General features: G+C 45.1%; 4 protein-coding genes, 2 long non-coding RNA genes and 1 other non-coding gene across 10 annotated transcripts; 5 read left to right on the forward strand and 2 right to left on the reverse strand.

Annotated features, from left to right (window-relative positions):
• The first annotated feature begins 53,758 nt into the window (after positions 1-53,758).
• Positions 53,759-368,951, forward strand: LOC133244120 (uncharacterized). Its single transcript, XR_009735310.1, has 2 exons — positions 53,759-53,936; positions 368,675-368,951. It is a non-coding gene; the product is annotated as an uncharacterized LOC133244120 (long non-coding RNA).
• Positions 102,551-324,550, forward strand: KCND3 (potassium voltage-gated channel subfamily D member 3). 2 transcript variants are annotated; one of them, XM_061410810.1, is made up of 7 exons: positions 102,551-103,884; positions 307,565-307,727; positions 316,256-316,357; positions 316,689-316,778; positions 318,313-318,369; positions 319,748-319,995; positions 320,903-324,550. In XM_061410810.1, exons 1-7 carry the CDS (start codon positions 102,779-102,781, stop codon positions 321,102-321,104), a joined length of 1,968 nt encoding a protein of 655 aa, XP_061266794.1. In that variant the 5' UTR covers positions 102,551-102,778; the 3' UTR covers positions 321,105-324,550. The 2 variants fall into 2 exon arrangements, with proteins under 2 accessions (XP_061266794.1, XP_061266795.1); XM_061410811.1 differs by lacking the exon at positions 318,313-318,369.
• Positions 324,990-325,126, forward strand: LOC133245452 (small nucleolar RNA SNORA8). The gene has a single exon (XR_009735709.1). It is a non-coding gene; the product is annotated as a small nucleolar RNA SNORA8 (small nucleolar RNA).
• On the reverse strand, positions 330,256-340,993 carry DDX20 (DEAD-box helicase 20). Its single transcript, XM_061410809.1, has 12 exons — positions 340,893-340,993; positions 340,366-340,714; positions 339,636-339,730; positions 338,823-338,991; positions 338,112-338,226; positions 337,848-337,990; positions 337,569-337,707; positions 337,412-337,470; positions 336,046-336,128; positions 335,616-335,721; positions 335,393-335,494; positions 330,256-331,788 (listed from the first exon to the last, which is right to left on the reverse strand). Exons 2-12 carry the CDS (start codon positions 340,664-340,666, stop codon positions 330,623-330,625), a joined length of 2,478 nt encoding a protein of 825 aa, XP_061266793.1. The 5' UTR covers positions 340,667-340,714; positions 340,893-340,993; the 3' UTR covers positions 330,256-330,622.
• On the forward strand, positions 355,597-368,951 carry INKA2 (inka box actin regulator 2). Its single transcript, XM_061410826.1, has 2 exons — positions 355,597-355,833; positions 367,662-368,951. Exons 1-2 carry the CDS (start codon positions 355,798-355,800, stop codon positions 368,508-368,510), a joined length of 885 nt encoding a protein of 294 aa, XP_061266810.1. The 5' UTR covers positions 355,597-355,797; the 3' UTR covers positions 368,511-368,951.
• Positions 368,952-378,309: 9,358 nt separating this feature from the next.
• RAP1A (RAP1A, member of RAS oncogene family) lies at positions 378,310-464,203 on the reverse strand. 3 transcript variants are annotated; one of them, XM_061410836.1, is made up of 9 exons: positions 464,035-464,193; positions 418,874-418,941; positions 400,281-400,364; positions 398,371-398,439; positions 396,329-396,385; positions 393,463-393,603; positions 391,416-391,559; positions 385,370-385,485; positions 378,310-382,335 (listed from the first exon to the last, which is right to left on the reverse strand). In XM_061410836.1, the coding sequence occupies exons 3-8, from the start codon at positions 400,335-400,337 to the stop codon at positions 385,399-385,401; spliced, it is 555 nt and encodes a 184-aa protein (XP_061266820.1). In that variant the 5' UTR covers positions 400,338-400,364; positions 418,874-418,941; positions 464,035-464,193; the 3' UTR covers positions 378,310-382,335; positions 385,370-385,398. The 3 variants fall into 3 exon arrangements, with proteins under 3 accessions (XP_061266820.1, XP_061266821.1, XP_061266823.1); XM_061410837.1 differs by lacking the exon at positions 418,874-418,941 and having other exon boundaries at positions 464,035-464,203; XM_061410839.1 differs by lacking the exons at positions 418,874-418,941; positions 464,035-464,193 and adding an exon at positions 463,945-464,008.
• Positions 464,204-464,293: 90 nt separating this feature from the next.
• Positions 464,294-478,476, forward strand: LOC133244118 (uncharacterized). The gene is made up of 3 exons (XR_009735308.1): positions 464,294-464,584; positions 469,743-469,871; positions 477,889-478,476. It is a non-coding gene; the product is annotated as an uncharacterized LOC133244118 (long non-coding RNA).
• Positions 478,477-576,716: the final 98,240 nt, after the last annotated feature.

The raw sequence follows: 576,716 nt of genomic DNA on the forward strand, positions 1-576,716 counted from the left end.
AGAGTCAGTGCACTGCAATAAAAGATCCTGCATGATGCAGTGAGGATCCTGAGTGCTGCAACTAAGACCCCATTCAGCCAAATAAATAAAAAAATTTGTAAAGGAAGAAGAGAGAGGAATCTTATGGAGAGAAAATAACAACCTGAAAATTCTACTTGGTTCATTTGCTCATTCATTTCATCACAAAATGAACCTTCTGTAGGGCACCAACTCTGTGCTTGGCTTTATTTCAGTGGCTAGTGACACAAACAGAGAAGGCAATGGCACCCTACTCCAGTACTCTTGCCTGGAAAATCCTATAGATGGAGGAGCCTGGTGGGCTGCAGTCCATGGAGTTGCTAAGAGTCAGATACGACTGAGTGACTTCACTTTCACTTTTCACTTTCATGCATTGAAGAAGGAAATGGCAACCTACTCCAGTGTTCTTGCCTGGAGCATCCCAGGGACGGGGGAGCCTGGTGGGCTGCCGTCGATGGGGTCGCACAGAGTTGGACACGACTGAAGTGACTTAGCAGCAGCAGCAGCAGTGACACAAAGGCTAATAAACCACCTGCTGTATTTTTTAAGTCAGGGAATGTGTTCAAGACACAGTGAAGCCTGCATCCCAGAACACCACATATAAACACGTGTTTATACCACGCATGGGCATCCATCAGAACAGACCAAGGTCCTGCCCTCAAGCTCAACCAGCAGGACCCCTGCTTGGTAAGAGCCCACCAAAAAGTCCCTGAACTGACATTTCCTGCTCCTGAGGTCTGACATCATGGCCTTGCCTTTATGCTAACAATGCCATGAAAAATGCATGGAAAGGGAGTACTGGGGAGGCTCTGATGGAAGAGAGGAGACCACTGTGGCATCATTGAGTGGAAAGTTATCCCAAGCACAGCAGGCAGGAAGCGCTCGCTTTCTTTGCAAAAACACAGTCTTTTCTTCCATCCTCTGAAGAGATTTGTCTCCCTCTTCCTCACTGCTCCTTCTCTCCATCTCCTCTCAACTTCTTCCTGCCACCTCCAACCTGCAGCTTCAGGAAAATCAAGCGTCTCTGAGGTCAACCATCCAGGGCCATGGAGAAAACATATGAAAGCAATCCTTCTCGGAATTACAGCTGGAGGCTGCTTGACATATGTCGGCCTCACAGCCCATGTGAGACGGCTGTGTTAAGCTGTAACAACAGCGCTCCACGCCACCAGGCAGCAAATGGATTTCGGTTCCGCTTTAATTTCTAACAAACGGCCAAGCCTTCACCACATCCATCAGCGGGAGCCCTGCCTGCCGCATTAACAGCCTTGCTTAATGGCTGCCTTCCCGCTTATCACACCTCAGCCTGATTAAATTGTTATATAAAGAGAAATGTTTTTGCAATAAATATCTGTTGGGAATTTCAATCAGGTTCCCAGGCCACTGTTGCTGAGTCATGGTTCTTTTCTTCTCAGTTAATGAGGTTTTCGTCAGCCCTGGCAGGGTGGACTTGGGGGAGAAGAACTGATAGGTTTCAGTAGCACAGAGAGGAGGGAAGAATAGAGATGTAAACACCAGCCATCAGGTGGGAGGTTTCCAGCTGGGAGTCTGGGAACAAGCCAGAGGTCCCTCGAACTCTCCCACTTTATTCCTGGGTCTGTGAGTGAAGTCCCTTCTCTGTGCTGGGAAGGGGTAAGGGGGAATCTGTGAGCAATGGTGGGGCCCTGCTCTGCTTGCTCTGTGTCCTTTCCAACCTCTTCCCTTTACCAGCCAAGCCAGATGTGGGATGTTCAGAAGGAAGCCAGAGGCCCAGGATGGGCGAGCAGGGAGCATATGCTTACAGGCTTTCCAGACCTCTGTGAGCATGCAGTGTTATTATGCAGCAGGCCCTCTTCCCAGGACTTAATGAGTTGTAACCTCTTGTAAGCCTCAAAAGGACCCAACAAGGTTGGCATCATCATCTCCACTTTGCAGATATGCAGAGGGAAGCATCAAAAGGAGGAAATGAGTTGACCAATTCACACAGTTGAGCGGGGGCAGAGCCAGCCTCTGACCCCAGCAGACTGCTTCTTAGCCACGCCTAGACCTGCACTGGATCCTGCTGAGCATCGGTGGGTGGCAAGCGCTTTTGAATACCCACCTACTCAACTGTGTGCTGAGTGTGTTATGGGGTATTGGAAACTGAAGATAATTACATGTACTTCTCTGCAAAGGGTTGGTGATAGAGTTGGGGCAAGAAAACACATCTGCGAAGTGGATCAATCCACAATCACTGCGAAGTGATTGCTTATCAAAGTGAAAGTGAAGTCGCTCAGTTGTGTCTGACTCTTTGCGACCCCATAGACTGCTCCTCTGTCCATGGGATCTTCCAGGCAATAGTCCTGGAGTGGATTGCCATTTCCTTCTCCAGGGATCTTCCCAACCCAGGGCTTGAACCCGGGTCTCCCGCATTGTAGACAGATGCTTTACCATCTGAGCCATATTGTCAAGCAAACAAACCAAAAAAAGAAAAAGAAACTATACACATATCTGAGCACCTCTGATCTCAGAAAGCAGAAAGGCTCCTTTCCAGGCCAGCCTTACCCAGCAGGTGTAAAAAACCTGTGGTTGGACTGTGGCTGGGGAAGGGGTTTGATCAGAAGTGTTGGGTAGCTAATCCAGGGTGGCTTCCTGGGTGTGGTGTCTTGTCAAGCCCTGAAGACACTGATGGATATGGATGGGCATAGGAAAGGGATGACTGAGCTCACTGTCATCTCCTTCCTACCTCTCCAGGAGCCCAGGGGTAGCAGCAGGAGACCAGGCTCACAGAGGTGGGGATTGTCCATGTTTGGTAGAGGCTCCACGGAAAGTGGTCATGAGTAGGCTGCAGAAGGAGAGGAAGGGACCCCACCTCACTGCTCACTGGCTGTGATGAGATAGCAAGTTGATGATTTATGTTTTGGCCACGTGGACCAGAACCTGAGCATTTTGACTCAGTATGAAATGTTCTGTGGCTTTAGAAGGGGAGAAAGAGAAATGAATCAACTTTCCAAGAAACTAATTAATCCACAGATAGTTCATGTTGTTCTAAACCAAATACTGGATACACACAATACTGGACGCACAGTTTAGAGACACCCATCAGGACACAAAATCAACCAGTTTAATCATCTTTCTCTGGCAGATAATGAACTTGTTTCATTTTATTTTGGTTTATATCATGTTGGGCTCTCCAGGCCCAGTGAATAAAGGGCTGTCATCTTGCCAGAGCGGGGGTGTGTGTGTGTGTCGGCGGGGGACTGTCCCTGGAAGAAAGGAGACTTCTCACCACACTTTGGTCATCACAGTATAAAGTCTGTGGTGATAAAAGTATTGTAGGAGAGGGGGTGGGAGTGGGTTTACAGAGTCGTCAAAAGGCAAAGAGAAGCTCAGGCTGAAGGGCAGCCCATGGCTTGGTACCAGTCAGTGAGAGGAGATGATTTGCTGAGTCATTGGACCACAACCTCACTGGGCACAGTGTCTCCTCAGATAGCTTGACTCAACCGCCACAATGGCAGTGAACTCTAGGAGGTGAACTCCGGGAGGTTTCAGCCTCCTGCTAGGTAGGGCAAGTGGCCCTGTCTGTCCTCCAGAAGGGCCCCAGGGCCCAGAGGTGGGGACTGGCCCGCCATCTTCTCAGTCTCCCGACCCTTCGTCTGGATGACCCCAGAGCCACTCTGCTGTCTCTTATACACCTTGCCACGGAGCCCTGCCAGGCATCCCTGAGCCTCCTGACCTGCCATCCCTTCATAGCACCTCTGCAACGTCGGAGCTTGAAGACCCAGTTTTCTTACTCAGTAAATGGGGACAGTAAAACCTATCTCATAGGTTGCCGGCAGGATTCTGTGAGATAAAGTGCCCATTGGCTATGACGGCTTTTTAAGGAACCCATCCAGGATAGGATGGGCTTTTAGGTAATGACCATGGTCATGACGTCTGCCTCCCAACCAAATCCCCTTTCGGCAAACTCCCTCATGCCAATGCCTGACTGACGTTCCCAAACCCCCACTTTTCTCACTTGTTCTTAATTAGCCACAGCCCCTACCAAATGTCTGTGAGATCAAGTTCAAATTCCCCGGCCAGGCGACCGACACCCTCCTCCATTGTCCCCACCTCGCCTGGCCAGACTCCTCTCTCACAACCACAGAGGCTGTGGTTGAGGCTGTCGCACTTAGCCTGATCAATTTACTGTTCTCCTTTCACACCAACCTATTTTGTAGTTTAAGAAGAAAACAATTAATGTAATTGGCTCTCAATTTTTATTGAGTACATTGATAATGATAGTAGAAAAACAGATAATATTTGTATTTGACTCTACATTTAAAAGAATATCTTTGTTGTTCAGTCGCTAAGTTGTGTCCAACTCTTTGTGACCCCAGGGACTGTAGCATGCCAGGCTCCTCTGTCCCTCACTATATCCCCAAGTTTGCTCAGATTCATGTCTGTTGAGTTGGTGATGCTATCTAGTCATCTTCTCTACTGCTCTCTTCCCCTGCCTTCAATCTTTCCCAACATGAGTCTTTTCCAATGAGTCAGCTTTTCGCATCAGGTGGCCAAAGTATTGGAGTTTCAGCTTCAGCATCAGTCCTTCCAATGAATAGTCAGGGTTGATTTCCTTTAGAATTGACTAGTTAGATATCCTTGCAGCCCAAGGGACTCTCAAGAATCTTCTCCAGCACCATAATTTGAAAACATCAGTTCTTCAGCACTCAACCTTCTTTACGACCCAACTCTCACACCTGTACATAGCATCTGTATATATACCTATCTTTGCTGTTGTTTTAGTTGCTAAGTCATGTCCAACTCTTTTGTGACCCCATAGACTGTAGCCTGCCAGGAGCCTCTGTGCATGGAATTCTCCAGACAAGAATACTGGAGTGGGTAGCCATCCCATTCTTCAGGGGATCCTCCTGACTCAGGGATTGAACCTGGGTCTCCTGCATTGCAAGCAGATTCTTTAGCTTCTGAGCCACCAGGGAAGCCCATATATACATATAACTACATACAATTTCACACCCAGTTGAAATGGTAAGTTCAAGTTAACATTTGCTGAGCATCTTCCAGGTGCCCATTACTGTACCAGGCAGAATATGAATCTGAAAATGAAGGATCTCAGGCTCCATGGCAGGTCGAGATGTTTGGGGTCAGCACTTCCTCCAGGTTACCTGACATCATTTCCCACAAGTGAAAACAGCTACTGATCCCATGGGTTTGTCCATCCTTGCTTGCTCACACAAAACACAGATGCCAAGACACACATGGTTGCACATGGAGGCCCAAGTGCACAGAATTAATGTGGCATAAATTACTCCACCGAGGTGTGCAGGCTCCACGTGGCCTATCCTATCTGGCTGGATTACAACTTCTTGAAGCTTTGCATCTATTCCCCTTCACAGGCTGCCAGACAGCCTGCAGCACCCTGTCACTTTTTGTTTGCCCTGACTCCTTGGCCCTTGTCCCCTCCGTGGCCATTGGGCTGTGCTCCTCTTAACTCAGGCCCCTCCCTTTGTCCTCCTTTTTGACCACTCCCAGGTCTCTGGCACTTTCATCCTGGCATCACCAGCAGTCAGGGTTAGGAGGGAACTTGGCTTGGTGTTCACGGCATCTGTTTCCACCTGGCAGCACTCATTCAGATTGGGGAGCTGTCAGGCTCAAGGGGAATTTGCACAGTAGTCCATGAAGCAGTCTGATCTTTGGCAGTTTCAGTTCAATTCGGTTCAGTCGCTCAGTCATGTCTGACTCTTTGTGACCCCATGAATCGCAGCACGCCAGGCCTCCCTGTCCATCACCATCTCCCAGAGTTCACTCAAACTCATGTCCATCAAGTTGGTGATGCCATCCAGCCATCTCATCCTCTGTCGTCCCCTTCTCCTCCTGCCCCCAATCCCTCCCAGCATCAGAGTCTTTTCCAATGAGTCAACTCTTTGCATGAGGTGGCCAAAGTGCTGGAGTTTCAGCTTCAGCATCATTCCCTCCAAAGAAATCCCAGGGCTGATCTCCTTCAGAATGGACTGGTTGGATCTCCTTGCAGTCCAAGGGACTCTCAAGAGTCTTCTCCAACACCACAGTTCAAAAGCATCAATTCTTCGGCACTCAGCTTTCTTCACAGTCCAACTCTCACATCCATACGTGACCACTGGAAAAACCATAGCCTTGACTAGACAGACCTTTGCTGGCAAAGTAATGTCTCTGCTTTTGAATATGCTATCTAGGTTGGTCATAACTTTTCTTCCGAGGAGTAAGTGTCTTTTAATTTCATGTCTGCAATCACCATCTGCAGTGATTTCACTACAGTGAAGTGGCCCTTGATGCAACAGTTCTCTGCTCTTAGGTGACTTGCCAGTGTGAGCCATGGGAGCATGAAGGCTGCAGCTCCAGCAATTGTGTGGATGTTCCCTGGGAGCGCCATGGCAGGAAACCATCAGCACAGCACCTCAAGGTCAGAATAAGCTGGAGAACACAGATGCCTATCATAGATCCGGACGGACCTGAGGACCCGTCCCTGGGATGGACTTTGGATCTGTCACCTAACCTCTCTGAGCTTCTGTTGCCTCACCTAAAGTTAAAATAATAACTTTACAAAGCTGCTGTGAGGAAATGCGTGTGAAAGAGCTGAGCACAGTCCTGGGCTCCTAGGCATCACTCAAGAATGTTTATTTGTCCCTTTGACAATCCTTGCCCTGCCCGCATCATGGGATTGTTAGGAGGATTTAAAAGTGCTTTGTAAATTGCAAAGTGTATACAGTGGGAGATGCTGTCAAGACAGGGCTTGCAAACTTATTTTGTGGGGAAGAGGCAGAAAGGAAATATTTTAGACTTTGTGGGCCCTATAGTCTCTATTGCAACTATTCAGCTCTGCCAAGTGTATCAGGAGAGCAGCCACAGACAATAGGTAAATGTACCAACAAAACTTTATTTGAAAGACCATAGAGCAAGCCTGAGTTAGCTGGTGGGCCATAGTTCACCAACTGAGCATTAGAAGAAAGGGTGAGGATCAGGCCCCCTTGGGTTATGTGACTGAGGCCCACTCCTTGCCTCTTTTTTTGGTAGCTCAATGTGGAGCATTTGGTCTAGATCCACTGGGAGCCCCAATCCTCAGGAGCTACATCCCTCAGCAGGAAACTTGGAACTGGGGAAAGAGCACAAGAGTTGCCTTCCAATCACCTCCCCTTGTCTTAAGTGTCTGTGGGCGAGACTCTGGATTTGGTTACTTGTCTGGGCAGCAGTCCATCTGGAGCGGGGTTGCACATTCAAATGCCTACAAGTGAAGCTGGTAATAAACGTGAGTGGAGGCTTGGGGTCCCTCCTCAGGGTGCCACTCAGTCTGTCTTTTGCTTTCCCACTTCTGTTTGAGGTGGGGGACAGAAAACAGCAGAGCCAGTGATGATAATAAAGGGCCACTGGTACTCAGGGCCGGAAACAATGAGGAGTGGTGAAGACTGAGGTGAACCGGCCAAGTCATGGCCACGTGAAGGGCCAGCTCCCACTGACGGCTGTCACTGAGTAATGGGGGCCAGGGGCACTGTTTACATACCTTCCAGTGTTCAGGACATGCTTTAAATTCAAATTTTCTTTCAAAGTCTCCCAAGTTAAAATACAGAGTGCGTTAAAACAAACGAGAGAGCCAAAGAAAACAGATCCGGGACATCTAAGGAGATCATTTTGCACTTCTGAGTTTCTATACCTGGAAAAATGAAAGCTTCAAGTTGTGCTCTAGAGAACGCAGGGCCATGCAAGGAACGGTTTCTGGAGGAGAAGCCTGGACATGCTCGACAGCCAGGGCTTCTCAGCCTTAGTGTTTGGGTATCTGAGGCCCAATAGTTCTTTTTGGCTGGGAGCTATCCTGTGCATTTTAGGATGCCAAGCGGCATTCCTGGCCTCCACCCACTAGTGTCGGTCACCCTTCCCTTCCCAAGTAGTAACATCCAAAACTGCGTCCAGACTTTTGTCCCAAGGGGCAAAATCACCTGAGTCTCCAATCGCTGGGTTAACCCCCCCAGGGGCCCACAGAGGCTGGCGCTGTGAGGCAGGCCTGTCGAGTGATGGTGCTTCAGCCGCGATTAGTGGGCAAATGTTTCTAAATTAGCAGATTTTAATTCAGACCTAAATCTCAATTATTGCCTGAGGCTGGAGGAAAACTGGTGACCGTTTAAAATTAATTGGAACCCGCTGTGAATCAGTGGAGGGTGACAAGCAGAAAAGGTCCGAATGATAAACTGGGCCAGAGTGATGGGGCAGAGGGGCAGGGGATGCGGGGCAACAGCTGGTGACAGATGGATAAGGAACCATGACTGGCCGGGAGCAGGGAGTCCTGCCAGGGAATCCTGCGGCCATGCTGTGGGAGAGGCGGCAGCTGTGGCCTCAACACGGGACCCTGACGGGAAACCAGTGTTCAAGCTTCAAAGGCCTGGGGCTGGAGGCCACCAAGTTCCACAGGGAACATGACCCACCGGGGACAGAGGCAGGTAAAACAAACCCCTGAAAATAGGGACTGATGGTTCCTGAGGCTGATGGCACTTTCTTAAAGTATCCAATCACCCTGGGGCCATGCTTTATGAAAACTACTGGAGTTGGTGTGTCAATTCTCTCTCCTTAAACTCAGAAAACCATGATAAATGTAGATGATCCCTCAGACCAGTGGCTAAGGGACTCAGTCTCATTGGGATTAAGCTCTGGCTATAGGAATTGGAGGGCTTCCCTGCTGGTTTAGCGGTAACCTGCAATGCAGGAGACACTGGAGGTTCGGGCTCGATCCCTGGGTTCTGATGATCCCCTGGAAGAGAGCATGGCAACCCACTTCAGCATTCTTGCCTAGAGAGTCCCATGGACAGAGGAGCCTGGCAGGCAACAGCCTACAGGGTCGCAAAGAGTCAGACACAGCTGACACAACTAAGCACACGGGCATATAGGCACATAGGCACCGGAAGCCTAAACGTGGGGAAGGGGATGCAAGCCTTTGAGGGAGAGACGGTGGTGTTCCAATGGAAGTGAGGGGGTGTGGGGGGGGCAGACCTGGAGGCAGTGGCAGGAGTGACTTTGAGAAGGAGGAAGGGGCTGAGAAGGGTCTTCTGGAGAAAAAGGCAAGGGCTAAGGGAAACCTTTAGTCAGAGGAGTGGACCTAGGGGTCTGGATGGAGGAGCAGAGTTGGAGGAGGCATTTCTGTTAGGATGAGCTGTTGTCTCAAGCTCCTCTGAGTTTTGGTCTTAAGTGAGGCCTTAGCAAATCAGGGTTTCTTCTTTTGACTTTCTGTCATGGACACTTGAGGTCAAAAGAGTACAGCTTAGTTTGCCAGGCTGGAAACATCTCTGAAGTTTTGGCTGCAGGCCGCCAATGGCCTCCCAGGGAGAAGGGGGCCATCTGAGCCTTGACCATGTTTCTAGGACCTCAGCAGCCAAAGCTGCCCTTAGAAGCGGGAAACAAAAACCCATATCCAGCCCCATTGTCCAGGGCAATGGCCAGCAGTCCCATTTTGTGAATTAAAAAAACCTGAGGTGCTGGAAGTGCGAGTCACTCAAACATCAGGTGTGGAGAGGAGCCCTAGGGTCCAGACTCCTTCCTGCTCTAGGCTCCTTTGCATGTTCCATGTTGCTCATTTCAATACAATAGTGCCTATGGGTGTGGGCTTTCCTGGTGGCTCAGTGCTAAGAATCCACCTGCAATGAAGGAGCCACAGGAAACACGGGTTCAATCCCTGGGTTGAGAAGATCCCTTGGAGGAGGACATGGCAACCCATGCCAGTGTTCTTGCCTGGAGAATTCCATGGACAGAGGAGCCTGGTGGGCTACAGTCTATAGGGTTGAAAAGAGTCGGACACGACTGAGTCATCTTAGCATGCACACATGCCTGTGGATGCAGTTAGATGAGAGAAGAAAGAGCACCTGAGCTCAGGCCTCTGGGTGGGGAGTAGCTTGGACTCTGTGGGGGCTTGTCTGCCCAGGACACTTCAGGAGGGGGCACGAGCACTGCTCTGAATTTAAGACAAGCCTGAACCCCACCTCTACCCACCTCAGTCTCTACCACCCACTCGCTGGCCTTTTTTGCTTTTGATGAGGTAGTCATGGTCTTCAATAATGCAGGCCCCCACCAAACACAGAAGAGGCCTGTCACCCAAAAATAACTTGAAAAGCAGACAGAGGGAAGAAGATAAGCATTCAAAATCATTTATTTATAGCACGGAGAACAAAGCTGTCAAAGAGACTAGAGGCAAGCGACAGCCACAGCTTCCTTTGAGGGGCAACTGGGTGCCTCTCCCACTCTATGGGGGTACCTTGGAATGTGCCTCTAGATCTGGCCTAGTCTGGTGGGTCTGCAGAGAAGTGGAAGACAGGGAGAGGTGCCAGGGGAGGAAGGGAGGGAAGGAGAAGATGCTGCGACCTCAGTGAAGTGTTAGAGGGCATCAGCCAGAACTTTTGGGGAGGTGCTGACATCCCTCTCCCTGGAGGGGTTTAATGCAGAGGCTAGGACCCTGTTCTGATGGTGTTAGTAGAATCCATGCATGGGGTTGGGAGATTTGAGGGGGTCAATGCTTTTTAACTCTGACTATGGCTGAGAAAGATACATTTTTGCTGTCTCATTCTCCATTCCTTCTGTGTGGAGACACCTTTGGCTTGCGTCCCCTTTCCGCCCCCTTTTTCCTCCTTTATCTGTACCCCTTGGGTTCGACGGTGTAGAAATCAAGTCTAAAGTCTGGATCAGACACTGTGCACTAGGCAACCTCTAATGTCCCCTTCCAACTTTGAGTTTGCAATTCCAGAATGTTCCAGCCTAGCACTACAGTCTTTGGAAAAGAAACAGCCAAAGATTTTGTCGCATAAACAATTATTTCAAAGGGACAAAGGGATGCGAAGCCAGAGAAATTCAGACTTGCATAACAGAATTGTTTCTGCAGGAGTTTCAATAAGAAAGGTGCTTTTATAGCTCAAAGTGTGTATTTTGTTAACTGAAAACCAAAAATAATACTCTGGCTGATCAAAACTGACAGCACCAAACTTAAAAGTCACTGAATCCCGAACAACATACACAATCCAACCCAAATCAGCAAGGTTCTATCTGAGCCATCAAAGTGAATGGCAGCCTGGTTCTCAACCACAGAGGGCCTCTGACACAGAACAGACAGAACCTTATGTGATTCTGCACTGCTCACCTTTGATCCCTTCCCTCACTCAGGATGATTGCTCCGGATGGCAATCAAGGTAAAACCAATAGTGGTTTGTGAAGGCAATTGCAATTCCTAATTGATCAGTCATATTGCATTCGATTCATTCCATGAAAATGTGTAAAGTGGGAGAGCATGAACCCTGCAAAGGCTGCACGTTTATGTCACAGCCTACCTGCCCACAGGTCTATGTCATGGATTCCCCGTGAGCCTGGAACCAAGCCAAAGGAAACAACAGACTTGGAAGACAGACTTCTCAAGGAGCTGAAATTGCTTCGGGGAATAAGGATGATTGCAAGCATGTGTGCTAAGTCGCTTCAGTTGTGTGACCCTGTGGACTGTAACCTGCCAGGCTCCTCTGTCCATGGTATTCTCCAGGCAAGAATACTGGATTGGGTTGCCATGCCCTCCTCCAGAGGATCTTCCTGACCCAGGGATTGAACCTGTGTCTCCTGTGACTCTTGCATTGCAGGCAGACTCTTTATATGGTCTTCCTTATAGGGTGATACTTTGGCCATCTGATGCAAAGAGCTGACTCATTTGAAAAGACCCTGATGCTGGGAAAGATTGAGGGCAGGAGGAGAAGGGGACGACAGAGGATAAGATGGTTGGATGGCATCACCAACTCAATGGACATGGGTTTGAGTGGACTCTGGGAGTTGGTGATGGACAGGGAGGCCTGGCGTGCTATGGTTCATGGGGTCCCAAAGAGTCGGACATGACTGGGCAACTGAACTGAACTGAACTGAACTGATAGGAAGCCCCATAAGAATGATTAGGTAACTCTTTTTCCTTGCATTAAGAGATGATTTGTTTTGAAATAATTTCAAACTTAATGCAAAGCCATAAGTACAACAGAATGAATTTCTATATCAAACACCTTCATCCAGATTCCATCATTAATGTTTCACTGCATTTATTTCTGCCCCCCTTCTTGTGTATGCTAATTTATTTATGTTTGTTTTTGTTCAGTTGCTAAATCGAGTCTGTCCTACTCTTTTTGACCCCATGGACTGTAGCCTGCTAGGCTCCTCTGTTCATGGAATTTCCCAGACAAGAATACTAGAGTGGGATGCCATTTCTTTTTTTTCAGGGGATCTTCCCACACCAGAGATCTAACCTGTGTCTCCTGTATTGGCAGGTGGCTTCTTTACCACTGAACCACCAGGGAAGCCCTTATTTATGTTTATCTATACTCATTATTTGGGCTTCCCTGGTGGCTCAGATGATAAAGTGTCTGCCTGCAATGTGGGAGACCCGGGTTTGATCCCTGGGTTGGGAAGATCCCCTGGAGAAGGAAATGGCAACCCACTCTAGTATTCTTGTCTGGGAAATTCCATGAACAGAGGAGCCTAGCAGGCTACAGTCCATGGGGTCAAAAAGAGTAGGACAGACTCGATTTAGCCATGGGGTCTCAAAGAGTCAGATAGGACTGAGGGACTTTGCTTTCGTTCTTTATACTCATTATTATGGGCTTCCCACATGGCTCAGTGGTAAAGAAACTGCCTGCCAATGCAGGAGACTCAAGTTTGATCCCCGGGTCGGGAAGATCCCCTGGAGGAGGAAATGGCAACCCACTCCAGTATTCTCACCTGGGAAATCCCATGGACAGAGGAACCTGATAGGCTATAGTTCAAGAGGTTGCAAAAGAGTCAGACGTGACTTAGTGACTAAACAACAACAACATACCCATTATCACTAGCATTTCTCTAAATTACTTGAAGCCAAGCTGCAGACATGATTTCCCATTGCTCTTAAATAACTCAGTGTGTATTTCCAAAACTCAGGATATTCTCCACATTGCCATATGGACCTACAAATCAGAAAATCAACATTGACACAACATCATCATCCAAATCTCAAACTTCATTCAGATTTCCCTGACTGTCCCAACAAGGACTCTTTCCCTCCAGGCCCAGGTTTCCATCAAAGGGCAGACACAGCATTTGGTTGTCATGTCTCTTCAGTCTCCTCTATCTGGGACAGTTCCTTGGGCCTTACATTCTCTAGGATGTTCCTCGATCTACATGATCTGATATTTCTTTCTGGCAGAGTCAGGTCAGGCTTTCCTCACAGGAATATTGCAGAAATGACACTATGCTCTTTTCAGCACCTCAGACTGGAGTGTCACATGACACTCATCTATCTCGATATTGGTTGACTTCTTGATCATGTTGCCAAGTTTTCCACCTTAGAGTCATCATTTTCCCTTTGCAGTTCAGTAGTATATAATGCAGAGAAGGCAATGGCATCCCACTCCAGTACTCTTGCCTGGAAAATCCCGTGGATGGAGGAGCCTGGTAGGCTGCAGTCCATGGGGTTGCTAGGAGTCAGACATGACTGAGCGACTTCACTTTCACTTTTCACTTTTATGCATTGGAGAAGGAAATAGCAACCCACTCCAGTATTCTTGCCTGGAGAATCTCAGGGACAGGGGAGCCTGGTGGGCTGCTGTCTATGGGGTCGCACAGAGTTGGACATGACTGAAGCGACTTAGCAGCGGCAGCAGCAGCAGTATATAATGTCAATATCTTGTTTATGATGTCAATATCCTGTCCCTCAACTCTACCCATCAGCCATAGCCTCCTTTGATGACTCCCATCTGAATCGAACACTACCATGCTGCTGCTGCTAAGTCCCTTCAGTCGTGTCTGACTCTGTGCGACCCCATAGACGGCAGCCCACCAGGCTCCCTCGTCCCTGGGATTCTCCAGGCAAGAACACTGGAGTGGGTTGCCATTTCCCTTCTCCAGTGCATGAAGTGAAAAATGAAAGTGAAGTCACTCATTCATGTCCAACTCAGCGACGCCATGGACTGCAGCCTACCAGGCTCCTCCATCCATGCGATTTTCCAGGCAAGAGTACTGGAGTGGGGTGCCATTGTCTTCTCCATGGTGGTTGCCAAATGGCAATTTTCTATGTCCATGACCCCATCCTCACTTGTTTGTTGTCCTACTTGAAAAAATAGCTTTTCCTTCTCTCCTATGTGTTTGTTTATTATTTATTTATGTCAATGTGGACTTATAGACTCCTATCTTGTTCAATGGGTTGTATTTCTTACTGTTATTAATTATTTTGATGCTGAAATTGTCCCAGATTTAACCAATAGGGTGATTTTTGTGTCCTTTTTATATATTCTGATCACTTTTTAAGTACCTCCTTACTTCTTGGCACAAAATACACTGTCAGATCTTCTTGTACTTTTCCCACCCCAGTCCAGAATCAATTGTTTCTCTAAGGAGTACTGATTCCTTTTAGTGGTGGATGGTATTTAGATACCAAGATTTGACCTCATTGCTACTATGGTGTCATTGCTTCTAGGTCTTTTAGATGAGGCTAGAAAATAGTTTTTAAATTTTCTTTAATTGGAAGAAAACTGCTTTACATTGTTGTGTTGTTTTCTGCCATACAGCAACACAAATCAGTCATAATCGTATATATATACATACTCCTTCCCTGTTGGGCCTCCCTCCCTTCCCTCTATCCCACCCTTCTAGGTCATCACTGAGTGCCAGGCTGGCTCTCTGTGTTATACAGCAGCTTCTATATTTTTATATAAAAAACATGAATTCATACTCATTCCTCCAATTCCAATCCAGACCTACAGTGTATTCTAGCCTCTTCTGTCCCCATATTTTTTAGTGCCATCTCCAAATGTGAGAAACCTGGTTCTCATTATTCTTAATGTATGCACTTATGTGCTCAATCAATTTACTTATTTGCTAAATGGATCCCATCTCCCAAATATGCTGATCATCTACTGTGCCTGCTACTCACACCCAGCCCACTCCTATTACTTCACATCCTGACATACTGAGGAGAACGTGGTCCAAGCTGCCTCTTCATGGCAGCCCTATCTGTCTCCGCCCTTACCAGAATGTGAGAGGACCACCTCTAACTGTTCTCAGCCGGGGAGGGAAGGGGCAAGGATAAAGGAAAGGAAAATGCAAAGAGCTGATAAAGGAATAAACAAAAAATCATATCAAAATTTAAATAACTACATCACACAGTTTGTAAATGGCTGAACCCAAACTAAAACCAGGATTTCTGGTTCACTCTACCACGTAACAGAAGAGACCATCACACACGGCATGCTAACTGTCAAGCCCTAGAGAATGTGACATTAATTTGTCTTTTTCATATCTTCCACTGTATGGGTTGTCTGTTTCATTTGTTTGGTTTTATTTCTTCATCACACAATCTTGGCATCTGAAGGTTGTGCAGAATACGGAGGGCAGGTAATGGATGTAAGCATGAAAATCATGAAAGGAAAAAAAGAAAGCTAACTGTGGCATAACACACTAAGGTGATCCCCAGTGAGATGTGTACTTGCATAGTCCCCTCCTCCTGAGTGCAAACAAGACATGCGGCTGCTTGTAGCCAACTTAATATGGCAAAGGTGATGGTTGTCACTCCTGTGATTACATCACTATGGACCAATGACTCCATCATAGCACGCTGCTGCCCTCCTATGTGGAAGCCGCCATGAGTGAGAAGTTTACATGGCAAGGAGCTGCAGGCAGCCTCTAGAAGCTGAGAACTGGCCTCAGATGATAGCCAGCAAGTAGACAGCAACTTTGATGTTATATCTGCAAGGCACTGAAATATGTCTCCCACATGAGCTTGGCAGAGGCTCCCAACCTTCAAAAAAAATAAAATCCCACAGTCCAGCTTACACCTTGACTACGTAACAAATTACAACAAACTATATATGTGTGTGTGTGTGTGTATATATCAGAGAAGGCAATGGCACCCCACTCCAGTACTTTTGCCTAGAAAATCCCATGGATGGAGGAGCCTGGTAGGCTGCAGTCCATGGGGTCACACAGAGTCGGACACGACTGAAGCGACTTAGCAGCAGAAGCAGCAGCAGTGTGTATATGTACACATACATACATATCCAGTTGTGTCCTACTTACCTATTACACAGAAAACTACCCTCAAACTTAGTGGCTTCAAATAGCAACTGTTTTATGGATTAGAATTTGGGTGTAGTGTTCAGCTTGGTAGCTGTTTTCTTCTGGGAGGTATGGGCTTGTGTTGTTCCAGTCACTGGACTGAGTCAGAAGGTCCCAGAACAGTGTAGTCGTCTGTCTGGCACCTCAGTGATCCTGTAGTGGTATCTCTTTCTACAGGTGGTGAGCTTGGGATTCCCTCACAGCCTGGTGATCTCAGAGTGGTTGGAATCCTACCATGGCAGTTGGCTTCGATGAGGGAATGCTCCAAAAGGTCAAAAGTGAAAGCCTTGAATCTCTTAAGGCCTGGCCTCAGAGATTACCATGGCAGCTCACTGTATTGGTCAAAGCCATTCACAGGTTTTGGGTGGGGTGGTGGTGGGGAATAGGCTCCACTTTTCCATGTGCTCAGTTGTTCAGTCGTGTCTGACTTTTTGCCACCCCATGGACTGTAGCCCACCAGGCTCCTCCGTCCATGGAATCTTCCAGGCAAGAATACTGGAGTGAGTTCCCATTTCCTTCTCCACCACCGTTCCATAGAGTTAGTAGTAATAAATTTGTAGCTGTCTTTAACCCAGTACAATTTGATTAAGCAGATTATTTTGCCCCTTTACAGAAATAATGAATATTTACCTCATAAAGTTGTTGTGATAATTAAATGACTTAATGTATGCAAGGTGCTTATTACAGCACCTGGACATAATAACTGCTAAATACGTGTTTATTGTTCAGTTCAGTCAGTTCAGTCTCTCAGTCGTGTCAGACTCTTTGCGACCCCTATGGACTGCAGCACTCCAGGCCTCCCTGTCCATCACCAACTCCCCGAGTTTACTCAAACTCATGTCCATTGAGTCGGTGACACCATCCAACCATCTCATCCTCTGTTGTCCCCTTCTCCTCCCACTTTCAATCTTTCCCAGCATCAGGGTCTTTTCAGATGAGTCAGCTCTTCACTTCAGGTGGCCAAAGTATTGGAGTTTTAGCTTCAGCATCAGTCCTTCCAATAAATATTCAGGACTGATTTCCTTTAGGATGGACTGGTTGGATCTCCTTGCAGTCCAAGGGACTCTCAGGAGTCTTCTCCGAGGCCACAGTTCAAAAGCAAAAATTCTTCAGCGCTTAGCTTTCTTTATAGTCCAACTCTCACATCCATACATGACCACTGGAAAAACCATAGCCTTGACTAGATGGACCTTTGTTGGCAAAATAATGTCTCTGCTTTTTAATATGCTGTGTAGGTTGGTCATAACTTTTCTTCCAAGGAGTAAGCGTCTTTTAATTTCATGGTTGCAGTCATCATCTTCAGTGATTTTGGAGCCCCCAAAATAAAGTCTCTCACTGTTTCCACTGTTTCCCCATCTATTTGCCATGAAGTGATGGGATCTGAGGCCGTGACCTTAATTTTTTGAATGTTGAGCTTTAAGCCAACTTTTTCACTCTCCTCTTTCACCTTCATTAAGAGGCTCTTTAGTTCTTCTTCGCTTTCTGCCATAAGGGTGGTGTCATCTGCATATCTGAGGTTATTGATATTTCTCCTGGCAAACCTGATTCCAGCTTGTGCTTCATCCAGCCCAGGTTTCTCATGATATACTCTGCATATAAGTTAAATAAGCAGGGTGACAATATACAGCCTTGACGTACTCCCTTTCCTATTTGGAACCAGTCTGTTGTTCCATGTCCAGTTCTAACTGTTGCTTCTCGACCTGCATACAGATTTCTCAGCAGGCAGGTCAGGTGGTCTGGTATTCCCGTCTCTTTAAGAATTTTCCAGTTTGGAGCCAGAGCCGGAAGGGGGCAATCGCAGCCCCAGAGAGACATTATCTATAAAATTGTAAGCAGGCTTCTTTGCTAACTAAAACTTCTTGGGGGTCTGGACGGTCAACATCTGCCTGAGAAGGTGCGCCGGTTTTACATCCAGATAACCGAGTGGCGGGGAGGCGATAAGTCGCAGCATTGGCGCTCGCCTGGGAAGAGCAAATTGGCGCTCGGACCTGGGAAGAGCGCAAAACGCAGGCCCAACTGAGTCTGCGCCTCTGAGGACTACCCGAGTGCCTGAACCTGAGCGGCTTGGACCTGGGAGGTGCATGCAGCCCAGGGCCAGCCTCGGATTGTTCCCGGCGGAACAACCTAGAGTCCGAGCAGTGTGGACAGGGAGGCTACACGCGCCGTGAGCGGGGGCAGACCCAGGGTGGCTGAGGCACTGCGAGCCCACGCCAGTGTTATTTGTTTGCACCCTCCCTCCCTCCCTCCCCACAGCGCGACTGAACAAGTAAGCCTAAAAAAAAAAAAAAAAAAAAAAAAAGTGTCCTCCACCGTGCCCTTTGTGCCAGGGCAGAAACCAGATACTGAAGAGACTAGCAAACAGAAGAAGATATAACAGAGAGAAACGCCTTGGAAGCTACAGGCAATAGATCAAAACCCTGTGGTTACTACGGACTACATAGGAAGGGGCCTATAGATCTTGAGAAATATAAATCTGACCAAGGAACTAGCCAAAAATGAACTGAACCCACAACACCCACAAAAAAAGAAACAAAAAAGTCCTAGATATATTTTTATTATTTTTACGATCATTCTTTCTTTCTTTTTTTTTTTTTTTTAATTAAAAAAAAAAATTTTAAGTCCTCTATTGTTCCTTTAATTTTCACTTTTATAACCTATTACTTTGCAAAAAAAAAAAAAAAAAGACCCTATTTTTTTCTTCTTCAGCAAACTTCATATATATATATTTTATAATTTTTTGACCTTGTTGTTTTTTTTTGTTGTTGTTGGTTTTTGTTTTTTTCTTCTTTTCTTTAACATTGTATTTTTGAAATTCCAAACTCTACTCTAGATTTTTAATTTTCGCTTTTTGGTATATGTTATCAATTTTGTACCTATAGTTTTTTTTTATATAATTTCTGTGATTTTTTTCTTCTTCTTCTCTGTTTCTTTCTCTTCTTCTTTTATATAACATTGTATATCTGAAATTCCAAACTTTACTCTAGATTTTCAATTTATGCTTTTTGGTATTTGATATCAATTTTGTACCTGTATTTTCTTTATAATTTTTGTGACATTGTTCGTATTTGTTTGTTTGTTTTCTCTCTTTTTTCTTTAACATCGTATTTTTGAAATTCCAAACTCTACTCTAGATTTTTAATTTTCGCTCTCTGGTATTAGTTATCAATTTTGTACCTGTACTTTCTTTATAATTTTCGCGACCTTGTTTGTTTTTGTTTGTTCGTTCTTTCTCTCTTTCTTTTCCTTCTTCTTTTCTTTAACATCGTATTTTTGAAATTCCAAACTCTACTCCAGATTTTTAATTTTCGCTTTCTGGTATTAGTTATCAATTTTGTACCTGTACTTTCTTTATAATTTTCGCGACCTTGTTTGTTTTTGTTTGTTCGTTCTTTCTCTCTTTCTTTTCCTTCTTCTTTTCTTTAACATCGTATTTTTGAAATTCCAAACTCTACTCTAGATTTTTAATTTTTGCTTTTATGTATTTGTTACCAATTTTGTACCTTTAAGGACCCAATCTTCAGGACCCATTTTTCACTAGGGAGTGAGATTACTGGCTTGACTGCTCTCTCTCCCTTTGGACCCTCCTTTTTCTCCACCAGGTCGCCTGTGTCTCCTCCCTAACCCCTCTCTACTCTACCCAACTCTGTGAATTTCTGTGTGTTCCAGACGGTGGAGAACACTTAGGGAACTGATTACTGGCTGGATCTGTCTCCTCCTTTTCATTCCCCCCTTTTATCCTTCTGGCCACCTCTGTTACCTTCCTCCTTCTTCTCTTCTCTGTATAACCCCGTGAACATCTCAGAGTGGTCCAGTTGTGGAGTGCACATAAGGAAGTGACTACTGGCTACCCCACTCTCTCCACTATTGATTCACCTCATCTCATTTGGGTCACCTCTAACTCCCTCCTCCCTCTTCTCTTCTCCATGTAACCCTGTGAACCTCTCTGAGTGACCCTCACTGTAGAGAAACTTATCATCTTTAATGTAGATGTTTTATCAATGGTGCTGTATAGAAGGAGAAGTTTTGAAACTACTGTAAAAATAAGACCGATAATCGGAAGCAGGAGACTTAAGTCCAAACCCTGACTCCAGGGAACTCCTGACTCCAAGGAACATTCATTGACAGGAGCTCATCAAATGCCTCCATACCGACACTGAAACCAAGCACCACACGAGGGCCAATAAGTTCCAGGGCAAGACATACCAAGCAAATTCTCCAGCAACAAAGGAACACAGTCCTGAGCTTCAAGATACAGGCTGCCCAAAGTCACCCCAAAACTATAGACATCTCATAACTCATTACTGGACATTTCATTGCACTCGAGAGAGAAGAAATACAGCTCCACCCACCAGAACACCGACACAAGCTTCCCTAACCAGGAAACTTTAACAAGCCACCTGTACAAACCCACACACAGTGAGGAAACGCCATAATAAAGAGAACTCCACAAACTGCCAGAATACAGAAAGGACACCCCAAACTCAGCAATTTAAACAAGATGAAGAGACAGAGGAATACTCAGCAGATAAAGGAACAGGATAAATGCCCACCAAACCAAACAAAAGAAGAAGAGATAGGGAATCTACCTGATAAAGAATTCCGAATAATGATAGTGAAATTGATCCAAAATCTTGAAACTAAAATGGAATCACAGATAAATAGCCTGGAGACAAGGATTGAGAAGATGCAAGAAAGGTTTAACAAGGACCTAGAAGAAATAAAAAAGAGTCAATATATAATGAATAATGCAATAAGTGAAATTAAAAACACTCTGGAGGCAACAAATAGTAGAATAACAGAGGCAGAAGACAGGATTAGTGAATTAGAAGATAGAATGGTAGAAATAAATGAATCAGAGAGGATAAAAGAAAAACGAATTAAAAGAAATGAGGACAATCTCAGAGACCTCCAGGACAATATTAAACGCTACAACATTCGAATCATAGGGGTTCCAGAAGAAGAAGACAAAAAGAAAGACCATGAGAAAATACTTGAGGAGATAATAGTGGAAAACTTCCCTAAAATGGGGAAGGAAACAATCACCCAAGTCCAAGAAACCCAGAGAGTCCCAAACAGGATAAACCCAAGGAGAAACACCCCAAGACACATATTAATCAAATTAACAAAGATCAAACACAAAGAACAAATATTAAAAGCAGCAAGGGAAAAACAACAAATAACACACAAGGGAATTCCCATAAGGATAACAGCTGATCTTTCAATAGAAACTCTTCAAGCCAGGAGGGAATGGCAAGACATACTTAAAATGATGAAAGAAAATAACCTACAGCCCAGATTATTGTACCCAGCAAGGATCTCATTCAAGTATGAAGGAGAAATCAAAAGCTTTTCAGACAAGCAAAAGCTGAGAGAATTCTGCACCACCAAACCAGCTCTCCAACAAATACTAAAGGATATTCTCTAGACAGGAAACACAAAAACGGTGTATAAACTCGAACCCAAAACAATAAAGTAAATGGCAACGGGAACATACTTATCAGTAATTACCTTAAATGTAAATGGGTTGAATGCCCCAACCAAAAGACAAAGACTGGCTGAATGGATACAAAAACAAGACCCCTACATATGTTGTCTACAAGAGACCCACCTCAAAACAGGGGACACATACAGACTGAAAGTGAAGGGCTGGAAAAAGATTTTCCATGCAAATAGGGACCAAAAGAAAGCAGGAGTAGCAATACTCATATCAGATAAAATAGACTTTAAAACAAAGGCGGTGAAAAGAGACAAAGAAGGTCACTACATAATGATCAAAGGATCAATCCAAGAAGAAGATATAACAATTATAAACATATATGCACCCAACACGGGAGCACCACAGTACGTAAGACAAATGCTAACAAGTATGAAAGGAGAAATTAACAATAACACAATAATAGTGGGAGACTTTAATACCCCACTTACACCTATGGATAGATCAACTAAACAGAAAATTAACAAGGAAACACAAACTTTAAATGATACAATAGACCAGTTAGACCTAATTGATATCTATAGGTCATTTCATCCCAAAACAATGAATTTCACCTTTTTCTCAAGCGCACATGGAACCTTCTCCAGGATAGATCACATCCTGGGCCATAAAGCTAGCCTTGGTAAATTCAAAAAAATAGAAATCATTCCAAGCATTTTTTCTGACCACAATGCAGTAAGATTAGATCTCAATTACAGGAGAAAAACTATTAAAAATTCCAACATATGGAGGCTGAACAACACGCTGCTGAATAACCAACAAATCACAGAAGAAATCAAAAAAGAAATCAAAATTTGCATAGAAACGAATGAAAATGAAAACACAACAACCCAAAACCTGTGGGACACGGTAAAAGCAGTCCTAAGGGGAAAGTTCATAGCAATACAGGCACACCTCAAGAAACAAGAAAAAAGTCAAATAAATAACCTAACTCTACACCTAAAGCAACTAGAAAAGGAAGAAATGAAGAACCCCAGGGTTAGTAGAAGGAAAGAAATCTTAAAAATTAGAGCAGAAATAAATGCAAAAGAAACAAAAGAGACCATAGCAAAAATCAACAAAACCAAAAGCTGGTTCTTTGAAAGGATAAATAAAATTGACAAACCATTAGCCAGACTCATCAAGAAACAAAGGGAGAAAAATCAAATCAACAAAATTAGAAACGAAAATGGAGAGATCACAACAGACAATACAGAAATACAAAGGATCATAAGAGACTACTATCAACAATTATATGCCAATAAAATGGACAACGTGGAAGAAATGGACAAATTCTTAGAAAAGTACAACTTTCCAAAACTGGACCAGGAAGAAATAGAAAATCTTAACAGACCCATCACAAGCACGGAAATTGAAACTGTAATCAAAAATCTTCCAGCAAACAAAAGCCCCGGTCCAGATGGCTTCACAGCTGAATTCTACCAAAAATTTAGAGAAGAGCTAACACCTATCCTGCTCAAACTCTTCCAGAAAATTGCAGAGGAAGGTAAACTTCCAAACTCATTCTATGAGGCCACCATCACCCTAATACCAAAACCTGACAAAGATCCCACAAAAAAAGAAAACTACAGGCCAATATCTCTGATGAACATAGATGCAAAAATCCTTAACAAAATTCTAGCAATCAGAATCCAACAACACATTAAAAAGATCATACACCATGATCAAGTGGGCTTTATCCCAGGGATGCAAGGATTCTTCAATATCCGCAAATCAATCAATGTAATACACCACATTAACAAATTGAAAAATAAAAATCATATGATTATCTCAATAGATGCAGAGAAAGCCTTTGACAAAATTCAACATCCATTTATGATAAAAACTCTCCAGAAAGCAGGAATAGAAGGAACATACCTCAACATAATAAAAGCTATATATGACAAACCCACTGCAAACATTATCCTCAATGGTGAAAAATTGAAAGCATTTCCTCTAAAGTCAGGAACAAGACAAGGGTGCCCACTTTCACCATTACTATTCAACATAGTTTTGGAAGTTTTGGCCACAGCAATCAGAGCAGAAAAAGAAATAAAAGGAATCCAAATTGGAAAAGAAGAAGTAAAACTCTCACTATTTGCAGATGACATGATCCTCTACATAGAAAACCCTAAAGAGTCCACCAGAAAATTACTAGAAATAATCAATGACTACAGTAAAGTTGCAGGATATAAAATCAACACACAGAAATCCCTTGCATTCCTATACACTAATAATGAGAAAACAGAAAGAGAAATTAAGGAAACAATTCCATTCACCATTGCAACGGAAAGAATAAAATACTTAGGAATATATCTACCTAAAGAAACTAAAGACCTATATATGAAAACTATAAAACACTGGTGAAAGAAATCAAAGAGGACACTAATAGATGGAGAAATATACCATGTTCATGGATTGGAAGAATCAATATAGTGAAAATGAGTATACTACCCAAAGCAATTTATAGATTCAACGCAATCCCTATCAAGCTACCAACAGTATTCTTCACAGAGCTAGAACAAATAATTTCACAATTTGTATGGAAATACAAAAAACCTCGAATAGCCAAAGCGATCTTGAGAAAGAAGAATGGAACTGGAGGAATCAACTTACCTGACTTCAGGCTCTATTACAAAGCCACAGTTATCAAGACAGTATGGTACTGGCACAAAGACAGAAATATTGATCAATGGAATAAAATAGAAAGCCCAGAGATAAATCCACGCACATATGGACACCTTATCTTCGACAAAGGAGGCAAAAATATACAATGGATTAAAGACAATCTCTTTAACAAGTGGTGCTGGGAAATCTGGTCAACCACTTGTAAAAGAATGAAACTGGACCACTTTCTAACACCATACACAAAAATAAACTCAAAATGGATTAAAGATCTCAACGTAAGACCAGAAACTATAAAACTCCTAGAGGAGAACATAGGCAAAACACTCTCCGACATACATCACAGCAGGATCCTCTATGACCCACCTCCCAGAATATTGGAAATAAAAGCAAAAATAAACAAATGGGACCTAATTAACCTTAAAAGCTTCTGCACATCAAAGGAAACTATTAGCAAGGTGAAAAGACAGCCTTCAGAATGGGAGAAAATAATAGCAAATGAAGCAACCGACAAACAACTAATCTCAAAAATATACAAGCAACTCCTACAGCTCAACTCCAGAAAAATAAACGACCCAATCAAAAAATGGGCCAAAGAACTAAATAGACATTTCTCCAAAAAAGACATACAGATGGCTAACAAACACATGAAAAGATGCTCAACATCACTCATTATCAGAGAAATGCAAATCAAAACCACTATGAGGTACCATTTCACACCAGTCAGAATGGCTGCGATCCAAAAGTCTACAAATAATAAATGCTGGAGAGGGTGTGGAGAAAAGGGAACCCTCTTACACTGTTGGTGGGAATGCAAACTAGTACAGCCACTATGGAGAACAGTGTGGAGATTCCTTAAAAAACTGGAAATAGAACTGCCTTATGATCCAGCAACCCCACTGCTGGGCATACACACTGAGGAAACCAGAAGGGAAAGAGACACGTGTACCCCAATGTTCATCGCAGCACTGTTTATAATAGCCAAGACGTGGAAGCAACCTAGATGTCCATCAGCAGATGAATGGATAAGAAAGCTGTGGTACATATACACAATGGAGTATTACTCAGCCATTAAAAAGAATTCATTTGAATCAGTTCTAATGAGGTGGATGAAACTGGAGCCTATTATACAGAGTGAAGTAAGCCAGAAGGAAAAACATAAATACAGTATACTAACGCATATATATGGAATTTAGAAAGATGGTAACAATAACCCTGTGCACGAGACAGCAAAAGAGACACTGATGTATAGAACAGTCTTATGGACTCTGTGGGAGAGGGAGAGGGTGGGAAGATGTGGGAGAATGGCAATGAAACATGTAAAATATCATGTAGGAAACGAGTTGCCAGTCCAGGTTCGATGCATGATGCTGGATGCTTGGGGCTGGTGCACTGGGACGGCCCAGAGGGATGGTATGGGGAGGGAGGAGGGAGGAGGGTTCGGGATGGGCAACACATGTATACCTGTGGCGGATTCATTTTGATATTTGGCAAAACTAATACAATTATGTAAAGTTTAAAAATAAAATAAAATTGGAAGAATAAGAAAGAATTTTCCAGTTTGTTGTGATCCACACAGTCAAAGGCTTTGGCATAGTCAAAGGCTTTGGCATAGTTAATAAAGCAGAAGTAGATGTTTTTCTGGAACTCTCTTGCTTTTTCAATGATCCAATAGATGTTGGCAACTTGATCTCTGGTTCCTCTGCCTTTTCTAAAACCCGCTTGAACATTTGGAAGTTCACGGTTCATGTACTGTTGAAGCCTGGCTTGAAGAATTTTGAGCATTACTTTACTAGCGTGTGAGATGAGTGCAGTTGTGCAGTAGTTTGAGCATTCTTTGGCATTGCCTTTCTTTGGGATTGGAATGAAAACTGACCTTTTCCAGTCCTGTGGCCACTGCTGAATTTTCCAAATTTGCTGGCATATTGAGTGCAGCACTTTCACAGCATCATCATTTAGGATTTGAAATAGCTCACATCCCTTGCTTGGCATGGCACTTTGGATAACTTGAACTATATGAAAATGGCTATTTGATCATTTTGATGTACAAAGATGGTATTTGATATGGCTCAACCTAATAATAAGTGCTCAATAAATGTTTATTGAATGAGTAAGGACTTAATATCTATTTAAAATTTTTACTTGGTCATGTGAATTAGCCAATTCTAGACAAGATCTCTCTGAAACTAGACTTAAATATCCAATTCCCTTCTCGACATTTCCTCTGGGGTGTCTAACAGGAATCTCAAAGGTGACACGCCCAAAGTGAAGGTTAACCCGAGAGCCCATTCTGCACTCCTGGCATTCCTTCCAAATGACATCAACCATTCTGGTAAAAAGTGCATATATATAGAAAGAAAGGTATGCCTTATGTCCTAATTTCTCTCTTTTCCTCACAGCCAATTCACAAGTAAGTCTTGTTGAGCTTTATACAAAGGCTTCCTCGAGTCTGCCATTGCCGGTTCCATCCTGGTACAAAGCTCCGTCATTACTTCCCTGTCTCCCTATTGATTCTTATTCCATTTACTGTCCTCCCAGGCTTATAGTCTGTCCTACACTCAGAACCCCAGGTAACGTTTAAAAATGAAACCCAGGCCATCACACTCCTGTCCCATGACGTGGTCCTGACCACGTCTCTGGTCCCCTCTTCTGCTGGCTTCCTCTCACCCACTTGAGTCTCATCACACTGGCTTCCCGCCGTTGTTTAACATGCCAACTCTTTCCCTCTGCAGAGCTGTCCTTCTTGGGACACTCTCCCCACCGAGATACTGCCCTGGCTTATCACTGACTTCATCCAAGTCTCTGCTGAGTTCTCAGCTCCCAGAGCAACCCCTCTGAGCTTCAGTAGCCTCTTCGACTACAGTGGGAGGAGACTTGCCTCTGTCTTGTTCATCACTCTATCCTTGGCATCCAGTACCATGCCTGGAACATGGTGGACATTTAATAAATGATTAATGAATTAATAAATTGCAAATGGGTGAAGGACACAGGAATCTGGAGATGGAAGAAATATTTCAAAAGCTATCAACAGATGATTTCCAAAAGTGACACATTTTTAACTAGGAAAAAGTAGAACCAGTAAGTCCTGTGGCAGTACAGAGGAGGGTGCTCTTGAAAGCTTCAGGGCAGAAGTGGCATTTGAGATGGTCCCTAAAGGGCCAGGCAGGATTTCTATAGCCATAAAAGGACAGGTAAGATACTGGTAAGCGTGGAGGATTCCCAGAGCTTTTTTGTATGGCTCGAATGCAATGTGCCCAGAGGAAACCAGGCCAGAAAGCTGTCCTGGGGCATCAGCTTAAAAGCTCTGCTCTTTGATCAGTGGGGACCCTCTGAAGAACTATAAATGAAAAAAGGAAACCAGCAGTCATTGACTGCTTCTTAAGCTGCAGGTACCAAGCTAGGCAATTTCATATTTGATAGTCATCTCTTGTATTATATTAAGAAAATGACCCAGAATCACATAAAATAGTGTCTGTGAGAGGTAACCGTAGCAGCAATGTGCAGGATTGGTTGGTAGAGAGAGGCTTGTAGAAAGGAGACCATCCAGGAGGCCAAAAGTGATGAGGGCCCAACCAGGGGACATTGCAAAGGAGGTAGTTAATATAACTGATGATATAAAGACATTGTGTGCATGCACTTTTATTTTGATTGTCTTTTTGATGTCCATTGACATCCAAGATATGTAATTTAGCAACATAGTTTAGAAAAAACAAGCAGTATAGAAAGCTCTGAAATAAAAGCGTTTTTTTCCCCTTGGCCCCTCCTGCCAGTTCCTCTTCCCAACCTAACCACAGTTATCACTTTTCCACTACTCTGGGATGAGAAGGAAATGATGATGTTGCTGGGACATGGTGTCAGAGACAGGGGCATGCTGAAGGGGAGTGAAAGATGCCTCTGAGGCTTCCATCATGACTTGGGGATGGCTGTGCCATTATCTGAGCTAGACAATCCAGGGGTAGGGCTGCTTGCTGTGTGTGGGAGTCAGTGAAGGAATGCATTCTACCTGAATTCTGCCCATTCTTCTTCCATTTGGCCCATGGACTCTCACCCTATGAAGCTGTCATGACCAGGAAAAGGTCCATTTCACCCTCCTTGCATGCCCTGCCCCCACACTCTGTGTCTCCTGAATCAAGATAGCTCGGAATATAGAGAAGGGAGCAAGATCTCCAGGCAGCCTGTGCCACTCTGGAGACCACTCCCAACTCTTCTGCTTCCTGCATTCCTGTCCTATGGCAGCAGGAAAGCTGTCGTTGTTGCTCAGTCACTAAGTCATGTCTGACTCTTTGTGACCCCATGGACCGTAGCACTCCAGGCTCCTGTGTCCTCCACTACCTCCCTGAGTTTGCTCAAATTCATGTCCATTGAGTCGATGATGCCATCCAACCATCTCATTCTCTGTTGCCCCCTTCTCCTCTTGCCCTTGGTCTCTCCCAGCATCAGGGTCTTTTCTAATGAGTTGGCTCTTCACATGAGATGCCCGGAAGATTGGAGCTTCAGCTTCAGCATCAGTCCTTACAATGAATATTCAGGGTTGATTTCCTTTAGGATTGACTGGTTGGATCTCCTTGCAGTCCAAGGGAGTTTCAAGAGTCTTCTCTAGCACAACAATTAGAAGCCATCAATTTTTCTATGCTCAGCCCTCTTTATGTTCCAAATCTCACATCTTTATATGATTACTGGAAAACCATAGCTTTGACTATATGGACCTTTGTCCACAAAGTGATGTCTCTGCTTTTTAACATGCTGTCTAGGTTTGTCATAGCTTTCTTTCCAAGGAGCAAGCATCATTTAATTTCATGGCTGCAGTCACCATCTACAGTGATTTTGGAGCCCAAGAAAATAAAATCTGTCACTGCTTCTACTTTTTCTCCTTCTATTTGCATGAAGTGATGGGACTAGATGTCATGACCTTAGTTTTTTTAATGTTGAGTTTCAAGCCAGCTTTCTCACTTTCCTCTTTTACCCTCATCAAGAGGCTCTTTAATTCCTCTTCGCTTTCTGTCATTAGAGTGGTATCATCTGCATTTCTGAGGTTGTTGATATTTCTCCCTAAAATCTTAATTTCAGCTTGTGATTCATCCAGCCTAACATTTCACATGATGTACTCTGCATAAAAGTTAAATAAGCAGGATGACAATATACAGCCTTGACATACTTCTTTCCCAATTTTGAGCCATCTGTTATTCCAAGTACAGTTCTAACTGTTGCTTCTTGACCTGCACACAGGTTTCTCAGAAGACGTGTAAGGTGGTCTGGTACTCCCATCTCTTTAAGAATCTTCCACAGTATGTCATGATCCACACAGTCAAAGTCTTTAGTGTAGTCGATAAAGCAGAAGTAGATGTTTTTTTTGTAACTCCCTTGCTTTCTCCATGATTCAATGAATGTTGGCAATTTGATCTCTGGCTCCCCTGCCTTTTCTAAATCCAGCTTGTACATCTGGAAGTTCTCTGTTCATGTCCTGCTGAAGTCTAGCTTGAAGGGTTTTTGAGCATAAACTTGCTGGCATGTGAAATGAATGCAATAGTACAATAGTCTGCACATTCTTTGGCATTGCCCTTCTTTGGGATTGGAATGAAAACTGACCTTTTCCAGTCCTGTGATCACTGCTGAGTTTTACAAATTTGCTGACATATTGAGTGCAGCACTTTAACAGCATCATCTTTTAGGATTTGAAATAGCTCTGCTGGAATTCTTTCACCTCCACTAGGTTTGTTCATTGTAATGCTGTCTAAGGCCCACTTGACTTCACACTTCAGGATGCCTGGCTCTAGGTGAGGGACCACATAATCATTGTTATCTGGATCATTAAGACCTTTCTTGTACAGTTCTTCTGTGTATTCTTGCCACCTCTTCTTAACCTCTTCTGCTTCCGTTAAGTCCTTGCCGTTTTTGTCCTCTATCATGTCCATCCTTGCATGAAATGTTCCCTTGATATCTCCAATTTTCTTGAAAAGAACTCTAGTCCTTTCCATTGGTAGACAAAAGGACCTCAAGAAAGTGAACGACTATGCCTTCCTTCTCTTACTCTAAAGAAGACTTCTTACATTAAGAAAGTCATAATGTCTACTACCCACAAACATCTCCTAGCTACCAGCCATGGTCCCACAAATATATACAACTGGCCCTTGAACAACATGGATTTGAACTGTGTGGGTCCACTTATACATTATTTTTGTTCAATAAATAGACATGTAAAACATCATATGCAAGACGTGTATTGAAATGGATAACCTCTGCTTGCACAGACATAGGTGAATGATATTTAATATAAATTAATAATACATTAGTTTTCTTACTGTTTTATAACTTTGCTTTCAAAGAGTCACATTACCATGCAGTGTCTCTCTCTCTCATAATTGGAGAGACTGCATATCAGCCTATCATCACAAGTAAGCCGCTTTAAAAAAAAAATAATGTAACAATGTTTCCAATACTGTATTATGAATATGACTGTAATACTGCATGCCATAAAAATTTTATAACTATTCATTCATTAGTGTAGATGTTAGGCTTCCATGAGGCAATTTTATTGATTACACTAAAGCAGTTATATTGCTGTTCCTTCATTATCAATGCATGAATTATCTTACCTGTAAATAAATATGAAATTGTTTTTCATATTCTCTTTTCATTTTTGACGTCTATTCATAATATGTATAATGTCTACAGCATTTTCTATCATAGGAGATATATTAATTAGGTACAGAGAGATAATGCAGCTTTCAAACAGTTGACATACACTTATTGTATTGATAAATTGAGTACAGTACTGTAAATGTATTTTCTCTTCCTTTCTTAATAACACTTTCTTTTCTCTAGCTTACTTTATTGTAAGAATGAGGTATATAGTACATATAATACAAAAATATGTATTAATCAACTGTTTATGTTATCAATAAGGCTTCCAGTCAACAGTAGGCTATTAGAAAAGTTTTTGGAGAGTCAAAAGTTATTTGTGGATTTTTGACATTGTTCGAGGGTCAACTGTATTATAAAGTATACACACACACACACACACACCCACACACATTATATTAGTCAGGATTCTCCAGAGAAGCAGGATACATAGGATGTGTGTGTGTGCTTATTTATTGATTTATTTAACGTGAGAAATTGGCTCACTCAATTATGGAGGCTGACAAGTCCTCAGATCTACAGTCAGCAAACTGGAGATCTAGGAGAACCAATGGCATAATTCCGGTTTGAAGGCTGGCAGACTTGAGACCCAAGGAAGCCAAAGTTTGAGTTGGATTCTGAAGGCAGGAAAAGACTGATGTCCCAGGTTAAGTATTCAGGCAGGAAAAGTTTCATCTTATTTGAGGGAAGGTCAGCCCTTTTGGTCTATTTAGGCCTTCAACTGATTGGGTGAGGCCCACCCACATTAGGAAAGCAATCTGCTCTACCAATAACATATTGATCTCATCCCAAAACAATCTCACAATCACACCCAGAATAATGTTTAACTAAGTATCTTAATCATCTCATGGCCCAGTAAAATTAAATTAATGCCTAAAATTAACCATCACACACACACACACACACACACACACACTGAGCAGCTAAGCATATATGCTGTGCTGTGCTTAGCTGCTCAGTCATGTCTGACTCTTTGCGACCCCATGGATTGTGGCCCACCAGGCTCCTCTGTCCATGGGGATTCTCCAGGCAGAGTGATATGCCATTTTCTCCTTCAGGGGATCTTCCCCATCCAGGGATTGAACCCAGGTCTCTTGCATTGCAGGTGGATTCTTTATCATCTGAGACATCAGGGAAGCCCATGTGTATGTATACATTCCTATTTATATTTTCTTTTCACAGGACCCATAGCAGTGGAAGAAACAATCAATTTCTTATCAATTCAGCCTGAAATTCTAGTTTGTCTTACAAATGCTGGTAGAACAGCTTGTGTTCAGACTGGTTTTAAACGTATACCTTAAATTTTGCTTCATCAAGGGTTTCATTCTTGTCAGGAATCTTAGCACTTTGAGTGGTATTTGCTCAGCTAAGTGTCCTTTTTCCTGATAGCAGGGAGATGTTCGGGGACTTGGAGGACCAAGTGGGACTGTCTCTGTCCAGCAGTGGAGGTTGGTCCACCTTACTGTCATGATCCCTCTGCCCAGGGATTGGAGATGTGGGCAGTATCATTCATTCAACATGCATTTATTGAGCACCTACTATGTGCCAGACATTGTTCCAAGCATTAGGGTGCTTAAGTGAAAAAAAAAAAAAGCAAGGTCTCTGTCCTTGTGAAGCTTGCGTTCTAGTTGGGGTGGTGGTGAGAAGGTAACAACAGCCACATAGACAAATAAACATGTAATGTTTCCAGTGGTGATAGACACGGGAAAAAAAAAAAAAATCTGGAGCATAAGGAGGATAGAGAACAGTGGCAGAGTGAAAGGAAGCTGATTTTCACAGGGTAATCATGCTGATCTTTCTCTCATAAAGACAGAAACCAAGAAAAAGAGCAAGAAAGCCATGAGCTAATCCAAGGTAAGATCTTTCTAGGTAGAAGGAACAGCAAATGCAAAGACCCTGAGGCAGAGTAATGCTGGGCATATCTAAGAAGTATTGAAGAGCTCTCTGTCTAGAATGGAGTGAGTGAGAGAGAGAGTAGTAGATGTGAGACCAGAGGTGGTGGAGATCAGATACAGAGAGCCTTGTGAGCCTTCGTTAGAGCTTAGGCTTGTAAATTGAGTGATATGGGAAGCCACTGGTGAATCCAAGCACAGTCTAGACATAACATGATTTTGATTGTAAAAGGATTGCTATTTGAGGGTACGTTGAAGGGCAACAAGAGTGAAAGCAGGAGTACCAGATAGGAGGCTATTACAATGATTCAGATGAGAGATGAAGAAGGTTTGGGACATGGGGGAGTGCTGAAGGGGTGAGAAGTCAGTGAAGTTTTGGAAACCAGCACTTTGGAAAAAAATAAAAAAATACAAGCTCTGATTTTTAGAAGTGGCCAGTTTCCCTGGTATAAACATTTCCACCACGACTGGCTTCAGGTTCAGATCAGATCAGATCAGATCAGTCGCTCTTTGCGACCCCATGAATAACAACCAGTTCAAAAATTGCATGAATATTTAGCAATCAGCTCTAGACACATCTCTGTGGGAAGTGGTTGGATATTTTGAGGGTGGATATAATGGGATGGCTGATGGATTAAGTATGGGTTGTTAAAAAAGGGAGGGATCCAGAGTGGCTCTAGAAGTTTTGGCCTGAACAACCATTGGGGTAGAGCTGGAGCTTTATGAAGCTCTGGAGAGGAATACAGGGTGGTCAGGTTAAAGTAGGAAAATCAGGAGATCTGTTTTGGATATGCTATGTTCAGATGCCATCCAAATAGAGATGTATACCTGGCTCAGTCCAGGGAAGAGGTCTGGGCAGCATGTGAATGGAAATATATACCCTTTCTTGAAAGGGCTCCCTGTGCCTGGATTCTGCAAAGTGGATGCCTGTCCACAGCATATGCCTGCACCAGGCAACCACTGGCAGCTTTGGCTTGGAGTTTCCATCTATGGCTGGGGGTGCTGTCAGGGGATCACGTGGGAGAGAAGGCAGGAAGAGAAGCAAATGCCTTGGTTCAGGGAGTGTGTATTCAAGGTGATAAATAAGAGCAGGATACAAGATATTCTATAAGAAGTGTTGGCTGTGCTGAACCCACCCTTAATTTTTTACACTATTAGAAGGTGAGGAGGGAGAGAGACTGTGACTCAAACTGGACTCAAACTGAGCCCGCAGAAGTGGGAAGCATTTTCCCAGGGAGGTGAAGAAAGAGATTCCAGGCTGTGAGTCTGTAGGAGCAAAGGAGGTCAGGGCTCTGGAAAACATGCGCACTCAGGGATAGTGCTACTAATCATAACAACAGCATTTACTGAGCGTTAAAAACGCCCCAGAAAAAAAAATGCCCCAGGCATACATTTGTCTGATTGCATTATGTATATTAAACCATTTAATCCTTAGAATAACTTTAAAAGGTAGATATGATTATCATCCCCATTTTACAGATAAGAAAACTGAAGTATTATAGTCCTATTAAGTCATGGAGTGTGTGTGTGTGTGTGTGTGTGTGTGTGTACACATGGTCTCTGTTGTGTCTGGTCCTTTGCGACCCCATGGACTGTAGCCCACCAGGCTCCTCTGTCTATGGCAATATTCCAGGCAAGAATACTGGAGTGGATTGCCATTTCCTTCTCTAGGAGATCTTCCTGACCCAGGGATTGAACCCACGTCTCATGTCTCCTGCACTGGCAAGCAGATTCTTTACCACTGTGCCACCTGGGAAGCAAGTAATGGAGAGGTATCTCTAATCTAGGCAAACTGACTTTACAGCCCTTGGTCTTAGCCGGTGGATAAAGTAAAAATTGGAGGGGGCCCAAGTTTGACTGCAGTCCGTGGAGTTGGGGGGAAGGTGGTGACAGATGTGGCTGGAGAGCAGAGGTGTTGCCCAGGGTCCCCAGGGATTCCCCTCAAGGAGGTTCATCTTCTCAAATCCATTCTATGACTTTGAGCTAAGAATCATCATTTTTTAAAAACTGCCCATTTTTTTAAAGAAGAAATGAATTTGCTCAGCTTTACTCCTCATTCTTGGATAACATACAGAAGCCACTTAGAGCTTAATATTAACACTGTACATCAATGTCGGCCCTGCTCTAAGTGGTGCACGTCAAAGTTCAGCCGTCTGCAGACTTTAAATGTTAGATGAGCTTGATTCTTCTCAGCAATAGAAGCCAGAAAAGTCAATGAGAAGCGCTTCCGTCTTCAGCTCAGGATTTTTGCGAGAGCGTGCGTTTCAGGATTGTGTAGTTGTGGAGATAGTGCCTTGTGTGGCCACAAACATTAGCCCTGCAAACATTAGTCTGGCAAAACCTGTTGCATCTCTCATGTCTCGGCTCATCCCTGGATGTGCCAGTGCTCCCTAGAACTCGCAGTACTTAAAAGGATAAAGAGTTGGTTTTGAGGATCTTGAGGTCGGTTGACATCTCTAGGCAAGCTGCCACTTCCGGCCATGCTGCCAGTGCTGGTTGCCTTTTCCATCTTGCCCTCCTTTGCTGCTCCTTCCCTGTCGTCCTGTCTCTGACCTTCCAGTGCCTGCTGCCTCTGGTCCATCCCTGTCATCTTTCCAGCTCTTCCTCATGGCTACACACTTCCCACTCTGCCCCAGCTTTGCTCTGTTTCTGGCGTTGCTCTTCCTGGCCTGGAACTATTTCTGATCTCTTCTGCTATTGACTTTTTTTGTTGTTGTTGTTGAGTCACTAAGTCCTGACTGACTCTTTGCAACCCCCTGGACTGCAGCATGCCAGGTTTCCCTGTCCTTCACTATCTCCCAGAGTTTGCTCAAACTCATTGATTTTTTTAAATTAATGTATTTTTAAAAATTGAGGTATAATTTACATAAAGTACCCAGATCTTGATGAACAGCACATTCATTTTGATAGATGTAAACACCCCAGTTTTACACCACCACTCAGATCAAGATCCAGACTATCTCCAGCACCACAGCAGACTGCCGGGGGCCTCCTCCCTCACTGATGGGTGACCACTGTTCTGACTCCCATCACCTTGCTTGCATTTCCTCTAAATGGAATCATACAGGTTGTCGTTTCTAGCTCCTTAGCAATGGCACCACTGAAAGGAGGAAACAGACAGGAGTTGGCCCAGGTGGGAATCTGACTCATGCTGCCTCATCCTTCCTCTTAAAGGCCCTTGGGAGGGACCTGTGTGTGGAGCTTCCCTGCCCTCACTGACCTGGCTCGTGGTGAGCCAGGAAGGGTGAGCTGGGCTCCTGAGCCTGTAGACATCCATCCCTGGTCGTCTGTGGGGCTGGGCCCTGCTCCAGCAAAGGTTTTGTTATATCCTTGACAGTGCCCTACAGATCCCTGCCCATCCCAGACAGCCTCAGCTTACCTTATATGCCACTATAGAGTGTTAGGTATGGAAAGCAATCTAAAAGATCTTACCAGGGCTTCCCTGGTGGTCCGGTGGTTAAGAATACACCTTGCAATGCAGGGGACACTGGAATGATCTCTGGTCCTGGAAGATCCCACATGACACGGGGCAACTAAGCCTGTGCCCCACCACAGCTAGTGAGCCTGTACTCTAGAGCCTGTGAGCTGCAACTGCTGAGCCCACTGAAGCGACTACAGGAGCCTGCGCACTTCGCCACGTACTGAGCTTTGTGCCAAGAGAAGCCATTGCAATGAGAACCCTGCACACCGCAATGAAGAGTAGCCCCCACTAACTGAAAGTGAGAAAACTTGCTCACAGCAACAAGGACCCAGCACAGCCAAAACTAAATAAATATTTTTGAAAAAGAGAAAGATCTTACAGTCTATTCTTTTTTTAAATGAAAAATTAAGATCCCCAGAGGGGCTCAGTTGGGACTAGCATTCACTAGTCCATTCTGTTCTCCTTCCCCCACAACATTTTACATCCCAGCTTCTTCACCTAGATGTTTGGCAGTTCTGTTAAGCCTCTTCTTCCTCCCCTGGCACTTCCCATATGACTTCCCACCATGGCCAGCTTAGCTGCTGTAGGTTTACAGGTATATAGCTACAACCATTCTGAGGCAGGGCACAGGAACAATATATGCCCATACCGAAAAATTCACTTTGCCTTTGTAAGGAGTCAAATTTACCACCCCAAAATGTGTCTCTTCAACACTGGATTATTTTGAGCTGAAAATAATCAAGGCTTAAAAGGCTTTGGAAGAACTTTGATCTTCCCCTAACTGCCTAAGAGAGAACTTAACAGAACTGCCAAACATCTAGGTGATGAATTGCCTAAGGTTCCAGAAAGGGAGCTATCATCATAGATAACTGTGCAGTCGACCCTTGAAAAACACAGGTTTGAGCTATGTGGGCTCACTTGCATGCCTACTTTTTTCAATAGTAAATATTGTAGTATGACATAATCCCTGAACTCATAGAACCGTGGAAGTGGAGGAACCCCAGACATGGAGGAAACTCAGAATGGGAGGACTTTCCACCACGAGGAGGGTCAGAACCTCTAACCCACATTGTTCAAGGGTCTACAGTAGCATGAGCTAGGTGCGTAGACAGGGAGGAACCAAGCAATGTCTGTTTGTTAGAATTCCTCTCTGTGTCCTATTGTGCCTGCATAGCCCAGCAAACATTTATTTAATAAACATTTGCTTTTCCATCCCCACTTGCTTTTCCACTCTTGAAGTCCCAAATCACTAACCCCAACATCTTTTTTGTCTTCAGCTGAAGATGGTATTAGCCCAGTAAGAAGGACCCAGAAGGATTTGTTGTTGTTGTTGTTGCTCAATCGATAAGTCATGTCCGACTCTTTGCAACCCCATGGACTGCAGCCCGCCAGGCTTCCCTGTCCTTCACTGTCTCCGGGAGTTTGCTCAGACTCAGGTCCATGGAGTTGATGATGCCATCCAATCATCTCAACCTCTGTCATGCCCTTCTTCTGAAGGGTAGAGGAAAATTTCTTCATATTGACACCTTCCTATCACTTAAACTTGGAATTCCTTTCCTTAGGACCATGCCCTTTGCCCACGGTTAGAGACCAGGCTCAAACTTTCCTGGGAGGTAAAACAGTCACTTTGCAATATTTGCTGATGATGACTTTCCATTCACTTTTCTTCCCCCTTAGAAGAGATGTAAAATGCCCACTAGTTGTTAACATGAAATCTTGGAGGGAATCTGAACAGGAGGGGTGGGACAAGCCAGATGGCCTTGGGCTAGCATCATGAAAATGGACAGAGGACAGGCAGCATCCCCAGAGAGGTGCTGCTAGCTCTCAGAGCAGACCCTTTGCCACAACTTCCTGCAGAAGGAGATGAGCATTGCTGTCCTAGAGACCTGCAGACCCAGTGATGCTTGACGAGAGCTGGGTTCGGGATCTGGGACCAGGCACCCCATACAAAGCTGCCCTCCGCCCAGCACTCTCTCCTCTCCTCTGTCGACTGGGATCTCCTGGTCTGATGGGGAAGATGATTTTGCCACCAAAGGGCATCCGTGTGGGAGTGAGAACTCTCCCCCAAGAGTAGGCAGCCTTGGGTGGTGTCGAAATAAGCTCATTACCTGAAGGTGCACACACACAGAGCAGCAGAGCCCCCAGTGCTTGCGTCAGTGAGCGCCCTTGTGCCCAGAAGTGTGCTGGGGCTGCAGAGTAGGAAGGCACTACGGAGAAATATTTTTTTTTCTTTTTTAACTTTACAATATTGTATTGGTTTTGCCATATATCAACATGAATCCGCCACAGGTATACACGTGTTCCCCATCCTGGCACCCTCATTGGTATTCGAGTCAGGGACTGGGCTGACAAGCTGAGGCTAATCCAGCTATCTCCCGCTCACAGGCAGGGCTGCCAGAGAAATGCCCCGTGTGGTCCCTGAGTGGCAGCTGAGATGAGATCAGGTGTGACCCACTCTCCTATCTCTCCAGTGGCCTCCCTGTCCCTGTCCCACCCCCTCCTTTACCTGTGGGCTCTTCCTGCTCAGCAGAATCCTCAGTAGAAGATTTGTCTACTCCGCCATGCCTACACTGGGACCCCCAACTCTAGCAGGCACCTGCCGTGTCATCACTGTCCCTCACTGGCTCCTGAAGCTAACTCGGTGGGAGCAGAAGGTGAAACACCCACAGTAACTTTAACTAGCCTGCATCCCATGGCGAGGACAAGGTGGAGCTGAGACTCAAATCTCCATTTCTTCTTTTTTAATTTATTTATTTTTAATTGAAGGATAATTACAATATTGTGTTGGTTTCTGCCATATATCAACATGGATACACCAGACGTATACATATCCCTTCCCTCTCGTGCCTCCCTCCCACCTCCCACCTCCCACCCCATCCCACCCCTCTAGGTTGTCATAGAGAAAATCTCCATTTCTGACTCTAAATCCAAGGATCTTTCTTGGATGAAGAAGCTGGGGGTCTGGTGAGCAGTTGGGAATGAGGGGGTACCCTGATTCAGGGCTTGGGGGGTCCATGAATGCCTAGAGACTGTCTCCTACAGGTCTTGAGGTCACATTCCAGGCTCTGGGTATCGTTTTGTCTTTGGCTCCCTTTGGCCTCACTGAGTGGGGCAGCTGAGCTGATTTTGAGAGGTTTGTGTGGGAGGGAGACTGTGGGTCTGTGTGTCTGAAGGTAGCTGTGAAAAGAGAGATTTGAAGGTAGATAAAAGTGAGCAAGGGAGAGGCGAAGGAGCTACTGTTGGGAGAAGAAACCTGGGGAATGAGCACAGGGATGGTTGAGGAAAATGTCCAGAAAATGTTGGCCTAGGAAATGCAATGTATCCCCCTCTGTCTCCCCATCAAATCTTTGGGGAAAACTATACTGCTCATCGCTGTTTTTGGAAGTACTTATGGGGTTTGTGTGTGGGAGGGGGCAGGGGCTGTGTGTTAGCCGCATGTAGGGGCCACAGATGAGTAGGGTGGTCAGAGCAGGTCAGCCAGGGTCACGGAAGTTTCCCCATGAGGCTGTCAGCTTGTCCTGTCCCCTGCCATAGCCCTGTCCCACACTCAGCTTCCACTCTCCTTCTGCCCAGGACTCGAGAAGTCACCTACCTGTGACCTCACCCCTTGGGACAGCATCTTACACACCCCTCTGGAGATTTCAAGGTGACATGAGACCTGGGAAGAACCCAGAAAGAGGTTCTGAGGCACGTACGGGTACAGATTTTAAAAGAGAGGCAGTTGCGTGTCGCAGAGACGAGAGAGGAGGAAAACGGCCAGGCACTCCTGGACTTGTCTTTGCTGATTTCTCATCAGCTTTGAAGGTGGGGAGGGAGGAAAGAGGATTTTCTCCACCCTCCTTTTTCCAATAAGCACTGGAACCACTCAGAGTTTGAGTGTAATCATTATTGACTCCATCTGCCAGCAGTGGGGGGAGAGAAAGGAGCATTGCCCAGGCCAGGGCCTTAGCTCTCCATCTTCTCAGAGGCCGTGGCCCGCACCCCTCTCCCTGCTGCCCTCTTCCTAAACCTGGACTCCCTCTGCCTGAGGTAGAGATAGGAGTGGGAGTCAGGCTCCAGGGTCAGGCCCTAGGGGCAGCAAGTTGGAGGGATGCCCAGGTCCTGTTTGTCTCGTTTCTGCCTTGGCTGGAGACCAGAGAGGGGACTAGTGGGAATGGGGCACTTGAAAGAAAACCCCGGAGCTGAGAGTGTCACACAATGTCTGCAAAGGGAAACCACAGTTTTAATTAGTCCCCATATTAGGGGGTTTCTTTGTACTTTAATGTCTATTCTTAGCTCCAGGAAATTATTTAAAGTTTTGGACAAAATGTGGAAGTGAGTTAAGGCTCTGTAGAAACTGGGGGACCTCTAACTTGACAACATGCAGAGAGCTGCCTTGCCCAGGGTCATCCTCTTCTGAGCATGGCCCCAGCCAATGACTGATGGAGGCCAGGCAGTAAAGTCCAGGCTTTTCAGCTTTTCAGCTGCAGGAGGTCTTATCTCCATGGCTTGCTGTGGGGTCAAGCAAGGTGAGCATCAGTGAGGTTGTGAGGATTGACCTCCCTCCGCCACCCCGTCTTGCTTTTCCCCCCACCTGCCCCAGTGATGTCGATTCCAAGGGCCCTCTTCATCACACAGTCTGCACGCTGAACTCCAGAGAACCTCTGTATGTGTGTGTGTTCAGTCTCTCAGTTGTGTCCAACTCTTTCGTGACCCCATGGACTGTAGCCTGCCAGGCTCCTCTGTCCATGGGATTCTTCAGGCAAGAATACTGGAGTGGGTTGCCATTTCCTCCTCCAGGGGATCTTCCCCACCCAGGGAGCGCACCCACATCTCTTGTGTCTCCTGCATTGGAAGCGGGGTTCTTTACCACTGCGCCACCTGGGAAGCCCCCAGAGAGTCTACACAGCCACATAAGATTATCAGAATTGGTAATAAGTGCAAGACAGGAAATAAACAAGGCTGTGTAACAGAGTGACTGCAGGCAGATCAGAGTAGGGCTGGAGGTCTTCTGTGAGTAAGATGGCTGGGGCATGTGGGCTGACACAGGGATGGAATTGCCTTTGTGAAAAGCAGGAGCAAAAGCTTCCAGGCAGAGAAGACAGAGACTCCAGGGTATGGGGTGCACACCCAGTGTTCCCCCATGGGAGAGTGTAGATGGAGGTGGAGATGGTGGTCGTAGAGGGCTCCCCAGCACAGGGGACCTGTGAGCAGAGGCTTGAGGTGAATAGGTTATTTGGGGGCATAAAAGGAGGGGAACATCCTAGTCTGAGACAACATAGACATAAACAAAGATGTGGAGGTGAAAAAAAAGAATCCACCATAACTGGCAGGTGAGATGGATCATTGGGAGCACAGGAAAATGGGGCTGGAAAGACTGGGAGCCCGAGTTCTGCTACCTGTGTGTGTGTATGTGTGTGTGGGGGGATGTGTTCTGAGAAGGAAACAGAGAGCCCTGTTGAGCTGGGATTGAGCGAGGACAGACTGGAGCCTGGGAGATCAGTGGGAGGGCCCAGTAGGAGTTTTGATAAAATCTAGTGACAGCCCGACTAGGACAATGGTGTGTGGAAAAGGAATTGGGGCTGAGGGGAGAAGTAGAAAAGGCTCATCCATTTTTCTGGTTTGGGTGGTGGATTACCTGATGGTTGCCAAGGCTGGAGGTCATTGCATGATGGAGGGGAGGAAGTGATGCTTAGCGGGGAACTCTGAGCAGAAGAGGTTGTGGAGAAGGAAACGGCAACCTACTCCAGCATTCCTGCCTGGAAAACCCCATGGACGGAGGAGCCTGGTGGGCTACAATTCGTGGGGTTGCAAAGAGTCAGACATAACTGAGCGACTCAGCACAGCACACCGAGCAGAAGGGAGGGCTAGGGATGAGACCAGTGCTCCTTCATCTCAGTGACGCATGAGGCCGTGAAGGGAGGCGGGGTCCCCAGGGGAGCTGAGAAAAGAGCTCACAGACCTAGGGCAGAAGCAGAGGAACCAGCTGAGAAAGGCTGATGCAGCGTGGTCAGCAGTTCCACGGGGGGAAGCCAAGGGAGAGCCTGGAGAAGAGGCAGGAACAGTCAGACACAACTGCTGCAGAGTGGCAAGTAGCATCAAAGCAGGAAAGGAGCAGGGCTGGACACGGCGAACAAGAGGCCAGTGGGGACTTCAGCGACAGTGGGGACTTCAGCGACGGTAGTGACAACACAGCGGGCCGGGGCAGGGGGAGGCGGATTGCAAAAGATTGAGAGTTGGATGGAAGGTGGAAAGTAGACATAATGAGATAAATTACTCTTCTGATTGAACATTTATTGAGCAATTGCAAAGTGCCAGAGAATGTGTTCGGTCATTTTCATACACGTAAATTAACCCATCCTCACAATAAGCCTTCAAAGGGAGTAAGATGTTCATGATCACTGTTTTCCCAACTTGAGGAGACAAGCTCAGAGAGGCTAAGAAACTTGCTAAATGTCACCAGCTCTTCACGACTGAAGCCCATTTCCCGACTCTGAGTCTTGTGCTCTTGTCACTACACCAGACTGCCTTTCCTTTAAAACAGAAGGAAAGGAAGGAGATGAGTTTGTGGCTTGGGAGGAAAGCAGCGTCAAAAAATGGTGTTTTGATTTTTAGGGTGGAAGCTATGTAATAAGCAAACAGGCTTTGGAGGGAGGAGCCAGAGGCATAGTGACAAAAGGGCCTGCACACATGCGCAATTGTGTCTGACTCTGTGACCCCGTGGGCTGTAGCCCTCCAGGCTCCTCTGCGCAGGGGATTCTCCAGGTAAGAATACTGGAGTGGGTTGCCATTTCCTTCTCTAGGGGATCTTCCCCATCCAGGGATTGAACCCATGTCTCTTAATATCTCCTGCATTGGCAAGTGGATTCTTTACCACCTGGGAAGCCCTGATGAAAGAGCAAGAAACTGTTATTATTACTATTATTACTACTATTGCTAGTGTTACTACTATTGCTTTTATTATTACTGTTACAGAGGCAGGAAGGAATGGAATCCTGTGTGTGGCAATAAGCCTGAAAAAGAGTCAGGCCCATCCTTATCTGGACTGGAGAGCAGGGGGAATGTGTACATAATAGACAGATGTGCATGGAAGCCCAAGGGTTGAAGTCAGGGGAAGTTTGACTTAGATAGTCTCAACTTCCTTTGAGACATAGGAGGTGAGGTCTCTTGCTGAGTCCTGGTTAGCAAATGCACTTGCTCAGGACAGACACCTCCGCAGAGTAGCTTAAGCACAAGGGGGGATTTATTGGGAGGCAAGTTAGTGTCTCCCAGGTAAACAGGCTAGGGAAGACAGCTGGGCCTCTTGGGGAGGCTCTCACCATCTCTCCAGGGCCATATGGAGTCCTGTCTCTACTTCTCTCTGTGCACCTGCCTCTCTTGGGCTCTCTCTGCTGCTCCACAGTGGTTTAGCCCTGGAGTCAAATGTGGACTCATCAGAGCCTCTGTGTCCTAGCTCCTAATTTTCAGGAGGTGGAATCTAATTGGTTCTCAACTTGGGACAGGTATCCTCGGGCCTATCAGAGGCAGACAGGGTTTAGGGTCTCCTGAACTTAGGAAAGAGAATGGGCTCAAAGTGGTGGAGGATCAATGCAGTAATAAAAGATCCTGAGCTAGAAAGAAGGATTGTCAAAGGAGAAAATGGTGTTGAAGGTCTAGAGCTCCTCATCACGCTACATGCTCCCATCAGAGTTCTGCCGAGTGAGCCCTCGGAGCCAAAGGAGGGTAGAAAACCATAACTCATAACAGAGCTTGTCAGCAGAGACGTGAGGTTTTTTGCTAGTAACTTTCAGAAAATTGGGAGCAGAATCAGGAAAATCTTGATGTTTCATTGTCTCACAGCAGGAGAGGATGAGGGAGGGGATGGACAGGAAAGGTAAGATGGCCAGGAACTTGGGGCTGGTGACATAGGAATGGCCTTACCAGGGCTGGCAAGGGGCTTGCTATGGTGGGAGACGGATAGGTTGGGGAAATAGGAAACAGCCAACACCAGGGAGAGGGTCAAAATCAGGTCCAGGAGCACAGGAGGTGGGAGAGAAGCCAGCTGTGGGTTCTGCTTACCATCAGGACCCCCAGGGACCCTTCCCCCAGTCTTCACTGTCCATGTTTGTTCTCCACTCTAGACCAAGCTGATGCGTTGGGCTCTCTTCCCTCCCTTTGAGAAGCATTACTGATATACAACTTGGACCCAATAAAGGATTCCTCCAGGCCCTGGGAGCTATGTAACACAAGGAGAGAGGAACAAGATCATTATCACTTTGCAAAGCCCTCAGCGGCCCAGAGACAATCCATCACCCAGAGCAACAGCATCTTCCCTGCCCTCCTCCCGTCAAAGGCAGTTGATATGGCTTCCTGTTTGATGTCCTTAGGCACCCACAGAAGACCAGCTCCAGGACCCTCACTTTCTCCATCTGGCTGACACCAACCACCCGACTGTGTCCCTCAGAGCATGGGAGGCTGATGAATAGAGTGTTCCCCTGTTGAGGGAAAGTAGAGAGCATGGAGGAGGCTGCAGAGCATGGAGCAGGGGCAGCTCAGAGTGGCTCCCTGAGGGACAGGCCTGCTCTGGGCTCCTGCATCATCCTCTCGGCTCCTGTGGGAAGCAGACCGAGCCACAGCAGGAGGAGGACTTTAGAACTGACGGGAAGGGCAAGCACAGCTAGCTCTGGATGCTCATTCTCCAAAGATTCTGGAGGCAGAGGAAGGTCTAGAGTCTCCTCTAATAGATCCTAAGCTCCCTGAGCCCAGGGTCTGACGTGTGCACCTCTGTACCTTGGCAGCAAATTGGCAATGGCCCACGCATGCTTACTGTTCACAGGGAGCAAAGGAAGAAAGCACAGCCTCTTGGGCAATGATGCTCTTAGTAGCAGATCTGCCCTGAAAGAGGAGGACCCTCTGAGTTCTCTCTCCATCTTCTGCTTTCAGGCTGAGGACTCTCATCCTTTGCTGGAGACCTGCTTTAGAGAAAAGGGGTCTTTTCTGTAGGCTAGGGCTGTGCACCTAGGGCTCCCAAGCGAAAGACCCTGTCACCAGTCCAGAGTACTCGACCCAAAGGACACCCTCTTGGAAGGAATATCTACAGGGAAATTGTCTTTTCTTAGGGTAAAGTGTGGAGAAGGCAATGGCACCCCACTCCAGTACTCTTGCTTGGAAAATCCCATGGATGGAGGAGCCTGGTGGGCTGCAGTCCATGGGGTTGCTAAGAGTTGGACACGACTGAGCGACTTCACTTTCACTTTTCACTTTCATGCATTGGAGAAGGAAATGGCAACCCACTCCAGTATTCTTGCCTGGAGAATCCCAGGGACGGGGGAGCCTGGTGGGCTGCCATCTATGGGGTCACACAGAGTCAGACACGACTGAAGTGACTTAGCAGCAGCAGTAGCAGGGTTAAGTGAGGAACAATAGCCTAAGTCCAACTGGGGCCAAACTGAGCCTATTTTGAGAAGGTTGTCCCTGACTAGGTCAAGGTTCTAGTGTTTACTATTTATTCACTCATCATTCATTCAAAAATTTTATTGAGTACCTTCTGTGTGCCAAGCACTGTTCAGTGCATCAGGAAAAAAAATGATGAATAAGACACAAAGGGCCCTTCTCTCTTCAAGGAGCTTTCAGTAAAGTCTTGAGAATTGCTTGGATGCAAAACTAGAAACTCACTCAAAACTAGATAAAATGATAAAAGCGGAATTTGTTGGAATGATTTAGGGGTAACTCATGCCAGTTAAAGACAAGAAGTACAACCGAGACTCAGGAAAGGTACTGGGACCTGTAGAATCAACCCTCAGGGTTGCTCTGGAGGCTTTTGGGACTTGTTGGAATGATTTAGGGGTAACTCATGCCAGTTAAAGACAAGAAGTACAACCGAGACTCAGGAAAGGTACTGGGACCTGTAGAATCAACCCTCAGGGTTGCTCTGGAGGCTTTTGGGACTTGTTGGAATGATTTAGGGGTAACTCATGCCAGTTAAAGACAAGAAGTACAACCGAGACTCAGGAAAGGTACTGGGACCTGTAGAATCAACCCTCAGGGTTGCTCTGGAGGCTTTTGGGACGGCTGAGGTCTCTTCTTTCTGCGGCCAGGCACACTCTGCTTCAGTACTGCCATAGCAGAAAGTGGTTGCTGCAGTTCTGCCCTTGCAGATCCTCCATTTTCAGAACCCAAAACTAATCCCTTCTGTTTCAGTCCTAATATTTGGCCCCTTGGGTTCATATGTCCACCTCTAGCCCAATCAACTGTGGACAGGGAGGCAAAGGACTGGTGGTTCCAAAGGGCAGATGGGGTGGGTATGGATAAAGGAGGGGGATTCATCTCCCCACTAGACCTCTAATTTAATCCATGAGAGTGGTGGGAGTGACCTGCTCACTCTCCCTGACACATCAGAGTAGAAGGCTAGGACCGCCTACATCAGGTAAAGACACTGAGAAGGATGCCCCACCAAGGCAAAATGAAGCCTCTTCCTCCTGCCTTTAAGCCTGGGGAATTGTTCCATAATTAAGGGGAAAAAATGATGAGGGCGTCCTCATACTTCATCCTTATTGCAATTGAATTAACAGCATAACACATCATGTTTTTTATTATAACCTTATAATAATTACAGTTATTACTGAATTCACATACAGAGAAAAAGCAGAAATATCATCCCTGTTTTAATTCGTGAGGCATTTCAGTGGGATTTATTGTGCAATAAGTGAATTACAACCACTTGGCATGAAGCAAAAGTTTTTCCCAACATAGGACTCTATTAGCTATTGTGAAATTCAAATAGCACATTTCACATGAGACCAGGCAGTCTGCCCTCAATTACTGTCTCCTCCTCCAGGCAGTCTGCCCTGATTCAGAGGTTGCATTTAGAACTTCCTTCAGCTGAGCTAAAACTCACACCCCCCTAGTATGTCTCAAAGGCTGCAAATGTCAGCCTGAAAGTTGAGATAAACCTTTTCCATTTGCACAGGGCTTTACAGTTTTCCAAACATGATCACAGATATGACCTTTCTGCTTGAAAGGTCAAACAGAAAATTCTTTTTAATATAGAGATATATGGGCATCAGGGTCATCAATATACTGCCCTTAGTGGCTTTTTTTTTTTTTTTTTCGAGAGGGAGAGGACAGATTGATGTAATGCCAAAGCCCAGGCTATTTTTAAGAAATGAATAAGCCCTTGGCCGACCACATGCAGTCAAGAGAAGCCTGTGGACACCTGCTGGTTAAAGCTCTAGAAATGAGTGGCAAGGGAGGGCAGAGATAGAGTTGGGTGGTGGAGGGGATGGGAGTGAGGAGGCTAACATTTGCTCAGAGGAAAGAAGACATAGGAGAACTGAGATGACTATCAAACATCAGAAGGGCTCTTTTGTGAGGGTAGAAACGGGTTAGTTCTTTGGGTTCAGGAAGAAGGGCCAGAGTGGCCAGAGCAGGGATCTAAAAGGAAGAGACTGGGGGGAAGATTTTTTTTTTTTTTTTTTTGCTTCAAGGTACAGCTTTTTGGTGGGGAAACTAGACAAGCAGCCAACAGGGCAGCCTCCATAGTGATGAACTTCCTGAAGTTTGGGAGGCTGGTTCATTAGTTTATTCAACTTGTACTTATCTAGTACTCACTATGCAAAGCCAGTAAGGACAACACAGCCCTCTGGGAGCTCATGGTCAAGCGGGGAAGTCAGATGTCAAACGAGCAAGCAACAACAAAAAGCACAGTGACAAGTTGTGAAATGGGCTCCAGAAGGAAGGGAAAGAGGGACCAAGGAAAGGAAGGGAGGACAGAGGGAGAGACTTTGACAACGAGTGTTCACTAAGGGCCAGTGGGTTCAGACATCTCAGTCTACCCTTGGGATCTGAAGGTAGGTGATATTTTCCTCCATTTTTACAGATGAAGAAACCGAGGTACAGTGAGTTATCCAAGGTCATGAGGTCAGCACACACCTGAACACCTGCTGTGTAAGCGACCCCACCCAGAGTGGGGCCCAGTTGGGCAGATGCAAGTAGATGGAGATGGTGCAGGGTGGTGAAGGACATACCCCTGCTGGGTGGTGTTCAACCCACCTGGCCACTGAAGTTCCATTGGCCCCAAGATCCCGCAAGTGCGTGTGTGAATGTGTGTGTGTGCGCGCACCTGGGTTAGCTCGATGGCTCATGGACTTGGGATCCCAACCACAGGAGAACTTGAAGGTACAGAAGATTGGTTGTTTATCCAAAGATTGATTGCTTATCCCTCTTCAATGCCTTTGAGGAGTCTGTGTATGAGTACCTCTAGTGATGGGGTTCACTCTCTCTATAGGAAGCACCCATCCCTGAGCAGCTCTCACAGGAGGAAGTCCTGTCTTACATTAGAACCAACTCTCTCTCACCTTAGAACACACCCATCGTGCTGGGACTCTCTCCCGCATGGCCCCCTTTCCAAAGTCCTTCAAAAGCAAAAAAAAAAAAAAAACAAAAAACAACCTTTCTAAATCCAAAAGAATGATGGGACTTTGCTGGTGCAATTTCAGGCCTAAGAAGTCCCTTTCTGGCTTACTACTCTTCAAAGATGGAGAAACTGGAGCACCCCTCACATTACCCACTATTCTGCTGAATGGGATCAGGAGCTGTCCCTTCTCTTCAGAGCCCAATGAACCAGCCAGGCCCAGCAGAAGGAATTGGCCCAGGGTTGTCTGGGTGCCCACAGAACCTGTTCCCATTGCCACCATGTGAGCTGGCTGCTAGGATTCACCATTCTGTATGGAAGACCCTTCAGATCACAGCCCGCTCATCATCAGCCTCTGGATAATTAGCAAGTGACTGACAGAAGGGGTTCCCCCTTTCACTATGTATGGTTCTGGAGAGTGATAAATACCCCCTCCAACTCTTACCCCAGCTGCACTGCTAAATCTGCTCCTGCTGTAAATCCCTCTGTCCAACAAAGGAAATGGGCCACACGCAACCCTGGGGCATCTGCTGTCTCCCTCACGTGACCCCCTCCAGGGACTGCAATCAGAATGAAGCGGGAGGAGCACAGTTATAGGGTCCAGAGATCTGGCTTCTCTTTTTTTCTCTCTCACCACCTGGCTGTGAGATTTGGGGCAAGTCTCTGCCCTCTCCGTGCCTCAGGTCTTTCATCTTTCAAATGAGGGTCTGGATCACTAAATGATCCCTAGGATGCTTTCCAAGCTCTAACATTTGATGATTCAAGGTGTATCCCAAGACGACGTATAGATCAGGCTGAAGCTCCAGGCCTGTGTTGCAAAACCAGCATAACACTCACACATCAGGAGAAGCTCAGACGTGATGACCTCCTGGCTTCTTTTAGTTCCAGAATTCTGTAAATCACTCCCCCAGAGCACTGAAAAACTACCAGAAGGCCTGGTCCCTGGGCAGAGAGCTGGGTTTCACTCCACTCGTCTGCAGCACTCAATCCCACAGTGCCAACTTTGCTGGAGGGGCAGGTACATGTAACAGTAGTAGATAGTATTGCTGGGATGCTGGGGCTTTGTGGATGGGGGTTGAGATAGTGGTGGTAGAGTCAAGGTGCTTAGAAACGAGTGAAGGATAATATTAGCAGTAATCACGAAATACCTATGACACACGTGACAATACTTTCTAAAAATCCTTCATCAACGGTTCTTTTCTTACAGAGAGCCCAGGAAAGATCTTTGGGATTCTGACATTGTTTGTTTCTTACTTTGGATGCTGTTTGCAGAAGTGGGTTCAATGTATGAAAATTTATTCAACTGAATACTTAGGACAGGAGACTTTTCTCTCTACATATATATTCAACAACATTTTTTTTAATGTTACTTTATTTAATCCTCACAGTAACATACAATACAGATGCCGCTGTCCTTACTTTACAAAGGATGACATTGAGGCAGGCACAGAACAGTTAAGGAACTTGTCCAACGTCACACTGTAGGGACTGGGGAGGCTGGTCCTACGGTAGAGATCCACCGGCTTCAAGGCGGGTTCTCTCTCCACCACCCACCGTGCTCCTACCCTAAGCACATGCGCAGAAGCGGAATTCCTCAGGCTTCCTCACCCCCAGCAGCCCCCAGCGACACCTGAACATGTGCATGCACGCAAAACCAATCCTACACCTGAACTGGAGGGCAGAGATAGGGGGAGGGGAAGGAGGGAGAGGGAGAGCTAGGTGATTACAAAGCTCAATAAGCACGACCCATTCTCAAAGAAGTTTCCAGTTCCCTGCGGAAGGAATAGGGCACGATAACAGGAAGCAGTGAGTGCAGGGGACGGGGCCAGCCCCAAGCACCAGCCTGGCGTTCCACTCTCTGTGAGGCTCTGAAGGGAAGCTGCTTCCACATCCCTCTGGTGGAGGGAGCCCAGATCTGGGGCGTGGTCTCTCTTAACCTCTTTCTGCTCAGGGCTTCTACGGAGGTGGCCGACAGGCTCTGCCTCCCTGTGGCATCGCAGGGTGGCGTGACTGGATTAATTAGGCTTTATTAATAGGCGAGAACCTCATGAATTGTAATTAAGCAGAAGTGCATATGGTAGGGATGGTGGCTGAGGGTGAGAAGAAGTGACTCCTGGAGGCTCTGAGGCACCGTTTAATATGAGTACCCTGGCTTGGGATCGTCGGGACCCAGTTCGCCTGCCTGTGTCACACAGCCTGCTCTGTGAAACAGACGGCTAGTGTCTGAAATCCTGATCTACTCTGTAACCATGTCCTGAGCCTTCCATGTGCTCTGGTCTCTGAGTGGGACGCAGTGTGGGTGACGCTGCAGAGGGGCAGACAGCCCAGTGTCCAGCTCTCCCAAACAGCCAGGAGGCAAGGAAGGTGCTAAGGGTTAAGGAGAGAAGTCTGGGGAACAATCACGTAGAAGAGCTGCTTCTTGAAACAGTGAATGTTATGCTGCGCACACACACCCTCTCTCTGTCTCTGTCTCTCTGTCTTCCCTCCCTCTGCCCTCCTCAGTTGAGCAAGGCCAGAGGTCTTTCTGTACCAAGGGGCTACGAGGGCCATGCTGGCAGGGAGCCGAGGAGGCCAGAACAGACAGAGTCAGAGCTGGGCCAAAACCCAGCACGGGGAGGTGGAGAAGACAGATCACTCAGCAGAGAGCCTAGGTCTGGAACCAAGTGTTTAGACAGAGGCAGGCATGTTTAGCTTATGGGAAAACAGAGTGCAGAATGATGAAGTGGATGATGGAAAAAGATCTGAACAATGAAATCTCCCCTGTTGCTGGCAGTCCTTGACAGCATGACAGATGCAGAGATAAACTCTCCTCTGGCCTTTTCTAAACCCAACCTGATTTTCCATTTGGCCTCAAAGATGTATCCCAGAATCATTTCTTTTGCCTTTTGAAATTTTAGGGTGTTTTGAATGCACCTCGGTTCTGCCTCACCAACGAGTTGCTCTGTGTACCTGCAACATAGCTTGCCAGACAAGGCCTGTTGTGTACTATTCTGTGCATCTTCCATCCAGCCCTGGTTAATACCATCCCTTCATCCTGAAATGCCCTTTTTACTTGTCCATCAATTCAACCCACTCATCTACTAGAGCTCAATTCAACTGTAACCCCACCCCACCCCACCCCGACCTCTTGCAGAGGCCGTCTTTGAAACTACCAGCTGGAATTAGCTACAGACGCTTCTGGTCTGCAAAGGAGGAGAATCTGGAATTGAAAGCATCAATTCAAGTCCCAGCCCTGCTCTCCTTGGCATCAAACCACGTGATGGTCCTCAACCTAGGTTTTCTTACCTGCAACATGGGCAAGATGTTGGCGCCTTCCTCCCAGGGTTTGAAGACTGAATGAGATGAGCTTTGTGAAAATGCTTTCTGAATTGCAAACTACGTCAGCGTAAGAGTCTACTCAGTAGTTTGTGTTGGTTGTTTCCTTATCTGTCTCTTTGATTGGATAACAAATCCCAGGTCTTATTTCTATGTCCCCAGCACCCAGGGCACTTAGATGCTCACTGCTTGTCCATTGAATGGATTAGTGAATGAATGAGGTAGAAAATGAATACTTTGAGTTAGTTGCCTGGTCTGATCCTGTGGTTTCTTTCCACAGCATCTCAAGGATCTATGGAGACCAGCAGTCATCCCAGGCAGAGAAAGAGTGAGGTGACTTGAAAGAGGGAGTGGCTTGAAAGTGTGCACCAGCCTCTAAAGCCAGTGTGTTTTAATTAGTATAATTAATGATGGCAACAACTGGCTCATTACCTGATGGAATTAATGGGGACCGTTTGTCTCTGTAAAGCAGCCTGTCAGTGTGGTGGAGGCAGTGGGGAGATGCGGGGAGTGCTCACATTCTTCAACCTGGGGAAGGATTCCTGAGGCTCCAACAGGGTCTGCTGCTCTCTGGGAGTCTTCTTCCTGTCCCTCCCTTCTGCCCTGAGGTGTTACCACCATTCTGGAGCTGAGTTTTGCTTCACTTCAGACTAAACAATTGATATCTAACCACAGATACTCTGGGAGGTGTAAATTGTAACAGCTGTGGGATCTCTCTCTCTCCCCTCAGTCTCCTTTTCTCCCTCACTCACATGTGACTGAGGCCACACTGACCCCAGCTTCAGCCTGAGCTGCTCACACCCAGATCGCCCTCTGGGGGCTCTCTGGGAGCCACCTTAAGGGTCTAATGCTGCTGAGACTGACACAGGGAGAAACGGGAGGCAAAGCAGCTGGGCTCAGTGACATCAGATCCCACGTGGAGACACCTGGGCAATCTTTTCCTCTCCAGTCTTGATGCCTTAGTCCTAAGCACCTCTCCCTCTGGGCTGTAAAGAATTGCCTTCTGCAGCCAGAATCTGGACTCTACTTTCCTTATCTGAGAGCAGAGTGAGAGCACCTGGGCCTAACTCCTTTCCGAGAAACCCAGAAAATACTGTCTGTAATTCCTTGCCTCCAGAGCTCACAGCTGCGTGCAGCTGTTCACAGGGAGATACTGAAGCTCTTGACCTCTTCCAGGGAACGTGATGGGCAGATAGGAGCAGGGGCCCTGTGGGGAGGCAGGCAAAGTCTGTAAATCACCCACCGAAGCAGTCAACTGGCCCTGTGTTATTTCAAGCAGTAAACGGGTCGGCCACCCAGGCAGAAATGCCTACCACAGAGCTTGGTCCCAAGGCTGTGGTCCTAAAGTTAGGGAATAGACTTAATTCTGGCACATTCCAGGTCACATCTACAGCACCAAACACTGTCCATAAAGATGGGTCTCTGTACCTACCTTTTGGACTGTATATGTTGCTTTCCACATGAATGTGTTTTGGGTGATGAAATGTGTGCTTTCTGGTACTGCACGAGTCTGTGCCATGGGTGCGTCTGTGCACAGGAGCTGCATGTCCTTGGAAATGTGTGTGCACCAATGGGTATTGCATGGCTTTCTGTGCTGGTGGCTATTTTTGTCTTATTTTGAGTCTACATGTGTGGCTTTCTGTTTGAGTCCCTTCGTGTGACTACTGCAAACAGCAAAGACAAGACATCTGAGGAGTCAAGAATAAATTCCCCTTTTTTCTTTCATGGCATTTTAGAGTTCAGGAAATTGAACACTGATCCAATTCATCCACCAAAGAAGTATTACCTGCTACGGAGTATAGTAACGTAGTAATACCCACTAATAACAAAGCAATGTTCACTGTAGAGTATCCACCAATACTCCCTACACCCTCACTCTAGGACCCTGGCCTATCCTGGGAGCAGTGTGGTGATGGCAGAGGTAACCAGGGAGCACACTGTGTGTGTGCTTTCGATGGGGGTTGGAAAGGGTATGTTGTGGTGCTTATTAGAGCAGAAGTTGTCCCTGTGGACCATTTCATGCATGAACTGCAAAGAGCCTGGGGCCCATAAGGTCCAGAGCAGCTCCAGGAGAAAGCTAGGCATGGCATGTGTGTGTGTGTGTGTGTGTGCGTGTGCATGTGTGTGTGTACATGTGTGTGTGTGTGATGGTAATCAGGGCCACTACATTATTCAACTCTAGGACACCATTTGCTATGTGTTCTATGGACTTCAGAAGGCACCGTTCATATCCAAAGAAGTGCAAATGATGCCCCCCTGAGTCTGTGCAGCACAGAGGCCCTGGGCAGGATGGTAGATGCAGGGTTCCTTCCCATCACACTTCTCTTCCCAGTCCAGGCACACGTCTCTTCTCAGTTCAGCTCCCTCCCTAAGCTAATATTGGACTCTGCCTCCACACCTAGCCCCTTCCTTGTGTGTGCTATGCATGTGCGCTAAGTCTTTTCAATCACGTTCGACTCTTTGTGACCCTATGGACTGTAGCCCACCAGGCTCCTCTGTCCATGGGATTCTCCAGGCAAGAATACTGGAGTGTGTTGCCATGCCCTCCTCCAGGGGATCTTCCCAACCTAGGGATCGAACCCTCATCTCTTGCTTTGGTAAGCAGGTTATTTACCACTAGCACCACCTTGGAAGCTCAGCCCCTTCCTTGCTAGAGCTCTCCCTCTTGGGCAGGAGAGCTCCAGACACAGTCCCAGTGGCTGAGCTCCCAGGAGAATGGGAGCACAGCCAGAAATCGAATCTTCTTCCCTTGGAAGTTTGCAGCGACTTGTGAGAAAAAGTCTCTTACAGCCCAATTGGGAAAGAAATCAGATGGAAAGGAGGGATAAGAAGGCACCAATAAAAAATATTTAAAAACTGATTTTTGCTTTGGAAAGGTCAGCGGTGAAAACTTGCTTTCTTGCCAGCACAAAGCGGTGCCGGTGCTCAGCAGCCTTCTCCCGATCAATACGACACTGATCACCTCATAAAATGGTGTCGAGGCAGCAGGGGCCAGGATGAAGGCCGCTGGAGGGGAAGCGCCTGCCTCCAGCTCCAAGTTCCCTCGGGGCAGCCTGCAGGCTGAGCCCCTGTTGCCCCAACCAGCCCTTGTCCAAGCTCTCCACCTGCCCCTTCCGAGCCAAAGGCCACCCACTCCTCACTTTTAGCCCTGTGGATAGCTGTCCTTGCTTTTTGCTGTGAGTTTAGGAGCATCTTTCCTTGAGCAACCTGGGCCCCTGCAGTCAGGCCACCCACCTCAGTTTCCTGAGATGCAGGTCACTGCTGGGTAGAGTGTATGGGTGGTGGTATGGGTGACCCAGGAAGATACAGAACTCCAAGGGGGAGAAATGGACCGTTTCTCTGTTGGTCCATGGAGCCACTGGCATCTTGTTTTCTTTCCGTAAGATGTAGAAGTGGAGCTGGGGTGGATGAGTTGGGGGTGGAGGCCACCGTGAACCTCATCCCGGTATCCTCTGTGTATACGCCTGGCCTGCACACAGGCCATCTGGTGAACCCTGGGCACCCTCCGAGGATGTACACCTTAGACATCTTAAGCCAGCCTTAGCCATAGGGCACGGTGCAGACGGTCCACAGGCTACGGGTGTGAGGGGCAGGAAAGGGACACGGTGACACTTACAGAGAATAGAGGATGCTGTTAACATGTCAGTCCAATTATGGTAATGTGCTGGGGTAATTGGCCCTCCGAGGGCTCAAGGGATGCACACGAGTACAGTAATTGCAGGTTCACTTTGCTCTGCATTCTTCATCCTGCTTTGGTGACTAATTATTAGTATTTAGCAAGTGGATATTGTCATCTTCAAAGCAGGTGCAGCTGTGGCTGAGGCACTGGCGCTGGGGCCAGCTAAAGGTCAGCTTCTGCTTGGGGATAATTAATTTGTCTTTTATGGATATGAAATGTGCTCCAAGCGTGTGTCTTCTCTTTTGCTTCTAAACAAACAAACAAAAAAACCAAAAGGAAGGGGGATATACTTTGTGGTTATTTCAAGTGCCCTTTCCATTAGAAGGCTAGAATTGACAAATAGGGGTTAATGAGCAGAGGGGGTAGTGTACCTCTATCCTCTCTAGAGAAAGAGCCGGAAATTGATCCCCTAGGCAAAATTCACATGAATGAGGAAACCAACTGGTCTGAGATGACCATCAACAGGTATGTGCCATCTATAAGCCTTGATATCCTTTTTATTTATTATTAGTTATATATTGCTCGGAGAAGGCAATGGCAACCCACTCCAGTACTCTTGCCTGGAACTGAGGAGCCTGGTGGGCTGCAGTCCATGGGGTTGCTAGGAGTTGGACACGACTGAGCGACTTCACTTTCACTTTTCACTTTCATGCATTGAAGAAGGAAATGGCAACCCACTCCAGTGTTCTTGCCTGGAGAATCCCAGGGATGGGGGAGCCTGGTGGGCTGCCGGCTATGGGGTCGCACAGAGTCGGACACGACTGAAGCGACTTAGCAGCAGCAGCTATATATTGAACTCTAGGACACTCTATTCCTAAAAGGATTAATGTTTTGGAATCTCAAAGGGAAAAGGAATAACAAGAGTGTGCATCTATTGAGCACCTTCTGTGTATCAGATACACATTTTACTCATGCACGTAGAATACTATGTCTAATCTTCACAACAGCCCTAGAAAATGTGTGCTATTTTATCACCAAATGACAATTGAGAAAGTGAGGTTCAGAGAACTTAGGATATTACTCCAAGTTAAGTATCATCTGACACCTAATCCCTGAGCTGTCAGATGCCCAATTAAGCCCCTTTACCCAGTGTGGTTCTAGGTTTAGTCCTCTGGCCTCTGCAAGAGTAGACCTCAGTGACTTTGCCTTATGAGGGACCAAGAGCTTAAGCATTATAATCTGTACCTGCAAAGTCTTCTGGTATACCTGGGAAGCCCAAAGTTTGATGGTGTTATTCCACGGGCATGATGCTTGGAGAATTTCATCAGAGACAAAATAGAAATCAGTGTGACTGGAGATGGAAAGGAAATGATCCCTCCCTACCTCTTCATTGAGTCTCCTCAACAACCCTGGCCCACAGAGCCCTTTCCCAACCTCAGCTACCTCACACCCCACTGGGGCACTGGCTCAGTCAGATTCCCAATCATTTTCATGAGCAATCTTACATTGCTCTGAAATTGTGTCATATCTGTTTGTCTCTCCAACAAGGATCCAAATGCATTTAGGTCAGAGAACTGGCCAAATGTGCTTTTGTACCTCCTGGGTCACTTGGCTCTGCCCTGGACACAGGGTAGGTACTCAATAACTCCTGATTGAATCAAATTGGGAAGTAGGGGTGGACAAGGCTCTTCTGATAGTTTGGTTGGCAAGGGAAAATCCCTCACTTTTTTTTACATTGGTTGGACAAAGAAAGGATAATTTAGGAGAGGTAGGTGTGACCCTCTCTTATGCATATATTCTGAATTCAGAAAAGTATATTAGATATATTGGGAAGTTTCTATGATTCACTCGCCTTGCAAAAATGGAATTCTAATCATATCATTCTAGAAAGAGGCTGGCAAGGTGCAAGAAGCCTATAGGAGGGCCTTGCAAGAGATGAGAGTAGGTACTTTAGGAGTTCGGGTTTATGTCTAGAGTTTGCAGCTATAGCAGGGCAACAAAATTTTGTTCTGTGGTTTTGCTGCAGCCTACATATTGATGCAGCCAAATGAGTTCCCCTCTTTGCAACCTGACCTCCTTCTTACTGTGAAATGATCTCATTTCAAGGCTAACCACAAGAGGTTTGGCTGGGCACCCGGCATGCAGTGTGCCTGGCATTTGCAAATCTTCATGCAAAGTGCAAAGTTTTTTTTAAAGACAGTAAATAAATCCTGTCCAGAGAAATCTTGGAAAGGTCTGCTCCCAGCCACGAAGTGAAAAGAAAAGCAATCTCTCTCCCTACCCTGGCAACCATTATCTGCCTCTCTTCTCGAATGTTAAGGCTTAAGTCGCTTTTAATTTTAGATCAGGAACAATCTGATTTGGGGCCAAGGTCTTTTTTCACTGTCCTTCAGAATGTATTCAGCTATGGTGTTTTTCCACCTCCAGCCTGCTCTGTTGCAGTTTCTTGAGTGCCTAAAACTGAAGCCCCACCAATAATTTGACCTACAGCCAGAAGGCAGTGAGACTATACTCTGTAAAGAGCATCTCCCTCCTATGTGCAGCAGGAAACCCAGAAATCATGAGTGAGAGAGAGAGGAGGTTCATCGTCTGCCCAGGTTTGGGAGATGCTCATCGCCTCCTTGGCAAAATGTGACAATGTCCACAGGGCCACCCAGGAAAGTGACCAAAAAGTAAGCAGAGTGCCCAGACACTCAGGTCACCACTTCTCACTTCTTCTCAGCCTAACCTTTCTGTGCCTCCTTCCCCAGGCCCTACTGTCACCACAGAAAAGAGCAGGAGCAGGTCACTTGCCATCTTGCTCCAGTCACTGGTCCCATCAGTGGACCATGAAGCATGCAGTGAAAACATTCCTTCCACGCACTGCATAGGGAGCAGGCATGGGCAGGGGTAGATGCTGATGCCTGGACTTTACTTCAGGTTCCATTGGCTGAGTCCACTCAGCCTCGTTCGTGAAAACTTACTTCCGTCTCCCAGGGTGTTATGCTTTGAGCCCGAAACTCCACCCAGAACGAGATGTGCAGATGTGAAAGGAGGCGAGACACATCAGATCCAGTTTGCTTAAGCTAATTTTACCTTCCTGTAGACATCAACATTCAAAACTACTTGATGGAACCCTGAGGCTCTGATTTCGTTCCTTCCAGGTCTTCCCCATTCAGTGGGTGGATCTGATTCTAGATTTCAACCCATTCCACACACTCCTATTGGCAGTTACAAGGCCAGAAGCCAAAATATAACAATGGACGGCTCCTGTTCAACAGCGTGACCTGGACACCATCTTGGCCTCTCACACTGGATACAGTCTAGCTAGACAAGAGAGCTCTCTCTGGAGAAAAATGCCTGAAAGTTGGGTAAAAACCTGCTGCAATGGTTGCAGGACCCCTGATACTGACCATCAGTGCATTCTCTCTTCTGGCCTCTGACGAAGGGAACATGCTAGGGGGTGGGAGGAGGAGGGGGAGGAGTTAACAGGGAGAGAATGGAAGAGGGAAGAGCTTAACTTGAAGCCATTGGCAGGTCCCTTGGGATCCTAGGCTCTGCAAAGCAGGACAAAGTGACAAAATATGTACGTTTTTCACTTGCTTCAGCCACGGCTTTTCCTGGGAACATCTGACAAGGTTGCTGGTGAATAAGCATATCCAGTGGTCAGTCAGACAGGCTGGCAAGGTGCTGAGGAGCGGAGCAGAGCAGCTGACGGAGGTACCGTCTCTTACAGAGGAAGCACGACCCTCCCCACATTCCTGTCTGGAGCCACGCTGCCTGCAGAGGGGAGGATCTGCCTCTGGAAAGAGGTGACTGTCTCTGGGTACATTAATGAAACTCCCTGAACCCAGCCTGAAGGCTATGTGGGAGGCGGGGGTGGGGTGGGCAGGCTGAGATAGCAAGGGCAAGAGACTGACTTTCCTAAAAATCTGACCATATTTGGGTTTAAGTCAATTCAACGGAGTCTTTGGAGGAACCTCAGTAACTTGTATTGTTTCAAAGAGGTGTTTTCGGATTCAAGCCACAGGAGACCCTTCTCCAGTCCTTAACGAAGACCCCACAACCCTGTCCTCTGGACCACTGTTGGGAGTAAAACAAGGTGATTGTCCTCAGTCCTGAGATTCATTTGGACTGATGTGTCATCCCACACAGGCCCCTTCCTCTTTACCCTCCTCAAACTTCATTAGACTCAACATCAAGTAGTCCAAAGGGCACCAGGACAGAAAAAAAGATGTGGAAAGTCGTGTTCTTTCTTGGCCCTAACAGCTGACTGTAGGCAAGTTGTCCATAGCTGGGTTAGATTTCCACCTCTGGTTTATGGCTCTGTGCTTTCCAAGAGGGCTTCCCAGGTGGCACAGTGGTAGAGAATCTGCCTGCCAGTGCAGGAGACTCAGGTTCCATCCCTGAGTTGGGAAGATCCCTGGAGCAGGGCATGGCAACCCACTCCAGTATTCTTGCCTGGAGAATTCCACTGACAGAGCAGCCTGCTGGGCTACAGTCCTTGGGGTCCCAAAGAGTCGGACATGACTGAGCACACGTGCACCAAGAAAACAGCAACAACTTCTCTTTGAAGCCTCCTTAGGTTGACCAATGTGGTGAAGTCACTTTGTTGTTCTTGTTGTTAAGTCACTCAGTTGTATTCGACTCTTTGTGACCCCATGGACTGCAGCATACCAGGTTTCCCTGTCCTTCACTATCTCCCGGATTTTGCTAGAACTCATGTCCACTGAATCAGTGATACCATCCAACCGTTTCATGCTCTACCACCACTTCTCCTCCTGCCCTCAACCTTTCCCAGCATCAGGGTCTTTCCCAGTGAGTTGGCTCTTTACATCAGGTGGCCAAAGTATTGGAGCTTCAGCTTCAGCATCAATCCTTCCTATGAATATTCAGGGTTGATTTCCTTTAAGATTGACTGGTTTGATCTCCTTGCTGTCCAAGGGACTCTCAAGAGTCTTCAACACCACTGTTCGAAAGCGTCAATTCTTCAGCATGCAGCCTTCCTTATGGTCCAACTATCACATCTCACTTTATATTTCACTAAACAAAACAAACAAACAAAAAAACCATAAGACTGAATGTTGCAGTGGCCTCAGTCTAAATGCTATGGGGGCTTGTGCTGGGCCCAGATTTGAGTCTGGGGAACTGGTGAAATCTCCTGCCCTAAACAAATGAGGATGAAATGAGTCTCTTGGGAGAATCCTCCCCCCAGGAAGGGAGATCTGAGCCTGACAAGTGACACCTGACAGCATTATAAGAAGGTACGTTTCTGAATCCAGTTTTTCAGCTAGCCCTCTAATCTGCTCCTGGCACAAGGGAGTGATGGAGAAATTCTATATCATAATTAGGGCCGTATCACATAGGTTTGTCATTTGTCAAGACCCACTGAACTCTATACTTAAAATGATTACATTTTATTGTGAGAAAATTATACCTCAATAAGCAGATTTTAAAGGTAAAAAATAAAACAAAACAAAAAGGAAATATTGTATAGAAAACAAAGTAAAAATCTGATCCTGGCACCCCTCCATGTTTTCCTGCCGAGATGGCAGAAATAAAAAAAGAAAAAGCTTTCAGTGCTCTCTGTGATACTAGAGTACAAACAGCTTTCTTTGCGGTGGGGCCTGTGGACAGAAACACACAAGGAGAGAGGAGACATTCTCCCACCTTGTCACAGGGCGCTGGGCCACTGTAAGACCTTGAGGACTCAAGTTGGTGGTGGGGAGCAGGGTGGTGATTGGGAGCACCGCAGAGTGTTGGTAGATGTTTATAGGATCTACCAGAGGAGTTGAGATCCTTCCCAGCAGAAGTGACAGTGACATTCAGCAGTATGCAGACGGGCACAGTGGCAAATGTGTGCACTGGCCCAGCAGACTCCAGAAGGAATGGCCGCATCCATGGCAACACTGTCCAGTAGAAATACAATGCCAGCTGTGAGTGTCAACCACAGAGATAGATAACTTTCCGTTTTCTAGAAGCCACATTTTAAAAAATGAAACAAACAATAATGACAAACCAACCTAGGTGAAACTATTTTATAATTAATATACAAGTTAGTCGTAGTTAACTCAGTATCTCCAAAATATGACCATTTCAATATGTAATTGGTATGAGAAAGCTATTATTGAGACGGTTTACATTTTGGATACTTAGTCTTTGAAATTTAGTGTGCGTTTTGTGCTCAGTGCACCTCAGTTGGAATCGATTACCTTTCCATTGCTCAATAGCCATCTCTGTAAGGCGCTGGTCTACAGGAACAGCAGTGCCTGGGTGACCAAATTAATAGCAAGTGTGTGAGGTCTCTCCCCACCCTGCTGCACTCGAGGGAAAAGCCAGCAACTCTGAGAGTCTCCAGCAACACCGGGCAGTAAGACACCAAGGGGCTGAGGTCCCCCGGTGAGCCTGAGAGATCTGAGTATTGCTTGAAGGAGAGCACACTTGCTTGAAGGAGAGCACACCTCTCTAGTCCCGTGGACTAGAGAGGCTCAGTGAGCTCAGATTCCATATATATCTTTAAAAGTCATATTCTAGTATAAGCTTCCATTTTCTTAACTCTGAGCATCACACTCACAAAAAATCAGTTTCATCTTGCCAGTCCTCTTGACCTTTGGGCTTCTGTTTACCTGTGGTTTGAATGCTGCATCGGGAAACCTCTTTTTCATTTAAGCCACCTGCCATTTTTCTGTTTCTGTTTGTTTATTCCTGCCCTTCTAACCCAGCTAGCAGAAAAGACTATTTTAAAGCTTATTTCTGTAATTCATACTATTTTTGAAAATGGTGTGCTCAATCATGGTTTCCAGCTGCACGTACCGTCCTATCTCCATTTTGTCCCTCCCCTTCTCACCTTGTCCAAGGACCCGTCTCGCCTGGACAAGGACCAAGTTGTACCTGCTTGAGGAGCACTTGCAAAACCAGAAAGTAGCATTTCCCAGCTTAGAGGGGATCAAAACAGTCCCAGCTTAGCACTTACTATTAAATGAGTGACATTCACAAAGCTGTAGAGCAATGTCCAGCATAGAGTAAGTTCCCAGAAGGCATTGGCTACTAACTACTAGTAGTATCTCAGCAAATGAGCGATTCTGTTCAACAGGTGTTTCTTGGGTACCTGGGCCAGGCACTGTTCAAGGTGCCTGGGGAAAAAAGGGAACGAAATAGATCACTACCCTTAGAGAACAGGCTTCCCTAGTAGCTCAGCTGGTTAAGAATTGGCCTCCAATGCAGGAGACCCTGGTTCGATTCCTGGGTCAGGAAGTTTTGCTAGAGAAGGGATAGGCTACCCACTCCAATATTCTTGGGCTTCCCTGGTAGCTCAGCTGGTAAAGAATCTGCGTGCAGTGTGGGAAACCTGGGTTCAATCCCTGGGTTAGGAAGATCCCCTGGAGAAGGGAACAGCTACCTGGAACAGAATATCAGGGACTCCAGTATTCTGGTCTGGAGAATTCCATGGATAGTATAGTCCATGGGTTGCAAAGTGTCCGACACAACTGAGTGACTTTCACTTTCACTTTTCACCCTCAGAGAGCTGACTTCCTAGCTGGGAAGATAGTGAACAATAAGCACCACAAATAGATAGCATGTATAGAATGTTAGAGGGCTCCCCTGGTGGCCCAGAGGGTAAAGAATCTACCTGCAATGCAGGAGATGCAGGTTCAATCCCTGGGCTGGGGAGATCTCCTGGAGAAGGGAATGGCTACCCACTCTAGTATTCTTGCCTGGAGAATCCTGTGAATAGAGGAGCCTGGCAAGCTATAGCGGTCACAACCATGGGATCACAATAAGTCAGACACAACTGAGCGACTAAGCACTCACATATGCACAGAACATTAGAAGGTGGTGTGTGCTTTGAATAAACAGAGCAAGTAGGGCAGATTAAGGGGATGGGGAGAACAGGGCAGAGACAGCTGGCTTGTTACAGGGGTCCATGCTAATCAGTCCCCATTAAGAAGGAGTAATCTAAGCCAAAACTTATCATGTGGAACAGCCAATAGAAAGGCCTTAAAACTGGGGTGTCTGGTGTGTTTGAGGCAGGGCAAGTAGGCTGGTGTGGGTGGAGCCCAGAGGGTGAGAAAAGAAGTAATGAGAAATAGAAAAGGAAATCACAATTAACAAAGGGAGAAGGGGGTCCATCAGGCTGAGGAATGGAAGTCATTCCAGTGCTTGGGCTGCGGAGTGACAGGACTACATTTCCATCTAAATAGATTACTTTGTCTGCCTTTTTGAGAACAGACTATAGAGAATGGAGGCAAGGGTGAGAGGAGGAGGACCAGTGAGGAGGCTACTGCAGTAAGCCAGGCAAGAGATGCTGGTAGTTGGGGCAGGGGCTAGTGGTGGAACAGCCATTTATGGTATCACATACAGACCTGCTCATCATCTCCCAAGTCTGTGTGTCCTGACTCTGACTGTAACTGTCCAACAGGCACACAGATGTTTCCCATTGTTTGTACCCTCCTGAGCAATAACTATTAGTCATTGGCATCTAAAGCAAGTTTGAAGTGTAACTTCAAGAAAGTCATCAAGAAAGCTTATTGGTTATATTCGAATTGCCAGCAAACTTCAAGCAAATATATCTGCAATGGAAATGTTACTGGTGCAAGTGGGAACTTTGGAGAAAAGGGGAATCAAAGGTTTCTAGCAGAACAATAGCATTTAAGAGAGGGGGGAAAGAAGGAGGAGGGGAGGGGGGAGGGAAGAGGGGATGGGAAGAGAGATGGAGAAGGAGGAAGCAGGAAGAGACAGCCTAGAGAACAAGATTCATGCAAGTGCTTCATCAGCCCAGTAGAGGAATAAGCTGCTCATGCCTGAGAAATATCTCAAGTTGAAAACTTGCATGGACATGGCAGTCTTGGAGCTGATCTGGAACAGTGAAGCTGAGAAAGAAGAAGTTAGGGTGAGCAGAAAGAAAGCTTTTACTCAGGAAAGGGGCTTCCCTGGTGGCTCAGACGGTAAAGAACCTGCCTGTAATGTGGGAGACCAGTGTCCCATCCTGGGTCGGGAAGATCCCCTAGAGAAGAGAATGGCAACCTACTCCAGTATTCTTGCCTGGAGAATTTCATGGACAGAGGAGCCTGGTGGGCTACAGTCCATGGGGTCACAAAGAGTCAGACACTAAAAAAAAGAAAAAAAGAGGAAAGGGAAAGAAATCAGGTTAGATGAAAACACACAGGTAAGCATTAGTAAAGGTGATACATTGTACTTAGTTTGCTAGCATGTTTTTGAAGTTCTTGCTCAAAAGTTTACTTTTTAGGACACTCTCATTTTTTAAATGTTATTATTAAACTTTTTTTATAAAGAAGTTTTATTTCAAGGGAGGAGGAGAAAGCACAATTGTGGCATAGTAGAAGAGCACCTGACATCAGATTTCTGGGTTTTTAGCTGCTTTCTGTCATTAATTATTTGTGTGACCTCAGACAAGTCATTTCAACTCTCTGACCTCAGTTTTCTCTTCTGTGAAATGAGAGCACAGAATTAAACAGTCTCCTCTGGTTCTAAAATTGTGTGTATTTTCAATTGAGTGGAAAATGCATCATTTCCCACTCAGTTAACACCCCTAATCATCTGCCTGACAATGTGAAAGCCAAGGTCAATGTCTTAAGCAATGTAGTTCTCATCTACAGTTGTAGATCCTGACTGTGGGCAAGCTGAGGGTCTCTTGAGAGCAGGATTTGCAAACTGAACCAATGAGTGGCCCCATCAGAGGGACAAGGAGTCAAACAGACACCCTGGCTACTTCTCACAACTCAGGCAAGCCTGGCCCTGGCCCCTCCCTGGGAAGGTATCCACCTCACATTTAAAAATTCAATAACTATTTGTGAGATCCTATCTGTGACACCATGGGGAGGCCTTTATTGTGTCTTCAAGCTTTAATTTCACATTTTAAATTACATATCACTCAAGGTTGACTGTCACCAACAGAGCACACGTGTGTGCCAAGCCATGTGCTGCGTGAAAGGACCCAGCTGTGAGCAAAGACGAGTGCAGTCCCTGCCTGATGATCCTCACAGTCTCATGGGGAAAGCAGACATTAAACAACAGCTATGAATAATTTATGACAAGATTCTGAGCATGCAAAGTGCTGCAAAAAGAAATGATGGAACTCTAGAAGCATTTAGCGAGGAGCCTAATTTAGTTTCCTAGGCTGAAGAAGTGATATTTAAGTTGACCCCTCAAGGATGAGTTGGAGTTAGGTGATGAGAGAGAGGAGTATTCTGGACTGAGGGGAAAGCTGTGACAGAAGGGAATGCATCCCCTCTCTTGGACTTTCCCTCCAGCCTACCACTATGCTTACCTGAGGTTCCAACTGGGATTCAGAGGGCTATGACACTCATTCGTTCATTCATTCATTCTTTGCTATGATGATTCTGTCATATGCCGGGAAGCAGCAGTGAACAGGCAGACCTACACCAGAAAAACTGAAAAATATTCTCTCATGGAGCTTGTGTCTGTCTTCTCATTTAGTGGAGAAGACAGACAAAAGTATAAGTAAAATATAATGTTGAAAAGCATGGAAAAGAAAAGAAAAGACAATATAGGGAGCATCAGTTCTGGGTGAGAGGGTACAATGCTATACAGGAAGTAGTCTGAGAAGGCTTAGTGAAAAGGCCTGAGAAAATCAAGGGGGTGAACCTTATACTCAGGGGAAAAGCATTCCTTGCAGAGAGGACAGCAATTGCAAAGGCCTTGGAGGTAAGACTGTGCCTAGCAGACCCGAGGAAAAGCCAGGAGGCCAGAACAGCCAGAATAATGTACACTAGCAAGGGGATGAGGCCAGAGAGTCCATGGGGCCAGGCTTTATATGGCCTTGGAGGCCACTGTGAGGACTTGGGCAGGGGAGGGACATGATCTGAAGGATCAGTCTGACTACTACTGAGAGCACACTTGAGGGGCTGGTACAATGGGGACCCCCTGAAAGACTGGTGACTTGGACCAGGATGGAGCGGCTGAGGTCCTGAGAAGTGTTGGATTCTGGTCATAGGTTGGAACTAGTAAGATAAAGTCACTGATGATGGATTGGATGTGGGATATGAAAGAAAGAGGGAGAGAAAGAAAGAGGGTGAGAAGAAGACATCAAGGTTTTTGGCCAGAGTATGTGGCAAAATGGAGTTGCCCCTTATCAGATGGGAGAGACGGCAAGAGTGGTGGTGGTGGTGGTGTAGTCGCTAAGCTGTGTCCGACTCTTGCAATCCCATGGACTGTAGCCTGCCAGACTCCTCTGTCCACAGCAAGAGGGCAGACTTAAAAGGAGAAATCAGGAATTTGGGGACAGGTGAAATTTTCAATCTCCATTAGATATCAGTCAGAACCCCCAGGGAAAAAGTCTGAAAGGAGACAAAAATGATGTAAAATTGTCAGATATTTAAAAATCAGAGGAATAGATCATCTACAGAGTGGGGGTAGATTGGAGAAGAGAGGGGTCCCTGGAGCCCTCCAATGCTGAAGAAAGACCCTGCAAAGGAAAACTGTTAAAGAAGCCATGACAAAGGTACCTCGAGTGGGTCAATTTTTGTTCTTTACTCAGCTCTTCCCCCAGTCCCCTCAACCCCAGCCTCGTCTACATCCAACATGGACACACACACACACACATACCCCTTCGTATGCACTAAACACCACTTCCTATCTCATTGCATTCCCTGCCTTTGAGAAGAGCTGGAAGAGCATGGACCGCCTTCCCCAGCTGCGTGGCAAAAGGGACAGGCTTGCACACGGGCAGGAAAGTCGTCTCCCATTGTTAACAAAACCCTGCATTGTCATTTTCAAGTTCCTTTTCTATTGTTGATGCTACTGATCACTAATAACACTGCCATGTCCGTGGGAAAATTACAAAGAGAGGACATTTCCTATGTAAGCTCAGAAATTTGAACTTGAAATACAGTGTTTGATTTTGAAAACCAGAAGAACTGTGGAACCTACACATCAAAAGGATGAGTCATCTGATCCATGCTCCTGCCTCTGGGGACGTCTGAGCCCATCCCAGGTGACTAGGTTGCTGTCTACTGTGTTCCTGGGATCTCAAGGAGGAGTTAAGCAGGAGATCCCAGTGGCCTTGACTATGTGCCACATCCCAGCCATTTGCCATTGTCATAGCCATCTTCACTTTCATGCAGTTCTTCCCAATTTCCAGCTAAGGTTCTTTTGTTGTGGGTTAAGGACGATTCTGGGGCTTCCCAGGTAGCATTAGTGGTAAAGAATCTGTCTGCTAATGCAGGAGATGTAAGAGATGCAGGTTCAATCCCTGGGTTGGGAGGATCCCCTGGAGGAGGGCATGGCAACCCTCTCCAGTATTCTTGCCTGGAGAATCCCAGACAGAGGAGCCTGGTGGGCTACAGCCCATAGGGTCACAAAGAGTCGGACATGACTGAAGTGACTTAGCCAGCACACATGCAAGGACGATTTCTCTTGCCTTGTCCTCTAGTAAAAAGCACTTGTTGAATGGTAACTGGCCATTCAATTATTTTCCCATCTGGCAGGCTCCTGTTACCCTGTGATCCATGGTGGGACATCATACAGGACATCACCCACTCTCCTGTGTCCTGGGGTTCCAGCAGCACACATAGAGGGTAGGTTAAAGGGTTACTGGTAGTTTCATTCTCGGTGGTCCAATCTGCTGATATGGTGAGGATTACCCAAGGCAACAGCCAGTGGGGCCATTCCTTGAGAAAGCTGGGGAGGACTGGGAAGAGGACTGCCTACCCCTTGAGGACAAGCTACGAACATGTGCTCCAGATGAACCCCAGAGTGTGGAGAAACTGAATCAATACAATTTTTTATTAAGTGAAAGTCAGACACAGCCAAAAAGAGCAGTCAGAGTGCTAACAAGGACTCCTTGTTCTGAGGTTCCATTTAGAGCCCCCATTTTGTATAACCACCGTGTGTCTATAAAGCAGGGGATTTGGGAAGCAGAGAACAGCTGACGGAGGCATCAATAACCCAATTTGTGGCTTGTTAGAATGTTACACTCATTTATCGGCATTTAACAAGACAAGACATTGATGTTAACACAGTGGGAGGGAAGTTGCCTGGACCAATAGTATCCCTGGCTGAAAATTAATTTAAACCTTCTTTTCTTTGTGCCAGAAATGGTAGAGGTAATTCATTTTCAAAGTGTTGAAATGCCACTGAAAATGAGCTAGGGTAACAGGAACGAGTCATCAGCAGCTGAACGAAATCCCAATTTAGCTTTCTTTTGGTAACCTCTTGTAAATGAGACACCATGAAATAATATGCTTTATGGCAGGAAAGAAAACAACAGGGCCTATTCAGTATGGGGGATGGGAAGGGTTGCAGAACTGGGAAGGGAAAGTTTCATGCACAGGTTTTTGGAAAACCGTGAGAGCTGCTGTCGCCGTCCCCAACTTCACAGTCACTCTGCGCTGGTGAAAGTTAACAGTTTCTGTTTTCGACCTGTTGGCCTGAAGAGTCCAGGGTCTTGGCAAGGCTAAGCTCTTTTATCAAGATTCAGTGAAATCAGTGTTCAGATCATTTACAAGATCGCTGCTTCTTGCACTGGTGTCTGGTTGAGGATGGGCCCAGAATTATTCACCATTCTGGTCCCACTTCCCATTTAGGAAAACAGGTGGGCGCATGACCTGAAAACATAGTGCTTTTCATTTTCTCCTCCTTGCTGTATGTTCCTTTGGACACTTTATTTTCCAAGGAAAATATATCAGACATGAAAACTACAACTCATGAGGACATAGGCACTAACAAGATTGAAGTAATTGTTTGGTTCAGTGCAAACTCAGTCTTTTGAATTGTTATGTGCCTATATTTCACCCAGGGGAAGATGGACAGGGAGTCAGGAGGCTACGTTACTCTGGGCTGATTAGGTCCTCCTTCAGAGGGTCCCCTAGCATCTCACCCATCACCCAACTACCAGGCAGAAGCTCTGAACCAAGCCTGAGTTGGGGAGAGGGAGACATTTGCAAGAAGTTCAAGATCCAGGGCACGATTCTGCCATCTGGCTGCATTTATGCAGTCTGGTCACTAGCCCCTGTCTATTCATGCCCTTTGCTTTGATCTTGCAGTCATAAAGGAGCGGAATACGTTTCCACACTAAACAGTTCTGAGCCTAGGTTCTCAGAGGCATTGTATGGTTCTACTCACCTTCAGGCATCTCTGCCATCTCCATTGGCCCAAGAAGGAAGATGGAAGATACATGTTGCTATTCCAACTGCCCAGGCAAGTCTGGCCAAGATCAGCTGACTACAGGTGCCTCACACATCTCTGAGCTAAACAAGTGCTTACTATTGTACACCAATGAGTTTTTAATTAGTCTGGTGGCTTATCGGTAATGAATTCGCCTGCCACAATGCAGGAGATGCAAGAGACACAGGCTTGATCCCTGGGTCTGGAGGATCCTCTGGAGGAGGAAATGCCAACCCACTCCAGTATTCTTGTCTGAAAAGTTCCATGGATAGAGGAGACTGGCGGGCTACAGTCCTTGGGGTCACAAAGAGTCAGACATGATGAGCGCACATACACACAGCAATAGCACATGGTAATGCCCCCATTAAACCAGAGAGGGAATTCTCACATGCAAGTAGACTGATTCCCTGGAGCGAACAACCGACCTTTACTTGAGATATTATAACGTTGAAAGAGTCAGGGTATGTTTCGCAGGCTGATGACTTTTTCAGAGTGGAGGGCCACTGCACCATCCCCAAGGTCTCTCTTGGTCTCTGGACGACCACTAGTCCAAAGCCTCAGCTTCAGTGTAGAAGCCCTGGATATTCCCCACCCCATCCTAGAGTCCTGGGACCATTTGTCCCATCCTCCCTCTATCTTAAAAGAAATAAACAACCCTCTATTAGGGACCCATTATAAAAAATGGTTTCAGAACCTCTCTTAGACTCCTTATGACGTTCATGGTAGGGGAAGGCTTCCAGATTAATATTCCCAGTACCCAAAGGCCAGAGTCATGGGAGATTCCTTGTGTAGGAGCAGTCAACTGCCCAGGGATCTTCCTTCCATACCATCCAAGCCACAGGCAATGCTGAGAGCTCAAGCCAGCATCCACTCAGGTTCTGGAAAGGAGATGTATCTCTTTCAAGGCCATCACAAGGTAAGCACAGATGCCAGTGGCTTGGATGTGAGCTGTTTGGGGATAACTACCTGGATTATTTATTTTTCTGCTCATGAAAGGCCAGTGATTCTTATGTTTCCACTAAGCATGGTTGGCATATAGCACAGAGCCTCATTTTTCCTGCTGTTTATATAAATGGACTTACCCTGCCCAGGCTCTCTGCTGTAAAATGTGTGATTAAAGGATTATAGAGGTGATGCAAATAGTAATCATGTCTGTTTTCAGATAAAACCTTCCCCTGAGGGGCCCCAAATGACTGTGTTCTTATTCATACCAACAGGGAAGGGGAAGCCAGGGGGCACTTTCATAGATGGGGTGATGGGCACTCAGAAAGGGTCAGATAGCACATTGCCTCAGGTTACCCAGCTCATCAGCTTCCAGCTTTGATGTGAGGGGTGGGGGTTAGTGTATGTCAAAAAAGAGTTCAAAACCTGTGGACGGTCACATCACTGGATCACCCAGACTGGGCATGAAGTTGGGACATATCCGTCGTGGGTGAGCAGCGTAGGGGACAACCCAGCTGTCAGCTATGGGATGGGCAGCCCAGCAGGGAGAGAATGGTTTGGAAAAGATGTCATGGGATCTAGACAACCATCCCAACCAGTGGCATCGGGGAGGTCCAGAGGATGGTTTTTAGCTGAACAGAGTACAGCAGAGAGGACCTAGAAACAGGCAACATGTGACGGTTCAGGCTGGAAGCACTGGAATCTCTGCCTTGGGCAGGGCTCTAGGATTGGGCTGCACTCCCAGAGAGGAGGAATCCAGAAGAACAAGGCAGGTCTCAGGCCCAGGAGACATAGGGGCAGAGCAGGGTATTATAGGAGTTGAGCCTGGAGCTCAAACTGAGCACAAGTCCCACCACAGCTGAGTCAAAGGCCGAGCAGCCAGCTTGACTGGTGCTGAGTCACCAGAACCACTCGTTAGGCTCCTTCTCTGGAAATAAAGGTCTGGCTCCAGTGCCCAGGGGAAGAGTTGGGCCACTGGGAGGGGGGTGAGGGGGCAGCACCTGGAAAGGCCATCCAAGTTCAGGGTTCTGGGGGCCATAGGGACTTTGGACCAATTTAAACCAGAATTTTACCTTCCACGTGGAATCTCAGGATAGGACCAGTTAAGTGTCAGGACATGAGACTGAGAGAGTTCTAGACCAGGCTGCACACTGTCCCACCCTGAGATGTGAGCTGAGGAGTCCCTCCCGCCCACTCAGCCTCAGTTCCCGCTCCTCTAGCAGAGACTGGTGCCTCCCTGAGGCCTTCCTTCACATCACTGTGACGAGAAGCACTTGAAACAGCATATAAAGTCACCTTGGAAAATTAGGAGAGTAAGATGTCCTCAGTATTATTATTAATCTGACATGTGTCGTATCTTTTCTCACAGTGGAGTTTCCCAAGACTGAATGGCCAGTTTGAGAACTACCCAGGTCTTTTGTTCCTCTGGCCTAGCCCCCGACTCCTGGGATTCTTCCACATCCATCATTCCCCAGGAGAGGTTTCATCGATCTTAGAGTCATGGCCCATGAGAGCTGGTGGGCGGAAAGCAGTGCCGTGCACACAGTGGGGACTCAGTACACGTAGCCTTTATTATTATTGCAACTATATCATGCTTTCACTAAGGAATTCATTTGCTACTTTCAATCACTTTGACAAAAGATTTGGAAAGGGAAATAGTGAAGAAGAAGAGGGATATCATAATTAATATTACTGAGGAAAATTTTGTATAATCTAAGGTCACCTTGAACTCTTCCTCTTCCAGGAAGCCAAAGCTGATCAGGGGCTTTTCCCATGTCCTCATGGTGTCTCCTTATACCTTGTCCTTATTTCGTACGCTTAAACCAAAAGTGCTCCTTAAGTTGTCTCTCTCTCTCCCTCTAGACTGCCAGTTCCTTGAAGGTAGAAACGGCGGCTTTCTCAAAGCTGAATCCATCTTCAGGAATCGGTCTGATGTTTCTTAGAAGTTCCTGATTCCTCTGGGCTCATGGGCCCAGAGAGTCTTAGACCAAGAACCAAAAAAACCAATGCTCTTATCCCAGTTGCTTTATTGACTTTATTTAGTTAAGTCACATATCCTCTTTAAGCACTGGTTTTGTCACCTCTAAAAAAACATTAAAAGGCTATATATGAAAAGCAATTTGTCGATAACTATCAAATTTACAAATGGATAAAGCCTTTGACCAAACAATTCTCCTTCTAGAAATTTATCTTCAGATAACACTCACATATATTTTACAGATATACTTTCCTATAGGTTATTCATTACAAATTATTTAAAAATTTTTTTTAAGATTTATTTATTTTTTTTGCTGTGGACGATTATTTTTAGTCTTTATTGAATTTGTTACAATATTGTTTTGGCTTTTCGGCCCCAAGGCATGTAGGATCTTAGCTCCCCAGCCAGGGATCAAACCTGTACCCTTTGCATTGGAAGACAAAGTCTTAACCACTGAACCAAAAAATACAGCAGTATCTTTTAAATTAAAGATTGGAAAGAACTAATTTATATATTGTGAAATAATTTATATACTAGAATACTATAGAGCCACAAAAATGATGATTTAAGTCTAGCACATGCTGTTATCAAGTAATCTCCAAAATATACTATTAAGCAAAAAAAAAAAAAAAAATACTAGGTGGATGTTGTCTGTTGCTGTTGTTTTAGTCACGAAGTCGTGTCTGACTCTTTGTGACCCCAAGGACTGCAGCCCACCAGGCTCCTACAATGCATAAAGCAAGCTTTCCATTTGTGAGAAGGAGGGAGAGCATACATGTGTGTTTGCTTGTCTGTGTGTAATCTATCTCTGTTTTTTTCGGAGAATCTTTTATCTGAAGCTTCTTTGAAGAACTGGCAGCCATTGGTTACACCAAGGGAAGAATGTGGATGGCTGTGTAGACTTTAGGACCTTTTGAATTTTGAAACATGTGAAAACAAATAATATATTTTTAAAGATTATCAAAGGAACAAAAAAGGAATAAAGGTCCCAACCCACTCATACAACTGTTGAAAGAAGCATATGGTGGGACTCTTGCTCCCAAGCCTTGTTGACTCCTCACTGCTGAATTTGAAACAGAAGATTTTCCAACCAAGATCCTGTCCTGATCACTTACAGTGGATTCACAGCACAGCCTCCCAGTAACATTTAGGAAAAATATCTCCACTCTCCATTACCAGAACTCTGATGAGCTGTAGAAGGGCAAGGCTCTTCCAGGAGGATCTAAGATTGGAGTCTAGGAGCCCCACATGCCAGGGTCTGAGGTCAGCTGGCCTGAGCTCTCTCCTTCCCCTCTCCTAGTGAACAAACCTACCTGGGCTTTACAGCTTCAAAACATATACAGGTATGGCAACTTGGAGCTCAGGGAGGACCCAGGACATAATATCTCTATGGCTAGAAGGGTTTCCTTTGTCTCCTTTATCCCCTTGCTGGTTCTCTCTGTAAGGTTTTATTGCTTTTAGAGTTAGGAGGGTGATTCCACCTGAGGCAAGATAACTATGAGCTACTGACAAGAACCAGCTATATTTCTGGTAACTTTCTATGATCAGAGATAATGAAGGACAGTGAAAAGAACCATCAACTCTAAATCCCTTCCCCAGGGATGCCTAGAATAGCACCATTAGCCATTTATATGTTAATCGTGGTCATCAACCTGCAGATCCTTTCTTTAAACTTAAATTTTCCTGGGAAGGATAATATCTTAGGAAGAATTCACTTAGAAGAACATTCATTCACCAATTTAATGATTATTGAATGTTTATTCATGTCAGATCCTCTATCAAGTGTCTGGACATTTAGGTGAATAAGATAATCATTGATCTTAATAATAAAAATCACAGCAATGATGATGATGATGATGACCCTGCGTGCTTATTATGTGGCAGGTACTCTTCTAAGCTCTTTGCATTGAATTCTTGTAACAAATTTGAGGAAGGTAATGCTGTTATGTCCATTGAAATGGAAGCACAGAGTTAAGTAACTTGTCCTGGATCCTGGAGCAGGTGAGTGAGCTGGCATATAAGCTTTTTACCTAACAGATATGTTTCTGGGGAGAGTCAAAAGCTAGGAGTTGAGGCCCTAGTTGCTGTCTCCCTGAGGGGTGGAGCGTGAGGGGAGATGATACAGAGAAGATACCTGACAGTCCTCAGGCTAATTCCTCCCTGGTGATGTTGGGAAGGGGGCTTCCCAGGTGGCGCAGTGGTAAAGAATCTGCCTTCAAATGCAGGAGACGCAGGAGATGTGTGTTCCATCCCTGGGTTGGGAAGATTCCCTGGAGAAGGGAATGGCAACCCACTGCAGTATTCTTGTCTGGGAAATCCCATGGACAGAGGAGCCCGGTGGACTACAGTCCATGGGGTCACATGACTGAGAGTCGGACACGAGTTGAACATGACTGAACGACTGAGCATGATGTTGGGAAGAACTCATGGCTGTGAAAGATTTAAGGAGAGACTTATTGAAAGAGTTGTAGGGACTTCCCTAGTGGTCCAGTAGTTAAGACTGCATGCTTCTAATGCAGGGTATGCAGGTTCAATCCCTGGCCAGGGGTTAAGATCCCACATGCAACCAAAAAAAAAAAAAAGAGCAATACTTTGCATGGACACCAGCCAGGGTGGCAGGTGAGCGCTGTAAACAGAAGAAGCCAGCCTAGGGAAAGGACCTGGGCTGAATCAAGATCTTCCAGGATGCATTTTTGCACAACTTTTACCTAAAATCAGCATGAGGTCTGGGGCCCAAGCATCCTTGGAACCAAGGAAAAGGAGGGATACAAATCTGTCTTTGGCAGCAGTGTGGAAGTTGAGTGAGCTAGCAAGGAAGGACATCTGATCCAAGAGATCTGGCTACACGAGGGAGGAGTCAGCCAGCATGATTTGCAAAGGCATGACACGATGGGCCTGAAAACTCCTGAACTGCCTTCCTAGGTCGATCTCAGCCAAGTGGAGCAACGTCGGGAGCCAGAGGCCTTGGGGCCTAGCTGAGTGTCCCCAGCCTCTTCCTAAATGACTCTGAACTGGACTGACTTTCGGGCCAGTGACTCAGCACAGCACACTCCCTTCAGCTGTGCTCCCTCCTGGTGCAGATTCAAGATGTGCTCCCAGAACAGGAGATGGTCCCTTCCTGAAGTGCTCCCGGGACCAGGAATTGAGCCCTGAAAAGTAACTCCATTCGCTGCCCAAGTTCCCTGCCAGCTTTCCCCCTTCCCTGCTGAAGGAGAAGCTGTGTGCTTCCAAGGAAAGCCAGCCTCCCTCCTTTTGGACTGGATCCTCTAGGAACTGGGAGGCCGGAACCGTGAGAGCGGAAAGAAGGTGGATGAGGGCTAAAACAGACATGCCTGTCACCAAGTCTTGCCATCAGAATCAGGCCTGCAGCACTCATCTGGTATCTGGGAGCAGAGGGGAAAGACGGCTACAGTCTATTCTCCATGAAAATGAAGCCTGTTTTTTCCCTCCCTGATTAGCATTTTTATTGTGTCCCTCCTATTTGCTCTGCCTGCTCATAATTAAATACTGCCCATGGTGTCTCGTCTATCTTGGTAATGTTCTCCTGGACACCGATGAATGGATTTTTTTTTATAGACTTGCTCCACTGATTGAAAATAAGACTCAGGTTCTGTGTGTCCGCTGATGGGATAAGTCAGCCCTGAGGTGTGCCTATCACTGAGGTCAGGAACCTCTTTGTAGTGTCTCACGGTCTCGGTCTGACATCTCGGAAGGAAAATGAGAAAAGCACTGGGTCCTCTTGGCCTCAGGCAGCTCCCCTGGGAGATGACTCGGGGCAAAGGCAGCTGCTGCTGCTCTGCTTCAGGAGGCCTGGGGCTGGTGATGACCCTGGAAGGTTAGAAGGAAGGAAAAGTGGGGAGGGATGAAGCTCTATAGGAAGTAGACTAGACATTAACCAGGACTCCACACAGAACCCGGAGGCTGATTCTAACCCCCATCCTCCTCTTTGCCTAGCTCATTCCCTTCATGTGACCCATAGTCTTGGCTGCGGGCAGAGGTCTCTCAAGCCACCCTCCTCAGTGTCATCATACCCCAAGCCTTCCTTGGCCTCCCATTCTTTGCCAGCCCTCTAACTTCCCTCATCCCCATCCCTATGGCCTCAGAAGCACCCATCCTATTTCCAACGTTGAGTTGCCCAACATTCCCCACTTTTTCCTCTACCTCTGCTCTTTAACCAAAGCTCTGTTTCTCCTCCTAACTTGGGCCACAATCAAGAGTGGATGAATTTGCATGTGAACCTTCTCAAGCGCAGGTTTATCAGTTTAGACCAGAGATTCCATGGTTCTCAACGTGTGGTCAGCAGACCAGCAGCAGCAACTTGCTTTTCAAGTTAGATCCTGTTAGAAACACAAATTTCCCTGGGCTCAGACCTCAGAGACTTAGAAACCCTGGGGGGGAACCCAGCGATCCAAGGCCTCACCAGCCCTCCTGCACCAACCTCAAGCTTGAACGCCACTGCTGTAGACCAATTTGTCACACCTCTTTCTCAGCAGCATTCTCTTTGACACCCACGCCACCTGTGTACTTGCCTTCTACCAGCTGTGAACTCCAGGTCACTCCCCTGACTTCCTGGGATCCCACTGCCCTGCCTCTGAGCATGCTTCCCTGGAGTTATGCTTGCCTCCTCTCACATCCTGCTCTTTGCCTTCTCCCTGGGCAATGTCGTCTTCCCTCCCAACCTTAGCTGTCACCTCCATGCTAGGGTTCCCACGTGCACATTTTTAATGAGCAACTTTCTCCTAAGTGCTAGAAATATACTTCCTCCTGCCTACCAGGCCTTGACCTTGACTATACCAAACACCTTACCCACTCATCCCAAACAGAGCTCCCCCAAACTGATGTCTTGGGTTCCCTATTTCAGTCTATTCCCTGCCAGATTGTACGCACACTTCTCTGACTCTTCCACTTCCTTCGACACTTACCCCTGCCTCCTGCACACACACTCCCACAACCAGTCATGGGGGCTTACAGACCCAGCCGCTGCTCTCCTCCTTGGCTGGATCTGTCTCCACTGCTAGTTCAAGAGCCCAGTTCAGGCTCCCCATCCGCTCCCAGCTCCCACTCCCTTCTCACTGCTGCCAGAGCTGTTTCGCTAGAACACAAGTCTCACCATGATGGTCCCTCCCGACCAACAGGATGCCGCTTGAATGGGCTTTCCATCATTCCGGCTCCTCCTGCTGGGCTCCCTGCTGCTCTCCCCCTCCGCCTGCACTCCCGCCATCAGACACTGCTCATTTTCACACCTCTGTGCATTTGCTCATGCTCTTCTTTGCACAGAATGACTTTCTGTCTCCAGAGCTGCTTCTTACTCTTAAACATGCAATTCAATGCACCCACCTTGTGTGCGCCTTTCCTCATCCCCCTGCTCCAGATTCCCGAGCACATTTCTCTTGACCTTCTCATAGCCGCATCCTTTGCGTGAATCATTTGTCATCCTCCTTGGAGGGTGATCCTTTCCTCAAAAGTCTCTGCCTCAGTCATCCTGTCTTTCCAGTCCAGAGCACGATTCCCAGCACAGAGTTGGAGCTCCATGAATATTTCTTCAGCTTGCTGATCCAGCTATTGCTTATAGAAGACTGAGACCTGCAAACACACGATCACACACCATCCACTGTCACTGTCTTTGCCCCTCTTCCTTATCATCCAAGCAGAGTGGCAGTGGTTGCAAGCAAGGTCTATCATTCCCACACACTCCCCAGGCGGCTCTGTGACACTGGCTTCTGCCCTTGTCATTTATCTCGTATGTCAAAATTTCTCTGCATGAGGATGGTGGAGAAAATGAGCAGGATTTACCACTCAGGTTCCACCCAGGGGTGGTCCTACTCTGCTTTTCGCTCAGTCTGATGAACTCCCTCCAGCAGAGAAAGGAAGGAAGGAAGGAAGGAAGGAAGGAGTACTTCCCACAGTCCTGATCTGGATGGCCATTCTCCATCTCTCCAAATCTCAGGGTGGTAGCCACATGGACATGTGCTGAGGGGGCAATTCCTGTGGCCCTGGATTCTGAATTACAACCAGAAAGACCCCTGTGCCCAGAGCCAAGCAGCAGTGCCTAGAATACAGTCAGCACTCAGTGTTTGTTGAATGAGTAATAAAAAGCTGAAGAATAAAACATACTCAGAGTCCTTCCTCCCCAACTCCCAGAGTTGCCAGCCCCTACCTTTGCAGCCTGTCTAATTCCAGAGTCTTTATGCAGAAACGAGTGAGATAGCAAAGAGAAAGATGGAGAGAGACTTGAAAGGAACATTTCCCCATGACTCCTCTGTTTGCCTCTGAGGAGGAAAAATACATAGGCTTCCCAGGCCACCAAGTCCTCCTCATTCTTGGCCTCAGCCCTGGGCTCGTGCCCTTCCAGGCTACGGGCAGAAAGAGGTAGACAGACTAGCTTGGAGACAACTTTAAGTGAATTCAATTACCATAGCAACCAAAAGCAGCAGAATGGAGATTAGGCTCCAGACAACAGTGATCCAGGCCTCCAAACCAGGCAGCAATCCAAAGGCCATTGCTTGTGAGACCAGAGGCCAGGTTTGGGAGAAAGGGGCCCCCAAGCTCCACTACCCAGCAGCCCCCATTCACCTGCACTTCCCGGACCTCCTCAGAGTTCTAACCTGCCAAAGAGCAGGCGTTCATCCCTGCTGGGAGCTGGAGAGACCTGGAAGGCACGTAGAGTTAGAGGAATGAGCAGGTGCTGGCCTTCGGCTGGCCTTTCACTTTCTACTGTGTCCTTCCACAGACTGGCGGGGTACAAGTCGGCCTTCTGTGCCTCTCTGCAGAATAAGATTTAAGACTAGGAGCTCTGGAGTCAGACTGTTTGGTTTTAAATCCCAGCTCAGCTGATGATCTTGAGCAAATTGCTGAACTTTTTCTGTGTCTTGTTTTTTTTCATCTGATAAATGGGGATGACAGCAGCTGCTCACAGGAATGCCACAAGGACTAAAAACTAAGAAAGCTTATAAGGTGTTAGCGCAGTGTGAAGCACATATTAAACACCAGGTAAGAGTTTCTTGTCACTGTTATCAATTTCATGATGATGTTGATGATGACAACTTCAATCCCTCCTGGCCCTTGTCTATTTGTCTGTTTTCTTGCTATGAGCACTTTGCCAGGTCGAGGCACCAGCCTGAGCCAGGGAGAGAAGATTCCCAGGAGGTTGACAACCTGGGTCATAGTGGTTACTTCCCTCTTGTTCCAGAAGCCATCAGAAACCCAGAGGGATTGTATATGTTGCCTGGCAAAGGCCTTGCTCTCTGATGACCTTATCTGGGGCCACTAGCTGTGGTCAGTCTGGAGAACCTCAGTAAAGGACAAAACCCCAGATGGTCTCATTCATCTACTCATTTTGCCCCAAAGATGTTAAACAAGTCTATAATCTTCAGCTCAGAAGAAGTGTCGCCTTCCCTGAATGTGGAACTCTTGTCTGTAAAATAGGAATAAAAATAAATGCCAAGGACTTCCCTGGTGGCTCAGTGGTAAAGAATCAGCCTGCCAATGCAGGAGACAGGGGTTTGATCCCTGGTCCAGAAGAATCCCACATGCCATGGAGCAACTAAGCCCAGATGCCGCAACTACTGAGCTTGTGCTCTAGAGCCCGAGAGCTGCAACTACTGAACCCCACTGCTGTAGCAAGTGAAGCCTGCTCACCCTCGAGCCCGTGCTCCGCAATAAAAGAAGTCACCGCAATGAGAAGCCCAAGCATTGCAACTAGAGAAAAGTCTGTGCAGCAACAAAGATCCAGCACAGCCAAAAGTAAATAAACAAATAAAATTATTTTAAAAGTAAAGGCTGACTTCAGAGAACGAGTAGACCTGTTCACATATAGCCAAAGGCAGACGTAGGCACTGCCTTTATGGCCCTAACCACATATGGGCAGGGGCTTTATTTCCCATGTGTTCAGAGGGTGGAGAGGATCCTTTTCAGTGATGGGAGGGACTTGGGACTGGGCTTGGGAAGGTGCATCTGGTCCACCTCCAGGGATGTGCCTGTTCATTCCACGAGCATTTTTGAGCACTAGTGATGGTCAAAACTCATACAGTTGCCAGAAAAGCCGAGGGAAGTAAGACTCAGGAGGTCAGGTTGGTGGGGAAGAAAGATCTCAGAGCAACACACCAGGAGGTGCTACTGGACACAGGAAGTGTGGTGAGGATGCTCAGGGCATGAGCATCAGGAGGGACTGGCATCTGGATTGGGCTGGAAGGAGGAATACATTTTGCCCAGTGGAGAAGGAGGAAGGCCTCTGCAGGCAGAGAGAACAGCAGGCGCAGAGAGGGAGTGTGAAAGGGCCTCTTGTGTCTGGGGGAGGTGAGAAATTTAGGGGTGATAAAGCGTATGTGCGCATGCGTGTATGTGTGTTGTGCATGCACACGTATTGGGGAACAATAAGGGAGTAGAAATAAGTATGTCAGGAGATGAGACTGGAAAGTTCACCTTCCTCTTATCTCTCCAGAGATCAGCAGTTCTATTAGCCTCTGGATACTGTGGGCTACTGTGGTGGGCTTTATTCAGCCCAGCCTTATTTTGAAAATTCCCCTACAATTGATTCCCCTACAATCAAAGGAATTACTGAACTTGTTTTAGGGAAACCCCAGCCTGTTTCTTAGGGCTTTCCAGATGGCTCAGTGGTCATAGAATCTGCCTTCCAAAGCAGAAGATGTGACTTCGATCCCTCCATCGGGAAGATCCCTGGAGGACGAAATAGCTACCCACTCCAGTATTCTTGCCTGGGAAATCCCATGGACAGGGGAACCTGGCAGGCTATAGTCCATGAGGCCGCAGAGAGGCAGATACGGGTGAGCAACTGAGAACGCAGCCTGTTTCTTAGGGTCTGCATTGCCCGAAGTTCTTGGAAGGCCCAGCTATTCACTTCCTCCAGTCCAGCATGGACATCTCTGTATGGAAAGGACCCTGGGAGAGAGCTCCCTCCCACTCCAGGAAGGACTGCACCTACGCCCTCAGCCAGCTCTGCTCCCCCAGATGACTGGCACAGTATCATGCCAGGCAGCACAGCCTGTTCTGGGACCCTCTTTTGCTGCTCCACTCCCAACCAATCAGAGTCCTGATCATTTTTACCTCTAACCTATTTCTCTTGTGCCTCCTCTTCTCTATCCATCCACCACCGCCCTAGCCAAAGCCCTCATCATCATTTCTCTCCTGGAATACTGACTGCAGTAACCAGCTAATTGGTCCCCCTGCTTCCCATCTGGTCCTCCTCAAATCTATCCTCCACACTGCTGGACCAGACTAGATTTTTCTAACATAGATCTGACTGCACCATGCTTCTGCCTGGAGCCCTTCACTGGCTCCCTGTGGCCTGCAGGATAGAGTTCAGCTCCTTGGCTTGGACTCCTAGCCTCAGGCCCTGCTTTGTCCTGCCTCTGGCCTCACATTCTAGGCACAGCTGAGCTCATTCACACCCTAGGTCTTTGCTGCCTGCTGTTTGCTTCTTCTTTTTCTCTGTCATTTGGTTGATTTCTTCTCCTCTTTCCAGACTTAGCTTAGGTGTCATCTGCTCCAAAGCATCTTCCCCGCCCCCTCAGGCTTGACCAAGTGTCCCCTTCCCATGCTTCCCCAACTCTCCATACACACCCCTGTCATCCAATGTACCAGCTCTGTCACCGGGCAGCTTTGTGATGCTCATCTCCAATTCATGTGATAAACGAGAATTATAATAGATCTATCTCATGAGATTGTTTGGACTCTGCTGGGTCTCTGTTGCTGTGTGGGCTTTTCTCTAGTTGCGATGAGTGGGGGCTACTCTTTGCTGAGGTGCATGGTCTCTGGGGAGCGAGGGCTTCAGCAGTCGCAGCACGTGAGCTCAGTAGTTGCAGCTCCTGGGCTCTAGACAGTGTTAGTGGGCTCAGTAATTGTGGCACCTGGTCTTAGGTGCTCCAAAGCATGTGCAATCTTCCTTGACCACGGATTGAACCTGTGTCTCTTGCATTGGCAGGCCGATTCTTTACCACTGAACCACCAGGGAAGCACTCCTGAGATGGCTTTGAGAGTTTGTAAATTTAGCTTTTCTATATCCCTCAGGCTTCAATGACCTGCAAATGAGGTTTAATACGCCTAAACATGAGTGCAGAGCTCATACCACTGTTCATCTTTCTCTTTAAACCATGAGCTCTGAGAAGGCAGGGCTGTGCCTATTTTGTTCACCACCATATGCCCAGACAGTAATTACTATGTGTTAAGTGAAGTGATTGTTGAACTAATGTTAGCGGATGAAGACATATCAGTTCAATTAAAATGCCTGTTTGAATGGCAGACTCTGGGCTAGGGCTCCAGTCTTAACACTTGGGTGGGACGCAGATAAAACATGCAAAGTAAAATGGCACCTTGAGTTGGGACTTCTACTCACTAACATTTGACTTGGGTGAAATGGGAAATAAAAGGATTTTCTAGGGAAAACCAGTCTATAACTCATACCCTCTCACTTCCCTCACCACCATCCTGTCCTGTGTTTCACTTTTTGTCCATTTCCAGAATTTGTAGCAAAGAGAGCCAGCTAATCCTGAACCTGGATGGCAAGACTGACACTGCTGTTGGTTGGGGATTCCAGTTGGTGTGGATGGGAGGAGTGTCCCAGGATGAAAGGGTATTCACTTTCTAGTCAACAAAAGACAAGGAATTTTCTAACTTTTTAAAGCATGTGTACATTTTGTTTTTCACACTAAACCCGGCTGTCTCCATTCTTTATGACGCTGGGCATGATTTAACACATACACTTAAAAAATGGAAGAACAACTTCTTAAATTTGCAGTAAATGTATTGTTCAATAGATTTGATTTACTAGTTATGAGCCATAGAAGAGCTGCTATGGCGATTTATTGTGATGTCTCAGGAGCTGGAGTCCACTGCCTGTTTGTGCTCTAATCCCCATAAAAATAATCTAATGAAGGGAAGACCCATAGTGCATCTTGGCACTAGCTTGGACTGTAAATGCCACACCCCAGTCAGTATATCAGGGCCCCCTTCCCAAAGATGAGACCATGGCAGGTGGGGAGGGGTGGGGCATGCCCCATGGATTTAGTGGGATTTGTTCTGAGCCAATGGTTGGGGTCAAGGAGCAGAGGTATCCGGGCATTGAAGCTTGTGAAAGATTTATAGGGCTTCACTTGCCTCCCTAGTGACTTTGCAGATGAATTAAATGAATGGAAAACCTGTGTGTGTGTGTGTGTGTGTGTGTGTGTGTGTGTGTGTGTTGAAGGGAAGAAAGGACCAAGACTCATAATTCAGAGAGATGCAGAAGGGCCAGTCTCTTGGGAAACACCTCTGCAAGAGAGTCTCTGATTTTGATCTCTAAAGCAACTCAATGTATCTCCTTCCTGTTCCCCAGGGAAGACTTGGGAAGGTGAGGGAGTTTATAGCTGGTGGGGGGTGGGGAGGGAGAGAGATGGGGGAAGACTGTCCCAGGCTGAGGGGCAGCTAGGATTTCCAGGAAGGTTTCCAAGCTTAGCTCTCCGTGTAGGCTCAGCTAAGCAGAGGTGGGGAAGCAGGACAGTTTTTCGTGGAAGGAATAGTGTGAGCAAACACTCCAGGGTTTAGAGAGCTGCCACACCACCAAACCAGCAGGAATACAGGTACAAGGTCCAGGAGCAGAAAGTGGAGAAGCAGACGACCTGAAGACTGGACAACAGCATAAGACACGTGAAGGTATGTCTGCTTAATTCAGAGGGCAGGGGGGATTCCTAAAAGGATTTCAGCCAAAGGGCAACATGTTTGGACGCGTGTTTTGAAAAGATCGCTCTGACTGCTCTGCGGAAAATGGATTAACATACTGGCCTCCTTGGTTGGGTGTCCATTTCTGGAAAACCGCCTGCCTGTCCTTAGCTTTGGCCAAGAAGCACATTCCTGGGTCACCTGCCAGTCTCCTGGTGCCCAATGTTCAGCACCTGTACAGGTGCTGGGTGAGAGCGAGAGGCTGTCCCTGCTCTCAGAAGATGCAGTCCTATATGATAGGCAGGGCTCGCTCTGTTTGAGGAAGTCAGAGAAAAGCATGTGACCGGTGAGTATAGGAGGGTCCCAGATTATAGCTGGAGGGTTAACTGGGGGAGGCAAGAGCAAAAGCCCAAGGTCTGGGTGAATGGAAAGGCTTATCATGCCTGAGGAAAGCTGAGTGCTGGCTAGACGACTCTCTGTCCTCTTCTGAGCAGCACCCCTAGCTTTTCTGTGGGGGTCCAGGGAGAGATGTATTGTGAAAACTGGGTCTGTCTAAGACCAGAACTTTCTGTGATGATGGAAATCTCCATCTATACTGTCCAGTGTGGTAGCCTTGAGTTACACGTGGCCACTGAGCCCTTGAAATGTGACCAGTACAATTAAAAAGAAGATTTAAAAAATGTAATTAATTTTAGCTTTAATTTAAATAGCCTTTGTGGACTGGGGTGGTGGTGGTAAGGAGAGAGTGGGACGAATGTAAAGAGTAGCGCTGACATATATACATACCATATGTATATATATATATGTATATGAAGCAGCTAGTAGGAAGCTGCCATATAGCACGGGAGCTCAACTGGGTGCTCTCTGATGACCTAGAGGGATGGGATGGGGGATGGGGTAGGAGGGACGCTCAAGAAGGAGGGAAATATGTATACATATAGCTGTTTCACTTTGCTATACAACAGAAACTAACACAACATTGTAAAGCAATTGCATTCCAATTAAAAAATAAATTGAAAATAAATAAATAGGCCCACATAGTTAGGGGCTACCATATTAGCACAAATCTAAGATGTGAGATCCTCATAGACAGTTCTACCAAATCCTGAGCGTGTAGGACATTCTTGTCAGACAGTCTTATTTCTTGTGCCTGAAGGCAGCATGGTAGAGAGCAGGGCCTTGAACATTGGCATAGTCAGATGCAGGGTTTAAATCCTAACTGTGCCACCATATGGGTCAGGATAGGCTTACTACTTGAACATATATACCCAAAGTTCAGTGGCTTAACATAATAAAAATTTGGTTTTTTTCCCCATTCATTTCATAGACCAACTAAGGTTAGGAAGGACAGAGGATGAGATGGCTGGATGGCATTACCAACTCGATGGACATGAATTTTAGCATGCTGCAGGAGCTGGTAATGGACAAGGAAGCCTGGCGTGCTGCATCCCTTGGGGTCACAGAGTTGGACATGACTGAGCGCCTGAACTGAACTGAGCGCTGAAATGAACTGAACTGAACTACTCCACACAGTCATCCGGAGACCCAAGATTCTTTCTTATTGTGGCTCCACCCTCTTCCAGGTCCTTGAAATTCTCTCTATTCAGCTAGTGGATAGAGGGGAAGAAAAGCACACGTAGGGTTGTTCTGGATATTTTTTATGGATCCGGCTTATACTACCTTTGTCAGGATTTAGTCACAGAAGCCAAACCTAATCACAAGGGATCCTGGGAAATGTATGGTAGCTGTGCCCATGAAAAAGATGAACTGAGTTTGGTTAACATCTAGTCAGACTCTGCCAGGAGCCTGAGAGGCTATAGTCCATAGGGTTGCAGAGTCAGACGTGACTGAGAACTGAGCATGAAGCCACAGTCTCTGCCACAGGTACCTGCTAGCTATGTGACCTTAGGCCTCAGTTTTCTTATCTGTGAGATGGAGGTAGACTAAGAATTGATGAAGGTGAAATGAAATAACACATGTGAAAAATGCTAAGTTGAGATTCATGACTGATTTTTGCCACTCAGTTTGGGTCTCATTTCAGTTATTAGGCAGCAATCCTGCTGACACCAAAAAGCTTGCCCATGGAGACACCACTGCATGGCATTTAATTCGTCTTTCTTTCTCTCCAAGAAGCAGGTCAGATTTTGGAGAGAATTCAGGAAGCCCTTGCGCTTGCCAAACCCAAGGACTAGCCCTTAGGCACAGATGCAAATACTGCCCAAATGGTCTTAGTGTCCTGGAGTCAGGGAGGAAGACATCTCATTCCTTGGGGAGATGGATTTTGATGCCATTGGAGGGTGCAATTACTGAAATATTTACAGATGAAACTGCATGTCATCTGGAATTTGCTTCAAAATTATCAGGGAGTGGTGATGACCATGGGTATCGATAAGACATGACTGGCCTTGAGTTGGTATTTATCAAAGCTAAATGGTGGGTTCATGGTGGGTATTTTATACAATTCTCTGTTCTTTTGTGTGTGTCTGAAATTTTCCATAACAAAGAACTTCTTAAGGGCCCTGAGGATCCTTCTTTAACAGGCTTTGCTGAGAAACCCAGAAGCCTCTTATGACCTTGCAGTATGGAGACAGTGGCTGGACTGTGTTTATTTACTTGTTGACTCATCAAAGCAATTAACAGTTTTGCAGCTGAATCTCCCACAAACCCAGTGAGGCAGAAACATCCAATCCCAGCCTTGAGCTCTAAAGAAAAAGTGAGCTTGAGTATGAGTATCATAGAGGTGCAGTGCTGTGAGAGTCTTGGCTGGTACTCATGGGCTCTGTCTGCTTACCAAGAACAGGTTGGTATAAAAACTAGTGTACAGATCAATTCATCAGAACACTTTTGCAAAAGCTGAAGACTTGGATTTCTAGCTTCAAAATTCAGAAACAGCCCACCTTGTTGCTTATGTTAATAGTTGTATCAATGGGGTCAGTTTTTTGAGTGGACAGTGACTCTGTGGAGTTAGGAAGACTTCTGTCCCCCTAAAACATACTCTGTTACTCAGATGGAGCCTCAGATCTACTCTATTTCATGACCTTGATTTTCATTATGCTGTTAAAATGTGAATACTGTATCTCTGGACAGGATAGATACTTACACATTAGTTTAAATGATTTATGAGTTCTTGCTCACAAGGAAGGAATGGAGAGAAGTAGGCAATTACAGAAATAGGGTGACACAGGATGGAGGGAGGCGCAAAATAGAAAAGCATCTAGAGACAAATTTCTCTGATTTCACACATTTCCTAGGGTCTTGATATGAAGAATAACAAGGAAAGAACTTGAGTGACCTGTCTGAACTTCTTTACAAACAAGCACTATAGAGAGCTGAGCCTTAGACTTAAAAATGCTAGGGTAAAGTCATACAGGATCTTGCTGTGATTTTAGGTAATAGAGTGTTCTGCCTATGTTTTCCTCTAAGAGTTTTATGGTTTCTGACCTTATATTAAGTCTTTAATTCATTTTGAGTTTACCTTTGTGGATGGTGTTAGGAAGTATTCTAATTTCATTCTTTTACATGTAGCTGTCCAGTTTTCCCAGCAGCACTTATTGAAGAGACTATCTTTGCCCCATTGCATATTCTTGCCTCCTTTATCAAAGATAAGGTGCCCATAGGTTCATGGGTTTAATCTATGGGCTTTCTATCTTGTTCCAATGGTCTATATTTCTATTTTTGTGCCAGTACCATACTGTCTTGATGACTGTAGCTTTGTAGTATAGACTGAAGTCAGAAAGGTTGATTCCTTCAGCTTCATTAACATATGTAAAATAAATAGTGGGAATTTGATGTATGACTTGGAAACTCAAACCAGGGCTCTGGGCAACCTAGAAGTGTGGAATGGGGTGGAAGATGGGAGGGAGGCAAGAGGGAGGGGACAGATGTATACCTGTGGCTGATCCATATTGATATACGGCAGAAACTAACACAATATTGTAATTATCCTTCAATTAAAAATAAATGAATTAAAAAGAAATGCTAGGGTAAAGTCAATTGCAAACTTATGATACCATCCAATATTTTATTTATAAATGCATATGAAACAAAAGCATTGCAGATGATGACTGCAGTCATGAAATTAAAAGCTGCTTGCTCCTTGGGAAAAAAGCTATGACCAACCTAGACAGCATATTAAAAAGCAGACACATTACTTTACCAACAAAGGTCCATCTAGTCAAAGCTGTGGTTGTTCCAGTAGTCATGTATGGATGTGAGTTGGACTAGAAAGAAGGCTAAGTGCTGAAGAATTGATGCTTTTGAACTGTGGTGTTGGAGAAGACTCTTGAGAGTCCCTTGGACTGCAAGGAGATCCAACCAGTAAATCCTAAAGGAAATCAGTCCTGAATATTCATTGGAAGGACTGAAGCTGAAGTTGAAATTCCAATACTTTGGCCACCTGATGTGAAGAACCAACTCATTGGAAAAGACCCTGATACTGGAAAAGATTGAAGGCAGGAGGAGAAGGGGATGACAGAGGATGAGATGGTTGGATGGCATCACTGACGCAATGGACATGAGTTTGAGTAAGCTCCAGGAGTTGGTAATGGACAGGGAAGCCTGGCGTGCTGCAGTCCATGGGGTCACAAATAGTCAGACACAACTAAGCGACTGAACTGAACTGAACTGAACTGAATTGATGAAACATGTTATATGCATTATCTAACTCAAACCTCATGAACCCTGAGTCAAGATAATCACTATAATCCATTTTACAGGTGAGGTAACTGAGGATCAGAGAAGTAAAGCAGCTTGCCCAAGGCCACACAGCTTGTAAATTAGAGTCAAGATTTGAAGCCAGGTTTATCTTGAGCCCATGTTCTCCCTTCCACTGTCCTGGGTTTCCTATGTGGTTTACACACAATTTTATACTTAAAGTTGAACAAGCTTTGGTCTTGGCATCTCTTTGTGTCAAGCCTACGTTTTGGCTAATGGGTTTTTGACGAGCTGTCTTGCAGGGTTTTATGGCGAGCACAGTCACAGCTGCAGGCAACCAGGTACATTTCCAACTGACCGCATCCTGGCTGTTCCCAAGGAGGTGATATTCTGGAGATGTGATTGACATTCTGCCAGAAAGGAAAGAAAAGACTTCCCTAAAAACCAATCTTGTTCAAGAGCAGAACACTGGCAAGGTCTCTGCAGGCAGCAGTGACTGAGGTTCTCTTTGTAGATCTGAAAAGGCTGGAGGAGGGGGGCTTTGGGGCTCTTTTCATCTAGGATCAGCCAAATATCGAACACCCTCATCGTTTCTCTCTGGCTTCACGACAATGCTTAAGCTCAATCAGATGGAACCTGGAGACTGACCAGTTGAAAATTTTATTGCATATTCTCAGTTATGTAAAATCAAGGGAGCTATGAGAAAGAAAGTTAAAATAAATTCCTAATGCAAAGTTCTTGAGCATTTGTAATGTGCTGAGCATTGAGCTAGCATGTTTAGAGATGGTTAAGATGTGGTCCTTCCTTAAACAGCTTAAAGTCAGAGAAGGAGGCTGCTATGCAAACAACCAAGGTAATAACTATATCCAAGGTATTCAGGAAGGACTGTGGGAGCCCAAGTGGGGAATGGTTAGTTCCTCCTGAGGTGTGGATCTGAAATGAATCAATATGCCTTATGTGACCTTTGGGCTGGGTATTGAAGGTCTGGGACTGAGTGGAAGTTTGCTAGGAAAACAGTAGAAAATAGGAAATATGGCATTTCTGGAAGACAGGACAGCATGTACAAAGGCATGAGAGTGTGAAAAGATGTGATTTGGTCAAGTAGGAGAGAACAGGGCTTTATGATGGAAAGAAAAACATGTGTGAGTGGAAGAAGGTAAGGCCAGAAATGAAGTGCTGGATATGACACAATTGAACAGGGCGTTTTAGAGGAAATGATCTTTTGGAGAAGATTGAAGGGGAGTGGCGAGATGACACAGAGGAGTGCCTGTGTACAAGGATAGAGATCCGTGGTACATAATTAGTGGTCAGGGAGAGTTCAGGAAGGAACAGTCAGCACCTGAATGAGCTTGAAATCAGGGACTCCCATCAACCCTCCAGGGAAAAGGGCAAATGAAGAAGCAGAGAAGACAAAGGACAGAGCCCTGGGAAACATCAGCACAGAAGCAGAAGGAATCACCAGGGAAGAAGAAACAGTCCCTGCACCTATAATCTGTACCTTCAGCCTCTACCCACCCTCCTTCAAATGGTCACCAGCAAAAACTGAACAGATGAGTAGTATTTTTTTTTCCATCCAGTCCCTGTGTCCTCCTCATAAGAAGGGGACACAGGCAGTAATATCTATGGCACAGACCTTGCAAGGAGTCCAGAACATGTTGGCTCCTCAACTTAAGGCTGATATGTTAAGCCTGATACAATCCAAGGACTTTCAGTGCTGCTTTGGACCCCTTGGATGGCCTTCCCAGGCCTGGGCATTTAGAGCTCCCCCTCCTGTTAGCGGGGCTTCCCAGGTGGCACAAGTGGTAAAGAACCCACTTGCCAATGCTGGAGATACCGAAAACGTGGGTTCGATCCCTGGAGCAGCAGGATCCCCTGGAAGAGGGCATTGCAACCCACCCCAGTATTCATGCCTGGAGAATCCCATGGACAGAGGAGCCTGGTGGGCTATAGTCCATGGGGCTGCAAAGAGTCAGACATGACTGAAGTGACTTAGCACACATATACTCCTGTTAGTGGCTTCCTCAATCCCCAGCTGTGGGACCCTGGAAGAAGCCACTTAACCTCTGTACATTGACTAGCTGCTCAGGGACTGGAGTAAATACATTCTGATGGCCCTGAGTAAATGCTCCTATGCCCAGCTGTGGGAATAAGGGACAGGAGGCAATGGCAGGTTCAGAGCCAGAGGACTCCCAAGCCCAAAGGAGACTCAGTGAAAATGAAGGGCCCCTACTAAGGGACCCCTACTGCAGTCCCTCCCTGCAACTTTGCCTTCATAAAGCTGCATCCACGTGAGCATCTAGCATCCTTACTTACTCCCCCAGCATAAAATTCCCCCGGGACATGCTCCATGGGCTTCTGACATGATCCAGCCCCTGGCTTACCCCTATTCCTGTGGCACTTCCTTTACTCCTCATCAGAGGTCTCCCTCTTTGGGGCTGAAAAACAACCACTTCATCCAGGTGAGCGGAACCCACCCCCAGCCATGGCCTGGCATTGTTATCATTGTATGCACAGAGGTGTGTGTCTGTCTGTTTTGTGTATGTCTTGTCCCTCTACCTTCCTCTCCAGGCAGATTTCCTCACACTTCCTGCGGGCACCAGTCCTTCCCTGAACAGCAAAGATAAGCACCAGTTATATTTCCCTTTCTATGTTCGGGGCGCCCTTCTAAGTGCTTTAACTGTGAGAACTGTTCATCTTCCCCAGATCCTGTAAGGTAGATAGTTCTATGTATTTCTATTTTGTGCTTTCCAGGTGGCGCTAGTGGTAAAGAACCCTACTGCCAATGCCCTCCTCCATGGAATCTTCCTGACCCAGGGATCAAACCCGCGTCTCTTACATCTCCCGCATTTCCTGAAATGACTTAGCATGTGGGCACATTACTATTTTAGAGATGAGGAAATCAAGGCACAGAAGTTCAGGAGCTTCCCCAAGATCACACAGCAGGTAAACAGCGGAGGCAGGGTCAAACTCAGGCAGTCTGACTTCAAAGTCTGTTTATTTACCTCCAAGATACACAGCACCCTGAATATAGAAAGCCAGCAACCCTCAGAGGTGCAGTTCCACCCTCCAAATTCCTGCCTTGTCAAGGGGAAGATTGGTGAAGTAGTCCAGCCGCAAGCAATGAGGGTAGAAGCAACCCTTGCTGCTGCTGCTGCTGCTAAGTCGCTTCAGTTGTGTCCGACTCTGCGACCCTATAGACAGCAGCCCAACAGGCTCCCCCGTCCCTGGGATTCTCCAGGCAAGAACACTGGAGTGGGTTGCCATTTCCTTCTCCAATGCATGAAAGTGAAAAGTGAAAGTGAAGTTGCTCAGTCGTGTCCGACTCCTAGCGACCCCATGGACTGCAGCCCACCAGGCCCCTCCATCCATGGGATTTTCCAGGCAAGAGTACTGGAGTGGGGTGCCATTGCCTTCTCCGAGAAGCAACCCTTATGGACACTCAACGGCACAGTTTCTAAGAGCAAACCTGAGCAGAGCAGCCCTGGGAAATCCCCAAGCAGACACCAGCTCCAGCAAGTCAGCAAACTTGGAGGCTGCAGACTTGGTGGGGCAGCCTCTTACCCCCACAGTCCACACAGTGACAAGCTCTGCAAATAGCAGCCAGAGTGAAGGGACTAAAGAAGAATCCTCATGTGTGCACAGCTTGGAAAGGACACACAGATCACAGTTGTCCATAGGAGCACCATCTTTAAACAGAAAAGATAGCTGGAAATACGCCCTGAACTCATATGTGCGTGCGCTCTCTTTCTCTCTCTCTCTCTCTCTTCTCTCTCTCTCTCTCTCTCACACACACACACACACACACAGCCATGGCCAGCTGATTGACTGAACAAATGCCTTAGCTGTGCTGGTGGCAAAGGAAGGAATTCTAGTGCCCTGGCAGCTCCTAACTTTCAGTTCCTATTTAGAATATCTGAATTGGGAGCATCGACAAGCTCCCAAATTAGCTTTTTAAATAGAAGCTGAGAGTTAAAGGAAAAGCGGCCGTGTCATGGGGGAAATGCAAGTGAGTATCCTGGCCAGGCCAGAGGGAGAGAGGGGAAGGGCGAGACCAGGCAGTGCTGGAAAGATGCAATGGAGGGCATGGAGCCCAGGCAAGGGAAGCATCTCCAGGCAATGGCTCCTTCAGCTGCTGGAGTCAAGGGGCCTCCCTTCTGCCCATCACTTGCTCTCTCTCTCTCTCTCTCTCATTTTCCAGGTCACCTGGTTGTGAGAAGAGCTGGTAAGTAACAACCACACTGGCCTAGACTAGAAATCTGTCTTTTATATTTTCCTCTAGATCTTCTCAACAGAAAGGAGAATACAGTCTACAGCTACTTCCCTTAAATGATGAGATGTGAACCCGGGAGGAATGGATCCAGAGGTGTGTGTGTGTTGCAGGGCAAGGTGGGGCAGGGGGCGGGGGGTGTCCTGAATCAATGTCCTGTCTTCAAACAAGGCTGACCAGGCACAGGAGAGCACAGTTGTCCCACAAGTATATCTCTCTGGAGGAGGAAGATGCTCCCAGCTAACTGTTCTTGGAAACCTCCAAGCTTTGGGGCAGACCCAGCCCCTAAGCTACCTGCAAGATGCAAAACAAAGATGGGAATGCACCAGAGTTCAAACCCGGGCAGAAATAAAATGTGTTTGTGCTAAGTTGCTTCAATCCTGTCCGACTCTTCCCAACCCTGGACTGTAGCCTACCAGGCTCCTCTGTCTATGGGATTCTCCAGGACTGAATACCGGGGATCTTTCTGACCCAGGAATTAAACCCCAATCTCTTACGTCTCTCACAATGGCAGGAGGGGTCTTTACCACTAGCGCCACCTGGGAAGCCCTAAGAAAAAAAAGCACTGAGTTTTAACTCTCCCAAATTGGACAAGGCTGAAGGAAACTGCCCCTCCCCAGACCTGCTCACCCAGAGTTTGAGAACTCTCAGGGGTCACAGCAGTTGTGAGAAAATTAGCTCTTATCCAGGGATGGGAGGAGGGAGGTGGGAGTAGAGCCAGGGCCTTCCCCGAATTCTTCCCCCCGTCTGCCAGGGAGTGGCACTGTTGTTAATCATTATTACTGTATGCAAATCACTATGCAAATCCCACACCGCTCCTGGGGCTCCTGGCAAATGCTAATAGAGCCTACGCCCAGCTCTTCAAGGGCCAACTGTACACCTTTCAGACAGACAAGCTGAAGGGGGCTTTGCGGGGAGTGGAACGAATGGGTGAATGAGGGCTTCCGAGCCAGCCAGGAGCCCGCTGGGGCTCAGGCCACCATGACTCACCCCACCTCTTAATCTAGAACAGGGCTAAGGGTTCTCATAAAAGCCAGAAGCCTCGTTCGGACACAGAGAGGTTCTTTCCCAGCCCCCTTCAAGCACGCCCGCCCCTTCACCGCACTCTGCTTTTCCCTCGGTCTCTGTTTCACACCCAAAACTGTGGTCGCTCAAGCTCTACGGTTCGGTCCCTGCTGAGGCATGGAGCTGCCTCGCCTCCGGAGCGCCAGGCGATTCCGGGCATCCAGGCCGAGATCTCGGAATTCTGGACGCGGGGACAGCTGGAGCCGCTTGGGTTGACACCGTTCGAGCGTACTGAACCCTCTGCGAACGCAGGCCGAGAGTGTGGGAGTCTGGGCCATATACCACTCTCTTGGGATGCTCTGGGGCTCCATCCGCCCGACCTCTTGGGCACTTGCCGACTGCACGCTCCCCATCCTGGGCCGAGCCACCGGGCAGTTGGGATCCTTGGGCTCCGGAGAGGGATCGAGGGACCGGGCGGACTCGGGTTGAGAGTTCACGCTCCCAAGTCCAGACTTTGGGGTCTAGGTACTGAGTCCACGTGGAAGGATAGGAGGGCGAATCCCTACCTTCGGGTCGTGCCCCTTGCGCTCCGGAAGAAGAGCGGCTCTTACGTGGGGCAAGGGCATTGTGTGTCCCCCCGGGACCTCTCCAGCCCCGGCACATCAAGCTCACGGCCGCGGCGAGCTACGAAGCTTGCGCGGTGACGGGCTCCAACCTCCCCAGGTGGCAGGGCTCGGCCGCAGGCAAGTGCTGATGCCGCGTGGACAGTCGGCGAGAAACAGACACCCAGCTGGGTCCACACACACCCCACGCGCGCACACACTGACGCTCCCTGTCACCTCTCCCCGAGTCCCCAGCACACACGCCTCCGAGCTCACACTCACGCCTACTCCCCGCTCCGCCTCCACGCCCAGGCCGAGCTCACCTTGCCACGCTCACCCCCGTGCCCACCCTCGCTGGCACACGCGCCCACACCCGCGTCGGCACACTCCGCCACCTCCAGACACATCCTAGGATTCCTCCACTGGCCCGGGGAGACGCACCAGGCTCTGCCTTGTCTCCCTGCCCCCCACCCTGGCTCACGCGCGCGCCCCTCTACACACACATACACACACACACAGCACACACACACACCCTCGCGCGGGGAGTCACTCCCCCTAGCACGCCCTCGCCCTGGGCACCCTCCCGCGGCGAGCCTCCGGGTCCTCCTCGTCTCTCCCTCCGCGCTCTCGGGCCCGGCCTGGAGCCGCTCGGTCGCCGGGGATCTGTCGGGAGGCAAGGGCGCAGCCTCGCCGCCTCCCCCGGACTCTCCTCACCGCCCCGCCCGCGCCGCGCCCCCATCGCCTCCCCCTTCGGGAGAGGGACCTCGCCAGGCAGCCGGTGGCCCGCCGGGCTCCGCTCCGCGCGGCGCCGGCAGCGGCGGGGGCAGGGCGCGAGCGAGGGAGCCCGCGAGCCCGCGAGCCCGCGAGCGGAGCGGCGAGGCGGGGAGGGGACGCGCTGCCGAGCCGGGGCTGGAGCGACGGCGGCCGCGGCGGCGGCGACTGGGGAGGGAGGGCCCCACGGACAGACGGACGCACGAACGGACGGAGCGAAGAAGGGAAGGAGAGACTTGGCTCGCGAGGAGGAGCGGTGCGAGCGGCGGCCGCTGGGCGCTTCCCCGCGCTGCTGGGTGCTCTGCGCCTCCGCGGCCCCCGGCTCCCGGCGGCAGCTTCCTAGCGCGCGCGGGGCGCGGGGTGCGGGGCCCGGGGCTTGCTTCGCTGAAGGTAAGAGGGACGCGACCGAGCCTTTTGGAGCCAGGAAGCGCGCTCAGCGCTGCTCCCACGCCTGTTGCTCCGGCTGCCCACGCGGCACCCTCCCACTCCCGCACCCGGGTGGGTGGGCGCTGGGGCGCCGGAAGGATTGGGGGTGGGGCTGGCGCCGTGGGGGAGCAAGGCAGCCGGCCCGGAGGCGTCGGTTCCCGCGGGCTGCGGAGCCACCTCCGGGCAGCTAGGCGCTGTGAGGTTTGGAGGTGGGGGTGTGAACCTCTGCCCTCCTTCCATTGGCCTGCCTTCCCTCCGGGGTGCCAGAGGCAGCGCCCCGGGATCCGGCGGCAGGTGGCGGCGGCTCGCTCGGTCCCTCGCTCCTTCTGAGGGGAGAAGGAGAGAAATGGCTGAGGGTGGAAGCGGGGAGCAGTTTGGGGCGCTTTACAAAGTTCTTCAGCCGGGCGATCGGGCGGTGTGCCTCCCATAGCCTGGAGGCCCGCACATCTGGTCCTGCCCGACGCCGCTTGCCCTCGGCGAGCTCTGGGAAGGGTCTCTGAGCAACACCAGGCGCCAGAGTGGCCGGGGGGGAGGCCGTTGGAAAGACTCACTTTGCGAGATGTTTACACTAGGAATGAGGTGCGGAAGGGACTGGGCAGAGAAGTTACCTAGAATCAACTAAATTCCTGCACTTGCTTAGTGTTGACATTTGAATCGAGTCCAAGATGTTCTGCTTTTATCCCGGGCAGCGGTGATATGTCAGCAACAGGCAGAGGTTCTGAACCTGGAATCTTATAGCGAAGAGAAGGCTCGGTTATATTTCTTGGGAGAGGGCGCCTGAACTTTCTCCCGATCCTAGGTACTAGGCAATCTTTTCAAGACCTGGTTCTATGTGGTTCGTGATGGTATTTTGCATGAATGTAACAGAGATGGTTAAATTTATGCCTTATTTACCATCACTTCAAGGGAACCCGGATATTTAATGTCTGTAGAAAGGGGGCCTGGGCCAGCAGGAATTGAACGCAAAGCATGTGTACCTTTTTCCCATGTGGACATGTTGGCACAGGGGCTGGAATAGACGTGTTTATTTTCCCGTCTCTACTGGAAAGCAACAAAATGCAAGTGCACAAGGGACCCCCAGAGGAAGTACGATTAGCGGCTTGCTCCCTTTCACTGTTGAAGAGGCTGGAGAAAAAAATCAAGAGTTCAGAAAAGTGCCCTGGCCAGCCTAGGAGAGGCACTGCGGGAGAAGAGCATCTCTGTGTGTGTCCCAGGCCTGCATCCCAAGGATCCCTATCTCGGCACCCTACCAATTTCAAGGCTGCTTACCCAAACCCTGGGGGCACAGGAGAATGCCCTCTAGGTTGTCAGGACCCTCTGCTCCCAGACTGGCTCCATTCTGGGCTGAGTGAAAAATTATGGAAAGTAAAAGTTTCAAGAGATTCTCCATACCCAGTAGTCTGTCGAGGTCACTGAAGGGTAGACCTTGGTGACATGCTGTTTTCATTGCCTTGTGCCTGTGCTTGGGTTAAGTGTCAGTCCCCAGGACAGGTGGTCTGCTCACTTTGCGCACGTTGGGCCCTCTATCTCTGCCACATAAGCTGGCTAACAGGGCTGCCTGTTTACAGCAGGGGGAACGTTTCCCTTTTCTAGGATTTTTTTCTTCCCCGCCTGTGTCATTTCAGCACTCACCTGTTTCAAATGTCTCTTCCTCATTCTCCCCCCACCCCCATCTTTCCCACTGTCAAACTCTTCTGCCAAAAACAAAAATAGCTTCAGATTTTTCATTTGTAAGGCGTCCACGTCCTAGTAAAACCTTGGCATTTGAGGCCTGTGCAGTGCTATTGGCTGGAAATGGGGCCGCACTGTGGTGCCTGTTGCAAGAATTCATACCCAGGTCGGCTCCAGGAGGCGTTGGTGCCTGTCAGGGGGCGAGTGTTGTGGTGAGAGTCTTGGAGAAGCCCTGCTTGAGCTGGGTAAAGCCTGCAGGGTTGTATGGAGGGGATGGCTGGCATGGCCACAGGCATGGGACACTTTTCCTCCACTTCCAAACAAACTCTCTCTCTCACACACAGAAGTAACAATAGGGTGATTCCTCCCATTTTGGTACCTTTTACCAAGGGGACAGGGCTTGAAGCTTCGGAGACAGCCTGGCCTTCTTTGGGAAGATTGTCCTGGTTTAATACATGGGATAAAAGTTTGACTGTGGGACCAGAGGCTTTTATGATAGATAGAGAGGGACTGTTCTTCCTTCCCCAGTTCTCAATTATTCATCTGAGAGTAGTTTGTAAAATACCCAGAGACTTTGGAGAAGAGGAGATCGGTATGAGGAGGGGAGGGTAAAGTGATGGGATTCAGCGTGGCAGCAGCAGGTACCAGGGAGTGAGGCTTGGGAGTCAGGATGAAACAGCACTGGCAGAATGGAAGTGGGAGGGCTCCACTCTCTCAGGGTATACAACTGCATACCTGGCCCAAGCAGAGTATTAGAGGGGTACCTGCTGGTTCTGTGGTCTCTTACTCTTTGCCACAGGAATCCCCCAAGTTCCTACCTTTCTTAGCTCCATCCTGGGATAAAGCAAGGATGTTAAGAGTCAGAGGTCCAGGGCCCAGGGTCTGGAGCCCAGGCCCCTTTTCCCTCCAGGGGTGTAGCCAGGGGTTCTATGAATGAACTGGGCCTTTGATTGCCTTGAGTTCTAAGCAATGCAGGTTGTGTGGCCCTTTCTGGGCACCAGCCTCATCAGAAATTCCCAGAAGTGCCTCTGTTAAAAGGAGGCTCAGATTAACTCTGTCCCCTCAGCAACAAACCCAGAGGCTCTACTGCTTGCTTTGCAGGGGACACCATGAGGAAGAGCTCTTGGTGAGACCTGAGCTACAGGCTTGATGTCCTGGATCCAGTAGAATCAAGGATTGTTTGTGCTAGAGATCTCCTTGTCACTTTCTTGTCCAGTTATCTCGTTTGACAGACGAGGCTTGTGAGGCCCAGAGGATAATGATGGCTTGCTTTCACAAGTGCAGGTGAGAATTAGAACGGGAGTGCTGGGCCTTCCAGACCCCATGCTTTCTGCTGCCTGGGGACAGGGTGGGCAGAGCCTGCATCCTGCTCTCTCCCAAAGGACCTTTGGTATTTGGTTACACCTAGGTTAAGGAAGTCATTTGGCAGTGAGCTGCCATGCCATGCTGCCATGCTATGTCACTTCAGTTGTGTCTCTTTGCAACCCTATGGATTGCAGCCTGCCAGGCTCCTCTGTCCATGGGATTCTCCAGGCAGGAATACTGGAGTGGGTTGCCATTTCCTCCTCCAGGGGCTCTTCCCCACTCAGGGATCGAACCGGTGTCTCTCATGTCTCCTGCACCAGCAGGCCGGTTCTTTACTACTAGCACCAACTGATCAGTAGCCTATTGGAAAATCGTCACCTCCTATATACACAGAACATAGTCACTTTGAAGGAGTCTCAGCTCCTTTCCTGAAGCTTGTCAGCATAAATGCCCATGTCATAGGATTTTTGTGGGATTAATTAACTGTTGCTGCAAAAAGTGCTTAAATCAGTGCCCACTGCATAGTCAGTGATCAATAAATGTTAGCTAAATCTGAATTGGAATTATCTTGTGACCAGTCTTTAAACTGCAGGCTTTCTTCCCAAACTTCTCTTGCTCCTCAGAAAACCTGGCTAAGTGTGTGCTTAGGGACTATAGATTCTCCTAGTAGCCTAAAGGAAATACAGGGAGTTAAAAGGGTACATTTCTTGAAGAAAGATATAAAATACATGGGATGTGTTCCCCAGTCTTCTATCAGCGGTATGTGGATTACTCATTGCCGTGGGTAAATGATCCCCCTGTTCTTTCCTCAGTTCCCGTAATCAAGAGCTCATCAGGCCCGCGCTGTTTTTCTATTCTCTGACTGGTGACATTTAGAGGGAATGTCACTGTCATTCCCGATGTCTTCTGTGGCACCTGAATCAACCTCCCTTTCTGAGGAAGCAGAAAGTCCTGTGAACATGCTCCTTAGCACGCAGAGGGGAAACTGAGGTAGAGGTCGGCTCCTTGGGAAAACACAGAGCTACAGTGAGTCAGAGGTACTTAAATTGGGTTCATTTTGTTTAGATCTGTCTTCAGAGTTTACTGAGTGGAGAGAGAATGCCCAGCCTTAAAAGCCCTGATGGTGTGGAATAAAATCGATGGATTACAATTGGCATCTATATAATCTGGATTCCCACCTGTCCTTTATTGTGCCCACCTTTGGGGATCATCGGTAGGTTGGGCACCTACTATGTTACCTCCTGACTTGTCATGTAAAGATAGAAGCATCATGGCCTTTACCCTTAAGGAGCTTCGTGTGGGATGGGGAAAGCAGGGAAGAGGCCTGGCTATCCCCTCGAACTCCACATTGAGACGGCCCAGGTTTAAATCTCCCTGCCTAATCATTACATCCTTCAGCCAGTTATACCTCCTCATGCTTCATTTTCCTCATCTGCAAAATGCGGACAATGGTGGCGTCTGCCCCCTGTGGGTGTTGCTAGGGTGGATTGAAGTGGTCCATGCCATGTAAGCATGTGACACTGTGCTGGCTGGCAGTCAGCCCTCAGTAAACATCACGTAATATTCTTCTTACAGGAAGACCTTGAGAAGCAGGATCTCAGGGCATGTGGTGTGGGGTCAGACTGCCTGTCCAGGGCTGTAGTCCCTGTCCTTCCCCCTTCCAGCTGGCCGACTGCTGAATTTCAGACCTCTTTTTCCTAGGGTTGCTGGGAGGATTACATGAGCTGATCCATTGGAGACAGTGCAGTGCCTGGCATAAAGTCAGCGCTCAATTACTGTTGGCCATGATGATAAGACTCGTGGAGAGTGTCTGTAACCCAGGCGAGAGGATGATAGGTGCTAGGGAAGAGGAGCAAACAGAGTGCCAAGAGCCCAAAGGAGGAGAGACTTTCAGCGTGGGGAGAGGAAGACGCATCAGAGAGAGAGCAAGGCACAGGGGAGATTCTAATAGGAGAGCTGGGTGAAGGGGAAGCATAGTCCCAACAGAAGGAAGAGTGCCCACAGACAGACCCCCAAGGACTATGCATGAGCCCATTTAGGATCTAGGATAGGTGCCTGGACATGGGGCTGGAATGATAAACCAGGATCCATTTGTGAAAATGCCAGAATGCCAGTCCAAAGAGTTCAGACTTGATTTGGTAGGCAATGGGAAGATCTTGCTTTAGGGAAATTAACCTGAGCAGGATGGATTTACTTGGAACAGGAGAAATGGGGGTTGGAGGAATGAGAGACAAACAGACAAACGGGAAAGAGGACTCAGGGAAGCGAGGCCTTATGCGGGCAGAGACCTGCTGTCTCATTATTTGGCAATTATTTGCATCTTTGGGTGCAGTAGTAAGGAAGATGGCCAAGGTGACAGGCTGGGGGTTAAGGATGCTGTGAGCAAAAGGTGAAGACCAGCTTTTTGCAAGGTGGTAGACCCAGCTTCCACCTGTCCAGTTTCAGAGATCTCCAGGTGGCAGAGTCCAGGGGTGGCTCAGGAATGAGAGGAGGGAGAAATCTGGAAAACTTGGCAGAGTTGGGAGTCAGGAGAAGCAAACAGGGTTACAAGGAAAGATGAGATCAAATCTCCCTACGAGACTCAGCTTCTGCCTCATTTATTTAAACCAGCTGAATTCCAGAGGGTCCAAAGAATTCTGAGTCAGGATTGGCTCTGTGAGATCAGTTTAGGATCTGGGAAAATGAGCGTGTCAACCCCAAACAATTCCCTGTTGCTGTTCCGTGTGTTTCTGTGTCACCACGTGTCTCCCCACAGATGGTATACATTTGGGGATTGCAGACTCATTTCACTACCGTCTTTAAAAAGCCAGACTCGAGAAGGTAAATCTGTTTCCCAAAGCCAAATATAATTCTCCATGCCACTGTTCCCTCCATCCATGCAGGTGATGGGAAGTGTGTACACAGCCCGGTTCAGAGAGCGGTGAGTGAAGGGCCGAGGTGGCCCAGCTCTGGAAGAACCTCTGAGGGTGGAGTGGGGCCAGGTGAAAGAGGCTGGCATGGGAAAGGGTATTGTTATATAACCTGAGGGAGTTAGGGATGGTGGGCAGATGGAGACGGGAGGCGAGGAGTCTGGAGATGGCAGTAAGTGTGGATCAGCTTCCTCTGGGAGGAAGAAGGACAATGCTTGGAAGGCAGGTGAACCAAGAATCCAAGAGTCCTTTACAAGGTGGGGGAGGAACCCTAGCCTCCCAGCCTCTCCCACATCTTTCTATTATGGCTCTGAGAGCGTGACTGGACATGAGGTTGCCAAATGTCCCAGCTGAATGTCCCAGAGGGTAGCACGCCACCAGGGTCAGCCTTCGCCATGGAACTTGGGGACAGAACTCCACCAAGTTCTGGCATCTCAGAGAATTTTCCAGAGTCCTAGGCAGCCCCAGCCTCCTCACCAGTGAGGAGTGGAAAGAATGTGTTTCCCTGATCTCCCCCCTCCATGCCCCATTCCTGATTGCCCTTGTGGGTGAAGAGAGAAATAAAAATTAGCATGTTTATCCCACTTTTAAATTCATTTAATGAGAACTCGTTTACCCTCTCCCAATTTAAATTCGTAATAACACCATAACCTTTTGGAGCTGATTATTACCCACGTCTTCTCAGATCTTTCTGCTAAAGAGGTTTTCCCTCCAAGTGCTCCTGAGCCCTCTTGGAACTTGACAATTTGTCAGGCAGTCAACAACATCTGGTGATCCCACATTGCTGCAAGACCGGGTGTGAATCAAGTCTCCTCTCTTTGGTGGGGACTTCAGTTCCATTCATTTCCCTTCCAGACGTTTGCTGTTTCACTTCCTGATGACCCTTCCCTGTATCCCATCTACCCTCCAGGGGCAGACAGGGGACTCACGGTTCTCTGCTTTCTCCTCCTGTCTCCAGGGGTTGCTGAACTAACTTCCAAGCTGGTGTGCCGCGTGGCAGAGCAGTGGCCGCCCAGGAGCTGGAGTCACCATGGCGGCCGGAGTCGCAGCCTGGCTGCCCTTCGCGCGGGCTGCGGCCATCGGGTGGATGCCAGTGGCCAACTGCCCCATGCCCCTAGCCCCGGCCGACAAGAACAAGCGGCAGGATGAACTGATTGTCCTCAATGTGAGCGGGCGGAGGTTCCAGACGTGGCGGACCACGCTGGAGCGCTACCCAGACACACTGCTGGGCAGCACGGAGAAGGAGTTCTTCTTCAACGAGGACACCAAGGAGTACTTCTTCGACCGAGACCCAGAAGTGTTCCGCTGCGTCCTCAACTTCTACCGCACTGGCAAACTGCACTACCCGCGCTACGAGTGCATCTCCGCCTACGACGACGAGCTGGCTTTCTACGGCATTCTGCCCGAGATCATCGGTGACTGCTGCTACGAGGAGTACAAGGACCGCAAGAGGGAGAACGCCGAGCGGCTCATGGACGACAACGACTCGGAGAACAACCAGGAGTCCATGCCCTCGCTCAGCTTCCGCCAGACCATGTGGCGGGCCTTCGAGAACCCGCACACCAGCACACTGGCCTTGGTCTTCTACTACGTGACTGGCTTCTTCATCGCCGTCTCGGTCATCACCAACGTGGTGGAGACGGTGCCGTGCGGCACGGTGCCCGGGAGCAAGGAGCTGCCGTGCGGCGAGCGCTACTCCGTGGCCTTCTTTTGCCTGGACACAGCCTGCGTCATGATCTTCACGGTGGAGTACCTCCTCCGGCTTTTCGCGGCGCCCAGCCGCTACCGCTTCATCCGCAGCGTGATGAGTATCATCGACGTGGTGGCCATCATGCCCTATTACATCGGCCTCGTCATGACCAACAACGAGGACGTGTCAGGCGCCTTCGTCACGCTCCGGGTCTTCCGCGTCTTCAGGATCTTCAAGTTCTCGCGCCACTCCCAGGGCTTGCGGATCCTGGGCTACACCCTGAAGAGCTGTGCCTCGGAGCTCGGCTTCCTCCTTTTCTCCCTCACCATGGCCATCATCATCTTTGCCACTGTGATGTTTTACGCCGAGAAGGGCTCCTCCGCCAGCAAGTTCACAAGCATCCCCGCCTCGTTTTGGTACACCATCGTCACCATGACAACACTGGGGTAAGTCGGAGCTGTTGTCCTGGAGAAGGGCGGAGGTTGGATTGACGGGGACACTGTGGATGGTATCAGAGCTGGACACAGAAGGTTGGAGTCACTTCCCCAAGTTGTAGGAGCAAGGGAAGTTGCTAATCAGAAGTGGAAGGCACCAAAGTGATTTGTTTGGGGCTGATGAATGCTCTGAATTGAGTTTTCTTTTAGGAGTAGGGTATATATTTTACAAAACACGGAAAATTGTCACCATGTCTTTATTCAGCCATGCATTCTGTGTATGTGTGTGTGGTGGGGGAGGAGTGAGTGGAGACTGCTGCATTCTTATATGCACCTGAGCTTGCAAGGGCTGCCTTGAAGAGGAAAAGAGGGCAGCAGGAAGGAAGAATGCTATAAGAAGTTCAATGAGAGTGGTCAAGAGGGTACAGATTTCCATTAACAGAAGACCCTAGAGCTCTCTTTTTGGAGCCTCCCTGCATTTCTCCTTTGTAGTATATTTGCAGGCTGTTTTCTCTTCTGCCTTATTTTTCTTTTTTGCTGCCACAAATGCTCAAGGGCTCAGGAGCTCTGAGTAGACTTTCTCTAAGTGACTCTGAACTTGGGTTTTCTGCAAAGTGGGGCACCTGATTTGTTTTTTGTTTTTTTTTTTTCTCACTGAAGAGGCAGTAGTTTTGCTTTCTTAGTCTGACTCTGTGAGAATGAATGATCCTTCAGCCTACCTGGGTGATGGTGAGATGGTCTGATGGATCATGTGGTCAGACACAGTAACAACAATATCATCAGTGGGAGGGAAAGGTGCTCAGTGAGGTCACGGGTGACTCTGTCTCTTCCATCTCCCCAGGGTCCCCTCTCCAGTTGAGATCACCGAAATATATTTATGGTGCTGGGATATGAAGCTTTCCATCAGAGGATTGGGGGGGGGTCTCACTCAGGAAGCAGATTACAGTCTTCACCCTAACAGGATTAGAGCCAGCGAAGGCAGCTTCATGGAGGTGTGTATTTCTTAGGGGCTGCTGCTTCAGCTGTGGGAAGTCATTGAGGCTCAAGCAAAATCCCTTCACAATTCATACACTGGGGCTGTATTTGCTTAGGCCAGGAAGCGTTATATTGCTGATGGAGAATTCATGAAGCTTTTTATTTGGTGTTTGACAATTCAGTTGGTGGTGTCCTGGTGATTCGATTTTTTTTTTTTTTTCCCCTGGCTGAAACCCTGTGGCGCTGGTATCGGTTTTTCCATAGTGCTTATTGGGAATGACTGAGCAGGTGACAGGACCTTCTAAAATGATTACATTTGTCATTCTGCCACACAGAAGGGAGGAGCAAGGGGGAGAGCGAGGGGTGTTGCTGTCCATTTGTGAAGGCCACATTTGACGGGGGGCATTCCATTCATCGGGCAGAGGCCACCTTGCCCTTTCCTTCCTCTTCAACACACATGCAGGCTCCCACTAACTGCTCCCACCCAAAGTGGGCAAGGATGTCTTGTTATTTGACCTTGTCTCTCTTGACTCAGGGAGTAGATGTGGCTTCCTGGCCTCGTGGGATATTTAGGGATAAGATGGGCTGGAGAGCTGGCCCTGTGTTAGGAGAAGGAGGCACATTTGCTGTTTCTCTGCTAACCTGGCCATCCCTTCGCTTTCCTGAAGGGGACTTTTCCATGGCCAGGACCTCCATGGCTACATTCTGACTGTCCAAAACCCTTAAGTGCCCCTTGATGGGACTCATGACACCAGTGATGCCTCAGGACTGCCATGGGGAGAAAACAGGGCAGACGGATGAGTGTCGGAGTTAAAATGGGGCCATTTCAGAGATCAATGGAAACTTGAACGGCCACCTGCCTGTTACTTTTTATTATTAGCATAACAGCATATGTGTGTCTACTATGTGTCAGCAGTGTGCTGAGCACTTTGCATATGTTATCTCTTTAAGTCTTCACAACAGCCTTGCAAGGTAGGAAAAATTCCACACAACTTTGAAGATGCAGCAGGCGAGGCTCAGAGAGGTTAAGTAAATATCTGTAGTCACATAGCTGCTGAGGGGCAGCACCGCTTTTAAAATACCAGGCTGGCTGTCTCCAGGGCCCTTTCTCTTTTCATTTCCCACTCTACTTGTTCCCTTAACATCAGGGCCTGTAGGTGGAAATCAGCCCTTCAGAGCTTTTCTTTTTAATGGCTTCAGGGTGTCATAATCTATTCTAGTCCTATCTCTATTTAAGAAAGTGTCAGCGTGGTGAGGACTACAGGCACCTCACTAGGCACACAGGGAATTTATGAATATATAAAACATTTTCTTCTGGCCAGTTTAAGTTCTGCCTGGGAAATTAATGGCTGCTTTCACTGCAAAATCTATTTACTGTCACTGGGGAGACCAGTGATTTCCTTTAGCCTTCGCTGTGTAGATCAAGGTCAAGTCTAGCATCAGGGGGTGGACAGTCATGGCCTCACATTTTCTTTTGGGAGGTGAGGGAGGGGCAGAGCAAGAGGACTGCCAGAGAGTGAGGACTCCTGCGTAGGAAGACCCAGACTACCCTCCCCTCCCCGGCCCTGACTTCGAGCCCTGCAAGCTCCTCACCCTTCCCTTCCTCAAGCAGCAAGATGTCTAGCCTTAGGGAGGAAAAGCTCACAAGCAAAAATGAAGCCTTTAGTCATGTCTTGCTTAACCTCCGTTAAGTAATGGGAAAGCAGGCTTTTTCTTCCTGTCCACCCTGACCAGTGTCGGGTGGATCGGGCTGCTTGACTTTGACCGGAGTTGGCGGTGAGAACCATCGCCCGGCTCTCTGCTTGACTCTAAACAACAGGTATTTGGCAAAACTCTTAAATGGGTGAGTCAATGAGAATGGGGCTTCTTTTCCATGTGCTTGGTCTGATAATGTCCTCAGTCCCTTCCAGACCCACCTGTACTTTCTCTAGGGTGGACCCAAGATTTGTATCTCCCCCAGCCCTGGCCCCAGGGAGGGAGCAGGGCAGCATTCACCTGGTGTGTGGTCCCCCCTCACTGGGATGATCTGCGATGCTGTGGAGGGTCTTCTTGCTCTTATTGGAGGTCTTACCCACCCTATCCTGGAAACTGTTCCTCTCCTCTGGCTGCTCTCTGTCCTGAGCACATTCATTGGCTGCTTGTAAGCTTGTTGGATCATTCCAGAAAGCCTGTCTTTGCTTACTCTTTGCTGGTGTTTGAACCCCAAGTGGTCATGCAATGCTGAGGGCCAGTGTTCTGCCACATTCCACATTCTCTCTGGTTGCTCCCAACAGTCCCTGGCAGACACCTACTTCTTCCTGTTTCCAGACCCTTCCCACCCAAACCTTCCCAGGCTTCCTATTTACAGTCTGGAAGGACTGTCCTGTGTGCCTTTGCTGACTGACTAGTCGAGGGCCGATGTGTCGCGTGAAGGAGTTTGCTCTTCCTGGCTCTGCCTGCTTTCCCAGGACCCGCTGATGAGTTACTCAGGTGTCCTCCAGGGAGGGATCTCCTGGAGCCAATTATTCCCATTTATTTAATTTCTCAGAATATCTTGAGCACACAGAACAATAACAACCCGGACGCCACCAATGCTGGAGGATGGCTTTCCTTGGCCACCTCCCATGCTGGTGGGGAAGACACCTTTGCCCAGGCCAGGGTTCCCTGGTGCCCCCTTGACAGTTGAGCTTCCAAGTTCACCACTAAAGGATTAATTTCTGTGCTCATAATTGATGCTATAAATAAAATAAATCCTCAATTATCGCAGTTAACAGAGGGAAGGGATAACACAGAGCTCCCAATATTAAATAAGACCAGCACCTCTAGTTTGGGAATGTATTATTATCATAGACTTTTTCAAAGCAGATTTTCCCTCTTCATTTTGTTTGACTTTGCTTGACATCACCACTGGGCAGACTGCCTGAGCCAGTCCATGGGTGAAGCTCACGTGGGGCTTGGGGCAGAGGGGAAGGAAGCTTTGTGAACAAGCATCCACAAGGGCCATCGAGGGCCAGCTCCAGGCCTGGAAGGGATAAAGTGCTCTTGGACATCTTAGGGAGGGGGAATTGGGCTTGGGAAGGGCATGGAGCAGTGTCACTCTAATGAGATGGCCCGATGCCGCCTGGTTGGCTTGGTTATGTAATTGAGACCGGCAGCCTATCTGTCACCCCGTGCTCTGAGATGAGAGAGCTTTTGACAGTGTCCAAAAATCACTTTAACGAAAACAGAATCGATTTTTACTTCTTCCAAGCACGAAGCAGCCTCCAGGTAATTTGCATTTCCCTTTAAAGTCTAATCCTGGAAGGGGCCTGCCTGAGGTTTCAGAGACTGGGAGCCAGGCCTGGGAGATCAATATGGGCACTCCACAGAATGGGGTGCTTGATCAGGCACCCCCAGTGGAACCAACCAGAGGTGGGTTTCGTTAACCCTTCAGTTCCTGAAATTCTGGCTGTACCATCATCCACTGCCTCTGGGGAGTCCACCAACCCTCCTCCCACCTTCCAAGGGCCTTGGAGTGGGGTGTTGGCCAAACAGTGCCCATCTAGATGGTGGTGGGTCCCTGCCTGGGGGATCTGATTATAGGGTAATTACTGGGAATAAATGACCTCAGGATCTTCTCTTGGTTTGACATTTCTTAACCAATAGTTCTCTGGTGCTGAAATTCCTAAGAGAGAGTGGAGACCTGCATCCCAACAAGGAATCATTCATTCATTCAACATTTACTGAGTGTCTACTGCATGTCAGCCAGCATCATAGGCTCTGAGAATGCACAGGCACCATGATTGCTCATCAGCCCTATGTAAAGTACAGACAGAATGAATGAGACTCATTTCTCTTGTTTTGAACCAAAACAAGAGAGGGTGGGAAGAGCAGGGTCAGAAAAGAGGCTTTTATTCACATTCTTCCCATCCCTCCAGAGACTACCCCTCACTCTGCTCTGTCTGGCTAACTCCTGTCATCCTACAAAACAGCCCACATTGTCTCCTCCAGGAAGGCTTCCCACGTGCTCTGCCATGCATCTTTCTTGCCAGTTGCCACATGTCATTAACTTTGTTTTTATGTCTTTTTCCCAGAATATGAGTTTCTCAAGGGCAGGTATCTGCTTCAAAGATCACTTTATGATCTATATCTAGCACAGGACCTGACATGTACTAGGCTTCAGTATCTATCTGTTCAACCAAACAGCTGTGTACTCTGGCTTACCCATCTTCAATTTTCTCACTTGTTAACTATCTCCTACCCATTGTAAGAACCAGTGAAAGCGCTATCTCACTGTTAGTGATATGGTCCTGTCTAACAGGATGTTTGTGGGTGGGTGGAAATGAGGAGGCCAAGCAGGGAATTCTCTAGTTCTGATGTCAGCCTAGCAGGGTTGGGGCTTTCTTGCAAGGGAGGTTTCAACCCATGTATTTCAGTATTGGCTGCTTTGCCAGGCTCCTTGCCCAGACTCCATGGCCAGCGAGGAGCAGAAAGGGTGCCATAGATAAGCGCCCCCTACCCATCACATTTCCTTCCATTCAGTTATTTATTCAACAGATACTTGAGTAGCTATTAGGCCCTGGGGATACAGCAGCAAAGGAAACAGCCCCTGATCTTGTGGGGCTTACATTCTAGTGGAGAAAACCAGACAGTAAAGAGATAGATGGATACATACCTACATATAGGCAATCAGGAAGTAATGCATGCTGCAGAGAAAAATAAAGCATGATGTGATAAACTGGGGATGCCAAGTGTGAGAGGGGATGCAGCAAGGGAGAGCTGCTATTTTATGTGGGGAGGTCAAGACAAGCCTCTCAGTTAAGGCTGAATTTGAGCAGAACCTGGAATGTGGGTTTCTTGGGGAAGAACATTCCAGGCAGAGGGAACAGCAAACACAAAGGCCATCAGGCAGGAGGGGCCTTGGTGCACTTTTCTTGGAAGGGCTAGAAGGCGTTGATGGTCCAGCCCCAAGAGCAGGGACAGGTAGCACAAAGCAGCCCATGCAGGGCCCGCGTAATCACTGTGGTCACCACAGAGACTTGGCCCTCTGCCTTTTACGAATATGCTTGGAATGGGAAGTCATTGGAGAGTTTTGAAAAGATCTGACTCACTTGAAAGGATCTGGGCAATGGGTAGTGCATACATTGAAGAAGAGAAGCTACCACAGCAATCTGAGCAAGAGAGGAGGGTGGCTGGGATCTAGTAGTGGCATCGGAAAGGGGAGAAGTGAGAGATTCTGCATACGTTCAAAAGTCAAGGCCACAGGACACCCTTGCTGGTCCTGCGGCCAGCCTGCCAGCTGAAAGCTTCACCAGCTCCCATGGCCGAGGACTGGCCTGGAAGACAGAGACCTAACGACTTCCACTGCTGGGAGAAGCATTTCACAAGAAGAGGCATACGTAAAGGGCCTGCAGGGTGGCTCCCAGACTCCGGCACCGGATGGCAGACCTCTGAGGCTGAGCTAGAGCCTGGCCATCTGAGAACAGGGCTGGACTGACAATCAGCAGGAGCATCTGCACTTGACTGCAGTTGCCTTCAACCCAGGCAGAATTTCCCCAGCACCTGCCAAGGTGCTCACCACTGTGTGGGCGGTCTTGGCTCAGAAACTGAAAAGGAGCAGCCAGTCTCAAAGGCAGCAGCTCTGGTAGCTGCTGACACAGGCAGGGGGAGCACTTTGGGGCTGCAGGGGAGGAAGAAATGAATTCCCACAGGTGGAATGTCAGCCTTTGGGGTTCTTCACCCCAGGGTCACCACATTACTTCCGATCCAGCTGTTCAAATCGCAGCAATTTTTGGAGGGAATTTCCATGCTGATGCCCATTTCACAGCTCTCTTCTGGAATCTCTTAAAATCAATCTCTCTCTCTCTCTGTTTGGTTTTGTTTGGGTTTCCCTCTTTAAACACACGCGTAAACAAAAACATGATTCTTCCTGAGGAGCAGCAATTATTCTGCCTGAAAATAGTGTAAATAAAAGGCAGCCTGGCCCTCCCTCTCCCCAGGGGAGGGGCAGAACCCCTTGGTAACCACAGGGGGATTTTTGTTTCTCTCACCCTCCTCTCACAGGAGGGAGCGCCTGTCCCAGTCCCCACAGGGCTCTTGGCCACACACCTTTGTGGCTGGAAGCTTCTCCCAGGCAGGAAGAGGAGCAGAGACTTGTCTGTGAGTCCCTCTCCCACTGTCCTCCAGGAAATGGACACTCTACTCACATCTTAAGTGTCCATCCTTTGTGATGACCAAGTCAGTTCTTCTTTTCTGGCAAGTGAGAACCAGGCTTTTAGCAATCTCTTTTGGAGTCTATAGTAGTGAATTCAAGCCAGCTTTGAAAGGGGACTTGTTTGTGATGAGGATGAAGGAGTTACCACAATCGCTTCAAGCATCTGAAGTTCTCAGCCAAAAGACTTACATGTATTGTGACTCCTAGGGCAAGGCCAGTGTTCCTGCCTCTGCCCAGCCTGCTTTTCTCAGACCAGAATGTAAGCCTTTTCCTTCTCCCCCGCCCCAGCCCCACTTCCCTCCACCCAGCTCAATGCAAATGATGGCTAAGTGGGAAGGGAGGGGCTGTGAAGGAGGAGAACTCAGCCTTTGCTGACCATGGCTAGATGGAGGGAGATTGCATCTAGCTCATGTAATCATATTCCGGGTGTCAGGACTCGAATGAGTGTCATTAAACTGAATCAGAAAAATCGTTTTAATATAAGTGCCACCTCACACACAAGCTAGTTGATGGAGAGATGGATGGGGCTGGGGACGCCTCCTTTGTAATGCGATGCTGTAAAATCCCATCACCTTCATTATTTCCCACCGAGCCAACACATCATAATACCCAAGAGCGGCAGAACAGCTTGAATTTAATATACAGAAAGTCCAATCAAACAATAAATGGATGGAACTATATAAAGAAACCATTTTCTGGGAGGCTGGCTCCATTCTCTGGGATTCAGCTCCCTGACACATGAAATGTGCATCAATTTTCCCCAACGAATGCAGCTGCTGAATCACCACATGTGATATTTGTTTGCTTCAGAAGGAGAAGAGGGGAACTTTCCCCCTTGCATTATCTAGCTATCGATGCAAAATTGCAAATCTCATTTTCTTTGATTTGCATCCTGTGGTTCCCAGTAGCTCAGCCAGGCACCCTCCTGTTACCAACAAGACTGGAAGCACAGCCCTCCCTCCATCCCAGAACCTTTACTTACTTACTTTATATCATCTTTAAGCAAAATCCAACTCTGGACCCAGGGTGGGCTGGTAGTGGTCAGGGACAGCTCTACATTTGCAGTCATCTGAGAGAAACTGGCCAAACCCTGAGCCGTGCCAACAAACCCCAAGTGCCTGTGATGGTCACTTCATCCAGTCTGGCCTCCGAAGTTGTACAGAGCTGATATTTCCTTCTGGACCGACTTCCTACCCCCAGCACAGCCGTCCATTTCCCCTTCCATCCCTGCTACCCAGCCAATTATTCAAAGACTATAAACGCAAATAGCAACCCGATCAGCCAAACAAAATTAACAAGGCAAATCAGCTCCTTGAAAATCATACAATACATGTCAAAGACTGATGGAAATCATGTTTTTGTGCTTCTGGTGTGGGATTCTCTCCAAGCTGCTTTTCCAATGGCGTGGATAACTGAGAGTTAACCATAATTACAGGCTTGGAGCTGCTGAGAAGTATCATTAGTTTATTTTTACTTCTTCCTGGTCACGCATACTTAAACAGAAAAAAAAAAAAACCGTAGGAGAGTCCAACTAAACTAAATGATATCAAAACCATGGACAGCATAAACCTCGATTCAGTTCGACAGACATTACTGAGCACCTATTATCTGTGAAGCACCCTATTAGGCAGTATTGGGGATATGGAAATGACACCTCAGTACTGTCCCCAAGAAGTTTACAGTAGAGTAGAGGATTGGAATATGTTTCTGAGTGTACAAGAGAGGATAAGGCATGGCCTGAAATGATTAAAAAGTGTTTGACACAGAAGAAAAGCTTAACAAGTATTTGCCAATGAATGAGTGATTAGCTTAATGGAGAGGTGACATTTCAGCTGAATCAACAATAGTAGGCAGGATTTTGATATGTGGAAACAGAAATTCCAAGTAAATTGCAAACGAGTATGGTACTTGGAGAGTTTAGCTAACGTGCTGGTTTGCTAGTTTAGGGTATATGTGGAGTGTGGCTGGAGGTGAGCAGGAACAAAAGGTTTGCTAGAGACATGAGGGTCTAAAATATTAGGCTAAGGGATTTATTTGGTAGACATTAGGGAGTCACTAAATGTGTCCCTGTGACACACGGACTAGGAAGGTGTCTTCTGGATGAATGTTAGACGGGAGCCCTTGGACACTGTGACATTAACCAGGAGACAGATCCAGGGAAGAAGTAAAGAAGGCCTGACCTAGGGCAGTCATGGTGGAAAAGGAGAGATAAACGTCCAGGAGGAGGTGAAGTCCAAAGTAACTCTGGAACCATACGAGTGGACAAGTAGACAAACATTCAGGAGGAACAGGTTGGCTGGAGGTCAAGGGCAAGATAGAGACCGTGAGCTTGACTGTGGGTCGGCAGTGTTTGCTGGTAACCCTGAGTGTCCTTGAAGTAGCTGGCAGGCGGATGGAAAGGTGGGTCTGCAACTGAACAGGGAGAAGGGGGCTAAAGCAGCAGGTTCTGAAATCATCATCTGAAGCAGGGAAAATAGGTGAGATGGCCCAAGAAAACACGAAGGGAAGGATGAAGAGAGGACCTGGAACCCCTTCCTGCCCTGGGCCCTGATTCTCTGCACCTGCCCCCCGTAGGAGTACGGGTGCCCACTGTGTGCAGTTTGGCCCATGCCTCTCTCCTTGGTCTGCAGAAGCTCCCTTTCGTACCAGGTTTCTGCTGGAGCTAAAAGGTCATATTGGTTTTCTGAGTAAAACAAGGTTTTCTTTTTAGTCTCCTACCATGATAATTAAATAAACAGCACTGACCCAGGAAATCAAAATTGGTTTATGAGCTTTGCTAAAATATAATAAGAACAGAACCCTTACATTGGCTTGTGGATGGGAGATTGGGGTCTAAATAGTCACAGACCAGCAAACATCCCTTGCCCAGCCACGGAGGGTGCTGAGTCTGTATGGCACAGCCTCCACAGGTGTGACACTGTCGGGCCTTGCAGCGTCAGACCCCTGGGCAGAGTTTCTAAGCGCTAGAGACAGTGCTTGTCCCACTCATTCCCTCCTCCTTGGAGCGAAACGTCAGACGTACTCCTGACATCACTGGGCACGTCCTCTGGCCTGCCCTGTCTTGGAGACATCTCTCTTGGGCTCTTGGTAAGCACCTGGGGAAAATGATGGTTTAGTAATTCAGCAAATTTGCACTGAGCTATCTTTGTGAGCAAAGCACAGTCCTAGTTGCTATGAGGGGCTCCAAAGAAAGGGGATGAGGACTAAGTCCTAGGAGGAGGGTGTTCAATTTGCTTCCTATATATGGGATGCCCAGGTGGCACTAGCAGTAAAGAACCCACCTGCCAAGGCAGGAGATACAGGAGACAGGGGTTTGATCCCTGCATCGGGAAGATCCCCTGGAGGAGAGCATGACAGCCCACTCCAGTATTCTTGCCTGGACAATCCCATGGACAGAGCTAGAGTCCATGGGGTTGCAAATAGTCGGGCATGACTGAGTGACTTAGCATGCATGCAGGAGATGTTGAGAGTGTAGGCAACTTGCCTGAGCTCCCACGCTGTAGCAGCATTACTAGATTCAAAACAAGGTCTTCTGATTTCGTTTAGAGTCTTTGCTTCATAAGAAGCCTCAGCCTAGTAACATGGGTCCTTTGTGCACATAGAACTATATTTCTGGATTTAATAAGGTGAGAGTTCTGAGTAAAGGGCAGAAAAGTGTAGGGAAAGTGGGGGAGGCAGGAATCAGGGAAGACTTCTTGGAAGAGGTGATGTTTAAGCTGGTCCTTGGAAGATTGTGGTGGAAATGTTAAATGCATTCCTTCACTCTATCATTTATTCAGTAAATATTGTGGGTCTCTATGTGCCAGGCAGTGTGCTGGGGCTAAGGATGTATTTTATGAACAGAACAGGCAAATTCTGAGGGACTGGAATTCTAGTAGGAGCAGATGATGAGAGACAAATCAATGTATAAAATGAGAATGAAAAGTTGAATTAAAAAGTAGGAAAAAAGTGATAAAGCTCGTAAGGAGAGATGGAATGAGGCCATCAGCCTGACCCAGGAAGAGATGAGGAACCCCACCTTGAGAGTAAAGGCGCAGTGTCTCTAGTGTCTCCCAAAGTGAGAGCTCCATCCACGGTTAGGAGTCGGGGAGAGGCTGGCCTGGGACAGAAATGATGATTCAAGAGCTGTGTCCGAGTCTCTTTAGGGTTGTTATCTGGAAGGTGAGGAGACTGAATAGGTAGCAGCAGATTCACCCTGACATGTGAGGGACCACTGTCCCTCATCATCATCAACAACCACAGTAATAATAGCTAAAATTGATATTATCAAACTTTTATGATGTTCCGGGTTTGGTGCTGACTATAAATCATTTACATAGATTTCCTCATGTAGCCCTTTTTAACCAAAGGAGAGTGAGGTTACTGAGAAAACCAAAGCCCGCTCAGAGCCTATGGCTGGTGTCTGGAGAAGCTGGAGCTCTGTGTGCAGTATAACCAGTGTCTGCTCTTAACCCGTCATTAACCACCCAGATTTTCACTAGAGGCTTTGGGGACTGGGAGGAAGAAACAGTGCCTCCCAGCCTCCTAATGTGCTGGCACCAAAGGCTCTCGTGCTTGTTGGCATAGGTCTTGGTGGTGAAGAGTGGATGGAGGATGGCGATGAAGGAAGGATCAGAGTCATGGAGAAGGGGCCAGCAGGATCTAAGGGACCCAAGCTGGTCTGGTCCAACAGAGAAGGGATAGCACATGCATGGGGCCAGAATTCAGCAGTAGGCAGTGAACTTATTGGTGAAAAGGAGAGAAGACAAAAAAAGAAGGAAGTGGGAGATTTTAGTGTTACAGTAGAGTTTGTACAAAAGGAGAAAAATTGAAGGGAGAAGTAAAGTTGTAAATATGCATAATGTGTAAATATCCTATGTAAATATCTTTCAGAATAAAAGTCTGAAAGTCTTATGCCTTCTCCTACTCTGCGGAGATCCTGGTCCCTGGTGGCTCTGTTACCCATGTCCTGTGTCTAGAAGTTGGCAGCCTCCGCCAGCCCCACATCCATGGCAGGCCATGGGGCATAACTCAGCCTTTTACTGGCCCTATCCCAGCCCACCAGAGAGACCACAGCTCAGCTCAGCAGAGCTGGATGCCAGTCTTCATGTTTTTAGAATAGAAGGAAGCAGCTCTGATGGGGGGTCCTGTCTGAACCTGCTGACTGAGCACAGGCTGCCCAGTCCTCTGGCCTCCTCAGCTATAGGCCCTCATGGTGATCTGTGGCTGGAAGATGAAACAGGTCGGGGGTGGGATAAGGAGTCTCCTGGGCACATCTTCCCTGGAGGTCATAGGTGCTCCCGGGCACATCCTCCCTGGAGGTCATAGGTGCCGCCTTGCTTCTGCCCACCTGGAGGGCTCACAGTGCCAGGTGTGACTCTTCCTCCATGAGCTCTGACCCTCCCGCTCCCCTCTGCTGGCTCTCCTGACATTGGGGTGTTAGACTCATTCAGCCTTTTTCATGCCATTTCTGCCCCAGAGATGGAGAAGAGCAGTTTGCTGCATGCAACCCTACATTTGTTTTGTTTTCTTTTCTTTTCTTTTTTCCCTTCTTCCCTGGCCTGTTTCTCTTCTGCTTCCAGAAGCTGCTAGAAGTTCTCCTGAGACTTCGGTACCTGAGGGTTTGCATCCCTGTCTTCTGAGCCAAAGCCCCTTCCCCTCCTCACCCTCCCCTCTTCAGCAGAAACATCTCTCCTGGCCAGCAAAAGTCTGTTGTGTTGATTAATAAAGCATTTCCCTGCAGCCTGGCCGGCACACTCCCAGTTTGGGCAGGGTTGAGAAAGAGATGAAGTGTTATGCCCACTTCCACACAGTGTTTGACTTTCTTAATGTTTCCATGTAAGCTCAGCTTCTCATCTGAGGAGCAGGGGCTGCTGTGTCCACACTCTGATTTAGGTGTTTTACTCTGGCTCATGTGGGTTAACTGCACCCTTCTACTGGGGTTGGGCTCCTTAGGACAATGGGAAGACCACTGAACGACGAGTCAGGAGATGTGGGTTGTAGGGTCAGCTTCAGCAGGCTGTATGATCTTGGACAAGTCACTTCTGGTCCTCAGAATCCTCTTCTCAATGATGAAGGGCTGGATTTAGTGAATTCTCACTTCCAAGTCAGTTTCACAAGCTGTCAGTCTCTCCCTCTTCAGAGGAAATCTGATCATTAGCCCAGTAGCCTGGATGATCACAGCCTGGGGAACTAGCCTCTAGATGGTGGGGCACTGGGAACCATCCCATTTCCATTTCTTCATCTCTAAAGAGGTCCAAGTGAAAAGAGTCCTTGGCCAAAGTGACCATCAGAACTGCAAGTCTGCAGAGGGACCTGGGAGGTTCTGCTCAGAGACTCCCCCAGAGGGCTCCAGGGTTCCTGATGGTGAGCCGGCATGGCTCAGATTCGGGTCAGCAGCTCTCAGCCACATAGCACTACGTTTGGAGAGACCAGGGCATTGTGAATTCAGCTCCTTGGATAGGCCAGATTAGCTGGATGAGGGAAAGATAGATGTTAACCGTGGGATCTGCAGAGAGCTACGTAAGCCCCATGAATCCTACTTTGCTATCACCCTTCAGAGCTGGACTCCCTTCAGCAACCTCCCCAGCAGATGGCAACGAATCTGCCTGAACATTCAGGGATGGGAATTTACCCTTTGGGCTGCAGTGATTCCATTTTGGAGAGGGTCAGTGATCACAACCTTCCTCTCATGTATTCAATTCAAGCCTATTTCCTCTACACCTTAGAAGGATGAGGGCTTTTGAGAACCCAAAAGGTCCTGTTAGGAAACAGTTGTGGAAGGCAAGTATAATTATGATCAGCGAAGTCATTAGGGGACTTGGAGGCAAGAAGACCCTGGGACATGTGTCCTGGCATGGACTTGGGATGGCTCAAGTGCGGCTCTGGCAAATCCAAGCCCTGGGGAAGAGTGGAGGTTCCCAGATGAACCAGTTGCTCTTTAGGCCCTTGGGGAGCCTGCACAGCATGAATGGGCAAGTTCTGGGGTGCATGAAGTCCCCATCCTGTCCCTGGTCCCCCACTCCCCATCTCTACTGACACCCCACCCAGGGTTTCTCCATGCCCCACCCCATCCCCATCTTCTTTCCCGCTGTTATCCCTTTGGTCAGTAAATGGCCCTTCTCTTCTCCACTCCCATTATTTAAGAACATGAGCTCCCCAGAGGAACGCAGGAGAATCTCAACATTGCTATTAGCATCTGTGTGGGCAGCGTGGCTTACATTACTTTGAGTTATTTGAATGAAACCAACCATTAAATGATCACAGAGGACTGGGGAGAGGGTGAGCGTGTGGGTTGTCTCTGGCTCTGGGCATCTCACCACTGGCTTTCCAAAATGCGGAGAGGATGAGGACTGAAGGTCCGGTAGCAGGGTATGGGCACGGAAAGGAAATTCAGTGGAAATGGGCCGGGTTAGTGAGTCATCTCAGGAGGCTCTCTCCCTCCCGTCACCACCTTCTGAAAGCACAGCCAGCCCTTGCTCCTTAGAGTCAGGCACCATGGTCCCCGCCCCAGCTTCCAGCAGAGCGCCTGGAAAAAGAAGGGGCTCAGTGCTCAGATTCTGGCATGTCGCTGCCCTGTCATGCCCTGCCAGTTTACTCAGAGTGAGAAGCACCTGAACACGGGTGGCTCAAACAACCTGTGTGTGTTGTTTAAATAACTGTAAACCAAGCAGGACTAGACACTGAATCAGGTGCAAGGTTTGTGTGTTTCACAGCATGAAGCGAGGGACAGTATAGTAGTTGTCAGTCGTGGCTGACTCTTTGCGGCCCTATGGACTAGCCCACAGGCTCCTCTGTCCATTGGATTCTCCAGGCAAGAATGCTGGAGCGGGTTGCTATTCCCTGCTTCAGGGGATCTTTCTGACCCAGGGATCAAAGCCGAGTCTGCTGCATTGCGGGAAGATTCTTTACCATCTGAGCCACCAGAGAAGCCCAGAGGATGTGCCCCAACTTGGAGTGGAATCTGTAGCTCTGGGACACTTCCTGTACAGGTAGGGCTGAGCCAAGAGGATCATCAGATCTGTTTGACCTGGAGATGTTACGGAAGAGATAGAACTCCCAGGAGTGTGCAAATGACGTGAGAAAGTAGCGGGGCTTGGAGGGCTGGAAAGGGAAAGAGTTTCAAGGAAACAGTGAAAGGCGGAGGAGAAACAGGCTCTATGCTCATTGTGTGTGTGTGTGTGTGTGTTTCTGTGAAAGACTGCTGGAAGTGAGGGGTGGGGAGGGAGGAGGGGGTTCCCAGTGTAACCCTGGGCCATTGTGGGCAGGAGAAAATCTCCAGGTCCTTGTTCTCAGGTTGGCCTGCTGAAAGGTGACCCTTCCTCTCACCAGAAGCATCATCCTGGACCAGGGCTGGGTCTTCTGGTTCTTAGATGAGGCCCCCAAGCACCTACAGATTTCCCCTGAAAAGCAACTCTATACCTGGAGAATCCACAGAGAATTGATGGGGCTCTTGTCTCTCTGAATTTGTGTACTCCGGGGACCTCATATAAGTGAAGATGTTAGATCATTACTTTAAAAAATTATAAAATACATCAAACATGCAAAGAAAAAACATCTTGTCATCTTTCAGGCAGCATCCATAAAACTCCCTTATGCCTATAAATATGAATGCCTCTCATTAGCATGGCAGCGTTATTTAATGGAACTTATAAGGGTACCTTTATTTTAATGGGTGGGGGGGTTGTGACTACATTGTAAAAAATGAGTTAAATATCTTTTTTTTTCTTTGTGTTAATTGTTTAAAATTAAACCTGAATCAGAGCAAGTCAGCAGTCCTTGGATTTGTAGTCCTGTTTACACAAAAAATGTGTTGGGGTGGGGTTTGTGGGGACCACAGGCTTTCCACTGCAGATGCTAATTTGAATCCACTATTGCCCATTTCCTTTATTCATTCAACAAATATTCCTGTTGTGCTGACTATGTGTGCCTTGAGGTGATGAAAAGCTCACCACATGTAGTCACCGGGCACATGAAATGAATCAGATAAATTGCCATGACACCTGTAATTATGCTCCTTGGCAGAGCTCAGGCCCATGCTCTTTGGGTGATGGGGAGAAAGGTGAAGGAAGTGGCCCTCTCTAGGACCCAGCACGAGGGCCTCCTCTCTCAGCAGTGTAGGCCCACCCGGTCCATCCTGGAGTATCAGAGCCCCTCCTTTTCCTGACTTTGCAAGAGCAAGAATCTGTCCCGTTCTCCACCCGACCTTTGTGTCTACCTCCTAGTCAGAGCAAGAATTTTGACAATATGAACATCAGTTCTGTCTCAGAAAAGCCTCTCTTAATTTGTGCCTCCTTACTCACTCCAGATTTTAGAGTCTTTTCCTTTAGATCTGTGCCTCCCAGTGGGGTCACCTGGCCATGCCTTTGATCTTGCTCCTCTGGAGCTGGCCAGGCTGCTGGAGGCAGGCGGAGCTGCTCACCAGCGGCTCTGCTCTCCCAGCCTCACCTGGCTGCCCTGGAGGCTGGGGAGATCTGCACCTGCCTGCATACCTGTAATCCATTCTTGCCCACCTGTGTGCCATGGCCCCCTGGCTAGGAACGTCTAGCCTCCTTAGTCTCACCTCTACCCACCTGAGGCTGTCAGGGTCCTAATGCCAGCTGGTCCTAATGCCAGCAAGCCCTTTGAGCTCTGAGCAGTCCTGTCTCCCTCCTCAGACTCAGATGACACAATGTTTCCCGGTCTTTGTTGAATGCTCGGCCACTTTCTTAGGGCACGACCAAACAGAAGTCCCCCTGTGAGCCTCAGTTTCTCCTTTAGGCAAACGAGGATTCCTGTGAGGTTGAAAACTAATGACGTTTATGCAGTGCCTGGGCCAGTGCCCAGCACGTGTGAGTGGCCAGCGTGAACCACCACCGGCACTTGGAGGGTCTCTTTCTGCCCTTGCTCCTGGGCAGGGACGGCCAGATGAACAGAGCTGTCGCTGGTAAATAACGCTTGGCTCGCCCAGGAGTACCAGATGGTGTGCCAGCAACTCGGGCCAGGAAAACTCAGGGCGGGAGCTTCAGGGAGAACAGAAGTGGGGCTGGAGCTGCCCAAGGGCTCGGCTCTGTGTGCACACCCACGCAGGCGAGGAGGGCTCTGTGGACCCCTGTGCCTTAGACACCATGAAGGTGAGATCACAGCCCCAGTGTCGGCCAAGCAGCAACCAAAGGCGGCCTGGAACCCCATCACTTTCTTTCCTGGCCTATGCCCTTGCCTTCATGCCGAGGGGTCTTTAATGTCTCCCTCTGACTTCCCTTAAAATACCCACCTCCCTAGATCAGCATCCCACTGGATTCTCATCCCGTCTCCTTGCCTTAATGCAGAGTTTCAGCCTTAAGGGTTGGGGAGAGAAGACGCAGAGACAGCATCCAACGTGGCAGCAAGGAGGGAGCTCAGTGACTGCTGGCTGCTTTTGAGGACAAGATGGGTCTTTACCAAGCAGCCTGTGCCCCCTGCTCTGAGCAGAGGTCAACCCTGGCTCTCAGACACCAACGAAACCAAAGAAAGAGCATCCCCAGCAAGGCAGCCTCCGCCCTTCTCTAGCTTGGAGCTGCCTGGAGTGAACGAGGAAATGATTATTTACCAGGGAGCTGGTCAGGAAATTGAACACATTCAACAAAGACCAGGAAACATCGCACCAGCTGAGTCTGCCAGGGGTGACCGGGCGGCTCGGAGTACAGTGGGCTCCCTGGTGTCAGTGTTTGCTGTTGGAGGGCTGACTGAGGACACCCACTGCACATGTGCTGAGTGCAGGTGGACAGGCCTTCTGCGGCCAGCCAAGATCCTGGCTGCTGGCCCCTGGCAGGTGGGCCAGCGAGCTGCAAAGTAGGTCGGGCTGTAGGTCCAGGTCCAGGTCCCCAGGGCTGAGCAAGCATCGCCCTCCATGGCACCTCCCTCCTCCCCAGGATAAGGGCACAGAGTCCAGGCTGCCCTATCCTGGCCCCCTCCTCAGACTCCCAGACTGATGCTCCACTGCTCTGGTGGGAAGAGGGGAGGCAAGGCATGAGCTGGAAGCTTCCCTAGAGTGGGAAGCATGAGTTTGAATGGGGTTTCCCCCAATTACTCCCTAACCTGCTCCACAGCCGAGGCCCGGACTCCCCTCAGGCTCCTCATTAAGAAATAGAGAGATGAGAGCTGATGGGAGAGTGCTCTGGAAACAGAGTGTTCTGTTCTCTCCCGGTCCTCAGGGATGTAAGCTCATTCCCATCTTCCTGTGAGAAGGGGTTGGAGAGCCCGCGTCTCCCCTGGAGCTAAGGGGTTTTGCACGCGGGACTATAGCGCTGGTGCTGGATGCCTCTCCCCCTGGCTCAGCCGGGGGGTCAACGTGGGATTTCTCCCCCACCCCACCTCTGTGCCCAGGTTTTCCCAAGCATCTTCCAGTGTTTTTACCTGAAAGCTCTCTAGGCTGGGGAGGGGACTGAGGTCCATGCTCTGACTGGTCCTGTAGGGAGGGAAGGGAGGGGTGCCTCGCCTGGGCTGGTCTTTTGCTCCTATCATGTCCCCACCTCATCGAGGTTCCTGTTTCTCTGTTTGGAAGGTAACCTAGGACCATGAACTATCCCCCTCTGGCTTCCTGAGTGGAGCTTTCGCAAGTGCCCTGAGGATCAGCAGCTTCAGCAAAATGGATCTTCAGCTTGGGGATATTTTCTCTATTCTCTGGGCCCAGATTTCAAACCCTAATTAGCTAGGGACTGCAGGATGCTAGAGAATTTGTTTAGGGTCTACTGAGAAGCCGGCTTGGGAAGAGGCTGCCGGTCCCAGCAGTGGGAATGGAAGGGTTGGTCCAAGGCGGATGAGGGAGCCTGCCAATGCAGGAGATGTAAGAGATGAGGATTCGATCCCTAGTTTGGAAAGACCTCCTAAAGGAGGAAATGGCAACCGACTCCTGGAGAATCTCATGGAGAGAGGAGCCTGGCGGGCTGCAGTTCACGGGGTCACCAGGAGTTGGACACAACTGAAACAACTTAGCACACACGCATGCATAGATAAGGGGGACGTTGCTGGGACTGTGGGACCCTGGGACTGTGGGGCCCTCACACCCAACCATTTCTGCCCCCTCAGGGCGTTCAGTGTTCTACTCCATACCTGCCACAGAGCATCTGTCTGGGATAGTGTTGGCACTGAAGATGCTGCAGTTCATTTGTCACAGTTGCTGGCCTCTTGGGCTTACCCAGCTTCACAGTGGAGGGCAGGGAGAGACTATATGTATTCCTACTCCAGTGGTCCCAGGAAGCAGGCGGCACTGAGTGAAGTTAGCAAGTCTGCAGCTCATTCATGGAGGCCCCTGGGAGCTTCCCTCCCTTGTGACCTTTAGGAATGAGGGAGGCCCTGACTGCTGAGGGGGCAATGTGGGGGATGGGGTGAGCCTCCTAGATCAAAGGGAGTCACAGGAAGACCCAGGAAGGCAGAAACAGAGGGCTATTCACCTTAGGGTGCTCATGGTGGAGTGTTTAAATACAGAGAAATGTCTCTCTCTCCCTCTCTGTTTATAGTTTTTTGATCCAGGAAAGAAATCTTCATTCCTTGAGTAATTAAAGCCAAGAAGGCTGAGGGTTTTGTGAAAAGTTTAGAGGGAGTGGGGCAAGCGTGGCAAAGTGCTTCTAGAAGCTTGTGTCAGCCCATCCACCACTGGCAACCTCACCTACCTTTGATACTCGGAAGCAGTCACAGTGAACGCAATGTAGTCTATTTAGACAAGTGGACAGAGTCCAGCTTTTAAATTTCGGCACAATCGCTCTGTCTGTTATGTAGTCTGGCTTCCTCTGTAAGTGCGAGTGTGTAAGTGTGTTTCCCTTCTCCTCTATTGGTCTGTCATTGGTTGATAAAATAGAGCATGATGAGTGTCATTCTAAAGCAATTACAAGCAAGATGCATAATGGCAGAGCTGGAGAACACGGCATATGGCCTCAGGCGGCCGCCATGTGAGAATTAATCGGGAGGTTTTGTTTCCCCCTCATCGCCCTCAAAAACCAGATCAGCTTCATGGTGAGGAAGAGACCATCAAAGCCCCCCACAGCCTGCCAGATGGATGCTGGAGGCTCTGGGGTGGAGATCAAGGGTTGCCTTGCAGTGCTGGCTGCTAGGGCACAGCTAGACAGAGGGGCCTGCCAGCTCCAGAGGGTATAGAAGAATGGGGAATGCCCCCAAATCCCAAACTGAGCAGCCGAAGCCTGGACAATCTGGGGGGAACACAGAGAGTGCAGGCTGAAAGGCAGTGTGTTTTCCTTTCATCACTGCTGATTCTACTACATACCTCTGTGCCCCTCCTCCAGCTCCAGCCGCTTCCTGTTCCCCAGTTCTCTGGCAGCTCATTGCTCTGTTCACACATCACATTGCTAAGTGGAGCTCTTGGGGCATCCAGTCTGCTCTATTTGCTGGTGACCAGCTTTCCCCACTCTTTCCTGGGACCAACTCTGCTCCTGGGCACCGCAGATTGTGCCCCAGGCTCTTTCCTACCCTGGTCTCTGCTTAGGGCTCTGCCAGGGACTGGGGAGGTTTCTGGAGCAGATCGATGTGGGACCCTGGCAGGGATGAGAATAGCCTGGTCGGGTTGGATGCCTCTGTACAAGGTGGATTAGTACTCTGTCCTTGTCACATGCTTGGGATGAAAGTATCTCCCTGCCCTAACCTACCCACCCCAGCTGTGTGAGTGTATGTATGTGTGCACGTCCACACACATGGGTGTCTCTGTGTTTATGTGTGCTGGGTGGTTTGGGGACAGCCTCTCACCAGACTGCCAGGTCACTGGGCAGAGCTCCCAAGGATTCAAGGGTCCTTATCCATGTGCCGTGGAAAAATACAAGTGACCTGCTTGCTATAAGCTGATTTGCAGGACAGTGGGGAGTACGCAGGGTCTGCCCATGGTCTCCCCAGGTTTATATTCCGAGCTCCACTGAGAGAGTCCTTTTTTCCCTCTTCCCCACTCACTGACTTGCCTTAGCAGAAACTGGCAAACTTATTTTGTAAGGAAACAGAAAATAAATAAATATTTTAGGCTTTGTGGGTCATACATCCTCTGTTCAAGCTACTCAACTCTGCTGTCGTAGCACAAAAGCAGCCATAGACAATAGGTAAATGAATGAGCATGGCTGTGTTCCAATCTTATTTATAAGAATAAAAGATGGAACAGATCTTGTCCCATAGTTATGGAGGACAGGAGCCCAACACCAGCACTTGCCCTCTGCAGATGCCCTCTTTCTTTGGGGACTTGAGCAACATCTTGCTTTAAAATGAAAACTTAGCATAAGCTAAGTTCACGTGTGTACATACCCTTTTTGTACTTAGAATTATACTATCAATATTATAGCACTGGGAGCTGAAAGGTCATTTCATTCCACCCACTTATTTCATAGGTGAGAAAAACTAAGGCATAGTGAAGCTACTTGCCCAGGACTTCAGCACTACTTGGTGGCAGAAGTGGGATCATGCAAAGCCTGGCAATTTCAACCAGACTTTTCCTCTCTACCATAGTCTCATTCCAGAGAAGGCAATGGCAGCCCACTCCAGCACTCTTGCCTGGAAAATCCCATGGACAAAGGAGCCTGGTGGGCTGCAGTCCATGGGGTCACAAAGAGTCGGACACGACTTAGCGACTTCACTTTCACTTTTTACTTTCATGCATTGGAGAAGGAAATGGCAACCCACTCCAGTGTTCTTGCCTGGAGAATCCCAGGGACGGGGGAGCCTGGTGGGCTGCCGTCTATGGGGTTGCACAGAGTTGGACATGACTGAAGCGACTTAGCAGCAGCATAGTCTCATTCCCAGCACATTATGTTCCTAGAGTGGGCAGAACAAAACTGCACCAAGCACCATGGAATTACAGACTAGGCTAAGCAGCAACAGTGTGTGTGTGTTAGTGGCTGTGGGAGGCTCTCGGGCATTGGAGGAGTCCTGGCGAAAGAACCTAGTTGCTTTCTGGGAAGTGCCCCTGGTGGGCATCTAGTTGGGGAAAAGAAAGTTCTTCTGGCACTTTTTTCACCAGTATGTCTTGGTCAGCATTGCAATCAATCTGCTTTGTTCTGGTTGCCACCCTTCCTATTGCCACCCTGGGCTTTGAAGGCCCTAAGCCCCTCCTCTCATCCTGTCTTAGACATAGCATTGAGTGCAGGTGGCACTAGTGATAAAGAGCTCACCTGCCAATGCGGGAGACATAAGAGATGTGAGTTCAATCCTTGGGTGGGAAAGATCCCCTGGAGAAGGGAATGGCAACCCACCTGAGTTTCTTGCCAGAATCTCATAGACAGCCTGGAGGGCTACAGTACATGGGGTTGCAAAGAGTCCAACACAACTGAAGCGACTTAGCACGCAGGCACCCAGGACACAGCTCCAGGTTTCCCTGCTCACAGACAAGATTGGTTTTATTTTAAGAAGAGAAAGAGACGGCTCTAGTTGTGACTTTGTTTTTTCCTCTAGAGACTCTGAGTGGGATGTTCACTTGTCTGGGCCTCAGTTTCCCTGTTGGTGTATTAGGGAGGTGTCCAGGGAGAGCAGAGAGGTGTCAGAGACATTATCCTCATTGCAGACAGAGAGGAAAGCCCAGGATCTGAGAATCCAGGAGGAGACACCAGGTGTCCTGCTCATGGAGGTCTCTACCTGGGAAGCCACATAACCCAATGAGTCAACCCTGGCTTCAGCTGGAATGGCAGTGGGAGGGGGGAGGAGATTGGAAAAATTAGCCAAACCCAAGCCTGGTGTTTGGCTGCACCTGCCCTTGAAATTAGGAATGCTGCATGTCAGGAAGAGAAAAGTGGGACTCGAGAGCCCAGGCCAAGCCTGGAAAGGCTCCCAGAGGATGCTGAGCTCACAGCCCAGACCCTCCAATCAATAGGGCATGGCTATTTATAGCATCAGCCCGAGAGAAACTTAATTATGATCAAAAGGAGCTATTTAATACCGTGCTTGCCGAAGACGCAACCTCTTGTCAGTGGAAATTAATCAGCGGCTGCTGTGGGTTCCTGCCCCCTTGGCTCCAGAACTGGGGAGGTGTCTGGCGGGAGCTGGGGCATTGGCTGCCCCAGGAGTGCCGATGCCATCAGTGCCCTCACAAAGTCATCTAATAGCAGTGGTCTTCCCCAGGGCTCCAGATGCATGGGGGTGAAGGTCCTGGACCCCAGCAGGGCAGGAGAAAACGTTCGGGAGACAGGGACTCATGACTCAGCTCAGATCCTGCCAATCTTTCAAAATGTTCCTTGACTACTCCAGCCCGCAAGCATGTCCCTCTTCTCTTTACTTCTGCAGTCTTTGCAGTATGTTGAATACTCTGGTCAGGATCAGCATACCCCTCCTAGCTGAGGGGCTGCAGCTGTAGTTCCTGCCTCATCTGTAAATTAGAGATAATAACAGCAACTTCTTCATAGGGTAGTTACGAGAGCTAAGTTGAGTTACCACCTAGTAATTCACTTGGAGGGCTTCCCAGGTAGCTTATTGGTAAAGAATCTGCCTGCAATGCAGGAGATGCAGGTTCATTCCCTGGGTGGAGAATATCCCCTAGAGGAGGAAATAGCTACCCACTCCAGTATTCTTGCCTGGAGAATCCCATGGACAGAGGAGCCTGGCAGGTTCCAGTCCAAGGGGTCACAAAAATGTCAGACACGACTGAGTGACTAAATAATGACAACAACTCTCTTGGAAGAGCCTGGCACTTGGCAAGCACTCCATAAGCACTAGTCCCTGTTACCACCATGCTAGTACTCCTTGTGTGTTAATTACCTTTGTCTCCCCAGCCAGATGGTTTCTCAAGGGTAGGAATGGTTCCTTTATCCTTGAGGTAACCTCCTGTGGTGCCTAGCACAGTGCTGGCCACCTCTAGGGTGTTTCATAAGTGTTGGCTCTTTAGTCCATTTGATTCAAAAGCTAAAAGAATTCATTCTCTCATTGATTCATTGATTCTCAAAACCTTTGTTGAGCCTTCACATGTCAGGCCTCATACCAGACACTAAAGATGTGAAAACCCTTAGACACAGATGAACGTTCTCTTGAGGGAGATGCCCATGTAGACAGCATTATGATGCAGTGTGACAGTGGTAATAGAAGTGTGGCCAGTTCCTGCGGAGGAGATCACTGAGGAGGAGGTGACTTCCCCTTCTGGGGTGTGGAGGATTCTTGGTGGTTGTTTAGTTGCTAAGTTGTGCCCGACTCTTTTGCAACCCCATGAACTGTAGCCCACCAGGCTTTTCTGTCCATGGATTTCCCAGGCAAGAACACTGGCACGGGTTTCCATTTCCTGCTCCAGGGTATTTTCCTGACCCTGGGATCGAATCCACATCTCCTGCATCTCCTACATTGCAGGTAGATTCTTCACCACTGAGCCACTGGGGAAGATTCTCAGAGTGGATGGTATTTAGGGAAGGCCTTGGAGGGTCACAACATGGGACATGAAGGGGGTATAGGGAGTCTAGGTAGAAGGGAGAAAGGCCTGGACTTGAGAAAGTTAGTGTTCAAATCACTCAGGAGCATCCTGACCAGAAGCTGAGGACAATCTCAGGGCCACCACCAGACTCTGCTGTCCAGGTTGACATCAAAGGCAGAATGGCAGATATTCAGCAGTTGGTCGGAGGAGGGGATCCAGCCCATAGACAGTCTATACATGTACTCTGGCTCAGAGTCTTTGGCCCAAAGTTCAGTTTCATCTCCAGAGAAATCAAAGGAAATACACCGGATGATGGACTTAGATTAGAAACCCAGAAGCTAGGGATAGAATTCTAAAAGAAGGAGCTGGAGATGCCTAAGTTTTCCTGCTTGGCTTGTTGTTCAGTCACTCTGTTGTGTGTGACTCTGTGACCCCGTGGACTGCAGCACGCCAGGCTTCCCTGTCCTTCACCATCTCCCAGTTTGTTCAAACTCATGTCCGTTGAGTCAGTGATGCCATCCAACCATCTCATCCTCTGTCATCCCCTTCTCCTCAGGCCCTCAATCTTTCCCAGCTTCAGAGTCTCTTCTAATTGGCTCTTCACGTCAGGTGGCCAAAACATTGGAGCTTAAGCTTCAGCATCAGTCCTTCCAATGAATATTCAGGACTGATTTCCTTTAGGATTGACTGGTTTGATCTCCTTGCTGTCCAAGGGATTCTCAAGAGTCTTCTCTCTAGCACCATAGTTTGAAAGCATCAGTTCTTTGGTGCCCAGCCTTCTTTATGGTCCAGTTCACATCCATACATGGCTACTGGAAAAACCATAGCTTTGACTATACGAACCTTTGTCAGCAAAGGGATATCTCTGCCTTTTAATACACTGTCTGGGTTTGTCATAATCACTGAAAATTAAAGAGAACCTCACATGGATGAGGACCAGCCTTCCAGGAAACTGTACAGGAGAGTGGTTAGAGCACAGGTTCTGGAGTCACACCACCTAGACTGGAATTCCAGCTCCGGTGCTTGGGAGAATAGTTGGGCCTTGACCAAGGGCAGCCCCCTGTGTGTTGAGAAAGCATGCTTACTCTGTCTCCACTGTCCCCGTGAATCTGTGCAATGGAGCCTATTCTTCTGCCACCCTGGGGGAAATCTGGGCCAGGTGCCATGACTTTCCAGGTCATTTCTGGGCAACACAAACAGCCTCACTTCCGTCATGACTGTGTCCAGCTCGGTCCAATCGTCACACCTTAGAAGCCCACCCAGTGAATTCGCCTCCTGCCCTGGCTCTGCCTGCTGCTGGTGGAAACAGCGTGGGTGGTGTGGCTGGTTTTTCCCTCTTTCCCTTCTCTGTCAGTCCCAGTCCAACAGGAAGCAAACGGCTCTCAAAAGCTGAAAAGTTGAGGGGAGTTTCATAAAAGGACTCTTCCCAAAGGCGTTGGCAGGACCTGCAGGTGACAGGGCAAGAAGTTACTGGAAGTAAGAGAAGGAGCTGTGTGGATGGGGCCGCCTGAGGGGAGCGGGCACCAGTGAGCAGAAGCAGAGGGGCTGGCACCCCCCAGGCTTGGTAGCCCACAGTTCCTTCTGCTGGACAGTGGGGTGCCTGCTGATTAAGTCCACAGAGGGGGGCTCCTGTTGGAGCTGGAAAACAGTGGCCAGTGGATCTGGAGGGCAGAGGAAAACCCTCCCGGGGCCTCTCCTTCTCTCCTCCCAGGTTGAAGCAGTTGGACAGGGTGGACCAGAAAGCTGGGCGTGGAAGTTCTTCCTCAACTTTCTCTGGGCTCTACAGATGTGTAATACTGACTTTTCTCCCTTGGGCAGCACTTTTGGGGTTCTTAAGACACCCTTGCCCACAGTCACAGGGAAGCACCCTCAGTTCCCCTCTTGTGTGTGATGCCCTCACTGATGCAGGCTTGTTGGGGGGCCTTCCACTTCCCTGTGGGGCCCGCTGCCCTTCAGGCTGACTCTGTCCCCGCTGGGCTCCACTCCCACCCACAGGAAGTGCTCCTTTGCCTGGAAACCCAGGATAACAATGAGGCCACCTTCCTTTGCTCCATCATCCAAACTGCTAGTGAGCATGTCCATCACTTTACCTGTAGGTTATTCAGGCACGAAGTACATGTCAATTTCCTGTGTCTCCCAAGTGCAAAGGACCCAAGTAAACCTCCCTAAGAGGACCCCTTCAAGCCCCTCACTCTTGACTTAGCCTGTACGGAGAGCAGGCTGAGTGTACCGGGTCCCCTCTTCAGTGCTCCTCTTCTGTCTCCGGCAGCCCTGTTCTTGTTCTTGCTCTCTCTGCCTCAGCCACGGCTGGGGCGAGTGGACAGCTTGGATCCTGCATGCTGGTCTTGCACGTCCCTGGAGCTGCAGAGCCTTGTCTGAGGCCGAGATGAAAGAAATCCACCATAACATTACACCAGCCCCTGCACTGCAAGCGTGGAGTCTTAACCACTGGGCCGCCAGGGAAGTCCCTACAGCCCCTTTCCTCTAGAATGTGAACTCCACAAAGGCAGGGAACTTCGTTTTACATGTACCTTTAGCACCTTGGCCAGTGCCTGGCACAGAATAGGCACATGACATATGTTTGTTGAATGAGTGAGTGAATGAATGAATGAATGTCGTTCTCCTTATCCCTTGGACATTCCCACATTTCAGGTGGTCAGCACATGCCATCTCCATGACACCCACCCAACCCTCTGCCACACACATGATCTACTTCTCTCTACTCACATGGTTACATGTGATTCCCAGTTCTAAACAAATTGGGATCTCACGGACTGTGTCGGCCATAGAAGCTGATGGATAGGAGGCAGAGGTGAGGACTGAGGTGTGGACAGGGTGGGACGTGGGAAAGTGTATGGACCGTGGACTTGGACTGATCTCGCTTGAATCCTGGCTAGGCTGTTTACCAGCTGTGAGACCTTGGGTGGGTTACTGAGGTCTGTGGTTGTAAACAGTGAAAGTATGCAAAGCATCCCGTGCAGTGCCTGGGCATAGTAGGTGGTCAAGAAATGCAAGCTGTGACCATGCGTGCAAGTGTGGGTGCTCAGTTGTGTCTGACTCTTCGACCCCATGAACTGCAGCTCACCAGGTTCCTCTGTCCTTCGAATTTTCTTGGCAAGAATACTGGAGTGGGTTGCCATTCCCTACTCCAGGGAATCTTCCAGACCCAAGGATCAAACCCATATCTCTTGTGTCCCCTGCATTGGCTGTGACTGTGGGTCTTTACTAAGCTGTAGTGATCGGGCAGGACAGCCATCACAAGGCATCTTGTCTCCAGGCCAGAGACTTGGGCTCCTGTTTGCCACTTCTTCTCTGCCACCTCTAGAGCTCTCTGCCTTAAAGCCTGGTTACCTCTGCCTTCAAACACCCTCAAGGGTGAGTCCCTGCAGCCAGCACCTCCTCCTCTCCAGCCTGGGACTTCTGCCCTCACGTGTTCTCTTAAATTTCGCCTTTATCCACCTGCTTTTCAAGGCCCTCATTCTGTTCCACTCTTATTTTATTTTCTTCTGCTCCAGCCAGACACCCCTCCATCCAATAACTAATCCATTCAGTGTTTTTAAAGCACCTCCTGGGCACTAGGCAGGGAGCTCAGGGCTGGGTCTAAGAGAGAGCATGCTGCTGCTGCTGCTAAGTCACTTCAGTCATGTCCGACTCTGTGCGACCCCATAGACAGCAGCCCACCAGGCTCCCCTGTCCTGGGATCCTCCAGGCAAGAACACTGGAGTGTGTTGCCATTTCCTTCTCCAATGTATGAAAGTGAAAACTGAAAATGAAGACATTCAGTCGTGTCTGACTCTTAGCAATCCCATGGACCGCAGCCTACCAGGCTCCTCCGTCCATGGGATTGTCCAAACAAGAGTACTGGAGTCGGTTGTCATTGCCTTCTCCGAAGAGAGAGCACAGAGCATGAGAAATGCCTGTCTTCAGGGGTTTTGCAGTCAGCTGGGGGCTGCAGATGTTCATGGTGATCTGAGGCATGAATGTGGTGACGGGGGAGCAGCAGGCAGACAGTGTTGTCAATAGCAGGTGATCAGTCCATTAGTGGGTTATAAAATTAACTCAGTGGGTCATGACCAGCAATTTTTTAAAAATTAAATAGAGTAGAAGAAAAATATCACAGAACGATATTATGGGATCACAGCCACAATGAGGGAAAGTGTTATTTCTTTAAAACTTTTGTTTCCATTTTGTATATTGACCTGCTTGTGTGTCTGGTGATATAAAATATGTTTCTTATTTTGGGTCCTAGTAAAACTGTTTAGAAAACACTAACCTAAGGTATGTTGGAATGCTTCCCTGGTGGCTCAGTGGTAAAGAACCTGCCTGCCAACACAGAAGACTTGTATTTGATCCTTGGCTCAGGAAGATCCCCTGGAGAAGGAAATAGCAACCCATTCAGTATTCCTGCCTGGAGAATCCCATGGACAGAGGAGCCTGACAGGCTATAGTCCATGGGGTTGCAAAGAGTCGGATATAGTGACTAAAAAATGACAATAACAAGGCATATTGGAGCACTTGTTCTTGGCAATCAGGAAGACTTTTTTGGAGGGAATGACATCTAAAAAAGACCTGAAGTATTAATAAAATTTCATCAAATAGAAGGGTAGGAAGATAGCCTGTTTTAGGGAGAAGGAATCACTTTAAAATGCCAGGAGTAGGAGAAGGAGGAGGGCAGAGAGAACAAGCGAAGGAACCAAACAGAGAACTGTTTGTTAATCACCCCACAAATGCACGTATATCCGCGCCCCGCACCTGTCTTCTGGTGTCCTCTGCCCGCCTCTCACCAGTCTCCATGTTCTCTTCGAAGACTTTCTGCTTCCCAGCCCAGCCTAATGCTCTGGCCGCCAGGACTCTGACTGTCCTCTGAGTGGCCTCAGTGACTCAGTATCTAGCCCTTGATTGCTCTGTTTCCTGCATTTCTGACCAGCTTTAGAATTTACTATTTATTTTCACTCAGAGTGTTTTCTTTGAGGGATCCCATGGCCATGTAGGGGCTTCCCTGGTGACTCAAAGTGATAAAGAATATGCCTGCCAAGCAGGAGACACGGATTCAATCCCTGAGTCGGGAATACCCCCTGGAGAAGGAAATGGCACCCCAATCCAGTATTCTTGCCTGGAGAATCCTACGGGCAGAGGAACCTGGCGGGCTGCAGTCCATGGGGTCACAGAACGTCAGACATAGTGACTGAACAACAACAGCAACACAGCCCTGTAGAGTCATTGAGACAGGTAGTATCATCTCCACTCTATAGATGGGAAACCGCAGCACAGGGAGGCCCAGCACACGCCCAGACTCACCTCACTGTGAGCGATGGAGTCAGAACTGTCACCAGATTTTCCACTCCCAGATGACAGTGTTTTTATTTGTATCAGGTTGGACCTTGAACGTGTGATGACCAGACCGACCCTTTAGCATAATTGTAAGCCCCTCCAGGGTGAAGGCAGCATTTCACACTTGTGCCTCTCCCATAGTGCTGGATGACCTGGACAAGGCCCAGAAATGCTTGTTACTGATTTTCTGCTTGCATCGCAATGTGACATTAAGGCCCCAAGGCACAGATCACTGGAACAGCACGAACCCCACTCCTTTCTGTTTTCTTCTCTGTGTGTGCTTACCTTTCTTCTCTGTTTGCTCCCCTCCTCCTGCTCTCCCCTTCCAGAAACTCTTTCCCTCATTGCTCCCCCCGTTCCCTTCCTCTCAACCCACCCTCCCTCTTCTCCTGCACCTGCCGTAGGGAGGCCCATTCCCAGAGGGGAGAGGTCTGCTTGCTGAGAAGGGAGAGTAAAAAAGACCCTGGTCACAGGCTTCCAACTAATTGGTCCAAGGTTTCTAAGCCTCTCTGGGGAAATGCCCTGTATAGCTGGGCTGGAAACTCTCTCCAGCCTTCGGGGGAAAAAAATAAAATAAGTTGAAGAACTAGCAGAATAGCCTGACAGGCTACGGACAGGAGAAGAAATAAATCTGTCCTAAGTGTGGGCCAGAGTCCCATGCCCCTTCCCGGCACCTCCCACGGCTACTGCCTCCCTGTGCCTGGAGGCTGGTCCTCTGCCCTGGTGAATCACCGACTCAGTGGGGAGTGATCTGTTTGCTGCTAAGCACTTGTCTGTGGCCACTTTTCCAGGCACTGGAGCCATTTACAGATGGGAACAGCATATCTCTGGCAGGGGAGCCCCATGCCCAGAACCAGCGCAGTGCCTGGAAATAGATCTTTCTGTAGAGGCTGAGCAGGCGAGGGAGGGCACAGGCCAGACACATGGCAGGGCCACAGGCAAACGGATATGTCCAGTGAGCCTGGTGGGCAGCCTCCCCAGAGCATGTGGACGGGCCTTACATTGTGCAGTCTTGACACTGGGGCACCCTGGGAACCTGCTCGATGTCAGTGGAAGGAGTGAGGGGTGGCGGAACAAGGTTCCAGTGAGTTCAGGCCTAGCATTCCTCACTTCTCCCTGTCCGCTGACCTGCCCCTCCCATACATACGTACACAGCCCCCACTGGAGAAATGTCATAGTAGACAAGACAAAGAATACAAAGCATAACAAAATAATACAAGTAAATAAATAAAAAACTAACCAAACAACAAGCATGACTCCAAGCCACAAATTCACAGTCCCTGTGAATTCTTAGACATCTGGTCTACCGTAGGTTATTTGTCAACCATTATGGGAATATGCAGAGTTCCTCCGAACCTCAGCATCCCCCTTGGAAATTCCAGACAGATGAAGGAAAGCTCACACTAGAAATACCCCTTCTCCCTTTAGCTCCTCTGATAATACCATTGTCCTGACAGAGTATTGCCTAAAGAACACATGAGCTCATGTGTCTGAAAACTGGGGTTTGAATCCTAGTCTCACTGATTACTAGCTGTGTGATTTAGGACAAGTCACTTAACCTCTCTGAGTCTTCATTTCTTTATCTATTAAATGAAAATAACAAAAATACAGTCATCACAGGACTGAAGGGAGGATTGACATCATGTTGGAAAAAGTGTATTATAAACTTCAAAATGCTGGACAAATGTTTTATTTATGCATTGTGTGTCTCCCCTGCTGGAACATGAGCTCCATGAGGGCAGGAACCTTGTTTTTTTCACTGCCGAATCCCCAGCACCTAGAACAGTTCATGACACATGGCAGTCACTCACATGTTGAATAAATTAACAAATGGCTAACTGGTTATCCAGAACGCAGAAACTGGGCAAGGCATGTCACTTCCTGCAACTCAGCCTCAGTCCTGCTTGGTCTCACCCTCAATTTGACGTTATATCTATGGAGCCTGACAGAGTTCCAGATTCATACAGTCCTACCTTATGTACTTGTTATTGACTGGTTAACTGAATTATGAATCTGCCAGTAAACAGCTGTCTGCTTCACCTTGCCCATCCATTGGGTCCCCCATGACTCGTTTCCCATGCAGGATGGGGTGTAGGGACAAAGAACAGCTCTGACGGGATGTGGATAAGTCCTTTGCAAATATGAAGAGCAGCGCAACCTTCTGAATTCTCACTTCTTAGTATTTAATAATGACCTACAAGTCTCTGGGGGAGTATTACAAGGAAGTTAGAGAAGGAGGAAACAGCATGCGTTAAACCAGATGGTCCTGGGGCCCGGATGGGGAGCCCCAGCAGGCCTGGGCTGGTGGCCTCAACCTGTTGTCAACAAGAGTCTGGCTGGCTTCTTCCACTGAAGGGGAGAAGGATGCAGACAGCATGTCTCCCATCTTGTTTACTCAGCAAGTACCATGGAGAGCGCCAAGCAGCTCCCAGCCCTGTCTGTGCTCAGCCCCTGGGATATGTGGCTCTCTGCCCTGTTCACTTTCTCTGGAACACCTTCCTCCTTGTCCACCACCTGAACACCAGCTCACACAGGGGATTTGGAAGCCCTTCTTGACCTTCTCCAAGACTCTCCCCTCCCTTCTCTCTCACACACACATCCCTTCATCTCTGGTGTCCCCACTGCACTGGGCATGGGTCTGCTATTGCCCCCATAACACTTTGCCACACTTACAAGACTCCATGGGGCAGCTGAGCTGATAATTTTTTAAGAATAATGGCTACTGGACTCCCCTGGTGGCTCAGTGGTAAAGAATCCACCTGCTAATGCAGGAGACAGGGGTTCAGTCCCTGATCTGAGAAGTTCACATGCCCAGCCATTAAGCCTGTGTACCACAACTATTGAACCTGTGCGCTAGAGCCCGAGAGCCAACTACTGAATCCGCATGCTGCAACAACTGAAGCCCGCACAGCCTAGAGCTGGTGCTTTGCATCAAGAGAAGTCATCTCAATGATAAGCCTGCACATCACGACTAGAGAGTAGTCTCCGCTCGCTGCAACTAGAGAAAAGCCTGCACAGCACTGAAGATCCAGCACAGTCAAAAATAAATAAAATTACAAAAGAGAGAATAGCTACTATATATTGAGTACCTACTATGTGCCAAGCACTGGCATGGGGCTGTGTACACATTAGCTCATTTAATCCTCACAATACCGAGTGAGGTGGGTAATATTACTTTACTCACATGAGGAAACTGAGGCTTGCCCAAGATTACAAGGTCAGTTAGTAAAGTGATGGAGCCAGGACTCAAGCTCAGCCCAGCTGACACTAGAATTCATGCTCTTTGGGCTACTTGACCGTATGGTGGGAGGCCGTGGAGCCAGTACTCTAAGCCCTCGAGGGACCCTTTTGGTGCAGGCATCAGGCAATGCAGAAAGGTGACTTCTTAGCAGATGTCGTTTTAAACCCCCACCACTGGTCAGTACCCGGGACCTCATTCAAGGTTCTTACCCATCGAGACAAACAGCTGCCGAGCTGCTGCTGCTGCTGCTAAGTCGCTTCAGTTGTGTCCGACTCTGTGCGACCCCATAGACGGCAGCCCACTAGGCTCCTCTGTCCCTGGGATTCTCCAGGCAAGAATACTGGAGTGGGTTGCCATTTCCTTCTCCAATAAATGAAAGTGAAGTCAAAGTGAAGTCGCTCAGTCGTGCCTGACTCTTAGCGACCCCATGGACTGGAGCCTACCAGGGTCCTGCATCCATGGGATTTTCCAGGCAAGAGTACTGGAGTGGGGTGCCATTGCTACTTGAATGCAAAAGCCAGTCCAGGCAAGGACTCTGGAACCTCAGAGTTATGAGGAATTGAAGAAGGGATGAGGTTAAGATATGGCTGAGGCCTGAGCTGTTTTTGTACAAACAGCCTCCCTGAGTCAACTAGCACGGCTGCCAGGGCCCTCAGACCACCTGGACTCAAGTTCCAGCTTAGGATTTACCAGTCGTGACTTTGGCATGCTTTCAACCTTCCCTGAGCCTCAGTTGGCTCATCTGTGAATGAGTATTAACAGTGCCTGCTTCATGAGATAGCTGTGAAGATGAAAGGGGGTGGCTTATGAATGTCAGTTTCTCAGTACGACAGTCAGAACTGGCAGGGTTTCATTAGTGGGAGATAACTGAGGACCCATGGCTTATGCCCCTGACCTTGAAGGTTGAACTGTGTTTTCTAGACTGCTCCAGTAATCCAGTGTGGACCTGTCTTCTGTGTGTTCCCCCAGAAATGCCTCCTGTGTCACTTGAACCACACAGGACTACTACTACAAATGGTTGAGCCCCTGTGCCTGGGGTGCAGACAGGGACAGGTGCCCACTCTGGCAGCAGCTGCCTCATTCTGATTGGTGCAGAAAGGCCAGCAGTGACCCTTCTGTGTATTGTGTGCTGTTGGAGGTGCCCGGCAGGCCGACACCTGCTGCCATCAGGGGTGCCCAGTGTGTGTTTTAGGGGGCTGTGATTCAGGACTCAGTCCACCTCTGCTCCTTCCTGCCTTCCTTCCCCTGTTGAAGACCTACTGTGTGTTGCTGCAATGCTGGCACTGGGATGTATACTCAGCCCTGTTGTCACAGCACTCAGGTGGAGCGGCAGAGGCAGGCTGGGGTCCAGGTCGAGGTGGGCTTCGGGGCACTGTGGAGCCTGGAGCTGCTATTCCCTATGCTGTGGGGCTCACCCCAGGCCTCCTGCAGTGGTAAAAGCTGAAATGCCCATATTTGATTTCCCTTCCCTCTCCTTGGAGCACAGTCGCCTCCAGGGAATGTATTCACATGTTCAAGAAGGAACACTGACTGGATCCCTTATGTATGCCAGACTCTGTGGGGGATACACAAAGACCAGTGAACCGACACTGGCAACAAAGGGTGGCAGGGACAACTCATGAGCAGATCCATGACGGGGCTGCCACGCACGTGCCCTCACAGATGCCACTGAGCGGCCCCAGGGGCCAGGCACGGGTGCCAAGGAGGAGTGGCTGGGCTCCCCCTGTGCCTTGGGCCCCTGGGGAAGGGCCTCTTGGGGCCCAACTAATCTGCTCTCCTGCTGCTGTCATCAAGGGCCACGTTCGGCTTTTTCATTATGTCCCACCCTTTCATTTACCACGAGTGGAATGACAATGGCCTGTATCGAGTGGTGCAGCAGTTACTTCTCTGCGTCCCACCTTCCCATCCCCCAGGCACCCACTGGGCCAGGCCGCCCGGAGGGCCTCCGCAGGGGACAGACGGACCCAGTCCTCCTTCTACCTCCCTTGCCATCTCCCCCCTGCCTGCAGAGGCAGCCAGATTGGATTTTTAATGTAGTTTTCCCCTCCTCTTTTGTATTTACATAATAATAAGTCTAATAAATAGTTGTCGAGAAGATGGATGAGGGCCCTGTCTTTATGTTTTCCTGACAGATTTAGTCCTTTATGAAACTCGCCAAAGCAGAGGCTTTTCTGAAGCTAATGAAAGGTAATCACTGTGAGGCCCCGGTTGGGCTTAGCTCAGAGTAATTGGAAAGAGCTTGCAACTTGGAATCAAGAGTTCCCAGATTTGGACCCTGGCCATGCCTTTCCCAGCCTGGGTAGAATTCCTGAGTCTCTGACTCTTCCCCTGTGAAGTGGGGTGAGTGATGCCTGCCTGGCCTGCTTCATGGGCAGAGTGATAGCACTTTGTTAATTCTGCTGCATCTCTAAGTGCCGTGGAGGCATCTGGATGGCCCCTTGCTCTCACCAGCCTCCTTCCTCCAGGTTCTAGCCCATAGGAGCCTCGAGCAGGCACCATGTCATGCAAACATAACCTCTCTCTGGAGAAAGAAAGGACATCGCAGCCCTGGAGTAAATGTTGGGCCCTTGGGTTCTCGCTCTGCTCCTGTCTGACAGTGTGACTTTGGACAAATTGCTTTCCCTCTCTGGGCCTCAGCTGCCTCCCCTGAAAAATGAGAATACTCCACGAACCAGTATCTAGGTTTCCTCCAACTTTAGAGCCTCCCTTCCAGTGCTGTGTGCTGGAGAGGTGCTGGGGCCATACTTGTGAGTGAAGTGGGCATGGTGGTGTCTCCATGCAGAAAGAGCTGAGTGGAAACAGGAGTCAGGGTGCCTCTGCCCTGTTTGCTATCATTCTTATGGACCGGGATTCAACCAGGATCCTCTGCTGCATCTGAGCCCACTTTGGGGCATAGCTTTCTCACCACTCCCTTCTCCGGTAGAATAGCCTCCCCTCCGGCCAGTCTGAAATGTGACCCCCACTCCCCCACGTTCAACACTCATTCCCCATCCCAGGACACCCTGCCCAGCTCTTCTTTCTTCCCAACTGCCGGCATCCCATCCCTGCTCAAAGTTTTCCTGCCCTAGTCTCCTGAGAGGTGCCTCCCGTCTCTTCTCCAGCTGGCAGAGTTGGTCTTAAGAGCACACACCTCCACCCGAGAAAGGAGGCAGGAAGGCCCAGCTCTACCACCTTGCAGCCAACTTAAGAAAGCTGAGGCCAGAGCCTTGTTTCTGCATCTAGAAAGATGGAGATGCTGATGATCTTTTCTGACTTAAAATGGAATCTCCCCTCCCTTCCCTGCTTCATTTCCTCCCTACTATATTATCTTGTCTAAACTTGGGTGCCTAAACCCAGCCTAAGACCTGGGTACCACAGCATGTGGGCAGTAACTGCAGAGGGCAGGTGTGAGCGAGAAAGGAAGGGAGAAGGGACGGTGATGGAGGTCGGTGAGCTGGTTTTCCTGGGATCAATTTGGGCTCAGTCCCATGGGGACCCTGGAGGGACTATTTAGGCACATCCAGAGCTGTCCCGCGAGGACATGTACAGAGCCTGGAGCTCTTGAACCTGTCTCCCTGATGACTGTGCCTCTGTGAGTACAGAGAGCCTTCCCCAGATTTCAGAGAAAGCCCCTGATTTACCTTTCCCTTATTCATCTTCCTCCCCTGAGCCCACACAGATGTAAACTCCCCAGGTGCAGGGATTTGTCCACTGCTGTGCCTAGAACAGCGCCTTTCACATAGTAGACAGTAAATACATGTGAATGAATGAACCGATTAAAAAGAATAACGTACGCAACATTCTAAGCCTAGGACCCAGCTTGGGGTAAGCATCCAATCAGCAGCCATTGTTTCCATGGTCAAATTAAATGAGCCTGACTTGTGCCCTTTGTGGTGCAGGTGAGCAGAGGGCAAAGGCACTTTTCTCCCACACCTTGAGCCCCCAGGGCAGGTGAGCCAACAGATGCTGGGGTCGTGAAGAGCAGCGGGCCAATGACAGGCAAAGTGAACTGATGATTCCTGGCAGCAGGTCTAGGCTCTGGTCCGGATAGCCCCCCATCCACATGACCCCTGATGGGCTGACTAATGGGGCTCTCGGGTCCCGCCCCAGGGAACACTTGTCCTTGCTAATTGTGTGTCAGAGAAAATCTGTTTCCTATGTTAAAGGCAGTTTTTAATCTGCTGTCAGAGCTCAAAGACTGTATTCCAGCCGCAAGCAGGGAGGTGGTGTGCCTAGAAGTCCCCGCTCCCGGAGCTGGGGCTGGGGTCCCCCAGGCTGGTCCCTGTGGCTCGAGGCCATCGGAGCTAGCCTGCCCCTGGCTGCCCGTCATCTGCTGGGGATTACCATGCCATTTGTTCTAATTCTTGTTGACATTTCATTTCACACGCTATTAAATGAACCTCTCCAGAAGGGATGGGAGAGAAGTTTGCTCTAGCGAGAGAGGAAAATAATGTGTACTCTGGGGTCAAACAAGGTCCTGATTTGTTTCCATATAGAAACCTGAGTGGATCTGGAGCCATGACCCAGCCCTTGGGAGTTGGGTCAGGGTTTGGGCCCAGGGGCTCCCAAGTCATCTTACACAGAGGACCTCTGTCTCCCCACTGCGTGTGAGGGTGGTTAGAAGAAGGGGCCTCGGAGAGAACCCCACAGACAGCAGCACCAGGCCTCCTCTCCCCGTTTCCACGGCACTCTTCATCTTTAACCATGCCCTCTGGTGACAGGCTGAGCCGACACCCAGCTGGGCTGCTTCCTTCCCTGGGTGGCCTCCATAGCGAGTAAGATGGGGAGACACATGGGTCGGGTTTTATGAGTGAAGTTGGTCAGCATCTCGGCAGCGACTCCGCTTTCCTTTTATATCAGAAATAGCAGCAGGCGCTGCTCTTCGTAGGTAAGTTTGTCAGATGGGGTTGCCCTTCCCCACTCCTTCCCCTCCTCCTTCCTGCTTTCCTTGTGCCAGGCGGAGTTCTAGAAGCTGAGAACAGCAGTAACTTAGACAGATGTAATCCTGTAAAAAGTCTCCTGGGACTTTTATCAAAGGAGAGAGACATGGAATGTTTGGTTACATCAAGGGTTCAAAGACTGGATGGTAAGATGGAGACACTGTGGAGTTGGGGCTGAGGGGACGTTAAAAAAACAAATACCGGGGATTCCCTGGTGGTCCAGTGGTTAAGACTCTGCGCTTCCAACGCAAGGGGCGAGGGTTCAAACCCTGGTCAGGAGAACTAGATCCCGCGTGTCACAACTAAGATTTCCCATGCCACAACGGAAGATTCTGCCTGCAGCAACGAAGATGGGAAATCCTGAGCGCTGCCACTAACACCTGCTACAACCAAATAAGTAAATATTTTTAAAACAAACAAACAACAGCAAAGAGCAACAGAAAATGCTGCAGACCTAGTACCTGGGTTCTGACGTCGTTGTCCAGGGCTGGGGAGCAGCTGACCCTGCAAGTATTTCACTCTCCGCAGGTGATTTACGATGTGACTTTGAGAACGATTGAATGACAGTGTGGTCAGTGCTGTGAAAGAGGATTTGAAGCTGGTTTGAGAGAATAAGATTGTAGGTTGAGATCATGTGGGCCAGGGGGCTATCGGAGAAGGATTTCTTGAAACCATGTTTCTCCTGAGATCAGAGCAGGGCTTCACTGATATTACTGGGTCTGCAATAAATCTCCTGAAGATCTTGCTGAAACACAGATTCTGAATCCGAGGTCTGGGTGAGGGGCTTAGGTTCTGCATTTCTAGTAAGTTCCCTGGCGATGCCACTTCTGATGGTCTGGAGGCCACTTTGAGTAGCCAAGATCTAAAGGCTTGCAGTTGGGAGCCCCTTCAGGCTCTAGGTCCCCCTACCTGGGACTGAGCCATGACCACTTCCACCCACACACAGCCCATCTGCCCATGCCCTGGCCTGAGCTTCCATAACTCTGGGACATTGTTCAAACGAGGGAAAGTGCCAGAGCCTTCCTTGCTCCAGATGCCTGCCCCCCACCACTGCCTTGCCCCTCTCATTTCCACCTGGAACACTTCCCACTCTGGTATATCACGTGGGGGTTAGCAACACAGGCTCTGCAGCCAGACTGCCTGCATTTCTGTGCCATTTGATCATTACTAGTAGCATGGTCTTCAACAGGTTCATTTCTCTGTGCCTTGATTTTGTCATCTGTAAAATGGGAGAATGGAGTTTTATATGAATTGATGCTTAGCAGTTCCTGGTGTGTACTGAGTCCTTAATAATTCTTGGCTATTATTTTTAGTTATTATTCTCTTCTCCTTTTCTTTCTCCCCTACTAATCACACACATGTACATGCATGTGCACACACGCGCGCGTGCACGCACACACACACACACACACACGCACTTCTCTTGCCTAAATACCTGCCCATCCTACTTGGAAGCTGGTTGGGGAAACTTGCCTGGTCCTGCCCCACTGCTGCTGTGCTCTTGTCACTCTGCATTTCATCTGTCTGACTCTTCCTTCCTCCATCCAAGTCAGCTCACACCTCTCTGCTGCTCAGAATCTCATCCCACTTAGAGTAAGCACCAAAGTCCTTACCCCAACTGGAATGCTCCCACTTCTCCTCTGAGGTTGTTGGTGTTGCTCTTCACTCCCTGCTCAGCTCCCAGCTAGTGGAGGTTCTCCTGCTTCAGGGCCTCTCTGATCGCCGCTTCCTCTCCCTGGACCACTCTTCCCTCAGGGAATTCTCAGTAGTTTCAGCTTTCTGCTCAAACACCCACTTCTGCAAGCATCCTCAGTAAAATGTGCCTCTCTGCCATCACTCTCTGTCCCCGTCCCTTAGCTGTCCTTTTCCACAGCACTCATCACCGCCTGTCATACATCTTTATTGATTGTGTAGTTCCTCAACTCTCCAAGGATGCGGGACTTCTCTGTACTGTTTGCCGTTGCATCCCATGCCCAGCCTGGCACATAGAAGATGCCTTGAAAACATCTACTAAATAAATGGCTAAGGGTGGGTTCCAAATTTTATGTGAACCAGGATAGTGGCTGTCAGGGAATGGGCGTATAGTACATGTTGAATGAATGAATGAACAAGCCTCTTTAGACTCAGCACACACCCTGCTGCTGCTGCTGCTGCTAAGTCGCTTCAGTCGTGTCCGACTCTGTGCAACCCCATAGACCGCAGCCCACCAGGCTCCGCTGTCCCTGGGATTCTCCAGGCAAGAACACTGGAGTGGGTTGCCATTTCCTTCTCCAATGCATGAAAGTGAAAAGTGAAAGGGAAGTCACTCAGTCGTGTCCGACTCTTAGCGACCCCATGGACTGCAGCCTACCAGGCTCCTCCATCCATGGGATTTTCCAGGCAGGAGCACTGGAGTGGGGTGCCATTGCCTTCTCCAGCACACACCCTAGTTGGAGGCAAATCACTTACCTTCTTGGGTCCTTGTCTGTCAAATGGAGGGTTCCTTGCAACCCTAACCATTTATGATTCTGTCTTTTTCTGAGACCTCAAGGCAATGAGGAGACCAACTGGGCTGCCGTGAAGTCCTCTCATGCAGGGAGGTAGGGAGTAAATTGAAAGGTTGGGAAGGTGGGTTGAGTTCAGCCTGAAGGGTGCTTTGAACCCTGGGCTTTGGACTTCAGCTTCATCCCAAAGGCAATAAGGAGCCATTGAAGGTTGTTGAGTAGGAGGGCAGCATGATTAATGTGGAACTTCAGAAATACTGACTCGACGGGGTGAGCAGGCTGAGTGGGGTGGGGCGATTGCTCTAGACCCCTATCTCAGCCCTCCATCTCAGCATCTCTGCTGCGTGTGCATGTGTGTTTGTATTCAGGCAGGCCCAGGGCATGGAGAGTGAGGCTGCTGACTCATTTCCAGGCTGGGAGTCACACCCCAGGTTCTAGAAGCCACTGGGCTTCCCCAGTGGCTCATGAGTAAAGAATCTGCCTGCAATGCAGGAGATACTGGTTTGCTCCCTGGGTCAAGAAGATCCCCTGGAGAAGGAAATGGCAACCCATTCCAGTATTCTTGCCTGGAGAATCCCATGGACAGAGGAGCCTGTTGAGTTACAGTCTATGGGGTCACAAAGAGTCAATGATTGAGCACACACACACCCTTCTCCTTGAATTTTCCTGGGAATCTAGCTGGAGAGGGAGCTAGAAACAGCTCCACCCTGCTGTTGCCTCGTGTGTCCCACAGATGGTTGCAGCGTTAGTCCCATCTCCACCTCCAGGCACAGACTGATTATAACAAAGGAGAAAGTTTCTGAAAGTGATGAGCACTGGTGTGGAACAGCCAGCCAGCCAGCCTGTCCAGGGAGTCTGCTTGAATTCCATTTATACAGCAGACATCCTTTTCATCCTCCTGTTAAGACCAGCAGTCTTTGTCGGCCAGGCCTGCACCCGCCTTCCCCAGGGAGTCTGGTGACCCCGGGTGGGGCTGATGGAATGGAAAAGCGCAGGGACTGCTCTGGCTTCAGCAGGGTCAGCATGGATGCTAATGCTGCCTGGGGAGGGGGTGCCAGAGGTGGCCAGAGGCATCACAGGACTTATTTCCAGGAAAAGGATGCCCTGAGCATCTGGGAACTCAGACTCACTGTGACCGTGATGTAATCCACCCACCCCTTCCCTCCTCAGTCCTGCTCCTTCTCCCTGTTCCTCATCTGGGCCAATGGCCCAGCACCTGCCCTATCCAGGAAGCGAGCCCAGCCTAGGACTTACGAAGATAGCTTCTCCCCCAACACCCAGATCCAGCAACGCCTGCCTATTGGTCTTGCCTTGCCACCAGGTTGACTTGTTCACTCCCTGCTCTCTGCTTCAGACCCTTATCATCTTTCAGGCAAAGTTATTCCATTAGTCTCCCAGCTGGTCCCCAATCTCACCCCCACCCAGCCATCCCACGATGGGTTGCAATAACCATTCATTACCCGTTCATTCATTTAATAAGCATTTATTGAGTGACTCATAAGTACCAGCAACTGCACAAGGCACTGGGTGAAGAGAAAGCCCACAGTGTCTAGTTGGGGAGACAGTGACCCAAATATCACAGGATAATTTCTATGGCTCCAGGTGGAACTAGAAGCACCATGATGGAAAGGGAAGGAGAGCCAAGGGTTTTGGCGAGGGCTGTAATCTAGTCGAGGTGTGGCGTAGGGAGGCTCTCCTTGAGTAGGGGGCATCCAAGCAGACCTTACGCAGTGGCCAAGTGGGATGGCTGGGGCCTTCTCTTCCTTTCTGCCTGCCCCTTAGCACTCCAGCTCCAGCTCCTGTCTGTCCCATTGCATGACTCCATGATGCCAAGCTCATGGTCCACCCTCCACTTCCTGGTGTCCAGAGCCTTTGCTCCAGCTGTTCCCTCTACCTAGAATGCCACACCCATTCTCCTCCCCTGGGCACCACCCTCATCCTTCAAGACTCTTACCCGTCCTTCAAGAAGCCCACCTCATCCTCCAGTTCAGCACCATGATCATGCATATCTGGTCCTGTTTTCATCTGTTCAGGGGCCTGCTTCCTCCACCAGACTCCTACTCCTCTCTGTGATCCCTTTGCTCCCCCAGTATGGGCATGTAACAGGGACTTGCTAAAGTCATGGACCTGAAAAGCCTGAACTGGAAGACATGCCCAGGCTGCCAGAAAGTGGTCACCCATCTAGCCACTCAGGTTCTGGGCCCTCAACTGACAGCTTCCCCAGGGCACAGCCAGTCTTCAGTCTTGGGCTGTCCTCATCTTCTTATCAAATACAAGCTTTGCAGAGGCAGTCTGTGCTTGCGTGCAAGCATGTGTGTGTGTGTGTGTGTGTGTGTGTGTGTGTGTGTGTGTATAATCAGCAAATTCACAGAAAGCACAATTTATCAGGATAAGATGTTTCCATGTTTCCTGCATGAATTATACAGAGCAGGCCTGTGCTGTGCATTTTGCTATTTTTGTAAGGCAGTCTTGCAGAGTTTATTTTCCTTTAGCACATTTGTTGGGATAATTACATAGGGGGCATGTGTGTGTCTGGGTAATTTGAAAAGTGGATTGGGGGTGTTCTGTGCCAAGGGCAGGCTCGCTGTTCTCCCTGTGGATTGGGATGAGGTTGGGGTTCCAGGAGGACGTGCACGTGCTCTCTGGTTCTTCAGCCAGGCCTTCTGGACACACCTCTTCCGCACACCTGGATGGGCAAAGTTTGCCCATCAGTGTGCAGCAAAGAGGCAGTTCTGCTCCTGTGCCCTAATTAGATGAGCTAGTGCCAACAAAGGTCAGAGTCCGGTGCCTGGCACATGTAAGTGTCCAGCAAAAGACAGCAGTCCTCCCAGCTTCATCATTATCATCATTAGTATTGTTGCCGATATAATTATTATTTAGTATTTCATTACTATTATCACCAATTGTATCTCTAAAATCCTCCACTCATTGTATCCATCATACTAAAGACTCACATCTCCCAGGAGGAAAGGACGTGTTTTTTTTCTCTCTCCAAGCAATTACAACCAAATAAAGAGAAGATATTCAAATGATCTCGTTTATGTAGGTATCTTGCTACATTAATGAGTGAAAACAGGCAATTCAATTACCCGGGAGTAAGGGAAACAGGTGGTTGCACAAATAATCCAAAAGCTAAAGCTGTGGGCTCTACAGTCAACTCAGCCGTCTCCCTGCAGTCAAACCATGGTAAGATGAATGGGTTGGACCAGTTTTAAAGGTTCTGGCTGATGACGTATCTGAACGATCTTGTTATAGGGTGGTCGAGTATGTAAAAGGGTCCCAGTACATGGACTCTAGGGATGGTGTTTCACTGAAGGTCCTTCTTATGCACTGGAGAATCAACTTAAAAGCACAGGTCTTGTGTCTATGCCAAATGTATGGTTGGATTTGGCTTAAGTCTGGAGACCTCCAAGGCTGCCTGCTTGCCTCAGTTTGCAGTCAGGAAGAAGTGACCCTTTTCAGCCAGCTGACCTGGATAAATAAACAAAAATAAAAAGAGCAACATTTATTGAGTGAGACTCATATACCAAGCATTAAGTGTTCTCTACATATTAGCTTATTTAATAAATACAGTGGTTGCATAAGTTAGATGCTATTAACATATCTGCATAGCAGGTTGAGGCACTTGTCCAAGTCGATCAATGTTTGGTGAACCAAGTTCATCAAAATTGACCAAACAAGGACACAGACCCTGAGTCCAGAGCCCATGTGTCCAACTGCACCTCTGCCTGCAGTGTCCACACGAGGCCCAGGGCAGACACACACACATTCATGCACACATTCGTGCACAAACACACTCATGTGCACATTTTTTGGCAAATTCATATCCCTCTTTCTTTCTAAGAATGACATTGGCATTTCCAGAACACATACAAGTCTGGTAGGGTAGCCGTTTGGGATTGTTCCCTGGGGGTTAGACAGTTTCGTCCACCTGGTTTGTCCAGTCATCCTTTGCCTGAGGCAGTGGCTCTGTTGGGGACAGCATCTCCCGAGATCTGGTTTCCCTGATGTGGTTGGTCATCAGCCGCCCTGATCCCTTGGCAGACCCTGGCTTCTAAGGAAAATAAAACATGTGCCCGGGCAAAGCCTTTGAGTCAGATGCCTCTCACCAGGCCAGAGATGGATGGAATGGGTATGGGGGCTGGGGAGTCATGGGGGATGGGTGGGAGTCAGCCTTGCAATGCCAGGAAAATAGCCCTCCCTCCTGTGTTCCTCGAGTCACTTCTAAACTGCCCTCTCTCCCCAGCAGTGGCCCAATTACAGGGCTAAAAAGCACTGGTTACTTGGGAAGATAGCTGTGATTATGGGATGTTCTCACCAGGACAAAAGATGCTTCCACCTAGAGAAAGTGGTCCAGGGCACCTCCAGGCTGTTCTCACCACTCCCCAGCCTTGCCCGCCTCTCTGAGTGGCAGGGAGTGGAGTGAGCAGAGACCAAGATATCTTCTGCCTCCTCTTGTCCCACCCAGCACCCCCTGGCAGGTCCACACAGCAGCTTTCAGGACCAGCTAGGGCAGCTCTGACCTCAGAATTTGCTCTCCCTCCTCACTCAGCCTTTTTTCACTGCTGTTACCCACTCTCTGCTGCCATGGGGGGATACTCTGTAGCCCATTTGGCCCTGGCCAGCTCCCCACATGTCCAGGAGAATGTGGTCCAGAATAAAAATTCATCTTAGTAGCTGCCTTCAGTATATAATCAAAAGGGTAAACTTGCCTGTAAAAAAACCATACATGTATCATAAACATCAGAGCCAAATGGAAAGAGACTTGAAGGATCCACACCTCTCTGATGACATAACTGTCACTGTTGACTGTGGTTTTCAGGACTGGGGCTCCCTAGTCTTGGGTGGTCAGGGCAGCTGCCTCTTGCTGTATGGAGAGGAATCTATGAAAGTTAATAGAGTTTTTTTGGATTTAATCCTGGAAGGCTTCCTGGAGGAGGAGTTTTTTTGTTTGTTTTTAAATCAGCTTTGAAAGATGAACCTTGGCCTCCCTGCCTCCTTTCCCACGTGCATGTCACTCTTGACTTGATTCTGCTCTCTGGCATACCTTTTGAAGTTTGTCCCAAGCACAGCCTCTCCTGACATCTTAGGAAACACTGCTATAATTTTGTGTATTCTCTTCTGCCAGGATTCAGAACTCCTGACCACAGCTCCCTAAGGCTCCTAATGAGAAGTTCATGTGGAACCCTAGGGGTTTGCCTCTTGACTCTGCCCCTCTCCTGACTCCCTTTTTGAACTAGCATTCACTGAACACTTATGGGCACTGTGCTGAGCAGCTTCTATGCCCCGTGTGCCTCCACAGTAACTGGCACATCGTTGGAGCTCCAGGAGTGCTGGCTGGTGATTGGAAGTCACGTAGCTAATGAAGAGCTGGGCATGGATTGGAACCCAGTGCCCTGCGATCCCAGAACAGCACTCTGAACCACAGTCAGCACCATCACACCACACTGCACTGTGGTCTTCTTAAATCTCTAAAACACTTACTTGCAAACTTTTAGCCAGAAATGCCACTCCTGGAGGAGACAGCTTTGGGGTGGACGAGTAGAACCAGGAGTAGGAGCTGTTACAAAAGCAAGAGGCCAACGTGTGACAACAAAGATGAACTTTGAGGGCACGGTGCTAAGTGAAACAAGTACCTAAAGTCGTCAAATTCATAGAGGGGGAAAAAAGGCAGAATCATGGCTAGTTATTGTTTAATGGGTACAGAGTTTCAGTTTTGCAAGAAGAAAAATGTTCTGGATAATGGGTGGTGGTGACAGTTGTACAACCATATGAATGTACTTAGTGCCACTGAACTGTCAGTTAAAATGGTGAAAAAACAAACAAACCCAAGAGACCAAGCCTTGAGCACAAGCGTAGAGGGTGGAGCAGATCAGGAGCTGGTCCTTGCCGTAGACAAAATAACAGCCCAGTGATGTCCATGTCCTAATCCCCAGAACCTGTGAATATGTTATAAAGGGGATTAAGGCAGCAGATGGGATTTACAGCAGGTGGTTAATCAGCTGACCGTAAGAAAGGGAGAGTGTCCAGGCTTATTCTGGTTAAGTCCCAGGGTCCTTAAAAATGGAAGAGGGAGGCAAATGAAGTCAGAGTGATGTCACATGAGGACTTACTCTCTGTTGCCGCCTTTGAGGAGGAGGAGGGGACTGTAAGCCAAGGATTTTCACCCAGTGAGACCCATTTCAGGCTTCTTACCTCCAGAACTGTAAGGGGAGACAGCTGTGTTGTTTAAGCCACTGAGTCTGTGCTGATTAGTTCCAACAGCAGTAGGAAAGGACTATAGTCCCAGAGCAGCAGCATTCAGAGCTCAGCGGTCCTGCTACTTTGGTGAGCCCTCCATGGGAAGATCCGTGTCAGGCTCACCCATTCACAGTGCTGGAGAGATGTCCTAGGGGGAGGCAGGGAGCTCTTATCCCATAAGCAGAAGGTGTGACTGCCTCTAACCATCAAACCTTGAAATTGTGGTAATCACAGTGGCAAATCCCCCTGTAAGGCACTGTCCTCAGCCCATCTCTTATGCTGACACATACCGTCATAAGAACTATGTGAGGTAGTTACCATTTTACCCCATTTTACAACTGAGGAAACCAAAGTCCAGAGAGGTTAAACGACTAATTTAGAGTCACACAGCCTGTAAGTGGTATAGTAAAATTTGAACCTAGCATTAGTCATGCAGTCATGTCCGACTCTTTACGACCCCATGGTCTATAGCCTGCCAGACACCTCTGTCCGTGGAATTCTCCAGGCAAGAATTCTGGAGTGGGTTGCCATTTCCTTTTCCAGGGGATCTGCCCGACCCAGGGATAGAACCCGGGTCTCCTGTATTGCAGCCAGATTCTTTACTGATTGAGCCACCAGGTCACACAGCCTGTAAGTGTTATAGTGAAATTTGAACCTAACCTCTAGGCTGATCTTTGCTTTCAGTTAAGCAAAGGTGAAAATAATAGGTTCTCCTTGCTGTGGGACCTATTCCTTGAGGAAGGGGGGCTGTGTTAGTGGGTTTTGGTGGGGGATCCCTCCACATCCTCTTAGGCTACTTATTCATTTGGGGGTGTGTGTGAAGGCTCCATGACGGAGAAGGCGATGGCACCCAACTCCAGTACTCTTGCCTGGAGAATCCCATGGACGGAGGAGCCTGGTAGGCTGCAGTCAATGGGATCGCCAAGAGTTGGACACGACTGAGCGACTTCACTTTCACTTTTCACTTTCATGCTTTGGAGAAGGAAATGGCAACCCACTCCAGTGTTCTTGCCTGGAGAATCCCAGGGATGGGGGAGTCTGGCGGGCTGCCGTCTATGGGGTCGCACAGAGTCGGACACGACTGAAGCGACTTAGCAGCAGCAGAAGGCTCCGTGAAGCATCACTAAGGAGTTAGAGCCAAACGGAAAGTTATTCTCAGAGGGGTGTCCTGCCTCCTCATCTCCGCCTCTGTTCCCATCCCTTCGCCTTTCCCCCTTTTCCTCATCCACCTCTTGTAGGTGAACAGTCTAAAGTGTCTGTACTCCCCTTGCACCAATGAACTGGATGCCCGTATACCTTCTTCCTTCCATTTCTTTCCTACATGAGGGCTAGCATACTGTGGATAGTCTTGTCTTTGCCTTTTAGCTTGACAGTGTGTTCAACAGGAAGTCAGAAAGCTCAGCAACAGTATGCTGGGCTCAGCTTCCATCTTCAGGATGAGGGCTGGGGTTGGCCCTGGATACACAGCCCACACCCCACAACACACTCACACTTTGGTTAAAACAAAATGAATCCCTAGTATCATGACCTTCCTTGACTGGGCACGTGCCCTGCCATGGCCATCTCCCTGTCACGGTCCAGCATGCCAAACCCGGGTCTCATTGGATCTTTGTCATCCTATTAAGTGAAGGAAGAGACCCAAGACCCCATGTTGGGTGTGTGTGCGTGTTAAGTTGCTTCAGTTATGTCTGACTCTTTGTGGCCCTATGGACTGTAGCCCACCAGGCTCCTCTGTCCATGGGGATTTTCCAGGCAAGAATACTGAAGTGGGTTGCCATGCCCTCCTCCAGGGTATCTTCCCAACCCAGGGATCAAACCTTCATCCTTTACCTCTCCTGCATTGGCAGGGGGGTTTCTTTAACACTAGCGCCACCTGAGAAGCCCCCAGACCCCATGTTACTGGAGGAGAAATTGAGGCTCAGAGGTGTTTTTGTATCATTTACTGGATCACATGATGAGTCAGCATGGAGTCAAGCTGAGACTCTTGTTTCTTTGTTACACTTGGGTGCAGTCTGTGATGCTTTGTGGAGATCCTTTACTGGGTTGGGGGTGGAGCCCCAGCCCACAGCTGAGGACCAGAGCAGGTAGGCAAGGGCCCCCAGAACAAGGTGGGCAGGAACCCAAAGCCCTTCGCTCAGGTCTGTGGCTGGTAGATTTCAAGGCTCATCTGCTTGGTCACTGATTCAGTTATCTCTGCCACTAGCACTCACCCAGCTGCTGGCAGCCTGTGCCTTCCTGCAGAGAAACCTGAGTGGTGCTTTCTACCTACGGATGGAGAATGCCAGTTTAGGTGCCCCGTTAAACAGTGGAGGCCCTCTGCCCCTGATATGTTTGGGTTCAGCTGTCAGTGGAGGCAGAGAGAGGATGAGACCCTCTTTCACGGTCCCCCCACCCTGCCCCAGCATCCATTGACTACTAACGTGGGGAGCACTCCTGTTTGTTGTCACCTCGGCTTTCAAGCTTATCTGCTGTGAATCCAAAACCCAAGCCTAACACAACTCACTGTTAAAAAAAAAAAAAAAAAAACAGTGAATTGCATCAAATCACCTCTCTTTGTCCCGCATTCCGGCAGCCTTTCTAAATCTGCCTACCTAATTAGCTTCTTCTCCTAACCCAAAATATGATTAAATCTGTATTAAAAATATCTGTGCAGAGTAGGATCAGACACACCTGAGCGTTTTCTAAATTTAGCAAAGGACAATAGGCTCTGGGTTACTTTAATTGGGTGCGGGATTGCTGCAGGAATACATTTTAATTTGGATTTCCAGAGCGTTTCTCTCTGTCTCCTGCCTTTAAATTGCGTAGCAGAGGAAGGGGGAGCATAATGGGGCCCGTTCATAACTGCCCTCCCTCCCGACTTATCTCAGAGCTGAATGAACAATGTGCAGCTGGGGGAGGAGGGGACCGGCGGGAGAGGGCTGTTCCTGTCTGCTTAGCTCCAGAGCTCGGCTATGACAGGTAGCCAGGCGCAAGCTGATGGGCCAGGCTCTGCAGGGAGAGGCACCTCTGGGATGCCAGCAGCATTTCCTTGTCACCCTGCTTTCCCTGGGAGACCCCAATAGTTCCCCTTGCTTTCTGGTGCCGATGGGAGAAGGCACTCGCTCTGAGCTAGGTAGCCATGCAATTGGGACAGGCACTAGACATGAGCCATTTCAACCATGATGTGCATCTCCAAGGCACCCTGCCAGTTCCTGTGCTGAAAGATGAAATAATGCAGCTGTGGTAATCATAATGATGGTGCCACCCCGCCCCCCACTTGCCACCCCCCCAACCAGGAGATGCCGAGGCGGGCTGCTTACAATGGGCTAGAATGACTTCCCTGATTGTACCTATCACTGTCCATTGTTGAGGAAAGAAAGAGGCCTGGGAGTCCCAGCATCTGGAAACCACTGGGGTGTAGTCAGTCTTGCTCCATGAGAGCCCTGTACTGAGGAGCTGGGGGGTTGGAACCCAGTGAGAACCGGGAGGAGGCCTGACTGCCTAGAGACCAGGGGTGGGCAAGGTTGGGGAATGGTTTGGCTTCCTCTTAGGGTTCTCCACTCCCCGCTGGAATTCTTACACCAGGTGCTTGCAACTGATTTTCAATTTGCAAAGCAAAACAAATTTGCATTAATCGGAAAAATCCACAGGAAAGACTGTTTAGATTTTAATGCAGCTGCCGGGAGCCTGTTGGATTCCAAGATCGCAGAAGGCTCTGTTAACCCTGATGCCATCACAGGCTTGTTATCTCTCCTCTGAATCAGTCTCGTCTGTGAGCTGAGCTTTCCTCCCCTGGCCCCAGGCTGTGTGCTTCTCCCCCTGACCCCCCAGCACTGGAAGCCAGAGAGGGAAAGCTGCTACAGCCCGCTGTGACATTGCTCCCAGGAAGAGCTGTGTAGGGAGTATCATGAGGTTTATGGGGGGCAACCCTGAGCCTAGGGGCCAGGACACTCAGCAGGGCCTGTGAGCAAGATTCAGCCCCTCTTCTGAGAAGTTTCCCCTTACAGCAATGGTATTCCCAGCTGGCCCCTGCCTGCTGCCTGCTCTGCCTGGGGGCTTCCTGCTCCATGTCTGCACATGCCATCCAGACAGTGAGAATTCATCTCAGCCTCAATCAGGGCGGTGAATTTGTCCCTGGACCAGTCGTGGCATGCCTTTTCTAGCCATAGGAGAGTGGACCCCCTCAACCTGCTCACTGCTTGGAGGCATTTTCACCGCTGCTGCTCTCCAGGAAGGCTGAGCTTTAAGCACCGACTATTCCGTGTGTCTGTGCAATAGAGAAGGTACCTGGGGAGAGGCTGTACTGGAGATCTTTAGGGGCAGGGGGATCCCAGCCAGCTGAGCCTCAGGGGGAGGAGACAGGCATCCTGGGCTCCATCACCTGGGCATCATAACCCCGTCCCACTGGGCCATTCATTCAATTACCTGTTACCTGTTGAGCTTCTATGTGATGGGCACTATTCTAGTCACCAAAAAAAGTAGAATAAAATTCCTACTTGGAGCTTATATTCTAGGAAGAGTTGAAAATCTAGAGATACATAAGCAAAAAAAAAAAAAAAAAATCCATTCAGGTGGTGGTCAGAGCTGGATGGAGGAAACTAAAGTTGGATTAGATGGAAGAGAGAGGTAGGGGTCTGGCAGTCTTCCATGTGGCAGGCAGGAAAGGCCCCTTGAGAGGAAGCAGTAATTAGTAAAAAGTGAGGGGGTAAGCCGTACAGGTGTCTGGGAGGAGGAACATTCCCGGCAGAGGGGGCAGAAGTGCAATCAGGACCAGGCCTGGGTTGTCTGAGCATCATCAGTGAGGCCAGTGTGCTTAGAGAGAGGGAGGAAGGGAAGTCAGGAAGGTAAGAGGGACTGGGTCACGTAGGTCACCATATGTCCCCATGGTCTGGCCTCGACATTCCTGCTGTAGTGCTTAGAGCACTATTATAATTTCTGGCTCACTGTGTCTCTCTTCTGATGAACTTTTGCTCCCCTAGGGCAGAGGTATCATTTATATCTGCATCTCTGGTACCCAGCACAGTGCCTGGCATTTGGTAAGCGTTCAGTGTATGTTTGCTGGATAGACGGATGAGGGGAGGGCAGGGAGGAAAGGGAAAGAGGGCGAAATGAACATAGGCACTGCTGTCCACATTTCACCCTGGAAAGTCTGCCCCAGTGTTCTCTCCCTCTGCTCACTGGGAAGAAGTGACCCTACCTGTCATTGAATCCGCCACACTGCACAACACTGGCTGCCAATCCCACTCCAGCCCTGCTCTCAGTACTTCTGTGACCTCTCGCCTAAAGCGGGAAGAATGCCCATTTCAGGGATGGGTTTCTGAGAGCAGGTGATCAAGTGTTGCACCCTTCCTGTGGATGTGGGTTCCTGTGGGTGGAAATGCCGAGGTCTGGAGGCAAGATCCAGAGTGAGAGCAGAATCAGCAGCCTTCCACAGTGGAGATAGAGGGAAGAGGCACCCAACCCAACCTCCACAGCCTGTGGGCTCCCTTGCAGCCCCACTGTAGAAGACTGCCCGTCCCATCGGTCCTCCACGACTCCTGAGGAGGGGAGAGTCCTCGGAAGTGTTGGAACTGACTGCAGGAATGGGAAAAGTCCTGGTGGCTGGCCTGAGGTCTGAGGTCAGAGGTCAGAAGGCCTGAGAGCTGAGGAGTGCTATTTAGAACTGTGAATGCTTCCAGCTCTAATTGGAATGCTGTTTCCTTGCTCTTCTTCCCTGCCTGTTGATAATTCTAACAATAGGCAAAAATAAGAAGACACTTCAGAGTCTATGGAGCTCCGTCTCCTGGTTCCCAGAATCAGAGACCCTGCAGGTGTCTTCTAAAAACACTTCTTAGAATCTAGTCTGGTTCCTGAAATGTCCATACTCTTGGCAGAGACCAAAACTCTGGAAGAGGAAGGAAGTCAGCTTTGGAGCCACTTTGAATCTCTGGGCTCAAAATACTTGGCTGTTTGCTTTGGCTGCCTAGCAAAGAAGAGTGTAAGGCCAATCTGGCAGCCAGCAGGTTGATATTAAGAGATTATGCTGTGAGCTGACCTAAGAGAGCAGGCTTTGGAATCGGATACACCTGGCCCTGGGTCTGTGCGCTAGCATCGCTAGCTGTGTGACTGAGGGCATCACCTAACCTCTCTGGGCCTCAGGGCCCTTAGAGGAAAATGGGGAGATAATGACAGTTTCTATCCCAAAGAGGTATTGTGACAATTAAATAAGAAAATAGACATAAAGCACTTAGTGTAATAACCAGCCTACAGTACCTGCTGCTAAGTCTGCCTTCAGTAAGTACTCACTAAATGCTATTTGTTGCTTTTGAGGAAGTATAAATGGAGTGAAGGGAGATGCATGTTTGGGAAAGAGGAGCTGGAGGGGGAGGAGACCAGGCACCTTCCAGACGGAACACTTCCTAAAGCAGGTCAGCTCTCAAGAATTAGAGCGAACACTGTTCTTGGCCAGGGTGATGATCCAGTGGTGAGCCTGCATCAGCCCCCAGTGATGAACAGGACTCAGAGAGGCTGCTTCTGTCTCCAGGGCACCTTCCTCCTAGAGCAGCAGAGGGAAAGCCGAGCATCGGAAGGACTGGGGCCTTGTCCAGGTCTGGCCTGGCTGGCCAAGCCCCTGCCCCACTCATTTTTCTCTTTGGGAGAATGAGGTGAGTAGACTGACTGGTTTCCCAGGTCCCCCCAGGGCTCTCCCTGGGCCTTTACCACCTGTGCAGGTAACAAAAGATCAGGCTCTGGACCACACACATCTGGTTTTGAACCCAGACCTGCTACTTCCCAGCTGTCTGACCATGAATGAATTATTTGCCTCATCTTTAAAAAAGAAAGGTCTTGAAGTTTAAATAATATAATGTATGAAAAAGTGAGAAGTGAAAGTGTTAGTCGCTCAGTCGTATCCAACTCTTTGTGACCCCACAGACTGTAGCCCACCAGGCTTCTCTGTCTGTGGGATTCTCCAGGCAAGAATACTGGAGTGGGTTGCCATTCCTTCTCCAGGGGATCTTCCTGACCCAGGGATTGAACCCGGTCTCCTGCATTGCAGACAGATTCTTTAGTATCAAGTGCTAAACAGTGTCTGTTGTCTGGCTTATAACTGCTCAGCAGATTGTAACTTTTACAATTACCCCTACTCCTGTTACTCTTGTTATTGTTTATGCACCATCACAGAGCAATGGGACCCACCCGAATGTCCCCCTGCCCCAACTCATTTTAGGGAACTTTCTGCTATGGGAACCACAAATTGGAGACAGGTCGCTCAAGAACCATTTGGTATTGACATTAAATAAAATTCACTGCAGAGTTACCCTAATACATTCTTAATGGTATGCATAATCGTTTCAGAGTTACACAATAATTAGACATTAATGGTAAGCTAGGCATGTAAATGAAAATAATTAGTATATGTAATAATTAGGCAAAGAAGGCATTTTTGTGATCAGCTGGGAGGAGGGAAGGTATTAGAATTGGAGACAAGGATAAGACAGGCAGAAGGATGTCCAGGCCCTGTCCTTTTCATCCCAAATGAGGAGGATACTTCCTTTTTTCAGATCATACCCAGGCCACACCCTCTTAGCCACCCCTGCCTGCCTCAGGTTCTAATATGAGGCTCTGACAAACCACCCAGCCAGGCACTCTGCAAACCTGGACTTTATGACGAGAGAAGAACACAACTCATTGACCCTGAGAGTCTCTGGGTGCCCAGGTGGGAAGGGACTCCTTTCTCTATTAGGAGAGTCAGTGCCTGGAACTTTCAGCAGGTCTCTTGAATGAACGAAGGCATGCTTAGAAACGCCTTTGAGTGAGATGTTTGCAACTGCGAAGTAACGGAAAGAAAGGGAAGTTGGAGCTGTGAGAGGAGCTAGCAGTGAAACTTTGGGAGGCTTGGGAGCAAAGAGATGAGGAGTGTGGGTCCTGAAACTAGACCTCTTGAGCTTAATTCCCTAATTAGCTCTGCCTCACTTTTCTGCCCTATAAACTGGAGACAGTTAGACTGTGATATGGGTTAAATGACTTAATGTAGTTAATACATGTAAAGTGCTCAGCCCAGGGCAGGGTACATGTCAGCACTAAATAATGCCATTTATTAGCGATTTTTATGGCCTTTTCTATAAACGTGGGTGTCTTCCCTGAAACTTAGCAGTGGACATGTGGAGACCTTGGTGGAGAGAAGGGACCAGGAGTTGGATGTCTCCCATTCATCCTTTCTTTCAACGAGCACACGTTTACATTACTGAGCACCTCACATGCCAGGCCATATCCCAGGAGCTAGCAATCCAGCAGGGAACAAGACAGGCAAGGTCCCTGCCCTCTTACAGCTTACAATACAGGAGGGGGAGATAGTTAATAAACGTGAATCAAATACACAGTGTATCAGTGCTAAGTGCCATGGAGAAAAATTAAACAGGGAGAGGGATTAAGAAGAGCTGGGTGTGAGCACTAGGGGTACCAAGCTAGACAAAAGGACAGGGAATGTCATAATCTTTATGCATCTGCATATATATGTGTGTGTGTGTGTGTGCATGTTTACTATGTGGATTCTCCATGAGACTGTTTCAAATCCCAGGCCCCTGGAAGCCGCTTTCTCCCCGTGGCCCAGCCTGAGTTTGCTGGGGAATGCGTTGTACTGCTCCAGGGACTTACAGATGGAAAACCAGTGCCAAGCCACCAGCCCAAGGTCACATAGCTTGTGACTGAGCAAGTATTGGGCAGATCACCTGTGTAAAGCTAAGGAAACACATTTGTGAAATGATAATTGTTGACGTTGTGGGAGTGCTTACTGGTCAAAGACCCGGTACACTAATAAGTGCATTGCTCCAGTTTTACTTCCTTTAAGGCAGGTGTTCCTATCCCTTTTGCAGATGATGAAACAGAGACCCAGCGAGGTTTACTGACCTTCCAAAGGTCACACAGTAAGAACCTGTGTCTGCTGGTGTCTGACTCCAGAGTCTCCCCTATTTACCACTAAAACTGCTGGTTAAAAAAAAGCAAGCAAGCCACTGTGATGTCTCCAGTGTAAAATGAGGAATCGGAGTGAGTAATGTATGTAGTGGGTAAGAGCACAGGGTCTGAATTCATATTCCCAGGACTTAAATCCTGACCCACCCACTTACTGACTCAGTGACCTTGAGTGAGCTTCAGAGCCTCTCGGTGCCTCCTCTATGCTGTAGGGGAAGTAATAGCAACTCATCATGCTGCTGTGTGAGCTTTGAATGAGTTAACCCCTATAAAAGCTCTCGGCACCGTGCCCTGCACAGAGTAAGCCTGGTGTGTGTCAGCTGTTATTATCAAGACTTTCGGTGCCTAGTCCCTCCTTCTGGTGACATAGCCAACTGACCTGTTGGAGGAGTGTGGGATGAGCCCAGGCAGGGGAAGGGTGGCCTGGCCGGGGTTTTCTCTGCTGGGGGCCCCTTATACAGGCTGGACCTGGGTCTGCAATCTGGTCTCCGGACTATGGTTGAAGCACCCCCTCTTGAGCAGGTGGGCCCTCCAGCCTCCCGTTCTGAGCACCAGAACATCACTGAGACCCCTAGTTTGAAGCCTGCCACTGTGAAGGGTGAGACAGCTTCATCCCCCAGAGCGACCAGCCAACACTGCCAGAGCTAAGACGCTGTGTGCAGCTGCTCTTGTTCCCCACATCTCAGTATCCGGCACGCTGTGGGCACACATTCTGCGGGTGCCAAATGCCAGTGCAGCGAGGGAAGGGCTTGTACAACCTAAGTAGCAAGGGGCATGGGCCTGGAAGTGAGGCTGGTCAGTGCCTTCCTTGCTCTGAATCAAGGGGGCATTTGATGTGAGGTCTGAAGCATCACCTGAACCTTTCATGCTGACTCTGGACATGTAGGGTGGTCCAGGATGTGGAGACAAGATCAGTGAAGGTCTCGGTTTCAAGAAACCTGAACTGCCTCCGTGTACCTCTGCCTCGGAAGTGTTCAGGTGCCAAGTGCATCTGTGTGCCCGGTCTGGCTCCTCTCCCAGTAGGAGACAACGGTCAGGAAAGAAGATACTGTTGTCCCTCTCAGGGTCATGGCCAGAAACAATATGTTTTCCCCTCCAGGGAAATCAAAGAGTCAGGTGCAAGGGAGCCTGTGTCAGGGAGGAAGACAGGTCAGGCTGTTATTTCTCAAGTGCATTGTGTCCTGAAATAGCTCAGAGCCATGGCAGCCCAGCTTTTCCTCCTAAACTGAGATGGTCTGAGGGCACCCTTGCCCTGGCTCTCTGGGCTGGCAGAGTCCTCACAGGGTGACATTTTCTAAGCACAGGAGGCTCTTGGCTGCTCTCCTGGGATGACTGGGCCACTGGGCAGCAGCCCCAGGGCTGAGCTTCCAGCCAGAGGCTTGGTTTCCTACACACATGTTAACAGGCAGAAAGGAAAATCTCTGGTGCTGAAGTGTGAACTGGCAATGCTTTTGGACAATCGGTGCAGCCTGATTGAACTCTGGTCTCCACCTATCTTAACTGACTGATCCACAGGGCCTGATGTTTCCCAGAATCTTCCGTGCTCCCTGAGCATCACATTTATTGCTTCATGATAGCACTTAGCACGCACTATTGTAATTATTTGTTTATATGTCCATAATCCTCTCTTCTAGGCAGCCAGCTCCACAGAGGGAGGTGCTTGTGTTATTCACCTCTGTTTGTGCAGCCCCAGGCTCACTGCCAGGCACTTGGGGCTTGGTGACTGTTTGTGGAACAGGTGTGGGAGCAGGGAAGGACGAAGGGAGGGAGGCGGGGTGCACAGCCCTCCGTGGTCAGGGAACCATTTCCAGTGACTTCCCACCTGCCACCTGAAGCTTGGTTAGGGCTATGCTGGTGGTCCTTGCCCATGGACGTGTCCCAGCAACAGCTCATGAATCCCTCTGTGGTTTGAAATCCTGAACTCTGGGCCTCTGCCTCGCAGCCCCAGAGCTCTGAAGCATCTGTGAGGTCTGAAGCATCACCTGAACCTTTCATGCTGACTCTGGACATGTGGGGTGGCCCAGAATGTGGAGACAAGATCAGTGAAGGTACGAGCACTACCCAGTGGTCCTCATAGCAGCACCTCCGCCCCTCACTGCCTTCAGGAGGAGGAGCAGAGTAAGGAGGGGGCATGTACCCACCTGCGAAACAAGCCCAGCATCCCCACTGAGGAGTTCGGAGCTTCTGAGGAGGTGTTAAGGCCCCCACTGGTTTTTCACTGACACAGAAAACATGCACAGCCTCTTTCACTGGAAGTACAGAAATACGTTTCCAAGATATTGACCCAGGTGTTATAGTGCCGGAGATTAGAATCCTGGATATGAAAGTGGACAGGTCACACACACACACACACACACACACACACACACACTCACTCCCACCAACCTGGCCACCCAGCTTGGATGCCAGCTGAGGGCTGATGACACATCAAGATCCTGGCCTGGAAGCTTCAGTTGGATGGCCACCTGGAGTTTGTTGGAGAATCAGAGGAAGGCAGCCTGGGAGGGCAGGGCTCAGAAAGAGGGAAGAATATGGAACGATCTGGGGGAGTGGTCAGGGCGGCGCATCCTAACTTTAAAGGACTCAGCCTTTAAAGTTGGAATCTGTGGAATCAGATGGTGGTGCCTGGGCTGGGACAGGAAGCAGACAGAAAACCACCTTGGAACATACACTGAGTGTTTGACATCAGGTTTGGCTTCACGCGCCCACATCTATCCCCCTGAGACCACTCTGCCGGCTGCCATGTTGGTTCTCAAGACGGGCTCTGGGCCAGAGGTCTGGGGAGTCCTGGAGCCTTGATTCTTGGGATGGCTGAGCTTTAAGGGGACCTAGAGGCCATACATTCTAACCCCTTATCCTGCCGGTGGGGAAACTGAGGTTGAGAGGTCAGGCAGTTTCTTAGTGGTCACCTAGTTAATGTGGGCAGGGCCTGATTGGAGCCAGGCCTGTTGACTTGTGGTCCCTATTTCATTCAGGGATGATCAGACCTGAGTGTGTGCCTATCTAAGATATAAGCCTTAAAGATAAGGCCATTACCTCTGTCTCTGTTTCTTACACAGGAGACACTGAATAAGCATTGATTGAATACTTTACATCTCTATCTCATTGAATCCTCACAATTTCCATATAAAACAGGGATTGTGCTTCTCTATAGATGAGAAAATTGTAGTTCCGAGAGGTCAGGTAACTTGCCTGAAGCCACATAGCTTCTAAGAGCTAAAAACAGAACTTACAGCCAGATCTGACTTCAGAGCCAAAATGTATCTAGCAAATTCTTCCTGTATGCCTGCTGGATACTGTTTTGAGTCCTTGTATGTTCCAGCTTAACTAATGCTCCTAACCGTCCATAAGATAAATGCTGTTATTATCCCCCTGTGGCTCAGATGGTAAAGAATCCACCTGCAATGTAGGAGCTCTCTGGGTTCAGTCCCCGGGTTTGGGAGATCCCCTGGAGGAGGGCATGGCAACCCACTCCAGTATTCTGGAGAATCCCCATGGACAGAGGAGCCTGGTGGGCTACATTCCGTGGGGTCAGTGGCAGAGTGAGATACAACTGAGTGACTAAGCACAGCACAAAGGCACAGAGATACTTAAGTATCTTTGTTACAAAGATACAAAGTTAAGTATCTTTGCCAAAATCATACAGCCAATAACCTAGACTTTCTGACTCAGAAGAACTCACTGTTAGTAGTGTTCTACATACACTCAGCAAACATTTGTTGGATGAATGAATAGAAGTACTGAATAACTGCTGTGGAATCTTCAACTGAGCTCTTAGCACAGTGGTGGGTGGCGGGGCTGGCTGGTCAGCATAATCTCTCCTCTCCCAGCCACCACATCACCTCTCCTCAAAACACAAATTGAAAACCACTTAGCTGTGCTGGAACTGGCTGGAATCTCAATTTTACTTGACCTCAAGGCAGAGACTCAAGGCTGTTCTTCCTTTCCTCCTGCCAGTGCCACCCTGCTCATGAATTAAAGATGCCGCCTGTGGCCATGGCTTCGTAATGGCATCACCTCCTCTGTGTTCATCTCCGGCAAATTAGGGCTGCCTAGAAGCACTTTGGGGCTTCAAGGCAACAAATAGTTGGAGACAGAAATGTCTACAGAATGAGTTTTTCAGCTGCCTTGAGACGAGAACACCCATGGCTGTTGCAGTAACTTAAATTTTTTTTTTAATCATTGCTTACCCACAGCACTTTCCCGCTATCATGACCACCATAAAACCTTATATTTAGGCATCTACATTATCTCTCCAGGAGCTCAGAGCCCTGGTTTATCCTGTTGATCATCCTAACAGCTCTGGAAGAGGCAAAACAAGGATGCTCTTTTAGGTCTAATGCAAGAAGGAAAAGCCAGCTCTGAAAATAAACAGTAACTCCTCCTATCCAAGGCCTCAGACACTTTAGGGAGTTGATGGTGCCATAGACAGAAAACATCACTGGGAACATTTGGGAGACATGTACTCCTCTGAATCTTTACGTTGCCATTAACCAGCTGTGTTACCTTGGGCAAGTCACTCACCCTCTCTGGACTTCAGTATAGTGAGAAGTTAAGACTAAAGTGATTTCTTCATTAATATGTGGCAGATATGAGTGGTGAGGAGCATTTTAATCAGAAACTGGGGCTTGAATTCTCACTGTGCCATCTCCTACCTGTGTGGCCTTGAACAGTGTTCCATACTTGGCTTATCAGAACCCAAGTGCAAACCAAGGAAACAGAGGGGGATTTAATGGAGGGGCCTGGTGACCAGGTGATGGAGAGGGAGGAGCCAGACTGGGCCAGAGGTAACCAGAGATTACCAGGAAGCCACCACTCTTGGAGGGAGGCTGTACGGGAGCCCTTGGCTTCAGCACAGGGAGGTTGTGGTGCCCTATCTGCGGAGCACATAGCAGAGGAGGAAGAGAGAAATACCCTGACTCCTGGCTTCCTCTCACCCTCTAGTCTCCTGCCAGGGCCTCCCATTGGCTGAATCCAGCTGGAAACCAGTTGATACAGGATGCAAGGCATGGCTCTAAGGGCCAAAAAGTATAGGACTGGCATGCTCTCCTTGCCCAAGTTTCTTCACCTGTAAAATGACCTACCTCACTGTGTTGTTGGTAGGATTACATGAGATAATGCATGTCAAGTCCTGGATGATTTATGTTAACAATCAGTTGATGAGAACTCTATTATTAAGAGTTCATTCCTTCATAATTGACTCCCTGGAGAAGGAAATGGCAGTCTACTCCAATATTCTTGCCTGAAAAATCCCATGGACAGAGGAACCTGGTGGGTCGCAGTCCATGGGGTCACAAGAGTTGGACACAACTGAGTGATTAAACCACCACCCTTGTAATTGACTAGGGGTGTGTGGTGTGTGTGTGTGTGTGTGTGTGTGTGTGTGTGCTGAGTGCTACACGTCCCATGGCAGAGGTTGTATTTTCAGAATCAAATCTTTTTGGGGCAACTTTGGGAAAGATCTTTCATTCATTCAATAAACTAAGTAACGGAGCCTGTGCTAGGCCCAAGGGAGACAGAGATGAATAAATTAAATATGAACCAGGTATAAACTGTGGATTAAATGGTAGTTTTTTGCAGTCAAATGATTTTTATTATTAATGTTTAAATTATTAGCAAGATGAAGGAGTTTATCCAAAGAGACCCAGACCGCAGTTCATGTTTCCCAGCTCTCCTGCTTACCTTTTCTTTGTTCTTCTCCTTTTAGGCCACACAGCTCCTAACTTCCCCACCTTGTCTGCTCTCTGGCTTGATGAGCTCTGAGCGTCAAGCCTGAGTTTGTCCTGAATGGTTCTTTCATGCATGGTTTGTTCTGTTTGTTCCCCGAAGATTGATTCCACACCCTTCTCAGCCTGCTCTGTGCCCTGGGCTGCACCTCCCCCCCCACCCCCCATGCTTCCTTGACACGTGGCATCCAGTTAAGTTACTACCCAGACCAGGAGGGCTGCAGGTGGGAGCACAGAGAGGTTGGGATATTCCCTCTGCTTCCTCACTGCTCTGGGCACCACTCAACAATTAGTGCGTGTACCAGGCAGCCCCTGCTCAGCTCAGCCAGAGCTCAGCTCTGCATGCTCGCTCCCCTGTCCCTTCAGTTCAGTTCAGTCGCTCAGTCGTGTCCGACTCTTTGCGACCCCATGAATCGAAGCACCCCAGGCCTCCCTGTCCATCACCAACTCCCAGCGTTCACTCAGACTCACGTCCATCGAGTCAGTGATGCCATCCAGCCATCTCATCCTCTGTCGTCCCCTTCTCCTCCTGCCCCCAATCCCTCCCAGCATCAGAGTCTTTTCCAATGAGTCAGCTCTTCTCATGAGGTGGCCAAAGTACTGGAGTTTCAGCTTTAGCATCATTCCTTCCAAAGAAATCCCAGGACTGATCTCCTTCAGAATGGACCAGTTGGATCTCCTTGCAGTCCAAGGGACTCTCAAGAGTCTTCTCCAACACCACAGTTCAAAAGCATCAATTCTTAGGCGCTCAGCCTTCTTCACAGTCCAACTCTCACATCCATACATGACCACTGGAAAAACCATAGCCTTGACTAGATGGACTTTTGTTGGCAAAGTAACGTCTCTGCTTTTGAATATGCTATCTAGGTTGGTCATAACTTTCCTTCCAAGGAGTAAGCGTCTTTTAATTTCATGGCTGCAGTCACCATCTGCAGTGATATTGGAGCCCCCAAAAATAAAGTCTGACACTGTTTCCACTGTTTCCCCATCTATTTCCCATGAAGTGATGGGACCAGATGCCATGATCTTCATTTTCTGAATGTTGAGCTTTAAGCCAACTTTTTCACTCTCCACTTTCACTTTCATCAAGAGGCTTTTTAGTTCTTCTTCACTTTCTGCCATAAGGGTGGTGTCATCTGCATATCTGAGGTTATTGATATTTCTCCCGGCAATCTTGATTCCAGCTTGTGCTTCTTCCAGTCCAGCGTTTTTCATGAGGTACTCTACATATAAGTTAAATAAGCAGGGTGACAATATACAGCCTTGATGTACTCCTTTTCCTATTTGGAACCAGTCTGTTGTTCCATGTCTGGTTCTAACTGTTGTGTCCTGACCTGCATATAGGTTTCTCAAGAGGCAGAACAGGTGGTCTGGTATTCCCATCTCTTTCAGAATTTTCCACAGTTTCTTGTGATCCACACAGTCAAAGGCTTTGGCATAGTCAATAAATACCCCCTGTCCCTTGGCCCTGGGAATAGTGACAGCCTCTGGCCATTGCTAGTCCCCAAGTACCTCAGCATCCCTTGTTGGTCCAAGTAATCCTGCCCTTAACTCTGTAAATGGTTTTTTAATCAGAGTCTCTGGAACCAGGTGAGACAGGGTCTGGTACCTGCCTAGTCCTCACTGAGCTCCTTTGAATGATCTTGAGGATATGCTGTGTTTTAATGGTAGGGATGAAGGGCTTCCCAAGTGGCACTAGTGGTAAAGAACCTGCCTGCCAATGCAGGAGATGTAAGAGATGTGGGTTCAATCCCTGGGTTGGGAAGATCCCCTGGAGAAGGTAATGGCAACCCACTCCAGTATTCTTGCCTGGAGAATCCCATGGACAGAGGAGGCTGGCAGGCTATGGTCCATGGGGTCACAAAGAGTCAGACATGACTGAAGTGCCTTAGCACCAATGCACGCATGGAGGCCTTTGTGCCATAGGGCTGTAATACAAAGGAAGTCTTTAAAAAAATAAAAGCAAATACCAGGGAAATTTTTTTTAGCTGTAGCCTTGGGCAACTTACTCAATCCATCTGAGCCTGTTTCCTCAATTGGTTCACAGCATTAAGAATAAGAATAGAGATAAGAAGATGATAAGACTCCTCACATCGTGGAGTCATGATAAAGGCTGAACAAGAAATAAATGAGACAGCTTGTGAAGAGCACTCAGCAGAGTGGCATAGAGCAGGAGCTTAGTCGTGTTAGTTTTCCCTTGTTCCTGGGGACATGGATTCTGTCTTTTCCCTCCTGGAATTCTGACTGCTGGGTATGTGAATGCGGGGCCTGGCAATGAGTCGGCATCATCAACATGCAGGCTTTGGGGAATAAAGGTGCTTAGATAAGAAGATGCTTTCCAGTCTCCCTCCTGGGGCCAGAAGAAGGATGGGGTCAGAATCAGAGGTGTCTGGACTGTGACCTCTCCCCTAGATGAGGAGCCCTGGGATAGAAGTGCCAGGACAGCCACATGTGGTCACAAAGACAGAAGGGTGTGCTGCCTGGGAGGGGGTCGGGGCACACACACAGCTGCAGGTGGCAATGGGGTGGGTCTTCCGTGTGAGGATGGAGTGGCAGAGGGCACCGATGCATGGGAGTCAAGTAGGAGTTGCCAAGCAGAACACACCAGCCCCAAACAGGACCCACTCGGGGGGCTCCGATGGCCCCTCCAGCTCACACTTGGGCTGGGGTGTTCAGCAACCAGAGACTGTTTCAGAAACAGGAGAGGGAAGAGGAGGGAGCGCCCAGCACGGGTAGGCTCGAGCGCTGCCAAGCAAGCTGGTACTGGAATTATTTGCAGTCCATATGCCAATTTGCTTTGTCATTGCCTGGCTATTTTTAGAAGCCACTGGCGTATCTAGGAAACCAGAATCTGTTGACTGTGTTTCTTCGGTGTGGGGAGTGTGATTATTTCCCAGAGATGCTGAAGGAATGTGTGAGGTCGGGCAGTGGGAAGACGACCTCTCCTCCCCTCACCAGCCCCTGTCTCCCTCCCCACCCCCCACCTCTCACAAGTGCAGATAGTGCCCACGCAGCTGCACAGGCTGCCCTTTCCCAGGGTCTGTTATTGCCCACGGTTATGAGTCCAGGCCCAGGTGACCTTTCCCAGATGGAGCACCGAAGGGGAGCAAAGGCCTCTGCTTTTGTTCCCAGTTGGCAGGGGTGGCGGGGCCCTCTGCTCCCTCACGCTCCCCGGAGCGTCACATCGGCATTGGTCCAGTGGCCTGGGGGCAGAGCTGTCCTCTCAGTTCCCTGCTCCCAAGAAGGAGTGGGAAGCAGAGAGAGGAGATGGTGGTATAGACCCACCCTGAGCACCTCATTTGAACCTTGAAATATTCTCCATCACCCTCCATTCAGGGTGGCTCCTTCAAGGCAGTGTCATTCAGACACTGCCTACATTCCAGGGCAACGAGTGGCTCTTGTTTCAAATCCATTTGTGTCCTAACAGTTCAAAGATGCCATCTCAGGAGGCAGAGGGCACCAGCTCTGGCTGGGTTAATCCTTCCACAAGACTGTGGCGAAGGGGACTCCAGCATAGGTTTGACTAGAAGAACTTTAAGCTGTGAGACTGTATTTGATAATGTGTCAATATTCCCAGCCCGCTCCAGGGACATCGTCTAACCAGGATGAGAGCCACTGTGGTGAGTGACAAAATGAGACACTTGGAATAAAATCTAAACCTTTACTGTGGCCTTCCAGGCCTCGTCTGATGAGACCCCCGCCTCCTCTCCTAACCCATCCCCTCCCATGTCCCCTGGTTCTCCAGGCTTTAGCCCCTCTGGCCTCTCTCTTGTCCTTGTACACGACAGTCTCATTCTTGCCTCAGGTCCTTTGCTCTGGCAGTTGCTTCTGCTTTCCCCAGATTGGTACAGGGCTGCCTCTTCTCCTCATTCAGGTCTTGTCCATCATTCAGGCAAATATCACATCCTTGGAGAAGTCATCCCTGATCACCACCCACCAGTGAGCCCACCATCAGCCTGTATTTGGCCCATTGCCCTCTTTTACTTAATTCGTAGCACCTAGTGTTGTGCTAAGTCACTTCAGTCGTGTCTGACTCTGTGACTCCATGAACTGTAGCTCACCAGGTTCCTCCGTCCATGGGATTCTCCAGGCAAGAATACTGGAGTGGGTTGCTATGCCCTCTCCCCTGTCATTCCCTGTCGCTGCTGCTGCTGCTGCGAAGTCACTTCAGTCATGTCCAACTCTGTGCGACCCCATAGACGGCCGCCCACCAGGCTCCCCCGTCCCTGGGATTCTCCAGGCAAGAACACTGGAGTGGGTTGCCATTTCCTTCTCCAATGCGTGAAAGCGAAGTCGCTCGGTCGTGTCCGACTCTGTGACTCCATGAACTGTAGCCCACCAGGCTCCTCTGTCCATGGGATTCTCCAGGCAAGAATACTGGAGTCGGTTGCTATGCCCTTCTCCCCTGTCATTCCCTACACTTATCTTATTCATTATCTGTACATTCATCTACTGTCTGTCTCCCCCATCTAATGCAAGAATATTGAGGGCAAAGGATCTGTTTTGTTTACTGTTCCCTCCCCTGCATCTATCTGAAACAGTGCCCACACTTAGGGGCTGTTCAGGAAATTTTTGATGAATGAATGAATGGGGCCTTATGGTCCAGTGATTCCTTGAGCCCCAGCTCGGGGGCTAGTGCTGCTCAACATTAGATGCTCCCATTTGGTTGATCATCTCTCCTACCTTAGGCAGCTTCCCTTTCCACCCTTCAGCTGCCTCTCCCCGGTGATGCCTTCTGCACATACAGCCACTTGAAATGCAAAAACCATTTTAACATGAGGTGGCAAAATCTTGAGGGTATAACCCATCCACAGAAAAATAATCTCAGGACTCCAGTAAACCTGTTGTGTCCCAGACCAGCCTTCTCATAAACGTGCCACCCGGGTTTATCAACACTCAGACACCCTCTGCAGCAGCAGAAAGCACCCTGTGATGTGGCTTGTCAGGCAGAAAGGAAGGAAGGAGGTGCAGTGGTCTGGCTCTGGTTTTCTCCACCACGGTTTTCAGCTCTCTCATCCTTAAGAGGAAGAGAATTCACCTGCCATGTCCCTTCCCAAGGTCATTAAAGGGTTAAATAAGACTTTGCGTCCCACAACTTCCCTGCTGGCTCAGACAGTAAAGAATCTGCTTGTAATGCAGGAGACCCCAGTTTGAACCCTGGGTCAGGAAGATCTCTGGAGAAGGAAATGGTAACACACTCCAGTATTCTTGCCTGGAGAATTCCATAGACAGAGCCTAGTGGGCTGGTCCATGGGGTGGCAAAGAGTTGTACATGTCCGAGCAACTAACAGTTTTGCATCCCAGAGGCCTTTGTGAAGAGAAACACCAGTATGAGGGCTCCTCTCTTCCCTCTCCTGCAGGGACCTCCCCAGCCCCCCACGTGTGTGTGTCTGCTGCCTCCGAGGCAACCAGGCATTTTCTCACAACCCCTCCTTCAACCAGGTTAGACCCCATCATCTGGCCTCAGTTCTGCTCTGTCATCATTTGAATTAACAATAACAGTGAACATTTACTGAGTATTTCTTAGGTGCCAGGAGCTATTCTAAGCACTCTGCATAGATTAACTCAATCATGACAACTTCCCTAGGAAGTGGGTACTTTTATGTAGATGAGCCTGCAGTCTGTGAATAAAGACAGTGTTATTTCATTTCCAGTTTAGTTGCTTTTGTATTTCTTGTTCTCGCCTTATTGTACTTAGCTTGGACTTTCAATACAGTGTTGAATGAAGCATTGAATAGAAATGGTGAAAGCAGACATCCTTGCCTTGTTACCAGTTTAAGGACATCCAGTCTTCCGCATTAAGACCAGGATCCAGTCTTTCACAGTTAAGTATGATGTTACTGTAGGTTTCTTATAGGTGCTTTTTTTTTTTTTTTCCCCCAGTTGAGGACATTTGCTGAGAGTTTTAAAAAAATCATAAATGGGTATTATGTTAAAAGTTCTTTATGTACCTATTGAGATGATCATATGGGCTTCCTTTTTTAGTCTATTGATATGGTGAATTACACTGAAGAGTTTGTATAGAATTGATATTATTTCTTTCCCAAATGTTTGGTAGAATTTGTCAGTGAAGCCATCTGTACCTGAAATTTTATTTGTGTGAATATTTTAAATTAAGAATTTGATTTATTTAATAGATATAAAAGTCTATTCAGTTTATCTTTTTCTTCTTAACTGAGTTTTGAGAATCTGTTAGTTGATGTCTTTCAAGGAATTTTTCTATTTCATCTAAATTTTTTAATTTGGGGGCATGAAGTTATTTATGGTATTCTCGTGTCTTTTCCAAGTATGCAGAAACTATAGTAACGTTCAGTCTTTTGGGCCTAATATTGATGATTTCTTTTAGTCCTCATCAGTCTGATGTTTTTTCAATTATATTCATCTTTGTAAAGAAAGAGCTTTTAGTTTCATGCAAACTATTTTTGCTATTGTTTTCTATTTCATTGATTTATGTTCTTTTCTTTACTGTTTTCTTTTTTCTGTTTACTTTGGTTTTAATTGTCTGTTTTCCCTCTAGATTCTTATGTGGAAGCTTAGATCAGATCATTAGTTTGAGACTTTTCTCTCTTTTTTTTTTAAGCATAAACATTTAATGTTATAAGTTTCCCTCTAAGCACTGCTTTAGCTACTGCATACCACAGTTTGGTGTGTTGTGTTCATTTTTATTCAGTTCAGAATTTTCTAATTTCCCTTATGATTTTTTTTCTTTGGCCTATGGGTTATTTAGAAGTGTATTGTTTAATTTCCTAATATTTGAAGATTTTCCTTCTTAAGTTTCTAGTTTAATTCTATTATGCCAAGGAAAAGACTTTCTATGATTTCAGTCCTTTACAGTATATTGAGGTTTGTTTTGGGGCCCGGAATATGGTCTGTCTTGGTAAGTTATGTGCATGTATCTGAAGGCAGTGTGTATTGTGCTGTCATTGGGTGGAGTGTTCTAAATTACGTCCAAATTAAGGTTGATGGGATTTAGTCTTTTACATCCCTACTGACTTTCTCTACTTTTTCTATCAATTACTGAGAGAAGAATGTTTTAATTTCCAATTACAGTAGAGGATTTATCTATTTCACCTTTTATGTATCAATTTTTGCTTTTATCATCTATTTTGAAGGGTTGTTATATCGTTTTGATGAATTTACTCTATTATCATTATAAAGGATCCCTCTTTATCTCCTGTAATAGTCCCTGTTCTAAAGTCTACTTTGTGTGATCTAATCACCCCAGTTTTGTTTTGATCAGTGTTTGCTTGGTATATTTTTTCTATCCTTTTACCTTTAACCAACCTGTGTCTTCATGTTTAACCTGTGTTTCTTATAGATAGCACACAGTTGTCTTGATTTTTTTAATCCAATATGACAGTCTCTGTTTTTTAATGAAAGTTTGTAGACCATTTTTATTTGACGTAATTATTGATTTGGTTGAATTTCAATATGGTATCTTGCTATTTATTTTCTAATTGTCCCATCTGTACTTCATTTCTGTTTTCTTCTTTCTCTGCCTTATTATGTATTAATTGAGTACTTTTATGATTCCATTTTATCTCCAGTGCTGGTTTACTAGCCATATCGCTGTTTTATTTTTAGTAATTGCTTTATGGTTTATAATATATTTTATTGTAAATATAAATAGATTTTATTGATTTTAACATATCAAAGTCTATCTTAAAATAATATACCACCTGACATATAGTGTAAAGAATCTTATGGCTCTGTATTTGATTTTCTGACCCTTGTCCTTTGTGATGTCATTGCCATACATTTTACTTCTACGTTTTATAAATTCCATAATACAGTGAAAAATTTTTGCTCTAAACAGGCAAAATTTTTAAAGAGATTTCAAGATAAGCAAAAATGTATTTCAATTTACCCACATATGTACTATCCTCAGTGCTTTTCATTTCCTTGTGCAGATCCAAATTTCCCTCCAGTATCATTTTCATTTATCCTGAGGAACTTCCTTTAACATTTCTTATAGGCAGGATTGCTGGCAATGAATTGGCTTGGCTTTAATCTGAAAAGCATTTATTCTGCTTTCATTTTGAAGGATATTTTTGCTGAATATAAAATTCTAGGTTGACAGTTTTTCTTTTCAGTGCTTACAGTTGTCACTGTCTTCTTGTTTGCATCTCCATGACAAGAGGTCTGCTACTTTGCCTTTATTATTCTCTTTATCATTGGTTTTCAGCATTGTGGTTATGCTGTGCCTTGGTGTAGTTTTTTTGTTTGTTTGTTGTTTTTTTACATGTACTCTGCTGTGAGATCAATGAGCCTCTTGGATCAGTGAGTTTACAGCTTTCATGACATTTAAAAATTTTTTGACCAGTTCTTCAAATATTTTTTCTGTACTCCCTTTCTTTCTGGAGGGATTCTATTTACATATATGTTAGATGGCATCACTGACTCGATGGACGTGAGTCTGAGTGAACTCCGGGAGTTGGTGATGGACAGAGAGGCCTGGCATGCTGCGATTCATGGGGTCGAAAAGAGTTGAACACGACTGAGCAACTGATCTGATCTGATAGATCACTTAATGTTGTCCTATGGGTCACTGATGTTATGTTCTTTTTTTTTTAGTCATTTTTCTCTCTTTGCTTTATTTTGGATAATTTATATTGCTATGTCTTCAAATTCACTGACTTTCTGATGTGTCTGGCTGTTAATCTCATTAATTATATTTTTCATTTTAGTATTGTATTTTTTCATTTTTAGGAATTTCATTGTGTCATTTTTATATCTTCCAATTTTATCCTCAGCATGTTCATATTTTCTTAAACATTCCTAAGCATGTGCAGTACATTTGTTAGAGTCGTTTTAATATTCTTGTATGCTATTTCATCATCTCTGTCATTTCTGAGTCATTTTCTGCTGATCAGTTTTTCTCCTGGTTATTGATCATTTTTTCTGCTTTTTTGGTTGCCTGAGATTTTAATGGCTTGTTTATTAGTTTCCAGACATTGTGAATTTTACTTCATTGAGTGATTCTTTTCTTTTTATGTTCTTTAAATGGTGTTGGACTTTATTCTGGCATGTAGTTTAGTCACTTGTGATCAGTTTGATCCTTCCAAAGCTTGTTTTTAAACTCTCTTAGGAGCTCAGTTGGTAAAGAATCAGCCTGCAATGCAGAAGACCCTGGTTCAGTTCCTGGGTTGGGAAGATCTGCTGGTGAAGGGCTAGGCTACCCATTCCAGTATTCTTGCACTTCCCTTGTGGCTCAGCTGGTAAAGAATCCACTTGCAATGCAAGAGACCTGGTTTCAATCCCTGGACTGGGAAGATCCCCCGGAGAAGGGAAAAGCAACCTACTCCAGTATTCTGGTCTGGAGAATTCCACGGACTGTTTATATAGTCCATGGGGTCACAAAGAGTCAGACACGAATGAGCGACTTTCCTTTGTACTTCACTTAGGATGAGTCCAGAGCTCACCACTTTCTGAGGACCCTATCCAACACCTTGTGCATTTATTAAATGGTCTGTTCACTCTAACTCGTGGGAACACAAACAGTATCCAGCCCCATTCAGCTGGAAATTGTTTGGCCTGATTTTTTTGTGATGATTCTTTCCCTAGCCTCATGGAGTTTGAGTCCCTGCATGTGCAAGTCAGTATTTAGCCCAAGATTTAAGAGGATCCTTTTCATATTTCTAGAGCTCTTTCTGCTCGGAAAGCTCTAGCTGCTTCAGTCTCCTTAGACTCTGAGAGACTGGCCTCTGTTTGGGTTCCCATTCCCTGGACTGCAACCTAAGAATTGCATTCAGGCAGTGAGGTGGGGAAATTATAGCCCTAACCCCACCCCTGTTTGGTTCTTTTCTCTAAGAGAATCCTGTACTGCCTGTTGCCCAATGTCTGAAATTATTTGATTCGTATATTTTATATGATTTTCTAGCTGTTTAAGATAGGAAGGTAAATCCAGTCGCTGTCACTCTATTATGGCTGAAAGCACAAGAGGCAGTATGTACCTTCATTATGCCTGTTTTAAAGATAAGGACTTATGGTTACCAAAGGAGAAAGGTAGAGAGGAGGGATTAATTCGGAGTTTGGGATTAACATATACACACTACTATTTATAAGATAGATAACCAACAAGGACCTTTTGTATAGCACAGGGAACTCTACTCAATATTCTGTAATAACCTAGAGGGGGAAGAAATCTGAAAAAGAAGGGATATTGTAAATGTATAACTAATCACTTTTGCTGGATACCTGAAACTAACACAACATTGTATATACTCCAATATAAAATAAAATTAAACTAAAATAAAAAGATAAGGAATCTGAGACACAGAGAAATTTAACAACTTTCCCAAGATAACATTATGCTTAGGTGACAGATCCCAGATTTGAGTCCAGGTCAGAAAAGACCATGATGCTGGGAAAGCTTGAAGGCAAAAGGAGAAGAGGGCAAGAAGAGAATGAGATTGTTAGATAGCATCATGAACTCAATGGACATGAATTTGAGCAGACTTCTGGAGACAGTGGAAGACAGAGGAGCCTGGTGTGCTGCAGTTCACAGGGTCGCAAAGAGTTGGACACAACTTAGTGACTGAACAACAGCAGTCTCCACTAAACTATCAGCTCCTTGGGGGTCAAGTACCTTGCCTGTCTTGTCACTGCTGTGTACTAGGCACCTAGAACAGTACCTGATACACAGAGTTTGTACTCAGTATATGTTGTTAAATAAAATTAATAATTGATTGACCAATCTTGGACTGAATGAAGCACTCCCCAGGAGGGAGAGAGAAGTTAGTTTCCCTTATACCCAGGTGGTGTTTATGTAATACCACCTGAATGGCCCAAGATGATTATCATGGACTGGGATCTCCAAGTCCCAGGATACTTCTTCAGCTTCCTTTGCATGCACCTTGCATATACTCCTGTGTGTAAGCAGCAGCTGTTGTTCAGATCTGCTGTCTGGCTCCTGAATTGAAACGTATCATTTTAATCATGCACTTTCAAGCCAGGAAGCCAATCTGCATTTTAAAAAATCAAATTCCTTTCTCCAGCGGTGTCCATGCAAAAGATTTGACTTTTTCTTTGCTTTTGTCTAGTGTGTAAATCCCGGACAAGTAAGACCCCATCTTGATCTGAGTTAGGCCACATAAACAGAAAAAAAGATCATCTGGCATACCACACCTTCCTCCAAATACCCTACATTTTGGGGGAAAGTGGAGCCAGAGAATGCAAAGAGAGCCAGAATTCTCTCTCAGTGGTCCCCTTATCCAGAACTTTCAGATGATGACAGAGCTAGTGATTGAAAATTATATGCCATTTCCACATCTGCATAATTTTGCATTTTTATTTTATGGCCAGATAAACTCATTTGGATTCTCTCTCTCTCCCTCTCTTTCCCTCCTACGTTTGCTTTTGTTGTTTTATAAAGGTCCGGCTCAGCCTGGAAAGATGACCAGTTCTTCTGGTCTTTGTTTCTGCAAGGAAAATGGGTTCTTCTCAGAAGACCCCCAGGCTGGTCCTGATCCAGCCTCCTAGAATTCAACTCCTTTGCTTTGTAAGTTCAGCACTGTGACCTGGGTGATGTTCTGGTCAGCTGAGGTCTGTGCCCAGCTGGGGCTCATGGAGGACGTGGAGGGGGTGGGAGACTGCTTGTCAGGAAGTTTTCAAGTGGACAGGTTGTCAGGCCACCCTGCAGACAAGTGTCTCCCCAGGGACCAAGCTGCTGTCACTGTGGGTAATTGGATTCCTGCTCCCCGACAGGACAGACTCCAGTGACCTTTAGGATTAATTGCCCCAGTCGACCTCAGCTGCCTTCTCTGGCTGGCTGTCTTCCCCAGTCTTGATCAGAAAGCCCCAGAGGCTTGGAGTTGGGCACTGGGCATTGGGACAGGAGTATGAGCTGGAGACTTCTTGATCTGAGCCTTCAGACATGTCCCGCAAGCCCTTGCAGAGGCATCCGGGTAGGATGCTGTGCTTTACTTTTAAAGCAAGGTTTGTTCCTCATCACAGACCTTCACAAGGGGGGATCCCTAGGTGGGGAAGATCCTCTGGAGTAGGAAATGGCAACTCACTCCAGCAGTCCTGCCTGGGAAATTCCATGGACAGAGGAGCCTGGCGGGCTACAGTCCATGGGGTTGCAAAGAATCAGACATGACTGAGCAGACACGCCTTCTTTCAGTTCATGGTGTAGAGTCAATAATCATTCTCAAGAGGAATGCCACACTGTCAACCTCCTCTCTTCCCAGGAGAAAATGATTCTTAGGGAGGGTTTGGGAACTTTTTGTGGTGAAAGTCTGTGCCTGTGACTCGTGGATCACTGAAAATTCATCCTGCTATGCTCATTCACCAGAAGCTAGAACCTAAGATGGAGAGACAGCAGACGCTGCAGTGGCCACATCCTTGATGGCACTGAGTGTCTGTGAGTACTCGTAATACCACTAGTTGAGAACTTAGCCCTGCGTAACCTCATTTAATCCTCACAACAACCCTGTGAGGGATGTGATGTTTTGATACCCATCTCCTAAAGGGGAAAACTGGGCTGAGGGATGTTAACAGCAGAGGCTGCACAGCTGCTCACTGGCAAATCCTTCAAGGCAGTTGTCTGTTAGCAGAGCCAGCACTTCACCTACTCTCATCTTTGAAGGTCTTGACAATACAACTTTTCCTTTTCTTTCTGGGGTTGGGGGCAGTGGGTGGCTTTGACCATGGTGTCACTAAGGTTCTGCAGTCTTCCACGAATCTGGGCACAGAAAAGAATTTGCTTCCGTGTAGTGCGATGGCACCCCACTCCAGTACTCTTGCCTGGAAAATCCCATGGACGGAGGAGCCTGGTAGGCTGCAGTCCATGGGGTCGCTAAGAGTCGGACACAACTGAGTGACTTCACTTTCACTTTTTACTTTCATGCATTGGAGAAGGGAATGGCAACCCACTCTAGTGTTCTTGCCTGGAGAATCCCAGGGACAGGGGAGCCTGGTGGGCTGCTGTCTCTGGGGTCGCACAGAATCGGACACGACTGAAGTGACTTAGTAGTAGTAGTAGTAGTAGTAACATGGGAATTATATTTGCCTCACAGGCAAATATTTTTGAGGATTAAATAAGCTATTGTGTCAGAGAGCATCCCTCCGCTGATTTCTGTGCATGCAATAGGTGCTAAATAAATGTCAGTCAAACCTTGATCTATTATGCTAAAGGAAGAAGGGAGTACAGGAGACCTAAAACTCTCAGCTATCCATTCTTCTGTCCCATCGCACACAAACATACACATTTAAAATGCTTCTGGCAGACAATTCTTCATTTTCTCCTCCTGAATCATCAGGTATTTGCAGAGTGCTGAACTGGGCTGGGTGCCGTGGAGAGTTTAAAAATGCAGAGAGCGTGTCCTGCCTTAAGGTGCTTTCAGGGCAGCTGAGGGTTTTGAAAGGAACAGTGTAGGTAAGACAATGTCATGTTCCCTGGGCACTGTGGAGTCCCCTGTGCTGTGAACAGTACACAGTCCATGGTAGATATTCCACGTGTGCAATAAATGAAGGAGTGGATTTCAAGTAGAATGACAATGAAATACTAAGACAGGCAGTGTGTGCCAGAGGCATCATGGAGGGGCAGAATCCAGTGAGTGCTAGAGTGGTTAGAGAGGTAGGTGGAGGAACCGGGATGTAAGCAGGATGGGCAGAGCACCCACACCTACTTGTCTTCGTCAGATCTCTGTGTCTGAGCGCCGGGTCCCTAGAGGCCAGGGATCCGAGCTCCCCCACCTTCGGTCCACTGGCCCACCCTGAACCCAGTTAGGCATTCTTACCCTTGCCAAGCCCACAGCGTATGTGCACATGAGAGGAATACCAAGGACATGTATTGGTTATCTATTGCTGCACATCAGGGACCCCAAAACTTAGCCACTTAAAACAGTAAACATTTATTATCTCACATTCCCTGTGGGTCAAGGATGCAGATACAGCTTAGTTGAGTGCCTCTGGCCGCAGGATTCATGGGCTGACAGTCAGCCAGAGCTGCAGGCATCTTAAATCTGACTCAGGCAGTTACTGGCCCATCTCAGTCCCTTACCATGTGTCCTGCCTCTGGACATGGCAACTGGTTCCCCCAAGACAAATGATCTAAGAGAGAGAGAGAAAACCCAAGATGGATAGCATAGCCTGTTTATAACCTTGGAAGTGAGATCTTGTCACTTCTGTTCTGTTAGTTAGAAGCGAGTCTCATCAAGTCTAACCCATGCATAAAGGAGGTACACGAAGTGTGAACAAAAGGAGGCAGGGGCCGCTGGGGGTCGTCTTAGAGGCTGCCAAACGTAGGATGTGGGGTGCTTTTCTTCCAAGCCCAACAACCAGAAAGGAGAATCCCAGCATGCTGGACCAAAGGGCGTTTTCACATGTGTTTTGTTTGTTATTTTGCAAGCTTGTTCCCTTGTAGAGAAAGATTCCATTCATAAGTCTTTACTGACCACTGTGAAGTGTGGTGGGTACCATGACAGATGGCTGAGTACAAGGGAACAGGAGCCAGCATCGGGGAGAGGGAGAGCAGAGAGGGAACGAGTCGAGGATGTCAACCCACAGATAAACTAAACTGCCCTGAAGGACAGGGAGATGTTAGATGGAGTTGGGAGTGAACATTTCAGGTGGTAGGTCAGTGGCTTCCCTGGTGGCTCAGGCAGTAAAGAATCTGTCTCCTGCAATGCAGGAGAGCCAGGTTTGATCCCTGGGTCGGGAAGATACCCTGGAGAAGGGAATGGCAACCAACTCCAGTATTCTTGTCTGGAGAATTCCATGGACTGAGGAGCCTGGTGGGCTACAGTTCATGGGGTCACAGAGTTGGGCATGACTGAGTAACTAACACACACAGGTCAGAGGAAGCAGAAGTTCAGAGGGAAGAAAAGCATCATGGTTGGGGGTTGACAAGCTCTGGGGTTATTGGGGAGAATGGCAGGACTAGGGGCTTTAGAAGCACAGGTGCCTGGCAGTTAAGTAGGCAGCTGATTCTCTAGCTCCCTTTGGATCCATCTTGATGGCCTTGGTCAGACTGGATGAAGGAGCTGGATGCCCTGAGCACAGGTAGATCTGGAATAAGGAAGGAATGAATGGTCAGCAGGATCTCATATGCCCCAACCCCAGCAGCTCGGATGAGGGACTATTTAGAGTCCGGGGCAGGGCTGAGAAACAAGGTGCATGGAACAGCATCCTGAGAGAGAACCAGGTCAAGGCTGGGACAACTTTCACAAACCAAATCACGAGCTTGGTTTGATAAGTCTGGAAAAGATGGATGTTTGTTCAGGTTACAGTGATATGCCGAGTGTCACAAGCCACCAGTAAATGACCAACTGCCAAATAAGGGATGCTGACGTTAAGTCAGGTAAGGTCAGAGAGGCTGAGGATCTCCCTTCCAGAGTGGTCTGGACAGGCTGGTACTGCCTGTGGGCCTTACTGCATGGCGGGGTGCCTGCTGGGTGTGTGCCGTGTCCTGAGCAGTACAGGCATTCAGGTGTGCTCACCAACACAGGTGCCGGCTCAGAGGAACTGATAGGGTAGGCTCCAGACCCCACATGCACTTCAGAGCAGGGACTTCCATGTCTTGTCATCACCTGCTCATCTAGCTTGACAGTTCTCTCTTAAACTAATGAGTCTAGGAAAGGAGAAGTACAATCCGCCCCAGACATGGCCACTTGAGTACAGGGCTCCATGGCCACTTCCGGCTCACAGCCCTGAGAACACAGAACTTGGAGTGGAGAGAAACCTGGCTTTCCCCTGGTTCTCTGGGCTTCCCAGGTGGTGCTGATGGTAAAGAACCCACCTGCCAATGTTGGAGACATAAGAGATGCAGGTTTGATCCCTGGGTCAGGAAGATCCCCTGGAGATGCGAATGGCAATCCATTCCAGTATTCTTGCCTGGAGAATCCCATGGACAGGGGAGCCTGGCGGGCTACAGTCCACACGGTTGCAAAGAGTCGGACACGACTGAAGCGACTTAGCAGAGTATGCACAGTAACAACTGCGGACAACTCACGACGGAGCTTCGGGGTCCTCATCTGTAAAGCCAGGGGGCCTCGAAAAGTGCTCCTCCACTCTGGCTGTTTATGAGCGTTGGCCAGGGAGCTTTCTGAAGTGTGTGACACGCCAGCCTCCCTGTGATGGAGTCAGCTTTAAGGGCCTCGGCTGAGGCCAGGGCATCTCTGGTTCCTTTCAGCAGACCTGGAATCTGACTTGAGGCCGGGGCTCTTGAAGCACTGCCAGTTTCCTGTGTGACTCCCAGAGGGCTGCACAGCACAGTCACCTGGGGACCGACGCACACCCCCTCTGCCTCCTGAGGCAGGATCTCCAGGTCAAGGTGAGGCCCAGGGGTCTGCATTTAACAATCTCCTCCGGCATTTCTGATGCTTCAGGTGCACAGAAGTTTGGGAAACACAGGATGTCTGTACCCAGTTCTGGAACAAGAAAACTTGAATGTGTCCATTCTGTCATTGCTAGGAGTCCTTGTGAAAGGCGCTGGTTCCCTCCGTCCTCACATCAAATAGAATTACAGCAATTCACCACTGGGTTGTGAAGATCAACAGAGATCGAGTGGTATTGCTGGTTTTGTGATTTTCCTGCTGCCTAAGTGTTCCGGGTACAGGTTTCTACATCGGTGTATCCTGCTCCATGTCTCCTCGGGTAAAGCCCCCAGCCCCCCGCACCACGTGGCCCCAGATGCTTAATCAAAGGACGCGGATGGGGAGAATGAAGGCCCCGGGCCGCTCTGGAGTGTGCCTGCTTCAGAAATACACTGAAAGAACGAGACCACGCAGTTTCTAAATCAGTCATTTGGGCTAGTTTAGCATGAAAGGCTCTGATGAACCGGGACTGATTCATCCATTCTCGGTGTTCTGGGGAGGCACACGGCAGAGGTCCCTGAGAATGCCGTGAACTTCCGGCATGAATAACGCTGCCCTTCTCCCCTCTGTCGCCAACAGGGCAGCCCTCTCTGCAGGTGGCCCGGACACACAGCTGCCGGCCTGAGCTGCCAAGGCAGAGGGACAAGGCCACAAGGGTGGGCTGAGTGTGTGTCCCAAGTCTGCCTCCCACAGCCAAGCCCCCATCCCCTCCCCCTACGCTGTGTGAGGTCACCATGGTGACTTCCTGTCTTCGGTATGTCAGGGCTCCATCAGAGCCAATTGGCGGCGGGTGCGGATAAGGGTCTGTAAGCAGGGGCGGCTGTCAGATGACCTGTGGCCACCAAGCACAGCATCGATTCTCGCCTGTGCTGGGGCCCACAGAGGATGAGGGAGGCTGGAGGAGGAGGGAGCCCTTTCTATATTTAGCTCCCACTCTGGTACATCCCGGTGGACAGCTTTGAAAGAGGCTGACTTCCAGCCCAGCATGGGAAGGTTTAACATTCCTCAATTAGGCACACTCTGTGTGGGGTTGTGTTTTGAGAGGGTTTTTTAAAAAATAGATAAAAAGGAAAGCAAGAGGGAAGAGAACAACAAAGCTAAGTTGATTTAGAGCAACAGGGGAAACAGGCCCCAAACATCTCCATCCAGCGATCTACACGCCCATCCCTGGACCCACTGGATATTAGAGGAGGGGTGGCCAGGGCAGGCATTGGAACAAAAACATCGGAGAAAGGGATTCTCTGGGTTGCTGAGCAGTTTGGCCCCTGAGGTGCTGCCCGGGGCAAAGGCAGAACACCTGAGTATTTGCCCAGGGCCCTAGATCATGCTCCCACGTGGCGCTGGGGGTAAAGAACCTGCCTGCCAATGCAGGAGATGCAGGTTTGATCCATAGGTCGGAAGATCCCCTGGAGTAAGAAATGGCAACCCACTCCAGTATTCTTGCCTGGAGAATCCTTTGGACAGAGGAGCCTGGAGGGCTACAGTCCATGGGGTTGCACAGAGTCAGAGTCAGACACGACTGAGCTAGATCATGGCCCTTTGGAGGGGCTTTTGTGTGGGAGGGGGTACAGGAGGAAATTGGGTCACTGGAAATTCCAGCTCATGGCCTGGTGGCCTGGGGGTTTGCTCTAAGATCCCCTTCTCTCCTCCAAAGCTCTCCAAGACTCATGAAAGGGATGCAGCACAGTAGGGGAGCCAGAGCGCTGACAAATTGTTTATTTGCCTGAACTCACCAGGTAATTGCATGTCCCTCGCTTTGCTTTGCTTCGGCTGCTCAAGCTGTGGCCCATTCAGCGGCCTGAAGTAAGCTCCCTCCACCTGGGGCCTTGTAGGGAGATGAGCACAGGAGAGATTGAGGCTCTGATCCCTTGAGGTTCCTGAGCTCCCAGGAACACAGTGAAAAGAACTGGAGGACAGGCCTGGAGATCAGATGCCGGTGCAAATGAGTGTCGTGTGAACTAGTGCAGGGTCTGAGGGAGGATCAGTCAGGGGGCCTGGGGAACCGGGACTACAGCAGAAACCCACCTGGTTCGGACCTTGCACCTTCCCTCCCCCAGCCAGGCTTGTGTGGGCAGTATCTAGCTGACCTGGCATCTTCAGGGATGTTAGTGATGCCAGGTGAGGTATTCCATACCAAGTTCATTGTTTTGCTCTCCAGTCTCTCAGTCGTGTCCAAGTCTTTACTACCCCATGGACTGCATCACGCCAGGCCTTTCTGTCCCTCACCATCTCCCAGAGTTTGCCCAAGCTCATGTACTAGTCATCATTGTTCATGTTTTGCTTGAATATGATATCAATTACAAATAACCCTGTTGCTTAACGATCAACTTAAAAGACATATCAGAAATCAATGGCTTTTCCCCTGGAGCCTTCACTCTGTCACTCTGAGCCTTGAAGAGAAGGGCCTTCAGAGGCGTGAATCACAGTTGGCCAGGGATGTACCGAATGCATGCCGCCTCCAGGCAGCTGGGCTTTTAAGTGAACTGGGATGTGTGGAACATCTTCCTCCCCGCCCTACATTCATGAATGTAGCCCTGGTCTGATGGTCACCAGACACTCAGAGACAGTGAACAAGTCTGAGTGTATATCACAGCCTGAAGCCAAAGAGAAAGGGTCCTACCTCCCTCTGCAGACAACCCTGCCCACCCCCAAGGCATATCGAGTACCAGAATTCCTTCTGACCTTCAGAGATCAGTTTTCGAGCTTCTGCAGTCTGTACTTAAGTATGTCTAGCTCCTCAGGCTCCTCTGTCCATAGGGATTCTCCAGGCAAGAATACTGGAGTGGGTTGCCATGCCCTCCTGCAGGGGATCTTTCCATCCCAGGGATCAAACACAGGTCTCCTGCATTGCTGGCAGGTTCTTTATAGTCTGAGCCACCAGAGAAGCCCAATTATATGTGTATAAGCATTTAAACATATATGTGAATATGTTTATTATGAATCCATATTTCCATGTATAAGCAGTTATGTATCTTTAATAAAATTATTATGTAGTAGCACTATGTATGCTACTGTCTAAAGTGCATTGAAAATGGGCCGGGACGTATGTGAAGCTTATATGAAGATAATTATGTTATTTGCTGAGCACTAGTCGAGTCCAGACGGAGAAGGCAATGGCAACCCACTCCAGTAGTCTTGCCTGGAAAATCCAGTGGACGGAGGAGCCTGGTGGGCTTGCAGTCCATGGGGTCTCGAAGAGTCGGACACTACTGAGTGACTTCACTTTCACTTTTCACTTTCATGCATTGGAGAAGGAAATGGCAACCCACTCCAGTGTTCTTGCCTGGAGAATCCCAGGGATGGCGGAGCCTGGTGGGCTGCCGTCTATAGGATCGCACAGAGTCGAACACGACTGAAGCGACTTAGCAGCAGCAGTGGAGTCCAGGCAGTGTACTAGGTGCTTGACACCAGTGCCTTTCATTCACGCCTCATGACAGCCTTAAAGTGTTAACCCCATTTTGTAGATGAAAAACTAAGCATCAGAGAGGTTAAACTCCCCCAGGGGTATAACACAAGAAAGCAGCTGGCAAACCTTAGGCTCGAATCCAGAGGATCTCCTGGCCCCTGGACTCTGAACCACTAGCTGTGAATTACACATGGTCCTGCCTTCGGCAGCCCTATGCAGGTGCTCAGTGAGCACAAACAGGCACATCCACAAACTGCTGTAATGACAGAGGGGGAGGAGGCGGGGAGGAGTGCTGTCAGCTTGTGTCTGAACAGGAGTGCAATGCTCAGTCCAGGGTCCTGCCTGGGGTCTGTGAATTTTAGCCACACTTCATTGTCTGCTGTCTGCACTCAATCTTTGTCCTAAGGTGACTTTTTTCCCACAAAATTGCTCTCAATTGCTGCAGGGCCCCGACGAAGCACAGGGCAGTTGCTATTGGAAACAGGTGTTTTCTTAAGTCACTCATTCCTCATCTGCTCTTTCTTCCAACTCTTTATTCCCTGCACCCTAGATTCATTGACTTACAGTGCAAGGTGCATGCATATTAGAGACCCAGAGTCCTGGATCCGCTCTGGGACCATCCTCCCCCTCACCACTAGCATGCACCCTGTGCCTGATTCGGGTGCCCTGGCCAGACACTGGGAGCAGGGATCCACCACTCCTCAATGCCTGCTGCACCTGACAGGTGCCATTGGACACCTTAGGCTCCTGAGTAGGGCCAGGTGGGGGCTCTGGGAGATTCTGAATCCTCAAGCATCTTGTGGCTTCCCTTGGGGCTTCATCTTGAGCTTCCCTTGTGGTTCAGATGGTAAAGAGTTTGCGGGCAATGTGGGAGGAGACCTGGGTTTGATCCCTGGACCCGGAAGATCCCCTGGAGAAGGAAATGGCAACCCACTCCAGTACTCTTGCCTGGAAAATCCCATGGATGGAGGATCCTGGCAGTCTACAGTCCATGGGGTCACAGAGAGTCTGATACGGCTAAGCGACTTCACTTTCACTTTCAAGTATCTAAGTGCTTTAGAAAGTCCAGCGCTGGCTGAGGCATCAGGACACGTGGAATCTTACTCAGCTTTGTCATTTCCTAATGGAGTGCTTTGGGCTTCCTTGGTGGCTCAGAGGTCCGCCTGCCAGTGCAGGAGACTTGGGTTTGATCCTGGGTTGGGAAGACCCCCTGGAGGAGGAAATGACAACCCACTCCAGTATTCTTTCCTGGAGAATCCCATGGATAGAGGAGCCTGGAGGGCTACAGTCTATGGAGTTGCAAAGAGTCAGACACGACTTATTGACTAAACAACAACAATGGAGTGGTTTGGGGTCCTCGGTTTCTTTGGGGCTCCACCTTCATTTGGATGGTCTCTAAGTTCGCTGACAGTGCTGATACTCAGGGATTCTCGTAGGGCACAGGACCCCCTGCAACCTGAGGAGTAAGGGCCACAGTGGGAGATGCTGCTTTCTGGGTCCAAATAGGGAACCTGAATGGAGAGCCTGGTTCTCCAGCCTCTCATCAAGGTGAGCTCAGGCTGGGCTTTGGGAGCCCCAATCAGAAAGTTTGACCTGGGTCTGTATAAGCACATCTCCCAGTAAAGAGAAAGCATTGTTTCTAACCCCTTCCCCAGAAGTATTGGGAAAGAGCATCCTCCTCCCCCATCCCACTCTCTGACACACACACACACACACACACACACACATATACACACACACACACACAGTTTCTGTGCTCTGGTTTAGCATTTATTGTTCTGACCTATTTCTATGAGATCTCCTTCCCTAGTCTGGGAACTGCTCCTCTAATTCATCGTATTTATCTCAGGTTTCCCAGTGCCTAGCTAGGGGCCTGCCACTGCACAGCAAGTGAGCTATGAATATTTGTTGTAGAAATGAATGACAGTTTGGCGCTGGCCTTAGAATGCAGTCTAGGTCTTTGGCTAAGACAGGAAGACATTTATGCTAATAAGTGTTGATCTTGCCTCTCCAACTAGAAAGTAACTCCTGGAAAAGGGGAGCTTGACTTAATTATATATCTTGCAAAGAATCTCACCCATTCTGGGCTGGGTACAAACTTGTAAAGTAAATGGGCTGGAATACAGTGTATCACCCTTTGGACTCCAGGGGCAGCTGCCAAAATTCTTTGTGGCATGTCACTAGTTAGCCTTAATTACCTGATTTTATATTAGCTCTGGGAACCAATCTGACTGAATGATAAGATTTGGCTCCTAGATGATAGCTAATAATAATAACTACTTAATATCACATGCTTAATATATGGCATCACTGTGATAAATGCTTTACTTCCCTCTTCTCATTTAATCCCAGTAACAATCCTTTTATATTCATTTATTCATCTAGTCGGCCAGTACTTTTTGAGCATTCACTGTTTGCAAGGCACTAGGCATCCAGTTGGAGAAGACAATGGCACCCCACTCCAGAACTCTTGCCTGGAAAATCCCATGGATGGAGGATCCTGGAAGGCTGCAGTCCATGGGGTTGCTGAGGGTCGAACACGACTGAGCGACTTCACTTTCACTTTTCACTTTCCTGCTTTGGAGAAGGAAATGGCAACCCACTCCAGTGTCTTGCCTGGAGAATCCCAGGGACGGGGGAGCCTGGTGGGCTGCCGTCTATGGGGTCGCACAGAGTCGGACACGACTGAAGTGACTTAGCAGCAGCAGCAGGCATCCAGTGGTGTACAAGATAAATACGGTTTTATTTTCCCCGATTTACAGATGAGGAAATGGATTCAGGGACTCTCGATGACTTGCCTGTGATCACCAGGCTAATAAGTGGCAAAACTGCATCTGAATCACCTTTTTTCTTTACTGAGTCAGAGAAATGGTTAATTAGTTACTTTTAGTTGCTCAGCTGTATCTGACTCTTTGTGACCCCGTGGACTGTAGCCTGCCAGGCTCCTCTGTCCATGGAATTCACCAGGCAAGAATACTGGAGTCAGTAGCCATTCCCTCCTCCAGGGGATATTCCCAACCCAGGGATCCAACCCAGGGATCAAACCCAGGTCTCCTGCACCATGGTGGATTCTTTACCATCTGAGTCACCAGGGAAGCCTCAGGGAAATGGTGCCCCTGATCAAAACTCGTGTAACTCTTTGCAGGGTAGGGGTTGCTCTCTGGTTCCTCTAGAAATGGAAGGTGCCTTATGAAAATGAGTGTTTGGCTGGTAAAAGTACTTGCCTGCAGTCCTTGTAATGCACTCTCAGATGGGGAGGGGGGACTGTGTTGGGGAACTGTCCCAACACCCTCCTCCAGACAGAGCAGCATTGGGCTTTCAAGGGGACATAAAGAGGCTCTCTTTTCCTGCCAGAGGTGACACAGACAAATGAAAGAAAGCCTGTGGAAGGGAAGAGAAGGCATGGGTGGGGAGGTCTCTGGGGAGAGACTTGGGAGTCATGGGTGAGGGGCCCAGCAGCGTTGCTGATGGCCCTGACCATCCCCTGCTCCAGGCCAATGGGAGGCACTGCATGGATGGGGGCGTCTCCCCAGGGATCCTATGAAAGCTGTGAAGTAGCCCCAGACTCTCCTTCATAAACACTCCTGCCCCACCTTATCCCAGGGCACACCCACACCTAAGTGCTCACTCACATAGGCAGGTGGCTCCCATGCGATGTCAGGCTCTTTCAGTTTCTCTGTTCTGTTTTGTGCACTCATGTGTGCACAAGTGTGCGCACATTCTTCCCAGGTCAGTTGTTGTTGCTCAGTCGCTTAGTCGTGTCTGACTCTTTGTGGCCCCATGGATTTCAGCAAGCCAGGCTTCCCTGTCCTTTACCATCTCCCAGAGTTTGCTCAAACTCATGTCAATTGGTCAGTGATGCCATCCAACCATCTTGTACTCTGTCGTCCCCTTCTCCTCCTGCCTTCAACCTTTCCCAGCATCAAGGTTTTTTCTAATGAGTCAGCTCTTCATATCAGGTGGCCAAAATATTGGAGCTTCAGCTTCAGTATCAGTCCTTCCAATGAATATTAAGGACTGATTTCCTTTAGGATTGACTGGTTTGATCTCCTTGCTGTCCAATGGACTCTCAAGAGTCTTCTCCAATACCACAGTTCAAAAGCATCAATTCTTCAGCACTCAGCTTTCATTATAGTCCAACCAATGGACATTCATACATGACTACTGGAAAAACCATAGCTTTGACTAGATGGACCTTTGTTGACAAAGTAATGTCTCTGCTTTTTAATATTCTGTCTAGGTTGGTCATAGCTCTTCTTCCAAGGAACAAGCAGCTTTTAATTCATGGCTGCAGTCTCCATCTATCTGCAGTGATTTTGGAGCCCCCGAAAATAAAGTCTCTCATTGCTTCCATTGTTTCACCATCTATTTGCCATGAAGTGATGGGACCAGATGCCATAATCTTCGTTTTTTGAATGTTAAATTTTAAGCCAGTTTTTTCACTCTTTTCTTTCACTTTCATCAAGAGGCTCTTCAGTTCCTCTTCACTTTCTGCCATAAGGGTGGTGTCATCTGCATATCTGAGGTTATTGATATTTCTCCCAGCAATCTTGATTCCAGCTTGTGCTTCATCCAGCCCAGCATTTCGCATGAGGTATTCTGCATATAAGTTAAATAAGCAGGGTGACAATATACAACCTTGACGTACTCCTTTCCTAATTTGGAACCAGTCCATTGTTCCATGTACAGTTCTAACTGTTACTTCTTGACCTGCATACAGATTTCTCAGGAGGCAGGTCTGGTGGTCTGGTATTCCCATCTGTTTCAGAATTTTCCACAGTTTGTTGTGATTCACACAGTTAAAGGCTTTGGCATAGTCAATAAAGCAGAAGTAGGTGTTTTTCTGGAATTCTCTTGCTTTTTCTATGATCCTACAGATGTTGGCAATTTGATCTCTGGTTCCTTTGCCTTTTCTAAATTCAGCTTGAACATCCGGAAGTTCTTGGTTCATGTACTGTTGAAACCTAGCTTGGAGAATTTTGAGCATTGCTTTGCTAGGGTGAGAAATGGATGCAATTGTGTGGTAGTTTGAGCATTCTTTGGCATTGCCTTACTTTGGGATTGGAACAAAAACTGTCCTTTTCCAGTCCTGTGGCCACTGCTGAGTTTTTCAAATTTGCTGCATATGGAGTGCAGCACTTTAGCAGCAGCATCTTTTAGGATTTGAAATAGCTCAGCTGAAATTCCATCACCTCCACTAGCTTTGTTTGTAGTAATGCTTCCTAAGGCCCACTTGACTTCGCACTCCAGGATGTCTGGCTCTAGGTGAGTGATCACAGCATCATGGTTATTTGGATCATGAAGATCATTTTTGTATAGTTCTTCTGTATATTCTTGCCACCTCTTCTTAAAATCTTCTGCTTCTGTTAGGTTCATACCGTTTCTGTCCTTTATTGTGCCCATCTTTGCATGAAATGTTCCCTTGATGTCTAATTTTCTTGACGAGCTCTCCATTGATTCTATTGTTTTCCTCTGTCAGTTTGCATTGATCATTTTAAAAGGCTTTCTTATCTCTCCTTGCTATTTTGGGGAACTCTGCATTCAAATGGGTATATCTTTCCTTTTCTCCTTTGCCTTTCACTTCTTTTCTTTTCTCAGTTATTTGTAAGGTCTCCTCAGACAACCATTTTGCCTTTTTGCATTTCTTTTTCTTGGGAATGGTTTTGACCCCAGGTCAGTACAGCTATGGAATTCAGTCTCCTGCCATGGTGGATCCACTGTGGTTGGAGAGGGAGCCGGAAGCTGCAGGCATTAGGGCTAGGCATGCAGTTGGTGTGGAATCTGGTAGGCCTTTCTGCAGACAGGTCACTCCTGTCACTTGGAGCCAGAGGGAGAGGGCATGGCTTCCCTGTCCTCCCCCAGCCCAGTCCTAGCCTCAGGCTATGAAACAAAACATAAAGGCCTTTTCAAATGGATGCTTATCAGAAAGCAAGGAAAGGAGGCAAAGGATGGAAGGGAGACAGTCTACCATTTGCAGAGGGCATCCTGTGAACTAGACTTTGGCCTTTATCCTCCTGCTTTATTTTGTTCTCACAAGAATAAGTACCTCTCTTCTAAAGATAGGGTAGGCAGAGCTCAGTGGATTCAAGGAAGTCTTCTCGGAGCAGGTGGCTGAGCTTTTTAAAATTCATTTTTATTTCCCACCCCAAGGGTATAATCAAGGTAAAGACTAAGACAGTGTATAGTGATAGTATGGTGAAGTTGCTCAGTCGTGTCCAACTCTTTGCGACCCGTGGACTATAGCCTACAGGGCTTCTCCGTTCATGGGATTCTCCAGGCAAGAATACTGGAGTGGGTTACCATTTCCTTCTCCAGGGGATCTTCTTTACCCAGGGGGCCACCAGGGAAGCCCCAAAAACTAAGATGTTAAAACAGCTGTTGTCCTTCACTGTCTAAGCACTCCAAGTGGATTAATTTATTCATCCTCACCACCCCCTGAGGTGTGCTATTGTGAACTCTATTTAACAGATGAGGAAACAGAGCCAGGGAGGATAAATAAGATACCAAGGGCCATGGGTAAAGCGTGGGGCTGAGATACAAACCCAGGCAGCCTGGCCTCACGGCTGATCTTGTGCAATGCCCAAGGACTGATGAGGCTGAGTCGGGAGAAAGAATATGTTTTATGGAAGGAGAGCTGCATTTGGAGACAGAGGACCTCTGATGGATGCCCCAGAGTATTTGGCAGTCTCAGGCATATTTGGAGACAAAATGTATTTTCTCCTTCAGATTACTATGGAAATAAAATTCTAGGTGCATTTCTCTGTCTTGAGACCTGATTCTGGGAACCAGAACCCAATGCCCTTTCACTCCTGTCCCCTCCTCTCCATGTATGCACCTAAACCTACAAGCCTGAGCCTACACCCAACCTCTGTCACCCCTTCACAGATGATGGGCCCAGACACCTGCACACGCGCCCATCTATCTTTGTCCCATCCCATTGCCCACCTCCTGGACCTGCATGTCCAGGCCCACATGATCCCACCCCTCTGCTTCCAGATGGGCCCCCACATTCACATGGGCAGATACACAAGCCCCCACCGCACACCCACCCGCCTGTACACACACAGATGAGGCCTGTGTGCCGACTACCCCACATATAGCACCAGGGACTCCCACCGCTACAGAGGAGGAAGTCGCAAAACCAGGGGCAAAGTCTAACAGGACATTTGGGACTGAGGTCCAGGCACCCTACCAGGGACTAAGATCCCACATGCTGTGCAAGAAAAAAAACAGAAAAAAACTAAGCAAAACAAAAAACAAAGAAACCCCATAAGTACCAGATGCTGGCAAGGACTTAATAAAGTCTCCCTGAGTTGGAGGGCAAATACCGAAGAAGGATCAATGCTGTGAGCATACCTTCATGTGTGTGCTTAGTCGCTCAGTCATATCCGACTCTTTGCGACGCTATGGACTGTAGGCCGCCAGGCTCCTCTGTTCATGGGGATTCTCTAGGCAAGAATACTGGAGTGGGTTGCCATGCCCTCCTGCAGGGGATCTTCCTAACTCAGGGATCGAACCCAGGTCTCCCACATTGCAGGTGGATTCTTTACCTTCTGAGCCACCAGTAGCTAAAGAGAGTGGAAATCTTCTGGGTAAAGCACCACGAATAGGTCCCCTCCCAGAGTCCCTGTCTTGGATTTTTCCCCACACCCCACACAGAGGAGGACCAAGGGCTTGACCACCTCGCTGTGCAGGAAAGTGGCTGGGCTCTGGAATCCCGCAGACCTGGGTTCCAATTCGGCCCTGACCCAGAGCAGCTACACCCTTGGTGGAGAGCCTCCAGCTCCTGTCTCGCCCAGAGTCCTGGGGGTGGAAGCGCCTGCCTCTAGGGCTGTCGTGAGGTAGACGAATGGCGTGGCGGGAGGCGTGTTGCCCGCCGTCAGCACTCCCCGTGGCAGTCACTTAAAATTATCCTCCTTATTTTTATCTTTCGTCCTGGAAGTGCTCGTGCCTGAGGGGCTGGCAGCCCTGCTTCATGAACTCCTTCCTCCTGGCATCTCACCAAGCTGTCTTCGAAGAAACCCTTTTCCACCCTGGCTGTGACCCCAGGTGGGGGACCAGGCTCATCCTCACCCCTGGGAGTTCTCTGGAGTTTCGGGGAGTCGAGGGAGCTGACAGCTTCTCCACCCGCCCCCCACCCCCAGCTTCCTGCCCACCCACCAGGCGGCCTGCTCCCCATTCAGCCTCTCCCCTCCCCCAAGCAAGGAGGGCGCTAGAGCATCCTGAGCTTATGGAGAAGGGGTTACTCGGCAGCCCCCTGACTCACGGTGCCGCTGAATAATCCGAGAGGGAAAGTGACTGATTCAGGGAACATGCCAATTTGATATCAGGGCTTGATCACTGGAACGCGGCTCCCCGGGGAAGAGAAAATGAAAAAATATGACTAAACTGTCCTCCTACACGGGCTGTCATTAAAACAGTGCTCGGTGTGTCACAGATATTTTTTGCTTCGTCTCCAAATAATTTGTTCTTCCAACTTAAAAAAAATTTTTTTTTAATTTAATTTTTATTACCCCTTCCTCCACCTCCCCAGTAGTGTGCCCTTTGCTCTGTGAGGCCAAGGGAAGGTCAGAGGTGTGTCCTCCCAGCCTTGACCCTCAAAGGAAAGGAGGTGAGGTCCCCAGGCCTGGTCTACAGCTGAGACAGAATCCCCGTCCTCCCCTCCCCCTCCTTGTCTTCCCTCTTCTTCTCTGCCCCTTTCTTCCTCTTCCTTCTCATTTTCCTCTTCCCCTCTCTGCTCCCGCTTCCTCTCTCTCCTCTCCCTCCCCTTCCTCTTCCTCTTCCCCCGCCCCTGCACCCTGCACCCCCGCCACGCCACACCACACCGCTGCTATGTCTCTTAGTCAAGGAACACATCGTGAACTGAGGTCTCCAAGGCCCCCACCCCCACCCTCACCATGACCTGTGCAGGCCCGGCTGCTCTGTTGTGCTGTGGAGGAGGAGTTTCTGGAAATTGTTTAGGAGAAAGAAATCCTCAGAAAGGTCGGGCCATTCCAGGCCATGCCATGAGTGCCCAGCCTCAGCCAGAGGGCATTTCCCTCCCCACTCACTCAGCACCCAGGTGGCTCCTGGCCTGGTGACCCCCCGCCAGCCCTTTGCCTGGGCAGCCTCCACGAACCCCAGCCAGGAGCTCCCCATGTTGCCACCGTGCAGCCCAGTCTGGTGACATGCCGATTCCTGCCATCCTTAGCTCCTGAGGAGAGAGTCCGTCCGTGTGTTTACTACGTGCCAGGTACTGTGTGGGCATCTGGGAGCAGAACCATAAATAAGGCCCATTTTCTGCCCCTGCGTCCTGGTGATGGGTGGAGGGGGGACACACAAACATGTAAACAGATAAACACAAATGACTAAGATAACCTCAAGCAGGTGCTGTGAAGGAGGTGGGGGGAGAGACAGCTTTAGTATCCAGGTGCCACCCCTCGTAGCTGAGGGGTGGGGTCCTGAGGCGAAGAGTCCACTCGCAAAGATCCAGGGAAGAACCTTCCAGGCAGAAAGAGAACACACAGCCCAGCAGAGGCCAACATTGGGAATGGTCTTGGCATGTCTGAAAGGCAGGACACAGGCCCATTGTGGAGCGGAGGGGAGCGGGGAGCAGTGAGCAAGCCCTGACCTGAGGAGGCAGCCAGCCACAGACCACAGGGTCCTCACTCACCAGAAGGCCAAGGGAAGGGCTACGGAAAGCCTCTGGAGGGTTCTAAGCAGAGGGCGAAGGGATCTGGTTTATGCTTTAACAGTTAACTCTGAGGGGTGTTTGAAGGGTGGATTACAGGGAGTGAGCTGGGCGGGGCGCCGAATGAGAAGGCTGCTGGCAGAGGCCAGTGGCCCGGGCTGAGACTCCGCTTGTCTGCCCCGCCCACTTAGACTCCGCTTGTCTGCCCCGCCCCTTGCCGAGTCCCAGGCTCCTCAGGCCTCGGTGTCCAGATCCTCCCTGTGCTTGTGGGTCTGCCGCAGCCCTCGTCACAGTGTTGTATTTATTTATTTGCCTGTCTCCGTGTAGGATTGCAACCTCAGAGGGCTGGGATTGTCTTCTTTGGCCATCTTCCTGTTTTCATCCAGCTTGGCCCAGAGTGGCTACTCAACAAGCATCCATTGACACAGAGCCCTCCTTTTCCATCATCGGTTAAGCTAACAGTCAACCTGATTAACCATGTTTATAAATTTAAGAATCACCATTCACACTAAGACCTGAGAAAACCTCACCTCCTCCAGAAAACCTCACCTCCTCTTTTATTTTAGAGGATACTTTGCCATGTTCTCTCAGCTTGTGGACTCCCTGGTTCAAATCCATACTTCCCTAAAATGTGGTTTTCAAGAGGTCTTCCTGCCTGTTCTGCTTCTCTTCAGTAGTTGATTCAGTAGATAATTATCATTCAGTCTCGGCTTAAATGTCAGAAACACCTTCCCTGATGATGGTGTAGAGGAGCCCCCGCCCACATACCCACTGTTATTCTCTTTGTGACACTCTATTATCTTCTACTTATGTGCTTGTTTATTTATTTATTGTATAATCTCCCCAAATACAATGTAAGTTCCAGGAAGCGGGGCCTGCCTGGTCTATCCTGCTCACAGCTGCCTCCCGAGTGCCCAGAACCACACCCGGCCTGTGGAAGGCCCTTGGGGGTTCTTTTGTGATGACTCCTGAGCTCTTCCTGTGTGTACAGTGTTCCAAAGGCACCATGGCCCTTGAGGCCAAAGGCAAACCACCTGCCTGAAGTCCTGAGACTCACACTTTGGATGGTAAGCTCACAGGTTGGAGCAATGCCCAAGAAATGATACAACAGGTGCTGTCAGGGCAGGAGCAGAGGGAAGTCAAGGGCCCAGGCGGACTTCGTGGAGGCCATGAGGGCTGAGGGGAGCTTTAGATACTTGTTTCCACTGCCAGGGCTTTGCTGGTGATTGTTGCTTCTCCAACTTGAAACCCTGGAGCCCACCCTCTTCATCCCACTTAGCTGACTCTGGTTCATTCTTCCAGTTTGGAGCCCCTTCTCCAGGAAGCTTTTCCTTGTCTCAGGTGCCCAAAGCCATGGAGCCCTGGATGTCCCTCTCTTATAAGGCTGCTCACACAGCTTTGAAATGGCCTTTTATTTCTTAGGCTCCTTCAGCATACACTCACATTCACCTGTGCACACACACAAGAAAGTTGACTCAATGAGGACAAAGAGAGCGTCTGACTCACTTCTGATTCCCTAAAATTGAATACCATCCCTGGAATATAGTAGATGTTCAGAAATTACATGCAGAATAAATGAAGAAGGCTTTCCAGGTGGCACAGTGGTAGAAAAAATCCACCTGCCAGTGCAGGAGATGCAAGAGCTCTGGGTTTGATTCCTGGGTTGGGAAGATCCCCTGGAGTAGGAAATGGCAACCTGCTCCAGTGTCCTTGCCTAGAAAATTCCATGGATAGAGGAGCTACGGTCCATGGGGTTGCAAGAGTCGGACATGACTGAGTGACTGAGAACACTCAGCACAAATGAAGAAGGGGTTTGTATTCTTTCCTGATGGGCAAAGAGCTCCCAAAATACACCTTCAATTCATCTGTTCCTTTGGTAAATATTTATGGAGCGCTTACTCTGCATCAGGTCCTGTTCTAGACTCTGGAGATATAATTGTCAATAAGACAGAAAAGACTGCCTGCATTCAGGGAGTTTACACGCTAGCTGACGGACAGGTAAAACAGAAGTAACTGAAGTAATAAGTTCGATGGTGACAATGCCATGGGGGACAGTAGAGCAGAGGAAGGGGCAGCGAGTGTCGGGCGTGCGTGCGATATGAGCAGGAGTGTCAGGAATGGTTCCCCAAGGAGGTGTTGGTGGGGATGCCTTGAGGGAGATAAGGGTGCTGTGTGGAGCTCATGCATTTGAAGCTCAGTCCCATCCCTCCTGCAGAACATTCTTCCAGCAAGTCTCCCCCTTTCTTCTGTATCTCTGAATGCTCTTCTCTAATGGACCATTCTCATCGGTATTCAGACATCCTGTTATTTCTTCCTTCTTAAAATACCTTCCTTTTCCCCCCACCTCCCTGCTAACAAACCCTCTCCATTTCTTTGCTTCTCTTTTCAGCAGAACTCCCTGAAGGAATGTTCTGATTCATCTCCTCCCATTCTCTTTCCTCTTTTCTTTTTAACTTGATAAACATTCATTGTGCTGCCCTTGTGCCTGGTACCTTACGAATACTAACTGATTTAATCCTCCTATTAGCCCTCTGAGGTAGGTGGCCTCAGATTGGGAAAAGGAAGCAAAGAGAGGTTAAATAATTAGCCTAACATCACACAGCCAGAAAGAGGTAGAGCTGGGACTCGAACCCTGGTGGCCTGGGGCCCAGATATGTGCTCTTAATCACTCTGCTCCATACCTACCTCTGATCACATCCCTTGAAAACAACCTCACTCAGGAATTCTCAAGCCCTACTGTCTTGAAACTCTTCCTATCCAGTCACCTGTGGCCTCCACATTGCCAGATCCCATGGTCATTTCTCACCCTTCATCTTTCCTGATGTCATGAGACAGCAGCATTTAGCACAGTTGATCACTATGCTCCTTGTCATGCTGTCTTCCCCAGGCTTCCTGGACAGCACACTAGCCCAGTTCTCTCACCTCGGTTTCACTCCCTCTCAGTCTCCTTTACCTGCTTCTCTTCTTCTCCCTAACCTGTGCATGTGGGAGAGCCACAGCTGGGTCCTTAATCCTTTTCTGCATCTACACTCACTCACTCCCTGATCATCTCATCTAGTCTCCTGGCTGTAAATACTCTACATGCTAAGACTCCTATGTTTGTAATTCCTGTGCAGACCTTTTCTCTAACTCCAGGCTTATTTATCCATCTGGGTTCTTCACATCTCCATGCGGGTATATGATAGATGTCTCAAATTCAACCTGTCCAACTGAACTGATTTCCTGCCCCCTCCCTCTCTATACCTGCTTCACCCATGTGTCTTTATTGACAGAGAGCCCCATCCTTGCAGGTGCTCAAGCCAAGAGCCTTAGCATCTTCCTTGACTGTTCTGTTTGTCTCACACCCCACTTTCCATCTGTCAAGAAATCTTGCTGACTCGTCTTCCTTCAGAGCCCACACAGGAGCTGACCACTTCTTTCCATCTCCCCTCCTGCCATGCTAATGCATGCCACCATCCTCCATGGATTATATAATGTCCTCCTAGCTGGTCCCCTACTTGTACCCCTGACCACTTATCTACTCTTATCACAGTGGCCAATGCCACCCTTTTAAGACTTAAGTCAGAGCCTGTTTTCCTCTTCTCACAATCTTCTGAGGGCTCCCTGTTTCATCCAGAGGCAAAGCTTCTATGGGATTCTCCAAGACCTTCCCCTGTCGCCTCTCAGAGTTCATACAGCTCCTCTTCTGGGACTCTTCCTGCCTATCATGCTGTTTCCTGTCCCTCAGCTCCTCAGGAACACTCCCACCTTAGGACTTTGCCTTTGGATGTTTCCACGGCTGAAAGGCTTACCCGCCCAGCTGCCCTCACAACCTGCTCCCTCAGAGTCACCTGCCCAGGCTTCCCACTTCCTCTTTCTCTGCTGTTTTTCCTCCATAGCACTTTTCACCTTGTAACATATGGCAAACTTTACTTATTGAGGTAAACCGACCCTCACTGGAAGGTGAGCTCCACGGGAATCACAATCTTTGTCTTGTTCAGGGATATTCTGAGCAACTAGGTCAGAACCTGCCAGAACCACACTCTGTGGACCCCTATTTGGTGATTGTCTGGGCAAAGGCTTCCAGGCCGGGGACAGATGGTTACCAGGGTGCCGTCAGGTCCTCCTTCGCTCGTAGAGCGGGGTCAAGGGCCAGCAGTCTGTCCACAGGGCAGACCCACTGGCAAGGCTGTGCTGTCTGCCCCATATCTCCTGCTGCTGCTGCTGCTGCTAAGTTGCTTCAGCCATGTCCGACTCTGTGCGACCCCATAGACGGCAGGACCACCAGGCTCCCCCATCCCTGGGATTCTCCAGGCAAGAACACTGGAGTGGGCTGCCATTGCCTTCTCCAATGCATGCAAGTGAAAAGTGAAAGTGAAGCTGCTCAGTCGTGTCCGACTCTTAGCGATCCCATGGACTGCAGCCTACCAGGCTCATCCATCTATGGGATTTTCCAGGCAAGAGTACTGGAGTGGGGCGCCATTGCCTTCTCCTAGCAGACCCCCATTCCTGTAGGGGGTGACACCTGTGACCTGGCCCAGGCGGCGCAGCAGTACTCAGAGCCAAGCAAACTCCAGTCCAGCAGCCGCGTCACCGTTTACCCAGACAGACCCGTTACATGAAGATAAGCACACAGCCCTGGCCTAAAGGGCTCACCTCTGTATGCCTCCCACTTCCCTGAGAGCCATAACCAGAGAAAAGACCTGTGCCAGCAAGCTTGCTCCCCGCCAGTGATAGGAACTGGGTTTCCAGGGGACGCAAGTCAGCGGGCGGCCTTCCGTCCTGCAGCCAACAGCCTCCCGGGTTCCTAAGTCTCTCTGCTGGTTTCTTCGCTTCTTTCTCTACGTGTGTTTGCCTCTTTCCATTCTGCTTCTCCCTCGCCCCTTCTCTCTCCAGCCCTCTGCTCAGTTTTCTGTCTGTATCTCTGAGTTTCTCTCTATCTGCCTCATTTTCCGCATTTTTCTCTCTGTGTGTCTCTTGCCTCTGTCTCTCTCTCTAATCTTTGCCCTCCTCCTGCATCTCACCTCATCCCACCTCATGGTTTTCCCAGGCAGTGCAGTGGTAAAGAATCCATCTACCAATGCAGGAGATATGGTTTCAATCCCTGGGTCAGAAAGATCCCCTGGAGAAGGATATGGCAACCCCCTCCAGTAATCTTGCCTGGAGAATCCCATGTACAGAGGAGCCTGGTGGGCTATAGTCCATGGGGTTGCAAAGAGTTGGACACGATCGGGCACACACATTCCATTTCATTACCATCCCATCTCTTCTTCACAGCCTCTCTTTCTGTTTTACTCTCCCTCTGAATCCTCCCCTTGCCCTCCTGTCATCACCACCCACCTCCTATTCTGGCTTCTTCTCTTGGTCTCTGGCCTTTGGTGGGGGTGGGGGGCAGTTCTCTGCCTCCCCTCATCAGATCCACTGAGAATTCCTGCATATCTTCCCTCTCGCCCTACAGATAGGATTTCTGTCCATGACCTTGGTATGTAGCCTGAGCAGAGCCTACTGTCAGTCCCTGCCCTCCTTGCCAAAGCTCTAGTCTACCTGCCTGGGGTGGACTTGTCGGGTGGCCCATGGCCTTTGCCAGTACCTGGGACTTTTCCCCTTTCACCAGAGCTGTCCCTGCCATTCAATCTGAAGTATGAGGTTGGTTCCCTGGGAAAGCTCCCTCCAAATTACAAATCCTTCTCTTCAGTTCCTCCCCACTGACCATGAATTTTCCTTCCCAGGGCACTCCAAAGCGATTCCTTGTCAGATTTAAGTCCTGCCCATCTCTCTCTTTTACAGCCAGCATGTCAGATAACTTTATAAAACTTAGGGCCAGCCTCTGGTTTATTTGCTTTGATTTGGCCAGTTTTAAATCTGGCTTCCTTTCTGGCTCTTCCTTTTCCCGACCAGTGAGTGTTCACTCCTGCTACCCTAGGAAAGAGAGATGATGGAACACTTGAGTGGACCTTTATCTTAGGGGGTTTTGTTTCAGTTGGAAATATTAGGTACTTGAAGGCAGCAAGCAGGTCTGACTGGGCCCAAATGATCTTGGGAAGATGTACTTTCCGCCTCTTCTCTCCCCTTCCTCTCTAACTCTTTCTCTAGCATGACCGCCATTATATTGTTCTCTACGTTTATCATTTTCTCCTTCTGTCTCTGCAGACAGCCTTCCCATCCCTCCTCACCCCCACCTGCCAGAAGGGTATTTTAGTAGAAGGTTAGAAGGTCTTTGAACATTCAGATGACCTCATGTCTGTGAGGGGGCTTTGTAAACTGGAAAACATAATGGAAAGCATAAGCTCATGGTTTATAAGTGCTTCTCAGCCTCCTTGGACAGAAGAACCAAGTCTTTATTGCCTAGGCAGTGTTTCTCCTTGTGCTTCCCAGGTGGGGCCATTGGTAAAGAATCCTTCTGCCAATGCAGTAGATGCAGGTTCGAGACCTGGGTCAGGAAGATCCTCTGGAGTAGGAAATGGTAACCCACTCCAGTATTCTTGCCTGGAGAATCCCATGAACAGAGAGGAGCCTAGCAGGCCACAATCGTGGGGTTGCAAAGGGTCGAACATGGCTGAGCGCACATGCACAGACACACAGTTTCTCCTTGGCTGTTATCCCTGACTTCTAACTGACACCACCCCAGCCCAAAACCTCAATTTTGCCCCCAGGAGCCTGCTGGTCTCTCTTTCCACATGCCCACCACCCCCTGCCCCACCCCCATCCCTGGCATTCTCACATGCACAGAACTTCCTTCAAGGACTACAATGTGTTAGGCAGGGAAGAGGTCTCTGCTAAATGCTGCAGGAATTCTCCATCACACCATGCCAAGGTAGTGTTTACATTTCTGTTGAATGCTGGTTGTGATAAACAGCTCCCTGGCAGTAGGCTTAGTGGTCAAGGATGTGTGTGTTGGGGGTCACACAGTGACACCATCTACTGGTTGTGTCACATCAGGCACACTTACTTAACTTCTCTGAGTCTCCATTTCCCTCTTCATTAAAAGGATGACAAAAAAAAAAAAAAAAACCTTTGTCAGAATGTTGTGAAAAGTCAGGGAGGTAACACAAGGAAAGTGCTTATCACAGGGCCTGATGCTTTGTGCATGCTCAGTAAGTGTTAGCTATTTTATTATTAACTCACAAGGCATCCTTTGCACAGTTCTGAACTGAAATAGGCCTCCCAGCAAATTGAAGAGGGCCTGGTTGTGCAGTCTAGAGCTACACAAAAGACTCTTAATCCCTCTTGCATGGGATAACCCTTTCCATGTTTGAGGACAGCTTTCATGTACCTTCTAAATCTTTTCTCCAATTTAAACATCCCTAGTTTCATCACCTAGTCCTCATACTTCTCATGCTTTCCAGGTCCCTTGCCATCTAGGTCACTATCCTTTGTACATACTCATCAATGCTTTCCCAAAAATACACCATATGGAAGTGAAGGTGCGACTACGAAGTTGCCCTGACCTGCCCAGGTTGCAAATGGGACTATAATGCCCTTGACCTGGATGTCATCAACAGTCAAAGCTTCATTAGTGTCTCTTTGTTGATTGATTGACTTGGCAGCCTGTGACCAACAAAAAGCTCCTGATTTTCACAGGAACTTCTTAAGCCCACCCTCATCATACTTGCCAAATTAATTTTTGAACTAATTCAGGGTGGAGGTTGTGTCTATTCAGTTGCATTGTATTTATCTGACCCCTACCTTAGGTTGAAGATCTATTTTTAATATCACTATTTGAATAGATAATACACTTCTGCATTTAGAAATCAAAAAATATAACAGAGTAAACTGAAAAGTTCCTAGGCCAAACCATCTGTCTAACCTTCTCTCTCCCTACATAGAGACCGAGCACGTTCTTAGTTTCTTACGCACCCTTCCAGGCTTTTCTTGTGCCGTTACAAGCCAGTACCAACACTGGCTCTTGTATTTCACCCGCTTTTTGAACAAACAGTAGCATATGGAGCACTCTGCTCTAAAGCTTGCTTTTTTCACCTAACAATGTCTGGGATCCTTTTGCAGCATAAGTCCCTTATCTGACATAGTTTCACATCTACCAGACTTGTGATATGTGTATATAAAGTAAGTACGTCATCAATGCCTTCATCCAAGTTGTTGACAGAAATGTATGGAACCTGGAAGTCTGTACCAAGTTGATGCCCATCCATAAATCAACCCTGCCATGCACAGTCTTCTAGTGGTACAACTAATTAGATGGATCCTCAGCCTATTTCTCCTTCTTCTTCTCAAGGATAATGCACAAATATATTGAATGCCTCACTAAAGAACTGGGCATATAGAAGCTTCCTGATTTATCAGTCTAGAACAGTGGTTCTTCACTAGGAAAGGTTTTTCCCTAGGAAACATTTAGCAATGTCTGGAGATGTTCTTGGTTGTCACAACTGAGTGTATGAACTGGGGGAGAAGGGCCTTCTACTGGCATCCAGTGGGTGGGGGCCAGGGTGAAGCTGAACATCCAACAGTATGCAGAGTAGCCCCCTTTTCCCCCCACTCACACACACACAGTAAAGAATTAGCAGTTTTAATGTCAACGAGCTGACGTTGAGAAATCCTGATCTAGAACCTTGTAACCGATGCCACTTCAGAATCATTCCTCTCTGTTGTCAAGTTTTAAAACAGCATCCTAGTTCTTTAATACTAGATGCACACTTATATCCTTTCATTGTTATTATTCAATCGCTAAGTCATATCTGACTCTTTGCGACCCCATGGACTGTAGCACACCAGGCTCCCCTGTCCTTCCCTATCTCCCAGAGTTTGCTCAAAATCATGTCTGTTGAGTCGGTGATGTTATCTAACTATCTCATCCTCTGCCGCCCCCTTCTCTTTTAACCTTCAATCTTTCCCAGCATCAAGGTCTTTTCTAATGAATCTAGATCTAAATCCTTATCAAAATTTAAAAAAAAAATTTTTTCTAAAGATTGATTTGACTGCTTCTGGTTTTGACAAATTCTTGCTGATTCTTCATGATCACCAATTTCCAAAATTTATATTAACATAAATTTATTTTTTGCAAGACAGAATTCCCTGGTTGAATGAAAACTCATTTAGACTCTCCAGTCTCACATTGAGAGTCCCAAGATTTGAGGGGCTGCTTCTCTCTTAGGGAGCAAGTTCCTCCTGGGATGCCCTGCTCCATGGAGATATGTCTGTGTAGGAGTTTCCTCTCTAGTGATTTCTGTCCAGTTTCCCAGGACTGCTCATGTTCCTGGTGATGACTTCTGCCTTCTGTCCCTCCCATGCCTCCCGTCCCAGCCTGGAATGACACAGAATCTGCTGTGGCAAGTTAGGAAGTCATATGGAAATGTCTTTCTCTCTTTAAAGGTGCCCATTTCCCACTTAGGGAGGTAACATGTCCCCAGATGAATATCAAAAACCTTGACAAATGAAAAAGTAAATAAAACATTTCTCATACCTCTTTAGAAGACCAAGTCTAAAGAGGATTGAACTAAAGTATTAAAGGAGTTGTCAGTGTCCAGCAGAGCTGTCAGCCAGCAGTGCTCCATCTACATATTCACTGAGCTCCTTCTATAACCAAAATGCTGTTAGGGCACTATTCATTGAGGGATCAAGAAAGCGTGAACTCGGCTCCTGAGGAACTGACAAGAAGCTGCCTGTGTAGTGCAAAAGCATGAATGTGGAACAGATCTGCATGTGAACCCCACGGAGACGGTGAGATTGTGTTAATTAGACCTAATTCTTAATGCCTCGAAGTGTCTGTGTCCCCTCTAGAAGGATGGAGCAGCAATAGCTATCTTGTGGTCATGAAAACAAAATGAGAATAAGCATCTGAAATGCCTCGTGCACATAAGAAGAAGCCAGTGTTGTAGTTATTATTGAATACACTAATATCCTAGTACAAATACGTGGCATGCAGAATCTGATAAGCACTAAAAAAGGCACAAAGGACCGTGGACACATAAATGAAGAGCCCCTGAAGTCATTGAAAGGATTGTAAAGAACACTGAACTTGGGGCCAGTGGAAGACCTGATTTTGAATCCCTCCTCTGTCACTCAGTAGCTCTGCAAACATGAATGCTTCGCTTCCTTTCTCTAAGCTTCTGTATTTAGAGATAATAGGACCTACCTAAACTGTTCAGATGCTTGCTCAACCCATGCTTGAGTTTTAACTGGGGAGACTTCCTAAAATAGGCAGCATTTGAGTTGAGCCCTGAGGAATGAGGAGGCTGTTCCCTAGGGCAAAAGGACCAAGAAGACTTCTCTTGGGTGAGACCTCCAAGGGTGAGATAAGAGCTGAGCTAAGAAGGGAATCATGAATATTTGTGGAACTCTCCAGGAAGTTAAGAACATAAGCTTGGGATAGCAGACAGACCTTGATCAAGTCATCTAAGCTCTCTAAGCCTCAGATTCATCTGTAAGAAGTAACCCGCAAGGTGGATGTGATCTTCAGTGAGTAACATGTGAAAGCACTTAGCTCAGTGCCAGGCACACAGTAAGCGCTTAATGGACCATCAGTGTTGGACCTGTGGCTCGGAGCTTGGTCTTGGGGCTGGAAGGTCCATGTGGGCCAGTCCCCAAGGGCCTTGCATGCCAGGTCAAAGAAGAGGCCAGTTTTGGGGGCAAGAGGAAACCAATTCCAGCTTTCGAGAGTGACAGGACAGAGTTTTAGGTCAACCCTGAGCTCCAATGTGGAGGGTAGGCTGGTGAGGAGGGTGGCTAGAGGCAGCGAGGCCAGTTGGCCCAGAAAGCTGGGATGTGGTTTAGTTTTTGCCGTGTTTTTACTCTGGACTCTGAGCAAGTCCCAGAGACTCAGTAAGGCCCCAGGCTCACAGCTGGGCTGGGCTGAGGTCCTGGAGAGAGTGGGGAGTTCTGGCCCCTCCCCACCGGACTCTCTTCCACCACCCTCACCAGCCTCCCTGTGACAGCTGCGCTCCCACCCCCAGTCCCTGTTTGGAGCAGTGATTAATACAGGTTTAAAATAATCTTTGTCTTCTCCCTTTGTCCGCCCCCAGCACAGCCGCTGCTCTCCTCCCATCCCCCCACCCCTTCCCTGGCCACACCTCAGAAACCAGCCTCCGGGCAGCTGGGGGGTGCCGGGGGCCCTGCCTGGTGCCTTCTGGCATTGTCACACTGTGTACACTCCAGACTCAGGGAGACAACACACCTTTCCTCCCAGGCTCCTGCTTGGCCCTGGACCCAGCAGTGCCTTCTTCCCCACAGTTCTGGGCAGGGGCAGAGGGAGGCTGGCAGGAGACGTCTCCCTCCTCACTCACCCTGACCTCCAGCAGTGAAGGGATCTGGCCTGATGGACTGTGAACTGGATTCTGGAGGCCCTGCCTCCCTCCAGTGTGGATAGCTGGTCACTTCTTCTAGACATATGTGGAGTTCCCCATTTCTCAATTTCCCCATTGGTCATCTGGCTTCTTTTCCTTTCCAAAGACCTTTTTTTTTCATTTCCTCACTGAAACTCTAATACTTTGGCCACCTAATTGCGAAGATCCAACTCATTGGAGAAGACCCTGATGTTGGGAAAGATTGAGGGCAGGAGGAGAAGCGGGTGGCAGAGGTTGCAGTGGTTGGATAGCATCACCAAATCAATGCATATGAGTTTGAGCAAACTCCAGGAGATGGTGAAGGACAGGGAAGCCTGGCGTGCTGCAGTCCGTGGAGTCACAAAGAGTCAGACATGACTGAGTGACTAAATAACAACAAAACACTGATGCTCCTAAATTGGGGGTATGGATTATGTCACCCATTAAAATGGTGTAGAAACCAAAGCTTGGAGAGACTAAGTGGCTTCCCCAAAGGTCAGAGTCAGCTCCAAAGCAGTACCTTGTTCGTCCTGATGAGCCCACCCACCAGCCTGCCTCCCTCTGAAGCTAGTGGGTCTCCAGTCCTATCAGTCCGCCAGGGCACCAGTGACAGCCTCACCACCTTCCACTCACTAGAATAAACCTTCATCTAACAGACATTTGCCCCTTGGAGCCAGGCAGCTTGAGGCTAGTGCAGGGCTTCTGTCTGGTTCCAGCCTAAGAGGTTCAGGCTCAGGGCAGGACACGTGGGGATGGATAGGGCAAAACAGCAGACAGTGGATCAAAATGCATATGATCAAAGTGTCAAGTCCTGGGGTATCATAGTTCAAAGGGATGCAAAGATATCTCCTCCATGTCTCTCATCTTCCAGAGAGGGTAACTGAGGCCCAGAGAGGGGAAGGGGCACTTGGAGCCACAAAGCTGACCTCCTCTGCCAGCTGCGGAGGCCACCCTGGACTGCTGCTGGGTCACGTGAGCTATAGAGGCTGCCCCCACGATTCCTCCCTCCTGGTGACATCAGAGGTGACAGCAGAAAGAGAATTTGTTTTCCCAGGACAAGTAGCCAGAGTCAGAGGGGGTTAGGAAAGAAAGAAACTCGTCAGGTGACTGGGGAGGCCGACCTGCAATACGCTTGAGAGAGCGAAGGAGAGAAGCTATGTGTGGGCAGGTGGTAGGAACTGGAGACGCCACAGCCTTGGCCGGGTGCTCACTTGGCTGCCAGGCCACACGGTGCCTCTGAGAGCAAAAAAGACACTTTCTCTGCTCGGTCTGGTGGGAGAGTCGATGAGCTCACGCCTGTGCTCAGACAGAACTGACAAATGCCGAGTTAATCCCGGCTCACTTGCTTGGGATTAAAAAAAGAGAGATGGGATGGAGGTGGGGAGATGTGTCACGGCGGGTAGGAAAGGGAGACAGGAGTATGTTTGCTGGTCTGGATGGAGTCAGGCTAAATATTTAATGTTCTTGACAGACACCTGGAGGGGGCCATTTCTTTCTCTAAACAGTGACACGCAAGGCTCCTGGGCGGGGAGACAGAGGAGCCAGCAGCTGGGGAGCTGCTTCCAGCTGCCTCTTAGGAGCAAGGAGGGAGAGAGAGAACGATGCAGTGGAGGATGTGGGAGCAAAGGGCCAGTACAGCTGGAGGCAGGAGGGCGGAGGGGGCCGGGACCAACCGAGCACTCCCTTTATTAAAAAAATAACAGTTCATTCTTTACATTTGGAATAAAAACCTGTTGTAATTACCTAGCAGTGGGAAAGCAATTTCCAAGCAGCTTTATTGTTCTGCTCACCAACCAAATGTGCAACGAAACATCCACCCGGGAATAGCAGGAGCGAAGACACACGGCAGTAACTATGATATTTAAATGTTTCCACAGTAGAAATTTCAATAAGGTTTAAATGAACCGCAAGCTGATTTCTCTCCGGATTAGTTTTTCTCCTCCTCCTTTATTGCTTAAGACATTGTGCTCCTACACTGCATTTCTATAGCACTAGCAAAGAAGTCCTAGCAGGAAACTTCAAAACTTTGTTACCATTCTGAGCACCTCTCACCCAGTCCATTTCCCAGAGGAGTTAGGTGCCCTCCATCTACCTGAGACCTTAGCTGGGTGAGCCTGGGGCCACTGAGTTCTCACCTCAGATCCCACAGGTGCCCTGTGTAGACTGCACCCAGGCTGGCAAACACTCCTCGGTCCCCACGTCCTCAGTTGCCCCTCTGACAGTAGTGGTTGCCAACTTTTAACCTGGTGAGAGTAGATAAGCTTGATCAAGACCATGTCTCAAGTGTCCCTCCCCCGAGTCCAGATTGGGCTGGGGTCCTGGCAGTAGCTAATATCTGAAAGCAGAATGTTTAACATCTCCCTGTGTTATTGTCACACAGATAATTCTTTGAATACTAGGCAAGTTCTAGTCTTAGAGGGGGATACAAAGAAGGGTAGATTTTATTCTGCTGCTGCTGCTAAGTCGCTTCAGTCGTGTCCAACTCTGTGTGACCCCATAGACGGCAGCCCACCAGGCTCCGCCATCCCTAGGATTCTCCAGGCAAGAACACTGGAGTGGGTTGCCATTTCCTTCTCCAATGCATGAAAGTGAAAGTGAAGTCGCTCAGTCATGTCCAACTCCTAGCGACCCCGTGGACTGGAGCCTACCAGGCTCCTCCGTCCATGGGATTCTCCAGCCAAGAGTACTGGAGTGGGGTGCCATCACCTTCTCTACCAACCTATAAATGTCTAATACTCCCCTGGTGGGTCTGTCAGTAAAGAATCCACCTGAAATGCAGTAGACCTGGGTTTGATCCTTGGGTTGGGAAGATCCCCTGGAGAAGGAAATCTCTACCCACTCCAGTATTCTCGCCTGGAGAATTCCATGGACAGAGGAGCCTGGTGAGCTACAGTCCATGGGGTTGCAAGTGTTGGACACTTAGCTACTAAATTACCACCACCACCATAAGTATCTAATAATAGATAGTGCTATTACAGGCAGCTAATTTATTAAGATACACACACACACATACATACACATGTACATTTAATCATTTAATCCTTACAGCAACTGTAACAATGGTCTCCACTATCATCATCTCAGGTTTCAGGTGAAGAAACTGAGGTACCATTTCCTTCTCCAGGGGAGTCTTCCTGACCCAGGAATCGAACCCTGGTCTCCCTCATTGTAGGCAGATTCTTAACCTCTGAGCCACCAGGGAAGCCAGCAGGCGGTAATGTCAGAGCTGGGACTGACCCAGACAGCTTAGCTCTAGTGTAAATGCTACCCTTCACTGCCACCCTGCCTTACCAGCCTGCCCCCAGATTCCCCTCCTCAAGTCTGCATTGCAGAAACATTGGCCTCCCTTAGAATTAAAGTATTTGGAATCTTCTGGAGGAGCCAACAGTGGAATAAATGAGTGGTGAAACTTGTGGAGGTACTTACCTCAGAGACCCTGAAGCAGTGCAGAGACCACACACCCAGATAAGAGCCCTTCCTCTTGGAGGAGGAAACTAATAAAGACAGCCCCCTTGAATTCAACCATTGTCTTCCCAACACTATACTTGCATCTGGACACCCAAGCAAGCTTCTCTTTGCAAGGCTGAGATAAATCATGTTCAAACTCTCACACCATATGGTTCTTCTCAGCCCTATAACACATACAGAGCTGGGGAAGAATGAAAAGCTCTGCTCATGGACTTTCATTTAAATTTTTGAAAAACAGGCCATATCTAGGAGTATTTGGCCAGAGAAGTGCCTTCATGCTGAGTTTCCTGCTCAAGGCAGCATCTGAGAGTGGTCATAAGAGTAACTCCCAGAAGCTGAGAGGCCAGCATACAAATACCTTGACCCAGAACCTTCCCTCACAGATAGAAACCCAACCCATCACACTCCAAGCCAGCTCCCCATCAATGAATGTTTATGGTGCTTGTATTAGAGCTCTCAGGAGAAACAGAACCAATAGGACATACATGTTTCATATAAGAAATTGGCTCACATAGTTATGGGTTTCCCAGGTTTCACTAGTGGTAAAGAACCTGCCTGCCAATACAGGAGACATAAGAGATGTGGGTTCAATCCCTGGTCAGGAAGATCCCCTGGAGAAAGGCATGGCAACCCACTCCAGTATTCTTGCCTGGAGAATCCCATGGACAGAGGAGCCTGGCGGGCTACAGTCTATGGGGTCACAGAATCAGACATGACTAAAGTGACTTTGCACACATGCACACAGTTATAGAGGCTGAAATCTGCAACTGGCGAGCTGGAGACCCAGGAGAGTGGATGTGTAGTTCCAATCTGAGTCCGAAGACCCAAGGACCAGGACAGCCAAAGGTACAAGTTCAAGTAGTAGAACTAATGTTTCACTTGGAATCCAAAGGCTAAAAAAAAAGACCCATGTCCCAGTTCAAGCCATCAGGTAGGAGTTTTGCCGTAATTTGTGGAAAGGTCAACCTTTTTGTACCTATTCAGGTATTCCATTGATTTGGATCAAGCCTACCCACATTAGGGAGGGCAATCTGCTTTACTCATTCTGCCAACCACATATTAATCTCATCCAAGAACATCCCTACAGACTTACCCAGAATAATGTTTGACCAAATCTCTGGGCACCCTGTGGCCCAGTTAAATAGACACACAAAATTAACCACTGGGACACCCCTGCCTTCTCCACCCCTTGCCCTCCAACTGTTACTCTAGGCGGCAGGAATGTGGGGAGAGTGCCTAGAGCTTCCTATTAACTCCACTAATGAGGCTGCCCTTTCTGCTGGTGTCCTACATCTGTCGCCCTCAGCAGCCAGCTGTGCAGGTTCAAGCATCAGTATATGACAGTGGGAGTGCCTCTCTTCATCCCTCAGCTTCTTCTTTTCCTCCCAGGACCCCATAAAACCAGAGAAGCCAGGGACAGGGAGAAGGGCCCACGCGTGAGTCCTGTCTTGTCTGTGACCTCAGGCGTCAGTCCTGGGCACCCTGCATGGGCAGGTGGTGGAGTGGAAGCAGTGTCCCTGTGTCTCCCCTTTGCTCAGCATCTGAGCTCATGCTGACTAGCAAACCTTGTATCTTATTAGGCAAAATAAGGCCATATTGTGGCTGGCAGGAGGGAAGCTCATTTCACACTCTGGGAAATGGAATTCGACAAAGAGGCAGGAAGAGGTTTCATGTCCGTGCTTCTCTGCCTGCTAGTCTGAAAGTTGGCAGTGGGCGACCAGCCAGAGGACATGAGTACAAACTTCCCTTTCCAGTAACCAGAGGCGAGATAGCACTGAGGTTCATATGGAAGCTTTTGTCCCAGAACACCTTGTCTTCCATCTACCAGCGGCGTGACCTTGGGCAAGTCACTTAGCCTTTCCTTGGGTCAGCTTACTTATTTGAAAAAAAAGAGAGAGAGAATAATAACACCCACTTCATAAGACTGTTCTTGTGAGAATTAGATGAATTCTTCTATTTATAGATGAATATACATATGGCTTAAAAAATGTCTGGCTCTTTTGGTAGCAACGTGGATGGACCTAGAGATGATCATACCAAGTTAAGTCAGACAGAGAAAGACAAATATCATATGATATCACTTATATGTGGAATCTAAAAAATTATATAAGTGAACAAACAGACGCACAGACAGAGTAAACAAACTTACCAAATGTTAACAGAGGGGAAAAGGGTATGAGGGATAAATTAGGAATTTGGGATTAGCAGATATAAATTATGTATATAAAATAAACAACAAGGTCCTACTGTATAGCATAGGAAAGTATACTCAATATCTTATAATAAACAATAACGGAAAAGAATCTGAAAAAGAACATATGTACGTATGTAATGTACTGTGTGTGCTCAGTCATGTCGGGCTCTTTGTGACCCCATGGACCGTAGCTCTCCAGGCTCCTCCATGGGATTCTCCAGCCAAGAGGACTGGAGTGGGTTGCCATGCACTCCTCCAGGGGATCCCCTGACCCAGGGATCGAACCAGCGTCTCTTATGTCTCCTGCATTAGCCGGCAGGTTCTTTACCACTTTACCACTGGCACCCCCTGGGAAGCCCCATGTGTACATATGTATACATCTAAATATAACTGAATCACTTTGCTATTAGCCAGAAACACGACAATCAACTATACTTCAATAAAAGAAAGAAAAACTTCTTGGTAGGGCCCCAGTACATGTTAGTTATTATTAATATACATCAGCTTCCTTTTGCTTCCCGAGATTTGGAAAATCGATTTTCTCCTAGTGGAATATCTACAGCAAATTTCAAGTTCTAGCCTGGCTCCCTGCACAGTCAAATGTGTGCCCTGGGGGAATGAACTTACTGTAAGAAAAAAGTCAATAACTCTTTCCCACTGCCCCACTGCATGTCATGAGGCTGAGGGTCAACAGCCCTGGGTTGAGTGAGTTTGGGGATCGTCCATAAGATCCTCCATTATCACGCCTCTCTCCTGGTGTGGCTAATTGAAGAGTGGCTGTGGATCTCTAAAACACAAGATGAGCAAATCTGTGTCTTCCTCATGATCTCCCACTCCCTCCATGCCGCTTCCAGCCCTGGAGTCCTGCATTGTCTTCTTGGGCCTTCCTCACTGATTATGATCACATCAGAAGTGCATGATATATTTCCTTGTTACAGGCAACTCAAAGCATCTTCTCCTTGGTTCCCTATCCCCAGGCTCCACCCCGACTTCTCCAGTGTGTGCACATAAGTGCCCAGAGCTAAAGTGTTGGGGACACTAGTTTGATGCAGTTTCAAGCATTTTTTGGATATAGGCAAAATGGAGACTTAGGGCAACCTCTTCCCAACTCCACCAGACGTCAGTGATACTCTAAACAAAGACAACTTGGCAGGTGAGCACACTGCCTGGCACATAGAAGGGTCTTTTCTAGATGCATTTGAATGAATGAGTGAATGAGTGAATGATGGAGCTCTGAGATAGGATCCCAATCAGTCCATGTAGGTATGGAGCCATCCTACCTGGAGACAGAAAGACGGTGAGGAGACCTGGGAGCCAGGCTTGCTGGGCGAGTCAGGACTAGGGAATGACTCGCCTCATCTTTATTTCCTCCCCCACTTCCAGGCAGGAAACACAGCTCCAAATCTTCTTCCTTCTTCCCTCTTCTTGCCTCTCCTGCCCTGGGAAAAGCATGGTCACAAGAGGGAGAACAAACTCTGTCTCTGTCCCTAGGTCTCATTCCTGAAATCACCTTTCTTTGACCTCAGAATAAGTCCAGTGAGTATTTTGGAGCAGACTGAACCTGCCTGGTTTTGTTTTGCTTGAGCTGAAGTTCAAATCCACTCACAGTTCCTGGGGTTCCTCCAGCTGAAGTCAGGGCAAGGAGCCTATAAACAGAAGTGCCAGATAGAGTGGGGCTGCATCATGGGATTAAAATTTGTCTAAAGAGAGCCTAGGAAGTGGGTTAGCCACTTACTGGGTCAGGGCCAGAGAAGTAGCGTGGAATACCTCGTATGCTCTCAGCAAATACACAGTGTGATCGCTCTGGGCTTCTCCCCAGTCACGTGGCTTATCTGAATCAATTCTATATAGTGGCTCCTGTAAGTATGGAATGCCCTAGCCGAAAAGGACCATTTTGCAGGTATGGAAACTGAGGCTCAGACTGGTAAAGGGACTTGCCCGAGGGCACAGAACAAGTCAGGAGAAGGGCGACTGGTGCACTTGGAAATGTCAGCTTAGCAGCTCTAATCCATGGGCTATCAACTCGACCTGAGGAAGAACGGGACACCAGCGAGGGGCTGGTTTCCCTGCCAGTTGAATAGAGAACTGCCTGAATCTGTGTGTTCCTGAGCCTTCCTGCCACCCCCGGTACCTACAACATCCTGAAGAGAAGGCAAACAGCAGGCAAGCCCGTCGGCCCTGTTTCTCTGCTTCCTCTATGAGCATCCATCAGCCACAATTTTATGTTGAATGGGGCTGCGAGGAACTTCAAGGCCGAGATGATTACATTTTGTACATTACCCTTCTGCCAGAGAGCTAAAAATACCCTCCTGGTGGTTGCTAAGTGCAGGTCTAATGGTTTTCCTTAGAGGAAAGAATGGGATTCTAGTTTCTCTGAATCTGGAGGCTCCACATCCAGGGAATGAAGTCGTGGAAATTGTCAGAGTTGGTTGTAGAGCATCCCTGGGGGAGGAGAAGCTAGGGACAGCCGGAGAATTCACTGCTCCCCGGTGTCAGGGAGAATCTCCAGGGACTGGTGCCAGCAAAGATTGTGGATCGCGGAAGGAATACAGCAGACTGTGGCTTCCACGGAGAATTATCCCTGATCTGTGGGCTCCCCTCCCCTTGGGGTCTGACTTTCTGAACCTCTCTCTTTGATTGGCACAGAGTGGCCTGTTCCCAAAGTCGTACCTCGAACCTGGATATTTTAAAGGTAAAAAGGTGGGTTTAGGGATACGGAGCAAGGTCTTAGGAACAGCTTACCTGTCTTGCTAGAGACCTGACGGTGGATCTAGAGTGTCTCTCACTTGATATATTAAAAGCAGACTTACAAGCATATAAGACTTGTAAGTCCCCAAGACTTACCAGACTTACAAGACTTACCCCAAGACTGCTCAGCTCCTCTCACCTGGCCTAGCACTCCCTCTGACTACAAACATAAATGTTTGAATTTTTGAATTTTTATTTATTTATTTATTTTCTTTTTGGCTGTGCTGGGTCTTCATTGCTGCATGGGCCTCTCTCCAGTTACAATGCACTGGCGTTTCATTGTGGTGGCTTCTCCTGTTGCGGAGCATGGGCTCTGGGGCTCACAGGCTTCAGTTGTTGCAGCGCATGAGCTCAGTAGTTGTGGCTCCTGAACTCTAGAGCACAGGCTCAATAGTTGTGGTGCACAGGCTTCGTTCCTTCACGATATGTGGGGGCTTCCCAGATCAGGGATCAAATCCCTGTCTCCTGCATTTGCAGGCAGATCCTTTACCACTGAGCCACCAGGGGAACCCCTGAGTTTACTTTTTAACCAAAATATCCGAAGTCCTAAATCCAAGTAGGAGGCTTGACCTCCCCTGAGAGATCCTTTTGGGGATCCACACACTATAGCCACATCTCTTGGGATGGCTTTGACACCTTCCTTTGAAAAGTGTCCAGCCTTGGGTCACTGCAAGCCCACATTGCCTCTTGGGAACCAGAATGTCTCTGGGACCTTTGGCTCACTCTCTAAAGGCTGTTGCCATGGTTTCATCCTGCTGATTACCTTAGACATTGACATTTACACAAATTTGCCTTTCCTGGCACAGGTTGTTGAATGGCCCTGGGAGGTTGGTAAGATGTTGGTTGCCTGGCGAGGGAAGCTGGCCTGCAGCAAGATGTTTGAAGCTGATGTTTCAGCAGCTCACGAAGGAGAGGCCCTGGGGGCTATTTAAAAAGTGGTGGTGTGCCATATGGCTGTCAGCGAGTGCCTGACTGAGAGCTCTGTGCTCAGGAGAAGGAAAGAAAGGTCCCTGTGTCATCGCTGGGTTGTAGGGTTTCTCGTGCTCATTTTGTTCAGGGAGCACTGTTGCACTCACCCCTTGCTTAGGCAATGCTCACAAATGCAGAGTTTACCTTAAACTACTTTCCTGGGGGGAAAAAAAAAAAAGGAAAATGGGAAAACAAATGTTTATGAGTAAGAACTAGAAGATTGTACTTGACTCACTACATTTTGCTCCAGAATGCTTCCTGCTGTCACTAAAATCAATCCTGCCCTCCCAAGATGGAGATCTGCCCCCTTGGGAGAAGACAGCATGTTAAAGAATGGGCAAGAAGCTGCAAAGGCGATTCCCCTCCCACAAAAGAACTTCCATAAGTGTCTTAAACCAGGCAGTGGTTCAGTCTCCAGGTGATGATTCTGAAAGAACAACACACTCGAACGTGTGTGTTCTCAGATGTTTGTTCAAACATCTGAGAAAAAAAAAAGCCTCGTGGGCTGCAGCTCCTCCTCACTGGTTCATGCTGATGGAGTGGGGAGAGCAGCGGGGTGATTAACTCCAAGCAATAGATAACTGAAAACTCAGGATGCTTGACTTCAGATGTATGGTATAATATATGGAAAGCGTACATATCTTACTGTGTGTTTGCCTTCTTAATTATGTTTTGCTTCAGCCAGTATGGGAATGAGCTAACTGGCTGAGAGTACAAGCCAATTAATGGCTGGGTCAGCCTGCTGGGAAGCTTTTTGGGTGTGTGGAACAATGGCAAAAATCTCAAGGGATTTAACGCTTTCTACAGACAATCGGCCCGGTATGTAATCCACCTGGGTATAATGGAGTGTTGGCTGCAATCAGATTCATTAGTAGCTCAAGAATTAAACCTGCTCTCCCACCCCAATCCCCGTCCAGTCTCCGTTTTTCCCCTGCTCCTGCCAGATATTTCATGAATCTTGAATACCGGAGGCTGCCAAGCAGGCAGCTTTGCGTCAGTGGCAAGGGGGCTAATCTATATTCTCATATTAACCATACTTCTCAGTGAATTTCAATAACTTGGAAATGGGCATTTGGCAGCTGGGAAAGAGAAGGCTTGGTAAGTGCTCAGAACAAGTCTATAATAAGCATCTGTTTAAAAGAGACCTCTCCAGCCAGATGCCCTGGACTAATGGGGACCCTGGGCTGGGGCGGCAGCTGCACATTAAAATACATTGAGCCTGTCTTCCCAGGTGGAGGGAGCAGCATTTCCGTCCCTATGAAATGGATCTAGGACAAACAGGCAGTTTCTTATTCATAAAGCAGGATTTCTAAGCTAGACTGCCTTCTGCCCACAATCTCCTGTCCCTGAGTAGGGCTACTGATTAAGACTCTTTCCTTCAGAAGTCTTTACCTAGTAATTCTTGCCACCTGTCATATCACATATGCCTGCTTTCTATGGTACTAGGCTCAGTCATATCCAATGCTTTGAGACCCCATGGACTGTTGTCCACCAGGCTTCTCTATCCATGGGATTCTCTAGGCAAGAATACTGGACTGAGTATCCATTTCCTTCTCCAGGGGATCTTCCGGACCCAGGGATCAAGCCTGGGTCTCCTGCATTGCATGCAGATTCTTTACTGTCTGGGCCACCAGGGAAGCCCTTGCTACTAGGCAGGCCCTCCTTAGGAGAGCGCTGCTACCTCTGCCTGCTTATGTCTCTTTGAGGACAGGCTCTAGTCTCATCTGAGTACTCGCATCCTTTGAGAGCCCTACCTCCTAACACACACAGCTCCTGGCAGAGGGCAAGAACGTATCAGGGCAGGACTAACTGGGACACTGCACAAGGGGACAGTGTCAGGGTGGATGGCCCAGGACTAGATCAGCTTTCTTACATGAAGCTTCATGAGACACTGAGAGCAAAGAGGGATAAACCGGAAACGAGTGCAGAAACGGCTTCCCAGGTGATGCAAGTGGTAAAGAGCCCACCTGCCAATGCGGGAGACATAAAAGAGGCACGTTCGATCCCTAGGTTGGGAAAATCCCCTGGAGTAGGAAATGGCAACCCACTCCAGTATTCTTGGCTGGAGAATCCCACTGGACAGAGGAGCCTGGCAGGCTACAGCCCATGGGGTGTCAAAGAGTCGGACACAACTGAAGCAACTCAGCACAGCGCACAATACACAGTGGGGAAAATGATCTTCAAACTCTGGGAGAAACAAGCACAGCTTCAAGTCCAAATGCTCAGCTGCTGCTGCTTCTGCTAAGTCGCTTCAGTCGTGTCCGACTCTGTGCGACCCCATAGACCGCAGCCCACCAGGCTCCGCCGTCCCTGGGATTCTCCAGGCAAGAACACTGGAGTGGGTTGCCATTTCCTTCTCCAGTGTGTGAAAGTGAAAAGTGAAAGTGAAGATGCTCAGTCATCTCCAACTCTTAGCGACCCCATGGACTGCAGCCTACCAGGCTCCTCCGTCCATGGGATTTTCCAGGCAAGAGTACTGGAGTGGGGTGCCATTGCCTTCTCCGCCAAATGCTCAGAGGCAGGACCAAAATCCAGACTGCAGAACCAAGAGTTGAGAGTTGGGAAGAGAGAACATCAGAGGAAGAGCCATGCCTGACACGCTCCTGGCCCAGAGGAAGTTCAATCTGTGTTTTTTGAATGAATTAGTGAAACAATGAATGAAGAGGAGGATTCAGAATAATTTAAATTCGTCCCTAAAAACTATGGGAGCATCTCCCCTAATGAAGCTGTGAGTGTGGTCAGTGGGTTCACAGGAGTGGACAGGCCAATTTTCTGAAGTGCAGTTAGTCATAATATGCTCTCTTTGTGGTCTCTTTTCCAAGAATCCCAGCTCAAAGCTCTATGAATGTGTTGTTGATTTATTGTCCGGCACTACAATTCCTTGTTTCCCATTATCTCTCACCCTCACTTCCTTTAGCTCACCCTAAAATTTTGCTCCCCTATCACAAAAAAACAAACACCCATCCCTCTCAAAAAAGAAAAACAGGATGCCCCAACCTCCTCAAGTTTCTGTCCATGACATCATATAATAAGAGTCTTCAGTCTAGCATTCCCCAAAGTGTAGAACATTATTTCATAGAATGATAATGGTAAAAGAATTGTGGATGCGTGCTAAGTTGCTTCTGACTCTTTGTGACCACATAGACTGCAGCCCACCAGGTCCTCTGTCCATGGAATTCTCTAGTCAAGAATACGGGAGTGGGTTGCCATTTCCTTCTCCAAAAGGTTTGTAGGTCAGATAAGTCTAGAAAACATTGGATTTCACAAAACCAAACAAGTATCTTCAGTGAAGGGCTTCTCAGACTTTAATAAACTCGTCTGCATTCCTAAAGAGGAAACGCCAAATTTACTTAACCTCAGAGCCCTTTTATGTGGTGCTTCCTGCAGGACTGGGGTTCTGTACTTTGGAAATCTACAGTTTTTTCCTTTTTTCTTGTTTTCTTCAGTGCCCTGATTCCCTTATCTGTAAAGAGGGAGTTAATAATATTAGTGACCTCATAGAGTAGCTGTGAAGATTAAATTAATTCATTCAGGTAAAGTGTTTAGAGGGCTTCCCTTGTCGCTCAGCTGGTAAAGAACCTGCCTGCAATGTGGGAGACCTGGGTTTGATCTGTGGGTTGGGAAGATCCCCTGGAGAAGGAAAAGGCTACCCACTCCAGTATTCTGGCTTAGAGAAGTCCATGGACTGTATAGTCCACAAGGTCACAAAGAGTCAGACACGACCGAGCAACTTTCACTTTCATTGAACATTTCAGCCTTACTTCCCTCCAACCCCTCAAATTCCTGTGTGTCCAGAGATGAACTCATAAACTGACCCCTTTAACTTTGTCCTTTTTTCCATGCTGTCCTCTTCAGCCCTCAAGCTTGATTCCTCCCCGTCTCTTGCCAGGTCCTACCATCTTGCTCTGAACTGCATTTCTTTGTCTGCATTTTCTCTGCTTCTCCCACGATTCACTCCTTCCTTGTGCCTTCATTGCCTTGACTATCATGGCAACTTCTTAACTAGTGTCTCAATCACAGTCCATTTTATACTGCTTCTAGAACACTCATCTATGAACCAACTTTCATCATCTCATATCCTGCTTGAAAACATGCAGTTCCTCCTTACTACCAACAGAACAAAACTGAGACCCAAGACCTTTCATGATACAGTCTCAGCTCTTTTTCTGATCTTGCTGCTGTGACATCTCTTCACAAAACCTTCTCTATGACTCACTGGATCTCTCAACATGTTCATGTATGCCCCCACACTTTCCTCCCCATCTCAGTTGCTGCTTCCTTCATGAAGCCACAGTTGCTCCTGCTAGATGGTACCTTTTCTTCTTCTGATCTGCTCTATTGGAGATTATACAGTAAGTCCCCTCCATGTGAACCTTCAAGTTGCAAACTTTCAAAAGATGTGCGCATGCATCTGGTTCCAGGAAGGAACCAAAACCTGTGCCATCAACATCAGGCATGAGTGAGATTGCACCTCTCTTACTCCGCCTCTTATTGCTGATGATCCTTCAGCTCTACCATCTCCTACCTCCTCTCCCTCCTCCAGTCAGTAACTCTTCTTGTCTGTTCACTGTGCCAGCCTCTGTAGGCCAGCTATTGTACTGTGCTACTATACTTTTCAAGGTACTGTACTGTAAGATTTAAACTGTTTTCTTTACCTTTTGTTTTCTTGTTTTTATTTATTTGTGTGAAAAGTATCATAACCCTATTACAGTACACTACTATATAGCAGATGGTGTTAGCTGAGTACATAGACTAACTTTGTTGGACTTACAAACAAATTGGACTCGTGAACACACTCTCAGAACAGGACTCATTTGTATGTATGCGACTGTGTTCCTTCAGGATGGGATCCACGTCTGATTCAGCTCTATCTCCCAGTCCATATACACTTTGCATAGGATAGTAGCCCAATAGCTGTTTGTTAAATGAATGAATAAATTGGTGTATTGATGATTGGAAAAATGCTTAAGTGGTTGGATGGAGACCACCTCTTTCCTCTTTTTGTGTTTTTCTTTTCTTTCACTAAATGCAATCCCATGCACCATCTTATGCAAGAGACCCTGTAGCATTATACTCATTGACTTATACATGGCTGCCATTCCAAATCCTGGATGTGGTATCGCCCCACCCTGTCCCCCAGTCGAAGCCCTCTTAACAAGGGGTCACAGCTGAGGGCTCTCCAAGTAGTGCCTCTTTGAGTGCCTGATACCCATGTCTTCAAAATGCTCCTGACACCAGCTGGCCCTCTAATTCAAGCCCCAGTAATTTCCTTCAGTGTCAAAGCGACCATCTCTCCCCTTAATGCCGACTCAGTCTGAGTCTGTGGCAGAGTGACATTAGTGTCTGGCCCCAGAACGAGGGGAGTCAAAATCAGGCTGGCAACTCTCAAAGTCCACCATGCCCAGAGCCCCTCAACCAAAATTCCCATAGCTGAGGATCTTTACAGAGAAGCCTATGACTATGGTCTGATAGGAGATTTTAGACGCTTGTTTTCTGAGAAGTAAATTTAGCATCTGGTTAAAAAAAAAAATGAAATCATAAAAGTGATTTCTGTGATCCTGCCAGCTAGGGTTTGAAATTCCCACAGCTACCAAGTGGCAGGTAAGACACTAGTAGTTAAGAGAACCTGCTCTGGAAACAAGCTCCAGATCCAAGTACTATAGCAGTCAGGGCCCAGTAGGGAAAAAAGAAGCCACCTCAGGTATTTCAAATAGAGGAGATTTAATACAGGGAATTGGTAGGAGAGCTGGAAGGGAATGAGGGGAACACTGAAGTGACCCAGAGGTAATAAAGGCAGGAAATAGCTGTCATCTCTAGGATTGAGAGGGCAAGAGGGAAGAGTTACCAGAACCTGGAGCCCAGAAGATCTGGTGCTCAAACCTCTGGGTTGAGAGTGCCCCTGGCTGCTGCTGGTCCCCAAGAGGCTGGTTCTGAAATGCCCCAGAGACTTAATGGCTGGAGTCAGGAGCCACTGTTGGGGCTACACCAATAGGAGCAGAAAAGAAACAGGAGAGAAGTGCCCTCCTCCCTTCTGCCTGCTTTCCAGTCTCCTCCTAATACCTGCCACCAGCGTGCCTCATAGAAAGTCAGTTATCAAGGGAGGCCACAGAGTCCAGCTTTGATCAGAGAAGGGGAAATGGCTGAGGATGTAGCAGTAGGTAAATAATTGGCACCCCTATTCCCAGGTCTGTTCAGTTCAGTTCAGTTGCTCAGTCGTGTCTGACTCTTTGCGACCCCATGAATCGCGGCATGCCAGGCCTCCCTGTCCATCACCAACTCCCGGAGTTCACCCAAACTCATGTCCGTCGAGTCAGTGATGACATCCAGCCATCTCATCCTCTGTCGTCCCCTTTTCCTCCTGCCCCTAATCCCTCCCAGTATCAGAGTCTTTTCCAATGAGTCAACTCTTCGCATGAGGTGGCCAAAGTACTGGAGTTTCAGCTTTAGCATCATTCCTTCCAAAGAACACCCAGGGCTGATCTCTTGCAGAATGGACTGGTTGGATCTCCTTGAAGTCCAAGGGACTCTCAAGAGTCTTCTCCAACACCACAGTTCAAAAGCATCAATTCTTCGGCACTCAGCCTTCTTCACAGTCCAACTCTCACATCCATACATGACCAGTGGATAAACCATAGCCTTGACTAGATGGACCTTTGTTGGCAAAGTAATGTCTCTGCTTTTCAATATGCTATCTAGGTTGGTCATATCATTCCTTCCAAGGAATAAGCGTCTTTTAATTTCATGGCTGCAGTCACCATCTGTAGTGATTTTGGAGCCCCAAAAAATAAAGTCTGACACTGTTTCCACTGTTTCCCCATCTATTTCCCATGAAGTGATGGGACCAGATGCCATGATCTTCATTTTCTGAATGTTGAGCTTTAAGCCAACTTTTTCACTCTCCTCTTTCACTTTCATTAAGAGGCTCTTTAGTTCTTCTTCACTTTCTGCCATAAGGGTGGTGTCATCTGCATATCTGAGGTTACTGATATTTCTCCCGGCAATCTTGATTCCAGCTTGTGCTTCTTCCAGCCCAGCGTTTCTCATGATATACTCTGCATATAAATTAAATAAGCAGGGTGACAATATACAGCCTTGATGTACTCCTTTTCCTATTTGGAACCAGTCTGTTGTTCCATGTCCAGTTCTAACTGTTGCGTCCTGACCTGCATACAGGTTTCTCAAGAGGCAGGTTAGGTGGTCTGGTATTCCCATCTCTTTCAGAATTTTCCACAGTTTCTTGTGATCCACACAGTCAAAGGCTTTGGCATAGTCAATAAAGCAGAAATAGATGTTTTTCTGGAACTCTCTTGCTTTTCCCATGATCCAGCGAATGTTGGCAATTTGATCTCTGGTTCCTCTGCCTTTTCTAAAACCAACTTGAACATCTGGAAGTTCATGGTTCACGTATTGCTGAAGCCTGGCTTAGAGAATTTTGAGCATTTCTTTACTAGCGTGTGAGATGAGTGCAATTGTGCGGTAGTTTGAGCATTCTTTGGCATTGCCTTTCTTTGGGATTGGAATGAAAACTGACCTTTTCCAGTCCTGTGGCCACTGCTGAATTTTCCAAATTTGCTGGCATATTGAGTGCAGCACTTTCACAGCACCATCTTCCAGGATTTGAAATAGCTCAACTGTAGCCTTCACCAAATGGCTTCTCTGTGCTTCAGTTCCCTCATCTTTAAAATGGGAATAATAATCATACTCCTTCATAGGATCTTTGTGAGGCTCACATGAGCTAACACAAAGAAAGCACTTAGAATAGTGCTTAATACATAGCAAGTGCTCAAAATTTTTATCCATTATTATTTTACCAGTACGCGTCTCAGCTCATCCTTTTGCTTCCCATCCCATTTGCCCCAGCAACACACTGTATACAATTATCCTTGATGCTGATTTGATATAAGCACTTTATTTCAGTTCCTGACCCTGTGTGAGTCTGTGTCTGTGTGTGTGTGAGTGTGTGTCTGTGTGTGTCTATGTGTGTGAGTGTGTGTCTGTATGTGTGTGTGTCTGTGTGAGTGTGTGTCTGTGTATGTGAGTGTGTGTGTATGTGAGTGTGCGCCTGTGTGTCTGTGAGTGTGTATCTGTGTATGTGAGTGTGTGTCTGTGTGTATGTGCCTGTGTGTGTGTGTGTGTCTGTGTGAGTGTGTGTCTGTGTATGTGAGTGTGTGTCTGTGTGTATGTGCCTGTGTGCCTGTGTGTGTCTGTGTGTGAGTGTGTGCCTGTGTGTGTGTGTGTCTGTGTGTGGGTGTGTGCCTGTGTGTGTGTCTGTGTGTGACTGTGTGCCTGTGTGTGTATGAGTGTGTGCCTGTGTGTGTGTCTGTGTGTGAGTGTGTGCCTGTGTGTGTGTCTGTGTATCTACGCATGTCTGTGTGTGTGTGTGTGTGTCTGTCTCTGTGTATACGTGTGTGCCTGTGTGTGTTTTCATTCTTTGGAAAGGAAGTTTCCAAAATAAGTACAGACTTTGTCAGATGTGAATTGCAAACTGAGATCCATCGGTTACTGGCTGTAGGTTAATCTCTGAATTCCGATTTTCTTGTCTGTAAGAGCAGACTCGCAGTAGCTCCCTGCAGGATTATTCATGACATGGTTTAAGTGGAACTGCCCGGCACAGGGTTCAGCACACGGGAGATGGTTACTAGGTTGTTTTCGCTCCTCTGTTCCTTCCTGGCTGAGGACACGGGGCCATGCATTTCTTAGAGCCTTGAGCTTGGAGCTCTCTGTTCACTGTCCTGCTCGGCCAACGTTGTGTGCAGACAGGTCCTCACAAGAACCATCCCGCGGATTGTGGACCAAGGTGAAAGAGACCTGCGAGCAGTCAGGACAAGACTTAGCTTCATAAAATTTGAGCTCTGGTCCCATCTCTGCTTCCTGACCACTCAATGATCCTTGTTCATTTTTAGTCTTAGCTTCTATTTCCCTGTTTTCAGCTTGTAAACAAGGATTATAAGACCCCTGGAAGAACATGTGGACTCGTATACATAATATGGCCATAGCCCCAGCTCATCTGAAATCCTGCAGTGACACTGTGGATGGAAGAGGGTGGGGCGTCACTGTGGCAAAAGGAGAGAGTCCAGGCTGGTGGGCAAATTTAAAATGAGGGTTAGGGCTCCTAGAGGGTGGCCAGGGGCTCTGGAAACTCTGCTTCTGTCTAATCATTCTTACAGCTTGCATTATTTCTGTCTCATGAGCTCACTTTAAAAGGTCTGCACTCTGTGAATGCTAAATGGACCTTTTTGAGAGAAAAGATTATAAGAAGGAAAAGGAAAGACAGAAAAGAGAGAAAGTAAGGCTCTGAGTTCAGTCAGGTCCAGCTGGTGTCTGTGCTGTGCCAGGGCTTGTGGGTGAATCGGCGGCTTATGGATGGGAATAGCATGGGGCTTAAAAGCATGGGTTTTACAGTTAAGGCATCCTGGGCTTAAATCCTGGCTCCCTGCTTAATGTTTGGTCTGGAATAAAACTACCTAAATTCTCTGGCCTCAGTCTCCTAAACTGTAAAATGGGAATGATACCTTAAAGGGTTATTGCAGAGTTTAAATAAAATAATGTTCATTAAGCACTTCAGCAGAATGTTTGGTATATGCGTGCTTGCGTGCATGCTAAGTGACTTCAGTCATGTCCAGCTCTTTGCAACCCTGTGGACTATAGCCCACCAGCCTCCTCTGTCCATGGAATTGTCCAGGCAAGAATACTTGAGTGGGTTGCTGTGCCCTCCTCCAGAGGATCCTCCCGACCCAGAGATCAAACCCGCGTCTCTTACAACTCCTGCATTGGCAGGCAGGTTCTTTTCCACTAGCCCCACCTGGGAAGCCCTTGGCCTATAGTAAAGGCTCAATAAATGATAGATGTTGTTACAATCAGACACTTAAAATAACAAAAGCCACAACTTACAGAGAGCTTCCTACACCAGACCCTCTGCTGAGTGCTTTACAGACCTTACTCATGGAGGTCTATTAACAGCCCACAGACATGGATGCTGGGGTTACCCCCATTTGACAGATGAGGCCCTGGGGGGCAAAGCAATGAATAGCTTTCTCAAGGTTACACTGTTTGTATATGAAAGCCTGAACTGACACTGAGGTCTGTTTTGCATCATAACCTGCGCTCTTACCACTAAAACAGGGTCTTCACTGTGCTCAGAAGGGGTTTCTTCAAAGTTCCTTACAAAATTTCCAGAATGCTCCTATTCACCTTTATCAAGGAGCCTGCAATGCTGTCTCTGGCGAATCTGTTCTTTGAGGGATTTTGAAATTTTTTTTTTTTTTTGACTCTTAGAGGTGCATATTACCTCACGAGAGGGAGGACTAAATCTCAAAAACTAACACTTTAGCAAGTCCTGCTTTCCCATATGATGAGAAGAGTTCCAGTTGAGAGCACAGACCCCATCCTTCCACCACCCCCTCTGCATGGAAATGGCCGTGAGGGGTGTTCCCATAGGGGACAGGGGTATTCTGAGGACCCTAAGTCTTGCTTGCATTCCAACTTCACAGTCTCACCCAGTTATGACCCAGGATTGGGATGCTCTACATATTTAGAAAATATCCAAAACATGATCTTAGAAATCTATCCAAGAGGGTTCTCTGTTTTCAGCAAATCCTAATGCAAGCCTGCCAGTTCCTAAAGGGCTGTGTTTGTGGGTGTGTGTTCCATCATGTCTGATTCTGTGACCCCATGGACTGTAGCCCACCAGGCTCCTCTGTCCATGGAATTCTTCAGGCAGGAATACTGGAATGGGTCGCCATTCCCTTCTCTAGGGGATCTTCATAACCAAGAGATCAAACCTACTTCTGTGCTGGCAGGCAGATTCTTTACCACTGAGCCACCAGGGAAGCCCTGAAGGGCTATGTTTAGTCCTAGTTAGATCAAAAGACATGCTCTGAACACTTACCTTACCCCAGACTTTGGACCAAACTACCTAACATGCCTTAACTCACTGGGTTTTCTACCTGGGGATGTTCCTGGAAGATGAAGGGCAAGAGGGTGTGCTGTAGGACAGTTGAAAGTGACCATCTACTGCACGCTTCCAATGGGCCAGGCGCTATTCCAAGCAGAGTTTACTTGTGTTGGCTCATTACCATCCCCTTTCTACAGATGAAGGAACCAGGCACAGAGAAGCTAGGTAACTTATCCAAGGTCACACAGATGACTAAGTGGCAGAGCCAGGACTTTAATACAGTTTTTAAAAAATAAGCACAAGTAGGAATCTTTCCACGATGTGCATTTAAAAGATTGCAGTGCCCTTCAAAGGGCTTAAGGGTTGCCTTGGGAGGCTGCATACTTAATTCAATGGTGCTGGCATTGCTGACTGGTTGTAGGGTACCTCTTTGGAAATAACCATGAGAACCAATTTAGGAATTAAATAGGAAAGTCAGCCTTAATACATTAGAATCACACCTTGTGTTTGACCTGAAATAGCATTGCTCAGCTTTTCAATCACTGTGTGTGTGTGTGTGTGTTTGAAGACACAAACAAAATTAGAGGACCAAGAAAGAAAAATAAAACGGTATCTTCTCAATTTTGCTGTGAGCCTAAAACTGCTCTAAAAAAGAAAACCTATTTTTAAATGTTTAAAATAAAATGGTCAAAAGTCTTTTGTCAGAAAACTAATTTGCTTCTAGAAAATGAAGGATTTTTATAATTGAAAACATATAAATAAGGGACTTCTTGGTGATCTAGTGGTTAAGTATGGTTAAGACTCTGTCTTGCAATGCAAGGGATGCAGGTTTGATCCCTGGCTGGGAAACTAAGATCCCATATGCCGCACAGCAACTAAGCCCTCCCACCGCAACTACTGAACCTGAGCACCACAACCAGAGAGTCTGTGCACCACAGAAACCTCTAGATACCCTCTACTGTTCTCCCAAAATTGGTTATCTGGGCCCAATGAAGGTATTGTTTCTCAGCTCTTATCAGTGATGCTCACGTGGGATTAGAGAAGAATGTATGTCCCCTTCTCCCCAATCCAGTCATCTGACTCCCACACCCTCCACCACAACTAACTCCCACACTAGCCAGTCTTGGCCTGTCTAAAGTGGAACTCTTTCTATAAAATCCTTTTGCCCTTCTTTTTCCCATATCAGTCAAGGTTGGACCCATTCCTATCATCACCCAAAGCTCCAAACCACCCTAGACTCCATTCTTTCTTCTCCACTTCACCTTTAATGTCAATTAAATCCAGCCAACCTTATCTCCTCAATATCTCTCACACCAATCTTCTCCTCCCTAGACCCACTGCCATTTTTTAGTTAACCCTTTCATCATTTTTCCCCTGGATTATTTTGGTTGTCTTTCAGATGACCTTCCTATTTCCTGCCTCATTCACCTTCCAGACCAACCTTCATTTTTTATTTCCAAAACAGAATTTGGTTCTATTGATGCCCCACTGAAGACCCTTTATAATAGATGTCTCCCCATTGCATACAGAACCAAGTTCAAACTCTTCATCATGATTCATAAGGGCCTCTCCTAACCCCTTGCAACTTGACTCTCCAATCACTTTGCTACCTGCTTCTCCGTGCAACCCTCCAGGGCAATGAATGGTCTCAAAAGCACCATGTTATTTAATGCCTGTGTGTTTGCATATGATGTTATTTCTCCTGTCCTCTTGGTAGACTCCCATTCAAGACTCAGTTTGAGTGCCTCCTCCTTGGTGAAGACTTCCCGCTCCCCCAAACTTTCCTTTGTAATCAATCCCACCTTAAAATGACTGATTTAAATTCTCATCTCCCCCATCTAGACCATGAGCTGGTTTTATCTCTGTTTCACAAGTTATGTCTGTCCAACACACAGTTGGTGAAAAAGCAATATTTGATGAAAGAATGAACTTGTAATTAGGCAATCTGGCTGACCTTGAGCATGTCACATACCTTTCTGGAACTTAATTTTCTTTGTCTGTAAAATGAGAACACTAAGGTCTACCTTGCAAGATCATTGTGTGGATTTTATGATATAAAAGTGTGAGGCACTTAATCCTGGACAACCCACTGTAGCAACTCAACAGATGCAGTTTCCATGTCCTTTTTCTTCTTCTCCTTGATATAATTCTATTCTAATACAAATAGACAAAGGTGAAAGAGAAATCTCAGATGCCTGATGCCAAGGTACCTGGACGGGGATGGTCACCTATTGCCCATCTAAAGGAACAGTGTCCTCACACCTCAACCTCTCACGTCACCCAAGATCAGCCAGCCCTGGGCAGTGTTTAGTGAAGGATCTGGATCACTTCTAGGATCTGGCAACATCTGAGGACTCACCACCAGTCAGGCATCATGCTTTACCTATAATAATTCATTCAGTTCCACAATGACCCTACGAGGGTGAATTGTTATTATCCCCATTGTACAGATGAGAAAACTGAGACAAGCGAAGTTAAGATCATATAGTTAGTAGTAGAATTAGGATTGATGATTCCAGAGCCTGTTGTCCTAACTCCTACACACTCCTGTCCAACACTGATTAAGGACGTTGTAAGAGATAATAGCCCCAGATCATGAAAAAGCAGACCCCTTTGGCTTCTGAGACGATAAGACAACGTACAGGCTCCCTGTATTGGAATTTAGGGTAAACACCATGGCCTCATTGCTTGATTTACAGCTTTTCACTGTAAAATTTATCATGATAATTATTAGTTGATATATCTTATCCTAGGTGGTGCTGGTGGCAAAGAACTTGCCTACCATCTCAGGAGATGTAAGAGACATGAGTTTGATCCCTGGGTCAGGAAGATTCCCCAAAGTAGGAAATGGCAACCCACTCCAGTATTCTTGCCTGGAGAATCCCACAGACAGAGACTAGTGGGCTCAGTTCATAGGGTTGCAAAGAGTTGGATACGGTTGAAGTTACTTAGTAGACATATCCTATTAAGAAGGGGAAGTTTCCCCAAATTCCTAAGGGTTTGAGCCATTAGCATATGGCCAGTCACCTGTGTTTTATAAATAAAGATTTGTTGGAATGTGGCCGCTCTCTTCATTTATATATTGTCCATGGTTGCCTCTGCCTGACAGTGGCAGAGCTGAGTGGTTATGATGGAGGCCTTCTTTTAGCCAACATCCTCCTGTCAAAGAAGGCTGGAAAAACCCCAATGATCCCACACACCTGATCAGACTCTCTGAGGGCTGCTCCCTTCCCAGACAGTGCAGTGCACTAAGAGAAGCCCCCTTGTTTCCCACAGGCCACGAGGAAATACATCATGTCCTTCCAGGAGTCTGTGCAGCCCAGGGTGGGAGCAGACAGGTGCAGTTTGTAAGGTCCTAGCTCTGTGGACGATCTTTAAGTTTGATTCCTTGTGCTGGTTTGGGGGTCTTTGGCATGGCTTGAGCCGCAGGAGCCCAAATAAAGCAGCAGAGCCGTGCAGTCAAGACAAATGTCCTGACCCTACGGAGGCTGCCGGAGGCGGCCCGCTGATGGATGACGGAGGGAGAATTTCTCAGTTGCCGTCTAATCTGCGCCCAGGAAATAAATTGCTCTTGTCACTGGTGTCTGCCCCGGCCCTGCAGGCCCCCCTTCCTGCCGAGCCTTCCCTGCACCCCACCCTGCTCTGCCAGCCTGGAAATACTGCCTCAGGAAGTGAGGAAGGAGAGGAACGACGCATTCTGTCCTGTCCCTGCGGCCCCCTTCTGCCGCTGGCCTCCCTCCATGAACACGGGAAGGCAGGAGCTGCCTGCAAGGAGGGGCCCCCTGTGTGCCTGCAGCAAGACTCTGGGCCTCGGTTTTCTAATCTGTAAAATGAAAAGGCTTTTAACATGATCTTCAAAACCTTATTATTCCAAGTTTCTGAGACTGCACTGAGGCTGGGAAAGTAATTTGCGTAACCAAAGTCTGGAAGACCCCCCCAAGTCTACACATAATCCCCAAATGTCCATGTGCCGAAACCTCTGAGCCTAGAGTTAGGGCACATCTTCACCAGAAGCCGGGGTGCGGACTCTGGTGTTCTGGGGTTTTCCAGGGACCCTCAGCAGAACCTCCCCTGGGAAACGTTCCTTCTCTCTTTTTAAAGGAAACTTTTACACCGCAATCCCCCACCACCAATAGTTACCTGTGCCTCTGTGCCATCAGCCTCCCACTCTCTCTTTCTCTTTGTCTCTGTCTCTCTCACTCCTCCCCACTCCCTTCTGCCCCTTCACTTTGTTCAAAGCAAGCTTGACCACTGGGTTTACCCCATGAGCCCTTTGGAAATAGGAGCTGGTGAAATTCACTCTGCCAGACAGCCTCACTTCTAGTCAATCCAGGAAGCCTTGATGGAGGAGGTGGTGTCTCGGACCAACCTGCATGAGAAAGGAGAGCTTGTTTGTCACAGGGCAAGGACAGAGAACCGGTGACCTCCCCGCCGAGGCAGGCATAATCACAGGCGCATCCAGGGAACTAAACTGGATCTGTCACTATGATTTCACAGCTGCGGCTCAAGGGTGGGCAGGGCTGGGAGGGAACTCGGGAGCGTGGGTCATCCATTAGCAGCATGGATAGGGCTAATGCCAAGCCAGAGGGCTGGGGGGCAGGGAGGGCCGAGAAGCCAAGCAGCGATGCTTCAGATCCTCTTCCGCCACCAGAACAGCTCTTCCCAGGGCACATTACACAATGTTGGTGTTTTTTTCCCAGGCAGAGCTGTCAGCGGCCCAGTTTTCATTTGCCAGCTAGCAGTATTAATCAAGCACCTAAGCTGTTAGAGGCAAGTCAAACAGTCCTGGGGACAAATCCCAGCTTCAACATTTATTAGTTGTTTGGCCTCAGTTAAGCTACTTATTCTCTCTGAGCTGCTATTTCCTCATCTGTTAAATAGAATTCACAATACTACTTGGGGTTTTGGTGTGGTTTACATGAGACAAGGCATGCAAATTACCTTCTCGAGTGCTGGTACTAAGTAGATGCTCAATAAATTCATTTATTCACCACGTATTTTTTAATGACCACCATACTCCAGGCACCGCTACTGTTGGTGGTACCTAAGATGGCAGAACTGTGTCAACTCCAGCTGTATCTATAGCAGAATAGCACCAATGAGATGATCTCCACAGGACTGGCCCTGATCGGCCTTAGGATGCTTTCCCAGATAATGCAGGGACTTCTGCTCCAAAAAGAGTTGGAGAGGAGAAAAGCCTTCCCACACCTCCTACCACTCTGGCATCTTAGGGTCAGGCAGATAGGAGCTCCAAACCTTCATCTCACCAAATAATACTCCTTCCAAGGGCTATTGTGAGAATAAATCACCTTAGGCATTAAAGTGCTGAGGATGATTGGCACGGGATAAAGGTTTGATATTAAAATATTCATTTTTGTTGTTGAAGTAGGGCTCAGCGCTCACGAGGACAAAGGGCTTTATGGTAGGAGGACCTCCTGACCCTCTGTTTCCATCATGGAGGGAAAGCGTAGTATGCTGCATGCAGGGAGGCACGAGGCTTCCTCACTGCAGCCTGTCAATTCTCTGTTCTGTGGCTTCTGGAAAGTACTGCCCAGCCTCTGGCAATGCCCAAAGGTAAAAGAAGCTGAAAATTTCCAAGTAAAATCCTGTCACTACTGCCCTGGCCAAGTGGGGCCCAGTATCTTTCGAGGTCTCCCCAGAGCTTCCAGCTGGGCTTGGGCGAGAGTGAAAGCCCAGATTTTACTTTTCAGAGTCATTCCATCCATCCGTCTATGTCCTTCCCATTTGCACCAATCCAAAGCCTTCCTTTGGCATGCTGAGGTCTCCTCTGGGCTTGGGAGAGAGTGAAAGCCCAGATTTTACTTTTCAGAGTCATTCCATCCATCCATCTATGTCCTTCCCATTTGCACCAATCCCAAGCCTTCCTTTGGCATGCTGAGGTCTCCTCTCTTCTCAGATGAGGTAAAACTGAGGCTCAGGTGCCCCAAAGAGCTTCTCACAAGGTGGTCAGTGCAGCTGTGCACTGGGAGGTCCTTGGGAGAAAAACTGCAGAAGGGTTAGCACTATAGCTCCAGAATGTCTCCCCAATGGAAGCCTGGAGTATAGCATCAGCTCATCAGGGCCCTGTAGGTCAGGTGAGGGAACCTGCATCTTCTGAATGCAGCAAGAACCAAGAAACATTTCTTTGTTGTTGTTAGGAGACAGACATGATCAATTTTCTTTGTTGAAAGGTCACTTTGACTGCTGTGTGGAGGAACATATGGACATGAAAAGGAGGGAGGAAGGGAGGCCATGAGAGGCCTGTGCCCTGGTGGTCACAGAGGGTTACACTGACAAGGTGACACTTGGGCACAGATCTTGATGAAATTAGCCAAGTGTTTATGTCAGGCGGAGGGAGGGGTAAGTACAAACGCTCTGAGGCAGGAGTGTGCCCAGGTTGACCAAGCACCAACAGAGCAATCAGTGTGTCTGGAGTAGAACCAGCCACAGAAGTAGACACTGAGGTCAGAGAGGCAGTGGGGAGCCAGATCATGCAGGGTTGGGGGTCTCCCAGCAGAGCCACCAACTGTCCCAGTTTGCCCAGGACTGAGAGGTGTCCTGGGACGTGGAACTTTTGGAGCCAAAGTCAAAAGAACCAACCCATCCATCAGGCACAACAAGCATAGGACCTGGAACGCACCATACTTTCAGGGGCCCATGAAAATGTTTTCATTTTATTTTTTTTAATCATGAGAAAAAAAGAATATGATGATAATGAATATATAACAATAAATCCAGCCTGAATTATATTTGTCTTTATATACCAATGTAAAGGTTAATTTTTAGGTTCTTTTTATGGAGGGAGAGAACATTATGCAAATAGCATAATGCCAGACATAAACCAGGACTGTTATCAACCTACTTGGGAGGCCTTTGGAAGGACTTTGGCTTAGAGTTGGTGGAACTTACCCCCATTTTGCAGAGAAAAACACTGAGGCCTTGAAGGATCAAGGTAAGGCAGCTCTGAGAGATGATTGTGAGTTGGCTTTGGAAACTGGAAAGAGAAAAGGGATTAGATGGAGTCAAGAAATACTCCAGTGGTGGAACTGGTATGACTTGATGATATGTGTGTGCTGTGGGATGGGAAAGGGTGAGGAGGGGAAGGAAGCAGGACTCTGATTCACAAGCTTGGGCAGCCACATGTGTGATGGTGCCTCTCATTGTGATGAGGACCAGGGCAGCCAGGATGCGACTCCGGGCAAGTCTTGGAGCCCTTCTGAGCATCAGTTTTCTTATCACTAAAATGGGGATACCAAAAGTTATCTCCTGACATCATTGTAAGAATCGAAAGTTTAAAAAAAAGAACCAACAAAGTGCCTGGTGCATAGTAGGTGCTCATAAATATGAACTGAATCTTCCCAAGGGTTGGGGCTTCCCTGGTGGCTCAGACGGTAAAGAATCTGCCTGCAGTGTGCGAGACCCAGGTTCGATCCCTGGACCAGGAAGATCCCCTGGAGAACGGAATGACAACCCACTCCAGTATTCTGGCTTGGAGAACTCCATGGGCAGAGGAGCTTGGCGTGCTACAGTCCATGGGGTCTCAATGAGTCAGACACGACTGAGCGACTAGTACTTTTACTTTTCCCAAAGGTTCAGTATAATTCTTTCATTTATACATTCAGGTTCTCAGTATTAATACTTTTTCCTTAAAAAACTTACATTCTAGGTGGAAGCAACAGAGAGTAAAGAAATGAAAGTCTTAGATTGTCAGGGTGAATATGTGCTATTAAGAAAAATTTTGTAAGTAGATGGAGAGTCAGGGAGGGGGCTCTATAGATAGGGTGCTCAGAGAAAGCCTCCAGAAGAAGGCATGTGTGGATAAATGAATTCCCCTGGAGCCGGGGCGGCCCTTCCCCTGAAAAGGGGGGCAAGCTCTGGGTACCCTGAATGGAGCAGAGCAGAGAAGGCAGTTGGAGTGCCCTGGAGCCCGGGGGGTCCAAGCAGCTGTCAGAGGTAGAGGTTTGCTGAGGAGGCAACAATTGCCACACTGTTCCTCAATGGAGGATTGCCACATGTCCCCAGCCCCCTGCAGTAAGGGATGGGTATTTACTTTTCCCTGCTGCACTGTTGGCAAAGGAACCCCCCAGAGCTCAGCCAGGAGAGGGGAGGATGATGGGCCCGCATCAGTCCACAGGAACACTTTGTCTCGCATCCACACTACCTGGGTCAGCAAAACCAGCCCAGGCGCCCAGTGAGGTGAGGAATAGTGCCATCAGCTCTCTTCTCCTCCTGGGTGCCCGCAGAGACCCCGTGGAGGCCCAGGGCTGCGCCAGCAGACAGCCTCCCCTCTCTGCTGGGGGCGTGGAGCCCCGGGCAGAGTGGAGCATCTGTAAAATGGGGATACTGATAATAATAGAAACTGCGCAGGGCGGCTGTGAGACTTACACGGAGTAATGGATGTGGAAAGTGCTTGGTAAACTGTAAGACATTATACAGATGTTCATTTACAATTTGTAAATGAGTTGATGGGAGATGGCACAGGATGCTTGCCCAGGAACTACTTGGAGGCAGAGGAAGTTAAAGAAGGGGGAGTGGCCGCAAAGCGCCCCGGGAACTGTGACCGACACAGAAAGACAGTGTGTGGAAGGTACATGAATAAACATGAGACATCCTCCGACTCCTAACTGCCTAATTGTGTTCCAGTTAACAAGGTAGACAGGCAGCTGCTGGTTTCTCCCAGGCAGGGAGGGCCACCTCATTCCTGCCCTGCTTAGCTGCCCACCCAGAGTAATAGGAACCAGACCCTGGGCGGGGGGGCCTCCCCTCCCTCCTCTGCCACAGCCTGGCCCCCTGCCCCTTCATGCTTGCCTCCATGCACAGCAGTCCCTCGGGGGCATGGAGCCAATACTCATAAGCAAACAGAGATGGAAGCTGGGATGGGCTCAGTGCTGGCGAGTGTTGCTGTGGAAATTGGCAAGTAGGGCTGGCAGCCAGTTTCCTGGAGCTGACCCCAGGCTGGGAGAGACTCAGATCCACATGTGTCAGAGGGGACTGCATGGAAGGAGGCTGGGCGAGATGGCAGCGAGGAGGCCCAGGACAGGAGGGCAAGCACGGGTCATCGGGCAACCTTCTGCAGACATTTAGCTCCAGTTATGCTTATTGCACATCTACTGCAGGCCCACACTGTGCTGAGGGTTTTTGCTCACATTATCCTCGGTAAACCTCACGGTGGGCCAGCGTAGTCAGCATCACACTTTACAGATAAGTCACAGGTTTAAAGTGGGTAAGTGACCAAGGTCACACACACAGTTCAAGGTCCTGAGGCTTCTACGACCAACACATGTGTTTCTTTCCCTGGAACTTGTAAACCCATCTACCCACACCACATCAGTTCCCTCACAGACTCTAGGGGAACAGACACCCTCTGCTCTGCTCCCTCCTGTTTCTTCTCCTGGGTGGGATGGAAAGAGAAGAAACATCCCCTTAGTTATTCATCCTGAAAGGGTGGGACAGTGGTCTCCCTCCTGGTCTGCTCCCATCCTCCCCTCCTTGCCTTCTGCTTCCAGCTGGGGTTGCCGACGGGGAGTCCTGGCAACAGCTTGGAGGGAAGAAGGAGGGTAAAGTGAAAATGTCCCCTGCTGGCCACAACCGCAGGCCAGAGCTCCTCTCAAGGGAGCCCTTTCTGCAGGCCCCTCTCCCCCAGTTTTGGTGCTGCTTCCTCCCTTCATCGTTTCAGTTGGTGACATCCCTGCTTTCTTGCTCCAGCTGCACTCTGCTACTGCCGTGGTTTCAGCAGACCTGGCCCATGCATGTGTAGGGAGACCCTTTAGTGGCCTTCCTGCTTCCCCTCATTTGAGCTGCCATCTCTCAGCAGTGGGGATATGGAAGAAGATCAGAAAAGGTCCAAGGTGAGATGGGTGATCCTTTTGGACCCAGCTGGAGAGAAGGATGCTGATGCTGCCTCAACCACAGGGATACATACCTCAAAGCTCCCCCAAATTCCAGCAGTCTGGAAGAAGGTACCAACAGCCTCCTTGATCTTGTATATTCCCTCCACGGCCCTCCCACATCTGCCTGGTATGTGATCATTAGCCTAAGGCACAGACTCTTTGCTCAAAGAGGACCGTCAAGATGCAGCTGGGGTGTGAAAAGTAATTATAGACTGATGATTAGAGTCGCCTTGGGTCTCACTTGCTAGAACATGTCTCCCTGACCCTGGGAGGGTGGGTGAGATTAGCTAGCTTTTGGATAACGGGCATCAGGAACTCTAACCCTCAAGAGAGAGACAGGTGGACTTGCCTGGATGAGAAGGACACAGTGAATGGGAGAGGCCTTGAGGCTGCCAAAGGGACACACTGGGGCAAGGATGGGGAGCAGCCCAGGCCTTGGAAACCCAGAGTATAGTGATAGGCAAGGGAGAGGCAGAGGGGGGTGGCATCTCTGGTGTGAGATTTCAGTCTAGGTTTGACCTCAGCCTACCTTCCCCCATAGGCCTAAGGACCTCAGCTTCACACAGTGGCCCCCAGAGGTGATGAGGGCAGCCCACCAGGCCAGCATGGAGTCTAGGCACAGCAGGGTGGGAACCAAGGCTGGAGGACTGCCCACACCACAGAGCTGCAGGCACCCGCCTCTGCCTGTGACGTGGTGTCAGGTATATAACAGGCTTCTGGGAAATGTTGGTGGGATTATCCAGGTGCTTCAGAGCTCAGTCATGGCACAGACTGGACAGTGTGCTGTGGTTTCACTCCTCCTCCGACAGGAGGCTGGGGTCCAAGCCCAGTTCAGCAGCTAACTAGCTGGGTAACACAGGCAGTGCTTCCAGTGGCTTGAGGCCTTAATTTCCTCATCTCTGAGGTGGAGGAGATACCTACTCTGAGATGAATGGATGGAGGCATTTGCAGATGGAAAAGGCGTAGCCAATAGCACCTAAGAGCAGGTATCCAGGGAGAGACCTGAATGCTCACCCTTTCACATCCATTCCCCAAAGAAAAGGTCTGAGCTGAGGTATATGGTCCTCCCAATGACAGAGGTCAGCATCACCCTTTCCGAGTCCCTCTGACCCCTTCTCCTGCCTCTCTCTCTACCTCTGAGCTCATGAAGCCCCTACCTAAGCACACCAGCCATAGCCAAGGAGGAGATATGATTGTCTCCAAGGGGAATCTTCCTGATACCTCCATTTTCTCAGAGGGTCATGGAAACACACCCTCAGCTAAGGATGAGCAAGTGAAAATTAAGGATAAAGCATAATTTTTCAGTTCAGTTCAGTCACTCAGTCATGTCTGACTCTTTGCGACCCCATGAATCGCAGCACGCCAGGCCTCCCTGTCCATCACCAACTCCCGGAGTTCACTCAGACTCACGTCCATCGAGTCAGTGATGCCATCCAGCCATCTCATCCTCTGTCGTCCCCTTCTCCTCCTGTCCCCAATCCCTCCCAGCATCAGAGTCTTTTCCAATGAATCAACTCTTCGCATGAGATGGCCAAAGTACTGGAGTTTCAGCTTTAGCATCATTCCTTTCAAAGAAATCCCAGGGCTGATCTCTTTCAGAATGGACTGGTTGGATCTCCTTGAAGTCCAAGGGTCTTCTCCAACACCACAGTTCAAAAGCATCAATTCTTCGGCGCTCAGCCTTCTTCACAGTCCAACTCTCACATCCATACATGACCACTGGAAAAACCATAGCCTTGACTAGATGGACCTTTGTTGGCAAAGTAATGTCTCTGCTTTTGAATATGCTATCTAGGTTGGTCATAACTTTCCTTCCAAGGAGTAAGCGTTTTTTAATTTCATGGCTGCAGTCACCATCTGTAGTGATTTTGGAGCCCAGAAAAATAAAGTCTGACACTGTTTCCACTGTTTCCCCATCTATTTCCCATGAAGTGGTGGGACCAGATGCCATGATCTTCATTTTCTGAATGTTGAGGTTTAAGCCAACTTTTTCACTCTCCACTTTCACTTTTATCAAGAGGCTTTTTAGTTTCTCTTCACTTTCTGCCATAAGGGTGGTGTCATCTGCATATCTGAGGTTATTGATATTTCTCCCAGCAATCTTGATTCCAGCTTGTGCTTCTTCTAGTCCAGCGTTTCTCATGATGTACTCTGCATATAAGTTAAATAAGCAGGGTGACAGTATACAGCCTTGACATACTCCTTTTCCTATTTGGAACCAGTCTGTTGTTCCATGTCCAGTTCTAACTGTTGCTTCCTGACCTGCATACAGATTTCTCAAGAGGCAGGTCAGGTGGTCTGGTATTCCCATCTCTTTCAGAATTTTCCACAGTTTCTTGTGATCCACACAGTCAAAGGCTTTGGCATAGTCAATAAAGCAGAAATAGATGTTTTTCTGGAACTCTCTTGCTTTTTCCATGATCCAGTGGATGTTGGCAATTTGATCTCTGGTCCCTCTGCCTTTTCTAAAACCAGCTTGAACATCAGGAAGTTCTTGGTTCACACATTGCTGAAGCCTGGCTTGGAGAATTTTGAGCATTACTTTACTAGCGTGTGAGATGAGTGCAATTGTGTGGTAGTTTGAGCATTCTTTGGCATTGCCTTTCTTTGGGATTGGAATGAAAACTGACCTTTTCCAGTCCTGTGGCCACTGCTGGGTTTTCCAAATTTGCTGGCATATTGAGTGCAGCACTTTCACAGCATCATCTTTCAGGATTTGAAATAGCTCAACTGGAATTCCATCACCTCCACTAGCCTTCTTTGTAGTGATGCTTTCTAAGGCCCACTTGACTTCACATTCCAGGATGTCTGGCTCTAGGTCAGTGATCACACCATCGTGAGTATCTGGGACGTGAAGATCTTTTTTGTACAGTTCTTCTGTGTATTCTTGCCACCTCTTCTTGATATCTTCTGCTTCTGTTAGGTCCATACCATTTCTGTCCTTTATTGAGCCCATCTTTGCATGAAATGTTCCCTTGGTATCTCTAATTTTCTTGAAGAGATCTCTAGTCTTTCCCGTTCTGTTGTTTTCCTCTATTTCTTTGCATTGATCGCTGAGGAAGGCTTTCTTATCTCTTCTTGCTGTTCTTTGGAACTCTGCATTTTCAGTTCAAGTGTGTCCCAAATATTGCATGGGACATTGTTGTTGTTGTAGTTCAGTCACCCAGTTGTATCCGACTCTTTGTGACCCCACATAACCCCACAGACTGAAGCACGCCAGGCCTCCCTGTCCCTCCCCATCTCCGGAGTTTGCCCAAGTTCGTGTTCATTGCATGGAGAAGGAAATGGCAACCCACTTCAGTATTCTTGCCTGGAGAATCCCAGGGACAGAGGAGCCTGGCAGGCTACAGTCTGTGGGGTTGCAATAATAAGACACAACTTAGCAACTAAACCGCTACCACCATGTTTGTTGCATCAGTGATGCCGCCCAGCCATCTCATTCTCTGATGCCCTCTTCTTCTGCCCTCGATCTTTCCCAGCATCAGGGACTTTTCCAGTGAGTTGTCTGTTCACATCAGATGACCAAAATACTGTGACATACCCATACTAATAAATTATCTCTGTTTATCTGACATTCACATTTAACTGGACATCCTGTATTTTATTTGGCAACCCAACTCCAGCCAACAAGGCTCCCAAATACAGTCAGCTGCCGGGTGCCAGCTCTGACATGTGGCCACGCTCTGAGCAATATCCCATCCTCAGCCCTAAGCCTCTGGGAACCACAAGCTGTCCTTTAGAGTAGGGAACATCGGGGGCCTCAGGCTCTAAGAGGCCTCTACATCTTTTCAGATTCAAAGAACTTCAAACAGTAAGAATCCATTCAACAGATGTTTAGTGAACATTTATCTTGTACCAATCACTCTCTTGAGCACTGAAGTTACAATGGTGACAGAAAGTAAACAGTTTCATCTCATAACCATCATGTCTAGAGAAGGTACCAAATGTCAAGCTCTGTGTTAAGCACCCTAGAAGCTATGTCAGGTAATCCTCACAGCCATCACCAAAGGGGAAAGGAGGTGGGGAGGGATAAAGTAGAAGTTTGAGATTAGCAGATACAAACTACTATATATAAATAGATAACGAACAAGGTCTTACTGTATAGTAAAGGGAACTATATTCAATGTCCTATAATAAACCAAATGGAAAAGAATGTGAAAAATATATATGTGTGTATATGTATACCTGGGCTTCCCTGGTGGCTCAGATGGTAAAGAATCCCCCTGCAATGCAGGAGAGCTGGGTTAGAATCCTCAATTGAGAAGATCCCCTGGAGGAGGGCATGGCAACCCACTCCAGTATTCTTGCCTGGAAAATCCCCATGGACAAAGGAACCTGGCTACAGTCCATGGGGTTTCGAAGAGTTGGACACATTGAGCGACTAAGCACACATGCACACATATATATGTGTGTGTATATATATATATATCAGTTCAGTTCAGTTCAGTCACTCAGTCATGTCTGACTCTTTGCAACCCCATAGACTGTAGCACACCAGACTTCCCTGTCCATCTAACTCCTGAAGCTTACTCAAACTCATGTCCATGGAGTCAGTGATGCCATCCAGCCATCTCATCCTCTGTCATTCCCTTCTCCTGCCTTCAGTCTTTCCTAGCATCAGGGTCTTTTCAAATGAGTCAGTTCTTCTCATCAGATGGCCAAAGTATTGGAGTTTCAGCTTCAGCATCAGTCCTTCCAATGAATATTCAGGACTGATTTCCTTTAGGGTGGACTGGTTGGATCTCCTTGCAGTCCAAGGGACTCTCGAGAGTCTTCTCCAGCATCACAGTTCAAAAGCATCAATTCTTCAGCATTCAGCCTTCTTTATAGTCCCAACTCTCACATCCATACATTATGACTGGAAAAACCATAGCTTTGACTAGACAGGCCTTTGTTGGCAAAGTAATATCTCTGCTTTTTAATATGCTGTCTAGGTTGGTCATAACTTTCCTTCCAAGGGGCAAACGTCTTTTAATTTCATGGCTGCAGTCACCATCTGCAGTGATTTTGGAGCCCCCCAAAATAAAGTCTCTCACTGTTTCCATTGTTTCTCCATCTATTTGCCATGAAGTGATGTGACCAGATGCCATGATTTTAGTTTTCTAACTGTTGAGCTTTAAGCCAACTTTTTCACTCTCCACTTTCACTTTCATCAAGAGGCTTTTTAGTTCCTCTTCACTTTCTGCCGTAAGGGTGGTGTCATCTGCATATCTGAGGTTATTGGTATTTCTCCCTGCAATCTTGATTCCAGCTTGTGCTTCATCCAGTCTGGAATTTCACATGATGTACTCTGCATATAAGTTAAATAAGCAGGGTGACAATACACACCTTGACATACTCCTTTCCTGATTTGGAACCAGTCTGTTGTTCCATGTCCAGTTCTAACTGTTGCTTCTTGACCCGCATACAGGTTTCTCAGGAGGCAGGTCAGGTGGTCTGGTATTCTCATCTCTTGAAGAATTTTCCACAGTTTGTTGTAATCCACACAGTCAAAAGCTTTGGCATAATCAATAAAGCAGAAGTAGATGTTTTTATGGAACTCTCTTGCTTTTTTGATGATCCAGCGGATGTTGGCAATTCGATCTCTGGTTCCTCTGCCTTTTCTAACTCCAGCTTGAACATCTGGAAGTTTATATATATGTATAAAACAATACTTCAGTTAAATAAATAAAATGAAATTGATGTGAAAGAATCTTCACAACCATCTAAGAGGGTGGTAGTTTACAGATGAGGAAACAGGATTACTGAAGTTAATCATTTGTTTATTCATTCACCAAATATTTATAGAGCCCCTACTAGGTGTCGAGCAGTGTTCCTGGTGGTGGAAATACAACAATGAACAAAACAGATAAACACCCCCCTGCCCTCATGGGGCTTGCACTCTGGTGGGGAGCAGGGATGGGGGAAATGGGAGTTAACACAGTATAAAAGATAGTATGTAAAAAGGTGGCGAATGTTACCAGAAAAATACAGCAGACAATGAGGGTATGGAGTGTCCCTGGTGGGAGCGGTAATTCAAATCCAGGTGGTCAAGGAAGGCCCTGGACAAGGAGCCATTAGAGCAAAGCTGTAAAGGAAGCCAGGCTCATTGAGGAAGAAGTGGAAATTCACCACCCCCATGCCCCACCCCATAGCGCTGATTCTCACAGCCTGGTTCCTAATCACTATGCATTCCTACCTACAAGACCTTGATTGAGGCTTCTTGCCTGTCCCCTTCACATACATGATTTCATTTAATCCCCACATCAGAACAACCTTGAAGGTAAGTTTTATTATCATACTCTTCCAGAGAGGAAAGATGAAATGACTTGCCTACAGTGCTGGAATGCCGGGACTCAAGCCTGGTTCTTCTGAGTCCTCCACAGAGCAGAATGGGAAGTTCTCGAGTCAGGCTGGGCGGATGGCTTTGACAACTTATTTCACTCCCTTAGCCTCAATTTCTGCATCTGAAAAGTGGGGCTAATAATATCTACCTCATAGCATCGCTGGGAGGATTAGTAGGTAACACATGTAGTGTCAGATTTGGCACATTCACACTGTTAGTATTATCCTGAGTCATGCCCTACCCGTGTAACAATCCCCCTGAAGGACCCGAGTTAAGTGGAGTGGTTCCTAGGACCTGGGGAAGGAAAGGATGCTGTGGGAAAACAAAGGATGCAGATATGGCGGAAGTGCCAGGCAGGAAGAAGATGGACAGCCACCACACTGCAAGCCCACCTGCGTGTGAGCTGTTGAGCAAACTTTGCTTACACCTAAGTGGCGCGACTCAGTGATTGTAATCACACTGGTTTGAGGTTATGACTTCAGCAATTTTAGTTTTCTCTTGGAGGCCCCGGCTCATATTTTATGCATGCGCAGGAGCTAATTGCGTCCCAGAGAGCTCTCTCCGCCTGCTGGTCTGGAGGTGCGCGGTGCACCATATGCTCCGCGTGCGCGTAATTAACCCACTGCAGCTGCGCTCCCCTCTGTCTGGATTATGGATTCGATTTCAGTTTCACTCGCAGGCAAGAGGCCCCCAGTTCATATCTATTAAAATGATTACCCTAAAGCGAGGTGCTGAGGACAGAGCCCAGCCCTGGGCTAGAAGCAGAGGCCAGAGGCCCAGTGCAGAGTGAGGACCTTGCCAGCATGCAGGAAGGGCTGCCAGCAGCCCGGCTTCAGAGCTTTGGGCTGCCCTGCAGGTGTTGAAGCTGTTTTTCTGACATCTGAAATTTATTGTTTCTGGAACTTTCCTTGCTGGACTAGCCTTCACCCTCATCTTCTCCTTCCTCCAACTGTGACAGCCGCTGACCACTCAGGCTGTCTTTCCAGAATTGCTTTCAGCACCTGGAACAGGGACTCAGACAAAGTGGGCATCTGATTACTATTGAGGTGAGATACTTCCGATGGCAAGAGGACAAAGGGATGCTCCATTAATCCTCCAAGAGAGAAACCTGAACTTGGGGCCCATCTGTCCTGTGACCTCCACAGTCACTTATCCAGACGCGACAGCTATAAAGATTGATGGATCATGTGTTTTGGGGGACTTAGGAGCAGGGACAAGAGGCAAGCCAAGGAACTGGCCATCTTTCTAAACTTGCTTAGCACTTTACTGCCCTCAACTAGGGACAGTGGCTCTTGTCAAGGCTGTCCTGTGAGGAGCCAGAGCCATATCAGTCTCATTCCAGGGTCTCTATCACGCTGGGAACCACTCCTGGTCCCCCATAGCCACAGCCCCACTCCTGGTGGTGACTCACTCCATATGCAGACACTGAGCTGGGACGGGAATATAAAGAAAAATGAGAAACACACTCAGTCCCCAAGGAGCTCATGTCTAGTGGGGAAGACAAATATGTAAACAAATGGTTTCAATACAGTGGGATAAATACCATAATGCAGGCATGTTTACAGACGTTTGAACACAGGGAAGGGAGCGACTAAATTTGCCAGGAGTCAGTGGTGAGATTGTTGAGATTTTCATTGAGTACAGATGAGTTTGGGGGCAGAACCAGAGCAATAACGTTTCCTTTGTTCCACAGAAGTATGTGTATACTTCTGCACTAAGCATTATGCTGACTTGTAGAAAATGTGTGGTTCCTAGATTCAAGGAGTCTGCACTCCAAGTGGAAAGATTCACTGCATTCATTTACTCAACAAGCATTTACTGAGCACCTACTCTATAACAGAGCCTGTGCTAGACTCAGAAGATACATAGATGATTAGGCATCATTGCTGCCCTGTTTCAGAGGGGAGACAGACAAACAAAATACGTTGTAAGTCAATGGAATAGATCTATCACAAGGAGAGCCTTTCCAAGGTATAGAGACAGAGGAGCAATTTTTTACATGGAGTGGATGGAATAGCAGCTCAGGGAAGACTTTCTAGGGATGGTTATGTCCAAGTTGGGTTTTGAAGGGTGATTAGGAGTTTCCAGGTTAAAAGCAGTGGGTTATAAAGTCAAAGGGAATGATTTTGAGGAAGTAAGCAGTTCAACAATATAGGTGCTCAGGACTTCCCTGGCAGCCCAGTGGTCAGGACTCTGCACTTCCACTGTAGGGGGTAAGGGTTCAATCCCTGATCAGAGAACTAAGATCCCACATGCCACATATGGCGTGACAAAAAAATTGAAATATATATATATATAAACTAAGTAGGAATACAAATGAGAGATACACAGGCATCCCAACATTGAAGACTAGCCTCCTATGTGCCAGATGACCATCATGGAGAATAAACCCTACTATGCAGGCTTCTCTGCACGTGAGACAGAAACCCAGTTTTGTCTTAGTTACTGTGGCTTGAACATTATGTGTATGTGTCATGGGGGCATTGGAACGTGGAGCCAGTCTTCTTCTGCCCCCAGTAACATCATCACTGGTCATTTCCCCCATCTCTGGACTTCCTATTCTTTGAAAATAAACATGGAAAAGCCACCTAGTGCTGTGGCTCCCAGTGACCAGTGACTGAACCAGTCACATCAGAGTCTTCTGAGGGCCCGTTGGCACATGGTTCCTTGCATGCTCCATTCAGTGTGCCCTGGCCACGACCCAGGGCTGGTGCATTTAAAGTGCCCAGAGACTCATTGATCAAGTCTTCCTCCCTCCACTATCCTTCCTTTCATATGAGGGGTATGTTCCAAGGGGAAGTGATGCCTGTGGGTTGGCTGTGAGGGCTCCCCAGATAGTGCTGCAGTCCCCAAGGATTCCCGAAAGAGCAGAAGCTCAGAACACATGTCCCCAAGCAAACTGGGCAAGGGAGAGTGGGGCTGCTGTTTGTTGGGTTGTTTAGTCACTGATGAAGATGCTATTTTTAGCACTCAGGCAATTTGGGCTTCTCTAATCAGGGAGCAGGGAATAGGCCTACTGAGGGGCCAGCAGATTTAGAATTCCAGACTGAGCCTGTTAGGACTAGACCAGAAAAGATGACATTCTTGGGCAGAGATTGGCTGGAGGAGAATCCGATATTTTCTAGCCCCACAAAGGAAAAGATGAGAGGAAAAGGTGCTGAGATTGAGCAGGAAGGAACCTGGTGGGATGACCAGTGAGGTAGCAGGCTCTCTGGTAGGTTCCCTAGGAAAGCTGACTCTCGTTTGCTTTCAAAAAGGCAAGTGCAGTCATCCAGGAGGTTCTGGCAACTGTGAGGAAGGTCTGATGAGAGAGAGAGAAAGGCTCAGGATGAGGAGACAGGCAGGGTCAGGCTTCCTGTAAGAGGAGCCTGGGGGCTTCCCCAGTGGTGCTAGTGGTAAAGAACCCACCTGCCAATGCAGGAGACCTAACAGACATGGGTTCAGTCCCTGGGTTGGGAAGATCCCCTGGAGGAGGGCACAGCAACCCACTCCAGTATTCTTGCCTAGAGAATCCCACAGACAGAGGAGCCTGGCAGGCTACAGTTGGGGTCAGAGAGTTGGACATGACTGAAGGGACTGAGCATACACACAGGCAGCGTGGAGGCTGGAGCACCAGACAGGGAATCTGGTCCCCAAAAGATTGGACAGAGGGACCCAAAAAAGCGCTTAGTCACAGAGGAAGTAAGTCCAAGCCAGGAAGTAGTCACCATGCTGTGAGAGCCTCTGGGTTGAGCAGTGCCCAGCCAGGCCAAATGGCATCATCTTGTGAATTAGAAAAAGTCCCTCCTCCTGCTCCCCACCCCCGCAGATGCAGCACACAGATGGCGGCCTCTCAGACAGGACCGGCACAGGAGAAGACACGCCCTTGAGGCCAAGCTCCTCGACAGTTAACCTCGGATTCCTCTACCTCCCACCTAGAAACAGAGTCATTCCCAGAGATTGGTCTGGACTGCCCAGCAGATTGCACCACCCGCAAGAGGAGAAGTGCTCGGGTCCCCCTGACCAGGCCTAAAGTCGGGAGTTCCTTGCTAAGAAGAGAGGTTCCATGAGTCCTCAGGGAGCAAGAGTGCCCCCACCCCTGTCAGGGGTGATGAGAGGAAGATGAGCTGGGATGGGACCCTAAGCCACGTGCTCACCGCTCGGCCCCTCCCACACTCACGCTAGGGGCTGGAGGCTGGGTGCTGGCCGACTCGCCAGCTCACAGCTTTGGTCTTCTGCTTGGCCTGCCCAGGGGAGGGGGGTGTATGTGCCAAGAGTCATCGAGGAGTTTGGGTGATACTGCGGCCAGTGTCCACTTCGGGAGGTCTGCCTCGTCTAGACAGTGTTCTGGCCCGATCAATAGGACATCAGTCTCCGAGGACCGCCTGCGCCTGGCCAGGAATAGACACAGGCAGAAGGGGAGTGTGCATCTGTCCTTCCTGTGGCCTCTGCTTGAGGAGCAGGGAGCCATGGAGAGGCATGGCGGGTGGGGGAGAGGAGGGAAGGAGATGGAGGGAGGGGTTGGAGGCCAGAACTGGAGATGGACTCAGGGGTCAGGCTGGAGCACGGAGAGCCACGGGCAGCCAGCGCCTCCCGGGGGAAGTACTTCTTGGGCTCCTGGTGCCATCCACACTCACACTGACGATCCCACACGTATGTGTGCTTCCCTCATCTCATCCTCACCCTCAGCCCACCCTCACCCCACCAGTCTTACCATCCACGTCTTACAGACAGAAGCTGAGGCATCAAAGGCACAGGGACTCTGCCAAGTTCTCAGAACTAAGAAGGGAATGCCAGGCCAGCCCCAGGGCCACACCTGTGAGCAAGGGTATGTGGCAATTTGGGCACCAGTCTCCTGGGCTTGTGTAGCACCCAGGGGATGGAAATCTAGGGTTTGTGAGGCCTCTGAGTTGGGTTTGAGGGTGTGTGAGCCTGTTTCCTGCAGTTCTGCTGACAGGCAGCAGGGAATCACCTCAGGGCCAAGATCCACATCCAGGGAGTCGGGGCTGGAAGGGACTCAGCGCAGGGGGGGAAGCAGGCAATCTGCAAAGCCCTTATTCTGCGGAGTCTCCGTTTGACTTAGCCTCACCATTACCACCACCCCTCCCACCCACTGCCTCACTCCTCTGAGAGCCCTGGGTCAGGAACCCCAGAAATCTACAAGGCAGTCTGCACTGGCACAAGCTGTGACCTCAGTGCTGAGACTCAGACAGCCTCTACCTACCCAGGACCCACAGGACGGGCCCCCTACCCCTGGTGGAGCCCACTCTGCTAGGAGGTGAAGTCACAGAGGACAAGACTGGGCATGAGGCCAGGCATGCCCCGGTCTGTAACCAGCGCCCTCACGCAGCACACTAAGGGTGTTAAGATGGCAGCAGGGGAGCTGTGGGCCTGAGGAGGGCTTCACAGGCGGGAGGAGGACAGGGCAAGGGCTCTCAAGGCACTGGGGGCCATGTGGATGCCATGCCAGGGCAGCCACTCAGTCCATCTGGGGCGAACCACATGAGCTTCCCCTGGCCTCTCTCTACCTCCACTTCCCCTCCTCACGCCCTGGGGTCCTGCCCACAGCTCCCAGATACTTTATCCTGCTCGAGGGAAGTGGGAGGACTCTGTCCCCACTCCCCAGCTGCTGCGAACAATTAAGCTCAGGACAGCCATTAGCTAGTGCTGAAGGGCCTGTATTGATTAAGGATAATTATATTTACTCTTTAGCAGTGTGAGGCCTGGTAGGAATATTTTTTTGCTAATTTGCTGCTGCTTAGCCTCAGGAATGGGCACTGATATGCCAGCTTCCACCTGGATCATCCTCTATAAACACACACACACACACAACTTCACTGTTGCTGAATTACTGTAAATGGGCATCTAAGACACATGGCGTTCTGAGCTGTCCTTCCTGCAGCTTAATTGCAGAAAAGAACATGGAAATGGTTGAAGGAGTTTTATTGTCTTTTGGCAGCTTTTACCTTGGATAAGACACAGTAGAGCCCGAATTGCAGCAAAACATGAATACACACACAAACACACTCACACACCCTTTTCCTTCCTCCTCCCAGTAGATTTATTTTTAAAACCTAAATTCTAGGAGGGGAAAAACCCCAGGTCCCATGAGAAGATGGCCCTGGGCTGGTGGAAGGCATCCGTCCCACCTCAGCTCTTATGGTCCCCGGACCGCTCCTCCTGATGACACGCCTCCCCTTTGGTGTTTCATTTCAGCATGAGCATGCCTTCTCCTGGTCACCTGTAGATGCCTTCTCCCTTTCCTCAGGAGACACGTGCGGGATGGGGCAGCTGAGAATATGGGCCACAGATTCCATCTCTGCCCTCAACCTAGCGAGGGAGACCAACTGGGACAGCACAGGTACTTCCTGTACTGTGGGTCCAGGGGACCTGGGCACGAACTGGAGGCCAGCACTTGCCAGAGCTGCCTCATTACCTCAGGCAAGGAACTTCATTGAGACTCATCTCCCCAGTTGTAAGATTAAGATGGTAACAAGCCCCACTCTGCAGAACCATTGTGGCAGACAGCACATGAGCTGAGCTGCATATGAAGTGATCGCCCATGCCTGGCACATAGCGAATTCTCAGTAAACAATTGTAGCCATGCTTAATGGACATTTGCTACGTGACAGGTGTTTGCTATGTGATATGGCTTCCCTGGTAGCTCAGCTGGTAAAGAATCCACCTGCAATGCAGGAGATCCTGGTTCGATTCCTGGGTTGGGAAGATCCACTGAAGAAGGGATAGGCTACCCACTCTAGTATTCTTGGGCTTCCCTGGTGGCTCAGATGGTAAAGAATCCGCCTGCAATGCAGGAGACCTGGGTTCGAGCCCTGGGTTGGGAAGATGGCCTGGATAAGGGAATGGCTACCCTCTCCAGTATTCTAGCCTGGAGAATTCCTTGAACAGAGGTGCCTGGTGGGCTACAGTCCATGGGGTTGCAAAGAGTCAGACATGACTGAGCGACTATCACCTTCACTTTCAGGCAAATTTCATGTGCACTGTCTCATACAAGCCCCATGAAAGCTTCTGACAAGATGAAGCCATGGAGAGGTTAGATAACTTAAAAGGGATCACACAGTGAGCTGAGACCTGACCCCCAGCCACTTGACTCCCTTGCCCATATGTTTAACCACTCTGCTAATGTGTCCCCCTGGAGAAGGAAATGGCAACCCACTGCAGTATTCTTGCCTGAAAAATCTCTTGGACAGAGGAACCTGGCATGCTATAGTCCATGGAGTCACAGAGAGTCGGACACGATTTAGCGACCGAACAACAATGTGTCCCTCACCCCACTCCTCAGCCCAGGTGACACTGGCTCCCATTCTTTTATTAGCAGCAGCAGCAGAGCATATGATGGACGCATGACGGAAAGGTGTCTTATGTAACCTGGGGACGTGACATCAGGGAACGGCTCCTGGAAGAGGATAAATGGTCTTTGTCTGGTGAAGGGAACTGTGTGTTCAGAGGCCCAGGGGTGAAAGAACCCAGTGTGTTAGGAGAACAGCCAATATTTCCATCGGAATGGATGATAGTTAGGGTGACCATGTATCCTAGTCTGCCTGGGACTGTCCTGGTTTACACCTATTGGCTCAACTTAATTATAAATAGTCCCTGTTTCTTCTCAGACAATCCCAGCTGGGGTGATAAATTACGTAGTCACCATAATTCTGGTGTGCGGGTCCTGGAGACATGAAAACGGGGCTTTGCTAGCCCACTCAAGGATTCAGATTTTATCCGGAAGGATGGGGAGACCCACTGAGGCATGGATTATAGGGAACAAGCCTGAGGCAGACCAGACATTTGGGAGGTAGAGGTCCAGATGGTTAGTGACGTTGAGTTATTAAGGAAGCAGAATCTATAGACTTTGGTTACAGAGAGGCTGTGGAGTTAGTGAGTGAGGGTGAGGATTCTGGCACCAGGATCTCTGGGTTCAAATCCAAGCTCAGCCACTTATTAGCTATATGACCTTGGGTAAATTACTTAATTTCTCTGTATCTCATTTTCTTTGCCTCTGAATGAGGTATCATAATAGCATCACCTCCCAGGGTGATTGTGAGCATTACATAGAGTTAATATGTAAGGCAGTCATAAGCAGTACCAAGCCAGGGATGACTTGGTCTCTAGCTTGGGTCCCTGGAATAGAATCATTCCTTGAGCTTGAGAACAAGAGATGTGGGGTGGGGGGTGCAGGGAGGACACAGAGATGGTGAAGTCCGTTTGGGATATGCTGGATTTGAGGTGTCAGAAATGAGATGAGATGAAGCTTTCAAACTGTGATGCTGGAGAAGACTCTTGACAGACTCTTGGACAGCAAGGAGATAAAACTAGTCAATCTTAAAGGAAATCAACCCTGAATATTCACTGGAAGGACTGTTGCTGAAGTGGAAGCTCCAATACTTTGGCCACCTAATGAGAAGAGCCAACTCATTAGAAAAGACCCTGATGATGGGCAAGATCGAAGGTAAAAGCAGAAGGGGGCAACAGAGGTTGAGATGGTTAGATAGCATTACCGACTCAATGGACATGAACTTGAGCAAACTCCAAAGACAGTGAAAGAGAGGGAGGAAGCCTGTTGTACTGAAGTCCATGGGGTCACAGAGTCAGACACGACTTACAACTGAACAAGGTGAGAGGCGATACCACGTAGGAAGCTGGGCGTGCCACACCTAGCCTGCAAGGAAGATCTGGGCTAACGGTTCCAACCTTGGCACATCTCCACCTTGCCAGGAGGGGCTGGAGTAGGAGAGAAGAATCCAGAAAAACCTGGAAGCACCAGCCTTTAAGTTGCTGGGGGAGGGGAGGAACCCAGGAAGGCATCTGAGACATGATTAGAAAGTCAGGAGGAAAACCAGGAGAGATTTATTTCCCAGAAGCTGAAAGAAAGTGAAAGTCACTCAGTCACGTCCAGCTTTTTGTGACCCCATGGACTATACAGTCCATGGAATTCTCCAGGCCAGAATACTGAAATGGATAGCTGTTCCCTTCTTCAGGGGATCTTCCCAACCCCGGGATTGAACCCAGGTTTCCCACATTGCAAGCGGATTCTTTACCAGCTGAGCCACCAGGTAAGTCCAAGAATACTGGCATGGGTAGCCTATCTCTTCTCCAGCGTATCTCCCCAACCCAGGAATTAAACTGGGGTCTCCTGCATCTCAGAAGCTGAGGGAGAATTGAATTTCAACAAGGATGGAGCCTCCAACAGCAGTAGATGCTGCTGTGAGGTTGGAAGGCTCAGAGAGGAAGAAAGCTTGCTGCATTTAGCTGTGGAGGCCATGGGTGGCCTTGGTGGTTGTCTTTCACCATAAATGGCAAGGATTATAGTATAAAAGGAAGATGTAGAAGGAACATGTGTAGACAGCTTTTAAGAAGCTGGGCTGCAGAAGAAAGAGACAGTGGCCACAGTGCCGTGCAAAGTCAGGAGAGATGTGTTCAACTTTAAAGAGCAGAGCCTTGAGCTCGAGAGAGAATGGTAGAGATGGAGAGGTTGAAGATGTCGGATAAAGGCATAATTGATGGAACAGAGTCCTTGAGGAGGCAGGAGGGGATGAGGTGCTGGGTTTACTGGCGGGAGTCACCCTGACACAAGGAAGGCTGCCTTCTAGCATGAGGCGGAGGAGAGAGATGAAGATGTGTGGGGACACAGATCACTTGGGGGTTGGGTGTGCCAAGTGGGCAGCTGGCACCATTATCTCTGGACTGTTGGAGGCAAGATCTTCAATGAAAGGATGGGTAAAGGAGGCTTGAAGAAAGGGTGACCTTGTGAAAAAGCTGTGTGGGGAATGAAAAACGTGTTTCCTGAGGGCACATAGGTCCCAGTTAGGAACTGGGAGGATTACTGTTGTCGGGGCATCCATATAGATGCTGTTCACCTGGGATGATGGCAGGGCTTGGATTGGAGTGAAAGCCTATGCCGTGGTGTTCAGGGAGCAGAAAGGTGATAAATGACAGAGACCAATGAAAGGATGACGCTCCCCAGGTGGCTCAGTGGTAAAGTATCTGCCTACCGATGCAGGAGAGGCAAGTTTGAGCCCTGGGTTGGGAAGATCCCCTGCAGAAGGAAATGGCAACTCACTCCAGTATTCTTGCCTGGAGAATCCCATGGACGGAGGAGCCTGAGAGACTGCAGTCCAATGGGGTTGCAAAAGAGTCAGACATGACTGGGTGACTAAACAAAAGCAACAATTAAAGGATAGAAGTGTGTGTGTCTAGTATCAATGAAGAAGGATTGTTTTTTAAAATTAAAAGAGGAATAATTTTGAAATGGCCCCAGTCACAAGGGAGGGGCTCCCATCTCCTATAAAAAAGAGCATCTCCTCCTAGAGCAGTCTGCAGGGATATGGTGACCATGAAGGCAGAACCTGGGCCTGGTTTGCCTTTGTCCCATTTTCCTACCCACCTGGCATAGTTACTGGGTCGTTTTAAAATGTGGAGAAGGCAATGGCAACCCACTCCAGTATTCTTGCCTGGAAAATCCCATGGACAGAGAAGCCTGGTAGGCTACAGTCCATGGGGTCGCAAAGAGTCGGACACGACTGGGCAACTTCACTTTCTTTTCTTTTCTTTAAAATGTGGGCTGGTTGAGAGTGACTGAATGAATGCCTGAATGCCTTGCTCCCATCCTGGGAGATGCTTCCACCTGTACCCATGTTTCTTCCTTTTGACATTGCCGCTTCCTGTCCCGAGAAGCGCCTGCCCAGCCTGTGTGTGCCTCTCAGGGGCCATATGGAGGGCTAGAAGGTAGAGAAAGGGGAGAAGGGGGTGTTTGGTGTCATTCTCAGAGTCTACTGTAGACCCTGAGAGCATGAGACCCGCCCACCCCCCCAGCTCTATGCCCACAGCCCATTATATGCCCGCGTAGAATGATTGCTATCTGGTCTGCCAAGTAACTGTTGGCTTTTCAGTAACTAATACTGCAGTGTGGAGCCAAAAGAGCGGTGGTGACACAGTGTGGGGGGAAACGCAGCGGCTGATTCGAGGGGCCTCGGCTTTTTGCAACCATAGTTCTAGTTTCTCAGTAGGATTCGTTTTGTCCCCATCGTTACCTTCTTCCTTGCCTCCCAGCCTGGCACCAATGGCTTGATCAGAGAACCCTCAAATGCTGGGCATAAGGTGCCTTACTGACTCCCCAGGGCCAAACAAAGCGAGATGTCCCCCGGGCAAGGAGGACCGCAGCTCATCCATCCCCAGTGGCCGCCCAGACCCCCACCGAGGGAGCAGAGACAGACTGGCTGTATTTTTAGCTCCCTTGTGGGCCCCTGAGCCCTGCCCCACTTTCTGAAAACAGAGGGCTTGGGGCCCAACACCATCTGGACTTAGTAGTGGGGATGGTGCCTTCTCCTGCCGCTCATGAGCAGAAGCCAGGGGGACACACAGCCCTTTCCTCGTCCACATTTTCCAGGCCAGGAAATCCACGCAGTGGGGGCTCCAATGGGACTGGGGTCTCCTGGAATCACAGGTCCTGCGTCCAGGGCTCTGGCAGGGCCTCCAAAGGCTTTGCTATGGGAACCCCAAATTCCAGGAGCTGTTTGGACTCTGCAGAACAGGATGCTCCGCAAACCCCAGCTAGCATTTTTCTGAACTCAGCTTGAGTTTCCTGTAGGAATTGGGAACAAATCTGTAACTCGGAGGGTAAAGGACAATGAAAGCAATAAAGAGGCTCCCAGTTGAGCTCAACCCAGACAATGTAATAAAAAGTCATTCACTTAGCCACAGGTGGACTGCATGCCTATAAAGATGCTAAGGATGCCAGAAATGAACATAACATAATCTTGGCCCTCAAGATGCGATACTGCTGTTCTCTGTCCCATAACTGATCACGGCGATTGCTGGGATCCAAGGACCAAAAGCTGAGGGGGTGGGACGTGGTGCTGAGAGACCTGGCATTTCTTATTCCTGAGCAGAATTCTGGGGCTTGTATTATTTCTCCCCACTTTTTCTCTTCTCTGACAGTGCCCCTTGGTTCATTGTGTCTGCCACGTGTTCTCAACCCCTGCACACATCTGCGCTGGGAGGGCCAGACAGACCAGCCCTATTGATGGAGGTGGCTGTCAGAGATTCGTGGCTTTAACCGGCTGCTGCTTGGAGCCCCTGATGGTTACTGTCCAGAGTGAAGATCCTTCTTTGAATCACTTTCTGCCCCTGCTGTGCAGTTATCTAGAGCTACTCTGAATTTTTTTCCCCAGACTGATTGGGTCTTTTGCAGCCTGGACACCTCTCAATGGCATTGACTCCCTGATCAGGGCCTTGTGGACCTCCGCATGGATAATGGTACCTGGTTCCCCTTCTTGGTCCCTAGCTTCTGCAGGGCTTCTCTCCTGCCCCAAAGCCTATCCCTTGGAGGGACACTAAAATGGGGCAGCTGAACTGAAGGTCAGGTAGTCATCTGGCCAGGGAAGGGCCCCTGGGGGTGGGTGGGAAGTCTGGATAGCTGAGGGCTAGTTGGAGCTCAGCATTGGCTCACCCTCACCACTTCTGCTGAGCCCTGAGTCCCCTGAGGGTGCCCAGCTTAGCAGGAGCAATCGCTAACCCAGGATGCCAGGGCCCCTTTCTGGCTGGCATTTGGGGCCCAGACTGATGCCCCTGTGGCTTCTCAGGTGCTTTGCCTCCCAGCTGCCCTCCCTCTCTCCGGGATGTGTCTTCACGGTGGAAAGCCCCAGAGTGCACTGGCCTAGATGCAGGGGGCTGGAAACCAGGAGCTGTTGGAAAGGGACATATCTGAGACAGGAGTTAAGCCCTGGTTCTCAGGGCATTTTGGATACAGCCCGCTGCCACCCTGACCACTTTAGGGCATACTTCTCAGTTCTTTCTTCTCTCCTAAAGAGCCCCCAAACAAGCAGACACTGAAATACTACTTCAAATTGAAAGCAGAGGGAGTAAAATGCCCAGAAAAAGCCAAGTACCCTGAAGGAAGTCAGGCATGAGGGATCCAGAACAGCCAGGCGGCTGACATAGGATGCGCCCATACGTGGGGGCCTCATTTTGCATCTGGCAGCATAGTTCCTTACCACTGTCTCATTCACACTCCACGTCAGCCTCAAGAGATAAATAGTATTAATCTTGCTATAGAAATGAAGAAACCCCTGAGAATTTAACCTGCCCACACTTGCATGGAGAGGAAATTGAGTACACTGATTCTAGAGAAAGAGGGGCCCAAGAAGCCTCAGAAAGTGGCTGCTGAAGAGTCAGGGGCAACGAGGTCCTCTGGTGTGTGTGTGTGTGTGTGTGTGTGATTAGTCGTGTCCAGCTCTTTGTGTCCCCGTGGACTAGAGCCTTCCAGTTTCCCCTGTGCGTGAATTTTCCAGGCAAGAATACTGGAGTAGGTTGCCATTTCCTACTCAGGGGATCTTCTCAACCCAGGGATCAAAGCCACAGCTCTTGTGTCACCTGTACGGGCAGACATATTCTTTGCCACGGCACCATCTGGAAGTCCTTGAAATTCTCTGACACCTATATAGTAACACTCAGAGGGGAAGTCACATTAACTTGTAGTCCGGTGGTCCTCCAGCCTGTTGGATGGAATGCATGCCTGGAACGTAGAGCAAGGTTGAGTTCTGACAAGACAGGGAGAGGGAAATACTGCATGCCAAAAAGGTGGTACCTGTGTGTCTGAAACCTGTAAGCCAGAGGGGTGACCCAGGTGAGAGGATTTCAGTGAGAACAGGCCATGAACTGCCGAGCAGAGGCGACCCAGGCACAATTCCCCAAAAGCACAGGACATAAAAGAAATAACGATGGACCTTCTGACTAATTAGACGACTGCAAATATCATTCTGCTAAAAGCAGAAGAACTGATTAATTTTTTACTTGACCGCTAATAATTTTATCCCTTAAAAGGTAGAACAGGCAAATAGGGGAACTGAGTCTAGACAGAGCTGTGATGCCCAGAGTTACTTGTTGCTGTGAAGAGTGCTGGTTCCCCACAGACAAGGACTTTGTTTCGTCCCCTCTGCCTCGAGCCATGCCTGGCAGCTTGTAGAGGTGGAATTACTTGTTTGGTGAACAAAAGGAACAGGGATGGAGAGCTGGAGGAGATGGCTGTATCATCTCAGCATGACTGATCACCAGGGAAGGGAGCACCAGCAATTTCAGACATAAGCCTGAGGTTTTATAAAGGGCACGTCTAGGGAATGCAGTGGAACAGTCAGTTCAGTTCCATGGCCAGGGATGCCAAAGGGAGATTACAGAAATGAAATGTCTGTATTACAACACAAACCAACTCTAAGAATAAAAAAGAAACATTAAAAGCAAAGACATACATTTTTGAATGAAGGGGTGGATAATAAATCACTCTGAGAATCTACAGAAAGCACATCTAGGGCTTCCCTGGTGGCTCAGTGGTTAAAGAATCCACCTACCAAGGCAAGAGACATGGGTTTGATCCCTGATCCGGGAAGATCCCACATACCACAGAGCAACTGAAACCGTGCACCACAGCTACTGAGCCTGTGCTGCCTAGAGCCCATGCTCCATAAGATAGGTCACCGCAATGAGAAGCCCAAGCATCACACCTAAAGAGTAGTTGCCACACCCCACGACTAGAGAAATGCCCTTGAAGCAGTGAAGACCCAGCACAACCACAATAAATAATAAATGATTTTCTTAAAAAGCACGTCTAGCCATCATTTTGTGTGTAACCTTAGGAGACATCAGAGACCTCATGTTAAGAAGCTCTAACGTCAAGGTAACAACGACAGTGCAGGGAATGCTTCTGAGAAGTTATGGATTGGAAAGGATGTAGGGAAGATGGGAAGGCTGTGTAACAAGGGAGGGCACCAGAGGGCCCTACACCCTGCAAGCGGGGTGTCTAGAAGTCTACACCCAGAATAGACCTTAAAAAAAAATCCAGACAATAAGAAGGCACTTTGAATATTTCTGTAGTTATTGTGCTAAGAGGAAGTGTTCAGGAATAAGACCCACCTTGCTTGAATCTCAGCTTTGTGACCTTAGACAAGCTCTTTAACCTCACCAAGCCTCAGTTTCCTTATATGTAAAGTGGGGGATGTTATCTAGTCCCAAAGGGTTATTGTAACTAATAAATTCTATAAAACCTGTCAAGTGCTTGGCCTGGTACCAGGCAGATTTGGTTCCATACATCTTCACCATCATTACTATTATCATTATTCTCTGCTTGTAATGCCCTGGCTCTCCTTTTCTGACTATCAAACCCTTCAATAAAGATTGGCTTTTAGCAGTTTTTGTTAATTTTAAGTAATGCCTGAAGCAGGAAAATGAACAAGGTAAAGGACTGCTCCTTGGGGGAGATGATATCACATTAACTTTGTTGGAAAGAAATATCTAACAGAAGGGAATTGGGCTGGCACAGAAGAGTGGGAGAGGAATACCACACATATGCCTATGTGGCCCCTGGAGAAGACATAAAAAAGAAATGCCTGCCTCTTGTTTTTCTCCCATCTTTGTTACTAACGGGAGCAATTTTTGATATGATGTGTCAGGAAGAGCATCTCTCATCATTAAATGAGGCCAAGACTCCAGACCCAGATGCTGGATGTCCTGGGACTGAGAACTTGCAGATACAGTGACAGAAGCGTTGCTGGTAACTGTTTAAGAACCACATAGAACAGAGAAGATGCTCGGAGACCGGAGGCAACTCACTGTTCTCAAAACAAGATTCTAGGAGTTCTGGATTGATCAGCCTGATATCAAACTGATGACATTGTACAAGAATAGAGTGAAAAGTAGATTGCTTGGGGGCACTTAGAAAACAAAGAGAGACCCAAGAGCCAGCATGGGATCACCGTAAATAAATCATAAAATTAAAATGATTTTTAATAGGTATTTTTTTCTAGACTATTAGAGGAAGATAACTGTCATGCAGTTTGATTTCAGAAAAACATTTAATAAAGCCATTCCTTATCACATTGTGGATTAAATGTAGATCTGAACAATAATATAATGATATGACTTCAAAAACCTCCCCTGAAAATGCCAATCATTCTCCCTAGGTGTCAAGAGAATCTCTTAAAAGGTGGTCTGCCCAATGTTTGTACAAGTTACCCAGGAGTCATGCTAGATAGATACATAGATACTACCTACCGGGGAAAGTTAAATTATCAGATGGGATCCAAAGAGGTCTCCACCAACGAATTGATGGGCTTACACTGACTAAAATGTAACAGAAAACTAAAAACAGAGTTACCATATGATCCAGCAGTCCTACTCTTGGGCATGTCCAGAAAAGATGAAAACTCTAATTTGAAAAGATCCATGCACCACCATGTTAATAGCAGCACTATTTACAGTGGTCAAGACATGGGAGCAAGCCAAATGTCCATCAACAGAGAAATGGATGAAGAAAATGTGCTATATACACATAATGGAATATTACTCAGCCAGTTAAGTAAAAAATGCCCTTTACAGCAACTTGTGGACCTAGGGATTATCATATTAAGTGAAGCAAGTCAGACAAAGACAAATATAATATGACATCACTTATATGTGGAATCTAAAAAATGATAAAAATAAACTTATTTACAAATCAGCCATAGACTCATGGACAAATAAAACAAACTTATGGTTACCAAAGGGAGGGGAGAAGGAGTAAATAAGGAGTTTAGGATTAATAGATATACCCCACTATATACAAAATAGGCAACAAGGATCTACTGTATAGCACAGGGAACTGTATTCAGTTCTTGTAATAACCTATAATGGAAAAGAATCTGCAAAAGAATATATATGTATATACACATATAACTGAATCATCTTGCTATACACCTAAAACTAACATAACATTATAAATCATCTATACTTCAATAAAAATAAAAGCGCAAAAATGTAATGGAGACATGCACAAGAATAGTAAGCAGTTTCTGTAGATACTCCACCCTCAAGGTGGTGGTACATAACCCTCCACTCCTTCCGTGCAGGCTGTGCATAGTCACCTCTTTCCAAAAGAACAGCGGGAAAGGAACGCGGAGAGTAACTCTGAGAGCAGAGAAGCCCGGCAAGTGACCTCAGCCAGGTGACTGAGGTCAACAGCAACATTGATAAATCACGTTACTAGTATAATAGGACTCCTCAATGTGGTGTGATGTGATGAGAATGACACTTTCTCTCTTTGGTCTTTTTCCCAAAAACCTATAACTCCAGTCTCATTGTGAGAAAAATACTAGGTAAATCCCAATCAAGGGACCTTCTATGAACTACCTGGCCAGTACACTTCAAAACGGTCAAGATTGTCAAAAACAAAGACATTCTGAGAAGCTTTCATGGTCCAGAGGAGCCTAACAGGACCTAACAACTAAATGTAATGTGATATTCTAGATGGGATCCTAAGTAAAAACTAAGGAACTCTGAATACAGTGTGGTCTTTAGATAATAATATATCAATAATATTCATTCATTGTGGGAAAATCTACCATATTAACATGTAAGATGCTAATAATAGAGGAAACTGGGTCTCTGTGTGTACTGATTTCACCATTTTTCTGTAAATCTAAAACTATTCCAAAATTTTTTAAGTTTATTTAAAAAATATAATGAGTAAGATTAAAAAATATAATGGGTAAGAGTATAAACTCCTACATTTAGCATAAAAGTGACTTATTATGTAAGTGTGTCTTGGGGGACATCCAAATTAAATACAGCTTTTGGGAAAGACATCTTGGGCTTTTGAAGGACCAAATCTCAATACATGGCTCTGGGCAATGTGATTGTGAAAGGAAGAGTGATCCGGTGCTGATCTAACATCTCAGAGTCCAGATCAGGCAGCCTGGCAGGACTCCACTGCTCAGACCACAAGAGGAGTCTCAGCTTGGAGCCCAGATTTCCTGGGTTCAAGCCCAGGCTCTGCCACATGCTAGCTGTAGGAACCTCGTAAAGTCATTTAACCTCTCCAGTTCTGTTTCCTCATCTGCAAAATGGGCAATTAATGGTAATAACCTGATAGAGCCACTGGGTGGCGCTAACCCCTGGTCCACAATAGGAAGTTGATCTTTGTGGGCAAAGGGTCTGATGTGGGCACTATGAGCCCCTTACCTTATTTCAGATCCTTATTTCAAAGGGGTCTTCAGCATCTCAGAGAATAGCTGGGGGAGTCACAGGGAACTCATGATTTACCTTGGAGAAAAGACTGGACCTGAGAGTTTTTGCTTCAATTCAGAGAAAAGGCCACCAGGAAGAAGTGACAATCTTTGTCATTCATTCATTGAAGCCCTAAGTATGTCCTTAAGCCTGTCTGGATTTTTGCTTCCTTATCCTCAGAGTATTGATAAGGGCATCTTTTGGTCAATTTTGCAGGGAGACTGAGAGGATAAATCAATTAATAAATATGGAAGTACCCTGGGAAAAAAGCAACTGTTGTTGATAAGCATGTGCTTCTATTAAACTACATTGATACCTAGACATTTGTATATTTCCTATTGTGCTTGTTCAGGCTTCCCTGGTAGCTCAGCTGGTAAAAGAATCCTCCTGCAATGTAGGAGACCCCAGTTCGATTCCTGGGTTGGGCAGATCCCCTGGAGAAGGGTTAGGCTACCCACTCCAGGATTCTTGGTCTCCCCTGGTGGCTCAGACAGTAAAGAATCCACCTGCCTGCAATGCAGGATTCGATCCCTGGGTTGGGAAGATCCCCTGGAGGAGAGAATGGCAACCCACTCCAGTGTTCTTGTCTGGAGAATCCCCATAGAGAGAGGAGCCTGGTTAGCTCAGAGAGAATACACAAGCTTTGGAAATTTACCCAACTTCTGTGAACCTCAGTGTCCTCTTGTATAAAATAGAAATCATCAATATGAATCTCACAGGGTTTCTGTGGGATCACGTGCATGCCTGGGCCAACACACAGTCAGCATTTAGCCAGCAGTGACTGCTATTCTGCCCCTCCAGCTGGGCTGGGGAAGTGCTGGTACTCTGAGTACCCCATCCATAGGGCCTCTCAGGTGAAATGGTGGCTGCCCTTGGTGGCTCTAGGGGTTCAGAGGGGAAGAGCCATTCTCATGGGAGATAAACTTGAGAGAGAATGACAATGGAATCCACATCACTGGAGGGCAGACTGAGAATAATCATCTATTAGAACCACTTTTTGTGGAGCTCTTAATTGTCAAGAAGGTTCTGGGTAAAGCTGGGGCCCAAAGGGTGTCAGATTACTGGGAAAGAGAATTGGATGGATGAGAGAGACATGAAGTCTCGGCAGAACTACCCAGCAGTAATTATGCTTTAGGAGAAAAAGAGAGAGAGAGAGAGAAGGCAAGAGGCCCAAGCTGGCAGTGCCCAGACAAGGACACAGCAAAAGGAATGCAATGATTTGGTCCCTTGGGATTCCTGTTGACTTGTCACATATCTCAGATGACCAGAAGGCTTGTCCTGAATCTACCCATGTGAATTTCAACAACTTTCAGGGCATGAAGCCATGCATTATACCAAAAAAAAAAAAAAAAATCTCCTTACACAAGAGATTTCTAAAGATATTACCACATGCCTTTGGAGAAAAACAACAATGTATTAAAAAATTTTCCTACAGTGCCTGGAGGTACAATAGACAATGACAGATGGATCTGGATTTACATAAAATGACACAGACACTGATTTTCTGAATATTTTTTATAAAATCAACAACTAAAATGGATCACCCAGACACACAGTTCCCCACCCAACCACTGCCAAGAAGCACAGCTCCCAGAGGGGCCAAGCAGAAGATGCAGAGTGTCCAAAGGTCAAGAGTTAAACCCCCCCCCCCGCCCCCCTCCCATTAGGCTTGGCTGCTTCCCTTCCAGACCTCCTGCCAGCACTGCCTCCACCTCTGCAGGTTGCTTTGGAGGATAATCAGCCTGGAGTTTCTCCAAAAAACAGCGCTAGCTTAACTCTTAGCTGACGGAGAGCCCTCCAAGTCACTGGGATCCAGGTTGCTGTCTGTCTCTCCAGGGTGGTTCAAACTCACTGGATGCAGATGAGTTGAATTATCTGTACTCAGAACAAGTCCCCACATTTCAAGAAAGATATTGACAGACTAAAGCATGTCCACAGTTGAGCAATCTGGCTAGTGAGGGGCCTGAGCCATGACCTGCTAGAAAATTGAAGGAAGATGCAGAGGGATCTGCTGGTTGTCTTCAAATACCTGCAGAGCTGTCATATAAAAAATAAATAAGAAACTTGCTTAATGTATCCTCAGAAAGCAGAATTAGGACCCAGGTATCCTAGTTAGGGGCTTCCCCAGTGGCTCAGCGGTAAAGAATCCACTGGCAATGCAGGAGATGTGGATTCAATCCCTGGGTTGGGAAGATCCCCTGGAAGAGGGCATGGCAACCCACTCCGGTATTCTTGCCTAGAGAATTCCATGGACAGAAGAGCCTGGTAGGCTGTAGTCCATAGAGTCACAAAGATTCATACATGACTGAAGCGACTGAGCATGCACACATGCTAGTTAGGGGCATCCCTGGTGGCTCAGACAGTAAAAGAGTCTGCTTGCAATTCAGGAGACCCAGGTTCGATCCCTGGGTTGGGAAGATCCCCTGGAGAAGGAAATGGCAACCCACTCCAGCATTCTTCCCTGGAGAATTCCATGGACAGAGAGCCTGGTGGGTTACAGTCAATGGAGTCACCAAGAGTCAGACACGGCTGAGCGACTATCACTTTCACTTTTTCATACAAGTTAGAGGGAAGCCGATTTTGGCTTCATCTTGAGGAAGACTCTCTCATGGTTGGTGTCTCTGATAATCTAATTGCACGGAAAAGTAATCAAGTTCTTCATTGTGACCAGAGTTCAAAGACTGGATGGCCTCCCATCAAGCTTGCTGTTGAGAGGTTCTATTTTAGATAAAAGATCAGATGAGGTGATCGGAATTCCTTTCTAAGCTTCAGATCACATTCTTAGTCAGTAGGGAGAGTAGAGACTGAGGACCATAACAACCTGCAAGTGAAAGCAAGCCAGAGAGACCTGAGATGAGTATGTTAAGCTGGGGAAAGTGAAAGCGAAGTCGCTCCGACTCTTTGCGACCCCGTGGACTGTAGCCCACCAGGCTCCTCCGTCCATGGGATTCTCCAGGCAAGAATACTAGAGTGGGTTGCCATTTCCTTCTCCAAGGGATCTTCCCGACCCAGGGATCGAACCCAGGTCTCCTGCATTGCAGGCAGACACTTTAACCTCTGAGCCACCAGGGAAGCCTAAGCTGGGGAAAATATCTTTTAAGTTTGATAAGACTCGAGTTCTGGTTTTAAGCTCTTGGGTTTTGTTTTTCAAGCTCTTTTTAATAGAAGGAGCAGTAAATCTGAGTCTGAGCAACAGGATTGGAATTCATTTCTGTTGTAGTGTTTAGAGACACCTGCCCCTCATAGGAGTGTCTGCAAGTTCTAGGGGCATCAGAGGCTACTTTTGTTCCCAGGCATTTTCCTCTTCTGACTTTCAGGTGGTCCCAGAAACAGGAAGAGAGCTGGATGAACATACCTAAACCTCTCCATGGCTTAACTCCTTGGTCTGGTCCCATGTGAAACTGCATGAGTGGAGTGAGGCTCACCCAAGTGGCCATCTCAGATAACTCAGAGCCGTACTTCCTGTGTTGTCAAGGAAGTATTCTTAACTATGGGAAACCAGCCTTCTTCCCACTCTTAGCCTGTGTGTTTGGGCCCTTCACCCATACCCTGGACAGTCCATTTTCCTCCTGAAATAAGCCCCAATCAGTGCCACTTCTTATTGGGTTTTCTTCACTCTTTCTTTTTCAGCTTTAGTCAGATTAGTTTGTTCTTAAAGGTTTTTAGCTACAACTGCCCAAAACCACCTTCCCTGAACATCTATGTATGTACCATTTATCAGTTCTATATTTAGGGAGATGTCCCCCTGGATTAGGAAATTCATAAAGAAAGTGACATTGAGAGACTCCGTCTGAGACTCCTGGCCTTTGTGTATGGGCAGCAGAAGGCAGAGTAATTATTCCAGAAATCAACACCATCAATATTTGGACAGCAGTACCCTTAATTCATTCTCTTCCTCATCCAACAAATTCTGGCTGGCTTGAAGCTCTTGCTTCGACCTGTCTGAATTTCTCATTTTGAGCATGATTCCTAAGGAGCTGAAGACTTGTTACAGGCTTGACGTATAATTTCAGGCAAGTCACCTTTCCTTTGTGGGCCTCCGGCTCCTTGTCACTGAGCCTTTGCCGCCCCTCTGGGCCGTGCTGGGGAAGGCCACTCATTAGGGACGCACTGGATGCCGACCAAACAGGTGCAAGTGTTCCAGGCTGCTTGCAAGCAAGAGAAAGGTCTGCACTAATCATCCCAGAGTCTAAAAGGTTTCCAGCATCTGTCAAGATCCAAGTGTAAACTGGGCGCCATAATTGGGCTTTAGTATCTCCAGCAAGTTTGCCTGACACCTCTGCAGAGCAGTGGATGGATCAGACATGGTGTCAAACGGCAAGCCTGTTAATGTGCAAAGCAGAGAGGTGTCAAAACTGGCAAAAAGCAAAGCCTCCATTTCTTCTCTATCTCCATGAAAATGAGTGAATGCGGAAGCTCGGCTGCCACCAGGAACTAGGGACCACGGCCAGCTTGATAACACTGCCAGTGTTTGGTCCTAATGCTTTGCTGGCTCTCTCCCCTCTTGCCTCCCAGCCGCCCCTGAAACTTTAATTATTTCCTGGACCTGGTATAATGTCTGTTTGCTGGTGAGGGAAGAGAGATGGCTCCCATAGAAATACAAAAGCCTGTCGACTTTCACAGCAACCATGGGGAATAGAGTGGCTGTTTTTAGTTACGAAGGCATGTTGGTGGGAAGGTTTACCAAAGGTGTATTTATTCATTAGAACTACCTTTCTCTTCCGCTCAGTTATCTCCAGCATCACATTTGTTACTCTGCCACAACACTGGGGGGGCAGGAGACGGGGAGCTGGGGGAGACACACGGAGAGAAACTCGATCTGAACTGAAAATTGAACTTTCAGATGAAGGAGTTGTGAGTCTAAGTCAAGCAGGACCTGGGGACCCCCTCCATGTTCACCTTTCCCTGCACTGGTCTTGAAAATAATTCAAGCTGCCCTGACCTTTAGGAGACATTTTCAGAAAAGATGAAAACAGTTTAGAGAAGGAAGAGATATAAAATTATAGAAGAGATAATTGGAGAATTCCATTAATGTTTATTAAAGATACCTTTGATTGGCCAAACCCTCCCTAGAAATTTTTCAGGAAATTAGAAAGTCTCCAGAAAAAAAAAAAAAAAAAACCCAGAAAAAGAATTGCCAAATCTGATCCGTACTGTCACTCAGCAACCCAGGCTAGTCTCAGAGTTCGAAGCCTCATGGCTACAGTCCACGGGGCCACAGAGAGTTGGACACAACTGAGCAACTAACACTTTCACTTTTTTTTCGATTTCACATTAAAAGAAAAAGGGATTACAGACTTTGAGACCAGGAGGAGTGCTGCCTGAACTGATCTACCTCAATTTGTCTGAAGTTCTGTTTAATTATAAAATTCATGCAAACCATGTTTACCTTTATATAAAAAGAGTGATTCCCCACATCTTCTAGTTTAATAGAGCAGTTCTCAACCTTTCTGATCTCAGAAAAATTATTGAGACTCCCAAAGCACTTTATTTTTGTGGGATGTATATGGTATTAGAAATTAAAACTGGAATTTTTTGAGTATTTAAAATATCCATTCATTAATTTATTTAAAAATAATAATTCCATTGCATGTTAACATAATCTTATAAAAATAGCTGTATTTTCCAAAATAAAACCAGTGAGAAGAGTGGCATTATTTTACCTTGTTGCAAATCTCTTTAAGGCCTGCCTTAATAGAAAACAGCTGGATTCTCTCCTCTATCTCTGCTTTCAATCTGTTGTTCTATGAGGTTTTAGCTGAGGTATCTGAAGAAAACCCAGACCCACACAGCGTTTACTGCCAGGACTGGGGTCAGGACAAGGAAGGCACCTAGGGCAGAAGATTTAAGTCCGTACCCTCATCCAAGGTCATGCCAGCACAGGGTGGGCCCTGAGAGTGTGGGCCTCCTTAAATCTGGCATTCTAGGAGCTTCAGGAACCGCACGTTAGTCCCAGCCCTGTCACACAGATGAGGAGTTGGAAAGGCAGGAAGTACTTTTGTAGCCTTGTCAGGTAGCGGATATTATTTTTTGTGCATGTGTTCGTGCTCAGTCACCAAGTCGTATCTGATTCTTTGCAGCCCCATAGATGGCAGCCCGCTAGGCGCCTCTGCCCATGAAATTTCCCAGGCAGGAATACTGGAGTGGGTTGCCATTTCCTCCTCCAGGGGATCTTCCCCACCCAGGAATCAAACCTGCATCACGTGCGTCTCCTGCATTAGCAGACGGATTCTTTACCATTACACCCCCTGCAGGTAGTGGGTTGGTTGCATTGTGGAATCTGAACCATACAATGTGCTTTTCATATCATGTTTACAACTAAAATCTATTGTTCATTCTTGCACTCCGAATGCTCCTCTACCCACATAGTCACTGACCCCCTGAGTCTCAAGACCCGACCCACAGGACTCTGCAGACTGTAATTTGAAAACTGCTGGCTTCAGAGATGCTCAAGGAACTGCAAGGAAGTGATCACAGTTGGAATGTAGGCAGATACAGAGTCATGAGTAAGTCCAAGAGGCTTAGGAACTAAACTGGGGCCAGACCCGAGCAATAATACATGCTACACTAAGAAATGGGCTTGTGTCTTTAGCCCTCTAAGGAGCCACGCTGGAGTCTGGAGGAATGAAGGGATCAGATTTGAATGTTAAGATTCATTTAGTCATATGTTCAACTGATATTTATTGAGCTCCTATTATATGCCAGGCACTGGGAACAGTGAACAGAGAAGGTTTCTGCCTTCATGGAACTTATATTCTAGTGGGGAAGCAGAAATAAATAAATATAGACTGAGATCCACCCTGCTGGCAATAGAGGATGGACTGGTAGAGAGTTGGACTGAGGGGTGGGGAGTGCAGACAGTTGTAATTATAGTCCAGGGAAGAGATGATGGGGACCAGGGGAGCAGCAGTAGAGATTAGGGGAGGGAGCGTAAATGAGCAGGCTTGACATCAAAGACATGCTAAGCCATGTTCCTACTGTGGGGAGTCTAGGATGCTGCCCTGCATGCTAACTCAGGCAGTCAGGGGGCACTGCCCCTGAGACGGCACGTCCGTTGGCACATCCGAGGGGTAGCACTTGCCTTTGGTTCATCAGCTCAGTTCACAGCATGCTGAGACTGGAGTGCTGGGGAGAGGGGGTTCATTTAGGTGATGTTGAATGAGCTGTTGGATTATATGAGTCTGATCTCAGAACGGAGGACTGGACAGGGACTGAGATGTAAGAGCTGTCACTTATTCTGGTGGTGAGCGGATAATGTCACACAGGGACAGTGCTCAAAGTCAGAAGAGACGACAGCCAAGGGACAGTAACGTGTCTACCTGTTCTCGCACCTGCCTCAAATTTCACATCTTAAGGCAGACACGTCGTCTCTCCACTCCTGAAGACTGTTCTCTGCCTCGCTGATGATGCTGTTGACCTTAGGAGCTCCCCTGGCTCAGCCCTCACCTACCATGGCTTCGTGGTTTGCCCATCTCATCCTCTCTTACCCTGTACACCCCTATTACCCACAGCATTCCTAAACTGCTGCCTCACTCGTCCACTCTGCTCTGTCTGGAAAGCCCAGTTTCACTGCCCCCTTCTACACTCAGCAGAAGCTTGTCCACCTAGAGGATTCCTACTCATCCTTCAAGAACTGCCCAAGCACCCACTTTCATTTTAGGTCTTCCCACCCACTCCACCTCTGATCACACACAAAAGCACACCAGAGATGCGGTTGGTCACCTTCTCCCTCAGTTTCCAGTCTTCCTCGTCTGACTGCATTCTAGTGCTCCTCACACAGTGGTGCAACCATTTGTTCACGTGACTTGCTCCTGACTAAAGTGGAAGTGGGAAATATATTGATTTGTCTTCTTCACCTTGGTGTCTAGGGTGATTCCTGAATGAGTGCTGAGACCTCAACCTAATGAGTTTACTGGGGAAGAAAGACTGCCAAGCACCAGGGCTGGGGAAATGGCCCCGACAGACCCAGCATCAAGGCCAAAGGGAGCACTGCTTGGGGTGTGAGCAAGGCTGCAGAGGGCTGTAAGCATCACAAGGCTGGAAGGCAGCTAGGAGGTGGTGCGTTGGTTCTGGGCACCTCATTTGTTCAGAGAAAGACCCCAGCAGTGACTGGTGTGGTGAAGGCTGGGGTGGGGGTTGGGGGGTGGTGGGGAGGGGGGAGGGGGTTGTGGGGGGAAGCGGAGGCAAAGAGGGTGGTGAGAACAGCAAAGGGCAAAGCCGAGTGTCCAAATCAGAGGACAGAAAGCTGAGCGGAGTTTGCAGGTGGGCTCCCTCCAAACCCCAGCCTACCAGGCTTGCGGCACCTAACAGATCCCAGGGCTCCCCCAGAAGTAACAGTGAAAATCCATCCTCCCTGGAAAGGCCTGTGAACTAGGGACTACCGAGCCTTCTCGGGGACCTGAATAAATACCTCCGAGCCTTCCAACCAGAGGGCTTGTCAAGGCAGCAGCTGGCAGCACCTGAGGCCCACAGAGGGCATGTGTTCCTTGAGGAGACAGGGAGAGAGCAGGCTCAACCAGGAGAGAGGGTTCACATTGTGACCAACGGGAGATGGAGCTGAAGAGTATACACGCACTCTTCTTTGTCTCTTCGTACAAGAGCAGTAACAAGCTCAAAGCCGAAACAGAAGCCCATAAAGCAAGACAGTTATTATGAGACAGCCACAGGTAGATGGAAGGAAAAGCTGGGTCCCAGCTTTGTTCACAGAGCCCCGGAACATTGTGTGAATGTCAGGCTCTGTGAAGGAAGGAAAAAGCCTTTGTCTGATCTTGATGCCAGCACTGAACACAGCCCTGAACCCAGCAAAAGTGGCTGGAACCCTGGTCACTGGGCTTCCCATGCCCAGATGTGCCCCATCAGGCCACGCTTCTTGCAGTGGAGGGGCAGAGCTTCTCCCTTTGGAGAAGCCCCTGAGCAGAAGAGGACGGAGATGGAATAGAACAACCCGGAAGCTGCAAACCTTCTTTCTTACTCGCTCTCTATCCCAGGGCTCTATAGAAAGAATGGCAGGGTCTCCTGCTGGACCAGTGAAGCTCCATTTCGTCTTCCTCCCCTCAGCCCTGGCTGATCATCAGGGTGTCTGGAGCAGGAGGGAGGGAGGAGCTAGATGAGACCAACACCACCCACCTGGGGGAGGGGGTGTCAGAGGGGAGTGGGACAATATATAGACTTTGGAGTCATGCAGGCTCTTCTAACGAAAGCTTTGTAATCTCTCTGAGTCTGTTTCCTCATATACAAAATGGGTATAATGGACGTCCCTGGTGGTACAGTTAGATAAGAATCCACCTGCCAATGCAGGGGACATGAGTTTGATCCCTGGTCTGGGAAAAATTCCACATGCCATGGCACAGAGCAACTTAAGTCCATGCACCACAACTGCTGAGCCTGCCTGCTGCAGCTACTGAAACCCATGGGCCTAGAGCCCATGCTCCACAAGAGAAGCCACTGCAGTGAGAAGTCAGCGCACTCCAACTAGAAAATAGCCCACACAGCAACAGAGACCCAGCACAGCCAAAATAAATACATAAATAATGGGTATAGTAATATTAATAGCTCCAGCCTCCTAGGATTGGTATCAGGAGTGCGTAAGCTGATGCATACATAGTTGTTAGCTCAGTGCTTGGCATGTACTAAGTGTTCACTTCAAGTGAGCTATTGCCATTGTAATCACTGCAGTTATCTGTTCTGGGCCCTCACTGGGCTTAGGAACCCCAGTACTTGACTTGCAAAGTCAGCAGGTATGAAATTCTGCCTGCTCAGTGTCCTGGGCCCCCTGGGGAGTGCTGAGATTCCTATTCAAATAGGATTCCTGCATTGTGACCACAAGAGCGTCAAGGAGCGCAGCAGGAGAGTACACAGGGTACTCACTCTGGTCGGCTCAGCCCCTGTTGCCTTCTCTCCCCTTTGGACACTTCCTGTTTCCTCATATCTCACCCACTCCACTCAGGGAAATTCCCACTGCTATCGGCATGCACATCTGCTCTCCTAGGAGCGCACACTATGTGCGCATGTCTCCCCATTCTGCTCCTCATTTGGGCAAATTACTCAATCTGTGCCTTAGTTTTCTCATCTGAAATCTGGCAATAATAATAGTGCCATCCTCGTAGGATTGTTGGAGATTAAACCAGATAATTCATGTGAAGTGCTTAGAATGAGTGGCCTATTTGAAATGATCGTTCAATGATGGGCTTCCCTGGTGGCTCAGATGGTAAAAAATCTGCCTGCAATATAGGAGACCTGGGTTCAATCCCTGGGTCAGGAAGGTCCCCTGGAGAAGGGAATGGCACCCCACTCCAGTATTCTTGCCTGGAGATTTCCATGGACAGAGGAGCCTGACGGGTTACATTCCATGGGGTCACTGAGTCAGACATGAGTGAGCAACTAAAACATCTTCAGTGTGAGCTGTTATTATTATTATAGGAAATCCATATCTCCCATGAGTAAGGACTTTGCCATGTCCTATGAAAACCCTGAATGAATTATTCAGCTTTAGGAACCTTTCAGAAACTATTTTGTTCAGAATTCATGAACAAAATAACCCACCTGTGAGCAACCTTCTGATTCAAACAAACATTAACAAGAGAAAGAGTAAAAACCCTACATCATGCCTGAGGGCCTGAGACCCAAACGTCTCTGTGTGCTAACAAGGGATCAAGAGAGGGGCAGTGCATGCAATGGGCAAGCATGCCAGGTCACAGCAAACACATATCCTAGACCTGGGAAGTCAGGAGTAACGTTATTACGGTCCCATGGCTGCTAGAAGAAAACATATCTCACAAGGAATGAGAGACTCTAAGAATAGAATTATAACAATAAAAATCACATGTAATTCTAACTAGGAAGAAAATAGAGCATCTAAAAAAATCAGTGTGGCTACATGAGATACCTCTAATGAACCTGGAGTTTTAAAAGTCCAACTGGGAAAAATACAGTTGCGGCAAATATTGGATAAATGGTTAATATCTTTAACATATAAAGAGTTCAAACATATCAATAATAAAACCCCCAAAGCACAATGGGAAAGTGAGCCAAGGATGAGAAAACAATTCACTAAAGAAGAACTAAGGCCAGCTTTCCAAACGATGAAAATTCTTTAATCTTACTTGTAATCAAAATGAAAATTCAGACAAGATAGCTATTTTTGCCTTGCAAATTTGCAAACGTTTCTAGTTTTTTAAATGAGTATCCAAATCTGCTAAGTGTGCAGCAAATAGTCCCATTCAAACATTGCAGGTGGGATAGTCACTTCTTAGATCTATCCTGTGGAAATAGTGCTAATTCAGAAGGTATTAATAGTGGTATTAACAGTTATTAATAGTGTTATTTGTAAGAGCAAAAGTTAGAAGTGATTGAAATGCAACCATATAGAATGATGTTTTCAAAAATATTTATTTATTTATTTGACTGCGCTGAGTCTTAGTTGCAACCCATAAGATCTTTAGTTGCAACATTCGAACTCTTAATTGCAACATGCGGGATCTAGTTCCCCAATCAGGGAGTTAACCGGGTCCCCTGCATTGGGAGCCTGGTGTCTTAGCCAGTAGACCACCAGGGAAGTCCCCAGGATCATGTTTATGATGAGTTCATGGCGGTGTGGGAAAATGCAGGAGACAAAATTGCACAGATTTCTAAAACAGCAGCAAGAAATACTGGTAGAAAACAAGATACTTACGTGGTGTCTTTGGGTAATGGAACGATGGACAGTTAGTTCTTTCTGCATTTCTGCTTGGTGGTTAGATTTCCTTCAATGAACACACATGACTTTCATTATGAAAAAAAAAAAGAAACTTTAAAAGTTCAGTAAATATGAAAAGACTAGAAAGAAAGTTACATAATTGAAGACAAATGCAACACACAAGTGCAGTCATGTGGCCAGTGTCACCTTACACCTTAAATCTTCAAGTGGGTCTGGCCTGCGGGAAGTGCTGTGATCCACCCAAAGAACTTAAACCATATACTCCCAGGAATGCACACACAGCGAGGAAGCACGTGAGAGTTGACAGGAAAAACTGAACACAGTGGGCTGTTGTGCTAGAAAAGGAGGAGGATCCTGGACCACAGACTCATAGGTCAAAAACTCATAAGAGTTTTGGGGCACTAGTGACCCCCACTGTACTCTACTGTTTCCCATTGTGTGGTGCCTGGACCACTGGCACCCCTCAAAATGACTCTAAATGAAGCTTGAGGCAATTTTGGTGGTGTATATACAGATGCAGAATTATTTTTTTAAGCTTTTTTTTCAGTTTTCTGTCCATCTTTCCGATCATACCAAGGAGAAAGCCTTAGTTTGATGACTTAGATTAGTCTCGTTAGATGAGTGTTGTTGTGAATCTCTCTTCCTAACAAAGCACGTGCAAGCTGCAAGCTCTGTACCTTCAGCAGACAACAGCATCTGGCTGGCATTTAATAATGCAGGTGGTGTGTGGACAGAGCAGAACAGCCAGGGCAGGAGAAGGAGGAGTGGAGTGTGGTAAACACTTGGGCATCTGGAACATGAGGGGGCAGGAAAGCGGGGTGGCTGGCTATGAGTCACCCAGCTGGCCAACGGCTGCCGAAGCCTGGACACCTCCCCTCAGCCCCCATCAGCTAGGAGCCCCCGCTCGGCGCTCCCCTGCCTTCCACAGAGCTGTCTCCTCGAGGTCAGTGTCTCTCTCCACTTTCCTCTAAGCAGCAGATTGACCCTGTCTTGTTCTTTGCTGTGATCGTCATTTCTTGTTTGGTTTTGTTATGTTTGTTGGACTCTATTTTTCCTTTGAGTTGGGAAGGGCATGGGATCATGCTAGCAGCACAGCTAAAAACGTTTTTAGTGCGCCTCTGCACTTTCCCTAGGAAGCCAGCATCTTCCACATCCTTCTCTGGGGGCCACGCTGCTCCCCAGTGCTGGGCTTTGTCTATTCACAACTAAAGCAGCCTTTTCCTTTTGTTTCAGTTTTCAAATGTGAATTTGTACAGAGAGTCCCCAGCGTGGCTACATTAGTGGCTTTAGATGCCTCCTGATTGGGATTATTCGTGCTTGTATAATCAACTTCCCCTAAGATCTCGGGCCGTGGGTTGGTACCTCCCGGTCTTGCCTGGGCTGCTAACTAGCTGAGGGACCTTGTGTGAGTCATTCAGCCTCACTGACCAGCTCATAACCCCACCCCGCTTCACTGTGAGGGTCGCACAGGAGGACCAAATGAGCTGCTAGTCACGAAGTGCTTTGCAGGGCAAAAGCGCCCCACAATGAAATGCGTTATGCAGCTTCTATTTTTCTTTTGCTTTTCCCATCAAGGAAAATGTTCTTCAGATTGGAAAGCGTAAAACTAGCACCATTAAAAAAGAACCAAAGCTCAAAATGGGAACAAAGAGAAAGAGTGGATCAATCTTTAAATGAGCTCAATCTCTGGATGCCTTAGAAGCATCAGGCCTGACCTGCGGGCTGGGATGTGACGCGAAGGCCATGCTGTGCTGGGGACCAGAGTAGCTTCAACGGAGGGGGAACAGTGGGACAGTGGGCACTTTGGCCACTGTGAAACGTGAGACCCCATTTAAAGGAGCGGGGAGATTTAGATAAGAAGACTGAAGGAGGACACATGTACCACTGCTTGCTTCGGGTAGGGATTCTCCCAACAAACTCACACATTCCCTGCCCAACCCGCAGGACGCTCTGGGTTCTCTGAAGAAAGTTCACCATCTCCCCAGCAGCCTACTTGGTGGTACTGGGAAAGAAGGAGAGAGACCATGGAGCAGTGGGACCCCCGACTCCTGTGATTCCACCCACAGCTCAGCCCCCAGGCTGGGCCCCGCCACCATCTGTCTGGGTGCAGATGGCTGCTCCACACTTAAAAACCACACGACCTGCCGCAGGGGGCTGTGTCTTGGCTTTCCCATCTACAAAGTGGAAATGGTATCTCACTCAAAGGCTTGTTGTGAAGTTTAGAAAAGATGACATGAAATTCTTAGCACAAGGTGCATTCACAAGATATTAGTTCTTTTCCCCTTCTCCACTTCTCATGTCCCTATTTCTGATTATACAGAGGAAATTGCTTCTACAAAAGAAAATTAACATAAACTCCCAAATGATCCAGCAATTCCATTTCTGGGTATATACTCAAAAGAATTGGAAGCAGAGACTCAAACAGATGTTTGTACACCCATACTCATAGTAGCAAGCCACTCCAGTGTTCTTGCCTGGAGAATCCCGGGGACGGGGGAGCCTGGTGGGCTGCCGTCCATGGGGTCACGCAGAGTCGGACACGACTGAAGCGACTTAGCAGCAGCAGCCCTCATAGCAGCGTTATTCACAACAGCCAAAAGGTAGAAGCAACCCAAATATCCACCCACAGATGAACGGGCAGACAAAATGTGCTACACACAATGGAATATTATTCAGCCTTTATAAAGGAAGGAAACTTTGTCCCATGCTACAGTATAAATGGACCTGGAGGATGCTATGCCAAGGGATTAAGCCAGACACAGAAAAGACAAATACTATATGATTCCACTCATATGAGGTACTTAGAGTAATCGAATTCATAGAGACAGAAAGCTGAATGGTGGCTGCCAGGGACTATGGGGAGGAGGGAATGGGGAATTAGTGTTTAATAGGCATAGTTTAAGTTTGGGAAGACTAGAAAGTTCTGGAGATGGATGGTGTGATAGTTATAAAGTGTAAATGCATTTAATGCCACTGAACTAGACACACCTAAAAATGGTCAAAATGGTGAATTTTACGTTATTTATATTTAACCCCAGTAATAAATTGCTTACATAACAAGAAAAAGAAAGTGAAAGTGAGAGTCACTCAGTTGAGTCCGACTCTCTGTGACCCCATGGACTATGTAGTCCATGGAATTCTCCAGGCCGGAATACTGGAGTGGGTGGCCTTTCCCTTCCCCAGGGGATCTTCCCAACACAGGGATCGAACCCAGGGCTCCCACATTGCAGGCAGATTCTTTACCATCTGAGCCACAAGGGAAGCTAACAACAAAAAGGTATACCTTAATTTTAGATCATGACACTATTTCAGAAATATTAAAATGTAAAAGTCATGTACATCTTAGAATAAAGAGAATATAATTTTTAACTTCAAAAAAAATGAAAGAAGACACACAAAGAGGAGAGTAGAAGTACAATTTCATCAGGGCACACTGTCAAGGGCATAGCGGGGAAACTCTCAGCGTGTAGCTTATAATTCCTGAAAAGAATCCGAACCCCCACCACTCGCAGTCCCAGAAGGTGGGATAAACAACGAGGAGATGAACCCCACTTCCTGACTTCCGTGACGTCAGCACACACACACACCCCTCAGAGCTAGCTGTGCTCACCACGTCCCACAGCAGTGGGGCTGTAGCATGTTCCCTGGCCCAGTGACTGCTCCTGGCTCTCTATCCAGGAGCCCACTGTCTGCTGACAGAGGGCATAGGATCCCAGGGTGAGGGGCACCTGGGGTACCCGGCTACTAGCACTGCAGGAGGAGAGGATGCTGGCTGGGCCTCCAGCTGGTGTGGAGGAATGGGAGGGGCTTGCAGCTCATCACTGGGTACATCCAGGTGTCCTGAGTCCCACAGCCTTCAGGCTGCCCCCTGGAAACCCGGAATCCCAAAGTGATCCTAAGGCCCAGGTGGACCCTGGAGCGGGCCACCCTCAGCTTCCTGAGCAGACAGGTGAAAGACCTCCCCAAGTCCTCTTGCCAGCACCACCACAGACCCAGGACATTCTAAAAGGCCCACAGATGAGGGCCCCAAAGAAACCCAAATGTACTTTCAGGCCCCGGGCGGGGCTGAACTCACACGTACAGACAGGTCCACACCAGGCGCCCCGTTGCCCAGATGCTGAGGCCATGGGCTCCTGTCCTGGACAACTCCACTACCAACTAGCTGTAAGGTAACTGGCCTCTCCAGACCTCTAAAGCTGGATCTGTTCCCAGCCCTGGAACCTCTGCACACAAGGAAGGGAGATCTCCATTCCTCTCCACAGGCCTCCCTAGGCACCTGAAAGGACAATGCGGACAGATCCTGCCCTTGGAGGGAGGTGTTATATTTATAGTACCAGCAACTCAGTGGACATGAATTTGAGCAAATTCCGGAAGATAGTGAAGGACAGAGAAGCCTGGCGTGCTGCAGTCCATGAGGTCGCAGAGTCGGACACAACTTAGCGACTGAACAGCAACAAGAACAAATCTGTTTCCTAGGGCTGCTGTAACAAAGTACCACCAACTCCATGCTTAGGATGACCAAAATGTATTCCCTTGCAGTTCTGGAGGCTGGAAGTCAGAAACCAAGATGTCAGTGGGCTGGTTCCTTTTCAGAGGCTCTGAGGAAGAACCTGCCCTCTGCCTCTCTGCTGGCTTGTCTGGTTGCCCGCAGTTCTTGACTTGTACGTGCATTACTGCAATCTCCGCCTGCATCCTTACATGGCCATCTTCCCTCTGTGTGTGTTCACATTTCCCTCTTATAAGGACACTAGTCATTGGGTTAAAGGCCACTCTAATGCAATATGGCCCCATCTGAACTTGATTACATCCACAAAGACCCTCTTCCTGATCAGGGCACTTCCACAGGTTCCAGGGGTTAGGATTTCTATATATATGTTTGTAACAAGACACAGTTCAACCCAGGGAGCTTCCAACAGTAGGACTGAAATAATGGAGCAAAAAAGAAACCACAAAAACTTCATAGAGCCAAAGTTGATCTTCTTACCCTTTCAGAGCCTCAGTGTTACCACCTGTGAAATGGGGTAACACTGTTTACCTTGCAGGGTATAATATGCGCAAGGCAACTAGCACTCAGTAGGCACTCAGTAAGTAGGAACTAATACTATTCTAACTCTTATCCTCATTATTATTTTTAGCCTAACTGCAGAGACATAACTGGAGCATAGGGCTTCCCAGGTGGCATTAGTGGTGAAGAACCCACCTGCCAATGTAGGAGACAATGAGATGCAGGTTGGATTCCCGGGTCAGGAAGATCCCCTGGAGGAGGGCATGACAATCCAGTATAGAATCCAGTCCAATACAGAATCTCCATTATTCTTGCCTGGAGAATGCTATGGACAGAGGAGCTTGGCAGCCTACAGTCCAGAGGGTCACAAAAGAGTCGGATACGACTGAGGCAACTTCACACATACACACAACTGGAACATAGCAAAATACCCTGGAGGGAGACTAGATCAGAGTGTGGGAAACAGGAGTAGTTTAATAGAAGAGATGGTATGAAGTAAGCCTGGGAAACATAGCTAGGATTTTGACAGGTCAAAGCTGCAGGGGAAGGAAACCCAGGATGTAGGAGCTCCACAAACAAGCCTTGGAAGCAGGAAAGTGTAAAGTGTGTTTGAAGACGAGCTTCGAGTTCCATTTGGCTGGAACTTGGGAAATGAGTGAAGAGTAATGGTAATTAAGATTGTAAAGGAGCATTTGGACCACAGAACACGAGGAGTTTGCACTTAATTCATAGTCAATGGGGAGCCCATGAATGTTTTTTGGAAGGAAGAAGGCAATTAAACCTGCATTTAAGAAAATTAATCTGGCTGCAGTGAGCAGAGTCAGAAAGCCCTGGAGCAGGCAGTGATCAGGGCAGAACCTGGAGGAAATGCCTGCAGGAGGTGACAGCGTTCCTGGTCCTGGCTAAAGGCTGAAGGTGAATTGTAGGATGTGCTCTGGGACTCAGTCACTTGGTGTGGCCACTCGGACAGGTCACACACTGGTTACCCCATTGTTAGTGGTTGGCCCAGTTAAATAAGCCAGAGAATGATAAGTCATGCATGGCATCACTTACATGTGGAACCTAAAAAAAAAAAGTAAAAAAAATAAAACAACCAAGAAATAGAGAGTTGAATGGAGGTTGCCAGGTTGCAGGGTAGGGGAAATAGGGAGAGGTTAATAAAAGGGTACAAACTTTCAGAGGAGCTAATATAAAACATGGTGACTGTAGTTCATAATGCTGTATTGTATAAGTGAAATTTTCTAAGGAAGTAGAGCTCAAATATTCCCACTAAAAAAGAAGAGGTAAATATATGAGGTGATGGATATGTTAATTAACTAGATGAGGGGCATCCTTTCAGAAGTATATGCATGTATCAAGTCATCATGATCTACACTTCAAATATCTTGCAATTTTATTTGTAAAATTTATTTGTGAAAGCAGCTCATACAAAGGCCCTGCTGAGAGAGTAAAACTCAAATGTTCTCACAAAAAGAGAAGATAAATATGTTTTATTTGTCAATTATACCTCAATAACACTGAAATTAAAAAAAAAAAAAAACAGGGTGACCAGTGATGGACACTTGGTGATTTTTAAGACCCTCCCACCAGAGGAGTGCTCTCATCTATTAATAAGAAGACACCAGCAGGGCCTTCATCTTTTCTTTTTTAGCGAGAACATTTGAGTTTTACTCTCTTAGCAAGAGGGTACACGGAGGTGGGAGTGGGGAGGGCTCATCACTCAGCGTCTGCCCCCTGCCCTGCCCCTTCTGCTCCCCGCTGGGAGACTGGCAGTTTGAGGGAGGCCAGAGCCCAGGCAGGCTGCTCAAGAGCTGTGAGCAGGCTTAATTGCTGCACATTAACTTAACTTTCACCTCGGTCTTACTTTAGAATTCTGTGAATATTTATGAGTGCGCTCTTGCTTAATGAGTAGGGGAACAGAGACATTAATGAGCTTTTCATCCCTGTTGGGCTTGGGGAATTTTTTTGTTTGTTGCATATCTCTAAGCTGAATTCTAGCTGCGCTGTACTTTTTTCCTCCTGGATCCTCAGGGGTGAGACGTGTGAGACCCTTTTCACGGCCGCCATCCAGGCAGAATCTAAGCACACAAAGGTGGAGGGGCAATGTGTGTGTACCCGTGTGTGCACGCGTGTGTGTGTGCCAGTGAAAGACGGTGTGTGCTTATGTGTGGCCACACATGGGGATGTGTGAGCTCCCCTGAAATCGAAGAAGGCCTGTCCATGTTCAAATGAGAACCCCAAATTGCTTCTCCTCTTGAGTTGGGCCTCTCAGAGATGAGAGGAAAAGTGAGGCAGGGCCTTCTATCTTTCCGAGGGTCTTCTTAGGTAGCTGAGGTGTGGGGCTGGGCCTCCCCTGGGCCCAGCATCTAGGGCCCTGCCCTGGGATCTCCTCAAAATGGGACAGAGCCCGAGGTCTGTGCACCTGCCCGTGTTTAGCCTGGAAGGCTGAAGGAGGCCCAGATCTGCCCTACAGACCCAGGGGGGGTCAAGGAGGCTGCTCAGAACAACCAGCCTGGGGCTTGGAGCCAGAAGGCAAGCTTAGGGGAAAAATGCACATTCTCACCTGCACCCAGAAAATTTGGAGAACATCAGTCCTGTTGCCCTTGGGTTTTAGCCCGGTCTCTAAGGGATATGAAAGCCTGGCCATTGCATATTTGATAAATTAGTAGAAAAACAGAAGAGGTCCCAGAAGGGTGAAAACCCCTCCGTGCTAAAACACTGGGTTGTTTCTCGCTCAGCCTTTCAGCTGTTGGAGACCCTCCACCTCTCTCTGCCTGAGAAGAAAGAAGGTGGATAAGGTAGGAGGAAAAAAGTAACTGTGACTTCTGGTTGCTCAAACCCAACCACTCTTAACATTTCTGTATTTTTATGTATAGCTTCCGTTGTTCCCTTTGCCTAGCTCAATGGCCAATCCCTTAGTGTAAGCCACTGGGTCAGTATCAAGTCTGTGCTATTATGAACAATGCAGAGTTGAACATTTTTATGCATTTACTTCTGAATGACACTCAGATGAAATTACTGGACCAATGGTCCTGGACACTTCTGTATCTCTTGATGGATACTGCCAAGTCACTTTCCAAAAGAGATGTACCAATGGGCAGTATATGAAAGTGCCCATTTCAATGCATCTTCTTTGAGACTATTTTCTCATTTTTTTCCTAATTTTTGCCGATTCGATGGGCTAAAATGATAGTATTTCCTTGCTGCCTTAATTCACATTTTTTAGTGTATAATGAAGCTGGATTCTTTTCCATGTGCTTATTGACTAGTTGGAGCATTCACAGTTCAAAAGTTAGGGGGAAAAATGTTTATTTGTGCATGAACTGTGTGTGTGGACATGAGGAACGTGCTGTGTGTGTGTGTGTGTGTGTGTGTGTGTGTGACTTTGCAGGCTGTACAAGCATCCCTGAGACCAGATGCTTCCATTTGTATGTTTGCAGGTGTGATGGCATGTAGTTGTGATGTGTGGTTATTTTCACCTTCTGTGGGCGACAGGGAAGTGAAAAGCTTTGGAAGAGCTTTTGTAAGCTTTGGAATCTTTCAGGCTGCAGTTTAGTGTCACCAAGTGGATAATTATATGAGTTGGGACCAGTTACTTGGCCTTTTGCTTTAAGTCTTTGTTTTCTCATCTGTAAAATGGGGCTAATAATACTTACAACATAGAACTATGGAGACTAGTACATGAACCAACGAAGGTACAACAGAGGCCCTCCTACCCAGAGTTCCCCTGTTTTTCCTCAGGTTTGGGTGTAAAGGTGGGTATATTTGGATGTTGGTGGAGACCCATGAGGTGACAACATCCTAGAGAACCATGGCAGCCTCTTCTCTGTCCTGCAGTCCCTAGCAAAAAGCCAAGTCACTCTTCAAGCTCTGAAAATGTCTGTGTGGAATGAATGGATGAACCTCTATATAAGCACATATAGGGCTTTGTTGGAAGAAACAATAGGATCTGAGTTAATTCCACTCTAATCACCCTTACCTCCTTCAAGTTCTTGAGGGCAGGGCAGGTCTTGGGGTGGCCCTTTTCAATCTGATGTGTTTCATGAATGAGACACGTATGCCCACGAGAGAGGGGAGAGGCCGCTAGCAGGCGGGCATGTGGGAAACCCTCCCCAGAGTCAGTATGGCCAGCCAACAGCTGGAGATGTCATCAGAAGGTATTCTCAGGACTTGCCCCCTTCCCAAAGAGGCAGCAACAGCCAAGTACAGGCTCTGGGGTTCACATCTTGGCCTCATTGCATTGAGCTATGGGGCTGAGGCAAGTCATTTAAATTCTCTCTGCCTCAACTTCCTCATCTATAGAATGGGAGTCTGATAACACCTGCCTCCTAGACTGTCATGAGGATTAAGGGAGATCATTCATGAAAAGCTCAGAAAGGTGAGCTGCTTTTATTCCCATTGTAATCCCAGCCTGCCTTGTTTTCCCTCACTTTCTCCCTGGGTCCTGGGAGGGGCTGCTGGCAGTAGAGGAGGGGCTGGGCAGGATTCTAAGGAGGAAGACTTTTCTATGTGTGAATATCCAGGAGAGCCCAGAAATTTCTTCTCACCTTCTGCCTGACATCTCTAAAGAGTGGGGCTTATGAACTAGTCAAAATGACAGACCAAAAAGAAAAGGGAGGAAGGGGAAGGAAGAAGAGGGGAAAGGAGGAAAGAGAGGGAGCATCACTGTGCTATCAGATTCCTGAAATTGGCCAAGGGGCCAAGGGGCTGGTCTGAAGGGCAGCTTGGCACACAGAGAGCTGGAGCCGGCACACCGCAGGCAGGATCATTTCCCCAAATGCAGTCTGGAACCCCACCCCCTCAGACTCTGGCCCTGTTCTGCCACCGAGGCCTTAAGGGTTCAGATGCACCCTTGGGCCTAAGCTGTCCCTTCTGCCAAAGAGAGAAAGTTGACGGCTCCTCTCAGAAGCAGGAGGAAGCTAAACTGACCAAAAGTCTGCCCACTGCTTTGTGTTTTTGGGAATAAAGGCACCACCACATGAGTCAGGGTGCAAATATAGTCAGGTCTTCCACTATTTGATCAAATACTAGGGCATTGGGCCTTCCTCATATGGCTAAGCAGACACATCCTACGGACTTATGCAGACAAGATAAATATGTACATGGCTTAGACAGCAAAGCCAAGAGCTACAGAGGTAGATAGCTATGAGGGGAAATTCAGCCAGCATCTTGGCAGCTGGGCCTGGGTCCCCTCCACCAGCAGTACATTGGAAGAAACAGGACCTGAATGTTAGCATCCATTCTCTGGCAATAACCCCCCAGCTCCCAAAGCAGATCTTTATCCCAGCAATAGGGGTTTCTCTAGTAATAAGTTCTCTTCTCTGAGCATTTGGTAAAGCCAGATTAGGGCAAGATAAGAAAATAAGAAGATGACAGAAGCACCTCAATTACTCATCATTCGCTAATCCCTCACACAGCACGCACAGTATGCAGAACTCAGGTTCCATGGGCAGACCCAGTTCTTGTCCTTAAGACACACCCATGTCTTATTCCCATGGATGTTCAATAGTGGAGGCCCAATAAATGTTGTTTTCTCTTATCACTGTGGAATCTGCAATGCTCTCTCAGGTTTCCCCAGAAAATGCAGGGGTCACCTCCTCCAGGCCCCACTTTGGTCGGTGGGGCCTCTATTTTGAAGCTTACCCTGCTGCAGTGTAATCGATTGGGTGATATTTGGGCTTGTCCACTAGTCAGCACATCCCTAGGACTGGCACAATGACACTGCTACATCTTTCTCTGCCCAGTGTCCAGACAATGCCTGGCATGAGACATATGTGAATGAAGCCTATTCATGTCAGATGCTACATATCTGTCTCAGATAGTGGGCTCCCCAAGGGCAGGCCCACTTCTTTGTTTACCTCTATACTGGAGACCTACCCCTGGGCCCAGTACATCATCAGTGCCCCTCATCTGATGAGAGACTGGTGTGTTCAGCAAATTCTGTAAACACTCAGACAACTTACAGCATGCAGGTAGGGTAGGGGCCCTCAACAGAGGGAGATGATATGTACAACGCATTCAGCACGGAGCATGACAAAAGCATATGCACTCACTCAATATGGTTATTGTTACCTTGAGCAAGTCACTGAATGCTTCTGGGCCTCAGTTTCCTCATCTGTAAAATGGGAGAGAAATCCCATTTGCCACAGGATTATTGTGGGTGAATCCTAGCAAGCACTCACCTGTGTCTTCTGAACCATCTGCACCCTTTGACTCAGCTACAGAGCAGCACCTGGCTAGGGGAGATGCCCAGAGCAGAGCCCCCTCACCTGGCACAGGTGTGCAAGGCATGGGCCCCTCTGCCCTCGCTGGAGCCTCGGGATGCTCACCCTGGCTACAGGCAACAGCCCCTGCTAACCCCAGGGACCTGGACAAATATTCGCACTGTGCATTACGCCATGATGTGAAGACGGCACAGGCAGAGGTACTGACCTGGAAGATCAGGTGCCTCAGCTGCAGGAGAAGAGGCATGGCCTCGTCTCTGATGCTCAGCCTCCTCGTTGCCATGGCTCCTTTCCGACTCTTCATGTATTTTTTAAAAATACGTAATTTCCTAGAGGGAAAATAAATTGGATTGTGCATTAATTTGAAGAACTGTGCTCTGATAAGGCTGGCATTGAAACTGCTGGCTTCTCATCCTCGCTAGGGTTCAGAGGGTGATCTGGGGGCACCCTGGGACCCTGAGTGACCTCTCCCCCATACCTACTCCATGCAGAGGGCACTCCCAGCTGGTGGGCCTTCAGCTGCGCCCCCCTGCTCTTCTCTAGCCAGATTCCCAGGAGCCTGAGGTTATTCACCTGCCTAGGGGTGCCCACTCCACCCCGTTTCTTCACCTGGGAAGCTGAACCAGCTGTTCCTGCTTCCCTGGTTCTAAGCGTCAGGGCCTCTCCTGGTGGGGGCTGAGGGCAGAGGATGCTGGGAGGACACCTGTCTGAATGCCCCAAGGGCCAAGCAAAAGAAATCCAAAGAGTGGGAGTGCAGGTGTGAGTTCCGCAGGGTATGAGGCTCGCCTCCTGTCAGCCTGCACCCAGCAGCCGATGTGTGTGGCTTTGGTTTAGATACTGGTGTGATGCAGAACTGGGTGTGGGGCCCAGGTCTACTGCATATGAACTGGGTGACCTCAGTGAAGCTGTTATACAAATGAGTCCTGGTGTCACCACCTGTGAAGTGGGAATAAGAGAACCTACTTCACTGAGCCCTCGGGCAGATTAAACTGTAAACGGTCCAAGGGAAGAAAGTGCTACCACAGTGCTAGCTTACATCAGCACTCAAGTACTAGCAAGTACTGCCCTTATTTTTGATAGCTTGCCTATTTCACGCAGGGATCCTACCCCAGCTCACCTTGAGGAAAGCTTCTTAACCCGGACCCTCAGCACTTAAGCCCTGACTGCTCCATGTGGACATTCGTGGGCACCCAGGGACCCCACTGGCATGTCTGCATTTTCCAGAATGCCTGTTGCAGAGTGTGGCATAGGGACAAAACCAACTTAGTAGCTGACCCTGTGGTGTGAAAACTGGCTCCCCCAGTGGTACCAGCAGAGCCAGGGAGCCAGTCCTGACATCCTCTTCCCACCCTGCCCTCCCTGGCCAGCACAGCTACTGCTCAAGGAGCATTTAGTGGGTGTCAGCACTTCAGGAATATCACCCTGCCTAGGAATTAACATTGTCCCCAGTTGTCAAATGAGAAGACCAAACCTCAGAGAGACTGGCCCATGCGACATCACAGGTAACAGCCAGAGCGGTTCCTGCCTGTTCTTAATCCCCACACTGCACCAACTGCCTCTTGGTCCCTTGGAATCACTCTGTGCTGGGCCTGGGAACAGGTAGGTGGGAAGAAGGTAAAGAGATGTCCAAGTCTAAATTCTCTAGACCCCAGACTCAAGGAAAAATATCAGTTACTCACCTCTTCCCGGTGATTAACATCTTTCCAGGGGAAGTTTGAAATAGAAACTTTAGTCATACCTTAATGGAGCTGAATGATTTCTGAAAACAATCAATCCTTAGTCCTTTGCAGCCAAAACTGACTGCTTGGAGCTAATGGAGTGGACAGAGGCACAGAACATCGACCCCCAAAGGGGATGGTCCTAAGAGTGCATTTGACTCGGGAGTTCCATAATGGCCTTTACCCAGGGACCCAGAAACACATGCCCAAACCCAGTGGATCTGCTACCCTTCCATCCTTCCATCTCCCATCACTCATCCATTCTGCCTTAGCTGAGCCCAGTACCCAGATAAGGACAGACACCACCCAGATAACCCAGGGTTCTTTAGCCTGTTTTCTGAGCACCTTCTATATCCCAGGTACAGTTAGAGCTGTCTGGGTCAAGGCAGCCAAAAATACATTGGCTTCTATATTTGTATAGTGTTACCTGGTTTTGTCCAAGTTCCTTGACATCTCCTTTTGACCCTCACCATACGCTGCCAGTGGAACAATGTATATAAAACACACGCCTGGAATGCAGCACACTGTTGTCCCACTCCACGAGCGTGAATCCTCTTTTTCTCCTGTGTCCAAATAGCACACGGGTCACCAAACTTACTGAGCAAAGGAGGAAACGTAAAGCACAGATTGCTGAAATTCACAGGGCAGTGAGAGCCAGGACCCCTCCTCCATGAATCGTGCTGTCCAGACGCCCTCTCCCCTTACTCGACAGTTTTATACAGATAAAATCTGTTTAAATTGACTATTGATTGTGGTGTTGGGAAGGTGCTCATCAGCCTGCCTGAGGCCCACGTAGGTGTAGGCTGGAGGGAGAGCACAGGCTGAGACCAATTATTTTAACCCCGTCATTAGCTTGCCTGCTCTTACAGCTGCCACAGCCCTTTGCAGCAAAGTCCCCAATTTGTTATACCCCAGGGAGAGCCCCTGTTCTTTGTACACATACATACACACACACACACACACACACACAAAAACCAGACACAGTCTGGAAAAGATATGGCCAAGTTTTACTCTTATTTTAAGTCACTCAGTGGAGTGTTCCTTTGTCTTTTCTGTTATTAAAGCCTTGGGCTGACAGCTGCAAACCAGCTCACGGGGTCCTGGAGGGTTACCCCAACCTCGCCCTTCACAGAGATGTCTGCAGGAAACATTGGATTTGCTGTTAGCTCTGGGGATAGAAAGAGGCATTCTCCACCTTCATGGGTACAGCTAATTGGCTGTAGATCATTATGGAGAAGAGAAGGGACAGTTCTCAGACACCTGCCTTCTCTCCAGCCAGGAAGGATGCTGCAACAGAAATTCAGCGTCTGTCAGCCTGTGCCTGATGTGGATGGCTGGATACAGCCTTCGGGCAAAGTGGGTGGATGGAGCCCCAGAGCACAGTTCCTTTCTCTGCCCCATGGGTCTCAGGGCAACGGGAACTGCTTCCTTTCAAGGTGTTTGGTCTCAGCATGAGGGGCCTGCTCTCCCCCAGCAAGGTGAAGTCCATTCTGGACAGAGAACAGGAAGAGACAGTCACTGAGTCCAGGCACCCAACCCAGCCCTGAATCAGAAAAGGGAAATAAAAGCTAGAGGGGGAAACAAAAGACACCACTCACCCGGTTTATTCAAGACAGAGCCAAAAATCAATTCAGGAGGTCCCTCCTGTGCTGACCTCCCAGTTATCTTCTGCTCCATGATCAGGGGCAGAGAGGCAGGCAAGAACCAGAGCAGCTCATCCATCCTCGATCTCAGTAATATCCTGTCCACACTGGGTAATGTTGGACCAGGAAGTGGCTTCTTGCTTGAAATTTCCGGTGCTGCCTTTGGAACCCAGGAGGGGCTTGGGAAAGCATTTTGGCCCGACCAGATACCAGTCAGTGAATACAGAGACCCAGAAAGCAGGCCGCACACAGCAGCTCACCATCGAGTGCCTGCATCTCCCCAGGGCCCATGAGCAACCCAAGTGCAGGGTGGGGGCCTTATCGTGATCATCTTTGTGCTCCCGGCACGCAGCCCAGTGCCTGACACACAAAGACCATCGATCATCGTTGTTTTTCGGGGTTTTGTTTATTGGGGGATAGTTGCTTCACAACGTTGGGCTAGTTTCTGCTGTACAACGAAGCAAATCAGCCATATGTATACATATAACCCCTCCCTAGATGGAATTTTCCATCTAGGTCACCATGGAGCATCAAGTAGAGTTCCCGCGCTATACAGCAGGCTCTCACTAGTTATCTATTCCATGCATAGCAGTGTATGCATGGAATCCCAATCCCCCAATTCATCCCACTTCCCCTTTCCCGTTTTGGTGTCCATACGTTTGATCTCTATGTCTGTGTCTGTTTCTGCTTTGCAAGTAGGTTCATCTGTATCATTTTTTTTTAATTCCACATATATGTGTTAATATATGATATTTCTTTTTCTGACTTACTTCAGAGACATAAGTCAATTACATCTCTAAGTCCATTACATCTCTACAAATGAGCCAATTTCATTCCTTTTAGTGGCTGAGTAATACTCCATTTTGTAGTATGTATCATATCTTCTTTATCCATTCATCGATGGACATTGAGTTTGCTTCTGTGTCCTGGCTATTGTAAATAGTGCTGCAATGAACACTGGGGTTCAGTGCCTTTTTTGGGAGAATATTATTTTCCAGTGGGATTGCTGGGTCATATGGTAGTTCTATTTTTAGTTTTTTAAGGAACCTTCATACTATTCTCCATAGTGGCTGGACCAATTCATATTCTGATCAACAGTGTAGGAAGGTTCCCCTTTCTCCACACTCTCTTCAGCGTTTATTGTTTGCAGACTTTTTGATCATAGCCATCTGACCAGTGTGAGGTGATCCCTCCCTCATTATAGTTTTGATTTGCATTTCTCAATAATAATTCATGATGTTGAACATCTTTCATGTCCCTCTTGGTCATCTGTACGTCTTCCTTGGAGAAATATCCGGTTAGGTCTTCTGCCCATTTTTTGATCAGGTTGTTTGTTTTTTTGATATTGAGCTGTTTATATATTTTGGAGATGAATCCCTTGTCAGTTGCCTCCTTTGCAAATATTTTCTCCCATTCTGAGGGATGTCTTTTCATCTTGTTTATGGTTTCCTTTGCTGTGCAAAAGCTTTTAAATTTAATTAGGTCCCATTTGTTTATTTTTGTTTTTATTTTCATTACTCTGGGAGGTGGATCAAAAAAGATCTTGCTGTGATTTATGTCAAAGAGTGTTCTGATTATGTTTTCCTCTAAAAGTTTTATAGTGTCCAGTCTTACATTTAGGTCTTTATTTTGAGTTTACTTTTGTGTATGGTGTTAGGGAGTGTTCTAATTTCATTCTTTGACATGTAGCAGTTTTCCCAGCACCATTGTATTGAAGAGCCTGTCTTTTCTCCATTGTATATTTTTATGTGGCCACTTGCATGGATTTGTCTCTGGGCTTTCTATCCCATGCCATTGATCTATATTTCTGTTTTTATGCCAGTACCATTCTATCTTGATTACTGTAGCAATATTGTTCTAACTGAGACATGGGCCCTTACTCTTGGAGAACCCTTGAGCAAATGAGGAGGTCAGTGCATGTGCGTGCAAAACACACACACACCAGAGGAAGTGTGACACAGTTTGTTCTAACTCTAGGAAGATAATTTTCTGCTGTTGAAACAGAAGATTGAGGCCAGGGCATTGGATGCTGTAGTCCCCTTGGGCTTTTTACTAATCAAAGCACATTTCTCCTCAGCACCTACCCAAGGCACGTCCCAGGCCTCCCACACGCAGGCCCCTGCGTGGCTTCTGCACCAACCTCCCTCAGACCCAACACAGCCAAGTCCCCAAAGCCCTCTCTTCTCTTTCTCTCCCAGACCCTTTCCAGTCCTGCTTCCTTATGTCACAGCCTGTTGAGGGGGAGACAGGCCACTGGCCCTGGTGTGCTTATATCCTTGAGGCCAGGAGTCTGAGGTAGCCCAGACGAGGGTGGGTTTATTCAAGGCGTCTCTCTCCCTGTTGCTCCCATGAAAGGCAGACATGAAGGGGTTATCTCAGGCTTCTGCCAGAGACCCAGGATGCTACCAGTCCAGGGCCACCTTCCTCTGAATTCCTTAGCCCAAATTCAAGGCTGCACATCCATAAGACAGAATGTTTACTTCCAATTCATTTTTACCTTGAGCATGAGGCCCCTCAGGACCCCACCTCTGAGAGAGGTAGAGAGTACTTACTCATGCCTCCCACGCTGGGGATGGGGTGGGGACTGCAGAAACTGGGGTTCCTTTGTGTCATTGTTGCTTCTAGATTAATTTATTTTTCAAAAGCAAGGGTGTGCTGGACTATACCTGTCTGAACTCTCACTTCATCAGAGACTGTGGCCCAGTGATTCCTCATCACATTGGTACCTCTTTGGAGATCCTAAGAAAATGTTTGTTGTGTTTCATCCAGCTTTTTATTTGTCCTCAGCAGAAGGGTTTACTCAAATCAATTAGCTTTCCATTACTGCAAGTAGATGTCCTTATCTCATTTGTCCTTACAGTGATTCAGTGAGGTGAGTAGATATGGACATTCCCCTTTTATAGATGAGAAAGTGAGGGCTAGAAACTTTGCCCAAATCAGTGGTTCCCAAGTGGAGGATGCGAGGGTTGAATCAAGACTGTCCCAAGTCCACAGCCCATAGTTTTCCCACCCTACCATGCTTAGGAATGGGAAGAGGAACAGGAAAGCTGTTTGAAGCATCCGTGAAAGGCACATGCAAGAAATCAGAGGAAACTGGGAGAGCTGGGCAGTGAGTATCACAAGCAGAGGTATCTGCAAAGCAGACCTTCAGTGTCAAAAGAATAACTCTCAGGACTTCCCTGGTGGCCCAGAGGTTAAGAATTTGCCTGTCAATGCAGGGGACACACGTGGTCAGGGAAGATCCACTTGCCTTGAAGCAATTAAGCCCATGCACCACAACTACTGAGTCTGCGCTCTAGAGTCCGCGCACTGCAATCAGCCACCGCAATGAGTATCCCCCACTCGCCACAACTAGAGAAAGCCTGTGCACAGCAACAAAGACCCAGCACAGCCAAAAAATACATAAATAAAAAAATGTTTTAAAGTCCTCAGATGGAAAGGGCAAGCCGGGCTGAGCAGGTGCCCTCTGCTGGAGCGGGAGTCCCTGTTGAGACAGATGTGCTCCCTTGAGTGGCCCTGCTCCAGGGGACACAGATGCTCCCCACTGGAGCTGGAATGTACCGAGAGCAGGTGAGTGTCCCAGCAGCTGGGAGCCCCCGTTGAAGCAGATGATCCCCGAGACTGCCGCTCGTGGAAGGACCTGGGAGCTAGGCCAGCCCAGGGCTCTCAGACTTCGCCAGACCTGACGGGACCTACACAGCACTTGCTAACTCCCATTCCTCTCTCTTCTTGTCCTGCCCTCCTTGTCCTCTTCCTGCCACCAGGAAGTCACTCAGCAGCCTCTCTAGAACACCTTGGTTCGGGATCTCTGAGTTTATGAAAACATAAACACATTCTGTAATTACGTTCCCTCCCCCACAGGCCAGTTGCTGCCTCTCTGCAGCACAAGGGAATTTTCTCCAGTCACTTTCCCCAAGCCAAGCCAACAGCAGGCTCGAGCCGTCCACCTCCCTGCCCTCCTAACTCTGACCTTGCTCTCAAGTCAAGTCTGCTTTTTCCCTAAAGTTTAGGGTCTCTGCCAAACGAGGCTGCAGGTGAGAGGGGAGAGATTTATGCCCCTCCAGGACTTTCTTTTTGCACTTGACAATATTTCTAAATTTGATTTTCATGCCATCCGCACAGGAGGCTCATGAACACACACAGGTGTGTGTCCTCTGGCTGTGCCGGGGCTCAGTGGGGTCCCACCAGCTGGGAGCCGGTGAGGGTGGGCTGGGAAGGGGTGGGGGGAACCGAGCCTGGTGCTGGGTGCGCACCCAGGTCATGGCCCTGGAAGACGTGCTCCTGCAGTCTCCCCAGGTGTCACCTCACCAGTGGACTGAGGCTGAAACGCAAGCCTTCTCTTCTTGCAGATTTTCTAACTGTTTTTCTCCCTGTTGGGGTTGATGTTTCACCAAGATTAATAGTCGATTGAGTCATTTTTAAAGGGACCCTTTGATGAAGAAACAGCACATCAATAAGCCCTGCCTGACAGTTTAGGCCACCCTCTCCTCATGCCACCGGTTCTGCTTTGTAGCCAAGAAGCCCTCTGCCCTCAGTTGGATATACCATCCTCTGCGGCAAGCTTACCCGCCAGCAGCTGTGCACGGGGCCCTGGAAGGACCAAGGCTGGGGAAGGAGCACAGGGAGGTAGCTGAGAAGCCTAGACACCTGGGCCTGAACTTCTGGGCCCAGCATTCCCCCCTCGCTGAGAGGTCGTGGTCAAGAGTACAGGCTCTGGAGGCGGACGGCCTGGGCTCAAACACTTGCTGTATTGATTATTACCTGTGTGATTTGGGGATTATTTCTCAACCTCTCTGAGCTGTTAGTTTCCTAATCTGCAAAATGGGGATAACCATAGACCCTGTCTCCTGGGGTTGTTGGGAGAATTAAATAGACGAAGATTTGAAAATTACTTGGACCAGTACCGGGCACACGCTAAGCGTCCACACATTAGAACAAGTTATATTACATCACCTTCCCTTGGAGCAGCCGTTGTGTCTCCCGCGGGGGCTGACAGCGTCGTGGAGGCCATGTGGAGCCGTGGGACTGACCTGACGTGTTCCCTTCCCAGCACGCTGCAGCAACAGGGAGCCCACAGCTCTGGAGGTTAATTGAAGGAGAGAGGGCAGAAATGTTATAAAGGAGAGTCCAGAGTACAGGGGCTCCATTATCGTGTAATGTGTGTGGTCATGTGGGAATTTGGGAGGAGCCTGGGAGACGGGTCCTGCCAGCCCTGTAGCAACCCCAAGCCCACCTGCCTTCCTCCATTCAGATTTAACTGAATTAGATAGTAACAAGAAGAGTGGGCTGCCAGTGCTGAAGGAAGGCTCTGATTAACTAGGAAACGGGGGCGCTCTTGACCAGAGCATCACCTATAACCTTGGCAAAAGCCAGAGAGTATCTGGGATGGGTGAGGTGGAGAAGGAGTGAAATGCCATGGACATGGGGATGGGAAAGAAGGTCTCAGTCCACAGTCAAGGACCAGGCAGCTCCCTCCAAAGAGTATTTATTTAATGCTTTCCCATATGTTCCAGCCCTTAAGCTCCATGGTGGTGGTGATTTAGTTGCTTAGTCGTGTCTGACTCTTTGCAACCCCATGGACTGTAGCTCACCAGCCTCCTCTGTCCATGGGATTCTCCAGGCAAGATTACTGGAGTAGGTTGCCGTTTCCTTCTCCAGGGCATCTTCCCAACCTAGGGATCAAACCCTGGTATCCTGCATTGCATGCAGATTCTTTACCAATTGAGTCATCAAGGAAGCTCCGCAGGAGGATATAAAATAGCAAAATAGCCCTGCCCTCAAGGAACAAGAATCTGGTTGGCAGCAGGAGCCTCACACAAAAGAAACAAAATTAAATAAACAACAAGGGATTTTGTAGGACTGGTTGTCATAGGTGAAAAATGAGCAGTGGCTTCAGGTAACTCTGAAAGTGAGGGGTTTGGAGTAGACGGTTCTTTTTAAATTATTTGTCTCCACCCCCACCCCCAGCTTTTTATTATGGATAATTTGAAGCATTTACACAAAGGAGAGCATGGTAAATGAAACTTCATGCCACTACCTACCTGGCTCTATCTTGCTTCTCCTCACTCGGTCTTTTTTCCTGGAGTATTTTAAAGCACTTTCCAGATATGTGTCATTTCACCCATAAATATTTCAGTATGCGTGAAACAGATGGTTTTTAAGATTTCTTCCATCTCTGACCTGGTGTGAGTGTATGTGTGCTGGCGAATGTCAGAATGGTTCTCTGAAGGGGCGAGGGGAAAGTGATATGTCTATTTGGGGTCTGGTTGTATGTGGGAAATGCTATTTTACACACACACCCCACCAGCTGCCCTGAGTACCACCTCTAATCATTTCAAAACTATCGTGACTGATGCTAGCAGATCTCAGCCCGGAAAAGGCTGGTTTGGAACGGCTTGGACACGAGGATCCAAAAGAGGCAGAGACTGAAAGAGAATCAGCTAAATGGCCATTTCTTCATAAAATGTGTCAGGAACCCTACGCCCTGGCAGCCACTGTGCTCACTCTCACTGAAGGAGCAGAGGCAACCCAGGCAGGTGAGGCCTCTGCTGTCACCAGCTTATATGGGGACATGGGGCTAGAAGCAGAGAGCAAACCGGCCAGGGTGTGCCGTGGGGATGCTGTTCAAGGGTGTCACACACCAGAAGCCTCTCATAGACATGAGGGTAAGACAGAGAGAGAGAGACAGAGTGAGGCAAAGGCCCAGAGACCAGAGATTGAGTCCAGAGGGCCCAGGCTCCCCGCCGGGCAGGTGTCACGGGCCACCTTGCTGAGGGCCTCCTCACTATTCCCTTCCCCAGTCAGGTTTCCAGGGTGGCAGGGGGCTGAGGGGGTTCCGTCAGATGAGGCAGAGTCCAGCCTGTGGCTCATTTCCACCTTCCAAAGCAAAACACATACTTCAAGGCGGGTGATCAAGGCTCAGTGAATGCACTGAACTGAACCAAACCCAGAAGCTCTGAGCCTGGAGCTGGCAGCATGTAAAATGTGGAAGAATGCTTCTGGGTTTTCTATAGCTCAGTGGAAATGTAAATTAGCCTCAAGCCATGGAGCAGGATTTCAAGCACCTCAGATGAGGTGTCTTGAGGACCCAGGAATTTAGTCCTGGTACAGGCTCGAGGGGAAAGTTGCCTTAGAAATGACTGAATTTGACTCAGATGGTAAAGAATCTGCCTGCAATGAAGGAGACTTGCGTTCGATCTCTGGGTCAGGAAGATCCCCTGGAGGAGGAAATGGCTACCCACTCCAGTATTCTGGTCTGGAGAATCCCATGGTGGACAGGGGAGCCTGGAGGGCTACTGTCCATAGGGTTGTAAAAAGTCGGACATGACTGAGCGACTAACACGCACAACACACACACACACAACACAAACACACACACACACACACAACACACACACACATACAACACACACACAGGTTCAAGGTGAAAGTTACCCTAGAAATGATGACTGAATTTAGTCCACGACCCCCAAAAGTACCTTTGAACAGTCCACCACGTGTCCACCAGGCAGAAGTACTGTGCTAACACAGAAGGAAAACCCGATCTACGAGATGGTGATGTCAGGTTGGTGAGACACCAGCTGTGTGTGTCCAGATGCTGCCAGGCCTGCTCTCATGGAGTTTCCCATCTAACGAGCAGAAAGATGTGTGGTTCAGATGAGGCTTAATGGGAGACAATGTCTCCTGGTCTTCAGAGGGTGGGGATGGGTGAAAAGGTGAAGGGAGAACACCCAAGATGAAAGAAGGTGCTATTAGACAGTACAGGGTAGCGGGGAGGAGGGCCAGATAAGACTTGGGAAGGGCAGTTGAAATAGAATAGATTTACCCAATGGGTCACAGAGGGCAGAGTGCTATGATGAGTAGGGAAGCCTGGTGATGGTTATACAGGGGCAAGTGGCTAAATCACTCAGCACCTCAATCTGACCTGGCCTGGGGCTTAAATTTCCCTCAGTCCTGCAGTCCCCAATCCTCCCCGGTCACTACCCCTGCCACCATGCCAGATGGAGCTATAGGGGAAAGAATCAGAGGTCTGCTGGCAGAGACGAGACTGGGCCTTCAGGGACTTCCCTAGTCCAGTGGTTAAGTCTGTGTTTCCACTGCAGGGGACGCAGGTTTTATCCCTGGTCAGGGAAGACAAGATCCCATATGCTGTCCTAAAAACAAACCAAAAAAGACTGGACCTTCAGAGAAGTTCTGCACAATCGCAGATACTCTATGCTCGAGCATTTGTCTGCTTTGGGACTTCCCCAGCGGTCTGGTGGTTAGGACTCCATGCTTCCACTGCAGGAGGCACAGGTTCAAACCCTGGTTGGGGAACTAAGATTCCCACCTACTGCCTGGTGCAGGCCCCCAAAAATAATTTGTCTGCTTCACCAAGTACCCACCACAGCTTCTTTATCCTGGCATGTCATCCCCTCTGTGGACTTTGACCTGAGCGCTTACCCTCTTTAGGAGGGCCAGCTGGAGTCTGACTCAGCCACACCCGCACCTCTCCGGTGCTCTTTGTTACCCCGCTTTCTCCCAAGGTCAGCCCAACTTTCTGCCATACTAGCCCACCCCGGTGCCAACCAAAGGTTTATTGTGCTAGGGCTCCCCTTTGTGGGGGAGAACCACAGTCCAGGGTGGCAGAAGGCTGAGAAACTGCCCCAGGGAGAAAGGCTGTTGGATGGCCATGTGGAGAAAGAGAAGCAGATGGCATGAGCCTGCAGGACAGGGTCTCTGAGGGAGCACCGTGGTTTGACCAGATGCATGTGCTGCTCTTTCTTATCAACCTCTGCTCCCAAGGGTGCAGAGGGGGTAAATGGGGACGAGTCTCTGGGGCGCTGAGACCAGGGAGGATGGATGAGCAAGGCCTAATTTCCGGGAGAGCATGCCTGTCAAGATTGGGACTGGAACTCTGGCCATGCCGACATGACTCCTGGCACACAGGCACCCCGAGTCAGGGCATGGGCCCCTTCTAAGTCTGACAAGGCTCGTCCCAGGCCTGGGTTCAGTCAGGGTGGGGTGGGGCCTCAGCCCTCAGCTTCTTCCTTCCAAAGAGTAAATGCCCTTGCAGCACATACTCAGAGAAAGCCCACTCCCAGTTCAGGGAACCACTGACTGGGGATTTAGGAAATGCCACAAGAAATAACCAAATTCCAATTTTCATTTGAATATTTTCCCATTGACAGGAGACCTATAGTGAATGTGATTATATCTCCTTCCCTGGTTTTTATACAAAGGTGGCTGGCACCATTCCCATCTGGTGATAACACCGGTTTGCTGTCTGCTTATCCTGTGTATTCTCATCTGAGTTAGTGTGTCTTTCCTGGGAGCTGTGTGAGCAAAATGGATTGTGTCTGTACAGGAACCAAGCCTCACTCAGCACCATGATAGACCACAGCGATCGCCTCTTTTGGTGACAAGGCTGCTGCCAGCCTCTCCTTGGTCTTTACTGTCCAGGAATAGACCGGGGTACAAGGGCCTTTTGACCAAGTGACAGCATGAAGGTCTTCGAGGATAAGCTTGAGGAGAGGAGGTCTACTCCAGAAGCTGAGCCCGTTAGGGACAACCAGTTGGATTAAGGCACTGTGTTCAGACATAGTTAATTTTAGCATTTCGCTTTTTCACTTCTCGAAGCTCCATTTGGTTCTTTCTCATATCTGTCATTTCTGATAGTGTTCTATTGTAGTTCATCTTTGTGATTCCATCCTTTATTTTGAAAAAAAGTCATTTCCATGTGTAACTCTTCTGCATTTATCAATTCCAGTATCTGAAGTTTTTGGGGTGGGAGGGAGGGGGCTAAATCTATGGGGTTTTTCTCCTCCTTTGACTCTCACTCATGGTTGTTTGCTTCCTTATGATTTTTTTTTTAACACAAACTCATATTTACGTGATCTTAATCTGTAGGAATCCTAAAGGCCTGGATTAAAGAAGCTTTTCTCAGGACAGGATTTAAATTTGGTTTGCCCGTAAGCCAGCTAGTTCTACCATTTGGGGCGCACTTCAGCCCACGTGCAGGGCTGGGTTCACTTGAACACTCTGAGTTCCCTCTGTCACTGGCCCAAGGCTCGGTTTCCCGGTGGCGGGTCGCTGATCGCCAGGTCTTATTGGCACATGTCCTCAGAGCATCAGTGCTCCTCCCTCTGCCACTGCACCCTCCTCCCAGCTGTGATTTTCCCTTTTGTTTTGATCCTTTCTACTGGGGGTAAAATACATTTCCCCGGCTTCAAGTGAACTCAGCAATGCATCAAAAGTGTATTTTATCCAGGATTTAGAGATTTTGCAGCCAAAGGGCTCCCTGAGGTCAGCGGTTCTATTACTAATCTCTTCATAGCCCATCCACCCATTCAATAGATATGTGAGTGCTCACCATGTGCTGGGCATGTTTACAGGTACTGAGGGAGCAGCCGCCACCCTCCTGGAGCTTGCAATCTGATTCCAGAAGGATCAAGTCCGGGAGTCCCCGACAGTCCATGGAATACACACCAGAGGGGTTGTTTTACCTCTTATTCACTCTTATGTGTTGAGTCCCTACTGTGCATCACACAACATGCCAGGCACCAGGGATGCAGAGAGAGATGTGCTCAGAGGACACTTATGCCAATGGCAAAAGCAGCCATCTTGAGAGGTTTATTAAGGAAGGCGTAAAGGTGCAGTGACTGGTCTGAGTCTGGTTCTGCCACCACTTTCTAGTTCTGACAGGTCTGTGATCTCCGGAGAGACGATGGTTTAGAGCAGCGGTTCTCTAAACTTGGTCCTGGATCACCAGCATGAGTGTCACTTAGGAGCTTGCTTAGAATATAGATTCTCAGGTCATATTCTACACCTACAGAATCAGAAGTGTGAGGCTGGGACCCAGCGGTCTATGTTTTAACGAGCCTTGTAGGCAATTCCAATGCACACTGAAGTTTGAGAAGGCTGACTTAGAAGAACAACTTTGTCACCCCAGCGCAATTGCTGTTGAGGTGGTAAGACAAGGAGGTTATCACCACAGCCTCCGCAGTGGTCAGGAGCCTGCAGCCGTGACTGGCCATGACCCTGCAGGGCAGACCCATCACAGCAAGGCCTGGAGAGGTCACACACACCCCTTTCCTGGGATTCTTTGCTGGCAGAACCCAGAAATACCTCCCTTGGCACCCGAGAGTGTCCCAGCAGGGTTCTGGGCTCACACCACCTTGAAAGTGTCTCCATTTTCTTGAAGTTATTTTTTCATGTGAACTAGCCAAGTCCTTTGACTTACCTCTCTTCTCCTGCAATAGGCATAGTAAGGAAGAGGGTGCTCTGCAGTCAGACCAGCCCGATTTGGAATACTGGCTTGGATTGGCTGATGATCCTTTCAGCATGTTAACTTAATCTCTCTGAGCTCCAGTTTCCTCATCTCAAAAAGGAGTCTAATTATACTTTATAAGGTTGTTATGAAGATTGAATGGCACATATTGATGCTAAGTAAAACTAAACTGTTACTGAAGCCCGCTGCTCCAAGCCTCGGCCCTCCTCTCTGCATCCACACCCCCACCCCACTTCCCCAAGGTCTTCAGAGGAACCTCAAGGTTCCAAAATGCCAGCCCATCCTTTTGGCTCTGGGCTTGCCGCTGGGGCTCACTTGGCAGGTGAGCCCAGGAGAGTGCTGAGCCGTAGGGTCATAATCAGAGAGGTGGTGGTTTTATTCTGGGGGAGGAGGGACACGCGGTTGGAAGGAGGAGTAATATGGGGCTTTCATGTCATTTCCCAAGTCTCCCTCCTCAAGAATCGGTGGCACAGGGCATGGTATGGTTAGGCCCATGCCCTGGATCTGGTCACCTCTAAAGTCCCACCCTTACTCTCCAACTGGACCGCTGCCTGCTGTGTTGACTCCTCAAGGACTGCGACTTTGGGCTGTAGTAACTTGTAGTGGTGGGGGTTGGGGGGGATAGTGGGAGGGGGAGAGGCTTGATCCATGTCCCGGTTCTGCAACCGGCTAGCTAAATGCGTATGTGCGTGCTAAGTTGCTTCAGTCATGTCCGACTCTTCGACCCCATGGACTGTAGCCCACCAGGCTCCTCAGTCCATGGGACTCTCCAGGCAAGAATACTGGAGTGGGGTTTCCATGCCCTCTTCCAGGGGATCTTCCCAACGCAGGGATGGCACCCAGGCCTCTTAAGTCTCTTGCATTGGCAGGCGGGTTCTTTACCACTGTGTGTTTTCTGTTGCTTCAGTCATGTCTGACTCTTTGCAACCCTATGGACTAGCCCACCGGCTCCTCTGTCCATGGGATTCTCTAGGCAAGAATACTGGAGTGGGTTGCCGTGCCTTCCTCCAGAGGATCTTCCCAACTGAGGGATCGAACCCGCACCTCTTAGATCTTCTGCATTGGCAGGCAGATTCTTTATCACTAGCATCACCTGGGAAGCCCCTGGCTAAATGACTACCAGCATATTACTTCATCACTCTGTGACTCAGTTTCCTCATCTATAAAATGAGAGTGATCGTTGCATCTATTGCTTAGGGCTGCTGGGAGGAACAAATGAGATCATGGATTTGCAGGACCTGACATGATTTAAGAGCCAAATAAAAAAGTTACAGCTGTGCTGCTCCACAGGCAGGGATTTGGACTTGAAAAGAGGCTGACCAGATGTTTGTCAAGGGGAGAGCTTATCAGCCAGGCTGTGTCATTAGTGTCTTCCAGGGTTGCCTGCCAGTGTCCTTCACCTCCGGACAGGGAGGCAGCCCCAGGGGTATAAGTGCCTGGAACTCACACTGGAGCCCACCCTGCTCTATCCCCTGTCCTCAGCCTGACTCCAGCCCCCAGGACAGCTTTCATCCCCCATCTGCACCCAGCACAGGTGAACAGAGGCAGATGCCAAGTTCAGGGTCATCCTGGTGGAGAAGGTAGGTGTAGCAGTGGGTGTTACTGTGAGGTGGAGACTTCCTCCGGCAGAACTCATCAAGGATGTGCCTCCTCAACTGAGCTCCCCGCGGCCGGGATGGGCAGTGGCCTGGCCTCCAGGAAAGAACAGACTCCCCACAAGATGGGCAGCCTTGCCCCTACCTGAGAGGAAGGCAGAATCAGACAGGGGAGCTTGGCTTGCACTTATCTCTTGGCTCCTGGAGGAGGAAATGAAGGCAGCAATTAATTGTACAAGGCGGGTGGTTTTCGCAGCTTAAGTTCAGATAAAAAGTTTAATTATCCCTAAGCCCTAATACAAATTAATTAGCCTTCCATATTAGGAGGGTAAGCTTCCCTGCTCTTGCCACAGCCCAGACATCACTGTGGATTACCGAGGATGTACTGGGGGGGAAGCAGCAAGCCCAGAGCCCCACCAGGTCAGCGGCAGACCGCTGGCTCCACCTTGGCCCCAGCTGAAGGCTGTGTGAGGGTCCTAAGTCTGGGGTGAGCACCACAGCTCCCCCTGTATCTGATGTGTCCCCTCCAGGAGAAGCTTTTCTTGTCCCTTTTTTTTCTCCACCCTCAGAGCCAGGGTGGGGGGTGGAGGAGGGGAGTCCTTATTTGCCTGAAAGACAGAAAGAAAATAAGGCTATGGCTTAGAAAAATTTTTTCTAGGCCACGACATTTTCTGTTTTTTTCTTTCTTCACCCTTTCCTTCCTCGAAATTCCACAGAGAAAATAGGCCATCATGGCCATAAGGACTTAGAGAATCACTATCAGCTCCAGCACCTCAGTGTTCCTGCCCAGGGGGCCCCAGGAGGGTCTGCAGGCGGGACAAAGGCCACTGCCCATCAGGATCATTACAGTCCTAATAGCTGTTACATAATGAGTGTTTACTATGTAACAGGAATTTCATCTTTGCAACCATATTGCAAGGAATGTTTTCTTCATTAACTCACACATTCGATCAACATTTATTGAAGTGATTTGAGCAAGGGAATGACACACTTAGATCTGCATTTTAAGACTATAGTTCTTTGTGAATTAAAGGAGAACAAAGCTTAAGTGAGGTGTCTGATTAAGGGGCTTTCACAGAAGTTCAGTCTAGAAACCACAGTGGCCTGGACCCAGGGTTTATTTAATAAATGTTTATAAAGTTCTTAATATGTGCCAGAATCGAGCCTTTTACAAATGGTAACTCATCTAATCCCTCACAACAGCCCTGTGAAGTAGGTACTATTATATTATCAGTCCCAGGAAACAAGATAAAGTAATTTGCACAAAATTCACCCAGCTCACAAGTGGTAGAACCAGGACTTGCCCCAGATAGGCTGCTGCTCAGAGTCTACACTTTTAACCACCATGCGACGCCGCTACCTCTGAGGGAGCAGAGATGGCTGAGAAGCGGGTAGGCTCCAGCTGACTCTTCAGAGCTTCTCCCGCCACCACCCCCTCCCCCTCAACAGCCTCATCCGCTCCCCTGGAGAAGCAGGATCTGACGGACAGAGCAGGACAATGTATACAGACCAGCCTGGGTTTTAACCCAGGCAGTCTTGCCTCTGACTACCTGAAGACCTTGAACAGTTCACTGTCCTCTCATCTCTAAGGAGGGTTAACCTTACTTGGTGGGGCTTTCGTGTGATCCAGTGATGCCAAAGTTCCTAATATATGCCCCAGAACACTGTTCCCTCTCATCTTTCCATTCTCCATCCCTACTTCTTGAAGCCAAACCATCCCATTTCTTTGATTGTTTCCCCTATGAATTCCAGAAAATTTATCATCTCTCCCTCTCCTTTCTGGACATGACCCAGTTAATCAATGCCCTATAGAATATGTACTGCCCAGAACTCCACACAGCAGCCGAGAAGCAGTCTGCACCAAGGAGCAGAAACCGAGCACCCACTCCTTTTTTGTGGTCAATGCATTCCCTTCAGTCCAGCTCAAGGCAGCACTGGGTCTTTAGCCGCTGTGTTTATACTGGTGGCTGTGTTAAAGTCAATTCCCTCAGTGATTTTTAACTTGGATGGCTTTTAAGCTGCTCTCTCTCATCAGCTATACAAGTCATTGATTATTTGAACCAAAATGCTGGTGTTGTCATTTATCTTTGTTGAAATTAATCTGGATGATTTCACCCATGATTACAATCTGCTAAAAATCCTTTTGACTCCTAAAGACCTCAATTCATAGTAGTGCTGTCATTTAGAAATTCGAATAGCTTGATTAAAAATAATCAACCCTGGTAGCTCAGCTGGTAAAGAATCCACCTGCAAAGCAGGAGACCCCTGTTCAATTCCTGGGTCAGGAAGATTCGCTGGAGAAGAGATCAGCTACCCACTCCAGTGTTCTTGGGCTTCCCTAGTGGCTCAGCTGGTAAAGAATCCTCCTGCAATACAGGAGACCTGGGTTCGATCACTGAGTTGGGAAGATCCCCTGGAGAAGGGACCGGCTTACCCACTCCAGTTTTCTGGCCTGGAGAATCCCATGGACTGAATCCATGGGGTCACAAAGAGTCGAACACGACTGGGTGACTTTTCACTTTCACTTTCATATCCACATCATCACCAGCATCATCATCATTGTCATTGTCTCAGGATCCAAATGGAAGAAGGTTAAACAAAAGCAATAATTTGCTGGTGTGCAGAGTCAAAAGAAGGCTTGCACAACTTAACTACAGGAAAGGCAAAAGTAAAGCTGATCCTCTCCAAGAATTAGAACAGGAACTCAGACCTCCACCAGATTTCCCTTTTCATCTCTCATCCCTTTCAACTGTCAGCCTGCTTCATTTCTAACTACAATCTGGCTTTTCCCCATGGCAGAAAGCATATATATATACACACCACATACACACGGAAAGCAGCCAATAACTCCAGAGCTTTTTAAGTTGAGTTTCAACTTCTTTGAAAGAGATTGATCTAGTCTCAAGGGTAAAAATCCAGGGGAGGGAAAAAGTTGACCAACACCATCAGCCAACAGTATAAATGCCAATCAAACTCACAGTGAGAGACTAAAACGAGGGCTACCATGTGATCCTGCAATTTCACTCCTGGGCATGTATCTGGAGAAAACGCTAATTCAAAAAGATGCACACACTCTAGTGTCCATAGCAGAACTATTCACAATAGCCAAGGCATGGAAGCAACCTAAGTGTCCATTGATAGATGAATGGGTAAAGAAGATGTGGTGTGTGTATATATATATAATGAAATATATATATATATATTCAGTCATAAAAATGAATGAAATAATGTCACTGGCAGCAACACAGATGGACCTAGAGATCAACATAGTAAGTGAAGCAAGTCAAACAGAGAAAGACAAATATCATGTAATACCACTTATATGTGGAATCTAAAAAATGATACAAAAGAATTTATTAATAAAACAGAAATAGACTCCCAGACATGGAAAGCAAACTTATGGTTAATAGAGAAGATAGTGGAGGGTGAAGAGGAAAAGACAAATTAGGAGTTTGGGATTAACATATACATACTACTATGCATAAAATAGATTAAAAAAACAAGGACCTACTGCATAATACAGAGAACTACATTCAATATCTTGTAATATCCTATAAGAGAAAAGAATCTGAAAAGAAATATGTATGTTTTATATATATACACACACACACACACACACATACATAATTGAATCACTTTGTTATACATCTGAAACTAATACAACATTGTAAATTAACTATACTTGAACTATGTGAGTGAAGTGAAGTCGCTTAGTCGTGTCTGACTCTTCGTGACCCCATGGACGGTAGCCTACCAGGCTCCACGGTCCATGGGATTTTCCAGGCAAGAATACTGGAGTGGGCTGCCATTTCCTTCTCCAGGGGATCTTCCCAACCCAGGGATTGAACCTGGGTCTCCTGCATTGCAGACAAGATGCTTTACTGTCTGAGCCACTAGGGAAGCCCAACCTTAACTATACCTCATTGTAAATTAACTTTACCATTTTAAAAAATGGGTAAAAAAGGAAAAAACCATGAGATACCACATCACACCCACTAGGGCAGCAAGAATCAAAAGACAAAGGGTAACAAGTATTGGTGAAGATATGGAGAAATTGGAACACTGATTTATTGGTAGTGGGGATGTAAAATGGTACAATTCCTCCAACTGCTAAACATAGTAACCACATGTCCAAAATACGGAAATCCATGGAGGCAAAAAGTAGATTAGTGGTTGCCTAGGGCTGAAGGGCAAAGGCACCCAACTCCAGGACTCTTGCCTGGAAAATCCCATGGACGGAGGAGCCTGCTAGGCTGCAGTCCATGGGATCGCTAAGAGTCGGACATGACAGTGACTTCACGTTCACTTTTCACTTTCATGCATTGGAGAAGGAAATGGCAACCCACTCCAGTGTTCCTGCCTGGAGTATCCCAGGGACGGTGGAGCCCGATGGGCTGCCGTCTATGGGGTCGCACAGAGTCGGACACGACTGAAGCGACTTAGCAGCAGCAGCAGCAGGGCTAAAGGGTGGAGTGTGGAATGATTACTGCAAGATGAGTACTAAGTTTCTATTAGAGGTGTTGAAAATGCTCTAAAAATCTTCCCAGTGGAAGCAGGGATATTGGGGAAGGCTTGTAATAATATAGCAGCTCCTCTGAGACCCTGTTCTTCTGAACAGAGTTTATGTCATAATGGGGAGGGGAAGGGTTCAGTTCCTAGGAGTGAGTAAGATATTAGCAGACAAAATATTGGATGCCCTCTGCACTGGCTATTCATAGAGAATTTACATTTACCCAGATAAAGCATCGAGGGCTTCTTCTGAATTATCTCATTAATTTTCACAACAACCTTGTAAGTTAGGTTTATAAAACCCATTTATATTGGTAGAGGCTCAGGTTACGTAACTTCCCCAAGGACATTTAACTATTTAGGAAGTAACATTTGGCTCTAGTTCAACCCCAGATCTGAAGCCAGTTTCCTCTCTCAATCATTAGGCCACACTGCCTCCTTCTGGCCTGAAATGAGTTGGTAAAAAATTCTGGAATGCACCAAAGGAGACCTGAATTTAGATCCCATCTTCATTTCATTTGCTTATTACTCTCTCACTGAAGGACACCCTTCTAACATGAAAACCAGGAACTTCCTTTGTTGTCCTGGGACCGTTGTTGGCCATCTTTGAGAAGGGCCGGAAGACTCAAGACGGTTGCTTAGTGCCTGCTAGCCACGCTGCTGTCCCCTCCCCATTCCTCCAGCTCGCCCAGTGTGTAGAGAACTGGGCAGGAACGCACCTTGCTGCAGTCACGATGCAGTACGTCTGTAGCCGGTTAACCCTCTCCAAACAGGAGATAAGGGTCATCTGGCAAGATATGTGCTTAGTGAACCAATGCAGCTTATTTTCCAAGTGCTCGAAAGCTGTCTGCTTAATAATCCACTCTCAAATTCTGCCAGCAACTGGTTGACAGAATCCATGGATGCCAAGCCTGCTGGTCTGTGGTTCCTTAGACCTCCTTTCCCCTTCTTTAAAGATACTGATACTTTAGCCTCCTGGTATTTCTCTGCAACATCATGATTTCTCAGCCACCATGAGCAGTGGTTCTATAACACCATCTGCACATTCCTCCTGTCTCCTGGGTTAGGATCCAGGTGGGCCTGTGATGGGAAGCCACTGAAGACAGCTGGCCACTTGCCTGCTCTCCTCTCCCCTGCTTCAAGCTCTGGATACTTTTTTTCCACATTTGTCCCTGCCTTCCCAAGATAAAGCAGGTTCTTCTTCATGGAGAAGGCAGAAAGTGCATGGGAGTTGCATTGGTCAGCTTTCTCTCTATCGTCTGTTTCCAGCAGACCATCTGCCCAGCAGATGAGTAACTTTCCTTCCAGTGGCGAAAACAACCTCCCTGTTGTTCTTAGCACTTTTCACAACCTCAATCACTGAAATGTAGCCTTCCTGACACTGTTCTTACAAACTCCTACCATGCCTCATTTTCACCCATGGTCACGTACCCAATGTCCACCTTTCAATCATGTTATCTAAGAATTTCTTCATCACTTGGATGGTTAGAACTTGGAACAATCAGCTCATCAGCAACAGAGACCATGGTTTTTAGAATGCCTAAGTAAAAGTAAAAGTACTTACTGTTTGTAGAGCTGTACACGTCACAGTGGGGCTTCCCAGGTGGCCCAGTGGTTAGGAATCTGCCTACCATGCAGGAGACGTGTGTTCAATCTCTGAGTCAGGAAGATCCCCTGGAGAAGGAACTGGCAACCTACTCCGATATTCTTGCCTGGGAAATGCTATGGACAGAGGAGCCTGCCAGGCTACAGTCTATGGGGTCACAAAAGAGTCAGACATGACTCACCAACTAAACAACAACAAAAAATACAATAGAATTATGTCACAATAGAATTATGACCTAGGTTAGTTATTATCTTCATTTTTGAGACAAGGAAACTGAGGCCCATAGTCACATTCCCCCAAGGTCACCCTGTGATTTCAGGTGGAGCTAGGGGAGTCTTATCAGAGCCAGGATCTGGACCGCTTCACTGGAAGCCACTCCTGAGCATCTTGGCAGACAAGGCAAACCTAGCATCAGTGCTTCCAAAGGAGCTCTCAGTGGTGTGACTGAGACAGCTTGAGCGGGAACAAAGGGTGTCGACACTGAAGAAGAAGGAAGAAGGGTGTTGAGAAGCTTAAATGTGGTCATTCATCCAAGTATGTGTCAACCATGGCACACCTTTGACCAAGCCCTTAGGGTTAGGGGTGAGAACTTCACAGTTCTGCAATGGCTCCCCCATCGCCTTCCACAGTCTTTCTGGACCCCAGGACACCTGGGTCTTTCAGGACAAGTGACTTGGAGCCTCACAATTTCAGTAGCAACAATTCCAGGTCACCCTAAGGCTGTTTCTGCTTCGGACACCCAGAGGGCACAGAGGTGAGGAGAGGTTGTGGTTCTGGCTTTGGCCAAAGGAGTTGTCACAGTTCTTTACTTAACGTGGCCTTTAAATGATCTCAATAAAGAAGAGGCTAAACACTTAACTGCAGCTGAGCATATCTTATTGATTGGAGGAGAAGGCTCTGGCCTGTTTGCCTGGGGCTGAGCAGGAGCCAGGCCAAGCCGGTCCCAGGGGGTGGCTGCCAAGGTGTGAAGTACTTAGGAGAGTTTCTCTGAGCTCTGAGAGGGGCTGGCACTGTCCCAAAGTGGCTTCACAGTTTAAGGGGCTGAGTTTTGGAACTCATAGACCCCTTTAAGACAGTGGGATGAGGTGAAAAGAGGAGAAAGCAGGAGGTGTGGGTTTTGTTCCCAGCTGTACCCAAACACGAGCAATCCACTTCATGCCTCTGAGCCTCGATTCCTGCATCTGTCCAGTGATGATCGGGGTTCCAAGTTCACAGGGTTCGTGAAGCTTCTGTGAGTCAAATGTATAAATGTGCTTTGTAAATTATAAGTTTTCACATAAATAGAAGGCGGTTTACTCTTTGTTATTTTTATTACCATAAGAGAAATCGTGTTGTTCTGCTTGAAGCTTGTCCATGGCTCCTCTTTGCACTTGGGATGGACCCCGCATGGTCGGCCCTGCCTGGCCCCCACCTGCTGCCTCAGTCTCCTTTTGTAGAACTCCCCACATGCCCTGTGTGCTGGTCCTGATGGCCCTTTCACTGTTTCTAGGACAGGGCAAGCCCCTTCCTGCCTCAGGGCCTCCGTCCAGTCTGTTCCCTCTGCCTGGTACGCTCTGCCCCAAGGGTGTGGCACGACTGGATTCTTTACCTTCAGGTCTTAGCTTAAATGTTACCTCCTCAGGGAGGCCTTTCTGACCACTCTCCCTCAACCCTGAACTGCACTATCTCTATTCTCTCCCTGGAAAGAGCCAGAAGTTACAATATTTTTATATATTCACTTAAGTGTTATGGTCTTCCCCTGGAAGGAGGCTGGCTCTGTGAACATAAGGACCTTGTCTGTTTTGTTCACTCGCAGAGGGTATCATAGTACCTGACACATAGCAGGCACCTAAAGAACTGTCCGATGAATGAATGAATAAATGGGTGAATGATTAGCAGGGGAGCCTGATTGTTTCCCAAATGGCCCCTCCTCCTTACACCTGCTTGTCTTCGTCTTGCAGATATGGAGACATGGTGCCCAAGACGATTGCAGGAAAGATCTTCGGTTCCATCTGCTCGCTGAGCGGTGTCCTCGTCATTGCCCTGCCGGTCCCTGTGATCGTTTCCAACTTTAGCCGGATTTACCACCAGAATCAGAGAGCAGATAAACGCAGGGCACAGAAGGTAAGCCTCAGACCTGGCAGGGGGTAGGCCACACCGAGAGGGTGCCCTTGGCCTTGTGTGTCTGTCACACTGAGCTCCTGGGAGAATCCCTGTACAGATGGCCTCTGGCTTTGGAAGGTAAGCAACCCTAGGTGCCTTCCCACCTACCAGTGTCCTGCACGCCAACCACGGTCAGCTGCGCAAGGCCGCAAACTCTCAATTACCCACAAGCCAATGTTCTCCTTGTGAATATTCTGTGCAGTTTCCTTGGGCCCTGTCCACCCCTCCTAGACCACAGCTACTAACACTGGGCAGTGCCTGGGCTCCTCCCTTCCACAGCCAAGAGCTTGCTGGGGAGCATGATCGCTTTTCAGTACCCTGTAATAGCCTATACCAAACAGAGTGACAAAAATAAATTTGCTAAAAAGAAAAATGAATACTCTGAAAGAACATTCTGAGGCCATTGAGTTCAGGGACAAATTGCACAGCGGGCTTTAGTCACCTCAGGGTATTGTAGGATAGGGCATAGAACTGCCCTTGACAGTCGGGAGACTAAGCATGGGTCCTGGAAAGGTTTCCAGCGATGTCCAGTGAGCACGCCTTAGGGAGGCCAGGCAGGGCGAACAGGATGAGGAAAAATGCCTGAAGGTTTTGCTGCCCAGAGAGAAGCTTCCTTTCCTGACGGGCCTCCACGTCACCCTCTGAGCCAGTTCACCTGCGTTTTTGGCTGGTGAAGGTTCTTGGACCCAGGGAGCAGTTTTTCCTTTCTCTTCTGATCTAGGCTGAAATACTTCCCCTTCAGCAGCATCTCAACCTCCAGGAGGGTGCTATCAAAGCCTTTCTGGATACAGTGGAACAGGGGGACCTGAAAGAGTCGCTTAGGGAGGTCTGAAACATTATGTCCTTATTGTATTCTTTCTTCATTCATCCATTCCACACATGTTTACTGAGCACCTACTATGTGCCAGGCCCCATGCTGTGCAGCTGGGTTACTTCCTCACCATGTGAGCCTCTCTCCTGGCCTTGCTTTTGCAGAGATAACTCCCCAGTGGCAGAGCATCCTTGACATATCAGAGGGATCCAGAATTTCAGAACACATCTGTGTATGCTGACTGAAACGAAGTGTCAAAGTTCATGAAAGTTAGCTCTGAAATGTATAATGATTTGCATGCAAAAATACTTAATGGGGGTTTCCCTGGTGTCTCACTGGTCAAGAATCTACATGTAATGCAGGAGACCCACGTTTGACCTCTGGGTTGGGAAGATCCACTGGAGAAGGAGATGACAATCCAGGCAACCCACTCCAGTATTCTTGCCTGGGAAAATCCCATGGACAAAGGGGTCTGGCAGGCTATAGTCTATGAGATAGCAAGAGTTAGACACAACTTAGCGACTAAACCACCACCATACTTAATAATATATATCACATAGTTATGTAATAAATCCAGTTTGTCCCCACTTCCAACATCTCCCCTTTTGTGTGCCCTGGTGGTCATCTCCTTGCCCTACTGTCTCCCTCTGCCTGTGGAGTGACATACTTTGACTTATCCTGACTGGGATCTGTGATGTTGTCAGCCTGCCTTGGGTTGATCTGCAGTCCTCTCCATCCCTTCCAGCACCAGTTTCTACCTCTTTACTCAAGGTCAGGGCTTCCCCACCCCCATCCCCTGTGAGCCAGCCCCAAAACAGAAGTCTTATCTCTTTCCCCATTCAAGTCAGCTGGCAAGTGTGAAACAATATCTACATTCATTATGCTATCCTTAAAAAGGGGGCAGGAAGAAACTGGGATCTCCTTTCCAAATCAAAGAGCCTAAAGCCCTGAAGCGGAGAAGGCAATGGCAATCCACTCCTGTACTCTTGCGTGGAAAATCCCACGGACAGAGGAGCCTGGTAGGCTGCAGTCCATAGGATTGCTAAGAGTCAGACACGACTGAGCAACTTCACTTTCACTTTTCACTTCCATGCATTGGAGAAGGAAATGGCAACCCACTCCAGTGTTCTTGCCTGGAGAATCCCAGGGACAGGGGAGCCTTGTGGGTTGCCGTCTAAGGGGTCGCACAGAGTCGGACACGACTGAAGCGACTTAGCAGCAGCAGCAAAGCCCTGAAGGGCCAGGGGTCCTATAGCAATGGCAACCCCATCCCCCACTGCCTACCATACCCTCCAGGGCTGACACAGGGTTTTTGAAGAGCAGTAAAGGTTCCTGGAATCCTCAGCTCTCACATCAGCCCACAGCAGCCCTACTCGAGCAGGGCTTCACCCACCCCTGCACTCCCTTCCCTTCTGTGCTCATGCCCTTACCTGCTTCTTAGAGCATCACGTCCGCTGTCATTTTGCCCTCTGCAAAGAATGCTGTGGGAGCCATTTCTCCACACAACTTCACAGAGTTCATCCCATGTGATTAAGATACACGAGGAATCAGCTTGGGCGTCTTCCTCCTTCTAGCCCCCCCAGGACAAGAGTTCCTCCCTCTGCTTCCCTCCTCCCACTCCTTCTTTGCTCTCCCTCAAAGAGGGAGTAAATCAAAGTAAATATTCATAGTGTTTCATGTTGCCTGGATACTGTCCCTCCTCATGGTCCACTCAGCTCTGTCTTTTTCACCTTGGGCTTCTTGTGAGAAGGGAAAAAAGACAACACAAGAATACTGCTTGCTTCCAGCCCCAGGTCTACCACAGTAGTGAGGTAAGGCAGGCAGGTCAGAGGACTCAGTGGGGAGTGGAGAGATGGGCCAGGAAGGAGGTCAGGGGAGCTGATGAGACCACATACTCAGGAGTCATGAGGGTAAGCACTAGCCCATGTGCCTCGGGTGGAAAGGAAAGGACCAAAAACTTGTCATCCTTTCCCATTATGACTGATTTGCTTGGGATTAGGGCCTCCTTTGTAGCTCAGTTGGTAAAGAATCTGCCTGCAGTGCAGGAGACCCGGGTTCAATCCCTGGGTTGGGAAGATCTCCTGGAGAAGGAAATGGCAACCCACTCCAGTATCCTTGGCCTGGAAAATCTCCTGGACAGCGGAGCCTGGTGGGCTGCAGTTCATGGGGTCGCAAAGAGTTGGGCATGACTGAGTGACTATCACTTACTTATTTACTTACTTATTGCTGAAATGATTCCATGACTCTTTGCTACAGAGACTGGCTCCTCTAAGCCAGGTGAGCTGGAGATCGAGTAAGGAGGCAGTGGACAGAGAGAGGGGGACATCTGAGTGGGGATTTTCATTGAAATAATTATAGGTACACATGTAGCTATAAAATTATCATATCCAATGCAAGGGCATTGACATAGCTACAACCCACCAAGCCTATTCAGACTTGCCCGGTTTTGCTTGTGCCCATGTGTGCCTCTGTGTGATGTTTGATACCGTTTTATCACCTATGCAAGATCACACATCCCCCACCTCAGTCAAGATACAACACAGTTTCAACACCACAAGGATCCCTTCCACTGTATCTCTTACAACCACTCCCCCCAACACCCCTCCACCCTGTCTCTAAACCCTGGAAGCCATTTATCTGTCCTCCCTTTATAAAATGTTTTCATCTTTTAAATGGTATATCAATGGGCTTATATAGTAGGTAACCTTTGGAGACTGGCTTTTCCCATTTTGTTGTAATTTCCTTGAGATTCACCCAAGTCAGGTGAATTAGTAGTCTGTCCCTTTTCCTTCCTGAGTAGTATTCCCTGGTATGGGTGCATCCCAGTTATGATTACCAATTTGCATGTTGAGGGACATTGAGTTATTACAAGTAAAGCTGCTGTTAACAGCCACTTGCAGGTTTGTGTGCGAATAAAACTTTTCTTTTCTCTGAGATGAATGCTTAAGAGTGCAATTGCCCATGGTCTCTTTCGGCTTTTCCAGTTCTCTCCCTTTCTCCTTCCTCTGCCTCTCCCAGGGCAGAGATGTCGATACTCACGCTCCAAGGACACCTGGCAGCCAGCCAGCCAGGAAGTGCTTCATCGTGAAAGGCTCCTAGGGGCCCCCAGAATTCTTGGGCTTATTAGCCTGTACCAGGAACTGTCCCCAGGGTGGCAGAATCCTCCATCCTGACCTCTCCTCCAAACCTGGAATCTCCACAGCTGTTGAAAATGCAAGTTTTGGGCTTTGTTCATCAGGTTAAAACTTGCCTGAATGGAGCTTAAATGTAGGGAAGAAGAGGGATGTTATGGAAGCAGCATCGGCCTGAAGGTTGGAAGATCTGAGCTGAAGTCTTGCCCTGAAAAAGTCCCTTCCCCTCACATCCTCCATTTCCTTGTCTTTATCTTTTTTTTTTTTTTTCCATTTCTTTGTCTTTAAAACAGCCTAGATGATATCCACATTCCTTTAACTCTTACACTGTACTTCTGGCCATAGAAGAGAGGGAGGCTAACCAGCCCACACAAGGACTGAGTGCATCACAGTGGCTTTTTTAATGTGGATTTCTGGCCAACTGTGTAGGATCATCTTCCTTCCTGGGCCATCACAAGCCTCACTTGAGCAAACATTCAGTGCAAAGCTCTGTGCTAGGTGCTTAAGATGAAAATGTGCATAAACCACAGACTCTGGCCCTCAGGAGCTCAAAGTCAAGCCAAAAGTCCTCACCAAATTACATGTGCTGGGTAGGGTTCTGTGAATACATTGCAGACCTCTTTATCCTGTGTGAGAAATGATTAAACGATATAGTGCATTTGATATGACAATCTGTTGCCTTAATAGAGCCCAGGGTAAGATAAGATTAAAAGAAGTGCCACAGAGGAGAGCAGGAGAATCTTTCATCTCAAGAAAGTAATGAAGACAGAGCCCAGATACAAGAAAGGTCTGGCTCTAAGTGGTGCAATCAAATTATATAAGGCTATAATGAGCTTGACACAATTGGATTTCCATATGCGGCTCTCAACACCCAGCACTCACCCAAAACAATAACAGCACATCCTCAAATGATGGAGGACTTGTGTGAATGCAGACATGGAATGGAGGGGAGAGGTGGAGCTGCATCCCTGGGAGGAGAACTGTCCTGCAACTTGAATGTATGTTCTTTGCTCAGAGAGAAGAGGAATGAGGGGCTTGCTTACCGCCCTTTCTCTCCCAGCTTCCTCTTTTCATTCTCGATCTAGAGGAGAGTTCTTTCTCAGATATACAGGCAGATCTTCCAGGCTCAGGAGCTGACCTCTTCCCCATATTTAGAAACCAGGGAAGGTCGCTGACTTGTCCCTGCAAGGACATCCTGGCCACAGGGGGGTTTCCCAGAACAGGATAGGTATCATGTGTTCTTTGCGTTTCTGTTGAGAGCCAGAAGCCAAGTCCCTGGCCTCCTTTTAGTGGATGAGTGCTGGGGTCCAGCCCCAGCTGATCCAGGGTATTCGAAGCGGGGACGGCGTCAGCAAGGGTCAGGATACAATAGCTTCAATTAGATATTAATTAAAGATATAAAGAGTAATAGAATAAGGATAGCTCAGTAGGAAAATTCAGTGGAGAAAAGAGGCTGAGTGGCTTGGTTTACGCGGGAGACCAATAAAACTTCAAGACAAGAAGTTTGCACCACTTACGTAGGCCACAGGCATCCTTCTGTTCTCCTGAAGGAGAGGAGACACTGAGGCCTCCCCGGTCGGATCTTAGAAGCCCAGGCATAATTAGTAAGCATGGTGGGTTCCGCGCTCCAGATGGAGACTCAGCCAGAGTGGGAGAGAGAGCGACATGGGGAGACCAGTATTTCGAGAAACTGATCCCAATTCTTTATTTTCCAGAGTCTGTTTTTATACACTGAGATGTTATACAAAAGTCACGTGGGGACAGCAGTCCTGACTTTTATTAAAGTCAGGTGCTTCATACAAATGTATACAGAGGTCTTAGGGGTGTTACATCATCTTCTGGCCAGGGGGGCCTGCTGACAATTTACGACCCTCTCCTTGTGACAACGGTCAGTCAACCAGGACACTTATTTCTCCAGAGGTGATTATTCTTAAAACAGACGCCACCCAAATAAAGTTACATTCCTATGGGGTGAGGGTGTAGTGGGTTTTAGTTAAGGAAAGAATTTACTTAGCCTAAGGTCTAATGTGATTAATATCAAAGGTTAATACTTATTTCTTCTATATATTCATTAACGTGTGTAAGGGCAGGGGATGTGGAGACTTAGCAACAAACATTGGCTCAACAAATGAAAAACCCTTCACCAATACAATTTCTAATCAGCCCATTATACTTATACTAATAGTTTTCTAACTTTTCTAAGGAACCTGTTTTTAGAAGGTTTAAAGCATCTCATGCCTCTCACAGTTGGGAGGCTGTGAGCGATCACATGTGGCCGGACAAGCCTGTCAGGCAGGCCAGAGAACCTTCAGAGGAGTTTGTAGGTTAAAACACTCTTGTCACACCCAGGAGTTTTTATTAACTGGAGCTCTAAGTCAACTCCTTCTCCGAAAGAGGTGGTGGGGGACAGCCCCCCGTAAAGTCAGAGGTGTAGGTGAGAGCACAAAGTAGTAAAGTAGGCAGGCTCTGGTTATGGGGGTAGATGCTCGAGGATTTCCAGGGGGACTCCTGAGGCTCGATCCCGCCTTTGCGTACATCGAGCCTCCTTCCTCATGACCTTTGTCATGGGCAGAGTACCTCACTCTGGCCCCCAACAGATGAGCCAGACCAGCAGGGCACTTGGGGAGGACACTTGCCCACGCTGGGGAGAAGGCGACAAGAAATGAAAATCACCACAATTTTTCAAGGACGCCTCTGTTCAGAGTCTATGCTGAAGTTAAGTGTGGATTTTCCCTGAGGCAAGAGGAAGGACCCCTCTGGCCTAAAAGAGGGCTGTTAGTCCACGTGGGCTCCTCTGCTTCCTGGAGCTGGGTCTAGATCCACAAGAGCCCAAACGTGAAGCTGCATGTTTTTAAACCAGCAGGAAGCCCTCTACCCATCCCTTCTCCCTCCTGAAGCCTCTTTCCTGTTAGGCCTCACTCCGCGATAGTGCTGCTGTCATGGTGACACCGATTATGTTTATTGGGAAGGAGACAAGAAGCCAACCTATGCAGCATGTCCCGCCTCTCCCATGGCTTCTGCAAGCAGGAGAGATGAGCATGCATGGCTGAGGTCCCATGCAGTCTTCCTGTGGGATACTGCTACAGGCCTCCCAGGATGGAGCTGAGGAGATTTCTGGTGCCATAGCTAAGGCCGGGGCTTCCCTGGCGGCTCAGACAGTAAGGAATCTGTCTGTAATGGGGGAGACCCAGGTTTGATCCCTGGGTCAGGAAGATCCTTTGAAGAAGGGAATGGCTACCCAATGCAGTATTCTTGCCTGGAGACTTCCAGGGACAGAAGAGCCCAGCAGGCTACAGTCCATGGGGTTGCAAAGAGTCAAACACGACTGAGCAACTAACATAGCTCAAGCCAGGGTGGTGTATGGAAATATGTTCCATCTTCCCCTCTGTCACCCACATTGGGCCCCTTGTCACACATACACACGTATACATTCATTCCCATAGACATGCACGACAAAACAGACATATAGAGACATACCCCAAAGACAGACATGAAATTGTAAATTCATCTATTGATTTACAACTTGCTAGGCACTGGAGAGATACCAGTGAACAAAACAAAAACCGCTACCTTCGAGGACTTTGTTTTTTTATTTATTGGGGTATAGTTGCTTTACAACATTGTAACTAGTTTCTGCTGTAGAGTGTAGTGAATCACCCATTTGTATACACATTTCCTCTCCCTTATGAATGCCCCTCCCATCTAGGTCACCACATTGCACTGAGTAGAGTTCCCCACTCTGTACCATAGGCTCTTGTGTGCATGCGTGCTAAGTCGCTTCAGTCATGTCTGACTCTTTGTGACCCTATGGACTGTAGCCCACCAGGCTCCTCTGTCCATGGGATTCTCCAGGCGAGAGTATCAGAATGGGTTGCCATACCCTCCTCCAGGGGCTCTCCCCGACCCAGGGATAGAACCCTCTATGTTGCCTGTATTGGAGGCGGGTTCTTTCCTACTAGCACCATCTGGGAAGCCCCCACAGGCTCTTACTAGTTATCTATTCCAGGCATAGCAGTGTACACATGTCACTCCTAAATCTCCCAATTCATCCCACCCTCTTGTTTCCCTGCTTGAGGTCCATACGTTTGTTCTCTACGTCTGTGTCTTTATTTCTGCTTTGCAAATAGGTTTATCTGTACCATTTTTCTTGATTCCACATGTATAACCAGACCTTGAGGAGCTTTACATTCTGGTGGGGGAGAGAGACAGTAACAAGATAACTATATAAAACATACACTACCTTAGTAATGAATGCTAAGGAAAAAATAGAAAGACGGGGAGGAGTTGAAGGCCACATGTACACACTCCCTGATTTTCTCCTAATTAACTGGTATTTGGGAACCTGCTGAATGTAGGGAGAAGCACTGGAACCTAGGGGAGAATCAGGGAGCTCTAACATGTGCTCCTTGCAAGGGCCTGCAGTCTGGCGATGAGAAATACCCTGATGCAATACTGAGTGGATAGAGGTCATGAAATTTGGGGGAAGGAGGGAGGACTTTGATGAGTAATAGTCCCCCTCACTCTTTTATCATCTCTGTCAATCACAGAAGGCCCGCCTTGCCAGGATCCGTGTGGCCAAAACTGGCAGCTCCAACGCCTACCTGCACAGCAAGCGCAACGGACTCCTCAACGAAGCGCTGGAGCTTCTGGTAGGTGCCCAGAGGACCTGGGGCCGGGAGGTGGAAGGGAGGATGAACTTGGTTTCTCCTCCCAGGGGCACCAGCACTTCTGCCCCAAAGCCCCAGACTTTCCCCCAGTAGCAGCCCTCTCCACATACCTCTTCCTTAGGGTTATCATTGTATCCCTAAGCCAGCTTTAGCTTAGGTGCCCCTAGCCAAAGGCTAACATGTTCTAGGGTGACCCTAAAATTTGGTTCATCCAGATTTTTCTGGTCCCTCCTCCCTTCTGTGGAGAAATGAAGGAGATGGAGAGAAGGAGAGCCACCAGCTTTACGCTCAGTCTCTCATCTTTTCTTCCTAGGGCACCCCAGAAGAGGAGAACATGGGCAAGACAACCTCACTCATCGAGAGCCAGCACCATCACCTGCTGCACTGCCTGGAAAAAACCACTGTGAGTCCCAGCCCAGTGCCACCTCCTTTCTCATCCCCGACCCCTGACCCTTTTCTAAGGTCAGAACTTACCGAGTGTGAACTCTGTGCCCACATCCTCACCTTGGGCCAAGCTTCAGAAGTCAAAGTCTGTCCCCTTAGATCAAAAGAGTAGCAATGAGGTCTCTACCAACCCTCAGAAGGAAGACCCCAAGGGTCGGAGGCCAGCTCTGTCCTGCAGTGGCACAGAGGAGGCCATTCCCCTGGACTTCTCACACAACCCCTCTATCCCCATCCCCATGGCCCATTTCTTAGTTACTGAGGCCTAAGGGCTATGTCTATAGTTTCTCAGTTCTGATGGGCATCACTCTTCAAAAGTAGGGCTGAATTTATAATAGATTGCTACAAGACAGCAGAGAAGAATGTCAACTTCTGTCCCAACCCTGGGGCTAGACGGATGGAACTTGTGGGTCCCTCTGCTCCCTCCACTCCACTTGAAACAGGAGACAGTGAATGAAAAAGGCAGTGCATATGTTGCTCTAGCCAGGGATTTTACCAGTGCCACCCCGTCTTAGCCACCCTGCGATTCTCAGGGAATTCAGATTCTGAAAGGCTTATTGTTAAAATAGAGTCATGGCTTAGGGTACCCCAGCTGGAATGTGGAATGATGCTTGTGCCTCACCAACAGGCTGAAAGGAAGGGCAGTGGGGCCAACCCTGGACCCTTGGCAAAAAGTGTTAGAAATAGTGGGGAGGGAGGAGAAGTCAGGCTGGACAACCAAAGAGGGACAAAGGGAAACTTTGCTGTTTCTTTCTAGGATCTCCCTCCCCAAAAAGCCCAAAGTCAGGGCTCAGCACACTAAAGAGGGAACTTTCTAATTCTCTATATTCCATATCTTGGCCTCCCAGATGTGGGGAGAACAGATATTAGATGACTCTTAGATGAGACAAAGGGAGACACTGGATGGCAGTTGAACCCAATGAGGACTTCCAAGGTGGTACTGAAAACCCTAGTACTCTGAAAACCCAAGGTACTCTGAAAACCCTAGTTTCCAGGATTTATCCAATATTTCATAGAGTTAAGAACTGTATATGCATATCTAGAATTTTTCTCAAAGATTCAGAGCTTGCCAAAGAAATAGGCCTGGACCCAACTGCCCTTTCCAAGTTGCATGTGCTGGGTGGAATGTGTAAGTTGAAAGGATATGGGTGAAATTTAATACTGGGTTTGAAGGGATGGAATGTTGGCATTGAAGAAATGAGATCTTGGAATTGAGGGATGGAATGCTGGCATTGAAGGGGTGGAATGCCGAATTTGGGGGAAAGAATGTCGGATTGGGGGTGGGGGGATATTGGGATTAAAAGATGGAATGCTGGGTTTTAGGGGAGGAATGTTGGACTCCAGGGGTGGAATGCTGGGACAAAGGAGGAAGAATGCGGGGAGCGAGCGAGGGTGAAATGCTGGGATTGAGAGACTGAATGTCAGAACTGAGCTTGGGAATGCTGGAATGTACAATCAATGGTGTTTTTATCTTCTGTTGGCATGTTGTCCTGTAGGGGTTGTCCTATCTTGTGGATGATCCCCTGTTATCTGTACGAACCTCCACCATCAAGGTATAACTTTTTAAAACTTTGATTGATGTTTCTCTCTCTGATTCCTCTGAGTCTGTGGAGTCTCCTCTTTTTACCCCCTGGTCTGGTTCTCTGCATGCGCTGTTGATTCTTCTGGGGCTTACTCCACCTCTGCTGTCACACCCAGGACCAGCTCAGGCTTCCAGTTTTCTTGTGCCTTTCTGATTCCCTTTTTTGACCTCCCCAGGGGCTTGGAGGGGTGGTGGGACATGGAACTAGTGTTGGTATCCTGTGAGTGTCCATGTGCCACGTCTGTCTATGCCCCCACCCCCCAACTCCATGGGAACTGCTGGTATCGAATGTCGGGGCTGGTCTCTCTCTCTCTGAACTCTGTTCTCATGCTACTTCTCCTCACTCTGGCAGCCTTGGCCAGGCTGTTCATGCCATAGATGTTTAGTTACCTTGGCCAAACAACCATATTATAGTCATCCTGTGTTGCACTCCACCCTATCCTGATGGCCTCCACTGACAGTCTGTTAGCATCCCCTCCCCATGCTGACACTTGACCTAGGGAATCCTGTGCCTTTAGGTGTATTAAGGAGCCATACTCCATAACCAGCTTCCCTGTCAGCTCAGTCGGTACAGAGTCTGCCTGCAACGTAGGAGATCCAGGTTCAAACCCTGGGTTGGAAAGATCCTCTGGAGAAGAGAATGGCAACCCACTCCAGTATTCTTGCCTGGAGAATCCCATGGACGTAGCAGGCTACAGTCCATGGGGTCACAAAGAGTTGGACACGACTAACTGACTTTCACTTCAACCCATAACCAGGTGGGAAAAAATCAATCATCAAAAGAAACAATAACTCTGACATTGTGACCCCATTGGCCTTCAAGAGCAAAGCTCTCCAAATTCTGTGAATAATTCAATGCCTTTAAAATCTTGTGTCTCATGCTTACCCAGGATTCATAAGGACCTCACCCAGTAAAGCCAGAAAAAGACAACCTAGCACACCCACTACTCACAGTCAGGGACTCCCTGCCTGCTGCCCCTGCCGGGGCAATCCTGTCAAAGCCTACAAAGTCCGGCAAGTCTTTGCTTCAGCTCTGAGGATGCCACAAAATCCCTCCACATCCCTCTATATCCCTTCAGCCAAAGCCGTAGATGAAGTACAGGAAACATTGTGATTTCATGACTGCAGTGTCCGCCCTTCAGTCTGCTGACCAGGGCCGCCCATGGGAATCTCTTCCTTCCTTCCTTCGATGCCTGTGGGACACCCCCGGGTCCGGAATGCTTCTTGGTGCTCCAGGCAGCTGGGCACCCTCCTCTCAAGGCCCAGAACAGAGGCAGAGTGCTGGAGCTCATCCCCCTCCCGCCCCCACTTCCTATCTCTCTTACCTGTTCTCCCTCTGCTTCCCACAGAACCATGAGTTCATAGATGAGCAGATGTTTGAGCAGAACTGCATGGAGAGTTCAATGCAGAACTACCCGTCCACACGGAGTCCTTCATTGTCCAGCCACCCGGGCCTCACGACCACCTGCTGCTCCCGTCGTAGTAAGAAAACCACACACCTGCCCAATTCCAACTTGCCGGCCACCCGCCTGCGCAGCATGCAAGAGCTCAGCACGATCCACATCCAGGGCAGTGAGCAGCCCTCCCTCACTACCAGGTGGGTGGCTCCCGTCCATCGCTCCCTGAGGCTTTTAGGCACTCCCTGGGCTTCCCTGTGGCTCAGCTGATAAAGAATCTGCCTGCAATGTGGGAGACCTGGGTTTGATCCCTGGGTTGGGAAGATCCCCTGGAGAAGGAAAAGGCTACCCACTCCAGTATTCTGGCCTGGAGAAATCCATGGACTGTATAGTCTGTGGAGTCGCAAGGAGTCGGACACGACTGAGAGACTTTCACTTTCATAGAGTGATGCCATCTCCACGTTAGGAGAACCCTGGGGTCTTTGGCCCTCCCTCCCCCATATCTAATACAAGGGCCTCCCCCACCTTCCTTCTCATACTTGCAAGTTAGCCCAGAAGTCCCTCCTATGCTTAGGACACTATAGCATGTTTAGGCCCAGTGGTGGTTGGGGCGGGGGGGGGGGGGGTGGTGGTTAGATATGAGAAACAAGTCACAACCAAAATCCAAAAATGACCTCCCTGGTGGAGAGAATGACTGTTTTCTCAAGAAAGTAATTTTCACAATTGTATTAGACATGGCTTATCCCAGGCTGTTTGTGCATCACAAAGTGATTCTGCTTATATTTAAGCCACTTCCCACTACCTCCAATGAATTGCAAGGAATTCAGGGGAAGTAAAATCAAGTTAAACAAATGACAGGAAATAGTACAATGGAGGGGAAAATGTATACTCTGAATTCCAAAACCCAATATGCATGACTTTTGCAATTTGGGGTAGTTGAGGAATAATCATCAGAATGGATAATTACAGGCCAAATACCAAAAGCAGAGATAGAGGGACACCCAAACCACCTCCTAGTTACTATAAGCTAGACATGTAGAGAGTCACAGAAGCTTTGGGACACTAGCAAGATGAACCATCATCAACTCACTCTTTTTTTTATCCCAGTCGTTCCAGCCTTAATTTGAAAGCAGATGACGGACTGAGACCAAACTGCAAAACATCCCAGATCACCACAGCCATCATCAGCATCCCCACTCCCCCAGCACTAACCCCAGAAGGTGAAAGTCGGCCACCCCCTGCCAGCCCGGGCCCCAACACGAACATTCCTTCCATAGCCAGCAATGTTGTCAAGGTCTCTGCCTTGTAAAACCACTGGACAGAGGGCCAGTGCAGGTAGTGGGAGTGAAGGGGGCTGGCATGTTGGTGGGTGGCCACTGGGACCACTCCCTCCCCCTTCCCCACTATTCCTGCCTGCCCTGTTGCACCCCTAGCACTGAAACTTGTGCCTGGAAGAGAAGGAGGCAGCGAAGGGGCACGTGAGGTTCACTGCTGCTGGCGTGGACACAGCCCTGAGCTACTGCATCTTGCTGGGGCCAGAGGAAGGGAGGATGGGTGGGGGTAGGGATGGGATGTGGGGGTACAGGCTGTGAGCCAGGCCAGGGCCCGGAGGGGGGGGAGCCTCAGACCAAATAACAGATGTTTCTGGAGACCCCAGTGAAGAAAATACAAGACCAAGAGCAGCACAGAGGCCGAGTTGTCACATGCAAAACAGGAAGAAAATATAACACTGTGTATTTAAGCACCTTTTTCAAGGCTCTTAATGGATAATATTTATTCATGGGAAAAGGTGGAAAACAAAAACACCAACGGAGTTTTGTGAAATGTTTTTCTCCATGGACCCAATACCTTTGAACCAAAACTGCATTTTGTGAGGGTTTTTGTTTTTGTTTTTTTCTCTCTCTCCTTTTATAGCAAAAGCTTTTAGGCTAAGAAGTCAGTTACTGCTGAGTTCTCTCTTCGTTCCCCCAGGTAGATGAGGTCAAATGAGTCTGGGCCCCACTGCCCAGCTGACCTGCACAGAGCTGCCAAGTGACCACACAGCAACACTCACCCTCTGTCTGTCCCTGTCTGCTTTGTCTCTGTACCTCTCTGCTTCACCCCCTGGGTGTTTTTCTCTGTGTCTAGCCATCTGTCTCAACACGGACCCCGGTGATCCTGAGATGTTAAAGAAGGCCTTCTCCACTGCCAAGCAACTACAGACTCATGCCCGGGAGTTCTATTTATGTGAATGCAGTGGTGGAAGAGAACAGAACAGAGCAAAAATGGGCATTTAGGGATGAGGGACATCTACCTTAAAGAGCAGAGTGCTTCCCTTGTGATTGGAACCACTGGTGTTTGAAGTTTGCATTTCTGGAGAAGAAAGGGAATGACCAGATTTATCACATTGGGATCTTGAAAAAGGAAACAGCCAACACTGGAGAGGCACAGGAAATTTCGGCCTGTGCCAGTGGAGAGAGAACAGAAGAACCCAGGGCTCCCAGCAGCAGCCGGCCCCTGTGGCACCTTGCTCTGCACCCTTCTTTCAGGACCCACCATAAAGCCCATCCAGAGCTCTGCCAAAAGGCTCCATGAGCAGTTAACTGCCGAGAAGGCAGTGGTATGGGGACCAAGCTCTGACTTATCTCATACCTGAGGCAACTCCCACAGAGGCTGCAGAAGGTTAAGCCTGGGTGCCTCATGAAGGATTCTCCAGAGTGAAAGCAAGTGAGAGATCACAGATGATATACTTACCTGGTCTGAATGATGCCTTGGGGTCCGAAGAGTCTTTAGGCCAGCTGTCCCTGAAGATAACTGAAATGGGGTAGAAGCCTGATCACCCCCCTGAAAGTGAGGAAGTAATTATTTCCGGAAAACCCAGACACATTTCTGTGCAAGTGGTTTGTAGCCACGTGGGGCTGGGAACACTATTTCTGGAATCCAATCAATTTTCACTGCTTTTAGCAGAGCAGGTGGGCCTTGGGGTGAGTGACAAAGCCCTTACCACCCTTCCCAAACCCTAGCTAGCCTATTGCAGTCTCTCTAGCCTGGATTCTGAGATATAGGAGTTCCTCAAGAACTCTTTATCCATTCAGCAACTTAGTGATTAGCTGTTTAATCATGGGCCGAGAATTTTTCTGCCCACCAGAGGCATCCAGAGGAGTTTCACTAGCCTGGAACCTAAAAATTACCTTCATTGGCTTCCCTATGACCCCAGCTCTATTGACCCTGCAGAAGGAGAAAGTCAAAGGGTTGTGAGGTGACACCTAGCCAGAAGGTGAGCAGAAGGGCAGAGGAGAGGGAGCCTTCTACTTCACGCTGTCCTCATTGGTCACTGACTGGGTCCTTTCTCTGATTTCCCCCTAACCCGAGAATGGGGTGGTTCTGGCCCTCTGAGCTCATGGTAGAAGTAGGCAGAAAGGCTTTACAACTACAGAGGAATTCGTGTGTATACACAAACACACAACAACCTAAACACACTCGGGAATAAGTTCTTCAACCCATTCATGTCATACATATGTCTCATTAGGGAAGGCAGAGGACTGGGCTGGACTCCATTTAAATGGCAGGCCAAGGACTAGAAAAGAAACTTTTCTCTTGAAAGAATGGATAATGGAACAAAGTTAGGAAGGTCTAAAGTTTCTAAGTATGTATCATGAGAACTGAATGGGGTAAAGGATAAAGAGGTAAATAGGAGCATGGTTACATATACATGTGAATGAACTGTGTTTAAGAACAGATCATCACAGGGTTAGAATAATGACTGCTCCAACCTGGGACGTGTTTGGTAGTGTACTGGGGGAGCATATTAGTGGTTCCCATAAAAATTAATGAAGAAATTTTAAAAATCATGTCCCAAATAATTTCCTGTTGTTTTTTGACCCTAATGAACTGAATGTTTTGTATTCCTTAAACTTCATTTCCAAATCTCACATTATACCAGGTCCTAAATGACCACTGGGGCTTCCCTGGTGGCTCAGATGGTAAAGCCTCTGCCTGCAGTGCAGGAGACCCGGGTTCAATCCCTGGGTTGGGAAGATCCCCTGGAGAAGGAAATGGCAACCCACTCCAGTACTCTTGTCTGGAAAATTCCATGGGCGGAGGAGCCTGGTAGGCTATAGTCCATGGGGTCACAAGGAGTCGGACACGACTGAGCGACTTCACTTCACAGCTGATAAAAAGCTTGGGTTGTCTCAGTGGGGTGGATTTGCTCCTGGAAGGATTTCACCTGGATTTCAAAGGACCATTAGACTAACCCCTTCAGCTCCATCCCTCAATGTAGTCTTAGCCAAAGATGAGAAATCCACTTCACTCAAGAAAATGGCTTGTCTACACAACGGAATACAGCCAGAAGGGCCAATACTGCTAAAGGGTATTTGTAAGTAAACAAAAAGGCCAAATGTGCCACGTCAGTTTAATGTCTAACTTAATGGCCAGTGACTGAAGAAATGGGATATTATCAGGGTTTCCAGGGGACAATGGCTTTCTGGGGAAATGGCTTGAGCTTTCATAGTTCTTTCATGAATCACTTCAGCATAATAGAAGATTCACAAAACTACCCATTCGATCCTACTTAACATTAGGGAGGGTTAAAAACAAACCAATACGCTACATTCAAATGAATGGAAACTTAGAAAACACGGAATTAAGAGTATATCAAACTAGAAGAGATTAGAGACTATCTAAGTCATTTTACAGTATAGGCTGATGCCCAGAGAAATTAAGTGACCTGCTCAAGGTCATGAGGTCATTTAATGACAGGGCTGGGGTCAGAACCCAAGTCCCTTGAATATTCGTCCAATGCTTTTTCCATTACACACATTGCCTCTCAGCAACAATGCTCAGAGAAGACCCATCAGAGATTACTTGCTATAACTACAGACATAGTCATGTGTGAATGCCAATTATTACTTGGACACAAGCCCTTTGAAACCACCTGACTGTACCAGTATAACCCATACCTTGGAAACCACCATCCACTAGATAGAATCAGCTAAGGCCTATCAATTCTGTCAAACGCAGGTGAGTAAGTGTACAGTCAGGTTTTTTCAGTCCAATGCTGTCTTTCCAATGCCCTTAATGAAGAGAGGGCTAGGACATTTTAAAGCATACTTTATGTAGTCTTTAATCCTTTCTAAAACCTCTGGTGGTAGTACATCAAGAACTAAATCTTTAATTCACAGAGGGGAAAACAGGCAGAAAGAAGCTGAGTGATTGCACTGCATGGTATCTGCATTCAGCAGTTTGTTCCTGCTGGCTGTTCAAAAGACAGTGCGATATAAATTCAGTATCTGGCATCGTTGGTTTTTTTGCTTTGTGCATGTTAGACCTGGTATTTCTACTGATACAAGTAAAAAAAAAAAAAAAGAAGAAGCTGAGTGACATTCAAATTCACATGGCAAGCTAGTGGCAGAACTAAGATCGCAATCCAGAGCTTAGACATCTTGCCCTGGGACTTTTCCCTTGACATTATGCTGTATTACTCTGAGGCTTGCTTATATGTTTAATACTTGGACTTTCAGAACCATCCTGAGCCAGGACCTCCAGAAGCACACACTGTACTATTCCTCCTTCATCCCCTCCTTTTATTACCAGTGTCAAGCTCAAGACCAGTTGCATAGAATCCTGTTCAAAAGACTAGGTATTCTCAATGATAGTTGAACACGTGAGTCTACGATCATACAGGAGGATAAAGTCAGCAAGTGGAAAAGTGAAAGTAAGAAAAATAAAAAATTTGAACAAAAATTAAAATGGCCAGTTAATGCTGATTCACAATTAACAAGCATGAATTTATGGATATGCTTGAGGACCTGACCCAGTTTTCAAACGATGATTCCTGCAGCTCAGGATCATGTCACTTTTTAGAATTGATCTAAACCTAGATGTTTAGGCTATTAATGAATTCTAGTGATCCAGGCTCCCCTCACTTCAATTACCAGAGAAATACAAGGCATAAACATCCTAACGCTGTTAATCTAAGGCAATATTAGTTTCCCTTCTCATCTAGTTGGCATGGTAACCATAACAGGGACCCAAAAGACTACTTTCCCTGAGTTCCTTATGAAATCTCTGCAAAGCTTTAAAATGAGTGAAGGAAAAATGTTATGACCTGTCACCCTTGGAGCCCAAACAGCATCATGATGAGCATCATTAGAACTAAGAGAAAGTGGATCAGAAAAAGAAACAGCTTTAAAGGGGTTCCTTTTGAGTCTTGTTTTCAATTCAGAATGTTCTATGTTTTTCTCATCAAGTGTGGGAATGAATTTCTCTTAGCAGGTTTCTCAACTACACTGGATGATGTCACACTAACCAGTGTAGGGCACTGACCCAAGTCCTGGGGGGCTCCTTGGACCAATAGACTATTTTACAAACCTGGGTGGTGGGAGGGATGGTATATTTTTGATAATCAGACATTCCAATGTAATGTTTTCCTTAGAGGTCACCCTCCCCCATTAATGTTATCGTGAAAAACATCACGTGTGTTCTTTTCTATTTTCATATAATAAATGGGCTTTGCTTACCAACATCACAATGGCAAAGAAGAAATACTGTACAAAACTGCAGAAAGATAAACATGTGAAATCTTTCTATGGAAACAACAACAAAAAACAAACCAACTCTTGAGTTTCCTGTTGTCTTCTTTTGAAACTGTAGTGCGTATGTTAAAATGTGTATCATTTACAGTATTGAGTCATGTGCCACTGCTGTACCCGATGTATCCAATCTGGATTAAACAACGTGCCACAAAATGATTATGACTGTTTAATACCTGTATTCTCCTGCTCTACATTAGAAAATAAGGGTAATTTGAACAGAGACTTTCTCCCTCGCCAGAAAGTCACAGAATCTCAGAAGGGTGCTTAAGCTCTGGTCTCATCTTCCCTTCCCCATCCTCCCTCAATGCGAGCAACTCCTTTATGACATCCGAGATGGTTCTTGCCTGCTTGTATACTTTAGTCATGGATGTTCACTAACAGGGAAAGCATTTGATTGCATTTGTCAACAGCTCTATTTTGAGACTCAGCCCTGCATTACTGAAAGAAAAATAGGCTTTTATGTATCCGTACTGGTTCTGCTGAGAATACACTGAATATCTACCATCTAAACCAACGTCTCAAACTAAAAGGAAAACTCAAAATTAAACGCTATATAGAGTATAGCAAAAAGCTTGGATATTAGAGGACAGAGCACATGTTCAGGTTCTATCATTTATATGACTTCACATCAGTGTTTGTGTGTGTGCATGTGGTCACACCCCGCAGCTTACAGGATTCTTAGTTCCCTGACCAGGGATTGAACCCTTGTTCCTGGCAGTGGAAGCACGGGTGTCTTTAACCACTGGACTGCCAGGGAAGCTCCCAGTCTCTTCTCTCTTGGCTTCAGTTTGTTTCCTCATCTTAAAAATGAGGGGACTGGGTTAGATATCTTGAAGATCTGTTCTTAGTAATTCTGGTTTAGGTAGTGAGAACTGGCATTTTCACATTTCACCATAATGTGGCAAGAACAATGGGAGTTCTTTTGATTTCCCCACAACAGCCATCGATGAAAATTGTAAGGTTAAAGCAAATATAAGGTTTGCTGTGTGTAAATGTAAAGCAAATGTGTGATGCCAGAAGGCCCTGAGTTGGCTGTGAAATTCATTTCTATCACTAATGTTCATAGCTTTGTCATCCACTAGGTGTCACTACAGATCCACAGTTCAAACAATCTGGAGCAGAGTAATGAAATCAAATGCATGGTGAGCAATATGTGCTTTTTCATGAAAAAAGCACATGTTAACTGGGGTATACATGCTTGTTCACAGACACAAAGCAATAAACATATTCTGTCAAAATGAGAGAACCTGGTAATGCAGTTCCAATGTCAGTTATGACTATCAAAAATATAATTTTATTTTTTAAGATTAAGATAGGGTTATTTATATTTGAGGGAGGGGAAAAATACCTAAGACTTTAAACTACTCCCTTGACTCATACAAGTTGATCCATTAAGTATCATAATTTCTGTTCAATTATTTTTAGTGTTCAAGGGCTCTTACTTTTAAACCATTTTTTTAAGGTTAGTGATCGTGTTAGTAGCTTAGTCATGATGTCCAACTCTTTGTGACCCCAGGAACTGTAGCCTGCTAGCCTCCTATGTCCATCGAATTCTCAAGGCAAGAATACTAAAATGGGTTGCCATTCCCTTCTCCAGGGGATCTTCTCAACCCAGGGATCAAACCCAGGTCTCCCACACTTCAGGGAGTCTTTATGGCCTGAGCCACCAAGGAAGCCCTTTTTAAGGTTAGGTTAGGTTTAAAAGGTTAGCAATTATTACTGCAATATTTACACTACTTTTAAAGATTACTTTTAATTACCCAAAGTTATATTCTTTAAGTCAGAATCATCCAAAGCAACAGGTTTCCCAAACACTTCTCTACATGTTAATGCTGCTAGCCTAATTTATGTCTAACTTGAACAGCTATATAAATGTATGGATTTAGTATTCTAGAAGTCAGACATTAAACCAATTCATAGTAGTCATGTATGTAAATGTATAAAGGCTCTCTATACTCATAAAAAGATATTCCTTTTCTCTAGAAATTATCTTATTAGTCATGTACCAGTTAAATCTTAGAGCTGGAAGGGACCCTAAAAATCTTTTGGTCTAACTGCCTCCTTTTACTGGTGAGACTATTGGACTTTGAGAGGTTAAATGACTGCTGCTGCTGTCGCTTTAGTTGTGTCCGACTCTGTGCGACCCCATAGACGGCAGCCCACCAGGCTTCCCGTCCCTGGGATTCTCCAGGCAAGAACACTGGAGTGGGTTGCCATTTCCTTCTCCAATGCATGAAAGTGAAGTGAAAGTGAAGTCGCTCAGTCGTGTCCGACTCTAGCGACCCCATGGACTGCAGTCTACCAGGCTCCTCCGTCCATGGGATTTTCTAGGCAAGAGTACTGGAGTGGGGTGCCAGTGCCTTCTCTGGGTTAAATGACTAGTACAAGGTAAAAAAGTTGGTAGCAGAGAGTCAACTAAGACAAACACTCCTTCCACTACACCACAAAACATTCTCAAGTAAATCTGCCTAAAACCTACCTACAGCTCCTAACAGATTAGGGGGATGTGCACCTAGACTGATAATTTCAGCAGATTCCTTCCACAGCCAGCACAATAACTATACCTCTTATCTGGGAAAGGTAACTGCTGAAATGTTCCAAGGAAAATGCTTATGAAAAATGAAATCAGTATCTTCATGTGTTATGGTATATGCTTACCTCCAGCTTATTTTCCTTTTTTTTTTTTTAAAAAAAAGCAAACACAAAAAAGACAACCCTAAAAGAGAATCCAATTAATTTCAAGACTAATGGGTATCCTAATTTCTAATTAAGATACAGAAGTATCCTAATTAAAATCCCCTAGCAATGATAAACTGTGAACTTGGCTGTACTGTGGGGGAAAAGGGTAGGGAAAAAAAAAAAGAGCTAAGCTCAATTATGTAACAACAGGATCTTAAACGTGTAATTAAAGTCATCTTAATGACATGCTGGACCTAATTATGGATTTGCTATTTACAGTGTTAATTCACTCTAACTTGGTAATACATGTACAGTACTGGTATGTATAAGTAAAGCCTATCACTGCCCAACCCAAAATGACAGGAATCTAAGTTAAACCATTAGGGCTGTGTTATGTGAGTGCTGGACAGTTAATGACAATGGCTGCAGATGTTTGCTGACAGCCCTGGGGGAAAATGTTAATACTGCCTAGACAAGTATGTACACAGGAAAGGAGAGCTTCCCTTTTAAAAAGTAAATACATATCTCTGTTCATAGGTGGTTCTCTCACTACAAATCCCTTTCACAGAAAGGATTTGGAACCAAACATGAATTCATAAAAGGGATGCTATAAAGAAATTAAAGAATATGTAACTTCTAATTACATTTTTCTAAATCATAATTTATAGACACAGAATTTCAGAAAAATGCTAGAAACTTCCCTTAGCCTACTAACTAGCAGAATAAGGCAGCTATTAATCTGGGTCCCAGAGATGGGCTTCAAAAGGTCTATGAACCCTTTGAAAAAAAATTGTTTACAGAATGAGAAACTTTTTGGGACAAATCTATAGCTTTCATCAGATTCATAAAAGGATCCAAAAATCAACAAAGATGAAGAGCTGCTCCTTTTCCTGAGAAACAAAAGACAGCCACTGATCCTTAGCTATTTAATGCATATCAAAAACACAGACAGCTCCCATAATCTTAAAAATAAGACATCATCATCAAAAGATGAACAATAAACATGTCAGCACACTTGGCTGAATTTCTTTTTTCACTGGAAGCAAATAGCATCAAATCAAGGACCTTGGGAAAGTCTAAATCAATGTTTATTCCCAAAAGGAGAAGCAGTTTTCTATCTACCATGCTACAAATTTCTGTAAGAACACACCTCTATGGAAATGCAGCCCAAGACTTTTGGAAAGAACTCCACAACATAAACCAGCATTACCTTTCAAATCTCAAGGTTTTTATTTCTTTTAAAGTAAGCAGTGGTATAAGTCTTTTTCAGTGTTTCTTTTCAGAACGGCTTATAGAAAATGGCACCCTGGGACCTTTAGCTTTACATCCCCCAAATTTTCTTTCAGGAATCTAATCCAGGGAGTTTCTTTAAAAAGATCTTTAAAAAGATAATACACTTGACCTACATCAGGTTGATTTAGGTCAAAACAACCTGAAAAATAGATATGTCCCAGCAGAAAGCCTCAAGACTTCTCCAGTTCCTCAAAAAATGCCACTATACACCACTCCCCGATAGGTCAAGGAGGATGGCAATCACTTGATATGCCCAGATGGTGTGAGGGGCAGCCTACTGTCACTGGGTGCTGTGCATCATTTCTTGTAGATAAACGGTATTCATCTGATAGGCTGCCATCCAACTTGGATGCCTCTGAGCATTCCAATAATACGACTGAGAAGCAGCAGCATAGTATTCCTGCCATGCCCTGTAGTAAGCTCTCCAGTACTCCTCATAGTCCTGATATGTATCAGAAAAACTTGGATGTGTTTCCCTCTGGCAGTCATACCAACCATCTTCCTGGGGTTCTGTCTGCAATCGATAGGAAGATCGCCTGGGAAGGTTTCTCCGGCTCTGCTTAGCTCTCTGGTTATGGTTAGCGCCCTCCTTATGCCTTGTCTTTACTTGGATTTCAGTTGATTCTTGATACTCTACTAGGCTAGGGGTGTCATTTCCATTCAGAGGCTGTTCCAAAGAGATATGGCCATCCATAGGAATAGATTCTGAGTCTTTCAGCTGAGTATCAGAAGAAACTTCCAAGTATGACTTATTTCCTTTGCTCTGGGAAGAAGTCCTTGAGCTGTAAGAATCACTGTCACTCTCGGAGTCTCCAGACTGGCTGCTACTTGCCAATATCTGCACTCTCTCTTCAGTAATCCTGTTTTTCACAAAACCATTTTGAGGATTCACAGACTGATCCCCAGGACCTGTGTAGTGTCTGATGATTTCCACAGGTTTCTCTAAACCCTCTTTAATATAGTGTTCATAATCCTCCACCAATTCTGCAAAAGTCAAAATACACGGCAAATGGGTTTTAAAGGAAGACAGACAAGGAATTTTGGGGAGTGACACAGAAGCTTCTTTGACTTGGTGCTGACTGTTAGTAGGGTTTTCAATAGAGGTCTGAACAGAATTCTTCATTTGCTCTTCCGGTTGTACTGCACAGCCCAGTTCTTTTGGTGATATGACTTTTTCTACGATTCCACACTCTGAATGGCTTTTCACAGGAAGTTTTTGTTTGGTATTACTTTTTGATTTCACTGATACTGTAGATATAGAAGTATTCCTAGATGAAGCCATGTGTTTACCATGAGCTTTCTGAGTCTGAAAGGTTCTCTCTATTTTTTGAATATGCTTTTTTAGAGGCTGGGTAGGTACACTTGCTAAACCATATGTATGCATGGCAGCTTCAACCTCCACATCCCAATCCAAACATTCTTCCATCAGATCAGGAGGAATAGGATCTACATAAAAGGAATTAAAAAGTATTAAATTCTCAAGTTGCTTTAGACCAGCATTTTCTGAATGGTTTAATAAAGCTTTCCATGGTCAAAAGAGTTAAGAAACAAAATATACTAACAATATACTAAGAAGCTTAATATATTAGTATTTTAAAAGACCTAAGTAATCCTCACAGGAAAGAATTTTGGTGACAAATATACAAGACCATCCCATACTCATTAGCAGTATCACCCTCTAACCTCTCAGTGAAAAGAGCTGATTCTAGGAGTAAGGTGCCTCTGTAGCAGTTCTCCTACCCCTCGTCATCTCCCTCTCACCAACTTCTGCCTGTGATCTCACGACTCATAGCAGCAAAACAAAGGTATTAGAAAACAGACCATGCTCCCTAAAACTTACCAACTGGGAAATATTACAACCGCAACTCTGCACCCAAGTAAATCTGCCACCCTATATTATATTCTACCCGGGAAAAAATCAACTCCCTCAATGGTGGAGGGAAAAAACCTCCACAGGGGAAAAAAGACAGATAGATGACTGTGAAAAGACCTGTGATATCAATGGCACTTGTAAATCTAAAAAAATGTACTGGCTCCAACCCTCTGAATTTCCTCTTCCAGCCAGGTGTGACAATTTGCTTCCACCTACACTCAGGTCTTTCCAAAGTGTGACCAATTTTCATCTTAGAGCAAGTACACAGAGCCTCAGCTTTACAAAGAGCTCACCTGTCATTGCTGGTGCTGTTCCATGTATGTGTACCCACTACTCATTCCCTCAGATCTGGATTCTTCAGCTGGGGCTCTTGATTCTTCATTGAATAGAAACTCTGACTAAACTCAGATTCCTGCTAAGATGATATCCCTTGCTTGCAGAGATCTATCATTCAGGTCAATTTCCCTCCTAATCCTGCTCCTGGATACTCACCTGAACAGTCTGTGGTCACACAAGTGTCTAGTCCAATACAGATCTAACACCATGAGTATCATTTTCTCACAATTTCAGGGCTCTGTTAACACTTCATAAAGATCCAAATACATGTCATTTTCCAGTAACCAAAGACAACTTTTTATCACTAGATGTTATGATACTGAATCCTACCACAAGGCCTACTCCTCCTATGTCAATTTTCAATTTTTTTCTGTATTTATAATTACAAAGATTATCAATACTTATAGAGAGAATTAACAAAATATAGTCTCAGAGAACCTAAAGACCATCTACTCTAAAAACAAATACTTTGTAAACCCGGACATAAGCTTAGAGTAATTTTAAAAATCTGTAAAAAGATAATAAAATGAATTATCACAAAGCCAGAACTACTAAAATTCACAGTACTCCTAGACCTGTGCTTAATCTAGCTTTGTAAAAATCACTAAAGGAGTGAAATATATTGGCAAATATTCACTGCCATATTTATTCAATAACATATCCCATTTTCTAGAAGATTATTTATATATATGTTTATATAACTATACAATATATATATATATATGTATCTATATAATATATGGAGGAGGAGATAACAGAGGATGAGATGGTTGGATGGCATCACTGACGCATTGGACATGAGTTTGAGTAGGCTCCGGGAATTGGTGATGGACAAGGAAGCCTGGCATGCTGCAATCCATGGGATCACAGAGTCGGACAGAACTGAGAGACTGAACTGATTGATGTGTGTGTATGTGTGTGTGTGTGTGTGTGTGTGTGTGTGTATACACACCTGCTTTTATATATATATATATATGCCTGTCTCTTGGGAAATCTGTATGCAGGTCAGGAAGCAACAGTTAGAACTGGACATGGAACAATAGACTGGTTCCAAATAGGAAAAGGAGTACATCAAGGCTGTATATTGTCACCCTGCTTATTTAACTTACATGCAGAGTACATCATGAGAAACACTGGGCTGGATGAAGCACAAGCTGGAATCAAGACTGTCAGGAGAAATATCAATAACCTCAGATATGGAGATGACACCATCCTTATGGCAGAAAGCAAAGAGGAACTGAAGAGCCTTTGATGAAAGTGAAAGAGGAGAGTGAAAAAGTTGGCTTAAAGCTCAACATTCAGAAAATGAAGATCATGGCATCTGGTCCCATCACTTCATGGGAAATAGATGGGGAAACAGTGGAAACAGTGGCTGACTTTATTTTGGGGGGCTCCAAAATCACTGTGGATGGCGACTGCAGCCATGAAATTAAAAGATGCTTGCTCCTTGGAAGAAAAGCTATAACCAACCTAGACAGCATATTTAAAAGCAGTGGCATTACTTTGCCAACAAAGGTCCATCTAGTCAAGGCTATGGTTTTTCCAGTAGTCAAGTATGGATGTGAGAGTTGGACTATAAAGAAGGCTGAGCACCAAAGAATTGATACTTTTGAACTGTGATGTTGGAGAAGACTCTTGACAGTCCCTTGGACAGCAAGGAGATCCAACCAGTCCATCCTAAAGGAAATCAGTCCTGAATATTCATTTGAAGGATTGATGTTGAAGCTGAAACTCCAATACTTTGCCCACCTGATGCAAAGAACTGACTCATTTGAAGACCCTGATGATGGGAAAGATTGCAGGCGGGAGGAGAAGGGGATGACAGAGGATGAGATGGCTGGATGACTTCACCAACTCAATGGACATGAGTCTGAGTAAACTCCAGGAGCTGGTGATGGACAGTGAGGCCTGGCGTGCTGCAGTCCATGGGGTCACAAAGAGTCGGACACGACTGAGCGACTAAACTGAACTGAACACACTAACATGCATACATTAACATATACAGTTGACCTTTGAATAACACAGGTTTGAACTGAGGGTTTGAAGGTCCAGTCATACACAGACTTCTTCCAGTATATATGACAGTACTACACAGTCTGCTGTTGGCCGAATCAGTGAATGTGGAAATACAGATATGGAGGGCTGACTCTGAGTTATACAGGGACTTATGCTGCACAGAGGCTCAGCACCTCCAACTCCCATGTTATTCAAGGGTCAGCCGTACAGCATATAAATCATATTTCCACACAAGAGTTTAGGGTTTTTAAAAAAAGTTTTCAAGAAATCATTAATAGTTTCAAAACATGCATTGTTTCCAAGATGGCACTTTTAAAAAGAAGCTTGATAAATGATTCATTATAATCAAAAGAAAATACTTAAACATTCAAATTAAAGATACTTCCTCATAATAACAAAGGAGAACATGAGAAGAATTATCTTCACCACAACATAAAAGGTAAGATACATCCTTGATATAAAAGAATAAAATCAAATTTGAAGGCTATAAACTATGGAGTTAATACAACAGAAATATATTTTTCACTTTTCATGTGAAAAATATATTGTTAGCTTACAATTTTCTCCCTGCTACTTATTAACTTTAAGACCTTAGGCAAATAGTTAACCTCTCTCTGTCTCAATATCCTCTTCTACAAAAGGTAGATAATAATAGCACATAACTCAAAGGATTGTGGTGAGCATTAGATGAGTTAACATACATAAATATTTATAAATACTTAGAACATTACACATCATAAATACTCTATGTTTGCTATTATTTTTATTAGGCCTATCATCATTACCATTATTATTTCAACAGCAAATGAAACAGATAAAATATACCTGGTAAAGGCAGAAGATTGATAGTACATTTCTGGGCAATTTTCATCATCATGTTTTCTTCTTCTCCCCTGCAGCAGTAGGTCACTGTCAGTCCCAAAGTTCCTAAAGCACCGAAAGAGTGTTAAGTTGTTAGTCAGTTTTCATATAAATGACATTCCAAGTCCACTTGCCACAGTATAGCTTCCTCCCCTTAAAGAAAGCATCTCAATTTTTTTCTTTTTACCAAAACGGCCAGCTCTGCCAATTCGATGCATATATGTCTCGCAGTCCAATGGTACATCCAGGTTTACAACTAGGTTCACCTTCTCAGCATCAATTCCACGGGAAGTCTTGAATTGAAGAAAAGAACAAGTGCTTGTTTGCAGTAACGACTGCATGGACACACCATTATTCTAGTGTAACCAAGAGCCAAATTAAGAACAGGAGGATATTTAGGAGCAAAGGAAAATTTGTTTCTAATAAATAACTGCCTTCAAGAATAAATATTAAAAACACAAAAGACAGTTTTAGGAAAACATATTCCCCAGCACTGGAATATGATTATCTTCTGGTATTCCTGTCAGATACACCCACCTAAAGTAATAGTTGAAATCTGTACATTTGATAACATATGTCCAGATGGATTAGTCACCCAAACTGAACAGCAAATTTACCAGATCTGTGGAAATGAGGACTCTGCAATGAAACTGCTTCAGTTTAGCCATAGCATCAAGACGCCGATTCTGATCCATGTTGCCTAAAAAGATCCAGAAATAAAGTCACATAAAACAAGCTAATATACATTTATCAAATCCACAAAAAGCAGAAATAGTAATACCCAGTCTTAACAGTTAAAAAATGTAACAACCAAAGTTAATTCTGTCATTATATGGAAATCTAGGTTATGACCTAAAGTCAGAATCTTTTAAAATATAGTTAGGCAATCAACTCAAAATTCAATTTTAATTTTTTTCTTATTTTTATTTTTTGGCCTAGCTGCAGTATGTGGGGATCTTAGTTTTCCAACCTGAGATTAAACTCATGCCTCCCTGCAGTGGGAACACAGAGTCTTAACCACTGGACTACCAGGGAAGTCCCTAAAAATTCATTTTTAAACGGTGACTTAGGCTATGCCTGCAGATATAACATTATATCTAAAAGTTACATATAAGGTTTAACAATTCTTAGCAAAATAAAATTGCTTTAATCAGCTGCTTATCAATTTGGTATTGAAGTGTGATCTACAGTCCAAATATTGGTCCATGAGATATATCATTACCAAACAAGCCTATACTAACAGGTTAAAAACTAAGCTGAGATAGCAACCAAAACTCTAAAAAGGCTCTCACTGATCAAAAATTCCTTTAAATCTTCCATTCCTAGGTCAGCAGTAATAATTCACCTTTGTGTCAAAAATCAATCAGTTCTGAGTCTTCCTTGGTAGTAGTTCAGTGATAAAGAATCTGCCTGCCAACGCAGGAGACATGGATTCAATCCCTGGTTTGGAAAGATCCTTCATGCTGTGGAGCAACTAAACCCATGCATCACAACTACTGAAGCCTGCGAGCCTAGAGTCCATGCTCCACAACAAGAGAAGCCACTGCAGTGAAAAGCCCAATCGCTGACACTAGAGAAAAAGCCTTCACAGCAATGAAGACCCACCACAGTCATAAATAAATAAATGAAAATCAATCAGTTTTGCCTTCCAAGAGACCATAAAAGTCAATTCAGTCAGCAATTCTTAGCAATTTTAACATGATTATCTTAAGACAAAAAAAAGACTTTGTTTCTATAAAATCAGTTATTTGTGTATATAACTCAAGTTTTCTACTATATTATAAACCATGTTACTTCTTAAAAAAACAAGGATATTGGTATAACCAAATCTCAGTGAAAAATAAACCTGAAATTCCGTTTACTCTAAAGACTCAGTATAACCCCACATTAACAAGTCAACTCATAAAGTGGTATCTCTTCTGACTTGGGAGAAGCTTCAAGTCAGGATACTCAACAAAGATTAAAGTTAAGAGATGAAGTTACCTGAAATGTACTCGGCAGGAAAGCCTTTAGAAGAAAGGATATCAGCCAAGTGTTGTGCTCTATGAAAAATAACACAGAGGGTTATAATTTTACAAATACTGCCCACACCTATCTTTGTATTTCATAAGTTCCCCAGATGACTTTTAAGGTACAGTACCTGCTGTGTAAGTTAGAAAAGACTAAGGCTTGATTAAATGGAATTTTGCTGAACAGTTCCTGTAAATGTTGAGTCTTTTCCTCAAAAATCTTATGGGCCAAAGGGTATGAATTGACAATCTTATAATACTGCTTCAAACCTATAAAGAAGAGTCTTCTGTTAAAACAAACCTATTTGCTAAATAAAGCAAATATGAAAGCAATAGACAACTAAACAAAAGAAAGCTCCAGAATATCATGAACAAACCCAGTAAGTAACAAATCCAATATCTATACACACCTATTAGACTCGGATCACTGGAATTTAGTCTTACAAAAGTGGGCTCCCTCATGTACTTTGTCAAAGCATTAGCCAAAAATTCAGGGTAAGTAGCTGACACTGCCAACATCTGTTTACTTGCAGGCAAGGAAGAATAAATCCAACTGCAAAATAAAAGAAAAACACACACTCTGAAAACTATTCAGATGGTAATCACCACTTAGAAAAGCCAAAGACAGATACTTTGGAGCACCATTTTAATAATCAAGTACTTATTTTTCTTACTTTATTTGCTCTTGGAAGCTGCCTTCTTCTAAGAGCTTATCTGCTTCATCAAGAATAAAGAGACGTATACTGCCTGGATTCAAGTAGTCAAGTTCTATCAGTTGTTTAATTCTGCCTAAATTCCAGAAAACAAAACAAAACATATTCAAATATTCACAATGCACCAATTTGTGGAAATTTCAACCAATTCTGTTACTCTACTTAACAGGTGGAACTGCTGATCTGAGCCAACCCTCACTATTCTCTATTTACACACTAAACCCCACAAATTAGAAATCTTGAGTTCTGATCCTGCCTAAATCTGTTATTCTTCCCTCACATTTCATCACCAATATGTATGGAAAATAAACACTATTCCTATTAAGAGCTGTAAGGCACTGAATGCGATTGTGATTCTGAGTGATTCATGACTGAAAGATAATACGGAAGCAAAGAATAATCCCAATCCATGGCTTAGAAGGGCTTCCTGAAAGTCATCTCAATACTCTTCTTTTCAAAGGCCTATCCCATACTTAAACATCCTTAGGAATGGAGATTTTATACATTCTGTTGGTAATCCAGTCATGTGTTTATATCTCACTAATCTAATGTTCTTCATCTTTAATACTCAAAATAATTACCATAGTTATCAAAGACTGCCATATTCTTATTGTTATATTAAAGTGCTCAGTTACTTAAAAGCCTAGTAATTAAAAGGTGCTGATATCTTACCAGGAGAACCAACAGCAATATGACACTTTTTAAGTCTGGTTTTGTCTTGAGATAATGGAGTCCCTCCAATAAACACATGACATTCTAACCCTTCCATTTTTATTCCAATGGCTGTGATAACAGAATGTATCTGTACAGCAATTTCTCTTGTCGGAGCCAAGATCAAAATCTAAAAACAAAACATAAAATATACCTTTAACAAGTCAGCAGAATAAATATATAAGGTAGGACTCAAAAAGATATCCCCAGTGCCTGGCATAATTGTTTACAGATAACATGGGCAAATCATATTATCTTTAACATATCTTTGTTGAAGAAATGATCCCCAAACCCAAATCTCCTGTTAATTTGGGTAAGGCCATCTTAGACACACTCTGAATCTAGAAAATGGGAGATCAGTATAATACAGTCACTGTTAAGAACCACCTAGTTACGACAACAGCCAATTACCTCATTACCACAAATCAGGCAAAATGCTAAACCTCACCATAATCTGGTGAGCAAATAAAAGCATAAAAAAAATCCCTATTTGTATTCTCAAGAAATGACAAAATTGATACACATGGCAGACTTGTTTTATTTAACATGTAGTAATAACAGAAATCTCTAAACTTCTATTTGGTCACTATCCCATCCATACCTCCACCACTCAATAGCCTCAATGTCTACTTTCCCCGTATACTTGTCATCTATGCCTCAAGGGAATCATTCACCAACTTCACTTCTATCTCTGAGGAGCCACTGGTATTTCATCTGACGTGTAGTAAAATCCACATAACACACCCTCCTTTGGGTCATCTGAGCTAAACTCACCTGGGTACTTAGGTTCTCAAGAACAAGAGAGTCCAAAGCAATGGTGGAGAAGACACAGGTTTTCCCAGTTCCAGACTTAGCCTGAACAATTAAATCTGAGAAGAAAAAAAAGTTAGCTAGGACTGAAGAAACTTAGGTACGAATCCCAGAACTAGAAGGGTCTCCAGAGATCACATCGTTGGCACTTTGGTTTTTACCCTTAACTCTTAAAAAAGCATGAAGCCATATCCAGAAACAGGCCTCCTCCCTGAACCCCTACCATTTCTTTTCTTCTTTAGGCTTAAGAACCAGAGGTTTGAAGTATGAAATCAAAGTATCAGTAGGGTCACATTCCCTCCAAAGGCTCTATGGTCTCAATACAATTCTTCCCTGTCTCTTCCAGCTTCTGATGGCTCTGATATTTCTTGGCGCGAAGCTGTGTAACTACAATTTCTGGCTTTAGTCACTGGATTTAGGGCCTACCCTAATCCAGGATGATCTTATCCGAGATCCTTACTGTTTGCTTTTCTCAAACGTAGAATCACTTGTCAGAATGGAATGGACCTTAAATATCTCCAAATTCAGTACTGCGCCTCCGTTTGACAGTGTAGGAAATAGAGGCTCGCGGAATGCGGTGTCGTGACCCTGCAGGCAGCCGCCCTGGGCCCTTCCCGGCCTTCGCCATGGCTCGACCGCCCCCAGCATCCCCCACCTTCGGCCCTCCTGGCTCCGCTAGTGCTCCCTCCCTCACCGAGTCCACATCGCCCCAGAGGGATGGCCTTCAGCTGCACGGGCGACGGCCGCTCGAAGCCAACCGCCCGAAGGCCCTCCAGCACCGGGCGCGACAGCAGCAGCGACTCGAAGTCTGCTGGCTCTGCCAGCAGCACGTCCCCAGTGCGGGTCCGCGGGCCGCTGATGTCGTGAGCCGTCCGTAGGGTCCGCACCGGCCGGGAGGCTGGCTCCGGGGCCGAGAACTGCGTGGCCACACGCTCCGCCGGCATAGCGGTCTCCACGGTCTCTAAGGCCGCTGGGGCTTCAAACGCCGCCGCCATGGTAGCCGCGCCACCGGATCTCGCGGTACTTGGGGCGAGGCTGAGAGCCTGAGAGCGAGAAGAGGAAAAACTTTATTGGCACTCTTCCCGCGAAGACACTGACACGCCAGGCCTCGAAAAGGAGGGGAAGTTGAAGGCTTAGAAACACTCAGAAACAACTACAACAACAACAAAAAATGTGACCAGAGGATGGCGGGAAAAGGGAGGAGAGGAAAACAGAGGTTACCAGCGTATCGCCGCCTGCGACCTGTAGAGGGCGCCGCGCTAGCGATGGGAGCACCGCCCCGCCCCGCCCCGCCCCAAGGCCCTCTGTGGGCGGGTCCGCCCCGCCCAGCGCCCAGAGTTGGCTGCCTCACAAAGCTGGCTTTGTGATGCGGTCTGTGCGTCAAGCTCCCCGCCTCCGGGCCTTGACTCCGCGGTCGCTCCCTCCCGATCCCCACCCTGTCCCGCCCCAACTCGCTGCCTTGACCTGCGCTCTCGGAGAGCGCCCGGAGTACAGCGAGACGATTGACCACGTTGCGTAGTATATGTCTGTGTGGTTTCCTCTTTGTGTCCCCAACCCCTAGCACAGTACCTGGCACACAGTTAGCCCTGATAAAAGAAATCGGATAGGAACCAGCAACTGCACTGACAGCTCCCACATTCGAATCTCCACCTCCGACCTCTGAACTCCACACTTGTACCTCTATCTGCCGTCTCAACACCTCCATCCACTTCGATGTCTAAGCTCAAATTTAATGTTTTCTGCGCGTTGCTCCTATCCCTCCCCAACATCATTTCAAGAACAACTTTAGGTCTCAGCTCAAATATCACCTTTTCAAAGAAGACTTTCCTGAACACCCTGAGATAGGTCCCTCATCCTGGCAGCTCCCCAGCTTTTCTCATCACTCTATTCCCATGTTCTGGTTTATTTTTCTTCATGGTACTTATCACTAGCTGAAATCGTGTTTATTGTCTGTCTCCCCGACTCTATGAGGACAGAGATCTAATCTCTCTTGTTCTCTTCAATATCCCTTGTTGGAAAAAAGCAATCCGACCCAGAGTAAGTGCTCAATATTTATTGAACAAATGAGTTCCTATAACGAAGTCTGAATCATAACTCCCAATGTAAGTGTTTCTGGAACCTAATCTTACAATTCCAAATCTAAAGATAATCCTGCATCTAACCCCAACTTTTGCCTTTGTCCTGATACCGTAATTCTGGTCATTATCTCTCACCAGTTTACATTTCCCTTCTCCCTCCCTCTCTCCCTCTCTCTCTCTCTCTCTCTCTCTCTCTCTCACACACACACACACACACACACACAGTGATGATTCAGATTCCAAAAGAGGTAGGACTTTGGCTTGGTAATCTCATTGGGAAGGGGTCCTCAGATGCATTTTTCTTAGAAATTTATAAAACGCCAACAAAGTATCAACTGTTCCTATGAAAGAAGGGGGCCTTGGGAGTGAGCAGTAAAGGTTTCAGACTTCTTCCTAGTACCCTACCTCTTTCATTCACCTAATCTTTGAATCCCAAACCTCAGAATTATTCTTGACTGCATCCTGCACTATACTTCCCCTTTCTTTTTTTCTTCTTTTTTTTTTCTTGACCACATGGTGCAACGTTCGGGATCAACCAGGGAGTGAACCCCTTGAATACTAGGCCAGCAGTGAAAGTGGCGAATCCTAACCCCTGGACTGCCAGGGAAGTCCCTCCCCTTTCTAACAGTTACAAGGGCAGGTAATTTTGCCTCCGAATATCTCATCCATATCTCTTCTCCAGTCTCCATAGCTCTGTCCTATTTTAGGTCCCTTTATCATCCTACTTCAACAGCCTCCTGAGTGGTGCCCTTGCTCAGAGTTTCTTCTCTCTCCCAGGCACCTACCCCACAGGCCCTGGAGTGACCTTTCTTAAGTAGATATATTAGGTTGTTTGGGTCCAGCTTCTGATCCTATGCCTTTTGACCACCTTTTTTATTTCCCATCCCAGGGTCCCACTTCTCACTATAAGTGATTCCAGTCTAGTTCTTACCTTGTTCTGTTTGTTTATTTACATATCTGTCCTTCACACTAAATAAACTATGAGTTTCTCAAGGATGGAAATCTTCTTACTCTAGGCTGTCCAATCCAGCACCAGGCCCTTGGTGGACCTAATAAACATTGAATGACAGACCTTTTCCTGCTCAAAAATCTAAGCTGAATTTTCATGCTCAGCAGCAGCTGTGTAGAACTCACACCAATCACCAATGAAGAACTTAGCTCTCATCCCAAAAGAAATACAAAGACTATTTTTCCAGAAAAGAACATTTATAGTTTTATAGGCATTGTCATTACATTTGTTGTTTACAAAGTCTTATGGACACAAATATTGCAGTTATATTACTAGGCATAAATTATATAGCTATGCTGCTGCTGCTAAGTCACTTCAGTCGCGTCCGACTCTGTGCGACCCCATAGACGGCAGCCCACCAGGCTCCCCCGTCCCTGGGATTCTCCAGGCAAAAACACTGGAGTGGGTTGCCATTTCCTTCTCCAATGCATGAAAGTGAAAAGTGAAAGTGAAGTCACTCAGTCGTGTCCGACTCTTCGTGACCCCATGGACTGCAGCCTACCAGGCTCCTCTGCCCATGGGATTTTCCAGGCAAGAGTTCTGGAGTGGGGTGCCATTGCCAACAAATCAATATTTTTTTCTTCAGTAGTTAAAAAATTGGAAGAATGCTGTTATTCATAATGTTTAGTGCCATAAAAATAAAACACAAAGGTAAGAGACCATTTAATAATCAGGAGGTATGAGAGTAACATACACAGAAAAAAGTTGGACTGTTGTCTACCTCCTGGCCTCTCCCAGGATAAAATCACAATGGGACCCCAGCCTCCTTTTATGCAGTTTTGTCTACCTGGAAAGTCTTTCCTTATGTTATATACCTGGAAGCTAGTGGAGGGATAGATTCCTGTGAACTGAAGAAGTGGGAGTAAGATATCGACCCTGAATGGATTTTGAGGTTCAAACAAACAGTCCCAGACAATCATTTCACAGTGGAAGTTTCTGCACCCAGAGGAAAGGTAAATAATGTAAATAAAGACAGGAGTATAAGGTGGCCCACCTGGGTGTGAGGATCCATGGGACTATGTGGGAAAAAAAGGAAGGAACTAAGTTTTTTTTTTAATAGCACTTATTTATTTATTATTTTTTGTTCCATGGGTTCTTTGCACGAGGGGGTTTCTCTAGTTGCGGTGCACAGGTTTCTCGTTGCTGTGGCTTCTCTCGTTGCAGAGCACAGGCTCTAGGGCGCACAGTACTGGCAGCACAGGGGATCGGTAGTAGCAACTGTAGAGCACAGGCTCAATAGTTGTGGCACAAGGGCTTAGTTGCTCCACAGCCTGCGGAATGTTCCTGGACCAGAGATTGAATCCGCGTCACCTGCACTGGTAGGCAGATTCCTCCCTACTGTACCACCAGGGAAGTCCTTAGATTTATTTTTAATTGGAGGATAATTGCTTTACAGTGTTGTGTTGGCTTCTGCCATACAACAGTGTGAATCAGCCATAAGCATACATATATCCCCTCCCTCTTGAACCTCCCTCCCACCCCTCTACCCCATTCCACCCCTCTAGGCCATCACAGAGCACTGGGCTGAGCTCCCTTGTTACACAGCAACTTCCCACTATTTTACACACGGTAATGTGTATATTTCAAGAACTAAGATTTTTATAGCCACTTTTTCTCATTTGATCCTCAGAGCAACAAAGGGTAGGCAACCTTATTATTTGCATTCAATCTGCAAACATCTCTATTCATTCTTGCAACAGAAATCTAAAGGCCTAAATCTAAAGGCTGATTTGTAAATCAGCCAAATGCTGGAGATACAAAGATGGGACAAAATAAACAGAGCACTTGCCCTCAAGCAGAAAGATACGTGCAAACAGACAGCACTGACCAAGGAGGAAATATACAAGTAGCACAAGGTGCTGTACAATTATATGCAGCACTGACATTTTTCAGAGCCTTAGCTGCTCAAAGTGTGGCTGTCATGTGGGAGACAGTGAGAACTTCTGAGAAATGGAGAAAAACAGCTTTTGGTATTCAGAGACCAGCAGCTTTTTACTCTATGATCTTCTCTCCCCACCTCAAATCAAAGTGGTTTAAAGCGTGCACAGAACTAGAAGAAAACCTCCATGCCCAGATCGCTCTTTTCCTACTCCCTAGAGTCGAGTCCTTCTGCCATGACAGCAGCACCAGGAGACAAAGTCCTAGTGCCTTGAAGCACTGGGGGCTGATTTTCTGAGCTGATCCTGGAGGATAGATAAGAATTCAATCAGGCAGTGGGGGTGGAAAGAAAGCTCACCAGGCAGACAACGTAGAAAGATATTCTGGGCAGAAGGAACAGTTTGTGCAAAGGCGTGGAAGCATGAGAAACCACAGCAGTTAGGGAAGGTATGAGCTTCAGCGTGAACGGAGGCAGGTATGGCAGCAATTACCAGGAATAAGGTTGCAGAGATGTATTGGTCCCAGAGTGTAGAGGGCCTTGCCTGCCACCACAAGGAATATCAAATTAATGTTATGCTTGCCCAGAGTGGGATAGTGTTAGGTCACAACAGAGAGAAATGCAATTGGAAATACAGGCTAGGGCTTGATGACAAAGCTGAGGAGTTTGGATTGTCACTTGCAGACCATCGAGCATCCTCTCAGTTTGGGATCTAACATGAGGCAGTAACTACAAGGCCCACTCTACACACTGTTTCTCACACCTAACAGGGTCTTTTAGGTGTTAAACGCCCCTTTTTGAGAGTCAGTGCTTACCTATGTGCTGCTTAGCCCACAAACAGTGACTGAGCACGTGTTTTCTGGTTCTCTCTTCCAGGCAAAGGGAACCCTTCCTCCTGTATTCTTCAGTTCATCTACTCAGTGGACTAGTACCATCCATAACTTTAAGTTATGTCAAGTTTATTAAGTAACAGTATCTGGCCTTCTGGACAGAATTTTTGTTTCATGACCTTGTTGGATCCTACGTAGCAAACTTTTGATGTGGAGAATAACTATTTTCACATGTGCCCCTTGGCCTGTGGGGTGACCAAATCCTTAGTGTTTCCAGACAGGTATGAGGAGCAGGGGAGAAGCAGCAAAGGCCCGGGTTCCCACTCTCTTCACAGCCACCTCCCACCACGGGGGCCTGCCTCCCTGGCTTTCAGTAAAGGACCCCAGGCATCCCCTCTCTCTCTCTCTCTCTCTCTCTCTCTCTCTCGACCAGACTCCCCTCTGCTCAAGGCCCACATTGATGAATTGCCCCATTTAATACCACAGCCTCAGTCTTTAGGGAGAAAGGCATCACGTTTGCTCTTCTGAGAACGGGGCCCAATTCATTTTTGTCCAGGCAGCATAATAAATAACCTGCCCCTGTTGGCAAGGGGTTTATTAGAGACTGATGGGACATTTAATGATAACTGGGGTCTGTGATTTATTAGGTAGGGAGGTTGGTGGCGTCTCTGAAGACTGGGAAGGTGGAATTTAATTGATAAAGTGACTGTCAGCAGCGATGAGATGCACTCAATAGCATATGCATTTGAGGGCTTCTCTTTGGAGCTGTCAGGAAGGGTTTCTACTAATCATATTTAGCTCCTGTAAAGGCGGTGTCTCTGGATATCTGGGTGAGACACAAACAGCAGGGAGGGGACTCTGAAAGGGGCCTGGGGAAGGGTGCACCTGTCAGTCGCCCGGCCCAATGGAAGAATGTGACACAAATGAGCAGAAGGGAAAAAAGATTTTCATCACCCCCAAGAGAGGTCCCCTTCGAGGCACCTTTGTTTCTCTTCAATGAGCTGCTCAAGAGAGCAAGAGGTGCCGAGCACCTGCTTCCTGGAGAAGGAGGGAAAGGCAAGAGTTAAGTGGCAAGAGAGATTTGTTCCAGAATTCCAAACTCCCTAAACCTGAACTGTTTGCACCAGGGCCCCCCTGCCTGACTCCCCAGCCACAGACACTCAGGTACACTACACACCCCCACACACCACTGGTACCCCACATCCACACAGCCTCCTTCTGTCACTGCTGCTTTCACACCAAGGGCAAAGTCACAAAAACTCAATGGATGGTGCCTCACCTCTTTTACTGTTGTTTCCCAGCTCTGGAGACCCCAGAATCCCGGCTGAGAAACTGGAAAGAAATTCTCGTGGTCTGGAGCGTGCAGAGAGTACCTTACCTCTTCGCCCGCCCTCCATCCAGTTCCCTGACAATAAGGGAGCTTGGTTTTATCTCTGAGGCCACCCTTGATGGCAGCGAGGATGTCTCAGCTGCGTCCTCAGACAGCCCTGAGCCTTTCCAAGCAGCTCTGCTCACATTCTCTGCTCCCCCCATCCCTCGGGCTGTTGCTCAGCCTTAAACAAGGCCATGTAAGGCACGAGAGGGGCTCTCTGAGGCCAGTCCGCTTCCCTCCTTTGATCTTTCCGCATCTATTCTTAGGTCCCAGGAGACTGATCTGCCTCCTTGTTCTCCCCAGGGAGAGAAAGGAAGGGGGAGGCCATAACCAGGGAAGAAGGAGTAATTGTCACCGTCTAATCTGAGCCTCAGTGGTGACACCGAGGGACCTCTGAGCAGAATGGATACAGCAACTGGTTTGATTAAATCAAACCTCTCCTACAACATCGTTAAATTAAACTGACAGGTCGGGAGCAGATGAGGGAGGGCAGGGGAATCATCGCCTCGGGTGGGGGCAGGGGAGGCCAGGGCTGGGAAGAACATCAGATGGTGGCAGAGCAAGGCCTGTCCTTTCCCTTATTTGCTGACTATAGATAGGAGATGAGATTTACGGATGTGAGAGGCTGAAGTACCTGTCTGAGCACAAGCTGCGAAAGTGACGCACCGGCAGACTGCTGCCTCCCAGGAGGCTCTGAGAATTCCCTTGGCAGTCAGGCCTCACATTTGGAACAGTGTTCTTGACATTTCAAAGGGCCTCTACCCACTTTATCTGCACAGCAAGCAGACAGAGTGAGATAATTTTCCTCACTTTGTAGCCAGAGAAACTGAGGTTGAGGGGGATTACAGAGCCAACTAGTAGGCAGAGACAAGCAGCAGAGCCAGTCCAAGGACCCCAGGTCTCCCGCCTGCCCGTCTCGGCCCGCTCGGCCCCAACGTACGCCATATGGCAGAATTTCCCAGGACTCAATCCCTGGACCACCAGCTCTTTTTCCACCCATCAGAGAAACATAAACCACACAGCTTGCTTCAAGGGCCATCAGGAAAATGCCAGTCCCCACCTGGCTTGGTGCAGCCCACCTGCAAAGCACACAGCTGGCTTCAAAGGTCACCAGGCCATCCTAAGGTGCTCATATCACTCTCCCACCAGCCCAAGCCCTTCTGAGTCATTTCCATTCCACCTTAATTACAAGTTGGGGGGTGGAGAGTGGGAAATAAATATAATGTTAGCAACAGTAGTACACAGCAATAGGAGACGGATAACACTGATACCCTGCTGGCTTCCTCACTGTCACCCAGTTCCTCACCTGCCAAAGCTAATTTTCCACTCACCAGTGGGTGACAGCTCATTTCAGAGTGTGTGAGCCACCCAGTGCCATTGCGAACCAAGTAATGCCTCAGCCAGGATGTCCCTGTTCTCACGTCCGATGCACCCTAATGATTTGTTTATTGACACCTGCGCCCCTCTCCAATCTATTTTCGGTGGGGAAGACACTGGGATGGGGATGCTGGCAAAGATGGTGCATAGTGATTACCATAGATGCCCTGGATCCCTACCTCCTCCAAAGCAGGCTCATCACACACCAGTTAATGATTAGAACCTGGGACAGGGAGAACAAAGGACAGAGGGAAGGGGAGAGAGGAGCAGACTTTCAACCACTGCCACCATAAAGGAAACTGGAGGAGAGAGGGCACATCATTTATTTGATGAGGATAGACAACTGGCAATAGTACCCACTAGGGGAGAGTGTGCATGGGCCACACCAGATAAGGCCTCACTGTGCTCTTCCCTCATGGTTATCACATGATTTTCATCACCACTCTTGACCTGAAAAAGATAGCGAAGAGCAGGTGGGCAGATAGGTCAAAGGTACTCCAACAAATTATCACCAGCCTCCTGAGTTCATCATTGGTATTATGACTGCTGCTGCTGCTGCTAAGTCGCTTCAGTCGTGTCCGACTCTGTGCGACCCCATAGACGGCAGCCCACCAGGCTCCCCCGTCCCTGGGATTCTCCAGGCAAGAACACTGGAGTGGGTTGCCATTTCCTTCCCCAATGCATGAAAGTGAAAAGTGAAAGTGAAGTCGCTCAGTCGTGCCTGACTCTTCGAGACCCCATGGACTACGCCCTACCAGGCTCCTCCTTCCATGGGATTTTCCAGGCAAGAGTACTGGAGTGGGGTGCCATCACCTTCTCCTGGCCACATCCAAATCTAACACCTCCAACCTATCCATCGGAAATCATAGATATCCAAGGCAAGGAGTTGGATTCCTCTAGAAATACCTGCCAAAGTGTGATGGAAGGAAAAGAGGTCTTGGGTGGGGTGGGGAGGGGAGAGTCGGGGAAGAAGAGGGAAGATCACAGGACCTGGGTTCCTATGCTGAATTTTGCTATCAGCAAGCTGGGTGACCTAGGGCAAATCACTCAACATTTCTGTGCTGCACTCTCCTGGTGTGTAAAATCATATGCTTGTGTGGGAAATGCAGACTCTCAAACTTTAGAGGTCACAGAGGAGAAAACTGAGACCCAAAGAGGTTAAATTACTTGTCCAAGGCCACACAGTGAGGCAGTGGAGTGATGAGAGAGCATGGGTTCTGAACTGAAGCCAGAGCCTCTGCGTGACCTGAGGGGAGTTCTGGCTCCCCATTCCCTTCCTCATCTGCAGAATGGAGCAATAGAAGTCCTGCTTCCTAGGGCTTGGGAAGAACAGATGAGTGCCTGACACAAGGAAGGCCTTCAACAAATGGTAGCTAGCTCTATTTTTAGTGATAGACTGGAGATTCGGACCCATTGAGCTTGATTTTGGGTCTTTCCACAAGGTCACAATTCTCTGATTATCTATAAGATCCTTTTCAGCTCCCCAATTCTATGATTCTAAGTCAGAGAGATTAACATGCAAGTTATTTCCAAAACCCTCCAGGCAGAGACACAAAAGACCATTTAGGGGATTCATTATTCACTCTCCATTGCCTCAGTCACTTTCTATGGATGATGATTCATGAGGAATAATCACAGCAAAGAAAACCTGTCCAAATGCAGGGAGGAGGGAGGGCAATAAAAAAAAACCCAAACTCCTTTGCATGTTCAGCTCCTATTCTCCCATTAGCATCTTCATTTAAGTGATGGCAGTGTTTCTTGGCCTCATTGCCTTTCCACTCAGGGGACTAGAGGCTGTTTCTTGGTACAGACTGAGTCCCTGCCCACCCCACCCGCATCCCCATGAACCCCCTAGGAGATGGCCCAGCCTCTCTGGCCAAGCAGAACCCCTCACAGAAGCAGCTGTCACCTTTGGCACTGGTTCCCCTCAGGATCTCAAGGCTGAAATTTCAACCGGACGCCCAGGATGATGTCTGGTCAGGGTGAAGACAGTTCTCCAGCACCTGCAAAAGACCAAGGAGAGGCTTAGGAGCCAGCCTGGTGGAAACAAATGCTCAGTAAGCCAAACCTGAAACGTGACCTCTTCTTCTCCTCACCCCATGGCCTCAGGGGGAGAAGCCAGTAGACTTCTTTCTCTCTTGCTGACAAATCTCCCCCTGGAAAGGGGCCAATGCCTGGTCCTTGCTTACAACTTCCAGAAACTGGTGGAGAGGGCCAAGTCGTGTGTAATAAAACTTTCACCCAGAGTTGCAGGCCATATGAAATTATAGGGAAGTCAGCGCTGGGCCTCCAGGGAGTCAGACATGTCAGAATATCCCCCAGAGAGTGCGGGGAGCTGGTCACTTTCCTTCCCAGTTTGCATCAACCAGCGTTAGTTTGCACAAATTCCATAAGTACTTCCCTTGGCTCTGCCCTGACGTTCTTCAGGTGTTCTTTGCAGTTGGAAAATATTTGCTTTTCCAGCCAGTGTTTGCAAAATGGAAATGTTTACTTCCCCACAGAAATGAGACCATCACTTAGGCGCCATAAGCACAGGCCCATAACTGAAAATAATTCCAAATAGAGGTAGGGAGCAGTCCATTGACTAACTGCTCAGTATTCAGACTAGTCTAATTTTGCACTTACAATTCCTTCTGAATTGTTCAGGTGACATAATCCATTCATTCGTGGGAGTTTTCTCAAACTACTATCCCACTACTGCTTCCTCCAACACCTTCCTGTGTTCCTCCCTCAAAATTTCAGTGCCTGTAAAACTGAGAACCTGGTCTCAGAGCCCAGGGAATTTGTAAAGAAGTGATGACTGTGGGAGTGGCATCTAAGTTAGCACTCTGTGTAAGAGTGATGGCTTTTCTGCAGATGGGGAAGTACCAGGACTCACTCCTTCAGTGGCTCATCATCCCAGTAATCCCCTTGTCTCCTGCTTTCTGCAGAGGAGGGCAGTAGGAAAAGGTTACCTTGGGAATAGGGAGACTTTATTATATCACCATAAAGATGAATCTCTTTGGGCCTCAGTTGCTCTGTCTGTAGGCAGGGAGAATGATACTCTATGTTTGAAGACACTAAATGCTAAGGAGCTCCTTATGACTAGAGTCTTTGATTCTGCCACCCAGTCAAAAGAGTTTTTACTTAAATCTCAAAGTGAATCTTTCTTTTGGAACCTAGAGAGCTCCCAACATACAGGCCACTTCGTCTCTCTGCTGTCTCCCCTGGTGTTGGAATTGAAGAGGCTTCTGTCTAAGGTGGACAGAGGAAGATGTCATGAAAACTGAGAGGTTCATTTTAAGAAGAGTTAGGCCTCTGTCCAGTTCCTCCCCCACCATCCGAGCATTCACACCAGACGCACAGTCTCTGCTCAGCACCTCCGGGCCTGCCTGCCAGGAGAGGTCCTCTGCCTGGACAGAAACAGTTCCGCAGTGATATCTGAACACATTCCAACAGCACATTTATCTCTAGGGTCAGCCTTTCCTGTTGATGCTCAGGAGGCATGGGGGGACTGGGGAGGAGGATTGGGATACTGGTGTTGGCAAGCCACAAGGGGCGGAGGCTTGAACGCAATGGGGACACAGACCCCACCCTTGGGAGGGTGACGTCATAATGAGGTTTGTAGACTGCGTGTGGCCCTTCCTCACATTAGGATGAGCTCCCTAGCTCTTCTGTTGCCAGTGGAGATGAGATAGGCACAGCCTCACTCAGCAGTGCCTCATCCAGAGCAGGCTAGGACTTGGTGGGTGGAGACGTCCAGGTGGGGACCATAGGATCTGGAGCCAGAAGAATGGCAGTGTTTCCATTGTTTAGTTTAGGATCTGAGCTCTGTTGGGACACAACAGGTTCTACCTATCCCTTTGAGTTCAGTCATCAGTGCCAGGACCTTCAGGCTCTGGCAGTGGGGCAGAGGAGACCCCCTTCCCTGAAAGGCTGGGCAAACACAGGAGTTTTTTACACCCTTAGGAACTGTCTCCAGGAGCTGCAACTCGCTCCCTCAAGAAAAGTACTTATACCCACCAGCAGGGGGCAAAACTGAGATACCTTCTGAGGGTTCCACCCCAGCTCTGGATGGCTTTGAGAAAGTGCCTTCACATCCAATCTCAACACCTTTGATTTATTCTTTATTTTCAAATGAGGTAATCTCACCTTCCCCCCAGGCTGAGTTTTGGGGGGCAGGAGGGAGGAGGCTGAACCATTTGATTCCTCTTCAACAAAAATGAATCATGTCCCCTATCCCCCACCCCCCAGCCTCAGCCCAGGAATATTTATCTCTGTTTACACAACCATGGCAACAGGCTTTATTCTCTACTACTTAGGAGGAAAAAGAAAAAGAAAAGTGGAGGGCAGTGCTTTTTCCTACTCCTGTCTCCTGCTCTGCTCAGGTGACAGATCTATCATTTCAGAAATCAGGTAAGACAGAGATAGCCCTGCACTCTGGTGTAATGCTGTTCTTCTCAGGGACAGGGGAGCAAGAAGGCTGCAATGTACCAGGATCATAAAAGCACTCCAGAGCTTGACAGTGATTGTCCTCCAGAGTCCTGTGGGAACCACAGTACTAGCACTTCTGACTTGCCTGCAACTTCTCTTCTGAGTACTGCAGTGAGATTATGGTCATCATTTTTTTTTTTTTTTTGTCTTGCCATAGCTTCGACCTTAAAAGTGGGTGGTGTGCAATCTTTGGCTTTGCTAACAATATATTCTTCATCTCTAAGATGGATTCCTCTTGCTGTGACCACAGATGATCAAAATAGAGTTTTGTAATGAATGTAAAAGTTTTAAATTCACATGTTTAAACTATAAATAAGGGAAACTATGGAGAAGGAAATGGCAACCCACTCCAGTGTCCTTGCCTGGAGAATCCCAGGGACAGCGGAGCCTGGTGGGCTGCCATCTATGGGGTCGCACGGAGTCGGACACGACTGAAGTGACTTAGCACTTAGCAGGAGGGAAACTAAGGCCAAAGGAAAGCATTTGTTCAAGATCATACTGTGTTGTCAACAGTTTGCTGTTGTTGTTCAGTTCGCCCAGTCTCCTCCGATTCCTTGCAACCCCACTGTAGCACCAGGCCTCCCTGTCCTTCACCATCTCCAGAAGTTTGCCCAAGTTCATGTCCATAGTCTAGAGGGCCTAATTACCCAGTCCTGAATTCTTGCCAAAAGATCAGCCTGCATCTCTTGGAGTTTTAACCATAGCCACCCTCCTACTAACTTCCAAGAGGATTCCAATCCATGAGGTCACAGGGATGGAGAAAAATCAGACCTGAAACTTGATTCTCAAGACTATTTCAACCACTAGCACAAACTCCATGCTTCCCATAGTTGCCGCTGTGTTGGGTGCTGGAAAGCAAAGCACACCCCTCTGGGTTGGAGAACCATTTGTGGTGTTTCTCCCCCTTTCCCACTCTCCCCCGCATAAAGTTTCCCCCTTGGACTAAATATTAATCGGCAGTCCCAGAGGATTCAACTTCAGAACCAGTTCAGCTGGGCCGGAGTACTCAGCTCCGTCCTTGAAGGTGACTCCCACTCTGAACTCTCCTCGGGTTTTTTCCAAAGGGGCCCCTGGGGTATCTCGACTCACAACTGCAAGGAAGCCGGAGCCGGCGCTGCGACGCTGAGCGGACCAGCGGGGCCATTCTGGCCGCTGGCTGTGGCCGACCTGGGAGAGAGGAAGGAAATGTATTTTCGGGACTCTCCCAGCCGGCGTTGGAAACGCGGCAGCAGATTCTCAGCTCCATCCCGCGGCGGTCGGCTTCTCAGATTCACGCGGGATCCTGGGTAGCGACCTCTGTGAAGGGAGCGCGGGCATCTGAGCTTGGCGATGCCACCGAGACACAGGCTTCGGACCGAGTTTTGACCCGCCTGTGCCTCTTCTTCCTTTTCTCTAGCCAGCGGCTACCGCTGCCCAACTTCATCCAAAGGGGGCACTCGGGGCTAGGCCGAGAACCCTAGATAAGGTCCACTGTAACTAAGAACCCGGGGTTAAGTGGAGGCCATCCCACTGGACTCCGCAGTCTTCACTTCTAAGGATGTTCCTGGCTAACCTCCCTCCTCTTTCTCTCTCACCTCTCCATAGTAAGCAGAAGTGGCGCTCTTGTTGGCAAGGATCGGAATGGCGGAAGCTTGTGCCTTCTCTCTTTGCTCCGTTTCTCGCGTCTTCACACGGTTGTCTCACTCGGAGACTCCTAAATTCTGCCTGGGGCACACTTTCCGCGTTAATTACCTTGAAACAACACGTCTCTAATTGAGCTAATTATTCTCGTGCCCTGCAACACGCCCCTCTCCCCCCCAGTAACACACACACACCCGGGCCAGGCCGGGTGGCACGGTGCCTGGGCACAGGGTAGAAACCGCAGCCCCAACACGCACGGAGCCTGGTGTTGGGAGTCCAGGGTTCCGCTGGGAGTAGCGCCCGGGTCTGCCTGCGGGCCCTTCTCCGATTCATCTGTGGCACCTCCACCGCCCAGGGAGTGGCTGGAGCTCTCACAGCTCCGGTGCATGGGCCGCGTCTGTTGAATAGAATCGTGGCATCTTTGAGTTTCCTCTCCCTTCTCCGACTTAACAGAGAGCTTCGCAAGTGGCCAGAGCAAGAAGTAGGATAACTGGGAGAGAGCAAGGCTTGCTCCTCCACCCCTGCCCATTCTATTGAAAGCAGCCCCTATCCCATGACCCTATTTTATGTTTTCATAAAGAATCATTACCTGAAATCGCAGTGCCTTTTTTTTTTTTTTAAACCTGTTTGTCTTATTCCATTCCGTCCCGCCGCCCCATGTTTGTTGTTAAGGCTAGAGAGCTTGCGCGTCTTATTCAGTATCCGCACGCAGACCTCCAACCCTATCCGGAGTACTAAGTAGAGCCTACTTTGCTTCGTGTTAAATACGTAAATGGACCGAGCGGCCGCTCCTCCGCCCCCGAGTGAGGAGTGGAAGGGGAGGACCCTTCACTAGGAGGTCAGGTAGGCCCACACTTACCAAGTCCATTTTTTTGAACAGTTCAGAATTCAAAAGAGCTGCTGAGTGGCATTTGGGGTGGAGGGTCTTGCTTTTCTGATCAGAGTTTGGGAAACTGGATTGACACTGAGACACTCAGCTTCTTTCGAGACTGGTACCCAATGCCCATCCCTAAGACGGGGCGCTCTCTGTTGGGGGGAGGGTCACGTAATTTGTTGGGGGACGTTGGTACAGTCTGGCGTGACGATATCCCCCTCCGCTGCGCAGGCCAGGGCCAGGTAGGCGTCGCCTGTGCTAGCTTAGGCCCCCAGGAGCGGAGGTCTCCGCCTAGTGCACACACCCGCCCCAGGGTCCACCCACGGTTGCCCAGCCCGCGCCCCCTGTGCGCTCTCCTCATTGGCTGAAGGCGTCCCCCTAAGTTCTCATAGGCTGTCCCACTTTTCCCTCCGCCCCCAGCACGGACCGCGCGCAGCTAGCGGAGGGGAAGTGGCTCGAAGTCCAGACCTGGGAGCAGAGCCTCCGCTCAGCGCTGCGAGAGGCGCGGAGCTCAGGGTGTTCGGAGCGGGGGTTCAGTGGGACCAGTGATCCCACCCCGGGACACTCTCGTGGAGCCTAGCCCGGCCAATGGGCGCATGAGGTAGAAGAACAGGGAAATGGACTGCTATTTACGCCGCCTCAAACAGGAGCTGGTAAGAGCGGAGCGGGCGCCGGGGTGCGGGAAGGCTGCTCCGCCCCGACTGCTACTTACCTGGCTGGGGCGGAGGAGGTCCTGAGAGGAGAGGAGGGGACGCAGCTAGCAGGCGGAGGACAGGACCTGTCCTGAGGGAAAAGGGCCGCGAGCAAACTTGTGTGAGAGGGAGGTAGTCAGGAACCAGTGAGAGGGACCGACTGAAGTGCGTCCTGAGATCCCGAGGGAGCAAAGAGGGCGCACCCGGGACGCGGATGCCCGGCTGCGGGAGCCGCACGGGGCCGCGGGGAGCCGGGAGGAGGGTGCGCGGCCCCAACCCTGTCCGGGGCAGGAGGTCGGCCGGGGACTGCTTGCTCGAGGGGAGCTGGCTCCGCCGCCCCCACCCCCACCCCCCAGCCCTGGCGGCCGGGCTTGGCAGGGCTGGCGCGGCTGCGGGGGCAGGCCCGGCCGGCTGTCTGCCTGGGCTTGCCTGCCAGCGGGGAGGGGGCTGGCAGCTGGACCCGCGGGGGAGGGCCCGGCGCGGGAGGAGGGGCGCCGCCTGGCAGCTCGCGAGCGGGAGAGCGGAGGCCCAGCCAGATGTCAGGTCTGGGCCTGGGGAGTGCGGAGCGAGCGTGCAGAGGACTGGCTGCGGGGGCTGGGAGAAGTGGCACCGTCTGGGGGAGTGGAGAGCGGGGATGGAAATCGCGCAAGTGGGGAGAGGGGCGCCCCGCTGAAACTCCGTTGTGGGGCGGCACGTTGCTTCTCACCGACTTTCTATCCCACCCCCTCACACCTGCCACCTCTCTTGTTCTTTCCACCACCAGAATTCAGATAGATATTACAGACGTCCCCGCACCTGGGCCCCCACGCTCTCCCTGTCAAGCAGGCTCTCCGGGGGCTTTGCCTCCGTCTCTTTTTGTCCCTTTTAGTCCGTTTCTCTTGGAGTCGACCTTTTTTCGGTCTCTTTTCTCCCGTCCCTTTTCTTCTTACTCTTCAGAGCCAGGGTCATCCAGGCTCACGACAACAGACCTGGATCCAGAAAGTGTCAGCTCGTACTCTCCAGAGTCCAGGACAGCCTCTCCCACTCTCCACACTGAGGAGGGAGCTTGGCAGTTGTATCAGGGGCCAGCTTGGGTAGGAGGGGTCCCTTTTGATTCTTCATGGTCAGGTGGCCCAGGCACTCTGTCTGTCCCACTCCATTTCTCTGGGACTTCCTCCTGAAGCCCTTTTTGTGCTGACACTCGGATGGGAACTTTACCCAGAGGATTGCTTCTTAGATGAGGGACAGAAGAGTCTCCATCATGTCCCTTCTCATGTTCATTTTCTCATGCTTTCCATGTCAGTTTGGAATGGCTGGTCCCAGCCCACACATACACAGTTCTGACTTTTCCCATTCATTTGTCCAGTACCAGAGAGAAAGGTCAAGATCACCAAGAGGATGTCTGAAGTCCAAGACTCAAGTCAAGAAAAGAATCTAGCAGAATCCTCTCTTTTTTGCTTGGAATCTGGGACCACACCACCCACCTCAGGATCTGCCTTAATAGAGGGTTTGTGGGTGTTCCTGGCATGGGCTTGAATTTTAAAATCCCACTGATTTGCATTTTTTACAGCACCCTAGGTGGGAGGTGGTGAGGGGAGGAAGACAGCCTGTGGATGCCAGGAGAATAAAAGAGGCAACAGGAATCTGAACAGAGCTGAGCTCCAGGTCTTGATTTGCACCCTCTCCTGCCAAGGACTTGAGCCCCAGTCTCCGGGAGGAGGAAGGGGAGAGGCTAAAGTCACCCAACTCCCCATTAGCTTTCATTTGGCCCTTTGTCTGAGCAGCTTCAGCCTTTGCCTCTCTTGGAGAGAAAGCCAAATGCCTGGCCTGGGGCCCAGAATGACACTCAGATGGGAGAGCTCTGCACCCTCCTCCACCCATGGTGTTCCGCCCCCTCCCCAGTGCCAGTTTGCCCAGAAAGGAGACCAAGTAGAGTGACAGGCAGAGCTATCAGAGTCTTGTTCACTCCCTGACGCCTCAGCCCAGGGCTTAGGTAACAAAGCCAAATTGCAGTTCCTCTGTTTTCCCAGTGGGAGTGAAGGAGAAAATGAAGCTGTTAGCTCAGGCTCAGCCTTTTGGCTCCTCTAAGGATTTGGGGGTTTGAATTCAATGCAGCTGGGTCGTGGCTGGGTTAGGAAGGTCTGTGATGGCGCAGGAAAGGCTTATAGTTAGTATGTGTGATGAGCTTAAAGTGTGTGTTCATCTCAGACAGAATCTTCCCCTCCCATCCAGGAGGGACTGTGTGTTGCTTAGCTTTGCCTTAACTTAGTGTGTGCCTAAGAATGGCACTCACGTAATACTAGTCAAGTTCTACATTCATTTATGCCATTAAATCCCCTTTAAGAAACATATGTCCTGAAGACGCTGTGGGTTAAAGCTGCTGGAAAAGGAAACATGAAGAATAAATTGTGAAATTATCTTTGTCGAGGCTGTTCTGAGCTCCTCTCTTGCATCCTGGCCCTGCCCTTGGCCCGGAAGATCTAGACAAGAAGAGTCTGTTTCTGCAAAACTGAAGTAGCAGAATTTCCAAATTTTCTGAGGCAGAAAATTTGCATTGTAACAAGTGAGCACTGGAGGGAGGCTGAGGACTGGGGGATCCTGGCTTAGTTAGGTTGATGTCCAGAGGACTAGCCCTTTCCCCCTGTTCGGAAGAGGATGGGGATCTGGTTTCAGGGCTGAAATGTAGCAGGAGAGTAGCAGCAGCTGACACACTTCTTCATTAGGATGAGAGGGTCAGGCTGTAACTATTCAGTAGGGAATATATCTCTCCCCACTCCAGCAGCCAAAGAGAGGCCCTGCCTGAACATGGGCCTTGAAACCAGCTGTTCCTTATATGCTGCTCCCTTGAGGGCATCCAACAAATGGGGTAGACACAGGCACACAGAGGAAGCAGATAAAAGATGCTCACAGGGTGTCGCTCATGAGTTCAGATCAGTGTAGAAGAGCAAATAGAGTGCATAATGGGCGAGTCAAGTATAGTCAGGCTGGGAAGACTTCCTGGAAGAGGAGGAGGAAGTTGATAAAGTCAGCTTCTGGAATGTCAGTCCTAGCCAAAGCATGGCGAAGCAGCAGGGAGACGACTCTCGGGCCAGAGAAGTCCTTCTAGGAAAACCTGTTCCTAGAAGACAGTTGTTTGGCCACTAGCGGCCACAAGTTTAGGAGGTTCTGGTACATGGAGGAGGACCAGAGCGTAAAGGCAGAATAAGGAGGAGATAAGAAGGTGATAGAGCAGATACATTTAGGAACAGCCTTCAGCCCTTGAGGCAAAAGAGCAAACTTCCTGAGGTAGAAAACAGTTTCTGCAAAGGATCTCATAGTGTGATCACCCTTGATGGTTAGATCTAGGGTGAGACGACTTTGGACTAGATTATGTGGGGTGGTGTGCTCAGTGGGAAGAGCGTGGAGCACAGGGTTTGGGGTCTCCAGGTCCAACTGAACTCAAATCCTGGCTCTGTGTGACCCTAGAAGATTACTTGACATCTCTGTGCCTTGGCTTTCTCATCTGTAAAATTTCTTTTATTTTAAAAAATACCTACTTTAGGGACTTCTCTGTGGTCCAGTGGTTAAAACTTTGTGCTTCCACTGCAGTGGGTATGCATTCAATCCCTGGTCAAGGAATTAAGATCCCAAGGAATTAAGATAAAATAATGATAAAAATAAAAACAGTATACCTACTGCATACAGCTACTGTGAAGATTATGTCAAGTGCCTCCCCAACTGTATGTCCCTAGCATATAACACAGTACCTGATGTGTTGTAGGCACTTGGTAAACTCACAGTGATGAACTAATCAGACTGGTGTGCATGTGTCTTTCATTCTCAGAACACACTTACTGAGTTCATACTATGTTTAAAGTACTTTGCCAGGCACTAGTAATGTGGCTACAAATATAAACAGACACTGATCTTGCCTTCTGAGAACTTAGAGTTTAATAGGAGTGATAATAATAACATATTCAGTTCAGTCACTCAGTCGTGTCCGACTCTTTGTGACCCCATGAATCCCAGCATGCCAGGCCTCTCTGTCCATCACCAACTCCTGGAGTTCACTCAAACTCATGTCCATCGAGTCAGTGATGCCATCCAGCCATCTCATCCTCTGTCGTCCCCTTCTCCTCCTGCCCCCAATCCCTCCCAGCATCAGAGTCTTTTCCAGTGAGTCAGATCTTCGCATGAGGTGGCCATAGTACTGGAGTTTCAGTTTTAGCATCAGTCCTTCCAAAGAAATCCCAGGGCTGATCTCCTTCACAATGGACTGGTTGGATCTCCTTGCAGTCCAAGGGACTCTCAAGAGTCTTCTCCAACACCACAGGTCAAAAGCATCAATTCTTCAGCGCTCAGCTTTCTTCACAGTCCAACTCTCATATCCATACATGACCACTGGAAAAACCATAGCCTTGACTAGACGGACCTTTGTTGGCAAAGTAATGTTTCTGCTTTTCAATATGCTATCTAGGTTGGTCATAACTTTTCTTCCAAGGAGTGAGCGTCTTTTAATTTCATGGCTGCAGTCACCATCTGCAGTGATTTTGGAGCCCCCAAAAATAAAGTCTGACACTGTTTCCACGGTTTCCCCATCTATTTCCCATGAAGTGATGGGACCAGATGCCATGATCTTCGTTTTCTGAATGTTGAGCTTTAAGCCAACTTTTTCACTCTCCACTTTCACTTTCTGCCATAAGGGTGGTGTCATCTGCATATATGAGGTTACTGTTAATATAATTATTAACTGTTAATATCGATTCACAATTTTTGATATAATATGCCAGATAGCTCATGTATTATGTCAGTTGCCAGAGCAACCCTGAGAAGTTGGAGTTCTGTTATTCCCATTCGATAAATGAGACATGGAGAGGTGAAGTGACTTGGCCACAGTATAGGGCTGATAGGTGGCAGAGCTAGGACTCAAACCCAGCCAGTCTGGCTGCAGATCTCACACTCAGAGCTAGCATATGCATGCAGATCTCTTGCACAGAAATAGAGGATACGTGCTTGATGAGAGGCATGCATTCAGTGCTCTGAGAGAGAGAGAGTCCCTCCAGCTAGTGGATCAGGGAAGGTTTCATGGAAGAGGTGACATTTGAATCAGACCTTGAGGGATAAATAGGGACAGGAACAGGAGAAAAAACAGCATTTCAGGCAGAGGAGGAAGTGATGTGACCAAAAGATGCAGAGATGGAAAGCATAGGGGTGTTTGAAGACTGTCTAAAGGGGAGGTTTGAAGACTCACATGAGTTTGGCTAGAAAATAGGGTATATGTAGAGAAATAAAGGCAACAGGGCTGAAAGAGCTGTTGAGAGCAGACTGTGGTAGTGGTGGTAGGGGTCGGGGGGTTGGATGCTGTGCTAAAGGGTCTGATCTTTTCCATATGTGTTACAGAGCAGCATGATTAGAGTAGAGATGTACCTTGGGATCTAGGAGGTGGTAGGGGGTGGAAATGGCAGGAGAGGGAGGAAATTGAGGCAGGAAGATAAGTTAGAAGGTTACTACAAGACCACGCAGTAGAGTATGAAGACCCAAACCAGAAAGGAGAAAAGGAAGATAGCTTTTTGGGTTTCCTTGGATGCCCAAGGAATTGGGTTGATTGGCTGCAGTGGAGAGGGGCTAAAGCTGGACAGGGGAAAAGTGAGGCTGGGAGCTGAGCTCCCTACAGGGGCGAGACTGGCTCGTCTCTCAGTCTGTCTGCCTCTTGCCCAGGCACATGGCCCCCCAGTAGATTGTTCATTTGGAAAGTGGGCTCATGCATTTCACACCCGTCCCTCCTCCAGCTCTTGGCACAGTTTCTGCTTTACCTTCCTGTTGAGAGTTCCAGCCAAGAGCAGGGGGTTGTGAAGGTCCCTATTCACTGAGCTGCAGAATGGGCCACTTGGCAAAAGTGGGGCTTTTCCCGTTTCCGGCCCTGAACCCTCTTCTAGCTTCCAGAGGGGTTGAAAGGAACTGTGTGGGGATCTTGTGAGTAATGGGGGTGGGGGGAGCGAAGCAGGGCACACTGCCAGGTCTATGGGCAGAGCTGGAGCCTGTGTCAAAGGATTCTGGCTGAGCTGGGAGAGGGCGTGAGATGGATAGATGCCGGGCACAGCTGTGGGATCAGTCAGGGGCCTAGGAGAGGGCTTGGGAAGGTTGCCGAGGATGCTGGTGTCACATTTTCCCATCCTCACTCCTCCCACACCACAAAAGGCCCAGCAAGTGCCAAGGAGTGGGGGGAGCTGTCCATGGACAGCTGACACCACACTACCGCATTAAGCGCTCGGGGCTGGAGGGCCGGGATGGTGGGGTCTGGCCTCTCAGCAGCATCTTCCCCTTCAGCCCCAGGCAGGCAGTTCCTCTTTTCCCCTTTCAGATGAGTCAGTAAAGAGATGCCTTCCGTGAAAATGAACTGAATTGGGTCTTGGAGTCCCTCCAAGACTTCATGCTCTTCCTCCCTGTATGATGATAAAATTGCCCTCACATATCACACTGACAGTCCTGGTTTCTTCTCACAACAATCCCACGAGGCTGCAAACTCAGGGATTATGATGACATGGAAAGCTCAGGCCAGGCGTGGCATCCCAGTCCTCCCCCTAATCCACCTTGGAACCTCAATCTATGGATCAGTGTTTCCACTGGAGGTGGTCAAGATAATCAGGAGATACTCGGATGAAAAACTTAGTTTTAAATAGAGAAAGTGTTACCATCTATTTATGGAAAGTGATATACGTTTCATATAAATTTCCATATAAAAACATTTATTCACATGAACAGATTAAAGTATTAAATAGGAGCCTAGGTCATTTATAGATATGATGAAATCATGACGTAAAGTCTAGGGGATTGTGTTCGGGCAAACACTGAGGGAGAAAACAAACCTCCCAGATCCCAAGTTTCCTAATCCGTTAGGTGGGGGTAACACCACCTGCCTCGACAGCCTCCTAGTAATTGTGGTCACGGTCACGTAGAAGACAGAGCAAGTGCTGCACGCACGTGAGGGGTTATCATTTTACACTCAGACCAGAGCACAGAAGGTTGGTGAGTCCACGTCATGTTGAGTGGCCGAGTCAGTCAGCTGGAGCACCCAGGTCCCCACAGGACAGCATGGGGCTCCTTGCACACACCGGGGTTCCCTGCAGGCATCCACCTCTGACACAGGGAGGAAGCCAGGGCCAGTTTAGACTGCAGCGGGAGAGACTAAAGTTTGACAAGAAAGAAATTTTTAGAGGAAGTGCTGGGGACGGGAGATGGACTGTGGGGTGGTATGGACGCGAGGAGGCGGTGAGACCTTTCTCAGAAAGGATTCACACAGGATACACTTGTCATGGGTATTGTGCCGGGTGGGGGAGCAGGCTACCTCTGTACACGTGTGCATACATGTGTGTATAGGCATGTACGAGTGTGTGTGAGCTGGGGTGGAGAAAGAGAATAGTGATTGTTAGAGCCATTCCCACTCAAGCCATTCCCACCAATCAGAACTAATTAGACCCTCTTGCAACTTTTCCAGGGGTTCCCAGGGTGTCATAGTGGTAAAGAATCCGCCTGCCAATGCAGGAAATGCAAGAGACCCAGGTTTGATCCCTGGGTCAGAAAGATCCCCTGGAGGAGGAAATGGCACCTCACTCCAGTACTCTTGCCTGGAGAATCCCATGGACAGAGGAGCCTGGCGGGCTACAGTCCAAGGGGTCACAAAGAGTTGGGCACGACTGGGTCCACACATGCATGTGACTTCTTTGGCTGAGCCCTGGGGAAGTCGGGTGCGATTTGGCAACGGAAGGCCAGAGAGGAGCTCAGCACCTGCAGCCTGGAGATGGGGACTGACTGTTCATTTCTAGCTCAGGATTCTCTCAGACTCGGCCCCTTTCCTTTACAGCCACCCAGCACCGCTCTCTCTTGTCGCTCTTCGGCAAGAGACACCCTGGGATCTGATCATGTCCCACGCTCTGGGGAAGACAGCAGCCTGCCCTCTGGCTCTTTCTGCTTGGGTGACATCACTCCCCTGGGGCTGCAGGGAACGGCAGCTCACCTCCCAGTCAGGCCCCAGCGGATGCTCTGACCTCCCCAACACCCCCTGGCCTCCCTGTTTCCCAGACTCGGCCTTCTTTCTTCCATTCTCAGCCCCCTGACAGCTGCCTCTTGCCCTCCAGTGTCAGCGTTCCATGCCCAGCTGACTGAATCCGGCTGGACAGTGGGCAGGGGGGTGCTGAGGCTTCCTTTTCCTTCCCCTCTCCTTCCTCTGTGTGGGGCCAGGGTGGGAGAAGGGACCGGACAAGACGTTTCTCCCTGTTTGGGCCAGTTAGATGGACAGAATTTTGTCCCTACTCTGTGTTAAGGTTCACTGAGGAAGAAATGGGCGGAAGTTCTTGGGAAGTCTTAAACTAAGAAAACAGCCACATACAAACACACATTACATCATGTCATCTGTTCAAAGCTGGGCCAGGAAGGAGCTCAGAAATTAAAAGACAGACTTTAAAGAGCCTTCCCAGATTACATGGCAGAGCTGGGATTTGAACCCTGTTCTGTCTGTCTCCAGTACCCAAGATCTTAACCAGAACACTATCATTTTCCATAGGGCTGTAACGTCAGCTCTTATTTACTTAAATGGGGCCTCTTTTTAATGGGCAGCCCTGAGTTCATACATTACCCACACATTCATTGTCACTGGAAAAAAAGGTACAAAATGTCAGAGTTATTTCTTAAGGATTTTTCCATACTGGAAGAAATTGAATGGGGTCATTTCATTCCTCCCACCGCCTCTGATCTGGATTGTGTTCAGCCTTCTGGAAGGAAACCTGCGAGCTCCGACTCCGTGCCTCTTGGTGAAATGAAACCTTGAGAAGCGTCCCTGACTCTTTCTCCCTGGGTAGTGACTGATCGTCAGAGGACAGCAAGCAGTCCAGGAGGGGTGACTTCGGGGTACTCTGTGTCCATTTTATGGATATGTAGCAAGTGCAGCGGTGCTGGCTGGGTTCTGGGGTAACACACTGATGTGCAGACCTCAGTCTCTGCCCCCAAGAAGTAGATGCTCAATGAATGTTTCATGAACGACACACCACTTACATGCACAGAAGAGCTGGGGCAGTTCTGAGAGGGGTGAGCATTTTAAGTATCATGGAAGAGGTTCTGACGAGAGCTTGGGGTGTATATGGGAGCAGATTATGCTTCTGAGGGTTGGATGTCTGTGGTTTGGTGGCCAGAAGGCCGGCGAGGAGGCTCCTGCTGCACTGCAGAGAGTAGAAGGACAGATGTGCGGCATCCGGGGACAGAAGCCGGGGTGGAAAAGCCAAACTTGACCCCAAGGCTCCAGGTTGGGGTGAGTGTACAAGGGAGGGGACAAAAATAGAAGAGTCAGAGCAGAAGTTTGCCAGGAAGGGACCCTGAGGAGTTTGGTTCAGGGCTTAGAGTCTCCTGACTCTGCTCTGGGTCTTCCAGTTGTAGCCAAGCTGCCCCCAAAGGAAGGAGTCAGGAAGGTGGCAGCTGCAGGAGACAGAGCAAGGGGCTGCCTGCACATGCGGGCACACCACAGGCTGTGTCTATAGCTACTGCTGCCACCACTCAGATGGAGCATGCTTGCCCAGCAGCCTGGCAGACCCCAGGCTGTCAGGTCTGACCACCACTTCTTGCTCTTTCTTGGGCAAGGTGCTGAGTGTGGGAAGTTCTTTACTCAGCCAAGGCCTCCTTGGCTTCAGGGACGGTCAGTCAGTCTTCCACTGTCCGTTAGCACTGCTGGCTCTGGAGAGCCTGGCCACCAGGGAAGCCTGGCCAGGGCCCCAAACCCCTACCAAAGCCAAAGTTGGCAGGAGCGGGTCTGACCCCAAAGCCCAAGAGGATCAGTGCTGCAGAGCCTCTGCACCCCTGCTCTGAGCCCCTCCAGCCCTGCACCCCATGGGCTGGGCCTTTTGCCTTAGGACAAGGCCAGGAGGTAAAATGATCCCTGTGGGTCTCCAGGGGGCTTAAGAAACAGATGGTCCCCTCACATGAGGTTTGCTGTTGTAACTTGAGCAGATCTGGAGAGGGAGCTGGCAGGACCAAGGCAGCTTGGGCCCCGGGGACGGGAACCTTGTGAATGTTATCAGACGCAACATCCCCTGCCCAGCCTCCAAACTGGGCCCTCACCCAAGTCAGTCTCTCAGCCCCTTCCAGCTGGCACCTGGGGCTCTGGCCTTAGACACCCACAACGGGGCTGAGGACCCTGTCCCCACTCTTGGCGAGGGCAGTGTAGCCAGTTGGGCCAAGAAGACAGGAAGAGCGCTGGAGCTAAGTCAGAGCAGCTGAGAGAGAACAGGTGTTTGGAAGGGTGAGAAGGGCCGGGCAGAGCTGAGCAGCATGCGTGCGTGCTCAGTTGCTCAGTTGTGTCTAGCCCTTTGTGACTCCATGTCCTGCAGCCCACCAGGCTCCTCTGTCCATGGAATCTTCCAGGCAAGAATTCTGGAGTGGGTTGCCATTCCTTCTCCAGGGGATCTTCCCGATCCAGGGATTGAACCCTTGTCTCCTGCATTAGCAGGTAGTTTCTTTACCACTGTGCCCCTTGGGAAGCCCCAGAGCTGGGCAGGGGTCTCAGCAAACAGAAGCTTCCTGGCTCCTTATCTCTCTCCTGACCAGCCAAATGTGAACAGCAGTAAAATGAAACCCCAGGCCTACTCTCTGAGCTCATCCTCTTCCCCTAACATTCCTCTCAACCCTCTTCCACTGCCTAGCCCTCCTGAGGTGGTGCTTGGTGGTTAGGACTCTAGCATTGGGAGTAAGATGTCCTGGGTTTGAATCCCAGCAACATGAGCTGGGTGACCTTGGGCAAGTTACTTCACACTGCATTGTGGTTAATGGATCTGTTAACATGAGAATTATAATACCAACTTCCTAGGGCTTATATAAAGATGAAACGAGATGGTGTGCACAAAATACTTAGCTCAAGTCCTGTTCACAGTAACTGCTCACAAACTGTTATTGTCATCGTCATTCTCATCTTGTGGAGGCTAAAGAGAAGCAGGCAGAGACACAGAGGACACAGATGGACACAGAAGTCTTTGTACCCTCAAACTGATCTCGGCCCCACCTCTTACTATCTATGTCATCTTGAGCAAGTTACTTATGTGCCTCAGTTTCCTCATCTGTAAAATAGAACAGTATTAGTTACTACTGGCTCAGACGGTAAAGCGTCTGCCTGCAATACGGGAGACCCAAGTTCGATCCCTGGGTTGGGAAGATCCCCTGGAGAAGGAAATGACAACCCACTCCAGTACTCTTGCTTGGAAAAATCCCATGGACAGAGGAGCCTGGTGGGCTACAGTCCATGGGGTCGCAAAGAGTCGGACACGACTGAACGATTTCACTTTCACATAGAGTGGGCTTCCCGGTGGCTCAGACAATAAAGAATCTGCCTGCAGTGCAGGAGACCTGGATTCAATCCCTGGGTTGGGAAGATTCCCCGGAGGAGGAAATGGCAACCCACTCCAGTATTCTTGCCCGGAGAATCACGTGGACAGAGGATCCTGGCAGACTACAGTCCGTGGGGTCGCAAAGAATCAGACATGACTGAGCGACGAATACTTTGACTTTTCATGGAGTAGTTGGAGAGATTAAATTTTGATTAATTTATACATATGCATATGTGTATACCTATATGTAGCTTAGGACAGTGCCTGTCTTAGCAAGTCAGCTGCCATCAATATTATTTCCTTAATCCAGCCTTATCTGTGTTAAAACTCCTCCTCTCCCAGTCCTGATCTGCACTATGTAGGCCATACAGAGGCGGGGTCAGCGGCAGGCTGGAGTGACCCTGGAGGTGTATGTTTGGGGAGCAACCCTTGCCCTGGCTCATGGGCCCTGTGCTCTCTCCCCTGCAGATGTCCATGAAGGAAGTGGGTGATGGCTTGCAGGATCAGATGAACTGTATGATGGGGGCGCTGCAAGAACTGAAGCTCCTGCAGGTACAGACGGCCCTGGAGCAGCTGGAGATCTCTGGAGGGGGTCCTGCCCCAGGTTCTCCCGAAAGCCCCCGGACACAGCTCGAGCCCCCTCAGTGGGAGGGCAGCAGAGGTCCTGTCAGACCTGGGGCCTGCTCCCCCTCCAACCAAGCTTCTCTTGGCAGCACCAGCAGCGGCAAGTTTCCATCGCATAGGAGTGTGTGTGGGAGGGAGCTGGCCACCCCGCCCAGGACACCGCTGCCAGAGCCCCAGCCCTCTGCCCAGCAGGGGCCAGAGCTGGCAGAACCTGATGACTGGACCTCCACGTTGATGTCCCGGGGCCGGAATCGACAGCCTCTGGTGTTAGGCGACAACGTTTTTGCGGACTTGGTGGGCAACTGGCTGGACTTGCCAGAACTGGAGAAGGGTGGCGAGAAGGGTGAGACAGGGGAGGCGGGAGAGCCCAAAGGAGGGAGGGGCCAGCCTCGGGAGCTGGGCCGCAGGTTCGCCCTGACAGCAAACATCTTCAGGAAGTTCTTACGTAGCGTGAGGCCTGACCGCGACCGGCTGCTGAAGGAGAAACCAGGCTGGGTGACACCCACGGCCTCTGAGCCCCGAGCTGGACGCTCCCAGAAGGTCAAGAAGCGGAGCCACTCCAAGGGCTCTGGACATTGCCCCTTCCCAGGTGCCTCGGAGCCCAGAAGAGGAGAGAATACTTCCACCGGCTGCCCCAAGGCCCTGGAATCCTCGCCCTCTGGCTTTGATATTAACACAGCTGTTTGGGTCTGAATCCTAGAGACAGAAATATGACTGAACCCAAAAGGGCCAGGTCCCAGTGCTGGGCCCCTGGGAAAGAAGCCAGGCGGGGTCCCTTCCCGCAAGAAAGGACGAAGAAGAAGCAAAAGGGTCTGGAGCTGGGTTGACAGGCCTGTAGTTGGGAGAGGCCATAGCAGGCGCTGGCTGGCAGGGGAGGGCAGAGCTCCTAGACAGAGAGAGAGAGAGAGAGAGAGAGAGAGAGAGAGAGAGAGAGTGTGTGTGTGTGTGTGTGTGTGTGTTGCAACCAGGCTGGAGGTAACAGCAGGGGAGGGCCTGAGGGAGGAGACCAGGAAATCCGTCTGACATTCCTTCACTGCCCCCAAAGACCTCACTTGAACATTCTGCATGGATCTGGTACTGGGTGGGGCCTCAGGTTCCCCAGAGATGCCGCCAATAAAGACCTTGTTTCTCGTGTCCCCAGGCTTGTGTGCTTCCTTGGCAAAGCACTGCTCCAGGCACAGGTATTGAAGCCCAGCCCTGCTGGGAGTGGGAGCAGAGTGGCAAATTCCCACCCCACCGCCTTCTGTTGCCTTTGAGATTTCACCCCATCTCCAGACCCTGGGCCACAGCTGAATAAGGAGTGTGAGTATAAGGAGTGCATGGGGAAGCCCACGCCTTTCCACAGGCACAGGAAAGAAAGCCAGTATTTGTATGGCGCGCTAAATGTTTGGAACCCTTTTCATATCTATGATCTCCCTTGTAAATGGGCAAGAAAGGCAGGTAATATTCCCAATTTCCAGATGAGGAAGCAAGCCTGGATATGCTATCCCATCCAAGGATGGGCTGCAGGCAGTGGCTGACTAAAGAGCAGATGCTGGGCTCTAGAACCCCACATACTCCTCCCGCAACACCCTGTTCCCGGGGCACAACCCTCACCCAGGGCACCGGAAACTGTAAATTCACCGGCGAGGTGAGGGTGAGCCAAGAAGAAATGCACACTCGGGCTTCATCTTCCGCTCATCCAGAACAATCCACGGTGGAGGGGCAGGGGCTCCGCTCTAGCACCGAGGCTGCACCTAAAGCCTCGCTGGGCACGTGGCCCGGAGAGCCTGCTGCCAGATCCAGGGCCCGCCCACTCGGGTGGGGAACACCCACGGGCTGGGAAAAGACAATGTGGGTCCCTGTTTGGGCCGAGCCTGCCCAGGAGGGCACTCCCTTCCTCCTCCTTTGCCTTCTCCTGGCTGAACTCCCCTCTGCCTGATGGGGGTGGGGGGTGACAGCTGCAATTAGAGGCAAGACGCCTTCCTGCCCTCAGAGCATTTAATAGCAAACTGTGGAGGAAAAAAAGGCTCTTCCTGAATCCTGGACCCCCAGGGGAGAGATGGAGGGAGGGGGCTTAGCATGAGCAGCCCCACAGCTCTATTTAGGAGGTGGTTAGGGTCACCCTCAAATTCCCACGCAATCACATGGTAGATGTATAGTTCTGGGTGGTGGAAGCTACAAGCGGAAAAGTGCTTCTCCCTCTCCCTCCCCCTCTTTTTTTTTAGAGCTGGCTATTTGCCAGGCAGTGGTGCACATCAGTTCAAACTTCAAAATAACCCTAGAAGGTATTGTTAATACCTGGTCATTCAATGGAGGCTCTCAGGAGTCATGTAAGCTGCCCATATCAGATTACCAACAAATGAAAGAACCAGAATTCGAAACAGGGCCGACTGGATCCAAAACCTCTGTCCTCTCCTCTCTTATCCTTGGAGTTTGCCAGCCAAGCCAGCCCCTTCTGAAGGAGCAAGCCCCCACCCATCCTTTCTGTCTCCACAAAGATCCGAAATCCAACCTAGGTGAAGGCTCATTGGCCGTGGCTGCCTTGGGCGGTGGAGGGTGGTGTGTGTGTGTAGAGATTCCACCTACTGATTTGTTAAGTCCTGAGATAGGGAGAGATGGGCTGCTAGGTGAAGGAGAAATTTTGCTGTGTGCTTAGGCGCTCAGTCGCGTCCGACTCTTGGCAACTCCATGGACTGTATAGTTCACCAGGCTCCTCTGTCCTTGGAATTCTCCAGGCAAGAATACTGGAGTGGGGAGCCATTTCCTTTCTTCAGAGGATCTTCCCTCCCCAGGGATCGAACCCAGGTCTCCCACACTGAAGGCAGAGCTGTCTTTACCATCTGAGCTATCACGAAAGCCTGGGGCAGAAGCTACCCAGCAGTTACTCAAGAAGGTACCAGCTCTGATTCAGCTATGATCATACAGGAAACCAAGTCACTTCTTGGCCATTCATCTGCTTTGTAGACCAGTCACTGCAATGCAGACCAACTGAACAAAACTTTTTCAACAGCTCCCCATGCCAGGTACTGCAGTCGGAACTAACAACAGACCAATGACAAGGACCCAGTATTCCTGACTCAAGGGATCCAGCAGGAAGAAGCAACTCATAACCCATCAGTGAGCCAGAAAGAATCCAAGGGAATGAAAACTCAGTGTAACTTGGACCAGGACAAAGCAGTTAGTGACATTTGCTGCCACAAATTCACAAGTGCTGGGCACTGGCATCTTCATGCTCTTATTTCCTTCTGACCACATTCAGGATGTGGCTGCTGTTACTCTTGACTCTACACGGAGAAGGCTCAGAGAAGGTGAGCGACTTGCCCAGGGTCCAGGTGCCAGAGCTGGGATTGAAGCAGTTCCAACTGACTTGCAGGCTAGAGCTTTCACACCGCCCCACAAACTGCCCGTATTTACTCCAAAGCCAAGTCAAGAGGAACAACAACAAAACCCGTCCTCCCCGCATTATCCACGCATGGAGAATAAATGGAATGCTGGCTGCCTGTGGCGGAATTTCGCCTGGGTCTTGACAGGGCTCATGTAGCTCGCACCCCATCCCGTGCTTTGCTGATGAAAGACTAGGGTCGATTCATTTGTGTCCCCCTGCTGCCCCATTAGTTTTCTTTCTCCCTCCCCTTCTGGGCTCCTGCTGGGGAAATGATGGAGACTGTGTTTTACTGACAGTGAGGGGACAGGTAAATGGGAACGCGTGGAGCCTAAGCGATACAGGAATGTGGGGGGCCGTGTTCGCCCTTGTGGCAGTAGTGGAAGGAAGTAGAAACTGACAGCTTAATGCTGCCCCTGGGGCTCATTTTATGGGAAATTAGGACATGCAAATTAGTTGGAAACTCATTTAATACCCTCCCTGGCATGGGGCCTGCCTCACACCTGGCTCACTTCCCTGGGCAGGTGTAGGGGTCCCCTGACTGGCTCAGGCATCTGCTCGGGGCCCCACATGGCCACTCTGTGGCCCTGGGACCAGAGTGTGTCTATAGGTTATCCCTGACCACAAGCAGGAGCTAAAAGAGGCCCTGCTGGTGTGGCCGGAGGGCTGATTGGTCTCCTTCGTCTTCCCATCTCTTTAGGCCTGGGACCCTTCTTTCCCAGAAGGTCTGTCTCCCTCCAGCACTTCCCCTGCACCACCCCTCAGGGTGAGATCTGAACTCAAACTTGCCCTGAGGACTAGAGGCCTCGTTCAGCTCTGTCCCCACCACACATCCCTGAGAAAGGGGGACCCTTCATCTTTGCCAAGTCACAGCAACATTTCCTATAGCGTCTCCATGAGACAGAAGCACAGCCTGTCTCTCTGGGGAGCAGGGCTAGGAGACTGTCTGCCCGTCACTGGGTAAGCTCGTCACTGGGTAAGCTCGATGGGGTTGCCTGACCTCCCTGAGCCTCACTGTCCTCAGTGTGAAACAGAGATCATGCAGGGCTGCTGGGAGATGTGAGGGCGTGAGGCACCTCCAGGTCTAGAACCCTGAGCAGAGCAGCTATGTATCAGATGACCGACCTTCACTTCAGGCACTGACCATGTGAAACAGGGTAAAAAAGCTGAAAGATAGGAAACAGCCTTGTCTGAGCCCTGGTCTCCTCTTCTGGCCCTATTACCCCACGGGATTATAGCAAGGATCAGAGAAGACCTAAGTGCAAACATGTTGTACATTGTAAAAATGTTACCCAGATGGGCTGTTGGCCAAACAGCAAACAATTTACACTTTTCCGTGGAAGGATATGTGTGCGTGTGTGTGTGTGTTGGGGTGGGGTGGAGGCCGGGTACAGAGTGGGTACCCAGCACAGGCTGAGCTCAGAAACGGTGCCTGAAAACCCCCCACTGCCTGAGGCCGAGCTGGAGGGTGCACTCACCCCCTCCACACCCCAGCTCTCCCTCACTGTAAACCCTCAGGGCCCTCGAATTCCTGGCAAGGACTAGAGAGGTGAACGCGCCAAGTTCTGATGGTTTGAGGAAGTCAGGCCCCCATCTGTGTGCTCTTTAAGGCCTTAGTTGCCGGAGTCCCTGCCTGGCCCCACAGCTCTGCTTCCCCCCTACCCCCACCCCCCTGAGGGTTTCACAGTCCTGGCTGTGGCTGCCTTCCGAGAATCCACTACCTCTGACAGGGTGAGAGGGAGGCTTCCTCGAGTCCTACCCATCATGAGAAGCTCAGGCTGGTGCCACCAGGCGAAGGGTGCTGGCCTAGAAGGGCCTGGCAGAGAACAAAGCAGGGGCCCAGGACCCCAGACTGCAGTCCCCTCTTCCTACTATTATCAGGATGCCCGACTCCCCTCGTTGTTGTTAGTTGCTAAATCATGTCTGACTCTTTTGTGACCCCAAGGACTGTAGTCCTCCAGCCTCCTCTGTCCATGGGATTTCCCAGGCAAGAATACTGAAGCGGGTATTCTTCTCCAGGGGATGGATCTTCCTGATCCACGGATCAAACCTGAGTCTCCTACACTGGCAGTTATATCCTTTACCACTGAGCCACAAGGGAAGCCCTGACTCCTCTACCCAGCATTTAAAACAAACAGGATGATGAAACCTCGTTCCCAGGTTCCCTCTGAGGTTGACAGAGGACCTATTTCCTGCTCCTCTCCCTGTGCCCTTCAATCAGTTCCGGCACTTCCCTCCACCCACCACCACCAAGCCCCAGATGTATTCAATACACCCCCCAAGCCCAGGACACGCACACATACATGCACACAAGGGCATCACAATTCAGTCAGTCTCTCCAACATCCCTAAAACAGAGTCCACATTCTTGTCCCCCACTGGAGTCCTCCTCTTTCTTCCTGGCCCTCTAAGTGTCCTTACCCCACACTCCGCCCCCATAACTCTGTGAAAGCATCTTTGTTACTGGTCAGAGAAAGGTCTCCAAGGAACAAAGTGGGAGGGAGACTTTCTTGGGCACCTATTCCTCCACACAGTGCTTGGGGCCAGAATAATCTGACAAGGGACCATGACTGCACCTCCCACTTGGCCTTCTTGTGGGCCAAGCTGGGCCCAGGGCCAAGGAGGGAGCAGGATCTCTGAACCACAGGTCTCAGGCCACAGTGGCCACGCTCCCTGGCTTCCTCTCCACAGATTCCATTCCCCATCTGCCTGTTCTTTGGCCCACCCCTCAAGATAACCACCCTGTTCCAGAAATCATTGCCCAGAACAACCTCCTGCATGCTCTGCACCTCTGCCTTTTCCCAACCACCACCCGGGCCCTTGGTCCTGCCCTCGAGTTCCTCCCACTAGCCAGGGAGAGGGCGTTTGGGCACAGCAGATGGCACCTGGTTTGCGGGGGTGGGTGTCCCCATCCAAGGGAAGAATCAGGTTTTGTTTTCTTGCTTCCTCCGCTTTGCACATGTCACTCCCCTGGCTGCTCTCCCCTTCCTCCTGTGCCTCCCTCAGCCCCCTTCCTCACCTCCTGCTGCTGACAGGGCAGGGTGTGTGTGTGTGTGGTGGGGTGGGGTGGGGTGGGAAGGTGGGGGTGCTGGAGCACACAGCTGGGAGGAAACGCTGCCTGGGATCTGAAGGAAGCGTTGGGATCCTGTGACTTCATCCTCACTTGGCCTGTCTCCCGTGGTCGTTCACAGGCCCAGCCCTGCCCTACAGGCCCCAATGGACTTGCTTAGCCTTATTTCTGTGCACTTCTCATCCCCCCACTTGATGCTCCAGGGAGGTGAGCACTTTGTTCCAAGCTTGGGCTTTTTTATGCCTTTAGGTCTTTGACCTGTTGTTACCTTACCCACTGCCTCAGACTGGCTGACTTGTTATTCATCTTTCACGCTAGTTTAAAGGGCATCTCCTGTGCAAACCCCTCCCTGGAGGCTGTATCTGTGCCTGCCTCCAAACATGGGACTTATTTTGTAAGTCACCCCAGACTGTGAATACCTCCAGGGCAGCAACTCCTCTTCCCCATTCCTCTCCACATGATCTCTACCCCTCAGAGTGAGCCCCCGGAGCGGGCTGAGCCCGGCTTCTGCATCTCTTGCTTTAGAAAAGATCAGCAGTCACAGCCTCTCAGTTGCCTACCCAGGCCCAAATCTCACTCAGTTCACTCCCCAGGAGAGGGGAGCTGGGCCCATGTCACCTTCATGAGAGCAAACTCATCACAAACCCCCTCCCAAGCTGCTGTGCAGTGTCCTAGGTCCCTGGCTTGTTCCTTTGGCATCTCCATACTGGCTTCTCAGGCCAGTTCTATTGTAACACTGTCTGGGGAGCCCCGGCCCCCCTCCCTGCCAGCTCCCTGCCCCTATTTTGCTGTCATGGGGACCCAGGGCTCAGACCCTGCAGGTGAGCGCAGTCACTTTTCTCCCACGTCTGCTCCATCCTGGATGACATGGCTTTTACCCCAGCCTCCAAGTTCTGTCTTTTTCTACTTGCTCTGTCTCCACAGGTCTTCCTGACCTGGCTCATCTCCTTGTCCCTTTTTGCAACATCTGACCCCAGTCTTGCGTACCCTGGGAGTTTCTCTTAACCTGCTTTGCCAGGGATCCCCACCCCTCCTGGGGACATCAAGTCTGCTTGATTCTCCTTCCCTCATTGTGACTGTGGAGAGTCAGGGTGCGGCAAGGGGGAAGGAAGCTGAGAGGTGGGTGTTGAGCGCCTTCCCTACCTCCAGTCCTACTACTGGCCACCCTCCAGACATTGTCTCCCAGGGCCTGAGCTGCCAGCAAGGCAGCATTCAAGTTGTTTGTGGAGATGTGGTGGGAAAGGGGAGGGTATCAGGCACAGACACTTTTTTAAAAGCAAGAAGCAACAGATTCCTCCAAATGGTTTGAGTACATCAATGAAATCCCTGCATAGACTCTGCTCCCTGAGCAGACGTGCCAAGGCTGGTAACTCTGCCCCTGATGCCCCCAATGAGTCACTTGAAGCCTTCTGTGTGCACTGTGCCAGGACTGACCTAGGGAATCCTGCTCCTGTCAGAATCCCTGATTTGCAGTCCAAGTATATCAATTTATATTCCAGAAAACAAGGGGTCAGGTACAACTGCATCCATGATTTCAAGGGCCCAAAGAGTCCCAAAGCTCCTGGTCTTGGTTTCAGGACCCTACCAGGAACACAGGGATCAAACATCTTCTTTAAACTTCTCCATTAAATGCATCCTCTTCCAGGAAGGCAGGCAGGGCCCAGTGCCTATCGAGTCCCACAATTTGCCAACCTAGTTCCACAATTCCAAGTCCCACTCTCCAGAATAGGAGGACCGCATACTTAGCACCCCTTTAATCCTGGTGGCTCCTTCAAATTTCCCAACCTATCCAATTGGAAAGACACTAGTGATGCAAAAGGCAAGGTGAACAGGGGCTACAAAGTTGTGGCTTTGCTTTTTACCCACAAGGGAAGGTCTGGATGATGGGATCTTGGGGAGAAAGGGGTGGATTGAGCCTTCTCACTCAAATGGTAGTTCCCCAGAGAAAGGAAGGGCCAGAGGGGTTGCTGTCTCCTGCTGTGAAATAACGGTAAAGAAGGAGCGCTTGGGAGGGTGTGAAGGTGTGAACTAATATTTACTTCATGCCCACCAGGTACCAAAGGTTTGAGGGGAGCAGACTTATGATAGGTGAAACAGAAGAATACAAAGCAAAAAAGAGGGACTTTACTCTTCAGTCCTCTCTTACGTCTTTGAGTCTCAAAGTGCTAATGTTGGTTCCCTTCTAAACGGAGTTTTGTTTGGGAACGATCATAACCATATGCCTGAGATCATCATCATCATTAGAGAAAGAGGGAAAATGAAGTGAGAAATGAAGGCTGGGAAGATTACTAGAATCCCTAGAGTACGCCGTACCACCCTGCAACTGCCATCCCCTCCATTTTGGAGATCTCCGTATCCCTGCCTCTGCAGGACTCACCCATATGCTGCTGTGTGCTTGCCATCTGCCCAGCTCAACCTACGAGTTGCTGACTTGTTTCAATGACTGTCACCATGTGGCTCCAGCCTCTCTACGTTAACACCAACTGAAACCGTATCACTCCTGGTTCCTCTTCTGCATTTGCTTTTTCCTGAAATCAGCCTGTAACATTCCAACCCAGTCTCACCTATTGAAGATTCCACCCTTTAAAACCTTCTCTTGACGCATTTCAGATCTCCTGGAACAGAAGCATCTCTCTCATGCTACTTTGCTTTATGAAGTACCTTTATGGTACTTTTAACATACTTTATAAAGTACCTTTATAGTACTTTTTATTAGTTGTGACCTACCAGTTTCTATACCACATACTGTTCTCCTTCTGCCACCATACCGGCCCATGCTCCTATCCTTCTTCACCTGTGTGCCTATTAGCACACACGCGTGCACTGTTTCACCCAGCTTAGGAGTAATCCATGCTTGACATCTCCATTGTCTTTGCTTCCATTTTCTTCTATATCTGTTCCAGATACTGTCCCCCACCACTCTACTGATGGCCCATCAAGGTCATCAGTGACCTCCGTGTTCTTTGCTAATTTTTCATCTCCCAACCTCATGATGGGGTCTGTGGGTCTCTTCTGTCAATAATCAATCCTAGTGATCCTACTCAGCTTCGTGTTCCTAAATATTAAATGTAAATGTCCTGTCCAGACCTCCTTCTCTGAATGCCAGACTCGTATCTAACCACCTAATGTACAACTCTAGAATCTGACACAGTCTTACACGTGGTATGTTCAACATGGAGCTCCTGCTCCCCTCCCACACCTGTTCCCGTCACAGCCTTCACAACCTTATCAGTCAAAAATCTTGGAGTCATCTTTGACTCCTCTCTCTCACACACATTCTACATGTGTCAGCACTTCCGCTGGCTCCACTTCCAGACTTGATTACTCAGTCTCCTAACTGGCCCCTCTGCTTCCATCCTGGGCCCTCTATAGGTTATTCTCAAATCAATTGCCAGAGTTATCCTGATGGCAGGCTGACTCAGAACATCTTATATCCTCTGCCAAAATCCCTTCCATGGATTCTGCTCAGTAAAAGTTGAAGGAAATCTGCCCCCACCCAATCCCACCACCTCTGTTATTTCCTATTACTCTCCCCCTTGCTCCCTCTGCTCCAGCCACACTGGGCTCCTTGTTGGTCCTCCAACACATCAGGCATCTGCAGACCCTTTCCACTGCATGGAAGGCCATTCTTCCCCCATGCAGGTATATGGGTTGCACATTTCAAATATTTATGCAAGAGTAACTTCAGTGAAACCTAAACCTGTGACCAGCACCACATTCCCTCTGCCCCAAACTGCTGCCCCTTTACTCTCCTTCTCTTCTCCATAGTGCTACACACACACACACACACACATCCTTTTGCCACCTGCCAGAAACTCCACAAGGGAAGGGATTTTGGTTTGTATTATTCTCTGATGCACTCCCAACAAGCAGGTCATCACCTGGCAAACCAAAGAGGCATAGTGAATATTTGCTGATAAGCCTGTAAGGGTCATACCTTGTTCTGCTTTATAAACCCTGCAAGAATTTTTACATGGTTGAAAGTAGGCACAAGAACTTGCATTTGGTTAAGCTTTTAAAAGTGCATTGAAAACACCACCTCAAAATAAGAGTCACATCACTGCTTAAAATGGGAAGTTTTATTAAGATTTTTCCTCAATAGGAACAGCCAAGCCCATGCTTCTTAAGAGAAGCGATCAGCAGGAAATGCATGTCACACCTTGGGCCCAGAACCACAGGAAACTTCTGAACAAGCTCTTGTTGATGTCTGCAAAATAGAATTCATGCTGTCTCCCAGAAAACAGAACTAGGCACCCAGTTCAAAGTCTCCAACTGTTCTCAACAAGAATATTTAAGCAAGATATGGCATTAGATGAATGGACTATATATTCAACAAACCCAAGATGAAGCTGTAGTAAGAAAAATCCATGTTGAACGCAATGTCGATACTACATTTTCAAAAATAATTTTCATTTTTTACATTTTTGGAGAATAGAAATGCTAAAAGTTGGGTGGCCAGACTGCCTCAAAGCTCACATTCATTTCCTTCCCAGCAAGATGGGCTCTTTCCAGACCCTGAACAAGCAACCAAACCACTCTTCCCTTTCAAGTCTGGAGCTGAGTCAAGAAGGGCTATTTTATTTTAACACACATTTAAGTAGCACCTTAAATAAGTACAAGACCCAAATAAAACAAAGGTTTTGTTTCCTTCCTCCAAATACCTGACCAATTCTTCACACTTTGGTTTCACAACACACATATTTATGAGTGTATTTTACACCCTCTAACATTCTACTGATTGCTTACAAAGGAAAATACTAAGGTAATCTTTATATCTTTCTGTCCCTCAGTCCTGAAAACAAAAATTGGATCATGAGCTAACAAAGACATATGTACCTATGAGGATAATGAGGCAAAAATTTGAAATTGGGAGGTCCAGAAAATGAAGAATGTTCATATGTGGAAAAAAACAGTCCCAGGCCAAGACATATGTACCGATGAGGATAATGAGGCAAAATATTTGCAATTGGGAGGTTCAGAAAATGAAGAATGTCCATATGTGGAAAAAAACAGTCCCAGGCCAAGTATCTCATTTTAATAAAGTTGGTAATAAAGATTAGTATATTCCCAAGGAGTAACTTTTTCCAAGTATATTCTAACTTCTAAGAAGCATACTGTTTCACCAAGGAGTAAAAGGCACCAGTTATGATGGCAAATTAAGGTGCAAGAGATCAGTTCAAAGTTGTAGGGGAAGAGAGTAATACCACTATCCATCTCGAAACATTTCTAAGAGAATTTACCCTGTGGACACACTAGTGAATTACTATTCATATCTCAGATGAATTTCTTATATCTTCTTTGTCCAATTAAAAACTCATGAGGGAAGGCATTTTATTGCCTCTTGGTGAGGCACGCAGTGTTTATAGAATAGATGGCTTTAATATATACTTTTAATTCAATGCTGGCAGAAGCGTTAACTGATACTGAAGCTCCCCCTGGTGGAGGGTAAAATTATAGATAACATATTTATTGTTAAGTTTTTAAAACTATGATTGGGGCACTACTAAGCCATTCAAGTTGTTTGTATTCAAAGTGGGAAAGAGCAAACAATCAACTATGACATCAAGTCTCCTTTAAATCATAATATTACTCATATAACCAAAGTTATTATACTTAAATAGCCATAAATACTAATATGCTATCAGTTCTTGAATATTTACCATATGAGATTCATATAATATCCTTGAGGACTTTTAAATTTTATGCTATAAAAATACACCACTATTTTCAGGTACCCTCCCTTATGGAACCAAGACTAAGGACTCCACATAGAGACATTATAAAAGCACACCTCTCTCATTTTCTGACAGGATACCTTTCCCTCTTGCTCAGCAATGGCAGATTTCTTTCGAATAGCGATGCATACCTCTGATTTTAGCTGGTCCTGCTCTGTACACTACTGTGTGCCAGAAGGGCATTTTTCTTCACAATTCTACCTTTATCCCAAGTGGACTGTATAAGATGTAACAAATCCAGTACCTGTCATGTTCTAAAACAGAGGACATGGAGTTCACGCTACTCCTTAAGCAGACTGGAACTTGGGAGTTATTTAAAATAATTCCTACTTAATCTGGCAAATAACTATACAATCTGTGTAACAGGTAATATCTAGAAATGTTTGCTCGCTTATGAGATGTTTGTCTATGATTTTAAGTCCAAAGGAATGTTTGAGAGGTGTGTTTTAAAGAAGAACGACTTTAGAGGACCTTAAAATATGCCACACTGACCTGGACAGACCGGCCCTAATGCTTCGCTTATTTTTCAAATTTATTGCATTTAGGAGATTTTGGCCCCTCAGTCCCAGACATATGTATAACTGGATCAGCAGAAGGTAAGTATTAGGTAACTAAGTTTATTAGAAACTTAAAAGAATACAATTTCCAAAAAAATTTTTTACAATATTTTAACATTTTCTCAGGTTGGTCAGAACTTACATTTGAAACTTGATCTTGAAATGTCAATTTAGTAACTGATGGGGCTGACCACACTCCTGGAAAGTCTCAGCAAGGCGTGAACACTACTTCACACCCAGTTGCAATGAGACAGCGTCTAGATCCCTGAGCAATGATTTAGACTTTCTAGGACTGGTCTCCTTGATATTCAGTAACAAGGCACAGGGTTTCCCAAGCTTCTTTCCTTCTCCAGTACTTAAGTGGCTAATGAGCTGTTTGGCTCTACTTCATGGCATACATAAGTCATATCACTCTAGGTCCATGATCTACTTAAGCCCCAACTTCTGCAAAAAATGGAAAAAAACTGGGAAGGAAAAGAAAAGCACCACTATATAGCCAGCTAAAAATTTTAACTTAGCAACCTTTTCCATATGACCACCACTATACTGCTTCTTACACAGCTGAAGAAAAAGCAACTGACACATCCTTTATATGCTTTTTCACTTTCACCCACTTTTCTTAGATACTTCAATCTACAATACTATGAAGCAAATCTGAAAAATTTTACATAACATTTCATGGTGGACTTATACTCAACAAATTAACAATGGCAAAAGGATTTCCTTGATGAAATTACAAGCTGGGGAAGACTGGAAGTAGTAAAAGTTAAACCCTGATACAGTGTTAAACTTATCTTTTTACATATAAAAATAATACACAGTGGGATATTTTATTCAATAAGATACAATCTTTAAGATCAAGAGAGAATATACAAAACTATTGTATGTAGTATGATGTATTTCACTGTATAATAGGAATAAATATTATAGAACAGAAAGTGCGAGGTCTGCTCATAGAGAAATCACCACTTACTTAGGGGTTTAAAGCCAAGTGCTCTGCAGGTACCAGTCAGAAAGGAGCTACTGCTGCATTTAAAACAATGTGGTCATTATAAAATAAAGCCCTTAAATCTATAAACAATAACAAAACACACAAACCAAATGAAAATGTACTAAAATTTAATCATCCATAAAAGCTGTAATTTAATCTGACAGTAAAACACAAGAAGCGATATTAGAGTGGGTTTAGTCTATTATAGATTTCAGCTTTGAAAGCCATAGAAATCAGTATCCCAGTTTTTTCCCTATAAAAGACCCATTTTTCCAAAGCATTATGCACAAACAATTTTAATTAGAATATAATGACAGAATGATATTTCATAATTTTTTAAATATAAAATGAAGTCAATGACTCAAAAAAGTTATCTGCTGCAATGAGTTTGAGGGGAAATTTTTTCATAATCTATACCATTACAGATAAAGTATAATGGTTCAACTTTTAGTGCTTGACAGGGAGGAAACATGATAAAAAGGTCAATATGAAATCATTTGATTATAGTAGCAATATCTAACATTTGAAATGCATCCATGCTCTTTTGTATAATCATATTAGAGTCAAGTATATTTATTTTCACATCTGTTATAACTGCTATTGCAAAGGAGAAATACTATTGTCTTATTTTCCAAGAGATATACACAGAGCAATTCTTTTCTCCAGGGAACTTGTGCAAACCAATATAAGATCTAAATTCTTCACATAATATATAAAACAGGAGAAGCCTCTTCAGATTTATTTTTTGAAGTATGGAATGCTGGCACTTTCCAATTAGGCAACAGTTCTTCATTCCTGTAATCTAGAACATCGAATAGATACAGATATATATATACATATATATATATATATTTATATGTATGTTTAATCTCAATGTCAGAACATGATAGTAAATAGATATCTAGTATTATAGAAAGAAATGTTTTTAGCTGATCATTAGATAACTAAATATATTAAACAGATATAGTAACAAGGTTATTTTAAACTCTCTTTAAAATGTTTTTAAAAACAGTTTTATTGTATTTCGTGTTTCACAATGTATCCAGCAGTCCTGTCTGTACAGAGGAAAACAGTGATGATTTCCACCCCATTATCACCTTATTTTTAAAAGTTCCTTTTCTACTAAGAAAACAACTCATGGCTGCATCAACTTTCCATGGAAAATTCTTTAATTCAACCATTTTATGGTTATTATATTAGAGCTGTAAGTATTACTAAGTGTTAGCCGTTCAGTCATGTCCATCTCTTTGAGACCCCATGGACAGTAGCCCGTCAGGTTCCTCTGTTCATGGAATTCTCAAGGCAAGAATACTAGAGTGGGTATGGAGTGTTTAGCCATTCCCTTCTCCAGGGGATCTTCCCAACCCAAGGATTGAACCTGGGTATCCTGCATTGCAGGCAGATTCTTTACCATCTGAAGTACCAGGGAACTCCATATTAGGGTTACCTCTTCCAATTTAGGCTAGGTCAAAAAGAGATAATACAGAAATAGCTGATGCCTGTTTTCAAGGGCAGAAAATTCAAAGTAAGGATTACTATTCAGCAGAAAAAAATTAGGTTAAAGGAGTAATTTCCTGAAGATGAATTTCTTTCCTCCATTTTCAAAAGTAGGACATATTAGAAAAAGACTAACATGTTTCAATATGATTTTGCCTAATGGCTAAGGCTAGATAAGTTGCCCTTAAGGTTCACATACCCTTTCTAAAAACACTTAAGAGTTGCTGTTTAAATTTATTCTGTATCTCAGTACCTTTTAAATGGGATCAACATGGCACTTCAAGCCTATAGCTCTGCAAAGTATTCTGATTACTAAGTGACCTACTATTTGGTATTATCAAATAGGCACAGAGGTCCTGGGTAACATTAAATATATTGAAGGCTGAATTACCTATCAGAGTCTAAGAATTTATGCAACCAGGATGAAAGTCTTATTTCTAGATTTAAGTCAAGATTTCTTTCCTCTAAGGTAAACTCACAGTAATACACTGTAGTGTGTGTATGAATGAATATTCACAATAGGCCAGAAGATGGCACCTCTTCCTTTAAACATAAGCTAAAAGGACATTTTCAGAGAACTGGAAATTCAGTGAGAGTCAGCTCAGATAATGATAAAAATGAGGCAGTCATATAAAAGAGTTAAATACATTTCAGAACAGGAACTGGAATTTGGAGTTCTCTTTTCTTTTTACCTTTGTACCCTTCCCTAAAGAAATGCAAATAGCAGCAATTTTATCAATAATCCTCTTCAGAGAGCTGATGATTCATAGCTACTGACTCAAGATTTCACTAAAAGCCTAAAGCAACCATGCGGCCAGAAGCTGTTTTTCCAAAGTCTGACTACCAGAGGCAACCTAGGAACTTTTCCGCTTTCCCTCTACTTTATTTCAAAAGGGGGCATAATTACTCAGTTGTTTCCCCTAAGAGAAATTTGTTCATATCTCTAAGGAAGCACATATTAGTTAATTTGGTACTCTGGAAGAGGTAATCTACTAAATGGACCCAAGGGACTTACAAGAGTTAGCACAACCAACTCTCAAGTGGGGAGCAACTGACTTTCCTCTAAGTGGACCAAGTTTAGTAACAGTCCCATAATTAGCATCAAATTACATCATAAACCCACTTCATGAAAATATTCTTTCATGGTATGGACATGAGTTTGAGTAAACTCCAGGAGTTGGTGATTGACAGGGAGGCCTGGCATGCTGCAGTCCATGGGGTTGCAAAGAGTCAGATACGACTGAGTGACTGAACTGAACTGAATGTTTAGAGTTGAAGAACATAAGCAGAAACTGTTCAGGGGATTTAAGTATATAATTAAAGACAAACAAACAAATGGCCCCACACAGCCTGGTTTCTCACTTGATAGGCAGCTTCAATGCTGTCACTAATTTCTCTCCAATGGGTTCACTTAATGAAAACTTAAGTGCTACTTAAAATCAACTACTACTCAGAGACCTACAGAAGAAACATTTGAAAGAAGTCAACCCATCCCTGAGAGGAAATAACTACTAAAACTATACTGACATACCATCACACCCAGCAGAACTGCTCAAGTTCCAAGAACTGGCAATACTAAATTTTGAAAGGATGTGGAATTCATAAACTGCTAGTATGTGTGTAAACTGGTACAACTACTTTGAAAGACTTAAGTTTCCACTAAAGCTAACCACACATACAGTGTACTGTCTGGTCACTCAATTCCTACATACAGAAATGCATATGCATATACGTATATGTGCATAAAGACTTGTACAAGCAAGTGCACAGGAATCACACTTGTTCCTGAGAAGAACTCAAATGTCCATCAATAGCAGAATACATAAATATACTGCTAGTGTAGTCATACAACAGAAATAAACTACTGCTATATGCAACAAGGATTAGTCTTAGAAACACTTTTGAGTGAAACAAGCCAGACATAAAATAGCACATTATATGCTTTTGTTTCTGCTTCATTCAAAGAGGGGCAAAACTCACTTTTTCCCAGATGAACCACTGTTCCACTTCAATTCAGTATGAATTTGGGTGTGACCTTGGAAGGCTTTCCATCTATTCAACCACTATTTTTTGAATACCCATTCTATACTAGGTACTGGGGATGCTTTGGAGCAAAACAGATATGATTCCTGCCCTCCCTCAGAGAGCCTAGACCCTCACTGAGAAAAAGACAAATTTTCCAACAGATGAACGTATCTACAAGTTATATAACACATTTACATTTACAAATTACAGAAGCCTGGAAATACCCCAATAGGTGAAGTGGGAAGTGGTTAATGGTGGGGAAAGCCCAACCTAAGAGGCTGAGAAAGGTGTTTGTTCTGCTTTTAGCACCTTACCTGGCTCAGAGCTGCTGCTTACTGTGGGTCTAAAGCAGCAGACACGATTTCTTTTTAGGCTTCTTCTTTTCCACTGGTGTTTTTCTATTTATCTGTCTGACCAGGTCATAAAATATCTAAATAAAAGCAAGAAAAAAGTAGTACTTATTCAAACAATATTTGAGACCTTTTTCCATAAAACAATCTCGATTCTGTTAAATATTTTTCTGCTCTTGGGTCTGTATTTCGTCGCTTATCAGCAGGTCTCAGACACTCCAGCTGATTTTCAGTCAGGGTAAGGCAGGACTTATCTATTTACAATGAAAGAAATACATTTGTTCTTAGATACTCAATAACAAGTTAATAAAAAGAATTAGTAGTGAAGAAATAAGAGAAATCACATTCTTCACGGAATCTTCTATGCTTCAAAAACCTAATTATACTTGTTTTATTTTTTAAAAATTTCAAACTTATAGAAAAGGTGCAAGATTAGCACCAAGAACTTAAGTATTTTCTTCACCCATGTTCACCAATTAGTAACATTCTGCCAAGTGTATATTTTTCCAAAGAGGAAATGCAGATGTCCAACAGGCACATAAAAAGATGCACAACATTGCTAATCACAGGGAAATGCAAACTAAAATGGCAACAAGACACCACCTCACATCTCTCAGAATGGCAAGCATCAAAAGGAATACAAATAACAAATGTTGGTGAGGATGTAAAGAAAAGGGAACGCTCATATATTGTTGGTGGGAATGTAAATTGGTGCAGCCACTCTGGAAAACAGTATAGAGGTTTCATAAAAAACTAAAAACAGAATTATCATATGACCCAGCAATTCCACTCCTGGGCACATATCCAATGAAAAACACTGATTTGAAAAGGTACATGCCCACCCATGTTCATAGCAGCATTATTTACAAGTGCAAGATATGGAAGTGTCTACCAACAGATGAATGGATAAAGAAGATGTAGTGTACATACACAATGGAATACGACTCATCATGGGCTTAGTTGCTCAGTCGTGTCTGACTGACTCTTTGTGACCCCATAGACTGCAGCCTGCCAGGCTCCTCTGTCCATGGGGATTCTCCAGGCAACAATACTGGAGTGGGTTGCCATGCCCTCCTCCAGGGGATCTTCCCAACCCAGGGATCAAACCCAGGTCTCCCACACTGCAGGCAGATTCTTTTACCTTCTGAGCCACCAGGGAAGCCCACTAATCATAATAAAGAATAATTAAATTTTGCCATTTACAACAATATGTATTAGACTTAGAGGGCATTAGGCTAAATGAAGTAAGTCAGACAGAGAAGACAAATATTGTGTAATATCACTTACATGAGGAATTTAAAAAATACAGCTAGTGAATAGAACAAAAAAAAACACAGACTCAGATGCAGAGAACAAACTAGTTGTTACCCATGAATAAAGAAGCCGGGAGAGGCCATATAAGGGTAGGGGGTTAAGAGACACAAACTATCAGGTATAAAATAAGCTATAAGGATTTATTATATAATACAGAGAATATAGCCAATATTTTGTAACTATAATAGAGTATAACCTTTAAAAATTATGAATCACTACACCATACACCTATAAAACATAATATTGTATAGCGAGCATGCTCAGTTGCTGTCATGTCTGACTCTCTGTGATTCCATGGACCAGCTCACAAGGCTTCTCTCTCCATGGGATTTTCTAGGCAAGAATACTGGATTGGGTTGCCATTTCCTATTCCAGGGATCTTCCTGACGCAGAGATTGAACCCACATTCTTGTGTCCCCTGCAGTGGCAGGTGGATTCTTTAGTACTCCTCCATCTGGGAAGCCCAATATTGTACAGCAACTAGGTGAAAATTGAAGTGTTAGTTGTTCAGTCGTGTCCAACTCTTTGCAACCTCATGGACTGTAGTCCACCAGGCTCCTCTGTCCATGGAATTCTCGAGGCAAGAATACTGAAGTGGACTGCCATTCCCTTCATGTCTCCTACACTGCAGGCAGATATTTTACTGTCTGAACCACCAAAGAAGCCCATACAGCAACTACACTATAAATTAAAAAAATAATTAATGGTCCCAAGATCACAAGCCTAAATTATTTGTTAAGGGGGTACCACTACCAAACAATTTATTCAAAGCTATAAAAGTGCTTCATTTATATTCTTTTCCTTCTGGTCCATCCTACTCAGTTCCATTTTCTTCAAACCATTTAATTCTATTATCTTATTTCTAAGAAAGCTGAAAACATAAGAGTTTATTAACAAAATGGTAGTTTCTGTTTCACACAACTCCAAAACCCTCCAAGAACTTAATATGCATAGTGAAAGTCACTCAGTCGTGTCCCATTCTTTGAGACCCAATGGACTACACAGCCCATGGAATTCTCCAGGTCAGAATACTGGAGTGGGTAGCCTTTCCTTTCTTCAGGGGATCTTCCCAACCCAGGGATAGAAGCCAGGTCTCCTGCATCACAGGCAGATTCTTTATCAGCTGAGCCACAAGGGAAGCCCATACTTATTATTATGCTTAATATGCATCAGATCAGATCAGATCAGATCAGTCGCTCAGTCGTGTCCGACTCTTTGCGACCCCGTGAATCGCAGCACATCAGGCCTCCCTGTCCATCACCAACTCCCAGAGTTCACTCAGACTCACGTCCATTGAGTCCATGATGCTATCCAGCCATCTCATCCTCTGTCGTCCCCTTCTCCTCCTGCCCGCAATCCCTCCCAGCATCAGAGTCTTTTCCAATGAGTCAACTCTTCACATGAGGTGGCCAAAGTACTGGAGTTTCAGCTTTAGCATCATTCCTTCCAAAGAAATCCCAGGACTGATCTCCTTCAGAATGGACTGGTTGGATCTCCTTGCAGTCCAAGGGACTCTCAAGAGTCTTCTCCAACACCACAGTTCAAAAGCATCAATTCTTCGGCGCTCAGCTTTCTTCACAGTCCAACTCTCATATCCATACATGACCACAGGAAAAACCATTGCCTTGAGTAGACGAACCTTTGTAGGCAAAGTAATGTCTCTGCTTTTGAATATGCTATCTAGGTTGGTCATAACTTTCCTTCCAAGGAGTAAGCGTCTTTTAATTTCATGGCTGCAGTCACCATCTGTAGTCATTTTGGAGCCCAGAAAAATAAAGTCTGACACTGTTTCCACTGTTTCCCATCTAGCCACAAACAAAATCTCATTAGTTCCTCAGCTTTAATACATGAGCTATAAAGTGAAAAATAACAAAAGGATAAACTAAAATAGTAAATTGATCAAAACAGCACATTTCTTCATGCTAGCCAGTCTGGGTTTCTGGTACTAAACAAAATGATAACTGGTTTTGTTGTATTATCCTCAAGGATTTCTTTGGCAAATGGTGCCTACCTCACAGTAGCAGCTGGTTCAGTGATGAGGGCAAGTTCAAACTATGGTTATTTGGTTAGATATGCTGAAAGTTCTCAGCCTAGATTCTTCCTCATCTTTCTGAACTATAGAAAAATCTAAAGGGAACACAGAATAATTTCTTAATCCCTCTGTCATTCCTCAATTGGGAGTCTTGATTCCAATGATTATTCTAGCATCAGCAAAGAACAATTAAGTCCTGATTAAGACTGATGTGATTCTGATACAGCTATATACTACTTTCAGAACACAACTTGTTCACAAAATGATGTGAAACAAGTTTTTAAAAATTATATATTCTACGATATAGACAGTAGAGAATTAAAGAGGGCAATTTAGTTAAGCAGAATGTCCCCAAACTTGAGACCAAGAGCTGAATTGTGTTAAAGTAGGATCCCTCTATCTTCAGGGACTCAGAGATCACATATGTATTTCCAAAATATTAGCTGTCTGAGAAACTATTAACTACCCATGAAACTCTATAGTTGGATTATCAGGCTATCAAGACAGAAATATTAAAAGAAACAAGTTATTATACTGTCAAGAATTTTTAGCATGACGTTTGTATGTTTTCCAAAAGAATAAAGAGCCTTAAACACCTAATGTATTTCATTTTGTTGTATCATTTTTCTATTTTTGTTTTAAAACATTTATGTCAACAGTCGACTTCAATGAGGCTACTGGTTTCCAATGCAGCAGGCCTCCGAGGGAGGGAGGCCATCCCAGAGGGAGGCTTAGCAGCACGTAAGTTCCCACAAACAGGTAATGCTTGAAAGGTAAGAAATGCCTCCTGTCCCCTCTGGTCCCTGGACCCTGGCCCAGCTCAGCTCTAGCTGGGCCCTATGAAATCTGTGGGTGGGTACCAGTGAGGATAACCACAAGGATGCAGGAACTAGATCCAATCATGCTGCAGATGCTGACCTGGCACTACTATTTCCTTAGCCAAGCTCATCTATCAAATCTTGTATTATCTCAAAGTTATCTCCTTGAGATAATTCTCAAAGAGTAAGACTAAACCAAAAATTAAAATTATGATTAGCCATGTTTTACAAGATAACATCTATGAAATCATAATTCTACAACAGGGAAAGCTGAAACAGGAAACATTTCACACTTCCTTTCATTACTTGGCAGTGAATTAGAAGTAAGTGTTGTTGAAGATCACAGCAGAACTTTTCCCCCATTGGTATGTTAACTTCTTTAGGGCATGACCAGTGTCTGTCCAGATGAGTGTTACTGGTGCCTAACACAGAGCCAGGCACACAGGGACATGATGAATACTCAGTGAATAAATAAAATCTGTGAATTTCTTATTTTTATGTATTTATTTAAGCTGGTTTTACCTAAGAAGCAAGCTTTGACATTCTTTATTTTTGTAAAACAGAGGATGTGTATCAAGCTTAAATTTTTTTCACACCACATGTTTAAAATAATTTGGTCATTGTCTATAACCATAAAAGAAAAAGAGACCAAAAGGACCAAAGGCTGGAGAGGAATGGCAAGCAAAAACACACAGAAGACTCTGACAACCCAACCCAGTCTTAACTTTCATCTATGTGGTGTGCTGAATTCTTAGTGACTGCCTGTGATCCTATAAATGGCAAAAGAAAGTGAAAGTGAAGTGGCTCAGTCATGGCCAACTCTTCGTGACCCCCATGGACTGTAGCCTACCAGGCTCCTCCGTCCATGGGATTTTCCAGGCAAGAGTACTGGAGTGGGTTGCCATTTCCTTCTCCAGGGGATCTTCCCGACCCAGGGATCAAACCCGGGTCTCCCGCCTTGTAGGCAGACGCTTTTACCATCTGAGCCACCAGGGAAGTCCTAAAAATAAATGGCAAGCACACTGGCAAATGAGAACGTTTGCTCTACTAGGAAAGGAAAGAAGTCTATTTCATTTTTTTGTTTGTTTTAAAGCCTGATGTTAAAATTAACAAAAGCAAGGGAACCTCTTAATATTTCGCTTGCATGTGGTGGTGGCAGTTGGGAACTGCACTCATCTTTTAGGGATCCAGTAAACCATTGGCCCTTTACACTCAGGCAGACAAGCTCACTTGTTAAGCATTCCTGTCCCCAGCTGTGTTCTCAGGATAGCGGAATGCTTAAGTCATGGACAGAAAAAAGCCTTGTACACCTGCTCTAACAGGCCTAAAAGACAGAGTGAATTATAGCTCTGTATCCATCCACTCACACAGATTCTTCGAGTCATATACCAAAGGGAAGCACGACTCAAATTACACGACGTCTTTCTGTACAACATAAGTTCATTATAGTAACTACCTTGATTTCTGTATTTTTCTACTGAATTTTACAACCTGTTTACACACATCTGCATAGCTAACTGCTGTAAGACAAGGGTGATATGCCAATTTTCACACACCACTTTCTGGTGTGTCATTTAGAGGCTTAGCAGGATTTAAAATACACTTTCTTTAACTTAAACTTCCCCTTTGCCGACAAGGTAAGTATATATGTTCTCATTATAGCCATCAAAGTGATTTTATACAGAGAAGGAATATAGTTTCTAGGAATTAGTGTTTTCCATAAACTGATGAAGATTGCTTAAAAGAACACTGCTTTTTCTTTTTAAAAAGTTGTTTTTGACTGTTAGCTTGAAAGAAGGGAAACTCAAAAGGCACTTATTTGTGCTGCCTCACAGCTGTTGGTTACCTCATTAACGTTGATCTTTGACTTTGCAGAAGATTCTAAAAAGGCACAGTTACACCACTGTCTTGCTAAATTCTGACCCTGTTCTTTGCCAACTACTCGCTCGTCTTCCAGGTCACACTTATTGCCAACCAAAATCATTGGAACCTGTGGAAAGGAAAAGACATATAATAAGCAACCAACATATTTGTTACTCAGCTTCTGATAAGCAAGCAACTACCCTCCACCAACTAAAATGTGTTAGGATTATTAGTTTCACCAAAGAAAAGTGAAAGTGAAAGTCACTCAGTCCTGTCAGACTCTTTGTGACCCCATGATGTAGCCTGCCAGGCTCCTCTGTCCATGGAATTTTCCAGGCCAGAATACTGGAGTGGGAGCCATTCCCTTCTCTAGGGATCTTCCCAACCTAGGGATTGAACCCAGGTCTTCCACAATGCAGGCAGATTCTTTACCATCTGAGCCAGGGAAGCCCATAAGCTTCACCAAGTGCTTTAAGAAAGGTGTATGTATGTGTGTTGGGGAGAAGATGCAAGGGGAAGAGACAGAAAAAAATGGACAAGATTCTACCACATTGATCTGCTAAAATCATTTTAAGAATATAATCCCAAAATTATTATGTGGACTCATGCTAATGGCTGAATTCCAAGTAGAAAAATATGAAGGAAAAGGAAATGCCTGCAATACAGAGAAGAACATACTCAATGGTCTGGGTGTGTGTTAAGTGCCTCAACTCACAGGACCAACAAACGTCAAAAACACAGCACAACCAACACAGTAATAAGTTTTACTTCTAGATCTGAAAACTAGCTTAGGTGAGACATGAAGAAACAGTAAGACTAAAAATAAAGCCACTGAGCAGCTATGTCTTCATCTATGATTTGATCTCTAGTTTATTACATGGGATAAAGAGATTAACATTATCAGAGTTCAGTGATTTGCATGTAATTGCCTATGAAAAAAGAACTCTCTTAGATGAATTAGTCATGGGAAGAAAGAGAACTATTCATTAGGTTATGGCTGGTCATGAGTCATATGGTGCAAACCCCTCCTGCCTACAATATCACCCAAAGTCATGGTGCTGAGCAGGTGCCTGTGTTCCCATCAATAATGAGTGAGAACACACAGAAACAGAAAGGAAGGTCCAGATGAAATTTTATACCCTAACTTACACAACTTTTGAAAAGGAACTTTGTAATTCAAAACGGAGACAAACATGTAAAATATAGATTTCATCTTTGCAAAAAGGCACGTTATACATCAAATAATTTTTCTAAAACAGTATATTTTACCACAATAAAAAATTAACATTAAAAAAAATCTAAAACAAAAATAATTATAAAAACTGAGTTAATTAAAATATTTAACATAATTCAAAGGAAATAACTAAGTAAAAACTGTACCGAGAGAATTTTAGAAATGGGAACAAAGCCTTATGGTTCTTGATAATGTTCTCTGAACACTGTTTTTGACATTAACTAACTGCCACCTTTCCAAGCAAAATCTGAGTCCCCCTTCTGCTACCAAGTACTCTTTGACTCTTCTTTTTTCACTACACTTGTGACCCATGTAGCACATGGTGGGTCATAAGTGCAGCGGAAAAAGAGGAACTTTACATACGTGTCCTTCATTTCATGTCCTTTCATTTCATTTCTAACCATCTCATCGGCATATCTGTTGTTGTTTAGTTGCTAAGTCGTGTCTGACTCTTGCAACTCCATGGACTGTTGCCTGCCAGGCTTCTCTGTCCATGCAATTTTCTAGGCAAGTGGAGTGGTTTGCCATTTCCTTCTCCAGGGGCTCTTCCTGACCCAGGGACTGAACCCGTGTCTCCTGCTTGGCAAGTGGATTCTATACCACTGAGCCACCTGGGACACCCTCTCAGTATATTATCTGCACGTAAATTTAGAAAGCTTAAAATTGTTTTTGGTTACCGGGCCTCTTTTAGGCACAAGGTAGATACCCTCCAAGTCCCTATTGATACAGAAAATGGATACTTTATATTTGGCCACAGAGAGATGGCAATACACCATATATAGAGAGAAATACTTACATCTTCTGTGTCCTTAACTCGTAAAATCTGTTCCCTCAGGTCTTGTAAGTCATTAAATGTGGACTGAGCGGTAATAGAATATACTAGTGCAAACCCTTGGCCATTCTTCATATACAAATCCCTCATTGCTGTAAATTGCTCCTATAATAAAAACATGCAATAAATTATAAATATGACTCCTTAAATGTACTGAATTGAAACAATAAAATGGAAACAATTTAAATCAGAATAACAACAAGTTAGCTACTGAATTCTTTATTACATGTTATAGTGACAGGGAACTCAAGACATGATACACAGCTTCTGGAAAATCTGAGGTGAATGTTCCTGTCTCCTATTTACCTGACTAAAAACAATAAACTGTAGAATTACAAGGGAAATATTAACCACTTTTTTTTTTGGCTGGGCTACTGTAGCATGCAGGTCTTAGTTCCCTGACCAGGGATTAAACCCATGCTACCTGCAGGGGGAGGGTGCAGTCTTAGCCACTGGACCACCAGGGAAGTCCTCACTTTAATTTGTTTTTGTGTGATTTAGAAAAACTGCATATAATTCTTTTATATATCCAGATTTTAATTAAATTATTTTGGTGCTACAAAAGATGATCTCCAAGGTAGTGTTTTCAGAAAAGTTCAAGGAGTAAACCCTGATGCCCTCCAACATTAACAGGTTGGGGAGATGAAGCCAAATCAGGAAAGGACTTGGAAACAATGAATGATACAAGGAGAAAACCAAGCAAGTATTGTTTCCTGGAAGTCAAATGAATAAAATTTTCACAGAGAAGGATAATGATCTACTCAATCAAAGGTTGCTGAAAAAGTCAAGGGAACTGAGGATATATGTGAGGGATGTATTCTGAATGACAGATCATGTGCTTGAAGCTATGTAAAGAGGGGCTTGAGGATATGAGGGATAATCAAAGATATTAGAATAAACAGACTGCAGATGCCAGAGAAGTTGAAGGGTTTGAAAGGAAGTGAGCTGGAGAAACAAGACGGTGAGTGAAGAGTAAGACACTTGAAAATGAAATTCAGGACGGTATTACGTTATTGGTTATCATACAGTCTAGGGTAAAGACCATGGGAATGAATGAATGAAGCAGAGTAGAGGTCAAGAAACTGACAAGCCAAGCTACTAAACCATCTCTATTACCCATACAGATTCTATTCGGATACCAAAATCACCAACACTTTGGACTAAAGCAGTGTTGGAGAAAGTGAGCAATCCTAAAGGAGAAAGAACTGATTTAGAATAAGACTAATGAGCATCAACTACTTTCCAACTTTTATGCAAGGCACTGGGGATAGACAAATATACAAAAAAATTATAACACAGCATGCTGACTGCTAGGATGGGAAAAATACAAGATATTTGAGAAAATAAGGGAGGATCTCTGCAGTGGAGGAAAACTTCCTTAATTTGGACAAGAGGAAGAAGAATGTCCTCACAGTTGTAGAAGCTGTGAAAGGAAGAAGTAGAAAGTTTTTTTTTTTAAGTTTTTTAACTGTTGGGGTCTTTGGAAACAATGGGGAATTATTGCTGATTCAGAAGCTAGGAAAATTGGGGGTTGGGGAAAGTGGCAAGAGGGAGAGACCTCAATTCAGCTGATACAAGGCTCCTGTTGGAATAAAGATCCATTTTCCCACAAAAGGACAGGAAAATATGGTATAATTTGTACTCTAATTGCTCCAGTATTTTCATGTTTTTTGATCTGAAATTTTCTCACCATTTATAAAATTATAATGGGGTATATTTGTGAATTTTAAAACAACTTAAAACATTTAAGAATGCCATTCATTTTAGAGCATTGCCTAACAGGAAAAGTCTATACATATGGAGAAAAAAAAAGAGAATCATTTAATGTGTGCATTTTTTGTGGCAGAATAAAACATCATTAATTAACAAAAAAACTTAAAAAGGTAATGAGTGCATTTTTTGTGGCAGAATAAAACATCATTAATTAACAAAAAAACTTAAAAAGGTAATGACAAGTGAAGATAATAAAATAAAAGCAAATACATAGAGTTCATTAACTATATTATAGGTATTTTGTGCCAAATGATTTATAGTCACCATCTCATTTGATCAGTGTTGTTGTTTAGTTGCTAAGTCACGTCCAACTGTCCTGCAACCCCACGGACTGCAGCCCACCAGGCTCCTCTGTCCATAGGATTTCCCAGCCAAGAATACTGGAGTGGGTTGCTGTTCAGTTCTTCGGGGGATCTTCCCGACCCAGGAACTAAACCTGAGTCTCCTGCACTGGCAGGTGCATTCTTCACCACTGAGTCACCAGGGAAGCCCCATTTGATCATTACAAGCACCCTATAATGTACTATCATCATTATACTCCTTTAAAGATATGAAAAATGAGGCTCGAAATAATCCTAAAGATTTTTGTCAGAAAACACTGCTACATCACTAGTCCCGTGAGATGTTAAAATGCTAATAAAAGGCAAAAACAATTTTTAAAATAAATGAATTACTATGGTATCAAGAGACAGTCTTATTTAAGCCCAGCGAAATACCTATCTTAACTAAAATTCTGGATTTAAAATACCTTAAATACCTTTTTTTTTAAAAGAGCAGTAATAGCATAACGCTCACCTCAATACAGGAAAAAAGAAACTCAACACACAGATTCTGTAGGTGAACTCAACATACAATTTAATAGTGATATGTGGGCATTAAGTACATCAAAGAGTTTAATGCACGTAAGAAAATGTAAGAAGTTTTACATTTAGAGACTTAAGTTCTTAATCAGAACAATTGTTTCTACTCAGAGGAATCAATCAGGTGACAAAAACCTGTTTACAAATTAAAATCTAACAAGAAAAAAGGAGAGAGAGAGAGAAAGAAACATCCTTACTGTTCCCGCTGTATCCAGGATTTCGAGCATACACTGTTGGCAGTCTACTTCAACTTGCTGTTGGGGTCGGGGTTGGGGGTGGAGAATAAAAAAGTAACATCAAAATGTCAGTCTGTTTTCCTCCCACCTCTTCACTCAAAGTTCCTATTAACAACTGGAAGCCTTTCTCTAGCAGTTTGCTGTATTGGTGGAGACCTAACTTGGTAGTATAATAAAGAATAGGAGGTCTCAAACACATTCTACCAGGACTGTTAATGCTGAGTTTAGATATTTTTCTGACCACCTTGAAATATGAGCATTGATTTCTGTTATTATTAGAAGGCAGTGGTCATATTCTGCAATTTAAGAAAAACAGCAATAAACAGGTATAGCTCTAAAAGGAAAAAAAACAGCAATAAAGTATGTATATTTATATTATCTTCAAAACAAGGCACAAAAGTACCAAGTAGCTCAAAATATAGCCAAGATTTGGGGGTAAAGAAAACTGACCACTTACCACATTCAAGTCGTCAAAGTTTTACTTAAATGTGCCCCCAATTTAATACAGAGTAAAATTTAAACTGAAGAGATAAAGGGAACACAATAACACTGAACTCATACAGTTTTCAAGACTTTAACAAAAAGGTACTTCTTTGGAAAAGCTGTGTGCATAAGGTGAAGTTTTATGTACTAAATTCTATTTTCCCAGGGTTTTACAGAAAAAGAGAAGGCTGGCCCAAAGAAAGTACCAACTATTAATGGTTTGGAAAATTTTTAATAAATATGGGATTAAGAAAAGTGCTTCAGCACTCAAGGTACAGATCTCTGTTTATAGTTGAAGCTTTAACCAGCAACTTATTTGGGGGAGATTTCAGTAATGCAACACTGTCTTCTAAAAATAAACTTGTTAACCTAAGGACTATTTTAAACTGCTTCTGTGTCAAATAAAGGATTGATGAAGAGGACCATGGGCAGTTCTACAAACTCACACTCCACCACTTATAGGACTAATGTGATAATAATCTGCACAATCTGTGAGGGGGCATGTTCAATGAATAATGGATTAGGTCTGTGGTTTCTCAATATATCACAATTTTGTTTCCAATTTGCAGATAATGAAACTGCTCTGCTGGTAGGCTTAATGAACTTAATTCAGCAAGAGTTACAGTACTATTTAAGGTAAATTCTAGAACATCTGACAACACAACCCTTTCTTATTTGTTGAAAGGCAGGTTTAATCTTTTGGATGGGGGCGCCTACCAGGCTTTCTTACAGCACTGTCTTTTCTACCCCATAACATACTTGGGAAATAAAATCATGAAAGTTCGCCACAATTCTAGCTAGTCTTATAATTAAATAAAACAGTACTTTTTGTCAAGACCAACTATTAAAATTTATTTTCCTTTTAAGTAAGTGTTATTTTTCAGAAAGTAGTTTTTGGTTCACAGCAAAACTGAGCAGCATATATCCCTTTCCTGCTCCTTGCTAGCCTCCTCCATAGCAGCACCCGACTTATATCGCAGTGGTACAAGTGGGAGGGTCAATGAACCTATATCTACATCAACACATTACCATGCAAAGTCCATGGTTAGCGGTTTTACTCTTGGTGTTGTGCTTTCTACAGGCTGGGATAAAAATGTACAGTGCCAGGTATCCACCCCTTACAGAATTATACAGAATCCAAATATAGAATTTTTTAAGTCTAAAGATGAAATATTTCTGAAGTTATTTAACTACATAAAAATAACTTTCAGTCACAGTATAACTTCAAGCATAAAGTGATCCTAATTTTAGTCCATAAAAAGAATTAAAAATATACCTAAAAAATATACTTATTTATATGCAATTTTTCTACATTCAGAAAATTCCCATCGTTAAATGCATACATTAAAGAACGATTAACAATCAGTAAGAACACAGAGCTCTCTATAGTTAAGCAATAGTCTGTCTTGGTGAAACTTTTTAAAATAGATACAGAGTATCTGTATCATTTCTCAAAACTATTTTCAAAAAAGCTATTCCATGGATACTTGTAAGCATGTGTATACAAGTTTCACGTTTACCTTTCTGTAGGAATCTTCTATCGTTGGGTCATATTTTTCAACAAAAATTCCCTGAACAAACTGAACTGTCTAGGAAAAAAAAAGCAGATAAAAGTTAAGGACTTAGAAGAAAAACCTGCCCGTCTTATAGGTCATTTAATGTCACAGAGTGGTAAAGATTAAGTGAAATTATGTGAAAACTCTGGGTGAACATGCAAATATAAAGTATCATTGTTTTTCCTTATAAGGACACATTCATAATTAATAATATATTTATGAAAGGAGGTGGTCATGTTAAAAACGGTCAGCTGACATTACACTGTTAAAATAATTACTATATTAAGTTTTAAAATACAACCAGGATACATATACATAAGGACATGGATTCTCATTCACTAAAATCTGAAAATTTATCAGTGTTTCCTATTACCCACCTTTATGTATCTATAGCAATTTTTATCTCATGCCCTCAAAGGATAGAGGCAAAAGTTATAAATTTTAAAAAGTTTTGAAACACGCTTTCTAATTGTGGGGGGAAAAAAAAGAGGGAATTAAAATTTATTGAGTGTATTAAATTTATAATCACAGTCACATATCATATTCACCCTTTTGCTATTGCTAAGTCACTTCAGTCGTGTCCGACTGTGTGTGACCCCATAGACGGCAGCCCACCAGGCTCCCCCGTCCCTGGGATTCTCCAGGCAAGAACACTGGAGTGGGTTGCCATTTCCTTCTCCAATGCATGAAAGTGAGAAGTGAAAGTGAAGTCGCTCAGTCGTGTCCGACTCTTAGCGACCCCATGGACTGCAGCCCACCAGGCTCCTCCATCCATGGGATTTTCCAGGCAAGAGTACTGGAGTGCCAGCTGAGATTCAAATGTCATTCACACTTCAACTAGCCAGTGAAATATTTTATACACTATTTTAGCTTGCACTAAATAGGTCAACTTGAATATGGTCAGCTTCAACTATCTGTAATAGTGGTTCCATCTCCTCAGCTCTCATTTACTCTTCAATCTACCCAGGATGGTTATGACATCATTCCTACTGAAGCTGCTTTGATAACAACCAGCTACCTCTGTGTTATGACTTCTGCACAGTCATGTAAAGGTACTCTTTATATCCAAGTATAAAGATACATTGTTCCATCCTGGATCCTTCAATCCTACCTACTCTTTCAAGGTTGAGAGGTACTCAGAGCACTGTCCTGACTTTTCTCTCTCTAGTCCCTCCCTAGACAACCTCACTAATTCCTATGGATTTCTATTTTTATTCATGGACATATGAAAAAGTGCAAAAGACACAAAAGCATATGTAATGATAATTGAACCTATTTATTACCACTTTTTCCAATTCTATTCCCAAGGAAGTGACTGATATGCTATTTGTAACTTACTGAACCTTGCAGAAATAGTCTCTGTTCTTTTGTAATATCTCCAACTTCCTTTCTTACCTCTATGAAGAAGACTGTGACTATTTTGTTGACAGTTGTAACTTTAGAGTCTGATGTTGTAGAAGCTCAATAAATAATAAATACAGCATGTGTACAAAAAAATGACCTTTATGCTACATAAGCCTGGGGTAGGGTAGGATAGGAATTATTCCACTGGTACCTTTAATGATCAGTTTTCCCCACTAGAAAGTAAATTCCTTAGAAATGAGAATAATTTCTTTCTTTTAAATCACAAACACTAATGTTTGCCATATTATAGATAGTTAATAAATATTTGGTAAATGAAAGAAGAAGAGCCACCATTATAAAAATACACATCCATGGTTACTCAATGAGTCTGGGTCCCCTGGTGAGCCAGATACTAGGCATATAAAAACAATGCCACTTTTTCTCTTTAGTGACTAGAAATTGTAAGGCAAGAAGATATGAACATCCTTTTTGTATTATATTAATTCATTACAGTTAGCTGGCTAACTTACCAGAGCAGACTTCCCCACGCCTCCTGAACCAAGGACCACTAGCTTGTACTCACGCATGATGTGGTCTGTTTAAATACTGATAATCTGAAAGAAAAAAAAAATCAAAGATTAGTAAACATGCTAAGAATAGCCTAAGAACATACAACTGTTACATAAAATAACATGACATTTTTCATTTTTGTTTGTTTGTTTTTCCTGAAAACTATCCAAAGTTCTGACCAGAGGTCTTCTTTGTTGAAAAAAGGTAATTCATTTGAAATTCCAGAATCCTCGTATTTTTTTGTTTTGTTGTTTAGTCGCTAACTTGTGTCTGACTCTTGTGTAATCCCATGGATGTAGCCTGCCAGGCTCCTCTATCCATGGGATTTCCCAGAGACTGAACCCATGCCTCCTGCACTGGCAGGTAGATTCTTTACCCCTGAGCCACCAGGGCTCTCCCATTCATATTTTAGTACAGAAGTAAGCAAACCAGGGCTTCCCTGGTGACTCAGCTGGTAAAGAATCCGCCTACAATGAGGGAGACCTGGGTTGATTCCCAGGATGGGAAGGTCCCCTGAAGAAGGGAAAGGCTACCCACTCCAGTACTCTTGCCTGGATAATTTCATGGACTGTTTAGTCCACGGGGTCACAAAGAGTTGGACACAACTGAACAACTTTCACTTCACTAAACAAACCCTAGAGTAAAAAAATACTCTCAGTTCAGTTCAGTTGCTCAGTCGTGTACGACTCTTTGCAACCCCATGAACTGCAGCATGCCAGGCTTCCCTGTCCATCACCAACTCCCAGAGTCCATCCAAACCCATGTCCATTGAGTCAGTGATGTCATTCAACCATCTCATCCTCTGTTGTCCCCTTCTCCTCCTGCCCTCAATCTTTCCCAGCATCAGGGTCTTTTCCAATGAGTCAGCTGTTCGCATCAGGTGGCCAAAGTATTGGGGTTTCAGCTTTAACATCAGTCCTTCCAATGAACACCCAGGACTGATCTCCTTTAGGATGGACTGGCTGGATCTCCTTGCAGTCCAAGGACCTCTCAAGAGTCTTCTCCAACACCACAGTTCAAAAGCATCAATTTTTCAGTGCTCAGCTTTCTTTATAGTCCAACACTCACATCCATACATGACCACTGGAAAAACCATAGCCTTGACTAGACGGACCTTTGTTGATAAAGTGATGTCTCTGCTTTTTAATATGTGGTCTAGGTTGGTCATAACTTTCCTTCCAAGGAGTAAGTGTCTTTTAATTTCACATCTGTAATCACCATCTGCAGTGATTTTGGAGCCCAGAAAAATAAAGTCTGACACTGTTTCCCGTCTATTTGCCATGAAGTGATGGGACCAGATGCCATGATCTTCGTTTTCTGAATGTTGAGCTTTAAGCCAACTTTTTCACTCTCCTCTTTCACTTTCAACAAGAGGCTCTTTAGTTCTTCTTCACTTTCTGCCATAAGGGTGGTATCATCTGCATATCTGAGGTTATTGATATTTCTCCCGGCAATCTTGATTCCAGCTTGTGCTTCATCCAGCCCAGCATTTCTCATGATGTATTCGGCATATAAGTTAAATAGGCAGGGTGACAATATACAGCCTTGATGTACTCCTTTTCCTATTTGGAACCAGTCTGGCGTTCCATGTCCAGTTCTAACTGTTGCTTCCTGACCTGCATACAGATTTCTCAAGAGGCAGATCAGGTGGTCTGGTATTCCCATTTCTTTCAGAATTTTCCAGTTTATTGTGATCCACACAGTTAAAGGCTTTGGTATAGTCAATTAGCAGAAATAGATGTTTTTTTGGAACTCTCTTGCTTTTTCGATGATCCAGCAGATGTTGGCAATTTGATCTCTGGTTCCTCTGCCTTTTCTACAACCAGCTTGAACATCAGGAAGTTCACGGTTCACGTATTGCTGAAGCCTGGCTTGGAGAATTTTGAGCATTCCTTTACTAGTGTGTGAGATGAGTGCAATTGTGCAGTAGTTTGAGCATTCTTTGGCATTGCCTTTCTTTGGGATTGGAATGAAAACTGACCTTTTCCAGTCCTGTGGCCACTGCTGAGTTTTCCAGATTTGCTGACATATTGACTGCAACACTTTCACATCATCATCTTTTAGGATTTGAAATAGCTCAACTGGAATTCCATCACCTCCACTAGCTTTGTTCATAGTGATGCTTTCTAAAGCCCATTTGACTTCACATTTCAGGATGTCTGGCTCTAGGTGAGTGATCAAACCATGGTGATTATCTGGGTCATGAAGATCTTTTTTGTACAGTTCTGTGTATTCTTGCCACCTTTTCTTAATATCTTCTGCTTCTGTTAGGTCCCTACCATTTCTGTCCTTTATTGAGCCCATCTTTGCATGAAATGTTCCCTTGGTTTGTACAGGAGACAGGAATCAAGACCATCCCCAAGAAAAACAAATGCAAAAAAGCAAAATGGCTGTCTGAGGAGGCCTTACAAATAGCTGTGAAAAGAAGAGAAGCAAAAAGCAAGGGAGAAAAGGAAAGATATACACATTGAATGCATCCAAAGAATAGCATGGAGATATGAAAGCCTTCCTCGGTGATCAATGCAAAGAAATAGAGGAAAACAATAGAATGGGAAAGACTAGAGAGCTCTTCAAGAAAGAAAATACTCTACATGCTTCCAAAAAAAGCTTAAAAACAAGCTTCAAAGGATTGAGTCAATCCATAGAAAAAACTGCCTGTCAGGACAAGTCCAAAATTTTTTTAAAGAAGAAAAAAAATTCCACCATTCAATAATATAAAATTTACAATGTCCACAGCATCCAAAAAAATTATTACAGATGACAAAGAAAATATGACCTGAAATTAGGGTGGAATGAGTCAACTGAAACAGTCCCAGAACTGAGACAATGGAATTAGTCCATAAGAACTCTAAAACTGATATGATAAATACGCTCAAGGATTTAAAGGAAAATATAACGAGGAGAGAAATGGTAGACATAAAAAACAACCAAAATGAACTTTCAATGTTCAAAAATAATGTCTGATGCGCTTAACAGTATCTTAAACACTGCAGAAGGAAACTTCAAAGGAACTGAGAAAGATAGAATAAAGTTGATGATAAGGAGGGTAAAGAGTGGAGAGACAGAGGAGGAAGGAGGGAGAAAAGAAAAGGAAGAAGGAAAATAAAAGAAGAAAAAAGAAGAAAACCACAGGACAATATCCAGCTATCAGGTAGGCTAATATGTTTGTAACTGGAATGGGGGGGGGATTCGAAAAATAAAACAGATAATAAAATACTTTCAAAATTTGATAAATTATAAATTCATAGATCCAAGAAATTCAATGCATCCTCTCCTTAGTATAAATACAAAGAAAAGAACAATGCATAATAATCAAATTCCTGAAAGTTGTCAAAAAGAGAAAATCACAAGAAGCCCAAAGAAAAAGTTTAGATATAGAAGAACAAAGTTATGAAAATATATAGATTTTCTCAAGAAGCTAGGCAAGACAAAAGAAAATACACCTTTCAAATGCTTCAAGAAAAATATGGTCAACCTAGAATGCTAAATACAATGAATATAGCCCTCAAAAATGAAAGTGAAATAAAAAATCCTCTAAGATCCCCAAAAAAGAAAAACTGAGGAGAGGAAAAATGTTCACCAGCATGCACTTAATATACCATAGGAAAGGAAGGGAACAGGAAGAATGATGTTCAAGGTTCTTACGTTATATTTGTAGTAGTACAGTAATATTATTTGAAGGTAGGTAATTATGTATCAGGCCTTCCTGGTAGCTCAGCTGGTAAAAGAATCTGCCTGCAATGCAGGAGACCGGGGTTCAATCCCTGCGTTGGGACGATCCCCTGGAGAAGGGAACGGTTACCCACCCCCGTATTCTGGCCTGGAGAATTTCATGAAGTGTATGAAGAATTTCCATGGGGTCGGATATGGGTGAGTGACTTTCACTTTCGCTTTCAATTATATGTTAACGATGCATACTGTACATACTAGAGCAACAACAGGGATAGAAGGGCAGGGAAGAAATGGCAACCCACTCCAGTGTTCTTGCCTGGAGAATCCCAGGGACAGTGGAGCCTGGTGGGCTGCCGTCTATGGGGTCACACAGAGTCGGGCACGACTGATGTGACTTAGAAAGCAAGCAAATAAGCCAAGAGCTGAGATAAAATGAAATACTGAACAACACAATTAATTCATCCACAAAACAGCAGGAAAAATACAAGCAAACAAAAAAGCACAGACGAGATGGGAGAAATACAAAACAGGATAGAATTAAAAGGCAACCACATCATTATATTAAATGTAAATCATCTATTCTAATATTCCAACATTCAGATTCAAAGGCAAGATAAAAAAAAGCAAGACCTAATTATATGTTATCCTCAAGAAACAAACAAATACAAGAAAAGTTAAAAGTAACATTTACTAGTGACAAAGTCACAGTTGGCACTAACATTACCACTGTGGTTTGTTGCCTGCATCCAAAATAGAAACAAACACTAAATTTCATTTAGAGGTTGCTGTTACTGTTAAGTCCTCTGACTCTTTGCAACCGCACAGACTGCAGCACACCACACTTCCCCGTCCTTCGCCATCTCCTGGAGTTTGCTCAGACTCATGTCCACTGAGTCAATGATGCCATCCAATCATCTCATCCTCTGTTGCCCCCTTCTCCTCCTGCCCTCAATCTTTCCCAGCATCAGGGTCTTTTCCAATGAGTTGGCTCTTCACATCAGGTGGCCAAAGTACTGGAGCTCTAGCATCAGTCCTTCCAACGATTATTCACGGTTGATTTACTAACCTTACTAACATTTAGAGGTTAGTAAAAAATAAAGATGTATCTTTTTTTTTTCTGTACAAGTGCTGGGGACTCTAGATTATGACTCCCTACCTATTCCAAGCAGTTAGCATTTTAGGTTACTCTAGTCAGTGTTCTCAAACATTTTGGTTTCAGATTTCTTTATACTATTTGCTATACTCTTTTTTATATGGGTTCTCAGGAATGGATGCTAGATTTTTTTCCCCAATCTTTTCCTGCATCTATTGGTACTACGTTTTTCTCTTTTTCTTCTACCAATATGTTCACGCTCACCACTTCCGTCCAATAGTACTAAGCTATATACAGGAGGCTCTGTGCGTGTGCTCAGTTGTGTCTGACTCTCTGCCTCCTCCTGGACTGCTGCCTGCCAAGCTCCTCTGTCCGTGGCATTTTTCAAGGCAAGAATACTGGAGCAGGTTACCATGCCCTCCTCCACAGGATCTTCCTGATCCAGGGATCAAACTGTGTCTCTTGAGTCTCCTGATTGGCAGGTGGATTCTTTACCACTGTGCTACCTGCAAAGTCCATAGGAGGTTTTAAGCCTATAAGCCTATGCAAAAGGAAGAAATGAAACTTATTTTCACAGGCTGACATGATTCTATATGTACAAAATCCTAAAAGGAATATGCAAAAAAAAAAAAAAAAGCTACCAGACTAAGAAGTGAATTTAGCAAGGCTTCAGGATAAAAGGTTGATACAAAAAAAGGCAATTATATTTCCATATACTGGAAAAGAACTGGAAATGAAATTTTTTAAATACCATTTATATTAGTATCCAATAAGAAATACTTAGGTAAGTGTAACAAAATGTGTGCAAGACTTCTGTATTAAAACTACAAAATGTGTCTGGTTAAGGACTTAATGATTATAGAGCTATGCCACAAGATATGTCCATATCATTGTTAAGATATCAAGTCTCCTCAAATTGATATACAGATTCAATGTGATCACAATCACAATCTTTTTGTAGAAACTGACAAGATGACTTCATTTATATGAAAATATAAATAAGAATAGCCACCACAGTTTTGGGAAAAAAAAGAAAACATCTTATACTACCTGATTTCAAGACATACTATAAAACTACAATAATAAAGACAGTGTTGTATTAGCCTAAGGACAAACATAGAGCAGTAGAATCAAATCAAGTCCAGAATTAAAACCATGGACATACATTCCATTCATTTTTTACAAAAGGGACTGTGGTACCCATCCTCTCAGATGCTCTCCAGTGATCCTGGCCTCTTGGTAGTCCTGATTTGTGTTGTTCCCTCTCGTATTCATATCCTTGTGTAGTTTCTTCCCACGCTTACTCAAGATTGGTTATGTGACCAACAGAAAATGGCAGACAATATCTGACTTCCAGGATTATCATCTAAAAGGCATTGCTTGGACCATTGTCTCTGGGATCACTCCCTTTGAGGGAAACCACCACCATGTCATGAGGACAATCAGCCATTCTAAGAGGCCTCTGACCCATTTGCCAACTATGTGAGCCAGCCGCCTTTGAAGCCTGTCTTATAGTCAAGCTTTAATTCAGATAATTGTAGCCTCAAGAGACCATGAGCCAGACTCTTCCAGTCAAGCTACTCCCAAATCTCTAATCCTTAGAAAGTGAGGGACAATAAATAATTACTGTTGTTTTAAGACAATAAGGTTTGGGTTCATCTGTTACACAAGAATAGATCATTAATACAGGGGCTAAAGAAACTCAGTGTGTAAAAGTCTTTTCAACAAGTCAAGCTGGGGGGGGCGGGGGGCGGTGGGGGGGAAGAACTTCAACTCTTGGTGCTCATACTAGCCAAAATCCAGAAACAATACAAGTATACATCAAGAGGTGAATGGGTAAATGGTGGCATATCCAATCAATGGAATACTACTAATAAAAAGAAACTACTGACAGATGCAGTAATGTAGATGAATCTGAAAAACATGCTCAGCAAAATCAGCCAAATATGAGACAGTGAATATTGTATGATTCCACTTACATAAAATTCCAAATACGAAACTCAGTTATAGTGCCAAAAAGCTACGTGGGACCAGTGGTGATAGGGCAGGAGTGATGACTACAAAGGAGCATAAGGGAACTTTTCAGGGTGAAGGAAATGAGCTCTATCTTGATCATGATGGTAGTTACATGGGTATACAGATTTATCGAAACTTACTGAACTGTATATTTAAAATAGGTGCATTTTATTACATGTAAATTATAGCTCAATAGAATTAATTTAGGAAATTCAATGGGAAAGAGGGAAGAAATTTCTCAGACTAACAGTTATATGTGAAAGTCAAAGTATCAGTCATGTCTGACTCTTTGCAACCCCATGGACTGCAGCCCACCAGGCTCCTCTCTCTATGGAATTCTCCAGGCAAGAATACTGGAGTGGGTTGCCATTCCCTTCTCCAGGGGATAATCCCAACCCATGAATTAAACCTGGGTCTCCTGGACTGCAGGCAGATTCTTTACTGTCTGAGTCACCAGGGAAGCCCCCAAACAGTTATATATATATACATACTGTTAGAAACCGAATATGCCTCCTGAAAATTCTTATATTGAAGCTCTCCCCACAATATGATGGTATTAAGAGGTGGGACCTTTGGGAGATAATTAGGATTATATGAGGTCATAAGGGCAGAGCCCTCATGTATGGGATTATACCCTTGAAAGAGGCTGAGAGCTTGCTTCTCTCTGCCCTCTCCCATGTGAGGATACAAGACAACCAAATACAAGCCAGGAAGTGGGTCCTTACCAAACACCTAATCTGCTAGGGCATTGATCTTGGACTTCTCAGCCTCCAGAACAGTGAGAAATAAATCTGTTGTTTAAGCCACCCAGACTATGATAATTTGTTATAGTGGCTGGAACAAAGCAACATGGTAAGGATAAATTAGTAGACTATGTAACAGACATGACACCAAGAATAGCTTTGTTCTGAATCAAATATTTTTAAAATATCTCCCAGGTAACAGGTCTGTTAATATGGACTAGATACCAGGGACAAAAAACAAAAATATCTGTTTCCTTCCTCAAAGAGCTCACAGAGGGGAAAAAAAAAAAACAAAAAACTACAATATAGTTGCAAACAAAGTTACTATAGAGACAAGACTAAAGGGTTGGGGAAGGATGGAGGAACAGAGAAGAGGGGCAGGAGGAGAAGGGGACGACAGAAGATGAGATGGCTGGATGGCATCACTGACTTGATGGACGAGAGTCTGAGTGAACTCTGGGAGTTGGTGATGGACAGGGAGGCCTGGCGTGCTGCGATTCGTGGGGTTGCAAAGAGTCAGACACGACTGAGTGACTGAACTGAACTGAACTGACATAAAAGCTAAGTGAAAAGCTAAAGAGGAATGTTATAGGTATGTAGTGAAGGGCATTCTAAGCAGAGGAAACAGGTGAACAAATACTCCAAACTATTAAATACAGAAGATTCAGGGAATACTGCATAGCTCAGCATGAGTAAAACACAGGGTTTAAAAATAAGGTATGGAAATTGAAGTCAGGTATGGAGACTGGGTTATGCTTACAAAAGCATTTGCCATGTTAAGAGTACTTTTTATCTAGTAAGCAATGAGGAGAAAATGATTTTTTTAAAAAAAGTAATGTATACACAAATATTATATAATTATAATATAGAAAACTGATACAGTATATAAGGGAGATCAAAGGAAAAGAGAGATCAGAGATAGAATAGCAGGAAGCTACTGTAACAGCTCAGGTGGGAAATGACACAGGCCTGTAGAGTAGCTCTACAGCTGAAGGCGGGCAGTGTTTTTCTGAAGGTAAAAGTGACAAGACTCCATAGCTGATTAGAGGTTATTACTGAGGCTTTTATTAAGAGGATTGAAGAACAGTCAGGATAATTCTCAGGTATCTATCTTGGGCAATTTAGGGGGCTGGTGGCACACCTCCTCCAATTAAGATAGGAAATATAAAAGAAGATTTAAAAAGAAAGTTAAATCTTTCTGCCAAAAATTAAGTTTGAGATGGTTACAGGAAAAGCAGGTAAACAACTGACAGACCAAGTCTGGAAGCTCAGTAGAAACCAATAAGGACTTAGGAGTGGGTATTACAAAAGAGGGTAGTAGTTGAAACCATAGCAGATGAGATCAAACAAGGAGAATTTATTAATTCAGTGAAAACAGAAGAAAGCTAAGAACTGAACTCTGAGAAACAACCACATTTTACTATCTAGATGAATAGGAACCTGAGGAATAAACGAGGTGGGAGATGTTTGTGCTGGATACTAGTAATCCTATTAACTCTTATCTGTACCAAGTAGTCCTTTCATTTCTATGGGGTGCAAAAAAGCTAACTATTAAACACAAGAGACAGATCCCCATATCCCTAACCCCCTTTCCAGGCTCCCAGTGATTCTCAGTCTGGGGATTGCTGTCATTTTAATAAGAGGCAAATTCATCATCTCTCTTATCCAAAAATGTGTATCTTTTTAGAGGGAATCCTAATATAGCAAGGCTCATTTATGCTTCCCAAATTGCCTCCTAGGGCAATAGCATTTGGGGAAACGCACTCAGACGTGGCCAAATTATTTTGGGTATTCTATAACAACAAAATATTTGGCCCCTGTTCCTCAACTTGAGGAGCAAGACAGTCAACTTACAAAGTTATTTTTCACGTGTTTTGTAAGCACAGAAAATCGTTTTCTTTACACCAAACAAGTACCATGGATTATAAATGTATACACATATGCACACATGCAAATACAATAATAATATAGCTCAGACAAGGAATCACATACAAATACCAATGAGGAATAATGTAGATGAATATTTTCTTTTTAAAAGGGGTTAGTTCTAACTTATTACTGCCAAGTTAGAAAACCACTACGTTCTTCCAAGCAAATCCCATGCCTTTTTATGGAAATCTCCTGTGCCCTGCACTCCCAACACAGCACCAGAAAATTTCTCACTCTGGTTAAGACTCCCCGACAAATAAGGAGGATAAGAATAAACATTACACTATGCTTACATTTTAAGTCAATCTTGAATCCCTAACACTATGGCCCAAGTTATAATATAACAATTTTTTCATGCTTCAAACTTCAGTAAAACTACTTCTAAATTTCACAAAATAACTTAATGATTTTCCCTGTGATACAAATAGACCTGCTTTTACTGTTTTTAAATATTTAAACTAATTACAAGATGAAATGATTTCTCCTGTACAACTGAAGTTATGAAACAAAATTCATTAAAGGAAATTTAGTTGTGACAAGAAATTTTGGATAAAAAGTGTTTTACATTAAGGAACACTGAAACTTCTTAACAAGCAGTTATACTGTTGGTTATATTTAAATATTTACAGAAGCTGTGAATATTTTAAATCTGACAACTGACCACAAAATACTGGGGATGGGTGGGGATGGTGGTAAGTAATATGGAAATGATGGTAAGACTTAACTTTCTAAAATAAAAAACAACGTTCCTCATAATACATCATAGTGGAAAGTCAATCGTTTCTGTAACATGAAGTCATAGTACTATCCCACTGAGAGATTATCTTCCTTGATACTTTCTCCTCTTGTTTTTCTCAAGACTAGTACTTTGGGGGGAGGATATATATGGGGATAAAATAATCAGACATAATATACTTACAAATGAAGTTTATAAATTAGTCTTCACATTCTAAAACCAGGTAACTCAGCTCAACAGTACTTTCTTACCCCTTACCAAATGAAAGAAGATAAGCTCCTGGAAATAGAAAAGGCAAGCCGGAACTCTCAAAAAGAGTAGACAATTAGTCACTGATTTGAGTAAAATCTGACAAAAGGCAATAAATTCAACAAGCAGCAGAACAAAAGCCAAAGAAAATAGAATTAAGAGGATCTATAAAACACTGTAAAATAAATGTAATATCCTTAAAGAAAACCGTGAAGCTATTAAATCTACATAAAAGACCCTGGAGTGACTTGCCTGGCAGTCCAGTGGTTCAGAATCCGCCTACCAATGCAGAACACAAGAATTTGATCCCAGGTCTGGGATGATCCCACATGCCTCGAGCAACTACGCCCAGACACAACTACTGAATGTGTGCTCCAGAGTCCTCAAGCCAAAACTATTGAAGCTCACACTCCTACAGGCTGTGCTCCATAACAATGAGAAGCACCCCTGCTTGCTACAACTAGAGAAAGCCCATGCAAAGCAATGAAGACCCAGTGCAGCCAAAAAGTAAATAAATACATTGTAAAAAAAAAAAATTAAAAATTAAATTATGCACAAGTGGTGTTGTATGACTTCTGAAGCTAGAAAGGGTGCGAGAAATTCCTCCTGGATCTCTATTTGAAGTCTGAAGTCATGCCTTGGGGCCCAGAGTTAAAAGGCTGCCCTGAAGTGGCCACTTTGGAAAAACCACAGAAATGGACAGAGCTGCCAGAGGAGCCCCAGCTGTGAGACCTATCAATAAAGAAGATAATTCCAGACAGCCACCATTTGACTGCATCACTCAGAGGAGAGACCTTGGGCCAGATCTTCCTAGATGAGTCATTCCCTAATTCCATACTCAAGAAACTATGGACGATAATAAATGGTTACTGTCTTGAAGTGAAAGCCGCTCCATCCTGTCTCTTTGTGATCCCGTGGACTAGAATTCTCTAGGCCTGAATACTGGAGTGGGGAGCCTTTCCCTTCTCCAGGGGATCTTCCCAAGCCAGGAATCAAACCCAGGTCAGATTCTTTACCAGCTGAGCCACAGGGAAGGCCATTGAATACTGGAGTGGGTAGCCTGTCCCTTCTCCAGTGGATCTTCCCAATAAAGGAATCAAACCAGGGTCTCCTACATTGCAGGTGGATTCTTGACCAACTGAGCTATCCGGGAAGCCTGGTTACTGTCTTAAGCCACAATAATTTGAATGGTTTGACTACTAAAAACAGGAGGTAGAAAGGAAAAAACAAAAGAACAAAGAACAGATGGACAAACTGAAAATAATGGATAACCTAAATATCATTAATTACATGAATACATATTCAATAGGAAAAATGAAAATTAAAATGCAAAACAAAACATATATATAGCAAAAGTTAACAGAACCAAAGGGAAACCTAGTCAAACAAAAAATCAGGATTAGATTTTAACAAATTCAATAACTGAGAGAAAAGGAAGACAAAGTCAGTAAGGATATATTAAGGATTTGACCAAATAATGAATCAACTTAATTCAGATGACATATATAAAACAACACACCCCAAACCCAGCAACTGCAAATTACACATTTTTCTAAATTGCATATGGATCATTTATTAGAACAGACAATACTGGGCCATAAATCAGGTTTAAACAAATTTCAAAGGACTGAAATCATACAAAGTGTACATTCTGACCATAATGCAATTAAATTAGGAATCAATACAAAAATATAATTATATAATCTCCAAATGTTTTTAAGTTAACACAATCCTAAATAATATACAGGTCAAAGAAGAAATCAGATGGAAAGTAAAGGATCAGAGCTAAATGATAATAAAAATATATATCAGCAAAAATTATAGCTAAGTATTTGATTATCACTGTAAAATAAGTACAAAAATCTGAAAATAAAACTGTGATTATCTCAACCTTTTAGTTTGGGAGAAGACAGAAAGGAAGGCATGTTAAAAGTCTTTCTCTTCTTGGGAAGAGCATAAAGATACTGAGCCTCTCTTTTTCCATATACTGAAAAAATATAAATAAAGCATGAAAAATATAATATCAATAACTAAATCACATATAACTTAAAAATCACTAGAGGAAAAACAAGCACAGAAAACTTGACCAGTGCCAGAATCACAAAGTGAAAACTAAACAACACAAAAGAAAGGTAAAGAAAAGAGTATAGGAATAAGACAAAATAAATCAGTAATCCCAATAAAAAGAAATCCTAAATCCTAATTCTGCAAACCACAAATGATACAACTTTATTCTATGCAGATTATGATGACAAACTTAGAAAACAATACACTTTTCTTGCATGTAGCAAATCTTCTAGCATGCTCTATTACTAGCTGGCTTTGTCTTTTCTTGTTAAATACTGAATTCAGTATTTTAGCAATACTGAATTCAGTATTTAACAACAGAATGCCTGAACTACACAGTAAGCGTTTCTTTTGTGGCAATTCACTCTAAAAACATCTCTAGATACAGTCATCTGTTCCTTTGAACTCTATACTCACTAAACAGAGTACATTCCATTTCTGGATAATTTTACATTGCTGTTTCTCTGTACTGGCTACTTGTTGGGCCCCTGCCTCTGATGCTAAACAGTATAAAGAGAACTCTCCCAGGCTACGCTCCTTCAAATATTTGAGGACAGCTATTTCCCCAACCATAACCTCTTTTTCAATAAGCAGTCCTATTCCTTTTTCAAATGATGGTTTCAAAATCTGTATTCATTCTGTTTCCTCTGCAAAAGTTTTAGGTCTTCAGTTTAGTTCAGTTCAGTCACTCAGTCATCTCCGACTCTTTGTGACCCCATGAACTGCAGCATGCCAGGCCTCCCTGTCCATCACCAACTCTCGGAGTTCACTCAAACTCATGCCAATCGAGTCGGTGATGCCATCCAGCCATCTCATCCTCTGTCATCTCCTTCTCCTCCTGCCCCCAATCCCTCCCAGCATTAGAGTCTTTTCCAATGAGTCAACTCTTTGCATGAGGTGGCCAAAGTACTGGAGTTTCAGCTTTAGCATCAGTTCTTCCAATGAACACCCAGGACTGATACCTCCTTTAGAATGGACCGGTTGGATCTCCTTGCAGTCCAAGGAACTCTCAAGAGTCTTCTCCAACACCACAGCTCAAAAGCATCAATTCTTCGGCACTCAGCTTTCTTCACAGTCCGACTCTCACATCCATACATGACCACTGGAAAAACCATAGCCTTGACTAGACGAACCTTTGTTGGCAAAGTAATGTCTCTGCTTTTCAATATACTATCTAGGTTGGTCATAACTTTCCTTCCAAGGAGTGTCTCTTAATTTCATGGCTGCAATCACCATTTGCAGTGATTTGGGAGCCTAGAAAAATAAAGTCTGACACTGTTTTCACTGTTTCCCCATCTATTTCCCATGAAGTGATGGGACCAGATGCCGTGATCTTCGTTTTCTGAATGTTGAGCTTTAAGCCAACTTTTTCACTCTCCTCTTTCACTTTCATCAAGAGGCTTTTTAGTTCGCCTTCACTTTCTGCCATAAGGGTGGTGTCATCTGCATATCTGAGGTTATTGACATTTCTCCCGGCTTTAGGTCTTACATTCTCTTAAAAGTAATATATGCTAATTAGTACTATTAGCAGGCATTATGAAAAGGCTTATAATAAAAAGAGCAGTCACTGTATCTCCTTGTGTGTGTGCGTGCATCTGTGTGTTAGTCATTCAGCCATGCAGAACTCTTTGTGACCCCATGGACTGGAGCCTGCCAGGCTCCTCTGTCCATGTGATTTTCCAGGCAAGAATACTGGAGTGGGTTGCCATTTCCTTCTCCAGGAGATCTTCCCGACCCAGGGATCGAACCTGGGTCTCTCACATTGCACCCAGATTCTTTACCATCTGAGCCATCAGGGAAGCTCTAAACCTTAACCTATTTCCAACTTCTAGTTCTTTCTCTGAGTGTTCTCCATACTTCTGAGTAAGATATTTATACTCCTATCTCTTGATTTTTAGTTTTAGATATTGCTATTATGGTAGGTGAGAATTCTAGCTCTCTTAACACAGAGCAAAAGAATATACTAAGATTACATTTCCTTTTTCATATAATATGTGTTTATTCTAGAATTGTCTACCAACATTTTCTACCCAAACTTGCCAGATAATCTATCAATATCATACCCTTCTCTCCCCTGCTGCCGTCAAAATCCTTCCTGGAGCTTGCTGTAATCTGTACCAGCTGTTCTCTAGGCCTGCAGATGTCTATCAGTCTAGGACTTTGTTATGTGTTGGTGTGCTTCAAAGTGCCTATCTACAGAGGTTACCACCACTAATTCTTCTTTTCTTTTGTCTATGGTTTTATTTTCCCCAACACCACAAAGGAATGCAGTTCCAATATTATCATATCTCACAAATTTTCAAGAGAAGCTAGAATTCTAACGTTTGGGAAAGCTTCCAGTTTAAGCTGGGAAATTAAACTCAAATTATTTGTGTGTGTGTTTACACACACACACACACACACACACACACACACACACATATATAAAAAAATATGGAGAAGGCAATGGCACCCCACTCCAGTACTCTTGCCTGGAAAATCCCATGGACAGGGGAGCCTGGTGGGCTGCAGTCCATGGGGTCGCGAAGAGTCAGACACGACTGAGTGACTTCACTTTCACTTTTCACTTTCATGCATTGGAGAAGGAAATGGCAACCCACTCCAGTGTTCTTGCCTGGAGAATCCCAGGGACGGGGGAGCCTGGTGGGCTGCCGTCTACAGGGTCTCGCAGAGTTGGACACGACTGAAGTGACTTAGCAGCAGCAGCAGCATATATAAATATATATATATGTATATATATTTTTAATTGGAGTATACTTGCCTTACAATGCTGTGCTGGTTTCTGCTGTAGAACAATGAGAATCAGCTATATGCTTACATATATTCCCTCCCTCCTGAGCCTCCTATCCCTTCTAGGTCATCACAGAGCACTGAGGTGAGCTCCCTGACCACTATTATTTCTACTGCTCCTCCAGAAAATAAGGAAGTTGTCCCTATAAGTCAGCATCTTTTTTAAGTACACTGTCTAAATCAATTGAACAGTGTGAATATGAACTACAGGGCTGGTGACAATATTTTTTTAAAGAGAAAGAAAGAAAACACTATAGATCATTTTCAGTACTGTGTCATTACTTTTTTGAACCAGCATCGAAAACTTAAAAGAAGAAAAGCTTTTAAAAGCACAATGTCTCCACTGCTTCTCAGGTTCTTACATTTCTTTGAGGGCTTCCCAGGTGGTGCTAGTGGTAAAGAATCTGCCTGCCAATACAGGAGACATAAGAGACATGGGTTCAATCTCCGGGTCAAGAAGACCCCCTGAAGGAGGGCATGCCAATCCACTCCAGTATTCTTGCCTGGAGAGTCCCGTGGACAGAGGGGCCTGGTGGCTACAGGTCACAGGGTCACAATATCTCACAAAGAGTGGGACTGAAGCGACTTGACACAGTACATTTCTTTACTAAATGACACTTCCTTCTTTATATATTAAAAAGGATCATAAATACTACCATTCTAAAAGAAACTCATTCATCAATTATCCCCAAACAAGTTTTTACTAAAATTTTTAATAAATTATGACTGAGACAATTATTCCATTCGTTGTACCCTTGATATTCTCTACAAATTCAAAGTAAAGGATTAAAATGTTTAATCCAACCATATTACTTTATCAAGAGTAAAATTTCTGGCAAATTTGACCAGTGGTCTTGAAAGACTTAATACTAGTATGCAACAAATGCAATAATCTACCATTTGAAGTTATTCCTTAAAAAATGTGTTAGTAAGTATATATGTTTCGTTTACAATAATCTTTGTAGCATCTGTAGTTACATCTCTTTTATTATGGTCTCTCTTCTGATGCATCCTAGTAGATCTGTTAATTCTATTAGTCTTTTTCTAAAAATCAACTTTGGCTCTGTTGACTCTTCATTGTTGGCTTCTTTTATATTTCTTTAATATCTACTTTTATGTCTATTATTTCCTTCTTTTCTTTATTCTGTCCTTTTTCTAATTTAGATTGAATGCCTGGCTCTTTCATTTTCAGCCTTTCTTCTTTTCCAATGAGTATCTCAGAGCCTCAATCTGGGATCTCTTTCTTCTACCCAAAGTGTATCTTTTAGAATTTCTCTTAATGATATTCTACTGGTGGTAAAACATTTTAATTTTTCTGAAAACTTTATGTACCTACATTCTTAAAAGATATTTTAACTTTAATAGTTATTTATTCTCAGCACACCACAGTTATTCTTTTCTTTTGGTTTCAGTTTCAATTTTTCCTTTTAATAAACTAGTCTAATAGTAGATCTTTTGAAGGTAATCTGTCTTCTCCTTCAGACTATTCCTGATTTTGTGCAAATTTAACTATGACATGTTTAGGTATTGGTTTTTCCTCTCCTGTTTAGGATACACTTCTTGAATTTATGCCTTTTTGAAATTTTAGAAATTCTCAATTATAAACTCTTCAAATATTATTTCTACTCGACTTTTCTTCACATCTGTATTCTGCTTTGATAACTGTTAGATCTTATGCTTTTCTTGTATTGGTTAAGGTTAATATGAGACTGGGCTGATACAGTAAGAGATTCTACTATGGCTTAAACAAAATTCAAATTTTTTTCCTCTCTCACGTGACAGTAGAAAGGGACAGTTCAGGACTGGTTTGGCAGCTCAGCAGTCTGAGAGCTGAGCTCTTGTATCTTGTTGCTCTGTCATCCTTAGAGTACTGCCCTGTGCCACAGAGCTAAACAGTCCACTACCATGCCCACATTCCAGTCTATGGGAAGGAAGAGGATGGAGCTGGCGCATCTCTCTTCTTACAGGCATAAACCAGAAAGCTAAAACCTATGCACACAGAACTTCTACTTGCATCCAAATTGCTGAAACTGACACACAGTCAGAAAGACACTGAGATGGAAGCTATAGCTGGAGAGCAAAGCTTCCGACTAATAGTGATTACTCAGATGGAAAAAGAAATCAAGGGAATTTAGCAATCTCTGCCCCAATTTTCAAATTCTCTTTTCTTCTCTTACATATGCTTTATCTGTGTCTCTGCATTTTGCTTAATTTATTTTTCAGGTCATCTTCCAGCTCATGAATTCCCTAATCTATTGTTAAACCTATCTATTGAATTTAAAACTTGTATTTGTATTTTTCATTTCCAAAAGTTCTTTTATTCATTTTTTCTCAAAGCCATTGGTAATTGTTCATAGTCATTCTCCTTCTCACAGCATTACGGTGAAATGTTCAGAAGTCTGAACTTAGGATCCATACTGCCTGACTAGAATCCTGCTCTACTATTTACTAAACTCTGACTAGAACACTGACTACGAAGAATCTGGGAATGACACTATTAAACAGAATATGGGAGACTATCACTCTATCCAAAAATATTCCCTAAAAAAAAAAAAAAAAAAGGAGGGAATACCTATCTTCTTTTAGCAACAGAGTAAATCATCATAAAGTACATCAGAGTGGACCGCTTTTTATATGTAGTATAATCTACTTAGATGAATATTCTTCAGCAACTGTTATCATTACAGGCAAATAAAGCATTTGTAAACCATGAAGAAAATTTTATAGGCAGTGACTAATACTTTCTATGTTGCCCCCAAAAGATTTTTCTTTAAAAGATAAGTCTTACTAAGTTAACTTTACTAATCTATGCTAAGTATATCAATTATAGAATCCTGATGTCAGAATCTTGACATTTCCATAAATAGAGATATTTACTCTAATGTTATTCCCTTAAGGGCACTGCCATATAAATTACATAACCATAATCTGAAAATTTAAGACTAACACTAAAGCAAGTCATAGCAAATTAAAAAAAAAAAACAAAAACATGAATTTAAAGAGGCTTCCCAGGTGGCGCTAGTGGTAAAGAATCTGCCTGTCAATGCAGGAGACATAAGAGACCTGGGTTCGATTCATGGGTCAGGAAGACCCCCTGGAGCAGGGCATGGCAACTCCAGTATCTTGTCTGGAGAATCCCATGGACAGAGGAGCCTGGTGAGCTACAGTCCATAGGGCTGCAAAGAATTGGACATGACTAAAGTGACTTAGCATGCATGCACATGAATTTAAAATAATTTCTAGAGCAAAACAGCATACCTGTCACAAATTTCTGAAATCTTTAGAGACTTCACTTCTTAAAACCAACAGAAATGTTGTGATCTCTCCTAGAAGGGAAAGTAAAACGATGTGACCAATAACCTCTATACAGCATTTTATCATGTACAAAGCTCTTTATGTTTTAGTTTACCATATCAAAACTGTATATGATTTCCCCCACTATAAAGATAAGGAAACCATCTAAGGTTTAACTTGAGTTAACGACTTACGTGCAAAGTAACTAGGAAGCTCTATTCAAACTTATCCTGACAGTAAATGCCATTCTCTTTCCAATGTATTCTGCTTTGTTACATAACAACAACAAAACAATATTAACAGCATATATTTACTGAGAACTTACCACATGCCAGGCACTACCATGAAAAATCCTCACAAAATGAGGTAGGTACTATAATTTGCCCAAACCACACATCCAGTAAGAGAATCCACACTTCAAACTTTGGCAGCCTGGATCCCAAGTTCACACTCTAAAACGCTAAATCACCTCTACTCTTATATGTGCATAGATACTTGTAAATACATGGAATACCTCTGGAAGGAAACTGAGGAATTAGGGGACAAGGAAAGATTTTTACTGTATGCCTTACATACATTTCTTGAAGGCAACAAAGGGGAAGGGGTTGGGGTAGGAATTCACTACAGATATGGAATTTCATGGGAAAAAAAGGTGTAGATTCAAGATAATGAAAAGCCTAATAAAAAAATTATTTTAAAAGAGTCCAGGTGGTTTGAGCATTTACAATGAACAGCTGGGATAAAGCTAGGGGGAAAGAATGAGTACATATGTGGTTTAAACAGTGATTAGGCTAGCAAGCTACCAAAGACCCTGTAAGATAAAAGACCTGAAATTTCCCTATCAGAGGAAGAAAGCCACTTAAGGTTTTTCAACAGATAATTCGAGGGAAAAAAAGATTAAAAAAAAAAAAATCTCCCAACTTCTATGAGAAGTGTGTAGGTAGGAACAAAGGATTGAGAAATTGGAGCAGGAAGTCCAGTCAGGAAAACAAAGAATGGGGCTGGAATTTGAGACACAGAGAGGGTTAGCCTTAAAGTAAGGGGACATAGTTCCGCAACACTGTTGTGAACACCAAGTCAGATAAATCATATATATAGCACTTAGCACAGTGCCTGGCTAAAAAACAACTACTACACTTTACTACTACTTCACTGCTTTACTACTGTAATTAGAGTTACTGGTATTTGGAAAAGAACTGTGGAAAGGTAATGCAACACAAGAGTGCACAGCACTGTCAGATTAGGAACCCCAAATCAGGAGGCAGCATAATAAAATTTACTGATTCTGAACTTTATTGAATTGAAGGGTCATCAGTTCTCTGAAAACTGTTAGCACACAGAGAGAAGAGGAGACAAAGGAACCCAAACTAAGAACCCCTGATCAAAAGAAACCCCTGGCATATCTGGATCCCTGTGTGAGCCTGGGAAAGTTATTTGTTAATATACAATTTCCTTATTAGGGAAACAAAGCTGGATTAAGATACTGGTTCCTGATAATTAAACAAAATAACATATTTTAAGTAGGTACAAAATGCTTAAAACATGGGAGAAGTTAAATGCTTTCCCCTCCTAAAGTAAAAACACAGTATCAACATTTTGGTTTGATGAAAACACTGCCACATTAGAAAACCACTGCTCAGATTCTAATTTACTAGTCTGTTTGCTTTAAGAACTTCAAATCTATCTTAGCATGGCCAGGTTGTCATGAATTTCTGATTTGCAGAAACTCTGAAGGTTCCTGTGGGCAGAGCATTGGCTCTGTGACAAGAAATAACACACACACAGACACCTTTGTCTTCAAAATTTCCTGTTGAGGACAGTCTTAGTCCTAACCAACTTCTTTATATTTGAGATAAGAGGAGTTCAGAAGAATATAATAAGGAAATTATTTAAAGCTTGCTTTCACGAGACAATCAATTTGATCAGGTCTAAAAACGGACCATTAAATAAGAACTAAACTTAATCAGGGGATATTGTGTTTTGTGTATAATGCTAAGAAATACACAAAAAATACATAAAATAAAAATCATTGCTCTAAATATGTCAATATGCTGCTTTTTCACCAGTAGTGTCAAATGCTAAGCTTTCATATAAAAGGGATAAAGTGGAAGCAGCAATGATTCTTGAGTGTACTATTCCCACCAAGACCCAAATTGGAGGTAAAATTACATGCAAAATTGGAATATAATTTGAGACAAATGCAAGATTTCAAAGAAGTTTTTTTACATTAAATTGAGAAAGTCTACCCCCAAAAGTCCTTGCCAAATTATTACCTAGGAATCTCCATTTTAATAAAAAATTTAGTAGACTCTGAAAAAAAATACATAAATATTGATTTTTAGTTTCTAGGATTTTTATATTGAAGAAGAGTAACACTGGGTGAGAGATTTCATTTTCTTGTAATGGAACCAAATGGGGATTCTATAAATGGGAGATCCTAATTTAGCAATTAAGAGTTATGAACTGCTGAACCACCTAGGTTTATAAATGGAATTCATGGTAAGAATCAGTTCCAAACATTCTTTTTTTGTATGGCCATGAAAACCCTAACAGATTAAGCTACCATAGGTTTATACCTAGATCACTGCAATAGCCTCTTATCGAGTCTCTTCACATCCAATTTTCCCCTCTCCACTCTTCCTCCCACAGTGAAAATAGAATGATCTTTATAAAAAAGACATATTTCATCATGTTAGTGACCCTCCTCCCAAATCCCTCCGGTTAAGATACTTTAGTGATCTGCCACCACCCTTTAGGATAAAGTCAAAATATGTTGACATGGCCTGCAAGAGTCTGCCACAGTTTGGTCCCTAATTCCCACACTAGCGTTATCTCACAATGTGCTCCCTCTTCGCTCTACATGCTCCAGCCGAACTGGCTTTATACCATTTTCTCCACTGTGCCATGCTCTCTCCTGACAGACAGTGGTCAGCTGGTAAACTATTCTGGAGAAAAATAAAGCATGAAAGGGGGTACAGGGAGTTCACAGGGCATGAAGATTTGTAGTATGAAAAAAGTGATATTCGAGTAAAGACCTAAACGCAATGGTAAAGAAGAGAGTCATGTGGACATCTGAAGGAAATGGCAAAGTCTTGAGGTGCCTGGTGACATCTATAGAGAAAGGAGGGCACCCTAATTGGAGGGCAATGATGAGAGGATTAGTAGGAGGTAAGGTAAGAGATGAAACAGCTAAATATGGGCTTTCAGGCCATAAGGACAGTGGCTTTTACTTGGTATGACAAGGTAAGTCACAGGATAGTTCTGATCAAAGGATGACAAGTTCCCACTGAAATTTTAGACAGATTTCTCTAATCTGTTGTGTGGTGAAAGGAAGGAGGAGATCAAGGGCAAAAGCAGGGAGAACTATTTGAAGGCAAATGAAACCCAGATGATGGCAACATGGACCAGTGGAAGTGGTAAGAATTAGTTATCTTCCAGATACATTTAAATACAGGGCCTAAAAGGAGTGAAGAGTTAGGAAGAAAAAAGCTACTAAACAATTAACAGAAGACAGATACCAAACAGAGAACATCAAGCAGGATAAACACCAAAAAATCTACACCTAGGAATATATTCAAACTGCAGAAAATCAAAGACAAAGAGAAAATGTTGAAGAAGCCAGAGGGGGAAAAACACAACTTCTAGAGGAGCAAGGATGAGAATTACATGAGATGTCTCTTCAGAAATTACACAAAAATGAGAAGAATAAAGTGAAATGTTTAAGCATTGAAAGAAAAAACCCCCACAAAGCTACAATTCTGTAAATCCAGCAAAATTATATTTCAAATGACAGAGAAATACAGACTTTCTCAAACAAAATTTCAGGGGAATCTGTTGTTTTATATATCTGCTCTGTAACAAATGTTAATAGAAGTTCTTGAAAAGAAGAGAAATAATTTAAGCCAGAAACTTGAAACCAAATAAGAATATATGAAGGTAAAATTAAATCTTTTATTTTTCTTGTTCTTAACTGATCTAACAGATAATAATTTGAAATAACAGCAGTAATGAATTAGATGATTACAGCTGATGGATAAATGAATGACAGCAATGTTATAAGGGATTTTAGGAACTGGAAATAACTGTTATAAAGTGCCTGTATTATCTGTGAGGTAGTATAGTGTTACATGAAACTAGACTTGGATTAGTTATAAATGTACATTTCAAATTCATGGGCAATCACTAAAAAAAAGTGTAACTGATATGGTAAGAGAAGAGAAATAAAAAATGCTCAATTAAAACCAGAAGGTAGCAGAAAAAGAGTAGAAGATAAGAAACAAGGGCAATGAACAGAAAACAGTCACACCTATGGTAGCTATTAATCCAGCTACATTAAAATCATTAGTCAAAAGTCTAAATACACCAATTAAAACAAAGAGGTGTCAGAGTAGATCAAGAAACCCACTTTGAATGTAAAGACACAGATTAAAAATAAAGAGGTGGAGCAAAATATACTCTGCTAATACTAATCAAAAGAAAGCTGGAGTAGCCATATTAAGTTCAGAGCAAGCTGACTTACGAGCAAGGAAAATTATCAGGGATAAAGAGAGGAATGTATAATGTATATTAGTATCCATAATGATAAAGTGGTCACTTCTCCAAGATATAGCAGTCCTCAAGGGCTTCTCTTGTGGCTCAGCTGGTAAAGAACCCGCCTGCAATGCAGGAGACCTGGGTTTGATCCCTGGGTTGGGAAGATCCCCTGGAGAAGGGAAAGGTTACCCACTCCAGTATTCTGGCCTGTAGCATTCCACGGACTGTGTAGTCCATGGGGGTCATAAAGAGTCAGACACAACTGAGCGACTTTCATGAATGAATGAATGAATGAATGTGTATGTGCCCAACAACAGTGTCAAAATACATGAGGCAAAAACTGACCAAAGAGCAAGGAAAACAGATGAATCTACCATTACAGCTGGAGAGGCTAACACCCCTTTATTAGTAATTGGCAGATACAGCAGCAGAAAACAGTAAGGACACGGCTGAACGGAACAACACTGCCAATCAATTGGACCTGACTGATAACTTTACAATACCTCATGAACAACAAGATATATATTATTTATAAGGGCATATGGAACATTTAAATAGATAGACCATGTGGGACTTCCCTGGTGATCTAGTGGTTAAGATTCGGCACTTGCAATGCAGAGGGTCAGCGTGGGTTTGATCCCTGGTCAGGGGAACCAGGATCTCATGTGCTAGTAGGGGGGCGGGGGAAAGACAGACCCCATAATCTAGACTATAAATAAGTCTCAGTAAATTAAAAGAAATTTAAGTCACACAAAGTATTTTTTCTGACCAGAGTGGAATCAATAATAGAAAGACATCAAGAAAATCCCCAAATATCCAAAAATTATAACATATCTCTAAATAATCCTTGATTCAAGGAAGAAATCAAAAAGGAAATTAGAACAGAATTAAAATACTAAACAAATGAAAATAAATATAACATATCAAAATTTGTAGCCCAGAAATAAACCCTTATATAAATGATCAAATGAATTTTGACAAAGGTATTAATACCATCCAATGAGGAAAAGGCAGTCTTTTCAACATATGTATTGGGAAAACTAGATATTCACATGCAAAAGAATTAATTGGACTCTGGCCTTACACTATATATGAAAATTAATTCAAAACAGATCAAAGACCTAAAGGTAAAAGCGAAACTATAAAACTCTTAGAAGAAAATAAAGGGGAAAGTTTCATGACACTGGATTTGGCAATTATTTTTTGGATATGACATCAGAAGTACAGACAACAAAAGCAAAAACTGATGAATTGGACTACATCAAAATTTAAAACTTCTGTGCATAAAGAGACACAACCAACACTTTAAAATGGCTACCTGGAAGAAAGTACTTGCAAATCATATATCTGATAAGGGCTTAATATTCAAAATAAAAACTGCTGAAACTGAACAACAACAAAAAAAGCCCAAACAAAATGGGGAAAGGACTTGAATAGACACTTCTCCAAAGATGATACACGGATGGATAATATATACATGTAAAGATACTCAACATTGCTAATTATTCAGTTCAGTCACTCAGTCATGTCCGACTCTGCGACCCCATGGACTGCAGCACACCAGGCCTCCCTGTTCATCACCAACTCCCAGTTTTTACTCAAACTCATGTCCATTGAGTCAGTGATACCATCCAACCATCTCATCTTCCATCGTCCCCTTCTCCTTCTGCCTTCAATCTTTCCCAGCATCAGGATCTTTTCAAATTAATTGGTTCTTAGCATCAGGTGGCCAAAGTATTGGAGCTTCAGCTTTAGCATCAGTCCTTCCAATGAACACCCAGGACTGATCTCCTTTAGGATGGACTGGGTGGATCTCCTTGCAGTCCAAGGGACTCTCAAAAGTCTTCTCCAACACCACAGTTCAAAAGCATCTTCAGTGCTCAGCTATCTTTATAGTCCAACTCTCACATCCATACATGACTACTGGAAAAACCATAGCTTTGACTAGACTGACCTTTGTTGGCAAAGTGATGTCTCTACTTTTTAATAAGCTGTCTAGGTTGGTCATAACTTTTCTTCCAAAACTAGCGTCTTTTAATTTCATGGCTGCAGTCACCATCTGCAGTGATTTTGGAGCCCAGGGAAATAGTCTGTCATTGTTTCCCCATCTATTTGCCATGAAGTGATGGGACCAGATGCCATGATCTTAGTTTTCTGAATGTTGACTTTTAACTCAACTTCTCCATTCTTCTCTTTCACTTTCAAGAGGCTCATGAAAAGGCTCATTTACCTTTCATGGAAAGGTAAATCAAAACCATAATGAAATACTGCTTTATATTCATTAGGATGGCTATTACAAAAACAAAACAAATGAAGAAACCAGAAAACAAGTCTTGGTGAGGATGTGGAGAAATTACAATCTTTGTGCACTGCTGGTGGGAATGTGGAAAAAGGTATGGCAATTCCTCAAAAAAATTAAAAATACAATTACCATATAATCCAGCAATTCCACTTCTGGGTATAGACCTAAGAGACCTGAAAGCAGGGATTCAACCACATATTTATAGTATACTCATGTTTACAACAGTATTATTCACAATAGGACAAAAGTGCAAACAACCCAAGTGTCCATCAATAGATGAATGGATAAACAAAATGTCGTATGTTCATGGGGCTTCCCTGGTGGCTCAGAGGTAAAGAATCTGCCTGCGTATGCAGGAGACCCCAGATGGATCCCTGGTTCAGGAAGATCCCCTGAAGAAAGAAATGGCAACCCACTCCCGTATTCTTGCTTGGGAAATTCCATGGACAGAGAAGCCTAGTGGGCTATAGTCCATGGAGTCACAAAAGTCGAACACGGCTTAGCAACTAAACAACAACAAACAATTGTATGTACATACAATGGACTATTATTCAGCTTTAAATGAAACTGTGATACCTGCTACAACATGGATCAATTTTGAGGCTATAATAAGTGAAATAAGCCAGTCACGAAAGGACAAATACTGTATGACTCCACATGTATGAAGTATCTATAATAGTTAATAATCAAATTCATAGACAAAAAGTAGAATGGTGGTTGCCAGAGGTAGGAAATGGGAATTAGTGTTTAACAGATATGGAGTTTCAGTTTGGGAAGATGAAAGTAAGTTCTGGAGATGGATGAACAATTTCACAAAAATGTAGATGTACTTAGTGCCACTAAACGATACACTTAAAAATGGTTACAGTGGTAAATTTTATGTTATGTGTATTCTATCACAATTTAAAAATAATGTAATTCACCATGCTGCTGCTGCTGCTAAGTCGCTTCAGTCGTGTCCGACTCTGTGCGACCCCATAGACAGCAGCCCACCAGGCCCCGCTGTCCCTGGAATTCTCCAGGCAAGAACACTGGAGTGGGTTGCCATTTCCTTCTCCAATGCATGAAAGTGAAAAGTGAAAGTGAAGTCGCTCAGTCGTGTCCGACTCTTAGCGACCCCATGGACTGCAGCCTAGCAGGCTCCTCCATCCATGGGATTTTCCAGGCAAGAGTACTGGAGTGGGGTGCCATTGCCTTCTCCCAATTCACCATACTAAGTTAAAATAAATCATAGAGAGAGGTGCCAGCAAAGAAAGACCAGATGCAACAGCCGTTAAGGTAAGGGGAAAGCCAAATATGTGGTTTCTTGGAACAAAAAGAAACTATTTGAAAGAAAAGGAACTGATCAACTGTTAAATGCTGTTGACAAGTCAAGTAAGACGAGGATTGAGAACTGACCACTGGAGGTCACTGGAGACTTGATGAACCATTTCAGTGAAATAACCTAGGCCAAAAGCCGGACTAGATTCAAGGCTGGGAGATGGCAAACTGGAAACATTAGATGACTTTTTCTGAGGCGTCTGCTTAAAGAATAGAGAAATGGGGTGGCCACTATGACAACACAAAGAGGATGTGGGTTCAAAAGGGGTTTTATTTATTCTATTTTTACAGTACGTTAGAAGTTCAGTAAGTCAAACACTTAAGAACTACTTAGTAACGTTAGTCCAGAATGAACCATTCTCGAGACTAGCTTTACTGCTTGACACTAGAAGGTACAGAGCTGCAATTCTGAATCTTGCTTCCCTCCACCTCTCAAAAGTATGCTATCTTATTTTTCCAAGGTCATTAAATTTTTTTTTAGTAAAACTCTTTATCAAATAATACTGCTGGGCTGGAAGAAGCACAAGCTGGAATCAAGATTGCAGGGAGAAATATCAATAACCTCAGATATGCAGATGATACCACCCTTATGGCAGAAAGTGAAGAGGAACTAAAAAGCCTCTTGATGAAAGTGAAAGTAGAGAGTGAAAAAGTTGGCTTAAAACTCAACATTCAGAAAACAAAGATCATGGCATCCCGTCCCATTGTGGAAACAGTGTCAGACTTTATTTTTTGGGGCTCCAAAATCACAGCAGATGGTGACTGCAGCCATGAAATTAAAAGACGCTTACTCCTTGGAAGGAAAGTTATGACCAACCTATAAAGCATATTCAAAAGCAGAGACATTACTTTGCCAACAAAGGTCCGTCTAGTCAAGGCTATGGTTTTTCCAGTGGTCATGTATGGATGTGAGAGTTGGACTGTGAAGAAGGCTGAGCGCCGAAGAATTGATGCTTTTGAACTGTGGTGTTGGAGAAGACTCTTGGGAGTCCCTTGGACTGCAAGGAGATCCAACCAGTCCATTCTGAAGGAGATCAGCCCTGGGATTTCTTTGGAAGGAATGATGCTAAAACTGAAACTCCAGTATTTTGGCCACCTCATGCGAAGAGCTGACTCATTGGAAAAGACTCTGATGCCGGGAGGGATTGGGGGCAGGAGGAGAAGGGGACAACAGAGGATGAGATGGCTGGATGGCATCATGGACCCGATGATGAGTCTGAGTGAACTCCGGGAGTTGGTGATGGACAGGGAGGCCTGGCGTGCTGCGATTCATGGGGTCGCAAAGAGTCGGACACGACTGAGTGACTGAACTGAACTGAACTGAAATGTACAAAAATTTAACTATCTTTTTTGTTCTGTATATCCAAACATTTTGTTACAATAGATAACACTGCAATGAATCTGTGCATACATTTTTATCCAGAGTTACCATTTTTTCTTGGGGTAACATTTTCAGATGGATCATTATTAGTTTTAAGGTTAGGAGCTTTTTGAAGGTTCTTCATGGAGGTAAATAGTTTTATCAACTTACATTCCCATATCAAGAATACGTGGGTCTTGGGAATTCCCTGGTGGTCCAGTGGTTTGGACTCTGAGCTTCCACTGCAGGGGGTATGGTGTCGATTTCTGGTCAGGGAACTGAGATCCCCTAGGCCTCCATGTGGCCAGAAAAAGAAAAAAAGTCCTAGTTTTCCCTAATAATCTTCCCTAAAAGCTTCAACGTAAATTTGCTCATTACAATTTAAATGTTCTTATTTGTCGGCTGTATCATCAAAGATGCATTATGCTGTTTTTAGTTTAAATTTCTTCAATTAACTAGGGAGGTTAAAATATTTATCAAGTCACCTCTTTTTTCTTTTGTGAACTGCCTATTCTCATTTGTTTTCAAAAAAGTTATTTTTCCTGTTATGTTTATTGATTAGGGACAGTCACTCTTTTGCTTACTGCAATTTTTCCCTGTAGGTGTTATTTACTTTTAACTTTTTATCATATTCAAGTAAATTTTTGTTAATCATGTTAAATCTGCATTTTCCTTTGCCATTTTTCCCTTTCACAATTTGGTTTATAACTACTAAGGAGTGCATATGGGTGAATTAAAGCAAAAGACTGGCTTTAGGAGTGAAAGTTCTGCTGTAAGGAAGTCAGAAAGCTTCTGGTTTATTGGTCTCTATTTAGAGTAAAATTTATAAATGTATATGCAATAAATAAATAAGTATATAATAAAATTTGGTAAAGGCAACAGGACTTGGATTCAGAACATCTGTAATTAGGTGCTGGCTCTACCAGTTAGCAGCTAAAAGACTTTGGACTTCTTAACCTTACTCAACTCTCCTAAGCTATAAATAACAGCATTTCTGAGGGCTTACCATATGCCAAGCATGACTCCAGGAATTTCACTCAATTTGTCAACTTATTTAAATACAACTCTATGATATTATAATCACCACTTTACATAAGAGAAAACATGTAACCTAGAGAGGTTAAATAAATCATTAAAATTCACACACAATCAGTAAATGGCAGAACCAGGATTTGAATCTAGGCTTTCTGACTCCAGTGCCCTCATCCTGGCTCCTCATCACTCTATTATATGATCTCTTTCAACTTTAAAATGGGAATGATATCATTCATCTCATAGGTGTGGGGAAAGGAGGAAAGGAGGCAATATTCATGAAAGAATTTTATTGTGTAAAGTGGCAAACATGAGGAAGAGTACTATTAAAGATTCTTGTTCTGAATATCAGCAAGAAATCAGAAATACTTTATGACTTAATAAAACAAAAAAGATGGGAAATTCTTTACCACATACACTGAGAATTAAAATCCTTACGGTAACCTGTTAAAAGTACCATGGAGATAGCCCTTAGGCTCCAGCTATCTGGCTGGAAAAAGTCTGTCTCAGGCTAGAAGAATATACAATTTATTCCATGAAAATGACAACATAAAGCATGATCCCAAATCAGTTAAATATGCACGTTCAGAAGCCCTCTGAAAACAAGAGACTCAGTTTGTCTTTCTCCCTTAGTCTTGCCACTGCTTCCTCTTCTGTGTAACAGATATAGCTTATATCCCTCATGGTGTTATACCATACCTACCCACTTCCTTTTTCTATCCAAATCCTCCAAGCCCTGTGGGGTGCATTTCAAGTCCCAACTTCAAAGTTCTATCCAGTAACTCATGCCTATAGTCTTCTTTATCTAACCTCTTATTACAAAAACTACTTAAGTCTTCAGTTATGTATTCTATTGCTAAGATAGAACTCACATACCGTAAAATGGTTTAAATTACATTCACAAGGTTGTACAATGATTCACCACTACCTAATTCCAGAACATTTTCACCACTCTAAAAAGAAAACCCCCATGTCCATTATTTACTTACTCCCCCATTCCCTACCCCTAGCTTCTGGCAACCATTAATCTACTTTCTGCCTCTATGGATTTGACTATTCTTAGAGTTATGAAACAACAGAAATATGTGACCTTTTGTGTCTGGTTTCTTAATGTTTTTCGCGGTTCATCCCTGTTGTAGCATACATCAGTACTCCATTTCTTGCTATGGCTGAATATTCCATTGTATGGCTACACCACATTTTGTTTATACATTCAATGGTGAGTTGCTTCCACTTTTTGGCTATTATGATCAATAATGTCATGAACACAATGTACAAGATTTTATGTGAACCTGCTTACAATTCTCTTGGGTTATACACCTAGAAGAGAACTGCTGGGTCATATGGTAACTCTAAGTTTAACTTATTGAGGAACTTCCAAAGTGTTTCTCACAGTGGCTATACCATTTTATATTCTCACCACATCCTCGTCAACAGTTGTTACTGCCCATTTTTTTTGATTACAGATATCCTAGTGAGTGTGAAATGGTATCTTATTGTGGTTTTGATTTACATTTCCTAATGTCTCTGGTTATATTTTATGTGATATATTTCCTCTAATTTATAGTCAGCAAGCTTTTCCTATAAAGGGCCAGACAGTAAATGTTTCATGCTTTGAGGGCTACATATGGTCTATTCTACATATTCTCCTCTGTTTTTTTTGTTTGTTTTTCAAACAACAAAAGCAAAAGCCATGCTTAGCTTGCTGCTGCTGCTGCTAAGTTGCTTCAGTTGTGTCCGACTCTGTGCGACCCCACAGACGGCAGCCCACCAGGCTCCCCCGTCCCTGGGATTCTCCAGGCAAGAACACTGGAGTGGGTTGCCATTTCCTTCTCCAATGCATGAAAGTGAAAAGTGAAAGTGAAGTCGCTCCATCGTGTCTGACTCTTAGCAACCCCATGGACTACAGCCCACCAGGCTCCTCCATCCATGGGATTTTCCAGGCAAGAGTACTGGAGTGGGGTGCCAGAGGGCCATATAAAAATGAGCCTCGGACTGTAGTCTGGGAACCTCTACTCAGATTGTTTCATACTTAGCCTGGCCTTTCCTATCAATGTCAATTTTTTTGAAAGCAAAGACCAGACTATTTTATATTCCTTCATAGTGATCTGCACAGTTCAGTTTAGTCACTCAGTGGTGTCTGACTCTTTGCGACCCCATGGACTGCAGCACGTCAGGCTTCCCTGTCCACCAACTCTCGGAGCTTGCTGAAACTCATGTGTATCAAATTGGTGATGCCATTCAACCATCTCATCTTCTGCCATCCCCTTCTCCTCCTGCCCTCAATCTTTCCCAGCATCAGGGTCTTTTCATATGAGTCAGTTCTCCCCATGAGGTGGTCGAAGTATTGGAGCTTCAGCTTCAGCATCAGTACCTCCAAAGAATATGGAGGACGGATTTCCTTTAGGATTGACTGGTTGGATCTCCTTACTGTGCAAAAGACTCTCAAGAGTCTTCTCCAACACCATAGTTCAACAGCATCAATTCTTTGGCACTCAGCTTTATCCATGGTCCAACTCTCACATCCATACCTGACTACCTGACTCTGATCTGCACAGAGTCCACAAATACAAAAGCAGAGTTTTTAAAAATACTTGAACTGAACTTTCTGCACAAAGAATATCCCCAATTAAAAAAATATCTTCCCACAGGTATTTACACAATATAAATAAAGCATACTAGTTATCCTAAAACCACAAATAAGATTAGAATTATAGTAATGTACTATGGCAGAACTTGTTATTTGTTCCTCTAACTTACTAGCCATAAAACAAAAGGTATATATATACTTTGGCAAATGTGAAAACCCAGTAATTTCAACAATTTGAGTTTTACATTCTGGAAATTATAGGTTGATCACAAAGAAGGAATTAATTCTACATAGAAACTCCTGGACAAAGAATGAAAACTAATGTATCAGGGAGCAGACAGCTAGTTATTTATTTCTGGAAGTCACTGAACTTCTTCCAAGTCCAGATTTCTCATCTTTAATAGCAGAAGTGGTTTCATCCGTCCTACCTTTCCCACAAAACTGTGAAGATCAAATGAGACAAAGTTTATAAAATTTTATAAAAATCACTACAAATAATATGATTCATATATTGTTAGAAGAATTCTAAGCCAAAACCAAGATTTCACTATTAAAATAAGTATAAACAAGAGTTCTCTGGGTCTTTAGAGTTATAACAAGTATTTTTCCTAACGGTCCACATGACATCAACAAACTCTATGGTGATTTTTTTAAAAAATCTTTCTAAAAGAGCAATGGAAATCAGTACAAACTTGGTGTTACATTCTGAGTCTCAAAAAGGTTAACCAAGTGCATAAAAACATTCAGACCAGTTCCCCGGGTCTTAGAAATCTAAGACAACATTCATTTTATGGCATCTTTACTTTATTCTAGCTAAAAGGAATAATATACTAAACATTGCTTTGAACATTAAACTGCCTGCTAAAAATTCATGGGAACCAAACAGTAACTTCAAAGACAAAGCCAGAATCAGTAGTAAAGTTTTGATCAATAGAAAAGAAGGAATAATATAAATATCTAATATTCTATGCTAAGTACCTTTATACAGACCATACCATTTGATTTTTATGACCATAAGGTAGGGGTACTATTATTATTCATATTACAGCTAAAAAGTGAGGCTAAGAAAAATATCTTACCAAAGCTCACAGTAATCTGCATAGCAGGGATTAGAATTCAGATAAACTGTGTTTATCACATTTCATTTGGTTAGCAACCAAAGCTAACATTTGGTACAAAAAAGCTAACCAAAAACAAAATCTAAGGAAAAGGCAACATTTCCAAAAGTGTGCTTCAATTATTTTTCTTCCCATATCTGAGTACTGCAAAGCTGATAAAAAAAAGTAGTTAATGACCAGAAGACCATGTAAAAAAATAGGGTGATGTCCATGGGATTTCCCAAGCAAGAATACTGGAGTGGTTTGCCACTTCCATCTCTGTGCGATCTTTCCAACCCAGGGATCAAACCAAGGTCTCCTACATTGGCAGGCAGATTCTTCTCCACTGAGCCACCAGGGAAGCCCACCTTAAGTATTATTAAAGTCTTGAGGCGCAGGGTTCAAAGAGAGACACTACAATTAAACATTTACAATTAAATTTTCTAGAAGTTACAATCTTAGATCTAAAGCCCTGTTTCTTTTTTTTAATATAAATTTATTTATTTTAATTGGAGGCTAATTACTTTACAATACCGTAGTGGTTTTGCCATACAAGCCCTGTTTCTAACAATGCATTTTTTTAAAATTTTATTTTATTTTTAAACTTTACATAATTGTATTAGTTTTGCCAAATATCAAAATGAATCCGCCACAGGTATACATGTGCTAACAATGCATTTTCACTGGCTAGAAGCGAATAATTCAAACATTGGCCTGAATCAATCTGTAAGGCACACCAAACGGAGCAAACATCAACCTTACCTTGCTATCTAGATTAATACAGAAAAAAAAAAAAAAAACAATAAAACAATGGTCCCCAGTGCCACAAATATCTATTATGTTTATCTACTATAAATGAGACACCGAGAGACAAAGGAAGATAAAACCAGTTACCCAAATTTAACAACAAAAAAATACTATAATCTCATTTTTCAAAGTGTTGGTTTGATTAACTTACCAATTATATAGACTGTAGATAACAAAAATTGCTAGAAAAAGCCAAATACCTTTCAAAAAAGCAAACTGGTTCTGTGTTGAGAAGGTGCTCCACTTTGAGGGATGCACCCATTTTTTAATTCTTAGTTTGCATTTGCTGACATTTATTTACAAATTGCACATCAAGTTAAAAAAAGAATAGAAAAGGAAATCTGATGGAGAACTTAAAGACAGACAAACACACGCTGTCTTTCCAAATCAGAAAAAAAAAAAACATCTCCAGCTCTAAATGGCAGAGCTCCCCTACTAAACAGACATAAGTATACTAGTGGATACAAACAGGCAAAAATGAAAAAGTCTGCCAAATTAATGTTATGTTATGAGAGGAAAGAGAAAGAATAGGAAAGGATCTGGTCAATAATTAGGATTCTGTCAAAACTAGGGTGGTGGAGCATACAAAAGGAAACAGAGATGCTTACTATTAGCACACAAAAATGGAGCAAAAAGTATTGTGCAGTCCAGATATGACTCAAATATTCATTGGAAGGACTGATGCTGAAGCTGAAGCTCCAATACTCTGGCCACAAGATGCAAAGAGCCAACTCATTAGAAAAGATCCTGATGCTGGAAAAGACTGAAGGCAGAAGGAGAAGGGGACGACAGAGGATGAGATGGTTGGATGGCATCACTGACTCGATGGATATGAGTTTGAGCAAAGTCCAGGAGATGGTGAAGGACAAGGAAGCCTGGCGTGCTGCAGTCCACAGGGTTGCAGAGTTGGATACGACTAAGCAACTGAACAACATTAAGAATTACTGATAACCGTCTAAATTAGTATCTTGTTTCAATACTTGGCCTGGTATAAACATACCTGTGTGTGGGTGTGTTCTGCAAAAACCTCCACAGCACAGATTTTCCACCTCACTGAAACTTCTGATACTGTCATCCCTTCGTCATCTCACAATCATCTCCTTTCCTTCCCTCCTAAACCTGGACTCCAAGAGTGATCCTCAGAGTAGCTTAATAGTAGCTAAGCACAGACACTGAACCTAACTTCCTGGGTTGTGAAGTCCAGCTCTGACACTTGTTCTGTAACCTCAGCAATGTCTTGACCTCTCTGTGCCTTAGTATCATCATGGGGCAAATAGTACCTATGTCACAGGGTTATTTTGAGTAAATATGTTAGTATCTTTAAAGCAAACTTATAAATATGCCTACCACAGAGGAAGGGCTCTAGAAGTGTTTGTTCTTTACCATTATTGCCATTTTTGTCTGAGTTATTCTTTGCCTTGAATATCCTGAATATTCATTTCAAGGACTGATGCTGAAGCTGAAACACCATACTTTGGCCACCTGATACGAAGAACTGACTCACTGGAAAAGACCCTGATGCTGGGAAAGACTGACGGTGGGAGGAGAAGGGGACGACAGAGGATGAGATGGTTGGATGGCATCACTGACTTGATGGACATGAGTTTAGTAAACTCCAGGAGTTGGCGATGGACAGGGACGCCTGGAGTGCTATAGTCCATGGGGTCACAAAGAGTCAGACGTGACTGAGCGACTGAACTGAACTGATGGTTAGTTCTATGTGTCAATCTGGTTAGGTTGTGTGTGTGTGCCATGCTAAGTCGCTTCAGTCATGTCTGACTCTTTGCGACCCCATGGACTGTAACCCACCAGGCTCCTCTGTCCATGGGATTCCCCAGGTAAGAATACTGGAATGGGTTGTCATTTCCTCCTCCAGGGGAATCTTCCTGACCCAGGGATCAAACTTGTTTCTCTTGTGTCTTCTGCATTGGCAGGTGGGTTCTTTACCACTAGTGCCACCAGGAAAGCCCAGTTAGGCTACAGCACTCAGTTATTCAAATAAACACTAATCTAGGTGTTGCTGTGAAGGTATTATGTGAATGTTGCTAACCATCACGTAAAGAAGATTATTAATAAGGTGAGGAGGCCTCACCTAATCAACTGAAAGCTCTTAAGGGACAAAAATGATGTTTCACTGAAGAAATTCTGTCACCAAGAATTTATGCCAAAGTTTCCAGCTGGTATGCCCTATAGATTTTGGACTTGAGCAACAGTTTGAACTGGACATGGAACAACAGACTGGTTCCAAATAGGAAAAGGAGTACGTGAAGGCTGTATATTGTCATCCTGCTTATTTAACTTATATGCAGAGTACATCATGAGAAACGCTGGGCTGGAAGAAGCACAAGCTGGAATCAAGATTGCGGGGAGAAATATCAATAACCTCAGATACGCAGATAACACCACCCTTATGGCGTAAAGTGAAGAGGAACTAAAAACCCTCTTGATGAAGGTGAAAGAGGAAAGTGAAAAAGTTGGCTTAAAACTCAACATTCAGAAAACGAAGATCATGGCATCTAGTCCCATCACTTCATGGGAAATAGATGGCAAACAGTGGAAACAGTGTCAGACTTTATTTTGGGGGGCTCCAAAATCACTGCAGGTGGTGACTGCAGCCATGACATTAAAAGACGCTTACTCCTTGGAAGAAAAGTTATGACCAACCTAGATAGCATATTCAAAAGCAGAGACATTACTTTGCCAACAAAGGTCCGTCTAGTCAAGGCTATGGTTTTTCCAGTGGTCATGTATGGATGTGAGAGTTGGACTGTGAAGAAAGCTGAGCGCCGAAGAATTGATGCTTTTGAACTGTGGTGTTGGAGAAGACTCTTGAGAGTCCCTTGGACTGCAAGGAGATCCAACCAGTCCATTCTGAAGGAGATCAGCCCTGGGATTTCTTTGGAAGGAATGATGCTAAAGCTGAAACTGCAGTACTTAGGCCACCTCATGTAAAGAGTTGACTCATTGGAAAAGACTCTGATGCTGGGAGGGATTGGGGGCAGGAGGAGAAGGGGATGACAGAGGATGAGATGGCTGGATGGCATCACGGACTCTATGGACGTGAGTCTGAGTGAACTCCGGGAGTTGGTGATCGACAGGGAGGCCTGGCGTGCTGCGATTCATGGGGTCGCAAAGAGTCGGACACGACTGAGCGACTGAACTGAACTGAACCCCTACAATCATATAAGCCAATTCCTTGAAATAATTTTTTATTTTTATACACACAGAGACAAAAATGCATATGTGTGTATGCTAATGTGTATGTGTGCACATGTATCCTACTGGTCTGTTTCTCTGGAGAACCCTGACTGATACAAATATCTGCGGTTTACTGATGCTGAGAACAAGATAAAGTCTGTTTCTGTTGCTTGCAACCAAAGGACTCCAAGGACAGTTACATATGTCACCACCTGAGAAGGAGAGTCCACAAAGATCTCACTGTTCAACCACATGCTAATAGTTTAAGATCAAAGTTGTAACCAGAAATTTTAAATTCTAAACCTAATGGCAATAAAACTAATTTTCTAGACTCCTCCAAAGTAAGAGAAACTAAAGAATGAAGGTATACTTAAGAAAAAAAGGGTATCTAAAACAGCTGTTAGAACGTTCAGGCTCCTTTATATTAGTTCAGTCTACTACCTGTTTTTGTGTGGCCTATAAACTAAGAATAGTTTTCACATTAAAAAAAATTTTTTTTAATAAAAAGAAAAAAAATTTTAAGAAAAACAGTATTTTGTGACATGTGGAAACTACATGAAATTCAAATTTCAGTGTTCATAAATAAAGTGGACACAGCTATGCCCATCTGTTTACATATGGTCTATGGCTGCTTTGCCTATAACAGTAGAACTGAGTACTGCAACAGAGTCAATGTGACCCTAAAAGCCTAAAATATTTATTATCTGTCTCTTTACTGAAAAATCTTTGCTGATCCCCAATCTAGTTTCTCAGAAAAATCATAGCCTATCTTTAGGAGGAATGGGCAAGAAAAGGATAGGAAATGTTAGAAAAGAGGATATAAGAAAAGGAACAAATTAATTGTAGGTATACTGTTTTGAAACCTTATCATGCACAAAATACTGTTTGCAGCACTTTACATATATTAGTATTTTTAATACTTAAAACATTCTTAGGAGGTGGAGACCATGACCCTGATTTTATAGATAAGGCAGAGAGGCTAAAACAAACCTGCCACGCTCAACAGACATAAATTACAGAACAAGGATTACAACCCAGGCTGTTTGGCTTTAGCATCCATGCGGTTAACCACATCATACTGCTTTATCACTCATCTTCTTGTCTATCTAATCTGCACAGTACTAATGATGCTGATTTTCCTTAAAACTAAAGTATTACAAACCATGTAACTGAACCAACACTGGAATAAATGAAGATGTTTGTGGCTGTATATTCATTAGAGAACTTGAGGGACGACAAACACCTATGCCTGTCTTCTTTCTTGAAGACAGGAAACTCAGGAAGATGCCCCCCTGGATTCAATCACCTTCCCCAAACTATACCTGAACTCAAAAGCTCAAGCAAGCTTCTATATGCAGGCCAAGATAATGCATGTTCTCCTCCCACATGTTTTGCCTCATCCTGACCAATTAAATAAGAATCTGGACAGTGGAGCCGTGATGCTGATATTTCTTAAAACTTCTCAGTTAATTCTAATACACAGTCTTTCCAGGGTTGAGACCTGCCATACTACATTTCTCTCCTTTCAAGGAGAAGAGCGGTGATCAAAAGAAAAGAGTACAGGTGAGGGGAGGGGCAAAAGCAGAGATGGGGAAAATTGACAAAACTTATCTTTCAAGAATGGAATTTTCATTTAGTACCATAGCATCCCAGCAAAGTGCATTTCTAAGTCTTCGTGTATCAACTACATCCAAAAACTTAAAATAAATCCAAAAAAGTAGGTATAAAAATAAAACTAAATGTTTTTATATATACATGTATATACAGGAATTTCTATAAGATACACAGCAAACAGATAATCATTATTTTTGCCTTATCTGTATTTTTTACTTGATCTGTGTTTTTTGTCAACTTGTATTTTTTATAATATTACTTGATTAATTAGAAATAATTTTAAAAGTGTAACTAAAAGGATGTTCAAGGATCACTTTAATTATACTTTGAATATGAAAATAACTACATAAAGAACTAGTAAAACTTACTTGGTACCCTCCTGGAAAGCAGTCTACTTCTTGTCAGCAGTCTCCCCAACTTCTATGTGCAGCAGAGATGTATATTCTAACAAATCTATTAAAGAATTTTTTCCACCAGATGACTATTAACTAACTAAAATCTTACTGGTACTAATTTATCACAGTACCTAGTGAGGGGAAAATATTTTAAATAATAAAAAATAATAAGGGCTTCCCTGGTGGCTCAGTGGTAAAGAATCTGCCTGCCAATGCAGGAGCAAAGGTTCAATCTCTGGTCCCACAAGACCCTACATGTCTTGGAGCAACCAGCCCGTGCGCCACGACTACTGAGCCTGTGCTCTAGAGCCTGGTGGCTGCAAATACTGAGCCCATGTGCCACAGCTACTGAAGCCCAAGCTCTGCAACTAGAGAAGCCACCACAGTGAGAAGCCTGCGCACCACAACTAGGGAGTAGCCCCTGCTCACCACACTAGAGAAAAGCCCACACGGCCACAGAGAGCCAGCACAGCCAAAAGTTAATACATAAATAAAACTATAAAAAATAATAATAAAATAGAAATATTTCAATGTCTTACAAACACAAATATCTATTACACATTCTAATTTTTATAATCATTTGTAATGATCTCACATAACAGTTAAAATCAAATCTCCTCTTTAAATGCACTATTCATTTAAATGAATCTTAAGTTTTTACTATGGCTTCAGAAACAAAGTAGGCAATGGGGGTAGTAAGACAACATCCAAGTAATCACACAGGCTTGGCCAAAGGTCTAAAGTCATAGTGAGTTAATGTTCAAGCACAGCTTGTCATTCGTTTGCTACTGTGATTCTCAGTAAAAGACCCAGCTTCATGTACATTCACAAAGTGTTTAAGTTTGCACTAAAGAATAACACCTCAAACCTGGTTAAATGCTAAGTAAGCCTCAACAGATAAAACCACATGTCTATTGGTAAAGAATCTGCCTGCCGATGCAGGTAGACCTAAGTGACGTGGGTTCCATCCCTGGGTCGGGAAGATCCCCTGGAGGAGGGCACAGCAACTTACTCCAGCATTCTTGCCTGGAGAATCCCATGAACAGAGGAGCCTGGTAGGCTACAAGCCACGGGGTTGCAAAGAGTTGGACACAACTGAAGCGACTTAGCACGCACACACACTGAAACGTAACTGGCAAGAAAAACCAGACCATGAAGGAACACGGTTGGTTTTCATTTGGCCAGAACCATGACCCAAAGCAAGGTGGGCCTTTGTAATGAGCTTAAGCTAGCTGTAGTAAGAACTTAACTCCAACTCTTAGAAAAGAGTCCTCTCTGAATTACCTAGGTACCGAGTATCATTTGTTGTTCAGTTGCTAACCCATGTCTGACTCTTCATGATCCCATCGGCTGCAGTACGTCAGGTTTCCCTGTCCTTCACTATCTCCCAGCGTTTGCTCAAACTCATGTCCATTGAGTCAATGATGCCACCCAACCATCTCATCCTCTGTCATCCCCTTCTCCTCCTGTCCTCAATCTTTCCCAGCAGCAGGGCCTTTTCCAAAAAGCCAACTGTTCACATCAGGTGGCCAATACTGAATATCATGTATTCTATTCATTATCGTTAGCTTTTAACGTGGTGGTGAACATGGTACTCTCAGAAGAGATTTTTCTTGACAGAGGTAAACTAAGTCTTCCAGAATACTAACAGTGTTTTAAAGTCTCACTCAAAAATGTATTAGGGAGTTCCCTGGCAGTCCAGTGGTTAGGATTCCACACTTTCACTGCTGAGGGCGTGAGTTTCTGAGTTCCCTGGGCGTGGAATTCACAAGCCATGTGGTAGCCCAGAGGGGGAAAAAAAAGGAAAAAAACCAAAAGTATGTCTTAAGAAAAAAAGTTAGGTTACAGTTAGTAAGTAGGGTCAAAACAACATTTAAAGATTTGGGTAATGGTGTGAGCAGTTAAATTTAAATGAGAAACTATCTCAGAAAAAAATGCCTTAAAAAAAAAAGCCTAAAAACATTTCTACTTTGAAAACCAAAGCATAATTCTTTCACAAGGTTTAATGGATCTATTCTCATGTATTTTGAACTTTAGGAAACTAAACTTATGAAAAATGTAAGCAGAAACAGTATATACTATGAGATACCTAAAATAAGGGCATTACCAAAAATGTAGAAAGAGACATATTATATCTCCTTTTAAAAGGAATAAAAGTTAGATAGCAAAGAGAGGACATATCCAAGATATTTCAATCAATAAACCAAAGATTAAAAGAAATGCTGGACAGGAACGCTGTGGTTCCAAGTATTTCCACAGAGCTCACAGCGCAACAATTTGCTCGTCCACTGTGCAACTCAGAGGTGCCTGCAGAATTCTGAATTACTGCCAGGCACTTAAAGTTCTCAAGCCTAAATATGTCAGTCCTCAAAAATTTGTATTATTCTAATCTAGTTAAAATACATATACTTGTCTTCTTAAAAAAAAAAAAAAAGGAAAACTTAGCCAAACTTAAACAGTAACTCAGAATCTGAAAAATATACAAAAGCACATCTGCCTATTAAAGAAACCTTTAGTATTTCCAGATATGAGAGTACAACACTACAAAGTGTAGTAACAAAAATCTAGTGCCAACATCAGAGTAGGTAAATAAAAGATGAAAAAGAGAAAGCCTAAAGAGACTCAAGCATATAATGCCATTTCAATTCTTAAATGACCCAGCAATTCCACCATAAATGGAAATTTATGAAACAGAAAAACACAAGCAAACAAATATGTATGTCAGAAACAATCACACACACACAAAACAGGAAACAAAAGGCCCTTCAACAGAAGAATGGATAAATGTGTACAGTAATTCAGTAAATACTCCAAAAAGAAATGAGATAAATTACAAGAGTCATATGAAAAGATGACCAAAATGCCTTGGACAAAAAAGAAAAAGCAACTTGCCACAGTTAAAGTTCAGCCTATTAATCATTTTCAAAAGATACATAGATACAAGTTTATAAACTATTTATGTTAGAATATATACAGGGAAAAGCTGGATAAATATTCACAGTACTAGTGGTTGTCCTTAGAGAAAGGAACTTTCATTAAGTTATACATATCAAAAATATTAAGATATACAGAATAAAATAATTCTGTTTCTTGGAATTCATCCTAGGGAAATAAGTAAGAATGCCTGGAGAAATTCAACTACAATGATATTCAAAAAAGAGTTTTTATTATAAAATATTGAAAGCTAAGGGAATAAGTTTTTTAAATGATGGCAAATTCACATAACAGAGTATTTACTATCTATTGATATTATTTATCCAATAAATACTAAAATATATCCATTTTGACAAAAAAGTCACAATATACTTTTTAAAGGGAGCATGCATCTGATTTCATTTTCTGAAGGAAAAAAGGTATGTACTGAAAACCACGGGGCAAGATGTTAGTAAATGTTAACAGGCTGGGAGGTAAATGAAGGGTGATTTTCCTTTTAGTTTATTGCACTCATTCCAACAGGGGCAATATCACTTCTGAAGGGGTAAAAAAAATCTTTACCTTTTAGTGTATAAAGAAAAAGATTAACATACAATAAATAAACAAATATACAGGATACCCATGGTATTAAAATTTCATGAGGGGAACAATTAGGAAAAAACATATAAAGACTAGACTGAGGGAAGCAAGTGATACTGATAAAAAAGGCTAAGAAACTATCTCATCGGTACTCTCACTTTTTTCTACAATGAACTAGGTATTACTCGAGTCTGAATAAGTAATATATGTACACTGATTGAACTACTGAAAAAGGAACTTACTACGAAAAGTTAACATTAATTTTCATTACTAAATATAAAGTTTATTCCTATAGTCTTGAAGTTTTAAAAATACAATACAGAGTTTTAAACACATAATGTTAAAATAAAAATACAGAGGGACTTCCTTAGTGGTCCAGTGGTTAAGAATCCACCTGCCAATGCAGGGGACATGGGTTTGATTCCTGCTCTGGGAAGATGCCACATGTGGCAGAGCAACTAAAGTCCATGAAAGAAAGTGAAAGTGAAAGTGTTAGCTGCTCAGTTGTGTGGGACTCTTTGCAACCCCATGATAACTCTGTTGGTAAAGAATCCGCCTGTAATGCAGGAGACCCCGGTTCAATTCCTAGGTGGGGAAGATCCCCTGGAGAAGGGAAAGGCTACCCACTCCAGTATTCTGGCCTGGAGAATTCCATGGACCTACTGTCCACATGGTGGTAAAGAGTTGAAGAGGACTGAGCAACTTTCACTCTCACTTTTTTTCACTTTGCAATCCCATGGACTGTACCTGCCAGGTTCCTCTGTCCATGGAATTCTCCAGGTAAGAATACTGAAGTGGGTGGCCAATTTCCTTTTCCAGAGGATCTTCTCCACCCAGGGATTGAACCACAGTCTTCTGTATTGCAGGTAGATTCTTTACCACCTGAGCCACTGACTAAGTCCTTACGCCGCAACTATTGAGCCTGTGCTCTAGAGCCTGGGAGCTGCGACTACTGAAGCCTGAGCACCCTAGAGCCAGTGCTCAGCAACAAGAGAAGCCACTGGAACGAGATGCCCGAGCCACAACAGCTAGAGAGTAGCTTCTGCTTGCTGTAACTACTAGAGAAAACCCAAGCACAGCAATGAAAAATCAGTGAAGTCAAGGATAATTTAATTAACTCTTTTAAAAGCTAGACCTACAAAAAGAAAATATAAGAGAAAAAGAAATTGAAACAGAGTATTACATCAGAATCATCTGGGATCACAAGGTTCCTTGACCATACTGCAGATATGATAATAAAATCAACATTTCTAGGGATGAGGCTAGTAGCTTTTATTAAATGAGGCACAATTCTATCATCATGCCACTCTATGGAAATATGAAATCCAGACAGATATATATCCTATTATCCATTATCTCTACTGGGTACAAGGCATTGTAAAGAATATAAAAGAAATAAGCAAAACTCATAAACTTTGCCACTAAAATAGTCATTTCAGTTAAATCTTCAAAACCCAGCATTAACTACTGGCCTTCTCAGGCAGGGCAGTATCATTCACAAAGAAACACAAGTTTTTAACCCTATGATAGAGAGTAAACAAGTAGGAAACAAAAATCACTGCTGAGTAATAATAACTAGGATGCTGTCAGCTACACTCAATTCTCTACAGTTAATACTGTGTTTGGCATGTCAGCCTTGAAATATACAGAATTCAAAATTTTGCCTACCCCAAATTAAAAATCTCCCCTGTTAAGAGACTCTGGGTTTAAAACATGAAACCACATATGCCAAGATTTACTGTGTATATAAATAATGAATCTACCTAACTGTACAGGCAATAGTCCCACTTAACTAAAGAAGAATATACTGGTTAGTCAAAATAGGCACAAAGGATTAAGATACTACTTCATTCCCTAGCAGTCGTCTCCAATTTCTTACAGACATCAATGCCAACTTTTGGTGGTAGTAATAATGATGGCAGCAATAATATTTAAGAGCTTTTTGTATGCCAGGCATACTTATTCAATCTTTAAATATGTCTAAGAAATAGGTACTGCTCTTTTTCCATTCTACAGATGAAAACAACCGAAAAATAAAGAAATGAAGTAACAGCTAGTAGATACTAACATATAAACTTCCATGGAGTGTTTGCCTACTAACCACAAATGCAGTATCAAATGACCAAATATTCAAAATGAGATGTGGCATATCATTTATATAAATAAGCTTATATCTTGTGATTAACAATCATCTATAAAACAGTATACAAATGAATGTAACTAAGGCACAATTGCACTCATCTCACACGCTAGTAAAGTAATGCTCAAAATTCTCCAAGCCAGGCTTCAGCAATATGTGAACCGTGAACTTCCTGATGTTCAAGCTGGTTTTAGAAAAGGAAGAGGAACCAGAGATCAAATTGCCAACATCCGCTGGATCATGGAAAAAGCAAGAGAGTTCCAGAAAAACATCTATTTCTGCTTTATTGACTATGCTAAAGCCTTTGACTGTGTGGATCACAATAAACTGTGGAAAATTCTGAAAGAGATGGGAATACCAGACCACCTGATCTGCCTCTTGAGAAATCTGTATGCAGGTCAGGAAGCAACAGTTAGAACTGGACATGGAACAACAGACTGGTTCCAAATAGGAAAAGGAGTTCATCAAGGCTGTATATTGTCACCCTGCTTATTTAACTTATATGCAGAGTACATCATGAGAAATGCTGGACTGGGAGAAACACAAGCTGGAATCAAGATTGCCGGGAGAAATATCAATAACCTCAGATATGCAGATGACATCACCCTTATGGCAGAAAGTGGAGAGGAACTCAAAAGCCTCTTGATGAAAGTGAAAGAGGAGAGTGAAAAAGTTGGCTTAAAGCTCAACATTCAGAAAACGAAGATCATGGCATCCGGTCCCACCACTTCATGGGAAATAGATGGGGAAACAGTGGAAACAGTGTCAGACTTTGTTTTTCTGGGCTCCAAAATCACTACAGATGGTGACTGCAGGCATGAAATTAAAAAGACGCTTACTCCTTGGAAGGAAAGTTATGACCAACCTAGATAGCATATTCAAAAGCAGAGACATTACTTTGCCTACAAAGGTCCGTCTAGTCAAGGCTATGGTTTTTCCTGTGGTCATGTATGGATGTGAGAGTTGGACTGTGAAGAAGGCTGAGTGCCGAAGAATTGATGCTTTTGAACTGTGGTGTTGGAGAAGACTCTTGAGAGTCCCTTGGACTGCAAGGAGATCCAACCAGTCCATTCTGAAGGAGATCAGCCCTGGGATTTCTTTGAAAGGAATGATGCTAAAGCTGAAACTCCAATACTTTGGCCACCTCATGCAAAGAGTTGACTCATTGGAAAAGACTCTGATGCTGGGAGGGATTGGGGGCAGGAGGAGAAGGGGATGACAGAGGATGAGATGGCTGGATGGCATCACTGACTCGATGGACGTAAGTCTGAATGAACTCCGGGAATTGGTGATGGACAGGGAGGCCTGGCGTGCTGCGATTCACGGGGTCGCAAAGAGTCGGACACAACTGAGCGACTGATCTGGTCTGATCTGAAGGCAAACCTGAGTGAGAAGAATCAAAAGTTTTCCCAAGTTATCATACAATAGTACAATACTTTTCCCTCTTTTCTCACTTACTACACCAAGAAAATGAACTTAAATTTGCCTTAAAGTACAGACTTTATCATTATGCATAATTCCATATCAGGAATACATTTGTTTAATTCATTTGTAAAGCCTTTAACTCATTTTATCCCCAAAGAACCTTCATTTTTAAAAGCTTTATTAAATTCAACTTCATATTCTATAATGAACATCTTAGAACCCAATTATAAAATATATGAACAGTGTATAAAATTCAGGAAATAAAATTTAAAATTAAAAAGAAAAATAAAAATCACCTGTAATTTCAACTTCATGATAACTTTGGTCCTTTTGATGTTTCCTTTTCACCTACATTCTACATATGAATAGGAACTTGTAAAAATAAGAACTGAAATCGTACTACATAAACACTGTTAATCAACTTTTTCTCTCTAACAAAAGCGCCTTTTTTTAAATGGTGTGGACAAATGCTATATGACTGTGTGTGTGTGCATGTACATGGGCGTTCAGTATATCTGACTCTACCAGCCCGTAGACTGTAGCCTGCCAGGCTCCTCCGTCTATGGAATTTTCCAGGCAAGAATACTGGAATGGGTTGCCATTTCCTACTCCAGGGGATCTTCCTGACTGAGGGACTGAACCCACGTCTCCTGCATCTCCTGCACTGGCAGCAGATTCTTTACCACATCACCTGGGAAGCACGTTATATGACTGACTTTCTATAAAACACTGGCTTATAGGATTGAAAAAAAAAGTTTCTTATATCGTGAAAATTAACCACAAGGTGGAGGGGGGACAGTTGGTCCTTCACATAGAGTCATTTCTCTTTATCAAGTACTTGAATGCTTTAAAAAAACAATCATTTAAAAATTTTTTACTCATTAAATAGGCATTTTCTACATTACTAAAAAACCTCACTTGTCCATCTTCAGCACACCAACACACAGAAAGCATTAATACATACATATATTATGTATTCCATACATAGTTATGGAAATGTTATGGTTGCCAAAGATCAAAAATGTGACAGTCCATGTAGACACAAGCTCAACTCAGTACAGTTGAACCTAAACAGAGCCAGCCTGGAACACCACAAAGCAATGATTCTTTATATCCAATGCTTAAGGCCTACTGCTTACATATAACTCAAGCAGATGGCACTAGTGGTGACACCATCCCAAGCTTGTTCTACTGATGCCAGCAGTACAATTCTAAAGCATAACAGGAATAACAGAATGACTCCATCACCTAAAACCTTCCTAACGATGGTTTCAACTGCAGATTTTGGTTGGTACTTAAACTATAAGGCTGTCACTTTTTCCATGTAAAAACCATATTTAAATAGCAGTAAGAAGTTACTATTTAAAATTCAAAATGTTTCACATAGTTCGTCCCATGTGTGAAACTCGATATTCAAAAGGCACAGGAACTTTTCTTTTAAAGAGTATATCTTGGAAGGACTGATGTTGAAGATGAAACTCCAATACTTTGGCCACCTCATGCGAAGAGCTGACTCATTGGAAAAGACCCTGATGCTGGGAGGGACTGGGGGCAGGAGGAGAAGGGGACGACAGAGGATGAGACGGCTGGATGGCATCACCGACTCGATGGACACGAGTCTGGGTGAACTCCGGGAGTTGGTGATGGACAGGGAGGCTTGGCGTGCTGTGATTCATGGGGTCGCAAAGAGTCAGACACAACTGAGCGACTGAACTGAACTGAACTATTTCTCCAGTTACGAGTTACTTAAATTCCAGATCTGTCATATGGATATAAAAGAAACATCATCGAAATAACCTAGTATCTGAAGATCTAAACAAATAAAGGTGGGTCTGAGACATAAGATTCACCCTCCAGCTCACTTGTCCATGGTTTTTCTGAAATTAATCTAATATTCCTAAGTAATGTATGAAAGTTTCACTTACACCAACTTTTAGATATACACATCAACAGGCAAATTGTTGCTTGTATTTTATATGCAAAACAATTTTCTGAAGCATGAAAATTTCATGCCGAGGGGTTACGCATGTCATTACTAAACTGATTATATGATTAAAATAAAGAGCAGCAGAATGTAACAGTAGAGCAGTTGAAAACTCATACAGAAATCTAGCCCCCAAAACCCTAAAAAACAAAAAGAGCACTTTGAGGATACCAAGAACCAAAATATCACATAAAGTTATCTTTTATAGACCCATATTATAACCTTAGTCTCAAACTACTAGAAACAAATTTAAAAATATGTCCCATCTTCACAAAAACAAGGCTCTTCACTCTGTCCAGGTTTATTGTACTTCAGACCCAAACCAACAAGACAGATCCCATCCTGCACGAAGTAGTGATACTGCCAAAATGGTGAGATTCGTCATATCCTCTCAGAAGGTCCCTCTAGGCCACCGTGTCTAACCTAAAGTGTTCTTTCTATTCTTCAATGTTAATTTATCTCCGAATAGCCCTCATTTCATCAATTTCCTTTCTTTTCTCTTTAGGTGAAAATAAATTTCTTTTCCACAGTCCAGCAAAACAACTTCCATGTGTTATCCATTCCCTTATAGAAAATCCTTATTAGATTTCTTTCCCTTTTGCAACCCTCCACTAAAATAGTTTCTTTTAATCTCTCGATTATCAGCAACTATTTTCATCTCTGAAGTATCCATTCCTATTAAGAATTCATTTAAATGTCCACTTTAGTTCAGTTCAGTCGCTCAGGTGTGTCTGACTCTTTGTGACCCTATGGACTGCAGCACGCCAGGCCTCCCTGTCCATCACCAACTCCCAAAGTTTACTCAAACTCATGTCCATTGAGTCGGTGATGCCATCCAACCATCTCATCCTCTGTCGTCCCCTTCTCCTCCTGCCTTCAATCCTTCCCAGCATCAGGGTCTTTACCAATGAATCAGTTCTTCACATCAGGTGGCTAAAGTATTGGAGCTTCAGCCTCAGCATCAGTCCTTCCAATGAATATTCAGGACTGATTTCCTTTAGGATGGACTGGTTGGATCTCCTTGCTGTCCAAGGGGCTCTCAAGAGTCTTTTCCAACACCACAGTTCAAAAGCATCAATTCTTTGGTGCTCAGCTTTCTTTCTAGTCCAACTCTCAAATCCATACATGACTACTGGAAAAACCATAGCTGTGACTAGATGGACCTTTGCTGGCAAAGTAATGTCTCTGCTTTTTAATATGCTGTCTAGATTAATATGCTGTCTAGATTTAATATGCTGTCTAGATAACTTTTCTTCCAAGGAGCAAGCATCTTTGAATTTCATGGTTACAGTCACCATCTGCAGTGATTTTGGAGCCCAAGAAAATAAAGTCTCTCACTGTTTTCATTTTTTCCCCATCTATTTGCCATGAAGTGATGGGACCAGACGCCATGATCTTAGTTTTCTGAATTTTGAGTTTTAAGCCAACTGTTTCACTCTCCTCTTTTACTTTCATTAAGAGGCTTTTTAGTTCTTCTTTGCTTTCTGCCATAAGGGCAGTGTCATCTGCATATCTGAGGTTATTGATTATTTCTCCCGGCAATCTTGATTCCAGCTTGTGCTTCACCCAGCCCAGTGTTTTTCATGATGTACTCTGCATATAAGTTAAATAAGCAGGGTGACAATATACAGCCTTGACATACTCCTTTCTCGATTTGGAACTCTGTGGTTCCATGTCCAGTTCTAACTGTTGTTTCCTGACCTGCATACAGATCTCTCAAGAGGCAGGTCAGGTGGTCTGGTATTCCCATCTCTTGAGAATTTTCCACAGTTTGTTGTGATCCACACAGTCAAAGGCTTTGGCGTAGTCAATAAAGCAGAAGTAGATGTCTTTCTGGAACTCTCTTGCTTTTTCAATGATCCAATGCATTTTGGCAATTTGATCTCTGGTTCCTCTGCTTTTTCTAAATCCAGTTTGAACATATAGAAGTTCATGGTTCATGTACTGTTGAAGCCTGGCTTGGAGAATTTTGAACATTACTTTACTAGTGTGTGAGATCATTTAAATGTACTCTAAACTTAATTAATTAAGATATTAATTTATTTGAGAGGTTAGAAACTTTTGAAAGGTTAGATCTCATACTGCTGTTCTGCCTGAGTATTAATATCAGTTGGAGAAAAAAGTCCCATTATGTAATTTTTTTAACCCTACTAACCATTAAATGCCCCCAAATTACTGGATCATATTTCTGAACAAATCACACACTATGATATACGAGTGGTGGTGGTGGTTTAGTCACTCAGTCGTGTCCGACTCTTTAAGACCCCATGGACTGTAGCCCACCAGGCTCCTCTGTCCATGGGATTTTCCAGGTAAGAACACTGGAGTGGGTTGCCAGTTCCTTCTCCAATGATATACTAGCAGAAGACAGAAATACACACATACTTCCCCCACAATGAAACAGAGATTAGATGAACAACACATGTTGGCTGCATAAACAGTTTGATTACTGTTGTTCATTTCAAAAAACTAAGCTTTTAAACAGTTAAAATTTAAGTGATACAAACAGAACCAAAAGATGATGATATCCTGAATACAAATGGAAAGATCTAGAGCAAATTTCCTTTAAGCTGAAAACATCAGGGACTACTTGAGTAGTCAAAATCTTAGTGAAAATTACACTTTCTGGGTTTCTGGTCTTTATTTCTCTCCTTAGAATTTTTAATGTGTGATTTATTTTAAGCAATTTAAGCCTTATGGGGAAGTAAGAGTTTTGCAGAGGAAAAACATAGGTGAAGTCAATTATTTCTGAAGAGTTTTCTAGACTCATCTAGAAGAAAAAGAGAGTGCTGCACTGAAGATTAGAGGGAGAGAGGCAGTCTTCTGTCATTCGCCTACTCATTCATTCATGTTTGCATACAAGCAAAACACAAAGATTTACCGGCCTCTTATTTTGTGCTTCGTATTGCAGCAATTCTTTCTTCTGAAAGTTTGCTGTCAACATTATCCTCCACAATTAAGAGTTTGTGGGACTTCTGTGGTGGCACAGTGGATAAGAATCAACCTTCAAGCACATGGGACATGGGTGTGATCTCTGGTTTGGGAAGATTCCACGTGCTGTGGAGAAACTAAGCCCATGCACAGCTACTGAGCCCGCACTCTAGAGCCCACCGGCCACAAATACTGAGCCTGCATGCCACAACTCTGAATCCTGAACACCTAGAGCCCATGCTCTGCAAGAAGAGAAGCTACCCCAATGAGAAGCCTGTGCACCCCAAAGAAGAGTAGCTCCCACTTGCCGCAATTAGAGAAAGCCAGCATGTAACAATGAAGACCCAGTGCAGCCAAAAACAAATAAATAAAATTTTTAAAAAGAGTTTGTGAATTTTCATATATATAATTACTTTGGGTTTCATCATCTTCAAAAAATGAACAATACTTATTTCACAGATTTGATATGCAGAAGAAATGGGATGTAAGGGCTTTACCTTCCAAAAAAAAAAAGTTCCCTTTTCCTTATAAGTCTCTCTAGAGATTGGGACATTTATCAGTAGTTCTCAACCTAACTATGAAAAATCTTTTATTCTCCACAGATTCCAGGTCTTCAAAGACTTTTGTCTATCAAATGCACTGATATTTTATTAACCAGATATATAATGGCTAATAAGAACCCTCAAACTGTCAAAGACATAAAAACTAATGAAACTCAATGCTGGGTTCCTGAGGCATAAGCACAATGTTTCATTTCATTAACAGCCTGCAAATCACCGCACTGTATGGTAAGGATAGTGTGGCGATTAGTCCCAAAGATTTGAGTTAATATAATTACTGGCCAAAGATACATAGTATTTCACCTGTATAAGTCTACTGAGAGCAAATACTAGGCTTTTTGCAGCATTAAAAATCTTTGGAAGGAATGATGCTAAAGCTGAAACTCCAGTACTCTGGCCACCTCATGCGAAGAGCTGACTCATTGGAAAAGACTCTGATGCTGGGAGGGATTGGGGGCAGGAGGAGAAGGGAACGACAGAGGATGAGATGGCTGGATGGCATCATTGACTCGATGGATGTGAGTCTGGGTGAACTCCGGGAGTTGGTGATGGACAGGGAGGCCTGGCGTGCTGCGATTCATGGGGTCGCAAAGAGTCGGACACGACTGAGCAACTGAACTGAACTGAATTGAACTGATTCTTATTTCTGCAGACCCCTGGGGGAAACACAATTTATGTATAAGTTAGTGATTTTCTGCATCTGGAAAAATACTGGTTACCCTGCAAATTTGTTTCAGCCAGATTCATTAGTAACCCCATCTTCAAAATCAAAAGTTGTACATATTTATCTATAAAGGTAGGTAGTGCTATCCTGTGAACTTCCTTTGTTTTTATAAAAACAAAATCCAAACCCTTCACCAGAGATTTATGTGATCTGTCCCTTGCCAACTTCATCTAGCAGTCTCCCCTCAGCTTACCACTCGTCAGTCATGACTAGCTGCTTCCTACTTTAGGGCTTTTACACCAACTGGCCGTCTTGTCTGGTTAACTTTTCTTGCTGATCATCACATGTCTGGCTTTTTGTGACTGAGGTATCAGAATAAATATCAGCAGGGAATTTTTTCCTCAGCACTCAATCTAAACCCTTACATCAGTATCATTTCTTCTTGTTATGGCTTCTTCATAGCATCTGTGACCTCTTAAATTATCTGTTCACTTATTTATTTATTTACTGTTTCTCTCCAAAACCACCAAACCCCACTGGTATAAAGAATTCCACATGACCAGTCTACTCATTGCCCTATCTCCAGTTCCTAAAATAGTACCAGGTAACCAATAATCACTCAATAAATATTTGTTGGCTAACCAGCCAAACTGTTTAAGATTATTCTGGGGAAGGTCTATGATTTCTTTGTTAAGAACTTATTTAGCATTTAAAACTGCTCATTCAAAAGGAATAAGAAATAATGTTCTTTTGATTAAAAAAAGAGTAAGAAATGTACACAATATTCAACCAGTGGGCTTTATTTTCTTTTATGACAATCCTTTGGGATAGAAAAATATGCAAATCTATTCATGTTTCACACACCTCATAGGTCACCTCATGCAAAAACTCAGTAAATTTTCTTTTTTTTAATTTTAGCTTTATTGCAGTCTGACGTTTAAAACTGACTTTTCTTATAATAATATACCATGAGCTGCTAGCCACTCAATCTAATAACATTTTTCCTGCCAAGAAGCAAGAATGCTTCTAAGAATGTAAGAAGTACAGACTGGGAAGCCATAGCTGACATCACAGTGACAGTGTCAGCACGGCCCAAATCAGGGAAGATCCTGTTCTCAGCTATGACAGAAGAGAAGGAAGGAAGGAAAAGAGGGATCAGTCTGAGGAACATCACTGTAGTTCTGATTTTGGTTGACAAACATAAATATCTTCAAATCAATTCAAAACAGAGTCAACTGGAATCTTATAGCTTAAGACATTAAATCCCTGCTTTGACCATCTGAGGTCTCTAGTAAAAGAAATAATCACACAGTTCACCAGACCTGGGCTTATATGAGAAAAGCAAGTGTTTGTGGAAAACAAACAAACAAACAAACATATAATCCCCAATACTATATGCTACATTTGCTTATTAATTTAAAAATATTTTCAAGGATACTTGTAAAGTGGAGAGATGTGAATAAAAATAATAATGAGTTTATTTCTGAGTTTAGAAAATATTTGGAAACTAAAAGAAACATTAAGAAAAGGTATAAAACTCAATGGTTTAAAAATGCAAACACCCTGAATGTAACACAAACCTCTATTTACTTTTTTAAAATTGGAGGTTGCTTCTTTTCCCAACTGGTAACATAAAAGGAGACAGTAAGCAGATAATTCACAGCTCATGTGAGTTTACCTCTCAGTCAAAAAGAAATATTAATATCAATCTTTAGGCTAACTTGCTTACACAGTATTCAACCACGTGGAAAGCACAGCTAGCATAGAGCTAGAAGCAGGTACCAGAATGGCTAAGAATGGCATTTGCTCTTTTTTTTTTAATTAAAAAGTACTGAAAGTGTTATTTTTTCTAAAGATCATGTACTTAATTTCCTATTTTTTGCTGTTCCATATTTCACTGTCTTCAACATTATAAGCCGCTTAATAAGAAGCTATACTTCACTTTTCATCACTTCTGCTCACAAAACTGATGTTTCTAAAGTCCAGTTACATTCATGAAAGCTGGAAAACCACATATAGGAGAATTTTACCTTACAGTTAAGTATTTTAAGATAGAAAGAAAGTGAAGTTGCTCAATTGTGTCATACTCTTTGCAACCCCACAGACTATGTAACCTGCCAGGCTCCTCTGTCCATGGAATTCTCCAGGCAATAATAATACTGGAGTGGGTTGCCATTTCCTTCATCTTCCCAACCCAGGGATCAAACCCAGATCTCCCACACTGCAGGCAGACTTTCTATCATCTGAGCCACCATGGAAGCCCTATTTTAAGATAATATCGCCAGCTGCTGCTGCTGCTGCTGCTAAGTCGTATCAGTCGTGTCCGACTCTGTGCGACCCCATAGACGGCAGCCCACCAGGCTCCCCGTCCATGGGATTTTCCAGGCAAGAGTACTGGAGTGGGGTGCCATCGTCTTCTCCAGAAATATGTCTAAAAGTGAGGATTCTCTGTTAGGTAAGAACTCAAAATGCTAGATAAGTAAATTTCTGTAGGAGACTATATATTTATCAAAGAAATAGCATAAACATATGCTTGTTACTGATTAAAAAACAGGAATCTTTTACCGATCAATTTTTTTTAAAAAACTCAGCAACGAATACAGCGTACAACCAGGGTCCTATTTTCTCTCAGAGGTTACACACCTAACTCTATATAGCCTATTCATTAGACTCAGACTCTTTTGAATTTCATCTCCAAACTGGATATATCTGAAGATCTAGAGATCTTCACAATGGTTGATTCCCAGCAACACCCCCCCAAACCTTTCCTCTTGTTTTCTGTTAAACTCTCAGATCTTGGCTTACCTCTCATGTTTATTTTAGTAAAAGGAGATTAAATGCTCCTGTGTGTTTAAACCAGTCTCCCTGTCTTCAGTCTCTTTCTTCCTCAATTCATTCTGTACTCTGCATCTAGATTCATTTTCAAAAGATGAATGCTCTGATAGGATCTCATTCCTCATATCAAAACTTCCTGTGCTCCCGCATAAAGCCTATACTTCTCAACCTAGCACTCGATGACTTCCATAGTCCCGATCAATCTTGATGCCCTTACTGCCATTATTTTCTAATTATACACGCCTAGGCTTCTGTCAAATCAATCTTCTGTCCTCCAACTTGTCCTGAACTTTCTATCTTGGCTCATGTCATTCCTACCACACAAAGAATGTTCACCACTCCCTCTCAGCTGCCACTGCTTAAGGCCCCTTTGCATCTCTGCATTTATTTATGTAAATAAGGACACATACAAAAGATATGTTCTGCCCCGCCCAGCAAAACTGGCCCCAAATTTTCAAAGCCAACAACTGCCAGCTTTTATTAAATGCCTACTATGTGCTCAGCAGTCTTAAACAGTATTTCCTATCCTCTCAACAATCCTATAAAGTAGGTATTATTATTCTCCTTTTACAGATGAGAAACCCAAAGCTCAAAAACATCAAACTATATATATTTAGTAGTTATCCTCAAACTGTATACTCAGTAAGTTGCCTCAAATCATACACTGAGTAAGTGGCAAAGCAAGGATTTCAACACAGGCTGCTTAACTCTACAGCTATGGCTCTAAACACTAAGTTGTGTAGTTTGAGGGGTTTTTTTTAAGTCTGAATCATGTGACTATCCCTCTTCTCTATCTGAAATAATTTAGTTTTACATATTTCTACTTACTACACACTATAAAATAAGCCTTATCATGTCTGTTATTTTAGTAAAGGGAGAAGATTAAATACTATTTCTTTTGAAGAGAAGAAGAATACTGAAACTGTAATGTCAAGGAACATCTTTTTTGTCACAAAGATTACTTTTACTAAAATATTTTCAAAGAAATTCATTCTAAGAAACTTTTTCAAAGATGACTACAAATTAATAATCATACCCTTTGATGTTTTTACAGATTATTAATAATATGAGGATTTTGTGATCACCACCCAAGAACTGTAACTGGTATCTTTCAAATTGGCAAAGATTGTAAAAACTGACCTACTCAATGCCATTTAAGGTGCAGAGAGACACACGTTCATACACAGGGTAACCACCCTTTGATCCAGTTATTCCACTTCTGGGAATCTACCCTAAAGGAAAATTAGAAAAAAAAAAAAAAAGAGATGCAATCAAGGATAAATGTACAAAAATGTCTGTCCCAGTGTTATTTAAAATAGTAGTATTATAAAGATCAACCTAAGAGTCCCACACTAGGAGAACAATAACCTGTTCAGAGATAAAAGCAGGGGCAAAACCACATTTACAGAAGTATAATTTCAGAGGTTTTTTTTTTTTAATTGAAAAGAAGTAAGAAAGGAGAACTAAAAAAACGTAAATCCAAATGTTTGTAGAAATTATCTCTGGGCGATAGGTTTATGGGTAATCTTCAATTTCTTCTTTACATTTACGCTCTTTTCAAAATTTGCCACCACAATGAACATGAATTAGCTTAAACAAGAAAAAAGGTTTAAGCAGTTATAACCCTGAAATATCGGAGAAGGCAATGGCACCCCACTCCAGTACTCTTGCCTGGAGAATCCCATGGACGGAGGAGCCTGGTACGCTGAAGTCCATGGGGTTGCTGAGGGTCGGACACAACTGAGCAACTTCACTTTCACTTTTCACTTTTATGCACTGGGGAAGGAAATGGCAACCCACTCCAGTGTTCTTGCCTGGAGAATCCCAGGGACGGGGGAGCCTGGTGGGCTGCCGTCTATGGGGTCACACAGAGTTGGACACAACTGAAGTGACTTAGCAGCAGCAACCTCTGAAATATGGCCCTGAAACAAACAAGGGCATATTGCATGGAGTAGAAACTACACTTCCTACTGCAAAGAAAGCATCAAACTTGTTTTCCTTCCAGCTTTTATTAGGCTTACTTGTACTTTTAGACTGTATAAAGAATGTCATCCAAAACTCAGTAGTACTCATGAAATCACACAAGGCTATCTAAAAGTCAGCCAATACTCCAGCAGAAAGCACCACAGTTAAATGAACTGTTTTATTGTATGCCTATTGAGGATAATAAATGTCCAATTAATCCTAACTCAAAACATGCAAAATGGAAAAACCAGAAAAACTATTCTCATTTCACAAATTGACTAAATATACTGCTGTTGCCTTATAAGCACATCACAGTTAGGTCTGGGAGGAACTTGAAAATAAAGCTGGCAAACTACCAACAACATCACTAAAAATGCACACTGATGCATTTGACTACTATCTTTTATTTTAGTGGATAGCTCACTTCAGTGGCACAGGATGATTTTAATCATTGTAGAAAAAATATTAAGCTGTCCTTCCAAAAAAAAAAAAAACACCTCCAAAACGTCTCACATTAAACATTAGAATTAAAACTGTTAGCTGAACCAGGAAAAAACTTACCTACAATGTAGCGTATATGCAGAAAAGCAATTTGGAAAAAAAAAGACCAACTGAAGTAAAATAGGTAGTTGAACAAGCAATTCTTATTTTACTATATACTTTAACCAATGGGAGTCTGGTTTGCTCGAATACTAAAAAGCTGTTAGAAAATAAGACCACAGAAATAGGTGTTAGCAACTGAAAGAGAATTAAAATATCACAAAGATTTTACTTAGAAAATGAGTATTGTTCTATTTTTACTCAATCATGAAAACACAACATTTATTTATAAAACATATGTCAGGTTCTGGCAAACAAAATAAATTACTAGACTATAATAAATTCCTTAGAGTAGAAATTACATCCCCACGTCTCAGTTTCCATCAAACAGCCTAATACTGGGTCACTCACACATCTGTTCAATGACTGAATCTGAAATCTATTAATGAAATTATGCAATATTTCCACAACTACACAATGAAATTTAAAAGGTAGTTTAAAAGACATCAATGATTTGGGATAGACACTGAAAACTACATAAAACCCAAAGATTAGTGTTAAATGTCAGCTGCTAAAATAATTAAGTTATGGTTGCTTGCTTAATATTCTATACAATACTTGTCTAGAACAGAATGACTATGAATTTAAAAATATCACGAAAAATAGTGAATGAATTTACTCTCTGGATCACACATTTGACAGATCTGAAATGTTCAGTCTGCAATAAGAATTCCTACTATTACTTAGAATCTTATATAAGTGGCATCTGGGCTTTGTCCAAATAAACAGTTGTACCCAGTTTTTTGTGTCTCTTCAACTTTATACTTTTGTCACTGATAACTAAGCTACAGTTCTGAGTGAGTATAACATAGCACTGCAAACAACCATGCATGTTACAGGCATACATACGTACTTGTGGATTCAAAGTCATCTCAAGCTTTAATTAATCCAACAGTGTCTTTTATCAGTTATGTGTAGTTTCAGTTCAGTTCAGTTCAGTCATTCAGTTGTGTCTGACTCTTTGCGACCCCATGAATCACAGCACGCCAGGCCTCCCTGTCCATCACCATCTCCCAGAGTTCACTCAGACTGTGTGAGTGAACACACACAGTGTCCATCGAGTCAGTGATGCCATCCAGCCATCTCATCCTCTGTCGTCCCCTTCTCCTCCTGCCCCCAATCCCTCCCAGCATCAGAGTCTTTTCCAATGAGTCAACTCTTCACATGAGGTGGCCAAAGTACTGGAGTTTCAGCTTTAGCATCATTCCTTCCAAAGAACACCCAGGGCTGATCTCCTTTAGAATGGACTTAGTGTAGTTTAGTACATTCCTATCCTTATGAGATATAGCCTAATTTAAATATATTCTGAAACCAAACAAAGAATTATGCATTTAATCCTAAATTTGGTTAATTTTACCATTCCACACTTTGAACCACTCTCTATCAATGTGAACTAAATAAATAGGGTGGAGATAGGAAACTATCTTTATCCCTGGAAAAACTGGATATGCAAAGAAATCTTCTTTTCCAGATTTATCTAATCTAAATTTATACAGCCTAAATAAGTCATTAGAACTTTAAAAAAAAGCTATTAGTCTAATAATTGAAAATAATTTCATAGAACATATTTAATCCTCCATGTGTATATCATGTACTTCTGAAAAATTATAATAAAAGGATGGTTTTTAGACCACTTAACAAAAGTACACTATCTCAACTCCACCTTAACCATCATACACAATTTCCTTTGCACCTTTTACCTCTAAAAGGCCTATTTTCAAGTGGAAATGAGAGCAGGGCACAGTTCTCTGCTGAACTGCTTAATGGATCAGACACTGTGATAAACTAAATTTATAGGTTCAATACTAATCTGGATCTTTTAACTCTGAAACAAACTACTCTCTTAATCAGTCATCTCAAAATTGAATGCAAACAGGATTGGAGAGAGCATGTGTGAACCTTCATTGCATACTCATAACCACTATTACAAAAATTCAACATGTAAAATGGCCAATACTTTCTCTGTATATGAAAGTGAAAAGCACAAAAAACTACCATTTGTAATCTCCAAATTTCAGACACAAACAAAAGGGAAAAAAATGGACCCTTCATCTGTCTCAGTAACATAAGAAAGCTTAAGTATCTTTATTTTAAACAGTAATCATTTCCATAAGATATGAATTTGGCATTAAGTCATATAGCAGTATATGACATCAGAACAAGCAGAAAATACTTGGCAATATGCCATAACTCTTTTTAAAATTGATGAGTTCAATTTGAAAGGAACATTAGGAGGAAGTAAGTTTATGTTCACAATTTTAAACTTACCACAACATTAAGATATAAATGCTTTATACAAGATATTTCTATTGACCTTCTAAAATGAGAATTTTAGAACTGGGAGCTTAGAGGTTATATGAGGTTCAATGGACATTTGCTGGGTCCCTAGCACGTGTGAGACACAGTGCTCGGTGCTTGCAGGTAAACTCCACTGGCTCAGCCCACTCACTTTATAGATGCTGGAGTTTCTGCTCATGTCAAATCAAGCCTTTTAGACTTCTGAATTAGAAATGCTGAGCAATGCCATCACAATGGTATAATTCTATTAAAACAGACTGATATCATCCTTCCTCATAATCTAAATAAAATTTCAAAGAGGCAATGTTGACTTAACAGAAACAATAGTCTCTGTGTTTTGAATAACTTACAAAGAATTACAACAATTTAAAAATTCAACTGTGAGAGTCCTCAACTAAGTGTTAGTTGCATAATTTACTGCAAAGAACAAAACAGAGGCTATCAGAGATTTAAGATTCTAAAGACATACAAAACAGAAATTAACCTAATCGCTGGTAACATTGAAAAGTCCTTTTATAAGAAAAAAAGAACTAATCTGAAAAATTAGGTGCTTGACTGGGATATCTATTCTTTATAAAAGACCACCAACCATATACTAACAAAGTTCTTGAGTAATAGTAAACACTGACAAGATTTTAAGTTATTTAACTATGAGATCACAAATTATGACATAATATAAAACTTCCTGAGGGCAGAGACCCTGTCTAATCCAACAGTTATCCCCAACAATTAGCACCCTGTTATTAAAATGTTAGAGAGTTGAACAAACGTTATGAACTCATGTGAGCTACTGGAAAATTCAACCTAATGATCTAAAAGGTCTCTTTTTATAATTCAAATTGTTTAAGTATTAAATAATATTCACTCAAGTAACATTGCATGAAACTTCAGATCAACAACTGTGGCTGTCACTTTAGTACAAACTACTCTCTGAAGGAATTAATAGATACACCAAGAAGACAAGTATATTTATATACTTTGATTCAGTAGTCCTTCTGGAAATCAATTCCAAGGAAATATTAAAAAAGAAAGAAAATGTTGCATACACAAAAGTGTTCGTTTCATTGTTATTTTCAATAAGGGGAAAAGGAAACTATCTATATGCCCAAGAACAGGCAGACAGACTATTTTGCAACCATGCAAAAAGGTTTAAAATGAACATTAACCTCCTAATTGGTCTTTCTGCTTCCACTCCCTGCTGCCTTCCCCAAGTTGATTTTCACATAGCAGCCAGAACAGTTCCCATAGACTTAAGTCAGAACAGTTCTCTCTTCTACCCAAAACCCTCCAGTGGTTTCCCATTTCATTCAAAGTAAAATTCAAAGTTCTGACCACTGCCTACAGGCTTTACAGTGGCCGCAGCCACTTCTCTAATCTCAAGCTCTCTCATTTTCCCTCCTGCTTACTGGCCTTCTCCAAAAGGCCAAGTACACTGAGTGGTCTCTGCCTGTTATCTTCTTCCCCTAGAGAGCATAAATTCCTCACTTTCTTCAGGTCTCTACTCCAGCATCATGTCTTCCCTGGCTACCATTCCTTGCCACTCTCTGTACCCTCTAACCCCACTTTACTCTTCTGCATATTTCTTACCATCGGACTTATTCTGTATTTATATGGTTATGGCCCATCTCTCCTGATTAGTATATAAACTCCATGATAGCAAGGACTTTGTTTTATTCACATAATAGGCGTTTAAAAAGCACTTGTTAAACAGATACTGAATACTGATACAATAATTATTAACTACACCAAAAACCATGCATATAAACAAACTTGGGAGAGAATAGGAAAAACGATCTGTGAACCTTTTTTAGTGATCATATTGCTAAGGAGTTTAAACAACAAAAAATGTAAGTCAGTCGTGATTATGATTTTAAGCTGTCAATAGTGACTATGACAATCTTATCTCCCTCAAAGCCATTTGTTTAGAATTATGAGAACTTTTCCCATAAAACTGTTAATAACAATCAGTCTTAAAATCTTGTTCCCAAAGACCCAAATAAGTCTGTGAGGGTAGACACTCATGCTTGAGGACACAGAAAGTGAACAAAGGCTTCTGAACACTTTTAATATAGAACTGAATAATACTCAGAGTTTACATTTAAGACAAGCACCCATGGTTGGCTTCAGACAGTCCCTAAAGATGTAAAATTCTGTACCTAAATGTCTATTACTTCTTTCCTGAGGAGAGAGTCTATATGTGCATTTCATTATATTCTCAAAGGTATCAGTGGCCCAGAAAAGGTTAATAATTACTATTTTGTATGTTGGAAGTGAAGTGAAATCTAATTTGAGCTACCTCTCAAAGGATAGAAAATATATAAAACCAAGACACATCTTTGCAATAACACATTTCATTCAAGAAATACCAAGTGCCTACCATGTGCCGGGCATGGTGTGATTTTGAGCACCTTACACTTAACCATATTTTGTAGTACATAATTCAAAATACATAGGAAACAAGATTCACTGAAACACCAGACTAAAAAGAAATCCAGCGAACACAAATATAATTTCAAACAGAAAGTGGTATAGGAAATCATAATACAGACAGAAAGGAGCTCAGGGCCTGATTTAGTGCTTATTATGTCAAAATATCCACAGATACCAGTTACATCAAAAGAAAAGAAAAACTACACACACGTGTGCCCACCCCCACACACTGTGACAGGAAACCAAAATAAAGTTTCCAAATCCTGTTTCCAGCAGCATCCCTTCTGAGACTGCCCTTCAGCATGCTTTTGAAGGTAGGAGCTTCACGTTAAAACTAAAGGCTGATACTTTACTCTTACTGTGATAAAAACAAAAAGAATCATTTCAAACCCAGCAGACAGAAAACTGTGGCCACCTGTACGGCTGTGACCCATTAACCTCCTGCCCTGTTATTCCCTTTCTTTTTATACCCCACTTCCTTCAAAGCAGTGACAGAATGGTCTTCCCTCCCAAAATGGAATGACTCCTGAACGCTAGTTCTTTTTCCAAGAGGTCCAAAGGTCCCCTAAACTCTGCTTCTTAGCCCTGTGAGTTGATGTCTTCCCCTCATCTTTTCCCCATAGCAGTAAATTACACAATTCAGCTGAGGACACCGTCCTTAACTTCCTGAATAAGGGGGCAAAAAGACACTCCTACCAGTCCAGCCTGAAGGAAAACAAGAATCACACGGTGACCTCTTCCCTAACTAAATTCAGGGAGGAAGCAGAGACCCAAGAAAGGCCACGCCGAAAAGACGAACACATGGCATGCTACGGAAGACGCGGGGGACAGAGGGCGGGAAAGGGGCTGAGAGGTGGAGTGGGGTGTAAAGATGTCAGCTCTGTGCGCTAGGGGAATGAAGAAATGCGAGATCCCGAACCCTGACAAGTGAACACAGAAAGGACACCGCTCCCGTCTACCCACACTTCTCCAGCAGTCCAGCGAGGTCAGAAAATTCACCCAACCCTCCAACTCCCTTCTTCGTGTGCCCCCCAAAGGGTGAAATGGGTTTGAAAGAAGAGCTGACACTAGTCAGGGTACAAGCAAGAAAAAAAATGAAGCGATGTCCAATCTAGTACCTCTCTCAGGCAGCAAGGGGCGAGGGCACAGTGTCCCGGGAGATGGAGAGGGAAATGGGCTTGTGCCATGACACCTCGGGGAGTTGGAGGGTGGGGGACACAATGTCCTCTTTCTCTCCCACACCCGGCCCGGGCCCCTCCCGTCCCTCTCCCGCAGGCCCAGCCACAGTCGACCGGCTCGGTCCGCGGGCGTGGTTGGCTCCGGCCCCGGTGGCGGCGGCCGGGCCTCCCCAAGTCCTGGCCCCTCCCGCCGGCCAGGCCCCCGGGCCGCCGCCCCGGACACCGAGGGAACACGGAGGAGGAAGGGGGAGCCAGGGGACTGACCGGCGACAGGAGCCGCCTCGGCCCGGACTCGTCCGACCCGCGCCCCTCGCTCCCTCTGGGGCCGGCTCCGGCTCCCCGCCCCTCACTCACCCCCCCGGTCCGGCACCTCCTCCACCTCCTCCTCCTCCTCCTCCCTCCTCTCGGCCGTGGCTCCTGCTCCGGCTCTACGCGGCGACGGCGGCGGTAGCGGCCTCGAGAGCAGCGGCGGCGGAGCCTCCAGAACGCGCACGCACGCAGCACGCAGGCCCCGCCCCCAAATTCCGCCCCGCCCCTTCGAGTCGGCGTCTGCAAGGTTTCGGCCCCGCCTTCCCCACGGCTTTCCGGAGTCCGCTTAAAGGGGCCGCGCAGGAAGGAGGTGGAAGAGCTAAGAACGCCGCGGGGGAGGAGTGGGGAGCTTCGGCTTTTAGCTTGGGCTGGGTAGTGGAGGGGGGAGGCCGGAAATGAAATGAGAAATGGTTCGAAGATTCGGGAGGAGAAGAATTTTAGAGGGAATACGACCATTTGACAAGTACTAATTGAGCATCTAGTAGGTACCAGGCACTGTCCTAGGCACAGAGAATAATGGAAGTAAAGGCCTTTATGGAGCTTGCATTCTAGTGGGAGAGAAGAGACAACAAAGAAATAAAAATTTCAGAAAGTGGTAAGTGGAGTGAAGAAAAATAAAACCAGGAATAGGATGACTTCATAGATGGCCAGGTATTGCCCCTCAGAGGAGCCCTATAAGCACATACGCTATGACATGAAGGAATAAGCCTAGCAAATACCTCGGGAGGGGAGGGGAAACGGATGGGAGTCTACCAAGCTGAAAGAACCTCGGCTGTACACACAAAGGTAGGGATAGCCCGGCATGTTGCAGGACCAACAAAAAAGGCTAGTATGGCTGAGTGTAATCAGCTAGCCACAGAGCAGTAGTAGGTTGAGAGAGGTGATGGGGGAGGTCAGATCCTATGGAGCCTTATGGGCTGTTATTAAGAGCAACAGAAAGCCATGGGAGGGTGAGCAGAGAAATGACCGCATCTCGTTCACATTTTAAAGAGTTACTTTTGCTATTATTTGTAAAATACAGGGAAGCACAGATGTCTTCAAGGAGGGACCAGTGAGGAAGCTCTTTGTGGTCGCTTGGACTCGGATGGCAGCAGAGAAGGCGTAGAAGGGGTGTATCAGTATGTATTCAGATACACTTTGAATTGGAATGGATTTGGCAGAGAATGTGAACGAACAAAAGCTCATCGCTGATTTTTAAGTTCAGGACCTAAAGGGTGAGTTAGTGGTGGTATTATTTAGTGAGCTGGATAAGATTTAAAGAGAAGAAAATTTGGAATGGGGGAAGTAGGAATTCTGTTTCGTACGTTACATAAAGTGCTTGTTCTACATCCAAGTGGAGATGTTGAGTAAACAATTGTATGGATATATGAGTCTGAAGATATGAATTTGGGAATCATCAGCACATAGATGCTTTTTAAGCCTTAGGTCTTACATAAAATCACTTAGGAGGGAGAGTAGCTAGTGGAGAGGACCAAAATGACTTCCAACCTTCGGAAATTCTGTAGAAGAGGAGAAGGAACTACCAGATAGGAGCCACACCAGGAGAGGGTGGAGTGTTGGAAGATAAGAGAGTTGTTTCAGGAAAGTGGGAGTGATCAGCCTTATCAAATACTGTTGAAATAAATAAGGTGAGGACTGAGGGTTTGAACACTGCATTTGACCTGATGAAGGATGCTGATGTCCTTGAGAAAAGCAGTTTCAGTGAAGTCTGATTAGGGTGTGTTAACAAGAGATGGGAGGTGAGGAAGAAAAGTGTTCATAGCAAGTCTAAGCAGCTCTTGAGGACCTTTGCCCTCAGGATCCACTGAGAGAGAGGAGTACTTGGGATCGTTGTTCAGTCGCTCAGTCGTATCCAACTCTTTATGACCCAATGGACTGCAGCGTGCCAGGCTTCCCTGTCTTTCACCTGAAGCTTTCACCCTGTCTTTCACCATCTCCTGAAGCTTGCTCAAACTCATATTCATTGAGTCAGTGATGCCATCCAATCATCTCGTCCTTTGTCCTCCCCTTCTCCTGCCTTCTATCCTTCCCAGCGTCAGGATCTTTTCCAGTGAGTCAGTTCTTCACATCAGATGGCCAAAGTACTGGAACTTCAGCTTCAGCATCGGTCCTTCCAATGAATATTCAGGGTTGATTTCCTTTAGGATTGACTGGTTTGATCTCCTTGCAGTCCAAGGGCCTCTCAAGGCTTATCCAACACCACAGTTCAAAAGCATCAATTCTTTGGCACTCAGTCTTCTTTATGGTCCAATTCTCATATCCGTACATAGTAATAGTAGTAGTGTTAGTCACTCGGTAGTGTGTGACTCTTTGCGACCCCATGGACTGTAGCCTGCCAGGCTCCCCTGTCCATGAGATTCTCCAGGCAAGAGTACTGGAGTGGGTTGCCATTTCCTTCTCCAGGGGATCTTTCTGATCCAGGGATCGGACCCTGGTCTCCTCCATTGCAGGCAGATTCTTCACCATCTGAGCTGTAGGGAAGCCCCCAAAAGACTACTAGAAAAACCATAGCTTTGACTAGATGGACCTTTGTCAGCAAAGTAATGTCTCTGCTTTTTAATATGCTGTCTAGGTTTGTCATAGCCATTCTTCGAAGGAGCAAGTGTCTTTTAATTTCATGGTTGCAGTCACCTTCTGCAGTGATTTTGGAGCCCAAGAAAATAAAGTCTGTCTCTGTTTCCATTGTTTCCCCATTTATTTGCCATGAAGTAATGGGACTGGATGCCATGATCTTTGGTTTTTTTTTTGAATGTTGAGTTTTAAGCCAGTTTTTTCACTCTCTTCTTTCACCTTCATCAAAAGGCTCTTTAGTTCACTTGTTATTTAGGGGAGGTATTTTAAAGATAGGAGTTGTTTCCTTATGTTGGTATGCTGGAATGATCCTTTAGAGAGGTAAAGGTGATGGTGCAGAAGATAAGAGGGGTCAGCTAGAGAAAGCTTGTCCTTCAGTCGGTGAGAAGCAATGGGACCTAGCGTAGAAGTGGAGGAGTTGACTGTGGATAGGAGCAAGGACAGTATTTTAGGAGAGAAGGCAACGTTTATGGGCACAAACACAGTGAGGTCAGGTAGTAAATTTGGTGATGGCTTATTCAGGCCATGTCTGTCCAGGAAGCATGTGGGAGCTGAAATCCAGCCTCTGTTTTTCCAACCAAGTTTTGAGGCCAAATCAACCTGGAGGAAGGGGCACCTTTTCTAATTCCTCCATCTGCAGAGGCAGTGCCTTTTAGAAAATCCTCCGTATCATCACATGCACACATACAAAGTTTGTGTGCTTCTTTTCCCAGTTTGTACCAAATATTCTTTGTGCAAGTTGCCTCCGTGGGTTTGATAAGGTAGATGAGGGCTGTTGAGCTTTCTTTTATTCTTAGCAATAGAAAGCTGTGAGTAGGGAAGGGCTGTTGGGTATATGAGATGGAAGCTGTGAGAAAGATGGAAGAAGTGAGAAAGAATTCCCTCCAAGAGTGGAAGTGTAGTATGGACAAGGCTGAAGGTCTTCTTGAGTTGGTGGTCCTATATTTGAATGAGACCACTCAGCAAGGTCGTATGGTTTTTCTCCAGCCACATTCCATAGCTTGCGGGGTTGAAGGAGAGGTAGATTTGCCCAGGGCTGGGTTTTGCTGATGGAAGTCCTGAAAAGGGGAGGAGTATAAGGCAGGGAGTAGTTATAGTGATAGGCCTTAGAATCTAAGCTGGGAGGGAACAGCTGTTTTGCTGTTGGTCGCTAAGTTATGTCTGACTCTTTCTGACACCATGGTCTGTAGCCCACCAGGCTCCTCTGTCCATGGGATTTCCCAGGCAAAAATGAATACTGGAGTGGGTTCCCAGAGAGCAAGTAAAAAAGCAGTGGGGTCAATGGTTTGGTGGTCCCTGTAGGAAAGATTAGTTCAAGAGAAAGCTATCAAGTAAGTGGAAGCAAGGGGACTTTCCAAGAATTGAGCATGGGAAAGGGTGAGTGAGGTGTCTGTGAGAAATGAGGTCCAGGCAGGTACCTCGGAGTTGAGGGAATACCAGACTCTTGGGCTCCTGTCTTGTCACAGTCCTTGTGATCCACTGACCTGGGGGAGGTTGAGAGCAGGGGATTGTGTGGCTTTATGAGCCTTGGGAGAGTCCCTTTTGCCCTGCTTTACTCACCCGAGCATTTGTGTAGGTACTTTGTCCTGCCTGATGTTTGACGGAAACTAAACATCTTTCCTCCTTACTTCCGCTTTCCTGCTCCTGGCATTATCTTTCTCAGTCATTCATCCACCAAACTTCAGCCACCTTTAATCCATCTTCCCCATCCCTGCACCCAACTGACCCCCAAAGTGCAGTGATCAACACCATCCAATAAAACATTCTGCTGTGATGAGAATGTTCTTTATCCGCATATCTAATACAGTAGTCATGTGGCTATCGAGCATTGACTGAGGAACTGGATTTTATAACTTGTTCAGTCGCTCAGTCATGTCTGACTCTTTGTGACCCCATTGACTACAGCACGCCAGTAACAAAGTTTATAACTTTAGTGTACATAAATTCAATTTAGATAGCCACATGGGGCTGGGGGGTACCGAATTAGACAGAGTTATAGACCTTTCCTACCCAGTGTCTTTTCCATCTGCCCCTGCCTCTGTGTCCCCATTGCCACTGCCCTCGGTCAGCTACTGGTTACCTCTCATCTAGACTTTTGCTGTAGTTTCCTATTTGGTCTTCTGCTTAGTTGCTTTCCCTTCAATCCATTTGGTGTCCTTGCCAGAACCATCTCCCTAAAGCAGTGGCCAGATCACAGCTCCACCCTATTTTAAAAATTATCAGTAGTTTCCTGTCAAATTAGGTAAAACTGCTTAATCTGACATTTGTCCAGTTGAATGTCCCTTTTCCAGCCTTACCCTGCACTGCCCCTTTACATAATGGAGTGCTGGTTCTCAAGCAAAACTGAACTGCTTGCTATATTTCCTACCAACTTTTTACAAAGCAGCTAACTCATTTGCGTAAATTGTCTCTGCCTGGACATGTGCCTCCCATTTCTTCTTCCAGACCCCAAATCTGTTGAAATTCTTGAAGGCCTGTCTTATGTAGCAGTTTGTACCTGGAAACGTTTCTGATTGTTCCTCTCCTCCTAAATACAGTTTCTGGTTTTTGTTGGTGTTGATGTTTGTTTGTTTGCTGTACTGCATGGCTTATTTCCCTGACTAGGGATCAAACCTGGGCCCCGGCAGTGAAAACACCAAGTCCTAACCCCTGGACAGCTAGGAATTCCCTACAATTTCTGTTTTTAACCTCACCTGTGGTACTCATAAGTTGCCTTGTCATTTATTTTATGCATTCATTGTATTGCTGTTACAAAATTTTCCTTCTTACAGATCACTGCTTTCTGTATCATTGCCGCTTTCAGTGTCAGTCTTGTACCTGATATATATGAGGTACTCCTCAATTAGCCTGTGAATTGAGTTCTAGAAGAACATTCATGCTCCTTAACTCTAAGAGTGGTATCAGTAGCCCTAAAAGAGAATGTCTTTATACCTTGGAAGAAACAAAGAGAAAAAGAAGCAGAAGGGGCCAAAAGCACTGATGTGACAATTGAGAATTTCTTAAGTTGGAAGGCCAAGAACTCTTGGAAATTAAAAAGAAATGAAGGAAAGGAGAACAAGCAGGAAAAAAGTGATGAAATGGGAAACAGCCATTCAAAATAGTTAATAATCCTGACACATCTTGATTCCCTGTTCTTGGAGGATGTCGGAAATGATATGGAGGTGGATGATTCTTTGTTCCAGGACCCGGAGGAGGATGAGGAGGATCTAGGCTACATTCCTGCTGACCCTGACACTGCCTTGACCAACTGATGGACTACCCCTGTCCTCGAGCGTTCTGACTGCCACAGCTTCGGTGGCTACGCTGAGAAGGTGGTGATTTTCCTTTCTTTTTTTCCAAGAAAAAATAATTTTTAGGAAAATCTTCTTCTGATAGCTTTCGTCATTGAACTTAGTAAACTGATCTTAAAATTAAAAACAAAAACAAAACCAGGAGATTTTCTAATATGAAATTCCAACTTTTGAAAAGAAACAGACTGTGTTTCTTTTCATGTTACTATTTGCTGAGAGTTTCTTCCAAATGCTTCCCGCCTTTTACAGGGTAGTTTTACGAGTCACTTCTAACCCATAATCCTAGAGAACATGGGCATGCTTGGAATTCGCAGGATCAGTTTAGCTACTCAGAGGGTCAATTTATGGAAAAGGCCTATAAGAGCCATTCAGATGGTGATACAAATCAATAAAAAGAGGTTTCCATCTAATAATTGTTTATAAAATGTATTTTTAGACCTTTAACTCTTAGAAACCTGAAACCTGAGAATAGAATTACATTTTCTCTGTTCCACAGTACGAAATATACTTTTCCTGTTGGTGCAGTGGTTTTAAGGATTTGAACAGCAGGTGCTATGTTTTACACACAGAAAACATAATTCACATGTGTAGGACCTTATATCTGTTTATTCAATAAGCCTTAATCAAGTGCTTGCTCCTTGCTAAGCACTTACACTTGTTACCAGATATACAAAGAAAGAAAAAATATGGTACTTGCCTTCAAGGAGGAAACAGGGTAAAACTCTGACTGACATTGGTATATCATTTTACAGTTTTCCAAATGATTCCACGGTACCTAATTTAATCCTACCAACAATGTCATTAAGGTAGGTATCAGTCTCATTTTGAATTAGGGAAAGTAGTTCAGGGTGATTACAAGAATTGTAGAGAAGTACAGAGCTATTAGGGCTTAGCAGGTGGTGCTAGTGGTAAAGAACCTGCCTGCCAGTGCAGGAGATATAAGAGATGCAGGTTCGATACCTGGGTTGGGAATATCCCCTGGAAAAGGGCATGGCAACCCACTCCAGTGTTCTTGTCTGGGGAATCCCATGGACAGAGAAGCCTGGCGGGCTACAGTCCATGGGGTCTCAAAGAATCAGACATGACTGAAGCAACTTAGCATGCACACGCACACAGAGCTATTAACTGGTGGGAAATTGAGCTGGAACTCAGATCTATGGGTGTCAGAACATTGGTTGAATTAGAATGGAAGTTTCCTGAGGACAGGCACTTGATCTGTTTTGTTCATTGCCATATTTCCAGAACCTAGAAAAGTACCCGGCATATAGTAGTTTCTCAGTAAATATTTCAGGAATATGTGTGTGTGTGTGTGTGTGTGTGTGTGTGTGGTATGGAGAGAGAGTGAGGGGGGCAGTGGGTGAGGGAGGGAGAGAGAATACAAGCCAAACATCGAAATCATTAGCATATCTGTATATTTTAGTTATGTGCTAAGTTGATCTTTTCTGTATTAGTGCTGTCCAAAGTGTGGCCCACAGACTGGTGCTGGTCCACAGAATTGCTTAATACCAGTTGTAGTTCACTGAGGCTGCTATAACAAAATATCACAGACTGGATAGCTTATAAACAACAGAGATGTATTTCTCACAGTTTTAGATACTGAAACTGAGATCACAATGCCAGCATGCTCATGTTCTGGATAAGGCCTTCTTTCTGGTTCTTACTGGCACCTTCTTGCTGTATCCTCAACTGGTGGGAGGGGCAGGGGGTCTCTCTGGCATGTCTTTTTTTTTGGCTGCACAGGGTCTTCATTGCTGTGCAGGCTTTCTATGGTTGTGGTGAGTGGGCTACTCTCTAGTTGCAGTGCACAGGCTTCTCATTGCAGTGGCTTCTCTTGTCACAGCGCGCGGGCTCTAGGGCATGCAGGCTTTAGTAGTCATGGTGTGTGCGAGCTCAGTTGCTCCATGGCATGTACAGTCTTCCCATACCAGGGTCGGAACCCGTGTCTCTTACAGTGGCAGGCAGACTCTCAATCGATAGACCATAAGGGAAGTCCCTTCATAAGGGCACTAATTCCATTCACAAAGGCTCTACCCTTGAAGTCTAAGTACCTCCCAAGTGCCCACCTCAAATATATTTTTAGTGTAAAGTTCCATGCAATTCTTGGGGTTTGTGTATCTGAAATTCAAATTTAATTTGGCATCCTGTATTTTATCTGGCAGCCCTAAGTGTGATTAAACATGTAGGCTCTGGAGTCACACTGTGCGACTTCAAATTCTGACCCTACCACTTACCAACTGTGTGACCTTGGACATGTTACTTGGGAATTAGGATTTCAACATAAGAATTTTGGGGGAATACAAACATTCAGACCATAGCACCAGCTGACCTTTAGATAAATACAGAAAATGAGAGTAAACATTTAGAATATTTTGCGGCTACTTCATATTGTTCTGACATATGAGTGTGTGGTCAGTAAACCTGTCTATTTGAGTAAGGCATAAACCTGCGCAGATGTTGTCCAACTTGTGTAGTGAATCACATGAGGGATGAGCTGTATGCTAGTCAGACAACATCTAATTTTTCTTTAACCTTTTGACCCTCTTCACCCATTTCTCTCACCTCTGGCGATTGTCAATCTATTCTCTGTATCTATGAGTTTTGTTTTTTCTTCTAGATTCCAAGTATAAGAGAGATCATACAGTATTTGTCTTTCTGTCACATACTTCACATAGCATAATGCCCTTTAGATCCATCCACATTGTCACAAATGGGAAGATTTCCTTCTTTTTATTGCTGAATAATATTCCATTTTATGTACATACACCAGATTTTCTTTATTCATCCATCAGTGGACACCCAGATAAACATGAGTGTTTGGTGTTGTGTATATTGCCTATTTATTGTTTTACACAACAGATTTGATGTGCAGTGTCCCTTTCTGCTAAGTTTTCTGATAAGCCAGCTCATCCTTTTCCATTTCTTTCTGTGAACATCATCATCTGGGAGGAAGCAGCTACTCAACCATGCAACTCTAAAACTCCAACAAAGAATCTAAGATTTCTGCAGCAAGCAAGTAAGGGTGAGCACCAGGCAGGACACTTCTGGCCTCTGAAGAGAAAATTTGATGTAGGCAGGAGGCCAGAATGTGCCAACCGTAGGCAGAGACTTCTCTTATCAATAGAGAAAAGCTTGCACTTAACCACCCTATCAGAGGAAAGACTGGCCCCAGACCAGCCCAGCCTTCGATAAATGGAAGGAAGAGGAATCCAAGAGGCCTGTTCTAGTTTGTGGATGAGTTAACATCATTTCCTATTCTGTAACAAAACTCGAGCATATGTAAACCACAAATTAAGCAACCTGTATAGATACAGACATATGTATGCCTTTTTAAGAAGGCAGAAGAATGTGGTTAGGGTTGCTAGGTTTAGCAAATAAAAATACAAGATGTCCAGTTAAATTTGAATTTCAGATAAACAACCAACATATTTTTAGTGTAAATATGTTCCATGCAATACTTAGGGTTTGTTTATCTGAAATTCAGATTTAACTTGACATCCTGTATTTTATCTGGAAACCCTAAGTGTGGTTAAACATGTAGGCTCTGGAGTCACGCTCCAGAGTGTGACTTCAAATTCTGACCCTACAACTTACCAGCTATGTGACCTTGGACAAATTACTTCCCCTCTCAGAGCCTCAGTATCTGTGTATGTAAAATTTTCCTCATAGAGTTGTTGTGAAAATTAAATAATACATAAACATTTACAATGGTAACTGACACACGGTAAATCCTAAAATAAAAAATACTAGCTGTTTTTACAGGAAAGATAAATCATTATTTGCTAACCAAACATCTTAAAAAATAGACAAAAATATCTAGGCAGAGATTCCACCCCCCCCAACCCCCCCGCCATTTTCATGCCACTTTCAATACCCCTTACAACAAATTAAAGTAATATGACTTAGACCCATTATCTATGGCATAAAGGAACACCCAACCAGCATCTCATAGTATCATCAGGTTTTCTATTCCTTCCCTTGATGCACAACACTCGGACCCACTCTTGGAGATGTCTTAAGCTCCAAATTTCCATGAGAAATTTGGGTAAACCTTTATGAAGTATTACTTGAGTATTTACTAGGTGAGTATTTACTCAGGAGTCAATGCCATCTCTAGGATGGGGTTTCATCAGAATGGTACATACTCAAGTAACATGCAGATGTCTGTCCTCTGTAGGTTACTTAAGAGTAACCACCTTGTACAGAGAGTTATAGTTCTAGCATATAGAATTTTATTAGCACAAAGTTAAAAATAGGACAAGAAGAAACATGGTGAAATGTGAAGAACAGTAGGCCTGGAATCCAAAACTCTGGTTCTACTCCTCAGCACGAGCCACCTAATATTTGAGGGGTAGGGGTGAAGTAGAAAAGAATAACTTTATTGCTTTTCCAGGTAAAGGTGGCCACAGCAGGCTAATACCCTCAAAACTGTGTCCCCACCTGGAGGGGGTAGTGAGGAGTTTCATAGTAATGGTTCAAAGAGTGCAGGATCGGCCCATGAATGTTCTTCTAATTGAAGTGTGGGGAGGTAAGTGGGAGTCACCATCATCAGTCTTCTGGTTCTAATCATCTTGGATCTATCCCACCTAATATTTTTAAATATTTAAAATATTAAATATTTAAATTTAACTTAAATATTGCTTCCTCATTTATGAAAATGGAAACATCAATGCTACCTTAAAGGATAAGAGTTAAGTTAAATCAAATAACAAAATGAATAATACAGTACTGGGAACAAAATATGCATTTGGTAAATATTTATTAACATGACTCTGTTTATTCATTAGAAAGAAGAACATATCCCAGAGCAGTCTTATAGAAAGATTAAAGCCTGGGATCTGTACTACTTTATATGGCTGAGCTAAAACAGTAACTCTTTACTCTGTCCCTGTCTGCTTCTGGATAAGAACCAATCATTTCAAAACAATGATACAATCTAAGGGGAATTCAAGCAACGACTCCATCTTTCCCATCTCCAGTGGTGTGTGTGGGGGTGTGTGCGTGTGTGTGTGCTGGGGTGGGAGGGGAGGCTGTGGTAAGATAGGAGAAAGGCCAGGGAAAGGGTTGGAAATTTCCTTTCTATTTTAATAATTAGTTGAGCCAGATCCTAAACTGTGCATAAAAACTATTAGTTTTAGGTCAGAAAGTAGAAAACACACTTCTAGTACATGGACAATATTAAGTTTGACTTGAGGGAGCAAATCCCAAATTCAAACCAGATTCAGAAATTATGATCTCAGCTTTTCCAGAGTTCGTACTGATTAGGCTTGTTACAGATTAACCAGAGGTAGAATGTATTAGGGGGAAAACATAGAAGAAATAAAATAGAATTCATGAGATTACTCAAACTCAGAGAATGAAGTTTCCTGTCTTAGTGCTTGCTGTTAATAAATGAGATTCAAGGGAAAGTGTGGTATTTTCTAAGGAGGACTGAAAGGGTGAACTAGGGTTTTGCCAAGGGGATTACCAAGGGTGTCAGTTGCTTTGGGCTGGAAAGTCATGAGGAGTACACAGTTTTGCAGGGCAATACAGAGATGATGGTAAACTAGGGGAATAGAGCTGCTAGCTGTAGAATGAGCTATATATGACTCTTTGGAACATTAATTAATTACCATTTACATATTGAGTATCAACTGTATACTCTGTTGTTGTTCAGTCACCGAGTCGCTAAGTTGTGTCTGACTCTGCCACCCCATGGACTATATCGCACACCAGGCTCCTCTGTCCTCTCCTGTCTCCAGGAGTTTGCTCAAATTCACGTCCATTGAGTCAGTAATGCCATCTAACCATCTCATCCTCTGCTACCCCCTTCTCCTTGTGCTTTCAACCTTTCCCAGCATCAGGGTCTTCTCTAATGAGTTGGCCCTTCTCATCAGGTGGCCAAAGTATTGGAGCTTCAGCAGCAGTCCTTCCAGGGAACTTTCAAGGTTGATTTCCTTTAGGATTGACTGGTTTGATCTTCTTGCAGTCCAGGAACTCTCAAGAGTCTTCTCCAACACCACAACTCAAAAACATCAATTCTTTGGCACTCAGTTTTCTTTATGGTTCAACTCTCACCTCTGTACCTGACCATGGGAAAAACTATTGCTGTGAATATATGGACCTTTGTCAGCAACGTGATGTGTCTGCTTTTTAATACACTGTCTAGGTTTGTTATAGCTTTCTTTTCAACAGCAAGTGTCTTTTAATTTCACAGCAGTAGTCACCATCGGCAGTAATTTTGGAGCCCAAGAAAATAAAATCGGTCACTGCTTCCACTCGAGAACTTAATAAACACTCAGGAGACTCAATGAGACATAGAGCAGAGCACTAGCACACAGTATGCCTAGTTTAGGGGAAAGTAGCCTATGTGCCTAGTGCAAGAGAAGAAAAAGCTAAATGGAAGGCCCTGGAACCAGAGAGTTAAGAAATCTTGAATGACTAATAATTTGAATTTCAAAAGTAAAGGCTAAATTCTAAAACAAAGAATAACAATAGATTTGCTACCAAAGAGGAAGACTCTTGACAAAAAAATTCGTTAGGTGTCAGGTATGCTGGGGATATGATTAAAGGCCTTGACCTGGGCTTTGGACTTGGCAAAGGGTAGACGGGAAGTGTTTCTCAAGCCCTTCCCTTGTCTCTTGCAGAACTGAGGTGCATGGTGTAAAGGAAGAAAAGCCAGGGCTTGTACATCACAGGATGGGCGCCTGAAATGCATCGTAATATTGTTGCTGGGAGTTGTAGCGTTTCTCACCACCTCTCTCTTCACCCTTCGAGCCGTAATTGCCAAAATGAACAGATTATCACGATTTCAGCCTACACAGCTATCTCACTAATGCTCATTTGCTGACTTTAATGAGTTCCAGAACCAATTTGTGTGATCCTACAATCAACTCAGGTTTATCACGGAAAGAAAGCACTGTCTTTCTTTGCCGAATACAGATCCATTGATATGAAAATGAATTCGAATGAATTCTTGTGGGCATTGTAAGGCCCCAAAGTTCCCGAACACCATTGAGCATAGATATGTTAGATGCTGGCTGTCCTGATGAGCTGGCTTTTGTCCAATACCTGTCTGGCAGACTACATTCACGTATCCTTTTGTTCTATCTTCACATTTCACAGCTTCCTCTTCTCTGCCTAAAAAGGAAAATGCACGTCTTCAAGCTGTTACAATAAAACTACTGGCAGTGTGTAAAGTGAGAACAGAGCCTTGCTTTAATTTACTGCACCATGCAGATTTATTACACATCAGGATAATAATAACAATACCTAACAACTGTGACTTGCCACCTGATAATCTCCTCCCCTGCTCTCGTAGGAGGGAGTTTGGAGGACCCTGTAGACTCCCTGTATGGTGCTAAGCGCTGCCGGGCACACTCTTGGTTCAGGGCCGAGAGATGATGTGGACCACTGGGCCGTGCAGTGCCCAGATACACTGCAGAGCTGGTAAGGAGATGTAGTGTTTGCACAGAAAACACCAGAAACCATTTGCCAAGTGTACAGAGAAGTGTTTTCACAATTGCTCATTGCTGGGGGAATAAGCATTCTCCTTCTCACAGGAAGTTCCTCTACCTGAAATGTGATGAGAAGACAGTTTGAGAATCGTAGAGGTGAGAGAGTCCTTCAAAAGGAATTTGACCTCCTTTAGGCATCACTGCACTTAAAAGAATCTGGGACCTTCAAAGTTACATCTGTTCAGATTTACATCTGTTCAGAGTTTCTGAGGAACAGCTAACAAAAGGCAGGGTTAAAGATAGTCAGCCCTTTGGCCCAGGGTCTCCTTCAGGATGCCAGTGTCACTTCCGGCCTTCTTCTTGGGCTCCTCCCTATGGCTTCCGAGTCCTGGGTGCCCCATCTGTCTTGGCTGCTTCTGGGGAAACTGCTCCGAGGCATGTGGGCACACTGCTGGCCTGTGGCAACATTGACATCCTCACAGAAGACAGCGTCCATCAGATGTGCCCTCCTGCTGTTCCACTTGCTCTGAAAGTCTCTCGTTAGGGTTTCTAAGTTTTAAGATAATGGGAACTTAATGAGGATTACTTTGATTTTCTCTCACCAGCCGCCACTTTTGTATCCAAAGCGCTGCTGCCCCCAGCTGCACTGCTTGAACAAATTGCACCGTGAGCAAGCAAAAGCTGCACCCAGGAGACTGCTGACGTGACCTCAGAAACGCACAGTCCAGTCCTATTGCCCAATGCTTTTGCCCAAGAGCTTTGCCTATCATAGCGTTTGGATTTCTGGCCATCTTGGTGACCATATTGGACCTTCCTTCTCCCTGCTCCCATCAAGTTTTAAACAGAAACATCTCTAACAACTCATCAGTGACCAATCAATGAAATGGTTCTAAGCTCTTGGGAGGCTCAGGCTCCTGCTGTTTCTCTCCTCTCCTTACCACATTTTATAACAATTAAAAAATTAGTCCAGCCACAATCCATTACCTGGTTGTACTCTAAGACAAGGATTTGCCTTCCAAGGGCAATTCCAAGACAGAAATGATTGGAAAATTATGTATGATTAACTCTCCCAGGAATCAAATGACCTCAGTAAATATTTTTTTGAGACCCTTAGGCCCCAGGGACGCAAAGACATTATCCCTGTCTTCTGTCCAGAGCTTTGGTTTTCTTCTCAATAAACAAACCTAAGTTTTTGTTTGTGTTTTGTTAAGTGGTGGTTGGTGGGGTAAACTGGCTGTTGGGGATTTTTATCCTGCCAAAATGATGGCCAACCACAAAAATGGGCAAACCATCATTCTTAAAAGACTCTGCCCAGCTCTTCACAGCATAGGCTGGCTGATTAGGGGAATCCCCTTCCTCTGTTGGCTGTTAGCAATTAGGACCACTCGGCAAATCCTAAATCTTGGAAATCACTTCAGTCCTGTGGTTGCTGATTCCTGGCAAGTAAGATACCATGTCACTTTTCTGTCTGAGGTTCGGTGTTTTATTATCACTACCAACTTGAACTTCTGGCAGTAGGTCTTCATCTCACAACTAAGCCCAAAGCAGTCTAACCGAGTGGAAACTGGAGTGTCTGAGAGGTTGATGAGTCACACAAATGGAGAGAAACATGGTCCTAGTTAGGTTAAGAGAGGTGACAGTCCTGATGCTTCAAAGCACATTGCTGATCTTTTTGATGGAAGGCCTAAGATTATTTCACCTCAACAATTGTTTTGAGGATGAATTTTCAAGACAGGCAATCCACTGTCCAGCCATTTTCTGGAATGGTTGTCAATAGGCTGGCCCAGAGGGTACCAAAGAAGGCAAATGGCAATGCAGGATGGAAAGCAGATCGACACTGTCACATGGTAAACAAGCCAAGAAGTCAAAATTGTGCCAGAAGTGGACTCCCAATTTTATTTATTTTAGTGTGTTTTTTTTTTTTTTTTCATTTTTGGTTTTGAAGAGTATAAGCTAATTGTAGACATCCTGGCCATAGTAGAACTAGCATGTGATAGGAACCCTGAGAAGAATTCGAATCACATGGAGGAGATGAGAGTGAGGCAGAGGCTTCCGCCCCACGAGAAACAGCTCCTCAACTCACAGGATGCCTGTGTCACTGACAGCGTGTAGGAGTGCAGACAGCGTGCAGAAACTCGCCAGCCCCAGATGTTGCCCGATAGGGGAGTTTCACTGTGGGGCACAAGGCACAGGCCGGTTTGCTACCTTTGTCAGCCTGTAGGTGCTGACTTCGCTGATAGAGTCTCCACCGCAGCCCAGGGGCCCCTTCCCACTTCCTTCTTTTCTCACTGCTCTTCTGTCAGAGAAGCCAAGGCCCACTCTAGCCTGGTTTGCATCTCTTACATCAGAAGTTCGGGATGGCAGATTGCAAATACTCATTGAAATCTTTTCCTTTCATGTTCTTGACATTTGAGCAGAGAGGTAGAGGGTATGTGGCCTAGGAAGCAAATGAAAGTCTACATTTTCAAAATGAGTCTGAAATGAAGCTCATTTGAAAATGGAGGGGGAGGCAAAGACAACCTTCAGGGCAGAAGCTGATCTCATAGACTCTCAGTCTTAGAAATTTTACTTGTTTTGTTGGAAAGAGGGGGGAAAAAAGCTCAATACTAGCTCCTTTGCATGGCAGGATATGAACGAGAATCTAAACGATGGGTTCAATTATTTTTTTTAAATCGCAGTCATGAACAGTTGCACTGGGAGAAGTGGGCTTTGTAATGCAACACAACTGTTCATGCCTTGGACTTGGAAGGAGAAAGGTGAGGATATTTTACAAAGGAAAAAGTAAAATAATTGTTATTGAAAAAATTCTACCATGACAAAAAATTAAAGTGTAATCTACAAGCCAAGGAACATCCTGTCAAATCGTCACTGCACCCCAGCTGACACGCCACTGTTTGACTCAGCTCTGCCTAATTTTGTCACCTTTCATCTCAGAAAACATGGTAAATACTAATTACTTTTAACAGCATTCTAAAGTCGGTCGAGTCATTCACGCTTATAGTGATGACAGTTTGGGCAATAGGTAGCAATTTTCCTTTGTTGTCATTATCCTTCCCACATGCTGGGAAACTGAGGCATGGGAGGCTTCAAGGGTCTGGATCAGATTGGTAGTGTTCCAGGAACCAAGCCTTGAGAACTTCCGTCATCTCTAGGAAGTGGCTTTTTGATTCAGCAGCGGTACTTTCCAATGTCAGCACTTGTGTGTGTCAGCAGCGAAGATGACTCCCGTCCAAGGGGCCCCAGATTCTTGGCCTCTGCTTCATCTCAGACAAGTTCTCTGGCAGCTGAAGAAAACAGAGTGGGTGGGGAAGTAGGGTGAAGTCTTGGTGAGTCTGATGGTTAGTTGACTGAATGGATCTTAGCAAGGAAGAGAAGGGCTTTGTGACTGTGAATTGGTATAACTGGAGCAGATTGGACCAGACACTGAGCGTTGTCCTTAGAACCCTGATAAGAAGCTGGCAGGACTTACATGATACTGAAGCATCACAGTGCTCAGGCCAAGACTGACCCCTTGCCTTACTTGTCCTACTCCCTTGGGTGCTACATAGAAAGAAAGTGAAGTCGTTCAGTCGTGTCCAACTCTTTGTGACCCCATGGACTGTAGCCCACCAGGTCCTCTGTCCATGGGATTCTCCAGGCAAGAATACTGTAGTGGGTTGCCATTTCCATCTCCAGGGGATCTTCCCAACCCAGGGATCAAACCCGGGTCTCCCACATTGCAGGCAGACGCTTTAACCTCTGAGCCACCAGAGAAGCCCTGGGTGCTGCATACATCCTGTAAACTCTGCAAAGGGGCCATACTGGGGTGGATTTTCCTGAAGCCTTTGTTTCCACCTTCAATAGTGATCAACACAGCATTTACTCTTGGTTGATCAAAGTAGTCTTAGATTAGCTTGATAATTCAGTATCAGGTGGACTTTGATCATTGTTTTGAAGTGCTACAAGACATAAGTGAACAATTTACACCAGGTAGAGAAGATTAAATCCATCTTCATGATCCCTTGCTTCAGAAAAGTTGGAGAAATATAAACTGACACAGCGTTTGGTGAATTCCATACCCACAGAGTAGTCCAACTCTCTATCTCACAGGAAAGGGGGAAAGAGGAAGTGCGAACTGACATCTGAGTGCCTGCTGTATGCTGGTCACTTTAATTTAATCTAGTCCTCCCTCACAAGACCCTACTATATAGGTATTATCTCTATTTTTAGAAATAACTCTCTTAGCTGCTCACATTTAAGAACCAGGAGGCCAAAATAAAAAACCCAGGACTTCCTAGCTCCACATTCTTTTCATGACTATTGTTTACATGCTGAAGTGCCCATTTTAAATGAAGGCTGACTGTATCCTGAACTCAGCCTATAGGAGGGAAAGGACAGTAGTTGGGTACTGTCTTCATATATGCCTGTGGGCTAAGTCGTTTCAGTCCTGTCCGACTCTTTGCCACCCCATGGACCATAGCTTGCCAGGCTTCTCTGTCCATGGGATTCTCCAGGCAAGAATACTGGGTTGCCATTTCCTCCTCCAGGGGATTTTCCTGACCAAAGGATTGAACCAGCATCTCTTACGTCTCCCGCATTGGCAGGAGGATTCTTTACCGCTGAGCCACCTGGTGAGCCCCATTTCCAGGTGGCAATAGTGATAAAGAACCCCCCGGCCAATGCAGGAGATGTCAGAGATGCAGGTTTGATCGTGGCTCAGGAAGATCATCTGGAGGAAGAAATGGCAACCCACTCCAGTGTTCTTGCCTGGAGAATCCCATGGACAGAGGAGCCTGGTGGGCTATAGTCTATGGCATTGCAAAGTCAGACACAGTTGAGCAGCTGAGTGCACACCACACACACATATACTTTATTTATTTACTTTTGGCTATGCTGGGTCTTCATTGCTGCAGGAGGGCTTTCTCTAGTTGCAGCAAGTGGGCTCTACCTTCACTGTGGTGCACGGGCTTCTCACATTCGTGACTTCTCTTGTTGCAGAGCAAAGGCTTTAGGCACATGGGGTTGAGCAGTTGCAGCACTCAGGATCAGTAGCTGTGGCAGGTAGGCTCATTAGTTGGGGCTCACAGTCTCTAGAGACCAGGATCAGTAGTTGCGGCACACGGGCTTAGTTGCTCCTTAGAGGCGTATAGGATCTTCCCAGATCAGGGATCAAACCAGTGGATTCTTACCCATTGTACCACTAGGAAAGTCCGGGGTACTGTCTTATATAAAACGGTTATCAGAATATCCTTTCTGACAGAGGGCCAGGATGTCAGACTTGTTTAAAAATCCTATTTGGCTGAAAGATCTGATTCATTGAATGAACACTTTTCTTTCCAGGGCATGGGATGCAGGTCCTTCCAAAAGGTGACTGACCTATAGAGGGAGATACTCTGACTTTGTTGAAAAATCTCATTAGAGTTTACCCTTAATCACTTGTCAATAAATGTAGGGATACCTTAAACTAGAAGGGTCTTAAAAGTCTGCTCTCACCCTTGTCATAAAAGTAATTATACAACTTCCCTGGTGGTCCAGCGGTTGTGAGTCTACCTGTCAATGTAGGGAACATGGGTTTGATCCCTGGTCCAGGAAGATTCCAGGTGTCTTGGGGCAACTACGCCCATGCGCCACGACTATTGAGCCTGTATGCTGCAGCTACTGAAGCCCACGTGCCTAGAGCCTGTGCTCCACAAGAGAAGCCACTGCAATGAGAAGGCTAAAAACCACCACTAGAGAGTAGCCCCTGCTTGCCGCAACTAGAGAAAGCCTGTGAGCAGCGTGAACGCCCAGCACAGCCAAAAATAAATAAATGAAAATCCTTAAAAAGTAGTTACAGCTAAATTTATTGAGGGCTTATGTGCCAGGAACTGTTCTTTAAGCTTCAGATATGTTATTTAATCCTCGAACAATCCTTTGAGGAAGGTATTACTGTTTTCTCCATTTGACAGATAAAAGGCACAGAGAGGTTAAGTAACACGCCCAAGGTTACACAGGAAGGAAGTAGTACAACTGGGATTTGATCTTCTAAACCTGGGCACCTATCGACAACACATTTTGCTGCCTGTCATTCAAAGAAGATTATACACAGGCAAGAAAGGTTGATTATGTATTTGGAGAAGAGTGTCTTCTCATTTTCTGTTTCTGGAGGAATAGCAAGCTTCTGCCACATGAAGCACTAGGTCCCTTTCCCTGCATTCGTGTTAACCTGCTGGAGAAGCCTGTTGTCAGCTCCTCATCTTTCATTGCAGAGCTTGGGCCTCTCTTTCCTCAGCTGGTCTTCAGCATCTTCCTCATGTGATGGCAGTGAGGGGCAACTGCAGACTAGGAGTTTCCTTCTCGGCTATGGGTTATCCATCCTCTGGTGTGATCATTGTCCTGGACACCCACAGGCAGTAAAAAGTGGCTGACATCCCACTCCTTGGACAGGAAAGATCCCACCATCATCATGGGCTTCAACAGAGAGAGGCAGGTCAATTACTTATGCTGAACATTGCGGATGAGGTTCATGGACATGGACCTCACTTGGGAGAGACCAGGTCTTCAAGGAGAGCTCTTGGGGATCCCACCCCTGCTGCTATGGAGAGGGACTGAGGGGGCGTCTGGTAACCTCGGCTTCTGATACTGTGTGCTGAAACTCACATCTGCCTCTCTTTTCCTGTGTAAACCAGGATTGCAAAATTACTCACTCCACTCAGATATGTAAAGAAAACAGTTTCTTTTTTCTCTAGGTCATTCTGTTTTCCCATATGAGTCCCCACCTGCCCGATAACAAGAGGGGAAAAACTAATTTTAGTTTCACAGGTTCTAAAACTTTATCTTTCAATTTTTAAAACAGTTTCTTTAGGTTTAACTCTGTGTTTTGGGGTGAGGCTCTGTCTTTCTGGTTCTTCCATTCTTCTGCCTGCTTCTCTGTAAATGGTATTGCTCATGCTTCTGAGACCAGGCCCCTGGCTCCCTCATCCCATTGCTATGCCCCTCTTAAACGCAGTGCCTTAGCAAGGGCTTTTATGGGAATGCAAAACAGTTCTCCTGCCGTGGATGCTCTCTTAATTTATTTCATTCTCTTCAGACAGAGATGTGGAGAGGTAAGGACAGGGGCCCGAGTCTGGTGTGCCACTCACTGTCCACTCCATCTCCTTTTAGCATCAAGCTGCAAGAAGAGGCCTGCTAACCTTTATCACGAGCAGAAGTGTATTCCCTTCATACTAAGGAGGAAACTCTAAAATTAAAGTGCTTGGTTCTTGAACCTCTAAAGAGAATGAAGTAAAAGTGAAAGTGTTTGTTGCTCAGTCAGGTTCCTCTGTCCATGGGATTCTCCTGGCAAGAATACTGGTGTGGGTAGCCATTCCCTTCTCCAGGGGGTCTTCCCAACCAAGGGATCCAACCAGGGTCTCCTACAGTCCAGGCAGATTCTTTACTGTCTGAGCCACCAGGGAAGCCCTAAGTTTAGAGTATCCAATTCATTTTTTCCAAGCTTGTTGTTAGTGACTGTCCTGACCTGCCTGAGGCATTACACCTCTAGGCAAGCCCCGGGGATGCAGGCTGCAACAATAGAGATTTAGAGAGGAACTGAAATGCAGTCTTTCCTCCATAACAACAGGAGATTTATTCCAGGACCCGCTACAGATACCCAACTCCAGGGATACAAGTCCTGTATGTTAGACGGTGTCGTATTTGCATATAACTTATGTACCTCCTTCTGTACTCGTTGTGACTTCCCTAGGGGCTCAGACAGTAAAGCGTCTGCCTGCAATGCGGGAGACCGGGGTTCCATCCCTGGGTCAGGAAGATCCCCTGGAGAAGGAAACGGCAACCCACTCCAGCATTCTTGCCTGGAAAGTCCCATGGAGGGAGGAGCCTCGTTGGCTACTGTCCATGGAGTCGCAAAAGAGTCGGGCACGACTGAGTGACTTCACTATCACTATCACTATGTACCTCCTCCTGTACACATTAAATCATCTCTAGAGTATTTGATACCTAATACAATGTAAACATTATGTAAACAGTTGCTACAGTGGCAACTCAAGTTTTGCCTTTTGCAACTTTCAACTTGTTTTTTTCCTGATTATTTTCCATCTACAGTTGGTTGAATCCCTGAATGTGGAAGCTGCAGATATGAAGGAGTTAATGTATTTTGTTTACTGAATATTGTCTTCATTCTATCAACGCAGGCTTGGGCAGCTTAAGGGGAAGAGAAGTTCTAGAATGCGTTAAAAGTGCTCCTCGAAGGAGAGGCAGTGTGGTAGTGTTTAGATACATGGATACATGGGCTTCCCTGGTGGCTCAGATGGTAAAGAATCTGCTCGCAATGCAGAAGACCTGGATTCGATCCCTGGATTGGGAAGATCCCCTGGAGGAGGGGCACGGCAACCACTCCAGTTATTCTTGCCTGGAGAATCCCCACGGACAGAGGAGCCTGGTGAGCTACAGTCCATGAGGTGGCAAAGAGTCACGACTGAGCAATAAGCACAGCACATGGATTCAAGATCCAGATTGGGCTCTGCTATTTCCTTGTAATTTGGACAACTTTATTTATGTGCTGTGCTTAGTCACTCAGTCGTGTCCTACTCTTTGTGACCCCATGGACTGTAGCCCGCCAGGCACTTCTGTCCAAGGGGATTCTCCAGGCAAGAATACTGGAGTGGGCTGCCATGCCCTCCTCCAGGGGATCTTCCCAACCCAGGGACCGAACCCAGGTCTTCTGCATTGTGAGCAGATTCTTTACCACCTGAGCCACCGAGAAAGCCTTTATTTATATTACTTTATTTATATGTAAACTCAATTTCTCCATCCTTAAAAACGGGATAATAGTAGTATCTACCTCATGGAGTAATTACAAAGTTTATATCTGTGAAGATATATAAAGAACTTTTATTTTACTATCTCATAGTAAACACTCAACCAATGTTAGCTGTTCATTTATTTATTTAATTTTATTGCCACACCGTGTGACTTGTGGGATCTTAGTACCCTGATCAGGGATTGAACCTGGGCCCGGCAGTGAAAGCACCAAGTCCTAGTCACTAGACCACCAAGAAACTCCCCAATGTTAGCTATTTAGATTCTGAACACACAGAAAAATATTGAATTTTAAGCCTTAGAAACTCCATATGTATGATATAGGGGAAAAGCATGGATTTTCAATATAGACAGCCTAAGTTGCATAATGCTGAACAAGTGATATGGCTACTGTGAGGCTTGGTCTAAAGAACGAGGATGAGAGTATTGTAGGACAGCTACCAGGATTAAATGAAATAGTGAATGTGAAACACTCGGAAAAAAGCTGGGCAGATAACAGGCTCAACCAATATTTCTTCCCCTTTATCCTTAGGTTAGTAACATGGTCTTTTATAATAGTTTACTGTTATATCCTCAACCAGAAATCTTGAGCTTCTATAATCCCCTAACTGGCTGGTGCATAGAAGAAGTCCAAAAGATTCACTGACAGATTCAAATAAGCCTCCAAATGTGGGACTCAGGACCCAGAACTTCTTCCTGTTGAGTGCAGCTGGTTAGAGGACAGTTTCTGTCTTCTACTTTTCAGATCTCATAAGATAAATATATGTATTTCTCCCTTCTTTGTCGTACAGTTTCACTGAGGTCCGTTGGAGGCATTTGCATCTGCTTTCCTCATATTGCTCAACCCACACTTGGAGAGAATTGTGTTTGCATAAATACTAGCAGATGAATTTTTTAAATATCACTTTTTCTCTCCTGGCACTCTGTGAGAGAAATGAGCAAATATAAACAGAAGAGTATCAGACTAGAAATATAGCAGATGGGTTCCTGCTGGGAATCTGGACTTTCCTGGAGTTTACACACTTGGGAGATGTGGGATTATGACAAAATCCACTTGTAATGCTCTTGCTTTTTGTTTCTTGGGCACAATATTAATTGCTTAATGACTAAGCTTAACGTACATTTTCAGCCTGACTTTTCCCATTGGGAAACAAGCAGGATGCTGTAAGCACTGTATATAGGAGGGATTCTCTTCTCAAGCCTAGCATAAATCCAAATTGATTGAGATATCAAGGAGAAGAAAAAAAAAAACAACAATGTTTATCTTCACTCCATGCTCCAAGGGCAGCGGAAAAAAGGAAACACTTCACTTCCCATGTCTAATGGCCTCATGCTTGTGACCAAGAGTTTATTATGGATACTAAAAAATGGGAACAGATTGTACATACTTCCTGACCAATCCTGATTCAGGTCATCTCAATTCAGACTACACATCCTGAGAGACACATCTGTACCCGAGGAGTTGATCATCATCCTTAACTCAGCCTACAGCTTTGGCTCAGACTTGATTAGATATTATCTTCATTCGTTCATTCAACAGATTTATTGAGCATCTGTTATTGACTAAGCACTGCATTAAGATTGGAAATATACCAATGAAGAAAATAAGTATAGTCCCTGCCTTCACAAAATTTAAGTCTAGTGGGAAAACAGATACTTATCTTATGATACAGTCATTCCATTACACAGGTATCTTTAAAAAGCACAGTAAAGCAATAGTTTCTATTCCCATCATCTGTAATATGTTCCAAGAACTGGCTTTAGAAAAAATGGGAGGTAGAAGCTCCCTGTCATCTCCTGCTGTTAGAGCCTCCACAGGATCTTTAAGACCGCCCCGTGGAAGAGGTCCTTATCCACTGTTGAACTTGACTGACCCCTAGCCTTCATGAGTTAGGGTCTCTTGAAAGAATGCTGTGAATGACTTCTGGAGCTCAGGGAAAGCTCCACCTTTAATCAATAAGAGTTAGCTTGTTTTTTATTACAAGAATGATTATCAATAGATAAATAAGGCTTAACAAGGGAGGCACTGTGATGTAGGGCAAAGACTACAGGATTCAAAGTCAGCTCTGAGTTCTAATCTTGACTCAAACATTTATTAGCTACGTCCCTTAAGTGAGTTATTTTACTTTTCTGTGGTCTAATGGCCTCATATCCAAAATAGGGAAAAGAGCACTTGACTCTGAATTGTTGAGATTCTTAAAATGAAATAATCACTTAAAAAGTACTCAGCATCCTCCTCCATTATGCTCAGGAACTCTATTCTGTATGACACAGTACCTGCCTTTGAAAGAAAACAGCATTTGCATGAAATACTTAATGACTACCATACAACTATGAACTATTTGGTAAAGGATAAATTACCTCCATAACTGTCTTTGCCCATCCTAACTAGTACTAACTCTTTCTGCTTCTGTAGCTCAAAACGTATCTCTCCAGCAAGCGACCCAACCAGGGAATTCCACAAGAAATCAGAATGCTCTAATAAGAAATCAGAATAAGAGTAAGATGCTTTATAAATATTTTAAAAGGAGAGCCTCAGCCTTGTCACATTGAGTGTAGTCCCTGTCCTTTATTTTACTGTTCTTTTCATTCATTGAAAATATTATCTGTTATCTTCAGGATGCTTGAAAATGTGGGGCTAGAGATAGAACATGTGGGCCACATTCAGTAGGAAATACACAGCTATATGCCGTGACGTTACCTCAAGCAATATCTGTGTCCTTCAGGACTCCTGTACCAGAAAACCATGAGTTTTATAGCTGAAGAGGGGCTAGATCCCGAAAGAAGTCTGACCAGCAGCTCCCTCTGATTATCTGTCTTATAGATTCCTCCTGAAACCCTCAAGTTACCAACGGGAATATTACTATGATTTACCACATGGCTAAGTGATGGGGCTACTGTGAAAAGCTCCAAATTTTATACATTTATTAAATCAAAACATAGTTTCAAAAAACTGGAACCATATATAATGTCCAAAACATAATCTATGAATTATATGTCAGCCATTAATAATTATCATGGTTACCTAATTTTCCATGTGATAACAGAAAAGGATATATTTAGCAGAAAGCAGTGCACAATATTCTAATACAGAATGAGAACCACTGTGTAGAAGAATGAATCTGTGCCTATGAAAGCCCTGGAAAGAAACGCACTAAAAGGTTAACATTCTGAGTGTGGGAACTATGGCTGGCTCTTTCATTTCTACTTTTATTTTTATATGTTTATATCATCTTAAAAGTGCTTCCCTGGTGGCTCAGATGGTGAAGACTCCACCTGCAATGCAGGAGATCCAGGTTCGATCTCTAGGAAGATCCTCTGGAGAAGAAAAATGAAGACTTCTGAGGCCAAGATTATGAACTTCCCTGAGATGATTTTCACAAATCATTTCCAAAGAAGATTTTCAGTAATTCACCAGTTGGCTCACTGAGGTCAGTTGAATTGAGCAGAGGCAGCCTTCTTCAGGAACTTAATGGAGATCTGGAAGCTCGGTTTGATTGGATCTTGGGTTCTGGTCTTTCTTCACAGCGGCTGTAATTGTTCTTTTTCTAGCTGCACAGCCTTGTTAGCGTTAGGTCCTCCGCTTCCTCTCAAGATCAAGCTTTGATATTTCCAAGTCATGGCATCTGCTTGTGCTCTTCTGTGGGGTGACGGCGGGTGTGCAGGGGCAGCGGAGACAAAGCCAAAAGCTGAGTCCAGGCCTCACTGCAAGGTCGCGTGGAGCGGAACACGGCTGCAGACCCAAAGCAGCTCCTGTCCCTCTCCTCTCTTTTTAAGGTAGTCACCAAACTTCCATATAGCTTGTGAGCAAACCCCATTATCCCATGATCTGAATCAGCCTACCTCAAGGAACATTTTATTTTTCTTCAGAAGATTTTCCTGACAGCCATGCCACATTAACAGTCTTACTTTCATCCCAGCCCTTGTCTCTTGCACACGTGGCTTTTCCTTCTGGCTTCTTGTGACAGTTTAAATCTTTGAGAAGGATTGTGGGCTGGCCAGGCCCACATGAAATCAGACCATTAGACATGTTCCAAGAACTCAGCCTATTCCACTCCCTTTTTACTTGGAAAAGTAGAAAAAGTAGGAGTCGTGTCCTAAGCTTCCAGGTCACATGCCCTGTGGCTTCTAAGCCAAGCTGACCTGGATGGGGTAATGGCCCCAGATCTCGCAGCAGAGTTACAGCCTTAGGTGCCCACTGTGTTCACTCCCAGTGCCGCCCGAAGCCTTGGCCTTGAGCTTGCCTTTCAGCTCAACTGTTATGCTTTGAGATAAGATTTTTGGGGAAATGGTGCATCCTAAAAATCCCCAGCAAAGGAGTACAAAGAATTAATTTAAATTAATGTCTTGACTCTTGCCACCCAGATAACTTACAACCAGAAAGGGAATGGCCCTGGATCAATATCACCATGTCCCTGATTAGAGCCTTACAGCAACCTGGACAAAGAATTCCAAGCCTTAGGACTCGGAACTTGTAAACCAGAGAGGACAGTAGTCAGATGACTTGTCCAGCCAGGTTTTACTGGACAGTTTAGTGTTAGCAGGTCCAGAGGGGGCTGTGCTTAGCCTGAGTCAGCCAGGGTGTGACAAGCCACAGTGCCGATTTCACCTTTGCAAGCCAACCAAGTTCCCTGCCCCCTCCACCCCCTCAGCTGCTGTCAGCCACCTCTGCCAACTTGTTCATTTTGTTTCTATTTTTCTCCCTCTCCCTCTGTCTCTGGGCAGCCACCTCCTCTATTTACCCCCAGCAACACACCCGCTGATCTTCAGAATGCTGCTGTTAAGTTTGGTGACTCATTTGTTACTTAGGTATTTTGGGTTCATTACTCTTCAGCCACGTTACTGAGAAGAACCACACAGAGCCAAAACAGAGAAGAGAGGAAATGGGGGCGTGCAGATGGGAGGGGATGGGGCAGAAATCCAAGAGCTGCTGTGGAAAAATTCAGCAGAGGTGCTGTTGTCAAAGCTTGGACTCAGAGAACAAGGCCATTCCAAAAGCAACAATGGGAAGGAAATAGTGCTTTGATTAAAACTTCATTGAGAGTCCTGGACACACACCCCAGAGCTCTCCCACAGGGAGGTGGCGTGTTCAGGAGTCCAGAAGAATCGTCATTGCTCTTTGGGAATATTTACGAACGACCACACCCAAGCTGTTGGCCAAAGCAAGGTGGAAGGGTGCAGTTACAGGTCAGCCAAGCACCGCCTACAAAATACAATCAGAATCATTTGCCCTAAACTTCCCCAATAACCATGTGGCTTTGGCTCAACTATCTAGATTTGTCTTGTGGACAATATCTGGTATGAAGTTGCTGCTGTCCAGAATAGACAGATACTGCTTATGTTGTCAACAATGGGAAAATCCTGTGTGATAATTCAGCCAGAAGATTCATGAATATGTGTATTTCAGAGGCCCCCAGAAAGTTGTTTCAAAATTAATTTTCCTGAAATGGTTCCCCCAAGACTGTGCATCCCATGATGCTTCTGCTTGCACTTGTAAGCCTGCCTCATTCTATTTTCAATCTTTTTAGTAAGAGTATTGAGTTACTGCTTGTGACATTTGTCATCCGTTCCTAGTTTGGGACTTGCAAGATTAGCATTCTGGGAGATATTAATTCCTTTCTAATTATGCATTCTTTAATTCGACAAATATTTTCTAAATGCTTAATGTTGGAGGCAGCTCTTCAGGTCCAAAGCTGAGGAATGAGATGGAGAAATTTCAGAACAGGATTGTGAACCCTATCTGAGAAAGAAATTGATGAGAATAGAGTGAGGACTGATTCATGACAAATCTCAAGATTATTGAGTTTGGGTCTGTTAATTCCTTTTTACCCAGCTTGCTATGCTAAATGAGTTCATTGTACCTAACAGCTGCTATATGAAAAGCATTTTCCTGGAAATAGTAAGGAATATAAAAAAGGTTTATTGTGAAAATCATGTATTAGGATGACGGAGCAGATAGATAGAAGGATTAGGTCTCTGATGGCACATGCCACCATCTTAACCAAGACAATAACTAATCAGCAATCACATAGATCACATTGTCTGATTTATTAAACAAAAAATAGCTTACTTAAAATATTTAATTTCCTTGGATTAGGATACCTAAATATTCTTCTAAATAACATGAGTAGTAAATCATAGCTGATGGGCCAAAGGAAAAAGATTGTGATTAAAATTAGTACAGAGAGCTAAATAATTAAATATATCTCAAAACTTATGTGATACAGAGAAATCTATAAAAACTTGAAAACGCTTATTATAAAAGAAGAAAAACTAGAAATTAATGAGTCATTGTCCAAATCAAGACACTGGAAAAAGGGACAGCAGCATACACACAAAGAAAAAGAAGAAAAGAACTACTGTAGAGGAGAAATTAATTAAACAGAAAACAAAGTTGCAGTAGAAATGATCAAAAAAACAAAAAGCTGGAGGTTTGAAAGACTAAGAAAATCCACAGATTAAAAGAAAAAATCACTGCACATATGTAGAATTTTTGAAAATAAGAGAATTAAAAAGAATAAACTTCATGCAACTAAATTTGGACACTTATATGAAATGGCCAGTTCCCTAGAAAAAGGAAACTTACCAAAACTGACTCAAGTAGAAATAGAAAACTTAATTAGACAGCTATAGTTATATTTTGAAAATTGAATTGGTATTTTACAAATGAAAATGAAAACACAACTCTCCAAAACCCATGGGATGCAGCAAAAGCAATTCTAAGAGGGAAGGTTATAGTGATACAAGAAACAAGAAAAATCTCAAATAAATAATCTGAACTTACACTTAAAGGAACTAGAGAAAGAAAAACAAACAAAACAAAAGGTTAGAGGAAGGAAAGAAATCATAAAGATCAGAGCAGAAATAAATGAAATAAAGATTTTCATTTATTTTTTATTAAAAATGTTTATTTTTATAAATGTTTCATTAAACATTTTAATAAAACTTTTAATAAGTGTTTTATTAAATGTTTTAATAAAATATTTAATAAAATATTTTATTAAAAAATCTTCATAAACAATAGAACAGATCAATGAAATTAAAAGCTGGTTCTTTGAAAAGCTAAAAAAAACTGAGACAAGTTTAGCCAGACCCATCAAGGAAAAAAAAGGGAGAGGGCCCAAATCAATAAAATCTGAAATGAAAGAGGAGAAATTACAACTGATACCACAGAAACACAAAGGATCATAAGAGAATACTACAATAAACTATATGCCAATAAAATGGACAACCTAGAAGAAATAGACAAATTCTTTAAAAGGTGAAATCTCTCAAGAGCTGAACCAGGAAGAAATAGAAAATATGAAGAGACCAATGAAATTAGATCAATAATTAAAAAACTCCCAACAAAATCTAGGACCAGATGGTTTCACAGGTGAATTCTATCAAACATTCAGAGAAGAATTAATACCAATGTTTCTAAAACCATTCCAAAAAATTGCAGAGGAAGAAATGCTTCTGAATTCATTCTATGAAGCCACCATCATCCTGATACCAAAATCATAATACTCAACAATGAAAAGCTGAAAGCATTTCCTCTAAGATGAGGAAAAAGACAAGAATGCTCACTCTTGCCACTTTTATTCAACATAGTATTGGAAATCCTAGACATGGCAATGAAAGAAGACAAATAGATAAAGGAATCCAAATTGGAAAGGAAGAAGTAAATCTGTCACTGTTTGCAGATGACATGAGGCTATACACAGAAGAATCCTAAAGACACCACCAGGAAACTACTAGAGCTCATCGATGAATTTGGTAAAATCGCAGGATGCAAAATTAATATACATAAATCTGTTGCATTTCTATACACAAACAATGAAGAATCAGAAAGAGAAATTAAGGAAATAATCCCATTTACTATGACATCAAAAAGCATAAAATACCTAAAATAACTGTTCCTAAGGAAATAAAAGACCTGTACTTGGAAAACTGCGAGACACCACCCTTATGGCAGAAAGCAAAGAGGAACTAAAGAGCCTCTTAATGAAGGTGAAGAGGAGAGTGAAAAGTTGGCTTAAAACGCAACATTCAAAAAAAGCTAAGATCATGGCATCCAGTCCCATCACTTCATGGCAAATAGATGGGGAAACAATGGAAAAGTGACAGATTTTATTTTCTGGCCTCCAGAATCACTGCAGATGGTGACTGCAACCATGAAATTAAAAGATGCTTGCTCCTTGGAAGAAAAGTTACGATAAACCTAGACAGCATATTAAAAAGCAGAGTCATCACTTTGCCGAAAAAGGTCTGTAAAGTCAAAGCTATGGTTTTTCCAGTAGTCATGTACAGGTGTGAGAGTTGGATCATAAAGAAGGCTGAGCACCGAAGAACGGATGCTTTTGAATTGTGGAGTTGGAGGAGACTCTTGAGAGTCCCTTAGACTGCAAGGAGATCAAACCAGTCAATCCTAAAGGAAACCAGTCCTGATTGATTGCAGGGACTGATGCTGAGGCTGAAGCTCTAATCCTTTGACCACCTGATGCTAAGAGCTTACTCGTTGGAAAAGACACTGATGCTGAGAATGGTTGAAGGAGAAGGAAAAGGGGACGACAGAGGACAAGATGGTTGGATGGCATTATTGACTCAATGGACAAGAGTTTGAGCTAGCTCTGGGAGATGGTGGAGGACAGGGAAGCCTAGCATGCTGCAGTCCATGGGGTCACAGACAGTTGGACTGAGCGACTGAACAACAACAAAGAGATGGAAAGATAAAGCGTGTTCTCGGATTGAAAGAATTAACACTGTTAAAATGACTGTACTACCCACGGTCATCTACAGATTCAATGAATCCCTATTAAAATATCAATGACAGACTTCCCTGGTGGTGAAGTGGATAGGAATCCACCTGCCAATGCAGGGGACATGGGTTGGGTCCCTGGTCCAGGAACATTCCACATGCCACAGAGCAACTAAAGCCCATGTACCACAAATGCTGAGACTGTGCACCACAACCACTGGAGCCTGAGCTCTCTAGGCCCTGCAAGCCACAATTACTGAGCCCGCATGCTGCAACTACTGAAGCCCATGTGCCTAGACCCTGTGCTCCACAACAAGAGAAGCCACTGCAATGAGAAGTCCACACACCACAATGAAGAGTAACCCCCACTCACGGCTGCTAGATAAAGCGTGCACACAGCAACAAAGATTCAATGCAACCAAAACATAAATGAATAAACAAATAGTAAAAAAAAAATAAGGCATTCTTCACAGAACTAGAACAAATAATTTGAAATATGTATGGAAACACAAAAGGTGCTAAATAGCCGAAATGAGAAAGAAGAACAGAGCTGGAGGAATCGCACTCCCTGACTTCAGACTCTACTACAAAGCTCTAGTAATCAAAACAGTATGGTACCAGCACAAATAGAGACACTCAGATCAATGCAGCAGAATATAGTGTCCAGAAACAAACCCACACACTTACGGTCAGTTAATCTATGATAAAGGAAGCAGGAATATACAGTGGGGAAAAGAGTCTCTTCAATAAGAAGTGTTGGGAAAACTGCAAGCTACATGTAAAAGAATGAAATTAGAACATTCTGTAACACCATATACACAAATTAACTCAAAATGAATTAAACACCTAAATGTAAGACCAGAAACCATAACACTTCTACAGGAAAACATAGGCAAAACACTCTGTCATAAATTGTAACAATGAATTTTTGGATCTGTCTCCTAAAGCAAAGGAAATAAAAGCAAAAATAAACAAACAGGACCCAATTAAACTTAAGCTTTTGCACAGCAAAGGAAACCATTGACAAAATGAAAAGATAATCTACTGAATGGGAGAAAATATTTGCAAATGATATGACTGAGAAGGAATTAATACCCAACATGTAGAAAGAGTTAATACAATTCAACATCCAAAAAAAAAAGCAACCCAATTTTAAAAATGGGCATCAGAACTGAATAGATATTTTTCCAAAGAAGAAATGCAGATGCCCAACATGAAAAGATGCTCATTGTCACTAATCATCAGGGAAATGCATCACCTGACACCTATCAGAATAACTCTCAGCAAAAAGAACACAAATAACAAATGTTGACAAAGATGTGGAGAAAAGAGAACTCTGTATACTGTTGGTGGGAATTTAAATTGGTATAGCCACTATGGAGGTTTCCCCAAAATCTACAAAACTAAAAATAGAACTTCCATATGACCCAGAAATCCCAGTTCTGAGTATATATATCTGGAAAAAACAAAAATACTAATTCAAAAAGATACCTGCACCCCAATGTTCATAGCAGCATTATTTATAATTGCCAAGATATACAAGCAAACTAAGTGTCTGTCAACAGATGAATGGATAAAGAAGATGTGGTATATATATAAAATGGAATACTACTCAGCCATAAAAATGAAAATTTGCCATTTGCAGCACCATGGATAGCCTTAGAGGATGTTATGAAAAGTGAAATAAATCTGATAGAGAAAGAAAAATACTATATGATATCACTTAAATGTTGGACTCTAAAATGTACAACAAAATACGGAGTATAACAAAAAAGAAGCAGACTTACAGACATAGAGAACAAACAAGTGATTACCAGTAAGGAGAGGGAAGGAGGAAGGGGCAATACATGCACAGGGAATTAAGAGAAACAAACTGCTATGTATAAAATAAGCTACAATGATATAGTGCACAACATGAGGAGTATAACCAATATTTCATAACAAGTATAATTGGAGTCTAATCTTTAAAAATTGTGAATCACTGCATTGTACATCTGTAACTTATGTAAGATGGAGAAGGCGATGGCACCCACTCCAGTACTCTTGCCTGGAAAATCCCATGGACTGAGGAGCCTGGTAGGCTGCAGTCCATGGGGTCGCTGAGAGTTGGACATGACTGAGCGACTTACCTTTCATTTTTCACTTTCATCCATTGGAGAAGGAAATGGCAACCCACTCCAGTGTTCTTGCCTGGAGAATCCCAGGGATGGGGGAGCCTGGTGTGCTGCCGTCTATGGAGTCACACAGAGTCGGACACGACTGAAGTGACTTAGCAGCAGCAACTTATGTAAATTGTATGTCAACTGTATTTCATTAAAAATTAATTTTAAAAGTCAAACTTTAGATGTAATTTAAAAAATTAAATTAAATTTTAAAAATCTGCCTACGAAAACAATTAGGATTAAGATTTATGGTCTGTTAGGGTTTATCCCAGAATTCAACACTAGAACATTAGAAATTTTTTTCCTAAATTTTAATACTTTTGGAATAACATGAATCAGCCATGGATGTATATGCGTTCCCCATCCTGAAGCCCCCATCCACCTCCCTCTCCCACCCACCTCCCTCCCCATCCCATCCTACAAATTAGAAAATTTATTGACGTAATTCATTATTTTTATATATTACTACATTTATATATTAGAGGAGAAAAATAATTATCTCAATGTCTGAAGCGAAATATATGATAAAATTTTATCGTGGTAAAAATTCTTAGCACATGCATTATAGAAGGACCTTCCTTAACATGAAAAAAGATGTCCACCCAAAATTTATAGGAAAAAATACACCTAATATGTTTAATAATTAAGAAGCATTTCTTTTTAAGTAAGGAATATGACATGATTTTTATCATCACTACATTTATTAAATTGAGTAATGAAGGGCCTAGTGAACCACTATAAATAAAAAGAAATTAAATGTATAAGGATTTTAAAGGAAGAAACAAACTTGTTAGTCACAATTAATGAGATTATATAAAAATTTAAGACAATCTACAAACTATTAAAATAAAAGAGTTCACTAAAACCCATAAATACAAAATTAAAATGCAAAAATCAGCTGTATTCCTATATATAAGAAGAAAAATAGTTTGAGACTGTAATAATAATAAACAACAATGACCATGCTCCCTAGCAGCAAAAAGTTAGGAAAAGGAAAAAAAAGAATATAACCAAAGATGTATATCACAATTGTGCAAATAGCTATATAACCATATTGGAAAACATAAAATAATATTAATACCTAAATGACTACTGAGAGATACTATATTTTGTGAAAAGAAGACTCAATAAAGATGTCAATTCGTCATGAGGTAATTTAAGTTCAGTGCAATTCCAGTCAAAATCTCTGAGTGTTGTGTTGTTTTGATTAATTGATTTGAATGGCAATTGGTAATTTCAACCTAAGTTCAAAAGGTAGAGCATTGAGAAGACCATAGACAGACAATATATATTCAAAGATAAATAAAATTGGGAGAACTTGTCCTATTGCATATCAAGTTAATTAAAGTCAATAACAATAAAGTTACTGTGAGACTGATTACGGAGAGGCAGATAACTAATGCAACAGAATAGAGAGACCAGCCGGAGAAGGCAATGGCACCCCACTCCAGTACTCTGGTAGGCTGCAGTCCATGGGGTCACTAAGAGTTGGACATGACTGAGCGACTTCACTTTCACTTTTCACTTTCATGCATTGGGGAAGGAAATGGCAACCCACTCCAGTGTTCTTGCCTGGAGAATCCCAGGGACTGTGGAGCCTGATGGGCTGCCGTCTATGGGGTAGCACAGAGTCGGACACAGCTGAAGCGACTTAGCAGCAGCAGAGAGACCAGAAAGTGCCCCAAACATACATGGAAGTTAATCCTGTGGCCAACGTGTGGTGTTACAAATCAGTCAAAACATGGGCTAAGATAATTGGTTCCCTCATAGAAAAATAAAATAAAATTACACAGACCATAAACAAAAATTAATTCTAGATGGATTAGACTCCCAAATATCAAAGTCAAGCTTTAAAATTTAAACAAGAAAATGTGGAAGAATATTTTTATGACCATGGGAAAGGAAATTGCTTTTATTTTATTTTTTAATTATTCATTTATTTATTTTGCAGGGTCTTTGTTGCTACCAGGGGGATTTCTCCAGTTACGGCAAGCAGGGGCTACTCTTCGATGAGTGCTCAAGCTTCTCATCACGGTGGCTTCTCTTGTTGCGGAGCACAGCCTCTAGGCTCTAGGACTTCAGTAGTTGTGGCTCGTGGGCTTAGTTGCTCCATGGCATGTGGGATCTTCCCTTACTAGGAGTTGAACCTGTATCCCCTGAATTGGCAGGCAAATTCTTGTCCAACTGTACCACCAAGAAAGTCCCCAAATGGTTTTTAACATAAAGATACAAAAAGCACAAATCATAAAGGTGCAGACTGACACATTTTAGCATATTAATACTAAAACTTAACAAGAAGACTCAAAGTGATAAGTCAGAAGCTGGCAATGTGTATTTATAATACATGGAAACCATTCAATATCACAGTAATCCAAGTCTATGCCCCAACCAGTAATGCTGAAGAAGCTGAAGTTGAACGATTCTATGAAGACCTACAAGACCTTTTAGAACTAACACCCAAAACAGATGTCCTTTTTATTATAGGGGACTGGAATGCAAAAGTAGGAAGTCAAGAAACACCTGGAGTAACAGGCAAATTTGGCCTTGGAATACGGAATGAAGCAGGGCAAAGACTAACAGAGTTTGGCCAAGAAAATGCACTGGTCATAACAAACACCATCTTCCAACAACACAAGAGAAGACTCTATGCATGGACATCACCAGATGGTCAACACCAAAATCAGATTGATTATATTCTTTGCAGCCAAAGATAGGAGAAGCTCTATACAGTCAGCAAAAACAAGACCAGGAGCTGACTGTGGCTCAGACCATGAACTCCTTATTGCCAAATTCAGACTGAAATTGAAGAAAGTAGGGAAAACCACTAGACCATTCAGGTATGACCTAAATCAAATCCCTTATGATTATACAGTGGAAGTGAGAAATAGATTTAAGGGCCTAGATCTGATAGATAGAGTGCCTGATGAACTATGGAATGAGGTTCGTGACATTGTACAGGAGACAGGGATCAAGACCATCCCCATGGAAAAGAAATGCAAAAAAGCAAAATGGCTGTCTGGGGAGGCCCTACAAATAGCTGTGAAAAGAAGAGAAGTGAAAAGCAAAGGAGAAAAGGAAAAATATAAACATCTGAATGCAGAGTTCCAAAGAATAGCAAGAAGAGATAAGAAAGCCTTCTTCAGCGATCAATGCAAAGAAATAGAGGAAAACAACAGAATGGGAAAGACTAGGGATCTCTTCAAGAAAATCAGAGATACCAAAGGAACATTTCAGGCAAAGAGCTCGATAAAGGACAGAAATGGTATGGACCTAACAGAAGCAGAAGATATTAAGAAAAGATGGCAAGAATACACAGTAGAACTGCACAAAAAAGATCTCCACGACCCAGATAATCATGATGGTGTGATCACTGACCTAGAGCCAGACATCCTGGAATGTGAAGTCAAGTGGGCCTTAGAAAGCATCACTACGAACAAAGCTAGTGGAGGTGATGGAATTCCAGTTGAGCTATTCCAAATCCTGAAAGATGATGCTGTGAAAGTGCTGCACTCAATATGCCAGCAAATTTGGAAAACTCAGCAGTTGCCACAGGACTGGAAAAGGTCAGTTTTCATTCCAGTCCCAAAGAAAGGCAATGCCAAAGAATGCTCCAACTTACTGCACAATTGCACTCATCTCATACGCTAGTAAAGTAATGCTCAAAATTCTCCAAGCCAGGCTTCAGCAATATGTGAACCGTGGACTTCCTGATGTTCAAGCTGGTTTTAGAAAAGGCAGAGGAACCAGAGATCAAATTGCCAACATCTGCTGGATCATGGAAAAAGCAAGAGAGTTCCAGAAAAACATCTATTTCTGCTTTATTGACTATGCCAAAGCCTTTGACTGTGTGGATCACAATAAACTGTGGAAAATTCTGAAAGAGATGGGAATACCAGATCACCTGATCTGCCTCTTGAGAAATTTGTATGCAGGTCAGGAAGCAACAGTTAGAACTGGACATGGACCAACAGACTGGTTCCAAATAGGAAAAGGAGTACGTCAAGGCTGTATATTGTCACCCTGTTTATTTAACTTATATGCAGAGTACATCATGAGAAACACTGGACTGGGAGAAACACAAGTTGGAATCAAGATTGCCAGGAGAAATATCAATAACCTCAGATATGCAGATGACACCACCCTTATGGCAGAAAGTGAAGAGGAACTCAAAAGCCTCTTGATGAAAGTGAAAGTGGAGAGTGAAAAAGTTGGCTTAAAGCTCAACATTTAGAAAACGAAGATCATGGCATCCGGTCCCACCACTTCATGGGAAATAGATGGGGAAACCGTGGAAACAGTGTCAGACTTTATTTTTCTGGGCTCCAAAATCACTGCAGATGGTGACTGCAGCCATGAAATTAAAAGACACTTACTCCTTGGAAGGAAAGTTATGACCAACCTAGATAGCATATTCAAAAGCAGAGACATTACTTTTCCAACAAAGGTTCGTCTAGTCAAGGCTATGGTTTTTGCTGTGGTCATGTATGGATGTGAGAGTTGGACTGTGAAGAAGGCTGAGCGCCGAAGGATTGATGCTTTTGAACTGTGGTGTTGGAGAAGACTCTTGAGAGTCCCTTGGACTGCAAGGAGATCCAACCAGTCCATTCTGAAGGAGATCAGCCCTGGGATTTCTTTGGAAGGAATGATGCTAAAGCTGAAACTCCAGTACTTTGGCCACCTCATGTGAAGAGTTGACTCACTGGAAAAGACTCTGATGCTGGGAGGGATTGGGGGCAGGAGGAGAAGGGGACGACAGAGGATGAGATGGCTGGATGGCATCACTGACTCGATGGACATGAGTCTGAGTGAACTCCAGGAGTTGGTGATGGACAGGGAAGCCTGGTGTGCTGTGATTCAGGGGGTCACAAAGAGTCGGACACGACTGAGCGACTGATCTGATCTGATCTGAGACACCCCCCCCACCTCAGATTACCATTATCAATAATATACTCCATAAATTATTACAAATAAGGCAACTCAATAGCGCGGAAATAAGCAAGAGATGTGAACAGATACTTCACAAAAAAACAACACTAAAACTAGTGAATAAACATAAGGGGAAAAAAAGGTCAAGTGTATTAGTAATCAGAGGTACATTAAAGCAATCATGTATCGTTTTATACCTATCAGATTAGTAAAATTAAGAAAAAATGTTTGAGTGTTGATGAGCCTGTGGGAGCTTGTATGCATACAGTGTACTACTTTTACGCTCTGCCACCTGGAATGTAAATTTCATGAGGGCAGGGATTTTTTTTTTTTTTTTTTTTTGGTTCACAGGCATAATCTGCAGTGCCTAGAAGAATGCTTGCACTGCAGGGAGGTGAAGGCAAGAGGCGAGAAAGTTGAAGGTGCACAAAAACTAACTCCATTCATAAGAATGTGATTTACAGAAGGTATCCTAGGAAACAGAGAAGGCAATGGCACCCCACTCTGGTACTCTTGCCTGGAAAATCCCATGGACGGAAGGGCCTGGTGGGCTGCAGTCCATGGGGTAGCTAGGAGTTGGACATGACTCAGCGACTTCACTTTATTTTTTCACTTTAATGCATTGGAGAAGGAAATGTCAACCCACTCCAGTGTTCTTGCCTGGAGAATCCCAGGGACGGGGGAGCCTGGTGGGCTGCCGTCTATGGGGTCGCACAGAGTTGGACACGACTGAAGCGACTTAGCAGCAGCAGCATCCTAGAAAAACTTTTTTACACATGCACAAGAGATCATGTCCAGGTGTTTATCATTTCAAAATGGCAACAAGTTGGAAGTAAGAGAACAGATGAATACTAGATTGTGGAGTATTTAGACAATGGAATAATATATGCCAGTTAAAATGCATAATTTAGAACTAAGGTGTATCACTGTAGTTAGAACGTTATATTTTTCTCTATACTTGAAATATATTGCTCAAAATATGTCATTAGAAGAGTTATATTCTGTCTTGCTGCTGCTGCTGCTAAGTCGCTTCAGTCGTGTCCGACTCTGTGCGACCCCATAGACGGCAGCCCACCAGGCTCCCCCGTCCCTGGGATTCTCCAGGCAAGAACACTGGAGTGGCTTGCCATTTCCTTCTCCAATGCATGAAAGTGAAAGGGAAAGTGAAGTTGCTCAGTCGTGTCCGACTCTTCGTGACCCCATGGACTGCAGCCTACCAGGCTCCTCCGTCCATGGGGTTTTCCAGCCAAGAGTACTGGAGTGGGCTGCCATTGCCTTCTCTGATACTCCGTCTTGAAGGGCTTGAAAAATGTTACAAAACTTCAATATAAAATGAAATATTAAACTGTATAGTCATTTTTGCTATACAAAGTTAAAAAAATAAAACTTGTATAGTAAGAGGTACAAAATGATATGAAGAGAATCTCTTCAGAAAAAAATCAGAGAGGTGTTTATGTATGAAGTCACACTTAATACTTAATTGTTGGAAATGGAGCAGAGAGATTCTTGGTGGAGGAAATAAAGGCCTAAAGAGAAGAAATAAAGCATTGGGAGAAATGTAGGACATTTCAGAGAGTGTTTGGAAGTTCAATTTGACTAGAATATTATAAGTACAGAAGAATAGTGAAAGATGGTTTGGGATAAAGTCTTGGAGAAATTTAAATGCCAAGTGAGAGTCCTGGTTGAGAAAACCCAAACCATGTTAGGTGTATTGTAGAACCTGGATCTGTGTTTCAAATACTTAGGCTGCACTTGAATTTTCCTTGGGAGATCAGCTTAAGATATATTCCTAATGAATTAAGCTTTTTTCCACATAAAAATTAGAATATCAGCAAGACACCCAAATATTAATAATATATTAACATACTCTTTTAAGAGAATAATACAGTTTAGAGAAGGATGTAAGTAAACAAAGTTATCTAATTTAAAGAAGTGCTTTTTTTTTTCATATTTCTTTCACTGTTATCATTACTTAGTTTACCTACAATTTTCCCTCTGTCTAGAGTGTAAAACAGTTTTTAAAATTGAAATATAGTTGATTTGTAATAATTTGTTAATTTCTGCTGCACAGCAAAGTAATTAAGTTACACATACATATAAACTTTCTTTTAAAAATATTCTTTTCCATTATGATTTATTATAAAATACTGAAGATAGTTCCCTGTGGTATACAGAGGGACCTTGTTATTTATCCATTCCATATACAGTAGTTTGCATCTGTGGACCCCAAATTTCCACTCCATCCCTCTCCCGTATCCCCTGCCCCTTCACAACCCAAGTCTCTTCTCTGTGTCTGTGAGTCTGTTTCCGTTTCATAAAAGTTCATTTGTGTCGTATTTTAGATTCTACATATAAGTAATCTATGGTATTTGTCTTTCTCTTTCTGACTTACTTCACTTAGTATCATCCTCTCTAGGTCCATCCATGCTGCGGCAAATGGAATTATTTTGTTCTTTTTTATGGCTGAAGAGTATTCCATTGTCTATACGTATCTCATCTTCTTTATCCATTCATCTGTCAGTGGATGTACAGCTTGTCGCTATGTTTTGGCCGTTGTGTGTGGTGCTACTCTGAACATAGGGCTGCATGTGTCTTTCTGAATTACAGTTTTGTTTGGGTATGTGCCCAGGAGAGAGATTGTTGGGTCATATGGCCACTATTTTTAATTTTTTGAGGAACCTCTATACTGTAAAACAACTTTTCATTCACTTCTTTTTAGACTTGAAGGCTCAGTCTTCAAGTGAACAAAGATATGAGCTGATTTGTTCATTCATTCATTCTACTAATATATATAACAGCCTAAGCCAAATAATACATGGTCCTTACTTTCTTGGAGTGTACATTCTAGGACAAGACATATATATATATAGACATATATATATATATATATACACCAGCAATGAAATAGAGGTGATAGAGGTGTGCATAGGATCTCTTGTAGAATAGAGGAGCAGCAGCTAATCAGGGAGTTAAGGAAGGCTTAGTTGAGGAAGAGATGCTCAAGAAGGATGTGCAGCAGTTAGCTGGACCAAAGAGGAGAGGCTAGGAGAGCACTGAGGAGGAGGCTGGGGGTATAAATCATCCTTCGTGTATTGTTAAGTGTGATCAGAAAAAGAAAGTAGTAGAGTACATGGTTGAATAAGAGTCAGAGGCACACCATAAGGGATTAGGAGTTAGAGTTTTGTTTTTATTTTGGTTTGCCACACCTCACAGCATGCAAGATCTTAGTGCCCTGACCAGGGATCGAACCTGTGCCCCTTCAGTGAAAGCATGGAGTCTTAACCACTAGACTTCCAGGGAAGTACCAGGGTATTTTAATTTTATCTTGAAAGCTACTGAGGAACCATCTAATTAATTTAAGCAGGGAAATAACATGATCTGTTTTGTATTTTGGGAAGATTATTCTAGCAGACTGAAGAAGAAGCAATTAGCAGACCACTATAGGGAAACAAGTGACAGATGACAAAGGTGTCATTAAAGTAGATGCTTTGGAAATGGATCAACAGATGGTAGGAGGCAGACTCTAGAAGCCTAAGTAACTGATCAGATGTGCAGCTGAAGGAGGGACGAGTCCAAGGGCATGGCCTCACTTCTGGCTTGACAGCTCTGGGGCTGGTTGGTGATGCTTGTCACTGAGGCAGGAGGAAAAACAGGTTTATGGGAGAAAATGATGCGTTTAACTGAAATCTGTTATCACCAATGTGGGGAGAAGTCTGAGTTGAATGCATTTAGCACAGATTTGGGACTGAGGGTCCTATGTGGAAGCTGAAGCAGTGTATTTGATGGAAGACCACCCAAGAAATGTCATAAGTAGACCAGGAGAGCAAAAGGCTGAAGACAGAGCCTCCTTCTGTCTGATCAAAGAATAAAGCAGAGTAAGACTAAAGTATGAAAAAGGAGGAGAAAATGGTGTCATGAAAACCAAAAGAGAAGAAATGTCAAGGAGGGAGGTTCCGTGCTAATAAGGACTAATGAGAGGTAAGGTCAGATACTGTTGGCCACATGGCAGTCACTGGCGACCCTAAAGAACAATTTTATTGGTATAAGAAGGATGATTTCCAGATTTCAGATTACAGTAGCCTTTCAAATGAATAGGAGATGAAAGTGGAGACAATAATAAGTAGACTGTACAAATTTGGCTTTGAAGGGAAGAGAAAGGGCTAGCACTAGGAGAAAGAGCAGTGTGTGGACGAGTAAAAATTGTTTTTAAAGAGAAGAGATGAAAATATTTACACGCTGTCAGGAAAGATCAAGTGAAAGGGAAGCTTAGAGTAAGGGAGATAGAGGGGATGATTAATAGAGTAAGAGTTTCCTGAGGAGGAGGCAGAGATCAGATGAAGGGATTAGCCTTGAACTGGAGAAAGAGTCATTCTGAAACAGGAGGAACAGATAGAATTAGAGTTTTTAGCTTTTAGGTGCTGGGGAGGGAGCTCAGGGAGTTCCAACCTGATGGCTTTTGATTTTCTGGTAGGGTGGAAATGAAGATGATTTGCTGAAATCCTGAGAATTTGGGAGAAAATAAGGAAAGGGTAAAAGAGAAGAATGGCAGATTAAATAGGTAGAATGTTAGAGAATGGCTGATATTCACGGACCAAGAAGAAGAGATCTGGGAGGAGAATGCTGGAGAAGATAAGGCAAGGCCACTGGTACTGAGGAGTCAAGGGCATGTAAGGTCACATGACAGAAGTCTTCCACATGAAAATCAGAGTTTCACAGTTTTATGGCATAAGAGGTGGTGGAGAGAAAATAAGAATGTGAACCAGATTCCAAGTCCTAGGTGAAGCTTCAATACTTTGGTCACCTGATGCGAAGAGCTGACTCATTGGAGAAGACCCCGATGCTGGGAAAGATTGAAGCCAAAAGGAGAAGGGGGCAGCAGAGGATGAGAAGGTGTCATAGCATCACCAACTCATTGGACATGAATTTGAGTAAACTCTGTGAGATAGTGAAGGACAGGCAAGCTTGGCATGCCGCAGTCCATGGGTCGCAAAGAGTTCGACACGACTTAGCAACTGAAAAGCAACAACAGGCGAAGGTTGGGAGATTCATGATTCCAGCCAGTGATTCAGAGAAACATTATTATAAATTATCATATTTGCTTTGATCTTAAAGTTTTTGTTGATTTAACACAGTAACAAGGTTTCAGCTTCTTAAATATAATATATAACTTTTAATGACAGATTTCAAGCAAACATATTTTAAGTACAAAGAATAATATATTTGGTAGTAATTTGCCAGCACATAAAAAACAATCTCAAAGGAGGCAGGGAGTGAGGTGCCTTTTCAGCATTCCCAATTAGCTACTGTCTATTCACTCCTTTTACTCCAATCCTTCAACAACCAAACAATATTTACTGAACATTTACTATGTTTCAGATCCCCATCACTGGGATGTACAGGGTATATCTCAAATCATCAGTTCCAAAACACACATCTCCTGCCCTCCTCCCAGTTTTTTAATATCTCTGAAATCCACTGGGATGCTTCTTACACTGATGTCAGCCAGGCTTTGGTCACGATGGAGTCGTCATGGTCTGCCCAGGCTCAAATTTACTCATAGCTGTCCATGTTGTCATTTTTTCAATTGAGTTAAGTACATTGTTGGTAATAACATGTTGAGCTTGGTTGCCATTTAAATGACCAAAAATTACACTTTTGTTTGTTGTTGAAATGAAAAGTGATTTAAAAAAAAAAAGAAAGAAAAGTGATTGCATTTGCAGAAGGCATGAAAATAGCAGGGCACAAAACTGACATTATCAAAGCAGATATTTATCGCTGGAGAAATTACCACAATTCCATGCGTTATTGCAAAAAATAAGAACCAAGTGTTTTATGGGACCCATGAAAGAAAAAATACCTATAAACAAATAAAACTGTGCTATGTTTTGTTATTGGTATAGACACAAAAGAATTGCCTAGGATAAGCCAAGCAATACAGTTGAAGGCAGGGAGAATCGTTCCATATTGCAAAGTCATGAGAGGCTGGTGTGACAGATTCCTGGTCAAAGAGTTGTGGTTAAGGCATCATGTCACAGTTTAGTTGTCAGGATTTTTTTTTTCTTAGTGAAACATAAAATGATGATGTGTCTTAAATGTGGTTTTAGAATGGATGTCCTAGAGCTATCTAAATATTTTGTTTTAGAGAAACAGAATGTCAGATCTGGAAGAATAAATTCCTTTCTTTCCAAATTGAGGAAACTGAGTCCCAGGATGTAAGAGGCTGGCCCAGGATTGCACCACACAGCTTGTCAGAGGCAGAGGAAATTTATTTACTGTAGAGATATTATTGAGCCTTCTGGCAAAGAAGCAAGAAAAGATAAAACTTACATAAAGGCTTAATGGCCCAGACCTCTGTTAAAAACCCTGTGATTGTTTTTTTTTTTTTTTCCTATTGGAAAGATGATAAACAGGTTTAGTAACTACTAATCAATAACCTCAGATATGCAGATGATACCATCCTTATGGCAGAAAGTGAAGAGGAAGTAAAAAGCCTCTTGATGAAAGTGAAAGAGGAGAGTGAAAAAGTTGGCTTAAAGCTCAACATTCAGAAAACGAAGATCATGGCATCTGGTCCCATCACTTCATGGGAAATAGATGGGGAACCAGTGGAAACAGTGTCCGATTTTATTTTTTTGTGCTCCAAAATCACTGTAGATGGTGATTGCAGCCATGAAATTAAAAGACGCTTACTCCTTGGAAGGAAAGTTATGACCAACCTAGATAGCATATTCAAAAGCAGAGATATTACTTTTTCAACAAAGGTCCATCTAGTCAAGGTTATGGTTTTTCCAGTAGTCAAGTATGGATGTGAGAGTTGGACTGTGAAGAAAGCTGAGCGCCGAAGAATTGACACTTTTGAACTGTGGTGTTGGAAAAGACTCCTGAGAGTCCCTTGGACTGCAAGGAGATCCAACCAGTCCATCCTAAAGGAGATCAGTCCTGGGTATTCTTTGGAAGAACTGATGCTAAAGCTGAAACTCCAATACTTTGGCCACCTCATGCGAAGGGTTGACTCATTGGAAAAGACTCTGATGCTGGGAGGGATTGGGGGCAGGAGGAGAAGGGGACGACAGAGGATGAGATGGCTGGATGGTATCACCGACTTGATGGACATGGGTTTGGGTGAACTCCGGGAGTTGGTGATGGACAGGGAGGCTTGGTGTGCTGCGATTCATGGGGTCGCAGAGTCGGACACAACTGAGCGACTGAACTGAACTGAACTGAATCTTTGACAACATGCTTCTGATTTATGCCATCATCTATATCAATTTGACCCCCTTAACCACTGTCTTCACTGGCTTTATGGCTTAACTATTTCATACAGTACTTTTTCTCAAGAAAATTTCAAGGTATATAAGGCAATTTTAAAATCAATTTAGGTAGCAAGCTATTATTTGCTGTGACATATTTTTTGAATACTTAAGAAAACTAAGTTTCTTACTCTCAGTCTTCCCCTGGAACTGGGATAGTTAAGGACAGCAGGTGTACAAACTCGAGAGGCACAATTAAACCAAGGACAGTGGTGGTATCCTGTCCCGTCCAACTGATGAAAGCATCATGGAGTAATTAGAGAATTATCACTTCCTTCCCCTTCCTTTGGCTCCATGCTGTCAAAGAAGCCAGCTCTTTGTTTACCATCCACAGCTCCTAATATTGGTAAGGAAATACAGCACAGAGTGTGAAAATAAAGATAAGAGGTACTTAATTTTCTAGTCTTGCAGTGGAAAGCTCCCGACACTTGTGGTAAGAATTTCATGGCCAGCAGTTGGAATACTTTAACCAAATACAATTCTCAAAAAAAATTTATGCCTGTTTTGGTTTTAATAGCTGCTATTGTTTTATTTTTACTAAATAATGGTATTCTGGTCATCAGTCATACCAGGCAGTTATAAATTATTACTATTTATAAATGAATTGCTCTAAGGGCCTTAGGAGGATTCAGAGACCCTATTTTTCTCTTCTCCCCTCTTTGAGGCTCCTATTATCTCTAAGTGTTTCCAGTACGGAAGAGGTTTGCCCTTTTTTTCATAGTAAAATTGATCTCTAGTGTTTCTTCTTATTCATCCTTCTGATCTTTCTTTTTTGTAAATAAAAACCTTACAAGTTGTAAGCAGCTAATAGCCAGTCACATTTTTTAGAAAACTAGATTAGATTAATTCATTAATGGTGGCTTCCAGTATTTCCTCATTAGCTCCAGAAAATTCACTCGCCTTTGGTCCCTTTTAAACAGCTGGGAGATTGGTATGTATTTGACTTTACACTCTGAAGCAACATCCTGGCAGTCACCCACAGCTATGTCAAGTTCAAAGGACATTGCATTGGAGTACTTCTAACAGAGGAAATAAAAGGCAGGTTTGATCAGTTTGCAAGGCCCACACCATGTGGCTAACTCAACCTCTTTGAGTTTATCCCCTGCATGTTGAAGACTTCCTGAAAATCATACTTTCTCTTCATCTGCTTTCCCACTTTGACTGTGGGGTCTGAGAAGGAACTATAAGAAACAATGGAGGTGGATTCAAAACATTGGACCAAGCTTCCCAATCCTTTCTCTATGCATATTTTTCTCAGTTAAAACATCAGTTGAAATCAGCTGTGCAGAAACTCCCTGGTAGTCCAGTTGTTGTGACTCTGTGCTTTCACTGCTGAGGGCTGGGGTTCAATCGCTGGTTGGGGAACTAGGATCACACAGGGAGCAGTGCAGCCAAAACATATATATATATAGTGTGTACGGTTGTGTATTCAGTATTATGTAGCATTTCCTTATGTTACTGATACTCTTAAGAACAATTATTAATAGCTGCATAATATTTCACTGGGAATATAACATACCTTTTTTCAAAAACCTATTCTTTGATTATAGATTTAAGGTGTTTCCAGGATTTTGCAATTGTAAATAATGCTGCAATGAACATCTTTATGTGTTCATCTTTTTCTGTGAGAAATAAGATTAACTTCTTTCAGGCTAGCTGGGTTTTTTTTTTTTAATATACTGGATTGGTAATTAGTGAATGAATTAGCAGCCTAAAAGTAATAAATGTGTTTAAATTGACTGTATTTAAAGAGGAACTTTTTTTCTCTTTGGAAGTATGTACATTTACCTATCATCATCAAGGCTGGACTCCTTGTCCCAGAGAATAACTGAGTATGTGTTCAGCAGCCTGGGATGAACACTGCCCTTTTTCCCTTTTCCAGAGTGGGGAGAGACATGGGGGGTGAGTGAGAGAGGGGGAGTTTAGAGGGCTAGCAGTGATTCTGTGCCTCAAAACTTCTGCTCTGTGACCAGAAAATAGTCGAATACTGAAAAATATTTTGCGAGTATCGCTTTTTCCTGCATTTCCAATTAAATGATACATTCCATGAAAACTGAGTGAACCCCAGACCTCTATGCACCCTTTATCCCCTTGCAGTCATTATAGGACTATACGATTGTAGGATCCAGAAACCCAGCACTGTCAGGATCTGGGCCAGGAGACTGGGTTCTGGCCTGGGTGGGAGTAATCCCCTAGCTTGGCACCTAGTAGCTTCAAAGGATGATTTGATCTGAAAGCCCTTAGGTCACACTTTTTAACACAGCTGCTAGAACACACACCCTATAAACAGGAAATGCCTTAGGAAGTACGACTGAAGATTTATTTTTATTTTTAAGAAACTACTAAAAAGCCTGAGCTGAGGATGACATTTATCTGACATTACTTAACAAGCTAGAAGTGCTTCCCCGAAAGCCTTGGTTTTATGTTTTGGGCAATTGTGTGCCCACTGCTGCTTAGTAGGTACTAAAATTCTTCCGATTAATCTCTCACTCATTTTGCCTTGTAAAATGAGTATGTCTAGTCAGAGGATTTGTAAGTTGCATAGTTCATTTTTCCTGTCATAGAAAACAAAAAGATTTACTAAACCCTAAACCAATATTTAGATACTACTGTGCTTGGAGTAAAGACAATTTAGCACCAAAAAAAAGGAAAACCCTATAAAACAGGTAATGAGGAGGCTGTAGCTGGTTGAATAGCATCAGGAAAGATTAAAATTAAGAACTGCCTACTTCTAGAAATGAATTGCCTGTGTGGTGACATCACTGCTCATTTACCCTTGTGCCAGCTTCCTCTCCTGCGCTGGCTGTGTTCCGTTTGTTTCAGTCAAACAGCCTCATCATCTAGGCTGTTTCACACCACAGGGCCTTTACACATGCTTCACAGCACCTGGAGTGCCACTGTTCCTCTCTTCTCCTCTCTTTATTGAAGTCCTGCTCATCCTTTTTCTTTAAAAAAAAAATTTATTGGAGTAGAGTTACTTTAAAAAGTTGAATTAGTTTCTGTTATGCAGCAAAGTGAGTCAGATATACATATACGTATGTCCCCTCCTTTTTGGATTTCCTTCCTATTTAGGTCACCATAGATTACTGAGTAATGTTCCCAGTGCTATACAATGGGTTCTCATTAGTTATCTATTTTATATATAAGATAAATAGTGTATATATTTCAATCCCAATCTCCTGATTCATCCCACCCACCCCCACGTTTCTTCCTTGGTATCCACACATTTGTTCTCTACATCTGTGCCTGTAATTTCTGCTTTGTAAATAAGATTGTCTATACCAATTTTTTTCAGATTTCACATATATTTGTTAATTACAGTATTTGTTTTTCTCTCTCTGACTTACTTCACTCTGTATGACAGTCTCTAGGTCCATCCATGACTCTACAAATGACCCAATTCCATTCCTTTCCACTATGGGCTTCTCAAGTGGTAAGGTGGTAAAAAATCTGCCTGCCAATGCAGGACACACAAGAGATGCAGGTTCAATCCCTGGGTCGGGAAGATATCCTGGAGTAGGAAATGCCAACGCATTCCAATATTCTTGCCTAGAAAATTCCATGGACAGAGGACTCTGGAGGGCTACAGTCCATAGTGTTGCAAAGAGCTGAACATGACTGAACTTAGCATGCACACAATATTCTGTTATATATTAATATTCATACACATATTCTTTATCCATTCCTCTGTTGATGGATATTTAGGTTGTTACCATGTAAACACAATCAAAATATGAGTGGAAAACCTAGATAGACATTTCTCCAAAGAAGACATACAGATGGCCAAAAAGCACACGAAAAGATGCTCAACATCACAAGTTACTAGAGAAATGCAAATAAAAGTACAATGAGATATCACCTCACACCGGTCAGAATGGTGATTATCACAAACTATACAAACAAGAAATTCTGGAGAGTGTGTGGAGAAAAGGGAACCCTCTTGCACTGCTGGAGAAAATGTAAATTGATACAGCCACTATGGAAAACAGTATGGAGGTTCCTTTAAAAGCTAAAAACAGGACTACCATGTGACCTAGCAACCCCACTACTGGGCATATACCCAGAGAAAACCATAATTAAATAGATACATCTACTCCAATGTTCATTGCAGTCCTGCTCATCCTCAAAGGCTAAGATGTCAGTTGATTTTGTTATAGCATAAAGACAGCATAGAACGAGAGATGCATGTATGCATGCTAAGTCGCTTCAGTTGTGTCTAACTCTTTGAAACCCTGTGAACTGTAGCCTACCAGGCTCCTGTATCCATGGGATTCTCAAGGCAAGAATACTGGAGCGGGTTGCCATGCCCTCCTCCAGGGGATCTTCCTGACCCAGGGGTTGAAACTGTGTCTCTTGTAGCTCCTGCACTGTAGCCAGATTCTTTACTGCTGAGCCACTGGGGAAGCCCTAGAGTGAGACATAACTGGATTTAAATCTTGGTACCCTTTTTAACTAGATGGATGATCTTAGGCAAGTTAACTTGAGTCTGTTTCCTCCTTAGTTAATAGAGTTAATACCTTGCTCACTGAAGTGTAGTAAATATTAAGCCATAATATATACAGTGCTTGGCATACAGTAGAGACTCAGTAAACGTCAGTGTCCTTTTGCCATGCCTATCTTCCAAGCCTTCCTTGATTCTCTAGGCAGCATCATTTTATTCAAAGCTTAGAGTATGAGCTTGTGTCTTATCTCTGAGTTCCCAGAGATACACTGTATTCAAATTCTTCATGACCCATTTAAGTCATAGGTCTTCCAGTTGGAATTTTTAATTCATTTATTTATTCAATAAATATTTGTTTGCGGATATCAGATGGCAGTTCCTACCACTGTGCTCTTAATATGTTTTTTCTTCCTTTAGACTAGGGCTTCTCAACTTTGATGCTATTGAGACTTAGGCCAGATAATTCTTAGTTGTGGGGGGCTATCCCATGCAATGTGGGATGTTGAGAAGCATCTGTGGCCTCTATCAGCTAGAAGCTGGTACCAACTCCCCAACCCAGGTATGACAACCCCAAATGTCTCCAGACATTGACTGCTCTTGGTTGAGAAAAACTGTTCTGGAACGTTGCTCCCCTGGCTATCCTCTCTCTCTCTCTCAGTTCAGTTCCGTTCAGTTCAGCTCAGTTGCTCAGTCGTGTCTGACTGTTTGTGACCCCATGGATTACAGCACGCCAGGCCTCCCTGTCCGTCGTCAACTTCCAGAGCTTGCTCAAACTCATGTCCATTGAGTCAGTGATGCCATCCAACCATCTCATCCTCTGTCGTGTCCCTTCTCCTCCTGCCTTCAATCTTTCCCAGCATCAGGGTCTTTTCAAATGAGTCAGTTCTTTGCATCAGGTGGCCAAAGTATTGGAGCTTCAACTTCAGCATCAGTCATTCCAGTGAATATTTGGGACTGATTTCCTTTAGGATGGACTGGCTGGATCTCCTTGCTGTCCAAGGGACTCTCAAGAGTCTTCTCTAACACCACAGTTCAAAAGCATCAATTCTTCAGTGTTCAGCTTTCTTTTTGGTCCAACTCTCACATCCATACATGACTACTGGAAAAACCATAGCTTTGACTATATAGACCTTTGTTAATCAAGTAGTGTCCCCAGTTTTTAATATTCTGTCTAGGTTGCTCATAGCTTTTCTTTCAAGGAGCAAGCGTCTTTTAATTTCATGGCTGCGGTCACCATCTATAGTAATTTTGGAGCCCAGGAAAATAAAGTCTGTCACTGTTTCCATTGTTTTTCCATCTATTTGCCACGAAGTGATGGGACTGGATGCCATGATCTTAGTTTTTTGAATGTTTAGTTTTAAGCCAGCTTTTTCACTCTCTCCTTTCACTTTCATCAGGAGGCTCTTTAATTCCTCTTCACTTTCTGCCATTAAGAGTGGCGTCATCTGCTTATCTGAGGTTATTGATATTTCTCCCTGAATCTTGATTCCAGCTTATACTTCATCCAGCCTAGCATTTTGCATGATGTACTCTGAATATAAGTAAAATAAACAGGGTGACAATATACAGCCTTAATGTACTCCTTTCTCAATTTTGAACCAGCTCATTGTTCCATGCCCAGTTCTAACTGTTGCTTCCTGACCTGCATAAAGATTTTTCAGGAGGCAGGTAAGGTGGTCTGGTATTCCCATCTCTTTAATAATTTTCCACAGTTTGTTGTGATCCACATAGTCAAAGGCTTTAGAATAGTCAGTGAAGCAGGGTAGATGTTTTTCTGGAATTCTCTCGCTTTTTCCTCCCTTGTGGGCTTCCCTTGTGGCTCAGCTGGTAAAGAATCTGCCTGTGATGCTCATTGGAAAGATTCCCTGAAGAAGGGAAAGGCTACCCACTCCAGTATTCTGGCCTGAAGAACTCCATAGACTGTATAGTCCATGGGGTCCCAAAGAGCTGGACGTGACTGAGACTTTCATTTTCACTTGCTTTTTCTATGATCCAATGGATGTTGGCAATTTGATCTCTGGTTCCTCTGCCTTTTCTGAATTCAGCTTGAACATCTGGAATTTCTCAGTTCAGGTACTGTTGAAGCCTAAATTGGAGAATTTTGAGCATTACTTTGCTAGTGTATGAAATGAATGCAATTGTGTGGTAGTTTGAACATTTTTTAACATTGCCTTTCTTTGGGATTGGAACGAAAACTGACCTTTTCCAGTCCTGTGGCCACTGCTGAGTTTTCCAAATTTCCTGCCATATGGAGTATAGCACTTTAATAGCATCATCTTCAGCCTCTTGGCACCTTTCTCTCATGAAAATATACTATATTTTCTAGTCTTTCAAAACAAAACTAGTCAATCAAACCAGAAGCCCTCTCCCTTCACTGTCAAGCTCTTCAAAAGCATAGCCTGAACTTGTGGTCCCTTTCCACCCATTCTTCCACCTGCTGCCATCAGCCTCCTCCAACCCCTTCGTGAGATGCTCCTACTGAAGTTCCTACTGATAAATGGCTAAATTCTGTCTCCTCTTTCCACTGCTCACCTTACTTAACTTCCCTGACATTTGATGCTTCAGAAATTCCAGGATGTCTTTCTTTCCTGTTCTTCTTTGACTCTGTTTCACAAACCCAAGCGGGGTCTCCTTTGTGCTATCTTTTAAATTCTGTCATTCCCCAAGCCTCTATTCTTCATCTTCTCTCTTCTCTCTCCCTGGCACATGTTCACTCATTTTCAAGGCTTTAATTCTCAATGAAGCATCAATAGCACAATGCTTAATTCCAGCCCCGTTTCTCTGCTGTGGAACTCACAGACTTCTTAAAGAGAACTTATTTTTCTCATCTCCTCATCCTAAAGTTGTCTCTCCTCCCATCTTCCCATGTCCCATCTCTTCTGCCCAATGGATTACAGTATGCCTTTCTGGCCCTGGTGATGCAGACCCTAGATGGGCACTTCAGCAAAGACATTCATCTTAGGTAACTCACTCATGCAAGACTGAATTTGTTCCTTGGTGGCCCTCCTCACAAGCCTCCGGCTGTAGCCAGTATGGAGCAGTGAACCTTAGTATTATATTAAATGATTTCCAGAAAGCCCTTGGAACACAGTGGATACTGAGTACAACATGTTAATTCCCTTTCCTGTTATTTTCTTCTGGAAGACACACTCTAGAACATTAAGAGTTGCATATGGGTAGTTAGATTATATGGGGTGTTTTTTTATGTTCTCTAATACTTTTCCCATTGAAAAGAAATTATTTTTGCAACTAAAGAAAAATGTTTTGTTAAAATGCTCTTAGGCAACTGATCATGCTACTTGCCTTTATTGGCTGTTCATTGTCCCTTGGTGGAGTCCAAAGCTCTAAGAATGTCTTACAAGATGACTTGTGATTTGGCCTTGATCGGGTTATATAAACTTATTTCATGCTCTACCACTGCCCCACCACTCATCACACACTCTGGCAACTCCAAACCTCTTCCAGATCCCTGAGCTGTCACCTATTTCTGCAGAAGGTTCTTCCTCTACTTGATGACTGACCCATGTCCTCCAACCCTTCCCTTCCATCCCGCATCACAAGTCCACACTTAGAATACTCTCAGACACCTGATCTACTCTCTTTTCTTCAAACTCAGTTCAAACACATCCTTGTTGGACCCTTTTTCTTTTTCATTCTGTCTTTTTCTCTCTTTTTTTTTTCTTTTTAAGCATATATCCTTCTCAGCTTTATTATATCTGGGTTCAGGAGTGATTTTGCCTGCTAAACAAAATTAGTTCTATTTCTTAATTTTCAATAGTGGTTCAGGGCCTTCTTGCCTATGATGGTAGATCACATTGATGTCTATTGAGTTCCACACAGTCAACCTCTCTAGGATTTCTGATGTGGCAGGTTGGACACTCCAATCCCTTCCTTTATTTTCATTTAAGAGAGGAGATTGGACTTAGACCCTCTTTTCCACGGGGCTACAACAGATGCTGGTGCACAAGCTTGTCCCTGAAGGTCTGGGCCAGCTTGATTTAGTTCTTGATCTGCATAGGTTGTTAACAAAAAGTGTAATGGGTCCACAAACACAGTTTTTGTGGTAGTGGTGTGTGCAGTGAGCATAAATCATTAGTTTGTCCTGCATCACCGGGACTGTCTGTAGCTTCTGGCGGAGTCCAGGCATAGGCACAGCCAAGACTCTGGGGCCCATCAGGTGCTTATAAAGGAGAAAGAGTCAGTCGTCTGTTACCGGTTTATTAACATCCAGGTGGAAGAGATCCATACAGCAAAGTGTGGGGGACCCTCTCTCCAGGAGTGCTCCTCTCCCCAAATCTCCACGCATTCACCACCCAGAAGCTTTTGAACCCTGTTCCTATCTCCTAAGTCTCCAAGCTGAAAGTAAACATGCTCTGCTTTGTTGCTCTTTGTCCATTTAGAAATCTGTCAGGGCACCTAGGGTACTTGATTATATTTATTTGTCCTCTGTCTCCCTCTAAGAGACAGTATTTCTCCTTAAGGGCAAGGACTGTGTCTCTTGTTTGGCAAATAGAAGATGCTTATTTAGATTTTATCTCACTGAGAAGCACTGGGGTAGATTTTAGGGTTGGAAGAGAGAAAGAAAATAAGCCACAGCCCCTACGGCCTTTATGGGGCTTGCAATGGGATCATGGAAATGAATGTGATTAACTGGGGTAAAGAAAGAAGAAATCATATAAAAAGCTAACACTTTAGGACGTTACTGGTGGCTAAGTGGTAAAGAATCTGCCTGTCAGTGGTAAAGAATCTGCCTGTCAATGCAGGAGGCACGGGTTAGACCCTTGATCTGGGAAGATCCAACATGCTGTGGAACAGCTCAGCCTGTGCACCACAATTAGTGAGACTGTGTTCTAGAGACTGGGAGCTGCAACTGCTGAAGCCAGTGTGCCCTAGAGCCCATGCTCTGTAACAAGAGAAGCCACCCCAATGAGAAGCATGCCCACCATAACTAGAGAGTAGCCCCCCTCACTGCAATAGAGAAAAGCCCGCACAGCAATGAAGACCCCGTACAGCCAAAAATAAATAAATACATACAAATTAAAAAGTTAACATTTTATATTTTTTTATCTCTCAATTAACCCATGATCTACTTGGTAATAAGTACTATTATTCCAGGATGTCTGGCTCTTGAGAGTCACTTGGACAGCAAGGAGATCTGACCAGTCAATCCTAAAGGAAATCAGTCCTGAATATTCATTGGAAGTTCTGATACTGAAGCTGAAACTGCAATACTTTGGCCACCTGATGTGAAGAACTGACTCATTTGAAAAGACCCTGATGTTGGAAAAGATTGAAGGCAGGAGGAGAAGGGGACGACAGAGGATGAGATGGTTGGATGGTATCACCGACCCAATGGACATGAGTTTGAGTAAGCTCAGGGAGTTGGTGATGGACAGGGAGGCCTGGTGTGCTACAGTTAGTGGGGTCACAAAGAGTTGGACATGACTGAGTGACTGAACTGAACTGAAGTACTATTATTTTGTAAATACGAAGAATTGAGAGTTTAATGAATCAAGTGACTTGACCAAGTAGCTGGTAAATGTCCAAAATCCAATGTCTTAATCTAAATACAATAGTGTATTTGATTTTCAGTTTGAAGTCCTCAAAAATCTATTTGGGGAAAATTACCATCAGGGGTCAATTTGATCACTTACTCTGCAAGAAACCTGGACTCCAGCAAAAGAATACCCAGACTGATAAACCATCAATCCCTTGATTAATCCAGAGTTTCCAGGGGCTGAGATCTCTACTGCTCCACTCTGCCATCTCCAACTCTAGAAAATCATTAAAAACAGAAGTTTCCCCCCAAGTTGCTGGATCCACCTCTGCTTGCCCTACGGAAACTCTTGGGTCTCAGGGGCCCTCAGAGGACAAGGAAAATCTGACCTGTGTATGGTCAGGCAACTGGAAGCGATTACTTCTTGGGGCACAGTTAGAGCACTAAGCCATGATGATACAGATCTGGGGGCTCTACTAAAGATGTTCATCTTAGGTTACTGAGTAACCCAAGGCTGAGTCTGTCCTTCCTCCTCCCCAGGCCCTCTTCCTAAAGCTCTTGCTGCAGGCTCACGTGGAGACTTACCTTCTGATAGCTTTGCTAATTACTTTAAAGTCTGATTGAGATCAGGTAGCCTCCAAGCTGGCACCAACACCCATTATACTCTCCAAAGATAAGGAAACCAAACATTAGCTAGCTGGTGGCAAACAGTGCCATAAAAGCGTCCACGCCTTCCTCCCCTCAAGGGAGCAGCAAAATGCCACTCCTGGCCTTATTTGGATAGGGAAATACAGAACTGAATATGACCTCAAGTAGATGGTTTAAGGTGACTTTAGTCCCGAGAGGTTCTCCTACGGGGATAGCTTTCATTTACCCTGGAATCAAGTGCCTTTCTTCCTTCCTTCCTTCAAGAATTCTCCAGATAACTTCACCTGCTCGAGCAGCTTCACTCTCCAACCCTGGATTATACATTCACTTACATAGCACCGAGAACTCTAATCATTATACGTAGATATAGGATGCAGCTTAGAGAGTATTTCTTAGTATTCCCTTGATGTGTTTTGTTTTGTGTCTTGGGTATCCAAATAGTTTATATCCCCTTGTGGCCTTGGCTTGCAGTTACTGGAAGCAGGATTTTGGTTCCCCACCAGAGATTGAAGTCAGGTCGTGGCCGTGAGACTGCTGTATTCTAGCCACTACACCACCAGGGAGAGCTTCCCTGGTGGCTCAGATAGTAAAGAATCTGCCTGCAACGCAGGAGACCTGGGTTTGATCCCTGGGTCAGGAAGATCCCCTGGAGAAGGGAATGGCAACCCACTCCAGTATTCTTGCCTGGAAAATCCCAGAGACAGAGGAGCCAGGTAGGCTACAGTCTATGGGACTGCAAAGAGTTGGACACTTCTGAGCTACTAACACACACAGACCACCAGGGACCCGTAGTCAGTGACAAGGCCCTGGCGCATTGGCTTTGTACAAATGAATTCCCACAAAGACAGAAAGTAGTGAAACAAGTAAAATCTTTATTAGGCGGAAAAAGGGTTCGTGTGAATAGACTCACACGGGTGGGCTTAGAGAGAGAGTTTCGCTCTCGCTGTGGTTTGAATGATTTATTCCGGACATCTCTTCCAGGTTTCCTCCGCCGATAATCTTGGTTTGCCTGGTTGTGAGTCTGTATTTGGTTTATTTTGGGTCCTGCCCCATGTGTGCCTGTCTCTTGGCCAAGATGGAGTCTAGCAAAGAGGCCTACGGTTAGGCTGAAATCATTTACTATGGGGTGACGCTCCCTTCCCTTTTGACTTTCGAGGAAACATTCTTGGCATGTGTAGTCAGGAATGTCTCCGTGACCTTGAGAATGAGAAATATGTTGTCTCTTTATCTCATATCTGGGCAGGGCTAAGCTCCTCTCTTGCGCCTGTCCCTCACGTCTGACCCACCTCCCCAGGGGACAAACGCCAGCTGCTCAGCCTGGGGCCCATCTAGCTCTTACCTCACTTGGGATCAAACAACCAGCTTCTTCAGTGTTGCCTGGTATGGTCCTCTGACTGGAAGCCTGAGAATCGCTCCACCCTTATTAGAAATGCAGACTTGCTGGCCCCACACCCATCCCACTAAATCAGAATAAGATCCTCATTTTAACAAGATCCTCATGTGATCCTCAGGTGCACCTTAACGCCTGAGAAGCTCTGGGCTAGAGTGTTGTTTACTGACACATAGACTCTTCTGTGAGGCCAGCATGGTGGTCAGTATGCGGCGCAAGGGCAGTTTTCTACGTCCACCGCTCCAAGATTCACCTGTGTGGACAGCAATTCCACCGATCCTTTCTGTATGGTTTTGTACATACTAAATAATTTTCAGTGCCCTGTGCAGATATTTTTATTAATGGTAAATACTGATAATCATAAGAACAAGAAATGTTACTGAGCATTCGTATGCTAGGTAATTTATGTGTGTTATTCTTTTAATCGTTATCATATTAGTTTGCTGGGGTTGCTGTAACAAAGGACCACAGACTGAGTGGCTTAAACAACGGGAGTTAACTTTCCCACAGTTCTAGAGACTAGAAGTCCAAGACTGAGGTGCCGGCAGGTTTGGTTTCTACTAAGACCTCACTCCTTGGCTGTCTCTTTGCTGTGTCCTCACATGATCTTTCCCCTGCATGCGCCTGTCTGGTGTCTCTCTCAGTGTGTTCAAACTTCCTCTTCTTGTAAATCAGATTGGATTAGGGCCTCTGCTAAAGGCTTCCTTTTAACTTAATTACCTCTTTAAAGACCTTATCTCCAAATAAAGTTATCTTCTGAGGTACTGGAAGTTAGGACTTTAACATATGAATTTTGAAGGGGTATAATTGAACCCATAAAACTGTAAAGTGGCTGATAATTATAATCCCCATTTTACAGATGAAGAAACAGAGGCTTTAAAAAGTTGATTAACTTGATTAATGCCACATGTCTAGTAATGATAGAGCCAGAGCTGGACCTTTTCTGTTTACACATTTATTTACCAAACATTTATTGGATATCTGCTATGTGTATGCATTGGGATAAGTGACAGGGATACAGAAGTCATAGTGCCTGCTCTCATAAACCTTATATTTTTGTGAATTATTTTTTATTCTGGAGTCCCTATGCTTGCCCTTTCAAATGCTATAGAGATTCATTTTGTATAACTTCATAAAATATTTATTGCCAAATCCAAGAAAACAGTATAACAATCTTAAAAAGAAAATACCAGACCCTGAATCTAGCCTCATAAACGTCTATCTGAGACTGAGACTATATTTGTTTCAGGTCAGTCCTGGCCATTTCCTCCAGTGATCAACTCATCATAGTTTGCCTGGAACTGTGGTCTTGGACTTCCTTGTTTTTTTTCCCCTGGCTTTAGAACTTGGACTTCCATGGTTTTAGCACTGAAAGTCCTGTGTCCCAGGAACTTCAGCTCCAGGCAAACCATCAGAGTCGGTTTCCCTAATAATTCCTGATTTGTGCCTTGCTAGGATAGGAAGCAGCAGAAAACAGCAGACATCACATAAATAAAGAGCCAGATTTCAGATGTGAAATGGATTAACAGGACAACAAAACTCAGTCTCACCCAGGCCTTTCTCTACTGCTGAGCCAGAAATTGTATGGCAGCCTTTTGCCCCCACAGATTGGAACTGAATCAGGGGTAATGGACTGTCTCCAGCTTCCACTGCTCTTGATGTAAATATGAATACTGCGAGTGAACAAGGTATCATCTCTTGAGGTTTCTTAGCTGAAGGTTCAGGAATTCCTGAGTAACAAATATCCAACTGCCCTTCCTTAGATAATCCTCATTTCAGGTAACAACAGGTAATGGACTCTAACCGGCCACCATGGTGGCCCAGGCAAGCATCTCAGACCAGCCATCTTGGGGAGTGTGAGCCCACTATGCTTTGTAGCATGAGAGCCCTCGGAATGTGCAGAAAGGAGCTCCTGAACAGCAGCCAAATCCTCCTGCGTAATGGATGACCATGGCGGGGCCCTGCTGACCTGCTCTGGTACTTTCCTGGTGCTGATGCATTTCCACTGCCCACTGCCTCTGAGATGCAGCTACTCACCAGCCTATGGAAATGACAGGCTTCTCAGCAGCAGAGGTGCCAAGTGCACTGCATTCCAGCCTTTGCTTTTTGTTATCCTATTAGAGCTCAAGGCTTCAACGAACGGGTCAGAGAATAAGGAATAGTCAGGGAGCCTCAAAATGAATTAAATCTCTGCGTGCATGGGTGCTAAGTCACTTCAGTCCTGTCCGACTCTTTTCAACCCTATGGACTGTAGTCCGCCAGGCTCCTCTATCCATAGCAACCAGAATACTGGAGTGGGTTGCCATGCCCCGCTCCAGGATATCTTCCCAACCCAGGGATCAAAACCAAGTCTTCTGTGGCTCCTGCACAGAGCCACAGAATTCTTTACTGCTAAGCCACCAGGGAAACCCCAGTTAAATCTATGGAAACTCCTAAATAAAAGATTTAGTTTTTTAACAACAGCAGAAAAAAAAAATAGCCAAAATGTATGTTGTTTTATCTGTTCTCTCATCAAATTCACGTGCATGTAAGGCAGCGTACATTCTCCTAGCAGAATGGCCTGTCACAAACACAAGGGCCCTTTGAACGTTCTGACTTCAGGGAAAGGGCGTTTCTTAGCCGTATTTACTTCCTTATTTCCATTTACTTATGCTTTTTCTATTTCAAGTTAGTCAAGAAGTTAACTGACACTTGTTTCACTAAGAACATGTATGTAATTGTGGTCTAATAAAAAATATATGTTTAGTCTCTGTCTCAGATTCTTGGCATAGAGCTCCTAAAGCCCTTGAAATTTCCTAATATGAGCATCTTCTGTTATTTATAAAGAGCCTCTTTTGATCACAACCTGAGTTTTTGCTAATGACCTGACCCAGAGTGGGACCTCTAGACAGCTTCAAGATGGAGGTTGGTCACTAGAAAGATCAAACTTTCAGCCTCACTCTCTGACGCCAGGGAGAGGAGGGGTCTGGAGATGGGTTACAGAAACAGAGGGACCCAGGGAGTTTCCAGGCTGGTGAACACAGTAATGTGCTGGAAGGGTGCTGTACCCAGAAAGGACATAAAGACTCCATGTACTCCCCCACCCCCACCTCACACTTTGCCTTATGTATTTCTTCCACATGGCTGTTCCTGAATATCCCTTATAATAAACTGGTAAACAGAGTGTTTTCTTGAATTCTATGAGTCATTCTAGCCAATTATGGAACCTGAGGGGGGTGGTTGTGGAAACCCTCAAATTTGCAGTTAGCCAAGCAGCATAGCTTGGCACCTCATTTACGTCTTGTGTCTGAAGTGGAGGCAGGCGTGCGGGACATGAACTTCAGGAGTCAGTTTCAGAATTGAACTAAACCAAATTGTTGGTGTTGGAGAACTGGAGCATCGATGTGAAAAACTCCCAAACCACTGATGTCAGAGGCAGAGTTAAAAAACGTAATTTGCAATGAACATACTAAGTATCAATGAAGAGACATAAAAATAATAGGTGGTCATTCAGAGCTTACAATCATTTGGGAGTTTGGATGCATATGAAAAAATTCGTAATTCAAAGTCATTTTGGTAAGTACCCAACAAGTGAATGGCTGTAACTTATCCTTGGATTCTCTTTCAACTTTAATATAATTTCAATTTGTATATATTCTAAGGTGGGGACTTCACTGGTGGCTCAGTGGTAAAGAATCCACCTGCAATGCAGGAGCCACAGGAGACTCAAGTTTGATCCCTGGGTTAGGAAGATCCCCCGGAGGAGGGCATGGCAACCCACTCCAATATTCTTGCTGGAGGATCCTATGGACCGAGGAGCCTGGCGGGCTACAGTCCATAGGGTATCAGAATTGGACATGACTGAAGTGACTTAGCATGCATGCATATTCTAAGGTGAACAGATTGTGGATTTATAAGAAGAGATGTTTCCTGCCTCCACATGACCTCAGAGACCCTGGGTTTCAGACCCTGCCACTTTGACTAGCTGCAACTCTGGCACATTGGCTCATACAGTGTTTGAATATCCAAGCCAAAATGAAGGTTAGATTGGCAAACTTTTGCACGTCCTTTGGGAAATTAAGACACTTCCTTGCACCACACACTCAGGGCACTGCACTCAGCAATTTCTTCCCTGACATTTCATGCTTTGTTTTTTTTTTCTTCAAGTGGAAGTTACACTGCAGAGACTCCTCCTATATCTGGGCAAAGACTTTTTCTATTTCTTGCTAATCAGAACCTTCCAGGGAAACCTCTGAACTCCCACATCCCACAAATACATTGTGACCTCAAAAGTGCTGAAAAGCAGGAGACTCTGAGACTTCTGAGTAGATAGCAGAATTGCCTGTGCACCCAAGGGTGATTTGACGACCACTGGGAAGGTCTCCTGGCCAGAAGTGGGCTTCCCTGTTGGCTCAGATGGTAAAGAATCCACCTGCAGTGCAGGAGACCTGGGTTCGATCCCTGGGTTGGGAAGATACCCTGGAGAAGGTATGGCAACCCACTCCAGCATTATTGCCTGGGAAATCCCATAGACAGAGTAACCTGGTGGGCTACAGTCCATGGGGTTGCAAAGACCTGGACATGCCTGTGCAACTAAGCACACACACATGGGGAGTTCTTCTGGCCAGAAGGATTCCTCCCTGTGGGACCTGGAGGCATTTCCATACTCAGAGGCCCTTGAAAGTGGCCATAGCTTAGAGTCCTAGAATCACTGAGGCAGAAGGGAGCTTAGGGATGACTTAGCCCACCTCCTCATTTCACAGTTCAGACAGGACTTGATTTGCCTGGGGTCTTATACCCAGGACAGTGGCAAAGCCAGGCTCTTTCTAAATATTACCAGGACTATAAGATAAAAATAAAATAAAATTTAAAAAAATGGTAACTTCCGTCACAGTCCAGTTAAAACCAGTTAAGACTCCATGCTTCCACTGCAAGGGGTATGGGTTTGCCCCTTGGTAAGGAAACTAAATCCCACATACTGCTCAGTGCAGCCGAAATAAAATAAAATAAAAAGAAATAAACATTACCAGGACTCATTCAGCAATATAAGTCTACCTCCTTAATCTGCAAGAATCATTTGCTAACTATGAACTTGACCCTTGGGAGGATGACTCTACCCCTGGAGGGGCTAAATTGTCAGGAAGAAGGAGGAGTCCCCAAGAAGATGAGGGGACACCAGCCATGGTTCCTGCAACTCCCCTGGAAAGACAGAGGGAGGCGAGCACTGCCCCACTGCTCCTGGCTCTTCTGCTTCGGGGCAGGTGTAGTGAGAAAATGACCGAGTTGCTCTGGAGGTTTGTCTTGTCTGCTCAGTTACCACTGCCTGGGAGTCTTAAGTCACAGAAACTTATTTTCTCCCAGTTCTGGAGGTTATGAGTCCAAGAACAAGGTGTCACAAAACTTGGTTTCTGGTGAGGCCTCTTTTCCTGGTTTGCTGGGGACAGAGGGAGGGAGAGAGGAACGGGGAGAGAGAGAGATAGACATCTATCTACTTATCTCCAGTGTCTCTTCCTCTACTTATAAGGCTTCCCAGGCAGCACTAATGGTAAAGAACCCACCTGCCAATAGAGGAGACATAGGAGATGCAAGTTTGAACCCTGGGTGGGGAAGATTCCCTGGAGGAGGATATGGCAACCCACTCCAGTATTCTTGCCTGGATAATCCCACGGACAGAGAAACCTGGTGGGCTACAGTCCATAGGGTCACAAAGAGTTGGACACAACTGAAGCAACTTAGTACTCACCTCATCTTACAAGGATACCAGTCCTATCGGGTCAGGGCCCCACACTTTTGACTTCATTTAACTTAATTACCTCCTTAAAGGCCCTACCTATCTCCAAAGACAGTCAAAAGGAGGTATAGGGCTTCAAGATAGGAATTTTGACAGGACACAGTTCAGTTTCCAGCAGGGTTGTCATTTTACCCTGGGGAGGATCTCAATCTTAGTAAGACATTTATCTTGACCATGATGAGACTGCCAGAACTAGGTGTGCCATTCTAGGCTCTTCTGCTTTCAGTGGACAGATTTTGCAGCTTCATGGTACACAAAATGTTACGCACCCCACTCAGGAAGCCTCCCAGCCACTCTGCCCGCAGGTGAGCCAGGCGCTCCTCTTTCTGCCCCCACAACACCCGAGGAGAGAGCTCTGTGGTGGCCCGTTTTCTATCTCCTTCGCTTAATCGTGGACTTCTTGAGGGCAGGGCCTCTGTCTCATCCCGTTCATGTGTCTATCAGTGTCTTTAACCTTTAGATATTTGATAAATGTTTCAGGGATGAATGAAATGCCTCCTAAAACTATTGGAACAGAGCTAGACATATGGTGAGACTAATAAAGCTTAAGGATCAGGGCCCCTCATTTACATGAAGACTGATCTAGCAATTTCAAAGTCACAATTTGGTTTTCTTTTCCTTAAAGAGATTGCTAATTCCCACCCCTTCCAAAACAAACAAACAAAACACTACATAAATTCTGGCTCCATAAAACCTGGGTATGCCCCTGCATTGTTAACGTTGGGTGTGGCTCTCTGCTGTCTTTAATACTTCTTCCTTACACAGCTTGCCCGTGGAGGGGAGGGAAACACCTCAAATATATTTTTCTTTCCTGAGGCTATTTTTGAGAGACATAATATTGTTGCTAAGCCCTCTATCTTATTAGTATTTTAATTTTTACTGGAGTATATTTGATTTACAACGTGTGTTAATTTCAGATGTACAGCAAAGTGAATCGGTTATACCTATATCCACAATTTTATTTTCTATTCCCATATGGGCCATTACATAGTATTGAGTAGAGCTCCCTGTGCTAGTCAGTAGGTTCTTATTAGTTACCTATAGTAGCTACAGTAGTGTGTATATGTCAATCCAATCTCCCAATTTACCCCTCCCCCTTTAATTCCCTGGTAACCGTAAGTGAAGAAAGCTGAGTGCCAAAGAATTGATGCTTTTGAACTGTGGTGTTGGAGAAGACTCTTGAAGAGTCCCTTGAACTGCAAGGAAATCCAATCAATCCATTCTAAGGGAGATCAGCTCTGGGTGTTCTTTGGAAGGAATGATGCTAAAGCTGAAACTCCAGTACTTTGGCCACCTCATGTGAAGAGTTGACTCATTGGAAAAGACTGATGCTGGGAGGGATTGGGAGCAGGAGGAGAAGGGGATGACAGAGGATGAGATGGCTGGATGGCATCACTGACTCGATGGACGTGAGTCTGAGTGAACTCTGGGTATTGGTGATGGACAGGGAGGCCTGGTGTGCTGCGATTCATGGGGTCACAAAGAGTTGGACATGACTGAGCGACTGAACTGAACTGAACTGAACCTTAAGTTTGTTTTCTGTGACTCTACTTCTGTTTTGTAAATAAATTCATTTGTATCCTTTTCTTAGATTCCACATATAAGCAAAATCATATGATACTTGCCCTTCTGTGTCTGAATTAGTTCACTCAATATGACAATCTCTAGGTTCATCAGTGTTGCTGCTGCTGCTGCTGCTAAGTTGCTTCAGTCGTGTCTGACTCTGTGCGACCCCATAGACGGCAGCCCACCAGGCTCCCCCATCCCTGGGATTCTCCAGGCAAGAACACTGGAGTGGGTTGCCATTGCCTTCTCCAATGCATGCAAGTGAAAAGTGAAAGTGAAGTCGCTCAGTGGTGTCCCACTCTTCGCACTCGACCCCATGGACTGCAGCCTACCAGGCTCCTCCGTCCATGGGATTTTCCAGGCAAGAGTACTGGAGTGGGATGCCATTGCCTTCTTCACAATGTTGCTGCAAATAGCATTATTTTTCTCTTTTTATGGCTGAGTAACATTCCACTATAAATATGTATCACATCTCCTTTACCCATTCTTCTGTTGAAGAATGTTTAGGTTGCTTCCATGTCCTCAGTTCAGTTCAGTTCAGTCACTCAGTCATGTCCGACTCTTTGTGACCCCATGAATCGCAGCAGCACTCCTCCTGCCCCCAATCCCTCCCAGCATCAGAGTCTTTTCCAATGAGTCAACTCTTCACATGAGGTGGCCAAAGTACTGGAGTTTCAGCTTTAGCATCATTCCTTCCAAAGAAATCCCAGGGCTGATCTCCTTCAGAATGGACTGGTTGGATCTCCATGCAGTCCAAGGGACTCTCAAGAGTCTTCTCCAACACCACAGTTCAAAAGCATCAATTCTTCAGCGCTCAGCTTTCTTCACAGTCCAACTCTCACATCCATACATGACCACTGGAAAAACCATAGCCTTGACTAGACAAACCTTTGTTGGCAAAGTAATGTCTCTGCTTTTGAATATGCTATCTAGGTTGGTCATAACTTTTCTTCCAAGGAGTAAGCGTTTTTAAATTTCATGGCTACAGTCACCATCTGCAGTGATTTTGGAGCCCCCAAAAATAAAGTCTGACACTGTTTCCACTGTTTCTCCATCTATTTCCCATGAAGTGATGGGACCAGATGCCATGATCTTCATTTTCTGAATGTTGAGTTTTAAGCCAACTTTTTCACTCTCCTCTTTCACCATCATCAAGAGGCTTTTTAGTTCCTCTTCACTTTCTGCCATAAGGGTGGTGTCATCTGCATATCTGAGGTTATTGATATTTCTCCCAGCAATCTTGATTCCAGCTTGTGCTTCTTCCAGCCCAGCATTTCTCATGATGTACTCTGCATATAAGTTAAATAAGCAGGGTGACAATATACAGCCTTGATGTACTCCTTTTCCTGTTTGGAACCAGTCTGTTGTTCCATGTTCAGTTCTAACTGTTACTTCCTGACCTGCATACAAATTTCACAAGAGGCAGATCAGGTGGTCTGGTATTCCCATCTCTTTCAGAATTTTCCACAGTTTATTGTGATCCACACAGTCAAAGACTTTGGCATAGTCAATAAAGCAGAAATAGATGTTTTTCTGAAACTCCCTTGCTTTTTCGATGATCCAGCAGATGTTGGTAATTTGGTCTCTGGTTCCTCTGCCTTTTCTAAAACCAGCTTGAACATCTGGAAGTTCACGGTTCACGTATTGCTATTGTACGTGAAGCCTAGCTATTGTAAATAGTGATACAAAGAATACTAGGGTGCATGTATCTTTTCAAATTATAGTTTTCTCTGGGTATATGCCTAGGAGTGGGATTGCTGGGTCATATGGTTGTGCTATTTTTAGTTTTTTAAGGAACCTTCATACTGTTTCTCCACAGTGGCTGTACCAATTTACACCCACAGTGTAGGAGGGTTCCCTTTTCTCCACATCCTCTCTAACATTTATTGTTTGTAGATTTTTGATGATGGTCATTCTGACACTTGTGAAGTGATACCTCAACGTAGTTTTGATTGTATTTCTCTAATAAGTAGTGACATTGAGCATCCTTTCATGTGCTTTTTGACCTTCTGCATGTCTTCTTTGATTGTTTGTTTCTTTGATATTGATCTGCATGAACTGTATATTTTGGAGATTATTTCTTTGTCAGTTTCTTTGTTTGCAAATATTTTCTCCCATTCTGAGGGTTGTCATTTGTTTTGTTTATGGTTTCCTTTACTATGTAAAAGTTTTAAAGTATTATTATTATTTAAATTTTTATACATTTTTAAAGGTTACACTCCATTTACATTATTACAAAAGATTAGCTATATTTCCCATATTCACCCTTGTAGCCTCTCTTACACCCAGTGGTTTGTATCTTCCACTCTCCCACCCCTATACTTCCCCTCCCCTCCCTCTGCCCACTGGTAACCACTAGTCTGTTCTCTGTATCTGTGAGTCTATTAAGCCATCTTTTGATCAAAGGAAGTGAAAATACTGGAGCTGTGTGCCTGGCATCACAGAATACACTGACTTCTAAAATATTGTGTGTGTGTATGCTCAATCATGTCCGACTCTTTTTGACCCCATAGACTGCAGCCTGCCAGGCTCCTCCGTCCATGGGATTTTCCAGGCAAGAATACTGGAGTGGGTTGCCATTTCCTTCTCCTCCAAAGTATTAAGGACTGGATAAAATGCCCAAGTGTAATTCCAGGAAGATTTCCTTCCCACCAACTATTACTCAGTGCCTTTCCAGAAAGGGGAAGCCCAGCATGTGGGGCAGCCCTCACATTCTGAATCCGTTTAGGAGTTTACTCGTCTGCTGGGACATGGCTTCAGAGGGCAGGAATCTTCATACCCACTCAGTCGAAAGTCTAGCCAACCTGAACTCTCATTACTGCTTCGTGTTAGCCCACTTCTCTCTTTGTCTCCACTGTCACTGTCTTGCTCCCTTGCCTGGTTATTGCACTAACCTCCCTTCCTTCTTCAGCTCTTGCCCTCTTTAATTCATCCTTCACACAATCGCCAGAGAGACCTTTTCAACAATTCCAAGCTGATCTTGTAGCTCTCCTGCTTGAATCCCTTGGTGACTCTCTATTATGCTCAAGATAAAGCTCAGATTCCGTGGCGTTAGATACAGAGCTCTCAGGCGCTGGGTGCTGTCTGCCTTTCCCTCCTGTCTCCCTGCTGCCTCCCTGGCATTTCAGGGCTCACCTCATGAGTTACGTGTAGTCCCTGGAAGGTGCTGAGCTCACTCCACTGTCTGGGCTTTGGCACACAGAGCCTGCTCTGCCTAGAGGCTTCCCTTCTTTGCCCTGACTCATTTTCGCTTTCAGTTTAGGTCAGTGCTATCTGCAGAAAGATTACAGGAGCCACACAATTTCTAGGAGCCATGTTTTTAGAAGTAAAAAACAGCACATAAGCACCACAGCCTAACAATAATATCTTACATGATGCAACGGCAAAGGAATGTAGTCCTACCAAAACAATAAAGTTGTGTTTAATAGAAAAATATTCCACACTGTTTCAACTTTTAAATTTCAACTTATTAAAATTACAAGTCCCGCTCCTATTCTTCATTCATACCAGTCACATTTCAAGTGCTTAATCACCCCATATGGTCACCGTACGGACATCAGAGGTTTAGTTGTCACTCTCTCTGACACGCCCAGCCAGCACTGGGTCCCCTCCCAAATATTACTACAGTATTTTGTGGTTAACTCAAGCACAGTGCTTATCACCCTGTGATAGAGTGGCATGCTTACTTGTCTCTGTTTTTCATTACAACCTTCTTGACAGTAGGACTTTGTCTTACAAAGTTATCTTGATATTTTCAGCAGCCAACAATCCTGGCTAAGATAGCCGCTCAGTTTGTTTGAATGATGTTGAATGCCTGAACAGCAGCAATCTCCTCAGAGCCTTTAAGGCACTGCAGAATCTGGTCCCTGACTTGCTCTTCTCCTACCACCCTTCCTTGTTCACTGTGGCAGCCACACCGGCTCCTTATCATTCCTTGAATGGTCTGTGTATGTGCTAACCTCAAGCCTGTAGCACAACGTTCTCTGTCCCCAGAAAGCCCTTTTTCCTCATTGAATGTATCTTTTCAACTTTTTTCATTTATTTATTTTTGGCTGTGTCGGGTCTTAGTTGTAGCACTCCAGATCTTTGACGCGTTATGCGGGATCTTTTCCTTGTAGTACACAGACTCTCTAATTGTGGTGCACACGCTCCAAAGCACATGGGCTCTGGATTCGGGCTTAGTTGCCCTGTGGCATGTGAGATCTTAGTTCCCCAACCAGGGTTCAAACCTATGTCCCCTGCATTGGAGGGAAGATTCTTAATCACTGGATCACCAGGGAAGTGCAAATGTCTTTAAAGTGGCCTCAGTCTGCCAGCCATTTTCTAACCCCTTAACTTCATTTTTCACCACGTTGCCCATCACCACCTGACTCTTCCTACCAGAATTAATTATTTATTTATAGTCGATTCCTTTATATTTACTTGCATTATTTACTTATAATTATTGATCACTGCTAGAACAAGGGACACTGTCTCCCCTGGTGGCTCAACCGGGAAAGAAACCGCCTGCAATGCAGGAGACCCAGGTTTAATCCCTGGGTTGGGAAGATCCCCTGGAGAAGGGAACGGCAACCCACTCCAGTATTCTTGCCTGGAGAATCCCATGGACAGGGGAGCCTGGCAGGCTGCAGTCCATGGGGTCACAAAGAGTTAGACACAAGTGAGTGACTGACACTTTCACTTTTTCACTAGAACACAAGTTTCATGAGAGGAGGCACTTTTCTGTGATGTTCAATGCTGTCTTTCCAGAACCTAGAACTGTTCATGGCACCTAACAGGTGCTTATTAAACATTTATTGATTGCAAGTTTAGACTATCTATCTGAGGGGAGCTTAGGGAAATGGAAAAGGCACTCAGAAGCAGAGTTCCAGAAAATTCAGTATTTCTTCCCTTTAAATTTTAAAAAGTCCAAATGGCTTGAAAGTTATTCAACTTTCAGATTTTCTTTGGCTTATGGTGTAAAAGTTGCTGCAGGAGAAAAAGGATAATTGTGAGTTTTAAGAGGTAGTCTTTATGAGTAAGTCCTGTTTTTTGCCCCTAGAACCAGGGAACCCCTGATCCTCTAACGGCAAAAGGGTTGGATGAGTAGAATGTGGCTGTTGGAAGCTTTCACGGCAGTTGGTAAGGGACACCAGTTGGACCGATGCAGGGACTCCAGCAGGTTGCTTGGGAGCGAAAGGGACAAGGTAGGAAAGATGCTGGGAAAAGCAGTCAGAGCAACACTGGTCCTGAGTGGCAGTAAGACAGAGCAGAAATATGAGCTAGAGGCAAAGATCTCTGTGTCTGCACACTGATCACTTTGAAACACGACTCGGTGATGTGAGGTAAACTACTCAATCAATGCTTCGTCCTCACTTGTGAATAGAGATAATTTGTATCTCACAGGGTTGTTGTGAAGATGACATCACATGATATATATGAAAGTGCTCTGTAAGCAGAGAAATACAAGTTTTTAGCACTGTAGGCATTTTCCCATGAGTTCTCTTGTCTGCCTGGACAACACATTCAATCATTGAATTTCTTTATTGTTTATAAATCAGGGCTCTTATAAACTTTTATTTTGTTATAAAACTCAGCCCTTTCCTCTTGAATGTCCCTCAGGGTTCAGAGAAATATCAGCCTGGCTTGGAGAACCATCATAATTTGTGACTTAATGGACTACACTTTGGCATTTCACTGGATACTGTTTTTTATTGATTTCATATGTGAATTTCTTCTACCCCCAGATAGACCATAGCTGTTTGGTGCTGAGGACTCAGACTTACTGAGGACATTTACTCCTGGGTTTAAATTTTGGCTTTGCTACTTACTTACTCTGTAGGACTCTGGGTGGGGTTACTTAATCTCTTAAAACATTATTCTTTTCATCTACAATATTGACATTATAATAATATCATTTGTACTGTGAAGTGTTGTCGTGAGAATTCAGAGAGATAATGCATCTAAAGTTGTTAACCCAATACCTAGTATGTGGTAAGAGCCTAGTCAATATTCTGAACAGGAGTTGCCAGCAAAACCCTTGGCACATACTAGTGCTGGGTTTTCCCAAACTACTTAACTGAGAACTGGAAGTGAAGAAAAGAAAGCAAACAATAATTCAAAGCCAGTTTTGGTTTTAATCTTCCAGCCTATCAGTAGAAACTGAAAGCATTATGGCTTCCTGACACAGGTAGAGACTTATACAATAATATTAAGGCAATTTATTTTCTTGGGTTGACAACTGATAAATCTCACTTGAAATATGGCAGTACGTTTGGGCAGAAGGGGATATTGGCTATATTAGTACTGAGATGTTGATGGATGTACATAGGAGGCAGCATATTTTCGAGGTATTTTCCTATTACAAATCATTCTGCCCCATTTCCGGACCATGCATCTTGATTCTTGTTCAGAAATTTTGATGGATACAAATGTAGATATTATTGTACATCAGCAAAAGTATGATTAGCATTATGTTTGTTTGTCTGGCTATTTGTTTAATTTATCCACACAATAAACAGTTTTTGAATTACTGAGCTCCATAGTAGGTTTTTGCTGTCAAAGACAAGGCACAGATTTTGACCTTGTATTCTGATGCAGGAGACAGACACATAACCAATGGAATTAAAATACTGCACAAAATTACATGGGGTATATTTTCTACTTATTTCTGTAAATTATAAAAAATGAGTACATTTTTTTGTTGTTTAGTCACTAAGTTGTGTTCTACTCTTTGTGACCCCATGCGCTACAGCATGCCAGGCTTCCCTGTCCTGGACTATCTCCCAGAGTTTGCTCAAACTCATGTCCCTTGAGTCGGTGGTATCATCCAACCATCTCATCCTCTGTTACCCTCTTCTCCTTCTGCCCTCAATCTTTGCCAGCATCAGGGTATTTTCCAATGAATCAGCTCTTTTGAATCAGGTGGCCAAAGTATTGGAACTTCAGCTTCAGCATCAGTCCTTCCAATGAATATTCAGGGTTGATTTCCTTTAGGATTGACTGGTTTGATCTCCTTGCAGTCTGAGGGACTCTCAAGAGTCTTCTCCAGCACCACAGTTCAAAAGCATTAATTCTTAGGCATTCAGTCTTCTTTATGTCCAACTCTCACATCTGTACATGACTACTGGAGAAAACATAGCTTTGACTGTATGAATGTTTGTCAGCAAAGTGATGTCTCTGCTTTTTAATATGCTGTCTAGGTTTGTCATAACTTTTATTCCAAGGAGCAAGCATCTTTTAATTTAGTGGCTGCAGTCACCATCTGCAGTGATTTTTAGGTAGAGTTATTTTTCATCTCAGATTTTGGAAAATTTTGTATTTCTCTTTTATGGCTTCCACAGTGGTGTTGAGAAATCAGTTGTCAATCGTAATATCATTCCTCTGTAGGTGATATCTTTTTGCTTTGACAGGTCTTAACATGGTCTCTTTGTTAGTCTGTGGTTTCACTCCAACGGACCGAGATATGTATTTATTTTACTAGGGATTAATTGTGATTTCTTAAGTTTAACATCCCTGTCTTTTTATTGGTTCTGAAAAATTATCAGCCATATCCTTCTTTGCATCCCACTCCAGTACTCTTGCCTGGAAAATCCCATGGATGGAGGAGCCTGGTAGGCTGCAGTCCATGGGGTTGCTAAGAGTCGGACATGACTGAGCGACTTCACTTTCACTTTTCACTTTCCTGCATTGGAGAAGGAAAAGGCACCCCACTCCAGTGTTCTTGCCTGGAGAATCCCAGGGATGGGGGAGCCTGGTGGCTGCTGTCTATGGGGTCACACAGAGTCAGACACAACTGAAGTGACTTAGCAGCAGCATACATAACAAAATTTACTGTTTTAACCCTTTCTAAGTGTACAATTCAGCAGCATTAAGTACATTCACATTGTTGTACAACCATTACCACCATCTGTCTCTGGAACATTTTTTCATCTTCTAAAACTTTAATTCTGTACTCATTAAACACTAACCCTCTCTTAGCCCAACCCCTGGCAATCACCATTCTACTTCTTGTCTCTGTGAATTTGACTACAGTATTCTAGGGATCTGATGTAACTGGAATCAAACAGTATTTGTCCTTTCATAACTGTTATTTCACTCAAGATAATTTCCTCTATGTTCATTAGTATTATCGTGCGTGCCTTTCCTTTCTAAGACTGATTTTATTGTATTTCATTTCATTGTATGAATCTACCACATTCTGTTTATTTATTCACCCAGGTTAGACTGTATTTCCATCTTTGGGCCATTGTGAAGAATGCTGCTATGGGTAAACCAATATCTGAATCCCTACTTTCAATTCTTTTGGCTGTATAACCAGAAGTATCACATAATAATCCCATTTTTAATCTTTTGGAACCACCATACTATTTTCCACAGTGACTGTACCATATTACATTTCTCTGAGCAGTGTACAAAGTTTCCAATTTCTCCCCATCATCATCTATACTTGTTATTTTCCGCCTGATGTGGTTCCGTTTTTGTTTTCTTTCTTGATAATAGTCATCCTAATGGGTGTGAAGTGGTTTCTTATTGTGGTTTTGATTTGCATTTCCCTAATGATTAATGATATTGAGCATCTTCTCATGTGCTTATTGATCATTTGTGTATTTTCTTTGGAGAAATATCTGTTCAAGCCTTTTGCCCATTTTTTTTTTTTTTTGGTGTTGTTGTTGAATTGTTAAGAGTTCCTTATCTAGTCTAGATATTAGTTCCTTATTAGATATATGACTTGCAAATATTTTCTCCCATTCTATGAGTTGCCTTTTTACTTTGCTAATAGTATCTTTTGATACTCAAAAATTTAAAGTTCTGATATGGTCCAATTTTTTTTTTTTTTGTTACCTATGTCTTTTTTAATTTTTTTGGCCAGACCTTTTGGGATCTTTGTCCCCCAGCCAGAGATCAAACCCGTGTCCCCTGCAATGGAAGACTAACCCTGGAGTCCTAACCACTGGACTGCTAGGGAGTTTTCTGTTACCTACATTTTTGCTGTCATACCTAAGAAATCATTGCCCAATCCAATGACTGAAAATCTTGCTCTATGTTTTCTTCTAAGAGTTTTATAATTTTAGTGCTTCCATTTAGATTTTTATCTGTTTTAAGTTAATTTTGATATACAGTATAAAACTTCATTTTTTTTTGCATATGAATATCCAATTTTCCCAACACTATTTGTTGAGAAGCCCATTGTCTCTTTAAATATTGCCTCTCCATTTTTCATTTCTAGTCCCTCCTCTGGAAAGCTACATAGACACAGATTCACTTCATCTTCCATGTTTCTTATTACTTAATCTCAATTTCTTTTATTTTTGTAATACTTATTCTGTTTAACTTCTTCTACTTTGTTTTTTAATTGTAATAATTCTTTGGGTTAGTCTACTATTTAACCTGTCCACTGAGTTTTAAATTCAATTATTTCATTTTTTAAAAGATTTCTAGAAGTTCTATTTAGTTCTTTCCCAAATATGTCTTGTCATTTTTGACAGTCTCTTATCCTTTGCTCATATTTTTAATTAATTCTCATACTTTTAAAACATATTATACATACTTATTAAATATTCTGTAACCATTAATACTCATACTTAAAATTCATGCACAGAATTTTGTGTACTCATCTATTTTCTGATTTTTCATTGTGAGCTAACATCCTTTGGAGCTTGGTGGGAACTCTGAGAGAACTGAGTGGAGAGAACTTGTGTCTGCTTTTACTAGAAGCTAGGATACTACCACGGAGAAGGCAATGGCACCCCACTCCAGTACTCTTGCCTGGAAAATCCCATGGATGGAGGAGCCTGGTGGGCTACAGTCCATGGGGTCTCAAGGAGTCGGACACGACTGAGTGACTTCACTTTCACCTTTCACTTTCATGCATTGGAGAAGGAAATGGCAACCCACTCCAGTGTTCTTGCCTGGAGAATCCCAGGGATGGGGGAGCCTGGTGGGCTGCCGTCTATGGGGTCACACAGAGTCGGACACGACTGAAGCGACTTAGCAACAGCAGCACACACACACACTAAACTGTATTCCTTTGACTGGTGTGTGTGTGTGTTTCTCTTAATTATTTACTTTGCGAACAGATAGTCCTTTTCAACTCTTAGATAATGTTTGGGTCTCTTCTGTTACTCTAGAAATTATGTGGACTTGAGACTTACTGTGCTGCCTCCAAGTGGCCTTTAAAAACAAATGCTCTAGATTATCATGAATCAGCAAACGCTCTAGAACAGCCCCCCAGCTTTAGCATTCACCCTCCTATGGTTTCGTTTTTGACTTTTGAATATTTTTAAAATTTTCTTTCTAAACAGATGTTTACATTTTGTCTGGTGGTTATGAGATACTTATAGTAGAAAAGCTTTTCAAATATGAAAATCCTAATTTATAGGTTCTCATAGCTCTGAATCCTGGGTTTTTAACTTGATCTTTGGTGCACTTTATTTACTATGTTCTTATTACCTTTGGTGTATGGTGTATTATTTTAATTCTTAAAACAGGTTTGTGAGGTAGGTGTTATTATTATCATTGTTCTCATTTTTAAAATGATGAAACTGAGACATAGGAATATATGTTCGAACACCCAGGCTCATGAAGCAGAAGCTCTTCTTGAAGAAGAAATGAGCAATTCAGTTAGACAGGTATAAGGAGCCTGAAAGTCAGATTTAAAAAAAAAAATTGGATATAAGAGGTAGAACTTAGGTTTAAGGAGAACACCCTGATAGTAGCTTACTAGATGGAAGTTATAAAAAACATGTGGGTCTGACATTTTACTCTACCCGTAAGCCAAAAAAGTTAGCCTGCTGCATGGATGTAGGCAGAAGACACAAGGCTCCTGAGTCAGAGACAAAGGATTAAATTATTTGTGGCACAGTAAGCCGCATGAGTCTCAGTTTCACATTCTTTCTCCTTGTTCCCAGAGTTCCAGAGAAGTGATATATTGATAGACTTAATGCTCTATATGCCAGGGGCTTGTACCACAGCTGAGGAACCTCAGGCCTAATGAACCCAAATCTTTTATAATGGGCTACAAGAAGACCTGCCTGATGTCTTCCTGGAGAGAGACATAATTTTTATTATATTAGACAATGAACAAACCTGTTCTCTGTGCTCAAGAGAGACAGTCTAAAAGTAAGGCCATCTGTGCTTCTGCTTGCAAGATGGAAGCAACATGAGAAGCCCATGAAAAATTGTATCCCAACAGAAGAAATCTGAAAAATAGCAATATGACCATGAAGTATTTGCAACATTGTATGTAAGCTCTGTGAGACCAGGGATTTTACCTGTTGCTGTAGACTGAACGTCTGTGTCCCCACCAAATTTGTATTTTGTAGTTCTAGTGCCCAGTGTGATGATACCTGGGAGGCAGGGCCTTTGGGAAGGTAATTAGGTCATAATCATGCATGGACTAGAGCCCTTATAAGAAAAGACACCAGAAAGATATCTCCCTCTCTGTCTGCCATGTGAGGACACAGCAAGAAGGAAGCCATCTGAAAACCAAGAAAAGGGCCCTCCACAGACACTGTATCTGCTAACACCTTGATCTTGGGCTTCCCAGCCTCCAGAATTGTGAGAAATAAAGGGTTATTATTTAAGTCACCCAATCTATGGTAGTTTGTTATAACAACCCAGGCTGAGACATCTGTTGTCAGTCTCATTCACTGTAATAGTCTTAGAGACAAGTATATACCAGCCCATCAATAAATATTTGCTGAATGTATTTAGTGTGTACCAACTTTTTAATGTTTATCATTTCCTAGACCCAGCACTAATCACTTGACAAGTGTTAACTCATTTAATCCTCATAACAATAGGTACCCCATTTTACAGAGGGTAGAGTTGAAGCATAGAAAGTTTTTTTAACACTATATAATTTTTAAATTAATTAATTTTATTTGGCTGCATCAGGTCTTAATTGTGGCATGCAGGATCTTCATTGCATCACATGGGATCTTTTGCTGTGGTGCAAAGGCTCCAGAGGTTGCGGGCTCAGTAGTTGCTCTGTGGCATTGAGTTCAGTTGCTCAGTCGTGTCTGACTCTTTGTGACCCCATGGACTGCAGCACGCCAGGCCTCCTTGTCCATCACCAACTCCCGGAGCTTGCTCAAACTCACGTCCATTGAGTCAGTGATGCCATCCAACAATCTCATCCTCTGTCATCCCTTTCTCCTCCTGTCTTCAATCTTTCCAGCATCAGGGTCTTTTCCAATGAGTCAGTTCTTCGCATTAGGTGGCCTAAGTATTGGAGTTTCAGCTTCAGCATCAGTCCTTCCAAAGAATATTCAGGACTGATTTCCTTTGGGTTCTGTGGCATAAGGGATCTTAATTCCTCGACCAGGGGTCAAACCCATGTCCTTTGCATTGCAAGATGGATTCTTAACCACTGGACCACCAGGGAAGTCCTGAGGCATAGAAAGTTTTAATTAACTTACTCCAGATCATATATGTATGAAGTGGTAGAGCTGAGATTCAAACACCAGCATGTGATTCCAGAATCTGCTTTTAGTTACTATGATAAACTACCTTTCAGTGCCTGTCTGGTGGTGGTGCTGACTGGGAAAAACAGATAAAAAAGGAGTTTTAAAGGAAGAGTAGACTGGTTTCAGTGATTTCCTGGATTAGGGGATGAATAAAAAGGGATGAGTTTTGATCGTAGTGACAAGGGTGAAGTGGGATACTTCAAAAGTCCACCCCTCCGTAACAGTAACTAAAAATCTGCCCCAAACTGTCAGAATAAACTTTTTTCAGAACTCTGGAAAACAGATGCTTGCAGGAATTCAAGGAGCACACGTTCCAGAAAAAAAAAGCTGACTTTTTGGGAAGAACAACTAATTTTGTGGCATTTTAACTTGCCCTAGTCCCATCTGCAGGTCCCCAGGTCCATGGTGGCCTTGAAAATAGCAACCTGCATTCTGGTGGTAACACCAGATGGAATACTCTGTGTATATGCTCAGTCATGTCTGGCTCTTTGGGATCCCACAGATGGTAGCCCCCCAGGCTCCTTTGTCCATGGAACTTTCTAGGCAAGAACACTGGAGTGGGTTGCATTTCCTACTCCAAAGGGTCTTCCTGAGCTAAGGATCCAACCCACATCTCTTGTGTCTCCTTCATTGGCAGGTGGATTTTTTACCATTGTGGTGCAGTGGTAAAGAATCCACCTGCCAATGTAGGAGACTCAGTATCCATCCCTGGGCCATGAAGATCTCCTGGAGAAGGAAATGGCAACCCACTCCAATATTCTTGCCTGGGAAATCCCATGGACAGAAGAGCCTAGAGGACTATAGTCCATGGAGTCACAAAAGAGTTGGACACGACTGAGTGACTAAACAACAACAAATTATAGTAGCAATACTGGAAGGAGTAGAATAAATATCATTTGGAAATATTTGCCTTTGATTAGTCTGTCTGGTGAAGACCAGCTCAAAAGGCATGTTTTATCTCACTTAATGCAGAAATTGCTCAGCCTTGAAGCCACTGCCTGGGATCATTTATTGAACACAGAGGCAAACATTTTAGCCTTTGCTACTAAGGCAAATGGAGAAGGCAATGGCACCCCATTCCAGTACTCTTGCCTGGAAAATCCCATGGACGGAGGAGCCTGGCAGGCTGCAGTCCATGGGGTCACTAAGAGTCGGCACGACTGAGCGACTTCACTTTCACTTTTCACTTTCATGCATTGGAGAAGGAAATGGCAACCCACTCCAGTATTCTTGCCTGGAGAATCCCAGGGACAGAGGAGCCTAGTGGGCTGCTGTCTATGGGGTCGCACAGAGTCGGACATGACTGAAGTGACTTAGCAGCAACTAAGGCAAGGGATAACGGTTGGGCAAACAATAGATTAATCAAATACCTGGAAAGGAAAGGCTAGGGAATGAAATGCATTTAGAGAATAAGGGCTTCGAAAAGTTCTAACACATTTCTGGAAATTTACAAAGCTATTCTCATGCTCAAGAAAGACCAAAGAAGTTCTTGAGGTCTGACCTCTAGTTGGTCTGAACAAGCAGGAAGTGAAGGCCAAGGCGCAGTTGTTATTGCCTTGCTGAATATGGAAGGCATGCCCCAATAAGCACACAGAATCTCTGTGCAAAGACCAGGAGTACTTTTGGTGCTGGTGTTTCAGGTGTTTAAGAAAATTTCTGTACAATCATTAACTGTATACTAAATTAACAGATCAGAAATTGCAGTGGCTGCTCATGATGAAGAATACGGCCTTCACAAAACTGGTTCAGAGAAGTCAATTAAGAAACAACGGCTACAGCAACAAAGCCTGTGGAGGGAGTAGACTCTGTTTTTAAAGTTGCCAAACTGTAACAACCAAAATTTCCAGTTTTCAATAAAAAATTATAAGGCATGCCCTGAAACAAAAGGTTATGGCCCATTTATAGGAAAAAAACAATCGATAGAAAGTGTTCCTGAGGAAGCCTCAGGTATTAGACTTCCTAGTCAAAAACTTGACATTAGCCATTTTAATATGCTCAAAGATCTACAGGAAACCATATCTAAAGCATTAAACATGAGTATGAAAACAATGCCTCATCAAATATCAATAAAGAGGTAGACATAAAGATAAACCAAACAGAAATTCTGAAGTTGAAGAGTACAATAACTTAAATGAAAAGTCACTAACAGGGTTCAGCAAACAGGTCCGAGGAAGAAGAAGAAAGAATCAACATCTTAAACAGAGGTCACTGAAATTATACAGAATCAGGAACAGAAAGAAGAAAGAAGAAAGAAAAATGAGAGCACCTAAGAAATTTGTGTGACACCATTAAGTGACCTAACACATGTATAATGGGAAATTCCAGGAGGAAAGGAGGGAGAAAAGAGCAGAAAAAATGACTGAAGAAATAATGTCCACAATTTCTCAGATTTTCTGAAAAAATATGAATGTATACCTCCACAGAGCTCAATGAACTTCATGAAGGATGAACTCAAAGAAATTCACACTGAGATAAATCACAATCTTTTTGTCTTGAGCTTTCAAGACAAAAGGATACTCTTGGAAGCAACAAGAAGAAATTTGCCACATTAACCTAATTTCTCATCAGAAAACATGGAGGCCAGAAACCGGCGGGGAGATATATTTAAGCGCTGAGGAAAAAATTTGTCAACCAAAAATTCCACATTCAGCAGAAATATCCTTCAGAAATGGAGGAGAAATCAAGATATTCTCAGATAAACAAAAACTGAGGGAGTTTGTTTCTAGCAAAGCTGCCCAACAAGAGATGCTAAAGGCAATCGTTTAGACAAAAATGAAAGGATACTAGACTGTAATTCAAATCCATTGGTAATGGTAACACATGGATGAATACAAAAGACAATATTAACAGATTTTTACTCCTCTTTTTTCCTATCTGATTTAAAAGATGGTGAAAACAATAATTATGAGTCCATATTGATGGCCAAGCAATGTATAAGGATGTAATTTGTGACAATGACAGGATAAAGTGAGGGAGAGACTGGGATATATGAAGCAAAATTCTGGACAATATTGAAATTGATTGATGCATTAAACTCTCAATTAGAAGAGAGATTGGCAGAATGGCAATGCCACACAAACAGTAATAAGAGAGCTGGAGTAGCTGTTCTAATATCAAACAAGATATCAGACTTTAGGACAAAAATTGTCTCCAGAGACAAAGGATATTTTATAATGATAAAGGGATCAACCCTTCAATCAGATACAAGAGTTATAAACACATATGCATTTAACAACAGAACTGATATAAGCTCACAGAATTGATGGGAGAAATAGACAATTCTATAGTAATAGCTGGAAACTTTAATATCCCACTTTCAATAATGTATAAAACAAAAAGACTGAAGTCCCTTAGATGTAAAAGACTTTACAACACTATAAACCAACTATACCTAACAGATACCTATAGAACACTACCTAATAACAGCAGAATCAACATTCTTCTCAAGCGCACAAGGAACATTCTCTATATTAGACTATTTGCTAGGCCACAAGCAAATTCCAATAGATTTTAAAAGATTGCAGTCATACAAAATATGCTCTCTTACCACAATAAAGAGAAATTAGAAATCAAAAACAGAAGCAAATCTAGATAATTGATGAAAATTTGAAAATGTACTCAATCAATGGGTGAAAGAAGAAATCACAAGGGAAATTAGAAAATACTTTGAGATAAATGAAAAAAAAACACAACATAGTAAAACTTATGGAATATAGAGAATGTTAGAGAAATGCTCAGAGGGAAATTCATGTTGTAAACACCTTACCTTCAGTAAGAAAGAAGAAAGACCTCAAGTTAATAACAATCTTCCATCTTACGAAATTAGAGAAGAGCAAACTAAGCCTAAATCAAGAAGAAGGAAGGAAATAATAAAGACCAGAGTGGAAATAAATGAAATAGAGAATAGAAAAAAAATAATAGAGGAAATCCACAAAACCAAAAGTTCGTACTTTAAAAAGAGCAAGAAAATTGCAAACCTTTATCTAGACTAACCAGAAAAATAGGGAGAAGGCTCAAATTACTAAAATCAGGAATAAAAATAAGCACCTTATCACTGACCTTAGAGATATGAGAATTATAAGAGGATTCTATGAACAACTGTATGCCAACAAAGTAGACAACCTAGGTGAAATGGAGAGATTTATCGAAGCACGTCAACTACCAAAACTGACTGAAGAAGAAATGGAAAATCTGTAAAAAGTAAAGAGATTGAGTTAGTAATCAAAAAACTTCCAATAAAGAAAAACCCAGTATCAGATGGCTTCACTAGTTACATCTATCAAGTGCTCAAAGAATTAGCACCAATCCAACACAGATACTTCAAAATAAGTAAATAAAGTGCAGCAATACTTCCTAACTTGCTCAAGAGGACGGTATTACCATGATACCAAAACCAGATAAAAACATCAGAAGAAAAAACTACATATCAATATTCCTCTCAAACATAGATGTAAAAATTCTCAGTAGAACACTAGAAAACTGAACTCAACAGCATATGACAATATTATAAAACATGACCAATTTAATTTTAAAAATAAAAAAAATAAATAAAATAAATAAATAAATAAAATAAAATAAAATAAAACATGACCAAGTAGGATTTATCCCAGAAATGAAAAATTGGTTTAATATATAGAAATCAATGAAGTAAAAACAAGATAATTTTAAGAAACATAGAAAAAATATTTGACAAAATCCAATATTCTTTCACCATAAAAACACTTAACAAAATCAGAAATAGAAGGAAAATCCCTCAGTCTGATAAAGGTACCTGTGAAAAATTCATAACTAACATCAAACTTAAATGGTGAAAGGCTGAAATTTTTCCCCTTAAAATCGGGAAAAAAGACAAAAATGATCACCCTCAATACTCTAATGGAAGTACTAGACAGGGCATTTTGGAACCAAAAGAAATAGAAGGCATTGAATTTGGAAAGAAAGAAATATTACTAAAACTATATTTATTCACAGCTGATATGATCTGGGTACAAATTCAACATAAAAAACCTTTTAGGTTTTCTTTAAAATGTGCACACACGCACACACACACGCACACACACAATTAGAGCTGGTAAATGAGCAGCAAAGTTGAAAGATATAAAATTAACATATAAAAGTTGTGTTTCCATACACTAACAATAAACAATCCAAAAATCAGATTAAGAAAACAATTTCATTTATAATGCCATCAGAATAAAATAATCAGGAATAAATCATTGTTAAGGTGGCATTATTCCACTTCAAACCCCTCATTAGTGTGACTACTAGCAAAAAAGATAACTAAAACAAAAAAAGGGAAAATAAGTGTTAGTGGAGATATAGAAAAACTGAATCTCTTGTGCACTGCTGGTGGGAATGTAAAATTGCTCAACAGCTATGGAAAATGACACAGTGGTTCCCCCCAAAATTAAAAAATAGAATTATCATATGATCCAGCTTCTGGATATAGAGCCAAAGGAATTGAAAGTAGGAACTCAGATACACATTTGTATACCCATATTCATAGCATTATTCACAATAGCCCAAAGGTAAAAGCAACTCAAGTGCCCATTGACAGATAAACAGATTAACAATGTATGGTATATGCACACAATGGAATATTGTATGTATCAGATCAGATCAGATCAGTCGCTCAGTTGTGTCCGACTCTTTGTGACCCCATGAATCGAAGCACGCCAGGCCTCCCTGTCCATCACCGACTCCCGGAGTTCACTCAGACTCACTTCCATCGAGTCAGTGATGCCATCCAGCCATCTCATCCTCTGTCGTCCCCTTCTCCTCTTGCCCCCAGTCCCTCCCAGGATCAGAGTCTTTTCCAATGAGTCAACTCTTTGTATGAGGTGGCCAAAGTATTGGAGTTTCAGCTTTAGCATCATTCCTTCCAAAGAAATCTCAGGGTTGATCTCCTTCAGAATGGACTGGTTGGATCTCCTTGCAGTTCAAGGGACTCTTCAAGAGTCTTCTCCAACACCACAGTTCAAAAGCATCAATTCTTCGGCGCTCAGCCTTCTTCACAGTCCAACTCTCACATCCATACATGACCACTGGAAAAACCATAGCCTTGACTAGACGAACCTTTGTTGGCAAAGTAATGTCTCTGCGTTTGAATATGCTATCTAGGTTGGTCATAACTTTCCTTCCAAGGAGTAAGCGTCTTTTAATGTCATGGCTGCAGTCACCATCTGCAGTGATTTTGGAGCCCCCAAAATAAAGTCTGACACTGTTTCCACTGTTTCCCCATCTATTTCCCATGAAGTGGTGGGACCGGATGCCATGATCTTCGTTTTCTGAATGTTCAGCTTTAAGCCAACTTTTTCACTCTCCACTTTCACTTCAATCAGAGGCTTTTTAGTTCCTCTTCACTTTCTGCCATAAGGGTGGTGTCATCTGCATATCTGAGGTTATTGATATTTCTCCCAGCAATCTTGATTCTAGCTTGTGTTTCTTCCAGTCCAGCGTTTCCCATGATGTACTTTGCATATAAGTTAAATAAGCAGGGTGACAATATACAGCCTTGACGAACTCCTTTTCCTATTTGGAACCAGTCTGTTGTTCTATGTCCAGTTCTAACTGTGGCTTCCTGACCTGCATACAGATTTCTCAAGAGGCAGGTCAGGTGGTCTGGTATTCCCATCTCTTTCAGAATTTTCCATGGTTTATTGTGATCCACACAGTCAAAGGCTTTGGCATAGTCAATAAAGCAGAAATAGATGTTTTTTTTGAACTCTCTTGCTTTTTCCATGATCCAGCAGATGTTGGCAATTTGATGTCTGGTTCCTCTGCCTTTTCTAAAACCAGCTTGAACATCAGGAAGTTCACGGTTCACATATTGCTGAAGCCTGGCTTGGAGAATTTTGAGCATTACTTTACTAGCGTGTGAGATGAGTGCAATTGTGCGGTAGTTTGAGCATTCTTTGGCATTGCCTTTCTTTGGGATTGGAATGAAAACTGACCTTTTCCAGTCCTGTGGCCATTGCTGAGTTTTCCAAATTTGCTGGCATATTGAGTGCAGCACTTTCACAGCATCATCTTTCAGGATTTGGAATAGCTCAACTGGAATTCCATCACCTCCACTAGCTTTGTTCGTAGTGATGCTTTCTAAGGCCCACTTGACTTCACATTCCAGGATGTCTGGCTCTAGGTCAGTGATCACACCATCATGATTATCTGGGACGTGAAGATCTTTTTTGTACAGGTCTTCTGTGTATTCTTGCCATCTCTTCTTAATATCTTCTGCTTCTGTTAGGTCCATACCATTTCTGTCCTTTATCGAGCCCATCTTTGCATGAAATGTTCCTTTGGTATCTCTGATTTTCTTGAAGAGATCCCTAGTCTTTCCCATTCTGTTGTTTTCCTCTATTTCTTTGCATTGATCACTGAAGAAGGCTTTCTTATCTCTTCTTGCTATTCTTTGGAACTCTGCATTCAGATGTTTATATTTTTCCTTTTCTCCTTTGCTTTTCACTTCTCTTCTTTTCACAGCTATTTGTAAGGCCTCCCCAGATAGCCATTTTGCTTTTTTGCATTTCTTTTCCATGGGGATGGTCTTGATCCCTGTCTCCTGTACAATGTCACAAACCTCATTCCATAGTTCATCAGGCATTCTATCTATCAGATCTGGGCCCTTAAATCTATTTCTCACTTCCACTGTATAATCATAAGGGATTTGATTTAGGTCATACCTGAATGGTCTAGTGGTTTTCCCTACTTTCTTCAAGTCTGAATTTGGCAATAAGGAGTTCATGGTCTGAGCCACAGTCAGCTCCTGGTCTTGTTTTTGCTGCCTGTATAGAGCTTCTCCATCTTTGGCTGCAAAGAATATAATCAATCTGATTTCGGTATTGACCATCTGGTGATGTCCATGTATAGAGTCTTCTCTTGTGTTGTTGGAAGAGGGTGTTTGATATGAGATGTGCATTTTCTTGGCAAAACTCTATTAGTCTTCACCCTGCTTCATTCCGTATTCCAAGGCCAAATTTGCCTGTTACTCCAGGTGTTTCTTGACTTCCTACTTTTGCATTCTAGTCCCCTATAATGAAAAGGACATCTTTTTTGGGTGTTAGTTCTAAAAGGTCTTGTATGTTTTCATAGAACAGTTCAACTTCAGCTTTTCAACGTTACTGGTTGGGGCATAGACTTGGATTACTGTGATATTAAATGGTTTGCCTTGGAAACAAACAGAGATCATTCTGTTGTTTTTGAGATTACATCCAAGTACTGCATTTTGGACTCTTTTGTTGACCATGATGGCCACTCCATTTCTTCTGAGGGATTCCTGCCCACAGTAGTAGATAAAATGGTCATCTGAGTTAAATTCCCCCATTCCAGTCCATTTCAGTTCGCTGATTCCTAGAATGTCGACGTTCACTCTTGCCATCTCTTATTTGACCACTTCCAATTTGCCTTGATTCATGGACCTGACCTTCCAGGTTCCTATGCAATATTGCTCTTTATAGCATCGGACCTTGCTTCTATCACCAGTCACATCCACAGCTGGGTATTGTTTTTGTTTTGGCTCCATCCCTTCATTCTTTCTGGAGTTATTTCTCCACTGATCTCCAGCAGCATATTGGGCACCTACTGACCTTTCAGTATCCTATCATTTTGCCTTTTCAAACTGTTCATGGGGTTCTCAAGGCAAGAATACTGAAGTGGTTTGCCATTCCCTTCTCCAGTGGACCACATTCTGTCAAATCTCTCCACCATGACCCGTCTTGGGTTGCCCCACGGGCATGGCCTAGTTTCAGTGAGTTAGACAAGGCTGTGGTCCTAGTGTGATTAGACTGACTAGTTTTCTGTGAGTATGGTTTCAGTGTGTTTGCCCTCTGATGCCCTCTTGCAACACCTACCGTCTTACTTGGTTTTCTCTTACCTTGGGCATGGGGTATCTCTGCACGGCTGCTCCAGCAAAGCGCAGCCACTGCTCCTTACCTTGGACGAGGGTTATCTCCTCACCGCCGCCCTTTTGACCTTCAATGTGGGATAGCTATATATACATTCAACGTGGGATAGCTAATATACATTGTATGTATACATGTCTTTAAAAGGAAGGAAATCCTGATACATTACAACAGGGTGAATCTTAAAGACATTATGCTGTGTGAAATAAGGCAGTCATGAAAGTGCAAATTCTGTATGGTTTCACTTACTTGAGGTACCCAGAACAGTCAAATCCATAGAGCTTAAAAGTAGAATGGTGGTTGCCAGTGACTGGGGGGGAAGAAAATGGGGAATTATTGTTTAGTGGATATGAAATTTAGTTTTAGAAGGTGAAAAAAGTTCTGGAGATGGATAGTGGTGATGGTCAGAACAATAGAAATAAAGAAAATGTGGTAAATCCATATAATGGAATATTATTCAGTCATAAAAAAGGAAATGAAGTACTGCTTCAATGTGGATGAAGCTTGAAAACAATGCTCAGTGGAAGAATTCATATATAGAAGGTCACATATTCTATCATTTCATTTATAGAAATGTTCAGAATTGTCAAATCCATGGAGACAGAATGTAGATTAGTAGTTTCCCCATTACGGAGTGGTAGGGAGAAGAGGGTCAGAGAAGGCAATGGCATCCCACTCCAGTACTCTTGCCTGGAAAATCCCATGGATGGAGGAGCCTGGTGGGCTGGAGTCCATGGGGTTGCTAAGAGTCGGACACGACTGAGTGACTTCCCTTTCACTTTTCACTTTCATGCATTGGAGAAGGAAATGGCAGCCCACTCCAGTGTTATTGCCTGGAGAATCCCAGGGACGGGGAGCCTGGTGGGCTGCCTTCTCTGGGGTCGCACAGAGTTGGACGCCACTGAAGTGACTTAGCAGCAGCAGGGAGAAGAGGGTATTGAAAAGTATGGGGTTTCTTTTTAGGGAGATGGAAATGTTCTGGAATTAGTGGTAATGGTTATACAACATTGCAAATATACTGAAAATTACTGAGTTATACACTTGAAAACTGGGAAAATGAATTTTATGTCATGTCCATTTGATTGCAATTTTTTAGAAGGAATGAATCAAAGGTGAGTGAATCCCCTTCAGGTTTCAAGTCTGGGTAATTAAGAGAATAATAACTTTGATAGAGATGAATAAGTTAGAAAAAGAGACTTAGTTTTGAGGACAAACGGCAAATTCGACTTTAAACATGTTGGCTTCAATTTCGAGACTCAGCTTGGGTTGGAAACTGTGACCTCTGAGAGATGTCTAATGAGAGTTCGGGGCCAGACATTAGATTAAGCATTCTCCAGCATAGGATGTAGTAGATGCTGAGAGAATGAAGCCCTCTCCAAGAAAAGGGCACTTCCCTTGCAGATCATAGCCTACTTTTTCGGTCTCTGTCTTTCTCTCTGAGAAGGCCAGATGCTTTAAAACAAACACAACCCCAGCAACGCCAAAAATGGCTCACTGTAGGTTAGCAAGATAAATACAGGGATAGGTTAATTACATTTTAATATGAAGTTTTCCAATTTGTGCTACAACTTTTCCCTTGCTCTTCTTCAAGGTAAGGACTGGTCTTTCAAAGAAGGAAAATTATTTTTAATTTCCTCAAAGCATTGACACATCGAGAAATGATTGTGCTAACATTTTTGGGGAACACTCTCCAGTGTGAGTTTGAAGTAGAAGAGTGATGTTATCCGATTATGTTTCTGAGATCACTTCAGTTGCTGTGAGTTGAATGGATGGGAGACCATAAACAGGGAGACCAAACACAGAATTTTTCCCTCTAAGCAGTGACTCTCCTTAGAAATGAAATTCTTCAGTTTTTCTTTCAAAATCAAGTTCTCTGATTGTAAGTTTAATAATATACATACACCTGAGTTCACACATAACGACTTCAGTTTGCTGTTTTTTGGTTCATCAGTAAAAATACCCATAAAAACTCCATTTCACAGTTGGGTTACCAAAAAATTCTTAACCCTATGCTGTGTGTGTGTGTGTGTGTGTATTTGGCATAAAGAATTTCCTTAGAGTTGTTCCAGATATTATAATCCAACAGAAGAAATCTGCAAATAGACTTTTGATTTCAGTTTCCCGACACATTCCAAATTATACTTCTTATGTTTTCTTTTATCAGGAGGAAACTGAGTTTGTGAAGGAATAGACATACGCAGTTACTCATCTGGCACTTCAGCAGGGCTGGTTGCAGGTCTCCTAGAACAAGTGAAATAAACAGACATCTGCAAGTAATACTTGGTAAGATACTGTGGGAGTCAATACTGTTGAATCAACGCAGGTCTGGTTAGTTTTTCTGTGTGAGTGTTCAGAGAATTAGGAATTTCTTTTTTTTTTTTTTTTGTTTTGTTTTTTTTTTTCTTCCAATTTTATTTTATTTTTAAACTTTACATAATTGTATTAGTTTTGCCAAATATCAAAATGAATCCGCCACAGGTATACATGTGTTCCCCATCCCGAACCCTCCTCCCTCCTCCCTCCCCATACCATCCCTCTGGGCCGTCCCAGTGGACCAGCCCCAAGCATCCAGCATCATGCATCGAACCTGGACTGGCAACTCGTTTCCTACATGATATTTTACATGTTTCATTGCCATTCTCCCACATCTTCCCACCCTCTCCCTCTCCCACAGAGTCCATAACACTGTTCTATACATCAGTGTCTCTTTTGCTGTCTCGTACACCGGGTTATTGTTACCATCTTTCTAAATTCCATATATATGCGTTAGTATACTGTATTTATGTTTTTCCTTCTGGCTTACTTCACTCTGTATAATAGGCTCCAGTTTCATCCACCTCATTAGAACTGATTCAAATGTATTCTTTTTAATGGCAGAGTAATACTCCATTGTGTATATGTACCACAGCTTTCTTATCCATTCATCTGCTGATGGACATCTAGGTTGCTTCCACGTCTTGGCTATTATAAACAGTGCTGCGATGAACATTGGGGTACACGTGTCTCTTTCCCTTCTGGTTTCCTCAGTGTGTATGCCCAGCAGTGGGGTTGCTGGATCATAAGGCAGTTCTATTTCCAGTTTTTTAAGGAATCTCCACACTGTTCTCCATAGTGGCTGGACTAGTTTGCATTCCCACCAACAGTGTAAGAGGGTTCCCTTTTCTCCACACCCTCTCCAGCATTTATTATTTGTAGACTTTTGGATCGCGGCCATTCTGACTGGTGTGAAATGGTATCTCATAGTGGTTTTGATTTGCACAGAGAATTAGGAATTTCAAATGATACTTTCAGAGATTCTAGAGACCAGGAAAATTCTCTTTTGTTTTTTCATTATCTATAGTTACTGAAAAAGAAAACCACTCATATAAATTTTGAATCTAGGAACTGGTCTGGATATGGTCAAACATTCCCAGTATTGTGAAGTCGAGCATAAGAGAAACGCTTCCTTCACACTGTAAACCGCAGATGAAAGGACATTGATAAGGCTGTGCTGCGTGAAGTCCGCACTTTTTTAAATTAAATTTTCCCATGCCCAGGGGACTGTTCCCTAACTTTGCTTCTCCCTTCAAACTCTCCACACTTCCTCTCTCAATGACTGTGCCTGGCACTTCATCAAATAAATAGAGGCCACCAGGCAGCTCCCTGGGGCTGCTGCCTCTCCCCTAGCACGGTCCTCTCCACTCCTGTGGGAGGAAGGAGCTGCACAGCCGCTTCTCCCGTATCTAACTTCTGCGTGGTCCCCAGGCTAAACAAGTATTTAAAAAAGGGAATGCTGCAATGTTCACTATAGCACTAATCACAATAGCCAAGACATTGAAGCAACCTAAATGTCCACGGACAGATGAATGGATAAAAAAGTTGTGAGATATATATATATATATACACATACATGCACACAATGTAATACTACTCAGCCTTAAAGTGATATAATGTCATTTGCAGCAACATGGGAGAAACTAGAGACTGTGAAAACAAAATATCATATGATATCACCTATATGTGAAACCTAAAATATGACACAAATGAAACAGAAACAGACTCAGGTATAGAAAACAAACTTGTGGTTGCAGAGGGAAGGGGAGGGATGGAAGTGGGGAGTTGAAATTAGCATAAGTAAACTATCATATGAGGACTTCCCTGGTGGCTCAGACGGTAAAGCGTCTTTCTACACTGTGGGAGACCTGGGTTCGATCCCTGGGTCGGGAAGATCCGCTGGAGAAGGAAATGGCAACCCAGTCCAGTATTATTGCCTGGAAAATCCCATGGACAGAGGAGCCTGGTAGGCTACTATACAATGGATAAACAACAAGGTCCTACTGTATAGCACAGGGAGCTATATTCAATATCCCATGATAAACCATAATGGAAAAGAATATGAAAAAGTATATATACATACTATACATATGTATATATATAGCATATATATATACTATATATGTATATATACATACATATATGTATAACTGAATCATTTTGCTGTATAGCAGAAATTAACACAACATTATAAATCAACTATACTTCAATAAACTAGATTTAAAAATATAAAGACAGGAATGCTGACAGAATGACCATACTCTGGTGACTGCGTGCGTGCATGCTAAGTTGCTTCAGTCGTGTCCAGCTCTTTGCGACCCTGTGGATTGTAGTCTGCCAGGCTCCTCTGTCCACGGGATTCTCCAGGCAAGACTACTGAATTGGGTTGCTATGCCCTCCTCCAGGGGATCTTCCCCACCCAGGAAGGAACCTACGTCTCTTTGTGTCTCCTGCACTGGCAAGTGGATTCTATACCACTAGTGCTACCCGGGAAGCCCTGCTCTGGGACTAGACTTCATAAAATTTCACATCTTGCTTCTCCTCATTAAATGTTTCTTTTGAAGGCATTGGCCTTGTTCCTGTCTATTTCAAGTCTGATTTAACCAAATTCTCCAGCTCGGTTGACCCAGGTTTGCTGCAGTCACTCCCAGCGTCTTGATAGATCGATTTCCTCAGCCTCTGTGAGGCTGTTGTTTTCTTGCAGTCTTATACCTCTTAGGCTCTTTCCTAGGTGCTCATCTCCCCAGCTGAGACCAGCATCCAGTCCTGCAGTTGCTCCGCCTCCTCCTGATCTTCCTTCAGCTGTTTTGACTGCTCAGTCAGGCGAATGTCTAGCGCCAGGACAAAGGGTGCCAGCTCCTTCTGAGCTCCCAGATAAGAACTAATGCGCATGAGCTCCAGCAGTGCCTCCTGCACCAACCCTTTGTAAATCCAAACATTATGGCTCTGCTTCCCCTCCATCTTCCAACGCTCGCGCAACATGTCCCAGTGGGCTACCCTAACCAGAAACACGCAGGGAAGAGAGTCCTGGGAAATAGTTATTCTAACCAACTTAACAAATTACAGACCACCCCAATCACATTCCCAATTATCAAATTTTTCTTTCAAATATTTCAAGTTCTAATTAAATTATATTACATTTAAATTTTTCTAATTAAATTATATTTTCTGTTCTTCTGTGTATGCAGTCTTAAATAATGGTGCCCTAGTCAGTAAATTCCTGAAACTGGGTACTTGGATGTCTTCCTCTCCATCCTCGTCACTGATCATTCATCAGCTCTTGCTCACTCTTCAAGTCCTAAGTATATTTCTAATATGTCTGTTATTCTTCAGCAGTTAACTAGCGCTTCCCTAGTTCAAGCTTTCCTTATCTTTTGCTTTATTTCACTACCTAACCTCTCTCTCTGCCTTTCATTTTGTCCTGCTTAAAGCCATCCTCCTTTCTACAGTTGGAGGAAACTACCTCAGACTCAAACTGAAACACTTCGTGTATTCTCCCATTCACTACTCAAGTGTTATATTTGGTACTGGAGATTGGGAATATTGTGTAAGGTTATGAGTAACTATTTTTTAAAAAAGAGATATGTCTGAATTTTACATTTTTGTTTATTTATTTTTGGCTGTACTGGGTCTTCCCTGAGGCACACAGGCTTTCTCTAGTTGCAGCAAGCAGGGGCTGCTCTTCGTCGTGGTGCATGGGCTTCTCACTGTGGTGGCTTTTCTTGCTGCAGAGCATGGGCTCAGTAGTTTGGGTGCACGGGCTTAGTTGCCCCATGGCATGTGGAATCTTCCCGGACCAGGAATCGAACCCATGTCTCCTGCACTGGCAGGTGGAGTCTTAATTATTAGACCACCACAGAAGTCCATGAGTAGCTTTCTTGCTTTTCTGTGTTTCTAGGGGCTTTTTCTGGGGTAAAGGTTAAATAAAATTTACTATATTACCCACTTTTAGAATGAAGTTCAGTAATACACTTACATTGTTGTGAAACTCTAAACACCATCCATGTCCACATTTTTTTCATCTTTCCAAACTGAAACTCCATATCCATTCAACACCAACTCCCTGTTCCTCCCTCTGCCTACCTCCTGGCAACCACCGTTCTACTTTCTGTTTCTATGAATTTGACTATTGATTACTCTTGGTATTTCACATCGGTGAAACTATATAATATTTGTCTTTTTGTGACTGCCTATTTCACTCAGCATAATATCCTCAAGGTTCAGCCAAATTGCAGCATGTATCAGAATCTCCTTTTTAAGGGCTAAATAATATTCCATCGTATGCACATCATTTGTTTGTTGAGGGACGTTTGGGTTGCTTCTATCTTTTGGCTAATGTAAGTAATGTTGCTATGAACATGAGTGTACAAATATTTGCCTGAATCTTTGCTTTCAATTCTTTTGGGGGGATATAACCAGAAGTGGAATTTCTGGATGATAATGGTAATTCTATTTTTAATCTTTTGAGGAACCATCATACTTTTTTTCACAATCCTAGCGATGCACAAGGGTTCTAATTTCTCTGTATCCTCACCAACATTTGTTATTTTCTGATTTCTTCATTTGTTTGCTTGTTTTGTTTTGGTAATAGACATCTTACTGGATATGAAGTTGTATCTTACTGTGGTTTTAACTTGCATTTCCCTAATGATTAGTGGTGTTAAGCATCTTTGTATGTGCTTGTTGGCCATTTGCATATCTTTTTGGAGAAATGTTTTCAATTCAATTTACTCATTTTTTAATTTGGTTGTTTGTTTTTATGTTGCCGAGTTGTAGGAATTCTTTATATATTTATGTATTAACCTCCTATCAGATATATAATTTGCAAAAATTCTCTCCAGTTTCATGGGTTGCCTTTTTACTCTGTTGACAGTGTCTTTTGATGCACAGAAGTTTTAAGTTTGATGTAGTACAACTTAGCCATTTTCTACTTTATTGCCTATGTTTTTGTGTCATATTCAAGAAATCATTGCCAAATCCAATGTCACAAAGCTTTTCCCTATGTTTTCTTCTAAGAGTTTCATAGTTTTAGTTTTATGTTTAAATCTTTGATCCATTTTGAATTAGTATTATAGTGTAAGGTAAGTGTGTGTGTGTTCAGTCATTCAGTCAAGCCTGACTCTTTGCGGCCCCATGGATTGTAGCCCTCAGGCTCCCCTGTCCATGGAATTTTCCAGGCAAGAATACTGGAGTGGGTTGCCATTTCCTACTCCAGGGGATCTTTCTGACCCAGGGATCAAACCTGGGTCTCTTGCATCTCCTGCACTGGTAGGCAGATTATTTACTAGTTTTTCCATCACCATTTGCTAACAATACTGTCCTTTGTATTGAATGGTCTCCACAGCCTTTCATTTGACCCTATATGTGAGGGTTTATTGCTAGACTTTCTGTTCCTTGACAGAAAGTGTCTGTCCTTGACCTATATGTCTGTTATTATGCCAGTACTTCAATATTTTGATAACTATAGCTTTGTATTAAGTTTGGAAATCAAGAAGTGTGACACCTCCAAAATTTTAATTTTTGTCATGATTACTTTGTCTATTGAGGGTTTTTGTTCCTAGCTTTTTTTTTTTTAAATAATGAATACTAATTTTATTGACAATAAAACATTAAAAGAAATTTAAAAATACTGTTCAGTCAAACAACACCCTATATAAACAAAACAAAACTCACCAATGGGTACCCATTATGTACTGAATAAAGTCTGAACTCTTTAACAGGGCATCCAAGGTTCTCCATATCCTCTCTTCTGTAAATTGTCCCTCCCTTTTGTCTCATCTCTGTCCCAATCTTCCATTTTGTAGTTATTTTATAACTTCTCAACTAATGCCTAACTGTGTGTGTGTCTTATCACAGCCCATTCTCTTTATACTGCTGTCCTCCGCTTATACTCTTTACTCTGCCAAGAACACCCTTTCATGATTGGCACCCCCTAGTTCTTCCTTTAAGAATATCAGCTTATATGTCATCTTCTCTGAGAAGTAACTCCCAAAGCCTCATGTCGGGTTATGATTCTCTCTGAGTTCCAATGCCCTCCACCCACAGTGTTCTGTGTTGTTTGGTTAAGACATTATATTGTATAGCAATTGTTTATAAGCTCTTCAAGCTCAGAGACCAGATCGTCTTCTTTTGTTTAACTTCCAGTGGCTAAATACAATTTTTGGCACATAGGTAACATCTGTTAAAATTAATTTAACAGAACTGAAGGAAATTTTGTGTCTTAAGGGCAAGGGCCTGCTGCTGAGAGTGGGATAGTACTGGCATTGCCAAAGAAAGCCTCGAGTGGGAGGAACCCTTCAGCACTGGTCTTGAGGATCAGGCTCACTAGGGTGCAGAATGTATGGACTCTTGCAAAGGATTATCACATGACTTCTGTACCATAGACTGGGAAAATGCTCCTGTTGCCAGATCATTGTGCAGGGCGTCTATTTGAAAAGAATATAAATTACAGGTCATTCCAAAGGCAAATAGGCAAAAATCCAATTCCTCTGTGGTGTGGTAGTCCTTTCCTGGAGGAAAGCCAGAGGTCCTGGGAAGTTTTCTTTTTTTAATTCTCCAGTGCATTTGGATGAAAAAAAAAAAAGCTTAAAAAACTTTTTTTTTTTTTAATTAAACTTCAGTTCTTTAACTCTTGAGAAGGTTTCTCCAAATGCATTTCAATGACTGTAGATGCTGCAATTATTTTATAGATTGTTATTGTTGTTCAGTCACTAAGTTGTGTCCAACTCTTTGTGACTTCATGGACTGCAGCATGCCAGGCTTCCCTGTCCTTCACTATCTCTGGGAGTTTGCTCAAACTCATGTCCTTTGAGTTGGACCATCTTGTGCTTTGTCGCCATCTTCACCTCCTGCTCTCAATCTTTCCCAGCATCAGAGTCTTTTCAAATGAGATGGCTCTTCACACAGGGTGGCCAAAGTAGTGGAGCTTCAGCTTCAGCATTATTTGTCGATAGTATAGTTCCAAACCCGAAGGAGACCCAGTGAGCTTGGTTCCTGGGATCAGAAATGAGCCAGGGCATTTAGAACAAATATGAAGTAGCAGTAGGTGCTGCCCACTAGGCAGGGCCAGGTGCTGGGAGCAGGCTGATCCAGCAGTTCCAGTGAAAAAAAGACATCTTCACTGAGAACCTCCTTCTCACAGCCTTCTCAGAGTCAGTCACACACAGACATGAGGTGGATCCAAACAATGAGCCTGGTAATGGAAAGACCTGCCATTTCTGTAGATGCATGAAGGGTGTGAGTAATGAACTTCCCAACTCAAATTCTCCTCCTGTATTTGGTCAACCTGACAGCAAGGAGTTGCTCAGGTACTGCTTGGTTTTCTGCACAGCATCTTGTCCATAAATATGTATTTGATCATGTCTGATACAAGAACTATTTGAGAAGAACAAATTAAATTTTCCAGTGACATTGCTCTAGTCTTCTGCTTATCATGGGAAGTATATTTTTAATGGCTGGCATCATCCATGGTATCATCGTGATATGCTAAATTTTCTGATTCAATCATTCTCTTAAACACTGTGAAAGGATTTCCTTGGTGGCACAGTAGATAAGAATCCACTTGCAAATGCTGGAGACACCCATTCAATAACTGGTCCGGGAAGATCCCACATACCACAGAGCAACTAAATCCGTGTGCCACAACTACAGAGCCCGATCTCTAGAGCCCCAGAGCCACAACTACCAAGCCCATGCACCGCAACTACAGAAGCCTGTGTGCCTAGAGCCCGCACTCCGCAACAAGAGAAGCCACACAAGGAGAAGCGCGTGCATTTAGGACAATGTGAAGCAGAGGTAGACTACCACAATGAAGAGTAGCCCTCGCTCATGACAACTAGAGAAAGCCCATGCACAGCAATGAAGACCCAGTGCAGCCAAAAATAAACTTTAAAAAATCGTGAAAATGCTGTATGAGCTGACCAACAGCAAACAAGTCATTGATAATTTTAAATGCTTAGGTATTTAAGGAAAGTAAAGAAAATAGCAAGAGGGCCATTCTGGTAGTAAGGGCATGGGGATAACATCTTGAATAATAAACACCCTCTTGAGTAAATATATAGCTATTAAAGGGGTTCAGTGAAAAAGATCACATCTATTCTTATCCAAGTTATCATAGCCCTCATGTTGTCTCATGTTGCTAACTATATTGTTTTACTTTTTCTTAAAATGTATTAATTTCAAGTTAAATATGTCTTTCTTAGACTTGATGAAGAGAGATTGTTTCCTTTGGAAACATAATATTTTTATTCCTTAGCATTAGTGAGTGAGTTCAGACTCCCATCTTTTTAAGTCTTTAAAATAATATGTCAAAAAGGGAACCTTCCCCTTGAAAGGATAACTCTCCCGTGTCCCAAAACAGCTTGTCCTTGGAACAGTTTTAAAAATGCTGCTTGAACCTTGGGCCTCTTTGGCCCAGGTTATCCCAAAAGGGAAGTTTCCCTTTAAACAACAATGCTGTTATGAACATAGTTTCGATGTCATAATTGCCATTTACATCCCTGCCTGAATCAGTGGATGTTGAGGTCTGACGTCAGGTTACCTTCAAGTGCTCAGCAAGTCTTCACTAAGCACCTGCAGTGAACTCAGTGCTGCTCTAGGAGCTATTCCTTCATTGTATTCACGGCATTTATTGAGCACCTTTGCTCTGCTGGACACTGGAACAGGATATCAAAAGGATGGGCCCTGTGTTCAAAGAGCTCAGAGTCCAGGTAAGGATATAGCCGAGGAACAAATAACCGTGCGGCAATCTGAGTAGTCTTGTACTAGAGGTGAGTGCCCAGGGAGGTCTAAGAGGGAGTGATTGCTGTGATGCTGGGGAAGAGGAACTTTTCAGAGAGTAGATGATACTTGATCCCAGGTCTGGAACAAGGAGTGAAATTTTGCTAAAGAAAATAAGAGTTAGGTGAGAATGAAGGGGAAATAAATTTGGGTAGATAAGGTGATTGCAGGAAGATTTGAAAACCAGCGGGGAGAATTTGGCCCTGAATTGATTGACAATAGGAAGCAAGCAACTGTAGGTTGAGGAGCAGAAAGATGACTTAACAAGTGACTGTTTAAGGAACATTTGGAAAATTCACCAGACTTGATGTTCTGGAGACAGAGGGTGGCCTGGAGGTAGCTGTGTAGTTCTTGCAAATACCAGTCAATTGGAAGATGGAAAAACCTGGATTGGGGTGATAACAGAAGGAACAGAGAGAAAAAGAAGGTGTCCCAGTGGAAAGGGACAGTGCTGGGCTCAAGGTAGATGACAAATGTCCACTGAAACAAAGATGGAATATTTAATGAATAACTATGACTCTAAAATTTTGAACCAAAGGGACAAAACGAGTGATTTATTATTTTATTGACAGGAATGAGATAGAGAGACAGTGAATTCAAAGAAAAGGAGATTTTTAAAAATTTATTTTTTAATTGAAGGATAATTGCTTTACAGAATTTTTTTGTTTTCTGTAAAACAAACTCCATTAACTCCTGCAGGGTAGACTTTTGCCTCCTCCTGAACACAGGACTCAGTATATAACAATTTACCAATAAGTGTTGACGGGAAGTTAGTAATGCAAGTAAATGGGGGCATGAGGGTGTGGCTTTCAGTATCTCCCGTGTCCTAAGATGGCTTGTCTGGGAGCTACTGCTCAAAGTGCTGCCCGGGTTGTTAACCTCATTGGCCTCAGTTTCCTCCTCTGAAGAACGTGGAAATTGATTGGTAGCTAGCTAACACCCTTCCAGCGTTAAGAATCAGTGACTGTTCTTTTTTGCTGCTATCTTTTTTCTCAGAAAGCAATTCAAAAAATGAACCCCAACTCATCAGATCCGCCCCTTCTCTCTGAAGTGAGCAGAGGAAACTAGTGTAAGAGTTACAGAATCAAAAGGGCCAGCGAGCTGAAGGGCTGTTTCTCACTGTTTGAAGGATCCCATTGCCAAAAATGGAAGTGGCGTTTCGAGTGTGTTTTTGCCATGTCCCCTGGACTTAAATGGAACTAAATTCTCTTGCAAAGATGGAAAGGAGAGGGGAGAAAAGGAGGGGGTGCCTGGGCCGGGAGCTGGCTGCTAAGCTATGCACTGGAGGTCCAAGTTCAAAAATGCTTGCAGGAAAGCTCCAGTTCAATTTTTTTCTCCGTACACAATGACACCGTTGTGTGTCCAGAAGCTGGGAGGAGGCAGCTGGGTTTCTAGAGCTCAGTGGCCAGCATCCTTTTTTATTCTTTTTTGATTCTCCTCTTTTAAAGACACCCCACAGGACACTTTGGTCTGGAGAGAAAAATGCTAGTCAGTCCCATATCCTAAAGTCTAGAAAACAAGAAACATATCCTGAGTGGGACTTGCCAGCTTTCATTAGCATGAGGCTTCAGTGAATACGTGAATAATGACTTTCAGTAAAACAAGGAACATGAAACACTCTACCTTCACCTGAACATGTGCCCTGCCTCTGATGACCACTTTAGGTGGGTGAGCTCCTGCAGTGCTGGGTCCTTTTGCTGTGTTAGCTTAATTTTGTAAACTACCCTGTACAGGAATGTGTTGAATAAATGCCCATCTGATTTCAAAAGTCCAGAGGTATTTCTGTGCCTACTGCTTTATAGGATCAAATCAGATGTTTCCTGAAATGGGATCTGACCCTTTCTTTGGCGAAAAATTTCTAAAATGATAAATTATTTATTCTGCTAAACCTTTGTAGTTTTTATGTGATTTCTCTTCAAATAGATGAACTTTAAGGAATTCACATTATAGGAAATTGGGGCTTAGAGATGAGGGTAGTAGAATACAATGACACGCAGGATAATAATAGTTGACATTCCATGTCGTGCCAGGCACTGGTGTGGGTCTTTACAAATTTAATTCATTTAATCCTTGAAGTGATTCTATAAAATAGATATTATTATCTTTGTCACTTTTAAAAATGAGGAAGCCATGACACAGGAAGGTTAAATTATGAAGCTGATAGGTAACTGAGCCAGGCTCTCAAACGCAGTCCTTAGAGCTAGAAGTGAAAGTGAAAGTCGCTCGTTCGTGTCCGACTCTGTGACCCCATGGACTATATAGTCCATGGGATTTTCCAGGCCTGAATACTGGAGTGGGTAGCCTTTCCCTTCTCCAAGGGGATCTTAACCCAGGAGATTTAACCAGGGATTTAACCCAGGTCTCCCACATTGCAGGTGTATTCTTTACCAGCTGAGCCACAAGGGAAGCCCCCTTAGAGCTGGACATTACACTGATTTCCTGTGAGCAGTGTGTTTCCCTAATGTACATGCCTCTTGGTTTCCTGACAGCTATGTTGTATTTTTGTTCTAGTTACAGGACTGGACTAGTCATTGCCTTTATACTCTGGTTCCCCAACATAAGATGAGCAGAAAATCATGGGAGAGTAAATAGGGGTGGAGAGGAAGGGAAGAAGTCATGATATCAAGGCTACACGTGCTGTTACACACACATACACACTCACAATAAAGTTTATTTATTTTTTCCTCACATCACTCATGTACTCTCAAATGCTCTCTTCCTGCCAGGTTTTACATAGCATTTCCCTGAGGGCTCAGTCCTTCCCACTCCAGGTCATGGGGAGGGGTGGGAAGGAGATGACTTCCTTTCTAAGGGTCTGCCAGAAGGCCATGTTTGGAGAGACACACTTATAAGATTTGATCAATAAGAATAGCAACTGTGAAAGCCAAACCTCTCTGAGTGAGAGAGTGCCATCACCAGCTATCTGATCACAGAAGGAAACCAGCCCTGCCCTTGAGGAACTCAGCATTGACAAAAGCAAACCTCAGTTCTGATATGTCATCCCCACACCCCATCTTGGGACATATTCTGTGGAATGTGGTTGTGTACTCTATAGGTTTTTTTCTTTTATTGGAAGAGAATTGCTTTACAATACTGTGCTGGTTTCTGCCATACATCATCATGAGTCAGCCACAGGTATACATATGTCTCTTCCCTCTTGAAACACCCCTCATCTCCTTCGCCACCCCACCCCTCTAGGTTGTCACAGAACCCAGGGTTTCCCTGTGTCACACAGCAAACTCCCACTTGCTATCTGTTTTACATATGGAAATATATACATTTCCATGCTATTCTCTCTTGTACCCTGGATTTAAAAACAACTTCAACTCTTGCAACCATTCTGTGGGACAATATGCTGTCATTACAACAAATGAGATTGTATTAATACTGAAAGTTACTCTTGGTGTGTTCATTAGGTGAAATAAGCTTGCAGGACAATATGCATTGTATACTCTATGTTACAAAGATAAAAGCATACACATAATAACAATAATAAAAATGCTTATTATACACAAGCATTGTTCAAAGTGCTTTACACGTATTAACTTAATCTTTCAAATATTCCTATAAAATGGATACTAATATTAGCTCAATTTTATATGAAGAAATCTAAGTATGGAGAAGTTAAGTAACTTGCTCAAGGTTGCTCAGCTAAGTGTCAAAGTCAGAATTCAAACCCAGGCATCCTGGCTCCAGAGTGTCTACTGTTAACCAGAATGCAATACTCTAAATGCCTTGGAAACAGAGAACATTTCTAGACAAATACACAGCAAAGTGTTAACAATGGTTAGCAAAGATGTGGAAATCTGGGGTTGGATGAGGGACAGGAGAGGAAATTTTATTTTTATAATACACACAGCTGTACTTTGGGGCATTATTCTTACACTGTCCAATTAATTACAGTTTAAAAAACCTTTAAGAGCTGCAGACAACCACTGAATTTGAAGTAGCCTAGTCAAGAGAAAGCGGGCTTCCCTGGTAACTCAGTGGTGAAGAATCTGCCTGCAGTGTAGGAGGGGCACGTTTGATTCCTGGGTCTGAAAGATCCCATAGAGAAAGAAATGGCAACCCATTCCAGTATTTTGGCCTGGGAAATCCCCTAGACAGAGGAGCCTGGTGGGCTACAGTCCATGGAGTTGCAAAGAGTTGGACATGACTTAACAACTAAACAACAACAATATCGAGAGAAGAGATTAAGAAGATTCTGTTTTTAGAGGAGAGAATGGGAACTGCACTGGATTTATAAGTAAAAAGGAAAGAGTATGGATGTGACTTTAAGAGAAGGGGGGATGTGAAATACATGGAGAAGTCAAGTTCATAGAGACAGAAAGTGTTGTGGTGGTCACCAGGGGCTAGGGGGAGAGGGAATCAGGAGCTGTTGCTTAGCGGGTATAGAGTTTCCATCTTACAAGGTGAAAAGTTCTGGAGATGGGTGATGGCATGGTTGCCCAGCAATGTGAATGTATTTAACACTATTGACCTGTGCACTTGAAAACGGTAATGCACTTAAGATGGTAAATTTTATGTTAAGAGTATTTTACTACAGTAAAAAATATTGAAGAGAAGAAAAGAGAGAAAAGGGAGAAAGATGACTGAGGAGCCAGTTGAAGCAACAAAGAAGGCAAGGAGTTGAAATCGGTGCATGGAGGTGTGATGAGAAGCTTGGGCATCTAACCCTGTTGACTAATGAGCCACACTTAAATATAAGGCCTCAACAGAGGGGAAAACCTGTCATCTCCATGTACAGAAATGAAATATTTTACACATTTTTTAAGTTAACCGGTAATTGTCCTTTTGGTGGATGGCTGGAGAGTCCCGTGGAGAATTCCAACGCATAACACAGTTGTTTCTACCCTGAGATCCAGTGTTCTGGTTTAAAGGAAAGGTTGCTGTTTTAAAGCAGAAGTGGGCTCTCAGTCTCTGAAAAATTCCAAAACAGACTGATTCAAAAACAGACGGATAAACAGGGCCGCCTGCAACCACAGCAGCCTGAGAGGGAAGGGATCAGGTTTCAGCTGCTGGGACACCTTGCTGGCCTGGAGACAAGCCTCTGTGAGGTGGCCGTGTTCCAGCAGACCCCAGCAGCTCCTTTGCCAGGCCTGCTATTAGCTCCTCCACGTTTTTTCTTGAGCTCAAGCCAAGGTCTCTGGAGGAAGAAGCATGCAGTTGCCTTTCATATCAGGCCTTCGTGATACACAGTGGACAGGTGGTGCTCAGCCCTGAGTGACTCCCAGGGCCGGGTGTTGGGAGCACTTTTGTGTCTGCAAAAGCTACCCTCTAAAGAGCTGGGCTTCCCTGGTGGCTCAGAGGTAATGAACCTGCCTGCCAATGCAGGAGATGCAGGTTCGATCCTGTGTTGGGAAGATCCCCTGGAGAAGGAAATGGCAAGCCACTCCAGTATTCTTGCCTGGAGAATCCCATGGACAGAAGACCCTGGCGGGCTACAGTCCATGGGGTCGCAGAACACTTGGACACGACTTAGGGACTAAACAACAACAAAGAAAAGCCAAAATAGCCATTCTCACTTGAGAACTTGAGATGCTGATGTTTCTGACAATTTTGGAGTACAGTACATGAGACTTTCTTTGTTTCTTTTTTTCCCCTCCTAAAAAAAATGTTTAGGACTGGATTGGATGGATTCCATCTTAGAGTATGACATATTTTCATCTTGACAAGTAAGAAGAGGTCCCACCTTTCTATCTTCTTCCTATGATCATTGTTTCATCCTCAGATAGCTAGCATAACTTTAATTATAGCTGTATTTACTAAGTGAATATGATGTGCCAGAAATCATACTTAAACATTTCTCACAACAAAATGCTGCAATAGAGAGTATTGCATCATTTTACAAGTGGCTGCAACTGATCTTCAGAGAAGTTAGGAGTCTTACTGGGAAGCCACTCAGTTGTGGCAGAGGTGGGATTTGAACCCAGATCTGTTCAACTCCAAAGATGGTAAACTCATATATTAACCATACACGTTATACAATATGCTAGATTGTCCTTTCAAATGCAAATAGGAACTATGTGTTTCCTTTTTTTAATAGGAGGATAATTACTTTGCAATGTTTGTTTCTGCTGTACAGCAATGTGAATTGGCTGTTAAGTATATATATATTCCCTCCCTCTTAAGCTTCCCTCCCCGCCCCCATCCCACCCCTCTAGGTCATCGCAGAGCACTGAGTAGACATAGAGAACGGACTTGTGCACACAGCAGGGGAAGGAAAGGGTGGAATAAACTGAGAGAGTAACACTAACATATATATACCACCATGTGTAAAATAGCTAGTTTCTGGGAAGCTGTGGTTATACACGGGAACTATATTTTTAATCAAGTAGCTCCTTAATAAGTGGTCAGAGCTGCAGCATAAATGCAGAGTTGTACCTTGCCTGACACCTCAGATTCTCCTCTGCCTTACTATGTGTGAATGGCACTTGCACATGGAAACTTTGGAAGCTATATTTACTCAGCTACTAAATACCATGAGGCCCTAGAAGAGGGTTATCCCCGTGTATCCACATGCATGCATGCGTGCTCATGCTCAGTCGTGTCTGACTGTTTGCGACCCCCATGGACTATAGCCCACTCTGTCCTTGGCATTCTCCAGGCAAGAATACTGAAGTGGGTAGCCATTCCCTTTTCCAGGGGATCTTCCCAACCCAGGGATTGAACTTGGGTCTCCTGCATTGCAGGAAGATTCTTTAAGATCTGAGCCACCAGGGAAGTACATGATCTTAATGATTATTTATGCTACTTGAATTCAGGTTTTCAATCTTTACGCAAGCTACTGAGTGCCTTTACAAAGGCAACTTGGGAGCATTCTGTTAAAGAAGTGATTTTCTAAAGCTGGTTGACCTTTATAAGACCAAACTCTGCAATGGATGGAATTTTTATTATGTATGGAAATATGTTTTCAAAGATAGCATTTTTATACTTCCCCCACCCCACAACCCATATAAAAATACATAATAGACTTTTAATTACAGACAAGATGGAGTGAAAGGAAGCAGATTTAGTTTCCTGCCAGAAATGAGTAATAAATCAAATAAAATATATGAAACAACAATATTTGAACACTGGATATCAAGCTGTGAAGACAGTGGTCCCTGAGAGAAGGAAAACAAATGAAGTTAGCTCCACAGTTACTCCCAGCTTACTTCTGGGAGAGTGTCTAGGTTTCAAAGCAGGGAGGAGAAATCCAGGCAGAGCCTGATGATTGAGGAGAACAGAGGTGGAGAGCCTAGGGAGGACAAGGTGCCTAGAATCTGCAGAAGAGAGCCGGGAGGGAACCGGAGAGAGCTTCACAGAGAGAAGCCCCTGCTCATTGCAACTAGAGAAAAGCCTATGCAAAGCAAAAGTGAAGCCAAAAATGTTGTTGTTCAGTAGTTCAGTCATATCTGACTCTTTGCAAACCCCTGGCAGCATGCCAGGCTTCCCTGTCCTTCACCATCTCCTGGAGCTTGCTCAAACTCATGTCCATCGAGTTGGTGATGCCATCCAACCATCTCATCCTCTGTCATCCCCTTCTCCTCCTGCCCTCAAGCTTCCCCAGCATCAGAATCTTTTCCAATGAGTCAGCTCTTCACAGCAGGTGGCCAAAGTATTGTAGCTTCAGCTTCAGCATCAGTCCTTCCAAAGAATATTCAGGGCTTATTTCCTTTAGGAAAATAAAGCAGACTGGTTTAGTCTCTAGGAGACTGCAAGGAGACTGTTTTGATCTCCTTGCAGTCCAAGGGACTCCCAAGAGTCTTTTGCAACACCACAATTCAAAAGCATCAATTCTCTGGTGCTCATCTTTCTTTATGGTCCAACTCTCACATCCATACATGACTACTGGAAAAACCATAGCTTTGACTAGACAGACCTTTGTCGGCAAAGTGATGTCTCTGCTCTTTATACACTGTTTAGGTTTGTCATAGCTTTTCTTCCAAGGAGCAAGCGTCTTTTAATTTCATGGCTGCAGTCACTGTCCAAAGTGTTTTTGGAGCCCAAGAAAATAAAGTCTGTCACTATTTCCATTGTTTCCCCATCTATTTGTCATGAAGTTATGGCAAAAAGTCAAAAATAAAGTAAATGAAAAAATATTAAAAACAAAAAAGATAAATACACTGGATGAGATTAACAGATTAGATACCACAGTATAAAAGAGCAATAAACCTGAAGGTCTAGCAATAGAAATGATGCCAAATGAATCAGAGAGAAAGAAATGTTAAAAAATTTAAGAACATCAGTAAGTTGTACAACTTCAAGCAGCCCAATATACGTGTGAATAGAGACTCTGAAAGAGAGGAGAGATAAACAGCAAAAATGTTTAAAAAGTCATGGTTGAAAATTTCCAAACTTGCTGAATACTATAATGCCACAGGCCCAAGAAGTTTAATGAACCCCATGCAAAACAATCATAAATAATTACAGCAAAAAACAAATTGCTCAAAACCAGAGATAAAGATAAAATCTTAAAAGCTGCCAGAAAGGGAAAAAAAGAAGACACATTACATATTGAGCAACAAAGAATGAAAGAAGATGAATGTCAGGAACAATGAGACACAAGACCATGGAGCAAAATCTTTGAAATGTGGGGAAAAAAATCTGTCAAAACCTCGCAAAAATGTTTTTAAAAAATAACTTGCAGATAATTCAAAAATAGCTTTTCCAGGCATACAAAAACTGAAGGAATTCACAATCAGCAGACCTGTACAACCAGAAATGTTAAAGGAATTTCTACAGGGAGAATGATACAAGACAGAAATCAAAGGAACAAAGGGTGGTAGAAATGGTAAATATAGATATAAAAAAACTTCTTTATTATTAAAAAGCTCTTTAAAATAATTGACTTTGGAAAGCAAAAATAATAGCAATGTATTGAAAGGTTTATAACATTTGCACAAGTAAAATGTATGGCAATAGCACAAAGGCCAGGGAGGGGAAAATGGATATATAGTGTCTCTAGGTCATTATATGATGTGTTAAATGGTATAATATTATTTGAAGGTGGACTGTATTTTGCAAATCTTTTGTTATAAAATAATAAAACAGAGTTATGGCTAATAAGCCAACCAAGAATATTAAATGGAATCATTTAAATTATAATTCCAGTAACAGGACAAGGATGCCCCCTCTCATTATTCCTTTTCCACATTGTACTGGAAAAGTGAAAAGTGAAAGTCGTTCAGTCGTGTCTAACTCTTTGGGACCCCATGAACTATAGAGTCCATGGAATTCTCCAGGCCAGTATACTGGAGTGGGTAGCCTTTCCCTTCTCCAGGGGATCATCCCAACCGAGGATTCAAATCCAGGTCTCCCACATTGCGGGCAGATTCTTTACCAGCTGAGCCACAAGGGAAGCCCATCCTAGCTAATGCAATAAGACAAAAGGAAATAAAAAGTATTCAGACTGGGAAGGAAGAAATAAAACTGTCAGTTTTTGAAGATAAAATGATAATCTATGTAAAAAATTCCAAAGAATCAACAAAAAGCTCCTGGAATTAAAATAACAATTATTGCAAGGTTGCAAGATACAAAGTCAATATACAAAGCTCAGTTGTTTCTCTATATATTAGTAATAATCTTAATTTTTATTATTAAATTAAATTTAATATTTAATTTAATATTAATTAATTAATTAATTAATTTTATTTTTTTAAATTTTATTTTATTTTTAAACTTTACAATATTGTATTTGTTTTGCCAAATATCGAAATGAATCCGCCACAGGTATACCTGCGTTCCCCGTCCTGAACCCTGCTCCCTCCTCCCTCCCCTACCCTCCCTCTGGGTCGTCCCAGTGCACCAGCCCCAAGCATCCAGTACTGTGTATCGAACCTGGACTGGCGACTCGTTTCATACATGATATTATACATGTTTCAATGCTATTCTCCCAAATCTCCCCACCCTCTCCCTCTCCCACAGAGTCCATAAGACTGATCTATACATCGGTGTCTCTTTTGCAGTCTCGTATACAGGGTTATTGTTACCATCTTTCTAAATTCCATATATATGCGTTAGTATACTGTATTGGTGTTTTTCTTTCTGGCTTACTTCACTCTGTATAATAGGTTCCAGTTTCATCCATCTCATTAGAACTGATTCAAATGTATTCTTTTTAATGGCTGAGTAATACTCCATTGTGTATATGTACCACAGCTTTCTTTATCCATTCATCTGCTGATGGGCATCTAGGTTGTTTCCATGTTCTGGCTATTATAAACAGTGCTGCAATGAACATTGGGGTACACGTGTCTCTTTCCCTTCTGGTTTCCTCAGTGTGTAAGCCCAGCAATGGGATTGCTGGATCATAAGGCAGTTCTATTTCCAGTTTTTTAAGGAATCTCCACACTGTTCTCCATAGTGGCTGTACTAGTTTGCATTCCCACCAACAGTGTAAAAGAGTTCCCTTTTCTCCACACCCTCTCCAGCATTTATTGCTTGTAGACTTTTGGATCGTAGCCATTTCTGACTGGTGTGAAATGGTACCTCATAGTGGTTTTGATTTGCATTTCTCTGATAATGAGTGATTTGAGCATCTTTTCATGTGTTTGTTAGCCATCTGTATGTCTTCTTTGGAGAAATGTCTATTTAGTTCTTTGGCCCATTTTTTGATTGGGTCATTTATTTTTCTGGAGTTGAGCTGTAGGAGTTGCTTGTATATTTTTGAGATTAGTTGTTTGTCCATTGCTTCATTTGCTATTATTTTCTCCCATTCTGAAGGCTGTCTTTTCACCTTGCTAATAGTTTCCTTTGTTGTGCAGAAGCTTTTAAGTTTAATTAGGTCCCATTTGTTTATTTTTGCTTTTATTTCCAATATTCTGGGAGGTGGGTCATAGAGGATCCTGCTGTGATGTATGTCGGAGAGTGTTTTGCCTATGTTCTCCTCTAGGAGTTTTATAATTTCTGGTCTTACGTTTAGACCTTTAATCCTAATTAATTTAATAATTAATATTAATATTTTTATTAATTCTTAAATTCTTGAGAATAAATCTAACAAAAATATTTATGTGATTTATGTGAGGAAAACTATAAAGCTCTGATGAAAGACATAAAAAAGGAGATAAATTAGTGGAAAAATATTTCATGTTGATGGATAGGAAGACTCAATATTGTCAAGATATCAATTCTTCTGTCTAGAGTTGTAGACTCAAAATGATCCCAATCAAAATCTCATCAAGTTATTTTGTCAACAACCTAAAGTTTATGTGGAAGTGCAAAAGATCCAGAATAGCCAACATGACATTGAAAGAGAAGAACAAAGTTGGAAGACTGATACTACGTGAAATTACTATATAGTTACAGTAATTGAGACGGCACAGTATTGGCAAAAGAACAAATGAATAGATCAATAGAACGGGAAAGAGAGCCAAGAAAAAGACCTACAAAAATATAGTCAACTGATCTTTGACAAAGGAGCAAAGGCAATACAATGGAGAAAAGACAATCATTTCAGCAAGTGGTGCTAGAACAACTGGACATCCACATGCAAAAAGTCTCTAGCACAGACCATGTGCCCTTCACAAAAATTAACTCAAAGTGGATCATAGACCTCAGTGTAAAATGCAAAATTATGAAATTTCCAGAAGATGCCATAGGAGGAAATCTAGATGACCTTGGGTATGGTGATGAGATTTTAGATACAGCAGCAAAGGCACAACTATGAAAGAAAGAATCCGTAAGCTAAGCCTTGTTAAACTGAAAACATTCTGCTCTGCTGAAGACACTGTCAAGAGAATGAGAAGACAAACCAGAGTCTGGGAGAAACTATTTGCAAAAGACGTATCTGGTAAAGAACTGTTAATCAGAAAATAGAAACAAACTCAAAATGAAGCAATAAGAAAATGAAAAATCAGATTAAAAAAGGGCAAAAGACAACTCACTGAAGAAAATATGCAGATTTTCAAATAAGTACATGAAAATATGCTCTATGTCATACATCATTGAGGAAATGCCAGTTAAAGCAACAGTGAAGCACTACCACACGTACAGTAAATGGCCAAAATCTAGAGCACTGACTACACCAAATGCTGGTGGTTGGTGGGGATGCAAAACTGCACTGTCTCTGAAAGACAGTTTGGCAGGTTCTTGTAAAACTAAACATACTTTTATCATGTGATCTGATATTGTGCTCCTTAGTGTTTACCCAGACAAGTTGGAAAACATGTCTATGCAAAAACCTGCATATGGATTTTTATGGCCGCATTATTCATATTGCCAAAACATGGAAGCAACCAAGAGGACTTTCAGGAGGTGACTGGACAAATAAACTGTGGTGCATCCAGACAATGGAATATCACTTGGCACTAAAAATAAATGAGCTATCAAACCATGAAAAGAAGGAACATGAAAGACATATTACTAAGTGAAAACAGCCAATCTGAAAAGACCACATACTGCATAATTCTAACTATATCACATCCTGGAAAAGGCAAAACTGTGGAGATGGTAAAAATAATCAGTGGTTGTCAGGGGTTGGCAGGTGGGATTAATAGATGGAACAGTAAGGATTTTTAGAGCAGTGAAACTATTTTGTATAATATTATAATAGTAGATATATATTGTTATACATTTGTTAAAACCCACTGAATGTACACCACCAAGAGGGAAAAGTGAAGTATGAACTTTAGGTGATAATTGTGTGTCAATGTAGGTTCTTCAGTTGTAACAAATTATAACAAAAAAGCCACACACTGTGGTTGTTGGTAGTGGTGGAGGCTGTGTGTACTGTGGGGCAGGGGATATTTGTGAACTTTGTACTTCACTCCGTTCTTCCTATGAACTTAATACTGCTCTATAAAGTAGCTTATTTTTAAAAAACCTTCTTAAAAAATAGTCCAAAAGAAGACACAGAAAGAGGAAACAAGGAATGAAGAACAATGGAACAAATAGAAAACATATAACAAGATGTTATAACAACATATAGCAAGATGGCAGATTTGAATCTAACCATATCAATAATTACATTAAATGTTAATTAAAAGGCACAGATGATCAGTTTATGTACAAAAGCAAGAATGAACTACATATTGCCTCCAAAGAAATCCACTTTAAATATAAAGATAAAAATAGAATAAAATTAACAAGATGGAAAATAATACAACATGGAAACACTAATCAAAGGAAATCTGGATAGACTCTATTAATATCAAAGTAGATTTCAGAGCAAAGAATATAATTAGGGGTAAAGAGAGTTATTTCATAGTGATAAAAAGGGTCAATTCATCAAGAGGACACAGTAATCCTAAACATCTATGCAGTTAATAATAGAGCTTTAAAATACTTAAACAAAACTGATAGAACTGAGAGAGGAAACAGACAAATCCAAAATTATAGCTGGAATTTTAACACCCCTCACTCAATAATTATTAGAACAAATAGAAAGTCAGCAAGTATACAGAAAAGCTGAATAACAACCATTAATTAACTATGCCTAATTGGCATTTATAGAACTATCCATGCAACAACAGTAGAATGTATACTCTTTCCAAGTACACATAGAACATTTACCACAGAAACATAAAACAAATCCTGAAAAAACTGAAAAGGGCTTAAATCCTACAAACATTTTCCTGACCACATGGAATTAAGTTAAAAATAAATGATAGAAAGATATTAGGAAAATCCCCAAACATTTAGATATTAACACACTTCTAAATAATTTATAAGTCACAGAAGAAATCAGAAGGTAAATTAAAAGGTATATTGAAATGAGTGATAAAAATATAATATCAAAATTTGTAGACACAGCTAAAGCAGTGTTTAAAAAGAAATGTATAGAAGTAAGCATCTCTATTACAAAGAAAGAAAGGTCTCAAATCAATGAGACCTTAAGAAACTAGAAAAAGATGAGTAAATTAAACCCAAAGCAAGCAGAAGAAAGAAAATAATAAAGATAACAGCAGAAAGCAATGAAAGAGAAAACAAAAATAATAGAGACAATCAAACAAAAGCTGACTCTTTAAACATATCAATAAAATTGACAAACCTCTAGCTTGACTAATCAAGAAAAAAAGACAAAACAAAATTACCAAAGTGGGGACACATCACCACAGGTCCCACACACATTAAAAGTATTGTTATTGTTGCTCAGTTCTGAGTCGTATCCAGCTCTTTGCAACTCCATGGACTGCAGCATGCCAGGTTTCCCTGCCCTTCACTATCTCTTGTAGTTTCTCTAATTCATGCCCATTGAGTCTGTGATGCTATCTAACCATCTCTTCCTCTGCCACCTCCTTTTGCCTTCAGTTTTTCCCAGCATCAGAGTCTTTTCCAATGAGCTGGTTCTTTGCATCAGGTAGCCAAAGTATTGGAGCTTCAGCTTCAGCATCAGTCCTTCCAATGAATATCCAGGGTTGAATTCCTTTAGGATTGACTGGTTTGATCTGTGAATATTATTTACAGCTTTACTGATAAATTCAACAATTTAAGTAAAATTGTTTAAAATTTTTGAAAGACAAAGCTAAATAAGTTTAAATTCTAGTTAAACAATCTTCCTATAAAGAAAACTCTGGGGCCAGATGACTTCATGAGCAAATCTTATCAAATATTTAAGGATGAAATATCATCAATTTAACCAAAGCTCTTTCAGCAAAATGAAGAGAATACTTCCCAAATGAGTCTATGAAACTGGTGCTGTTTTGATACTGAAATCAGGTTTGCCCTATAGGAAAACTATATACTGATACCCTTCATGAAATTAATGCAAAAATTCTTAAAATTTTAGTAAATTGAATCTAACAGTACTTGAAAAGGATAGCATATATGATTTCCAGTGGGATTTATCCTAGAGCCCAGTCTATAATTCAAAACCAAATTTTTAATTCCTATATTAACAGACTAAGAAATAAAAAGAAATCATATTATGTCAATAGATGCATAAAAAATATTTGACAAAGGTCTAATATCACTGACATAAATTCTTAGTAAAATAGGGACAGAAGGGAACGTCCTTAATCTGATTAAGCACCTATGAGAAACCTACAACAAATATCACATTGGAAGGCTAAAATCTTCCTCCTAAGATCAGAAAAAAGGCAAAATGGCCACCGCCACTGTTTCTATCCAACATTGTAAAGGAGGTCCTAGCTAGCAGAATAAGGCAAGGAAAGAAAGAACAGATATTCTGTTTAGAAAATGAGTAAATTATCTTTATTTGCAGATGACATGATTGTCTATGTAGAAAATCTTATGTAAGTTCAATACGCAAAAATTAATTGTACTTCTTTACTCTGGTAATGAGCAATTAGAAAATTGAATTTAAAAACAATACCATTTGTAACAGCAACGAATATTGTAATAGCAACGAACAATACTTAAGGATAAAACTAACAAAAAATATGCAAAATTTGAATACTAAAAGCCAGATCATTGCTGAAAGAAATTAAAGAAGGCCTAATAAAATGGATACATTGTCTTCAGATACTGTATTTTAAGGTTCTGTGTTGTTGAGATGGCGGTTCTCTCTCCCAAACTGATCTCTCAAATTCAACACAATCTCAATCAAATTCCCAGAGACTTTTTGGAAGAAATTGAAAAACTAATTTTAAAATGTTTATGAAAATCGAAAAGACTTAGACTACTCAAAACAACTTTGAAAGAGAAGAACTAAGTTGGAGTACTAACACTACTTAATTTCAAGACTGACTATAAAACACAACAATTAAGATGATACCATGTTGCTGCTGCTGCTGCTAAGTCGCTTCAGTTGTGTCCAACTCTGTGCGACCGCATAGAGGGCAGCCCACCAGGCTCCCCCGTCCCTGGGATTCTCCAGGTAAG

The sequence above is a fragment of the Bos javanicus genome, chromosome 3, assembly GCF_032452875.1.
Source record: "Bos javanicus breed banteng chromosome 3, ARS-OSU_banteng_1.0, whole genome shotgun sequence".
Lineage (NCBI taxonomy): Eukaryota > Metazoa > Chordata > Mammalia > Artiodactyla > Bovidae > Bos > Bos javanicus.

Excerpts from the sequence above, each read along its gene's own strand:
- INKA2 (XM_061410826.1), top strand. The coding sequence starts at position 355,798 with ATGGACTGCTATTTACGCCGCCTCAAACAGGAGCTG. Across the intron at positions 355,834-367,661 it reads GCCGCCTCAAACAGGAGCTG|ATGTCCATGAAGGAAGTGGG; the intron begins GTAAGAGCGGAG and ends TCTCCCCTGCAG.
- RAP1A (XM_061410837.1), bottom strand. The coding sequence starts at position 400,337 with ATGCGTGAGTACAAGCTAGTGGTCCTTGGTTCAGGAGGCGTGGGGAAG. Across the intron at positions 398,440-400,280 it reads GCGTGGGGAAGTCTGCTCTG|ACAGTTCAGTTTGTTCAGGG; the intron begins GTAAGTTAGCCA and ends TTTTTTTCCTAG. Across the intron at positions 396,386-398,370 it reads TAGAAGATTCCTACAGAAAG|CAAGTTGAAGTAGACTGCCA; the intron begins GTAAACGTGAAA and ends CGACCCCAACAG.
- KCND3 (XM_061410810.1), top strand. The coding sequence starts at position 102,779 with ATGGCGGCCGGAGTCGCAGCCTGGCTGCCCTTCGCGCGGGCTGCGGCC. Across the intron at positions 316,779-318,312 it reads ACTGCCTGGAAAAAACCACT|GGGTTGTCCTATCTTGTGGA; the intron begins GTGAGTCCCAGC and ends GTTGTCCTGTAG. Across the intron at positions 318,370-319,747 it reads TACGAACCTCCACCATCAAG|AACCATGAGTTCATAGATGA; the intron begins GTATAACTTTTT and ends TGCTTCCCACAG.
- DDX20 (XM_061410809.1), bottom strand. The coding sequence starts at position 340,666 with ATGGCGGCGGCGTTTGAAGCCCCAGCGGCCTTAGAGACCGTGGAGACC. Across the intron at positions 338,992-339,635 it reads TTGAGAACCTAAGTACCCAG|ATTTTGATCTTGGCTCCGAC; the intron begins GTGAGTTTAGCT and ends TTTTGTTTTTAG. Across the intron at positions 336,129-337,411 it reads TCCTGCCGAGTACATTTCAG|GCAACATGGATCAGAATCGG; the intron begins GTAACTTCATCT and ends GGATCTTTTTAG.